We start from the raw sequence: 462,498 nt of genomic DNA, 5'->3' as shown, positions 1-462,498 counted from the left end.
TAAAAAATACATAACAGGCTGGGTGAAGTGGCTCATGCCTGTAATCCCAGCACTTCAGGAGGCCAAGGCCGGCGGATCACTTGAGGTCAGAAATTTGAAAACAGCCTGGCCAACATGATGAAACTCCATCTCTACTAACAATACAAAAATTAGCTGGGCATGGTAGCTGAGGCAGGAGAATTGCTTAAACCTGGGAGGCAGAGGTTGCAGTGAGCTGAAATCATACCAATGGACTCCAGTATGGGTTACAGAGTGAGACTCCATCTCAAAAATAAAATAACAAATAAATGGTACCTGGGAGCCAAAGCCACAGCCTGGGCAACAGGAAGAACATTCTGGTATCTTCTCTGCCTCCAAGATCACTATGTGACACTAGTAAAGTCACTTCCCCTCTGATTTCAGTCTCCCAATTATAAATAGGGCAGCTACCAGATTACTGACCCAGTGCAGCTTTAATATTCTACAAAATTTTAAAATCCTGAAACCTAATAGATCTTCCTGGATCAGAAACTGTGACCCTGATCTCTAAAGCCCCTATGCTTCATCGTTCTGAAAGTGTGGCCCTTGCAAGAACCCAGGTATATTCTGGGGCTCACACCTAAAATCCTAGCACTTTGGGAGGCTGACACGGGGGGATCACTAGAAACCAGGAGTTTGAGACCAGCCTACGTAACATAGTGAGACTATCTCTACAAAAAGATACAAACATTAACTTGGCATGGTGGTATGTCTCTGTAGTCCCAGCTACTCAGGAGCCTGAGGCAGGAGGATAGCTTGAGCCCAGGAGGTCAAGGCTACAGTGTGCTATGATTTGCCACTGCACTCCAGACCCAGTGACAGAGCAAGAATATGTTTAGAAAAAAAAAAGGACCCCTCACCATATTGTAAGCCTCAGGAGGAAACAGAGCTTTTTCCCCATCTCTCTTTTTATACATATACAGTCTATCTCCCTTGCATTAATCTTAGGGCCTTGCTTAGATGTTCTGAAGATGTTGGTTAAATCAAATTGAATTAACTAATTAGTATGCCTCCCTATTCCACTATTTGTAAGAGTTTTTGCATCTGTTATCTCATCCCTTCCTCACAGAAGCTCTGCTAGATAAAACAGGGGCTATATGGTGGTTCCCCCTTACCTGAGGTTTCATTTTTCATGGTTTCCACTACCTGAGGTCAACTGCTGTCCAAAAATAGGTGCGTATGGGATTGGGTGCAGTGGCTCATGCCTGTAATCCCAGCACTTTGGGAGGCTGAGGCAGGTGGATCACCTGAGGTTAGGAGATCAAGACCAGCCTAGCCAACATGGTGAAACGCCATCTCTACTAAAAATACAAAAATTAGCAGTGTGTGGTGTCCTGCCCCTGTAATACCAGCTACTTGGGAGGCTGAGGCAAGAGAATCGCTTGAACCTGGGAGGCGGAGGTTGCAGTGAGCCAAGATTGCACCACTGCACTCCAGCCTGGGTGACAGAGGGAGAATCCATCTCATACATAAATAAAAGGTGAGTATGGTACAATAAGATATTTTGACATAGAGAGGAAATCTATTTTATTGATCTATTTTATTATTATTTTTGTTCATCTCTTACTGTGTGCAATTTATAAATTAAGCTTTATCATAAGCATGTATGTATAGGAAAACAGTAAATATAGACTTTGATACTATCTGCAGTTTTGTGCATCCACTGAGGGTCTTGGATTATATTCTCCATGGATAAGAAGGGACTACTTTACTCATTTTATAGGTGAAGAAACAGAACCTGAGGAGATAAAGTGGCAGGTGAGAGCCAAGCTTGCTCTCTTCTTTGGGACTTCCTCCCCATCCTTCAAGTCTCAGCTCAAGTGAAATAAAAGCATCCATGCCCTGACCAATAATTATACCATATATAAATCAAGGATTATGACTTTTTTAAAAGACTAAAAATTCCACCCTGATTTAGCACCTTGCCTGACTTGCCTTGTCTCTTCAGTCTTCTATACCTTAGAGTACTTACATAATTGGATTATGATTTTTTTTTTTTTTTGAGGCCGAGTCTTGCTCTGTTGCCCGGGCTGGAGTGTAGTGGCAAGATCTCAGCTCACTGCAACCTCCTCCTCCCAGGTTCAAGCAATTCTCCTGCCTCAGCCTCCCGAGTAGCTGGGACTACAGGTGCGTGCCACCATGCCTAGCTAATTTTTCTATGTTTAGTAGAGACGGGGTTTCATTATGTTGGCCAGGCTGGTCTGGAACTCCTGACCTTGTGACCCACCTGCCTTGGCCTCCCAAAGTGTGCTGGGATTACAGGTGTGAGACACTGTGTCTGACCTTTTTTTTTTTTTTACCCAGGCTGGAGTGCAATGGTATGATCATGGCTCATTGCAGCCTCAACCTCCTGGGCTCAAGTGATTTTTTTTTTTAATGGGAATATTATTTGTATTTATTTATTTTTAGAGACAGGTTATCACTCTGTTGCCCAGGCTAAAGGGCAGTGGTGAAATCACAGTTCACTGCAGCTTTGAACTCCTGGGCTCAAGCAAACCTCCCACCTCAGTTTCCCGAGTAGCTGCAACTACAGGCACGGTCCACCATGCACAACTGAATTATGATTATTTAATAAGTATATATCTTTCATGATAGCCTCTGAGCTCATCAAGGGTTGCACTTTATTCATCTTTATATTTTCATAGGCTAGGTTGCCCATTATGTAGCTGGTACTCAATAAACGTATTGCTAAGTGAATAAATTAATGATGTGTGTTCTGTACAGCAGCCTAACTGTCCTTTCTCCACACCACAGGGTTTCTGGTTACCAATAGCTTTCATTTAGAAAATGAGCAAGGCTTTGCTAGAAATAATAATTGAGGGTCCAAAATCTGCTCAGAAAAGTTTAGGAATCCCCTAGTATGGGTTGCATTATTAGTAGCGCTCCCTGGTGTCCAAATATGAAAAATATAGCTATCACTGAGAAACTGCCCAAAGTCTGGCTGGGTAGAGAATGAGGAGAGATCTTAGCTTCTAGCAACAACTTTTTGTAGGCTGGTTTCACACACAGAATCATCTCCTCATCCAGAGTCAGTTCTAGAATCTTGCTTGCAATGTTTATTCATTCATGTAACACCTACTGAGCACCTATTTGTAACAACTTAGTTCCTACTCTCAAAGAGCTCCATTTTAACAGGAAAAAAAATGGAGAGAGAGAGACAGGGAGAGGGTGTGTGTGTGTGTGTGTGTGTCGAGATAATTAGTACATGTTAATATGTCTCAAGAGGGATTGGTACAGGAATAGCTGAGGGAGCACAGAGGAAGGACAAGTAACAGCCTAAAGCAGTCAGGAAGGCTTTGCAGAGTCACAGATTCAGGGTGTGTGGGTGGATAAGTGGGGTTCTGGAATCAGACTGCCTAGATTCACATCCAAGCAATGCTGTGTGACTCTGGGCCAGTTACTCAATCTCTCTGCCCTCCGATTCCTCCATCTGAAAAAAGGAGGATTCTGTAAGGCTTAGATGAGTTAATATGTGTAAACAATTAGAACAGTGCTTCACATAGAATAACGTGGTCAACAAATGTTGGCTCTTATTATTCTGGAAGGAAATTCAGAGCCATTAAAGAATTACACCAAGATCAGGTATCTGTGATTTGCAGAAATTATTCTGGGAATAGTGTTGAGAACGGATTGGAGAAGGTAGAAGCTGGAGGTAAGTGACATGGTCTGACAGACATGTGCTGAAAACCCAGCTCACTTTCATATTAGCTGTGTGACCCTGGGCAAGACCTGAAGTCTAATTTGGGCAATAATGAAGGGAATAGAAAATGATTTAGAATTGAGAAATATTTGGTGATTAAATAGATAACGAGGTGAGGAGGCAAGACAGATAAAGGTTAAATAATAGCTATGGCTTTAGAAAGCACTATTGTGTGCCAGGTATTATGCTAAACATGCTACATTAAGTCATTCATTCAACCAGTATTTACTGAGCAAAGTATTATATACCAGGCACTGTTCTAGGCACTAGGAATATAGCACTAAATCAAATAAGCAACTTCTTGCCCTCATGGAGTTTACATGTTATCTCATATAATGAATATCCACAGCAACCCTGAGGTGTAACACAATTTAGATTCATCTTACAAAGGAAATTAAAACTGACATGTTCAATTTTCCTATCTGTGAATATTCTTTTTTTTTTTTTAAGACAGAATCTCATTCTGTTGCCCAAACTGGAGTGAAGTGGCACGATCTTGGTTCACTACAACCTCCTCCTCCCTGGTTCTAGCAATTCTCCTGCCTCAGCCTCCCAAGTAGCTGGTATTACAGGCACACACCACCATGCCCGGCTAACTTTTTTTTTGGTAGAGATGGGGTTTCACCATATTGGTCAGGCTGGTCTTAACTTCTGACCTCAGATGATCCACCCTCCTTGACATCCCAAAGTGCTGGGATTATACATGCCACCCTACCTGGGCTACCCTATATTCTTATCTGTAAAATGGAAATAATATTACCTGCCTTATACAGTTGTTAATATTTATTGAGTTAATACATGTAAAGCATATGTAAAACATATCTAAGTTGTTTTCCTAAGTTATTATTCAGCAACGTGTCCAGGATCACACAGCAAGTAGACGGCAAAGATGAGAACTGAGGAAGAAGGAAGGCAACAGGGAATCCCAAATCAATTGGGCATCTATAGCTGGGTTGCTCTTAGAATACCAGGACTGAGGAAGGAGAACTTTCCCAGGGGGGATTATGCCAGATGATGTGGGTATTACCACCCGGCTTGGAAAATCTCAAAGATGCAAAGGTGTCCTGGAGTCCAACAGGACAACTACTGTTCTGCCTGCCTAAGAGAAGGGGCCCTCTTGGAAGACAGGGCATGGCCATTGTCCCCTCTCCCTTCATCCATTTAGTTCCTCGAGGGAGTCAAGAATAAAAGATTGGCCAGGAACAGTGGCTCACACCTGTAATCCCAGCACTTTGGGAGGCCAAGGCAGGCAGCTTACTTGAGGTCAGGAGTTCAAGACCAGCCTGGCCAATATGGTGACCCCCATCTGTACTAAAAATACAAAAATTAGCAATTGCCTGTAATCCTAGCTACTCAGCAGGCTGAGGCAGGAAAATGGCTTGAACCTGGGAGATGGAGGTTGCAGTGAGCCGAGATCACACCACTGCATTCCAGCCTGGGCAACAGAGTGAGACTCCATCTCAAAAACAAACAAACAAACAAACAGAAAAGATCAGAGGATGTGATTCTAGAACTTTGTTTAATTTGTTACCTCTTTCTAGTTCTTTCTGCTGTCTCCTGTCTGGCCCATCAAAGCCCATGAAATGGAATACTGGGCTTGTCTTTGGGGATAGCAATAAAGAGGAGTAATGAAGAGGAAGCCAGCCGCTTCCTCTTTACATTACAGGCTCATGCCTATGATACCAGCACTTTGGAAGGCCGAGGCAGGTGGATCACTTGAGGTCAGGAGTTCAAAACCAGCCTTGCCAATATGGTGAAATCCTATCTCTACTAAAAACACAAAATATTAGCCAGGTGTGATGGCAGGTGACTATAATCCCAGCTACTCACGAGGTTGAGGTGAGGGGATCCTTGGAACCCAACAGATGGAGGCTGCAGTGAGCTAAGAGCGTGCCATTGCACTCCAACCAGGGCAAAAGTCCAACTCAAAAGAAAAAAAACAGGGATTGCTGGGCATGGTGGCTCATGCCTGCAATCCCAGCGCTTTGGGAAGCCAAGGCAGGTGTATCACCTGAGTTTGGGAGTTCAAGACCAGCCTGACTAACATGGAGAAACCCCATCTCTACTAAAAATACAAAATTAGCCGGGTGTGGTGGCAGGTGCCTGTCATCCCAGCTACTCAGGAGGCTGAAGCAGAAGAATCACTTGAACCCGCGATGCGGAGTTTGCAGGGAGCTGAGATCGTGCCATTGTACTCCAGCCTGGGCAACAAGAGCAAAACTCCGTCTCAAAAAAAAAAAAAAAAAAAAGGCCAAATGTGGTGGCTCATGCCTGTAATCCCAGCACTTTGGGAGGCCCAGGTGGGCAGATTACCTGAGGTCATGAGTTTGAGACCAGCCTGGGCCAACATAGTGAAATCCTGTCTCTACTAAAAGTACAAAAAATGAGCTGGGCATGGTGGTGCATGCCTGTAATTCCAGCTACTCAAGAGGCTGAGGCAGGAGAATTGCTTGAACCAGGAGGTGAAGGTTGTGGTGAGCCAAGATCGTGCCACTGGACTCCAGCCTGGGCGACTCTGTCTCAAAAAAAACAAGAGTAATGAAGAGGCAACTGTGTTCTACTCTTGAGGCAGGCAGAGAGAGGGAAGACCAATGGATCAAGAGGCACTCCAAGAAGGCTGAGTCCCTGGGGCCACAGCAGAGGCAAAGGAGAATTCAGATTTAAGAGGCTGGAACTGGGGCTGAGCCAAGACCCCTGTGGATCACTGGTGGGCTCCAGGAACTGGAGTTCAGTGAGGAATAGGCTGGGAAGGCCCTTTTGGAATTCTCGGGCACTGGTGAGATCAGTTCAGGGTCTTTTTTTTTTTTTTTGAGGCGGAGTTTCACTCGTTACCCAGGCTGGAGTGCAATGGCTCGATCTCGGCTCAACGCAACCTCCGCCTCCTGGGTTCAGGCAGTTCTCCTGCCTCAGCCTCCTGAGTAGCTGGGATTACAGGCACGCGCCACCGTGCTCAGCTAATTTTTTTTTTTTTTTTGTATTTTTAGTAGAGACGGGGTTTCACCATGTTGACCAGGATGGTCTCGATCTCTTGACCTCGTGATCCACCCGCCTCAGCCTCCCAAAGTGCTGGGATTACCGGCTTGAGCCACCGTGCCCAGCCTCAGGGTCCTTCTTCTCTCACTCTGACTCCTCCCTTTTCTTTCAGGGAAACTAGTCAGCTTTAGCATTTTGACATTGAGAAAGAGGGAAGAATTAACCAAGGGGGGAAACGTGCAAACATCAAGTGAGTGTAGAGAAATTAACTAACGTTTATTTGCTGTACCCTAGGGCAATTTACTAAGGCTCTACATGCATTACGTCATTTAATCCTCACAATCTCACACAGCACTTGCCAGTTCCATTTTATTGTATTTATTTGTTTTTAGAGAAAGGGTCTCAGTCTGTCCCCCAGACTGGAGTGCAGTGACACAATCATAGCTCTCTGCAACCTGAAACACCTAGGCTCAAGTGATCCTCCCACCTCAGCCTAGCAGGTAGCTGAGACTACAGGCATGTGCCGCCATGCCCAGCTAATTTGTGTTTGTGTGTGTGGAGATGGGGTGTTGCTATAATTGCCTGGGCTCAAGTGATTGTCCCACCTTGGCCTCCCAAAGTGCTAGGAATACAGCCATGAGCCACCATGCCCAGCCATTCCCATTTTAAAATGAAACTAGGACTGAAAAGTTGGCTCTGTTACATGCTCTTATAGCACTCCGTACCTTATTTTCTGGAGAAAGTATCTTGTTATGTTGCCCAAGGTGGTCTGAAATTCTTGGGCTCAAGCAGTCTTCCTGCCTTATCCCCCTGAGTGACTAGAACTGGAGACAAATACCACCATGCCCAGCAGTACTCTATACTTTTGTATGATTACCTGTTTAAGGTCTATCTCCCTTGCTAGTTACATCAGGGCAGCTTTCTATACTTCATCACTGGCATGTAATACTATGTCTGGCACCAAGAAGATTTTTCAATAAATATACATTGAGTATTTATGCATATGGGAGATCTCTTGTGACTAATCAAAGGCCATACTATGTTACAACTATCCTGGTCTGTCTGTCTCCAAAACCTGTCTGTGATCTCTATTCTGCCCCACGAAGTGCTTTCATGTTATCTCACTACTAAATGTCCAGGTTCAATGTCCTTGTAAGCATACATGCACACCACCTACCAAGAACTCACCTATTCAGGGAAAGCATTCCTCCTCCTTCAAGAAGCCTTTACAGACAGCTCCACCTGTCCACCTGCTTCCCTTTCCTCTGGCCCTTCCTATGTCTGTGCCACAAAAATGTTTCCAAGTTATCTGGAGTCTGATTGTCCTACAGATATTAGTACTTTATTAAAGCGATTTAACTCTATGGATGTTTAGTGGAGGCAAATGTGTGCTCAGGCCTGCCTCTGCCAGGCCCAGAGGGTGGACACAGTAATGAATCAGACACAACCTCAAAGGACTTATAGTCAGTAGGGGAGACAGACATTAGGCACAGATGCAATTTACTAGAGCACAAAGCACGATGACCTAAATGGTATTAAAGAACTATGAGCAACATGCTGTATGCATAAACCTTAATTATTATTCTGAAGAGTGTATCACAGAAGATCAGAACTCAAAGATATCATCTAGTTCAACCTCTGTTTTCCAGTGGAAGAGTTTGAGATGCAGAGAAGGGTGGGGCCTAGCTTAAAATCTCAGTCTGTCTGGCTGAACCAAGACAGACTTCAAGGTCTTTATTTATTTATTTATTTTTTAGACAAAGTCTTGCTCTGTCAACAGGCTGGAGTGCAGTGGCATGGTCTTGGCTCATTGTAACCTGTGCCTCCCAGGTTCATGTGATTCTCCTGCCTCAGCCTCCCAAGTAGCTGGGATTACAGGCACGCACCACCACACCTAGCTAATTCTTGTATTTTTAGTAGAGACAGGGTTTCACCATGTTGGCCAGGATGGTCTTAGTCTTCTGACCTCATGATCCACCCTCAGCTTCCCAAAGTGCTGGGATTATAGACATGAGCCACCATCCCTGGCCAGACTTCAAGGTCTTCTACAGCCCAGCCTTGAGCTCTTTCCTTCTCCTCTGATAGCTTCATATGCAAAGCCCTATACTCCATCAGACCATGAGATCCTTGAGGCTGGGTCAATTTCTCCCTAAACCAGGGCTAAGCAAGCCCAAGACACTTAGAGACTCAGGAAATGCAGTCTGATCCCAGGCTGCCAATCCAGTCTTTTGATCTGCTGTGCCTAATGTGTTCCCTACTCTTACCACTATGCCCTTAAATTGATTTTCAAATATTTTTTGTAGAAAACTTAAAAAAAATTAAACTCTTTATCCAGAATACCAGTAAATAAATCAGATAAAAGTAAACTTTCGAGGCCAGGCGCGGTGGCTCAAGCCTGTAATCCCAGCACTTTGGGAGGCTGAGGTGGGTGGATCACGAGGTCAAGAGATGGAGACCATCCTGGTCAACATGGTGAAACCCCAACTCTACTAAAGATACAAAAAATTAGCTGGGCACGGTGGCGCGTGCCTGTAATCCCAGCTACTCAGGAGGCTGAGGCAGGAGAATTGCCTGAACCCAGGAGGCGGAGGTTGCGGTGAGCCGAGATTGCACCATTGCCCTCCAGCCTGGGTAACAAGAGCGAGACTCCGTCTCAAAAAAAAAAAAAGTAAACTTTCTGTGGTTGAAGGGGATGGAGTCCACAGCTCTACTATTTTTCCTGCCCTGAAATCCTGGGAAGGGAATTCTAGGAACACATATTGAAAACATTTGTTCTGGAGCTGGATGTGGTGGTGTGTGCTTGTAGTCCTAGCTACCTGAAAGGCTGAGGTGAGAGGATGGCTTGAGCCTAGGAGTTCCAGGACAGCCTAGACAACATAGTGAGATTCCCATCTAAAAAACAACAACAAACAAAAAAAACCTTTTGTTCTGGGAGATAATTTTTAATGGCTTCATAGAAGCTGCTTCAGTGTATCGTCTTCCTCTGAATCCTGTCATTTATGAAGCTCACAATCCTTTCTTTATTCATGAAATGCCAAGCACCCCAATGTCAAGTGGTTCCAGTGGAATATGGATGGAAATGAGATTTTCCCCTTGTCCCTCCTGCTCTCATGTTCTCCACAGAAAGGAGGTTGTCTCAAGGGCTACAGGGACCAAACCAAGAGGAGGAAGGGACCCAAACACTGCCTGGGAGGTCAGGGGAGGCTTCTAGAGAAGGATCTTGGAGAAGGAATTCATCCACACAATCATTCACCAGCCTGAATCTATTAAAGCCTCTGTTTTCGAGGGTGATACAAGTAGCCACCAGCTATGCATGCTATTGACCACTTGAAATGTGTCCAGCCAAATTGAGACATACTGTAAGTATAAAATATACACCACATTTCAAAGACTTGGTACCAGAAAAGAATGTAAAATATCCAGTTAATTTTTATTTTATGGTTTTTTTTTTGAGACAGAGTCTCACTCTGTCACCCAGGCTGGAGTGCAGTGGTGCAGTCTCAGCTCACTGCAACCACCGCATCCTGGGCTCAAGTGATTCTCCTGCCTCAGCCTCCCGACTAGCTGGGATTACAGGCACGTGCCACCATGCCAGGCTACTTTTTGTATTTTTAGTAGAGATGAGGTTTCACCATGTTGGTCAGTCTGGTCTTAAACTCCTGACCTTGTGATCCTGCCTATCTTGGCCTCCCAAAGTGCTGGAATTACAGGTGTGAGCCATCACACTCAGCCTCCAGTTAATTTTTATAACCAATAATTTTTATATTGATTATATGGTAAAAGATAGTATTTTGGCTATGTTGAACTAAGCCAAATATAGTTAAAATTAATTTCACTTCTTTTTACTTTTTTTGAAATGTCATTGCTAGACAGTTTTAAATTACTTATGTGGTTCATATTAAATTCCTTTTTTAAAACATATAAGTAGGCCGGGCACAGTGGTTCATGCTTGTAATCCCAGCACTTTAGAAGGCCGAGGCGGGTGGATCACCTGAGATCCTGGAAAGCTGAGGTTGCAGTGAGCCAAGATGGCGCCACTGCACTCCAGCCTGGGCACCAGAGCAAGACTCCTTCTCAAAAAAAAAAAAAAAAAAAAAGGCCGGGTGCAGTGCTTCATGCCTGTAATCCCAGCATCTTGGGTCTTCTACACCTGTTCTCATGTTATCTTTACAACTATGGGGTGAAATATAATGATTCTATTTTACCAAAGAGGCTTAGAAAAGTTAAATTATTTATTCCCGAAATCAATCCTTTTTATTTGAAAAGCCTCTGGAAGACAGGGATCCGTTTTTTTTTTTTTTTTTCAGATGGAGTTTTGCTTTTGTTGCCTAGGCTGGAGTGCAACAGCAGGATCTCGGCTCACAGCAACCTCCGCCTCCCGGGCTCAAGCGATTTTCCTGCCTCAGCCTCCTGAGTAGCTGGGATTACAGGCATTCGCCACCATGCCCAGCTAATTTTGTATTTTTAGTAGAGATGGGGTTTCTCCATGTTGATCAGGCTGGTCTTGAACTCCCGACCTCGGGTGACCCGCTCACCTCAGCTTCTCAAAGTGCTGGGATTAGGCGTGAGCCACCGCGCCCGGCCTGGGATCCTGTCTTAAACGCTGTTTTTCTTAACAGCACCTAGCACGGAGCTCTCCATGTAGTAGGCGCTTAGAAACTTTGTGCTGAAGTAAAGATGCGTATTCCCAAGTCAAAGCTCCAAGCGCAAGGCCTGGGAACTGAAGCACCAGAGGGCGCCCACGAGCCCACCCACCCGCGGGTCCCCAGGGCCCAAGCCGGACCTCAGGCCTGGGTGCAGCCCTTTAGCCCCAAGCAGCTGGGCACCCCAGCACAACAGGGACGAGGGGGGCCCCCACGTCCTCCGTCCGCCCCGCCCCCCCTCAGAGTCAGGCCACGCGGAGCTGCTGGGTGCCGAACGACGACTAGACATCCTGTTTTGGGGGCCCGCGGCTCTGACGGCGCCTCTACTGATCTTTTCTTTCCCCTGGGTGCTGACGCCAGCTCCTCTCCCCCCACCCCCGAGTCTCCCCACTCTCCCCAGGGGTCTGGGGCCTTCCCACTGCTGAATCACCACCACCCCGCACTCCCCCGGGGCTCGGGCAGGGGTGGGGACTGCCCCAGCCTCGGCCACCACTCGATCCTTGGGGTTGGCTGAAGGCGCCGGGCCCAGGGCGCCTTTCTCAGCATCTTCCCGCGGAGGCTGGTGGGGGCAGAACGGGGGGAAGAGGACCAACGCCTAGCGCCTAGGGTAGGGCCTCCGCTGGGGTGGGGTGGCCAGGAGGAGGCGGAGAGACCTGACCTTGGAAGACCTGACTTGCGGGCCATAGGGGCAGTGGGCTGTGTGAGGGAAAGCGGCGAGCCCGGGAATGGGCCGGGGGCGAGGCTGGGGGCGGGACGGGGCTGGAGAGGGGGAGACCGGCCCTCGGACTTCCTGGTCGGGCCCCGCCCCGCCCCGCCCCCGCCCCGCCGGCCCGCCCCCCCTCCCCCCCCGCCACACTTCCTCCGGCCTCCCGCTCTCACTTCCTTCTCGAGCCCGGAGCCGCTGCCGCCGCCCCCAGCTCCCCCGCCTCGGGGAGGGCACCAGGTGAGGCCGGGCCGGGGTTGGCGGTCAGGGGTCCGGGGGAGGGGAGCCTGGCCGGCCCAGGACTCGGCGCGGGCGCCGGCCCATGAGTTAGTTGGCGGAGGCCGCGGGCGGGAGCTTCTCGGCTCAGTCCAAGTAGGGCGGGGCGGGGACGGGGCCACTGCGAGCCGGCGGAGGCTCGGCGAGGGTGGGTTCCCGGCGGTAGTGCCGCCTCTCGGGAGCCGAGAGGAACCCCTGAGGTCGGAGGGTCCCGGGTTCCGAGAGAAGTGTCTCTGAAGTGGAAAAGCTCAGAGCTGGGAAATGGAACTCAGGTGGGGTGTCCTCAGAAGTTGGAGGGGTGTTGAGCAGTGCGTGAGGGGAGAGGGCTTCTGGGCTGGAGAAGGCGCGCCCTCTGCTCCGGCATTTGTGACATTTGTGGGGGTAAGAAGGGGCGGTGTCTCTTCGGAGAGCCTCCGAAGCTCTCTCCGTTAAGATCGATGCTAATCTAGACCCACACTCGGGCTGCAGCCCGAAGGCCTTCTGCACTCCGGAGGACCGGGGTTGGGGTGGGGGGAGCCACGCCGACCCCAGTCGTTCTCTGTATGTCTGTTTTCCTGAGTCCCAGCCTCACCTGGAGCCAAACAGTAGGTATTTAGTGAGTAAACATCTGCTCTTCCTAGCTGACCAGAGCCTGGCCTTGCTCTTTTGGGAGAAACCTCGTTTTCCCCTGTGACTGGAGGTGGAAGGACTCTCATTCAGAGGTACTGACAGTCCCTGACAAGTTTTTGTTGTGGCTTTTGGGGACAATTGAGAACCATTTTTCCTCTTCATTCTTAGGCCCAAAATTATACACATGCTCCTATTGTCTTCCTCCACACCTTCTTTAGTTTCTACCCACAAATCCGCCATCACTCTTTTCTCATTCCTTTCAGTCTCTTCCACCAAACATAGTCATACCTAGGCCTTGACCTCTCTTCACCTACCCTGCCCCGTGTTCATCTTGGTCCTCTGCGGCTGGCCCCATCCCATCTCTTCCCTTCCCAGCTCTGGCGCCCACACACATACACCCCCTTGCTTCTTCCATCACCCCTCATTGCTCTTGAATCCTCAGCCTGTCACCCTCTGTCCATCTCCTTCCTTCCCACCCACTTAGCTGCAGCTTCGAGATCAGGATCTGCTGTAGAAGACTTAGTGAGTTTGAGAGTCTTTTTGAACCTCCCTATCTTTGAGAGGCAGTCTGCAGCCTTCGAGTGATAGAGATGAAAACGTGTGTGTGTGTGTGTGTATCTACATCTTTATCTCTTAGAGACAAAATAACTGCCCTCAGCCTTGAGAGGACCCAGAGCAAGGGAAGCCAGCATAATGAAGGGAACCTGCAGTGAGTGAGGTTGTGGTTAGGCAGGAGGAAGCAGTCTGTAGCAGTCAGAGTAGGGTGACAGAGGAGTAAGACTGGTAAGAGAGGCCATGGGAAATCAAAATCACCCTGACACCTGGTGTTTGACTACAGGGACAGGCCTGGAACCTGGGAGATAGCCTGAAGTTCCCTGATTCCAGTACCTACTAGTTCCAGCCTCACCTGGTGGAAAGAATGGGACCAGCTGGGTGTGATGGAAATAAAGAGAGAAGGCAAAGGCAGGATTCTGGAGGGAAGACTATAGCTGGTCTAACTTCAGTGTTAACTGTTTTAGTTTTGAATTAAGAAGCAGGTGAGGCAAAGGTGCCTGCCCCTTCTTTCCTGCTGCCTTCTGGGGCCTGCCCAGGCTGTGTACCCACATGCCCTGCTCTGCATCAGGGCCTTAGTGACCAGGAAGTCCTCTAGAGTTCTACTGATTCCTCTGCTTTTAGGCATCCTTAATATTCCCATCTCACCTAGGACCCTATTCCTTCTCAGGAATTCCTCCCAGATTTATTTTCAGTCCATCCAGACTATGGAAACTCTTGTTTCCACTCTAAAGCTCCTTCCTCAAGCTTTTGGGGTGCATGCTGAGGATCTTGCTTCTCTCTACCTCCTCCAGTCATCTGTATTCATTTCTCTCTACTAGAAAAAAAGAGAAGTAGGTTGGCACGGGGGCTCACGCCTGTAATCCCAGCACTTTGGAAGGCCGTGGCATGTGGATCACCTGAGGTTGGGAGTTTGAGACCAGCCTGACCAACACGAAGAAATCCTGTCTGTACTAAAAATACAAAATTAGCCGGGTGTGGTGGCACATGCCTGTAATTCCAGCTACTCAGGAGGCTGAGGCAGGAGAATCTCATGAACCTGGGAGGAGGAGGTTGCAGTGAGCTGAGATCGCACCATTTCACTCTAGCCTGGGCAACAAGAGTGAAACTCTGTCTCAAAAATAAGGAAAAAAGAGAAGTAGAGGGGAGCAAGTGATACAGCTAAATTTAAGGGCTCTCCTCGTTCCCCATTCTGTCATCTTCCCATGTCATAGTCGTCCCTCTCCCCTGAATTGTTCCTTTTTTCAGTCCTGCCCTTCCACCCACCTGTCTTTCCTCCCATTTCTTGAAGGTACAGAAGTTTGGCTCCAGGAAAAAAAATCCCAGGGACCTACATAAAAAGCCCAGTTCAGGGAAGGAGGTATATACAAGGCACTTTCCCAGCATCACAGCTGGCAAACCCATATTCTGCATAACTGAGCAAACCCACAGGGCTCTGATGGTAAAGACAAGATGGGTGAGACAGGGATTCTCCCAAGTGAGATCTGGCCCCATTGGAAGTTTGAGCTAATTGCAAGAAAGGCATCATTGGAAAAAATGTGATCAGGGCAGGAGAGATCTTACTGGGAAAATATTGGGGAGTGAAGGGAGGTGGCAGCCTAAAACCTAGGAAGCTGCTGCTGAGGTGTTGGCTAAACAAGTATGATCAAGATTGTGACGTGAAGAAGGAGGCTCAGGCCCTCACTGAAGACTCCCCCCAGCCTCCCCGAGACAGAGTCTAGCTCTGTTTCCCAGGCTAGAGTGCAATGGCACCATCTCGGCTCACTGCAACCTCCGCCTCCAGGGTTTCATTCTCCTGCCTCAGCTTCCAAGTAGATGGGATTACAGGCACACACTCACCATACCCAGCTAATTTTTGTATTTTTAGTAGAGACGGGGTTTCACCATGTTGGCCAGGATGGTCTCGACCTCCTGACCTCGTGATCCACCTGCCTCGGCCTCCCAAAGTGCTGGGATTACAGGCGTGAGCTACCCGGCCAAGACTCCTCCTATATAGTGTAGACCCAGTAGCTGTGAGGTCAGTAGGGGTCGGTGAGAAGAGCTAAGGAGGGAAACCAAAGACAAAGCCTGGGCCACCTCCCCAGATCAGACTGGTTTTCCTGTCCAGGGTCCAGCTTCCTCTTTTGTCCTCATCTCATATGGGGGAAGGGCATCTCTTCAGGAGCTAGAGGCCAGGGGAGGAGCTTCTCAGCTAAGGTACTGCCAGAGTGGCTGGTTGTTGAGTAATGTCAGTGCTAAATCATGAATACACCAGGATAAGCTAGGCATGAGGGCTTGGGAACTTGGAAGCAAAAAAGGCCCAGATGTAAGTCAACTCAACCCCTTTGGCCCATTTCCTGAAGGAATAAACTGTGGTAGGGTTTTCCTGAATGAGGTCAAAGGTTGGTCCATTCTCAGGCCAGAGTTAGAATCCTTACTTTCTCGAACTTGCGTAAAGATGGAGGTTAGAAGACCAGGATCCTTGTCCTAGATTTGCTACCAACTCTGTATAATCCTGGTCAGCTTGGTTTCTCTTGGCTGTATTTCAGCATTAAGGAGTTGCATATCAGTACCTCCAAAAGAGACAGTGAACATACCGGCTCTGACTCTTCCTCCCCTAAGAGATTCCTCATAGCAGTGCCCCTCACCCTGGCCCTCGTGTCTTACTGGCCTCAATTTGACAGGCCTCAGTAGTCTCTATGTATCCGTCCAGGGATAGGACTGTGGCTCTTTCTCCAAGCAGAAGGATTGTTAGAGGTTGAGAGATAAGAAGTCAGACAGTGTTGGGGATTTTGCTGGGGGTAGTAAGATGGGGGAGTACCCTGTCTCCTGCTCCAGCTCTGCCTCACTGACAGTGGAAAATAGATGCCGGAGTTTCCTCCCTGATGTTATTTTCCCTTGTGGAAACCCCCTTAGGCCTTGGGCGGGGCCAAAGAGACTGGGCAGCTCTGTATCCCTCTGGGTATTTTCAGGTGGGGGGTGGCAGGATTGGGAGGATGGCACTTCTGTACAACTTCATGTGAAATTTGCAAAGGCAGAGGAAGTGCCACTTCACAGGCCTTTGGTGGGGCCCAGGGACTGCCGAGCTGCTGCTAGGCGTGGAGGAGGAAGCCAGTGTGCAGCCTTCCTCTGCTGCGTGGTGGGGTAGGGGGCAGCTTCCTTGGCTCCCCCAGCCAGAGCTGTCCTGGTCCTGAGGCTCACCTTTTATGGAACACTTGGGGTGCTGGGACAGTGAGGGAAGAAGGTTGGGAACTAGAATTTAGTGAAAGGGTCCTAGACCATCCCAGCCTTCCCAGCTACCACTTTCTCATTTCCTTGTGGGTGGCATCACCTTTCCTCTTTCCCTACTTGCTGCAGTGTAGGATCCTCTCCAGGGGCAGAAGGATGGAGAATATTAAAAGGTGGAGAGTCCTTCAGCATGGAGATATATATATATATATATCCATATCCATATTTTTTAAAGACAGAGTCTCACTCTGTTGCCCAGGCTGGAATGCAATGGTGTGATCTCTGCTCACTGCAACTTTTGCCTCCCTGGCTCAAGCGATTCTTTTGCCTTAGGCTCCTGAGTAGCTGGGATTACAGGTGCCCTCCACCACACTCTGTTAATTTTTGTATTTTTAGTAGAGATGGGGTTTCACTATGTTGAACAGGCTGGTTTTGAACTCCTGATCTCAAGTGATTCTCCCGCCTTGGCCTCCCAAAGTGCTAGGATTACAGGCATTAGCCACTGTGCCTGGTGGGTTTTTTTTTTTTTAAGGCTGGTAACTGGACTCTCTTGGGTTCTTCCCTGCTGATGGGGAGAAAGGGAAGAAAGAGACTCAGCCCTTGGCCTGGTCCCAGCCCCACACTGACCTCATGTCTCCCCCAGCTTCCTCCTCCCAGCACAGCTGCAGCCAGCTGCAGCCCCTTTGAGCCTCTTTATATCACCTCTCCCCTATTCCTCCCTTCAAAAGAAACAAACTTGTAGAGCTTTGGAAGTCTTTCCAACAGTGCCCCTGCCCTTTGCCTTGTCTTTGACCAAGGGTCCTCGGATATTCCCAGTCTGTAGCCTGTCAGGACCACTTTTCCTTCCCCTCTTCTTCATCATCTCTGAGCTAGTTCTGTCAGCTTCACTTCTCACCCTTCCAGTTGAAGACAAGACAGTAACAGTATAGTTTATGTGTTTATTACCCCAACTTTGAGGTCTTCAGGGTGAATGAGGAAGAAGTTGGTTACTTTTGTCTTGTGTCTTCTAGTCATAGAGGTTCTTCCTTGTTTCCAGCATCAGAGTCTGTGGATTGATAGGGGAGGAGGGGTATATCATTCTACAGCTTTTGCTCAGCCCTTCACTGGGCTTCTGGAAATAAACAGAAGGTCAGACCACCCACCCACTGAAGCATCCAATTAGTTCAGCACAATGAACAGTATGGTCAGTGCTGGAAAAGGTAAGGCGGGAGAGGGGGTTGCTGTGATGTCCTGGAGAAGCGGGGTAATAGTACTGGGCCTGAAGGACCGGAAGGATCTGAAATGGGTGAGTCACATTCCAGGAAGAGGAACTCCCAGATGCAAAGACATGATTGCATTGAGTTCATTCAGGTATTTATTGACAGCTGCTACATGCTGTGTTCAGCTTAGGGTGCTCAGCAAGGTCCAGTCAACCAGGACCTTGCCCTCTAGACACTCCCAGTCTAATAATGAGATAAGATTCAGATGAGCCTCTCCGTGCCTATGAGAGAGAGAGGGACCAGACTTTGGATAAGTCACTTCTGACTTGGATAATTTATACTTTCCCGGAGGAGGCGGCATGGTGCATGGCTCCATATTACTAGTTGGTATATTTTAGGGAAGAGAATGTGGAGGCCCCTCTGTAGAGGATCAGGATTGGAATGGCCAGAGATGGATTATAATGAGGTTCGGGGAGGGCTACAGAAAGGAAATCCCATGTTACGGAGGCAGGTAATAGAAGGCTGCTTCCATGTTAGGGAGGCAGGTTATATAAGTTCCCATCACCTCCACACTTGCCTTGTTTGTTTGAGGTGGAGTCTTGCTCTGTTATCAAGGCTGGAGTCCAATGGCGAAATCTCAGTTCACTGCAGCCTCCACCTCCCAGGTTCAAGTGATTCTCCTGCCTAGCCTCCTGAGTAGCCGGGATTACAGGTGTGCATGCCATCACGCCCAGCTAATTTTTGTATTTTTAGTAGAGATAGGGTTTCACCATGTTGGTCAGGCTAGTCTTGAACTCCTGACTTTGTGATCTGTCTGCCTTGTCCTCCCAAAGTGCTGCGATTACAGGTGTAAGCCACTGTGCTAGGCCTTGCCTATCTCTTAAGAGCCCATTTCTCACCTCCCCCATTCACAGTTGGGACACTTCCCCTGCTGTAACTGCCACAGAGATCTGGCAATCAGGCTGCTTCCTTTCCCTCCCCTGTTCTGGGCCTGCGTGGGCCACACCCCAAGACCAGACCCCACTGGGTGCAAGTTGGGCTCCAGGGACCCCCCTCATGAGCTGTACTATAGGCTATACTCCCTGGCAGAACCAAGTCAAGCTGGTACTGGGAAGAGAGATTTTTGCCTATTCAGACTTAGTTTTAGCCTGTCATTGCTATCCAATAAGATATCAGCAATGCAGTATTGTCTGTGAGGGGGTGGGCAGGGAGTGTCTGATACTGGGCTTCAGAGAGGTTTATCCAGATCTCAGTAATGAGGGCTGGTGCAAGCAGACCAAAAGGCCATGGTTGTACAGTCCTTTGTGCCTAGCCCTATACTTAAGAGTTTTTTTGTTATTTAGTCCAGAGAAGCCAAGTCTTCAGTACTGAAGGGGCATCCACAGCTGGGAAACTTACGTATGGCTGTTGGAAAAGGAGAATCCTTTCCATTCCACAGGCTCATGCCTGTAATCCCAGCACTTTGGGAGGCCAAGGCAGGTGGATCACTTGAGGCCAGGTGTTTGAGACCAGCCTGGCCAACATGGTGAAACCCTGTCTCTACTAAAAACACAAAAATTAGTTGGGTATGGTGACACCTGTAATCCCAGCTACTTGGGAGGCTGAGGCAGGAGAATCACTTGAACCTGGGAGAAGGGAGAGGGAATGGCAGCAGAGGGAAAAACAAGAGTAGAAGTTCAGAGGCAAGAATGATCCTGACTTGTTTGCAGAGGACATTGAAAAAAATCCCTTTGTAACAGGGAACTGGGAACTCACACTTGCAAAATACCTACATTGTGCACATATTATACATTAATGTACTTAGTCTTTGTAGTAACAGTGCTATGTGGTAGGCATCATATGTTGCCGCCGCATTTGAAAGACAAGGAAATTAAAACTTAGAAAGGCAAATCATCATAAACTCAGGGTCACACAGCTGCCAATAGGTAGAACTAGGATTCAAACCCAAATCTATATGACTCTGATACCCCTGGCCAGGCACAGTGGCTCATTCCTGTAATCCCAGCACTTTGGGATGCTGAGGCGGCCAGATCATGAGGTCAAGAGATGGAGACCATCCTGGCCAACCTGGTGAAACTGCCACCCCATTTCTACTAACAATACAAAAATTAGCTGGGCATGGTGATGTAGTCCCAGCTACGTGGGAGGCTGAGGCAGGAGAATCACTTGAACCCGGGAGGCAGAGATTGCAATGAGCCAAGATCAGGCCACTGCACTCCAGCCTGGCGACAGATCAAGATTCCATCTCAAAAAAAAAAAAAAAAAACACGAACTCTAAAACCCCTTATCAAATTGTGAAGAACTCTGAATGCCGAGATGAGGGATCAAGCATGATTTGAATTGGGACTAAAAATCCAGAGTAAGTCATTGTAATTTGTCTAATAACATATAGATGTGGCCAGGCATGATGGCCCCTGCCCGTAATCCCAGCACTTTGGGAAGCCTAGTTGGGAGGATCACTTGAGACCAGGAGTTCAAGACCAGCCTGGGCCACATGACAAGAGTCTCTACAAACCAAAAAATAAATTAAAAATACGAAAATTAGCCAGGTGTGGTGGTGCATGCCTGTAGTCCCAGCTACTCAGGAGACTAAGGTAGGGGGATGCCTTGCACCTGGGAGGTTGAGACTCCAGTGAGCTGTGATAGCATCACTGCATTCCAGCCTGGGCAACAGAACAAGACCTTGTCTCCAAGAGAAAAAAACAAAACAGATCTGCAGCCATTAATTTACTAAATAACTTTTTTTTTTGAGACATGGGGTCTTGCTGTGTTGCTCAGGGGCTATTCACAGAGACTACAACCTTGACTAGTGTAGCACACTACAATCCCACATTCCTGGGCTTGGCCTCCCTAGTAGCTGGGGTTGCAGGCGTACCACTGAGCTGGGCTTAATGATTCTTGAACCCCGCTCCAGGTAGGTCACACTCCTGGTTTGGCCTCCTGCAGCACTGGCATCCCTTCTTCCTGTTTGACACAGTTTAGACTCTACCTATACCCTCCTTAAATAGGCTATGGGAACTTATTCAACCCATTTCAGGCCAAAGGATTTCAGAGAGTTGTTTTGGGGGAGAGGATAAAGGTCTGAACTAGACCTGAGTAGGGAGAACTGGGCTGATGCCATCACAGCACAGGCAAACTCAGTGCTTCCTGCCTTCTGGGATGAAAGGCTTTGCTCCCGTCACCACCTGTGTGCACAACACTTCAGTTTACAAAGTGTCTTCATTCCCATGGTCAGGATCCTTGATGCTACCTATGAGGCTGGGAGGGCTGCTATTAATAATTCTACTGTATGGATGAAGAAATGGAGGCTCCAGAAAGAGCAGTAACTTACCTGATAAAGGTCACACAGTTAGCTGGTGGGGGGGTACCTTGAAGACATTGTGATATACCGAGGAAAACACAGGACTTTGGGTCACAAAACTGGGTTTGTGTTCTGGCTCCCATACTAACTAGCTGTGTGAATGCTGAGTTACTTTAGCTGCTCTGAGTTTGTTTCCTCATCTGTAAAATAGGAATAGTACTAACAAGATTGTTTGTTATAAAGGTCAAATGACATAACATGTGATCTGTAAAGGCTTATACCTTATGAGGGCTTTTCTATTAAGGGTCAAGGTCAGCAGATAAACTCAAGACATCAGAGTCAGGTATCCAGTACTCTTGGCCCTATAACACTGTTTCTGTATACTACCATACTCATAATCCTTTTCCAGTGTCAGTCCCTGTTCCCCTGCCAGCCCAGAAGCCACCCCAAAGGAAGAGGGTAGCTTCCCTCCCCTCTCCTTTGAGAGCTGATGTACTGATTGCTAGTTGATAACCACCTCCTTAGGAAGCTGTACTTCGTCTCTTGGGCTTTATGACAGCCAGCCAGAGTTCCCTCCTTGCCTTCCTGCCTGGGCCAGCCCTGTGCTGGGCTTTTTGGTCATACTGTCAACACCCACTCCCCTGCTCTGTGTGGAACTGAAGATTACAGGCCCAGGAGTTCTGCTCTGAATGTCAGGGCTTCCCACGTGACCTTTATCATTGGGAACAAATAATGGCACCTGGCTCCAAGAAGCTTTAAGTCTTAGTTCATCTACCTAGTGCCCTCATAACAAGCATTTTAATCTCTCATTCCTGCATAGGAGAACTCAGGCCCATCTTGCGTAAATGCGTCACACTTGGTTGTATTGAATCAGCAGAGCTGGGGTTAGAATTTAGGTCTCTCACAACTCTGAGATCTCCATTCGACTCTCCACTGGCCTAGAGGGTCCTTATGCCCTTCCCTGACCCACTCTCTGAGGGTCTCTATCCGAGTGTCCTGAGGTTGCATGCACATGTGTACGTGTGTACACATACACACACACTCTTATTCATGCAAATAAGATAGTAATATTTTTTAATGTGAACCAGAGATGCAGCTTCATAGAGTGAAACCATTTCTCTCCCAGCTGATTCCAAGGGAAGGGAGCTGGACCAAGTCCTGGGTTCTTTGCAGCCCCTACACCCGAGTTTCTTTTTTTTTTTTCTTTTTTTGAGACGGAGTGTCACCCCAGGCTGGAGTGCAATGGCGTGATCTTGGCTCACTGCAACCTCCGCCTCCCAGGTTCAAACAGTTTTCCTGCCTCAGCCTCTTAAGTAGCTAGGATTACAGGCGCGCGCCACCACACCCAGCTAATTTTTTTGTATTTTTAGTAGAGCCGGGGTTTTACTATGTTGGCCAGGCTGGTCTCAGACTTCTGACCTTGTGATCCGCCTGGCTCTGCCTCCCAAAGTGCTGGGATTACAGGTGTGAGCCATGGCCCACACCACAGAAGTTTCTTTTCCACTTCCCAGTGGGGATTTTCTCCCCCACTTATCATTGATTTTTGAGGCTTCTGAACCAATGGTCAGAGCTCAGACTCAGGTAAGGGATTCCCAGACCAGGGTGCAGCCTTGCAGTATAGCAAGTGAAATGGAGAAAATGGGCTAGTGATAATGGTGCTTGGGTGGAGCCAGGGATAAGAGATACTCAGAGATTTGGTTTAAAACAGAACTGCCCCCTCTAGGGGGGCAGGCTCTGGTTGTGAGAGATAGTCAGGGAATGGAACTCACATCCTGGTAAGAAAGAGTCCCCTGTGGCCAAGAGGAAGTAGCTGATGAGAGGAGGACCCTTGCCATAGCAGTGTAAATAATCACAGGGTTTCTGGAAGCTCTGTTCTGTTTCAGAACTCAGAAAAGCAGTTCCTCACCCCAAGGCCCTATGACCTACAGTGATGACTAGGATGTTGGCTGGAGCTGGGACTCCTTATACTTACCCCACTAATAAATACAGCAGTCCATTTATTGGGCACTTCCTGTGTGTAATACCTCATGCTGGACACCTTTTTTTTCCCCCCACATCAAATGCAAAGTGAACTGGACACCTTCTATACATTATTAACTCTTATTTGTTTTTTGAGACAGTGTCTTGCTCTGTTGCACAGGCTGGAGTGCAATGGTACAATTATAGCCCACTGCATCCTTCACCTCCCTGGGATCAGATGATGCTCCCATCTCAGCCTCCAGAGTAGCTGGGACTACAGGCATGTACCACCACGACCTGGTAATTTTTTCATTTTTTGTAGAGTCAGGGTTTTGCCATGTTGCCCAGGCTAGTCTCAAACTCCTGGACTCAAGTGATCCACCTGCCTCACTCTCTGAAAGTGCTACGATTACAGGTATGAGCCACTGTGCCTGGCCTTATTTTGTATTCTGAGCAATTTTAATGCAATAGGCAAGATTATCCCCATATTACAGATGAGAAAATTGAGGCTCAGGGAACTTAAATATATTGCCAAGATCACATATAACTAGTTGGTGGAGCTGTGATTCGAATCCCTGCCAGTCTTACTCTAGCATCTGTTTTTTTTTTTTTTTTGAGACAGAGCCTCACTCTGTCACCCAGGCTGGAGTGCAGTGGTGCGATCTCGGCTCACTGCAACCTCCACCTCCCAGGTTCAAGCAATTCTCCCAAGTAGCTGGGATTACAGGTGGCCATCACATCCATCTAATTTTTTGTGTTGTTAGTAGAGATGGGGTTTCACCATGTTGGCTAAGCTGGTCTCGAACTCCTGACCTCCTAATCCACCCACCTTGGCCTCCCAAAGTGCTGGGTTTACAGGCGTGAGCCACCACACCTGGCCGCATCTATGTTCTTAATGATGATATTTTCTATCCAAGAGTCTAGAAGCTTCTAAAATCTTTCAGAGGCACATGCCAGGTTTCAGGAAATGGACAGAAGATTGAGGAAAAAGTCAAGTTTTTGTCTTATTCTTCACTTCATCCCTCCTAGCTGGGCTTGAAAGATTTGCTCTAGCCCACCAAGGACCTTGAGAGAAGATACTAATGTCTGGGAGCCTCCGCCTCTACCTCATTCATTATAACATACCCAGATCCTAGTCTAAATCCCAGGTCGAACTGAATCTCCAGTATTCCCCTGCACTGAATTGGCAACCTGAGTGTGTGTGGCCAGATAGGGTTTTTAGTACTTATATGAATGATGGCGTGACCAGCCTGACCAACACGGAGAAACCCCGTCTCTACTAAAAATAATCATGTCTTTACGGGGTGTGGTGGTGCATTCATGTAATCCCAGCTACTCAGGAGGCTGAGGCAGGAGAATCACTTAAACCCGGGAGGTGGAGGTTGCAGTGAGCCGAGATTGCACCATTGCACTCCAGCCTGCGAAACAAGCAAAACTCCATCTCAAAAAAGAATAAAAAAGAATGATGGGATGTCCGGGTATGGTGGCTTACTCCTGTAATCCCAGCACTTTGGGAGGTGGAGGCAGGTGGATAACCTGAGGTCAGTAGTTTGAGATCAGCCTGGTAACATGGCAAAACTCTATCTCTACTAACAATGTAAAGATTAGTTGAACGCAGTGGCACATTTGTAGTCCCAGCCACTCGGGAGGCTGAGGCAGAAGAATCGCTTGATCCTGGGAGGCAGAGGTTGCAGTGAGCTGAGACTGTACCACTGCACTCCAGCCTAGGAGACAGAATGAGACTCTTGTCTCAAAATAAAATAAAAAAATTTTTCTGGTGATTTTCCCACTGCCAGAATACCCTAGATTGGGATAGGGCAGCTCTCTAAAGAATTAAGCCCTTACTCAGCAGGTTTCTTACTGTGCCTTTTGGTTTGTACTCAGTAGCCAAGATACCAGGTTTGGAGAGGGCAGGGTGGGCCCTGAGTTGAGAGGTTCTACCCATGGCTGCATTACAGAGTGACCTGGGACAGCTGTCCTGTGTCAGAATCCCTTTTCAGTTTCCTGGTGGGAAGGGTCCATATTTAGTAGAGGATCTAGAAGATCCCTAAATTTGTGTGCACTCCTTTTGTGTCTGTATAGCCTGGAAAAAGAATAGCTAATACTTATGGACGAGGCACTGTTTTAAATGCTTTACATGTATTATATAATCCTCACAGTGACCCAATGGGGTAGATACTATTTTATCCCCATTTTACTGGTGAGAAAATTTAGGCATAGAGAATCAAGCAGTTTGTTGAGGGTTACACAGCTAGGAAATCACAAAACCAGGATTTGACCTTAGTTTGTCTGGCGCCAGAGTTTATGTGCTTTCTGCCACATTATTCTGCATCTTGCTTGGTCTCAGGGCCTTTCGTTGTGGGTTTTCTTAGTTGGTTTTTTTGTGAGACAAAGTTTTGCTCGTTACCCAGGCTGGAGTATAATGGAGCCATCTCTGCTCACCACAACCTCTGCTTTCTGGATTTAAGCAGTTCTCCTACCTCAGCCTCCCGAGTAGCTGATTACAGGCATGTACTACCACACCTGGCTAATTTTGTGTTTGTAGTAGAGACAGGGTTTCTCCATATTAGTCAGGCTGGTCTCAAACTCCTGACCTCAGGTGATTTCCCCCCATCCCCATGCCCTGTCTCAGCGTCCCAAAGTGCTGGGATTACAGGTGTGAGCCGCCATGCCCGGCTCATTGTGTATCTTTCTGATGACTGTCTTGATGGGACTTTGGGATAGTGTCAGGTTAAGGGAACAGGAGCTGGTTTCCCTTTGTGTGCCCCATCCTTTCTTCCCGATAAGTAGAGGCCCCCCCCCAACCAAGACTGTCTCCTTTCATCTGTCTACAGGTCACTGCAGCCAGAGGGGTCCAGAAGAGAGAGGAGGCACTGCCTCCACTACAGCAACTGCACCCACGATGCAGAGTATCAAGTGTGTGGTGGTGGGTGATGGGGCTGTGGGCAAGACATGCCTGCTCATCTGCTACACAACTAATGCTTTCCCCAAAGAGTACATCCCCACCGTGTTCGACAATTATAGTGCTCAGAGCGCAGTTGACGGGCGCACAGTGAACCTGAACCTGTGGGACACTGCGGGCCAGGAAGAGTATGACCGCCTCCGTACACTCTCCTACCCTCAGACCAATGTCTTCGTCATCTGTTTCTCGATTGCCAGTCCGCCCTCCTATGAGAACGTGCGGCACAAGTGGCATCCAGAGGTGTGCCACCACTGCCCTGATGTGCCTATCCTGCTGGTGGGCACCAAGAAGGACCTGAGAGCCCAGCCTGACACCCTACGGCGCCTCAAGGAGCAGGGCCAGGCGCCCATCACACCGCAGCAGGGCCAGGCACTGGCCAAGCAGATCCACGCCGTGCGCTACCTCGAATGCTCGGCCCTGCAGCAGGATGGTGTCAAGGAAGTATTTGCTGAGGCTGTCCGGGCTGTGCTCAACCCCACGCCAATCAAGCGTGGGCGGTCCTGTGTCCTCTTGTGACCCTGGCACTCGGCTTGGAGGCTGCCCCTGCCCTCCCCCAACCAGTTGTGCCTTGGCGCCTTGTCTGCCCCAGCTGTGCCTTAAGGACTAATTCTGGCACCCCTTTCCAGGGGGCTCACTGAATGCCTTTTTCTCTGAGTGCCCTTTCTCTCCTTAAAGAGGCCTGCAGAGAAAGGGGCTTTGGGCTCTGCACCCCTCTGCTTGGGAACACCGGGTATTCTCATGAGCTCACCAAGCCAGGGTTGGAGCCCTCCCCAAGAGGCCAACCCAGTGCCCCCTCTCCCGTTTTCCGCTACTGACCAGTTCATCCAGCTTCCACACAGTTGTTGCTGCCTATTGTGGTGCCTCCTCAGGTTAGGGGCTCTCAGCCATCTCTAACCTCTGCCCTCGCTGCTCTTGGAATTGTACCCCCAAGATGCTCTCTGCCTTCTCCAAGGAGGGAGCCACAGAATCCTGAGGTGAATGTGCCCTAACCTGTTCCTCTCTGCCCAGGCCTTATGCATTCGCTGACTGATTCAGCCCCCGTGCTTCTGGGGCCTTTCCTACCCCCATCAGCATCAATAAAACCTCCTGTCTCCAGTGGCCTGGCTCCTCCCTGTGTGCTGGGCATTAGGGGGTGGGCATGGGCTAGGGCTCCCCAGAGACTGGGAGCCTTTTGTTTCTTCTAGTAGATAATAGGCTTCATTGTGCTCCCCTCACCCCCCAATTTCCCTAACAAAGCTCTAGGCTCCCCTCACCCCCCAATTTCCCTAACAAAGCTCTAGACTCCCAGAGGGGCAGTCTTGCTCTGGTGCCTAGTCACAGATGCTATAGTGGCCTTGGACATAAAACTTGAGGAAAGACTTCTTAATCTTAGGGCTCAGAAAATGAGAGGTTGAGAGCCATTAGCCTAAAGGCAGATGCTCTTACAGTCATGCATGAGACCTGTATCTCACATCCCCAAGAAGACAGAGCTTTAACAAGAGTTGGGGTTTGAACTCAGGTCTCTGCCTCACTGAAGACTTCCAGGTATCCTAGCTTCCAGTCCTGGAATCATTACAGATAGCTCAGTCACTCCTGGACATCAAAACAGACACTTAGACCAGCCTTAGGAGACTCCAGACCTAAGGGGTGCTGCTAGGAATCATACCCTGCTGTGGACTTTCCATCGTTGAGCCTGTTCCTCTCTGTTACTATCAAAACAAGATGAGCCCCGAGACTAGCAAGCCTAGGCAACTGTTGGCCAAAAAAATAAAATTAAATAAAAAATTTATTTTCCTTTAAAATGCACAACCAAAACTTAGGGTCTGGAGCAGTAGGGAAAACAGGAGATACCAGGGAGCCCATTTTAGGGTAGGGATCTGCATCTGACTCCTCTATGCCATACGTTTCAAAGGAGGGAAGGGGTCTGTAAGCCAGAACTTTCAGAAGAGAGAAGAAAATACATGCTGTGCTGGTGCTTTTTCTGTAGCAGGTCATCCTTTAAGTACACACCACCACCTCCACCCGATGACATCAGAACCACAGACTGGTATTGGAAATCATACAGCCCACCCATCTCCCATCAGACACATGGACATGCTGATGCTTAGATAGGGAAGGGTACATACCCTAGGGCACATACCAAATCAAAAAGGTGAAGGACTGGAACACCTGAGCAGTTTTAGCAGGGGACTGTGGCCACAGGCCTGGATGTGCACAGAAGATCATGAAATACATTAGTCATGTGAATGACCCCAGGGAGAAAAATGGCTGTGGTTGTCACGGAGCAGCCACTGCTCAGCGGCTCCTGACCTTAGTGAAAGGTAGCTAGTAAAGGCCAGAAACTGGATGGTGGTCATGAACCACAGGACATTTTTTTAGCACCAAATGTTGGAGCTCTCTGCCAGCTCAGCTCAGCTTCTTGGGGCCTCTCAAGTAAAGGTGATGTTGTTTGAGGACCCCTATGCCCATATGAAGGGTGGAGAGATGCCAGCAGCACTGGGGTGAGCCTTGGCCTATGCCCTTCTTACCCTTCCCCCATCTTCAGTAAGGCCAAGAGAGGATGTAGGGTAGGGAAGGCCAGAATGGTATCTTGTTTCTTGTTTCTGGGCAGTGGGCTGCCTCCCAAGCAGGACTGAAGGGTTCAGAATCGCTTTTCCTCAGGCTGAGAGGTTATGAGCAGCTCCTTATTCCCGAAGTCCCACCAGGCCGTCATGTGGAACGCCATGTTGGTTAGGACAACAGTGTACTCCAGGATGGCAAAGATGGTGTACACTGTTGTGAGGACACAAGGAACAGGGCATGGTGAACCTCCTGCTACCCCCTCAGGGGCCTCTTGATAAATCACACCACCATTAGTCTGCCACTGGCAACACAATGGCAGCCAGTCCCTAAGACCATTGCCCATTATCAAAAACATCACTGCTGCCCCATAGCCACTTATGGATTCTGTCTTGGCCTCACCTCCAGCCTCACAATACATGTTGTGCCGAAGGTAGACAGCCAGCGCCGAGAAGAAAGAGACGAAGTTGATGATGAAGAGCCGCTGTTTCCAGCTGTAGGACTTGCGATCCTAGGGAATGGGCTGTTAGATCACTCTGCACTCTGCAGTTTGCTGGGTATGAGGGTGTAGGCTCCCCTCCCAGCCCTGGCTCCTAAGGGCTGTGCCTTATCTCCCTTGGCTCCCACTAGCGGTCATGGAAGGGAGTACAGGCAGGGGCAGCCAGAATGACGAACAAGTTCACGATCCTGCCTCTGGGGGAGTGAAGGGCTAGGAAGCAGTGGTACTCTTGCCCCTCCCACTTCAGGGGGATGAAGTATGAAAGTTACATGGAGTCACCCACCAACCCAACCTCCAAATACTGTGGGGGAAAAGAAACACATGGACATGGGCGGGGCGCTGGAATTATGACAGACCACAGTCCCCAGACACTGTTCCTAACTCACTGCCGCCTTGATGCAACTCCTCATACCCCCATTTGCAACCTTCATATCTTCTATTCTCCAGTCTCCCACACTACCCAAACACAGCGCTACAGTCCTAGATTCTGACCAACCACCATCGGTTTGTCCCCAAGCCCCAGCCCAAACCCCAACACCCCTTTGCCAAGGTTCCCATTAGAACTCAGTTCCCACCTCACCATTACCCAGATTCTGAGGACAGATGTCCTTGATTTTCTTCCGGGCTGCCTGGATCCCCCGCTAGGGATAGACCGTACCTCCTGACTTACTGTGTGCTTCTTGGTCAGCCGCCAGAGAATGCAGGTGAGGAGCATGTGCCCGAGGGATGAGGCGATGAACACAATGAAAGCATTTTCGTGGATGGCTGGAGGGAAAAAGGATTGGGAGCCGCATTGCAGGGAGTGCCCACCCCTCTAAGTAGGAAGGTCCCTATTGCAGGGAGTGCCCACACCACTAAGTAGGAAGGTCCAAATGTGGTAGGGGCAGGCCCGTCCCCTCAGGGAACCCTTCCCCACTCCTCCCTCATCCTGGCACCCACTGAAGTCCTCAGAGGAGGAGACGTAAGTGAGCACTAGCAACGCGAGGTTCTCTACGACATTGAGGCCGAAGTTGATGCGGCAGAGAGGGCGGTAGCAGGAACACGGGGAGGCACAGCTGAGGTAGTGGTTCCAGTAGGCGAAGGCCACCAAGAAGCGAGGCGCCGAGTGCAGGCCGATGCAGAAACGCCACACGTAGCGCTGGGGCACCTCCCCGCCGATGGCCGAGCTCACCGAGGGCAGGTAATTGGGCACCTAGAGAGTTATGACCTGTCTGGGCATCTGCCTCTGCCAGCCCCTGCCACGTGGAGAACCTTCTCTCCATCTACAAGATCACTCTGGCCTCAGAAGGCTCTGCTCCAGCCCCTCCCCTTCCAGGAAGTCCTTCAGGTGTCCCCACACCTCTCCCAAGAGACCTCTCTGTCCAGGTCCTGGGCCCAATGTGCTTGATTCTCATTCCCCAGCTAGCCTGGGATTTGTGCAGGGGCATGGTGGGAACTTCTCCTTCTCTCCCACAGACTGGACCCTGCCTGTGTTTGGTCAGTGTGTAGATGGTTTCAGATGCTCCCTATACCCTTAGCTCAGAGCTGTGCCGCCGATAAGGCCCTGGGTGAGTTCCAAGACCTCAGATTTAGTCCAGAGGACAGAAATGAGTCACAGAACATCTGAGCTTCCTTAGAACAGTGCTGGATTCATTGCTCAGCTGAGATGTTCCTCAGTCTGCTCCCAGCGCCACTCATTCCTCTATGCAGGTGTACCAAGGTGGTAGAAAGGCAACCCTACTCTGATCATGATTTAAGAAAGTGGGTGTGCCAGGCACGATGGCTCACACTTGTAATCCCAAGACTTTGGGAGGCCAAGGTGGGTGGATCACCTGAGGTCAGGAGTTCAAGACCAGCCTGGCCAACATGGTGAAACCCGGTCTCTACTACAAAAAAAAATAGCCAGGCGTGGTGGTCAGCACCTGTCATCCCAGCTATTCAGGAGGCTAAGGCAAGAGAATCGCTTGAACCCGGGAGGTGGAGGTTCCAGTAAGCCGAGATCACACTACTGTACTCTAGCCTTGGCAACAGAGCTAACAGAGTGAGACTCCATCTCAAAAAAGAAAAAAAAGAATGAAAAAAGAAAGTGGGTGCTCCTAACCTGGTGTAGTCTAAGGAGATGATCATATTCTTGTGCATCTCCACCATCCATCTTTCTCAATGCCTGGAAGTCCTACTGAAGCCTCGTTCCTTAAAGCTGAAGAAAAAAGAGGGTGGGTGCAGTGGCTCATGCCTGTAATCCCAGCACTTTGGGAGGCCTAGGTGGGTGGATCACGAGGTCAAGAGATCGAGACCATCCTTGCCAAAATGGTGAAAACCCGTCTTTACTAAAAATACAAAAATTAGTTGGGTATAGTGGCATGTGCCTGTAGTCCCAGCTACTCGGGAGGCTGAGGCAGCAGAATTGCTTGAACAGGGACCTGGGAGGCGGAGGTTGCAGTGAGCCAAGATTTTTTTTTTTTTTTTTTTTTTGAGACGGAGTTTCGCTCTTGTTACCCAGGCTGGAGTGCAATGGCATGATCTCAGCTCACCGCAACCTCTGCCTCCTGGGTTCAGGCAATTCTCCTGCTTCAGCCTCCGAGTAGCTGGGATTACAGGCATGTGCCACCATGCCCAGTTAATTTTTTTGTATTTTTAGTAGAGACGGTTTCACCATGTTGACCAGGATGGTCTCGATCTCTTGACCTCAGGATCCACCCGCCTCGGACTCCCAAAGTGCTGGGATTACAGGCTTGAGCCACTGCGCCCGGCATTTTTTTTTTTTTTTTTGAGACGAAGTTTCACTCTTGTTACCCAGGCTGGAGTGCAATGGCGCGATCTCGGCTCACCGCAACCTCTGCCTCCTGGGTTCAAGCAATTCTCCTGCCTCAGCCTCCTAAGTAGCTAGGATTACAGGCACGCGGCAGTGAGTCAAGATTATGCCACTGCACTCCAGTCTGGGCAACAGAGCGATTCCATCTCAAAAAAAAAAAAAAAAAATGCCGAGGAAAAAGGAGGAGATAATACACAACTGCAAGGACTGGTGTTTTGCTTGCATGAGAGGTGAAAGGATGGGGGATGACTCAATGGTTTAGATAGGGACAGGAAAACTAGAGATGAGAAAAGGCTCTTAAGACTCCAGGGCCTAGAGCAGTGCTTTATAAACTTTAATTACACATACAACTCACTAGGGGGTTGTTTGAAAATACAGAAGGCAGGCCGGGCATGGTGGCTCACGCCTGTAATCCAAGCACTTTGGAGGCCAAGGCAGGCAGATCACCTGAGGTCAGGAGTTCAAGACCAGCCTGACCAACGTGGTGAAACCCCAGTTTTTTTAAAAAAAAAAAAGAAAAAGAAAATACAGAAGGCTTAGGACCTAAGGATGTGCATTTTTAGGTTTTTTTTTTTTCAGGTTCTTTTCCGCCTTTTTGAGACAGGGTCTCACTCTGCCATCCAGGCCGGGGTGCAATAGTGTGATCATGACTCACTGCAGCCTTGACCTCCTGGGCTCAGGTGATCCTCCCACCTCAGCCTCCTGAGTACCAGGCTAATTTATATATTTTTTGTAGAGACAGGGTTTTGTCATATGTCCCAGGTTGGACTTGAACTCCTGGGTTTAAACTATCCATCTGCCTTGGCCTCCCAAATGCTGGACTACAGGTGTGAGCCATCTCACCTGGCTAGAATCTGCATTTTTTTTTTTTGAGACAGGGTCTCACTTCGGTTGCTTGAACAGGGACCTGGGAGGTGGAGGTTGAAGTACGGTAGCACGATCTCAGCTCACTTGCAGCCTCTACTACCTGGGCTCAAGTGATTCTTCCACCTCAGCACCCTGAGTAACCATCACCATGCCTGGCTAATTTTTTGTATTTTTTTTTTTTTTTTTTTAAGTAGTGATAGGGTTTCACTATGTTGCCCGGGCTGATCTAGAACTCCTGGACTCAAACAATTTCCCAACCTTGACCTCTCAAAGTGCTAGGATTACAGGCATGCACCAGACCACAGTATGCATTTTTAAAATTCCAAAACTGTGGAAATGGCCAGTCCATTGCCCACACTTTTTGTGCACGTTTGCAGACCTCCAACGAGGGCCAGTGCAGTGCCAGAGCCTAGCAACCTGGCAAGGGAATGACCTTGCTCTAACTACGGAGGGACAGTCTTTGGAAGTGGAGTTCTGAAGGACCATCATTCCTTTCTTTGAGTAGAGATGCTAGACTCCTAAGAAGGTGAGCAATGCTGCAGGCAGCTCACAGGGCAGCCCACAGGTAGGCCTGGGGCAAGACTAGCCAGGGGGCTTCATAGCCTCCACAAAAAAGAAGATGGATTCCCCCTGTGCTATCAGGGGAAGCTAAATGCAGAGCTCTGGGAGAGAAGATGCTGCTCTCAAAGCCATAGCTTGAGATGTCATAGCTTGAGACCAGGCCCAGGTATTTCACTCTGAGTAATGTGAAGGGGCAGCATGGAAGCTCATGAACTACTGGGTCTGCATCCCAGTTCTGTCTTTATTAGCTGGGTGACCTCGAGCATGTCACTTCACCACTCTGAGCTCCAATTTCCTCATTGGTAAAATGGGTATAACACCACCTACCTTGCAGGGTGTTTGTTTGTTTGTTTATTGATTTATTTATTTATTTGAGACAGGATCTTGCTTTGTCACCCAGGCTGGAGTGCAGTGGCGTAATCTCGGCTCACTGCAACCTCTGCTTCTCAGGTTCAAGCAATTTTCGTGCCTCAGTCTTCCAAGTAGTTGGGACTAGAGGTGCAACCCACTACACCCAGCTAATTTTTGTATTTTTAGTAAAGACAGGGTTCCACCATGTTGGCCAGGCTGGTCTTGAACTCCTGACCTCAAGTGATCCACCTGTCTCGGCCTCCCAAAGTGCTGAGATTACAGGCGTGAGCCAACATGCCCAGCCACATGAATTACAAATATAAAGTGTGTAAAACATCTGCTCTGGCATGCAGTAGGTACAATAAGTAGGCACAATGTGCCTGGCTACCAGGCTTTCAGAAAACAAAATTCTCTGTAAAGAATGCAAAAAGGCTGTGAGCATGGGAAGATCTGCTTATGGGTGAAAGGCAGGAACCATATCTTCATCAGACACTTTTGAGACCTCCAATTCTCCTTACTTGATTTTTCTGTCTTGCTGTTACTCTGAGTTGGATTAGTGTGAGTGTTGCCTCTGCTTCCTGGAATATTCATGCTGAAAACTCCCCAATCTCCACTACTCTAAGGAAAACAGGACCAGCAACTAAAGCTTGACTGGGAAAGCCGAAAGGATTCAAGGGCCCTGGATCCCGACCACTGTTGGGAATGGGTGCTGGGGAAAAATGATACGGAGTTTGTGGAAGGCCTCAGGAGGAAGAGTTAGGGCATTGTGGCTGCTGGTCCTGTCTTCATGAGCTTCTCTCAGATTAGGGATGAGGATGGGATTCTAAGAGCAAGGACTGTCTCTTCCATCACATACACACACAAGCACACAGACACATACACATAATCAGGTACATGTACTCCTCCTCCCAGCCCCAGCACACAAGTTCCCTACTTACCTACTAAACCAGCGATAAGCAACATCAGGAGGTATGAGAAACCAGGTACACAGTTTACCTCAAACCTCCCTATGAGCCCAGAGTTAAGAGTACTGAGAGATGGGGAGACAAGCACTTTCTGAGGGAACAGCAGATAAGAAGCTCATGTGGTATAAAGATAGGGTTCCCCAACATCACCTTTCACAGAGCCTCACAGGATATTCATTCCTTTGGCCTCAGGTAAAGTCCCCCCACATTATAGATGCCTTCTCTAGCTACCCTACTGTCTCCCACCTTTTACCAACTGCATAAAAACTCCAATTGCTGTCAATCCCACTTTCTACACCTTTCTAGACTCCATCCCTCCTCTCTATCCTCACAGTCAGTCTACATCTTAGCTCTGGTTCCCCTAGTAGCATGAGGTACTGCACTAGCCTCCTTATACCCTACTCTTGCCCCTGCCCTTAAAGCTGTTCTCTACTCTGAAGTCAGAATGGTCTTCTAAAGCACAAATCTCCAGCTGACGCAACATAGCAAAACCCCATCTCTACAAAAATCACAAAAATTAGCCAGGTGTGGTGGCATGCACCTGTAGTCCCAGCTAACGGAGGCTGAGGCTGAGGTGAGGAATCACCTGAGCTTAAGAGGTCAAGGCTGCAGTGAGCCAAGATCACACCACTGTACTCCAGCCTGGGCAACAGGGTGAAATCCTGTCTAAATAAATACATACATACATAAAGCACAAATGTGATCATGTCCCTTTCCTGCCTAAAATCTTTCCAAAGCTCTTGATAAAAATTGCCCTCTGGGCCGGGCACAGTGGCTCAAGCCTGTAATCCCAGCACTTTGTGAGGCCGAGGCGGGCGGATCACGAGGTCAAGAGATCGAGACCATCATGGTCAACAAGGTGAAACCCGTCTCTACTAAAAATACAAAAATTAGCTGGGCATGGTGGTGCGTGTCTGTAGTATCAACTACTCGGGAGGCTGAGGAAGGAGAATTGCTTGAACCCAGAAGGCGGAGGTTGTGGTGAGCCAAGATCGTGCCATTGCACTCCGGTCTGGGTAACAACAGCGAAATTCCATCTCAAAAAAAAAATTGCCCTCTGGATAAAATCAAAAGTTGTCAGCCTGGCATTCACAAAGAGACTTCTTTACCCCAGGAAAACAATGTCCCCTCCTCCAGGAAGAAAGTGATCCCCAATGTCCAAGCTGGGGTTAAGTGCCTCCTCTGAGCCCCACAGTCACTGTACTCTTTTTTTCACAATAGGAATCCCAGATCACTATGTTGTGATAGTCTGTGTCTAAGGACTGATTCTTGTAGCAATGAGATATTAAGGGCAAGTCCATATCTAATTCCATGCCCCTAGCACAGAATCTTTACCCCTGGGCCCTCAGGAAAGGTCTAGTGGACTGATCCAGGTTTCTGGCTGGCAGATCCCTGAGTGGACACAGGTTGTGGGGCCTGGGGCTGCCAGTAGGAAAAACAAAGCTTGAAGATCCAGTTCAGAGCTGAGAAAGGATCCTCAAAGGTCAGTCCCTGAGTCTGGGCCAAAGACACCTGTTACATCTCCTATATTCAGGCTTTATTTTACCTCCTCAGTCCTGGCTTCCTTTTCAATCTGCCTCCTTCCTCTTATGATCTCTCCTGCCCATTCCAATCCCTTCCTTTCCATCATCACCTCCTTCTAGCCCCCTACTCCCTTGCACTGTTGTTGGTTTGTTTCTGTTTTTTTTTTTTTTTTTTTTTTTTTTGATGTGATCTCAGCTCACTCCAACCTCCCTCTCCCAGGTTCAAGCAATTCTCTTGTCTCTGCGTCCTGAGTAGCTGGGATTACAGACACATACTACCATGCCTGGCTAATTTTTTTGTATTTTTTAGTAGAGACGGGGTTTCACCATGTTGGCCAGGCTGGTCTCAAACTCCTGACCTCAGGTGATCCAGCTGCCTCGGCCTCCCAAAGTGCTGGGATTACAGGCATGAGCCATTGTACCCAGCTGTAAAACAGGGTTTTACTCCTGTCACCAAGGCTGGAGTACAATGGCGTGATCTCAGCTCACTGAAATGTCCACATCCCAGGCTCAAGCAATTCTCCTGCCTTAGCATCCCAAGTAGCTGGGAATACAGGGGCGTGCCACTGCACCCAGCTAATTTGTTTGCATTTTGTGTAGAGACAGGTTTCACCATGTTGCCCAGGCTGGTGTCGAACTGAGCGCAGGTGATCCGCTGGCTTTGCCCTCCCAAGGTGCTGGGATTACAGGCGTGAGCCACCCTGCCCAGCCTATCCCTTGCATTTCTATCATCATCTTCTAACTAGGGGAGGACTATGATTCTACTCTCTCTGAGTCTCCCCAGCTCTGACTTACCGACCCTTCCCCCCATCCCTTTGTCCCTTTACCCCTCTCTGACCCTCCACTTCCTCTCCACTCTCTAATTCTACCCTAACTGCCACCTCCTGACCTGGCCCTGACCCAGGGGCTGGGGAGCTGGCACTCACCCCACAGTCAGTGGCCACCGTGTACTCAAAGTGGAACATCAGGGACCAGATGATGCAGAAGAAGAAGCCGAACACAGGAAAAGTGATGACCCACCAGACCATGGTTGTGAAGCGAAGCCGGAACACAGTCCCATCAGGGTCCAAGGGCTGGGAGGCCGCAGAGAACATCCTGTAGGGAGTGACCTAAGCAGCACGAGGGATACAACTTGGGGCCTGGTGGGATACCTGGGCCTGGGAAAGTGGGGCCTTTTCCAGAGATGGCTCCTCAGAGTATAAGGAAGAGCCAGAGCAGAAAGGGTAGAAAAGGTGTAAGGGAAAAAGGAAGACAGTGCAGAGGAGAAGAATCAGAGGGAGATGGGGCAGGAGCAGCAGAGACAGGTAGGGTCAGCACTTAGGAATCCTCATGGCACACTGTTACTCCAGGTCCATCTCTTGAAAAGTCTACAGAAGAGAGGCTTCCGGTGGCTTGCACAGGGAGCTCTTTTTGTTAGAGCCCACAACTCTCACAGCCACTCAGAAGAAGGGTCAGAGGTAGAAAGGTTATTATTTCCATTCCACAGAAGGGGAGACTGAAGCCCAGAACTATGCCAGGATCAAACACCAGGACTAAGGCCTCTTGCCACCTGACAGCTTCAGGTTCTAAGTTAAGGCTTCTTTCAGGCCAACTAACAAAGGACTGTTGGCTCAGTATGACCAAAGCCCTCCCACTGACCCTGTCTGACCACATTCCTGCTCCTTACCCAAGTTCAACTAGGAACAGAGGGAGTGCCCAGAACCTATTTTAATGGGCCACAGGCTGCCAGCCATCCTGCCCCCAGGCTCTGAATGATCCAAGCCTCAGGTCAACAGTACCCTGATCCTCAACAGGGACCCACAGTACCAGGGTCCCTGTAGAGGCTCAGACCTCCATCTGTTCTCTCTCTGAGGAGACCAATATCACCCAATCCAAGGTTTGGGGGAATCTGAGGGTCACGGAAACCTTCTCCACTGAGCTTGAGCCTGCTGTCCTGGGCCAGACCCAGGAGGCCTCTGTCCAGGTCAGACCCAGACATGGGAAACTGAGCTTCTTCCACTCCCTTCTCCTCCTGGCAGACAACTCCCCGCAACAACCCCCACTGCCTGACCACCATGACCCTTCAAGCTGGGCTTCCCTCTGGATCAAGCTGGGGCAGACAGATATGGCTTAATATTAAAAGACCTAAGACCCAATCTCCCCTCGGGACTCATGCTTCCCTCCACTAAGGAGACTCAGGAATGGGGTTGGGGGTGAGGGCCTCACTAAGCAACACTCACACTTGGTGCTGAAGAATCCGGGGTTTGGGTCGAAGGCTGCAGCCAGACTGGGACTGTTCTAAGACTGGAGGGTCCCACCCCCTGCTCCTCAGGGCCTGCCTTCCCGCCCACAGTACCCAGTTCTCCATGCCTGCCCAGGCACACATCCTTCCCAGGATCAATAAGCATATGTCATAAATCCTAGAACACTCTGCAAAGGTAAGAAGTGATAACGGTTGAGGTCAGCTGGCAATAGCTTCTTTGGTAGTGATGGGGGCAGGGACCTTTTTAAGAGTTGTGTCCAGGGATATAGGCAGGTTTCTAGAAAGGGAAAGAGAGAAAGCAGAAAAGGATCTGGCCCTTTTTTGTTAGAGCAGGACTGAAAAGACTTGTTGGGCCTCACTGGAGAAATGGCTAAATCCTATGAAATCCTATGATGACAGAATCAGGATCCAAAAGTGACCTAGACAAGCCTGAATATGAGATATCAGTGTTCAGCCTGTACCTGTACAGAAACAACTAATGGCAGCTCCAGCTGCATCAACAGAGGTCTAACAGCCAGGATAGGAATGAATAGTCCTGCTTTTGCCTGCAGTGCCCAGACCACCTGGAGTCCTATACCCAAATCAAGGCCCAGCAGAGAATAGTGAACAATGCGGCCAAGTTCAAGGGCACATTCAGGGTAGGGAAAAGCCAGGAGACCATGCACTGGGAAGGTTGCCTGAAAAAACTGGAGCTATACTACCTAAGAAGATAGACCAAAAGGCCCTCGTTACTGTCTCCTTATTTCTATAGGGCTGACCTGAAGCCACAAGAAGAGAAGAGTTCTATGGTTATCAAGGCAGAGATTCACTGGAAAGTAAGTACACACTCACTATAAGAAAAAGCTTCGGTCAGGCGCGGTGGCTCACGCCTGTAATCCCAGCACTTTGGGAGGCTGAGGTGGGTGGATCACAAGGTCAAGAGATCGAGACCATCCTGGCCGACATAGTGAAACTCTGTCTTTACTAAAATACAAAAATTAACTGGGCGTAATGGCGCGCACCTGTAGTCCCAGCTACTTGGGAGGCCGACGCAGAACTGTTTGAAGCTGGGAGGCAGAGGTTGCAGTGAGCCGAGATTGTGCCACTGCACTCCAGCCTAGCACCTGGTGAAAGAGTGAGACTCTGTCTCAAAAAGAATAAAAAGAGGCCAGCCGCAGTGGCTCGTGCCAATAATCCCAGCACTTTGGGAGGCCAAGGGGTGTGGATCATGAGGTCAAGAGATCGAGACCATCCTGTCCTGGTCAACATGGTGAAACCCAGTCTCTACTAAAAATACAAAAATTAGCTGGGCACGGTGGTGCCCGCCTGTAGTCCCAACTACTCAGGAGGCTGAGGCAGGAGAATTGCTTGAACCCAGGAGGCGGAGGTTGCAGTGAACCGAGATCATGCCATTGCACCCCAGTCTGGGTAACAAGAGTGAAACTCCATCTCAAAAAAAAAAAGAAGAAAAAAGAAAAAGCTTCAGGCCCAGTGCAGTGGCTCACACCTATAATTCAACACTTTGGGAGGACGAGGTGGGTGGATCACAAGATCAGCCTGGCCAAGAGCCCGTCTCTACTAAAAATACAAAAATTAGCCGAGTGCAGTGGCAGGAACCTGTAACCCCAGTTCCTTGGGAGGCCAAGGCAGGAGAATCACTTGAACCCAGGAGACGGAAGTTGCAGTGAGCCGAGATTGCACAACTGCACTCTAGCTTGGGCAACAGAGCAAGATTCCATCTCAAAAAAAAAAAGAAAAAGAAAAAGCTTCAGCCTGGCCAACATAGTGAAACTCCATCTCTACTAAAAAATGAGCTGGGCATGGTGACGCATGCCTATAATCTCAGCTACTCAGGAAACCGAGGTATGAGAATGGCTTGAACCCAGGAGGCAGAGGTTGCAGTGAGCCAAGATCGTGCCACTGCACTCCAGCCTGGGTGACAGAGCAAGACCCTGTCTCACAAAAAAAGAAAGAAAGAAAAAGCTTGGGCTAGGCACAGTGGCTCAAGCCTGTAATCCTAGCATTCTGACAGGCTGAACAGGAGGATCACTTTAGCTCAGGAGTTCAAGACCAGCCTGGGAAACATAGGGAGACCCCATCTCTATTTGGAAGAAGAAAAATAAAAGAGGCTGGGTACAGTGCCTCATGCCTTTAATCCCAGCACTTTGGGAGGCCGAGGTGGGTAAATCACCTGAGGTCAGGAATTGGAGACCAGCCTGGCCAAGGTGGTGAAACCCCATCTCTACTAAAAATACAAAAATTAGCCAGGTATGGTGTCTGGTGTCTGTAATCCCAGCTACTCCGGAGGCTGAGGCAGGAGAATTGCTTGAACCCAGGAGGCAGAGGTTACAGTGAGCCGAGATCATGCCACTGCACTCAAGCCTGGGCAACACAGCGAGACTCTGTCTCAAAAACAGAAAGAAAGGAAAAAGCTTGCTAATTATTAGTTATTAAGCTTCCTTAGAAGAGGCTACCTGGCCGGGCATGGTGGCTCACGCCTATAATCCAAGCACTTTGGAGGCCAAGGCGGGCGGATCACCTGAGGTTGGGAGTTCAAGACCAGCCTGACCAACATGGTGAAACCCCATTTTTAATTAAAAAAAAAAAAAAAAAAAAAAAAAAGAGCCTACCTGGGGAGGAAGGAAGCTCCCCATCACTGGGAATATGTGAGCAGAGGCAAAGTAATCAATTATAGAGATGTTGGATTAGCTTGCTTCTTTTATTCCTAGGGCTGGCCATTTCTGGGATACTCTGAGTGGGAAATTCAGAGCAAATATAAAAATTCCCAAGTGGAGCCAGGCGAAGTGGCTCAAGCCTGTAATCCCAACACTTTGGGAGGTCAAGGAGAGCAGATCACCTGAGGTCAGGAGTTCGAGTTCAGTCTGACCAACATGGAGAAACCCCGTCTCTAATAAAAATACAAAATTAGCAGGGCATGGTGGCGCATGCCTATAATCCCAGCTAGTTGGGAGGCTGAGGCAGGAGAATCGCTTGAACCCGGGAGGCAGAGGTTGCGGTAAGCCAAGATCATGCCAGGTGGAACCAACACTGTAGTCCCAGGGAGTGGGGACAACCTATCTCATGGTCACAGACCTAGTACTGCTCCAGAGGGACCAAGTACTCCAGCAACTATCTGTATCTTAATTCCCTAACTGGTATGCCAAGAACAGATAATAGGTATGCAAGGTATGCAACAACCTAGCTAATAGGTTATTGACCCTATTAGCCCTCGGTGTCGGCCACAAGGGGCAGAACAAATAGCCTAGTCTGTTTAACTTAACTCCATATACCATACAAATATTATAATATTGCTTGGACTATGATTGACTTATACCATGCCTTCCTTTCCCCAGGGTACTGGGCTAGGGAGTCCTAATCATTTATTCAACAAACACTTTCTGGCCAGGCACAGTGGCTCACGCCTATAATCCCAGTGCTTTGAGAGGCCGAGGTGGGAGGATCACTTGAGGTCAGGAGTTCAAGACCAGCCTGGGCAACAGTGTGAGACCCTGTCTCCACAAATATACACAAAAATTAGCTGGGCATTGTGGTGCATACCTATAATACTAGCTACTTAGGAGGCTGGGGAAGGAGGATCCCTTGTGCCCTGGTGGTTGAAGCTGCAGTGAGCTATGATCATGCCACTGTACTCCAGCCTAGGCAACATGATGAGACCCCGTTTCCACACACACAAAAATTTTTTAATTAAGCTGGGTGTGTTGGCCAGGCACGGTGGCTCATGCCTGTAATCCCAGCACTTTGGGAGGCCGAGGCGGGTGGATCACAAGGTTAGGAGTACAAGCTGGGTGTGGTGGCACACACCTGCAGTCCTAGTTACTCAGGAGGCTGCGGTTAGGAAGACTGATTGATCCCAGGAGTTTGAGACTACAGTGAGCTACTATTACACCACTGTACTGTGGCCTGGGCAATAGAATGAGACCATGCCTCTAATACAAACAAAAAAACCCATATACTTTCTCATTCAAATACAGTGTCTCCTCAAGGAGATCCTCATCTGGTGGGAAAGACAGACACAAATATGATGTGACAGAGAGATAACACAGGGAATCGTGAGCACCCAGAGGAGGGAGTGATTAAGTTAGCCCCAGAGAGTAGAGCAAGATGTTTTGGAACTAGATGGGCAGGGTTTTGCATGGTGATCAGGAGTGGCTAGGGTAACAGGTACATCTGATGCATTATCTGAGATAAACATTAGGTCAGGAAAGGGTAATCCCCCCCTCAGATCACCCAGTCACCCCTTTCTTCCGGTTTTGTTATTTCTGAGAGCTCCCAGTCCTGGGTCTCATCAGATTGGTTGTCCATACCTCAACGCCCTTGTCTACCCACTGACAAATGAGGGGGAGGAGAAACTTCAAGTCACATGAAGAAAAGAAGTGGGGTTCCACCCTTGGGCCAGGCTCTGTGGCTCACGCCTGTAATCCCAACACTTTGGGAGGCTGAGGCAGGCAGATCACGAGTTCAGGAGTTTCAGACCCACCTAATATGGTGAAACCCCGTCTCTACTAAAAGTACAAAAATTAGGCAAGTGTGGTGGTGCACGCCTATAATCTCAGGTACTCAGGAGGCTGAGGCAGGAGAATTGCTTGAACCCAGGAGGCAGAGGTTGCAGTAAGCCGAGATCATGCCACCACCGCACTCCAACCTGGGCGACAGAGTGTGACTCCTTCTCAAAAAAAAAGTGGGGCTCCACCCCATATCACAGCTAGACCCCACTGCTAGTCCTAGCCATTTCTCTGAAGCAGATGCTCTTTACAGGAAAGGGGGATTCAGCTGGCTAGGGGCCTTCAGAACTCTGAGGGAGCCCAAGGGTCCATGTGCAGAATCTGCCTGTTCTTCACCAAGAGCACCCAGGCTAAGATCATTTCCTGCCTTCCAACCTGATAGTCTCTTCCTCCTCCTCCTTCTGCTCCTCACACTTCATATTCCCTAAACTACCTTCCCATCCTTCCTCTACCTAGAGCTCTACACTAACCCTGGGAAGGAGCAGGACAGGAATTATCAACTCTATTTTGTTTTATTTTTTAGAGATGCGGGTCTCACTCTGTCATGAGGCTGGAGTGCAGTGGGACGACTATAGCTCACTGCAGCCTCAGACTTCTAGGCTCAAGTGATCCTCCCACCTCAGGCTCCTGAGGAGCTAGGACTACAGATGCACACCACCATGCCCAGCTAATTAATTCTATGTCAGACATGAGGAAACTGAGGCTGAGTCTCTGTGTCTCGGGTAATATAGAGTCAGTAAATGAATTAGGAGCACTACAGAGTTTGACACATGTCCCACCCCATTTACTCTGATATCCTAGAGAAAGTAGTCTTACATCTTTCTTCCTGGCCCAACACCCCGTATCCCTGTCCAGAGGGTACACAGATATATATGGAACCTCAGAGGGCATGGGACTCACCCCAGGACATGTACACATGTACACAATCAGACCTCCATACAGACAGGCACAGATATAGTCTCTCTCACACACATACCCCACTCAAAGCCATTATATACTGCCATGCCCCTCACAATCACCCACAAGTATACTGAATCACATTCCCACAGAGACAGGCACAAGTGTACAGTGCTACGTTAAGACGCCCAAAATCCTCTGCAGCCCAATCCTTTTCTCTCTCCACTTCCCAGAAAACCCTGGGGTTTCAGAATCTACTCTTCTATAAAGTAACGATTTGGCTCTAGTTCTGCCCACTTCGGTGACTCCAGCCTCCAGAAGGTGGAAGGAGACTAACCCTTAAGATATCAATTTGCAGGTATCCCCCCAGCAGCCCTGTATGTTTGATGGGCCCCAATGGAGAGCTGGCTAATCTTGTTAAAAGAGATTCAAGATCTAAAGAAGATCCAGATCGGCCTGAATATGAGGTATCAGTGTCCCCATGCCCTACCCCACAGTGTGTGGCCGTTGTCTCCTTGAAGTGGAAGAGCAGGGACCAGAGGATGCAGAAGAGGAAGGCGACAAGTGGACAGCAGACCGTGACCAGGGCCACCAGGGTGAAGCGGAGCCGTACCAGGGTCCCATCCCGGTCCAGTGGCAGTGGGACCTGGTACATCTTGTCAGACCTGGGGATGGAGTGGCATGCTGTCAGGGCCCCAGGCAGCAAGGCTGGGACTCAGCGATGAAGTCAGCCCTTGTGCTCAGTCCTAAACTCAGCTGTATGCTATGGGGTGGGGAGTCTAAGGAGGAAGTCACCTAAACTTGGATAGCTCCTGCCCCCGGATGAGGAAAACTGACTCAGAATCCCAAGACAATATTCCACCTCAATTTCAGAGGGAAGACAATGAACCAAATCTGTGGTAGGATGAAGCTTGAATGGATTGGGAGAGCTTCTCCTCAATCCTCTCAACCTAGCTTGACAGGCCTAGGACTACAGGAGCTGCTTTAACTAGTCTCTCCTTATTTCAAGAACCAACCCTAAGCCGACATGGTAGCTCACTCCTGTAATCCCAGCACACTGGAGGCTGAGGTGGGTGGATCACCTGAGGTCAGGAATTGGTGACCAGCCTGGCCAACATGGTGAAATCCCATCTCTACTAAAAATACAAAAATTAGCTAGGTGTGATGGCAGGTGCCTGTAATCTCAGCTACTTGGGAGGCCGAGGCAGGAGAATCGCTTGAACCCAGGAGGGAGAGGTTGCAGTGAGCTGAGATCATGCCATTGCACTCCAACTGGGCAACAAGAGTGAAACTCTGTCTCAAAAACAACCCTAAAACCTACCAGTGGATGAAATGGCCCATCTCCTCCCCTAGGCCTTTGAGTCTCAGGCCCAGCCTCCAGGCTGCAGGGCCTCTCTACAGCTTTTATTGCTTCCCCACTGGCCCAGGGCCCTCTTGCACCTTCAGTCCTTTCCCAGGCTCTGTGTGCTCTGGATGCCTACACCACAGTCCACAGCAGCAGGGATTCCATGGAAGCTGACAGAACCCTGAGCTCCCTGCTTGTCCCAGCCTGCTCCCTCACGTGCCCTGAGGGTGAAAGGCTTTGCAGAATCAGGTCTGGTGCTAGCCTGGGCTTGCTGTTTGCTGGAAAGAGCTGCTTGGTCAGCTTCTGGAGGCTTCCCAGTGCCCAGAGGGCTGTCTGCCACCCTACTGTGAACAGATGAGGGTTCCTGAGGACTGTGATTTCTCCCTTAGATAAGGGTAGCTATGGTCAGGAACTATAATAACTAAGTGTATACCAGCAATCCTAGCCCAGATCCCCACAGTGTACAAAAGAGAAAGATGGGGCAGGAATCTGCTCAGGATCACAGAGCAAAGAGATACATATGTGACCCAGAAGAGTTACACACTGCAACTCTGGCCTTCCTTGACCCCTTCCTCTCTGGATCAGAGTTCGAGACAGAAAGGTCAGGTTAGGACCGGAGTGAGAGAAGCAGAACAGGCACCTGTTCACAGGAGGTAAAAAAAATGGAAAAACAAAATTCTACATAGATAAGCCAATTAGCCTTATTCCCATTGTAAAGACAGAGAAATCAAGACACTCAGTGAGAGAAAGGCTCTTCCTCAAAGCCCTATGCTGAGCCAGAGGGAAAGCCATCCCTGGAATGTTGGCTTATTGTCGCTAAGCTAGGGCTGGCTCCAGATACATAAAGAACATGCCCTTCTGGGCTCAAAGGCCTTGTCAAATCAAGTCCCAACTCTTCCTGGCCCCTCCCACAGGACTCTCCCCTTTATTTCCACCCTCAAAAAGAGCCCTTTTCTCAGTTAGGTTGGCATCCTGGCATTCCAGAACATGCCAGGTGGCTACACCTCTATATTCTCACCCATTTCCTTCCAGCTGCCAGGCCTGATCAGGCAGCCTGCTCCAATTGCTCAAGTTCCTCTCTCCCTTTTTGGGGTATCAAGGATCTCCCCAGGGAGCTGGTGACCCTCCCAGGAAAAAAAAAAAAACCTTACCTGGATCATCCCTAAATGGACTCTTAAGTCTCTTAAGGGTCTAGAAGGGGACCATCTTCCTCACTCAGCCCAAACCCAGACTCTGCAGTTGCAGTAGCACTAGTGTTCCCCCGCGACATCCTGCCCTGAAGGCTACAGCTCTAGATCCCTCAGGAACCATTAGGATTCCCGAATTGAAGACTAGATCTTCAGGGAATGAAGAGGCACTGCCCAAATCAGGGGTTGTTGAGGAGGTTCAAAGGACAGTCTGTTCCAATGCTTGGAAGTATGCCTGGCCTCCCATTTAGCTGTGTGACCTTGGGCAAGCCATTTAACCACTCAGGATTTGTTTCCACAGTTCTGCAACATGAGAATCACATGTTCAGATTACTTCTAAGGTCCTTTCAACTTGGTCATTCTACGCCACACCTCAGGGTGGAGCTGAAGGGCAGTTGTTCAGCCTGCAGACAGCTCTACTTTCCTCACAGGTACTACTTAGCTGAAAATTGCTTTCTTTGGAGCTACCTAAGCTCCAAAGTCCCTAGAGATCTTCTCAGCCTCGAGTCTGAACCCACATTTACTGAGTGCCTACGGAATACTAGGCCCCCTGCTATGTACTTGATATATATATACATTGTCCCTTTTAATCCTCACCGTAATTCTATGAAGTAGGTGCTACAGCCTGTATATTTCCATTTTACAGATGAGGAAACTGAGGCTCGGGGAGGTTCAAAACACTTACTCAAGGCCAAGGCTAATAAATGGCAGAGCTGCCATTCAAAACTAGTCGATGGGGTTCCCACTCCTGGGGTCCCATCTTCCCCACCTAGGACTCCTGACCAGGAGGCTCCACGGAATAAAGAGAAAGATAAACCCCTGCACACCTGGCCCCAGGCTGGCGAGCGAGAAGGGGGCCAGCTCCGCCAAGTCTAAACAGCAGCAGTACCCGGGAAACAGTATGTAAGACAGGAGGGCAGGCACCAGGACTCCCAGAGCATGGGGCCCAGTCCTGCAGAGGCCGGACCGTGCGGCCAAGCTCCCCCGAGTGGGGCTACCCGGCGGCCCAGCACACCCACGCCCATACTCACCGAGGCGCTGGTGGCGAGATTGCCAGCGGAACCCGGGGTCCCGGGTGGGCCGGGGTCGAGGGCTGCCTCCGCGGGCTGGTCGGAGCGCGAACGGCGGGGTCGGGGGCGGGGTCGGGGGCGGGACCGGCGCTCTCGGGGCGGAACTTAGAGAGGAAACTGCGCCCAGATCCTCCGTTGGCTCCTCCCCGCTTCTGGAGAACCCGGACCCCTGGCTCTCCCCCTAAATCTGGCGTGTCCTCCAGCCATGCTCTACAGCTCGAGTCTGCCCCCAATAATTTCGGCTGCCTGAGGGCAGCAGGAAGGGCTCCGGACACCTGGGTTTAGCACGTTGGATAGACCACCTTGTCGCCTTACCTCTCAGCTGCGTTCCATCACCTGTTGAAAGAACACAAAATTAATAGGGGCCCGATTTATCTTTCTCATCCGCCCGTCTCTCCTGCCTCGCACTTCCATTCTAACCGAATTATCCAGCCTCGCCCTTCTAAAACATTATGCCAGTTTCCTCCCAGCCTTGGCGCCCTTCCCCTAGACTGCTTGCCAGGACGGTTGGGGACATTTCAGCAATGGGAAGAGCAGCACCTTTGCAGGCAGTGAGACCCGATGGGGCCCATCCCAGAAACTCTGACCTAGTGCTGTTCCCACCTTTGATCAAGAGAGGGCGCCCTGTCTGTTCCACATAAGGCAGAAAGAGGATCTCCAGCCACCAGCCTTGGGTCTCCCCACTATGAGAGGATCGATCTCCAAAAACCAGCTGCCAGAGTTCCCTCTGTACCCTGACCCTGACTGACTCATAAAACAACTAGAGGGGGACCCCTGGTTCCCTTTGCAAAGACAATCCTACCCCAACAGGGAAGGAAGGCGAAGGGACCAAGAATCCCTTCTGCAGGCACACTGTGGGGTTGTCGGAGCACCTGCAACAGGTGGAGAGCCTCTAAGCTAGCCATAGCTACCATAGCACTTTCCCACTTTAATCCTCACAGCAATAACATATTCTCAGCACCCAGTATGTCCCAGGCACTGTTACTTTTCATGTTATCTCATTTATTTCATCCTCATAAAAACCCTGTGAGGTACTTTTATGTTAGTTTATTTCATTGATGGATTGAGACATAGTCTTGCTCTGTCACCCACGCTGGAGTGCAATGCTGTGATCTCGGCTCACTGCAACCTCGGCCTCCCAGGTTCAAGCAATTCTCCTGTCTCAGTCTCCTGAGTAGCTGGGACTACAGGTGCATGCCACCATGCCCAGATAATTTTTGTATTTGTAGTACAAACAGGGTTTAACCATATTGGTCAGGCTGGTCTTGAATTCAGTGATCCACCCACCCCAGCCTCCCAAAGTGCTAGAATTACAGGCATGAGCCACTGCACCCACCAGTAGATACTACTAATATCCTCATTTTACCAATGGAAAACAGGGAAACCAAGTTACCTACTTACACAGATAATAAACGTCAGAACCAGGACTCAAGTCTCATTCCTGAAATAATTCCCATAATCCACTATATGCTGTTAATGCCACTTAGTATTTGTTGGTTTTTTTTTGAGACGGAGTTTCGCTCTTGTTACCCAGGCTGGAGTGCAATGGCGCAATCTCAGCTCACTGCAACCTCCACCTCCTGAGTTCAGGCAATTCTCCTGCCTCAGCCTCCTGAGTAGCTGGGATTACAGGCACGCGCCACCATGCCCAGCTAATTTTTTGTATTTTTAGTAGAGACGGGGTTTCACCATGTTGACCAGGATGGTCTCAATCTTTTGACCTCGGGATCCACCCGCCTCGGCCTCCCAAAGTGCTGGGATTACAGGCTTGAGCCACTGTGCCTGGCCTAGTATTTGTTGATTAATTTGCCAGAGCTCTTTTTCATGCATTCACTTTTGTTCATTCACCCAGCCTAGGCCCTCTCTGTGACAGGCCTCAGGTGAAGCAATGATGGAGGACCCAGAGATACCTCAGTTGCACTCTGAGGGGCTCTGAAGTCTGGAGAGAGTGTGTACTCAGTGTGTGTCTTATTCTAAAAATGATTTTTCTTGATTTTGAATTCTCCCCTATCCTGCTCTTTAAGGTCCAGGGCAAATGGATCAGTAAAACTTTGCAAAAAGAACCACTTTCCTCTAATTTGGGCAACTAGATTCAGGTTTTCTGCTTTGCGGCTTCATGTCATCCTCTTCATCTAGCCCCAAACCAGGGGTGTCTGCTCCTGGCCATTGTTCCCTATCTTAACACCTTGTCTGTTCTCTTGGCCTTAAGTACCATTCCCTAAGGCTGGATCCCCCTCCCTGCCTCTAGACCATCCCCAATGCCCAAACCTTGAGGTGCTCTAATTATTTAGACTAATTCTTTAATTCTGTAGTCCCAGCTATTCGGGAGGCTGAGAGAAGGTAATTGCTTGAACCTAGGCAGTAGAGTTACAGTGAGCCGAGATTGCACCACTACACGCCAGCTGGGTGACAGAGCAAGACTCCATCTCAAAAATAATAATAATAAAATAAAAATATGAAATACAAAAATAAAAAGAAAATATATGTTGGATTGATTTAATGGAACTAGGTTTTGAAGAATGGGCAGTATTTAGACAGGTAAGCGAGATTGACGAATTCCTAGAAAGGGGACAGAGTGAGCATGGCTAGGGTAGGTATAGAGGCAGGGACACAGACTGCTAAAGACATCCAGCTTCAGACCAAACTCTGCCACTGCCTCCTGGGAAGCTTCAGGAAAATCACTGCTTTTCCTGGGTTGAGGAGGAGTTATTCTTTTTCTTTTCAAAGATCTTTTTCATGACCAAGACATCCTTCCTGGATGGTTTTAAACCACCCACCCCCAGCTCACTCATCTTGCTCTAGCACCACTCTAACTCAAATAGCACTTAAATCTTCCCCTGTTCATCTGCTTGTTTCTCCGTTCATCTAGCCTGGAATGTTCTCTCTTCCTGTCTCCATCTCAGGAAACTATCCTTCCTGTAAAGGTATTTATTAGCATGACACTTTGGTAAGTTAAGAATGCATGTGTCTGGCTGGGCACGGTGGCTTATCCTGTAATCCCAGCACTTTGGGAGGCCAAAGTGGGCAGATCACAAGGTCAGGAGTTCGAGATCAGCCTGGCCAACATGGTGAAACCTCGTCTATACTAAAAAATACAAAAATTAGCTGGGCGTGGTGGTGGGCGCCTGTAGTCTGAGCTGCTAGGGAGGCTGAGGCAGGCGAATCGCTTGAACCCAGGAGGTGGTGGAGGTTACAGTGAGCCGAGATGGCACCACTACACTCCAGCCTGGGCAACAGAGCAAGACTCTGGTCTCAAAAAAAAGAAAAAAAGATGCACATGATAATTGCTAGGGAGATCACTAAAATAATACTAATAGAAAAAGAGAATTTAACTTTCAAAGTGGTATAGTAGGAAAAATGGGCTGGGTGAAGTGGCTCACGGCTGTAATCCCAGAACTTCGAGAGGCTGAGGTGGGTGGATCACCTGAGGTCTGGAGTTTGAGACCAGCCTGGCCAACATGATAAAACCTTGTCTCTACTAAAAATACAAAAGTTAGCCAGGTGTGGTGGCACGTCTGTAGTCCCAGCTACTAGGAAGGCCAAGGCATGAGAATTGCTTGAACACAGGAGGCAGAAGCTGCAGTGAGTAGAGATCACGCCACTGCACTCTAGCCAGGGCAACAGAGTGAGACTCCATCTCAAAAAAAAAAAAAAAATCTGAATATACCAGTAAATTCATTAAATGCATTAGACTAAATGCTCTTGTTAAAAGCCAAAGATATTCCTACAGGAATTCTAAAAATCCAATTAAATGGATTTACAAACCTCACCCTTTCTTACCAAGTCACAGGAAAAGAAGGGAATCAACATTTACTAAGTGTTACTATGGGCCAATCCTGTGCCTAGTCCTTTGCAAATTCCATTACCTTTTTGATCTTCGCAACCACTTTACAAAATACTAAGTATTGGCTGGAAGTGGTGGCTCACATCTGTAATCCCAGCACTTTAGGAGGCTGAGGCAGACAGATCACTTAATTAATGTCAGGAGTTCAAGACCAGCCCGGCCAACATGGTGAAAACCCATCTCTACTAAAAACACAAAAATTAGTCAGGCATGGTGGCAGAAACCTGTAATCCCAGCTACTTGGGAGGCTGAGGAAGGAGAATTGCTTGAACCTGGGAGGCAGAGATTGCAGTGAGCCAAGACTGCACCACTGCACGCCAGCCTGGGTGACAGAGTGAGACATCTCGAAAAAACAAAACAAAACAAAATATAAAGTATTGTGCCCATGTCATAGACAAGGAATTGGGGCAAGACAAGGAGTTAAATAACTTAAGCAAGTTATAAAAAGTAGCAGATCTACAACTTGAACTTAGCTCTGACTCCAACTGCTGCTCCTCTGGAAGGAAGTCTCATCCTTCCATGATTCTGTAGTCCTTACAGGTCTGTCTCCCCCTTAAGCAGTCCTTCACAGCTGCATACAGTGAGTTCTCAGGTCATGTGTCCTGGGGCTCCTAGGACAAAGCTGGACTTTCGTTAGCTCTGTCTTTCTTGGCCAGGATAGTGTTGAGCTGTGGACATCTCTGGGCTCATGATGTCCAGGACAAGGCTTGGCTCCAAAAGGGTTTGTAAGCATGCACTGAACTCCTTGACTTTAGAATGGAAGAAGAAAGATGATGATAACCCAAAGGGATGTCATCACAATTTAGACAAAGTAGGAGTGGGTGGGAAGGAACCCGGAGCTTCACAAAGATGTCCTTCCCCAGCCAAGAATCCTGGGAATGATGAGCCATGGGCCACTTGCCTACCAAAGTACCCAGCAACATATCTTTAGAAATCACCAAAGTCTCCAGGCGCGGTGGCTCACACCTGTAATCCCAACACTTTGGGAGGCCAAGGCAGGTAGATCACCTGAGCTCAGGAGTTTGAGACCAGCCTGGCCAACACAATGAAACCCCATCTCTACTAAAACTACAAAAAATTAGCTGAGTGTGGTAGCATGCACCTGTAGTCTCAGCTACTCAGGAGGCTGAGGCAGGAGAATTGCCTGAACCTGGGAGGCAGAGGTGGCAATGAGCTGAGAGATCATGCCACTGCACTCCAGCCTGGGCAACGGAATGAGACTCCATCTCAAAAAAAAAAAAAAAAAAGAAATCACCAGAGTCACAGGAAATTCTTCCCTGAAGCATTCCTCATCCAGTACTTATTCCTCCAGTCTTTCCACAAGTATGCACTATTTTCCCGCACACCTACTTGTACTTTGGACTGAATGTACTCACTTGCTCACTCATTCAAAACATTTCTTTCAGAACCATTTTATAGCAAAAAAAAAAAAGAAGAAAAGAAATAAAAGAAAAAAAGACATTTCTGAGTCCTCTTTCAGTGTCAGAATCCATGTCTTAGAATATTCATAATGGGAAAATAGGAACTCAACATTTGTTATTTTTTTAAGAGACAGGGTCTCGCTATGCTGCCCAGGTTGGAGTGCAGTGGCTATTCACAGGCCACTAACACTAGTAGGCAATCCCACTACTACTGATCAGCATGGGATTTTTGACCTGCTCCATTTCTGACCTGGGTGGGTTCACCCCTCCTTAGGCAACCTGGTGGTCCCCCACTCCTGGGAGGTCTCCATATTGTTGCCGAACTTAGTGCAGACACCAGATCAGCATATCGCAGTACAGCCCAGAACTCCTGGGCTCAAGCAATCCTCCCACCTCAGCCTTCTGAGTAGCTGGGACTACAGGTACACGCCACCGCATCCGGCAACTTTTATTTTTATTTATTTATTTTGAGACAGAGTCTCCCTCTGTCACCCAGGGTGAGGCTGGAGTGCCGTGGCGCTATCGCGGCTTACTGCAACCTCCACCTCCTGGGTTCAAGTAAATCTCCTGCCTCAGCCTCCCTAGTAGCTGGGATTACAAGTGCGTGCCACTACACCTGGCTAATTTTTGTATTTTTCGTAAAGATGGGTTTTGCCATGTTGGCCAGGCTGCTCTTGAACTCCTGATCTCTGGTGATCTGCCCATCTCAGCCTCCCAAAGTGCTGGGATTACAGGGCTCAGCCACCGTACCTGGCAACATTTTTTTTTTTTTTGAGACAGATTCCTGCTCTGTTGCCCAGGCTGGAGTGCAGTAGTATGATCTCGGCTCATTGCAACCTCGGCCTCCCAGGTTCAAGGGATCCTTCTGCCTCAGCCTCCCAAGTAGCTAGGACTACAGGCACCTGCCACCGCACCCAGCTAATTTTTGTAGTTTTAGTACAGATGGGGTTTCACCATATTGGCCAGGCTGGCCTCAAACTCCTGACCTTGTCATCCACCTGCCTCGGCTTCCCAAAGTGCTGGGATTACAGGTGTAAGCCACCGCGCCTGGCCCCTGGCAACATTTTAAAATAATGCAGACAATATCATTTATTGAGGCCTTATGTGTTCCTGGTATTATGCTAAGTGGTTTACATGTATTCTCTCATTTAATTCTCACTACAACCCTGTGAGGCAAATACGGTTGTTATCCCCATTCTATATAAAAGAAAATTGAGGTTCAGAGGGGTTAGGAAATTTGCCTTTTCTTTTTTTCTTTTTTTGAGACAGAGTTTCACTCTTGTTGCCCAGGCTGGAGTGCAACGGTGCAATCTCAGCTCACTGCAACCTCTGCCTCCCAGGTTCAAGAGATTCTCCTGCTTCAGCCTCCCAAATAGCTGGGATTACAGGCTTGCACCACCACACCCGGCTAATTTTTTGTATTTTTAGTAGAGACAGCGTTTCACCACGTTGTTCAGGCTGGTTTAGAACTCCTGACCTCAGGTGAGCCAACCGCCTCAATCTCCCAAAGTGCTGGGATAGGTGTGGGCCACTGCACCTGGCCAGAAATGTGCCCAAATTTCTTAATTAAATTAAAACAATTGAATTAGATTAAATCTGCATCCAGATTTAAACCAGGTGGCTGATTCAAAGTCCAACAACACATCTACTATTCCCCAACTGAAGAAAATAATTCACTCATTCATGCATCAAATTTCTAATGTGCACCTACTGTGTACCTTGCCTTAGGTACCAAAATAAGTAAGTCAGTAGAGGTGAGTCTTAAAAATAATTGGGTTTGGGCCGGGCGCAGTGGCTCATGCCTATAATCCCAGCACTTTGGGAGGCCGAGGAGGGTGGATCATGAGGTCAAGAGACTGAGACCATCCTGGTCAACAAGGTGAAACCCCGTCTCTACTAAAAATACAAAAATTAGCTGGGCATGGTGGCACGTGCCTGTAATCCCAGCTACTCGGGAGGCTGAGGCAGAAGAATTGCTTGAACCCAGGAGGCGGAGGTTGCGGTGAGCCAAGATCGTGCCATTGCACTCCAGCCTGGGTAACAAGAGCGAAACTCCATCTCAAAAAATAATAATAATAACTGGGTTTGAAGATTAAAGGACAAGAAATCAAAGGTTCTGGAGGGCAGTGATGAAGCTACTGTAACTATCCAGGGTGAGTTAACGATTTTCTAAAGTCCAGCAAAGGCAAGGGAGAGTGGTTGTAAAGGAGGGGTGTTTTGAATGGAGGAGTTGGGGGAAGGTGGCTGCAGTCAGATGTTCAAAGTAACTTTTCTATTTGGCCAACCATATATTGATTTTTTTTCTTCCTTCAAGTATCTCCTGAGCACCTACAATGTACCATGTTTCTTACACCCACTATCTTATTCCATCTTAACAATGCCCCCCTTTGTTTCCCCAGACTGGGTGTCCCCCTATTGCCCAGGGGGGAGTGGAATGGCTATAGTCACAGCTCACTGCAGGTTTAACCTCTTGGGCTCAAACGAAACTCCTACCTCAGCCTTCCAAGTAGCTGGGAGGTGTGTGCCACTGCATCTGGCCTTAGCTAATTTTTTGTATTGGTGGGGACTCACTATGTTGCCCAAGCTGCTCTTAAACTCCTGGGTTCATGCGATCCTCCTACCTTGGACTCCCAAGTGCTGGGATTACAGGTGTGAGCTACCACTCCCAAACTCCCACTTTTTAAACAAACAAATAAATGTTATCTTGAATCCCTTGCCATCACCTTAAACCCAGAGGGATTTAAACTCGTTTACATGTTGGGTAAAGCCCATTTCAATTTTGCATTGATGTTCCACAAACAGATGGTGATGGAGGTTGTTGCTGTTGTTTGAGATTGCTCTGGAGTCCAGTGGCAGGATCTCTGCTCACTGCAACCTCCACCTCCTGGGTTCGAGTGATTCTTGTGCCTCAGTACCCGAGTAGCTGGGATTATAAGTGCCCACCATCATGCCTGGCTAATTTTTTATTTTTAGTAGAGATGAAGTTTCACCCTGTTGGCCAGGCTGGTCTCGAACTCCTGGCCTCAAGTGATTTGCCCTCCTCGACCTCTCAAAGTGCTGGGATTACAGGTGTGAGCCACCAGCCCAGCCAGTATACACTTTGTTTTCTAAGCACAGCTCCTGCTATGAGGCTCTGTCACTAAAGAGGTCTAGTTTCTAGGAAATGCCCACCTACCTTTCACTCTTGTAATATTAGGCTTCTGCTCTGGGCTAGGCCCCAGGAAGACTCCAAGAACGTGACAAGGCTGTAACAGAGGCCTGCCCAAGCATTAGTTCAACTCGCTGGGAAAGCTCGGCAGATGTACCGAGCAGACCCATTCTTTAGGAACACTCGCTGGGAAAGCTCGGCAGATGTACCGAGAAGACTCATTCTTTAGGAATACCTAAGAGTTCGGCTGGGTTCGGTAGCTCATGCCTGAAATCCCAGCACTGTGGGAGGCCGAGAGGTGGGGGGAGTGGGAAGAGGATCACCCGAAATCAGGAGTTTGAGACCAGCCTGACCAATATGGTGAAACCCCCTATCTACCAAAAATACAAAAATTAGCTGGGTCCCATTTCAAAAAAAGAATAGTTCACCGGACAACGTGGCTCATGCCTATAATCCCAGCACATTGGGAGACCGAGGCAGGTGGATCACTTGAGGTCAGGACTTCGAGACCAGCCTGACCAACATGGTGAAATCCAGTCTCTACTAAAAATACAAAAATTAACTGGGCCTGGCGGGTGCCTGTAATCCCAACTATTCGTGAGGCTGAGGCTGGAGAATTGCTGGAACCTGGGAGACACAGGTTGCAGTGAGCCGAGATGGCACCACTGCACTCCAGCCTGGGAGACAAAGCGAGACTTCATCGCGAAAGGAAAAAAAAAAAAAAAAAAGAAGTAGGAGGTTCTCCCGTGCAGCTGGGAAAGACGTTCCAACAATCCTCATTTGTACTAGGCCCTTTGGTGGGCCATTCCCTTAGGGCATCTCTACTGCTCCTAATGTCTGTCCTAGAAATTCGGAGAGGGAAAGAATGTGCTGGGGCAAGCATAGGTCAGAAAAGAATAGGGTAAGGATCTAGGCCCCTGAAGCAGCCTCAGGCAAACTCCTTGGACAGACAGACCTCCCGGAAGGGTCCTCAAACTCCGCACGTGGTCTGTCCAGGAAGTGCGGGCAGAGAGACGAGAAAGCCTTCCCAGCAGCGCCCGCGGACCGGGGCAAGTAAAGGGTCGAATAGTTACCATGCCATTCTGGGGCCGTCCCTCTCATTGGCCCGAGCTCCCGCAGCCTGAGTCTCAGCGCTCCAAGGCAGGGGGCGGAGTCTCTATTTTGCGTCACCACTCTTCCCCACATCCCGCCGGTGCTTCCCAATCTAGCCATTCACAAGCCCACTTAGAGAGGCCCTGTGTGACGTCACAACTCACTCCCATCAACCGCAGCGGCGAGGGGGCGGGACCCCACGGCCCTCTTACCGCTCCTCCCCTGTACCGCCCCTAACTCCTTGTGTCCCTCCCCTTCCCTCTCGCCCCTTCCACCCCGAAGACCGCCCTCATGTTCGGTTTCAAAAGACGCGTTGCCCAATGAATAACAGGGCCGACCCAGAGTGGCGGCCACGTTCACCAATTCGTGGACGGCGAGGGCGGAGCGCCTGCAGCGAGCCCCTGACGCCGGGCGGCGTGTGACGCACTCGGGCCCTCTGCGCGCTGCGCCCGAAGCGGTGGTCGGTAGCTGTGGTGGTAGCGGCGGTGACGGTGACGGTGACGGTTTCGTGGGGGCCGCGCGCTGCTCCGTTAGCGGCGGGTGGCGGACGGGACCGGGCCCGGATTCCTGACATTTCCCCTCTCCTAAAGAACCGCGGTAAGTCGGGAGCCGGAGATGCCGCGGCCGAGAGCGGCAGGCTCCTCCTCCCTGGAGGACGGACGCGCGGGGCGTCCCAGGGCCTCTCAGCGCCGAAGTCTCTCGCCGCGGCGCACACCTTCAGGCCTGAGAGAGGGGCGGGGCCCAGGACCCTGAGTCTCGGTGGTCCGGTTCTGGAGGCCCTGGGAGGGAATGGACATCGGTGGGATCTAGGCCTGGGGGTCTCCACTTGAGCCCACGCGAGTGGGCGTCTGTCTGGTTGTAGTCATTCATTCGTTCGGCGGTGTTAGGACCCCACGGTGGGCTGGACTTTACGGAATCGTCCTTTACGCCTTGAGACTCCGAATATGGGCTGCCCCGCACTTCCTTGACCGTCATGTGGGGATGGGCTTTATTTGCTTTGGCTTCTCCTTAAGGGAAATGGGCACCTCGAGGATTAGGGTGAGTCTGAAGTTTGTTAGATTTTTAAACTAATATCTGAGAATGGAAGTCGGTTCGGTGGAGCAAAAGGTTTTCTGTTTTTCCACGTGTTCCGTGTAAAGCCAGATGAGGAGAAAAATGGAGTTTCTGGATTACTGCAGCCATAAAGAACTTAGAAATTGTTTAAGTCAATCTTCCTACCTTACATCGCATTTCTGTCGATGGGGAAACTGAGGTCCGTAGTAACAGGCAGGATTAGCCAATGCCAGATCTCTGACAGTCTAAAAATTTTTTTACTTAGATGTTTCAGCCTCCCATTATTAAGAATTACCTTTAGGAAGTCGGTGCGGATGCATATTAGGTAGCTGGACGTAGATGGAATCTTCATAGCGTTTTCCATTTAGTTGCTACCAGCTCTGTTTACGGAAGGTGGAAGCTTCGTTAACCTAGACCTCAACAACTAAACTTAGAAGATGGTTAAAGAATGTCAGTGATGTTATTTATTGGAAACAAATCGATAAAACTACAAGCCATTGTTGGCCTTTCTAAATGTGAATTTTTTGATTTGTGCCAGCTGCTGAGGACTCGCAGTCAGTGATTTTTAACAGTACTGGAATAGAAAGCAGAAAATACTGACAGGACTTAGAAAGCTAAGCAGGAGTCCGTTTATAGTACCTCATGGCTCCATTCAGGTACAGAATTCATAGTGGAGTATTATAGTAGAATGAGGTGAGAAAACAAAACTCCATTTTGGAGGAAGAAGCTATCAGAAAGAGAGAGGAAGGGAGGGAGGGAGGGAGGGAGGAAGGGAGAAAGGGAAAGAGCAGTGATTATTCCCTGTGACAGTCTTATAAATTCAGGAAGAAGCTCTAGTTAGTTAACTGGGTTACAGAATGTTTACCTGGTGGAGGAAGTTAGAGTATTTAAAAACCAAAACTAGAGATTGAACAGGATAAAGGTACTGGGAAGGCTGGGTGCAGTGGCTCATGCCTGTAAACCCAGCACGTTGGGTGGCTGAGGTGGTCTGATCACGAGGCCAGGAGTTCCAGACCTGCCTGACTAACATGGTGAAACCCCATCTCTACTAAAAATACAAAAATTAGCCCAGTGTGGTGGCGCATGCCTGTAATCCTAGCTACTCGGGAGGCTGAGGCAGGAGAATCACTTGAACCTAGGAGGTGGAGGTTGCAGGGACCCAAGATCATGCCACTGCACTCCAGCCCGGGCGACAGACCAGACTCCGTCTCAAAAAAGAAAACAAAAAAGGTACTGGGAAATACTTGGGTAAAATTACTGGTTTTGACTTCTCAGATTTGATGAAATTGAATTAGTTGACACTTTGGTCTGTTCACATCAGTAAGGTTGTCACTTTGCTCTTATTTAGATGACAAAGCATAAACTCAAAACCAGTAGTGCAGGGAGAACAGTAAAGCATGAACAGGGTATGTTTTCTGTGACATTTTCTCAGTTCAAGCGTCTTCTGGGAAGCTTTTCTTGGCATTCTCTCCTCTGCAAGCTTCCATAACACCTATTTGATACTTCTATTTATAGCACCTATCATTTCTATTTTAGCTGTGTTTTTATTAGTCTGGTAAAATATTTTTGTCTTTGTAGTCCAATTGCCTGCCACATAGTAGGCCCTCAATAAGTGTGTTTAGACTTATTGAATGAATAGACAAATATGGAGGAGTTATACCTAACAGTAGTCAATAAAGAAATCTGTTTATATGTTATGTGTTAGTCTGCTGTTTCTAGGTTATGTGATACTTTGGTACCTGACTTTATTTAATGAGATAGGGTCTCACTCTGTCACCCAGGCTGGAGTGCAGTGGTACAGTCTTTCGGTTCACAGCAGCCTTGACCTCCTGGGCTCAAGCAGTCCTCCCACCTCAGCCTCCAAAGTAGCTGGGACCACAGGTGTGCACTGCCATACACAGCTAATTTTTTTATTTTTTATTTTTTATTTTTTGGGGGGTAGAGACGGGGTTTTGCTATGTTGCCCAGGCTAGTCTTGAACTCCTGGGCTCAAGCCATCCACCCACCTCAGCCTCCCAAAGTGTTGGGATTACAGGCAGGAGCCACTGTGATCAGCCAGTACCTGACTTTATGTCTGCTACATCTTAGATAAATAAGAGCAAGTAGAATTTTTAGGGAACCAAATTTACAGCTTTGAAAAAATTAGCCAGTTTTTTTGTAATATGATTTATGTGGTGATAGTTAACCTAGAAAGTAAAGGATGATGGTCCTAATGTTTAATTTCCAACAAAGAGACTATATGAAGTTGTGCAATTTATTGAACAGTTAGGGGACTGAGAAATTCAGAGATGTAATGATAAGTATTGGCCAAGCATGGTGACTCACTCCTGTAATACCACCACTTTGGAAGCTTAAAGCAGGTGGATTGCTTGAGCCCAGAAATTCAAGACTAGCCTGGGCAACAAAGGGAAACCCTGTCTCTACAAAAAATACAAACATTAGCCAGGCATGGTGGTGTGCACCTGTACTCCCAGCTACTCAGGAGGCTGAGATCAGAGAATCACCAGAGCCTGGGAAATTGAGACTGCAGTGCCATGATTGTACCAGTGCATTCCAGCCCGGACAACTGAGTGAGACCGTGTCTCAAAGAAAAAAATGAAACAGGCTGGGCGCGGTGGCTCAAGCCTGTAATCCCAGCACTTTGGGAGGCCGAGGTGGGTGGATCACGAGGTCAAGAGATCGAGACCATCCTGGTCAACATGGTGAAACCCCGTCTCTACTAAAAAAAAAATACAAAATAGCTGAGTATGGTGGCGTGTGCCTGTAATCCCAGCCACTCAGGAGGTTGAGGCAGGAGAATTGCCTGAACCCAGGAGGCGGAGGTTGCGGTGAGCCGAGATCACTCCATTGCACTCCAGCCTGGGTAACAAGAGCGAAACTCCATCTCAAAAAAAAAAAAAAAACAAACAATAAGTTTTAGAGGCAAAGTAGGTAAAACATTTCCTGAGAACTTGGTGCATTCTTTGTGTTTGAAATTGACCCTAAGTATTTGGCACAGTATGGCTCTAGAGAAAGGTTTCTCAGCTTTGGTACTTTTGACACTTTGGGCCAGATAATTATTGTGGGGGCTCTGTTGTATATTGTAGGATGTTTAGCAACATCCCCAGCCTTTATCCATTAGATACCCATAACACTATCTCTGCAGGTTGTAACAATCAGGAATGCCTCAAGAAATTGTCATTATTGCCCTTGATTTAGACTACTACTTTAGTGAAACCATTTCAAATATATTATTAAAATCATACTTTGGCTTCACGTTTGCTTGCATCGCATTTTTTTGTTTTTGAGATAGAGTCTTGCTCTGTCGCCAGGCGCCAGGCTGGAGTGCAGTGGTGCAATCTTGGCTCAGTGCAGTCTCCACCTCCTGGGTTCAAGCAGTTCTCCTGCCTCAGCTTCCTGAGTAGCTGGGACTACAGGTGCGCACCACCATGCCCAGCTAATTTTTGATTTTTGTTTTTTTTTTTTTGAGATGGAGTTTCACTGTTGTTACCCAGACTGGAGTGCAATGGCACGACCTCAGCTAACCGCAACCTCCACCTTCTGGGTTCAAGCAATTCTCCTGCCTCAGCCTCCCGAGTAGCTGGGACTACAGGCACGCACCACTATGCCCAGCTAATTTTTGTATTTTTAGTAGAGACGGGGTTTCACCTTGTTGACCAGGATGGTCTCGATCTCTTGACCTCATGATCCACCCTCTTCGGCCTCCCAAAGTGCTGGGATTGTAGGTGTGAGCCACCGCACCTGGCCTAATTTTTGTATTTTTTAGAAGAGACAGGGTTTAACCATGTTGGCCAGGCTGTTCTTGAACTCCTGACTTCATAATCCACCCGCCGCGGCCTCCCAAAGTGCTGGGATTACAGGCGTGAGCCACTGCATCTGGCCGCATTTTTTTTTATTTAATTGAGACAAAATCTTGCTCTGTTACCCAGGATGGAGTGCAGTTTCTTGATCTTGGCTTATTGCAACCTCTGCCTCCTGGGCTCAAGCAATTCTCCTGCCTCAGCCTCCCAAGTAGCTAAAGCTACAGGCTTACGCCACCATACCCGGCTAATTTTTTTGTGTGTGTATTTTTAGTAGAGATGGGGTTTCACCATATTGGTCAGGCTGGTCTTGAACTCCTTACCTTGTGAGCCCCTGTGCCTGGCCTGCATTTTGTTAAATAATTGGTGGAAAACCTTTAAATTTTTTTTGCGGGGGATGGGGAATGGAGTTTCACTCTGGTTGCCCATGCTGGAGTGCAGTGATGTGATCTCGGCTCACTGCAACCTCCGCCTCCTGGGTTCAAGCAATTCTCCTGCCTTAGCCTCCCAAGTTGATGGTATTACAGGCGCGTGCCACCACACCCAACTACTTTTGTTAGTTGACCAGGCTGTTCTCGAACTCCTAACCTCAAACAATCCACCTGCTTTGGCCTCTCAAAGTGCTGGGATTACAAGCGTGAGCCACCATGTCCAACCATAATTGCCGTATTGAAGAGTTTGTATTTAATTCAGTGTAACAGGAAACACTTGCAGTTTTTTATTTAGTAAGGAAAGAAAAAATTTTTTTTGAGATGGAGTGTCACTCTGTTGCCACGTTGGAGTGCAGTGGCACAGTCTGACTGCAGCCTCTGCCTCCCAGCTTTGAGTGATTCCCCTGCCTCAGCCTCCTGAGTAGCTGGGACTACGAAAAATTATTAATATGGAGGTAGCTCGCGCCTGGCTGAGTGAGAGAGTTTTAAATACAGATGTCTCACACCAAAGCTGATATATTCTTTTCACTCTAAAATGATTACGGTGGCTGGACACGGTGGCTCATGTTTGTAATTCCAGCACTTTGGGAGGCCAAGGTGGACAGATCACGAGGTCAGGAGTTTGAAACTAGTCTGACCAACATGGTGAAACCCTGTCTCTACTAAAACAAAAATTAGCCGGGTGTGGTGGCAGGCACCTGTAATCCCAGCTACTTGGGAAGCTGAGGCAGGAGAATTGCTTGAACCCCGGAGGCAGAGGTTGCAGTGAGCCAAGATTGCACCACCGCACTCCAGCTTGTGCAACAGGCGCAAAACTCTGTCTCAAAAAAACAAAAAAATTAATAAAATGATTGGGGTTATGTTAAGGTGATGAAAAAATGCTGCTCAGTGCTGTTGAAAAAAGCTGTATAAGATACTACGGGGTGTTTAAAATTAATTTACACCCAGTGAGCAATGTCAAGACATTTTTACCCACAGCAGCAAACAGCACAGGTGGCAGGTAAAACAACAAATAGATTACATAACTAGAAGCAGCTGGGAGATACTAGTTTACGTAATCAGGGTTGGAAAGAAGGAGGGGAAGTAAAGTGTTTTGTTTTTGTTTTCCTTTTTTGTTTTTTTTTGAGATGGAGTCTCTGTTGCCCAGGCTAGACCTCTGCCTCCTGGGTTCAAGTGATTCTCCTGCCTCACCCTCCCTTGTAGCTGGGATTATAGGCGCCCACCACCATGCCCAGCTAATTTTTGTATTTTTAGTAGAGGTGGGGTTTCACCATGCTGGCCAGGCTAGTCTGGAGCTCCCGACCTCAGGTGATAACCCACCTTGGCCTCCCAAAGTGCTGGGATTACAGGCGTGAGCCACCGTGCCCTGCCAGTAAAGTGTTTTTATATTGGTAAGACTCTAAGGGTCTGAGGCAGTCTTGTGAAGCAGATTAGACTTGAACAGCAATTTTTAGAAAGAAAAGGAGATACAATTTTTAGAGAGGATACGATGCTCTAACCAAAGGAATGGCTTGATCAAAGATCTTTCCTAGGGTGGATACTGTAAAACAGAAGGTTGCAGATAGTTTTGTTGGGATGTGTTATTAGGGAACACTGGGCTGATTAATCTTTTCTTCCTGGAATTCCATCCAGCCTCCTTTCCCAGCTCTCTTTTCTCATTTAGGGCAAAAATTTTCATTCAGTTTAACTGTGGGTGATAATCCCTGCCTTGCCTAGTATTTTTGTGAAGATTAGATGAGAGAATGTATGAAAAGCCTTGTAAAGTGGGAAGTACTATACTAGTCCATTCATCTAACAAATATTTATTGTTTTTGCTCTTTGCTGACTTCGATACAAAGGAGCTTAATGAAGTGGAAAGGAAAAACTACCATTTGTGCAACTTTCCGGAGTTAGCACAAAATTGGAAATGTCTTGGGAAGCTTGCATAGTCTTTCAGATGGTCTTAAAGTTGACAGTTGCTTGGGGTTGTTTTCTTTTGACCACGTTTCAGGTTGTCCACCACTTTTCTGAGTAGAAGACTAAATTTTGTCATTATACCTAGAGTTCACAAAGATCACAAAAAGTTAGATATCTAAAACAGGACATCAGTTTATAGAGCTTCAGTTTGGACAGTTTGGGAATATATGTCTGCCCATTGATTGGACTATGGTGTATATTATAGGCTACTTCTTTTTTTTTCTTGAGACGGAGTTTCACTCTTGTTACCCAGGCTGGAGTGCAATGGCGTGACCTTGGCTTACCGCAACCTCCGCTTCCTGGGTTCAGGCAATTCTCCTGCCTCAGCCTCTTGAGTAGCTGGGATTACAGGCATGCGCCACCGTGCCCAGCTAATTTCTTGTATTTTTAGTAGAGATGGGGTTTCACCACGTTGACCAGGATGGTCTCGATCTCTTGACCTCGTGATCCACCCGCCTCGGCCTCCCAGAGTGCTGGGATTACAGGTGTGAGCCACCGCGCCCAGTCCTAGGCTACTTCTTATATCTGAGAATCTGAATTATTAGGAGATTTTTGAGCATAGAGTATAGAGTAAAATTAAGGGTAAAATTAAAGGTCTGTTTTTATAGAACATTATTTCATTTTTATTTTTGCTTTTTAAATATACCAAAAAAACCCAGCAATGGGTGTAAGTCCATTCATAAAAAAAGGGGAAAGGTTAATCTTTGTTGTAAATGTTATCTTTGCTGTGGGTATGCCTTATAAATTATCCTTACTTCATAAAAGAGATTATTTCTCATCACTAGAACTCCCATATTTGCCAGAGAAATGTCTTTCCCTGATAGTGCTGAATCACTAGTGCCAAATATTGGTTTTGTAGGTTCCCCATGTATAGTAAATGCAAGGCCATTTCCCTTTATTGGTGGTGTTCTTTCTCTAGAAGCTCTAGGCTCTAGACTCCAGAAGCATTGGCTGCTAGAGTCAACAACAGCTTTGTCTTGGACAAATTGATTCTTGTGCCTCAATTTCACCCCTTGTAAAATAGAGATAAAAATACCTACCTCATTGGATTCTTGGGAGGTTTTCATGTGTTAAGTCATAAACAGCATTTAGAACAGTATGTGGGACATAGTAAGAACTCAAATGTTATCTTGTATTTTTTGGAGTGGTGGGTGGGGGTTGGTTGCAGCTTGGACCAGTTTAACATATTTGAAAGGATAAAGGCTTAAATGTGTGATATGCCTTTAAACTTGAACGGGTTTATTTCTGTCTCTTGGAATCTTTTTTTAAATGGATTTTACTACATTTTTGGAGTAAAATCCAAATGGATTGGAAAATACAGTTAATGCAAATAATCTGTATTATCTAATTCTTTTGTTATTGTTTGTTGAGACAGAGTCTTACTCTGTTGCCCAGACTGGAGTGCAGTAGCATGATCTCGGCTAACTGAAACCTCCACCTCCTGAGATCAAGCGATTCTCATGCCTCAGACACTGAGTAGCTGGGATCACAGGTGTGCAACACCACTATCAGCTGATTTTTGTATTTTTGGTAGAGATGGGGTTTTGCCATGTTGGCCAGGCTGGGCTCAAACTCCTGGCCTCAAGTGATCTGCCCACCTTGGCTTCCCAAAGTGCTGGGATTACAGGCATGAGCCCCCTAGTGCAGCCTTGTTGTTAGTGTTACTAGAGGAAGTAAAATGTTACATGTTCTTTCTCTGATTATGTCAGTAGTCACAAACTGAAAACCTACAGGGACCAGGCAGTTGATATAAATGAATAATACTGGGTGGGTATTCTGGCACTTTGGAGAGGGCATGTCCTCACAGAAGAGAGGTAGAGAGAGGGCATTGCTACTAAACACCAGCCTGTTACTGCCATGAAGTAATTATAGTCATAGTTTGCTTAATTATCAGGTTTTTCATGAGAAGCCAAAAATCTTCCCCCTGCCTTCATAACCCTGTTTTAAATGTTACCAACTAGGCCAGGCGTAACCTATAATCCCAGCATTTTGGGAGGCCGAGGCGGGCAGATCACTTGAGGTCAGGAGTTTGAGATCTGACCTCATGGTGAAACCGTATCTCTACTGAAAATACAAAAATTAGCCAGGCATGGTGGTGCGTGCCGGTAATCCCAGCTACTGAGGAGGCCCAGGCAGGAGAATCACTTGAACTCAGGAGGCAGAGATTTCAGTGAGCCAAGATTGCACTAATGCACTCCAGCCTGGGAGACAGAACAAGACTCCATCCAAAAAAATAAAATAAGAGAAAATAAATGTTGTCAAGTAGTTTAAATGCATATGTGTGTATGTATACAATATATCATTTAGTAGACCAAACAAGAAAATGCCTGCTGGTTGCACCCAGCCATTCTGTGATCTCTTCCTTTTTGCAATCTCAGAATTAGATGATAAATTCCATCAGGAATCTTCTTTCTCTTGGCTTCCTTTGCTGTGAAAATTAATCTAGGATAATTTAGAATTTAACTTGTAAAGCAATTTGATTACTCTGTATAGGAAATCCATGAGCCCCACACATTGGTGTGCCAGAATGTAGGAATCCATGAGCCCTACATTAGGCACCAGAATATAGGGAGCCAGCCCTACATCACCGTGGGTACCCCGAGTTCGATGGCGACAAAGGAATGAGGAAAAGACAGATTAAAAGTGGGACGAGGGGGCTATCACTTTATTACTCTGGAGGCGACAGTGAAGGCCCCGAGCTCATCCACACTGTTTATTGATTACAATTACTTTGATCTGCAGGATAGAGGTGGAGTAATGGTGGGGAGAGGGTGATGGTGGAGTCAATCAGTGAGCCGGAAGTGAATTGGTGAATCAGAACTGGTGTGTCATCCTAAAGTTTGATAACCGTGGTGGTATGGGAATTTCACAAAACAAGAACATGTGGTTATCTTTAGCTTATTATCTATGTATAGCTGATGAACCGAGGGCCTAAGTCTGGCTACATAGTGCTATGAAGGGGTTTTACGTACTTGAGCACAATGTTTATGGTAACAGAGCCAAGGTCACCCTGCACCAGAACGTGAGGCATGAAGAGGCCTTCCTCCTCAGAGGCTTCCACAGTTTGTTGTTCCTTGTTTATATGTTACTTATAACCAATTTAGGCACTCTGTAAGTCCTTTCTCCTTTGCTGTTTTCCCCAACAATTCTGTGTTTTAAAAACACATTCGTGGTGATTGTCATTAATTTAGAAAATGAATACATCCATGTTTCAGACCCTGTGATAGGTCCTGGGATAGTAAACAAATAATATTGCCCCTATCATGGTGAAGTTCATTGTGAATTGAGTGAGGAAGAGTGTTAGAGTTCAGAGGTTGAGTTCCTTGGGACTGAGTCTGAATTGGAGATCATCTTGCACAACTTTTTTTTTTTTTTTTTTTTTTTTTTGAGACAGAGTTTTGCTCTTGTTACCCAGGCGCGATCTCGGCTCACTGCAACCTCCGCCTGCTGGGTTCAAGCAATTCTCCTGCCTCAGTCTCCCAAGTAGCTGGAACTACAGGCGTGCGCCACCATGCCCAGCTAATTTTTGTATTTTTAGTAAAGACAGGGTTTCACCTTGTTGACCAAGATGGTCTCCATCTTTTGACCTGTGATCCACCTGCCTCAGCCTCCCAAAGTCCTGGGATTATAGGCGTGAGCCACCACGCCCGACCCACAACTTTTTATTTTTATCTTTTTGTAGAGATGGGGTCTTGCAGTGTTGCCCAGGCCAGTCTCAAATTCCTGGGCTCAAATGATCCTCCCGCCTTGGCCTCCTAAAGTGCTGGAAGTACACGTGTGCTTGAGCCACTGTGCCTGGTCCTGTGTAAGTTTTATTAGGAAATGTTCTTGGGTTCACCACTTGTAGGAGAGAAGGGAAGGAGGAGGACAGGGCTGAATTGTGATGTTGTCTTGAAGGTGTAGGCCAATCTTATGGAGAGTATGAAGCTAGGGTCATCTTTTAGACTTACCCTGTATTGGAGCAAAGGTATCTGGCCTTTGGCCACGGATATGGGCTGTCCTAGGAAGGGAGTATGATCTTGGGTGAGGCTACCCTCTTAAATGGAGGGAGTTTTGAAGAGAACTGACAGCTGACAGCTGTCTTCTGCAAGCACTTTTCAGCAGCTGGTACAACAAATCCTTCAGTCATAAAGGAAGGTCTGTGTACTACTCGTAGGTGTTTCACAGTGTTCAGTATTGGGACTCGGGTCAACATAGATATGTACAAAGAAAGCATAACGTGCAGTACAAGCCCAGAGGAATAACTAATTGCTGGAGAGAATTAGAGAAGGTTTATAGAAAAGATGGCGTTTGAACTGGGATGTGAAGAATGAATTAGGAGGTTGTTTGGCTAGAGCAAGAGTAGAGAGGGTAGAGTCATTTTTCATTGAGTCAATGACACTTAGAAAGCAGAGTAAGGAAGGTGAATGGTTAATATTTGAAGAGCAAAGGGTTAAATGTGTGAGATATTTTAATTTTTTTTTTTTTTTTTTTTTTTTGACAAGAGTTTTGCTATTGTTGCCCAGTCTGGAGTGCAATGGTGCGATCTCAGCTTACCTCAACCTCCATCTCCTGGGTTCAAGCAATTCTCCTGCCTCAGCCTCCTGAGTAGCTGGGATTACAGGCATATGCTACCATGCCCAGCTAATTTTGTATATTTAATAGCAATGGGGTTTCTCCATGTTCATCAGGCTGGTCTCAAACTCCCAACCTCAGGTGATCTGCCCACCTCAGCCGCCCAAAGTGCTGGGATTACATTCGTGAGCCACTGTGCCTGGTGACCTATTTTAATTTCTAGCAACCATGGTAAAAATCATGAGGTTGCTTCTATAATCTTGATTTGATTCATGGTGATAATTTTTGAGAAAACATCCTATTGTGATATGGCTTAGAGACTAAGCTGAACACTTGCCAAAACTAAAAAGACAGGCTGGGTTTTAGTGAGAAGCTTTCTTCTATAAGTCTAAATTGGATTTGCTTCCTGCATTGTCCTTTGTTCTGAGGCCTGGAACAGATGAATTTCCTTGATACTTAAAGTACACATTCTTGCTTGTTGCTTACTATAGTCCAAGGTTGAAGGTGTCCATGGGAAGTTACAAGGCAGGTTAAGCTAGGACCCCACCACTTATCACTTCTTTGACCTTGGGGACACTTGCCAGATATCTGATCCATTTTCTCATCTGTTAAATACAGATGTCTTACAGGATATTGATTACTACCTAAAAAATCCCTCTGTGAAATATGTGTGTGAGGCTAGGTTACTGTGTTAGGATAAGATTATTAAAAGTCAAAATTTGGGTGCCGTGGATCATGCCTGTAATCCCAGCACTTCGGGAGGCCAGGGTGGGCGGATCACCAGATCAGGAGATGGAGACCTTCCTGACCAACATGGTGAAACCCCGTCTCTTAAAAATATAAAAATTAGCTGGGCGTGGTGGCACTCACCTGTAGTCTCAGCTACTTGGGAGACTAAGGCAGGAGAATCACTTGAACATGGGAGGTGAAGGTTTCAGTAAGCCAAGATTGTGCCACTGTACCCCAGCCTGGTAACAGAGCGAGTCTCCCGTCTCAAAAAATAATAATAATCAAAATTTGGCTGTGCGCGGTGGCTCATGCTTATAATGCCAGCACTTTGGGAGGCCAAGGTGGATGGGACACTTGAGGTCACAAGTTTGAGACCAGCATGACCAATATGGTGAAACCCTGTCTCTACTAAAAAATAGAAAAATTAGCTGGGCATGGTGGTGCACACATGTACACTCAGCTACTCAGGAGGCTGAGGCAAGGTAATTTTTTGTTTTTTTCAGATGGAGTTTCGCTTGTTACCCAGGCTGGAGTGCAATGGCGCGATCTCGGCTCACCACAATCTCCGCCTCCTGGGTTCAAGCAATTCTCCTGCCTCAGCCTCCTAAGTGGCTGGAATTGCACGTGTGCACCACCATACCCGGCTAGTTTTTATATTCTTGATAGATACTGGGTTTCACCATGTTGGCCAGACTGGTCTCAAACTCCTGAGCTCAGGTGGTCCACCTGCCCTTGCCTCCCAAATTGCTGGGATTACAGGTGTGAGCCACTGTGCCTGGCCAAGGTGAGGTTTTTTTGTTTGTTTTTGAGACAGGGTCTCACTCTATCACCTTGGCTGGAATGAAGTGGCATGATCATGGCTCAATGCAACCTCCACCTCCTGGGTTCAAGTAATCCTCCCATGCCAGCTGACCGAGTAGCTAGGACTACAGTCACGTGCCACAACACCAGGCCAATTTTTTTTGATTTTTTTTTTGTAGAGACAGGGTTTCACCATGTTGCCCAGGCTAGTTTCAAACTTCTGGACTCAAGCAGTCTACCTGCCTCAGCCTCCCAAGCTGCTGGGAATACAGGTGTGAGCCACTGCAGCTGGCCAGAGGTGAAGGATTTTCATCAAAGGTTTTCTGTAATCTTAGAAGATAGGTAACTGGGGGACCATTGGGGGACCATAGAGAATAATCATAGGACATAATCTTGAAGAGAATGTCAGGACACCAGAATCTCTAGGATTTAGAGATAGAAGGCGGGGCATGCATAATTTGAAAAACATTTACTATTACCATGTTTTATATCCCTTGAAGGTGGGGGAAAAGAAACTTTATAAAGCAAACTATGGAAAATAAAGCTTTGGCAGGGTGTGGCAGGTGGGATCACGCCTGTAATCCCAGCACTTTTGGAGGCCCAAGTGGGTGGATCACTTGAGATTGGGAGTTTAAGACCAGCCTGGCCAACATGATGAAACCCTGTCTCTACTAAACATACAAAAATTAGCTGGGCGTGGTGTTGCATGCCTGTGATCCCAGCAACTCCGGAGGCTGAGGCAGGAGAATCACTTGAACCTGGGAGGTGGAGGTTGCAGTGAGCCAAGATGGCACTACTGTACTCCAGCCTGTACAACAGAGTGAGACACTGTCTCAAAAGAAAAAGAAAAGAAAACCTGACAAAAATTTTAGTTTTTTAGGTGGTTGGGATAGCAGACTGTGGTTATAATTTTTGATGGATATAATTCATAACCTCCTAGGTGGATCATATAAACATCTGACCTTGTAGACTTGAAATACTTGCTTACTAAAGAGGAAAGGATGGGCGAGGTGGCTCATGCCTGTAATCCCAGCACTTTGGGAGGCTGAGGCAGGCGTATCACAAGGTCAGGAGAGGTCAAGATACCGAGACCAGCCTGGCCAATATGGTGAGACCCTGTCTCTACTAAAAATACAAAAATGAGCTGGGCGTGGTGGCGCGCACCTGTAGTTCCTACTACTCAGGAGGCGGAGGCAGGAAAATCACTTCAATCAGGGAGGCGGAGGTTGCAGTGAGCCAGGATCTTGCCACTGCACTCCAGCCTGGTGACAGAGCAAGACTCTGTCTCAAAAAAAGAGGAAGACTTAAATTTTAAAAAAATTGAAAACATTTATTTATTATTTTGAGGCGGAGTCTTGCTCTGTCGTCCAGGCTGGAGTGCAGTGGCACAATCTCTGCTCACCACAACCCTTGCCTCCTGGGTTCAAGTGATTCTCCTGCCTCAGCCTCCTGAGTAGCTGGGATTACAGGTGTGAACCACCACGCCCAGCTAATTTTTTGTATTTTTAGTAGAGATGGGGTTAGAGACAGGGTTTCACCATCTTGGCCAGTCTGGTCTTGAACTCCTGACCTCGTGATTCACCCATCTTGGCCTCCCAAAGTGCTGGTATTATAGGTGTGAGTCACCACACCCAGCTGAAAACATTGTTTTAAAGGGATGGTTATTGTTGGGAATCTGAATTTTAACCTCATATTACAAAGTTTAATCTTACTGTTCACTCAGGAACAGTGTAGATTAAAGATCATTTTACAAGTTTTATACAGAGTTTGAGGATATTGAATGAAAGTATATACTATAGTTTGAATAGGCCTAAGTTTGTGGAATTGATATATTTTCTAAAACAACTACATTCTATTTTGTGGTCATTAAGAGAGTGATAATGTTTTCTTCTTCCCAGCTTTCTGAAACAAAGACTCGTTTTGAAGATGTTTAATAAATCATTTGGAACACCCTTTGGGGGTGGCACAGGTGGCTTTGGAACAACTTCAACATTTGGACAGAGTAAGTTTTTAAAAATAACAAAAGAGGGGGAAACCTTAATTAATCTCTTCTAAGAACAAATCCACTCTGATAGCTTTAGGTAGGAACTGTATTTGTACTGTCCTATGTGTAACAAAGTCATCTTGAAAAAATAACTAGGATAAGATCTCTTTAATAGTTTTTAAGAAAACAGAAATAAATTCTAAGCTTTCCTGACTCTCTGATCATCAGCAGAAGATACTTAAAATATTTGTATTATTTTGGTTAACAAAGTTTTTTCAGACCAGAAAATAATTCTTTTAATGTTGAAGTCTAAAATGCAGTTCTTAAATAACTGCCCTGAAATTTACTCTGTGAATATGATGTGACATTCAGATGTCACAGAAATGTTAAAATGTGGAAGTCCCTAATCCCCACCAACTCTCCTGAGATCTACCTCCCTTCCTACCCAGTATTGTAGATGACATTAGTTGCCTCTAGCAATCCTTATTCACATTTAAACTTAAGAATTTTTTTTGAGGTTTTTTTTTTTTACCGGAACCCCCCCCACCCCCCAAAAAAATTTCTTTCTGGGAAAAACCGGAAAGCCTGCTAGACAAATTCTAAAAGAGCTGTCACACTTTGTTAAAATTTTTATACTCATCTAAGACTAGAAAGAATGGTATCGTGTACTCTCATGTACTTATGTCTCAACTTTAACAACCAGCATTTTCCCAGTCTTGTTTTTATCTCTTTCTTTCTGGGGGAGGAAAGCATCTTAGCAGATAATTTAATGTAAATTCCAGAATCTTTCTCTAATTGATGAAAAAAACTTTTTTCGAGATAAGATCTTGCTCTGTTGCCCAGGCTGAAGTATATTGGCAGTATCATGGTTCACTACAGTCTGAACCTCCCAGACCCAAGCATCTCTCAGAGCTCAGCCTCCTCAGTAGCTGGGACTGCAGTTGCACATCACTATGCCTGGCTTATTTTTCTCAACTCACTGTAACCTCTGCCTCCTGGGTTCAAGCAGTTATCCTGCCTCAGCCTCCTGAGTAGCTGGGATTACAGGTGCATGCCGCCATACCTGGCTAATTTTTATATTTTTGGTAGAGATGGGGTTTCATCATGTTGGCCAGGCTGGTCTTGAACTCCTGACCTCAGGCAACCTGCCCGCCTTGGCCTCCCAAATTGCTGGACTTACAGAGGTGAGCCACTGCTCCTGATCTCCAGGCTCATTAAAAAAATTTTTTTTGTAGAGGTGGGATCTCTCCATGTTGTTCAGGCTGGTCTCCCATCTTCTGAGCTCAAGTGGTCCTCCTGCCTAAGCCTCCCAAAGCACTGGGATTACAAGCATAAGACACTGCACTGGGCTAAGGATTTTTTAAGAAGCATAACTAACAAGCCTCTGTCATACCTAATAAAATTAGAGGAAGTTTTCTTAAGTGGCTTCTGACCTCCTTTTTAGAGAATTCTGCATCTGTGTCTGTGGTTTTTAAACAAAAGTGCCCATTGCAGTCACATTTGGAAGTTTTATTCAAAATACATATTTTCCATAAAAAATTATAGACTTGGAATCTGGAGTTGAAAATCTGAACATGTATGTTTTGAAAAAACTTCCCATATCATTCTGATGTGTTCCCCTAATGAAAGACCATTTATCTCAGTGAGCATGAAGTGCAGTAGTAGTAGAGATAATCTTAACACTTTAATTTTATTTTTATCTGTAGCTCATAGTCACTAGTTAACTTGACACCTTTTTTTGGGACCAAGTCCTGCTGTGGAGTGCAGTGTCATGATCTTGGCTCACTGCAACCTTTGTCTCCCAGGTTCAAGCAATTCTCCTGCCTTAGCCTCCTGAGTAGCTGGGACTACAGGCATGTGCCACCACGCCCAGCTAATTCTTTTGTTTTTTTAGTAGACATGGGGTTTCACCATGTTGGTCAGGCTGGTCTCTAACTCCTGACCTCAAATGATTCATCCTCCTTGGCCTCCCAAAGTGCTGGGGTTACAGGTGTGAGCCACCGCGCCTGGCTGGCACTTTTTTCTTTAACTTGTCAACATCTGTAAATTTTATCAAAAAGTCACTTTTTTTGACTGCAAGTTTTCATACTTCCCCTGGGAACAATGAATAAAATGTCTGTGGCTTGGTTTTTATGCTTTAATTAATACTCTGATGGGATTTTGAAAAAATGTTTTCAATTAGACTAGTGGTTCAAATGCAGAATTTAAAAAAATATTAAAATGCCTTTTCATTTGGTCATCTTATGTAGATTTTATTTTAAATTCTAATTTACTCTGGATCTTGCTTTTTCAGATACTGGCTTTGGCACTACTAGTGGAGGGGCATTTGGAACATCTGCATTTGGTTCTAGCAACAATACTGGAGGCCTGTTTGGAAATTCACAGACTAAACCAGGTAGGTGCTTTATCTGTAATACAGCTGGTTTGTTTATAGCTGGCTTAGGAATTGACTTAGCGGCTATGATCTACTTAACTTTTTCCCTCCTTCTCCATCTCCTCAGGAGGATTATTTGGAACCAATTCATTTAGCCAGCCAGCTACCTCCACAAGCACTGGCTTTGGGTTTGGTACATCAACAGGAACATCAAATAGCTTGTTTGGAACTGCAAGCACAGGGACCAGTCTTTTCTCATCCCAAAACAATGCCTTTGCACAAAATAAACCAACTGGCTTTGGGAGTAAGTAGGACAACACTGGAGTTATGCATCTAACAATTTGGTTTGTTTATTGAATGTGTTTTCTTTTCTCCTTTTTTCTGTGTTAATCTACCTCCTTTTCCCATCAAATGGCAAAAATATGGGAAGAGGACAACTTCAATTGGTATTGACAAGGTTAATAGGCTGTAAAGGAAGAGAGTATGTACATCTCTATAAGGATAGAAATTTGAAGCACTGTTATTTAAGGACTGTGAAGAGGAAGAGCTTCCTGGTGTAGAATGGCTATAACAAAATATAATGCAGTCTAAAGTACTAATTCAAAAGAAATGTGCCTCTTTCCTTTAAACTATGTATTAAGACATGTTTTAGAAAGAAATAATAGTTTGCCAGTGAGAAATCACCATACTCTTAACTTGGTAATTAGGATGTTACTAATTCTAAATATTGGCAGTTAAATTTCTATTGCTTAGTGACATTTCTGGCACCATATGTGTTACTTCTTCAGAAGTAATGTCTCTCGGCTGGGCATGGTGGCTCACCTCTGTCTCTACTAAAAATACAAAAGTTAGCCTGGTGTGGTGACGCGCGCCTGTAGTCTCAGCTACTCAGAGGCTAAGGCAGGAGACTCGCTTGAACCCAGGAGGTGGAGGGTTTCAGTTATCCGAGATCATGCCACTGCACTTCAGATTGGTGACAGCAAGACTGCATCTCAAAAAAAAAAAAAGTAGTGTCTCATACTTTCAGCAGTATATTCCTTAGCAACAGTTAAATTCATTTATATGTAATTTTTTTTCAAACTCAGCTTTTTGAAAAAGTGAAGTAATCCGAGGATTTGCTATTTCTTTATTGATGTCTATAAAGTAATTGACAGTGGCCACTAATTTTTCTGAAATTTTTGGCAGTGAAATTTTACATTAACCTATATTTAATTTTTTTAAGAGGACCACTTATATGTTCTAAAGTTTTTATTTATGTGTGGGTACATGTCATAATGTATGTAAATAAAATGTACTGTGACTGCTGTTGAAGTCTGTTGTGACAAGATGTTTTCAGAAAGACAACTTGATTCGGCATCTGGTTATAGGAGAAAAGGAGAAATTAGATAAAATATATGATGAAACAAAGTATTTCTCTTTTTTTTTTGGCCGGGGAGGTGGTGGGGGAGATGGAGTCTTGCTCTTTGGCCAGGCTGGAATGCAGTGGCACGATCTTGGCTCACTGCAACCTTCGTCTCCCAGATTCAAGCAATTTTCCTGCCTCAGCCTCCTGAATAGCTGGGACTACAGGCGTGCACCATTATACTGGGCTAACTTTTTGTATTTTAATAGAGACAGGGTTTCACCATGGCCAGAATGGTCTCGATCTCCTGACCTCGTGATCCACCCTCCTCGGCTTCCCAGAGTGCTTGGGATTACAGGCGTGAGCCACTGTGCCCAGCCACAAAGTATTTCTTTTAAGTTGTCCTCCCAGTGTGCCCTTAGGGCTTTATGGACACTTTGCTGACTAAAGGATTCAGACTTTGTTTCCCATGAAAGTTGTAAACCTGGAAGTAAGTATTTTTATATATGAAATTTCTATTTGAATATTTTTGCTTGGGATACCTGAAAGGTAAAAAATTTGAGGATGTGAGACGGGATGCAGTACCTTATACCTGTAATCATAGCACTTTAGCAGGCTAAGGTGGGAGGATTGCTTGAGCCCAGGAGTTTGAAGCCAGCCTAAGCAACATGGCAAGACTCAGTCTCTACAAAAACTAAAAAAAAAAAAAAAAATTAGCTTGGTGTGGTGGAGCATGCCTGTGGTCCTAGCTACTCAGGAGACTGAGGCAGGAATATTGCTTGAGACTATAAGGTCAGGACTGCAGTGAGCTGTAATTGTGCCACTGCACTCCAGCCTAGGAGACAGAGCAAGACCCTGTCTCAAAACAAAACAGAAAGTTGAGGATACGAAAGTACTGTTGCGCTAATGCCATAGCTCAGTTCCAAGGCATCTTGTAGATTCTTAAATTTGTTATTGTTATCTCATTTTTCTTTCTTATTTATAGATTTTGGAACCAGTACTAGCAGTGGAGGACTCTTTGGAACTACAAATACCACCTCTAATCCTTTTGGCAGCACATCTGGCTCCCTCTTTGGGCCAAGTAGTTTTACAGCTGCTCCTACTGGGACTACTATTAAATTTAACGTATGTATTTTCTTCCAATCTTTGTAAAATGTTTTTCCCACATGTATTTTTTTTGCAGGATGAATTGTAAAATTGCTTCTCTTTCTAGCTTAGTTTGACACTTCCTGAACAGTGTGTTAAAAACAAATCTATAAATAGTTGTATAGTAGATAGGAAATCTTGAGATTATGATGTATATTTGAATTATGCTCATCCCAATCAAATTTGTATTCATAAGGCTTTATTATAATAAGCTGGTGTAAGGTAGAATTTGAATTTACGATGTTAAATTTACTATGCTTCTGAATAGTCAGCTATTCTTTTTCTTTTTTGAGGGGGATGGAATTTCGCTCTTGCTGCCTAGGTTGGAGTACAATGTCATGATCTCAGCTCAGTGCAACCTCCACCTCCTGGGTTCAAGCAGTTCTCCTGCCTCAGCCTTCCTAGTAGCTGGGATTGCAGGCATGCACCACCACGCCTGACTAATTTTGTATTTTTAGTAGAGACGGGGTTTCTCCATGTTGGTCAGGCTGGTCTCAAACTCCTGACCTCGGGTGATCTCCTCGGCCTCCCAGAGTGTTGGGATTGTGGGTGTGAGCCACCACACCTGGTTGATCAGCTATTCTTTATAGGAATGAAGAATAGGGGGCAGATTGTAGAAAAATAATTGAAAAGAGTAACTCATCAACATTCTGTACCAGTTGAAACATACAGGTTTTGTTGATGAAATGACTAAATGGGGCCATAAAGTTTGTTTTTTTGTGTGAGTGTGTGTGTGTGTGTGTGTGTGCGCTTTCTTTTTTTGAGAGCGGTTGGGTGGAGAGCTAGAATGGAAGATTTTGTTTACAGAAACATATGGAATACCACTCAATGTAAATGATTGGGGATTCTTAGGATACGCTGGAGGTGCAATTAGCCTAACGGAAATCTCTGGCAGAAATAAAACTTCTTGTTAAAATAAACTGCAGAAAATGAAGAATTTCTCAGGTAAATTGGTGACCCTGAATTTAAAGTTAAAATATAAATGATGGTGAAAAATACTGTGTGATGTCCCTTGGAAAGTACAGTAGTTGAGAAAACTGGCAGTACAAGCAAGAATCTTTGGTTTTACTTATCGTGCCTTTTTTCTCATGAAGTTATGGGGAAAAAACAGGTTTCTTTTTTTTTTTTTTGACACAGAGTCAGCTAGGCTGGAGTGCGGCAGTGCGATCTTGGCTCACTGCAACCTCCGCTTCCCAGATTCAAGCGATTTTCCTGCCTCAGCCTCCCGAGTAGCTGGGATTACAGGCGTTTGCCACCATGCCCAGCTAATTTTTGTATTTTTAGTAGAGATGGGGTTTCACCACGTTGGCTAGGCTGGTCTTGTATTCCCGGCCTCAAGTGATTTGGCCTCCCAAAGTGCTAGGATTACAGGAATGAGCCACTGCACCCAGCTGGTTTTCCATTTTTTTTTTTTTTGAGACAGAGTTTCTCTCTTGTTACCCAGGCTGGAGTGCAACGGCTCGATCTCGGCTCACCACAATCTCTGCCTCCTAGGTTCAACCCATTCTCCTGCCTCAGCCTCCTGACTAGCTGGGACTAAAGGTGTGTGCCACCATGCCCAGCTAATTTTTGTATTTTTAGTAGAGACAGGGTTTCACCATGTTGACCAGGATGGACTCGATCTCTTGACCGCATGATCCACCCCCCTTGGCCTCCCAAAGTGCTAGGATTATAGGTGTGAGCCACCGTGCCTGACTGGTTTTCATATTTTTTTAATGCAACATGACAGGGCAGAACAGAAAGGAGAATTTAAATATAGAGGTTTAAATGTATATATTGAGTAAAGCTTTTCGTATGTATAATATTACATGTATTTTAGCATGTAGTTGGTTGGCTTGAGTTACGGGATTAATTCCTGGGTTTGAAATTACTTTGTTACTAAGATTGATTTCTTCAGATAACCTTGATGTAGGGAGACATCAGAAATGCAGTATATTTATTTAATCAAGCACCCTTGAAACTCTCAGTATAAAAGACTTGGCGGGGGGTGACTCGTTTTACAGTTCAGTGGTTGAGAAATTGTATATGTGATAAAACTTGGACTTACATATTTACCTTTATTTAACTTTGCAGCCTCCAACTGGTACAGATACTATGGTCAAAGCTGGAGTTAGCACTAACATAAGTACCAAGCACCAGTGTATTACTGCTATGAAAGAATATGAAAGCAAGTCACTAGAGGTCAGTAAAATAAAATACAGAATGTCAGTCTAACCTTTTGATTCTGTTGGAATCAAAAGAATCCAATAGAATCTTGGATTCTTTTCATCCAAAAGATTTTTAAATGGTTTTGATTATCTTTAGGATAGAGTGGTTCAGTTTGGGTTTATGTAAAAAATTAACATCAACCAAATTGTTTTTAAAAATCAAGTATTATATTTGTAGCTATCTACTTTTTTAGCCAGAGATAATATTCAGGTGTATGTTAAGGTCTTGCACCCCTAATGGTTTTTTTTTTTTGAGATGATCTCTTTTACCCAAGCTGGAATTCAGTGACACAATCACAGCTCACTGCAGTGTCGGCTTTCCGGGCTCCGCATCCTCAGCCTCACAAGTACCTGGGACTACTGGCACGTGCCAGCACACCCAGCTAACTTTAAAAATTTTTTTGTAGAGGTGAGGCCTCACTATGTTGCCCAGGCCAGTCTCAAACTCTTAGAGCTCGGGTGATCCTCTTCCTCGGCCTGCCAGTGTGCTGGGATAAAAGGCATGAGCCACTGAGCCCAGTCTAGTCATCTGTTCTCATCTAAATGTTGGTTCTGTTAACACTGGGTAATGTGTGTGTGTGCATATGAAGGTGTTCTTAATTAAATCATGCAAAGTCATGCAGCTTAATAAAAGTTTTTTGTTTTTTGGTTTTTTTTGAGACTGTCTCACTCCGTCACCTAGGCTGGCATACAGTGGCACATCTTGGCTCACTACAAACTCTGCCTCCCAGGTTCCAGCAATTCTTACACATCAGCCTCCCTAGTAGCTTGGATTATATAGGTGTGCGCTACCATGCCCAGCTAATTTTTTTTTTTTTTTTTTTGAGACAGAGTCTTGATCTGTTGCCTAGGCTGGTGTGCAGTGGTGCGATCTCAGCTAACTACAACCTCTGCCTCCCGGGTAGCAACTCTCCTGCCTTAGCCTCCGGAGTAGTTGGGATTATAGCTGCATGCCAACATGCTTGGATAAGTTTTGTATTTTTAGTAGAGACGGGATTTCGCTGTGTTGGCTAGGCTGTTCTCGAACACCTGGCCTCATGATCCACCCACCTAGGCCTCCCAAAGTTCTGGAATTACAGGCATGAGCTGCAGCGCCTAGCCACGTTATGTACTTTTTAATGGCTGTCTTTCAAAATTGAGGTATTCATCCATGTTGTTGCATGAAGTTAGTTTGTTCATTCTTATTGCTTATGTAGTAGGTTGTACATTTGGATAATCATTCCTGATTGTAGTGATAGCTTCTTTTGACATAACAAACTATGCTTACTTTATTGGGCTGTGCCAGGAACATCCTGACTTTAGGCAAAATTGATAAACTACTCTTTTTGTAAATTTTTTGCCCCACAGAATCAGCATCTTTTCATTATAATTTTTACTTTTTTTTTTTTTTTATATTGTAGGGCTAGGGAAATTTAGGGTTATTTTATGGCATTTTACCAAAAGAAGAGTGTATTGTTTGTAAAAGAAAATTGAGAATTATGGTTGACCCTTTGGCTTGTAGTTTTACAATAATTACGGTATGGATTTTAGTGTTTATTGGAAATGTTTTTCTGTAACGATATAAGGTGATTCCTTAGTTTTCTCTTTTTTAGTCATGGTTCCTATGTAAGCATAGAACTTGCGTACTAAATTCAAGTCTTTAGTCTCCTAAGTAATTATTTTAAGCTGCATATTAATATTAGAAATATGTTTTCCCTCCCTTCAGGAACTTCGCTTAGAGGATTATCAGGCTAACAGGAAAGGCCCACAGAACCAGGTGGGAGCAGGTACCACAACTGGCTTGTTTGGGTCTTCTCCAGCCACTTCCAGTGCAACAGGACTCTTCAGCTCCTCTACCACTAATTCAGGCTTTGCATATGGTCAGAACAAAACTGCCTTTGGAACTAGTAAGCACTTGATAACATATTAGATTATATTGAGGAGAGACAGATAACTAAAACATAATTGCATTTTGGGATAAGGGCTGTGGAGAAAAATAGTAATTTAGGGATACCATAGGAGTAGGGAGGAGTACCTGGATGTATGTGGGGTAAGGGAGAAATACAGTTTAAGATGAAGATGACTGAGGAGTGCTTCACATGAGAAGATGATGTTTGAGCAGTGATGTATCTGAAGAAGATGAAGGAGCAAGTTGTACATATTTCCGGGGGAAGAACATTCCAGCTAGTGGAAACTGAGTCTAAAAACTCTTGAGTTTTTGCCATTTTAAGAGGGGGCAAGGGAAAGTACTGGGGGATATAAGGGACATATTTTATACAACTTTGTAGACTGGTATCAAGAATTGAATTTTTATTTGCTTTGGGAAGTCCTGAGAGTTGTTTTGAAAGACAAGTCATGTGATTATGAGTGAAAGATGATTCTGAAGTCTATATTGAGAGTAGATTGTACGAGTAGAAACAGATTACTTAGAAAGCTATTGGTCCATCAACATGAGAAATGTTAGTGGCTTGGACAAGGATGAAAAAGAGGCCAAGCGTGGTGACTCTCGCCTCTAATCCCAGCACTTTGGGAGGCTGAGGCGGGGGAGGGTGTCACTTGAGGTCAGGAGTTCGAGACCAGCTTGGCCAACGTGGTGAAACCCAGTGTCTACTAAAAATAAAAAAATTAGCCAAGTGTGATGGCAAGCACCTGTAATCCCAGCTACTTGGGAAGCTGAGGCGGGAGAATCACTTGAACCTGGGAGGTGGAGGTTGCAGTGGTCTGAGATTACACCATTGCATTCCAGCCTGGGTGACAGAGCAAGACTCCATCTCAAAAAAAGAAAAAGAGAGAAAAGAAAAAAGATGAGTTTCTGAACCCAGTTTGATTATAGAAGTGATGGGATTTGCTGATGGATTGATTTAATGTGGGATGTGAGAGAGGAATTCAAGATGATGACTGATTTACTTTACAAAAATATTACTTTTGCAAAAGTAATACACATATATGGTACAAAGTTCATAATATACAAAAAACTAAAATGCCGGGTGTGGTGGCTCACGCCTGTAATCCCAGCACTTTGGGAGGCCAAGGTGGGTGGATCACGAGGTCAAGAGATTGAGACCATCCTGGTCAACATGGTGAAACCCCGTCTCTACTAAAAATAAAAAAAATTAGCTGGGCATAGTGGCGCGTGCCTGTAATCCCAGCTACTCAGGAGACTGAGGCAGGAGAATTGCCTGAACCCAGGAGGTGGAGGTTGCGGTGAGCTGAGATCACGCCATTGCACTCCAGCCTGGTTAAACAAGAGTGAAACTCTGTCTCAAAAAAAAAAAAAAAAAACTAACCAGAGGTTATATGGTTATAAACTTTCCTTAAACCCTTTCCCCTGCTACCAGTTTGCCTCTGTAGAAAAAAGCAAAAATTACAGCTTTTCATAGCTTTCTAAAGAGATGTACATACACACACAAAAATACATATTTAAGTAATGTTTGACCTTTGTTTTGTTTGTTTGTTTTGAGGCAGGGTCTTAGAGTCTTACTCCTGTTCCCCAGACTGGAGTGCGGTGGTGTGATCATGGCTCACTGCATCCCTGACTTCCTGGGCTCAGGTGATTCTTCTGTCTCAACCACTCTACAGGCATCTGCCACCATACCTGGCTAAATTTTTTTTTTTTTTTTTTTTTAGACAGAGTCTTGCTCTGTTGCCCAGGCTGGAGTGCAGTTCAACCTCTACCTCCCGGCTTCAAGCGATTCTCCTGCCCCAGCCTCCCAAGGAGCTGGGATTATAGGTGCCCACCACCATCCCTGGCTGATTTTTTGTATTTTTAGTATAGTAGGGATTTCACCATGTTGGCCACGCTGGTCTCAAACTCATGACCTCTTGTGATCTGCCCACCTTGGCCTCCCAGAGTGCTAGGATTATAGGTGTGAGCCACTGCAACCAGCATCAGCTGATTTTTGTATTTTTAGTAGAGAAAGGGTTTTGGCATGTTTGCCAGGCTGATCTCGAACTCCTGGCCTCAAGCAATCTGTCTGCATCAGCCTCCCAAAGTACTGAGATTGCAGGTTTGAACCACCATGTCCAGCCTAATGTGCTTTTCAATCTTTTTTGTTGTTGTTAATCAATGAGAGCTTGTTATGTTGCTCAGGTTGGCTTTGAACTCATAGCCTTGCCACCTCAAGCGCCAGGACAACTGGCCGGAGGCACCGCGCCACCCCCCACACCCCCTCAATCTTGATAGTCCATGATTTGATTTAGCATGCATTCTTTTTTTTTTTGAGATGGAGTTTCGCCCTTGTTACCCAGGCTGGAGTGCAATGGCGCGATCTTGGCTCACCGCAACCTCCGCCTCCTGGGTTCAGGCAATTCTCCTGCCTCAGCCTCCTGAGTAGCTGGGATTACAGGCACGCGCCACCATGCCCAGCTAATTTTTTGTATTTTTAGTAGGGACGGGGTTTCACCATGTTGACCAGGATGGTCTCGATCTCTTGACCTCGTGATTCACCCATCTCGGCCTCCCAGAGTGCTGGGATTACAGGCTTGAGCCACCGCGCCTGGCCTTTTTTTTTTTTAATATTTATTTTTGAGACAGAGCCCCACTCTGTTGAATAGGCTGGAGTGCAGTGGAGCCATTGCAGCTCACTGCAGCCTTAAATACTTGGGCCCACGTGATATTCCCGCCATTCTGCCTGGCTTATGTTTCATAGTTTTGTTTTGTTTGTTTGGCAGGGATTGGAGGACACTGTCTAGCTGTCACCCACACTTTCGTGCCGTGGTTCGATCACAGCTCCCCACAGCCTCAAACTCCCATGCTCAAGCCATACTCCCACCTCAGCCTCCCAAGTTGCTAAGACTGTAGGCACAGGCCATTATGCCTGGCTAATTTTTAAAATTTTTTTGTTGAGTTATGGTCCCACTGTGTTGCCCAGGCTGTTCAGGAATTCCTGGCCTCAAGTGATCCTCCTGCCTTGGCCTCTCAAAATGTTATTACAGATGTGAGCCACTGTGCCTGGCCCATATTCATTATTGAATATTACATATTAGACTCTGGGTTGAATATATTCATATAAAGAAGAAACCTTTGTTCTCAATAACTTAGACTAGCAAGGTTAAAATATACATGCTGACTTTTAATATAGTCTCTATATAATCTTTATTCCCAGTAAAATAGAAGGAAGCTGTGGGCTTATAAGGGAAGATCATTTAGCCTCGTTAGGCTTCTTGGAGTTATTACAGAAACTAAAGTTTAAATTTAGTTAGATGAAGGATGGAAAATGAAAAGGTTATCAATAGTGAATGAAGTAGTAGATAACATAACTATTGCAATAACTAAATGATATGAGCTTTTGTATTTTAGAGTGTTTAGATTTTTAAAATTATTATTTATTTGTTTCCTAAAAGGTACAACTGGATTTGGAACAAATCCAGGTGGTCTCTTTGGCCAGCAGAATCAGCAGACTACCAGTCTCTTCAGCAAACCATTTGGCCAGGCCACTACCACGCAGAACACTGGCTTTTCCTTTGGTAATACCAGCACCCTAGGACAGCCAAGCACCAACACCATGGTAAGGACACAGACCCTTATTTACCTCCAGGTCTTATTTGTAAAGTTAAGTAACAAGGCTTCTAATCATGTCAAACTACTAAATTCTACCTCTACTGCAGATCTTAAGAGTTGAGGGTATTTAATGAAGGGAAAGAACAAAGTCTTAGTATAATTAAGACCTAAATTCTAGCCTGGGCTCTGCTCTACTCGTTGAGATGCTGTTGAGGCCTAGGAACCACCTAGTGGGCTGAACTTGGCCTTCTTGAAGCTCTACCTTGGAAAATTGACTGCAGCCATTCTATAGTGTATAGAAGAAAATACTCATTACTGGCTGTATTTTAGAATATAGCCGACAATGGGAAATAAGGGAACTTTTAGCTAATTCCATTACATAGAGTCATACAAAAAAATCTTGTTTTTGTTTTTTTCAAAGGTAGACCTAAAACTTAGAGCCATACTGTGTCCAAAGAGAAGGTCCTCATGGTTGTCACTAGGTTATTTCTAGGGATCTTTTTTAGGGAAGTATAAAAATTAAAGGATGAAGCGATATGTGAATAGTTGATCAGAACTTGGAATTTACCTAGTCTTAAAATTAGAGATACCTTTACTGATTAAAAAACAAGTATGGGCTCGGCACGGTAGCCCAAGCCTGTAATCCCAGCACTTTGGAAGACCAAGGTGGGCAGGTCCCTTGAGGGTCAGGAGTTTAAGACCAGCCTGGTCAACATGGTGAAACAGCATCTTTGCTAAAAATACAAAACTTAGCCAGGCACAGTAGTGAGTTCCTGTAATCCCAGCTACTTGGGAGGCTGAGGCATAGAATAACTTGAACCCCCGGGGAGGTGGAGGTTGCAGTAAGCCGAGATTGCTCCACTACACGCCAACCTGGGCAACAGAGCAAAACTTCATCTCAAAAAATAAAAAATATAGTTGGACCCAAAAATCTTCAAAATACTAGAAGACTGATTTCAGCAGCATATAAAATGTATTGGCCAAGTGCAGTGGCTCTTGCCTGTAATCCCAGCACTTTGGGAGGCTGAGACGGGCAGATCACTTGAGGTCAGGAGTTGACCAGCCTGGCCAACGTGATGAAACCCCCATCTCTACTAAAAATTGCTGTTGGGTCTGAGATTTCTTTTGGCGGTGTTAAAAATTTAGATAGTGGGTATGGTTGCACAACTCTGAACATGTAAAACATCATTGAATAGTGCACTGTAAATGAGTGAATATGGGTGTGTGAATTATGTCTCAATAAAACTTTAAAAAATAGCACAGTGAATTCCCTATTCAACAAGTCTATTAGCACAATATTTTTTCTTTATAGGATAGGTAAAATATATTGTTAAACATTGGATGATACAGACTGCTCGTTGGAAATGAGTATAGTTTCTCATTTAGAATTAAGGCTTTTGGCCGGGTGCCGTGGCTTATGCCTGTAATCCCAGCATTTTAGGAGGCTGAGGTGGGTGGATCACCTGAGGTCAGGAGTTTGAGAACAACCTGGGCACATGGTGAAATCTCATTTCTACTAAAAACGCAAAATTCAGCTGGGCGTGATGGTGTGCCCCTATAATCCCAGCTACTTGGGAAGCTGAGGCAGGAGAGTCACTTGAACTTGGGAGGCAAATGCTATTGTAAGCCGAAATTGTGCTCTGTACTTCAGCCTGGATGACAGAACTAAATTCCGTCTCAAAAAAAAATTAAAAAAGGAATTAAGGCTTTTTAACATAACACTTCCACCTCTGTCCCTGTTGATTTATTTTCAGCTGATTATTTTTGGTTACTTGATTCTAAGTTTACTCTACAGCTTGTTATTGATTAGTTTTTTTTTTACCTAAATCTTTGAAAATGAAGCACCCAGTCGGACCATTGTGCATTCAGTGTTGCAACCCTGACATCTCTTAGAGCACAGTAGTTAAAGGCTTATTATTTAATAAATACCTAAGACCTTGGAGTTCATCATCCTGGGAAGAACAGGAACTTAAATATAGGTTTGAATTTCTGATCCTACTACTCAGGAGCTATGGCATCTTGGGTAAGTATTAAAATGCTCTGAGCTTTACATTCTTTCAGAAAATACACTCCCTGCTTTTCAGGGTTATTTTGAAGGAAATCATCTATATAAATTATTAGTATCTGTCATATAAGCTTGAAAAAAAGGTAACTTTTTTTTATTAATCTGAGACTCTTTAAGGAAACTGTCATAGGATATCTTTTAATTTGTATAAACTTTTTTGCAGGGTTTATTTGGAGTAACTCAAGCCTCACAGCCTGGTGGTCTTTTTGGGACAGCTACAAACACCAGCACTGGGACAGCATTTGGAACAGGAACAGGTCTCTTTGGGCAGACAAATACTGGATTTGGTGCTGTTGGTTCGGTAGGTTTTTACAGTTGACTGTAATTTGAGGATGAATATAAATTTGTTAAAGGATTTTCTTTTAAGGATTTGCCTGTCTTGCAAGTATTTTTATTGGGTATATATGATTTGATTTTGAGAACAACTAAAAGCTATTTGATATAAAATTGAATTTCAGGTTAACTTCAGGTTTGTTTTCAATTAGTAAATTCTTTACTTTTTTTGAGAGAGTCTTGCTTTTGTCACCCAGGCTGGAGTGCAGTGGCTTGATCTCAGCTCACCGAAAACTTCGCCTCCTGGGTTCAAGCGATTCTCCTGCCTCAGCCTCTTGCGTAGCTGGGATTACAGGTGTGCGCCACCATGTCCAGCCAATTTTTGTATTTTTAGTAGATGTGGGGGTTTCACCATATTGGTCAGGCTGGTCTCCAACTCCTGACCTCGTGATCCAACCACCTCGGCCTCCAAAAGTGCTGGGATTACAGGCATGAGCCACCACGCCCGGCCAGTTCTTTCCTTTTTAAAATTTCTTTGCCTCAGTACTTATGTACATCATACTTTTGATAGCAGTTGGTTAAATTCTTGGGTCTAAATTGAAATTTTTTTTCTTTGTTTGAATCCATTTTTAACTCCTAGTTCTTCCCTCTGTTGTAGGTGATAAATTGGCATGCTATTTGGGAATTAAATGTTTTTGGGTTTGATCAAGTTGTTAAAGTTGTTGAGGTACCCATGGTATTATAAGAGCTTTGAACGTGCTATTGTGAATAGGTTAAAAAGAAAAAAGGGCCGGGCATAGTGGATCACGCCTTTAATCTGAGCAGTTTGGGAGACCAAGGTGGGTGGATCACCTAAGGTCAGGTGTTTGAGACCAGCCTGGCCAACATGGTGAACCCCTGTCTCTACTAAAAATATAAAAAAAAAAATCAGCCAGGCATGGTAGTGGGCACCTGTAATACAAGCTACTTGAGATACTGGGGCAAGAGAATTGCTTGAACCCAGGAGGTGGAGGTTGCAGTGAGCCAAGATCGCACCATTGCACTCTATCCTAAGCAACAAGAGCAAAACTTTGTCTCCAAAAAAAAAAGGAACACAACGTCCCTAAAACATACAGTCCTTTTTCATGGAGATTGAAATTTCTCTTTTCTTTTTTTAAACTGTGGACAGATATTTGAGGTGAGAAGTTGAGAAAATTGTATAATGCTTCAAGACAGTCTAGTACTTTTTTGTTATTTTTGAGACCAAGTTTCGTTCTGTTGCTCAGGCTGTGCTGCAGTGACACAGTCTTGGCTCACTGCAACCCCTGCCTCCCAGGCTCAAGCGATTCCCATGCCTCAGCCTCCCAAGTAGCTGGGATTTCAGGCGTGTGCCACCATATCTGGCTAAGTTTTGTATTTTTAGTAGAGGTGGGATTTTTGCTATGTTGACCAGCTTGTTAACTCCTGGCCTCAAATGATTCTCCCTCCTCAGCCTCCCAAAGTGCTGGGATTACAGGAGTGAGCTTCTGTGCCCAGCTTCTAGTACTTTTTAGTGACAGATTTATTAATATGTAGTCCACATGCCATACAATTTATCTCTTTAACGTGTATAGTAGTTTTTAATATATTGACAAAATGTGCAGCCATCACCATATTTAATTTTAGAACATACTCATTAAGCCAAAAAGAAATGCCATACTCATTGGCAGTCACTCCTGATTTTCCTGTAATCATCTTAAGCCTACTTTTTCTCTACAGATTTAGCTATTTTGAACACTTGATGTAAATGGAATCATAATACGTGGTCTTCTGTGACTGGTGTCTTTTACTTAGCCTAGTGTTTTCGTAGTTCATTCATGTTGTAGCTTTTTCTTGTAATGATTTCTTCTGGCAAAGTAAATAATTGCTACATTTCTCTTAACAGGTAAAAAGATATTTGATGGCCTTGTTATTTTTTTCTTTTCCTCACTGAAATCCAGTTTCATTGGATTCATTGTGTTTCAGTGGTAATCCTGAGGGGTTACCATTAACTTTTCAGGCTAGGAGCAGTCTGTGTTTATAAAGTTAATCTTGCTGAGAGTATTTTTTTGATAGCCTTTATTCACCTTTCTTCTACCTTTTTAATAAGAGTTAAGGCATCTTTCTCCTACCCCTTACCCAATCTAGTATACCTGAGGTAACCTGTATTAAGTTTGATGTGTATCTTAATATTATTTAAAATTTTCCTGTATTTTATTCTTTTTAGACCCTGTTTGGCAATAACAAGCTTACTACATTTGGAAGCAGCACAACCAGTACACCTTCATTTGGTACAACCAGTGGCGGGCTCTTTGGTAACAAACCAACCCTGACTTTAGGAACCAATACAAACACTTCTAATTTTGGTACATATAAAAAAGCAGGTTTGGCTCTCTTAAAGTTACACTGACCATACCACACATTATTCTTCTGATTCATATGATTGGAAATATTTAAAAATTCTCAGGTAAGCTGTGGCTTGATGTGAGGTACAAGAGGGAAAGATTTAAAGTCGTGAATATGGCTTAATGTAATTAGTAGGCATGTAAATTGCCTTTCATTTACTTTGAATTACCTCAGCAATAGCTGAGAAACCATAAAGGAAACACATTTGGTTAAGTAATCCATTGCATGAGGCCAGTTTCAAACACATGGGTGGTATACAGGAGAGATTTAGGTATTAATTTTTTTTTTAGTTGGTTTGTTGTGTTCTGTGTTTTTTTGGTAGAGACAGGGTCTTTATATCGTCTCAACCTCCCAAAGTGCCGAGATTACAGGTGTGAGCCCTTGCGCCTGGTGTGGTTATTCTTATTGAAAGTTGATATGTGCTACACATCGTGGTGAGCACCTGTAGTCCCAGCTATTATGGAGGTTAAGTCAGGAGGATCACTTAGGAGTTCAAGGCTCTCCAATGTGCTTTGATCACAGTTGTGAATTGCCACTGCATTCCAGCCTAGCACCATAGTGAAAGCAGGTCTCTAAAAAAATAATAAAACAAGAAAAATAATAGAAGAAAGTTGAAACCTTTCTGATTCAGGGAATTATTCAAAGTAGTTTCTTTTTGTCTGTTTCAAAAATTTTGAGTGCATGTTCATTGTATGCGTATTTGTTGTTAAAAATCTGGAAAATAAAAGATTGAACAATAATTTTAAAAATAACCTGTCTTAGAGATATGCTAGAAAAATTTAAACCAGTTTTATGGAACATGAAATTATTAATATTTTCCCTTCCCCTTCCCTCTTTTCATTTTTTGAGATGGAGTCTCGCTCTGTCACCTAGGCTGGAGTGCAGTGGCACAATCTCAGCTCACTGCAACCTCCGCCTCCTGGGTTCAAGCGATTCTCCTGCCTCAGTCTCTCGAGTAGCTGGGATTACAGGCATGCACCACTGGGCCCAGCTGATTTTTGTATTTGTAGTAGAGATGGGGTTTCACCGTCTTGGCCAGGCTGGTCTTGAATTCCTGAGCTCAAGTGATTTGCTTAGAGGTTTTTTTGGTTTGTGAATATAGTCACGTTCAGTGATACAAAAATAAAAGATGTAATCTTTATCTGAGTTTCTTCACCAACTTGTGTGCTGAATTTGAATTGTCTTTTTAATTTTAATTTGTAAAATTGAATTTTACAAGTTGATAAACTTGTCAGTTAGAATCTGAGGAAATGTGTGGTATAAACAGTGTACATTGGGATTTATTTCCCTCCTGTGGGTTTGAGGTAGTTCACAAGTATCTTGTTTTCTGCTGCTTGTTGGGCTGTAAGATCTCTTTTCATTAAATTTTTATTCAGAAAGAAAATATCTCAAAGTATATTTTCGGTTTTTTCATCAAGGAAAGTTGATAGTGCTTAACTAGGCAGCACTCCATTTTTGTGGCATAGCTATTAAAACAATTCAAGAAGAGGTTAAATGTCTAAGTCAAATATATTGCAGTTAAGTCAGGTTACTTGATTGGATTTTAAAATGACATGAAATTTGATTGTTTTTAAACTTTTATGTTCTTCAGCTTTTTCTTGACCTTTTTTATTGAGATAATAATCCAAATACTGGCATGACAATGTATGACATTCTTAGTGATACTATCATCTGTTCCAAAATACTCTTATCTTTTGGACTGGATTCCCTCTATGATTTCTTTGAGATGAATTCTTGCAACATTGCCCAGGTTGGAGTACCGTGGTGTGGTCTTGGCTCACTGCAACCTACACCTCCTGGGTTCAAGTGATCTTCCTGCCTCAGCCTCCCAAGTAATTGGGATTACAAGCGTGTTACGACCATGGCTGGCTAATTTTTTTCTTTTTTTCTTTTTTTTTTTTTTTTAGTAGAGAAGAGGTTTCACATGTTGGCAAGGCTAGTCTTAAACTCCTGACCTCAAGTGATCCAACCAACTCTGCCTCCCAGTATTGGGATTCCAGGCATGAGCCACTGTGCCTGGTGCTCCACAATTTTTAAATGACTTCCTATGTTTTACAAACAGGGTTTTCTGGCTAACAGTTGATTATTTTTTTCTCTTATAAGAGATTAATGACATTCATGAATTGTTTTGTTGATATTTATCTCCAGAAGGAATAATGAAACTTTGTGAACATATGTGAACAAAAGAACAGTAATGACAGCAGTACAGAATAGGATCTTTGTTTGAAACTTAGGGAATTTTTTTTTGTTTTGACATGGAGTCTCGCTGTGTTGCCTAGGCTGGAGTGCAGTGGTGTGATCTTGGCTCACTGCAGCCTCTTCCTCCTGGGTTCAAGCAATTATTCTGCTTTAGCCTCCTGAGTAGTTGGGATTCTGTGTGTGCACCACCACACCCGGCTAATTTTTGTATTTTTAGTACAGATGGGCTTTCTCCATGTTGGCCATGCGCATCTTGAACTCGTGACCTTTAGTGATATGCCCACCTTGGCCTCCCAAAGGGCTGGGATTACAGTTGTGAGCCACTGCACCCGGCTGATACCTGTGGATTTTAAAGGGAAATCATAGGACCTTGCCTAAATGGTGGATCATAGTGAAGGAGACTTCTCATGTACAGTCAGCCACATGTTGCTATCCATGCCAGGTCCATCTATTCAAAATAAAAGCTACTATAGAGAGTTTTGTAGGAAATTTTTTTCTTAGCAGGGACCTTTAGGTTCAGTTAAAGTATCTTCATTGATTATTTTATTTTTATTTTTTAAACATTCTCTGTTGCTGAGGCTGGAGTGCAATGGCACGATCTTGGCTCACTGCACCCTCAGTCTTTCAGGTTCAAGTGATTCTCCTGCCTCAACCGCCCACGTAGCTGGGATTGCAGGCATACTTCACCACACCTGGCTAATTTTGTATTTTTAGTACAGATGGGGTTTCACCATGTTGGTCAGGCTGGTCTTGAACTCCTGACCTTGGGTAATCTGCCTGCCTCGGCCTGCCAAAGTGCTGGGATTAAAGCCATGAGCCACCACACCTAGCCAGTTGTTTTATTTTTAGTGCAAGTTGGGGGGAATGAATTTTTCTTCTAAATAAACATGAAACATCCATGGAACACTTTGGGTCTTACAAAGGAAATGTTCCCAAAGCTTAAGCACATTCACTTTGCTTGGCTATTGTTATTATCCTGTATTGAATTGATACTTTTTAATTTTGTTTATTTATTTTTGTTTTTGAGACAGTCTTGCTCTGTTGCCCAGGCTGGAGTGCAATGGCTTGATCTAGGCTTACTGCAACCTCTGCCTCCCAGGTTCAAGCCATTCTCCCACCTCAGTCTCCTGAGTAGCTGGGATTACAGGCTGATTTTTTTTGGTATTTTTGTAGAGATGGGGTTTCACCATGTTGGCTAGGCTGATCTTGTACTCCTGACCTCAGGTGATGCTGCCTTGGCCTCCCAAAGTGTTGGGATTCCAGGCATGAGCCACCACGTCCAGCCTTTGAATTGATATATCAAGGCTGAAATATAATTAAGTAAATATGAAGACTTGTTTGCAGGTATGAAATTGTTATTTAAAAAGTTAAATTAACCTACAAGTTAGGAGTCCTAAATATTAACTGAAAGGTTCACAACTTAGAGTCAGACTGCTTTGTGTTAAAATCCCTTATAGAGGAAATTGAGAGTCATATTAAAAGTACAATCCACTCATTCTTTTGTCTTCCTAGGTTTTGGCACAAATACCAGTGGGAATAGTATTTTTGGAAGTAAACCAGCACCTGGTACTCTTGGAACTGGGCTTGGTGCAGGATTTGGAACAGGTAAGAAGCTGCTACCATGAGATGTAGACAGTGACACAACTTAACTTTCTAGTTGCTGGAACTTGAGAGATCTGTTTGATCATATTGCTGGAATTAAGAATTCTAGCTTTTCATTTTTACAATTGGATTTGTAAAACATTCCCAGCAGTTATGGCTTTAACAGCCTTAAAACGTTGGCACGTTTGTCTTAGAAGCTGTACGTTCCCTTTTCTACAAAATGTCCTCTAATGGTCCTGGTCTGTTTGGGATTTTTAGTATTTAATGTGAGAATTGTGATGAGGACATTAACTTTCAGTTTCCCCATGTTACTTTTGTAGCAGGGATTTAAGATCTTAAACTGTTTATCAAGTAAGCCCTAACAGAAGAGCAGAGCAATAAGAGCACATGCTGCTGAAATTAATAAATTATCCTTTGCAAGCTCTTTGCATACCTTTCATTTAGTTCCATTGTCATATAGACCAATGTCACCCCTTTTCCCTGATTCCTAGTGTTAACAACTATTTTTCAGGGTCTTTGAAGATACAGAGCTTTCTACCTGCCCAGCTGTTTTTAAACAGTTGGAGGGTGATGATGGTCTTAAAATATATAAGTGTTTTATCATGTACAGTTAAAACAAGGTTGTTTAATTGAACATACAGTTTTGCCTACTTTTTGTAATTCATTTGATTGCAGGCATGGTCATTTAGTTGCAGACCATTTCTGTAGTCTCTGCTTCCACTGTCCAGTTATCTATTTTGTTTTGTTTTGATTTTGTTTCTACCATCTGAGCATTCATCTGTCATATCCTTCTTTCTTTTTTTTTGAGATGGAGTCTCACTCTGTTGCCCAGGCTGGAATGCAATGGTGCAATCTTGTCGGCTCACTGCAATGTCCGCCTCTCGGGTTGAAGTGCTTCTCCTGCCTCAGCCTCTCAAGTAGCTGGGATTACAGGCATGCACCACCATGCCCACCTGGTTTTTGTATCTTTAGTAGAGACCAGGTTTCATCATATTGGTCAGGCTAGTTTCAGGTAGCTGGAATTACAGGCATGAGCCACTGCACCTAGCTATCATTTCCTTCTTAATGGAACCTAATTTTGTACTGCGAGGGGCGGGTGTGTGTGTGTGTGTGTGTGTGTGTGTGTGTGTGTGTGTGTAGACAGTCTTGCTGTGTGTATGTGAGTCTTGCCGTGTGTGTGTGCGTGCGTGCATGTGTATGTGTGTGTGTGTTGAGACGGTCTTGCTTTGTCCCCCAGGCTGGGGTGCAGTGATGTGATCTTGGCTCACAGCAGCCTCTACCTCCTGAGTTCAAGTGATTCCCCTGCCTCAGCCTCCCGATCTCGGCTCACAGCAGCCTCCACCTCTGGGTTCAAGCAAACCTCCTGCCTCAGCCTCCCAAGTAGCTGGGACTACAGGTGTGTGCCACCACACCCAGCTAATTTTTGCATTTTTAGTAGAGACAGGGTTTCACTATGTTGGCCAGCTGGTCTTGAATTTATGCCTTGTGATTCCCCCAACCTCGGCCTCCCAGAGTGCTGGGATTCCAGGAGTGATTCACCACGCCTGGCCTTTAATTATCTTTTTAAGATACAAAAAATGTTTTGTTTTTTTTTTGTTTCGAGTCAGGATCTTGTTCTTTTGCCCAGGCTGGAGTGCAATGCTGCAATCTTGGCTCATCATAGTCTCTGCCTCCCAGGTTCAAGCGATTCTCCTTTCTCAATCTCCCGAGTAGCTGGGATTACAGGCGCACATTACCACGCCCAGCTAATTTTGTGTGTTTAGTAGAGATGGGGTTTCTCCATATTGGTTACACTGGTCTTGAACTCCCGATCTCAAATGATCTGCCAAGATTGGCCTCTTAAAGTGTTGGGACTACAGGCGTGAGCCACTGCTCCTGGCCTAGGATTATATTTTTAAATGGAAACTATACCCTGTATGAGGTGCATTGTTAATGATAATATTAATGTAGTTGCCTGCAATCAGCATTTTAAGAAAATGAAGTAGAATTAAAAATCAGTAGGCTGGACCTAGTGGCTTATGCTAGTAATTGCAGCACTTTGGGAGGCCTAAGCAGGAGGATTGCTTGAGGTCAGGAGTTTAACATCCCATGCAACATAGTAAGACGCTATCAAAAAAAAAAAAGAAAAGAAAAAATAGGTGTGGATGGTGGCATGTGCCTATAGTCCTAGCTACTCAAGCAGCTCAGCGAGATGTGCTGTGCGAAGGTCGCTTGAGCCTGGGAGATAGATGCTGCCATGGATTATGATCGTACCACTGCACTCCAGCCTGGGCAACAGAGTGAGACTCTGTCTTTTAAAAAATCATTTTTAATATTAAGGTATAATATCATTTTATGAAACTTTGTTTTAGTTGTTTTTATGTGTTTTGAGTCTCAGTGCTTTTATAGCATGTGTTGTAGCAAAAATGTTTGAAAGTGCTGTCTTACATAGTGTTCTGTGACTTGTATTTTCATTTCACATATTACCATTTTTTTTTTGTTTTGATCAGTATCTACAGATCAATGTAATTTTTAAAAACAAGAGCTGGGTGAGGTGGCTTAACGCCTGTAATCCTAGCTCTTTGGGAAGCTGAGGTGGGCAAGTTGCCTGAGCCTGGGAGTTTAAGACCAGCCTGGGCAATATAGGGAGACCCTGTCTCTACTGAAAATGCAGAAAGTTAGCTGGGCGTGGTGGTGTGTGCCTGTAGTCCTAGCTATTCAGGAGGCTGAGGTTGGAGAATCACCTGAGCGTAGGAAGTCAAGCCACTGCACTCCAGACTGGGCAATGGGAATGAAACTCTTTTCCCCTAAAAAAACTAGTATTCCTTCATATATACATAATTTACACACATCATACATGTACCATTATTTATTTAACATTTCACCTATTGATGGACATTTGAGTTATTTGATGATGTTGGCAAAGCCTTCAGTGAAGATTTTTGTATAATTTTCCATGTGTTAGTGTTATTGTAGGATTGATACATCAGTGGTACAGCAAATTTGAATTGCAGTATTGGAAGATATGCATATTTCAGATTTTGGTTGCTTTTGCTAATTTGCCTTCCAAAAACAATGCCAGTTTGTGTTATTGCTCACATTGTATAAAATGCCCATTTTTCTACACCCTTTACATACTGTGTTGGGTTTTTTTGCCTTTACATACATGATAGTAGAAATTCGTAAATCCGATTTGCACTTCACTGATTACTGTCAAAGGTGAATACCTTTGTGTGTTTTTATTTGCCATTTGAGTCTTTCAGTTCTCTGTTCATAATATTGTATTATTGTTTCTTTTTTGTCCAGCATCTGCCACTAACTTGAGATCTTTATTTTTAAGGAAGCTTTGTGTATTGTGGATATGAACTTTCTTTTTTAATATTAACTCTTTTTGGTTATATAATAGATTTTTTTTAATGAAAAGTCCCCATTATGCCCCAGAAAGAATTTTATTTGAGCTTTTCAACTTATCAAACTTCTACCACATAAATTTCGCTAGAAATAAAAGCTCTAATTTTTTTTGTACAGTGTGATTCCTAAACATACGCAGATGATATGATCTGCAATCAAATAATGTTTTCTTCCAACCCTGTAGGAAAAAAATAGCTTTGGTACGGGTAAATTAAGGAAGGCTTTTCTTCTTTTTTACTTTTTTGAGATGAATTCTAGCTCATGTTGTCCAGGCTACAGTGCAATGGCACGATCTTAGCTCACTACAGCCTCTGCCCCCTGGTTTCAACTGATTGTCTGCCTCAGCTTCCCAGGTAGCTGGATTACAGGCATGTGTCACCACAGCCAGCTAATTTTGTATTTTCAGTAGAGACGGGGTTTCACTATGTTGATCAGGCTGGTCTCAAACTTCTGACCTCAGATGATCCCCCTGCATCAGCTTCCCAGAGTGCTGGGATTAGAGGTGTGAGCCACCGCACCTGGCCACAGTTTTGTTTTTTATTTTATTTTATTCCAAAATGGAGTCTTGCTCTGTCACTCACGCTGGAGTGCGGTGGTGTGATCTCGGCTCACTGCAATTTCTGCTTCCTGGGTTGAGGCAATTCTTCTGCCTCAGCCTCCTGAGTAGCTTCGATTGCAAGTGCACACCACGCCCAGCTAATTTTTGTATTTTCAGTAGAAATCGGATTTCACCGTGTTGGCCCAGCTAGTCTCAAACTCCTGACCTTGTGATCCTCCTGCTTCGCGTCCCAAAGTCCTGGGATTACAGGCGTGAGCCAACACCCCTGGCCAGAAGTTTTATTTTTATGTGATCAGCATTACTTTCTCTTTGGTTCCTGAGTCTTTTAGATTATTATTAGCAGTGTCTTCCCCCATATTCCAAGATTCTGTAACTCTTTTTCTGATGCTTTTCTTATTCCACAATAATGTAATATCCCATTTTATTTTAATATATTCTGTTTCCTTCTACAGTTCTCTCACAATGAACAAATTGCATTTGTGGTTGCTCTTGTATATTCCTTATACATGCCTGTCCTGTAAACTAAAAGATGAATACAATCAATTAAGAATTTTACACCCCTAACCTTAGCAGCAGCATATCATGTAGGAAAAGGAGAATTGTGAGTCACTAAGCATACATACTGTTGCAATTCTGATTATCACATCTGCTGAAGCAGGCTGTTGGCTTTGAAAGGAACATTTCATGAGATTTGCATATAAACACCCACATTCCTGAACTCTATTTCATGGTTTAATGAGTAGACTAGCACTGTAGCTTTGGGCTATATTTTTGGGAGGCATTAGCTAAGTGGGTGTTTCTCTGTAGCTTCTTATTTTCAGTGATGGAGATTCAAACTCAGGCCTCCTGTAACATGGGCCTTTGGGTATGTCCTGTAACTGGGCTTTTGGGTGCTTAATGATGAGTAGTTGATGTATAATACGTAAGATTTTTTTATATGCTTAGAATTAAGAAACCAATTTAGTATAAAAGGTTTTATATTGTCCCTTGTCATGTGATTTTTCTCTTGCCCCATGTGTTGAGGCTAAGAAACATTCATTAACTCATGGACATAACAATGTCTTGTTTTATAGTGATATTAACTATAATTAGCACTATCAAGTGCACACCATTGTCTTGGTTACTTAGTAATAATAGTAAATCTTGGTTCTACAGGTTTTCCTTGAAGTAGTGGGTACATGTAGTAAAGTTGATTGTAATATTAAGAGACGCATAGAAAAAATCAATCTGGTGCTAAAAGATGCCTCAGATAAATTTAAATTCTAGCATTTATTGGAATATCTCAAAAGGAAAACAATCATTTTCAATTTTTTCTTGATCTTCTTTGGAGTTTCTAAGGCCACTCTTACCATTTTGTCCCGCATATAGCTTCTTTATAACTGCTACAGCTAATCATAAATATAGCACATTTTTTCTATCTTGACAAATTACCAAAACTTTATTATGTCACACAACATCACACAGGATGTCTCTCAAATTGTGGAGTATTACTTCTTTCATTAAATATAAAAAACCATTTGTGCATAAAACAAGGCAGATCAGGATAAAATACCTATTTTTTTATTGATACATTGCAACAATCTGTAAAGTCATTTTATGATAATCCCTTTACAGACAATGTGAACCTCACAGTGCCTTTTTTTATTATTCTGTGGATTATTGAAAAACAGTACAGTGATTTTAGACTGATTCATGGGTCATCATCCAGGGATGCTGTAAGGGTGAGGGCAATACATATTCAGAGCAGAATTTTTCACCTGTTGTATATATTTGAGTTTCACCTAAGTTTTTGTTTGGAGGCAAGGAGGTATTAGCCTACCAGAAAATAAAAAATTCTGTAATTTGTGCTGTAAACTATTTCCTTTGAGGAAGTAATACAATTTTAGTATTTCTTAGAGCTTGCATCATAGTTTTGAACTTTAAAAGTATTATTCTGTGTCCCAAAGCTGTACTTTTTGAGTTAAAAATACTTTTATTGTTACATTGTTGTTTTATTTTTAATGAGATTGGACAGTCAGAGTAATTTCTGGTCAATAGTCATCCTTACTGACTTATTGTCTTGGTATATAAACTTTCTGTTCTTTTTTGATTGTGATTTCCAAGCAGTTCCCATACAGTACTTTTAACCTGCAAGTATTATATCTCTGAAGTGATTTTACTGGTAAACGATATTTGTTTCAAGATGCAGTTGATATGTTAAAAAGAATTTCAGAAGCCCTGCATGGTGATGCATGCCTGTAGTCCCAGCTAAGGTGGGAGGATTACTTGCATCCAGGACTTAGCCTGGGCAACATAATGAGACCCTGTCTCTCTCTCTTTTTTTTCTTTTTTTTTTTTTGGAGACAGAGTCTTGCTTTGTCGCCAGGTGCCAGGCTGGAGTGCAGTGGCGCAATCTTGGCTCACTGCAAACTCCTCCTCCTGGGTTCAGGCAGTTCTCCTGCCTCAGCCTCCTGAGTAGCTGGGACTACAGGCACTCACCACCATGCCCAGCTAATTTTTGTATTTTTAGTAGAGACGGGGTTTCACCATGTTGGCCAGGATGATCTCGATCTTTTGACCTTGTGATCCACCCACCTTGGCCTCCCAAAGTGCTGGGATTACAGGCTTGAGCCACCGTGCCCAGCCTTCTCTCTTTTTTTTTTAAAAGGAAATTGCCAGTAATTTGGGGGAAATATGGTGGGAAATGGAATAGAATTTTAACTTGTATTTACCATATTCTCCCACATTTTACATTTCTAAAATCACTGCTAACAACAAGGTCCCTAAGCCAAATTCAGCTATAGAAGTTTCTGCAATGGATTTCTTCCTGGTGAAACAAGTTCTTAGTCCAACCACTCTGACTCATACTGAAATTTGAGTCTGTTTAGTAACCTCACCAGAAGACGTGGAGCTTTTTGTAAAACAAGTTTGTCTAGATAAAGTAGTTTTCATGAGATGGTATAATTGAAACTATTGTGTTAGTGAAAGAAGATATGTTGGATTTAGTTTTCTATAGTTTAGCCTGTATGTCAGTCAGAAAGATGACATGATTGTGTTAGTTGAGTATTTTGATTTGCGAATATTGAATTTTAAAAATAATTAATTTAAAAAAATTGTTTGGAAATTGTTTTACTACAGAGTAGCAGCTAAGAGCTCTGGTTGTCAAATACACCTACGTTTGAATCCCATTTCTATCATTTGTAACATTGTGATATCATGTCATGCTAATTACTAAAGTCTAAATTTTCTCCTCTGTTAAATGGGAATAATAGTTTCTACATCAGGTATAATAGCTACTTTTGATGAGCTTATAATATGCTCCTGTCTCTTCTAAATGCTTTATATTTTATTTTAATCATAGGATAAATATCTAAGCAGTATATTACATCAGTTATAGCTGAGGAAACTGAAGGACATAGAGATTTAAGTGTTTTACCTATGATGTGTATAATGTACTGAGCCCAGTGCTTGACCTGTAGTGGTACTTACCATATTCACCCTTTGTTGAAATGAGTGGTCATTATGAAGTTTCCAAATGTATTACATTTTTAAGTAACTGACCTCTGGCACAACATTGAAAGGATCCTCTTTGGTGCTTTTTCTTTCCTCTTGTCTCCATAGCTCTTGGTGCTGGACAGGCATCTTTGTTTGGGAACAGCCAACCTAAAATTGGAGGGCCTCTTGGTACGGGAGCCTTTGGGGCCCCTGGATTTAATACTACGACAGCCACTTTGGGCTTTGGAGCCCCCCAGGTCCCAGTAGGTAAGTGTCAGTCACTTTAGAAGGCTTTACTTAATTATTTGCTAATACTTGCTGACCTGATTTTTCATCCCACCCATTCCATTCCTGCCAAGGCATTGCATACATGTATGTCATTAAACAGTTTTGTAGTAAAGAGGGCTTATTAAGAGATCCTGACCTACTCTAGTTTCCCTGCTCCTAGGCCTTCTCTCTCAAACCACTTTTGTTACTGTTTTTAATTCATCTGATATATAATGTCGTTCATATTGTTAAATAATGTGCTTATATTACTGTGTTTTGGTTTATTAAATCTAAGTAAATTTAACCTGTTATGGTAGATAAGAATTGAGCTCAGACTTCTTCCAATATAATTATGTTTACTAAATATACTGTATTTACTAAATTCAGTTTATCTATTGAAGTGTTTTTCATACTTCATTCATTTGAATATTCCTTCCCAATTTTGGCAATGTCCACCTACCACTTTTTTTATTATTTATTTTGAACCTAAGGAAATTAACTTTTTAATTTATATGGCTTTTTAAAGAAAATTATGTTTCACGGGAAGTGAAAAACTGATTATCACCTGGCATAAATAGTGTAACTGAGATAAATAGAATAGATAGATAGATAATATTTCTGTATCACTAAATTCATCTCCCGTACTATGGTGATACATGTGTCACGTTTTGAGAAACCTTTGCAAATTTAAGCTACATGATTACATATTTTTCTTATTCTGTCAAACTAGGTGATAGTGTTTCTTGAGTCTTCTTTGTCAAATGAGGATATTATTACCCTTTCCTATGCTTCTAACACCCTTATTTCTTTTCCCATCTTTTTTCTCTTTTTGGAGAGTTTTGATCTGTTCCCCAGGCTAGAGTGCTGCTTACTGCAGCCTCCCCTGCCACTCGGGTTTAAGCAATTCTAATGCCTCAGCCTCCCAAGTAGGTGGAATTAAAGGCACCTGCCACTACACCCATTGAATTTTTGTAATTTTAGTAGATATGGGGTTTTGCCATGTTGGCCTGTCTGTCCTTGAACTCCTGACTTCAGGTGATCCATCCACCTCAGCCTCCCAAATGTTGGGATTACAGGTATGAGCCACTGTGCCCAGTCAGTTCTCATCTTTCTTCCTTTCCTTTTCTGTTTCCTTTTTCCTTTTACTTTTGTCCCCTACCCCCTCTCCCCTCCCCCTCCCTTCTCTCCCCTCCCCCCTCCATACTCCCTCCTCCCTTCCCCTTCTCTCCCTTCCTTCAGACTGGAGTGTAATGGTGTGATCTCAATGTCAGCTCACTGCAGCCTTCACCTCCCAGGTTCAAGTAATTCTCATTTCTTAGCTTCCTGAGTAGCTGGGATTACAGGCCCATGTCACTGTGCCTGGCTAATTTTTGTACTTTTAGTATAGATAAGGTTTCACCATATTGGCCAGGCTGGTCTCGAACTCCTGACCTCAAGCAAATCCTCCGCCTTGACCTCCCAAAGTGCTGGGATTACAGGCATGAACCACTGCACTTGGGATTTCCATTAATTCTTTCTTCTTTCTGTTTTCAATTCTACTTCAAACCTGGTATTCCCAAGTCCCTAGACTTCTGGAATTCTCCAAGGTAGATATGCTTCATTTGATCATACTAGTTGACCCTTGAACAACATGGGTGTTACGGGTGCTGACCCCCACACAGTAGAAAATTTGCAAATACTCTTTGATTCCTGAGCTTTATTGATGACACAGTTAATACACATTATGTATATTATATGTAGAACCTATATTCTTGCTATAAATTAAGCTGAAAAAAAGAAAATGTTATTAAGAAAATCATGAGGCTGTCTGGGTACCGGGGCTCACACTGGTAATCCCAGCGCTTTGGGAGGCCTAGGTGTGCAGATCACCTGAGGTCGGGAGTTCGAGACCAGCCTGACCAACAAGGAGAAACCCTCTCTACTAAAAATACAAAATTCGTTGGGTGTGGTGGTGCATGCCTGTAATCTCAACTACTCGGGAGGCTGAGGCAGGAGAATCGCTTGAACCCAGGAGATGGGACTTGCGGTAAGCCGAGATTGAGTTGTTGCACTCAACCTAGGCAACAAGAACAAAACTCCGTCTTAAAAAGAAAAAGGAAAGAACATCATGAGGAGGTTGAAGGGGTTGGTCTTGCTCTCTCGGGTGGCAGAGGAAGAAATTCACACATCAGTGGATCCACACAGTTTAAACTTGTGTTCAAGGGTCAGCTATAATTGCTGTTGAGTGTACTCTAAGCTGTTGTTTCCTCTATCCTGCTTCATCACTCCTCTGTTCACATCTTTCCCCTAGAAATTTGTCATATTTTCTTGTCTATTTACCACCTTCCCATTCTTTGTCATCGTGGGTTATATAGATAAATTTTAATGGTTTTTTAGCCATAGATTTTAATAAGGTCTTTGGAGGGGGGAGTGAATTAGAATTTTTATTGATCTCTGTGTGAACTTTATACTCAGCTTTATAGGCCAGGCAGGTGGCTAACACTTGTAATCCCAGCACTTTGGTAGGCCTAGGTGGGCAAATCACCTGAGGACAGGAGTTTGACCAGCCTTGCCAACAAAAAATACAAAAAATAGCTGGACATAGTGGCAGGTACCTGTAATCCCAGGTGAGGCAGTAGAATTGCTTGACCCAGGGAGGTGGAGGTTACAGTGAGTTGAGATCGAGCCACTGTACTTTAGCCTGAGCCACAGAGTGTGACTCTGTCTCAAAAAAAAAAAAAAAAAAGGTGTTTTTCCATTTTTATTAACTTGGTTTTAGTAGAAGGAGGTAGCATAAATTACCATAATGTGCCATTTTTACTTATATAGACTGCTTTTTAATAATCCATCTCTTTCTCCAAAGCAAATTAACAGTTCCTGACACAAGAATTTAGTTAATATTAAAGTTGCTTGCCTTAACGTTACTGCTCATTTAAAGGTAATTGTATTTACTAGAATGTACATCTTTGTATTATAGAATCTTAGTTGAAGGTACTTTAGAACTATGTGAGTCGACCTTGTCTTTAAAAACCTCAGTTACGGTGGCTTCCTTACAGGCAGCACTGTAAGGAAGTGCTGTCCTGATTGTTTACAAACCAAATCTGCCTCCATAGAATTTCCACCCAGTGTTCCTACTTTTATCTCATAAAGCTAAGCAAAACCAATTTTTTTTTTTTTTAAGAGGAGTCTCATTTTGTCACTCAAGCTGGAGTTCAGTGGCACAATCTTGGCTCACTGCAGCCTCCACCCCAGGTGATTCTCCTGCCTCAGTCTCCCAAGTAACTGGGACTACAGATGTGTGCCACCATGTCTGGCTAATTATCATATTTCTAGTAGAGATGGGGGTTTACCATGTTGGCCAGGCTGGTCTTGAACTCCTGACCTGAAGTAAAGTGATATGCCTGATTTAGCCTTTCAAAGTGCTGAGATTACAGGTGTGTGTCACCATGCCTCACACTAGTATAATTTATTTGTGGTAGCCCACTGGCTTTCTTCTGGATAAAGTATCATTAGATTCTTCTGTTTCATCAGCAGACTTAGTGTTTATACTTTTCCCTATCTCTTTAATCATTTGGTCATGATTCAGTTCTTGGAATTTTTTCTTGTGAAATTTTCTTGGGAATTTAGTTCTTTGGAAAGTTTTCAAATTATTTTGACCAAGATTAAATGTAATACCAGTAGTTGCTTAACTAGTACTTGCTTGTTTTCTTGTTTTTACTAACCTATCAAGATACTCTTTTATCTTTGTCTTTAAATACTACATTTAACACAAAATTTATATTTATTCATACAAAAATAAAATTATGCTCATACACTTTCTTAATTGTGTTTGGATTTGTTACAGTAAGTTTTTGGTTTTTTTGAGCATGCCCAGGTAGAGTGATGGGATCAACTAATACAGGTCAGTTTTTTAAATGAGTAATTGCCTGTCCAGTAACAAAATGACCAGTAAAGTTTGGAATTCTAAAATTTTTCTTGAATCTTCTTTCTTGCATAGTCCTCAAAATAATAGTATGCTGTTAATCTGTAGTACTGTGTACCAAAAAAAAAAAATCTGTAGTACTGGGTGATTTTGTATATTTTTTGCTCTTATATTGGATTTAGGACCTTTCTGAATGTAGATGATATACTATATGGTCTTTAAATTGATAATCTCTTGGTTTGAAATCCTGAGCAAATATCAACATCAGTATATGATGTTTTAGGGTTTATTGAATACATCAGTTTTAAGAAACCTTTGACTAAGGTAGCTCTACTTCTTTTTCAATTATTTAGCTATAGCAGCCTGTTCTGTTTTTTTTGTTATTACTGTTTTTGTTCTCCATACCACCTGTCCCCCTCTCCCCACACACACAACATTGTAAGAATTTTCAGAATGTTTTATGTCACTCCTTTATTGTGGATTATTGTATTATATTTTGGCAGTAACTTTATTTGCAAATGTTTATAAGGGGAAAAGGTAGTATTTTTGTAAAATGACTTTAGTGTGATTTGAGTTTTGATCAGTATTTTTGGAAAGAGATTTTATCTTGCAAAGATTTTCTTCATCAGTCAGGGTATACTGTAGTGGTTTTGCTTTTTTCTTATTTCTTACTTGGTATAATGAAAGATGGCGAAAAGTTTTCATTGTTGCTTATGTCTGTTCCCTAAATTCTCTGCAATTGATAACAAATATTTTTACACTTTGAGAGAAAATTAGACTGACTTGAGTTTGTTTTTTTCTTTATATTATTTGAATGTTAAATGTAAATAATAAATTTATAAGGATAACTTAACCATTTTCTTCAGGAAGACACCTGTGTTTGGGGAAAAAAGAAAAACCACCACATTTTTGTTTGTATGCTGCCTTCCTCTGTAGCCTTAGTGTACACATATTTTTATTCTGGAAATTTCATTTAATGAATCAAAAGTAATTTCATACTTCCACAATGAAACAAATTATTATTATTATTTTGTTTTGTTTTGAGATAGAGTCTTGCTCTGTTGCCCAGGCTGGGGTGCAGTGGCATGATATTGGCTCACTGCAACCTCTGCCTCCCGGGTTCAAGCGATTCTTCTGCCTCAGCCTCCCGAGTACCTGGGACTGCAGGTGTGCACCTCCACGCCCAGCTATTTTTTTTGTATTTTTAATAGAGACAGCATTTTGCTATGTTACCCAAGCTAGTCTCTAACACCTGAGCATAAGCAATTTGCCTGCCTCAACCTTCTAAAGTGCTAGGATCGCAGGCATGAGCCATTGTGGCCAGCCTATAATTTTTAATAACTACATAATCAACTATGTTGATATGTCATATTTTTACAGGTTTTTTCTTTTCTTTTTTTTTTTTTTTTTTTTTTTTTTTTTTTTTTTTTTGAGACAGAATCTCGCTCTTTTACTCAGGCTGGAGTATAGTGACGTGATCTTGGCTCACTATGACCTCCACCTCCTGGGTTCCAGCCATTCTTCCACCTTAGCCTTCCAAGTAGCTGGGATTATAGGTATGTTCTTACACGCCCAGCTAATTTTTTTGTAGTTTTAGTAAAGGTGGGATTTTACCATGTTGGCCAGGCTGGTTTTGAACTCCTGACCTCAAGTGATCCACTTGCCATGGCCTCCCAAAGTGCGGGGATTACAGGCATGAGCCACCACACCTGGCCTACAACTGTTAACTTAATATTGGACACGTAGGTTGTTTCCGTATCTTGACTATTGTATATAATGTGTAGTGAACACTTAGGAATATTTTTTCATTTTCTTTTTAGTTTAATTAAGTCTTTCAGTTAAATTTTCATGATTAAAATTATTAGGTTAAAAAATATAGGTCAATCGTGGTGGCTTACTCCTATAATCTCAGCAGTTTGGGAGGCCAAGGTGGGCAGATAGCTCAGGCTGAGGAGTTCACGACCCTGGGCAACATGGCTAAACCTCATCTCTACAAAAAAAAACACACAAGTTAGCATTTGCAAGTGTAGTAGCTCGCCCTTGTAATCCCAGCTACTTAGGAGGCTGAGGTTGGAGGATCACTTGAACCTGGAGGCAGAGGTTGCAGCAAGCCAAGATTGTGCAGCTATACTCCAGCCTTGGTGTGTGTGTGTGTGTGTGTGTGTGTGTGTGTGTGTGTGTGTAAATGTGTATATATACATGCATATATGTATGTGTATATGTATATTTACACACACACACACACACAGAGTACTTGCCCTGTATTCTGTCATCTTATTTCCTTTAGACAAATTAAATCAGTCTATAATATTTTCAGAAGTCAAAGACTGGCTTTTATGCAGCTATTGCAGTGATAGGTATGCATAAAGTATTTGATCAGTGTTGTTTAAATTTGCCTTTGATTAGTAGTAACAGTGAACACTGTGTAAATGAATTTATATGGGTATTGTCTCTTACAAAATGCCACTTCCTAAGTTTGACCTATTAGCTTATTTGATTCTTGATTTTCTTCACAGTTTGCTGTACACACACCCTGCCTCAATGATACTATTGATAGGAACATTTTGAAGAACACTTCTTAAAAAGGAATACTGAGCTCTGTGCTATAAATACATCGTATCCTTGCATTTATATATATTTTTTTCTTCTCTTTTTTTAAAAAAAGCTTTGACAGATCCAAATGCTTCTGCTGCCCAGCAGGCTGTTCTCCAGCAGCACATCAACAGTCTAACATACTCACCTTTTGGAGACTCTCCTCTCTTCCGAAATCCCATGTCAGACCCTAAGAAGAAGGAAGAGGTAAATTTAAGGATACTTCTCTAAAATATCATATTAGAGAAAGAGAAATTGAATGTGCAGAATATATTTTTGTTTTGTCTGTATATGTTAAGGGATTAAGTAAATCTAGGTGTAATTCATTTTTGAAGACATTATTTCACTAAGCCAAGGGGTAAATTATTTTTGCTGTATCTGGAAGGTGTTGTGACAGTGAAATGAGCACTAGACTGAAGATGAAGGCTGAGGGCTTTCAACAGCCCTGAAAATAAGGCAGATATTAATATTCTTGTTTTTAATCTAAAAAATTTCTTTTTAAGTTTTTTTTATTTCTTTTTTTGAGACGAGGTCATGCTAGTATCGAACTCCTGGAAGCGATCCTCCCGCCTTGGCCTCCCAAAGAGCTGGGATTACAGGTGGAAGCCACTAAAAGAAAAAAAATACAAAATTAGCTGGGCATGGTGACTCATGCCTGTAATCCCAGCTACTCGGGAGGCTGAAGCAGGAGAATAGCTTGAACATGGTTGCTGGAGATTGCAGTGAGCTGAGATTTCACCACTGTATTCTAGACGGGGCAACAAGAGCGAAACTGTCTCAACAACAAAAAGAAAACAGAAGTGAAAGGAGCCAGACACAGAGAGTCACATGATTTCATTTATATGACATATCCAGGCAAATTCGTAGAGGAAAAAAAGCAAATTCATAGTTGCAGAGGGAAGAAATTGAGAGGAACTGAGTTTCTTTTTGAAATAATCGAACTTTTTAGGAATTAGATAGTGGTGGTGGTTGCACAACCTTGTAAATATACTAAAAACTATTGAAGTAAATGAATTAAAATGGTGAATTCTATGTCATGTGAGTTTTATCTTAATATAAAATTTATAATATAGTGAAAAGATCATAGATGATTGGATGAATTTGATAAGGCTTAGTTTTCAGAAGAGGAACATTATAATTTTTTGTATCGTTATGTAGGTATTGGCAAGTCTAGGTCAAGTATTCCAACCAAAAACTGAATCCTGAAAGATCACAACAAACTGGGAATAACAGAGATTCATTGTTACTAAAGTGTAAACTGGGAAGAGAAGAATTGTGACAGGCTTGATATGCTAGACATTTTTATTTGAAGTGGTTATATAATTTCATTTATGTTTTTAGGAAAAAGCAAATGTAGAACATCCTCAGGATGCTGTAGAATGTTATAGAGGTGCCCTCTGAAGCACCCTGAAATTTAGTTGCGTGTCGTCCACTAACTTGTAGTTCCTTAGTAATCAGGGGAAGTAACTTTATTCCTAGTTCCCAGAGTTTGACTTATGGTAAGTATTAATATTTACTAAAAGGCAGATAAATGTAAGCTAATATCTGTCCTTTTTTTTCCCAGAGCAATTTGGATTGCATAGAAGTTGAATATTAATTCATGGCAGAGTCTCAGTGTTTCTTGAAATATAAGATTTTTGGTTTAATTTAAAATGTCTGTGGCTTAGGATTTTTTTGGTAACATGTTTTCATCAAATGAACATAAACACTTTTTCAAAGCAGAATGATTGCAAGCTAAACTCTCTTTCATAGGATGAAGAAAATGAACAAGATATATTAATATGTTGTGTTAGTTCATTTTAATTTATAAAACTTTTTTTCAGATCTATTATCTTTGTTTTTTTTGGAGACAGAGTCTCACTCTCTCACCCAGGCTGGAGTGTGGTGGTGAGATCTCTGCTCACTGCAACCTCCATCTCCTGGGTTCAAGCCATTCCCATGCCTCAGCCTCCCTAGTAACTGGGATTACAGGTGCACACCACCATTGTCCGGCTAACAGATTCATTATCTTAATTACATTTTAAAAGATGTCAGTCTAAATGGGGGCTGGAAAAATGAGTAAAAATCAGGTTTAGAACGATCAAGACAGTTCTGTTAGTATTCACACATACTTACATATAGAGCACCCCAAATCCAAAAATTGAAATCCAAAATGCTCCAAAATCCAAAACTTTGAGCACTGATGTGCCATTCAAAGGAAATGCTCTTTGGGACATATTGAATTTTGGATTTTCACATTTGAGGTACTCAACTGGCAAGTATAATGCAAATATTTCAAAATAGAAAAAAATACTTCTGGTCCCAAGCATTTTGGATCAGAAATGCTCAACATGTACAAAGTTAGGTATTAACATCCTTGTTTTATAGGAGCAGAGACTTGAACATATATCTAGCAGGGAGGATTGAAATCTGAACTTGTGATTTTTAAGGCCAGTGCCATACATTTAAAGTGATCTGAAATATTCCTTGATGCTTTTATTTTTCAGAGATTGAAACCAACAAATCCAGCAGCCCAGAAGGCTCTTACTACACCTACTCATTATAAACTGACACCCCGCCCTGCCACTAGAGTCCGGCCAAAGGCTTTACAAACGACAGGCACAGCCAAGTCACATCTCTTTGATGGGCTAGATGACGATGAACCATCCCTAGCTAATGGAGCATTCATGCCCAAGTGAGTTTATTTTTGTTAACAGGAATTAAGTATGAAATACTAACATAAATTCAATATGAAATAACATACAATTATTTATTTAAATATATTACAGATGTAATAATAGTCCGCTTTTTTGTTTGTTTCTAAGGCAGTCTTACTCTGTCTCCCAGGCCCAGGCTGAGGTACAATGGCTTGATCTTGGCTCACTCCAGCCTCTGCCTCCCAGGTTCAAGTGATTCTCCTGCTTCAGCCTACTGAGTAGCTGGGATTACAGGTGTGTGCTACCACGCCTGGCTTATTTTGTACTTTTAGTAGAAGTGGGGTTTCACCATGTTGGCCAGGCTGGTCTTGAATCCCTGACCTCAAGTGATCTGCCAGCTGGCCTTCCAAAGTGCTGGGATTACAGGTGTGAGCCACTACACCTGGCCAGTCCACTTTTTTTTTTTTTTTTTTTTTGGAGACAGAGTCTTGCTCTGTTGGCGTGCAGTGGCATAATCTCTGTTCACTGCAAACTCCACCTCCTGGGTTCAAACAATTCTCCTGCCTCAGCCTCCCAAGTAGCTGGGACTAAAGGTGCGTACCACCACGGCCAGCTAATCTTTTGTATTTTTAATAGAGATGGGGTTTTACCATGTTAGCCAGGATGATCTAGATCTCCTGATATCTGTGATCCACCACCTTGGCCTCCCAGAGTGCTGAGGTTATAGGCGTGAGCCACCGTGCCTGGCCCACTTACTTTGTTGTTATTGTTGTTGAGACGGAGTCTAACTCTGTCACCCAGGCTGCAGTGTGCAATGGCAAGATCTCGGGCTCACTCCAACCTCCGCCTCCAGGGTTCAAGTGATTCTCATGCCTCAGCCTCCCGAGAAGCTGGAATTATAGGTGCCCGCCACCACATTCAGCTAATTTTTATATTTTTAATAGAGATGGGATTTCACCATGTCGACCAGGCTGATCTTGAATTCCTAACCTTGTGATCTGCCTGCTTGGGCCTCCCAGAGTGCTGGAATTACAGGCATGCGCTACTGTGTCCGGCCACACTTTTTTATAATTTAAAAAATGCATAATATCACAGAGAAGAAGAAAAGTGACCTGATCACTCCCAGGGATAACTCATAGTTAGCATAAAAATATTTTGAAAAATATGCCTCTTATTGTACATATGCGTAATTTTGTTTTGGTTTTGAATAGTTGTTGTTTTTAAAAGTTCGCGTCTCACTGTCACTCAAGCTGGAATGCAGTGGCGCAATCACTGCTCACTGTAGCCTTGACCTCTGCAGCTCAAGTGATCCTTCCACCTCAGCCTCCTGAGTAGCTAGAACTATAGGCTTGTGCCACCATGCCCAGCTAATTTTTGTATTTTTTGTAGAGATGGGATTTCCCTTTGTTGCTCAGTCTGGTGTTGAACTCCTGGGCTCAAGTAATTCAACTGTCTCAGCCTACCAAAAGTGTTGGAAATTAGAGGCATGAGCTACCACATTTGACTGTGTTGTTTACTTAAGAGACAGGGTCTCTCTCTCATGCCCAGGCTGAAGTGAAGTGGCGTGATCAGGGTTTGCTGTGATCTTGAGCTCCTGGGCTCCAGCAGCCCTCCCACAAGAGCCTCCCAAGTAGCTAGGACTATAGGTATGTGCCACCATGCCTGGCTACTTAAAAAAATTTTTTTTGTAGAGTTGGTGTCTTGTTATGTTGCCCAGGCTGCTCTCAAACTGGCATCAAGTGATCCTCCCACCTTGGCCTCCCAGAGTGCTGGGATTACAGGTGTGAGCCACTGTGCTTAGCCTACTTTTTTTTTTTTTTCTTACAACTCAAAATAGTCAAATAGATTAAGAAGATTCTGTTTATTTTGTTTTGTTTTGTTTTTTTGAGACGGAGTTTCATTCTTGTAGCTCAGGCTGGAGTGCAGTGACGTGATCTGCAACTTCCGACTTCCAGGTTCAAGTGATTCACCTGCCTCAGCCTCCCAGGTAGCTGGGATTACAGGCATGCATCACCATACCTGGCTAATTTTTTTTTGTATTTTTAGTAGAAATGAAGTTTTTCCATATTGGTCAGGTTGGTCTCAAACTCCTGACCTCAGGTGATCTGCCTACCTCAGCCTCCCAAATTACAGGTGTGAGCTACCACGCCCAGCCTATTTTTTAAAAATACATTATAATTTTATACAAAATAGAACCAATAATAAAATAATTACACAGAAAAGAAAATACAGGAAAGTATGTGGAAAAGTTATTAATAAGCATAGAACACTACACTTAAATGATGTTTTAGAGCAAATAAAATCCAGAGCGTTGATATATGCATGAAACAAAAACCTGAGAAAAATTAAACACAAAACTGTTAACATTGTTTAACATCAGGAGAGGGAATGTTACCGCGTTTCATTTCTTGGTTGTTTATTTTTCTAGATATGTGTCTTGATAGCTAGACACACAAACACACAGGCTTTTTAACAAGTACTTTTCTAGTTGGAAGAGAAGAGGTGGTGGTTTTGGGGGGAATCTTTTTTAAGTGTTGGAGAATAAACAAATTTTATCACTCCTAATTCTCTATGAATGTTAATAAGTTAAAAACATCACATGTAACTTTCTTTCCTTAAAAATATGGTAATCTGCATCACAAAAGATGGAAAGTCTAATTTTGCATGTTTCTTAGAATATCAGTAAATTATTTTGAAGCCAGGGACTGTGTATTATTTGTATCTGTCCTGGCATTTTATTTTATTTATTTTTTTATTTATTTTGAGACAGAATCTTGCTCTGTTGCCAAGCTGGAGTGCAGTGGAGTGATCTTGGCTCACTGCAATCTCTGCCTCCTGGGTTTAAGTGATTCCCCTGCCTCAGTCTCCAGAGTAGCTGGGATTACAGGTGGGGCGGGTGTCACCACACCTGGCTAATTTCTGTATTTTAGTAGTGACAGGTTTTCACCATGTTGGCCAGGATGATCTCGATCTCCTGACTGCATGATCCGCCTGCCTGGGCCTCCCAAACAAGGATGAGCCACTGTGCCTGGCCCTAGCATTTTGTTTGTTTGTTTGTTTATTTAAGGCAGAGTCTTGCTCTCTCACCTAGGCTGGAGTGCAGTGATGCGATCCTGGCTCACTGCAACCTCCGCCTCCTGGGTTCAAGTGATTCTCCTGCCTCAGCCTCCTTCATAGCTGTGACTACAGGTGCGTGCCACCACGCCCAGCTAATTTTTATCTAAATACAAGGTTTTGCCATGTTGGCCAGGCTGATCTCAAACTCCTGACCTCAGGTAATCCACCCTCCTCCGCATCCCAAACTGCTATGATTACAGGCATGAGCCACCGTGCCCGTCCTTGTCCTGGCATTTTATACACTGCTTTTGCATAGAGAAGGTAAAAAGGTTTACACTGGTCCAATCATCAGGTCAATAGCTCAGAGGTCAGATTCACCAGGGCTTAGGATTTTCAAATATACAAATAGAAAGGATTAAGGTGAGAAGGCATGTATTTTGCTGTTAATACCATCTGACCTCCTTGGCTTCACTTCTGTGATGTTGCTGTCAAATGTCTTTTTTTTTTTTTTGGATACAACAGTCTCATGCCATTGCCCAGGCTGGAGTGCAGTGGTGTAATCATACCTTATTGCAGCTTTGACCTCTGGGCTCAAGCAATCCTCCCACCTCAGCCTTCTAAGTAGCTGAGACCACAGGCCCACACCAACATACCCCGTTAATTTTTTTTTCTTTTTTAGTTTTTGTAGCTATGGGGTCTCTCTGTGTTGCTCAGGCTGGTCTCGAACTCCTAGGCTTAACCCTCAGCCTCCCAAAGTGTTAGGATTACAGGCATGAGCTACTGCACCCAGTCACCTATCAACAGTCTTAATGTACCAGAAGCATTTTACATAGTTGATCTTGTCCCTCCTTCTTGATTCACTTTAATAATTGTCTTCTAGGACCCCACAATTTCCTAGTTTCCTTCCTGCCTCACTGGTTGCTGCTTTTCAGTCCCCCTTACTTGTTCCTCTTCATTTAGTCTTCTGTTAATTGGAGTGCCCTTGGCTCAGTTGTTGATCACATTTTACATACGCTTAATTTCCAGAGTGCTTCAATTCTTATGGCTTTAAATGTCATCTATAGTCTGATGATTCCCAAATTTTAATCTCCAACCCAGACCTCTCTCCCATACTCAAGATTCTTATATATATTCTTATATCTCTATGTCTTCACTTCAGTGTCTGAAAGACATTTATTTCAAAATCAACATGTCCTTTACTGTAGTCTTGATCTTTTTTCTGAAAGCTGTTCTACCTAAAACCTATCTCAGATGATTGCATTTCTGTCATTCTGGTTGCTCAGGTCAGAATTTCTGGAATTTTCCTTTACTTTGTCTCACATTTCTCATCTAAGATATCAGCAAATGATCTTGATTCTACCATGTATATTACTTAGAATCTATATAGATATCACCACATTCATTGCTATTAGCCTGATACAAGCCTCCGCTATCTCTTGCCTGAATTGCCACAATACACTCTTTGTTAACATGTTCCATGTGTACTTGAAAAGAATGTGTACTTTATAGGTAGCGAATGAGTACAGCGCTCTTACATTAGGCTAAGTTAGAACCTGGGCAACCTGGTGAAAAGCCTTGTTTCTTTTGCTTTGGACAAATCAAAGAAAGAAAGAAAACACTTTTTTATTTTTTGAGATGGAGTCTCGCTCTGTCGCCCAGGCAGGAGTGCAGTGGTGGCAATCTCAGCGATTCTCCTGCCTCATCCTCCTGAGGAGCTGGGATGACAGGCACACACCGCCACGCCTGGCTCCTGACCTCATGATCCGCCCGCCTCGGCCTCCCAAAGTGCTGGGATTACAGGATTGAACCACTGCACCTGGCTAAAAAAGAACTTTTTGGTCAGCAAATGTCTACCTTTTTCGTATAAGACAGCAGAATGAACTCTGTGATGAAACAGCCATATATTCGTACTGCCAAAAGAGAGAGAAAGCATTTAGAGAAATGATATGTATACTGATGATTGAAATACAAGCATAGTGTGATGAGTGAACAAAGTGTCTGGATGAAGTGCTCAGGGGGTTGGGAGGAAGATAGTTTCAAGGGGATTTTCCCCTTTGACTTGAAGGTGTTTAGCTTTATTCTTCTAAACACTGGAGTGCAATGTATTTGATGCCTTGTGTTTCGGCTATACGGTCCTAGGAAGCGTTTATAAAGGAAACTTGTTAGGTTATTATTAAGTGTACAAGAGTTGAGCAAACATGCATCATTGGACTCCAGTTTTTAAGATAATGTCTGGGACATAAGTGTATGCCTGAGTAATTCTTTCATTTTTCTTTTTTGGTTTCTTATTTATAGGAAGAGCATTAAGAAGTTGGTTTTGAAGAACCTTAATAATAGCAGTCTCTTTTCTCCTGTTAATCGAGATTCAGAAACTCTAGCTTCACCGTCTGAATATCCAGAAAATGGAGAGAGGTACACTGAATTCTGTTTTGAGTTGTTCTGAATAGAGTCATATTCTCATTTTGAAGACATTCTTAGGAATTTATGAAAATTTAGGAAGTTTGGTGAATGTTGCATAGAAGTAATACAGCTTATGAGCACTAATGAGAAATTAAATTCATTAAACCTTAAAATTATTGGAGTTCTGATTCGGTGTTTCAGAACTATTTTGGTATTTGTGTATCTTGTTTTGGACAGGGTTAGCATGCATTTGACACCCCTCAGCCCTTTAAAATAAGGGATTTTTGTCTGTGATGATTTTCTTTTTTTTTAATTTGAGACGGAATCTGGCTCTGTTGCCTAGGCTGGACAGCAGTGACATCAGCCAAGATCGCCTCTTGTGCTCAGGCAATTCTCCTGCCTCAGCCTCCTGCCAGCCACCAGGGCTGGTTGATTTTTTTTTTCTTTCATTGGGGATTACATTTCAAATTTTTATATTTTTAGTAGAGACGGAGTTTCACCATTTTAGCCAAGGATGGTCTCCTGACCTCAAGTGATCCGCCTGTCTCAGCCTCCCAAAGTGCTTATGTTCTTTCATTTTAGAAATTTCTTTTTCTTTCTTTCTTTTTTTTGAGACAGAATTTTGCTCTTGTTGCCCAGGCTGGAGTGTGATGGCAAAATCTCAGCTCACTTCAACCTCCTCCTCCTGGGTTCAAGCGGTTCTCCTGCCTCGGCCTCCTGAGTAGCTGGGATTACAGGCATGCACCACTACACCTGGCTAAATTTTGTATTTTAGTACAAAACCCCAAAAATGGGGTTTTGCCATGTTAGGCCAATCTCGAACTCCTGACCTCAGGTGATCGGCCCACCTTGGCCTCCCAAAGTACTGAGATTTCAAGTGTGAGCCACCACGCCCAGCCGAAATTTATTTATGAATATGTTTTATAATATAAAGATTATGTATGAATGATATATTCTGTAACCTGCTTATTTCCATTTATTTTGTTAGAAATGCCTTTCCATTATCTGTATGAATGTATTTGTCTCTTCTTTTTTTAATGATTACCTAAGTCATTATTGTGAATGTAAGATAACTTGACCAGTTCTTTGTTAGTGGAGATTTAGATTATCTGGTATTCCTCTACTCTAAACAATCTTTCAATAAAAATCCTTATGTAGTTGTACATGTTCTCAGGGCCTCCTGAGGGCTGTATCAGGAAAAAGAAGAAAAGAAAAGAAACCCCTTGTATAGACACCTTTTCACTCCTGTTTTTTTCTTTTGGATAAAATTCTAGTGTGATTTTTCTGTTTTTTATTTAACAAAGTGTTTTTCTAACATTTTTGTTAATTGTAATCTTAAAATCTAACTTTTTTCAGTTTTTTTTAATCTTAAAATTAACCACCAATTATTTGATCCCACATAGGAGCATATACAAGAGAGACAGTAATTATCTATTTTACAGTACTGCTGTAAGTATTAAGTGGATTTTTAATACGTGTAACTATCCAGAACATTGCCAGGCACCCCTTAGTAAAAGCTCAGTATGAGTTACTTATTATCATTGTTATTACTACTACAGGAGGCTAAGGTATTACTTCTTTTTTTCCTTTTCAGATTTAGTTTCCTGAGCAAACCTGTTGATGAGAATCACCAGCAGGATGGAGATGAAGATTCCCTTGTGTCACGTTTTTATACTAACCCTATTGCCAAACCTATTCCTCAAACCCCAGAAAGTGCTGGAAATAAACACAACAGCAGCAGTGTGGATGATACCATTGTTGCATTAAACATGCGTGCTGCTTTGCGAAATGGGCTGGAAGGAAGCAGTGAAGAAACGTCTTTTCATGATGAGTCACTTCAGGATGACCGAGAAGAAATAGAAAATAATTCTTACCATATGCATCCAGCAGGTCAGGTTCAGATTGGTACATGTTTAATCTCTTACCAGTCATTTGAGGTTACTTGCTTGTTGCAAATATTCAACATGTAGAAGTCAGCTGTTTGACATATTAAGTATTATTTTATATGATCTCACATAGGAGAGTTTAATATTTAAACAATTTTGACTCATGCTTTAGTTGATTCCAAGTTTGCGTATTCTTTGGACCTTTAGAGTATTAAAATTATGCATCTTTAATTGTCCTGATACAGTCTAAAGAACCCAAATTTTATAGCCAGAGTCTATCCTGATATTTTCCCTAGCTTTGTAAACTAGGGCAGATTGCTTATTGTTGTTGGTTTTTTGTTTTTGCAGTAGTGTCTCACTCTGTTGCCCAGGCTGGAGTGCAGTGGTGCAATCTTGGTTCACTGCAACCTCAACCTCCAGGGATTAGGTAATCCTCTCACCTCAGCCACCGGAGTACCTGGGACTATAGGCATGTGATATCACACCCAGTTAATTTTTGCATCTTTTTTTTTTTTTTTGCCATGTTGCCCAGGCTGATCTCAAATTCCTGGGCTCAAGCAATCCTCCTACCTTGGCCCCCCAAAGTGCCAGGATTACAGGTATGAGCCACCATGCCAAGCCCATTTTGGGTGTTTTACAGTATTCTTGAAGTGTTGGCAAAATTTATATTTAGTTTTCTTATTGCCTTCATATATATATTTGGTCACTTGGTATCCTAAAGAAAGAACTTTGTACTTTGACATTAAGAATCCCAGGTGGCCTGGGTGTGGTGGTTCAGCGCTCTGGAAGGCTGAGGTGGGAGGATTGTTTGAATCCAGAAGTTTGAAACCAGTGTGGGCAACATAGCAAGACCTGATCTCTACAAAAAACTTAAAAACAAAAGTAATTAGCCAGGTGTGGTGGCACGTACCTGTTGTCAAGCTACTGTAGAAGCTGAGGTGGGAGGATCACTTGAGCACAGGAATGCAAGGTTGCAGTGAGCTATCATCATGCCACTGCGCTCTAGCCTGGGTGACAGAGCAAGATCCTGTCTCCTAAAAAAGTAAAAAGAATTCTAGGTGCTTAATCTGTATTTTTGTATATAGAGCTACATGAATTTATTATGCTACTATATATCTTTTTAATAGGAATTTTTATATTATTTCTAATTTACCTTGTTTGCTGCCACCCAATTTCGAGTTCCCTTCCCAAGAAACAAGTATACAACTGGGTGTTTGCTTGAGGCTGGAGTTTGATTTGATGTGGGCCTGAAATACTTTTCTCTTAGAGAGCAAGTTAGCCTTATATGTAACTACAAATGGGACAAGGAGTGAATAGAATAAGCAAGCATACCAGTGTTCTACTTCCCTTGAGTTTTTCAACTCTCTTCTTTTTTTATTTTGGTCTCTTTTTTTCTATTGTAATAATTCTTTTTTTGTTTGGTTGGTTGGTTGGTTTTGTTTGAGATGGAGTTTTACTCTATTGCCCAGGCTGGAGTGCAGTGGTGCAATCTCGGCTCACTTCAACCTCCGTCTCCCTGGTTCAAGCAATTCTTGTCTCAGCCTCCCGAGTAGCTGGAATTACAGGCACCCACCACCACGCCTGGCTAATTTTTGTATTTTTAGTACAGGTGGGGTTTCACCATATTGGCCAGGCTGGTCTCAGACTTTCCTCAGGTGATCTGCCCGTCTCGGCCTCCCAAAGTGCTGGGATTACAGGCATGAGCCACCGTGCCTGGCCTAATATTTCTTGTCCTTTGGCCATCAAATATCAGTTACTTTTTTGAGACAGAGTCTTGCTGTGTTGCTCAGTCTATAGTGCAGTGGCGCAATCTCAGTTCACTGCAATCTCTGCCTCCTCTGTTTAGCAATTTTTGTGCCTCAGTCTCCTGAGCAGCTGAGGGACTACAGCCATGTGCCACCACATCCAGCTAATTTTTGTATATTTGATAGATAATGAAGTTTTGCCATGTTGGCCAGGCTGGTCTTGAACTCCTGGACTCAAGTGATCATTCACCCTGGCCTCCCAAAGTGCTCAGATTACAAGCTTGAACCACCTTGCCTGGCCTGATTTTTTATCTTCCTTTTAGCTCTATTTGGGGGTGTAAATTTGAAAGATAGAGGAGGTGTATGGGAAACAAGCTATAAAACAAGAAGTATTGGGTTTGGAGTTTTATATCTACTTTGGGTTTTAGTATCCATGTATGTAAAATAAAAGGAAAAGCTGATTAAGCCTTTCTCAGAATATTTTATGAGATGCCTTTTACAGTCCAGGATGTTAATGGGTGTTTTTTGAAAAGAATGTTCTGTGCTTAAGTCTGGAAAAACACGAGGTTAAGCAGAGTTTAATAGATAGACTGCTTATTGCATGTTTTTAGCGTCTCTGATATAACATATGTATGTTCTTCAAACCTATTTGACCATGAAGCTTTTTTTTTTTTTTTTTTTTTTTTTTTTGAGACTGAGTCTTGCTCTGTTGCCAGGCTAGAGTATAGTGGCATGATCATGGCTTACTGCAACCTCTGTCTGGGTTTAAGCAATTCTCCTGCTTCAGCCTCCAGAGTAGCTGGGACTACAGGCACATGCCACCACACCCAGCTGATTTTTGTATTTTTAGCAGAGATGGGATTTCACCATGTTGGCCAGGATGGTCTCCATCTCTTGACCTAGTGATCCACTGGCCTTGGCCTCCAAAGTGCTGGGATTACAGGCATGAGCCACTGCACCCGGCCCCATGAAGCTTTTTGTACCACAAACATGGCCCCATGAAGCTTTTTATAAGACACACACATGCACACACACACGGCTTCTCCTAGGAATCATGTTTGGTAGAAAAGCAGTTTGGAAAAATTCTTCATTCCTATATATTTTCTCTTTATATGATGATTTAGTTGCTGATTATTTCAGGTTTTTTTTTTCCTGTGTTTTTTTCTTTGCTTCTTTGTTTTTGGTCACAGGTATCGTTCTCACTAAGGTTGGTTACTATACTATTCCATCTATGGATGACCTTGCTAAAATTACCAATGAAAAAGGAGAGTGCATTGTCTCTGACTTCACTATTGGTCGGAAAGGTAAGTGTGAGTTTAGCACTTAGTGATTAAACCAGGGAGTTGCACCTTGTTTTTGAAATTTGGGGAAGCTCTTGATAGCTGAATCTGTGTTTTTTCTACATTTTGTCCCACTTTGGCCTGAATCTTAGATGCTTTGATAAGTAATAAAACAAGAAAGACTGCAACCGTGTAGATTTTTTTTTTTTCTGTTGAGACAGAGTCTTACTAGTCTCAACTCCTGGGCTCAAACATTCCGCCTCTTGAGAAGCACAGAACCATATAATATTATCTGGGCTTAGGTATACCTGTTTGGTGCTAGTAACTATTTGGGTCATTTTAATTTTTTGTAATTAAATAGAATACTGGAAATACAAAGAACTACTAAGAAAATTGAATAATAGCCAAGAGATGTATAACACTTAGCATCAACTTCATGTTACTAAGTTATTGCTGATAATTTTCTTTTGGGGAATAGTTATCACGTTATATTGTATTAAAAAGAGCTCAGGCATTTTAACCCAAACGACAGGCCAAGTGCTAAAGTTTGTTTATATAGCAGCGTTGTAGATAAATGGGAAGAGATTTAAGAAGGTTGTTTTGAAGCTAATGGAAGTTGTAAAAATGCAGATAGTAGGCCTGTCACAATGGCTTACGCCTGTAATCCTAGTGCTTTCGGAGGCCAAAGTGAGAGGATCAGTTGAGCTCAGGAGCTTGAGACCAGCCTGGGCAACCTCGTAAGACCTCATCTCTACCAAAAAGTAGAGAAAATTAGCCAGGTATGGTGATGTGTACTTGGGAGGCTGAGGTGGAAAGATTCCTTCAGCCAAGGAGGTTGAGGCTGCAGTGAGCCAGGACCACTGCACTCCAGTCTGGTCCAGCAGAGCAAGACATTACCAAAAAAAAAAAAAAAAAAAGCAAAAGAAAAAGACAGATGTTAAATCAGATAACAGTATAATTGATGTTACTCCCTAAGTCCCCATTCTTAGCAGTCTAGGAATTCCTGAATGGTTTAAATTATTAATATTTAAAACTGCTTTCTCCTTGTGATTGTTGAATCACTATAGTTGTAAAGCAGGTATTTGCCTTCATACAGAATGAATTTTTAACTATTTGCTCTGATTTATAGGTTATGGTTCAATCTATTTTGAAGGAGATGTGAATTTGACAAATCTAAATTTGGATGATATTGTGCATATCCGAAGGAAGGAAGTAGTTGTTTACGTAGATGATAACAAAAAACCACCTGTGGGTGAAGGACTAAATAGGTAAGAGTTTATATACATACAGAAAATAATCAGCTAAATCACAGTTGTTTTTCTGCAAACATGAATGTGTTCAGATATATGCCTCTGTAGTTTGTTTTCCTGTCTTACTGTAGAGTACATTTTTTGTTTCTCTACTTTGATTTAAAAGTGTAAATGGCAAAGAAATGCTGCACTATGATTTTGAACTCCTTTTCCCTGATTTTATTATTTATTTAATTTTAAAAAATATTCCTTGGATTCTATTTTATTTTATTTTATTATTTTATTTTTTGAGATGGAGTTTTGCTTTTGTTGCCCAGGCTGGAGTATGGTGACGCAATCTCAGTTTACCACAACCTCTGCCTCCTAGGTTCAAGTGATTCTCCTGCCTTAGCCTCCCAACTAACTGGGATTGCAGGTGTCTGCCACCATGCCCAGCTAATTTTTGTATTTTTAATAGCGACAGGGTTTCACAATTTTGACCCGGCTGGTGTCGAACTCCTGACATCAAGCAATCCACCCGCCTCAGCCTCCCAAAGTGCTAGGATTACAGGCGTGAGCCACCATGCCCAGCCAATAATTAGTAAGGAAATTGACTCAGTAATCACAAACTTGTCAAAAAAGAAAAACCTAGAATCGTATGGTCTCATTGGTGAATTCTAAACATTTAAAGAAGAATTAATACCAGTTATTCTCAAACTCTTCCAAAAAATTAAAGAGAAGGGAATAGTTTCGGACTCACTCTGTGAGGCAAGCTTTACCCTATTCAAAAGCCAAAGAAAAAACTGCAAGGAAAGAAAACTACAGATTACTTGATGAATATATTGATGAAAAAGTCATCAACAGAGCCCTAGGAAGCAGAATTTAATAGCATATTGAAAGAATTACACATCACAGCCAAATGTGATTTATTCTGGAATGCAAGGATGGCTCAACCTTTGAAAATCAGTGAAACATACCACTTTAACAAGATAAAGGAGTACCACCACATCATCATCTTCATAATACAGAAAAAGTATTTAACAAAATTCAACACCCTTTCATAATAAAGGCACTCAACAACAACTACAAAAAAGCACTCAACAAAATAGGGACAGAAAGAAACTACCTCAACATTAATAAAGGCTATATATGAAAAACCACAGCTGATATTACAACGTTGAAATACAGAAAACTTTTCCTCTGAGACAAGGCAACACAAGGATGCCTGCTTTTGCCACTTTTCTCAAACATACTACTGCAAGTCCTAGTCAGAGCAGTTAGGCAGGAATAAGAAATAAAAGTTAATAGTTTTGAAAAGAAGCAAAATTATCTCTGTTCTTTGATGACATAATGTTGCGTAGAAATTCCTAATAATGCCACACAAGAAAACTTACTAGTTATAAACAAATTCAGTAAAGTTACAGGATACAGAATCAAAATGCAAAAATCAGTTAGACTGCTCTATGTTAACAATGAACAAAAAGAAATGTAGAAAACATTTCACGTATGTAGTAGCAGCAAAATGAATAAAATACATACAAACAAACTTAGCCAAGGAGGTAAGTGACTTGTTTATAGAAAGCTACAAAACATTGTTCAAAGAAAGTAAACCAGACATAGATAAATGGAAGACAGACCATACTCATGAGTTAGAAAACTTCATATATTTCTGCTGGGTGCGGTGGCTCACACCTGTAATCCCAGCACTTTGGGAGGCCAAGATGGTCTGATCACTTGAGGTCAGGAGTTTGAGATGAGCCTGGCCAACATGGTGAAACCCCATATCTACTAAAAATAGAAAAATTCGCCAGATGTGGTGGCACATATCTGTAATCCCAGCTACTCGGGAGGCTGAGGCTGGAGAATGGCTTGAACCTGGGAGGTGGAGGTTGCAGATTGCGCCACTGCATTCCAGCCTGGGCGACAGAGTTAAACTCCAAAGAAAAAACTTAATATTGTTATAATGTCAGTACTACCCACAATGATGCACAGATTTAATGCAGTCCCTGTCAAAATCCCGGTGGCATGATTTGTAAAAATAGAAAAATTCATGCAGAATTTCAAGAAACCTCGAATACCCAGACACTCTCAAAAAAGAACAGTTTGGATGTCTCATGTGTCCCAATTTCAAAACTTATTATACATCTACAATAATCAAAACAGCATGGTAGTGGCATAAAGATAGACATAAATACCAGTGGAATATAATAGAGCCCAGAAATAAAACTTCACCTATATAGTCAAATGATTTTTGAGACAGGGTCTTGCTCTGTCACCCAGGCTGGAGTGCAGTGGTGTGATCATGACTCTGTGTAACCTTCGACTCCCAGGTTCAAGTGATTCTCCTGACTCAGCCTTCTGTGTAGCTCGGACCACAGGCAGGCACCACCACACCCAGCTAATTTTTTGTATTTTTTGTAGAGATGAGGTTTTGCCTTGTTGCCTGCCCAGGCCAATCTCAAATTCCTGAGCTAAAGCTTTTGGGCAGCCTTGACTTCCCAAAGTGTTGAGATTACAGGTGTAAGCCAACACATCCAGCTTCAAATGGTATTCAGTAAGGTATAAAAATTATTTAGGTGTAGGGTGGAAGGGCACAAGCGTTTAAAAAGTAAAAAAAATTGTTTGATGGGGAGAAGACAGTCTCTTCAACAAAGGATGTTGGCAAACCTGGATATCCACACGCAAAACCGTGAAGTTACACCATATACAAAGATTAACTCAAAATGGATAAAATACCTAAGTGTAAGATTAAAAAATGTACAACTCTTAGGAAAAAACACAGAGGAAAACCTTCATAGCACTGGTTTTGGCAATGATTTCTCAGATATAACATCAAAAAGTATAAGCAACCAAAGCAAAAATAGACAAATGACACTATATCAGACTGAAAACCTGCACAGCAAAAGACAAAAAGTAGAAAGGCAACCTAAATAGGAGAAAATATATGCCAATTATATTTGATAAGGAGTTAATAACCAGCATATAAAGAATGCTGCAATTCAACAGCAATAACAAAAATGGTAACCCATTTCAGAAGTGAGCAAAGAGGATGGGTGTACAGTGGCTTATTCCTATAATTCCAGCACTTTGGGAGGCAGAGAAGTGAGGATTACCTGAGGCCAGGAGTTCAAGAAAATAGCAACGCTCTGTATCTGCAAAAAAGGTTTTTTAAGTAATTGAGCATGGTTGCACAAACCTATAGGCCTAGCTGCTCAGGAGGCTGAGGTAGGAGGTTCAGCTGAACTCAGGAGTCAGGATTACAGTGAGCTGTGATCATGCCACTTCATTCCTGCCTGGGCAAGAGAGGGAGACCCTGTCTCTAAAAACAAAAAAGAAAATATTGGCAAAGGACTTGACATTTCTCCAAAGATCATATACAAATGACCAAGAAGTACATGAAAAGATGCCCAACATTACTAATTATTAGAGAAATGCAAAGCAAAACCACAATGAGATGTCATATTCATTAGGATGGTTACCAGAAGAAAAAAATTGGCTGGGTACAGTGGCTAACGCCTATAACCCCAGCATTTTGGGAGACCGATGTGGGTGGATCGCTTGAGCCTAGGAGTTCGAGACCAGCCTGGCCAATATGGCAAAACTCCATCTCTACTAAAAGTACAAAAATTAGCTGGGTGTGGTGGCACACACTCAGCTACTTGGGAGGCTGAAGTACAAGACTCACTTGAACCTGGGAGGAGAAGGTTGCAGTGAGCTAAGATTGTACCACTGTACTCCAGCGTGGATGACAGAGCAAGACTTAGTCTAATAAGAAACAAATTAGCATGTGTCTGCCAATGTGGAGAAATTGGAACCTTTGTGCATCGTTGGTGGGAATGTATAGCAGTGCAGCTACTATGGAAGACACTATGGTGGTTCTCGGAAAAGTTAAAAATAGAATTAATTGTCTGATCCAGCAGCTCCACTTCTGGGTATATATACAAAAAAATTGAAATCAGGATCTTTGTATACCTATGTTCATAGTAACACTTTTCACAACAGCTAGTAGGTAAAAGTCACCCAAATGTTTATTGATAAGTGAATGGGTAAACAAAATGTGGTATATACATGTAGTAAAATATTATTTAGCCTGCAGAGGAGATTAGCATGGCCTCTGCAGAAGGATGACACACAAATTCATGAAGCATTTCATATTTTTTATTTTTATAATTTTTTTTTGAGACGCAATTTTGCTTTGTCACCCAGGCTGGAATGCAGTGGCGTGATCTCGGCCCACTGCAACCTCTGCTCCCGGTTCAAGTGATTCTGCTGCCTCGGCCTCCCCAGTAACTGGGACTACAGGCATGAATGTGCCACCACGCCGGGCTAATTTTTGTATTTTTAGTAGAGACGGGATTTCACTGTATTGGCCAGGCTGGTCTCAAACACCAGACCTCGTAATCCGCCCATCTCAGCCTCCCAAAGTACTGGGATTAGGCGTGAGCCACTGCGCCCGGCCATATTTTTTATTTTAAAAATTAAAAAATACATATTCAGCCTCAGGAACGAATTTCTGACATACAGTACAACATGGACAAACCTTGAGGACATGCTCAATGAAGTAAGCCAGTCACAAAAAGATGAATACTGTATGATTCCACTTGTGAGGTATCTAGGAGAAGTCAAATTTAGAAAAACAAAGTAGAGTGGTATTTGCCAGGGGCTGAGGGGAAGCAGGAAATGGAGAGCAGCATCTGCCTATTACATCCTAGTAGTTACTGTGTTCAGGTGTAAGGCATACAAAATGAATAGGATATAGCACTTGAATCTAGTATTAATACTAGAATTGGTATGCTACCAGTCTTGTAGTGATCTTCACACTGATATTCTTGATACTTCATTTTCCAAGCATTTGTTTTTAGTAAATGGGTCATACCCTGTTTTTTATTATTATTTAGTACAGTAGCCCTTTAAGACTTACAGAAGACTTGGGTCATACCACTCGACTGTGACTTAAATAACTTAGTGATCCCTAGCTTAAATGTTATGGAAATTAGATTGGAAATAATTGATGTACTGTGGTAATTTGAAATAAATGCACTGTGATTCTAGAATCAGATACTACTGTGTTCATGTAGGAGTGACTCCTTGCTCATAAGCTTATGGGGCAAAACTCAAGTTTATGTCACATGCAGAATAATTCCAAGGCAACATAGTTATCATTATTCACTATTTATGTGTTAGGTGCCTTTTTGGTCTTACATGAAGCATTTTTACTTCAGTTGGTTATGTTTTATAGGAAGGCTGAAGTTACATTGGATGGAGTTTGGCCAACAGATAAAACATCTCGTTGTTTAATAAAGAGCCCAGATCGCCTTGCTGATATCAACTATGAAGGAAGATTGGAAGCAGTTTCAAGGAAACAGGGAGCTCAGTTTAAAGAATATCGACCTGAAACTGGTTCTTGGGTGTTTAAGGTATAGTCATTTAACCCAGTTCACACCTTTATAAACTAACTATATTTACAGTCACAGAATGATGATATTGGAAGGGATCCTTTCCTAAATTCATTCTGTCTGTCTGTCTGTCTGTGTATTTATTTATTTAGAGATGGGAGTCTTGCTCTGTTGCTCAGGCTGGAGTGCATTGGTGGGATCATAGCTCCCTGTAGCCTTAAACTCCTGGGCTTAAGCAGTCTTTCTGTCTCAGCCTCCCAAGTACCTGGGCCTACAGTCGTACACTACCATGCCTGGCTACTTTTTTAAATTTTTGTAAAGATGGGATTTCTTAATGTTCACCAGGCTGGTCTCCCAACTCCCTGGATCAAGCAGTCTTCCTTCTTGGCCTTCCAAAGTACTGATTATAGATGTAAGCCACTGCCCCCGGCCAAATTCTCTTTATTTTTATAAATTTGGAAAGAGATGTCTAGATACATTATGATTTGCTCCAAACTACACACCTAGTCAAAATGCAGCAGTAATGAGCTATTATAAACTCTTTGGGTACATGATTCAAGTCCTCTACTCACCTCCTATGAGCATTTAGAAATACATTTCTAAGGTGTAGTAGTAGTATTTATTTTATTTTATTTATTTATTTTTTTTAAAATAGGGTTTCACCATGTTGGTCAGGCTGGTCTTGAACTCCCGACCTCAGGTGATCTGCCCACCTTGGCCTCCAACGTGCTTGGATTGCAGGTGTGAGCCACCATGCCTGGCCAAGTGTAGTAGTATTTCTAATGTTTGTAATCGTTAGGGACTTCAGTAATTCAACAGGCTCTTCCTATGTAATTGTCATTTTTACTTTTAAAGATTTTTAGAGAAGAAAAGATTGATTGTCCTTAATAGTTTAACCCAGTGGTTTCCTCTCATTCTAGGCTGTTTGGATTATTTAACATGTTAAGGGCCCTGTGTAGATAGAGGGTAACAGGCAATATATGTCTGTGAAAATAATAAGTCTTTGGATTAAATTTCATACATTAATGATAGCATTTTAAATGACATTTTAATGTATTATGTAATCTCTATACTAGTATGAGCAACGAGTACATATATCACACATCTTCTGAATCTTAGAAAAAGAAAAGTGTGATAGTTGACATTTTGCTTTAAATACTTTGATATTTCTCCCTTTTTTTTTTTTTTCTCCAAGTAATACTACAAGATTGCAAAGGCAAGTATCGTGAAAGCATAATGTTTAAATTGATTTTGTGGGATTCTTCTCTTCCTTAGGTCTCCCATTTTTCTAAGTATGGCCTTCAGGATTCTGATGAGGAGGAGGAGGAGCATCCATCTAAAACTAGTACAAAGAAGTTGAAGACTGCTCCTTTGCCTCCTGCAGGGCAGACTGCCCCTTTCCAGATGGCTCTTAATGGCAAACCTGCACCTCCACCTCAGGTAGAGAAAGGACAGTGAATTTGAATGGAATCGGTGATACAGAAGTTGAAAGCAAGTCACTCAGCTGATACAAAGCTGTTTTATGACCCTTGGAACTTTGAAGAGTACAAACATTGGCAATCGCGTTGAAACAAGTACAAGGGAGGGCGTGAGGTCATACGGGCATCTGTCTTTTTATTTGAGAGATTTAAAGAATTCTCTTGCTGTTTGGATCATTCCTTTACAGATTGTCATTCTTAAACCCTTTCTTCTCTCTCATTTGGACTTGCTGAATTCTCTGCTCATTGATTAAGATTTGCTCATGCGGGTTCATGCACAGTAAATTCTATGTGCAGTTTAATCTTTTTCTTTACCTCCATGGTTTTTTAAAAGTTAAATTAGCTTTCTGGAAGGTTTTTTAATCTCCATTTTTTCAAGTTGTTTGCTTATACTTCAGGTAACCTTGATATTTGTATTTTAATACATAATCTTTATGAAAATAGACAGTTTTGAAATGTAAATGAATTATTTGGCTTGGGGAGATCAGGGCCTATATTGTTTATTGCAATTATTTGTATCGTTGATACGGGATTTCTTTGTAAAGCATCCTCTACCTCTCTGCTGCTGAAAGCTAGACCTTTGGAATTTTCCATGCTATAATTCTTATGGCTGCTGAAATGTGTGGTTTTTATGATTTATTAAATAATCTCCTAGGAGGCATTTCTGGAGAATGTGTGTATGTACATGTTTGCGCGTACAGGGTGAGGGGGAGGGCATGATAAATGAGGGAAACTGGAAATATATTGACTTTTATGTTTCTAATCTTTGTAGCAGTTAGAATACCCCTAAGAAATCTCCACTGACAAAATGAACTACTATAAATAGATGTGGTTTTCCAGTTATCCATATTCATTTTATCTGTCATATGCTTTGTAGCATCTCCTTCTTTGCTAATTTTTTATAATCTTACATACTATACATATATTTCTCATAAACATATATATATTTTCTTAGGACAAGAGTCAGATGGCCTTATTTTCTATAACAAAGTAATATGCAGGATCTTAAAGTTACCTCTTTCTAGTTGGCCCAGCTGAAAAAGAAAAGCTTCATTTATGAACACACAGGAAAGTGTAGTATTGACAATCAGTAGTTTCCATGTTCTTTAATTGCAGAATACAAATACTAGAAAAATAACTATAAGCTCCTATATTGACACTTGTGTTAGTGAGATGCTTTGAAATATTGAGCACCCAAAAATTTCAGAAGAAGGTTCTAGCAAAGAGATAGCAAGTAGCTTTTTTTTTTTCTTGAGAAAGAGTCTCACTCTGTTGCCCAGGCTGGAATGCACTGGTGCAGTCTTGGCTCACTGCAGTCTCCACCTCCCAGATTCAAGTAGTCTTGTTCCTCAGCCTCCCAAGCAGCTGGGACTACAAGTGCGCACCACCCCACTCATCTGATTTTTTGTATTTTTAGTAGAGATGGGGTTTTGCCATGGTGGCCATACTGGTCTCGAACTCCTGGCCTCAGGTGATCCTCTTACCTTGGCCTACCAAAGTGTTGGTGACTCAGGGTGTGAGTCACAGTGCCTGGCCTAAAATGGGCAAGTAGCTTTGACTGAGGAAGTGGAAATGATCTTTGACCTTTTGGTTGGGAAGAGTAGAAATGAGAGAAATGGATAGAGGCATTTAGATGTCTAGACTTAGGTTTTGTTTACTTGCATTATTTTTGAAGGCCTTGAGCTTGGTATATTGGAACAGAAATGTGAGACTCTAGAGAATTCTTTAATATTTATTGCCCAGTGACTCAAGTGAGGTGGATGGGAAATGCCAGTGGTTTGTTAGTAGCACCAAAGACCCTACATTTTACTTGGCAAAGGGAAACTACTTGAGCCATTTGAGTAAACTGGAAACAGACAGCAGTCTTACCTCTGTGTCAAGATGACTGCATACTGTCACCTGGCCCCTTAAAGAGGTTGATTGTACAACTTCAACTTTTTTCCTTGGGGGAGAGAGGCCTGTTTCTTTAGGTATTTAGGAAGATGTGAGTTTTTTGTTAAATGGTCACATTTGTTCCATTACCTTTTGTATGATATCCTCAGTCCCCTTCTTTTCAGTTGGTTCTTAAGCCTTGCTTTTGCTCTTAAAGCAAGTAAGGCCAGGCGCAGTAGCTCACACCCGTAATCCCAGCACTTTGGGAGGCTGAGGCAGGAGGATCACGAGGTTAGAAGTTGGAGATCAGCCTGACCAACATGGTGAAACCCCATCTCTACTAAAAATACAAAAATTAGCTGGGCATGGTGGTGCATGCCTCTAATCCCAGCTACTCAGGAGGCTGAGGCAGGAGAATTGCCTGAGCCTGGGAGGTGGAGGTTGCAATGAGCAGAGATCATGCCACTGTACACCAGCCTGGGTGACAGAGTAAGAACTTCGTCACAAAAAAAAAAAAAAGGCAAGTCTAAGCAACCAGGAAACATAAAGGTAACTAAATTTTCATGTGATCTTTTCTCCTAAACCTTTTAGGTTAGAGAAAATGCTGGCAGATAAACCTTAGTCACACAGATGTATTAAGGTAGTTGCAGAAATATTTTGTTCTGTGGTTAGAACATTAGTTTCAAAATCCTGGTCTGGAATTCAATTTCCATCTGGTTGCATCAATGCCCCGGTAAGCTTGACTTAGATTCCACAGATTTGGCATGGGGCTCAGGCATATTTATATTCTAATGCTTCTCTCCAGGTGTGGTTGAAATGTGCAATCAGGTTTCAAAACTGTTTAAAGATCTCAGGCTTTTGACAGTCAGGTAGAGATACATGTAGGTTTTTGCCTTAGCCTTAAAACTGAAGAGTAACTTGTGTTCAGTAACATCAAGGCAGGCTAATTGGCCTGCTCAGAAACTTAGCATTGTTCACTCAGTGAATCCATTCAAATAAGTCATATTTTTTTTTTTTAATTACTTTTTTTCTGAGACAAAGTTTTCCTATGTTCCTCAGGCTGATTGAACTCTTGGGATCAAGCAATCCTCACCTCAGCCTTCCAAGTAGCTGAAACTGCAGGTGCATGCCATCATGCCAGCTAATTCTATTTATTTATTATTTATTTATTTAGAGAGAGAGAGACAGGATCTTGCTCTGTTGCCCAGGCTGGTCTCAGATTCTTGGCCAAGTGAGTATCCTGCCTTGGCCTCCCAAAGTGCTGGGCTTACAGGCCAAGGAGCCACAGCACCCTGCCTAAATAAGTTAAAAACTTTTTTGAAGGATAGAAGGGATCAGCGTTCAGAAGAAAAATTTATTTCATTTTACTTTAATTTGAAATAAAATGGCAGCTCTCTAAATTGATCCAATGAATCCATATATTTTTAATATATTTTATTTTTATTTTTTGTGGAGAGGAGGGTCTCAGTATGTTGCCCAGGCTGGTCTTGAACTCCTAGGCTAATTTGCCTCTGCCTCCCAAAGTGCTGGGATTATAAGCATAAGCCACCACGCCCAGCCTAAAACATTCTTTACAGTTAGAAAACTAGTTCTTTTTCAGGCAGGCAACAATAGTAGTTACGTTGAATCAAATTATTTTTCTGAGAAGACCGTGTGAATTATTTAAATATCTGTTTGACCTTGGACTTGCTATTCACTCTGTTGAATAAGGGTGTCTTGATATATCTCACTTTTCCTACTGAATTAAGCGATGCTGTATCTTTAGGTATTGATAGTCCTATTATGAGGAATAGTCTTTTGAGATATCTCAGGTTATTGAAGGTTTCAGTTGTGAAACCTCACCTTCCATATATTTAGACAATCATTTTACAGATATAATCTGTGTAATTAGTATTCATAAGAGGTTGTGCTGTCATTTAGAAACAAATATGATCCTGTTTTCAAGGGATTATATTGTAGGAAAGGGAGAGTTAAAATGGTGTCTTAGTTGCCTGCTGCTGCTTATACAAGCCTTTCTTTTCCATAGACAGGTTTTCTCTTCCCTTTGCTCAATTACTTCTGAGCCATCTTTTTTTTAAAATTATACTTTTCTTTCCAAGACTGGCTTTAAAAGGATACCTGATCTGCCAAGGTATCCAGGAAAATAAGTACACAGACAGCTTTGGGGAGTTTATTGCGATTACTTATACTTTAACAAAATTTATATATATGGTGTTCTAGCCACTTAACCATAGTTTCATAGTAATTCCCTTTCCCTTTGACCACTTAGTTGCTATCTTGTAGCTTTGAAGTCTGTTTATATGAGTAGAGTAAATAAAAACTTACATTTAGCATTCTTCATAAACATATGATGAGTCCCTTAGATCTCTAATCTAGTTATTTGATGAAATCCTCTCATTTTGTCTGAAAGTGTTCAAGGTAAGCATCTCTTGGTATTAGCAGTATTACTTTGTTGAGTAGTATAGTAAATTGGAACCACTCTTGCCCTCCCCATTTTTTCTTTCCTCCCACTCACTCTCACTCCTTTTTATCTTTTTATAGTTTACTGCTTTCTCTACCATGTGCCAAGCACTGCATTAGGTAATAGAAATAACTAAGTGAATGTTCAGTAAATGTTGAACTTAATGATGTACTATATACAGAAAACAGTAAGCCATAAATCATTTTGCCAAGCCTTTACAGTCTGTTGAGCCAAATATACATATATATATATATATTTTTTTTTTTTCAAGAAATTATAGTAACTTAGGATACACAGTATAAAGTAGATATAAATGGGATATTTTGGGAACCTAACAGGATGTCATACTGACCAGATTGACAGGCAATGGGAAATAACAGGCCTTTTCTTTAAGATGAATTATTTGATGAAAAGTTAACATAGTAGGGAACTTATGAAGTAGGAGTGTTTTCCACAGTTCTTAAAATTTATTTATTGGCTGTGCGTGGTGGCTCAAGCCTGTAATCCCAGCACTTTGGGAGGCCAAGGCGTGTGGATCACGAGGTCAAGAGATCAAGAGCATCCTGGTCAAAATGGTGAAACCCCATCTCTACTAAAAATACAAAAAATTAGCTGGGCATGGTGGCACGTGCCTGTAATCCCAGCTAGTCAGGAGGCTGAGGCAGGAGAATTGCCTGAACCCAGGAGGCAGAGGTTGCGGTGAGCCGAGATCACGCCATTGTACTCCAGCCTGGGTAACGAGTGAAATTTCGTCTCAGAAAAGAAAAGAAATTATTTATTTATTTTATGAGATGGAGTCTCTCTTCTGCTCAGGCTGTAGTGCAGTGGCGTGATCTCTGCTGACTGCAGCCTCCACCTCCTGGGTTCAAGCGATTCTTCTGCCTCTGCCTCCCAATTAGCTGGGAGTACAGGCGCGTGCCATGACACCCGGCTAATTTTTGTATTTTTAGTAGAGATGGATTTTCACCATATTGGCCAAGCTGGTCCCATATGGACCTCCCAAAGTGCTAGGGTTACAGGCATGAACCACCACGTCCAGCCTAGAGGTTTTTTTGGTTTGAAAATATTTTAGAAATTGGCTTAGTTGTTTGCTAACATTTTAGTACATAGGTAATTGAATTTATACATTAATGATTGACTTACAATATGTTTCAGCTTTGTGAGTGTTTACCCTTTTAAATCATACAGTGTTAGTCATAGTTGTCTTTAAAACTGCTTAATAGGCTGGGCGCTGTGGCTCATGCCTGTAATCCCAACACTTGGAGGCCGAGGTGGGTGGATCACCTGAGGTCAGGAGTTTGAGACCAGCCTGGACAACATGGTGAAACTTCATCTCCACTAAATACACAAAAATTAGCCAGGCGTGGTGTGGAGAAGGAGGTTGCAGTGAGCCGAGATTGTGCCATTGCACTCCCTGGGCGACCAGAGCAAAACTCTGTCTGAAAAAAAAAACCAAAAAACTGCTTAATAAATGTAAATATAACTCGACATTTTTAAACGTAAAGGGATTCTTCTCAGATTAAAACTGTTCCTAATATTATTACTTTGGTTTTTGGAAGAGTGGGTAGTCCTTATATCTTACATGGTACTGCACAAGTAGAGCCCACCTAACCTTAGGATTCAATAACCTGAAAGTTAAATTCTAGACCCAAGATTGTGTTGACTAGAAATTTATTTCTAAATGTTTTTAAGAAAAAGCAAAGTTACTGAAAATTTTTATATCTGTACCTTTTTTCTCTTTTTCCAGTGTCTTCTGGCTATAAGACAGTATCAGGAGAAACAGTGACACTGTGTAAACCAGGAAATGTAGTTGCTAGCTAGATCAAGTAAAGCATAATCTTTGACTCTGAAGACCTTTTGTTCACTATGGGTGCTGGCTTAGGTCCCAGACACCAGGTTATCATATTAGAATGGGATGATTCCATGAGTCCATATTTAGATCCAAGTACTTTTATAAGGATTATCTTGGGGTAAATGATTTTTAAATCACTCTAGGAAATCTGCTACCTTACTTCATCATATAATGGGCTAAATCCAGTAATTGCTATATCATATTCTGAATAAAGTAAATCTGATTTAGAATCTTTGTGTCTGTTTGGTGTAATTTAATGCTGCTTTCCTGATCTTTCTGCTGTCTACAGAGCCAGAGTCCAGAGGTGGAGCAGTTAGGGAGGGTTGTGGAACTGGACAGTGACATGGTAGATATCACCCAGGAGCCAGTTTTGGATACCATGTTAGAAGAGAGCATGCCTGAGGATCAGGAACCTGTATCTGCCTCAACACATATTGCATCTTCACTGGGAATTAATCCACATGTCTTACAGGTGAAGTCCTAAACCATCTTTTTTACGACAGAAAACCAAACTAATGTTTTATCTCTATTGCCTGGGATCAAGTCTCTTTCTTGGTTGTTAAGACCATTGAGTACTCACTGTAATGGAGTAAAAAATACAAGAATTTGGCCAATGTCTGGGCCTCATTTTCTTATTCAAGGAGAGAAGGCTATATTGAGAACTAATAGAGCTTCTGGTTTTAACTGCATTAGAATCCAGAGACCTAATTCCAATCCCAGTTTTGTTTTTGTTTTTGAGATGGAGTTTTGCTCTGTCGCCTAGGCTGGACTGCAATGGTGCGATCTCAGCTCACTGCAACCTCCACCTCCCTGGTTCAGGCAGTTCTCCTGCCCCAACCTCCAGAGTAGCTGATATTACAGGCATGTGCCACCACACCTGGCTAATTTTTTTTTTTTTCTTTTTTGTATTTTGAGTAGAGATGGGGGTTTCACCATGTTGGCCAGTGTGGTCTTCAACTCCTGACCTCAGGGGATCTGCCTGCCTCAGCCTCCCAACGTGCTGGGATTACAGGCATGAGCCACTGCTTCCAGCCCCAATCCCAATTTTGTAACTTTATTACTTTGTAACTTCAGGCAAGTCATTTAACATCTATACTAAGTGGGTACTGATTTTTCTCTATAAAATATTACTTTGTCTATATCACAGGGTACTTTTAAGTGTGCCACAAAATTAAAAAATTTTAAAACCTGGTAGCACAGGTTTTTTTAAGCTATGTCTTTACTTCCGTTTATCCCAGTGCCTTTTGGCATGTTATGTGTTTAACCTCATTTTTGTTTGACTTTAAAATTATTTTATCAGCAAACATAGCAACTCCTGTGTGCCAGGTTCTGGCAAGACTATACAAAGAAGAGGAGTATTATATGACTTCTGCCTTTCAAGCACATACAGCGTAATGAGGTCCATCCGTCACACAGATATACTAGCTCTGTATACAGCCTTAAGGAGGAGATATATTTTTGGTTGTTGTAAACTGCATTTTTTTTTTTTTTTGGTGTGGCCTTTTCATTCTGGGAAGCACATTTATTCTGTAGATATTGCCTTTTTAGATCATGAAAGCATCATTGCTTACTGAGGAAGAAGATATAGATATGGCACTGGATCAACGCTTCAGTCGCCTTCCTTCCAAAGCAGATACTTCTCAAGAAATTTGTTCTCCCAGACTCCCCATTTCAGCATCCCACTCATCGAAAACTCGTTCACTAGGTACAGTATAAAATATGCTATTTTATAAGAAAGCTATATGGAGTCATCAAGTCCTGCCAAGTTCTGCTTTTCACCTTCGTCTTCTAACCCAAGTGGACTTTTCTAGCAAATATCTGCCAAGCAACTAGACCTGTGACATAAGGATGCTAAGAGAAATTTTACTCATAAGTATTCATTAAGAGTAGCCAGTTTTTTTGTTTTTGTTTTTAGACAGAGTTTTGTTCTGTTGCATAGACTAGAGCGCAGTTATGCAATCGAGCCCACCACAGCCTTGAACTCTTGGGCTCCAGCAGTTCTCCTGTCTCAGCCTCCTAAGTAGCTAGGAGTGCAGGCATATACCACCACTGTCAACTAACTATTTTTTTAAATGTTTGTAGAGATGGATCTTGCTATCTTGCCCAGGCTGGTCTTGAACTTCTGGCCTCAAGTGATCATCCTGCCTCAGCCTCCCAAAGTGCTGAGATTACAGGTATGCGTCACTGCACCTGGCAGGAGGGGCCAGTTTTTAAGAACTATAATTACCACTCTTTGTGCAGATGCAAAAGTGTATGGAGAAAAAAAGCATTTGTGCTTTGTTTAGGTTGATATTTTTATTTGCTTATGAATGTAGATTAGATAGTAAGCTCTGACTTCCTAATTTTTATGTGTTACTTAGAGAGTTCAGCAAGTTGTCCTGCATTGTACTTTTTTGGTGCAGTCCTATTGCTATAACACTGCCTTGTCTTCTAGGGAGAAGTATTGTTTCTCATAATGCACAGAGCACATCACATTTCTGCTTTTCTCTAAACCTTTTAAAATTCCTAGGGAAATGATTACATATTTGATTTTAAAGTTTTCTCTTTTCTAGTGGGCTTGTTAACTCACATGAAATTGGAAGTTTTATTATCAGCAAAGAACTTAAGCAGATGTAGTTTCAAATATTTTGAAAGCCAGAGAAGGTGGCAGAGAGACATTTGTTCATACTGCCTTAAAAACTAAATATTTATTTTTCAATTCTTTTGAATTCCCTTATTATCAACTTTGCTCTTTAAAAATATTTTAAATTTCCCTTTGGTGTAGAGGAAAAAAAGAAAAAATATATTTTAACCAATAAAGTATCAATTAAACATTCTTAATAACCTTTTCCATAATGGATACTGCATGAAAATCTCATACTTTAATAACTCTTAACTCCATGCTTTAGATAAAAGCCTTATAAAATTGGGCAACAGGCACTAGTAATAAGAACTGACCTTAAGCTGGGCACAGTGGCTCATGCCTATAATCCTAGCACTTTAGGAGGCTGAGAAAGGAGGATGGCTTGAGGCTAGGAGTTGGAGAGCAGCCTGGGCAACATAGCTAGACTCCATCCCTATAATAGCTAGCTAGCTAGATTAAAAATTTTAATGTTAAAAAAAATTTTCTTAAATAACTTTTTTAGAAAGTCACATGTGCAATTTTAAGATACCTAGTGTATTTTGATTTCATTGACTGTAGCATTGTTTAGAGTAGAACAGGAATTTGAGTTTTGATCTTACTTTTATGTGTCCTGAGAAATGGTTACCTTTAGGGTTCTGACAAGGGTATCAGCAGTGGTGCCAGACTTACCTGGGCTTATCTCCTAGTCCTGTCACTTAGTAGCTTTGTGGATTTGGACAAATCACTCAGTTTTCTCACATAAACATTGGAGAATGATAATAATGCTAATCATTTAAAAGTTTTTGTAGAATGAAATGAAATAACATACACAAATGACTCATACTGAGTCAGCTGCATATACATGCTAGATCATTTTTTAAATCATGGTAATAATGTTGTTGCTTTTATCATTGTTGTTATCATCATTAGAATTCTTGACCTGATTTTCTAGTTCAGAGAGTAATTTCTGCAAAATCTGACTTAGCCTGCTTCTGGTCATCATCCACGTCTGATATAAGTAGTTTGATAAAACATTGAATGATTTCAGCCTTACTGATTTTTGTAATTGTTCAAGAAACAATAGCTTGTGTTTTATAATAGTCTTTTCCCCTCTTATTCTCTCTTCATTTCAGTTGGTGGGTTACTACAATCAAAATTTACAAGTGGAGCTTTTCTTTCACCAAGTGCCTCTGTGCAAGAATGTCGTACTCCCAGAACAGCATCTTTAATTAATATCCCATCTACATCCTCTTGGTCTGTCCTTCCACCCCTGGCTTCTGTGTTCACAATGCCCAGCCCAGCCCCTGAGGTTCCATTGAAAACAGTGGGTACACGTAGGCAACTAGGCCTAGTCCCTCTTGAAAAGTCTGTCACCTATGGCAAGGGAAAACTCTTGATGGACATGGCCCTATTCATGGGACGCTCATTTCGTGTTGGTTGGGGCCCCAACTGGACTCTTGCTAACAGTGGAGAGCAGCTGAATGGCTCTCATGAACTAGAAAATCATCAGATTGCTGATTCTATGGAGTATGGATTCCTGCCCAATCCAGTAGCTGTTAAATCGTGAGTCACATTTCTTGATGTTTTTGGAGAAAGGCAACATGATAGGTGAAAGAAACTATTCATTATCAGGAGGTTAGGGCCCTGCTTTGTGATCTTTCTAGATATATTCTGCGTGTGTGCGTGCATGTGTTTTGAGACAGAGTCTCGCTCTGTCGCCCAGGCTGAGATGCAGTGGGCATGATCTCAGCTCACTGCCACCTCTGCCTCCCAGGTTCAAGCTCTTCCCCTGCCTTAGCCTCCTGATTAGCTGGGATTATAGACGTGTGCAACCACACCCAGCTCATTTTTGTATTTTTAGTAGAGATGGAGTTTTGCCATATTGGCCAAGCTAGCCTTGAACTCCTGACCTCAGGTGATCTACCCACCTCTGCCTCCCAAAATGCTGGGATTACAGGTGGGAGCCACTGCACCTGGCCCAATTTTAAATAGAAGATATTTGTGTAATGATAAACAAATGATTAATAAGATGACTGTTTGTATCATGGAATTATGAAGAGTATATAATATATACCTAATGGCTTAACTTTGGTTGGAAAAGTAAGGGACCCAAGGCTAATGTTGCAACATTCCTTTGCTTTTCAGCCTTTTTATTGAATTAGCTTTTTTTTTTGAGACAGAGTTTTGCTCTTGTTATCCAGGCTGGAGTGCAATGGCGCGATCTCGGCTCACCGCAGCCTCCGCCTCCTGGGTTCAGGCAATTCTCCTGCCTCAGCCTCCTGAGTAGCTGGGACTACAGGCATGTGCCACCATGCCCAGCTAATTTTTTGTATTTTTTAGTAGAGAGAGGGTTTCACCATATTGACCAGGATGGTCTCAATCTCTTGACCTCGTGATCCACCTGCCTCGGCCTCCCATAGTGCTGGGATTACAGGCTTGAGCCACCGCGCCCAGAAAATTTATTGCTTCACTATTTGTGATTTCTTCACATATAAATGATATTCTCAACATTTCCTCTGTCTTTTCATAAAGTAGTTGAACTGTGGAGAATCCATATGTAAGTATTTGGATGTTCTTTAAATATGTTTATATGTTATAGTCTATTCATATATAGTTACAACTATTCATACATAGTTACATTCTATACCATCTCCACTATTAACAAGTACATATATGTGGATATAGTACTGCCTACACTTTATATGTATAATAAATATATATGCTTTACAATACTGTATAAATTTTTTTGGTAGCTATCAGGCAGTATGTATTCAGTGTCCTTTGTAAAATATGTAACATTTTATATTTTTTATAATTATAACAAATTGTGTCATCTTCACTACACATTAAATGAAGATGATTACCTATTATCCTTCATATTAATTTATTTATTTTTTATTTTATTTTTTTGAGACAGTTTCATGCTTGTTGCCCAAGCTGGAGTGCGATGTCACGATCTCGGCTCACTGCAACCTCAGCCCCCCAGGTTAAAGTGACTCTCCTGCCTCAGCCTCCCGAGCAACTGGGGTTACAGGCATGCACCACCACACCCGGCTAATTTTGTGTTTTTAGTAGAGACACAGTTTCTTCTTGCTGGTCAGGCTGGTCTCAAACTCCCGACCTCAGGTGATTCCCCTGCCTCAGCCTCCCAAAGTGCTGGGATTACAGGCGTGAGCCACCTCGTCTGACCTTAATTACGTATTTTTTTTTTTTGAGACGGAGTTTCACTCTTGTTCCCCCAGCTGGAGTGCAATGGCACGATCTCAGCTCACCGCAACCTCCGCGTCCTGGGTTCAAGCAATTCTCCCTCAGCCTCTCGAGTAGCTGGGATTACAGGTGCGCACCACCATGCCCAGCTAATTTTTGTATTTTTAGTAGAGATGGTGTTTCGCCTTGTTGACCAGGATGGTCTCGAGCTCTTGACCTCATGATCCACCTGCCTCGGCCTCCCAAAGTGCTGGGATTATAGGCGTGAGCCACCACGCCTGGCCAATTACATATTTTTAAGCCCTGTCTCACTTTGTCATCCAGACTGGTATACAGTGGCACAGGCCTCCACCTCCTGGGCTTGAGTGGTCTTCCTATCTCAGCCCCCTAAGTAGCTGGGACTACAGGTACACACCATGCTTGGCCAATTTTTTGTAGGGATGGGCTTTTCACCATGTTGTCTTGAGCTCAAGTGATTCTCCAGCCTTGGCCTCCTAACTTGCTGGGATTATAGGAGTGAGCCACCCTGCCCAGCCTATCCTTCCTTTTTAAAATGACTTTGAAAAAATGAAAAACAATGTCTCTTGAACCTCACAACTAAGAATAGTGATACTAAATTTAGCTATTAATTCTAGGTTAAGTATTACCTTGTGAATTTTGAAGGTTATTAATATCAATCTTAAAAATTGGATCAAGGGGCCAGGTGCGGTGACTCATGCCTGTAATCCCAGCACTTTGGAAGCCCAAGGCAGGCGGATCACTTGAGGTCAGGAGTTTGAGACCAGCCTCGCCAACATGGTGAAACCCCATTTCTGCTAAAATTACAAAAATTAGCCGGGCATGGTGGTGCATGCCTGTAATCCCAGCTACTTGGGAGGCTGAGGCAGGAGAATCACTTGAACCCAGGAGGCAGAGGTAGCAGTGAGCTGAGACCATGCCACTGCATTCCAGCCTGGGCGACAGAGTAGACTCCATCTCAAAAAAAAAAATTTTTGGATCAAGGCCAGCTTAGCTGCTCATTGTAATTTAGAGTCAGTTCCTTAGTATCTGTAAGCTTAGCCTCGTGAGTTTTGATATCCAAGTATAATTTGCGAAACAGACATCCCACAATAACTTGTGGCACTTGAGTTTTAGCCAGTTCTCATTCTGTTATAACCTGATTCTCTTGCTTGTTATAACCTGGCCTAAGAAACTTTTGTGTTCTGAATGCATTGGTCAGATAATTTTTATTTCCAGTATATAGCAGATAAATTTGGTATAGTTTAAGAAGCAAAATTTCTTTCAAAGCACAGTGGAATGTTTTGCATTCTGTTTGTAATCATAAAAGGAGACTGGTTTGGTTGAAGTGAAATCCTAGCTTCTGTTTTATGTTCCTTTTCTATTCTGTTCCTCATTTGCTCTTGTAGCCTAACTGAGTCCCCATTCAAAGTTCACTTAGAAAAACTCAGTTTGCGACAAAGGAAGCCAGATGAAGACATGAAATTATACCAGACACCTCTGGAGCTCAAATTAAAACACAGCACTGTCCATGTGGATGAACTGTGTCCTCTCATTGTCCCCAATCCGGGAGTTGCTGTCATTCATGACTATGCAGATTGGGTTAAAGAAGCATCAGGAGACTTACCCGAAGCACAAAGTGAGTATGAACTATGTTTCTAATCTTTGATGTCTCAGTCATGGGGTGTTACTGGATGTTCACCGGGGGGGTGAATTTCCTGACACCAATCTAGTAGGTGAATGCCTGTGCTTGTCATTTTCTGAGGTTGAGTTTAAGCAGATTCCCAAGCAAGAAAAAATTGTCACTATGTTCTTGTCACTTTGTTCTTGTACCCGTTAATGTACAAATTCTTCAACAAAAAATTGTAGCCAGTCAAATCTTTGGATTTATAAAATTGCATTTCTTACCCAACCCAGAAAACATAGGGAGAGAGATGCATTCCTTCTTGCTTTTCTAAATCCTATCCATTCTTCCATGTCCAGCTCAAGTACTATTGATCTTCTCAACAACTTTGTTGTAATTCTTCTTCCTTGCTTCTCTGTTACCTTTCTCTATTGTGACCATGTTTTTCTGAATTAATACTTTGATAAAGGGATTTTCTAATTTGTTAGTATTTCAAACAGTGTTTAGCAAATCACCTTTATTGAAAAATGGGTTGTTTTAGAATGTCTTATGCCACACATTTTGGGATTTATGTTCATTCAGTTCTTTGTATTTACTTAACCATCTCATCATCTTTTCAAATGTGTAAGTTATTTTACCAATACATACTTGTAAGTGGCTTAAATGATAAAGTACTTTTTTAGATTGAATTTTGTAGACAGAATTTTATCAAATTAGATATCATCTGAGATGACATTAGTCATAATTAGGCTTGGGGAACCTGTTTAACAGTTACATTTGTTGGCCAGGCACGGTGGCTCACACCTGTAATCCTAGCACTTTGGAAGGCTGAGGTGGGTGGATCACCTGAGGTCAGGAGTTCAAGACCAGCCTGGCCATCATGGTGAAACCCCATCTTTAAATTAAAAAGAAAAACAGTTACATTTGTTATATAAGTACCACATACATGTGTGAGCAGGCATTTATGAATACCATGTACTTCAGGAAATTGTAAGACAAAGCTGAGTGAGGTAGAGACAGATTGAGGGTAATTGACTTGAGTGGTTGTTTGAGATGTCTGTTAATTTATGTATTTTTAACATCACAATTAGAAAGATGCCTTCTGTGAAGCTGTTGTAAGACTTTGTCTCATAACAGTTTTTCTGTTCCTGCCTTAGTTGTGAAGCACTGGAGCCTGACATGGACATTATGTGAAGCATTATGGGGCCACCTGAAGGAGCTTGACAGCCAGCTAGATGAACCCAATAAATACATTCAAATTCTAGAGCGGCGAAGAGCTTTCTCCCGCTGGCTATCCCATACTGCCACACCGCAAATTGAAGAGGAAGTCTCCTTAACCCAAAAAAACAGCCCTGTGGAGGCTGTATTCAGCTACCTCACAGGCAAAAGGATCAGTGAAGCCTGCTCTCTGGCCCAGCAGTCAGGTAGGGAAAGAATATGGTCTTTCTCTGCACCCCTTTCCCCTTCCTACTGAATGAATGCCTTCTATCCCTCCTCCCTAATTGTGGATTTCTCTTCGGCTTCTAGCCTGTGAGTGTTAATTGTGGACTTCCCAGGAAGATTGCTGGTTCCTGTAGAGTAGGAACCATTACTTTTTTTTTTTTTTTTGGAGACAGAGTTTTGCTCTTGTTGCCCAGGCCGGAATGCAGTGCTATGATCTTGGCCCACTGCAGCCTCGTTCTCCCGGGTTCAAGCAATTCTCCTGCCTCAGCCCCCTGAGTAGCTGAGATTACAGGCGCCCGCTACCATGCCTGGCTAATTTTTGTATTTTAGTAGAGACGGGATTTCACCATGTTGGTCAGGCTGGTCTCAAACTCCTGACCTCAGGTGGTTCATCTGCCTCTGCCTCCCAAAGTGCAGGAATTACAGGCACGAACCAACGCACCCAGCCAAACTACGTCTTCTGATTCTCTTTTTAAGACCTTAAACATTGTTTATTAAAATTTAAATTTTATGTTATATTACATTTGTAATAAAACTAGAAAACATAAATAAGGTATAAGTCAAAATCACCCAAATCCTGTGACTACTACCCACTGCAAGCATTTTAATGTGCAATTTGTACTTAGCTCTTTACTCTGTATTATATACAAATTTGTGCACAGTGTGACATATACATGTAAACTTTTCAAAGATGATATCCTGCTATGTATTCTGTTCTTTTCATGTGGCACATAACAAATGCCCTATAATACAGATAATTATCAAATGCTTCTTAGCATTCTTTTGTGTATAAATGGCCCATATTAACAAATTTATTCCTTCACATTCAGACTTTTTTTAAACTATAAGCAATACTCTGAATTGCTACAAAATCTATATCAATTCACTTCATCCAAGTAAATATTTAGAAATTGAATTTCTGAGTTGAGATATTCACTGGCTTTTTAAAAGGAGTTTGTATGCATATATTTACTTTTTAAAGTTTCTTTTCACTAATGGGGCAATTCAGCAAGTGCTTAATGACTGCCTAGATATAAATTTTTCTTTTTTTGGACAGAGTCTGTCACCCAGGGTGTTGAAGTACAGTGCAACAATTTCAGCTGAGTGCAGCCTCCACCTCCTTGGTTCAAGTGATTCTCTTGCCTCAGCCTCCCGAGTAGCTGGGATTACAGGCACCTACCGCCATGCCCAGCTAATTTTTTTTGTATTTTTAGTAGAGACAGTGTTTCACCATGTTGACCAGGTTGGTCTCAAACTCCTGACTTCCAGTGGTCCACCCACCTTGGCCTCCCAAATGCTGGGATTACAGGCGTGAGCCACTGTGCTTGGCCATAAATCTTGATTAAACTACAGGATATCATAGTTCAGCTTAATTTAATATGATTAGATCCTTGGTCAATCCTTGATTGTTGGAACCTAATTTATCCAAAGCCAACTAATTGGAGCCATCAACCGGATTTATTTTGAATGAAGGGTTTGGCTACTTTTGAGATTATAAGGAACAAATCACAGGAAAAGGTAGAATCAGTAAGATATATATAAAGGGCCTGTTGCATTCCACTATCATTACACATTTAGCCTGGTACTATCTTTTTTTATTTTTTAAATGGAGATAGGGTGTCTATGTTGGCCAGGCCGGTCTCAAACGCTTGGCCTCAAGCAGCCCTCCTTTTTCAGCCTCCCAAAAATACTGAGATTAGTGGCATGAACCACCAGCCTCAGCCTGGTACCCTTTATGGTCTTTTTATATTTGTACAGTGAGAGTTTATGTTTGGGATTGAACTTGTATGAACTCATAATGATTATGAATCATTAAAAAAAGGTTATGCTCAGCAAGACACCAACATGTAGTGGGAGAGTCTCTTAAGGTGTGCCAGAAGTCAGATTCGTAGGTCTATTCATTCATAAACTCCACTTCTGTCCTTTTTCTTCTGACTCCAAGGCTAACGCTTTGGTAGGGTACTGCCTTTTAGGTTACTAAAAGCTTTTGCTTTACTACTCCCACTTTTTCTTTCTTTTTTTTTTTTTTTCTTTTTCGAGACGGAGTCTTGCTCTGTCCCCCAGGCTGGAGTGCAGTGGCATAATCTCGGCTCACTACAACCTTCGCCTCCCAGGTTCAAGCGATTCTCCTGCCTCAGCCTCCCAAGTAGCTGGGATTACAGGTATGCGCTGCCACACCCGGCTAATTTTTGTATTTTTAGTAGAGGTGTTGTTTTGTCATGTTGGCCAGGCTGGTCTTGAACTCCTGACCTCAGGTGATCTGCCTGCCTCAGCCTCCCAAAGTCCTGGATTACAGACGTGAGCCACCACCTCTGTCCTTTTTTTTTTTTTTTTTTTTTTTTGAGATGGAGTCTTGTTCTGTCATCGAGACTGGAGTGCAATGGCGCAGTCTCTGCTCACTACAGCTTCTGCCTTCTGGGTTCAAGTGATTCTCATGTCTCAGCCTCCCAAGTAGCCAGGACTCCAGGCATGTACCACCACTCCGGGCTAATTTTTGTTTGTTTTTTTATTTATTTGTTTTTTTGAGACTGTGCAGTGGTACAATCTGAGCTCACTGAAACCTTCACCTCCCGGGTTCAAGCAATTCTCTTGCCTCAGCCTCCTGAGGAGCTGGGATTACAAGTGCCTGGCTAATTTTTGTATTTTTAGTAGAGACGGGGGTTTCACCATCTTGGCCAGGCTGGTCTGGAACTCCTGACCTTGTGATCCACCTGCCTTAGCCTCCTGAAGTGCTGGGATTACAGGCATAATCCTCCGTGCCCAGCCAATTTTTGTATTTTTCGTAGAGACAGCATTTCACCACGTTGGCCAGGCTAGTCTCAAACTCCTGACCCCAAGTGTTCTGCCCGCCTTGGCCTCTCAATGTGCTGGGATTACTGGTGCGACCTACTGTGTCCAACATTTTCCTCCATTTGTCCTTTTTTTTTGAGACAGTCTCGCTCTTGCCCAGGCTGGAGTGCAATGGTGTGGTCTCAGCTCACAGCAACCTCCGCTTCATGGATTCAAGCACTTCTCCTGCCTCAGCCTTCCCAGTAGCTGGGATTACAGGCATGCGCCACCATGTCTGGCTAATTTTGTATTTTTAGTAGAGATGAGGTTTTACCATATTGGTCAGGCTGATCCTGAACTCCTGGCCTCAAGTGAGACACCACACCGTGCTCTTTTCTTCCACAGAGAAGTAGTGGTAGTCTGTTATTGATCTCTATATGCTATTCAGTCTATATTTAATTTAGCTTAAACTACTTTGCAAAGTTTTTTTTGAAATACAGTCTTGCTCTGTCACCCAAGCTGGAGTGCAGTGGCATGATCTTGGCTCACTGCAACCTCTGCCTCCTGGGTTCAAGTGATTCTTCTGCCTCTGCCTCCAGAACAGCTGAGACTACAAGGCTTGTGCCGATACGCCCAGCTAATTTTTGTACTTTTAGTAGAGACGGTTTCATCATATTGGCCAGGATAATCTCGAACTTCTGACCTTGTACTCTGCCCACCTAGGTCTCCCAAGGTGCTAGGATTACAGGCGTGCGCCACAGCGCCTGACTGCAAATTTCTATCCAAGCAGAAAATACGTTTTGATCGATATTTTAGTACTACTGCAGAAAGCAGTCACCAGTGTTAAGTCCTCCCTCCTGAAGGCTAGAAGAAATAAAAATAATGCCCCTAAGTATTTGACCAAGTTCGTAAACCCTTAGTAATAACCAAAAAAACTTGTATTTCTCTTATAGGTGATCATCGTCTTGCTCTTCTTTTATCTCAGTTTGTGGGTAGCCAGTCCATCCGGGAGCTGCTCACCATGCAGTTGGTGGATTGGCATCAGCTCCAAGCAGACTGCTTCATCCAGGATGAGAGACTGCGCATCTTTGCTCTGTTGGCTGGAAAACCGGTATCTTCCATTTTTACCATACTCTTATATCAGTGTTTTCATAAATTGAAGCTGGTTTGAGGTTTAGGTAGGGAGTGATCTTTGTAAATTGTGCACAATTACACAAAATGCGTTACACATTTGCCAATTTGTTTTTAATTTTTGGTGGAAATATTTTCAAATTATAAAGACAGACATGCACACTGTTTTAAAAAGCTAGTTATATAGAAATTAAAATGTTTAAAATGTATCATATCCCATATCATATAGCAGTAAACAATGTAAATAACTTACCTTTCCAGAAAGAGTCTATTTTATTTAATTAATTTTTTTGAGATGGTATGGCTAGGTTGACTAGGCAGGAGTGCAGTAGGCAATTTTGGCCCCATGATTTTTTCCATTTTAAAAAGAATTTAGCCAGGTGCGGTGGCGCATGCCTATAGTCCCAGCTACTCAGGAGGCTGAGGTGGGAGGATCACTTGAACCCAGGAGTTCTAGGCCATAGTGCGCTATGTCGATCTGGTGTCCGCACTAAGTTCGACATCAATATGGTGACCTCCTGGGAGCGGGGAACCACCAGGTTGCCTAAGGAGGGGTGAACTGGCCCAGGTCAAAATCGAGCAGGTCAAAACTCCCGTGCTGATCAGTAGTGGGATCGCGCCTGTGAATAGCCACTGCACTCCAACCTGGGCAACATAGCAAGACCCTGTCTCTTGAAAAAAAATATATATATATAGGCCATGCATGGTGGCTCACGCCTATAATTCAGCACTTTGAGAGGCCGAGGTGGGTGGATCATGAGGTCAGGAGATCAAGACCATCCTGGCTAACATGGTGAAACCTCATCTCTACTAAAAACAAAATAAGATAAAATAAAAAATTAGCCAGGCATGGTGGTGTGAACCTGTAGTCCTAGCTACTTAGGAGGCTGAGGCAGGAGAATTGCTTGAACCCAGGAGGTGGAAGATACAGTGAGCCGAGATCACTCCACTGCACTCCTGCCTGGGTGACAGAATGAGACTCCCATCTCAAAAAAAAGTTTTTGTTTTTTTTTGGCCGGGCGCAGTGGCTCAAGCCTATAATCCCAGCACTTTGGGAGGCCAAGGCGGGTGGATCACAAGGTCAAGAGATCGAGACCACCCTGGTCAACATGGTGAAACCCCGTCTCTACTAAAAATACAAAAAATTAGCTGGGCATAGTAGCGCGTGCCTGTAATCCCAGCTACTCAGGAGGCTGAGGCAGGAGAATTGCCTGAACCCAGGAGGCGGAGGTTGCGGTGAGCCGAGATAGTGCCATTGCACTCCAGCTGGGTGACAACAGTGAAACTCTGTCTCAAAAAAAAAAAAAAAATAGTTGTTTTTTTTTTTTTTTAAATAAATAATTTATAGTGATAGGGTTTCACTATGCTGTCTTGGCTGGTCTGGAGCTCCTAGCCTCAAGGGATCCTCCTACCTGGTTCTCTCAAAGTTTTGAGATTACAGGCATGAACCACCACACCAGCCCTGTATCTTTTTTTAAAAACCTATTGTATATGAATATTTTCCATGTCATGAAGCATTATTATTATTATTGAGATGGAGTTTCCCCTCTTGTTGCCCAGGCAGGAGTGCAGTGGTGCAGTCTTGGCTCACTGCAACCTCCCTCTCCCAGGTTCAAGTGATTTTTCTGCCTCAGCCAAGCAAGTAGCTAGGATTATAGGTGCCTGCCCCACCACATCCAGCCAATTTTTAAAAATTTTTTTTTAATTTTTATTTTTTTTAAAGTTTTACTCTTGTTGCCCAGGCTGGAGTGCAATGGTGTGATCTCAGCTCACCGCAACCTCCGCCTTTCAGATTCAAGCAATTCTCCTACCTTAGCCTCCTTAGTTGCTGGGATTACAGGCATGTGCCACCATACCTGGCTAATTTTTTGTATTTTTAATAGAGGCAGCCTTTCTCCATGCTGGTCAGGCTGATCTCAAAGTCACGAACTCAGGTGATCCACCTGCTTTGGCCTCCTAAAGTGCTGGGATTATAGGCGTGATCCACTGAACCCGGCCTTTTTTTGTATTTTTAGTAGAAATGGTGTTTCACCATGTTGACCAGGCTGGTCTGGAACTCCTGACCTCAGGTGATCCGCCCACCTCAGCCTCCTAAAGGGCTGGGATTGCAGGTGTGAGCCACAGTGCCCGGCCAGCATTATTCTTTTTTATAGCCACTTCTGTTCCATTTTATGGCTGTTGGGTTTTAATTATTTTAAGCCATTTCTCTTAACACTACCTACCTCTTCTTGATTATCATTTTAAAGTATTATAAATTAAAGTTTCAGAAATAAAAATGTAGCTGGTCAGAATTTATGCTCACTTTAAAGTTTTATACATTGGCAATCATAAACAGTGAGAAGACCTCCTCTCTGCTCTCAGTGGCTCTCATCTCATTTGAGTACTGATTGTTTATTTGTTTAAATCCTGGAACCACGCTCAGTGGCTGATTCCTGTAATCCCAATGTTTTGGGAGGCTGAGGAGGGAGGATTGCTTGAAACCAGGAGTTCAAGACCAGCCTGGGTCACATAGTGCAACTCTGTCTCAATCGATCAGTTGTTCCATAAAAATAAGTAAATAATCAATATACCCTCTCACTTGCTGTGAGATGTTATTATATTTGTATATTTTATATCTGATTCATTAACGCCGGCATCCCAGTCATTTAAAATATTACTTGAATAACAAGGTAGAATATAGCCACAGTGATAATTTTGTCTCCTACAGGTGTGGCAGCTCTCAGAACAGAAGCAAATCAACGTGTGCTCTCAGTTGGATTGGAAACGCTCCCTGGCTATCCATCTTTGGTATTTGCTTCCACCAACAGCCTCCATTTCTAGGGCTCTCAACATGTATGAAGAAGCATTTCAGGTATATGTGGCCAGTAGAGTCAAGCAAGAATCTTGTTGGATGTTACGTTTTTGTCAGGGAAATTCTGCAGCAGAAAAAAAACCTTATCAAATTCTATTTAATAAATATCTGCCCTTTTTTTTTTTGAACAGTATTGTAAAATTGAAATGGAGCCAGGAAATCTCATGGGAAACTGTCCTTTACTCCTTCCTCTGGACAAGGCTACTCTCCAAGTGTCTGTTTTTATTTTATTTAATATCATGAGTTTCCACAGTTGACTGTAAATCAGAGGGTTCTTCTTCATTTCTAATGCTGTCTTATTTCTTTGGGAATTCCCTTTTATACAGCCTGACCTTAGCTTTGGTTTATTTTCCAACTTAGTTCTGAAATTTGCCTCTAAATAGAATATTTTATACTCCTTGTCAGTTTTGAAGTTCAAGTATTGTTACTTTTAATGCCATCAATTCTTGAATTATCTTACTTTTCATATTTTATACTTGTCTTTCATTTTGTTCTCTCGGAATTATTTGTCAGGAGTAAGAGAACACTAAAAAAACTTGAGTATGTTAAGAATTGTGGCAAGATAAGTATGGGGGTTTAGTGATGGCTACTTTAAATCTTTACCAGTCCATTGAAGATAGATGAAATACATAATTGAACAAAAACATTTTAAAATCCCTGATAGATCCTTTGGGTTGTGTAATCACTTTTTTTTTTCTTTAATTGAGACTGGGTCTCGCTCTGTCACCCAAACTTGAGTTCAGTGAGGCGATTCCAGCTCACTGCAGCCCCGTCCTCTTGGGCTCAGGTGACCCTCCTGCCTCAGTCTCCTGAGTAGCTGGGCCCACAGGTGCATAACACCATGCCTAGCTTTTTTTTTTCCTTATTTATTTATCTTTTTATGTCAGACTGGTAATGTGCCAATGTCTTCACAAGGTTCGAGGGTATCACATCTCACACAAGCATGCATGAACACGCAATCATTGTGCTTATGAACTAAAAAGAAATCTAATTTTATTTTTTTATTTGTAGAGATGAGGTCTTGCTATGTTGCCCTGGCAGGTCTTGAACTACTTGGCTCAAGTAGTCTTCCCACTTCCAAAGTGCTAGGATTATAGGCTCAAGCCACTGCACATGGCTGTCTATTTATTCTTAATACAAGTGTAAGTATTTGAAACATGATGGCATCTAGGCTGGGTACAGTCATTCACACCTATAATCACAGCACTTTGGGAGGCCAAGGCAGGTGGATCACCTGAGGTCAGGAGTTTCAGACTAGCCTGGGCAACATGGCAAAACACTGCCTCTACTAAAAATACAAAAAAATTAGCTGGGTGTGGTGGTGCACAGCTATAATTCCTGCTACTGGGGAGGCTGAGGCAGGAGAATTGCCTGAACCTGGAAGGCATAGGTTGCAGTGAGCCCAGATTGCACCACTGCACTCCAGCCTGGGTGACAGAGCAAGACTCCATCTCAAAAACAAAAGAAACATGATGGCATTTAGTAAAATTGATTAGGAGCTAATGTATTGTTTTAACAAATTCTTCCTTCAGAACACCTCTGACAGTGACAGATATGCCTGCTCCCCACTTCCTTCGTATCTGGAGGGTTCTGGCTCTGTGATAGAGGAGGAGCAAAACTCGCAGACACCACTTCGAGATGTCTGCTTTCACCTTCTAAAACTCTACAGTGACAGGTAAACCAGAGCTAGGCATTATAGTCACTTGAGTGGTCCATGAACCCCAAGGGAGTCTTTCCTGCATCTTTTCCCTTTTATATGCCCCCAAATTGCTAAGTCCATATAAACTACCATATATAACTTATAGTAGTTGAATGGAAAAAGGATTAGAACTAGAAGTCTAAACATTTTCATCAACTTTCATGAGTATAATTTACATATAATAAAGTATGCAGTGTGATAAGTTTTACGGTACTTAACGCATTGTACCTACCATGACAACTAAGCTGATATTTTCACTACCCTTGAAAAATTCCCGTGTGCCCCTTTGCAGTCAGTCTTCACCTCAGATACCTATTGATTAGGTTTTTGTTGTTGTTGTTGTTTTACACTATAAATTAATTTTGCTGTTCTAGAATTTTATGGGAGATCATACTGTATGTTCCCTGTGCCTGGCTTTTTTGATTCTGCATAATGATTTTAAGGTTTTTTTTTATGTAATATATCAAAAGTTAGTTTGGGGTGTTTTTTTGTGGGAGTGTCTGATTTATGTATCCATTCATTTGTTGATGGACAGTTAGGTTTTCTTATTTTTGGCTTTTGATAAATCTGCTATGAACATTCATACCCAAAAGTGATTATATCATTTTATATTCGTACCGATAATGTGTAATATCTCTAGTTGCTTAAAGAGATAGCAGTTTTTTAAATTTTACCATTTTATTGAGCATGTAGTATCTTGCTTTGTGTGTGTGTATATCTGTGTGTACATGTTATTTAAAAAATGCAGGCAGCCGGGCACGGTGGCTCACACCTATAATCCCAGCACTTTGAGAGGCTGAGGCAGGTGGATCAGGGTGTTTGAGACCAACCTGGCCAACATGGTGAAACCCAATCTCTACTAAAAATATAAAAATTAGCTGGGCATTATGACGGGTGACTGTAATCCCAGCCATCTGGGAGGCTGAGGCAGGAGAATCGCTTGAATCTAGGAGTTGGAAATTGCAGTGAGCCAAGATTGCACCACTGCAATCCAGCATGGTGATGGAATGAGACTCCATCTCCAAAAAAAAAAAAAAAAAAAAAATGCAGGCCAGGAGTGGTGGCTCACGCCTGTAATCCCAACACTGGAAGGCCAAGGCAAGCAGATCATTTGCACCTAGGAGTTCGAGGCCAGCCTGGGCAATATGGCAAAACCCTGTTTCTACTAAAAATAAAAAAAGAATTAGTGCTATGTAGTCCCGGCTACTCGGGAGGCTGAGGTGGGAAGATCACCTGAGCCTGGGAAGTCGAGGCTGCAGTGAGACATGATTGCATCACTGTACTCCAGCCTAGGCAACAGAGTGAGACCTGTCTCCAAAAAAGAAAGAAATTCACAGTGGTTTATGTGTTCAACAATAATATATTAGCACATGCTATTATTATTTCTAATCATGTAATTAGAACTAGCTCAGAGTTGGTGTTTTCTTTTGCTTTTTAAGACGGGGTTTTGCAGCTGGGGACAATGGCTCACACCTGTTATCCTAGCACTTTGGGAGGCCAAGGTGGGCAGATCACAAGATCAGGAGATCGAGACTATCCTGGAAAACACAGTGAAACTGCTAAAAATATGAAAACTTAGCCGGGTGTGGTGGTGGCATGTGCCTGTAGTCCCAGCTACTCAGGAGGCTGAGGCAGGAGAATCGCTTGAACCTGGGAGGCAGAGGTTGCGGTGAGCCAATACCGCATCACTGCACTCCAGCCTGGACAACAGAGTGAAAATCCATCTCAAAAAAAAAAAGGACAGGGTTTTGCTCTGTCACCCAGGCTGGTGTGCAGGGATCATGGCTCATTGTGAGCCTCAACCACCCAGGCTCACACAATCCTCTCACCTCGGTCTTCCGAGCAGCTGGGACTACAGGAGTGCATCTCAGCTAATTCTCATATTTTTGTAGAGAGAGGATTTTGCCACATTGCCCAGGCTGGTCTCAAACTCCTGGGCTCAAGTGATCCACCTGCCCTGGCCTCCTGAAGTATTGAGATTACAGTTGTCAGCCACTGCACGCAGCTCTTCTAACATTATATTAGAAATACTTAAGGTTTTCTTTTTTTTCCTCCAGTCACACTGATAGTTCACATCTCATTTCAAATCTTCAAGGTGATTTCTTTTAAATATAGGGTATTTAAATATATACGTCATTTTATTTTTTCTGAGACCGAGTCTCACTCTGTCTCCCAGTCTGGAGTGCAGTGGCGCGATCTTGGCTCACTGCAGGCTCTGCCTCCCTGGTTCTAGCAATTTCTTGCCTCAGCCTCCGGAGTAGCTGGGGTTACAGGCATGTACCACAACACCTGGCTAATTTTTGTATTTTTAGTAGAGATACAGTTTTGCTATGTAGACCAGCTGGTCTCAAACTCCTGACCTCAAGTGATCCTCCCACCTCAGCCTCCCAAACTGCTAGGATCACAGGTGTGAGTCACGCCCAGCCAGTATTTAACTATGTTAATTATATAGAATTAATATAGCTCTTTATTGTAGTAAAATGCAACTAAAACTTACTATTTTAATCATTTTTAAGCACAATGTTCAGTGGCATTAAGTACATTCACATTGTTATACAATCATCACCACCCTCTCCAGAACATTTTCATCTTCTCATACTGGAAATTCTCATTGTGGTTTCATTTCCATTTCCTTAATGCTTAATGATGTTGAGCACTGTCATGTGCTTATTTACCATCTGTACATCTTTGCTAAATGTCTATTCAAGTCTTTTGTTTGTTTCTTCAAAGGGTTGACTTACTATATTTTGATAATTATGTATTCTAGATATACTTACTACATATTATAAATTTTATATTTTATGATAGAAATTTTTATATTCTCCACCATGTGGACATGTTTTTTCATTTCCTTAAAGCTTACACTGTACAATTTGTTTAAAAGATTTAGCCTGATAAGATTTTTTTATTTATTCAAAGTTAAATTTTGATAATTTATTGCCCTTTTTTATTTACCTTTTTTTTTTTTTTTTTTTTTTTTTTTTTTTTTTTTTGAGACAGAGTCTTGCCCTGTCACCCAGGCTGAAGTGCAGTGATGCGATCTTGGCTCACTGCAACCTCCTCCTCCTCCCGGGTTCAAGCAATTCTCCTGCCTCAGCCTCCTGAGAAGCTGGGATTACAGGCACACACCACAACGCTTGGCTAATTTTTGTATTTTTAGTAGAGTCAGGGTTTCACCATGTTGGCCAGACTGATCACAAACTCCTGACCTCAAGTGATCCACCTGCCCTGGCCTCCCAAAGTGCTGGGATTATAGGCGTGAGCCACCTCACACAGCCAATTTATTGCTTTTAAGGAATGTATTTCACCAAAGTCACAAAATTTATTAGCATAAATTATTTCACCAAAGTCACAAAATTTATTAGCATAAATTTATTAACATTTCCTTGTTAACCAATTTAAATATCTGCAGGGTCTTTAACAGCATCTCTTTCCTTTTGATATTGGTAATTTGTGTTCAATAATTGTGTCCTCTTTTTTTATCGGTTGGTCTGCCTAGAGTTTAGCAATTATATTGACCTTTTCAAAGAACCAGCTTCTGGTTTCATTGGTTATCTTTATTATTTATCCAACTTATAATGGATTATCAACCTAAATTTCAACTTAAATATAAACCTTCTAGAAGAAAACAAAGCAGAAAATTTTTGCAACTGTACATTAGGCAAAAAATTTCTTAGGTAGACACTAAATGCGCATCGTAAGGGGAAAAAAATGGTAAATTGGAGTTCAACAAAATTTCAAAACTACTTCTCATTAAAAGACAATTAAAAGAATGAAAAGATAAACCATAGACTGGGAGAAAATATTTGCAATTCATAGATCTGATAGAGAACGTGTATCTAAGAACATATCAAAACTCTGAAAATTCAGTAATTAGAAAACAGACCAGGTATGGTGCCTTACGCCTATAATCCCAGCAGTTTGGGGGGCTGAAGTGGGACGATCACTTGATCCCAGGAGTTCAAGATCGGCCTGGACAACATAGTGAGAGCCCATCTCTATGAAAAAAAATTCTTAAATTGGGTGGGCATGGTAGCATGCACCTGTAGTCCCAGCTACTTAAGAGGCTGAAGTGAGAGGATCACTTGAGCTTAGGAGGTTGAGGCTACAATTAAGTCTTTTTTTTTTTTTTTTTTGGCAACATAGTCTTGCTCTGTGAGTCCAGTGGTGTGATCTTCTCAGCTCACTGCAACCTCCACTTCCCAGGTTCAAGAAATTCTTGCACCTCAGCCTTCTAACTAGCTGGGGATACATGCCTGTACTACCACACCTGGCTAATTTTTGTATTTTTAGTAGAGACAGTGTTTTTTATTGGCCAGGCTGGTCTTGAACTCCTGACCTCAGGTGAGCTGCCCTCCCCAGCTCTCCAATGTGCTGGGACTACAGGTGTGAGCCACTACACCCAGCTCTGTTTGTTTTCTTGATCATGATGGTGATTTCACAGATGTCTAGATATGTGCAGTTTTAAATATGTCAAAGAAAGAAAGAAAAGGATACCTCAAAGTACCGAAATGAAGAGAGAAACCAAAGCCAGAATGGGATAGTAAATGTAGCCTTGTTCTTTTGAAATATCTAATTAGTATGACTAAAACCTTTAGCTAAGCAGACCAGGTACGGTAGCTCATGCCTGTAATCCCAGCACTTTGGGAGGCCGAGGCGGGTGGATCACAAGGTCAAGAGATCGAGACCATCCTGGTCAACATGGTGAAACCCCATCTCTACTAAAAATACAAAAAATTAGCTGGGCATGGTGGCGCGTGCCTGTAATCCCAGCTGCTCAGGAGGCTGAGGCAGGAGAATTTCCTGAACCCAGGAGGCAGAGGTTGCGGTGAGCCGAGATAGCGCCATTGCACTCCAGCCTGGGTAACAAGAGTGAAACTCTGTCTCAAAAAAAAAAAACCCCTTTAGCTAAAATCCACACCTTCTTGCTTAAAAATGGTCCAGAATTTCTGGATTTGGTCAAAAAGGTCATGCTGTTGGTGATATTCCTGAAGTCTGCTTTAAGGTTGTCAAAGTAGCCAGTGCCTCTCTTCTGGCCCTGTACAAAGGCAGGAAGGAAAGACCAAGATCATAAAATTTAATGATGAAAACACTGTAGTGATAAATTTTCGTATGCCAAAAAAAAGGTCCAGAATTGCATTATCCACGTTATCCAGGAGAATAGCCACTATTCATATATGACTATTTAAATTAATTTAATTTCCTTTTTTTTTTTTTTTTTTTTTTTGAGACAGTTTTGCTCTTGTTGCCCAGGCTGGAGGGTAGTGGTGCAATCTTGGCTCACTGCAACCTCTGCCTCCCAGGTTCAAATGATTCTCCTACCTCAGCCTCCCAAGTAGCTGAGATTACAGGCACACACCACCATGCCTGGCTACTTTTTGTTTTTGTTTTGCTTTGAGATGGAGCCTCGCTCTGTTGCCCAGGCTGGAGTGCAATTTCACCTCACTACAACCTCTGCCTCCGGGTTCAAGCAATTGTCCTACCTCAGCCTCCTGAGTAGCTGGGACTACAGGCGTGCATAATCACCTCCCCTTAATTTTTGTATTTTTAGTAGAGACAGGGTTTTGCCTCGTTGGCCAGGATGGTCTCAATCTGTTGACCTCGTGATCCTCCTGCCTCAGCCTCCCAAAGTGCTGGGATTACAGGCATGAGCCACTGCACCTGGCCTAATTTTTGTAATTTTAGTGGAGACAGGGTTTTACCATGTTGACCAGGCTGGTCTTGAACTCCTGACCTCAGGTGATCCACTGCCTTGGCCTCCCAAAGAGCTGGGATTACAGGCATGAGCCACCACACTCAGCCAATTAATTTTTTTTTTAACTTTTTTTTGAGACGGAGTCTTGCCTTGTCACCCAGGCTAGAGTGCAGTGGCATGACTCAGGGCTCACCACAACCTCTGCCTCCCAGGTTCAAGCTATTCTCCTGCCTCAGCCTTCTGAGTAGCTAGGATTGCAGGTACCCACCACTACGCCCAGCTAATTTTTGTATTTTCAGTAGAGACAGGGTTTCCCCATGTTGGCCAGACTGGTCTTGAACTCCTGACCTTGGTGATCCGCCAGCCTCAGCCTCCCAAAGTGGTGGGATTACAGGCCTGAGCTACTGCACCCAGCTTTTTTTCTTTTTGAGACAGAACATTGCTCTTGTCCAGGTTGGCATACAATGGCGTGATCTCGGCTCACTGCAACCTCCGCCTCCTGGATTCAAGCGATTCTCCTGCCTCAGCCTCCATAGTAGCTGGGATTACAGGCACCTGCCATCACGCCTGGCTAATTTTTGTATTATTAGTAGAGATGAGGTTTCAACATGTAGGCCAGGCTGCTCTCAAACTCCTGACCTTAGGCAATCTGCCCACCTTGGCCTCCCAAAGTGCTGGGTTTACAGGCATGAGCCACTGCACCCGGTCCTATAGCTACATTTTAAATATTTGCTAGCCTCAGGTAGCTAGTGGCTTTCAAATTGGTTGATACACAATGTTTTGTTCAATAGCACTGGTGTGGAAAACCTTTACTCATTACATAGGGAGGTGTAAGGAAGTTGTAAGATGTCTGAGATCTTAGTTGAAAAGGAAAAAATATTGTTTGGTAATCCAATCCTCGCATCTGTAAAACTTGCAGGTGTGGGATCTTAGTTTATACTACTATTACATATGTGAATTGCAAACTAAGAACTTGTTATATAAACTGGTTTGGGACCATTAAAATCCCTGGGCTCCCAGCAAAAGAAAAATAAAAAATTATCTGCAGGGGCTGGGCACGGTGGCTCACGCCTGTAATCCCAGCACTTTGGGAGCGGAGGCAGGTGGATCACGAGGTCGGGATTTCAAGACCAGCCTGACCAACATGGTAAAACCCCGTTTCAACTAAAAATACAAAAATTAGCTGGGTGTGATGGCGCGGACCTGTAATCCCAGCTACTGAGGAGGCTGAGGCATGAGAATCGCTTGAACCCGGGAGGCAGAAGTTGTAGTCAGTCGAGATCGTGCCACTGCACTCCAGCCTGGGTGACAGAGTGAGATTCTGTCTCAAATAAATAAATAAACAGCAGGGACACTTCAAAACCCAGGGCACCTGGATTTCTATGTAAAGAATGATACCTACTGAAGACAAAAAAAAAAGAGGTAAAAATTACTAGCCCTAGAAGGAAGTAATCATTATGAAGACTAAAGAATTAGCACCCAATAACTTCAGATTATAGAGCAATCTGAAAGATAGTAAGGTAACTAAATTTTTTACATGGTTAAGTAAAGTAATAGACATTGTAATGAAGGAATGGAAGGGTGAGAATTGATCAGGATGGTAAAATACATACACCAAACCATTACCAGCAAACCTGTTAGATCATACAGCCTCAGAATAGAAGGTGTCTTGTTTCTTTATAGGATCTAAAATCTGGCTGAACCCAGAGATAAAATAGTCTGATGAAACGTAGTCTCAGAGGGAGAGAAGGCCTATGATGCTTTTACCCTCAGGTTCTTTGATTGTCTTAGACATAACCAGAACAGTTGACCTATCACTATAGGCAGTCTCCTGGCTGCATATGGTGACTCTCAACACATTCTTTGCAGATACTATGATCTCAACCAGCTGCTGGAGCCTCGAAGCATAACAGCAGATCCTTTGGACTACCGCCTAAGCTGGCACTTGTGGGAAGTGCTGAGGGCTCTTAACTACACCCATCTCTCAGAGCAGTGTGAAGGTGTGCTACAGGCCAGTTATGCTGGCCAGCTGGAAAGTGAGGGTCTCTGGGAGTGGGCCATCTTTGTCCTCCTGCACATTGACAACTCATGGTGAGTGAGAAGCCATTGAACCCACTGGGTGTATCTGGCACTACAGGGTAATTCCACACAGTCTTTAGGGTTCAGTTCAGCAAGTAATTGTGTAGAATGTGTGTTAGAGTCAATGTTTTGATAAACCTCAAGATAGTTAAACCCTTAGCCCAGACTGTTTGTGTATTCATGTAACCCAGTTAAAAATGAAACTGCCTTTGATTAAGTGCCAAATTGTAATATTTATCACAAAGTGTCTCTTTATGTATATTTATCACAAAGCAGTCTGAGGAAAAAAAGAGATCTCTGTGAACTGCATTGATTAGAGAAATTCTTTCCAGTGGTAAGAGTCAAAGAACCTGTAACACTGGAATAGGAAATAATGAAGTAGAAATGAGAGGATATGCCCAGATGGGACAACAGCATTATGCTTGGGCCAAAGAACTAGTCACTTAATTTCAGATCAAAACTATCCTCCTCATTGTGGACTCTTCTGAATCCCAGATTCAGATGAATGTAGCATTTTTAGGAATTACACAGAAAATAGTGCTGGCTGAGCTGCCTCAATCACTCCATGGCAGTAGGTTAGCAAAAAGCCCTCTGCTTTTTCTCTGTCCACTGACTTGCTTTTTCTTCAGTCATCCTTTCACTGACCCAACCATCAAGTTTGATAGTATTGTATTTATTAACACAACCTTGTACTTAGGTATATATGTTTTGGTTCTCTGTCCTGAAAGAGAACTGGAGAAATGCCTTTTCACTACAGCTTGAACAAGGTAAAGGCTGGAGATTTTTGTTAATGGTAGCAGTATGATGTTACAATAATTACAAAAAAATGAACATGTATGTAGTAGTTAAGTGCTTTTACGCATGTTTATACTCTACACCATATATATTAACTGTTTTATGTTCATTATGACCTACAAGATAGACACTTTTATTGTCTCTGTTTTACAGATGAGTAACGCAAGATACAGAGCTTAACTTTTGTCTAAGGTCACACAGCTAGTAAATGGCAGAGTGAGGTTTCCAACTTTCATCCAGAGTCTGTGCTCTTATCACTGTGCTGCACTGTTGTGTTGTATGGTGTGGAAGGAAATTAGGTCTAAATTTGACCTAGGATAAAGCTTACTTTTGACTTTGGGTAAAGATACTCTCCAAGCCTCTTTTTTTTTGGCCTGTAAAGAGCATAGCATTAGTTCCTGTTCAAAGTTGATTGTGAAATTAAAAAGTAAAAGTATAAACTACCTAGCACAGTCTTCTCATTAAGCAATTTCTCTTTCTTCTTCCCCTTAACAGTGAATGAAATGACTCCAGGCTATTTTTTTAAGTATATTTAAAAACAGACATAAGGGATTTCACATGGTAAAAGACTGGCTGATAGGATGACTGTTGTGTCAGAGTTGACTATGGAGAAGCAGATCCTGTTTCCTGAAAAGAGGCATTGTGATGACAGTGGGGGGTTATTAAAAAGCCTAGGATTCAGAGAAGGCTCCACAATAAGAATAGTTTTGATCTAAAATTAGATTACTAGTTCTTTGGCCCAGACATAAAAGTACCCTCCTTAAAGAGGCTTTGATCTAGAGGTGGAAAGAGAATGAATTAGGAAGGTTGAAGGCTTGAGAGAAGAAACAAAGACCTGGAAGAGACATTACCTTTTAAAGCTACTTTGTTTACTTGTACTGACCATGTGGGAGAAAGGGAAAAGAGAAGATTGGGAACTAACTTAAGAGGATTGCTCTGTGGAGCAGAATTCTCCCATCCTAGTCCTTGATCTTCTAGGTGGTGGCAAGGAAATGTTACTAGATAGGAAATAAGGAAGAAATCCTAGCTGGGGTAAGCATTTTCTGGGGAGTGGGAAGCCACTCCTAGATTCTGATTTTTTTTTGGTCACCAAGGCTGGAGTGTAGTGGCACAATCATGGCTCACTGCATCCTCGAACTCCTCGGCTCAAGCAATCCTCCCACTTCAGCCTCCGAGTAGCTGAGACCTCAGGCACATGCCACCAGGCCTGGTGACTTTTTAAAACTTTTAGTAGAAACAGGGTCTTGCCGTGTTCTCTAGGCTGGTCTCAAACTCCTGGGCTCACATGATCCTCCCTCTCTGGCCTCCCAAAGTACTGTGGGATTGCAGACATGAGCCACCATGCCCAGCCCCAACTTTTTGAACATGAAAATACTTTATTTTATTTTTGAAAATTAATGCTGTTATTTTAAAAAGTTAATACTGTTGTGATTGCCTTTGATTTTTTAGTGAAGCTTAGAGTGATCAAGACCCATATTTAGGTTGGGTGCGGTGGCTCACACCTGTAATCCTAGCACTTTGGGAGGCTGAGGCGGGTGGATCACCTGAGGTCAAGAGTTCGCCACCAGCCTGGCCAACATGGTGAAACCTTGTCTCTACTAAAATTACAAAAATTAGCCAGGCATGGTGGCAGGTGCCTGTAATCCTAGCTACTTGGGAGGCTAAGGCAGGAGAATCCCTTGAACCCAGGAGACAGAGAATGCAGTGAGCTGTGATTGTACCACTGCACTCCAGCCTGGATGACAGAGACTCTGTCTCAAAAAAAAAAAGAATTGATGTCTGGCTCTCACTCCTAGACATTTAATTAGCAGGGAATGCAACCTAAGCTAAGATCGTGCCATTGCACTCCATCCTGGGCAACAGAGCAAAAACTCCATCTTAAAAAAAAAAAAAAAAGACCTGTAGTTTAAGAGAATGCCCCAAGAGCCACTCTAAGCTGCCTGGGGCAGCCTTCTCCATGAATAAGGATAGGATTTATTCTAGCTTATCTCTCCCTGCAGCATACGTGAGAAGGCTGTTCGAGAGCTGCTTACCCGACACTGCCAGCTTTTGGAGACCCCGGAATATTGGGCTAAGGAGACTTTCCTTACCCAGAAGCTCTGTGTGCCTGCTGAATGGATTCACGAGGCCAAAGCTGTGCGAGCACACATGGAATCTGACAAGCACTTAGAGGCCCTGTATTTATTTAAGGCTGGGCACTGGAACCGCTGCCACAAGCTCATCATCCGGCACTTAGCTTCTGGTGAGTGTTGGGGCCCACATCTCCTGGAATCACCCAAATTTTTCCAACCTCTGAACTTCCATGATGGAGTCAGACCAGAGATAAGACAATGTAGGACATGGCCAACTTGAATCAAATTGCACTGTGCAAAAAGTCTCTGCAGAAGAAGCTTAGCCAGAATAAGGAGGTAGAGTAGCAGGGGTACGTAGCTATATTGTTATCATTTCCCAGAAATATCCTTGATGTACGCTTATTATTAACTTCTGTGTTTACTTATGGGAATTTTGTCCAACACTAGAAATAATCTCCTTAGGGACCTGAAACTAGAAATTCTTCACATTTTTCATTGGAGAATTTCAGAATACAGGCATATCTCATTTTGCTGTACTTTGCAGATACTACATTTTTTACAAATTAATGGTTTGGAAAACTCTGCACGGAGCAAGTATGTTAGCAGCATTTTTCCAACATGTGCTTACTTCATGTCTGTCTCTGTTTCACATTTTGTTGGTTCTCACAATATTTTAGACTTTCTCATTATTTTATCTGTTGTTTTTTTTTTTTTTTTAAAGACAGGGTTTCACCATGTTGGTCAGACTGGTCTTGAACTCCCAACCTCAGGTGATCCGCCTGCCTTGGCCTCCAAAGTGCTTGGATTATAGGCGTGAGCCACTAGGCCTGGCCTTAATAATTTTTTTGTTGTTGTTGTTAATGAATGAGAGCTTCTTGTGTTGCTCAGGTTGGCTTTGAACTCATAGCCTCGCCTCCTCAAGCGCCAGTACAACTGGCCAGAGCACCGCGGCTCCCTATTTTATCTGTTATGGTGATCTGTGATTAGTAATCTTTGATGTTGCTATTTTAATTGTTTCAGGGTGCCACCAACTGCACCTATATAAGATGGTGAATTGATAAATGCTTCTTCAACTTGCCATTCCCATCTCTTTCCCTCTCTTCCGGCCTTCCTATTTCTTAAGACCCAACAGTAATGAAATTAGGCCAGTTAATAACCCTACAATGGCCTCTAAATGTTCAAGTGAATGGAAGAGTAGCACAACTCTAACTTTAAACAAAAGCTTGAAGTGATTACGTGTAGCAAGATAAGCATGTTGAAAGCCAAGATAGGCCAAAAGATGAGCCTCTGCCAAACAGCCAAGTTGTGTTAAAGGAAAGTTCTTAAAGGAAATTAGAAGTGCTACTCCAGTGAACACACAAATGATAGGAAAGTGAGAAACAGCCTTCTGGCTGATGTGGAGAAAGTTTTTGTGGTCTGCATAGATGAAACCAGCCACAACATTTCCTTAAGCAAAAGCCTAATCCAAAGCAAGGCCTTAACCTCCCTTCAGTTCTGTGAAGGCTAAGAGAGGTGAGGAAACTGCAGAAGAGAAGTCTGAAGCTAGCAGCAGTTGGTTCAGGAAACTATCTTTCCATAACATTAAAGTGCAAGGTGAAGCAGCAAGTGCTGTTGGAGAAGCTACACAGCAAATGATCCAGAAGATCGCTAAGATCACTGATGAAGGTGTCTACGCTAAACAACAGATTTTCAGTGTAGGTGAAACTGCCTTCTATTGAAAGAAGATGCCACCTAGGACTTTCATAGCTAGAGAAGAAAAGTCAATGCCTGGCTTCAAAGCTTCAGAGGACAAGCTGACTCTGATTTGGGCTAATGCAGCTGGTGACTTTTAAGTTGAAGCCAGTGCTCACTTACCATTCTAAAAATCATAGGGCCCTTAAGAATTATGCTGAATCTACTCTGCCTGTGTTCTGTAAATGGAACAAGGCCTGGATGACAGCACTTCTGCTTATAGCTCAGTTTACTGCATACTTTAAGCCTGCTGTTGAAACCTGCTCAGAAAAAAATCTTTCAAAATATTACTGTTCGTCAATGATACACCCAGTCAGTCAAGAGCTCTGATGGAGATGTACAAGGAGATTAATGCTGTTTTCATGCCTGCTAACACATCCACCCTGCAACCCATGGGTTAAGGAGTAATTCAGCTTTTAGACTTTATTATTTAAGAAATACATTTCATAAGACTATAGCTGCCATAGGTAGCGATTTCTCTGATGGATCTGGGAAAGTAAATGAAAACCTTTTGGAAAGGATTCACCATTGTAGATGTATTTGTGGGCAGGGTACAGTGGCTTATACCTATAATCCCAGCACTTTGGGAGGCCAAGGCAGGCAGATTGCTAGAGCCCCAGGAGTTCGCGACCAGCCTGGGCAACATGGTGAAGGCGAGTTTCTGCAGAAAATACAAATATTAGCTGAGTGTGGTGGCACATGCCTGTATTATACTCAGCTATTTATGAGGCTGAGATTAGAGGATCACCTGAGCCTGGGGAGGTTGAGGCTGCAGTGAACCATGATCATGCCAGTGCATTCCTGCCTGGGCAACACAGTGAGATGCTGTCTGGGTGGGTTGGGGGAGATGAACATTAGCAATTGGCCGGGCATGGTGGTATGTGCCTGTAATTTCAGCTACTCAGTAGGCTGAGGCAGGAGTATTGCTTGAGCCCAGGAGGTTGAGGCTGCAGTGAGCCATGATCATACCACTGCACTCCAGCCTGGGTAATAGAGGGAGATTCTGTCTTAAAAGCAAAAATATTTGACTGCATATCAAGAGGTCCTCGGTTCAAATCCGGGTGCCCCCTAAAAATAAATAAATAAAATGAAATGAAAAAAAAAAAGAATATTTGGGGCCAGGCATGGTGGCTCACGCCTATAATCCCAGCACTTTGGGAGGCCAAGATGAGCAGATCACTTGAGCTCAGTAGTTTGAGACCAGGTTGGGCAACGTGGTGAAATCCCATCTCCACCAAAAATACAAAAAATTATCCGGGCATAGTGGCACACACCTGTGGTTTCAGCTATTTGGGAGGCTGAGGTGGGAAGGAGGATCACTTGAGCCTGAGAGGCAGAGGTTGCATTGAGCTGAGATGGCACCACTGCACTCCAGCCTGAATGAGAGTGAGATTCCAACTAAAAAACACAAAAAGCATTTGTGATTCATGGAAGGATGTCAAAATATCAACATTAAATGACAGGCGTATGGAAGACGTTGAATCCGGCCCTCATGGATGACTTTGAAAGGTTCAAGACTTTAGTGGGAGAAATATCACAGATGTGATGGAAACAGCAAGATAACTAGAAGTGGGCCCTGAAGATGTGACTGAACTGGTGTCACTCATGAGGAATTGCTTTATATAGACAAGCAAAGAAAGTGGTTTCTTGAGATTGAATTTGTTCCTGGTGAAGATGCTGTGAACATTGTTGAAATGCCAGCAAAGGATTTGGAATATTATTTAAGCCTAGTTGATAAAGCAGCAGCTGGGTTTGAGAGAACTGACTTCCGTTTCTAAAGAAGTTCCACTGTAGGTAAAATGCAATCAAACAGCATGCCGTGCTACAAGGGAAATCATTCATAAAAGGAAGAGTCAATTGATATGGCAAACTTCACTGTTACCTTGTTTTAAGAAATTAGCATAGCCATCCCATCCTTCAGCAACCAACACCCTGATCAGTCAGCAGCCATCAGCATCAAGGCAAGACCCTCCACCAGCAAAAAGATGGCATGCTGAAGGCTCAAGTGATTGTTAACATTTTTAGCAATAAAATATTTTTTAATTAAGGTATGTATGTTGGTTTTTAGACATAATGCTATCATTGCACACTTAATAGACAACAGAAGTATACTATAAACATAACCAAACAATCAAAAAATTTATGTGACTTTATTACGATACTTGCTTTATCGTGGTGTTCTGAAATGGAACCCACAGTATCTCTGAGGTATGCCTGTATGCGCTTTTAATTCTGAAGTCCAACATTATTTCTCCTTGCTTTCTGTCTTCCTGCCATGTCTTCTGTACTTTTAGAAACCGTGCACTTGTGCAGACATTGTTCTCAATATTTTGTTTCTTCAGATGCCATCATTAATGAGAAATATGACTACCTGAAGGGGTTCTTGGAAGACTTGGCACCTCCAGAGCGCAGCAGCCTAATTCAGGATTGGGAAACATCTGGACTTGTTTACCTGGACTACATTAGAGTCATTGACATGCTCCACCGTATACAGCAGGTACCTGAGATCCTGAAATTGCTGCCTGATTTTCCTTTTCTCAGGCCCTTCCATCTTTAGAGCCCTCACAAGGCCTTAGTATATACTTGAGAACGCATTGGCAGACATATTACTGTAAAAGCAGGCAGGACATCTTGCTGAGGCTCATTTGATATAACCATTTTGACAGCTGTATTGAAACTTAAAAATGCTTTTTTTTTTTTTTTTTTTTAAATATATAAGATGGGGTTTCACTATATTGGTCAGGCTGGTCTCTAACTCCCAACCTCAGATGATCTGCCCACCTTGGCCTCCCAGAGTTCTGGGATTACAGGTGTGAGCCACCGTGCCCAGCCCTAAAAACGCTTTTTTATGTTTATTAACAACTAGTATGTGCAATAGACATTCCTGAGGCTTGTCCATAGACAGTCCCTTTCCCTTGTTCAGCCCTAGTTTGAGTGAAAAACCCAAAGATGAGAGATTAAGAATGAAGATTCGATGAGGATCATTGTTTCACACATTATTTGGCATGTTTTAAAATAGCAAAATAGTTAATTTGGCAGGTTTTAAAGTTGCAAAATGGTTAAGTCTTTATTAAAATGTCTTGGGTCAGTTTTTTTTTGTTGTTTTTTTTTTTATTGAAACAGAGTCTTGCTCTGTCACCCAGGCTTAAGTGATTCTTACGCCTCAGCCTCCCAAGTAGCTGGGACTATAGTGGTGTGCCACCACACCCAGCTAATTTTTGTATTTTTAGTAGAAACAGTGTTTTACCACATTGGCCAAGCTGGTCTTGAACTCCTGGCCTCAAATCATCAGCCCGCCTTGGCCTCCCAAAGTGCTGGGTGTATGCATGAGCTACTGCACCCAGCCTTAAGGTCAGTCTTTGTAGTCATAAAATGGGTCTCCACCGCTTGCTTATGGTACAAAAACCAAACTCATTTTAATAAATATAGGATTTAAGTCCTTTTTGAGGCCTTTACCTTTCCAGCCTTACTCCTACCACTCATTTCACATTCCAGCCTTGCTGCCCTGCTGTACTCACACTAAATTACTTCTGGTGTTTCTAACAAACCATATTATGTTCCACACTTTACCTAGCACACTTAAACCCATCCTTTAACATCTAGGTTGCTGTTAGCCCTACTTCTCCCTCCTTTTCCCCCAGAGATAATTAATTGCACTTTCTTACTACCAAGATACTTAGTGCATTTTTCTACCGTCAGACCATGTTGTAGTTACTTGTTCACATTTCCAGGTTGCCATAAGCCCCTTATGGAGAAATCTTTTAAGGTTAGAGGCAGTAAAGTATAGGAATTAACAGCTCAAGTTCTAGAATTAGACTCATAATTTCAATTCATGGCTTCCAAATTCACTGGCTGTGCAATCTTGTGCAAGTTAACCACCCCCTTTGTCTCGTCTGAAAGAAAAAAGTGGGTGGGGTAGACAGTGGTACAGATTATAGCTCATATCTGATAGATTTTCACAAAGGTTAAACAAAATATACTCAAAGTGTTTAGCATAGTGCCTTTCATGTACTAAATACCTTTTTTTTTTTTTTAAGGCAGAGTTTTGCTCTGTCACCCAGGTTGGAGTGCAGTGGCATAATCTCAGCTGACTGCATCTTCCATTTTCCATCTCCCAGCTTCAAACAATTCTCCTGCCTCAGCCTCCCCAGTAGCTGGGATTACAGGTGTGTGCCACCACACCCAACTAATTTTTATTTTTAGTAGAGACGGGGTTTCACCATGTTGGCCAGAGTGGTCTCAAACTCCTGACCTCAAATGATCCACCCACCTTGGCCTCTACTAAATGCTTGATAATTGTTATTTATTATTATCCTCATCAAAGTTTCAACTCCTAGTATAGTGCCTGGCACATAATGGGCATAATTCAATGTTTGCTGTACTTTTAGTATGAATTAAGAGCATCATTTCTGAATAATCACTTGAAGAAACCACTTTCTCATTGAATATTGAATGATTCATTCACACAACCTATTACTGAGAACCCACTGTGCCAGGCACTCTAGTGGGTTTGGGGAATGTAAAAGTAAACAGTATGTGTTCTGCCCTTACCAACGTGAAGATTTGGTGGGGGAGATACAAGTAAAGCAACAATTACTGTAGCATGATAAGTGTAGCATTAAACAAAGAGTACTGTCAGTATGCCAGCGCATAGCTGGATGTGGTGGTGCATGCCTGTAATACTAGCACTTTGGGAGGCTGAGGTAGGATTGCTTGAGACCAGCCCGTACAGCATAGTGAGACCTCCCTTCTCCAAAAAATAAAAAAAAGATATCTTGTTACATAAAACCTCTCTAGTATTATCTTATTCTACTTCTCTTCCTTACCCCACATGTTACCATGTAAATCTCCTTTGAATTCCCACCTTTTGGGGTTTTAGCTGTTCTCTTTTAGCAGGTCTCAACTTAAATATGACCTCCTTAAAGAAGCGTCTCTTATCCTTCAGTCTCAAGTAGCCATCCAGTTTCTCTCTGCCACATCCACCTGTTTAAATTATCTGCATGGCTTGTGATTTTTCAGGATTTATTACTGTTTCATGTTTTATTGTTTATTTTCTTTTATTTTTGAGACGGAGTTTCGCTCTTGTTACCCAGGCTGGAGTGCAATGGCGTGATCTCAGCTCACCGCAACCTCTGCCTCCTGGGTTCAGGGAGTTCTCCTGCCTCAGCCTCCTGAGTAGCTGGGATTACAGGCACGCGCCACCATGACCAGCTAATTTTTTGTATTTTTAGTAGAGACGGCGTTTCACCATGTTGACCAGGATGGTCTCAATCTCTTGACCTCGTGATCCACCCGCCTCGGCCTCCCAAAGTGCTGGGATTACAGGCTTGAGCCACCGCGCCCGGCCTTCTTTTTTTTTTTTTTGAGACAGAGTTTCACTCTTCTTGCCCAGGCTGGAGTGCAATGGTGCGATCTTAGCTCACTGCAACCTCCACCTCCGAGGTTCAACTGATTCTCCTGCATCAGCCTGCCAAGTGGCTGAGATTACAGGCATACGCCACCACACCCAGCTAATTTTGTATTTTTAGTAGAGACCAGGTTTCTCCATGTTGGTCAGGCTGGTCTAGAACTCCCGACCTCAGGTGATCCACCTGCCCCAGCCTCCCAGACTGCTTTGGGATTACAGGCATGAACCACTGCGCCCGGCCTTATTGTTTATTTTCTATTAGTTTCCTGAGAGCAAATAACTTTGCTCTTGATCCTCACCCCCACACCCAGCCTTTTTGGTGTTTGAGAAAGGGCTATAAACTTGGAGTCAGAGAACATAAATACTGGTTTGGGCTGCATTTTTTACTTCCTCTGTGCTCTTAAGAAGTCATACCGGCCGGGCGCGGTGGCTCAAGCCTGTAATCCCAGCACTTTGGGAGGCCGAGGCGGGTGGATCACGAGGTCGAGAGATCGAGACCATCCTGGTCAACATGGTGAAACCCCGTCTCTACTAAAAATACAAAAAATTAGCTGGGCACGGTGGCGCGTGCCTGTAATCCCAGCTACTCGGGAGGCTGAGGCAGGGGAATTGCCTGAACCCAGGAGGCGGAGGTTGTGGTGAGCCGAGATCGCGCCATTGCACTCCAGCCTGGGTAACAAGAGCGAAACTCCGTCTCGAAAAAAAGAACAAAAAAAAAAAGAAGTCATACCATCTCTCTGAACCCAATTTATCTTGATTTTTGGTGCTGTGTTAAAGCTTGCTGCGTGGTTCAGGACCTCAAGACATTCCTAGTCCAAAGCTATGTATACTGTGTTACCTTCCTCTTGTGTATTGCTGCATAATTAATGCCTTGTCCCCTGCTAGATGGTGGTGGCTCGGCCCTGTGTCATCTTGGGTCTTCCCCTCCCTCATCTCACTGTTGGTTTCAGGGTTTTGTATAGAGTCTATAGGTGGGATTGGAGTGATAGGAACTCCTCTTGTATTAATTGGCTTCTTTGCTTCTTTGTAGGTGGATTGCTCAGGTTATGACCTGGAGCAGTTACACATCAAAGTGATTTCACTGTGCAGTCGGATAGAGCAGATTCAGTGTTACAATGCTAAGGATCGCCTTGCTCAGTCGGGTAAGCCTCTAGCCTCCCCACTCTTTCTGCCTTCTTGCTTCCTGTTTTTATGATTAGTACACCCCACCCTCAGTGCCTGCCACCCGTTTCCAGACCCATTCTCAGTGCTTACTCTACTTTTTCTCTTTAGACATGGCGAAACGTGTGGCCAACCTGCTACGGGTGGTGCTGAGTCTGCATCATGCTCCTGATACAACCTCTGACTCGACACCAGACCCTCAGCGAGTTCCTTTGCGCCTCTTGGCTCCCCACATTGGCCGGCTCCCCATGCCTGAGGACTATGCCATGGATGAACTGCGCAGCCTTACCCAGTCCTATCTGCGAGAACTGGCTGTTGGGAGCCTGTGAGCCCCAGGCTCTTTCCATCACACTCACATGCCTGTTCACACTCACCACACAGAGGTTCCCTGCCTTGTTTAGATTGGCACTGTTGTTTACCATTCTTTGGGTTGGCTAGAGAATCTCCCCTCCCTCCCTGTTGCCACAAGCAGCATCTTCCACTCATTCATGGCTTTTCTTAATGCTGAACATAGCATAAGGGCTTCTGGAACCCAGAAGAGGAGACAAGTCTCCTTTTACCATGCTCAAGACCGTTCAGTGTTTTTCCTTTTAAAAAATGGTCAATAAAGCTCTTTTGGCAGAATCCCCCAAAGAACCAGGGAATCCTTTTTCACCCCTAGCCATTCTGGATCTTGTGACCCTCCATGCCAGCTACCCTATTCCTACCCTGGCCCTTTTATACTAGGACTCCTTGGGGTGGGTGAGACAGATGATAATGGACTCTTAACAGATGAACTATCCACAGAAGGAAGAGGGATTCCCTCTCTTAAGTAATTGGTTAGTTAACACAGAATTTTGGAGTCAAAGGAGGATTGGCCTGAGTTAGGAAATAGAACAGGATCTTTCTGACACACTTAGGGCAGAAGTGAATGCCTGCTATGGAGGGGTTGATCTTCAAGGCTGGTTTTGTTTCTGCCTTTAATGTTCCATGAACACCATACGTTTGCTACTACCATGTGCAGGAGCCCTTGGTCACGGGTGACATGTCTTTGGGAAGCTCCCAGAATTTGGTTTGGTCCCTGGTTTTCAGTCATCTCACTGAGACTGTCTGGATTTGTTTGAAGAGTTTGGATAAAAAGATGGCAAGTTGGGTAACCCTCCCTGTTCATCCCATGTTAGCTCCAGAGCATTTTCCATTCTCCGTCTACCCTCCCAGAAGCAACAACAAACCATGACTGAGGCAGGCATGGAGTTGGGTGTTAGGGGCAGGCAGAAGGCCTTTGCTACACTGCTAACAGCTATAGGGAGCCCCAGGTAATGTCATGAGATAGCCAGTGTTAGGGCTCTTAGGCAATGTGGCCATACCTGGGTCTTTATGCATGAAGATTATATAAAGGTTTTTATTAAAAAAAAAAAAAAAAATATATATATATATATATAAATGATCTAGATTATTTTCCTCTTTTTCTGAAGCTACTTTCTTAAAAAAATAAATAAATAAAATGTTTATAGCATTCCTGGTATTGGCTTTCCCTTTGTATTTTTGGGCCTTCTTGCCCTGAGGATCTTTATGGTGGCTTTGTTTGATTTAGCCTGTTTTTGAATTTGTCTTTAAATGGAAATAGGCCATGGGTTGAAGAGAGAACAATTTGGTGCTAAACTGAGATACAGATTCCAATGGCTAGATTTACAAGGGCAGATTTAGGGGTAAGGGAGTTGATTATTGATTAATACTGATTCCTGTACATATATTGATGCATGTAGATTCCCAGGTCTCAAATTACCCAATAGAATATACTATTCAAAGCCTCCTGGCTCTTCTACTCTAGTGGTTTTTGTTTTTAAACCTTGAGTGACATTTCACCTTTCTAAATCTAGATTCCCTTTTGTAAAGGGGATAGTGATCCCTGATGTTACTTCACAGGGCTGTTTTCAAGAGGAATCAATTGAGTAGCATAAGTACTAATCCAGATCTTATTTTCATTTGTCAAGCTAGAGATGTGAGCAAATTCCAGTTAAGATGAGACCAAAGACATCTAAGACTTTGAGGAATTCAGGGATGAGAAAGTAGAGTAGGTCAGCTCTGTGGCTGGAATTTCCATTTAACTTAGATGCATCAGGACAAGAGTTACTCAGCTGGAATCCCCTTCACAACTGACTCATAATGTAAACCTAAGTGAGTCACAGAGCATTATAGGACTCTTCCAACAAAGAACTCCTGACCTGGTTTCCTTACCAGAGGAATGTTTCAAAAAGTGAGTATGCTATAGAAATGGTTAGCTCTTAGCGATGTTAAGAACTGTGGGCCAGCAGCAGTGGCTTACACCTCTTTTCCCAGCACTTTGGGAGACCAAGGTGGGAGGATGTTTGAAGCCAGGACTTCAAGACCAGCCCAGGCAACATGACGAGACTCTGTCTCTAAAAAGAATAGTTGGGCATGATGGTGTGTGCCCATAGTCCCAGCTACTCAAGAGGCTAAGGCACAAGGATCACTTGAGCCCAGGAGTTGAAGGCTGCAGTGAGCCATGATCGTGCCACCGCACTCCAGCCTGGGCAACAGAGCAAGGAAAAAAAGGTTCTAAATCAGAGATTTATCATAGAAGCCATGTAGCATAATAGAGAATATCAACTTCCAGTTCAAGTTAAGGGTGATGAACAATCTCTTCTACATTTCAAAATTCCTTTGAAATAGTAAAAAATGTTTTCATTTCTAAAAAATGCTCAAAAACATAAAACAGGAACTAGTTACCTCAAGATTTGATAGATCTGTGGAATCTATAACATCCAGATAATTTATTTTCTCAGCAGAACCCTGAAATAATTCCAAAATGGATGTTAACAGGTCTGGAGAATTAAATGTTAGAATAGCTGAGCAAAGGCCCGCAGAGTAGCTGCTCTTTTGAGATGTTTCATCTTTAGCTCAGTTTTGTCAATTTTTGTGAAAATGTAAAATCTATGTATAGTTTCAATTTCCTTTTTGTTTTTGGGGGGGTTTTTTGTTTTGTTTCATTGTTTTTTTGCTTATGGATATCTAGTTGTTCCACCACCATTTGTTGAAAAGACCATCCTTTCTCTATTGAATTGCATTTGGTCCTTCATCAAAGATCAGTTGACTATATTTGTGTTGATCTGTTTCCAAACTCTCTGTTCTGTTCCATTAATCCATGTCTTAATTCTTTTGCCAATATCATGCTGTCTTGATTACTGTACCTTTATGGTAATTTTTAAAGTTGGGTAGTGTAGTGTCAGTTCTCCAATTTTTCTTCAAAGTTAGTATTCTGGGTCTTTTCCTTTTCCTTCTAAACTTTAGAGTTAGTTTGTTGATAACCACAAAATAGCTTTCTGTGATTTTGATTAAGATTGCATAGAATGTATATATCAAGGTGGAAAGAACTGGCATCTTACAATATTGAGTTTTCCTACCCATGAATGTTACATCTCTCTCTACTCACATAGCTGTTTTTAAACATTATCTTTCATCAGAATTGTGTAGTTCTCTTTATATAGATCTTCTCCACATTTTGTTGTATGTATTCTTTTTTTTTCCCACCTGCAGCTGTCTTGATCAAGTTATATGTATTCATTCTTAAGTATTTTTTTGGTGCAAATTAAAACGGCAGTGTGTTTTTTATTTTTGTTTTTTTGAGACAGGGTCTCACTCTGTTGCCCAAGCTGGAGTGCAGTGGTGTTGAAGCAGTTGAACAAACCTCTGGAACAACAAACTGAGGAAGTGGCTTTTTATTCGGCCTGGAGCTGCAGGGGGCTGCAGCCTCATTCACGGAGCTCCCCGAGCTGCAAGCTTCTCTCCTCTTTTATAGGCTTATGCTAAAGGAGAAACTGGGACGGAAATATGTCATTGTCCATTTGCTGGACTTCCGACCTTACAATCTTTTGACTTCATTGATTTGCTAATTCATACGCAGCTCGAGGGGGAAGGGAAGGGAAGAGGGATTACAGAGACCAGACAAAAGCAGCAAGCTGTTTGTCGGCAGAGGTGTTTCCAGGAGGGAGCCTGGTCCGTGGAGATGTGGGGGCGTGACCCAGTGCCTGGCTCCAGCCGGCAGAGATAACTTTCATTTGCAGCTCTTTCAAGGTTAACAGATAGCAGAGATGCTGGGAACTGAAGAGGGAGTCATTTTCCCAGCTCGTTGGTATTTTATTTCTTTTCCTTCTTCACTCTCCTTCCCTTCTGGAAAGGGGGAGGGAGGAGGTGAAATTGAAGAAGTTGAGAGGGTCTCCCCTCTCAGCGTGGTCTCGGCTAACTGCAACCACCACCTCCCGAGTTCAAGCAATTCTCCTGCCTCAGCCTCCCATGTAGCTGGGACTACAGATGCACGCCACCACGCCCGGCTGATTTTTGTATTTTTAGTAGAGGTGAACAGGGTTCACCATGTTTGCCAGGGTGGTCTCGCTCCTGACCTCAGGTGATCCATCTACCTCAGCCTCTCAAAATGCTGGGATTATAGGCATGAGCCACTGCCCCTGGCCAGCAATGTGTTTTTAGTGTGGAATTCTAATTGTTCATTGCTAGTATATAAAAAAAAACAGTTGAGCTGGGCGCAGTGGCTCACACTTGTAATCCCAGCACTTTGGTAGGCCGAGGCGAGTGGATCACCTGAGGTCAGGAGTTCGAGACAGGCCTGGCCAACATGGAGAAACCCCATCTCTACTAAAAATACAAAATTTAGGGGGGCGTGGTTGCAGTGAGCTGAGATCGCGCCACAGCACTCCAGCCTGGGTGAAGAGCAAAATTCTATCGAAAGGAAGGAAGGAAAGAAGAAGAAAGCAAAGAGGAATGAAGGAAGGGAAAGAAAAGAGAGGAAGGAAGGAAGGGGGAAGGGAGGGAAGGAAGGAAAAAGAAAACAGTTGGCTGGTGTTGAGACCCCATCTCCTAAAAATACAAAAATAATCCCAGCTACTTGGGAGACTGAAGCAGGAGAATGGCTTAAACCTGGGAGGTGGAGGTTGCAGTGAGCCGAGATCATGACACTACACTCCAGCCTGGTGACAGAGCAACACTCCATCTCAAAAAAAAAAAAAAGTTAACAAAGATAGTTTTATTTCCTCCTCCCCAACCTTTTATTTTCTTTTCTTGTCTTATTGAACTAATTAGGGTTTCAATATGATGTTGAATAGGAGTGGCAAAAGGGGGACATCTTTATTCTAATTTTAGGGAGAAAACTTCTAGTTTCTCACCATTAAGTATACCCTAGCGATAGGGTTTTTTGATAGTTGTTCTTCAGTAAGTTAAGGACAGTTCCCCTCTACTAGTTTGAATGAGTGAATGTTGGATTTCTGAGGCTTCAGTTTGAAATGATGTGAATGCTTGTGTGACATCCAGAGGGGAATGTTAGGAAGGTTGTTGGAGATAAGCATAGTGTCTAGGAGAGGGAACTGAATCAAGAAAGAGCAGGGAATCACTGGCATATCCACAATGCCCGAAGTCATGGCTATTGACATGATGGTCAGGGAAGTATGTGCTGCTGCTGTTGATCAGGCAGCTGGGCAACTTGACCAAAAATAATCAGAACTCTGTGTACAATAAATACCTGTGGCTGTAAGTGTGTGTTCCTGAGGATAGCCTGACTACCTCACTGGGACCACAGTGTAAAGACTGTTGATGACTTGCTGTACCTTAGGCACTCTGCTAGACTGCCTCGCACTATCAGGTTATCTCACTTGATCCTTGCAATGTTCACGTTGAGCACTGTTAATCCCATTACCCAGACTGAGAAAACTGAAACCCAGAGTTTCAATATCTTACGCAGGTGAGAGTGCTCCTAAGACAAGGCTGAAAGTGACTCTAAAGCCTGTGCTTGCCCTGCCACACTGCCCACAGTGTTTGGGCAAGGTGAAAAAACAGGCTTAGATGGGAATGACTGCAGGGAGTCTGAGGAAAGGATGTGGGTTCCATCTTCTGCTCCGTTGAGTCACCTGGAGTGGCCTGAGGCTCAACACCACTCCCACCCGGAGGGAAGGGCTTGCTTGGCCAAAAGCGCCTAGCCTGGAGTGTCTAGTCCTGCACTTCAAGAAGAGCTGCAGGTCTAAGGAGAACCTGCATCTCCAGAATTCAGGCAATGGTGGCTAAGATGGGAGGACAGTTACCCATCCACTGACCCTGGCCCCTCACACTCTGAAGCTCTGGTCTTCCACATGCCCTTCACACATACCTGTACTCTCCAACCCCCGAGGGTGGGCCTGAGCTGAGTTTGAGTCTGAGTGCTGCTTTACAGTGTTTGAATAATTCAAGCGCCAGAAGCCTAAGGTGTCGGTTTTCATTGCACTGTTGTCATGGGCACAGGTGTCTCAACACCTATGTAATGCACGTGTGTAATTAAGCTAATGAAAGGACAGAGAGGGAGGAGCTGCTGTCCTGTGCCTTGGACTCCTCTAGGCTGATCAAGGGAAGTCCCTGGTCCCTGTTGTGCTGAGAGAGCAGCAGGCTCATACAGAGTCCAGGTGTGGGGAATGGAAGAAGGAAGGAAGGGTGAAACAGAAATAGGAGAAAGGGAGAGAGAGTGGAAAGAGGTGGACAGGGGACAATCAGAGTCAGGGAGGCAGAGAGACCAAGAAAATTACAGAGGAAAAGACAAGGAAGCAGAGACAGAAAAAAGGCAAAGCGGGTGGGGAGCATAGGAAAGGGCAGAGGCAGAGGCCAGAAGAAGCAAACAAAGCCCAGCAGAGAAGAAGGACCAAGCTCTCAAGTCCAGGGCAAGCACCAGTTGGATGATCAGAAGACTGGAGGGGCTGCAGGGCACCTTAGAGGGTGGCTGGACCTGCCAGAGATCTTAGTCTTACTTCTGACTTCTAGGTACTGTCTACATCATCCTTGCCAGCTGGGCCTAATTTTGCCCTAGGTCTGGCCAGGAGGCCTCATACACAGAGACCTGCCCCAATTCCTACTGTGGCAAGGCCATGGGGCTCCGGAGCCACCACCTCAGCCTGGGCCTTCTGTTGCTGTTTCTACTCCCTCCAGGTATGAAGCTCAGTACCCCACCCCTGGCCTCTCCTGGCAGTGCTGCTATGCCTGTCCTCCCCAGATCCCTTTCCATGTGGTCTCTCTTGTCTTTCTCCTCAGTACCTGTTCTGAGAGCAAGCTCTCTATTCGGGGAGTGTAGAGGAGAAGGGTGCTGAAGAGGGTAAGAGGAGACTTGCCTGGCTGGGGTGGGAGCAGTGAGCAGGGAGACTCCAGAGAAGGGGGCTGGGAAAATCAGAGGGGCCAGATGCTGAAGGGCCTGCCTGCCAGGCCAGGACTTTCTCTTGCAGACAATGGGAAGCACTGAAAGGTTTCAGCAGCATACTGGCCTGGACAGATGTGCATGCTTGAAAGCATGGTCTATGGGCATGTAATGGGTAGGGAAAGGTGAGCCTCAGGGAGGGGATGGCAGTAAGGGGAGGGTCCTGGCCTGGAGGGGAGAGGATGGACTCAAGACAATGTTTAGCGAAATGTGGAGAATTAGAAGGATCTGACAGGATCTGGAGATTGACTGGATTCGCTAGGGAGGAGGTGGGATTGGGAGAAGGGAGGGATAATTCCCACATTTCCAGCTGAGAGCATGCTATTTGCTAAGATAGGGAACATGGGATAAGAAGCACTTTTCTGCCAGGTGCAGCGGCTCACGCCTGTAATACCAGCACTTTGTGAGGCCGAGGCGGGCGGATCATGAGGTCAAGAGACAGGCCATTCTGGCCAACATGGTGAAACCCTGTCTCTACTAAAATACAAAAATTAGCTAGATATGGTGGCACATGCCTGTAGTCCCAGATACTTGGGAGGCTGAGGCAGGAGAATTGCTTGAAGCCGGTGGGCGGAGGTTGCAGTGAGCAGTGAGCTGAGATCGGCCACTGCACTCCAGCCTGGGGCCTGGCGAAAGAGCAAGACTCTGTCTCAAAAAAGAAGCAAGTTTCAGAGCATAGAGGGAAGAACTGAGTTCGTATTTTGTTCCCTCAGAGTTTAGGGTGTCTGTGGAGTAGACTGTACTCTATTTGGGTCGAGCTCAAGAGAAAAATCTGGGATGAAGAAAAAGAAAGGAGCCAAGGACAGGATTCTCAGGAACAATCTTTAGTTCTGGGATTGAGGACAATGTGTGTCAGGAAAGCCTAGTAAAGTGTGTTTGCAGAAAGAGGGAATGGTCCATCGTATCAGAAGTTTTGAAGAAACCAGCTTGAGATGGAGAAGTGGAAACTGTAAGATTATTCGAAAGAAAGGAGAGACAGACCCAGGGTCAGGTTTAGCAAGTTTATTTAACCTGCCAGGCTGTCTCATCACAGGAAGTGAAGACAGCTGCCTAGCTTACAGACTGTGGGGGTTATATAGGGGTTTGCAGGTGGTCAGGTGCTATTCTAAGAAAAACTGTATTCTGGTTCTTAGGGCTGACATCCTGTTCACTGGGGTCAACATCGTGGGTTTGAGAGCCACGTGTGACCACATCCCAAAATCTAGGTGCCCTGTTTATAAGGCCTGAGGCTGTTTCTGTTATAAGCTTGGCTTAACAGGGGAGAATGGAGGGGGTGGGCTATGGGCCCTTCTTGTTATAACCCTAACAGAAACAAGTTTGAGAGAGACTTGAGGGGGCAGAGCAGTGGGGTTCATAATCCCTGGGTGAAAGTCTATACTCTTGGGGCTTATTTGGGTTGCTCTGGCATTTGTGGAGAGGCAGGCAGACTCCAGGTCCTTGGAAAGGAAAGGGTGGAGGAGAAATTTGTCAGCCTAGTGCCAGAAAATAGACCAGTTCACTCCACGACCTTTACCTCATGTGTCACTGCAGACAGGCCAGGGAGAAACTAGAGCCACAGCTAGAGCAAGAGAGGGCATACATCAGGAGGGCATTCATAAGGACAGGGCCCCAGCCCTGGCAGTGGAGGGTGGGAGCAGAGGCTTTGGGACTAGGGCCTGGGATGGACAACCCTCCTTACTATCCCCACAGAGTGCCTGGGAGCTGAGGGCCGGCTGGCTCTCAAGCTGTTCCGTGACCTCTTCACCAATTACACAAGTGCCTTGAGACCTGTGGCAGACACAGACCAGACTCTGAATGTGACCCTGGAGGTGACACTGTCCCAGATCATCGACATGGTGCGTTGTGGTGATGATACAGCTGTGGAATCTTAGCTGTCTTAGTGTCAAGAAATGAAGGGGTGAGAGACTGGGATTCTTCTCCATGGAATCCCTTTTCTATAAATATTAATATTAACAACAACGGTAACGGTTACTAACTGTAGGGTACTGACTGTTGGGTGCCTACCTTGTACCCAACATTTTGCACACTTGAACTTACTGAATCCTTGCTAAGCAAGGATTCTTACCCCATATAACTGCTGAGGAAACTGAGGCCCAGAAAAAAGAAGAGCCCACTAAGGTCACATGGCAAGGTCAGGCCTGGGTGGGAACTGGACAGAATGGACAAGTTGGGTTTGTGGGTGCTGACCAGAGCCCTACAGGTGAGTGTGCACAGACAGGGCAAGATATACATATACATGTCCACATCTCTACCACTCCCTGCCCCCACTAGGATGAACGGAACCAGGTACTGACTCTGTACCTGTGGATACGGCAGGAGTGGACAGATGCCTACCTTCGATGGGACCCCAATGCCTATGGTGGCCTGGATGCCATCCGCATCCCCAGCAGTCTTGTGTGGAGGCCAGACATCGTACTCTATAACAAGTACTGCCTATCTGAGCCCCTCCCCTCTCCTACCCCTCTCTAGACTTGCCCTTAGCCCTGGGTATACACTGATGCCCTCTCCCTACCACCTAACCCAGTTGCCATGCTGCCCTGGAAGCTTTCCCCCAGGACCCTTCTAAGGTACCCGGCACTCACAGCCCCTCCATGGCACCCCCACTTTAGGCCATCCCAGACCAGCCCAGGCTAAACGTCTCCTGGGAACCTACTGTGTGGTCCAGGGCAGATGTCTGAATCACAAGGGCCTCTCTAGGGCACACTTTTAGCTCTAGGTCTTTCAGGGCTCTCTCAAGAGCCTGTCTAAGGGTCTCTTTCCTCCAGGACATAGCCCTCTGGAACACTGCTTTATTGTCTCCTAGACCAGTTTTGTGTCTCTCAGCCAAAATATAGCTCTGCATATTTTCTCTGGGAACCCCTCTACAAGTTTTGCAGATGGTCCCCAAGGGAAGTCACTGTATGGCCCAGAGGTACCTCTCTGGGTTCTGTAGAGGCCTTTTTTTTTTTTCAGAGTCTTGCTCTATCGCCAGGCTGGAGTGCAGTGGGGCAATCCCAGCTCACTGCAACTTCCGCTTTCTAGTTTCAAGCAATTCTCTTGCCTCAGCCTCCCGAGTAGATTAGTACTACTAGTGCCCGGCCTGCAAAGGCCTTTTTATACATCCTCTAGCTAGTCTGTGTCCCTTCTGGGCCCTTCAGGCACCACCCCTTCTAGGCCTTGAAAGGCAGTGGATCTCTCTAGGTGTGCTTCACCCTCTATGTGGCTTTGTTCTGAAAACAAAAATAAGCCGGGCACGGTGGCTTACGCCTGTAATCCCAGGCCAAGGTGGGTGGATCACGAGGTCGAGATCGAGACTATCCTGATCAACATGGTGAAACCCCGTCTCTACTAAAAATACAAAAAAAAAAATTAGCTGGGTATTGTGGCACGTGCCTGTAATCCCAGCTACTCAGGAGGCTGAGGCAGGAGAATTGCCTGAACCCAGGAGGCGGAGGTTGCGGTGAGCCGAGATCGCGCCATTGCACTCCATCCTGAGTAACAAGAGCAAAACTCCATCTCATAAAAAAAAAAAAAGAAAACAAAAATAAAATTAACGAAAGAAAAGCAGAAGTTTATTAACCTGCTCTACCCCTCACAGGAGAGGCCTTAGTTCAAAAGTATTTTTCTCTGAAGGTAGAGGCTTAGGGGCCTTGTTTAAATAGAGATTCAAGAAAGAGCCAATAAGTTGTAAATGGTGGCAAGACAAAGGCGAGGGCAGTTCCAGTCTTTAAAAGGCAGGCAAACGTGGGAAGAGGGCGAAATCTGTTCCCAGATTCCTCTGGTGCCTGCTGGTGCCCTTTGGATAAGCAAGTGCTGTCTCCAGCAAGGAAGGACTGATGTCCTGCCAACAGGCCAGTAGAGGCTGGGGCCGGGTGCTCCCCTGCGTCGTGAGTGTCTCGAACTTAAGCAGCCTCAATATTCTGGGGAGAAGTTTTGGTTTCCGTCTCCCGGCCGGCTGCTCCTCCGGCAGAACAGCCTGGGTGAGCCCCGCCCCGCCTGTCCACAGGGCGGATGCGCAGCCGCCAGGCTCCGCCAGCACCAACGTGGTTCTGCGCCACGACGGCGCCGTGCGCTGGGACGCGCCGGCCATCACGCGCAGCTCGTGCCGCGTGGACGTGGCGGCCTTCCCGTTCGACGCCCAGCGCTGCGGCCTGACGTTCGGCTCCTGGACCCACGGCGGGCACCAGTTGGATGTGCGGCCGCGCGGCGCCGCCGCCAGCCTGGCGGACTTCGTGGAGAACGTGGAGTGGCGCGTGCTAGGCATGCCGGCGCGACGGCGCGTGCTCACCTACGGCTGCTGCTCCGAGCCCTACCCTGACGTCACCTTCACGCTGCTGCTGCGCCGCCGCGCCGCCGCCTATGTGTGCAACCTGCTGCTGCCCTGCGTGCTCATCTCGCTGCTCGCGCCGCTCGCCTTCCACCTGCCCGCCGACTCTGGCGAGAAGGTGTCTCTGGGCGTCACCGTGCTGCTGGCGCTGACCGTCTTCCAGCTGCTGCTGGCCGAGAGCATGCCGCCGGCCGAGAGTGTGCCGCTCATTGGTGAGCAGCTGGGGCGCAGGGCGGGTTGGGGGGTGACGATGCACGGGGGTCCCCCCAGGGTGGGGCCTCGACTGGGCCTGGGTCTGCAGAATGGCCTTACTTCAGAGCGTGAGAGAGGGTTGTCCTGGGAACGTGTCCTGATTTTCAGACTGAGAGGAAAGGACTAATTAGCCCCTTCTGGGGAGAACGCCTGTCATAACTGGGCCTTGATGGTGGAACAAGGCCTACTTGGTGGTGGAACATTAGAGCCTACTAATAGGCAAAATCCACTGAGTGCTCGCTGTGTGCCAGGCACTCCCCTAAGCACTTGACCTTTATTAACTCAGGTAAGCATCACCACAAACCTAGCAAGTAGGTCCTCTGGTTATCTCCATTTGTACAGAAAGGATGTGTATCTTGCCCCAGCTCATGCCCATCGTTATTTGAGAGCAGGACTCTTCTGGATTGTGTATGAGTACAGCCTGCAGCAGTGAGGGGAGCAATTAGGGAGCAGTAGCTTCTGATGTCCCACATGTAGGAATGAAGGATGGGAAGAACTAGGCCCCTACCTCCTTCCTGCTTCCATCCATGGGGCTTGGAGGGTCAGGAGAGGCTCATGGCTGGGCTTATTTCCATTTGTGCAGAGGAGGCTCAGGATCCACAGGCTTTTGTTTTGAGTCTTAATTGGCTCTCTCTCTTGCAGGGAAGTACTACATGGCTACTATGACCATGGTCACATTCTCGACAGCACTCACCATCCTTATCATGAACCTGCATTATTGTGGTCCCAGTGCCCGCCCAGTGCCAGCCTGGGCTAGGGCCCTCCTGCTGGGACACCTGGCACGGGGCCTGTGTGTGCGGGAAAGAGGACAGCCCTGTGGGCAGTCCAGGCCACCTGAGTCATCCCCTATCCCTGAGCCTCCTGAGGGAGGGGCTGGCCACCCAGAGGGCCCTTGCCATGAGCCACGGTGTCTGTGCCACCAGGAAGCCCTGCTGCGCCATGTAGCCACCATTGCCAATACCTTCCACAGCCACCGAGCTGCCCAGCGCTGCCATGAGGACTGGAAGCGCCTTGCCCGTGTGATGGACCGCTTCTTCCTGGGCATCTTCTTCTCCATGGCCCTGGTCATGAGCCTCCTGGTGCTGGTGCAGGCCCTGTGAGGACTAGGACTAAGTCACAGGGATCTGCTGCAGCCACAGCTCCTCCAGAAAGGGACAGCCAAGGCAAGTGGCTGCTGGTCTTTAGGCCAGCCAGTCTCTCCCCACTACTCCTAAGACCCTGGTACACTTGACTTCACAATCCACGAGGGAGCACTCATTGTCTACACACTCTAAAGGAAGTCCAGAGACCTAATTCCAAAAAAAGGAACTCTACAAAGGCAATGTCACGGAGTACAGTCTTGGAGGCACAGAATTGTTGGTGCTGGGTATTAGAGCTGTCCGTGGTGAGCATGCTGGTTATTTTGAGAAACAGACTGCCACATTTCCTGTCTTCCTTCCTAGATGGCTGCTTTGCAGGGCCTTGGCTCTTACCTTTCCCTGCCTAGGGGCGCAGGGAAAAGGATTGGGGATTCTCAGTCTAGTTTCCAGACAGGAGGCCCTATGGACATTTGGCTCCAAATTCCCAGTTCAATAAAGTAAGCGTGTACCTAGCACCTCCTTGATATTCTGCATTACCCTTGAGATCTGTGGTGGTGGAAGCTGGAGGTCCAGGTCTATCTGTACTTCAGGTCTGTCTCATGGCTGCTGGTGCAAGTCCTGGAATTCAAAGCCTGAGAACCTGAAGTTCTGATGTCCAATGGTAAGAGAAGGATGTCCCAGCTCTAGGAAAGAGCATGAATTTGCCTTTCTCCTGCCTTTTTGTCCTCTCCATGCCCTCCCACATTGAGACTGGAACTTGCTCACTCAGTCAACCAACTCACATGCCAATCTCCTGTTGAAAAACCTCACTGACACATCCAGAAATAATGCTTCCCCAGCTGTCTGGTATTAGTGGTGTCCATGGTGGTGGGTTATCATAACTTATTAATGCCACTGTCACTAAAGTTGGTATATAACCCCCCACTGATAAATTGGACTAGCTTAAAAAGAAAAAAAATTTAGGCAACCTGGGCAAGATAGGGAGACCATCTCTACAAAAAATACAAAAATTATGCCTGGGCGCGGTGGCTCTGGGGGTCCAAGGCAGGCAGATCACAAGGTCAGGAGTTCAAGACCAGCCTGGCCAATATAGTGAAACCCTGTTTCCACTAAAAATACAAAAAATAAGCCAGGTGTGGTGGTAGGCACCTGTAATTCCAGCTACTCAGGAGGCTGAGGCAGGAGAAGACCTTGAACCTGAGAGGCGGAGGTTGCAGTGAATCAAGATCACAACACTGTACTCCAGCCTGGGCAACAAGAGTGAAAATCCATCTCAAAAAAAAAAAAAGCCAGTACTTTGGGAGGTCAAGGCAGTGGATTACCTATTATCTGAGTTTGGGACCAGCCTGACCAACATGGAAAAATACATGTCTGTACTAAAAATACAAAATTAGCTAGGTGTGGTGGCAGGTGCCTGTAATTCCAGCTACTCGGAAGGCTGAGACAGGAGAATTGCTTGAACCCAGGAGGTGGAGGTTGCAGTGAGCCGAGATTGCACCATTGCACTCTAGCTTGGGCAACAAGAGTGAAAAAACTGTCTAAAAAAAAAAAAAATAGGCATGGTGGCACGCATCTGTAGTTCCAGCTACTTGGGAGGCTGAGGTGGTAGGATCACTTGAGCCCAGGAGTTCAAGGCTACCATGAGCCATGATGCGAGGAGCCTCAGAAATCATGATTAGAGCAGAAATTACACATGTGTTGAGAAAAATAATGACTGGGATTTGACTGCGGTGCTGGTAGAGGACGAGAGCTCTCTTTTCCGACTTTCCTCCTCTCAGTGTGCTGTAGTTAGACACTGTTCACCCCATTCCCACACATAGACATTGAGAGCTTTACAGTGTCCAAGGCAGGGGCAGTGCAGGGACCAGCCACTCATAGGCATTTTTTCCTTTCTGAGATTCACACATTTCCTGATACCACCTCTGTGCCTCAGACCCAGTCCCTTCCCTCAGGAAGCTTACAGTCTGACATGGCAGACAGACATGACACGTGGTATAGAGAAGCATCCAGGGCTCTGTATGGGAGCGTAGAGGCAGGGTCCCTAGCCCAGCCCAGTGGGAGAGGTCAGAGAAGGCTTTCTGGAGGAGTGAACGGGAGCTTTGCACATGGACATATGAGGCATCTGAATAACACCAGCAGGTATCATGGCCAAGTGCTTTCCTCTCCAGTCACCCCCAAATCAGCAAAAATCCTTTCTACCTCCAAGTGAGTTGCTGCCTGTCTTGAAGTGCCCCCCAATCTCCCCTACTGGCCCCAACCCATTATTCAGAGTCTCATTCCTAGAGCCCTGGGTAAGTTCAGTCCCCAGATTGTCTCCTATTTCTCCCCCAGCAGGTCTGACAGCTACCAGAGAAGGTCCTGGATTTCCTTGCAGATGGGGTTACCAGGAATCTTGGTTACAATGAAAGCACACATGGCCAACATCCTCAGACTGGGCAGAGGTGGTGGGCAAGGCTGTCCTGTGTCTCACGCATCAAAGGAAGCCTGGACCGTCTGGAAAGGGCCTCACCGTGAGGAACCAGAGCAGTAGCAGCAGAGCCCAGACTGCAGAGAAGGGGCTCTGTCCCATGGCTGCAGAGAAAACGGGCAGAGGGGTTGATGGAGAGAGGGAGAGAGGTATTTAGCAGCACAGGAGCAAAGTCGGGACACGCAGATACAAGGTGGAGAGATTGGCAGAGTGAGCTGGACAGACTGACTTAAAATTGCCGTGGGCAAAGGAGAAGATCAAGTTTAGGGAGGGGTGGTCCAATGGTAGTGGGTTATCAGAACTTACTAACACTAGAGTCACTGAAGTTGATGTACAGTCCCCCCACTGCTAAATTAGACCGGCTTAGAAAAATTTTAGGCAACCTGGGCAACATAGGGAGATCCCTTCTCTACAAAAAATACAAAAATTAGCCTGGCGTGGTGACATGTATCTGTAGTCCAAGCTACTCGGGAGGCTGAAGGTGGGAGGATCACTTGAGCCCAAGAGTTTGAGGCTACAGTGAGTTGTGGTAGCACCACTGCACTCCAACCTGGGTGACAGAGTGAGACTATGTCTCAAAAAAAACTTTTTTAAATAATTTAGGAAGGTAGACAGATGAGGAGACCAATTTAAGTCCCACTTTCTCTTCCGGAGGTCATTGGGTCTAACTTTCTGCCTTCTCTTGGCATAAATAAGGTGCTGCAGAGTGGGATGAAACATGGATTCAAGATCGCAGTGGGATCTGCTGTGGCTGAACTTGGGTCCTCTGCCCAAAACCTGGTAGGAGAGGTGTGGGGTGGACTTGGAGGAGAAATCTTAAACGTTCAGTGCCTAGAATTAGGTAATGAGAACTCAGAGATGCCTGGGTTGGAGGCTGGAAACCTGGCTTCTGGTCCTGGCTTGGCCACTAACTCAATGTCATCTTGAGCAAATAACTTCTCTCTCTGGGTCTCACTTGACCATATAAGGAGCGTAATGCTTTCTGTTCTGCCGCCTCCCCATAGATTATTGTGCAGTAAAGATGAGATGAAGGCCAGGTGCTGTGGCTCATGCCTGTAATTCTAGCACTTTGGGAGGCAGAGGCGAGAGGATCACCTGAGGTCAGGATTCAAGACCAGACTGGCCAACATGTCGAAACCCTATCTCTATGACAAAAATTAGCCGGGCATGGTGGCCCACTCCTGTAATCCCAGGTACTCGAGAGTCTCAGGAAGGAATCACTTGAACCTGGGAAGTGGAGGTTGCAGTAAGCTGAGATTGCACCACTGCACTCCAGCCTGCACCACAAGAGCAAGACTCAAAAAAAAAAAGAGATGATGTCTGGGGAGGTGCAGGGACCATCCTAGTGTGGTAGTTCAGAGTTTGGCTCTAGAGCTAGGCTCCCTAGCCTCCAGTTCTTAGTAGCTGGGTGGTACAAGTTGGTTGCTGTCTCCTCTTTGCACCTTGTGCCTTGGTTCTGTCATGTGCAGAACAGAGGTGATGACAGTACCATTGGGGTGTGGTGAGGATGAATGGCATGATGTTCCTGAAGTGGATCAGAGGAAGCTGGGGGTGGGGGGGTCCTTTCTGCCCACTCACAGAGTTCTGAAGGACAGAGGGAACACCCAAGACTTGGGGAGGAGCTACTGTTTCTTCACTGGAAACGGCCCATTCCCATGTAGAGACACCAAGTGTCCAAGGGAAGAGAAGAGTCCAATTTGCTATTTATACACATGGAGAAACAGAGGCACAGAGAAAGAATGGGCTGGTAATAGACAAAGAGCAGAGCCTGGACCACAGCCCAGGCTTCCAGCACCCAAAGCTTGGCCTTGTGACCTTCCAAGGTGGGTTTGAGGGAACCCTGAGGGCAGTTACAGAGACATTGGGTTCTGAACTGGGAGGCAGAGAAGGACCCAAGGAGGACTTTGTGAGAAGCAGCCCTTTCGTCCCTCAGCTCAGTGCAGCCTGAATCTCTCAGGGGCCTAATGACTGGCTTTTTCCTGTAAGGGATAGGCAGACTCAGGCTGGAGAGCAGGTGTCTCTGCTCCCCCAACCATCTGCTCTCCCACACACACATCCCCTGGCTGAGGCTGGCAACCCCCAAGGTGCCACTTCAGAGAGTGCACTTTTTTTTTTTTTTTTCCGATTTATGAGGTGGTTTTCTGATAAAAAGATCCAGGTGGGCCAGGCACAATGACTCATGCCTGTAATCCCAGCACTTTGGGAGGCTGAGACGGGTGGATCACCTGAGGTCAGGAGTTCAAGACCAGCCTGATCAACATGGTGAAACTCTGTCTCTACTAAAAATACAAAAAATTAGCCGGATGTAGTGGCATGTGCCTGTAGTCCCAGCTGCTTGGGAGGCTGAGGCAGGAGAATCACTTGAACCCAGGAGGTGGAGGTTGCAGTGAGCCAAGATTGCACCATTGTGAAATAAAAAGATCCAGGTGATGGGACCAACCCCAGGGCAGTCCACTCATCCCTGAACTGAGTCCCATAGGTGCCTACAGGACTTACCTGAATTATCTAGACGGCAAGGCGCAGACTTGCACTTCTTGTCTATAGAAAAGAAACAGTAAAGAATGAAAGGCTCAGGAGCTCTCAGGAGGGAAAGGGACTCCCAAACCCTGGTGGTCCATCCTTGACTTGTTCTAGGAGAAGTTGGTGCATTTCCCCCTAATTCTGCTCTTTCATGGTGGAATCTCCCTTGACTAGGTTTGCCTCAACCCCTGAGCAGCAGGGCCAGAAGGGAGTGGGCCATTAAAGCCAGGGTCCACTCTGGGGCACTCCTGCTCCCTGGGCCTGTAACTCTGCCTCTCTGCCGCACTCATCGCTCCTTCTTCCATGCCTCACAGCAGCCTGGTTTGTTTTCTTCACATGCCTTCATCACCTTCTGTCAACTGATGCACACTCCTGATGCTGTCCAAAATAGGAAGTGAAGCCCACAGCCCTTCAGAAATTAAGAACCTGGGCCCATCCTCATGGTTCCTCTTCTGGCCTGTGCTGGGGGCATGGACAGGAGGAGTATCCACCACTTCCCGATCACAACCTGAACTGGACCTTAGGAGCACAGCACCCGACTGCTGTCTTCCTGCCCCCGCCACCCCACCCAGCACACCCTGCAGCACAGAATCCCTCTTCCATCTCATAAATGTACTTTTCTTAGAAACTGAGGTTGGGGATCCTACTCAATTCTGGCAACAGCAGTCTAGGTGTCAGTAATCTGGAAAATAATTCCCTTCCAGCCTCCAACCAGGAGAAAAGCCCGACCAGGTCGGCTCGCCCACTCAAATGGCCAGAGACCCCTGCCTTGGCCAGGATACCCTCTTCAGCCTCCCAGCAGGCAAGTGGTCAGCTATGGCTTAGATTGCTCCAGGGGCAGGAAGTGCACCCCTTAGAAGCTTATGTCTCCCCTTAGATGGAAGGGGTTGTGAGCTAGTGGATATGACTGGCTGTATTTATGTATCTCTGGGACACAGGATACACAGGACACAGGATAGGGGCTTGGGTTTGCCAAAGTCCCTGGTGGATGCGGAAGGCCCACCTTCCGCACAGGTGCTGACCAGCGCTTATCCTCCTACCTTTGATGTACTCGCAGTTGTAGGTGCTGCGCCTGCCCAGGGCCCGGAGGTAGATGCGGGCAGGCCCCTGGGCCGGTCTGCTGGCATTGATCACTTGGAAGGTCTCAAAGGGGGGGATCAGCACCTCTTCCTCTCCAGGGAAGAAGGAGTAGCCCTTGATAGGGGCCCCAAGGCAGGTCCAGATGCCAAAGAAGGTGTCCTCACCAAACTGCTGGGCTGCAACATTCTTCAGGGAGGCGGAGGCAAAGCCCCCCAGCCTAACAGTGGCCCCAGGCCCTGCTGGTCGGAAGCGCAGGCCATTCACGCCTCGGAACACCTGGTGGCACCGGGGTGGATGCTGCCTCCTTCCCAGCAGCTGCAGGGCCTCTGTCAGCAGGAAATGGAGTGTCTTGAAGGAGAAGTGTTGGAGGTAGTGGGCCCGGGAGCGGCCCGCCTCACGCACTGCTGCATTGAACTCCTTGTGCAGGGGGCTGTTGGCTGTGTAGGCCAGGAGGGCTACCCCATGCTCATCGCGGAAGCCTGGAGGTGGCGGGGGTGAACGGGTAGGGCTGAGGCTCCACTCTGGACCCCAGGCCTGGCGCTCCTGCCATTGGCTGCTTGCCAGTGCCCAGCCTTCTGCATATACCTTGTTGGCCTGGAACTCCGTGTGGTTGAGATCCAGGAGAGCAGCTGTCATGGCGGTGGCACAGCCAGCGTACTGGTCATCAAAGGAGGTCAGGGCCATGTCCAGTGGCATCTCTTGAGAGAAGAGGTCTCGACGTGTGATGGAGTGACTCTGGGCCTGAGGGGGCAGGAGCAGCAGGGATCGAGAGGATAGGCCCCTGGGAGAATGAGTCCCCTGCCATCCAGCTCTGCCCTCCACTGAGAAAGGCACCAAGGGCCCCAAACACACGTGGAGGGGAAGGGGATTGGGAACCTCTGGCTATAATTTCCCTAAGACTAGCATCTGGGGCTGTCCCCTCAGGATGAGTGATCCCCAAGGGAAGTATCAGGCATTCTTTCCTCTCTCTCTCTCTTTCTCCATCCAGGGTTCAGAAGAAGCCGATAGCTCAGTTCCCTGCTGGGATGGGGACCATGAGGGATGCCCATACCTGAAGTGCTTCCATGAGGCCCACAGACACAAGAAGCAGAGACATCATGGCAGGCATCTGCATGCTGGTGACACTGGGCCAGTTGCTGTCTCTCTTTGGGTCTCAGTTTCCTCATCTGGAGAATTGCACTGTTAATTTGTATAGTTTAATAAACATGAATTGACACTTGGTCTATGCCATTCCTAGTGCTTGGCACTGAGAGTCATAAGATAGATGTTGAGGTTCAGAAGAGAGATGACTGTCCTTGCTGGAAGGAACATGGGTGACTTCCTGGGGGAGGTGACGTGAACAGGGTCTTGCAGGATGAATAGGAGACTAAGATGTCAGCAAGTGGAGACTGGGAGAGAAAAGATTGGCATTTCAGCTGGGAAAGGACTTCTGTGCAGTGGGAATGGGAAAAGCAAAGGTATTGGAGGTGGGAACTCTGAGTATGTGAAGAGGGAAAGACATGTCATCTAGGCTGGCAGAGCTTGCAGGGTGGGAACATTGGGAAGACTGGGGCCACTCATGAAGGGACTCGACTGCCATGTGAGAGGCCTGGGTATCACCTCACAGGGGTTGTGAGGTTGGGACAGGGGCAGATCAAGGAGTGTTCAGCTGATATGGCCTTAGCAGGACTCCAGGTCCAGGGGTTGCTCCCTTTCCCTGCAGTTCTCTTGTGGAATGAGTCTTTGGTGCTTCCAGGGAGGGACAGATATAAACCCTGGGTGCTAGGGGAATAGGGACTCATAAGAGCAGGAGAGGACAGAGGGTACTGGCTTCCCCAAGGGAAGTGGTGGGAACCATAAGCCTTCTGCACCCTCCCTGTTGGGGGACAGGTAGAGTGTACCAAGTGGCTCCAGGCATCGGGTCTCGAATGGAACAGGCAGGTTTTTTTCTTTTCTTTCATTCTTTCTTTTTTTCTGAGACTGAGTCTCACTTTGTTGTCTGGGCGTGATCTCAGCTCACTGCAACCTCTGCCTCCTGAGTTCAAGCGATTCTCCTGCCTCAGACTCCTGAGTAGCTGGGACTATAGGCACCTGCCACCATGCCCAGCTAATTTTTGTATTCTTAGTACAGACAGGGTTTCACCATGCTGACCAGGCTAGTCTTGAACTCCTGACCTCAAGGGATCTGCCACCCTTGGTCTCCCAAAGTGTTGGGATTACAGGAGTGAGCCACCGTGTCCTGCCTTATTGTCATTTTTTTTAAGAACTAAAAGGAAACATGCTTACACATACACATTTTATTACCTTTTTTTCTCAGAAAAAATACATCATGAACTTTCTTCCATATCAGTACATAAATATCTCCTTTGCTCATATTATGGCAGCTTAGTATATCTCATGGTGTAAACCATAAACCATTTCATAACTTATGAACACTTAGGTTTTCTTCCTAATTTTAAAATATTATACACAATACTACAGTGAATATTCAGGTATATAAATTCTTGTCTACTTGTGTGCGTGTTTTCATAGAAAAGATTTTGAGAAGTAAAAATGAGATTTAAAGAATATGAATATTTTTTATTTTGATAGAAACTGCCACCCCACCAACAATGGATGAGAGTGCCCTTTATTCCACATCTTTGCCAGTGCTGAATATGATTGATCTCTTTTTAATTTCCATTTAACTGGCAGGAACAATGGTATCTAGTTTTTGTTTGTTTGAGACAGCGTCTTGCTCTATTGCCCAGGCTGGAGTGCAGTGGCACAGTCATAGCTCACTGCAGCCTTAACCTCTTGAGCTCAATCCATCGTCCAGCCTCAGCCTCCCGAGTAGCGGAGACTATAGGCACACACCATGATGTCTGGCTTATTTTTATATTTTTTTGTAGAGATGGAGCTTAGCCATGTTGCCCAGGCTGATCTTGAGTTGCTGGGCTCAAGGGATCCACCCTCCTTGGCCTCCCAAAGTGTTGGGATTACAGGCATGAACCATAGCTCCCAGACTCTGTTTTCTTTCTGAACACAAATGTTAATATAGTGAGTGATTCTTTATCTTTTCGAATCTGATAAAAGCTGAAACCAGGCGCGGTGGCTTACGCCTGTAATCCCAGCACTGTGGGAGGCCGAGGCAGGTGGATCACAAGGTCAAGAGATCAAGACCATCCTGGTCAACATGGTGAAACCCTGTCTCTACTAAAAATACAAAAATTAGCCGGGCATGGTGGCGCATGCCTGGAATTCCAGCTACTCGGGAGGCTGAGGCAGGAGAATCACTTGAACCCAGGAGGCAGAGGTTGCAGTGAGCCGAGATCGTGCCACTGCACTCCAGCTTGGGCAACAAGAGCGAAACTCCGTATCAAAAAAATAAAAATAAATAAAAAGCTGAAACCCCCACTTCAGAAAATGATTATATGCACCTTCACACAAACGTTACATAAATATCAGGGTGGTTATGCCTCTGCCCCCAGTCTCATTTAGGTTAAATGTCAGTGCTTTATCCTCCACTCTGGCTCTGGGAAACCTGAGTTTGGTTAACTCAGTGACTCTGAGACCCTGAGATCCTATATGTCTATAATTTATGAATCTTCAAACTTACGATTCTGTAATTGCTAATATACAATTTAAATTTGAGGTATGAGCGTCTCTGGGCAATGGGGTTAGCCATAGTTTTTACTAAATTCCACATGTCCAAAATGGAGCTCATTATCTTCTCCCCCTCAAAAGCTTCTTACTCATTTACTCAACAATTATCATTATTTTAGCATCTGTAGCATGTCAGGCGCTAAGGATATAATTATGAACAACTACAGCCAGGCATGGTGGCTCCAGCCTATAATCCCAGCACTTTCGGAGACTGAGGCTGGAGGATTAATTGAGCCCAGGAGTTTGAAACCAGCCTGGGCAATATGTGTGTGGTGGTACATACCTGTAGTCCCAACAACTCTGCAGGCTGAAGTTAGGAGGATTGCTTGAGACCAGGAGGTTGAGGCTGCAGTGAGCTATGAAAACCCACTTCCCTGAGCAGGGTGCGGTGGCTCATGCCTATAATCCCAGTACTTTGGGAGGCTGAGGCTGGTGGATCATGAGGTCAGGAGTTCAAGACCAGCCTGGCCAACAAGGTGAAACTGTCTCTACTAAAATGAGGGCTGGACATCAGACTTCCTGTTCCTTAGAGGGTCCCCAGTGGGACTAGTTGATCACAGTGGTAACAGGCTTTTTATTGGCTGCTTTTCTCTTCTCTGACTTTGCCACTCTTTTTCCCTTCTCTGTCTGACTTTTGCCACTACTGAAAATAGAAAAATTAGCTGGGTGTGGTGACAGGCACCTGTAATCCCAGCTATTTGGGAGGCTGAAGCAGAGAATTGCTTGAACATGGGAGGCGGAGGTTGCAGTGAGCTGAAATTGTGCCACTGCACTCCAGCCTTGGTGACACAGTGAGACTCCATTTCAAAAAAAAAAGAGAAGTGTATAATTTCAAGTAGTAAAAGGAACCAAACTAAAACAAATTGGTAGCAGGAGTGCTATTTAAATGAGGAGCTAACCAGAGGAAGCACACAGTATATACAGAACAGCATCAGCTGGGCATGGTGGCGTATGCCTATAATCTCAGCTACTTGGGAGGCTGAGGCAGGATGATCACTTGAGCCCAGGAGTTTGAGATCAGCTTGTCTCATTAAAAAAATAAAAACTGTCTGAGCATGGGGGCTCATGTCTGTAATCCAGCACTTTTGGAAGCCGAGGCAGTAGATCATCTGAGGTCAGGAATTTGAGACCAGCCTGGCTAAAATGTTGAAACGCTGGCTCTACTAAAAATACAAAAAATGAGCTGGGCGCAGTGGCACTCACCTGTAATCCCAGCTACTTGGGAGGCAAAGACAGGAAAATCAGTTGAACCTGGGAGGCAGAGGTTACAGTGAGCTGAGATTGGGCTACACCACTCTAGCCTGGGTGATGGAGCAAGACTCCATCTCAAAGAAGTAGAAGCAGGGCCGGGTGCAGTGGCTCAAGCCTATAATCCCAGCACTTTGGGAGGCCGAGGCAGGCGGATCACGAGGTCAAGAGATTGAGACCATCCTGACCAACATGGTGAAACCTTGTCTATACTAAAAATACAAAAATTAGCTGGGCATGGTGGCATGTGCCTGTAGTCCCAGCTACTCGGGAGGCTGAGGAAGGGGAATTGCTTGAACCCTGGAGGCGGAGGTTGCAGTGAGCCAAGATTGTGCCACTGCACTCCAGCCTGGCACCTGGCAACAAACTGAGACTCTGTCTCAAAAAAAAGAAGCAGGAGCAGGAACAGAATAAGGAAGAGGAAGAAAATGGCATCACAGTGGGATGTAAAGCATGAGAGATCTAACCCATTCCAGGATGGAAGGCTATTGGGCAGGGTATGTGGCAGCCAAAAAAAATGACTGGAGGCTGGGCGTAGTGGCTCACACCTGTAATCCCAGCACTTTGGGAGGCTGAAGCAGGTGGATCACTTGAGGTCAGAAGTTCAAGACCAACCTGGCCAACATGGTGAAACCCTGTCTCTACTACAAATACAAAAAAATTAGCCAGGTGTGGTAGTGCTCACCTGTAATCCCAGCTACTCCAGAGGCTGAGGTGGGAGAATCACTTGAACCCGGGAGGCAGAGGTTGCAGTGAGCTGATATTGCGCCATTGCACTCTAGCCTAGGCGACAGAGCGAGACTCAGTCTCAGAAAAAAAAAAAAAAAAAAAAAAACTTGAGCTTTTGTCTGTGGTCTCTTGAAGTCCACCAAGGAGGCTTGAGCTACTGTACTAGTTCCTCACTTTCCTGTGTAGACTCCAGTCATGGGCTCAGGTGGGGCTTTTCTCACTCTATGCACTCCAAGAGGGGAACACATGCCCCAGAACTGATGCCCTAAGGTCTTGGCCATGGTGATTGGTTCATGGATGGACACAGGACCCAAGAAGGCCAATCAGAGTCTTCCTGAGAGTTGATCTATGGATGCAAAGAGAGTGTACCTGACACTGTGGATTCCTCAGTCCATATACCCGGAGCCCATCTTCAAGCCCACATGCAGGTGCAGTGGGTAGTTCTCATGCAGGCTGTCAGCCTCCCACTTTTAGGGCTCACATTTTTCTGTGTCTGAGGCATTCTCCATCACCCTGGGAGCCTGTTTTCTGCAAGCACAGGGAAGGCCGAAAGTGTAGGGAATTTAATGTTCCCAAGGACAGCCTTCAACCAATGAGATCTGGAAGTCAGACTTCCTGTCCCTTAGAGGGCTGCCAGTGGGACTAGTTGATCACAATGGTAACAGGCTTTTTATTGGCTGTTTTTCTCTTCTTTGTCTGACTTTGCCACCCCCTCACTTGTATTTCTTGGGATCGCTTTACAATGAAGCTCACTGCACCCATGGACTTGTCTCCGGGTCTGCTTTTGGGGGAAGGAAACCGAGAGCGTTTTCTTTGGTCTTCTTTAGTCTGGACCACCAGAATGAACAGGTGAGGAACAGACCCAGGCCCAGCCCAGAGCAAGGAAGAGCCCTGCTGAGCCAGACGGGCAGCCTGAGCAGAGCTGCCCGAGCAAGTCCAGTTTAGATGAGCCAATCAGCATCAACCTGAAGACTTCGAGCATGGAAGTAAATGTGTGTTTGCCACTAAGATTTTGTGGCACATGGCAAAATGATTATGCAGCAAAAGCTCACCAGGTGAGCTGTCTCTCTCATTGTGTCTCTACAGCTCTCTTTCTGTCTGTATCTGCTCTACAGGAATCAAGACAGACCAGAGGCCTGGGATTGGGGAGAAGCATGAAGGCAGATGGAGGACATGGAATCAGAGGACCTGACTAAGAGAATGGCAGTGAGGATAGACACAGAGTTAGGAGGTAGAATTTACAAGACTTGATGTCTGATGGGTTATAGAGACGGATGTGAGAGAGGGAAAAATCAAGGATGACACCGAGGTTTCATACTTTAAACTGGAAATGCAGAGGAAAAGCAGAGTAGACTTAAAAAAAATGAAGCTGCTCTTTTATTGCACATCTTCTTTCACCATTCTTACGTGACTGCAGAGTGTCCTGCTCCAACACAGCCTTGCGCAACTTTTTTTGTTTCAGCCTCATTGAAGTATAATTAGTATACAAAAAAACTGCACAAAATTAATACATACAATTTGGTGAGTTTGGAAATAAGCTACATTCATGTTACCATTACCACAATCAAGGTTATAAACAGCTTTGACACCTCCAAGTTTCTGTGTATCCCTTTGTTTTCATTATTTATTTATTTATTTATTATTTTGAGACAAGGTCTCACTCTGTCGCCCAGGCTGGAGAGCAGTGAATCTCTGCTTCCCAGCTTCAAAGGATTCTCCTACCTCAGCCTCCTGAGTAGCTGGTACTACAGGTGCCCACCACTATGCCCAACTGTATCTCTCATTGCATCTCCACAGCTCTGTTTCTGTCTGCATCTGCTCTACAGTAAATGAGATAAATCAGAGGCTTGGGGTGGAGGAGCAGCATGAAGACAGACTGAGGACATGGGATCAGAGGACCTGATTTTGCATTCGTATTTAGTTGTGAAGGGTTTTCACCATGTTGACCAGGCTGGTCTCAAACTCCTGACCTCAGGTGATCCACCTGCCTAGGCCTTTCAAAGTGCTGGGATTACAGGTGTGAGCCACTGCACCTAGCCTTGGGTTTTTTTTTTTGTTTTTTGAGATGGAGTTTCACTCTTGTTGCCCAGGCTGGAGTGCAATGTGTGATCTCAGCTCACTACAATCTCCATCTCCCGGGTTCAAGAGATTCTCCTGCTTCAGCCTCCCAAATAGCTGGGATTACAGGCATGTGCCACTACGCCTGGCTAATTTTGTATTTTTAGTAGAGACAGGGTTTCTCCATGTTGGCCATGCTGGTCTCAAACTCCTGACCTCAGGTGATTGGCCTGCCTCAGCCTCCCAAACTACTGAGATTACAGGTGTAAGCCACCATACCCGGCCTCTTGTTTTTATTTTTATTTATTATTTGTGTTTGAGACGGAGTTTCGCTCTTGTTACCCAGGCTGGAGTGCAATGTCGTGATCTCGGCTCACTGCAACCTCCACCTCCTGGGTTCAGGCAATTCTCCTGCCTCAGCCTCCTGAGTAGCTGGGACTACAGGCACGCGCCACCATGCCCAGCTAATTTTTTGTATTTTTAGTAGAGACGGGGTTTCACCATGTTGATCAGGATGGTCTCGATCTCTTGACCTCGTGATCCACCCACCTTGGCCTCCCAAAGTGCTCGGATTACAGGCTTGAGCCACCGCGCCCGGCCTTGTTTTTATTTTTATTTTGTTTTGTTTTGTTTTTGATTTTCATGTAGCAAGAACACTTAATGTGAGATCTATCCTCTTCACTCATGTTTAAGTGCACAATAACTTTTTGTTACTATAGGCACGATGTTATATCCGAATAGACTTGAAAAGCCCATCTTGCTCATTATTGTAGTCCCAGTTAAAAATGTATTGAATGAATTATTGGGTTTGGAGGGGAAATGATGAGAAATGTGAACTCCCTGGAGCAAATGTCGAAGAGGTAGTAGAATGGATAATCAAGGAGCCATCTGAGTCACAGGTGATTGAAATCAGGGAAGAGGTGAGGTCCCCAGAGCAAGAAGGCTGAAAGGCAGAGGGCGAGCTGCTTGATGGATGAAGCCAGAGGTCAGGTGGAACCACACTCCTCCTTGGCTTTCTAAAGGCTCTTTGCATTTGGCCCTTGGGTTTCATGAGACACTCTGGTATCCTTGTGATAAAATCCTCTTTAGGGGCCGGGTGAGGTGGCTCACGCCTATAATCCCAGCACTTTGGGAGGCCGAGGTGGGTGGATCACGAGGTCAAGAGATCGAGACCATCCTTGTCAACATGGTGAAACCCTGTCTCTTCTAAAAATACTAAAAAATTAGCTGGGTGTGGTGATGCATGCCTGTAATCCCAGCTACTTGGGAGGCTGAGGCAGGAGAATTGCCTGAACCCAGGAGGTGGAGGTTGCAGTGAGCCGAGATCGTGCCATTGCACTCCAGCCTGGGTAACAAGAGCGAAACTCCATCTCATAAAAAAAAAAAATCCTCTTTAGGCTTAGTTTATCTCAGGGTGGCTCCTGTTAATTTGCCATGGCAAGTCTCACATAATAAACCATCCCTATTATTCACCCACTCACCCGTGGTGGTCACCTGGTGTCCATTCAGTCAGTCAGTCATCAAACATTCACATAGTTGCCATCTAATGCTGGGTGAGATGGAGTCTATCCTAGATTCTCCTTCCCCTCAATAGCCGCACCCTCTGTCCTGGCTCAGGTTTGTCTGGCTCCTTGCTGACCTCCCACCTCCAAAATTAGCCCCACTAACCTGCGCCAGGAAGAGCGATGTTTTTAAAGGGCAACTCTGGTCATGTTCATTACCTGCTTAAAAGCCCTCTGTGCCAAAACTGACTAGAATAAATATCTCAAAATACAGAGTAAAAATGCAGAGATGAAAATTATGAGGGAAGAGATAAGAATACATCTAAGGGCCAGGAGAGGTAGCTCACGCCTGTAATCCCAGCACTTTGGGAGGCCGAGTTAGGCGGATCACAAAGTCAAGAGATCGAGACCATCCTGGCCAACATGGTGAAACCCTGTCTCTACTAAATACAAAAAATTAGCTGGGCATGGTGGCACATGCCTGTAATCCCAGCTACTTGGGAGGCTGACACAGGAGAATCGTTTGAACCCAGGAGGCGGAGGTTGCGGTGAGCTGAGAATGCACCATTGCACTCCAGCCTGGGCAACAAGAGCAAAACTCCGTCTCCAGAAAAAAAAGAATACATCTGGGGAAAAAAAGCAAATAAACAAAACATCCCTCCATACCCTCAGGACAGAGGCCAGCATCCTTATCCTGGCCCTCTATGCCCTCTGCAGCCCCGCACCCACCACTCCTGCTTGGCTTCTGTAGTACAGAACAAAGTCCCAGGTGGGGCTCCGTGGTTCCCCTCCCTGTCGCTCTGCACACATCGCCCCTCTCCTTGGGACATTTCTCCTGGCTACCTACTCTTGAAGACCTAGCCTGGGGGTCACCTCCTCTAGGAAGCCCCCTGACTCCTCTGAGCTTCCATATCACCCTGTGCTGTCCTCTGTCACTGTCCTTATCACACTGTGCTGCCCTTATGTGTGCCTGGCTCCTCTCCTGGCCTGTGAGTTCCTTGAGGGCAGGGACCATATATGCCAAGGCCAGGCACAGGGGATGCCCCCAAAATGTTTGTTGAGAGTCTGAGGAGCTTTCTCAGCACAGCTAGCAGTGTAGACCACTGCAGAGCAGGTGGGTGGCTGGCCTTGGTGACCAGTGTTAGGGGAGATGTGGCAGGAGCCAGAGGGATGGGGTGGGCACGGGCCCAAGGAGCCGGGGACTCTAAGCAATTGCTTTTCTAGCCCAAGGGAGCTGGCTTTCTGTCCTCCTTCTCATCCCACTCGGGGCAATTCTTTTGTCAGTTTCTCATCAAGGCCCTTGCTGAACATCCTCTTCTGGGAATGTGACCTCAAATCTCTCCCCAGGAATCCCAAACTTCCCATGGCTCCCAATCTTCCTAGGTATCCCAAACTTCTGCATCAAAGTTTCCTGGAAACTTTCTCACGACTCCTAAAATTCCACCATTCATCTCCCAAACTTCACCTCAAAATCATCTTTCCTGCCCAGCACCCAGGAGGAGAATGGTGTGCTCCTTACCTAAGCCTTGTCCTGTGTGGGGAAGCTGCTGCTGGTCTCCTCCATGGCCACCAGGAAAGGAGAGGACAAGTTTTTTTTTATGTTGTCAATCCCCACCCCTTGCACCTCCCCCACACAGCTGCTCAGAAAGGCTACACTCCCCATCTATTTCTGGATGTCTCCTCAGGTCTCATGAACACCAGCCTCTTCCCAGTCTGACCTGCCCAGTGTTCTTTCCACAGAAAAAAGAAAAAAAAGGGAATCCCAGAGAGGAGATGGACTGAAGCACTGGGGATCCAGGCTGGGACAACTGCCTCCTCACTGGCTGTGATCCTGCACTCTGGTCAGCCAGGGAGGAGGAAGAGAGGAGGAAGCTTCAGAGCCCTGGACTCAGAGAGCATCTCCTTGGATTTTGTTCCTTTCATGTGAACACTGAGACTTAACTAAGGTGCCAGGAGAGATTGGGACTAAGGAGGCTGGGTTCTGGGTCCCAGCCCAGTCCTGACTTGCCAGGTGATCTTGAAGGACTTTCTGCCAACACTTAGGATCCCTACCCAATGACTAGACTTGAGTCCATCTCTTGGGACCTTATTTTGAGTTCTGGCATGGGAGAAACAATTCCTCAAAGCCAGAGGGTGTGGGGACAAAGCAGCTATCCCCGTAGATCTGGTCTCAGGGGCTGTCCCAGGAGGCCAAGCTGACTCCAGGTGGTATCTTCTCTTCAAGCAACTGCAAACATTCAGCTTCCTCCAGAGAGAGGAAGGATACGCAGGCAGCATACGCAAGCAAATGCTGTTTTTCACCATGTCGGTAAACAGTAGGGTGATTGCTGATTTTAAAATCTGGGAGGGCTTTGGGATGACTAGACTCTAAGAAGGGGGCAAAAGAACTTGTCCTGGAGCCGTTTTTCTAACAAGCACTTAGGAGCACCTCCCTTCCCACCCTCTTTCAAGCCTGGACCAACAGTTTGTCTTTCTGTTTGGTCTACAGAAAGGATTTTGGGAGACAGCAGGATTCTAGGTGGAAGAAACTTTTTATTTGGCTGACAATCTGAGGGGGCAAGGGGACAGGGATGGGGGAAACTAATGAGCCAGACCAGGATGGAGTCCTTTGGGTAGCTCTAGCATCTCTCAAGTCCTCCGGCCGCTGGCGGGAGGAGGGGTGACATCCCAGCTCTTCCTGGCTCAGGCTACTAGGTAGCTCTTCCCTGAGCAACCAGTTCCTCTGCTGGCCCCTTCTCCCATGACCTCTGAGGCGGCATCCAACTCTCAGAGCCAGGTTATTTATAGATAAGCCCAGAGGAGATGGGGGAAAGGCCAGTGTTTACAAACACGGGTCACCTGAGTCTCAGAGGTCTGGGGGAGGGGCGAACCTGGACCTGGTGTATCGGCGACCAAGGGTTCTGAATGCTCCTGAAGGCGAAGGGGGAGAGGGCGCAGAGCAAGGAGGGAGCGGGCGCTGCTCAGATGCTGGAGCACGTGGCCCAGGGTGTGGGCCATATGCAAACTGTATGCAAATACGAGTGCTCGAAGGGTGACCTCTTAGCTGGCGGGATCCCCGCGGGGCCTCCTGGCCTGGTGGTCTGGGGGCCTGGGGACAGCCCGGTAGGGCCCACCTGAGGGAGAGGCCCAGTCTCACAAGTTCCCTCCCGCTCGCTCACAGCCAGAGGGTCCCGCAGAAAGACCCCGCAGTCCTTGGGAAGGGGAGTTGGCCTCAGGCCCCCAGCCCAGCCGCGCCCGCTCTCGCCCCCGCGTGCGGCGCTGGGAACGGGGTGTCGGGTTACTGCGCGGGGTCTATAGTTAGCCCCGGGAACCTCGCTTTCAGCCGGACTCCGGGACTGCGCAGCGCCCGCCCGAACCCTTGAGGCTCCCTCCGGCTCGCGGCCTCCGCAACCCGCAGGTGGGTCCTCGGCCCCCGGCCCTCCCCTCTCGGGCGGAGACAAACTGCGGCCCCGCCTTTACCGTCTCATAAAGGTCCCGGGACCGGAGGCTCTGAGGAAGTGGCTTCGCGAGTTGAGAGCGAAGACTCGGGGCGGGGGATCCATAAACTCCGAGACCCCACCCACGCCCCGCCGGGGCCTCAGTCCTGGACCCGGGACCCCGCGCGCCTGGAGCCCCTCGAAGCCAGGACTCCAGCGCCGGTGGTCCCGCCCTCACTCGGACCTGGGACCTGGCCCTCACGTCTCCACCAGGGATGGCGCTGGCTGGTCTGTTGATCGCCCTGGGCTGCCTCGGCCTCCAAGCCTTCTGGCAGGTAACTCCAGGAACCATTTCCTGCCCCCATGGAGGACATTGCGGGGCAGACTCCTCACAACCCTCTCTCAGGGACTCTTCCCTAGGATTCCACTCTTAACTCTCCGCCTCTCAGAAATCTCTGTCTCTGCAGGGAGCTCCAGTCCCATTCTGTCTCCTAGAACCCCCGCCTCCATCCCTCCCTGGATGCCTCCAACATTCTCCTTTCCACCTCTCATCTCCCAGCGCAGGCACAGCCCGGGCAAGCCTCCTTGGGCTACCTGTGTGCTTCAGTCCTGGCAGCTTCTCCTAACCAAGGCTTGGCCTCCCCGCCTTCCCTACCCCAAATGTGGGTATAGAGCAGGGGAGGACTCAGGTGTCTCAGAGCTGACAGCGATTTGGTGTGGTGGCTGAGCACCTGCAAGGGCCTCCTTCAGGGTGAGCAGGAAAGAGAGCCTGAGGAGAATGCGGCTGAAGGTCAGGACACTGGCTGTGTGTAATATTTGCAGATGCCTGCGTGCCAGATCTTACAGCCAGAAAAGTGCTTGGCAGTCATCTAGTCCCACCTCCCACCTCCCACCAGCTGCAGGAACCTTTCTAATGACAGGATGACCCCTTTTAGGTTGTACAGAAGTGAAGCTCTTTATGCTTTCTTCATAATAACTGTGAGGCTGGAAGCATCCTCAAGTTCAGAAAAGTTATAACACTTGCCCGAGACCTCACAGCAAATAGGTGGTAAAGTCAAGATTTCAGGCCAGGAGCAATGGTTCACACCTGTAATCCCAGCACGTTGGGAGACTAAGGTGGGAGGATCACTTGAGGTCAGGAGTTTGAGACCAGCCTGGCCAAAATGGCAAAACACCATTTCTACTAAAAATACAAAAATTAGGCCGACACAGTGGCTCATGTCTGTAATCCCAGCTCTTTAGGAGGCTGAGGTTGGTAGATCACTTGAGGTCAGAAGTTCAAGACCAGTCTGGCCAACATGGTGAAACCCTGTCTCTACTAAATATACAGAAAAGTAGCTGGTATGGTAGCACGCGCCATTAATCCCACCTACTTGGGAGGCTGAGACAGGAGAATCACTTGAACCCAGGAAGTGGAAGTTGCAGTGAGCTGAGATTGTGCCATTGCACTCCAGCCTGGGCAACAGACTGAGACTTCATCTCAAAAAAAGAAAAAAATTAGCCAGGCATGGTGGTATGCACAGTTAATTCCAGTTACTCAGAAGGCTGAGGTGGGAGAATAAGTCTAGTCTGGGAGGCTGAGGCTGGAGTGAGCAGAGATCTCACCACTGCATTCCAGCCTCAGCGACAGAGCAAGATTCTCTCTCTCTCAAAAAAAAAAAAAGATTTTAGTTAATGTCTGTCTGACTTCAGCACCTGTTATTTAAGCCTTTTTTGGGCCCTTGCCAAATTGCATACATCGATATTTGGGGATAGAAATGAGATTCTGTGTTTCTGGATGGGTCTGTCACCAGTACCCCTGTCCAGTGCTCTGAACTCATGCTTTTTTCTATATGGCACCTCTCTTCCTTCCTACACAGGCCCAGGCTGTTCCCATCCTGCCCCTGGGCCTGGCTCCAGACACCTTTGATGATGCCTATGTGGGTTGTGCAGAGGAGATGGAGAAGAAGGCAGTCCCCTTGCTGAAGGAGGAAATGGCCCACCATGCCCTGCTGCGGGAATCCTGGGAGGCAGCCCAGGCGGCCTGGGAGCACAGGCAACGAGGGCTCACCTTGCCTCCCGGCTTCAAAGCCCATCATGGAATAGCCATTATGGTCTACACCAACTCATCTAACACCTTGTACTGGGAGTTAAATCAGGCCGTGCGGTTGGGCGGAGGCTCCCGGGAGCTCTACATGAGGCACTTTCCCTTCAAGGCCTTGCATTTCTACCTGATCCGGGCCCTGCAGCTGCTTCGAGGCGATGGGGGCTGCAGCAGGGGGTCTGGGGAGGTGGTGTTCCGAGGTGTGGGCAGCCTTCGCTTTGAACCCAAGAGGCTCGGGGACTCTGTCCGCTTAGGCCAGTTTGCCTCCAGCTCCCTGGATAAGTCAGTGGCCCGCAGATTTGGTAATGCCACCCTCTTCTCTCTAACAACTTGCTTTGGGGCCCCTATCCAGGCCTTGTCTGTCTTTCCCAAGGAGCGTGAGGTGTTGATTCCCCCCCATGAAGTCTTCTTGGTTACCAGATTCTCCCAGGATGGAGCCCAGAGCCTGGTGACTCTCTGGAGCTATAATCAGACCTGTAGCCACTTTAACTGCGCCTTTCTGGGTGGTGAGCTATGCATGGGGGAAGCAGGACTGGCAGGGTGGGTGAAATAAGCCAGGACGTCCCTTCAAAATAATCCTTGGGGCCTTTGGGAGACCCAATTGGTGAAAGGGGACTTGAGGGGTGGAAGTCAGCTGGCGTTACTGTCTTCTGTGACGCAAGTTTTTTGGGTCCTATGTTTTCCAGATTTCTGAATAGTCTCAGATGGGTCCATCTGCTACAGTCTAATAGACCAAAAGAACCTGGTTAAGGAGATTAGCAAGCAGCAGAAAGACTGCTTCAGATCTCAGGAGGCCCTGGGCTTGATGGAGGTGACAGGGGACTTACGTGCCATTCCCAAGTGCTCAGGCAGGGACAGATGGAGGAGTGGCTGGGTCTTGGGTGGGAAGAGGGATGGAAAGTCAATCTGTAAAGACTTCCTGGAGGAAGGAGGAGGAAGGGAAGTCACAAGTTTACCTTTAGGTGAAGGGAAAGATAGATTGAGAGGGGAAATGGCCCTGCAAGGGCCTGGTGGGCCAGGTAGTTTGGGTGTGAGTCTGTCAGCACAGAGGCCTCACCCTGCTGTCTGTTGCAGGGGAGAAGAGGCAGGGCTGTGTGTCTGCACCAGGTGAGTTGCTCTTCCATCCTCCCTCAGCTGCTTTGACTCCCCCTCGCCCTGCTGACCCCTTCCTCTTCTCCCTCCAGCAGGGGTGCAGCCAGAGTCACAATCTGAGGGTGCCTTCTTTCTGCCTCCCTGGAAGACCCTGCCCTTGGCCCCTGGGGAGTTCCAGCTCTCAGGGATTGGGCCCTGAAAGTCCAAAACCTGCCACTTAGGAGCCCTGGGAACGGGTGACCTTCATATGAAGAAGAGGCGCCTCCAGAAGCCTCGAGAAGCAAGAACATGGTTCCAGACCCAGTCCTAGCAGCCTTCTCCCCAACCAGGATGTGGGGCTGGGGAGGCCACGGCAGGGATGAGGAAACTCTACTATGTGGTGGGGACTTCCTGGGATAAGCAAGGGAAGTACTGAGGCAGCCACTTGATTAAGCGGTGTTGTAGTGTGGAGACATGGAGTTTTATGAGTCAGCCATTTGATTAAACAGTATTGCAGTGTGGAGCAATGGAATTTTATGATTGGCTTCTTCTATGAGACTGCTTCACTCTGGCCTTGCAAGGCTGAGGGACTGACTGAGGGACTAAAAAAACTCACTTCTTGGTCACTTGTAGACATGGTCTCCTGTGCAGACCCATGTCACACACTCTAACTTGCAAATCCAGAAGCTTAAACAGCTAGAGGGTCCTCATGACAACCACGAAAGCAGGAAAGCAGGCAGGTGATTCCTCAGCCCCACTTGTCAGGTGAGGAATGCACAGCCAAGGAAGGAAGCAATTGGTCAGAGGGTTCCCATTGAACCCCGGCCTCCTGCCTCCCTGGCCTCCCGCCTCCCCGGCCTCCCGCCTCATGGTCCAGAACTCTCTCCATGAAAGATCTGAGGAAGCTCAAAGTAGGATCCTAAGCTCAAGAGCACATTTTTCTGCCCTGTTTCCACAAGGGTCCATTTCAGGGGAAAGAAGCAGGAGCACCTCAAAACATCAAGAGACAGAGATTCTCACACAGCCCAGAGACCTTGCACATCCAGAAGAGAAACTTTATTGAAGCAAGGAAAGCAGCACAGGTTCCTCCCACGGGGCCCCCACCCTCACCCTCCTAGGCTACTGCGCTCAGCAACAGAAGGGACACTTCTGCTGTATCAGATCCTCTCCTCCGTCCCTGAATCCTCCCTGTGGGGCAGGTCCTCAGCCCCCTCTGTTTCCTGCTGCCTGTGCACTAGCACATGAGCTGGGGATCTGGGGCCAGACTCTCCAGAAGCCAGAGTCCTCACCTCTCCAGTGTCCTGACGCCTGGTTCCTGATGATTCCTGGGTCCCCACAATCCTGGGTCCTGTCAGCTCTGGGGTCTCAGGAATGGGGGGCCCCAGGTTTTGGAAACTGTTGCGCATTTGGGTGATACAGCGACTGAGGACACTGGCACCATCGGGAGGCCGGGGTGTTCCTCCCTCTGCCAGAGTCCGCCGCACGCCGGCTACCTCGCTTTGTAGTCGAGATACGGTCTTCGTCAGCTCTGTGAGTCTGTTGCCCAGGTCTGGAGGAGGTGGAGTACCAAGGGGCCTTTCAGAGCATGAGCCTGCCCTGTACCCCTTTTACCCTTTATAGAATCCCAGGGGTTGCCCTATCTGGGGTTTCTGAGGGAGAACTGGAAGAAGTGAAGATCAGGCTTGTGGGCTAAGACTCAGGTGGGTGGGTGAAGCCGGGGCAGGTGAATCCTAGCAGGGGTGGGAGGGAGGAGCTGGAAAGAAGGAAAGTCTGGGGGCCAGAGAAGGGTAATGAGCCATGGGGAAAGCTGTTACTGGGTAGAGACTCGTGCGTCCACCCACCTGCCCTCTCCCCAGTCACGGCCAGCCAGCTCACATCCAGCCTTCAGGGTCCCATTCAGATCCCCGCCCCTTTATCCATTCTGCTGCTCTCTCCTTCTGCCTCTCAAAATGACAAGCTCCTTCTTCCTTCGGCGCCCATAGCAATTCGCATCTCTCTTAGCTGCACTTCATGCCCAGTGTGACGGTTTCTCTTCCTCACTAGACTGAAAGCTTCCCATGTGCCCCTGCTCTACAGTGCCCCGTCTGTCCCAAGACAGGGCCTGGAGCGAAGGAGGCCATAGCAATGAATGTTGGTGGGATGAGTCAGTAAATGAGTGAGTGAATGAAGGAGGTGAATGAGTGACTGGGTAAGGGACTGGATGGGAGAATAACTGAATACACACGAAGGCAAGAAGGAGCACTTAAATGAAATGAGTGGAATCAATGCCGAATGGGTCAGAGGGTAATGGAGTGCAAGGGGCTGCGTTGTGCAGGCTGCCCTTCCAAGGGCAGGAGGGGGCCACATATTATGCAGGCTGAATGCGGACCTGACCCTGATATGGGGCCTTTATCCCAGCTGAGGAAGGAACAGGAATGGGGAGAGCTTAGAGGAGGGTGACGCACCTTTCCGCCGGGTCTCCTCAAACTCACGCCGGGCAGTCTCTATGTAGCGTTGTACCAGGGCCTTGATGACGCGAAGGTGGTAGGATCCACGCTCTCCCTCCCCAGGCATGGCCCCTGCCCCGGGATTGGCCTGGAATGGGAAGACAGGAGGGCGAGAGAGATTCTCTTCAACCTTCTTCTGATCACTGTTCATGCCTCTCCAGCCCTGGGCAAAAAAGACCCAGGGCAAAGTCTGTGTAGACTTTTCTGTCCCTGACCCGCCTAGGCCCTGGCCTCCATCTCACAGTGTGGATCTGGAAGGTAGAAGGACAGGGGCCAGAAGCTGGGGAAGGGCTGATGGACAGAGAACCAGGAACGGATGGGTGAGGGCTGGGAGGCCGATGGTAAGGAGGGGAGAACCCCCTACAGACCTGCAGTGCCTGAATTAGGAAGGCACCCTCATGCCAGGCCAGACTGGGCTGGAGAGTAGACCTCGAGGGCAAGTGAGCTCCTTGGATGCCCGGCCTCCTGGCCTCCTCTTTCAGGCCACTTAGCCGTCTAACTGCTCAGTTTGTGGGACATTTACCTTTGGCTTCTTAACATGTGTTTTTGAAAAATGTTCAACTAAGTCTTGGAGCAGTTTAGGACAAAAAAGGTCTGTCTGGAGCTTAGGGGTATTTCTAGCTTGGAAGGAGGGTGGCAAGGACTTCTGTTTAGGTTTCATGACACAGAGTTGGAAATTTAGGAAATGGCCAGAGCCAGGAAGAGGGAAAGGGAAGCCATGTCCGAGAGTAGGAATTGGGACAGTCTTTCTGGAGAACATACCTGGAGAGATAGATAAGCCCGGGGTATGCAGACAAATTGATGGTATAGACATAGAGTTGAAGGCCTGATGCCAGGGAGACCAGCAACAGGCTGAGGAGGTACTCACAAAGGTAGGGACGGGGGGATTTTCTGGCTTCTTGGTGTTGCAGCAGGAACAGCAACAGCAGATGAACTGGCAAGTTCTCCTGAGAGATTTCAGTGGTGGGAAGAGGTCGGTTAGAGGACAGGACCTAGGGAAATGGGGGCAGGGCCTGGGGACTTGGGGGTGTGAGTGGGAGCTCTGAGGTCAGCACCTGAGAAGGTAAAAGACAGCCTTCGGGGAGGGCAGGATGTTGAAAGGCACAGGCAGCGTCAGGCCCTCCCGGAAGTAGGACAGATAGAGCTTGGAGCGTGCGAACTTCCACTCCACGTCGGCATCATCCTGGGGGCCGGGCAGCAGGGGGTGGTGCAAGGACCCCTTTGGCACATGACCCTCCTGCCCACTCAAACTGCCTCTCTTTTCTCCAGTCCTCACAATTTTGATTCTCCAGTGTGGTGTGCCAGGCTCTTTATTCTCCCCAGTCTTATCTCCAGCCTTCCCTATCACCCACATTTCTCCTGCCTGTCCCCCGCTTCCTCTCTCCCCACCACTCTTTCATCTTTCTGACATCCAGTTCCTGCCCAGCCTGTTCTCCAGCCTGCAGACCCTAACCCATCATCTCCCTCTCATGTTCCCATTTACTTTTCTACAACACCACTCCTCTGCCCAACCCTAAAGGGGAATGAGCACTAGACTTGGTGTCTGGAAATACTAACAGCATCACTAAGACCCTCATTTTACAGAGGAACACTTGTCTAAAGCCACGAACAAGACAACAGTGGAGGCAGAGCATGACACCAATGTCTTGCACCCTATTCTTCTCCATTCCTTTCTCCCTTCTTCTCCCTGGCCTAAATTGGCCTCCGGTTACTCACCTCGATCTTCTGGAAGGAGTTGGTGATCATAGCAATGAGCATGTTGAGCAGCACAATGACCATGACAATGGTGAAGATGCCATATAGGGCCCGTCCCACAAATTCGGGCACCAGAAACTGAGGCATGTCCACCACGCTGTGCTCCTCCATGCCAAACATGGTCCAGAACAGAAACTGGAACGTCTCATTGAATCTTGCATATTGGGCCAAGTAAGGAACAGGAAATGAGGGGTGGGAGAAGAGCCTGAGCTCACCCAGACACACTCCCTGCTACCCCCAGGACCTGGCCAAGAGTGCCCACTTCTATGCAGCCCTTTGGACCACCTCAGCTGGTGTAGATACTTGCTGTTTCTGAGCTCCAAATGTTATTCTTTGCACCAGTATTTACTGAGTGCACAGTAGTGTCACAGGTGCTAAGGATACATCAGTGGACAAGACAAGCATGTTCCTGTCTTCATGGCCTTATGTTCTGGGGTGGGGCCAGGATGGAATGGACCCTACTTATACCAACAATTTTAAATTGTGGCAGGGTGCGGTGGCTCACACCTGTAATCCTAGCATTTTGGGAGGCTGAAGTGGGCAGATTGCTTGAGCCCAAGAGTTGGAGACCAATCTAGGCATTTTGGGTGTTACATTTTTTGAGTGTGATAATACTTTTGTGGTTATGTTCTTAGGAGACATCCTGAGCTGTTTAGGGATTAAGGGTCATGATAGTTACAACTTCCTTTTAAGTGTTTCAGGAAAAAAAAAAGGGGGAGCAATAGATCAAGCAAGTGTGGCAAAAGGTTAACAATTGGTGAAGCCAGGTGAAGGGTATAGGGGCATCTACTTTTCATAGAATTGACATTTTTCAAAATAAGAAGTTTGGGGAGAAAATGAGAAAATTAATGAATGTATAAATGAACAAATGAATGAGTGACAGTGAATCAAAGAGGGAATGAGCAAACAAGAGAATTCATTGAGTGAATAAATGAGGGAGGGAGGGACAAAGGAGAGATCACTAGGGCTCCAAGCTGCAAGATCCCAGGCTCTCCACCTCCCATCCTGCCTCTGCCCCTGCATACTTGCCCAGCCGCTCTGTCTCCTGGTAGGGCACATAGATATTGTTGAGGCCACAGAGGAAGGCAGTCAGGATGATCATGAGAATGAACATAAACCTGGCAGGGAGTGGGATGTGAAAGGATCAGAGAAGGTCCCCACCTTGAGAGAAGTCAGGCTCCAGGAAGAGGGATGTAGGCGTCCTGGCTCTCTGCTCAACAAGTATTCAATTTGGTTATTTATTTTTATTTTGTGAGACGGAGTCTCACTCTGTCGCCCAGGCTGGAGTGCAGTGGCATGATCTCAGCTCACACAACCTCTGTCTTCCAGGTTCAAGTGATTCACCTGTTTCAGCCTCCCGAGTAGCTGGGATTACAGGTGCACACTGCCACACCCACTAATTTTTTGTATTTTAGTAGAGATGGGGTTTCACCATGTTGCCCATGCTGGTCTTGAACATCTGAACTCAGGCAATCTACCTGCCTTGGCCTCCCAAAGTGCTAGAATTACAGGTGTGAGCCACTGTGCCCGGCCTGGTTATTTATTTATTTTTGAGATGGAGTCTCATTTTGTCACCCAGGCTAGAGTGCTGTGGCACCGTCTTGGCTCACTGCAACCTCCTCATCTCAGTTTCAAGCGATTCTCCTGCCTCAGCCTCTCAAGTACCTGGGACTACAGGCATGTGCCACCACAACTGGCTAATTTTTGTACTTTTAGTAGAGATGGGGGGTTTCACCATGTTGGCCAGGCTGGTCTACAACTCCTGACCTCAAGTGATCCCCCAACCTTGGCCTCTCGAAGTGCTAGAGTTACAGGCATAAGCCACCTCACCCAGCCCAATTTAGTTATTATTAAGAATAGATAAATTAGGGGGTGGAAAATGAGAGGGATTTTTTCTTGTTTGTTTGAGATGGAGACTTGCTCTGTCACCCAGGCTGGAGTGCAGTGATGTGATCTCAGCTCACTGCAACCTCGACCTCCCAGGTTCAAGCAATTCTACTGCCTCAGCCTCTCAAGCAGCTGAGATTATAGGCATATGCCACCACGTCCAGCTAATTTTTGTATTTTTAGTAGAGACAGGATTTCACCATGTTGGTCAGGCTGGTCTTGAACTCCTGACTTCATGATCCACCTGCCTCAGCCTCCCAAAGTGCTGGGATTACAAGCGTGAGTTACTGTGCCCAGCCAAGAGGGATTTAAAGTGAGTGCTGGGCTGGGTGCAGTGGCTCACGACTGTAATCCCAGCACTTTGGGAGGCCAAATTGAATAGCTGTTGAGCAAGTATTCAACATGGTGAAACTCTGTCTCTACCAAAAAAATGCAAAAATTTGTATTTTTGTGTGGTGCATGCCTGCGGTCCCAGCCACTCAAAAGGCTGAGGTGCTACAATCCCAGCACTTTGGGAGACCAAACCCTGTCTCTACAAAAACTACAAAAAATTAACCAGGTATGGTGGCGCATACATGTAGTCCCAGCTACCCAGGAGGCTGAGGTGAGAGGATTGCTTGAGCCCAGGAGGTCGAGGCTGCAGTGAGCTGAGATGGCACCACTGCACTTCAGCCTGGGTGACAGTATGAGACCTTGTCTCAAATATATATATATATATATATATATATATATATTTTTTTTTTTTTTTAATAAAGTGAGTGCCAAGTGGAGGCTCTCCTTTTAAGAATAATGGGTACTGAGTCCAAGCAGTCAAAGTTGAGGATGGAGTAGTCTCCCAGGGAGGGAATGAGATGCTGAGATTATACAGGAATGGCACAGGGACAGCTGGGAGTCAGAATCCCACTGAACAGGAGTTATGGCCAGAAGAATCAGAGCCACATGTGAGAATGAGTTAGCCTGCTGCAGGGAAGCCAGAAGAATCCTGGGGTGGGGCTGGAAGTTCTCCCCCAAGCTAAACTGAGCTGAAGCTGTTAATATTAAATGTAGCGAAGGTTTTTCCCACTGATGACACTCACTGTAGTCCTACCTCAGGCTGGGGATTCCCAGGGAGGTGGGCATTAACTATGGCCCCTGATTAGGTGAGAGGCCAGGTTTGGCTGCCCATGATTAGGTGATGAGCACCAAGAAGACCAGATAAGATCAGGGATTCAAAGAGCAGCTGCAGAGTGGAAAGGATCCAAAGGGACCCCTGAGTCCAGTGCCTTTGCTTTTTCCTTAATGATGGGAAAACCGAGGCCTGCAGAGGGGTCATGGAGACGGACAGAACTGGGATTGGAACGCCCAGCTGAGGGCTCTTTCTGCTATTCATGGTTTGTAATCTTTTCTGGTATCATGGGCCTCTTTGAGAATTAGATGAGAGTTGTAGACCCTCTCTGCAGAGAAATACACATTTATCCTCAAGTTTTGCCTGTGGTTTCAGGGGGTCAGAGGTCTCTGGAGCCCATACCTCTGGAGGAATGCAGGTCAAGGACTCCTGTGTTACCCAAGAGCTGGGGAATTTTGGAAGGAGGTCAAGGGGAGTCTGCAGAGAGGAGCGAGCTTGGAGCAGGGCCGGTACGCACCGGATCATGTCATCGATCATCTTGCCAATGGAAATCTGCAGAGTGCCCAGTGACTCGTGTGCTGGCAGAATGTAGGCCAGGCGGGTGAAGCTGAGCATGCTGGTAACAGCGAACAGCACCTCAGCCAAGAACTGGGGATCCTCGGTGCGCCACTCGCTGCGTTCTGTGCGGGGTGGAATGGGGGCTGTGGCTGGGAGCCAAGAGCCAAGAAAGAAGAGGAACTGGGGGATTCAGGGCTGAGTTAGGGGATACTCACCAGCCATGGTGAAATAGTGGCAGGCAGCCCCCTGGGAGTCCTCCTGGCAGTGCATGTGGGCAAGTCCAGCCAGGAGGAGGCGCAGTGCGAAGGCTGCCAGGTACAGGGACAGGATGACCATATCCAGTAAGTTCCACCAGTCCAGGAGGTAACTGCGCAGGCCCTCAATCCATACTTCCTTACACTCAAACCACAGGAAGCCTGAAGGGGGTAGCAGGGAGCCAGGACAGGATAGAACAGAACGCTTCCTCCTACGTCAGAGCTAGATTACGAGGCAGGGGGATCCTATGAATGGCAGTGGGGACCTAAAACATTTTGGGGTGAAGTCAATGACCTGTAAACATGTAATCTACTCAGGAACAATTGATCTTCTGTAAACACAAAAAAGACTGATGTAGACATTGCTGGTGTGACCTGCACCAATGAGCTCAGTCAGCAGACACTCAGAAAGTGAGTATTGCTGGGGGCAGGCTGTTTATTAGGAGGGAATGACTGAAATTTGTTTCTCCATGCCCTCTACCAAGCAAATACTGGACAAACAAAGAATATTGATTTGAGGCTGGGTGCAGTGGCTCACACCTGTAATCCCAGCACTTTGGGAGGCCGAGGCAGGAAGACAGCTTGAGCCCAGGAGTTTGATACCTGCCTGGGCAACATGGTGAAACCCCATCTTTATTAACTTTTTTTTTTTTTAATTTAAAAATACAGAATATTGACTTGAAGGGGCTCCAAATTTTCAGGCTGCTCAGGGTGCCTGTGTTTCAGTGAGGCCCAGAACCAGACCTGGGGCTGGGGGTCTTGGGAGCTGGCTCCCATTAGCCAGGTGGCCCTGCCACATTACACCCTTCTCATTCCCTGGATACAATCATGTGCTTTTCCACTCACTGTTCCCTCTGCCTAGAATGCCCTTCCATACCCTCTGGAAGCCCAGCTCACCTTTGTGGCCTAGGTCACGTGTTATCTCCTCCAAGTAGCCTTCCCTAAGCAGGTGGAGTGAATTTCTCGGGGTTCTGTGTTCTCACAGCTCATATCTCTGTGATGCCATTGCTACAGGCACTGCAGGATATCTCTCCACAGGCCTGTCTCTACCCTGCCTCCCCCTGAACTTGGAGCCCCTCAAGGGCAGGGACCATGTCCACTCATCTCTGTCCTTGGTGCCCAGAACCAGGCTGGAGTGCAGTGGCACAATCTCAGCTCACTGCAGCCTCCGCCTCACAGGTTCAAGCAATTCTCCTGCCTCAGCCTCCTGAGTAGCTGGGACTACAGGCACGCACTGCCACTCCCGGCTAATTTTTGTATTTTTAGTAGAGGCAGGGTTTCACTGTGTTAGCCAGGATGGTCTCCATCTCCTGACCTTGTGATCCGCCTGCCTCGGCCTCCCAAAGTGCTGGAATTATAGGTGTGAACCACTGCACCCGTCTGTTTCATATGTTTCTAAGACTTTTCTTCTCCCATGGGTAGGAATTGTACTGGTTTCCTCTCCACTCAGCTCAGGTCAATAAATGTTTAGTAAATAATAGGATGAGAAACTTTCCCTCTCAGGCTGCTCTTATTTTCTTTCCCTAAAGTTTCTGAGCCAGATTTCCTGATTTCCTTTCTGACTTCACTGACTGACCTGGTACAGGGTGGAGCAGTAGACTCGGTAAACTGTGGCTCTGGAGTTTACTAACCAAGGCAGAGCTAAATGAGAGGAGGACAGCCGAGGACGGTGCCACCAATTCTGCCCCTGCTAAGCTGATGGCCCGAGGCTGGCCAAAGCTCTGGGGATTCTTGTAAACTGCATTTGCTAAATTGTTTGAGAATACTCAATTCTGGTGTAGAAGAAAAGAAAACCAATGGAATGGATGAAACTTATGTGTTAAGTATAGGTTAGTTACTTTGGTGACATGTTGAACAAATAGTAGAGCATGTGTATGTGAAACATACATAGAAAGAGAAGGACAGACTCTAAATATTCGTGATACACTGAATATGCATGAAGCATGTGAGGCCCTCAGTATTCAGGAGATCTTAAATCAGCTACACACTGGCACCAGCCATTCTGTTTCCACATTTCCTCTGCCCAAATAATGCATATAAAATTTACAGCTGCTCATCAGGATAACTGGCAAGCTATAGCTGTGGCGAAACATACTTGTCACTGTGCTTTTCCCATAGATCAAGTCTTGGGCCAAGGTATATTCTTTTATTATTATTATTTGTTATTTTATTTTTTGGAGATGGAGTCTCACTCTGTCACCCAGGCTGGAGTGCAGTGGCGTGATCTTGGCTCACTGCGATCTCCACCTCCCAGATTCAAGCAGTTCTCCTGCCTCAACCTCCTGAGTAGCTGGAATTACAGACGCACGCCACGATGCCCAGCTAATTTTTTGTATTTTATTAGAGACGGGGTTTCATCATGTTGCCCAGACTGGTCTTGAACTCCTGAGCTCAGGTAATCCACCTGACTTGGCCTCCCAAAGTGCTAGGATTACAGGCGTGAGCCACCACACCTGGCCAATCTGATGTTATTTTTAAGGGATAGAGTCTCTCTGTGTTGTCCAGGCTGGTCTTGAACTTCTGGCCTCAAGCAATCCTCCCATTTTAGCCTCTTGAGTTGCTGAGATTACAGGCATGAGCCACCATGCCTGGCTCCAAGACCCTTCTGTCCATTGTACCACACCCCAACCCCAGACACTCAAACCCCACCTCTGGCCCTCATAACAACACCATCATAACTATAGCACTTATAGATTTAACTCGCTATATGATTTGAGTCCTTTCATTTGGTCTGTAAGCCTTTCTGCTCCAATGACCTCCAGGAGAGCCTCTCGCAGTACTTGCAGGCTGCCATGACATCAAGGTAGTTTCCCACCTCACACTATGAACCACGGTCTTATTTGTGTGAGGACAGGAATGTCCAGGGTGGGTAGTGGTTGATGCCAGGGAAGGGAAAGAAGGAGTCCTTGATCAGGGAGTCTGCCACAGGGTTAGGTCCCCGACTAGGGCTGAAGGGAAAGGGCCCTGTGCTGTGCTGCAGCCCAGAAGGGTCTGGCCATATGTTCAGAGGTCATCTACAAAGCAGGATCCCCCTGGTGGGGTGCTTATTGCGAAGGACAGTAAGTGGGGCGGGGGGGCCCTAAGGGAGACGGCCACAAATAAAGGTTCCTGCACATATACCTGTGACCCAAATCATGTGTAGTGAGGTTTCCCAGACACTCTGGCTGCGGCCACGGAAGGTGCTCAGCTGTGTCTCCATGACCAGGGACTCTCCCAGCAGGAAGATGAGGAACCACAGATAGGAGGCGGAGTGCAGAAGGAACTTCAGTACTGGGATCTTTAGAAGGCGGCCCAGCTTCCAGGGGAAGGAGGGAGAGTAGGGCTCTCAGTCCTGGGTATCTCTCCCTCCTGTGAGCCCTTCTAGACTGCTCAGCCCACATGTGACTCCCCTTGCTCAGATTCAGTCACGCATTATTGAGACATATCTTGAGAATGTGCTACGTATCAGGCCCTAGACTCATATCTATTGTCTCCTATCCAACCTTATGAGGTAGCCATTATTATTCCCATTTTTTTTCTTTTTTTTTTTGAGACAGAGTCTTGCACTGTCACCTGGGCTAGAGAGAGTGACGTGATCTCGGCTCACTGCAACATTCACCTCCTGGGTTCAAACAATTCTCCCGCCACAGCCTCCCAAGTAGCTGGGATTACAGGTACATGCCACCATGCCTAGCTAATTTTTTACATTTTTAGTAGAGAACTGGGTTTTACCATATTGACCAGGCTGGTCTCCAACTCCTGATCTGGTGATTAGCCTACCTTGGCCTCCCAAAGTGCTGGGATTACAGGCATGAGCCACCATGCCTGGCCTTTTTTTTTTCAAGAACTGAGGATCACAGAAGTAACTTTCCCTTGGAGGCCCCACAGGCTCTTCAAACTCAACCACATTAAAAACAAAGGCTTCTATCCCATCTTGTTCCTCCTTCTCCTGTGTCCCCACCTCATGAAATGACCAGTCACCCAGGCCAGGAATATGAGGCAGCTCTACGTGCTTGTCCTCTTACACACTCAGTCTCCCTAACTCCTGTCCCCATGCTCCCAGCCCACCTTTCACACCCCTAGCAGAGGGCACTTTCTGAAACACAAGACTGATGGGGGGCACACCTCAGTAATCCTACAATGGCTTCCATCCTCCGTGGCTTATAAGGCTCTGTGTGATCTGGCCCCTGTGCACATCTATACCATTCTTATCTAATTCCTTTCAGGTTCTCTAACACTTAGGGTTCCCCTCCTGCCCCAGGCCTCCACATGTACTGCTCCTGCTTCCTGGAACACCCCTCTCCCCATTCCTCACCTGCTCAGCAGGAACAGGGCTTTTCTTCATGATAGCCCCAGTGCCAGGCATCATGCTTGGCTCATAGTTGAGTCTCAAGGATCTATTGGTTGGATAAAGGGCTCCCAAATAATTTGTAGTTGGAGTGGAACTCTCTTTGGGAGAGGATAGGGCTGTTAATAGGATTAAGATTTTGGAGGTAGAGAGACTTTGCTTTAAATCCTGACTCCGCTATTTCCTCTGTACTTTTGACAAAAAGAACATTGCCTTTCCTGTGCCTCATGTTGCTCCCCTGCACCACTGAAGCAGAATGTCTGCCTTCCTCAGGGCTACACTTCCAGCTACTTAATGAAAACATTCACAAAGTTATATTCACCAAGTGTCCAGCCCAGGGCCTCATGAAACAAGTGCTCAATAAGTAACAGTTATCATTAATCTTAAACTTAGTACCCGGGACTTTGGTGCCAGCCAGTAGCCAAGGCAGAGAAAGGGCATGGTGAGGAAGATGAGGAAGGCAATGAAGAGCTTCCAGATGGTGGTACTTTCACGCCAGCCAGCCAGGTTCCCACACCAGATGGAGGACAGGACTTGTTGGCAGATGGGGTGTGCTACAAACTAAGCAGAGATGGGGCATTAGCAGAGGGGAAGACCACCAGGAAGGCAGGAGGATGGGGGAGCCAGTTAGGAACACAGCCCTTCCTTCCCTGCAGAGATTGAACGATCCTTTTCTCCCCACACCAGCCAACTCACTTGTCATGTGATCATGGACAGACCCATCCCTCTCTAGGCCTTGGTCTGTGGAGGGGAAACTGAAATCAAAGATATTCCTGAACTCTCTGGACCCACATTCTTGAGTCCAAGTTAGAGAGTGGTGGGTAGAAATGGGGACCCAAGATATAGAACCCCCAGGGTCCCCTGCCTTCTTAGAGATGTGGGACATCAGCCTGGATGGTCTTGAGGAGGGCAGAAGAGGGAAACTGGGGTTTGCTGTATTGGGGGCCAGGGCCAGGGGAGCCATTATTAACTTTTGGTTAAGTTCCTGGTGGGCTAGGATGTCTGAAGGTGGATGAGAGTGAGGAGCAAGGGACTTGGGGAGGCTAGAAAAGGAGCCTGTCTTTAGCTTAGAGGGGAAGATGTCTGAGGAGGCAGGGAATAATAGAGACTTCTGGGGCTATTCAAGGTCTGAGAAATCTAGCCCTATCTTGCTTTATAGAGTGATGTACTGAAGTGGAACAACAGAAAAAGACTGGATTGAGGTCATTCAGCAGGTCAGAGCAAAGCTGGCTAAGACCAGATGTCCTGGTCTGAAGGTGAGGTCTTGGTGGGGTAGTGGGTCTTCCAAGGCCTGGGGAGAGATTAGGGGCTTAGACTGAAGGTAAGAAGGGAGGGGACCCACAGGGTCAAGGGCCTAGCGAGAAGGGTGCTCAGGACCAAGGACTGAGAGGGTCTTGAGGGCAGGTAAAGGAGTTGCTTAGGGCTGGGTCAGGGAGACCTAGAGGTAGCAGGGCAAGAGAAAAGGACAGGGAGGGGATATAGGTAGGGCCCAGCTGACCTGCTTCTGGTTGTAGTTGATGGCCAGTCGCAGCCTTGCCAGGTTGGGGATGCCTTCCTCAAAGGCCAGGCTTGGGCCCTCAGTCTCAGGCTCAGTCTTGCTGTCCTCACCCAGGTCATTGAGCACTGCAGTGACCTCGATCTGGTTCCGGCACATGCCCAGCAGCTCAAAGCCATAGTCCTGGCTCAGTGACTCCAGGGCAATGTACTCAGGCTGTAGGGAAGCAGGTCTGTATGTACCTACTACCCTGTGGACTCAACCCCATTAAATCAGCCCACTCCTCCCTGCTCCACACAGCCACAAATAGTGGGCCTGGGCCACCTGTGTCCTGCCTCTGCACCATCACTTCCTACATCTGGTGTCACTGGGGCATTGATTTTTCTTCTTTGCCACCTCACTCATCCTTCTTGCTCTGATGAGGTATCTCCTGGGTCACTGCTTATCTAGTGCTATCTCTACCTCATCACTAAGTCACTTCAAACCAAACCCCTCTGTCATTTTCTGTCTCTTGTTCTTCCTTTTCTAATCTCTGTTTCTTGTCCCACTTTTACTCCTATTCCTTACACCCTTGATGTACTCATTTAATTAATTTATTGGAATACTTACCTTATATGAGAACCTGTGTGGGCAATTTTAGGAGATGCAGTAATAAATAAGATAAATAAGGCAGGGTTTTTTTTTTTCTTTTTTTTTTTTTGAGACAGAATTTGGCTTTTGTTGCCCTGGCTGGAGTGCAATGGTGCAATCTTGGCTCACTGCAACCTCCGCCTCCTGGGTTCAAGTGATTCTCCTGCTTTAGCCTCCTGAGCAGCTGGGATTACAGGCATGTGCCACCATGCCTGGCTAATTGTTGTATATTTAGTAGAGGTGGGATTTCACCATGTTGGCCAGGCTGGTTTTGAACTCCTGACCTCATGATCCGCCTGCCTTGGCCTCCCAAAGTGCTGGGACCATTGGCATGACCCACCATGTCTGGCCCCAAGGCAGTTATTATTTATTTATTATTTTTAAAAAATAGCTGGGTTTGGTGGCTCACGCCTGTAATCCCAGCACTTTGGGAGGCCGAGGCAGGCAGATCACCTGAGGTCAGGAGTTCAAGACCAGCCTGGCCAACATGATGAAACCTTGTCTCTACTAATAATACAAAAATTAGCCGGGCATGGTGGCGTGGACCTGTAATCCCAGCTACTTGGGAGGCTGAGGCAGGAGAATTGTTTGAACCCGGGAGGCGGAGATTGCGGTGAGCCAAGATGGCACCACTGTACTCCAGTCTGGGTGACAAGAGTAAAACTGTCTCCAAAACATTTAAAAAAAAAAAAAAAAAGGCCAGACGTGGAGGCTCACGCCTATAATCTCAGCACTTTGGGAGGTTGAGGTGGGCGGATCATGAAGTCAGGAGTTTGAGACCAGTATGACCAATCTGGTGAAACCCTGTCTCTACTAAAAATACAAAAATTAGCAAGTGCAGTGGTGTGTGTCTGTATTCCCAGCTACTTAGGAAGCTGAGGCAGAAGAATCGCTTGAACCAGGGAGGCGGAGGTTGCAGTAAGCCAAGATTGTGCCACTGCACTCGAGCCTGAGTTACAGAGTGAGACTCCGTTTCAAAAAAATAAATAGAGGTGAGATCTTACTATGTTGCCCAGGCTGGTTTTGAACTCCTGGCCTCCTCATCCTCCTGTTTCAGCCTCTTAAACTGCTGGGGTCAGAGGCGTTAGCCACTGTGCCTGGCCTAAGACAGCCCTTGGCTCCCCTTTATCTGTCCTCTCCTGGATTTTACTTGGGTCCCTTACCCTAGAGAGCATCCAGAGATGGCTTTCAGGAGGCGAGGTCTTAGTCCCAACACTGTCCTCAGGTGGTATCTTGAACTATCGAGATTGGGCAAGGTACTTCCCCTTCCCAGGCTTCAGCTTCCCTACTGTAAGTGGGGACGATACTTCCTGCTATGCCTCTCTCTTAGGCTGCTGTGAGAATGGAGGGAAAGTCCTTTGGAAAGGACTGCCCTTTCCTTCTAGCTGTGCAGTGGGGGCTTTTCATTCTATCCTTCCACCACCCCGGTCACAACCTCCTTAACCCACTATTTTAACATCTGTGTTAGTTTCCCTACCTAGTGGTCATCCTGGGGTTGGGGATGAGTCTAGCTTGACACTCAGGGACCCTTAGGGCGTGAGGGATAGACAAACTGGACTGGCGGCATTCCAGGACCCTCACTAGTCCCTGCCTCCAGGCTCTGCTTCGTGCATTCTTAGACCTTCCTGTGCATATACTTCATTACCTGAGAGCCTTTGCGTGGACTGCAGCCCTACCTGAAATACCCTCCCTGTTCCTCTTCACGTGTTTGAAGCCACCCACTTTGGCAGCACAGCTTAATGCTACTTCTTTCAAGGAGTCCTCTCTGAACACAACAGCTGTAGCTTTCCTGACCTCTGTTTTCTGGGCTTTGGAAGCCCTGTTAGCACCATTCGCTGCAGCACTGAATGAAGACGAGTGTACTGGGAGTGCCTTGTCCCCCTCTCTCTGCCTTCTCCCTGCTGTAATCATAAGCTTGAGAGCCGCAACAGTGCTCTGGGCGGGAGCACCTAGTAGATATTCAGACGTAATGTATTCTACTGAATGTCATCTCCAAGTCCGTCCAACTTCTTTTCTAGTTGTCTCTGTTCTCTCTCTTCCCTCAGACAGACCCAGGGCTCCCCTGGGTTGGGGGTTATACCTCTCCCATAAGACTAGGCCCCTCTGAAGTGGCTGTTCTCTGCCATTAGAATGAAATCCCCTCAGGGGGGATTCTGTGACTCCCTATCAAACTAGATGTTCCACAGTCCCCATCCCTCTCTCTGTGGCTTCCAGCTTCCCAGAACACCCACGATAGGCCCACCCATGCTCTGGTGGAAGAACAGACATGGGGCACCAAGGGAAGAGGGAAGTATGAGAAACCAACCTTAAATTCAGGCTCCTTGTGTGCAAGGCGCCTGAGCTCGTGGCTCAGCTGGAAGGCAGCCAGCATGGCGTCCTCACTGGCCAGTGAGAGGTGGGCTTTGCTGGCGATGCCACGGTAGGTGTTGATGCGGGACAGCGAGAACTTTAGCAGGTCGTAGCGGCGGGCGTTGCTGCACTCGAGGCAGGCACAGGAGACTGGGTGGGGCCAGGCAATGGTGTGACCCTGGTCCATGAGCAGCTGCGCTATCTCATACAAGTCCTTCTGGCAGGCCAGGGTGAGGGGAGTGACACCAGGTGCAAAGCGGGAGCCATCGATTGATGAGTCAAAGAAAGCCAGTGAGAAAGATCTGGTGTCTACTTTACGACCCTTCTCCCGTTCCAGCCGGGCCAGCAGGTGACGCACCACTTCCAGCTGGTTTGTGTCCACTGCCACTAGCAGGGCCTCATGGATCTGGCGGAAGTCAAACTTGACACTGGCCAACAGCATATCAGTGATGGCCTTGTGGCGCAGGCGGATGGCCAGGTTGAGTGCTTCCCTCCAGGAGCGGTCCTCGGCCTCTTCCACATTCCACAGGGGCCCGCCTGGCCCACTGCGTGTGGCCTCAACCCCTGACTCCAGAAGCTGCTGCACAAGGCCCAGTCGGCCCTCCTGGATGGCACCCAGGAGTAGAGGTGGGAACCTGAGCTTCCTGTTCACGATCTCAGTCCAGTTAGGCTGTTGGCAGATGAAGGAGTGGAGATGCTGGGACCCTGAGTTCCAACTCCCTTTGTTTTGGGGCCTTTTTCACCCTCCCATGTTCTAGCTCTTAACCCTCTATATGTAGCCACCACTATATTCTTCCTTGTCCCAAACACATACTGGCAAATATTGTCTTATTCATCATTTTATTGTGTAGCTTCTCAGGTTAGGAAAATCTACATTGTGTGCAGCAGGGGCTTTTAATTCTCCCCCCACTGGGGACAGACTACAGGCCACTTTCTCAGCTCAACTTCCACCCTCACAGGAACCCCCCACAGCAGGGCTACCTGTGGGTACCTTGAGCAAGGGTAGGTTAAAGCAGGGGTGGGCGGCCCTGGGAGTCTAACCACACATACAGGCGCATGGGATCTGTTTGGACTCAGCTCCCCTCTTGTTGACTTCATCTCCCAGCTGCTCTTTCCTCTCAAAGTCCCAGAGCCTCTCCCAAGGGCAGGCCCAGACATGTCCACACAGGAGGGTCTTTGTACTGGGCTTTCGCCAAGCCCCTCAGCTCTGACCAGGGCCCCAGCAGGATTCCAATATGCTTTCTTCACCAATCCTCCTGCTTTGCCCTCCCCTGCTTTGGGGGGGCATTTCTCCCCCTTGGTACTGCCTTGTCCCTCTCTTCTACCAGCCCCAGCCCCAGCCCCATCCTCATCGCTCTTCTATTCTGGGTCCAGGCTCAAGGTTCCAGGGGCTCTTCTCCCACCCACATAGTGATGTCCGCCACCTGCCTGGCAGCTAGGATGCCCCTGCAGCGCGTCTGGGCCAATCTTTTGTTTCATTCATGGGTAGAAATGAGACAAGGATGTGAGAAGGTAGGAGAGCAGGCTTCTTACCGTGATGGGGTCCATGGCTGTGCCCACCTATGCTGGAACCTGTGCTGGCAGGGACCAAAGGACTGAACTCCTGCTCAGTCTTCTCCCTGACTGTGCCTAGCACCCTCTTTCCTGTCCATTCAGAACCCCGCCCTGGGCCCTCCCTTTACAGGACCAGCTGCTCCCCCTCTGCTCTGTACCCTGGGGAACCGGTGTTAGTGCCACACAGTGAAATCTTCTGGGAAAGGGGAGAGAAGACATATTTGCTCAAAGAAGGTAGGAGCAGAATTTGGAATATCACAGCTTGAGGGAAACTTCAACACCCTCTGGTCCAATCACCTCCTTGTGTAGATGAGGAATGGGATCTGCCCAAGGTTCCACAGCCAGGCCTAGAACTACTCTTTAGTCATTAACCCACCTGGTCCCTATCATAGCTCTGTGAGTGGGAGGATTGGAACACTTTTTCTCTCAGGTAATTCTGGATGAAGATAAATAACTTGCCTGGTGTCAACAGCATCACCATTACCTGATTATACCCAGGATAGGAGCCCACAAAGGAGACTGAGAACTCGGTTCACGGGATGCTGGATGTCAGCCTTATGCTCAAAACTAACGTGCACATTCCCAGCATACCACAGGATTTTATTTGTCAGGCAGCATTTGCTCTTCACTGGGCCTACAGTTTTCCTTTCAGGAAAATGGGCATGAGAATGTGCACCACTCACAGAAGGAAAGACATTCTACATGGTGTCCCAAGGCCCAAAAGTTCCAAGGAGACTTCCAAGGGGGAAAAGAACAGAGCTGGCCTTAGGAGAATCAGGTGCCATGGTCACAGAAGCCTTGACAACTGGGAATGGGGATCAGGTTAGGCACAGAGGTGTCCTCAGGCAGAGTCCTGAGGGAAGGAGAGGTGGGGAGAGAGAGGGAGCTTCGGCCTCATCAGCGCTTCTCAGCTGTCAAGCGATTTAGTCCCAATCTCAGTCATAGTCATAGGAAGTCCCCACACACGCTGGCATGCTCTTCTACTTCTCTTGCTGAGAAATGCAACTGGCAGATAGGGCACTGAACCCAGGAGGTGGGGGGTGAGTTCTCTGGGGAGGACACCCACAGTACAGGCTGGGACGATGATGATGAGGATGAGGGAGAAGCTGAGTGAGGTGGGGAGGTCTCTCCACAAGTGGCAGCGTGTTGCGGAAGAATCTCAATCCTGAAGGAGCCTATGGGGGAGAGAAGGAGATGAACAAAACTGGGGCCTGCTCCCAGGCAGGCTGCCACCCTACAAAGTCTGGATAAGCTATGAAGACAAATAACATTGATTCACAGCAGATGGTGAGAAGTGCTAAGTCCAAGGGAATCAGAGAATCCTGCAGAAGCTCGGTTGGGAAAGATCATCTGGGCAGATAAGGAGAACACGTGGCAAAGAAGGGTCATTTGAACAAAGACTGAAAGAGTAAGCAGCATTTGGAAATGCAGGAAAAAGTTACGGAGGAAATTCTAGGCCCTGTCCAATAGCGTTTTACGTTGTTTAGTTTCATGCTTCTCCTGAGGGCAGGGCCCACGTCCCTTCCTCAGATGAGCTGGCATAGTGTGAACAGGTGCTCAGTACAGACTTGTCTTGAATTACACTTGACTAAAATTACAGTTCCATACCTGGGAGCTGCAGAGATGATGGAAGCCAGCACTCCAAATTCAAATGTTTTTTGGCAGTATCCCCAGATCTCCTATTCCCCCCTCAAGGAATGCCTAGTTGTCATACAACAACTCCCAAGCATCTTACCTGCACAAATTGGGCACTGTCTGCTATCCTGGCTGCTACTGCTTTGGGCCTGTGGTCGGTGTTGTTTTCTTTGCCCTGCTTTTGCTGTCTCCCTCCTGTTTGGCCGAGAATTAGAGTGGGATAAAGGCCTGTGAGAAAGAACAATTAAAAAGAGGTATTAGTAAGAGGCCATAAGGGCTGAAGGAGCCTGGAATCAGAGCAAAAATAATGTAGAAAAGTTAATGTAGACCTAGAAACTCTGGGTTGGGGTCCTGGTTTTCCCACCTGATATACCAGACTTGAGGGAACACATTTAATCTTTGAATACCTGAGAACATAGATTCTGTTACAGCCCTTGGCTTATTATTATTTAATTGAAATATAATACACATACCATAAAACTCACCCTTTAAAAATATAAATTCAAGGCCAGGCGTGATGGCTCACCCCTATAATCCCAGCACTTTGGGAGGCCGAGGCAGGTGGATCACCTGAGGTCAGGAGTTCGAGACCAGCCTGGCCAACATGGCGAAACCCTGTCTCTACTAAAAATACAAAAATTAGCTGGGTGTGGTGGTATGCACCTGTAGTCCCAGCTTGGGAGGCCGAGGCAGGAGAATTCTTTGAATCCGGGAGGCAGAGGTTGCAGTGAGCCAAGATCATGCCACTGCACTCCAGACTGGGTGAGAAAGTGAGACTGTGTCTCAAAAAAAAAAAAAAAAAAAAAGTATATATATATATATACACATACATCAATTGTTTTAGTGTATTGACAGGGTTGTATAACCACAACCATGTAATTCCAGAACATTTTTCATTACCCCCAAAAGAAAGCCCGAACCCAGGCTAGGCACACTGGCTCACACCTGTAATCACAGAATTTTGAGAGTCCAAGGTGGACGGATCACCAGAGATCAGGAGTTCACCACCACCCTGGCCAACATGGCAAAACCCCATCTCTACTAAAAACACAAAAATTAGCTGAGTGTGGTGGTGCACACCTGTAATCCCAGCTACTTGGGTGGCTGAGGCAGGAGAATGGCTTGAACCTTCCTGGTTTTCCTGCCTCAGCCACCCAAGTAGCTGGGATTATGTATTTCTTTATATTTTAGATATAAGGGCCTTACTGAATATATGATATGCAAGTGAAGGCTGCAGTGAGCTGAGACTGCGCCACTGCACTCCCGCCTGGGTGACAGAGCAAGATTCTGTCTCAAAAAAAAAAAGGAAAGGAAACCCAAAACTATAGACTGGCAACCACTAATCTACTTTATTAGTTTGGATTTGTCTGTTCTGGACATTCCATGTAAATGAAATTATGCCATATGTGGTCTTTTGTGACTGACTTCTGACACTTAGTATGGTTTCAAGGTTCATCCACGTTGAAGCAGCTATTGGTACTATCCTCCTTTTTTTATGGCTGAGTAACATTCCACAGTTATACCTTATCTTATTTATCAGCTGAAAGATACTTGGGTTGTTTCCATTTTCTGGTTATTGTGAATAATGCTGCTCTGAACATTTGCCCGGAAATCTTTGTGTGACCACCTGTTATCGATTCTTTGGAGATGTACACCTAGGAGCTGAACTGCTAGGTCATACAGCAACTCTATATAAACATTTTGAGAAACTGCCAAACTTTTTCTAATCAGCTGCACTATTTTACATTCCCACTGGTGATAAGTATGAGAGTGCTAATTTCTCCGTATCTTTGTCAACACTTGTTATTGTCCATCTTTCTTATTTTTTTTTTTTTTATTCCCAGATCCCTGTTCTTTATAATGTCCATCTTTCTTATTACGGCCATCCTAGTAGGTATGAAATAATCATTTGGGGTTTTGATTGGCATTTCTCTCATGGCTAATGATGTTGAGCATCTTCGACATGCTTAATAGACATTTATCTATCTTCTTTGGAGAAAATTCAGATTCTTTGTCTATTCTAAAAATGAGGATATCTTTCTATTGTTGACTTGTAAAGGTTCTTTATATATTTTAGATACAAGAGCCTTACTGAATATATGACATGCAAATACTTTCTTCCATATTCTATGGGTTGTCTTTTACTTTCTTGATAGTATCCTTTGAAGCAGAAAAGATTTAGATTTTGATGAAGCCCACGAAATAGAGCATATTCATCTTCAGATTCCGGTTCACTACAGAACTATCTCTTTGTCTAGTTCCAAACCTGATACCATGTGGACAAGGATGTCTTTTGTTCATTGCCCTTAGGTTTGGACCCAGAGGTCAAACCCAGACACAAGGATACTCTCTGACCTTACTGACACAAGAGCTGAGGGAAGGACAGCTGCAAAACGGCAATCAACTTTGGGGAGGTGATTTGGGCCTTTCATGTTGACCTACTTACCTTTGGTGCTGCACTTTCCGTCTTTTCATCCTGCCCACATCACTCTCAGAGTTTTGCTCCTCTGCTCTGGGCTCTGTATTAGAAATGCTCATTAAATTTAGCTCTTTAACAAAAGTCTTCACATATGATGTTCCTTCTTCTAAGAATATTCTTTCTACCCTCTTTGCCTGGATAATTATTTCTCACTCTTCAAGTCTTAGATGAAATGCTAATTCCTATGAGGTACTTTCCCTGGATTCTCTAGTCTAAATCTAGCCATCTAATTATGCTTTTCCTTGAAACTACTCATCACAGTTTGAGGATTTAAACTTATTTGTATGACACGGACATGTGTTTCTCCACCAGGGAAGAAGCATTGCTATTTTATTTACTGTGGTATCCCTGCTGCTAGCACAAAGCCTGGCACAAACAGATGTTTAATAAATATCTGTGAAATAAGCGATAATAAAAACCATCAACCACCATTCATCTAGTTATTCCGAATTTGTGAAACACTTTGTACAGCATTTAATATATTTTATTTATTTGAGACGGAGTCTCGCTCTGTTGCCTAGGCTGGAGTGCAATGGCATGGTCTCACCTCACTGCAACCTCCGCCTCCTGGGTTCAAGCGATCTCCTGCCTTAGCCTCCCGAGTAGCTGGGATTACCGGTGCCTGCCACCACACCCAGATAATTTTGTATTTTTTGTAGAAACAGGGTTTCACCATGTTGGCCAGGCTGGTCTCGAACTCCTGACTTCATGACCTGCCTGCCTTGACCTCCCAAAGTGCTAGGATTGCAGGTGTGAGCCACTGCACCTGGTCTTATTTACTTATTTAATATATTTTAAAGTGCTTTCATAGCTCCAGGGCCCAGCCTATAGCAGATGCCCAAAAATGATGAGTTCCCTTCTAGTTGCTTTCTCTTAAAATAATAAACTACATCTTTCCCTATGTGATAGACAGCTTCTGAAATGACTCCCATCGATTGTAGCCTTCCTGGTATTCATGCCTCCACGAGTGTGGGCTGGGCTTGGTAACTTGCTTCTTTTTTTTTTTTTTTTTTTTAAGATGGAGTTTCGCTCTTGTTACCCAGGCTGGAGTGCAATGGTGCGATCTCGGCTCACCGCAACCTCTGCCTCCTGGATTCAGGCAATTCTCCTGCCTCAGCCTCCTCAGTAGCTGGGATTATAGACACACACCACCATGCCCAGCTAATTTTCTGTACTTTTAGTAGAGACGGGGTTTCACCATGTTGACCAGGATGGTCTTGATCTCTTGACCTCGTGATCCACCCGCCTTGGCCTCCCAAAGTGCTGGGATTACAGGCTTGAGCCACCGCGCCCGGCTGGTAACTTGCTTCTAATGAATAGAATTTCGCAAATGTGATGGGATGCACTACTGTGACTGGGTTGTAAAAGGCTGTGACTTCTGTCTTACTAATACTCTCTCTTGCTCTCCTGTTTGCTCACTCTGATGAGGCAAGTCGACATACTGTGGGATGCTCTAAGAAGAGGTGCTTGTGGCAAAGGAACTAAAGGAAGCGTCAGTCCAATAGCCCATGAGGTACTGAATCTCATCAACAACCATGTGAGTGACGGAGGGAGCAAATCCTTCCTAGTTGAGGTTTGAGATGTCTGTAGCCTTGTGACAGATCTAGGGCCAGAGGTCCCAGCTAAGCCATGCCTGGATTTCTAACCAGCACAATGGTGAGATAATAAATGTTGTCTTAAGACACTACATTTCCAGGCAAATTTGTTATACAATAAGAGATAACAAATATCCCCTATTTTTGCAATGAAATAATATACTCTTTATTTCAATAATTTTGTTTAGTCCTTTGAAGTAACAAATAAACCTTTTCCTTTTCTAATGTCTTCCCAAAGAAACAATGAACCATCCTGTTTTCTTTTTCTTTTTGTTGAGACAGAGTCTCGCTGTGTCGCCCAGGCTGGAGGGCAGTGGCATAATCTCGGCTCACTGCAACCTTTGCCCCACCCCCGCTGCCCCCACCTGGTTCAAGTGATTCTCCTACCTCAACCTCCTGAGTAGTTGGGACTATAGGCATGTGCCGCCTTGCCTGGCTAGTTTTTTTTTTTTTTTTTTTGTATTTTTAGTAGAGATGGGGTTTCACCATGTTGTCCAGGCTGGTCTTGGTCTTGAACTCCTGACCTCGTGATCCCCCTGCCTTGGGTTCCCAAAGTGCTGGGACTACAGGCATGAGCCACTGCACCTGCCCCATTCTGTTTTCTTAACTTTTCAGCTAGAACTCTACTGGCTTTTCTCTTTCTTGTTGTCTAGAATAGTAAAGAACAAGAGCTTTGGGGTTCAAATCCTGTCTCTGCCACTTACTAGCTGTGTGATTCAGAAAATTTAACATTTCTGAATGTCAGATTCTTTTGTAAAATGAGGATAACCGTGTCTACTTCATAAGTTGGTTGTGAACATTAACTAAGTTAGTGAAAGCTCCCAGTAATATATCTGATGTGAAGAAGTAGATTGTTTTTCAATCCTTTCTTTCACAGTGATAAAACTATTCCCCTGCCTTATTTCTCCAATAAACTCCATACATCACCACCATGACTTACTTGTCTTTCTGAGATGATCACAGAACATTAATACTGTAAGAGGCCTAAATACTAGTTGGTTTGATTCCTTCACTTTGAAGATGAGGGAAACTGAAGCCAAAAGAGAGAAGGATTTCTGATTCCTAGGCCAGTGCTCTTTCAAATACTATTCAATATTTCAATATTTGATTTCTTCTGGTAACAAGACACCAACAATTATCTTTCCTACCACATGAAGTCCCACTTGTGAGCCATCCCTGTAGAGCAATGGTAGATTCAAGGAGGAAGGATACTGCTAGGGACAGGAAGGAACAGGTCATGTGCACTCACCTGCCCTGCCTGGATGACTGGGACCTGGTTCTGCATGGCTGTTCTTTGGGCTTGCCACACTGGCTGGAGGTACCCTGCGGGCAGCAGAAAGCACCATGTGGGCTGAACGCCCTAGAGTCCCTGGCTGCAGCTGTGTTAGGATATTCCTGAGGTCTGAAATTTCCTTGGTGTCCCTGCAGGGAAACAGAGAGTACTTGGTTCCACTTGGAACATAGATCCCATTCTGCTCACTCAAGTCAATGGTATGTATTTAAGCAAGATAGGGTTAGGCCCAGAGTATGTGATAAATTTGCTGAATCCAGGCTGGGCTTGGTGCTTGTTAGTGACTTGATAGCGTTTTTCTTTTTTGGAGAAAGATCTGAGAGGTGGCTTGGAGACTTCCACTCTGTCAGGTACATACGCGTGGGGATGTGGGAAGAATGTCCTCTGGATGGAAGGATTAGCTAGCCAGGGGCTAGGACCAGACTCCTGAGCATAAGAACCCTGAGGAAAAAAAAAATGGAGATGTGAAATACCAAGATTCACCACCAGGGGACGCTGCTACCTAGTGCTGGGGCCTAGTCAAACTATCGAACTTAAATGATTGAACTTTTGGGGACATTTATTTCATTATTTCCTTCTAAATATTATTTAATAATATTGTTTAGTTTTCAGTATGATTCATTTTGTGAACAATTTTGCTAAACTGCAACTAAAAACCTACCAATTTTGGCCACAATTTCTAGCTATCGATGAAGAGATTTGTGTGTATGCATGGAGGCATAGCGTGTCTCTAGCGTTAACTACTGTATCTAACTATCACAGGGATTTTATAACCTTCTTGCTCCAGAAATGTCTATGTGCAGTTACTTACCAAGATAATTTCTGCATATCTTATTTATGTTGTAGCATGCTGGTTTCTTAATTCTTTGTCAAAATTCAATTTATCTGTGATTACACCCCTACTTTTTAAAAAAAGAGATGGGGTCTCAGCCCAGGTACAGTGGCTCATGCCTGTAATCCCAGAACTCTGGGAGGCCAAAGTGGAAGGATTGCTTGAGCCCAGGAGTTTGAGACCAGCCTGAGCAACATAGTAAGACACTGTCTATACAAAAATAAAAAAATTAGCCAGGCATGGTAGTGCATGCCTGTGATCCTAGCTACTTGGGAGGCTGAGGTGCTGAGGTGGGAGGACTGCTTGGAATTCAGAAGCCAAGGCTGTAGCGAGCTGTGACTGCGCCACTGTATTCCAGCCTAGGTGACAGAGCAAGACCCTGTCTCAAAAAAAAAAAAAAAAAGAAGAAAAAAAAGACGGGATCTTGCTCTACCCAGGCTGGGGTGCAGTGGCAGGATCATAGTTCATGTAGCCTTGAACTCTGGGGCTCAAGCAATCCTCTCACCTCAGCCTGTGGGGCAGCAGGCTCATACCACCATGCCCAGCTAATTAAAAAAAATTTTTTATAGAGACAAGGTCTCACTGTGTTGCCCAGGCTGGTCTCAAACTCCTGGGCTCAAGCAATTCTCCCTCTTTGGACTCTCAAAGCAGTGAGATTACAGGCATGTGCCATTGCACCTAGCCCCTAACTATTATTATTTTATATATATATATATTTTGAGACAGAGTCACACCCTGCCATTTAGGATGGAGTACAGTGGATCACTGCAACCTCCGCTTCCCAGGTTCAAGCAATTCTCATGCCTCAGCCTCCTGAGTAGCTAGGATTATAGGCGTGTGCCACCGCACCCAGTTAATTTTTGTATTTTAGTAGAGACAGGGTTTTGCCATGTTGGCCAGGCTGGTCTTGAATTCCCGGTCTCAAGTGATCTGCCTGCCTCGGCTTCCCAAAGTGCTGGGAATATAGGTGTGAGCCACCACACCTGACCCCGATTCCTTTTTTATTTATTGAAATTTCCTTTTTCCCCTATCTTAAAATTTTTTTTCTTTAATTTTCAACTCTGATTCTTCTATCACAGGTTATTTTAAAGGGAAATGTCTTTCTTGTTATGCATGACTTTGGCTTCATTCTATAAGCTTGAGTAGTATTTTCATTCTCATTAACTCTTTAATATTTTCTAATTGCCATTACAATCTTTACTTGGACCTAGCAATAATCTTGAAATATTTTGTTTAATTGTCCAGGTTTTTCACTTTTTCTTTACCTTGTCTCATGAATGTTACAGTGAATGCTACTAGAAAGGGTAACTAGAAGGGTGTGTAGAGATAGTTTATTTAACTTTAACTCTAAATGAGATTATCGGGAAATTGTTAGGAAATGATTATTAGCTTCTGAGCAAAGGTTAGTTGGAATCAAGTGGCCTGGGTTCAAATCCACTCCAACAGTTATTTGGCAGTGTGACCAGGGGTCACCCCACTAAATTTCTCAGTGCTGTTTTTCTTACTGGAAAACTGGTGATCATAATAACCCTATTTCACAGAGTTAAAAGCCCTATGATTTGCTTTCACTATAACTTTTCAGTTAGAATGACTCATTAGAAAAAAAGTCTATGACGTTTTAGGCATCCTAAATTATAAAACTGAGTGTCATTAATTTGGAATCCCAGCTTACATGTAGCATCTGTCTCTTATTGAAATATTTCAGGACCTTCCTTCCCTACAGTTTCATGAGGTACCTGCATGTATGTTTCACCCTGCTGTTGGTGTTCAGTGCCCTTCTGACACGGCTCTGCAGTTGCTGACTCCCTTCTACTTCCATTCCACCATGGTCCTAGAAGTGCAGAGCAATGTAATGTAGATGGCCAAAATGGAAAAGAACTCTGGGAAACGTTTATTTACCCTAAAACTGGGGTGAACATATATACTAGTTTGCCTGGAACAGTCCTACTTTACATCTGTTGTCTTGGTACAGTAATAATTATTATAATTTTTTGAGACAGAGCCTAACTCTGTCACGCAGGTTGGAGTGTAGTGGCATGATCACAGCTCACTGCAACCTTGATATCCTGGGCTCAAGTGATCCACCTACCTCAGCCTCCTAAGTATCTGGGATGATAGGCGTGGGACACCATGCCTGGCTAATTTTTAATTTTTGTGTTTTTCAGACAGGGTCTCACTCTGTTGCCTAGGCTGAAGAGCAGTGGCACAATCACAGCTTACTGCAGCCTTGAATTCCCAGGCTCAAATGATCCTACCACATCAGACTCCTGACTATAGCTGGGACTATAGGCACATACCACCATTCCTAATTTTTTTTTTTTTGTAGAGATGGGGTTTTGCCATATTACCCAAGCTGGGCTCAAACTCCTGGGCTCAAGTGATCCATTCACCTTGGCCTCCCAAAGTGTTGGGATTACAGGCATGAGTCACTGTACCTAATTTTAATTTTTTTTTGTAGAGGCTGGGGGTGGTGGTACACACCTGTAACACGAGCACATTGAGAGGCTGAGAAAAGAGGACTGCTTGAGCCTAGGAGTTTGAGGCCAGCCTGGATAACATAGTGAGACCTTGGTCTCTATAAAAAAATAGAGGCAGAGGTTGCAGTGAGCCGAAATCATGACACTGCACTCCGGTCTGGGCAGCAGAGTGAGACTTCATCTAAAATAATAATTATTATTATTATTTGGGCGTGGTAGTTTACACTTGTAGCTTCAGCTACTGGGAGGCTGAGGCAGGAGGATTGCCTGAACCCAGGAGGTAGAGGCTGTGTTGAGTCTTGATCATGCCACTGCACTCCAGCCTGGATGACAGAGCAAGACCCTGTCTCATAAATAAATAATAAATGAGAATTTTTTTGTGGAGACAGCATCTCACTATGTTGCCCAAGCTGGTCTCAAATTTCTGGACTGAAATGATCCTCCCATTTTGGTGTCCACAAGTGCTAGAATTAAAGGCATGAGCCACTGTGCCTGTGCCTGGCCCTAGTATAATTATTAATAGCACTCTCCTTTGCCCTTAAAGTGTCCTGGTTTGGATGATAAATTTTATGGTGACTCTATCTACAACGCCCCTTTAAAAGGTCACTTATATAATGAACATTTACACTAAAAGGCTACTTTGCTCTGGGCAATGTTCTAGGTGCCAGGTATGTATTACAGAATGAGACAGACAGGTTTCTAATCTCACGGAGCTTCCATTTTATTGACTAGGCAGGATCACAGAGATCTAGCTCCACTCATGTCAGCTCCTAACACTGCAATAGTGGAACCTGGTAAAGCATACTGAATTGCCGCCATCAGTACTTTTACATTTTTCACCCCTTTACACAATGGAAGAGTAGTTTCAGACCAAACCTGACTTTGTTTTACCTCTCTGGATCTCTTCTCAAACTGCATGACACAAGCATCTACTCCTGTTCTTTCTGCTCTGACTTCATTTTTCTCTTCCTAATGCTGCCTCTGCTTTTTCTCAGGAACCTCAAAAGGAGGGACTCATGTGAAGTTTACTCATGTGAACTGGGATTCTTGTGGTTGTGATAGGTTTAAAACTTCTAAGAAATGTATTAAATAAATAAATAAAATAAAAGCAAAAAAAAAAAATAACAAAATAAAAAGAGAACTAAGTAGTTCAAAAAAAAAAAAGAAATGTATTGTGTGTGCAAGAGGCAGAGTGTATAGTAGAGGCAGAGAATGTAGTGACAGGAGACCTAGTCCTTATGCTGCTCTGACTCACTGTATGACTTTGAACATATAGAAGTTTTCCTATCTGAGATGGAAAATGAGATGGTGGGGGCTAGATGATCTCTAAAATTGCATGACTCTAGCTTTGTATGATGAAGCACTCATTTTTTAGGAATGAAATATGATGGAGGGTACTGGTTTAGACAGATGAACCAGTGTAACAAGAAAGCAAGAGGAAAGCAGTCAGAACAGACTCAAGAAGAAAACAACAGAAGCCTGGTTGAGCACATCAAAGTAAACTGATATAACCTCAGGGCTAGAAATCCATGTATCTTATCTTAGGAATACAGGTGTACCTCATTTTATTGTGCTTCATAGATACTGTGTGGTTAAAAAAAAAAAAAAGACAGTTTGTGGCAATGCTGTAAGTCTGTGAGCACCATTTTGCCAATAGTATGTGCTCACTTCGTGTTGCTGTGTCACATTTTGGTAATTCTCACATTTCAAACCTTCTCATTATTATTACATCTGTTAAGGTGATCTGTGATCAGCAATCTTTAATGTTACTATTGTAACTGTTTTAGGGGTGCCATGAATTGTCTTCACATAAGATGCTAAACTTTTTTTTTTTTGAGAGGCAGTCTTGTTCTGTTGCCAGGCTGGAGTGCAATGGCGCAATCTTGGCTCACTGCAACCTCCGCCTCCCAGGTTCAAGTGATTCTCCTGCCTCAGCCTCCTGAGTAGCTGGGACTACAGGTGTGTGCTACCATGCCCAGATAATTTTTGTATTTTTAGTAGAGATGGAATTTCACCATGTTGGCCAGGATGATCTTGAACTCCTGACCTCATGATCTGTCCGCCTCGGCTTCCCAAAGTGCTGGGATTAAAGGTGTAAGCCACCGTGCCGGCAAACTTTTTTTTTTTTTTTTGAGACAGTGTATCGCTCTGTTACCCAGGCATGAATGCAGTGGCACTAATCATATCTCACTGCAGCCTCAAACTCCTGGGCTCAGGTGATCCTCCTGCCTCAGTCCCAAGTAGCTGGGACTACAGATGTGTGCTACTATGCCTGGTTAATTTTTTTTTTTTTTTTTTTGAGATGGAGTTTCACTCTTGTTATCCAGGCTGGAGTGCAATGGCGCGATCTCGGCTCACCGCAACCTCTGCCTCCTGGGTTCAGGCAATTCTCCTGCCTCAGCCTCCCGAGTAGCTGGGATTACAGGCACGCGCCACCATGCCCAGCTGATTTTCTGTATTTTTAGTAGAGACAGGGTTTCACCATGTTGACCAGGATGGTCTCGATCTCTTGACCTTGTGATCCACCCGCCTTGGCCTCCCAAAGTGCTGGGATTACAGGCTTGAGCCACCGCGCCCAGCCCTTTTTTTTTTTTTTTTTTTAAAGAGATGGGGTCTATGTTGCCCAGGCTGGTCTTAAACACCTCATCTCAAGTGATTCTCCCATCTTAGCCTTACAGGTATGAGACACTGTGCCTAGCCTAAGACGGCAAACTTAATTGATAAATATTGTATATGTTCTGAGTGTTCCACTGACTGGTCATTCTCCTGTCTCTCTCCCTTTCTTCAGGCCTCCTTACTCCCTGAGATACAACAACATTGAAATTAGACCATTTAATAACCCTACAATGGCCTCTAAGTATTCAAATGAAGTGGAGAGTGACATGCCTCTCACTTTGTGGTTGCAGGGAGCAGATGAAAGTTCTGTCCAGGGGCCAGGAAGAATGGCCCACATCAATCTGTAGGAAAGCACAGCCACAGAGAGAAGGATAAGAGGGATGAGATGACTGCCTTAGTAAGAAAGGCATGGCAAAGGCCAAGGTAGGCTAAAGCTGGCCTCCTGTGGGAAACAGCCAAGTGGTAAATGCAAACAGAAAGTTTTGTTTTGTTTTGTTTTAAGACAGGGTCTCACTGTCACCCAGGCAAGAGTGCAGTGGCGCAATCTCAACTCACTGCAACCTCCACCTCCCAGGCTCATGTGATCCTCCCATCTCAGCCTCCCAAGTAGCTGGGACTACAGGCACATGCTACCACACTTGGATAATTTTTATATTATTACTATCATTTTTGGAGATGGAGTCTTGCTCTATCACCCAAGCTGGAGTGCAGTGGCACAATCCTGGCTTACTGTAACCTCCGCCTCCCAGGTTCAAGCACTTCGCCTGCCTCAGCCTCCCGAGTAGCTGGGACTACAGGTGCACACCACCACACCTGGCTAATTTTTTGTATTTTAGTAGAGACGAGGTTTCACAGTATTGCTGAGGCTGGTTTCGAACTCCTGACCTCAGGCAATCCACCTGCCTTGGCCTCCCAAAGTGCTAGGATTACAGGCATGAACCACCACGCCTGGCCAATTTTTGTATTTTTTTGTAGAGATGGGGTTTTATCATGTTGCCCAGGCTGGTCTTAAACTCTTGGGCTCAAGGAATCCACCTGCCTTGACCTCCCACAGAGCTAGGATAACATGAGGGAGCCAACATGCCCAGCTGAAAAAAATTCTTGAAAGAAATTAAAAGTGCTACTGTAATGAACACGTGAATGATAAGAAAGCAAAACAGCCTTATTGCTGACATGGAGAAAGTTTTAGCAGTATAGGTAGATCAAATCAGCCACGATATACACTTAACCAAAGCCTAATCTACAGCAAGGCCCTAAGTCTCTTCAGTTCTATGAAGGCTGAGAGAGGTGAGGAAGCTGAAGAGAAGTCTAAAGCTAGCAGAGATTGGTTCATGAAGTTTAAGGAAAAAAACCCGTCTCCTTAACATTAAAGTGCAAGGCGAAGCAGCAAGTGCTTCACCCTGAAGTCACCACCCTGATCTGTCAGCAGCTATCAACACTGAGGCAAGATCCAGAAGATCTTGCTAAGATCACTGATGAGCAACAGAGTTTCAGTGTAGATGAAACTGCCTTCTATTGAAAGAAGATGCCACCTAGGACTTTCATAGCTAGAGGTCAATGCCTGGCTTCAAAGCTTCAAAGGACAAGCTGACTCTCTCCTTAGGGTTAATGCAGCTGGTGGCTTTAAGTTGAAGCCAATGCTCTTTTACCATTCTGAAAGTCCCAGGGCCCTTAAGAATTATGTTGAATCTATTCTGCTTGAGCTCTATAAATGGAACAATAAAGTCTGGATGACAGCACATCTGTTGACAGCATGGTTTCCTGAGTATTTTAAACCCAGGGTTGAAAGCTAATACTCATAAAGATTCATTTTCAAAACATTTCTGCTCACTGGTAATGTACCTAGTCAGCCAAGAGCTCTGATGGAGATGTACAAGGAGCTTAATGTTGTTTTCATGCCTACTAACATAACATCCATTTTGCAGCCCATGTATCAAGGAGTAATTCAACTTTCAAGCATTACTGTTTAAGAAACATATTCTGTAAGGGTATAGCAGCCATAGACAGTGACTCCTCTTATGGATCTAGGAAAGTAAACAAAAACCTTCTGGAAATAATTTACCATCTTGGATGCCATTAAGAATACTGGTGATTAACAGGAGGAGGTCAAAATATCAATATTAACGTAAGTTGGGATGAAGTTGATTCCAAATTTCCTGGTGGGCTTTCAAGACTTCAGTGGAGGAAGTAAGAGAACTAGGCCGGGCACATGCCCACAATCCCCAGCACTTTGGGGGACTGAGGTGGGTGGATCACTTGAGCAGGAGTTCAAGACCAGCCTGGCCAACATGGTGAAACCCGATCTCTACTAAAATACAAAAAATGAGCTGGGTATGGTGGTACACACCTGTAATTCTAGCTGCTCGGGAGGCTGAGGTGGGAGAATTGCTTGAACCCAGGAGGCAGAGGTTGCAGTGAGCCGAGATTGTGCCATTGCACTCCAGCCCTGAGCAACAGAGTGAGACTTTGTCTTGGAAGAAAAAAAAGAAATAGTAAGAGAACTAAAATAGAAATGGAACATGAGGATATGACAGAATTACTGCAATCTCAAGATAAAACCTGAACAGATAAGAAATTGCTTCTTACAGATGAGCAAAGTGGCTTCTTAAGATGAAATCTACTCCTGGTGAAGATGCTGTGAACATCATTGAAATGATTAAAAAAGATTTAGAATATTACATAAATTTAGTTGATAAAGCAGTGGCTGTGTTTGGGAGAATTGACTCAAATTTTTAAAGAAGTTCTACTGTGGTTAAAATGCTATCAAATGGCATCAATGCTACACAGAACTCTTTCATGAAAGGAAGAGTAGACTGAGGTGGCAAACTTCATTGTCTTATTTTACAAAATTGCTACAGCCAGCCCAACCCTCAGCAGTCACCACCCTGATCTGTCAGCAGCTATCAACACTGAGGCAAGATTCTCCACCAGCAAAAAGATATGACTCGCTGAAGGTTCAGATAATTGTTGGCTTATATACACTGAAAAACCAAAGACAGTGTGTGACTTGTTTTATTGCCATGATCTGGAACCAGATCTGGAACATCTCCAAGGTGTGTCTGTACACGTGTGTTGTACAGGGAGAAAAGCAGGGGAACAAATGGAACTGCAAAGCACACATATAAAGACATATCTTTGTAAGGAATAATGACAGAGAAACTACATGGGAGCTTTGGGACTTTCAGTGTTCAAAGGAAAAGTCTGATAAAAGCTACAGTCACCCAATAACTTAGAAAGAAAGTATGAAGTTAAGTTTGGATCCAAGAATAATTTATTTAGGCTAAAGAGCAAATGGTCCAGAAGCTTTGTGTATGCTGTATCCAAGTCTCCCTCACTTGCATATTCCACCTGTGAGGGAAGGAGAGGAGTTCACTCCTACCTGTAAGAAAGGGTATCAAGCCCACTGATGCTTGTGTGTGTGTGTGTGTGTGTGTGTGTTTCTCTATGCCTCAAACAAGCACCATCTTCTTAACCAGAAACCTGAAAAGGAAGGGAGAACATTAAATCCTCACTCCACCATCATACATACCTGGTTCAGCACAGAGCTCACACGGGCTGAGGGACCCCACACAGGGTCATCTAAGGAGTCCAGAGAAGAACGCACCCGTAGAAAGGCCAGGCCAAAGGACTGATGGCGTGTGAAGGGTTGGGAACAGGTCAGGCGAAGTCGATCCCATGACTCTCTAGAGGCTGGAGCCAGGAAGTCAACTCAATGAAAAAAGAGAAAGAAAATTAGAGGAATGGAAATGCATAAATGGGAGAGAAAGAGGAAGAAAAGGTCAATACTAAGGAAAGGCACTATAGAGAGTAAACTCCAACAAAAGGAAGAAGGCGGTCATCAGTAAATGTCCCCTTAGGCTTGGGTGCTCAGGGTATGGTCATGCCAAGCAGACCAGTCAGGGCCTTCTCATATCCAGTCCCTTGCCTTCCCCATCACTCCTCTGTCACAGTTCCACACTATTCCCAGCATGAATTCTATACCTCTCCAGGGACCTCATCAATATCTCATTTTAAGAAGAAGTTATCTGTAGAGTAGGGGCCTAGTGGATTGGCTGAGATATATATTGACCTTCCTTGGATCATAAGACCTCAACCTCCCTCACACCACCAGGTGCTCCACATGCTCACAGTATCACACTCCGATATCACAAACCCTGAACATCTTTAGTTCCTAACACTGTTCAGTCAGTACCTCGATTCCTCCAAATAATATGGCCCTCTAATGTCACTCTTCCTTTACAACATTACAAATACTTCCAACTTAAAAATGGACAAATCCTTATGAAACTGTACATCCCTAGAGGCTGGGAATCAGATCTTATGTTTCTTCTGTAGTGCCTAGTGAACACAGATTTGTATAAACAGAATTCAGTAAACATTATATGCTACATAACTATAACCACTATGTAGCCTTCCATTACTTACATCAACATCTATCCTACATCCACGCTTACACACACAAACATATTATTATTATTATTATTATTATTATTATTATTTTGAGACAGTTTTCCTCTTGTCACCCAGGCTGGAATGCAATGAATGGCATGATCTTGGCTCACTGTAACCTCTGCCTCCCAGATTGAAGCAATTCTCCTGCCTCAGCCTTCTGAATAGCTGGGATTACAGGTGCCCACCACCAAGTCTGGCTAATTTTTGTATTTTTAGTAGAGATGGGGTTTCACCATGTTGGCCAGACTGGTCTTGAACTCCTGGCCTCAGATGATCCACCTGCCCTGGTCTCCTAAAGTGCTAGGATTACAGGTGTGAGCCACCATGCCTGACCACAAAAACATATTAATCAATAAGTGTGTGTGTTCTATATATTGGGCCCTACCGAATCACATGTATAAATATAAATAGTTCATAAATCTCCCTCTCCCCAGCTGGCACACATCCTTACCACACAGATCTCACACACAAGCACACCATTCCTTAACCAATCTCACACACAAGCACACCATTCCTTAACCAATCTCACACACAAGCACACCATTCCTTAACCACCCTTTGCCTCCAACAGATGTAATTAAGCCCCTGCACAGACTGCCTCCCATAGTCTACAACCTAATAGCACCCACAGCTCTTTAGTACTGCATCTCTGTTTCTCATAAAGACCATCCCACTCTTCTCTGCTTTTGCCCTCTTTACCATCTTTAAACATGCGGACCCCGGAGCGGTTCTTCCCCTGCTTTGAATCAGTTAGAGACATTAGCATGGCTGCAGGGAGCAGGGTGACAAAAGGTCTGTCCAGGGGCCAGGAAGAACGGCCCACATCAATTTGCAGGAATGCACAGCCATAGTTACCTGGGGACAAAAGGTTGAGAGAAGGATAAGAGGGATGAGACGACTAAAGACAAAGGAATAGGGTGGAAGAAGGACATTCCTCTACTTTATAGCTAGTTGAAAGCCAGAAAGGTTCACCGATGTGTGGAGTCCCACAGGGAATCATTGACTGTAGTGGAATGAGACTGTAGTCCACTAAATACCAATGTCACACATTTACCATGTTGCTCCCAGCCAAAAACCTTCCCCTGATTAAAGAGACTTGTGGCTTTTCTGTCCTCTGGCCCTGGTGGTCAGCACTAAATTCTGTCTCTTAATTCCTTTCTAGGGAGCTTGACATCTCTCTGTCCTGACAAAACTGAGACCAGTGGACTTGACAGTTCTAGATTCCAGAGAATTCTAAGGTCAATCTTCTCAATTCATAAACTCCTTTTTAGCCTTCTCAGATTATCCTTGCACAGGTCATCTCTCTAGCATCCTCCTGATACTGATATTTACAGGTGTATGCTGGTTTTATTTGTTGGGATTTTTATTTATTTATTTATGAGACAGAGTCTCACTCTGTTGCCAGGCGCCAGGCTGGTGCAATCTTGGCTCACTGCAACCTCTGCCTCCCCGGTTCAAGCAATTCTCCTGCTTCAGCCTCCCGAGTAGCTGGGACTACAGGCATGTGCCACCATGCCAAGCTAATTTTTGTATTTTAGTAGAGATGGGGTTTCACTATGTTGGCCAGGATGGTTTTGATCTCTTGACCTTGTGATCTGCCCACCTTGGCCTCCCAAAGTGCTGGGATTATAGATGTGAGCCACCGCACCTGGTCCTATTTTTATTTTTTGAGACAGGGTCTCACTGTTGCCCAGGCTGGAGTGTGGTGGCGTCATCACAGCTCATTGCAGCCTTGACCTCCTGGGATCAGGTGATCCTCCTACCTCAGGCTCTCATGTAGCTAGGACTATAGGCATGTACCACCAAAGCTGGCTAATTTTTGCATTTTTGGTAGAGACAGGATTTTGCCATGTTGCCCAAGCTGATCTCAAACTCCTGGGCTCAAGGGATCCTCCCACCTTGGCCTCCCAAAGTGTTGGGATTATAGGTGTGAGCCACTGTGCCTGGTTGGGATTTATCATTATGTCAGTGTCCTAAGGTTTTACCCAGACCACTCAGATCAAAACATGATAGTTATGTTGCATAATTTGAGGAGCACCATTCACATTGTATTCCACGTGAATAGAGCCCTTGGAGTTCATCACACAGATTTGCTCCAAGGGCAAGGGCCACATTTCCTTTTGACACCCAGGCAAAACTTATTCCGTAAATGCTGCTCAGCTGGAATGAACTGAGACATGTTAGTGGAGTGGTTAGAGGGGAATATCACTTCTGTGTTCTTCCTCTGAGGTTCCTAGGCCACAGAGAACTCACCCACATCAATGTAGCCAATGGGCACTGCCCTCTCCAGCTGCAGTTCCACTTTCAGTTGCCCACTCTTGTCCTGAGGGCAGCTGAGCCAAGGTCTCATTGGACTGTCTGGGTTTAGCAAGTTCTCTACAGGATACTTGGGATCCTAAGTAAGAGAGGAGGAGAAAATCAGCAGTCTCACTGAGCTCAAGGGAAAAAGGATGCCCACAAATGAGGGATCCCTACAATCTCAAACCTTCCCAGTCATCCTAACATGATAGAAAAGGCACTAGATGGGAGGCCATAGGAATACCATTATCATGTGCCAAGTAGTTTACAGATACCATTTGCCTCTATCCCATTTACCAGATGACCTCATTTAATCTCTGTAACAATTCTTAGTTGGTTATATTACTACTTCCAAGTTAACAGATCAATATGGAAGCTTAGAAAGGTTCAGAAACTTACTGAAGGCCACAGGCTAAATAACCAAGCAAAACAGAATTCCCAGGTTTCTAAAAGCAGAGGTCTTAATCACCATGTTATACTATTTCATTTATAAGACATTTTCAAGGACATTTATTTATCTTTATAGTTATCCTGTGAGATAAGTCAAAGATTTTTATTCTAAGTTTATAAATGATACTTAGATATAAAGTGATTAATAAAGTCTAATTAGTGATCTTGAGATATAAATTCTGAGTTCTAACCTAAAGTCAGATATTTTTTGGTTGAGAGATCTTGAGTAAACAACTTTCCCTCTCTGGGTCTAAATTTCTTTCTGTAATCCCAATTATTTGAGAGGCTAAGGCAGGAAAATCGCTTGAACCTGGGAGGTAGAGGTTGCAATCAGCTGACATTGTGCCACTGCACTGCAGCCTGGATGACAGAGTGAGACCCTGTCTCAAAATAAAATTGAAAAAAAAATTTCTTTCTTTCTTTTTTTTTTTTTTTTAGAGACATGGTCTTACCCACGCTGGAGTGCAGTGATAAAATCATGGCTCACTCCAGCCTCGAATCCCTGGGAGGATCGATCACTTGATTGATCCTCCTACCTCAGCCTCCCGAGTAACTGGGACGACAGGTGTGTGCCACCATACCTAGCTAATTTTTATTTTTAATTGAGATAGGGTCTTGCTCATTGCCCACGGTATAGTACACTGGTACAATCACAGCTCAACGCAGCCTTAACTTCCCAGGGTCAGGATACTCCCACCTCAGTCTCCTGAAAAGCTGGGACTACAGGTGCATGCCAGCACACCCGGCTAACTTTTGTATATTTTGTAGAGATGGGGCTCCACGTTTCCCAGGCTGGTCTTGAACTCCTGGGCTCAAGCAATCTGTCCACCTCAGCCTCCCAAAGTACTGAGATTATAGGTGTGAGCCACCAGACCTAGCTAATTTTTAAATTTCTTGTAGAGATGAGGTCTTGCTATATTGCTCAGGCTGGTTTCCCACCCCTGGCCTCAAGCTGTCCTCCCACCTCAGCCTCCCAAAGTGTTGGGATTACAGGTATGAGCCCTGTAATCTAAATGTCTTCATCCATAAGTAAAAGAGGGAGACCAGACTCATGGTTTTCAACCTGTTGCCCAGGCTGGAGTACCGTGACACAGTCATGGCTCACGGTTAGCCCTGACCTCCTAGGCTCAAAGCAATTCTCCCACCTTGGCTTCCTAAGTAGCTGAGACCATAGGCACATGCTATCACACAGGGCTAATTCTTTATTTTTTATAGAAATGGGGTCTCCCTGTGTTGCTCAGGCTGACCTTGAACTCCTAGACTCAAGAGATCCTCCTGCCTTGGGCTCCCAAAGTATGGAATTACAAGCATGAATCACCTGTGCCCGGTCTAAGGATCTCCCTGAAATGTGTGGGGGATATTTTTGACAGTCACAATGACTAGGAAACCTGGGGGCAAGGGATGCTAAATATCCCATCATGCAAATGAAATTGCTACAAAATACAGACTTATGCCCCTAAATGCCAATGGCACCCCTTGAGAAAGACCAGGGTAACAGAAGGGGAAGAGGGGGAGTAGGAGTAAATAGAGCAGTGACAAAAGAGGAAAAAGTAGGAAGTCCCTAAGAATCACATCAGATCAGGCCTGGACTCAGGGCCTAGGATCTAGCTCTAATTGGGATATTGTAGAACTTTTAGGAAGGAGGTTGAGATCACACTTGATGGTGGTGATAACCTCACAGGTCTGGGATTACCTCAAGTGTCCTGTCCTGTTCTCAATGACAGAATGATCAAACTCCCCTTCTGAGGATCCTGCTGCAGTTTCTGGGCCTACAGCTTTGCCAGCACCCTTCAAACTGGGTGGAATTCTGAGGGTGCTTCTTTCTGTACTTTCCACTTCTGAGAACACTTCTTTTCACTTCCTGTACTTCTATGGGAACAACCTGAGGACAAGAGTTGTTTCTTCTCTTAGACTCTGAACTCACAATGTCTCTTCTATTAGATTGGGAGTTTTCTGAAAGTGGAGCCAAGACTCCTATTTTTTTCACTCCTTTCAGTTATCAAGAAAACAAATCATGCCTGCTAATTAAGATACCTGAGAAGAAAATGATACCACGTGGCTGATCTTCACAGGAGCCATGGTGGGCCCAGCACGGTGTCAAGTACAAGCAAAAATGCTTTCTCCCAAGATTTCTTCTGTCACCACTTTGGCACTCACTATATGTTAGCTTCCAGAAAAGCAAGAATCCTCACATTACTCCTGAAATAGAGAACAGAAGAAAAATGAAATAGCCATGGCTATGATAACAGGAGTTATTTGCAGCAGTCAGTCCATTTCTGATGACCAACATGGGCCTGGTGGGAGGGAGTAGGTTTGGATCAGCTGATGAGGCTCCAACAAACATGAAATAACTCAAGTGCAACCAGAAGGCAACACAGCAGCAAGTACAAAATAATATATCAAGATGTTAATGTTGGGTTTATATATAGGTGAGCTCTCAAGGGCATGAATTGTGCCTTAAATTGTACACCTTCATATCACTAGAGCCTAGTGCATAGTAAAGATAGGCAACAAATGTTCAACTAAATATATGATACAACTCTTTTTTTCTTCTTCTCCTAAAATGAATCTTCCTAAATTTAGCTTTTCATGAAGTTATTCCTCTACTAGACATCTTGAATGACTTGCTGCTTTATGCAAACCCCTTGCTAAGCTGGGTGTTTAGCACAGGACTACTAAGCCTGTGCCTGTAGTCCTAGCAACTCAGGAGAGCGAGGCAGGAAGATCACTTGAGCCCAGGAGTTAGAGGGTGCAGTGAGCCATGATGGTGCCACTGCATTCCAGCCTGGGTGAGAGTGAGACCCTAACTCTAAAAGAAAAAAAAGTTCTTGTGAGTATTTGTACTTCATGTTTTGCTAAACATTTTATCTAAGTTTAAATATGCAAAAACACACATATTAGTATAATATACTCATGTATCCATCACCTTGCTTCAACAATTCCTTGGTGAGAGGAGTTTTAAAGTTGTCTGAATGTCTTTAGAAAATCTCTCTTCAGATATTTATGCTTGTCCATTTTATTCATGTTTATAACCCATCTGGCTCCTGAAAATATGAGTCCGTGACTCTTGATATACTCCTGGCCATAATGGTCTTTTTGCTTACCCTTCCCACCAAAATTTTTTCCCTTTTCTCCAAGATTTTGCTCATGCCATTGCCTCTGCTTGGAATGTTCTTTCTTCTTCCCACTTAGCAAATCTAATGGTGCTCAAATGTTATCTCTCCGCTGCTTAAACAGCTCAGGGTGACAGCTCCATCCTGTCAATTCTCACTTAGCCTTTAACAGAGTGCCTCATATGGGTATATGTCTTCTTTTGTCTCTTGACAAACTGTAAGCTCTTGGAGGACAGGTTTTATGTCTGATTCATTTCTGTGTGCCCAATAAAAAAGGGAGAATATAGTTCCTGATTTGCAAATGTCTGCTGAATGAATGACCATAAAAATTGTGCTCCAAAGGGCTCATAGTCATAAAGCATTCAAAATGGGGTAGATTGCAGCAACAGCAGTAACAAACTCTTAGTGAATGCCATCCGAACGTCAATCACTCCTCACAGGCCATAGCCCGTACAGTACTAAGGCTTCAAAGACAGAAGAATGAAGGATGAATCCTGAGTCTCTTCCCTAGGGCTCAGATTAATTAGGCCTCACTGTTCCTGCTACAGGAACTTACTGGGAATATAAAAATCTTTCCTTATCTCTGTTAGATTTTGGAGACATAAAAATAAATAAGGCATAGTCTCTGTTTCGAAGAAACTCACAGTATATTTTTGAGATTTCACGTGAAAAACTCCACCATCTCTCATCATCAATGAACACTTGGACCAGGCACGGTAGCTCACGCCTGTAATCCCAGCACATTGGGAGGCCAAGGAGGGTGGATATTTTAAGCCTAGGAGTTCAAGATTAGCTTGGGCAACATGGTCAAATCCTGTCTCTACAAAAAAAAAAAAAAAAAAACCCCAAATTAGCCAGATGTGTGGCATGTGCCTGGAGTCTGAGCTACTCAAGAGGCTGAGGCAGGAGGATTGCTTGAGCTTGGGAAGCAGAGGTTGCAGTGAGCTGAGATCACACCATTGCACTCCAGCCTGGGAGGCAGTGAAACCCTGTCTCAAAAATAAATAAATACATAAATAAACAAACACTTTTGGCTTGGCAATTCTGAAGCTGTCAATCTTGGATATCTCATTCAGATAGTATTTTGTTGAGCATCTAGTAGGTACCAGGCACTGTACCAGGTGCTAGATACACAGTGGTGAATAAGACACATACAATATTTTTCATGAAGATTATCACCTGTCAAACTGCTTGTAGTTCTCACAAGATTAAGTTCTTTTTTTTGAGACGGAGTTTCGCTCTTGTTACCCAGGCTGGAGTGCAATGGCACAACCTCTGACTCCTGGGTTCAGGCAATTCTCCTGCCTCAGCCTCCTGAGTAGCTGGGATTACAGGCACACGCCACCATGCCCAGCTAATTTTTTTGTATTTTTAGTAGAGACGGGGTTTCACCATGTTGACCAGGATGGTCTTGATCTCTTGACCTTGTGATCCACCTGCCTCAGCCTCCCAAAGTGCTGGGATTACAGGCGTGAGCCACCGCGCCCAGCCAAGATTAAGTTCTTTCAGAATGCTTTCCCGGCTGGGCGCAGTGGCTCATGCCTGTAATTCCAGCACTTTGGGAGGCCGAGGCGGGTGGATCACGAGGTCAAGAGATCAAGGCCATCCTGGTCAACATGGTGAAACCCCATCTCTACCAAAAAAAATACAAAATATTAGCTGTAATCCCAGCTACTGAGGCAGGAGAATTGTCTGAACCCAGGAGGCGGAGGTTGCGGTGAGCCGAGATCGTGCCATTGCACTCCAGCCTGGGTAACAAGATTGAAACTCCGTCTCAAAAAAAGAGAAAAAAACAGAATGCCTTCCCTTATAAAAATTGTTGTTGCCATTATTTTACCCTATGTGCCTCCTCACTAAGTAGTGAGCTTTTTAAGGATGTGGATTTTTGTCACGTTCATGATCTCCCACACTTCAGAGCAGCATCATGATTCTGTCAGAAACAATAAAGTAATAAGTTATGTTCAGGAAATTCGTTGACAATGTAAAGCAAAATAAAAGTAGATCCCTACCTCACAGCATATTTAAAAAATTATACCTAGACTGGGTGAGGTGGCTCACACCTGTAATCCTAGCACTCTGGGATGCTGAGGTGGGTGGATCACTTGAGGTCAGGAGTTCAAGACTAGCCTGGCCAAAATGGTCAATAGAAACCCTGTCTCTACTCAAAAAATAAAAATTAGCTGGGCGTGGTGGCACATCCCAGTAATCCCAGCTACTGGGGAGGCTGAGGCAGGATAATTGCTTGAACCTGGGAGGCAAAGATTGCAGTGAGCCAAGATCACCCCTCTGCACTCTAGCCTGGGTGACAGATTGAGACTCTGTCTCAAAAAATAAAATGAAATAAAAATAAATAATTATACCTAAAAGGCTTGGCACAGTGGCTTATGCCTGAATCTCAGTACTCTGGGAGGCAGAGGCTCAGGAGGATTGCTTGAACCCAGGAGTTCAAGACCAGCAACATAGTGAGACCCCATCTCTAAAAAATATTTTTAAAAAATTTGGCAGGTATGGTGTCACATGCCTATAGTCCCTGCTACTCAGAAGGCTGAGGTGGAAGATTTGCTTGAGCCTGGGAGATGGAGGCTGCAGTGAGCAGTGATCACACCATTGCACTCCAGCCTGGGTGACAGAGTGAGCCCCTGTCTCAAAAAAATCTGTATTCCAAAATGGATCAAAGACAGAAATATGAAAAACAGTAAGAAGGCACAAACCAGGTTAAAATACAAATGCTTAACAAAAAGATCTTTGCAACACACGTAAACTTGGACAGTATGTAGAAAATATGTATTTTTTAAAATGACAAATCAGTAAGGGAAAGCAATCTGACAGAAACTGGGGAGAAAATATAAACAGACAACTCACATCAGATGAAATCCGAATGGCCAAAAACCTGTGTAAAAAAATCTTCAACCTGCCATGCTATAAGGAAATTACAAATACAGTTTCTCACCTCGAGGACTGGCAAAAACTTCAAAGTCTGATAATATAAATGACTGGCTACAATGTGGGGAAATGGGTCCCCCTCATAAATACATTCAGCACATCTCAATTCTGACTAGCCACATTTCAGGAACATAATAGGCATATCTGGCTAGTAGCTAATTTATTTGTATGTGTACAAAAAGACATACAGTGTTTCTAAATGCAAAAATTATAAAACTCTAATGTCCCTCAATTGAGGAACGAATAAATGAAATTTTATAAAACCACACAATACAGCACTACACAACAGTTAAAAGGATGAATTAGACATAAACATATGTAAACATGAACAGGATTCAAAAATATTATTATGGCCAGGCACTGTGGCTCATGCCTGTAATCCCTGCATTTTGGGAAGGCAAGGCAGGTGAATTGCTGGAGTCCAGGAGTTCAAGACCAGCCTGGGCAACATAGTGAAACCCCATCTCCATTTATAAAATTTAAAATATATATAGTGTGAAATAATTAAGTTACATAATGATACATAGAAAATAGCACTTAATAACAAGGGCATGGTTGTTCAAGCCTGTAATTCCAGCACTTTGGGAGGTGGAGGGCAGATTGCTGGACCTCAGGAGTTTGAGACCAGCCTGGCCAACCTGGTGAAACCCCCTCTCTACAAAAACACACAAAAATTAGCTGGGCATGGTGGCACACAGCTGTGGTCCCAGCTACTCCGGAGGTTGAGGCTGCAGTGAGCCAAAATCTTGCCACTGCACTCCAGCCTGGGGAACAGAGCCTGATCCTGTATCACTCAGGCCAGGCACAGTGGCTTGGCCTGTAATCCCAGCACTTTGGGAGGCGGAGGCTCACTTGAGGTCAGGCTAACATGGTGAAAACCCCATCTGTACTAAAAATACAAAAATTATCCGAGGATGGTGGTTCGTGCCCATAGTCCCAGCTACTCGGGAGGCTGAGACATGAGAATCGATTGAACCTGGGAGGAGGAGGCTGCAGCGAGCCCAGTTTACATCACTGCACTCCAGCCTTGATGACAAAGCAAGACACCGTCTCAAAGAAAACAAAAAGCACTCAAATTAAAAAGCAAAATGAAACACAGTACAATACTATATAGTCATGGATATGTACAATTTTTAAAAAGGGATTAGAGAACACACAGCTAATTCTAATGCATAATAGTTGCTTCTGGAGAGGATGAGAGGGTAATGCGCTTGAGAGTAGAAAATGCAAGTGTAACCTTTTTTTTTTCTGAGGCAGTCTTGCTGTGTCGCCCAGGCTGGAGTGCAGTGGCCCAAACTAGGCTCAATGCAGCCTCCGCCTCCCGGGTTCAAGCCATTCTTCTGCCTCAGCTTCCCAAGTAGCTGGGATTACAGGTGCCCGCCACCATTCCCAGCTAAATTTTTTTTTGTATTTTTAGTAGAGACGGGATTTCGCTATGTTGGCCAGGCTGCTCTTGAACTCCTGATTTTGTGATCTGTCTGCCTTGGCCTCCCAAAGTGCTGGGATTACAGGCATGAGCCACCGTGCCCGGCCAAACTTAACTTTCATTGTATTGTCTAGCTTTTAAAAAATGAGTATGCAAACACATCATAATGTCAATAGTCAATTTAGGGTGATGGGTGTACAGTATTTATAATATTCTCCGTATTAAGTTTTGTAAAATAAAAATAATTATTTTTAAGTAAATGAGATGCCAGTAGATGATGTAAACAATACCCTGTAATTTCCTGTTGGTCCCAATATAAAGCTGACTTTTCCAGGGGTTCTGTGGGCTCACAGGCCATCCTAGTTCCTTTCACCAGACAGATCCAGGCGGACGCCCAGAGGCGTGTGAGCTGGGGCTATAGCCTTGCAAGGTAGCGAGTTCACAGGGTGTTGAAAAGTCAGTTACAAAGGTATACGTGGGGATGCGGCAGTGAATGGTATATAAAAAGGAGGGTAAGGTAGGAACTGGGGACGCAGGATGTGGCGTAGAAAAGTGTCCCGCGATGTGTGAAGTCGCCTGACAGCCTAAGAAAGAAGCTGCATATGGGGGCCATGGAGGTCCCACCAACAAGGCTCTTGAGCTCTGTTTCAGAAGCTGAAGCCGCATCGCTGCTTCCACGGTTCATCGGAACAGGCTGCTCCATACATTTCCTTGATGGCCACCCACTCCTCCCTCTCGGCCACTCCCCTCCCCATCAACAAATTCCAACGCCCCTCACCCAGGACCGTGGACCTCAAGGAGCCACCATTGCTTCCGATCGTAGACCACCAATCTATTCTCCCGCCAATTCGGTCCTCTGACCTTCGCCTTCTGACCCCTAGAGCCACTCTTCCGCCTTCCGTAGCATAGGAATGCGTTCTGGGGCTTCAAGAAGCTGCTGTTTTTGAAAATGATTCCTACCGAGGCAAGAAAGCAGGTGCTGCAGCCAGGAAAATACTGTTGCATGTGTTTTAATGTTTATTTTCACTCACTACAATTCTTTCGTAGAGGGAGCGGAATTTAAACTTCTGGGTCAGCCTCAGTGCAGCTTGGGAAACGTAGTTCCTGGTCCCCACGTCTCGCTCCCTGGAGCCGAGACTGAGGGAGCGTCGCGAAAGTTGCCCGTTTAGGAACTCTCCCATTTGGCTCTCCAAAGAGAAGAATTGGTTAAATAGTCGCACTGAGAACAATGCGATTCATATTTCTCATTTTCGAAGAACGCTCCCTTGCTGAAGCTTGGAAGGGCACGCGACTCGTCGCTCCTTGATCCTGAAACGTGCCGCAGGTAGATAACCTCCTGATCCCTGATAGTCTCCGCCTGTTTTGATGCCCCGCCTACTCTGCTGAAGCCCGAGCCGCCGATTGGTTAGGAGCACTTGAGCGGCGGAAGCAGCTGGCTCGCGCGGGGACAGCGGTGAGGGGGCGAGCCGTGAAGATGGCGGCGGTGGTGGAGGTGGAGGTTGGAGGTGGTGCTGCTGGAGAACGGGAGCTGGATGAGGTAAGCGGAGTTGAGAGGCAAGGAGAGACTCAGCCTGAAACAGAGGGGAGGGGCAGTGAGGTGCCGGGAGGAGGGGGTCTTAGGAGAGACGGGAAAGATCTTGAGAGGGAAGGAGCTGATTAGGGGGCGGGTGCGTGGAGAGGGAAGTCAGAGGCACTCCTGACTTGGGGACTCCGAGGCGGCCTTGGGAGTGGAAAACTTGCTTTAGCCTCAAGGGTGGAGATAGAGGACAGAGAGAGAGGTCGGAGGAGTGGGGGTGTTAAGATTTTGCGATTACTAGCTGGGGGTCTTAGGGTAGGACTGAAGGGCTGAGAGGTCGTTTGAGTTGGAGGGGCGTGAATTTTTGCAGGGGAAGCCCGGGCTTCCACTGTGAGAGAGGACTCTGTCTAAGCCTGGGATGGGGGCTGGGGACACAGACCGGAAAAGAATACTAATCCACTAGTAGTATAGCTTTGAGTTATCTTAAAGTAGGAACTGTTTTATTTATCCTTACATTCTAAGACTTGTATCTAATGTGGGCTCAGTAAAGTTTTGGTCAACGAATGAAGGAACAGGTGGATAAATGAATGTCTGCCCGAATTCATGCATTTATTCACTTAATGAACATTAAGTATGACCTTTGCTCCGGGTCCTGGGCCAGGTGCTAGGGAGACAAGGGGTGCCTCCGTTGAAGAGCCCACAGTCTAGTGGTGGGAGACAGACAAGAAGACTAGGTATTACATTAGAGGCGTAATGGTGACATTGAGAAGAGTTCAACAGTTCACCTTGGGATAGGGAAAGTTTCCCGTAGTTGCTGAGTCTTAAACGATAAATAAGTGTCTCTCTCTTCTAGACTTAAGAGTTCCTTCAAGGTGAGCTCCTTGAGATTGTATGTCCCCTTTACCTGTCTAGTAGGGTGAGAAAGGAAAATGAAAAGATTGTGAAGCTATAGAATTGATAGCTAGAGGCGTTTGTGATCTTGTACATGCCAGCATATGGACAGAGACGGCAAAAGGAATAGGAGGAAGGGAATTGGTTGTCGGAGATAGAACCAGTGAGATCTCTGATGGGTCAGAGTCTGAGAGGTCCCTTGCTGTGTGTTGGGTGGAGGAAGAGTGGGGAGGATTGGGGATGACTGAAGATGAGGCTCAGAGAAAGGGAGAAGTGGACTTAGGAAGCAAGAAGACTGTTGCTTGGTAGTGGGATGAGCTGGAGGAGTTGGATTACCTGATTGGGATCATTAAGGTAGGAGGAAGAGACTGAGAAATCGACAGGTGATCACAGCTGGGGGATTTTTAAAGAAACTTTGTAGTCCTCTGCCTCCCAATCACTAGAGACTACAGGTGTTAGTTGGTTAGGTGGGGTGGTTCTGGAAATGACCTCCAAAATCCCTCCTAGCTTTTATGTTTCTGTGATTACAGTTGGCTGTGGTTCATTGAGATATATTTGAAGGCACTTTGGAAAGGGTAAATACTGTATTGAAGTTCTTATTTATGGTTTGTTAGTCATGGGCTCTCCCTTGAGACATTTATGTATATCTCAAAGAAAGCTTTAGTTACATATGTCAAGGTTCATCAAGATAACAGAAGTTTTGGCAGAGGAGAAAATAACATTTTCTTTTCTTTTGAGATGGAGTTTTGCTCTTGTTGCCCAGGCTGTGGTGCAATGGTATGATCTCGGTTCACCGTAACCGCTGCCTCCCAGGTTCAAGCAATTCTCCTGCCTCAGCCTCCCAAGTAGCTGGGATTACAAGCATGCGCCACCACACCTGGCTAATTTTTTGTATTTTTAGTGGAGACGGGGGTGTGGGGGTGGGGTTTCTCCATGTTGGTCAGGCTGGCCTCGAACTCCCGACCTCAGGTGATCTTCCTGCCTTGGCCTCTAAAAGTGCTGGGATTACAGGCATGAGCCATCACACCTGGCCAAGAAAATAACATTTTAATTGAGACATTTTAAAATTTTGTTTCTAAGCTTTTCTTTATTGTTTTAAAGACTTAAGAGCTTCTAGTAGTATAATAGATTTTACAGAGTATCATGCCTAGAAGTTAACTTTTTATGAAACCACTAGCATTCATCCAAGAAACCTTGTTACTTGTTTCATTTTCTGAGAAAAAGTATGATTTGTTTTCTGGAAATGCTGCATGGACTGGGTCTGTCTTTTTTGTTGTTGTATGTTTGAGAAAGTAAGCTATGAGAAGCAGGAACAGTTATCCCTTCAAGCTGTAAAAATAACAGAGGTCTGATCGGGCCTTAGTTTATATTCAAGTTTCTACTAATGTCTCTCCAGCTGTTTCTTTGCAGCCTTAGCTTGTGAAAGAGAAGGTGAAATTCATCATTTAGCATGTAATTATAGGGTCTACCCTCTGTCATGCACTGAGAATTCAAAGATAAATAAAACAGGATCTTCACCAATTTACAGTTGAGTGAAGAGACATGCAAATAGCATATTATAATACTAGATAATTGCTGTAATGGAGGCATGTAACAAATGCAGTGGGGCACAGGAGATCAAGCGCTTGAGTCTGCTAGGGGGAGTAGGTAAAGTCTTTATGATAGAGATGGGTTTGAGCTGAAAAAGGTTGGGTTTACAAAAGAGCAGTGGTTTACATGTGGCATCAGTGTTACCCTCTCTGTAGCACTTTGTGTTTGGTTGATAGACTCTATCGTAGAGCGCAGATTATAATAGGGTAATAGGTAGCCTAAGATGGAGTTTCTACTTCTTGGGATTATAGGATATTATACCTATGTTTTCCAATATTAGATGCTATTAGCATGATACGTAGTTTGGAATAGCATTCATTCATATTCCTTTTCTCTTTTTTTGTCTGGTTTCATTAATGCTTTCTCTAGAAGTTGACAGGTAATTTAGGCTTTGTTAATGGCCTCTTCCTTTAGTGGGATAAATAGAAAAGAGGACTTGGGAAAAGAGCTACCAGTAGAAAAGGCTACTGTATTCAGCCCTTACCATACAGCAACCTTTGTTTAAAACCCTTTACCTGCATCATCTTATTTATTACTAACAGTAGGCTTGTGAATTAGATGGAGTTAACCCCATTTGATAAATGAGACTGAGGCTCAGAGAGGCTAAGGAACTTTCCTAGGATTCCACAGTTTGTGAGTGGGGAAGTACAGCTTCTGATCCAGGCCTGCCTAAGCTATACTGAGCTTGGCCCATGCTATCTGAGCTCCTGGGTTCCATTTCTTACTCCACTATTTGTGCTCTAGAGGTAGGTAATTTAAAATTGTATAGTCTTAATTGTATGTAAACATTGATACTATGTATTTGATAAATGGCTGTGATTCAAAAGAGCATTTTGAACCTCACCTTTGTGAGGAAGGTTTTATTAGTATTCCCTATTTGCGATTGAGGAAGCTGAGGTTCAGAGAATTTGAGATATGCCAAGGGTTTTGAGACTACCAAGTGGTGTCACAAAGATTTAAACCCACGTTTCCAGATTCCAGAGTATTTGTTTTTCTTCTATTCTAAAGACCCAAACCCTTTTCTTTGTGTACAAAAGTTCCATTTTCTTTTTTCTTTTCTTTTTTTTTTTTTTTTTGTTTTTGAGACGGAGTTTCGCCCTTCTTGCCCAGGCTGGAGTGCAATGGCACGGTCTTGGCTCACTACAACTTCTGCCTCCTGGTTCAAGCAATTCTCCCGTCTCAGCCTCCCAAGTAGCTGGGATTACAGGTGCCCATCACCATGCCCAGCTAATTTTTGTGTTTTTGGTAGAGACAGGGTTTTACTATGTTGGCCAGGCTGGTCTTAAACTCCTGACCTCAGGTGATCCTCCTGTCTCAGCCTCACAAAGTGCTGGGATTATAGGCATGAGCCACCGCGCTCAGCCAAAAGTTCCATTTTCAAAACATAAAGCAGCATTTCATCCCTGAGAGGATCAAAATGAGGGTTAATCAAAAGAATATTAGTTTTTCCATATAGGTTCTTTAACTTGCTGATAACTGGATTCTGTTGAACCCCTGTTCAGGAGGAATGATTAGCCCATTGGTAGTTAAGGAGAAGAGAGACAGAGATGGGCCTAGCCAACTCAGGTCAGGTATTAAACTGGCTATAATGACTGCCTAAGCTCAGTTCTGTCTCTCACCCTGCCAAAGTACAGCATGCTGGAGATGTTGTAGGATAAGATGTGGGTACCAGTTAGGTGCCCCAGAAGCCAATCTATTCCTGGAGCCAGTGATTTCCCCCCTCAAAGGGGAGGCCAGCCAACCTCTGAGAGGAATTAGATACATCTTTTTGGCACAGAAAGCTAGTGTGGGAATTAAGGTAGAAAAGCACTTCAGTACCCAATAGGGCCAGCCAGGGCATTGCCTAGCTAGTGCCTGTGAATCTGCCAAAATGATGTGAGATCATGCAGATCAGTGAAGAATTTCCAGCTCAAGCTGAAGTTCAAAGCAGGTGTTCTAGCCTGCAGCTAACTCGAAGGATTAATATGATTGTCTCAAGTAAATAATTTACCTCTCTTTGGCCCTGTTTTATTCCTGTTGAAAGAGGAGAATTTCACTAGATTGGTGGTTTTTAAACCTTTATTTAGTCATGAAATCTTTTATTCAAACAAAATGTCACTCTGAAGCCTTGTGGTTCTTGAATGGATTCAACAGAACCCCTAAGGTGCTTGAAGCCACCCTTTGAAAAGCAAGGATTTTTCTGGTACAGTCCACTGATTGGGTGACCCCATTTTATGTCCCCTCAGTCCACCTGTGCTTTGCCTAGGCCAGCCCCACCAAGCATTATTATAAAATTGCCTTTCCCACTAGACTGTAAGCTTCATGAGAGAGTAGAGACCAAGTGTATCTTGCTCACCATTGTATTCTCTTCACTCAGCATGTTCCTGGCATACTGTAGGCACCCAATAAGTATTTGATAATTTTTTTTTTTTTTTAAAGATGGGGTTTCACCATGTTGGTCAGGCTGGTCTTGAACTCCCGACCTCAGGTGATCTGCCCGCCTTGGCCTGCAAAGTGCTTGGATTACAGGTGTGAGCCACCATGCCTGGTCCATTATTTTTGATTAATAGAATAATAGCTACCATTTAGTGGATGTTTGTGATTTGCCAGCTCCTCTGCCTAATGGTATATGCTTTTTAATTAAACATTTACAATATTCCCATGAGAATTGAATTATTGGATGAAATCGTCTCTAACTCTTCCTGGCTCCAGCCCTCTCTGTACTGTTTCTCATTACTGCCAGGTGTTGTTGGTGCTGTCCTGTCTGCCTAGAATACCTTTCTTTTCCCTTACTGCCTTTTGAAATTCTACCTGCCCTTTAAAGGCAGACAGATTCTGATCTGCACTGATAACTTTCTCCCCTGCCTTTTATGGTTTTCTCTGTTTAAGTTTGTTTCCTCATTCCCAACTGAGTCCTCAAACTTCTGAAACACCTTCTGTGTGCCAGGCACTTTGGTGTGCCTCATAATACCAAGATAGATAAAGTGTGATAATTGCCCTCAAAAAGTTCACAGACTGGTATGAGTAGAGTGATAAATACATGCAAAATGTGTCACAGGTGCTGTGATAGTGGAATGGGTACAGTGGGTACATCAAGGAGGTAGTGGCAGTCAGTATTACATCTCCTCTTCCCAGCTAGGTTGGTAAACCCACAGTGGGCAGACTGTGGAAGTTCCCATCCCTTGCTTCTTCAAGCAGTAATCACTATTTTTTTGTGTGTTTGTTCTTTCTCCCATGGTTCTCTCCCTATAGACATTTAGTAAATGTTCCTTGTTGCCAGGAATTTTTTTCTCTAGAGATTTTTGGTCCAAGCCAAGATCTTACTGAGGGATCAAGGCATATGTGACTGAAGTTTAATCTTGGATATCTGACTACCTCTGGATTTTTTTAGGCATGTAAAATGAGTGGTGGCATAGTGTAGTGGGGAAAAAACCCATAGAGTAGTGAACAGTGGGCTCATATTCTAGACTAGGAATAGCAGATTTGTTTTATCTCAGAGACAGCCACCTGATCATAGATGCTTAGAAGCCTGTGTTGAGTAGGATCCTGAGGCCAGGGCTTAGGAGAAAAGAGTGCTGAGGGTGAAATAATATAGATTACTTATTCTGCACTGAGTCCTGTGCCATGTATTTTAGATGCATTCCTTTTTTTTTTTTTTTTTTTTGAGACAGTCTTGCTCTGTCACTGGACTACAGTGGAGCGATCTTTGCTTAGTGCAACCTCAGTCTCCTAGGCTCAAACGATTCTCCCACCTCAGCCTGCCAAGTAGCTGGGACCACAGGTGTGCACCACCATGTGTGGCTAATTTTTTGTAGAGACAGTTTCACCATGTTGCTCAGGCTGGTCTTGAACTCCTGGACTCAAGCGATCCGCCTGCCTTGGCCTCCCAAAGTGTTTGGATTACAGGCATGAGCCACCGCGCTGGGACCTTAGATTCATTGTTGAATTTAATGCCATGGCCTTATAAGATATGTACTATTATTATCCCGTTCTATAGATGTGGAAACTGAGGCATGGAGAATTTAAGTAACTTGCCCAATGTTATACAGCCAGGTAAGTGACAGAACTGGGGTTCAAATCCAAGACTACTTCAATGCTTGTGCTGTTAACCACAAGGGGCAGTATGAGTACTCTCTACTGCCCATCCTGTTCTACATTAGACATTTCCATTGTGTACATTTGGGTCTTCCTTTCTGGAGGTGATTTAACTGGAGTCATGATATTTGTCTTTCTCACCACATTGTGTTCTCCTTGAAAAGAAGGCCTATTCATTCTTATATTCCCTTTGCCTGGCATAGAATACGACTCAATAAATGTATAAATATGTGAACTCAGGAACGATTCCAGTTTTTCTGTACCTCAGTTTTTCATCTGTGAATTGATAGTTTTGGACTAGGTGACCTTTGAGATCTCTTGCAGCTTTGAAAGACTTGGATCTCAGAGTTTTATTTTGGCCATGTTTCTTATAACTCTCATCAGGTACTCAGTAAATACTAGTGAAAGACTGATTGAATGAAGGTATAATTATTCTTTTTTTTTTTTCTGAGAAGGAGTCTTGCTTTGTCGCCCAGTCTGGAGTACAGTGGTGTGATCTCGGCTCACTGCAACTTCCGTCTCCTGAGTTCAAGCGATTCTCCTGCCTCAACCTCCCAAGTAGCTGGGACTACAGGTGCATGCCACCATGCCCGGCTAATTTTTTGTATTTTTAGTTTCACGATGGTCTCAATCTCCTGACCTCATGATCTACCCTCCTCGGCCTTCCAAAGTGCTGGGATCACAGGTGTGAGCTACCGTGCCGGGTCTATAATTATTCTTTTTTTTTTTGAGACAGAGTTTCTCTTTTGTTACCCAGGCTGGAGTGCAATGGCGCGATCTCGGCTCACTGCAACCTCCGCCTCCTGGGTTCAGGCAATTCTCCTGCCTCAGCCTCCTCACTAGCTGGGATTATAGGCACGTGCCACCGTGCCCAGCTAATTTTTTGTATTTTTAGTAGAGACGGGGTTTTACCATGTTGACCAGGATGGTCTCGATCTCTTGACCTCGTGATCCACCTGCCTCGGCCTCCCAAAGTTCTGGGATTACAGGCGTGAGCCACCGTGCCCGGCTAATTATTCTTAATAATCTATGCTAATAATTAATATTGGGATGACAGAAGAAAAAATGGTGATGGGGAAGGAGTAGACAAAAAGGCTTACATATAACCCCCAATTTCACCACTTTTGACTTTGGAATGCAGTCAGCACCTCATGCTCTGACAGATACCCTGGCAGATTCCCATTTGAATTCCAATTCCAATACCTGTCACCCCCAGCTCACCCTTGCTTTTTTTTGCAGGTCACTTCTTTGTTATGATTTAATAACTCATCTACTTCCAGAAGGAATTTAAGATATCAATTAGTCAATAAAGGGGTTAGGAGAGAGGGGCAGGAAAGGTGAAGATGAAGAGGAATGTTTTCATTCTTTGAGTGCAAGGACTATCTTTCCATCTTTGTACATTCCTCAGTGCCTTGATCAGTGCTTGGCACATAGCCCATATCAATATATTTATTGAATGAATGAGAATGCTTGTAGGTGTTGATTCTGTTAAGGATAAAGGTAATGTTGACTAAATTGCAAAGGTTGACTAGCATGTGTACTATCTGTTCTGGAAATAACATAATATCCCCTACCAGTATTTGTTTATAAGCTGCTTATGAAATATTTTTATTGGATTCATTTAAATTAATGCCACATTGCTCCTTACCAGTGAGTCATCGGCACTGCTTTCTGCTCCCATAGCGCCCTGTGCAGATTTCCGTTAGCACTTACCATGTCGTATTGTCTCTTCCATTAGTCGGGGAACTCCTTGAGGGGAGTGCACATTATCATTTTTTTCATCTCTGTATTTTCAGCACCTAATCTTGCACAGTGACTAGCATGGAGTAGTTATTCAGATATTTACTGAACTTGAATTTTGTTTTTCTTGTTTTGAGACGGAGTCTCTCTGTGTTCACTCAGGCTGGAGTAAAGTGGTGTGATCTTGGCTCACTGCAACCTCCGCCTCCTGTGTTCAAGCGATTTTCCTTCCTCAGCCTCTGGAGTAGCTGGGATTACAGACGCCGCCACCACCCCCAGCTAATTTTTGTATTTGAACTTGTATCTTAAATCTGGTCCATACACCCGTGTTGAACATCCCCCCAAAATGGTCAGCAGTGTGTATGTGAACCCCTCCAATGATAGCCAGCTAATTGTTCATTGGTCAGCCTATTCTTTTGAATGCCTCTGTTGCGGTGTCCTTCAGATTGGATTAGATTCTTATTTCTGTATTGCTTCAACTTTTTAGTCCTCGTTGTACCGTTTCCCAGATTCTGCTTTTTTTGCACCTCTGACTTGCCATGGCACTAACACTGCCAGAGAATGCCTCTGGGGGATGTAGGCCCAGTATACCTGGCTTTGTTTGGTCTGAAAGCTTACTCCATGGAAGCCAACCCAGCATAATCCATTTAGTGCCATTTCTCATCTCCATGTTATTTCTTTTTGTTTTCCCTTCTTGAAGTCATTTGTTACCTCTACTCCTCAGAGAAAAATCTGTAGGTAAACACAAGCTCATTAGTTCCCTCTAAAGTGCGGCTCTCCCAAGAGGCTGCTGGATCATGGCCATGGGGCTTTTGGCCTCGGCAGCTAGAGAGAAACTGGGAAAAGGGGAAACAGAGAACACAAGCCCTGCCAAAGTTTTTGGTTCATTTTGTCCTCCTTTCACAGGGTGTTATCAATAACTCAATGCATTCTGTTGCTTAGAAACCTCATGTAATGTTTTACTCCCTGTTGCCCATAGGATTGAGCCTAATTGTCTCTGAGCTTGTCATTTAGTGCCCTGCAGAAAGCCTTTTCTCCTGTTTTAACTACAACAATAATAGCTTTTTTAGTGCATACCATGTGCCAGGCAGTAAACTAAGCATTTTACATGTATAACCTCTTAATTCTTTTAAGAAACCTTGTATTTGAGTTGATTTTATCCTGATTTTATTCTCCTACCATAAATTTTTGTTTCATCAGTTTCTTCTGTGCAACCACCTCTTCTGGTTAAGGAACATTTTTTCCTTTTTTGGTAAGGATCATCTCTGTGTGTCAGGGGCACTCATGTCTAGGTTAATTTGGTCCTGAGCTCTGTAAGTATGGCAGTGTGCATCTTGGGTGCTTCATGCACCTGGATGTGTTCGATGACTAGATAATCTATTAATACACCTAAACTCTTTTTTGTTTTGTTTTGTTTTTCTTTGAGACGGAGTCTTGCTCTGTTGCCCAGGCTGGAGTGCAATGGTGCGATCTCGGTTCACTGCAACCTCTGCCTCCTGAGTTCAAGTGATTTTCCCACCTCAGCCTCCCCAGTAGCTGGGATTATAGGCACCCGACATCATGCCTGGCTAATTTTTGTATTTTTAGAGACAGAGGTTCACCATGTTGGCCAGGCTGGTCTCAAACTCCTGACCTCAGGTGATCTGCCCACCTTGGTCTCCCAAAGTGCTGGGATTACAGGTGTGAGTCACCATGCCTGGCTCATCTAAACTCTGAAGTTCAGCATTATTCTGCATTTTAAAGCTTGTACAGCAAAAATTCACTCTTTTTGGGCCACCAATCCTGTGCCCAGCCTCACTGTTTGGCTTAGGCACATTTACTGACTCCACAGTTGTAACAATGAATTGGCTTACATTGCTTCTATAAAGTGACATCCTTCAGATACTTTGTGGCTTTCTGGATTTGCATACCCCCCAACCTCCCTCCACCCCCATTGGCCTGGGCAGTTTCTTGAGTCTTCTTAAAGTGAATATGAAGATTTTAATATCTTGATTTGCATGATTTTGTGGGGTGTGCTGGGTTAAGTTAATAGCCATTTTCACAGATCGTCTTAGGTTGCTTACTGGAAGAGGAAGAGCTAATTCTATTTTAATGCTGTTATGATCTTCATTTTCCAGATGAGAAAAACTGAGACACAGAGAAGTAATTTATTCAGGGTCACACAGCTTGTAAGTGGAGGTGGGATTTGAACATGGTAATGCAACTCTATGTCTTCATGTTACAGTGTACACTATTGCTGGTTTACAATATAACATGGATTCACTATTTTCTTATTTTTTTTTCTTTTTCTGTTCCTAACCATCCTGAAAGATTCACTGTTTTCATAAGTCACTATGTATTTATTGTGCACTTAATTATGCCAGGTACTCTTTTTAGTCTTGGGAATTAATAAATGGATAAAGAGACTATCTCTGCTCTAAGGAGGTTTTGGTCTAGTTGGGAGAGGAACCCATCAGGTGATAATGAAAATATAATATAATGAGTGGAGTTATAAATTATGTGCAAGATGCCATAGGTCTACAGAAGAATGAGTGCTTAAGCCTATTCAGGTGCATTAGAGAAGAATTCAGAGAGGATATGGCATTTAGGCTGATTCTTAAAAGTTTACCATATTGATAGGAGACCAGTTTAGGCCAAGGTAAAAGCATATGTATGAAGGAATAAAGACATGAAATCTCTAATCCTTACGCATATGATTCTAATGACATAGTTACTGATAACTGCATGCTTTGTGCAAGTCACTATGTTAGGGATTTGGGTCAAGAGAAAACCATGTTTCTTGCATTCAGGGAATTTACAGTATAGTTAGGAAAATAAGATGTAGTCCAGTTGGAGAGATAGTGGCTATAATTCTAAAATAAGACGTACTAAATGTTTTTTACCAGTAGAAAAAGCAAAGTACTGTAGGGGAAGAAAGTCCCCCTCATTAGTATGGCTAGGGAAGATTTCATGGGAAGGGAGCCATTTGAGTTGGGCCTTCATGGATGATTTGAATTTCATTAGAGCATCAGGAATGAACGCCCCAAGTAAATGTTGAGAAATGAGTATGTATTTGTGATTAGCAAGTAAGAGAAGAGTAAGAACTAAATTAAAAAGGGTAGGTTGGGGCCAACCTCAGGTTGGTTTTTGAAGGCCAGCCTGAGGAGTTTGGATGCATTTATTCTTTCCTTCAGTCACCAATTATTGAGTGCTGATACATGCCAGATACTGTGCTGGGGACACAAAGATGAAGATGTGGCTCCTGCTCTCAGGAGATTAATAGTCTCGTGAGATAAACCAGAAATGGGAACAGGTGGTTGTAGTATAGTGTCAGCATGTGTTAAGTACTGTGATGACACAAAGAGGGAGTGATTAACTGCTTTGGGAATCCTTAAAGACTTAACAGAGAAGATGCTTGAGTTTGTTCTTGAGGATTAAGGTTGAGTTCAGTAGATAGTCAGAGTCAGTAAGGTAAAGAAGAGTGAGTGGTCCAGCAAAATGAAAAGATACGCAAGGCTTGGAGGCATTGAACAACGTGGAATCTTATGGGAACTGTATGAAGTTCTGTATGACTGGAGTTTTGGTAAAATGTAAAGGGATAGCAGTGAGTGACAAGGCTGAAGAAGCCCCTTTAACACTGTGCTAAAAAGCTTAGCACAGTGTTAGGGAGCCACTGAAGAGTCTTGAGCAGAGGAGTAGCATGTTTAGATCTATGTCTCAGAATGATCAAGTCTAGTTGAAGTTTGGAAGTTACTTTTGGAGGGATCAGGTTGGGAAAAGGAGAACAGTTAGGAGGTATTAAAGTAGTTTAGGAGTGAGATGATGAGGACCTGAGCTTGAGCAAGGACAATAAGGTTGGAGAAAAGTGAGCAGTTATAAAAATGTTAAGTAGCAGTGCTTTCCCTTATTGTGTTTTGCCCTTTCTATTTCTCTCCCTAATTAATTCATTCACATATTCAGTAAAATTTATTAAGTTTGTAGTCTGTATTATTTATTCGTTATTTTCTTTTTCAAATACTTGTGACTTCAATGTTAAACATTTTTCTAGGTTCCAGTAATTCAGCAGTGAACAAGACAACCGAGGTCCTTGCTTATACTAAGTTTAGTTTCTAATGTGGTAAAGCAAATAATGAATACATAACAAATAAACAGGATAACTCCAGATGGTGACAAGTGCTTTGAGAAAAGTAATGTAATGTGATAAAGATGACTAGAAGAGAAGGACTACTTTAAATAGGGTGGTTATGGAAAGCCTCTGAAGAGTTGCTATTTGAACCAAGACCTGAATGGTAACGACCTAGCACTTTTGAGATTTGGAAGCAGGTATGTTTCAAGTGGAGGCAGAAGCAAGTACAAATGAATGGGAATGTGCAAGGCATGTCCTGGGACCAGAAAGAAAGCCAGTGCGACAGATCATAGTTAGCAAATAAAAATAGTGCCGAATGAGGTCAAGGAGTCTGGCAAGGTCAGATTTATAAGGACCTGTAGCTGCTGGTACATGTTGAATTTTATTGAGAGTATAATGAGAATGGGAGTGATATGAGCTGATGTACATTTTTAAAAAGATTTTTCTGGCTGCTTTGAGAAGAATAGATTGTAGGAGGTGACTCAATGAGAGGGTTAGGATGCTATTTTAATAGTCCAGATGGGAGATGATAGTGTTTTGGAATGGGGGGGGGAGTGGTTTAGTCCTTTTGGGCTGCCATAGTAAAATACCTTAGACTGGGTAATTTATAAACAACAGAAATTTGGCCGGGTACAGTGGTTCATGCCTGTAATCCCAGCACTTTGGGAGGCCGAGGTGGGTGGATTACTTGAAACCAGGAGTTTGAGACCAGCCTGGCCAACACGGTGAAACCCTGTTTCTACTAAAAATACAAAAAATTGGCTGGTCATGGTGGCAGGCGCCAGTGTTACATGGTGCCATTAGGTACCATGTTAATTAGGCAGTTGGAAATGCAGTTTATAGCTCAGGGGAGAGGTTTGACATTGTTCTGGGACTTTGAAGATCGGTCTTTTTATCCTAGCTCTGCCATGCAGCTGTTACATGTGACAAATCAGTAAGGCAATGCTGTCAGCTTTAAAATAATAATAAAGTCATTTGTTATGCTAGCCTCATGTGTATGTTGGGAGAATCCTTTTCATTTGTTTATTGATTGATCACACACTGAATTTACCAAGTTACTACATTAGATATGAAGGATAACAAAGACATAGGCCTTGCTCTCAGGCCGCTCATAGTGCAGTAGAAAAGTTAGGAAAGTGAACAGATGTAATAATTGCTGTAATATGAAGAAGGAGAGATTTCAGGGAGCCCAAAAAATGGCAGGCAGGGATCAGAAAAGGTTTCCTAGAAGTGATACCATAGCTGAGTGAGAAAGTGACTAGAAATTAACCAGCTCAAGAAAGAATAGAAGAACCCTCTAGGCAGGAGGAGCAGCATGTGCAAGATGGGAGGTGAGAAAGGAAATGGCACCTTCAGGGAACTGTATGCAGTTTAGTATTACTGGAGCATCAGAGTAGAAGATGGGGAGTAATGATGAAGTAGGGAGGCTGGAAAGCAAGGCAGGTGTGATGTCACATAACTTTATATGCTGTGCTGAGGAGTTTGGATTTTTATCTGTAGCTGATGATTAGCTACAGAAGAGCTCTAAGAACTTAGATTGGTTGGATGAGGTAGCTCACGCCTGTAATCCCAGCACTTTGGGAGGCCGAGGTAAGTGGATCATTTGAGGTCAGGAGTTTGAGACCAGCCTGGCCAGCATGATGAAACCACATCTCTACTAAAAATACAAAAAATTAGCTGGGCGTGGTGGCATGAACCTGTAATCCCAGCTAGACTGAGGCAGGAGAATTGCTTGAACCGGGGAGGTGGAGGTTGCAGTGAGCCAAAATTGTGCCACTGCACTCCAGCCTGGGAGACAGAGCGAGACTCCATCTCAAAAAAAAAAAAAAAAAATGAACTTAGGTGAATGACATGGATCAGATTTGCATTTTAGAAAGATCATTCTTGGGGCAGAAGTGGAGGAGGGATTAAGGGGCAGGGAAAATTTGCCTTAATTCAGGCAAGTAGGGTTACCAAATTTATCTAATTCTAAAGTGCACATAATTTCTGGTGTATTATATATATACTGCAGGGGAGTATATGTTATGTACCAAAGGAGCTGGGAGCAGAGGAAGGTAAAACTGCAAAGACAGTTAGGGGTCAGGTCATGGCTTTGTGTGGTCCCAAGAGCTCACTCAATGCTCCTGTGGAGGGCATTGTGTAGTCTACTAAGGAATTATTACTTTCACAGGCAGCATGAAGACACCAGAAGATTTGGACTTGGGTGACACAGTGACTCGAGAAGTACATGAGGTTGAAGGACCTAGATTAAGTTTGTAGCTTTTGAGTAATAGGAAGGAAGGAAAAGTTAGTACACATATTTCTTACCCCACTGACCTAGGCCTTCTGATACCAGCAGCTGTGAACTTTGGGTTTCCCTTCTCCCTTAAGCTTCCTTCAGTCCTAGCTGTATGCTGTGTTAAATTTGGAAAGTATTTACTGCTGGCTATTAAAGATAAGTCGAATTATGTTAGTATTTCTCTTACAAAGAAGAGTCACTTTTTTTGTTTTTTTTTTTTGAGACAGGGTCTCGTTCTGTCACCCGGGCTAGAGGGCAGTGGCGAGATCATGGCTCACTGCAGTCTGAAACCTCCTGGGCTCAAGTGATCCTCCTGCCTCAGCCTCTTGAGTAGCTGGGACTACAGGTGTGTGCCATCACACCTGGCTAATTTTTAAGTTTTTTGTAGAGATGGAGTCTTGCTGTGTTACCCATGTGGGTCTCCCAACTCCTGGCCTCAAGTGACCCTTCTGCCTTGGCCTCCCAAAGTGTTGAGATTACAGGCATGAGCCACCATGCCTGGCCAAGAGTCACTTTCATTTATTTTTAAGATTTTTAGGGCTGGGCGCGGTGGCTCACGCCTGTAATCCCAGCACTTTGGGAGGCCGAGGCGGGTGGATCATGGGGTCAAGAGATCGAGACCATCCTGGTCAACATGGTGAAACCCCATCTCTACTAAAAATACAAAAAATTAGCTGGGCATGGTGGCGCGTGCCTGCAATCCCAGCTACTCAGGAGGGTGAGGCAGGAGAATTGCCTGAACCCAGGAGGCGGAGGTTGCGGTGAGCCGAGATCGCGCCATTGCACTCCAGCCTAGGTAACAAGAGCGAAACAACGTCTCAAAAAAAAAAAAAAAAGATTTTTAATTTTTCCACATGGCCACTGTGTCAAAAGGAGTCACTTTTACACTTATCCACTATTGGCTAAGTTTGTTTCAGATAGCTTTCCCAGTTCCTCTGGATTCTTCTGCAGCATCATCCCCACTGTTTGTTCAAGAGACAATTAAGAATTACTCAGTGTCTGAGTATTTCCCAAGCATTTGCTTTGTGTCTAGTACTAGGTGTGAAGTGTGAGGGGGATGCTGAACAAGTAAGCCATTTAGCCTTGTTTCCAAAGCAGTTAATATTACTTGACGTCTGTCCGTCATTTATTGAACACCTACAGTATACCAGATTACGAGCTAGTTCTCTGAAATACAAAGATGAATGTATAAGACTCAAATGATCCGTGAGCAATTTCAGATCCACTAGGATGGCTAAATGGGAGAAATTATTTGCAAATCATATGTTAATAAGGGATTTGTTTACAGAACATATAAAGAGCTTTTACAGCTGATCAATAAGAAATAAATAACCTAGTAAAAAATGGGGCAAAATTTCGGGCCCAGTGGCTTGTGCCTGTAATCCTACTTTGGGAGGCCGAGGAGGGTGGATTGCTTGAACCCAGGAGTTCAAGACCAGCTTGGGCAACATAGGGAGACCCCATTTTCCCAGAAAATAAAAAAATAGCCAGACGTGGTAGCTCGTTTCTGTAGTCCCTGCTACTTGGGAGGCTGAGATGGGAGTATTGCTTGAGCCCAGGAGGTCGAGGCTGGAGTGAGCTATGTTTTTGCCACTGCACTCCAGCGTGGGTAATAGAGTGACAGAGTAAGACTCTGTCTTTAAAAAAAAAAAAAAAAAGAGGTTTTCACTCTGGATTCTCCATGTTGGACCCAAACTGAGGAGCCCGGAGCTGCCGCCGGGGAATCGGGGCCAGGGGCACTTGGGGGAGCCACTGCCCAGGCCGCCCGCCCTCTGTACAGGCCGCCTCCCTTCCTGGCCCGGGAAGGAAATGAGAGGGGGGATGTGAACAGCTGTGGAAGTTGGAGTATCGGGCCCCCACCCAGGCCCCCCACCTCAGCCCAGCCCAGCCTGCGCGCCCACCCGTCCTCCTGCCCAGCCTGCCCGGGCCTGCAGGATTGTTAGATGGAACACGGCTCCATCATCACCCAGGTGCAGAGGGAAGACGCCCTGGTGCTAAGTCCTCTCCTAAGAAGTCTCGTGGACGTGACATCTTCAAGTCCCTTTTCTGCTATTTTTGCTCCCAGCATGTTGGCCAGTCAAGTTGCTCCACTGAGCTTGCTGCATATATTGAGGAAGCGAACACCATTGCTAAGTCGGATCTGCTCCAGTGTCTCCACTACCACTTCTGCCAGATCCCGGGGACCTGCCTGCTCCCAGAGGTGACAGAGGAAGATCAAGGAAGGATCTGTGTGGTCACTGACCTGGACGAAACCCTCGTGCACAGCCTCCTTTAAGTCAATCAACAATGCTGACTTCATAATGCCTATAGAGATTGAGGGGACCACTCACCAGCTGTATGTGCTCAAGAGGCCTTATATGGATGAGTTCCTGAGACGCATGGGGGAACTCTTTGAATGTGTTCTCTTCACTGCCAGTCTGGCCAAGTATGCCGACCCTGTGACAGACCTGCTGGACCGATGTGGGGTGTTCCAGGCCCGCCTATTCCGTGAGTCCTGCGTGTTTCATCAGGGCTGCTACGTCAAGGACCTCAGCCGCCTGGGGAGGAACCTAAGAAAGACTGTCATCCTGGGCAACTTGCCTGCTTCTTAAATCTTCCACCCTGAGAATGCAGTGCCTGTGTAGTCCTGGTTTGATGACATGGCAGACACCGAGTTGCTGAACCTAATCCCAATTTTTGAGGAGCTGAGCGGAGCAGAGGACGTCTACACCAGCCTTGGGCAGCTACGGGCCCCTTTGCCTTCCCTGCTTCCAGGCCATCCCAGTAGGGGACTTTCCCACACTGTGCCTTTATGATTAGTGTGACAGAGTGGAAGCTGGAGCACCTCACCACACGGCCCAGAAACAGAGAGAAGTGATTGGAAAGAGCTTCAGGACAACCTAGATGCCGAGTGGGCAAATGCCAGACAACAATACCCAGAGCTACCTGCCGCCAAGCTGTCAACGTGTGTGTGTGTGTGTGTGTGTGTGTGTGTGTGTGAGAGAGAGAAAGAAAGAATGAGAATGTGTGTGTGTGTTGCCATGAACTGTGGCCCCAGCATATAGTGTTTCACTGGGGGAGAAGCTGAAAGACCAAGACTTCCCAAGTGAGCTTGCCTCCTCTCCTGTCACCCTAGGAGCCACTGAGCTCTATAAGGATGAAGACTATTGAAGGCTCCATTGTCAAATCATGGCCTTTCCTCAGTGTTGTAAGGCCTATGCCAAGGATAAAGGAAGGTATGCCTTTGGGTGCTCCAGGCACACACCTTTCTGAAATCCTCCAGCCAGCTGCTGCAGACAAAAGATGACATTTCTGGGAAGATGAGGACTTGATTCCAGACCAGCACCTCAGTGGCCATCAGGGCTTGTGGCCCAGAGGCTATGCTCGCATCCAGCTGAGTGCCTGGGGTGGGCTCTTTCTGTGTTTCCCCAAGGCTGGGTGGCTGAGCCTGCCTTCCTCACCACCTAGCCATAGTCTCAAACCTGTGGGGAAGGAGGTTTTCTCCCTGCCTGGGAAGAGGACAGATAACTGATTTCCGTTCTTTTGACTCTGTTTTAAAATTCTCTTCTAAACACAGAAAAAAAAAAAAAAAAAAAGGAAAAATCCACACAGAAACTTATACACAAGTACACAAGTATTGATACGAACATTATTCATAATAGCCCCTAAGTAGAAACAACCAAAATGTCCATCAACAGATGAATGGATAAATAAAATGTGTCTGGCTGTGCAATGGAATATTATTTACTAAGAAAAGGAGTGAACTGATAAGTGCTGTAACATGGTGATGGGTGATCCTTGAAAACATTTTGATAAGTGAAAAAAAGACAGTCACAAAAGATCACATACTCAATGAATTTATTTATTTATTTATTTTTGAGATAGGATCTTGCTGTGTTGTTCAGGCTGGTCTGTAACTCCTGACTCATGTGATTTTCCCCTCTCACCCTCCACAGAGTAGCTGGGATTACAGGCATATTCTATCACATTCAGCTGCTGAATGAATTCATTTGCATGAAAGATCCAGAAAAGGCAAATATGTAGCAGTATAAAAGAGATTAATGTTTACAGGGTTTGAGGGTGGGAATGAGGACTTAGTAAATGAGCATGAGGGTTTTTTTTAAAGAGGGATGGAAATGATTTAAAATAAGATGGTTGCATCTTATTTTATCTTATTTATTATTGTTATTATTATTTTGAAGACAGAGTCTGCCTCTCACCCAGCCTGGAGTGCAAAGGTGTGGTCTTAGCTCACTGCAGCCTCTGCCTCCCGGGTTCAAGTGGTTCTTCTGCCTCAGCCTCCTGAGTAACTGGGATAGCAGGTGCTTACCATCACACCTGACTCTTTTTTTTTTTTTTTTTTGACAGTCTCCTTTTGTCACCCAGGCTGGAGTGCAGTTGTGCAATCTTGGCTCACTGCAAACTCCACTTCTTGGGTTCAAGCGATTCTCCTGCCTCAGCCTCCCTAGTAGCTGGGGTTACAGGTGTGCACTACTGCACCTAGCTAATTTTTGTATTTTTAGTAGAGACAGGGTTTCACCATGTTGCCCAGGGTGGTCTTGATCTCCTGACCTCAGGTGATCTGCCCATCTTGGCCTCCCAGAGTACTAGGATTACAGGCATGTGCCCTGCCAGTTGCATCTTATTTTAAATATACTAACAGTCATTAAATTTCTCACTTAAAATGGTTGATATGGCCAGGCATGGTGGCCCACACCTGTAATCCAAGCACTTTGGGGGGCCAGTGTGGGAGGATCACTTGAGCCCAGAGTTTAAGACCATCCTGGGCAACATTTTGAGACCCCATTTCTACAAAAATTACCCGGGCATGTTGGCATGTGCGTATAATCCTAGCTGCTTAAGAGGCTGAGGCAGGAGGATCCCTTGAGCCCAGGAGGTTGAGGCTGCAGTGAGTTATGATCAAGCCACTGCATTACAACGTGAGTGACAAAGTAAGACCTGTCTTAAAAAAAATAGTGAACTGGGCAGTGAAGGAGTGAAGGTGAGGAGAGATTCTAGAGAGAGAAGCTGGCAGTAGCCAGATTACTGAGGATGAAAGTGATGGGCATGTTAGAATGACAGGTGGTTCAGTGTGGCTGGAGTGTAAGTCATTTGGTGGAGAGTGGTGAAATAAGGTAGCTGGTTGGACCATATTAAGGTAATTTGTGTGTCCTACTAAGGAGTTTGAACTTTAACCCCAAGGCAATAGAAAGTCGTCAAAGTTTGTCAAAGTAGGAGGATGATGCAGTCAGGTATGTGTCTAATAAAGATCGCTGTGGCTACTCCTGTGTCATGAATCTGTGCTGGCAAGGTTAGAGTCGGGAAGATCATTTTGGAGGCCACTGCAATTGTTCAAGAAGGAGCAAGGGATAAAGTCTGAACTAAGGCACTGTGGCAATGAAAAACTCAGGGAGGTTTTATAGATGTTTAGATATTTCACTATGTTGCTGATTGATTAGCATGTGAACCATCCAGGCTGTAAAGGCCTCAGAAGTTCATAGAGGATAGTTCTGTTCTGAAAGATTCTGGTGCAAGTGACACCTGGATTGGATCTTTAAAGATGTGTAAGAAGTTTAGGGTGTATGGAAAGCTACAGTGCATATAGGAAAGAGTGAGAGAGGAAGGCCAGGTAGGGAGGAAGCCAGGCTGAAAAATATGAATTTGATGGGATAGGAATTGAAGAACCAAAGATGCAAACTTAGGTGCTCCCAAATTTGAAAACTTTTATTTAAAAAGCTTTTTGGCTAGGCACTGTGTCTCACGCCTGGAATCCCAGCACTTTGAGAGGCTGAGGCGGCCAGATCACTCGAGGTCAGAAGTTCGAAACGAGCCTGGTCAACGTGGTGAAACCCCATCTCTACTAAAAATGCAAAAATTAGCCAGCCATTGTGGTGTGTGCTTGTATTCCCAGCTACTTGGGAGGCTGAGGCCCGAGAATCCCTTGAACCTGGAAGGTGGAGGTTGCAGTGAGCTGAGATTACGCCACTGCACTCTAACCTGGGTGACAGAGTGAAACTGTCTCAAAAAAAAAAAAACCCTTATCAATTCAACTGGCCTGGAGGATGTGCTTTCTGATGATGGTAGGAGGCAGGGGTGGGGGTGAAGGGCAGGCAGCAGCTGCAATGGCTATTACAGCCAATATCTACTTTCACTTCACTGCCCAAAGTGTGCTACCCTTGTCAGGCTAAGCATATCCAGTGCCTGCATGATCTCCAGCTGATTTATGACTTTGGTGACCTGAAAGGTGAGGTTTCCACTTAAACTTATTAGCTTTGAATTCTTGGCAAAGCTAAGGAGTTGGGGAAAAATGTGAATGAGAGGAGAATGGGGAACTACAAATGTGGTAGCCTGTGAACCTTTGGACTTCACTTGTTATTGTTGTTGTTTTGAGACGAAGTCTTGCTGTGTCACCCAGGTTGGAGTGCAGTGGCATGATCTCAGCTCCCTGCAGCCTCCACCTCCGGGTTCAAGCGATTCTTCTGCCCCACCCTCCCAAGTAGCTGGGACTACAGGCAAGCACCACTAATTTTTGTATTTTTAGTAAAGATGAGGTTTCACCGTATTGGCCTGGCTGGTCTTGAACTCCTGACCTAGTGATCCACCCGTCTCAGGTTCCCAAAGTGTTGGGATTACAGGCATGAGCCACTAAACCCGGCCTGAACTTCACTTGTCATCTTAATCATTCAGCAGACCCCGATATGTGTACCCCACTAGATAGAGACAGCCGGCCTGGTTGTGTCGTATTTCTACCAGGTTCATGAGCTAACTAATCTGGGGCTTACACAGCATTTTGTGTATATGTCAAAGGTTATCCTTATATTATATTATGTTTAATAGTCTGTCTCTCCCTACTTCCTGGACTGTGAATACATCAAGGGCAAAGGTTAGGCTTATTCCTTCCTAATGTTTTTTTTAGAGTGGAGTCTTGGCTGGGCATGGTGGTTCATGCCTGTAATGCCAGCACTTTGGGAGGCTGGGGTGAGCAGATCGCTTGAGCCTAGGAGTTCAAGACCAGGATAGACAACATGGTAGACCCTTTATCTACACAAAATTTAAGAATTAGCTGGGTGTGGTGGTACCTTCCTTTAGTCCCAGCTACTTAGGAAGCTGAGGTGGGAGGATTGCTTGAGCCTGCAAAGTCGAGAACTGCAGTGAGCTATGATTGCACCACCACATTCCAGCTTGGGTGACAGTGAGACTCTGTCTCAAGAAAACAAAAAACAGGCCAGGCATGGTGGCTAACTCCTGTAATCCTAACATTTTGGGAGGCCCAGGCAGGCAGATTACTTGAGGTCAGGAATTCAAGACCAGTCTGGCCAGGTGAAAACCCCATCTCTACTAAAACTACAAAATTAGCCAGGTGTGGTAATGCATGTCAGTAATCCTAGCTACTCAGGAGGCTAAAGCAGGAGAATTACTTGAACTCAGGAGGCCAAGATTATGCGACTGCACTCCAGCCTGGGCAACAGAGTAAGACTCCATCTCAAAACAAACACACACAAAACCCTGAAAACAAAAAAAGAGTAAGTTTCGAGCTGTATGGTTGATCAGTCTTTAATGTGGAAGTATCAACTGAGATGTTTCAAATGCTGGGTTGCTCAGCCAAAGAGGTAGAGGATTGAGTTTCAGAGTTTAGGGCCCTTTGCAGTTAGCAGATACTTGGAGCCAGGGTGGGAGGCCATCCTCTGAGTGTTGGATATTTTTGATGTATGCATATGGTAGTCACTTGGAAGATTTTTATTGATATAGCAGGGCACGCCTGTAATCAGCACTTTGGGAGGCCGAGGTGGGCAGATGACGATGTCCGGAGTTTGAAACTGGCCTGGCCAACATGGTGAAACCCCATCTCTACTAAAAGTACAAAAATTAGCCAAGCGTGATGGCATGCGCCTGTAATCCCAGCTACTGGGGAGGCTGAGGCAGGAGAATTGCTTGAACCCAGGAGGCGGAGGTTGCAGTGAGCCAAAATCATGCCTGCATTCCAGCCTGGGCAACAACAGAGCGAGACTCTGTCTCAAAATAAAAAAAGTATTGGGCCAGGCGCGGTGGCTCAAGCCTGTAATCCCAGCACTTTGGGAGGCCGAGGCGGGTGGATCACGAGGTCAAGAGATTGAGACCATCCTGGTCAACATGGTGAAGCCCCATCTCTACTAAAAATACAAAAAATTAGCTGGGCATAGTGGCGCGTGCCTGTAATCCCAGCTACTCAGGAGGCTGAGGCACGAGAATTACCTGAACCCAGGAGGCGGAGGTTGCGGTGAGCTGAGATCACGCCATTGCACTCCCGGCTGGGTAACAAGAGCAAAACTCTGTCTCCAAAAAAAAAAAGTACTGATAAAATTTGTTAGCATCCAGTTACACCTCATTGCAATAAAGGCATTTTACTTTTAATTCTGCGGTGACTAGGAAAACTATGGAAGTTTTGAAGGCCAAAGCAGTATAGCTCACTCTACAACTTTGGAGTTAGACAGATTGAATTATTATTGCATTCTAGCTTAAGAATGCAATAATGAACGTCATTTAAGCCAACTCTCTCATTTTATAAATGAGGAAACTGAGGCGTATAGAGAGGTACCCTATTCATTGACATATAACAAGTAAAGAGCTGTACCAGATTAGGATGTATTTTATTTTTTTTCTTCATTGAGAAGGGTAGTTTGTTGCCCTGAACCAATTTTTTGGGGTGAAAGTGGGAGCGAGATAAAACCCAAGCCCCTGCAGAGGGTAGTCCTCTGTAGTCCCAGGTACTTGGGAGGCTGGGGTAGTCCCAGCTACTCAGGAGTCCCAGAGGCTGAGGTGGGAGGATTGCTTGAGCTCAGGGACTTGAGGCTCAATGTATAATTATCTTTTTTGTTTTTTGAGACAGAGTTTCGCTCTTGTTACCTAGGCTGGAGTGCAATGGCGCGATCTCAGCTCGCCTCAACCTCTGCCTCCTGGGTTCAGGCAATTCCTCTGCCTCACTCTCCTGAGTAGCTGGGATTACAGGTGCGTGCCACCATGCCCAGCTAATTTTTTGTATTTTTAGTAGAGACGGGGTTTCACCATGTTGACCAGGATGGTCTTGATCTCTTGACCTAGTGATCCACCCGCCTCGGCCTTCCAAAGTGCTGGGATTACAGGCTTGAGCCACCGTGCCCGGCCCTAATGTACAATTTTCATGCCTACAAATAGCCACTGCACTCCAGCCTGGGCACCATAGCAAGACCCTGTTTCTTAAAAAATGGACAAAAGATATGAATAGACTTTCCTCTGAAGAAGATACACAAATGGCCAAAGAGCACATGAAAATATGTCCAACATTAGCCATCAGGAAAATGAAAAATCAAAACCACATTGAGATACCATTTCATACTCACTGGATGTTTAATCAGAGATTGTAGGTACTGGAAAGGATATGGAGAAATTGGAACCCTCACATTTTGCTGGTGGGACTGTAAAATGGTACAGTTGCTGTGGAAAACAGTTTGCTACTTCCTCTAAAGGTTAAGCATAGACTTACCATATGATCCAGCAATTCTACTTCTAGGTATATATACACTCAAGAGAAAACATATATTTACACAAAAATTTAAAAATGGTTGTTCATAGCAGTATTATTTATAATAGCCAAAAATAGAAACAGTGCCACTGTTCATCAGCTGATGAAAGGATAAATAAAATGTGATATATTTATACAATGGAATATTGTTTGGCAATACAAAGGAATGATCTATAGTACATGCTGCAAAATGGATGAACCTTGAAAGAATTATGCAAAGAGAAAAGCCAGTCACAAAAGACCACATATTTATGATCCTATTTATATGAACTGTCTAGAACAGGAAATTCTATAGACAGAAACAGAAAGTAAATTAGTGGTGGCCTTGGGCTGCAGGGAGAATGGGGAGTGCCTGCTAACTGGCACATCGTTTTATTTTGAGGTGACAAAAATGTTCTCAACTTAAATATTGGTGATAGTGGTACAACTTTGTGAATGTACTAAAAATCTCTGAATAGTACACTTTATTTTTTAAAAATGCAAATTGACAATTTATATATTTGTGTAAGTTTGTGGGATACAGAATGATGTTATAGTTTATAAATACAATGTGGAGTAATTAAATCAAGCTAGTAACATATCGATCACCTCAACAACTTAACTTTTTTTGTGGTGACTACATTTGAGAATTCACTCTCTTAGCAATTTTGAAATGTGTAATATTCTGTTATGACCAGTAATAGAACTAAAAAAAACACCTATTCCTCTTGTCTGAATTTTTGTACATAGTACATTTTATTTTATTTTTTTAGAGACAGAGTCTTGCTCTGTCACCCAGACTGGAGTGCATTGGTGTGATCAGGGCTCACTGCAGCCTCAAACTCTTAGGCTTAAGCAATCCTCCCACCTTAGCCTCCCAAGTAGCTAGGACTACAGGCACATGCCACCACACCTGGCTAATTTATTTATTTTTTGTAGAGATGGGTTCTTGCTATGTTGTCCAGGCTGGTCTCGAATTCCTGGCCTCAAGAGATCCTCTGCCTCAGCCTCCCAAAGTGCTGGGATTATAGGCATGAGCCACCGTGTGGAACCCCAGAATAGCACACTTCAAATGGGGTGAATTTTATGGTATGTGAGTTAGATCTCAGTAAAGTTCTTAAATAAAGAGTTAAGTGTACAGATGCATATGGCTATACATGCAATTTGTGAATGTGAGTGCTGGAATGTCGTTAACAGTGCTTCTCAAACTTTAATCTACATATGACTTCAGTATCTTATTAAAGTTCAAATGGTGAGACTCAGGAGGTCTGGGATGGAGTCCGCGATTCTCTGTTTCTTAACAAGCTCTCCGGGTACTCTTGGTGCTAGGCTGTAGACCTCGCTTAGCCAGGCAGTAGAGGATGTTTGTTTTTAATAAATGGGATCTGTCTAAAGAGCCTTCTAGAGACCAGAAGGATTTGGCCAGAGTTTTGAAGTAAGGCAGAACGTGGTTTGGTGAAAGAAAGGGCCTTAAAGGACAAAATGGAACAGTCTGCCTAAAGATGCAAAGATCATATGATATTTTGGGAGGACAGGAGAACTGTTTGTGGGGATACATTAGTGAATCCCTGAGTATTTTGCACCTAAAAAAAAATAGCAGTCAACTTCTGATCCCTTTGCATCTTTGCAAAATTTTCTCTTGCCCTCTGCCTAGCATTTATTTTTGGCTTAATGTCTTTCAGATCTCGGCATGACTAGGGGCCTTGCAAGATCCTAGCGGGGTTGTGATTGGCTAGCATTAAGACACTGTAGGTCTTAGAAGTTGGATAAGGGTTCATGAATCACTAAGTACCCTTACCTTGGGAACCTTACCTAATTAGCTGCCTGAGCTTTGGACAAGGTGCCTTCAGACTGGATTAGTGCTTGGCCCCAAATGAATAAACTCTTTAATGAGGGAGCAAATAAAATTGTCTTTCCAGATGGTGCAGGTTAATTACAGCCATAGTTTACACCTTTGCTTATTTTTTTTACTTAAGCCAGAATACTGGTTTGGATGTAACTTAAATAACCTTTTTGGTCAGGAGGCAAATATTAAAGCCAGATCATATCTTACTCTTAACATTTGTACTAGTCCATGAAGTGCTAATGATTCTCAAAGCCTCAAGTCTAGTCTCAGCCTTAGTGTTTGCTGTTCTGAGCTGCTTTCCCTGAGGCTCTGAAAGCATTACTATCTTCTGCTTCACCAACATTCAATATCTCTGGCCTCTTCTAGTTTTAAAATATGTCTACTTTCCCAGGAGGAAAGTCAGTGAAATCATGTGATCACCTTGAATATGCTTTCTTCACAACTCTATAATGAAGTCAGAAGTCTTAGTTCTCTGTTTACTAGATGGAGAAACTAAGTTATGTGTAGCATGCCTGCTCCATTATGTCAAAGAGAGGTACCTTCATGCCTGGCCCAGTCTTCCAGATTTTCCTGATTTGTTCCTTAATGGACTTGCTTCCTTGAACGTGTAGTTGCTTTGTTTTGTTACGTAGTTTTTAACATGATTTTCCTAGTGTCAAATGAATACTCCTTTCTCAGATACTTATAAGTTATTTTTCAAGTGTATGTTTATACAATTTAAGCATCTCCAGTGAGATGCCAGTTTGTCAGCATACTTGCTTCCCTTAATGAAGAGAATTTTCTTCAATTCCACAAGTACTCATTGAGTGCTTAATATATGCTCAGCTCTGTGCTTTTCTCCTTGGAAGACATAAATCCATATAAAGTATGTCTTGGCTCTGAGGGAGCTAATAGGTTCATGGGATGGAAGCAAAATAAACATAAACAGGGCCAGGACTAGGGTGAGGAAAACAAGGTGCTAGTGTATAAACTTTAGAGAGCCACTCACTCTTAAGGTCATGCAGGTGCAGGGTGGGTACCTGAGAGTAAGTGATTCCTTAAATTTCGAGCCCCAGGTCTCTTGCTTGCCCTATCCTGGTGCTAGAGACAAGCAGTTAGATCACTTGGAAAGCATGTCTAAGATAACATGAGACTGAATGACTGATATAGAACAGTGCTTCTCAAATTTGATGTACATATTGATCACCTGGAGAGCTTACTAAAAGGCAGATTGTGATTCAGTGGGTTTGGAATGGTACCTGAGGTGTGACAGTTCTATCAGGCACCCAGGTGATGCTGACACTGCTATTCCATGGGCCACACTTTGAGTAAAAAAGGGAAACATTCATGCTGGAGAAAGGCAGAGAAAGTTGCAGTTGGAGCTGGGTTCTTAAAGAATAACTAGGATGTGGATAAGAGACAAACAGCAGCAACAACAAAAAACAGGGAAGGGCATTGTAAGTAGAAGGAAAGGTATGCAAGGGCCCAGAGATAGAAATGAGTTCCATGTGTCTTGGGACAATGAATAGACAGGCTTGGTAAGATGCAGGTCCAAGTTGGAAAAGAAGAAAAGAGTTTTGACGAGTAGCAGGAAACCTGTGTATGGATTGTTACTTAGAAATGTGATTCATAATTGCCTGCTCAGGTACCTCCCAGCAGTGTCTTTATCTTTTTTGTATCCATGTCCCGCCCCCCCCCCCCCCCCCAGAGTATCTGACCTCTGTCTTTCTGGGGCGATGAAGGCCTGAATCAGGGCACCTGAATAAATTCTGTGAGGCAGTATGGGTAGGAAAAGGAAGGAGGGATGTAGACTTCATTACCCAGATTGGTTAGGCAAAATTCTGGTAAATTTATTTATTTTTTAGAGACAGGGTTTCACCTTGTTGGCCAAGCTGGTCTTGAACTCCTGACCTCAGGTGATCCGCCCGCCTCGGCCTCCCAGAGTGTTGGGATTATAGGCGTGAGCCACTGCGCCCGGCCTGTAAATTTATTTTTTAACTTAGCTGGGAGATGTAGAAACTGGAAAGCCCTCCTTCAATAGTGATGGGCATTTCTAGTACACAAACATAAAAGATGCTTGGTAAATATGTGCTCATTTGATTCAGTAGTAGAATGGAGTTCTACATGTGTTATTATTTCAAATGTTCAACTTATGGTTCTTTCCTGAAGTTAATCCGAACAGTGGGTAACAGGACCTTGAACATCTTAAGTACTAAAGGAATGGTTGTTGGTTGATTCAAGTGTTTCTAAGGCCTTGTCTCTTTTCTGTAGATCCAAGAACATTTTCCAGCTCAATTCAGTATAAGAATGTATTGAAGTGACTTATGTACTGAGACTTGGATATACTTCTGTATGACTACAAGGAGGTAGAATACTTGAGCCCTAAACTTGAGGATTATATATTATTATTTTAGAGCAGTGGTTTTCAACTGAGGGGATGCTACTGGCAATGTACAGGACCACTTCCTCAACAGAGAATGAACCACCCCAAAATATCAGTAGTGCCAAAGTTGAGAAACAAGCTCTAAAAAGATAAGACTACCAAATAGAACCAGAACTTTAAGGTTGGAAGGCTACTGATATCACTAGTTAATAGCAGCAGGGCAAGAACTAAGTTCAGTTTGCCCAGGTCCAATGCAGCCCAGTGGCTACTATAGGTCCATTTAGAGTCATATGCTGTTATATGACAGACTGTTTTATCTAACTCTGTCTCCCACTAATCCTGATTCATACTTTTTGCTCTAGCCATACTTAATTGCTTGTGTACTATGCCATTTTATTCCTTCATGTCCATGTTAGTCCCTTTGCCTGGAACATAGTCTTATTTCTTCATCTGGATAATTTATATCTCCTCTGTAAAGTCTTTTCTAGTCTAAAACACCCCAGATTGGGTACAAGGTTAAAAGCCAAGACACTTCTTTATTCTTCTATAGCTAGTCTTTATTATATAGTAGAGAAATTATCTGTTTATATCTGTCTTCCTAACTAGGCTGTGAGCCTTTTCGGAGTTAAGGATTCTTGTCCTCCTCTGCCCTTATTGCCTAGCACAGACATGCAACATGTTCAGTCACAGATATCAGCCAAAGTAAGTGATTAAAGAAGGGAGAGATCAGTGTAAAATAGAATGTTGGTAAGGCTTCATGGAGATTCTAAGACTTGAAAGTTCTCTGATTCCTTGAAGATACTGATAAATGTGTGAGCACCTTATATTGGCAGGGACGGTTTTAAGACAGTAACAAATTTTTCTGGTGGTGTCTTTCTACAGGTTGATATGTCAGACCTCTCTCCAGAGGAGCAATGGAGGTAAGTGTGGCAGTTCAGGCCCTGCAGGCTGGGAACTGCAGGGTAACCCAGCTAATTGAATGATATGTCTGTCCTTTTTGCTTTCTTGTTAGTGGGAGACAGTGGCTCATGACCAGTAGGACTAGTCTTTTGGGATCTCTCTAAGTACCTGGGTTGCTCTCTTAGTCCTGAATGTGTAAGTAGCTGATTACACCAAATCATCTCTCTGGGTTTCAATACCATTTCTACCATTTACTAGTTATGTAATTTTGAGCAAGTTTCTTAACTTCTCACAACCTTACTTTGCCCCATTTGTAAAATGAGTATCATAATAGTACCTATACCTCATAGAGTTGTAGGATTAATATATATGAAATTCTTAGAAGAGTGCCTGGCAGGTGGTAAGCTTCCAGTAAGTATTAACTGCTTTGAAGATGATTATCATTAACATCATCATCATTATCCATGATACAGGATGGGGAGCTTTGGTTAAGAAAATGGGAGATGTATCTTTTGATCTCAACTATGCAACTAAGTTGTTTTATAAAAAGAATGAGCTAACATATATCTTATAATGATTTATCATCAGTAAAAGTTTCAGAGTGCCTGCCCTACAAACTTCACAAGGTGACTGACCAATGGGGTCATACCAACCATAGAATTTAATAGTGAGAAAAACTATTGATTTCATTTAGGTCAAAACTATTGACTATAAAAATATAGAATGGGCTGGGGAGAGTGGCTCATGCCTGTAATCTCAGCACTTTGGGAGGCAGAGGTGGGCAGATCACCAGGTCAGGAGATCGAGACCATCCTGGCTAACATGGTGAAACTGCATCTCTCCTAAAAATACAAAAAATTAGTTGGACGTGATGGTGGGTGCCTGTAGTCCCAGCTACTCGGGAGGCTGAGGCAGGAGAATCTCTTGAACCAGGGAGGTGGAGATTGCAGTGAGCCGAGATCACGCCACTGTACTCCAGCGTGGGCAACAGAATGAGACTCTGTCTAAAAAAAAAAAAAAAAAATAGAATGACAAAAATACCTGTTCACATGACATACCCAGTGTGATTATAGGTGATTTTAAGCTCAATATGCACCAGTTGTTTACCTCAGCTACCAAAATATTCTGAATAATTTAGAAGATGTTTGTAGAAGTATGCCGTCTGCTGTAAGAAAGGTGACAGTGCCACTGTGGTCTGCTTTGCTGAGGTCACAAATATTTTGTTCTAAGCATGGCATATTAAGAAGATCTTTAATTGGATCATGTGTAGAAGAAGGCAATCTGGATTAATAGTCTTTGATTCATGTTATATGAACAGTGGTTAAAACATCTAGAATTGTTAGCCTAAAAGGGCACAGGAAAATAGTGGTAGGAACAGGATAGTTTTATTTTGTTTGAATAAAATCATGATAAATCTTTGAAGGGATGGCATTGGGAAAGAAGATACGTCCTTTGTTGTTATGGAGTATAGGATTAGGTCTAACTGACCAAAGCTATAAAAAGATTTTTTTTGTCTCATTGTCAGAAATGTCTGTAATAGTCAAGGTTTATTGAGAGGTAATGAGCTTTCTGTCCCTAAAGCATTGGGATTTTATTCTTTTATAAGCAAATACTAGTACCTGGCCAGGCATAGTAGCTTGCACCTGTAATCCCAGCACTTTGGGAGGCCAAGGTAGGAGAATCCCTTGAGCCCAGTAGTTTGAGGCCGCAGTTTGTCCAGCCTGAATGACAAAGTGAGACTCTCTCTCTAAAAAAATAATACACACACACACACACACACACACACACACACACACACACACGAGTACCTGCAATGTGCCAGACATTGCTGGTTCTAAAATAGATTACCTTAAAAGGCATATGTTCTCAGCCAGTGGAAGTATTCAAGCAAAGATTGCAAAAATGATTTTTGCATTGGGTGGGAACTTGAGCTGGATGACTTCTCTGGTGTTTTCTAGATCGATTCTTTGACTTCATTTTGTGCACATCTTTTCAGTTATCTATTGTCTGAGAACAAGAAACTTATCTGTTGCTATCTTTTTAACTCCTCGTAGCCCGTAGGTGTTTTTAAGTTTGCTCTACCCTCTTAGCCTATCCTCACAACAACTCTTGAGGCAGGCAGAAAAAGTACGGACTCCTTTTGACAGATAAAGAAATTGTGAGGTATAGATGTGAGGTTTCTTGTCCATGGCCATCTAGATGGGTATGAATCTAAATTTCAGACTCCTGATCCTATTCTCTTTCTGTCAGATTCTCCCACCCAGGGTAAAGTTTTACATCAGATGAACTCTAAGGTGCTGAGGCTCACTGACTGGCATTTGGGTTCCCACTCGGCTCACCAAGTTTTCCCCCTCTTTATATTTTATTATGGAAAACTTTAAACCTATAGAAAAGTTGAAAGAATTGTACAGTGAAGACCTTTATACCTACCACCTGGGTTCTACACTTTTTGTTATATTTGCTTTATGATTTTTCCGTAATTAATCCTCCTGGGTTATTTTTGCTGTTAATGTTTCATTGCCCATGGAAATTCCATGAAGACATTATTTATGTTGTCCTTTTCCTCCCTCCCAAATACCCTGGTGTAATGGGAATTTGTATAAAAGCTTATGACTCAAGTTACATTTGTACTTGATTTTCTTTACTATTTATTTAAATTTGCTCTTTCCCATACATTCTGATGTATTTGATTTTCTCTCTAATTCCTTTCTCTCTCTCTCTCCGTCCCCCCCCTCTTTTTTTTTTTTTGAGATGGAGTCTCACTCTGTCGCCTAGGCTAGAGTGCAGTGGTGCAAACTCAGCTGAATGTAACCTCTGCCTCCCAGGTTCAAGCAATTCTCCTGCTGGGATCACAGGCATGCGCCACCATACCTGGCTAATTTTGTATTTTTAGTAGAGATCGGGTTAGCCAGGCTGGTTATGAATTCCTGACATGAGATGATCCTCCCACCTCAGCCTTCCAAAGTGTTGGGATTACAGGCGTGAGCCATCACACCTGGCCTCTAATTCCTTTCTTATTCCTTGCGTTTAGGTGACTGTGACCTAGAGTGGTAGGAGTGACTGTTCTTAGAGCCAGTTTTAGCCAGTATTGGCCAGGGAATCACTTGCTGCCAGTCTTTAAGACCAGAGAATGCCAGACTTAGATTAATAAAAACTTTCCACTTGTACTCTCTAATTACTAAACTTCCTTGAGCCATTGAGGAGGCTGTTAACCTGTGGATACTGAGGGTAAAAGGACTGTTGGACTTTATAAAGTTCAAGCAGTCCAGATTTTTCAGGCTTTAACTAATCTTAAGGATTTCTGACCCTGGCAGAAAGGGTAGGATGAATAAAGCAAGACTTTAATCCTGGAATCAGCACACATTTGCAGTGTTACTCCTTTGCTGTTGTCATAAATATCGGTGACTAAGAGTATGAGACTTTATGGCCATAACCTCTTTGGGTTGCTTTCTCCATCCAGCGTCAGGTTGAAATAGGCTTGAAATGGGCAGTGACACAGGTTTCTCCTGGGACCTCCTTCATGCTACAGGAAAGATGTCAGCTGTTTCTGCCATGGGGGCAGGTAGCAGACCACTTAGCTGTATGCTGGGGCCCTCTGTTCTATCTCCACATGCCTTTCTTAGGGTGTCCTAGCCCCTAATTTGTGTGGCACCCTGCAGCTATGAAGCAAGGAATGTGTTCTGAGCTTTCCAAGGATATCCCTGGAAAGTACTGTCCCTTTATCACTACAGTGTCCCTGACTTAACTCACCCATGTGTTTGGCTTTCAGGGTTGAGCATGCACGCATGCATGCCAAGCACCGTGGCCATGAAGCTATGCATGCTGAAATGGTCCTCATCCTCATCGCTACCTTGGTGGTGGCCCAGCTCCTCCTGGTGCAGTGGAAGCAGAGGCACCCACGCTCCTACAATGTAAGCCACGTTGCCTCTTCTTTGTCAGTCATCAAGAGACCCTTCCTAAGTATTCTAGGGCCCACCCTAACCCAGGCCACATGTAGGTGGAGAAGGCCAACAACAATGAACTTTATGTGTGAATGATGAATAGTGTATGGGGGAGTGAGTGTGTGTGTCTAAGGGTTAGGTTATTCAGAGGGTGAAAACAAGTATAGAACAGTCTTCCCTTCTAAACATTGTGGGACAGGTTCCAGATTCACGAGGGAGAATCTGGAATCTGGATTCAGTTGGAAAGAGCAAAGATCATTTGACTTGGAAAACTAAGCCCCTAATTAATCTTTCAGGATCTAGATTACACTAATCTAAATTTAAAGAAAAGGGGTCAGGGCTGGGCATGGTGGCTCACACTTGTAATTCTAGTACTATGGGAGACCAAGGTGGGCAGATGGCTTCAGCTCCGGAGTTCAAGACTAGCCTGGGCAATATGGCAAAACCCTGTCTCTACAAAAAATACAGAAATCAGCCAGGCATGGTGGCGTGTGCCTGTAGTCTCAGCTACTGGGGAGACTGAGAGGTGGGAAGATTCATTGAGCCTGGGAAGTCAAAGCTGCAGTGAGTCGTGATCATGCCATGGCACTCCAGCCTGGGAGACAGAGCAAGACCTTGTCTCAAAAAAATAAAAAGAAAAAGCAATAATGGGTGAAATTAGGGGGAAAAAATGACATACAGAAAAATAGCAAAATGGCAGAAGTTAATTCTTCCTTATCAGTAATCACTTTAAATATAAATGGGTTAAATTATTTGATTAGAAGGCAAAGATTGGCAGATTGGTTTTAAAAATCCCCTCATTTATTGATGTGTCTATAGGAAATTCTCTTTAGGTGGAAAGACAAAAGTCAGGAGTGGTGGCGCACACTTGTAATCCCACTTATTGGGGAGGCTGAGGTGGGAGAATTGCTTGAGCCAGGGGGTTTAGTAAACTCATAAATGAGTGAAAGCCCCCTTGGCATTTCTGTGCTTACATGTAGAAATATTCTTAATTATATAATGTTGGCTAATCTGCAAAGATTTTTACAATGTATTCTGAAGAAAGTGAGTATGCATATATGCACTGTAGTAATTTTCAATAAGTAATTTTTCCTTGAGTGTGGAATCCTTTCTTTAAACATTACCTTAAGGAAAAAAATCTAGGAAACAGTTAAGAGGCTTCATATGAGGGTTGGGTAACCCTAACTTCCCTGCTTCCCTCTCTGAAATCTCTAGGACCCATAATAGCACTGTTAGAAAACCACTGATCTGTTATTCACTAGTTAATTCTTAACAGGAAATGTGTCTGTGACTTAATGAGGCCAGTTGTACTAGGAATGTGCACAGCCTTCTCATTACTGTCACACCCTGTAACCATAATGCTGAATTTTATTGGTGAGACAATATGCTAACATGATAGCACATCTTACACTGAGAAACGTAAACTCGTATCTTTAGAAAATAAGAAATCTACCTAGGAGTGGAATTGCTGAGTCATGTGGTAACTCTGTTTAATGTTTTGAGGAACTGCCAAACCGTTTTCCACAGAAGCTGCACAATTTTCCATTCTAACCTACAATGGATTGGGTTTTCATTCCTCCACATTCTCATCAAGACTTCTTACTTCTTTCACTCTTTTTTTTTAAATTTTATTTATAGCCACTTTAGTGGATGTGGATGTCATTGTGGTTTTGATTTGTGTTTACCTAATGACTGATGATTTGGGCATCATTTCATGTGCTTATTGGTCATTTGTATATTTTCCTCAGAGAAATGTTTAACTCTTTTGCCCAATTTTCAGTTGAATTTTTTTGTCTTTTTGTTGAGTTGTAGGAGTACTTTATATAATCTGGATAATAGACCATTATCAGATATATAATTTAAAAACATTTCCTCACATTTTAAGGGTTGTCTTGTCACTTTATTGATGGTGTCCTTTGATGCATAAACAGTTTTTAATTTTGATGAAGTTCAGTATATCTGTTTTTTTCTTTTATTGCTTTTGTCATATCTGAGAATCTGTTGCCAAATCCAAGGTCATAGAGATTTACCCCCATGTTTTCTTTGAAGAGTTTTATAGTCTTAGCTCTTACATTTGGATCTTTGGTCCATTTTGAGTTTTTGTAAATGGTGCAAGATAAGGGTCTAAGTTCATTCTTTTGCATGTGGATAGCCAGTTGTCTCAGTGTCATTTATTGAAGAGACTTCTTTCTCCGTTGGATGGTCATGCACTCTTGTCAAAAATCAACTGACCAAAGATACTTTGGTTTATTTTTGTACTCTCAGTTCTGTTCTATTGATCTATATGTCTGTTCTTTTGTAGGTACCACATTATTATGATTACTGTAGTATTGTAGTATGTTCTGAAATTGGGAAGTATGTTCCTCAACTTTATTCTTCTTAAGATTGTTTCAGCTATTCTGAGTCCCTTGCAATTCCTTATTGATTTTAGCATCAGCGTTTCCATTTTGCAAACAAAAGCAGTTGGGATTTTGATAAGGATTGCATTGATTCTGTAGGTTGTTTGGGGGGAGCGTTTCCATCTTAACAATATTAATCTTCCAAGATATCTTTTCATTTATTTAGGTCTTTAATCTCTTCCATCAGTGTTTTTTAGTTTTCAATGTACAAGTCTTGCACCTCCTTTGTTAAACTTATTCCTAAGTATTTTACTCTTTGATGCCATTGTTAATGGAATTTTTTTCTTGATTCCTTTTTGAATTATTCATTGCTAATATATAGAACTTCAGCTGATTGTTTTGTGTTAATTTAGTCTTCCAACTTTGCTAAATTTATGAGCTCTGATAGTTTTTAATGTATTCTATATGTAAGATTGGTCATCCTAAAAAAAAAAAAAGACTGGTCATCTGAGAGTAGAGATAGTTTTATTTCTTCCTTTTCTTTTTTTTTTTTTTTTTGTTAATGAATGAGAGGTTCTTATGTTGCTCAGGTTGGCCTTGAACTCCTACCCTTGCCTCCTGAAGCGCCAGGACAACTGGCCTGAGCCACCGTGGCTCCCTATTCTTCCTTTTCAATTGGATACCTGTTTTTTTTTTTTTTCTCCCGAGACAAGGTCTCATTCCAATTGCCCACACTGGAATGCAGTGGTGCAATTTTGCGATTTCAGCTCACTGCAGCCTCCACTTCCATAGGCTCAGGTGATTATCCCACCTCAGCCTGCCAAGAAGCTGAGACTACGGGTGCGTGCCACAACACCAGGCTAATTTTTTGTATTTTTGGTGGAGAGAGCGTTTCACCAGGTTTCCCAGGCAAGCCTTGAACTCCTGAGCTCAAGCAATCCACCTGCCTTGGACTCCCAAAGCGCTGGGATTACAGGCATGAACCGCTGTGCCCGGCCTTCCATATTACAAGCTATGTTTTAGTATGAGTTAGCAACCTCCTGCTGGGAATGATGTGGAGGGGAATTTTGTGATTTTTGTGGGATGGTTGACTGGACTTCTTGAGGTCCTCCCAGTTAGCTCTGAAATCTGTATCAGATCAAATTACCCTAATGAGGTTAAGGCCTGTCTTGTTCTTAGAGGATGAAGCAAACCTTTCTAGAGACAGGATGAGGTTTTCATTCTGCAAAAGTTATATATATTTGTTGTCAAAAATTTGAACAGTATAGCAGTATGTGGCATAGAAATGAAAAATGTCCAGAGGGAACTACTGTTAATTAATTTGTTATAGATAGGAAAAATCTGCAAGTGTATGTTTATAAATTTTTAGATGTTTATGACACCCATTAGGTTCTGCAGTATTTTCCACCTAATACTGTCTCTTAAATATATATCCATATTAGTGTGTGTATCGTCCTCTTAAACTAAGGACTACATAGTCTGTTTTTTTTGGAGACAGGGTCTTTGGTTGCTTGGGCTGGAGTGCAGTGGTGTGATCTTGGCTCACTGCAACCTCTGCCTCCTGAGTAGTTGGAAGTACAGGTGTGTGCCACCACACCTGGCTCATTTTTGTGGAGACTGGGTTTTACCATGTTGCCCAGGCTGGTCAGGAGCCGCTGGGCTCAAGTGATCTACCCACTTCGGTCTCCCAAAGTGCTGCGATTACAGGAGTGAGCCACCATGCCCAGCCTGCATAGTATTTTAAAAACAGATTTAAAATAAAATTTAACTTACCGTTATCAACTGACATGTTAATTAACAGTTTATCACAGTTACAAACAATGATTTAGTAAGATTCTCATACATAAATTACCTACATACCTGTGCAAGCAATTTTATAGAATGCACTCCTAGAAATGAAATTGCCTGGTCAAAAAATATGTGTGTTTTATTAATATAACTTGCCAAATTGCATTCCAAAAAAGTTAGTTATAGTTTACAATTCATCAATACAGGTTTAACAGAGCTCTTACCCAATGTCAAAGAAGGTATAGGGAAGTCAGTATTTTTAATCTTTGTCAGTGTAATAAGGTGAAAATATCTGATTTATTGAGTATTTCCCTAATTATTAGTGAGGTTGAGCATGTTTTCAGGCTTAGTGGTCATTTAGTTTATTTCAATTATTTGTTCATATCATTGACTAAATTTATATTTGATATTTCCATTTTTATCAAAGTAATATCATAGTTTTAAAAGTCAAATCGTTCTACAAGACTTAAGAAGCAAAACACATCAGTCCCCTGCCCAACTCTGTCAGTCTCTGATTCTTCTGTGGCAACTGTTTTTATTAATAACTTTTTTAGTTCATTTCTGATACTTTTTTTTTTCTTTTTTTTTAAATACAGGATCTCAGCCAGGCTGAGGCCAGTGCAGCCTCAAACTCCTGGGCTCAGACAATCCTCCTGCCTCAGCCTCCCAAGTAGCTAGGACTACAGTTGCACACCACCATGCTCTAAATTTTTTTGTTGAGTTGAGCCCCACTATATTGCCCAGGCTGGTCTTGAATTCCTGGCCTCAAGTGATCCTTTTGCCTTAGCTTCCCAAAGTGTTGGGATTATAGCATGAATCACCACAATTGGCTTTGTGTTTTTTAAATAACATGTTTATACTGATATATAAATTTCTACTTTTAAATATTACATATTGACTTCCTACTTTGGAAGGTGATAGTTATACTGCTATACCTATACCCCTCACATACTACACACATTTCCTTTTACCAATTTTTAAATATTTGTTGTTTACATTATGATGACATGTAAGTATTAGTCACAGCTTTAGTCATATGGTATATTTGGTACATTTCCTTTTCTTTGCTCAGGTTTCTTTTGGAATGTTTCTTACTGATTTATAAGAGCTCTTTGTAGGTCAGGAATAAGCCTTTGACATATTTGCTGCAGATGTCTTTCCCCAGTTTGTCATTTGATTTTATTTGTAGAATTGGTAGAAATTTAAAGATGAGATTTATGAACGATTTCTTTTTTTTTTTTTTGAGACGGAGTTCTGTTCTGTCGCCCAGGCTGGAGCACAGTGGCACATTCTCAGCTCACTGCAACCTCTGCCTCTCAGGTTCAAGCAATTGTCCTGCCTCAGCCTCCCAAGTAGCTGGGGTTACAGGCTTCTGCCACCATTCCCACCTAACTTCTTGTATTTTAGTAGAAGAAACCCCAACAGGGTTTCACCATGTTGGCCAGGCTGATCTCGAACTTTTGACCTCAGGTGATCCACCTGCCTTGGCCTCCCAAAGTGCTGGAATTACAGGTGTGAACCAACGTGCCTGGCCCAATTTGTGGTCAATCTTGTTGATTAAGCACTCTATTGTTTGCTATTCTATTTGGATGCTATTCCTTCTTGCTATTCCTGATTTTCCATCCTGGTTCATCTAAAGTTCTTCTGCCTGCCTATGTATATTCTAGATAATAGCCATAGCTACTAATTTTATAATTCTTGTGGAACTCTCACTCTCAAATCTGCTGTAGATTAAAGATCAATTCTAGAGAAGAGAAGCAGAGCATACACATAGTTGGGGCATTACCATCTATGTAATTGCATACACATAATTAACACCAGCTAACATTTATTGAATACTATTTATTTGTTTAGTCAGTAGATACTAGTTGATCCTTTCTGGTCCCACACTGGGGCTGTGCTCAGTTATATTGTTTCTTTTGTGGAGAAACCACTTTAAAATCAGTTTCAAACTGTTTTTAAATTAAACTCCCTATGATCTGGGAGTTTAATTCCTAGATACATGCCAAGAGAAGATTTTGGTATATCCTCCTAGGATTTTTCTTTTTTTTTTTTCTTTGAGACAAGTGTTGCTCTGTTGCTTAGGCTGGAGTACAGTGGTGGTAGTGCTATCTTGGCTCACTGCAACCTACATGTTTTGGATTCAAGTGATTCTCTTGCCTCAGCCTCCCAAGTAGCTGACATTGCAGGTGCCTGCCACCATGCCCAACTAATTTTTTTTTCTTTTTTGGGACAGAGTTTTGCTCTTGTTGCCCAGGCTGGAGTGCAATGGTGCAATCTTGGCTCACTGCATCCTCTGCCTCCCAGGTCCAAATGATTCTCCTGCCTTAGCCTCCCTAATAGCTGGGATTACAGGCATGTGCCACCACGCCCAGCTAATTTTTTAATGTTTTTTTTGTAGTAGAGATGGAGCTTCACCATGTTGGTCAGGCTGGTCTTGAACTCCTGACATCAGGTGATCTACCTGCCTTGGCCTCCTAAAGTTCTGGGATTACAGGTGTGAACCACCATGCCCAGCCCCTCTTAGGATTTTTCATAGTAACACTATTTGTAATAGCAAAAACTTGGAAATGACAGTACCCACGTTAAGGTAAATGGTTAAGTTAGTTGTGATATGTTCACATAATGGAATATAACATAAAATAATATGTATGACATACTTATAAAAATAATATGAATATAAATAACTCTAGCTACAAATATTGGTAAAGATGAAGCTGAGCAGTATAATATTGAGTGAAAAAGATAAGCCCTAGAAGACCATTTATAAATTGACAATTTTTATAGAAAGGTAAAAACAATGAAAACTAAGTGGTATGTTTTCTTTCTTTCTTTTTGGCTAATTAAAAAATATAAATGGTATGTTTTAAAATTATGTATATATTGATAAAAACCTATTTTACTTTATTTTGAGACAGAGCCTTTCTCTGTCACCCTGTCTGGAGTGTGGCAGCCTCAACATCCTAGGCTCTGTTGATCCTCCCACCTCAACCTCCCAAGTAATTGGGACCACAGGTGTGCACCACCCGTGCCTGGCTAATTAAATACATTTTTTTTTTCTAGAGATGGGGGTCTTCCTATGTTGACCAGACTGGTCTCAAACTCCTGGGCTCAAGCAATCCTCCCGCCTTGGCCTTCCAGAGTATTGGGATTACAGGCATGAGCCACCATGCCAAGCCAAAACCATATTTTAAAAAGCAAGGGAGTAGAATCAAGATTCTAGATAATGCTAACCTTGTATGGAAGAAAGACTACAGGATAGGATAGAGAAGAGCACATAGCTAGATATAAGTAATTTTAGATGTTTCACATCTTAGGTTCATTTGTGGGTTCAGTATTTATCATGTTATTAAATAATTAATGTAAAAAGTAAAGAAATTATGTCATGTGGTGCAGGATCGATGAACCTTGAAGAAATGCTAAGTGGAATAAGCTGGTCACGAAGAGCTCAATATGATTCCACTTATATGAATTCATGGAAACAGAAAGTAGAATGATGGCTAGGTGGTAGGGAGAATTAGGGGCTGTGGCTTGATAGGTATAGAGTTTCCATTTTACAAGACAAAAAAGTTCTGGAGATCTGTTGTTACAAAATAGTAACAGACAATAATACATAACACTATTGAACTGTACTCAAAAATGGATAAAATGGAAAAGTTTTTGGGTTCTGAAACCACAAAAGTAGTTTTGGTTGACACAGTGGCTAACACCGCTAATCCCAGCACTTTGGGAGGCTAAGGTGGGAGGATCACTTGATCCCAGGAGTTCCAGACCAGCTTGGGCTGTGCAGGGAGACCCCATTTCTATTAAAAACTTAAAGAATTAGCTGAGCATGGTGGTGTGCACCTGTAATGCCAGCTACTTGGGAGGCTGAGGTGGGAAGATTGCTTGAGTCCAGGAGTTTAAGGCTTCAGTAAACTACAGTCATGTCACTGTACTCCAGCCTGGGTGAAGAGTGAGACTTTATTGTTTAAAAAAAGACAAAATAATAATAATTTAAAAAAATTAAGAGTGGTCCATGCATGGACTAATGATGAGAATGTTCATTAACCAAAGATTTTTGTATTATGTATTTTTTAAAATCTACCTAAAGTTAAAAAATCAAGAAAGAAAGCAACTACCAGACCGGGCGTGGTGGCTCACACCTGTAATCCCAGCATTTTGGGAGGCCGAGATGGGTGGATCACAAGGTCAAGAGATCGAGACCATCCTGGTCAACATGGTGAAACCCCAACTCTACTAAAAATACAAAAATTAGCTGGGCATGGTGGTGCATGCCTGTAGTCCCAGCTACTTGGAAGGCTGAGGCAGGAGAATTGCTTGACCCAGCAGACGGAGGTTGCAGTGAGCTGAGATCGCGCCATTGCACTCTAGCAACTGGGTAAAAAGAGCGAAACTCCATCTCAAAAAAAAAAAAAAGAAGCAACCACCAAGACAGGGACTTACCTTAAGACATACTATAAGAATACACAAACAGGCCAGTGGGACAAAATGCAGCTCTCAGAGACAGATGGAAATTTAATATATAATAAAGGTGTAACCACCAGGCAGTAAGAAGGTTAAGTAGTTTATTGTTAAGTAGATTAGTTAAGAAAACTGGCTCACCATATGGAGAAACATTAAAACTAGATTTGTACATAATACTGAATACAAAAGGGACTCAAAAAAGACCTGATTGTGAAAGGTAAAGTTATGAAACTAATTTTTAAAATATAAGCAGGCTGGGCGTGGTGGCTCATGCCTGTAATCCCAGCACTTTGGGAGGCTGAGGCAGGTGAATCACTTGAGCTCATGAGTTCAAGACTAGCTTGGGCAACATGGCCAAACCCCATCTCTACAAAAAATACAAAAATTAGCCAGATGTGGTGGTACATGCCTGTAGTTCCAGCTACTCAGGAGGCTCAGGTGGGAGGATCACTTGAGCCCAAAAGTTTGAGGTTGCAGTGAGCTGAGATCATGCCACTGCACTACAGTCTGGGTGACAGATGAGACCCTGTCTCAAAATAAATAAATAAATGAATGAAAAATTTAAAAACTAAAAATATAAGCAAGAAAGAAAGATTTTATAAATTCAATTACATTTACAAATTAAAGATTTCTGTTCTGTAAAAGATGCCATAGGCAGTTAACTGATAACTGAATGGAGAAGAGATGAGTAATGATTAAAAGTGACAGTAGATTAATATCTATCCAGAGAAACTCCTACAAATCAATAAAAGACAGCAACTCCAATGGAAAAATAGGCCAGGGATATGAACAGATTTACAGGAGGGGAAGCCCAAAAGGCCATTAAGCATGAAAAGAGATGCTCAGAGTAATTAGTAATTAGAGAAATGCACATAAAAATATGAGATATTTTACATGGTGGCTTGTGCCTGTAATTGCAGCACTTTGGCAAAAACTAGAAAGCCGAATAGTGTTAAGTGTTAGCAAGGATCAGAGGCTGTAGGAGCTTTTCTGTACGTTCTTTTGGACATGAAAACTGGTGCAGGCATTGTGGACAGCAGCATGGCATTGCTGAGTCAGAGCAAATATACACGTACCTTGTGACACATCCTAAGAGGACATGTAAAAGGGTGTTCACTGAAGTGTTAATTATGGCTAAACATTGAGGAGTTGGAGGCAATCTGGATATCTGTCTCTGATTAAGCAAATAGGTAAAATGTGATGGATGCATATCGTGAAATTGTTTTACAGTTAAAAGCAATACAGTAAGTACCTGTAGGAACTTGGGAGGACCTTAAAAGCATAGTGCTAAGTGGAAAAAGTAAGTAACAAAGATATATAACACAGTGCCAATTAATGAAAATACAAGCAGGGAAAGCAAAAAACAGTTTGTATGAACAGGTACAAACAAAAATTATATGTGAAACACATTAGAATGTCTGTGGGGTGAGGAATAGTAATAAAAGAGAATCAGGAAGACTCCCCCGAGAATGTTGTGGAAAGGGGAGGCACTGGGATTGTTGTTGAGTAGTAGAAACATGAACTGTTTGAGATTAGCCATCAGAGCTTTCAAAAAAATGTCTCTTATGGCATGCCAAGAAATGATGGAATTAATTGATAAGGCTCAGCTCTGTATCTCTGTAACTGAATGAAACTTTTTGTTCTTCACTAATATAGGTTGGTGGTGCAGGCTTTCAGTGGGTACGCATGACCACTGAGTGGAAAAACACTAGCTCTGTTCTCCTAGACCAAGGTTTCTCAACAGAGAAACTATTGGCATTTTGGGCCAGATGAAATTCTTTGTTTTTGGGAGGGTGTCCTGTATATTATAGGATGTTTAATAGCATCCCTACCCTCTATTCATTAGATGCTACTGGCACCCTTCTCCACTTGTAACAACCAGATGTCTCCAGACATTGCCAAATGTCCCCTGGGAAACAGTCACCTCTGATGAGAAACACTGTCCTAGGCTCTAGGACCTAGAGCAACATGGATGTTGCCAGCTATGAGACTGATGATGAGCAGGTATGCCAGTTCACTGAAAGGTACCAAATTTCTGTCCATAACTTAGAAGCTCAAGTCCAACCTTCAGATTAAGATAAATGTAAGCTAGGCATAGTGGCTCATGCCTGTAATTGCAGCACTTTGGGAGATTAGAGTAAAAGGATAGCTTGAGCCCAGGAGTTTGAGACCAGCCTGGGCAACATAGTGAGACCCATCTCTTAAAAAAATTTAAAAATTACCTGGGTGTGGTAGTGTGTGCCTAAGTAGTCCCAGCTACTTAGGAGGCTGAGATGGGAGGATCACTTGCGCCTGGGAGGTTGAGGCTGCAGTGGGCTGTGATTGTGCCATTGCATTCCAGCCTGGGCAACAGAGTGAGACCCTGTCTCAAAAACAAAAAACAGGGTGGGGCATGGTGGCTCACACCTGTAATCCCAGCAGTTTGGGAGGCTGAGGCAGGTGGATCCACGAGGTCAGAAGATTGAGATCATCCTGGCTAATGCCATGAAACCCTGTCTCTACTAAAAATACAAAACAATTAGTTGGGCATCGTGGTGGGTGTCTGTAGTCCCAGCTACTGTGGAGACTGAGGCAGGAGAATTGCTTGAACCAGGGAGGCGGATGTTGCAGAGCAAGACTCCGTCTGAGAAAAAAAAAAGAAACCCCAGGCCGGGCGCGGTGGCTCACTGTAATCCCAGCACTTTGGGAGGCCCAGGCAGGCGGATCACTTGAGGTCAGGAGTTCAAGACCAGCCTGGCCAACATGGTAAAATGCCATCCGTATTAGCCAGGTGTGCTGGTGCGTGCCAGCAATCCCAGCTAGTAGGGAGGCTGAGGCAGGAGAATTGCTTGAACCCAGGAGCCGGGGGTTGCAGCAAGCCCAAGATCACACCATTGCACTCCTGCCTGGGTAACAAGAGTGAAACTCCATCTCAAAAAAACAAACAAAAAAACCTCCCAAAGCAAAAGCCCTACTTACAAGGAAGAGGCCAAAGAAATAAAAGAAAGTTAAAGAGGAAGAAATATAAAATTTAAAACAAAAAGTTTTAAAAATACAAAAAAACAGGCCGGGTGTGGTGGGGCATGCCTGTAATCCTAGCACTTTTGGAGACCGAGGCGGGCAGATCACCTGAGGTCGGGAGTTCGAGACCAGCCTGACCAACATGGAGAACCCCCACCACCACCAAAAATATAAAATTAGCCAGATGTGGTGGCACACGCCTGTAATCCCAGCTACTCATGAGATTGAGGCAAGAGAATCACTTGAACCCTGGAGGCGGAGGTTGTGGTGAGCTGAGATCACACCATGGCACTCCAACCTGGGCAACAAGAGTGAAACGCCATCTCAAAAAAACAAAACAAAACCAAAACCATGTTGTTTGGAATAAGAGACCGTATTTAAAATTTTAGATGCCGTTCTTTTCAATTCTAGCAATAATAGGTCAAGAGATCAAGACCATCCTGGTCAACGTGGTGAAATCCCGTCTCTACTAAAAATACAAAAAATTAGCTGGGCACGGTGGCCCATGCCTATAATCCCAGCTACTCAGGAGGCTGAGGCAGAAGAATTGCCTGAACCCAGGAGGTGGAGGTTGTGGTGAGCTGAGATCACACCATTGCACTCCAGCCTGGGTAACAAGAGCGAAACACCGTCTCAAAAAAAAAAAAAATAATAATAATAGTACTTCAGATTGCTTGTAGTTTAAATTTGTTGATGATTTAAAAAATACTCCACCTACTCTGTTATACCACTTACACTGAATTGTGGTTGTTTGTTTTTCCTCAGTAGACTCGAGTTTTTGTTATTTACTCTCATTGGAACCTTATAACAGCTTTGTAAGGTACTCAGGGTAGGTATTTATCTCCATTTTTCAGTTTAGTAAACCAGCGTACAGAATCCTGAAGTGATTTGCTGGGAACACATGACCATTAAATTGGAGAGTTGAACCTAAAACCAAAATCCGATTCTTGGTTAAGTACTCTTACTGTAGGTTCCTCTCAAAGGCTTTAGGAAATTTTTGTCAGTTTCTGCTATAGTCATTTCTGGTTTTAACCCTCCTCAGTTTCCTTATTTAACAACTTTTGCCCAAGTCCTTTCCTGGGATCTTAGGTACTTTCTCAGCCTGCTAAGTCTCTTCATCATCTTGGCTCCCAGCCTCTCCAGATCCCCACAAACTCAGTGAATGATAATTGGGAGGCGGCTTAAACCAGAAGATCTGGATTGGGAACCTAGCCCAAACCAGACATGCCTTTTGGCTTCTGCATAGCTCAGTTTTCATCGTCTATTCAGAGTCTAACATTACTCTTTAGCTCCCTCAGGGATGTTAGGGGAAGGGATAAGTTTATGCCTAGAAAAGTATCTATCCTATTTTTTAAGTTCTCGAGGGAGAAGCTTTCATCATCTCTGTCTACTACCAAATATAGTATCTCTTCAAACCTCTTCAAACCTGAACTGGTTTCCCTCCTGGAACCAGTGAGTGGCAAAATCTCCTACCTAGAAATCTTTAAAGTACTGTAGATTTTTCTTCAACCAAGATATTAAGAGGATTACTAGAATGTGGAATTAGAGAATTCTGACTAAGATGGTAAGGGATATTCACTTTCTATGAGAAAGAAAAACTTCTATTCTCAGAATATGATTAAAAACTTGTAGCTGTGATATCTATATTGGCCTCCTTTGAGTCTCATCTACCTCTTTAGGCTCATTTCTCATCCTTCCCTCAAATACTAGTTGTCTTTTCTCAAGTGTATTGTGTCCCCTCATCCTGGAATTTATCATGATGCCTTTTTCTTTTTCTTTTTTTTGAGATGGAGTTTCGCTCTTGTTACCCAGGCTGGAGTGCAATGGCACAGTCTCGGCTCACTGCAACCTCCGCCTCCTGGGTTCAGGCCATTCTCCTGCCTCAGCCTCCTGAGTAGCTGGGATTACAGGCATGCGCCACCATGCCCAGCTAATTTTTGTATTTTTAGTAGAGACGGGGTTTCACCATATTGACCAGGGTGGTCTCAATCTCTTGACCTCGTGATCCACCCGCCTCGGCCTCCCAAACAGCTGGGATTACAGGCGTGAGCCACCGTGCCCGGCTCATGATTCCTTTTTCTATCTGGACCTATTAGGCCATCAAGACAGAGATCAAAAGATGCTTCCTTCAGGCAGCCTTCCTTGGTTTCTCTATTTTGAGTGCAGTGCCTCTCCTCTATACTTTCTTGGTCACCAGCCCTCCATTATAGCACCTAATTGTGGTTATTTGTTACTCCTCAGTAGACTTGAGTTCTTCAGGAGATTTCTCAATCATTAGCATGGCGACCAGTAAGTACTCAGTAAATATTAAATAACTGCTTGACTGACTCTTGCTTGGAGTAGAAAAGATGGGAAAGAAGACATAGTTCTAGGTATTAGAAGAGTAGTCATAAGAAACAGTAGTAAATTTACTTTATGCTCCTCTAAAAGATAAGAGTTGGACCCAGAGACAGAGTGGACACAAAGGCAGAGTTTTCACGCCAGCATCAGGAAAGAGCTGCTAGCAAATATATTCACATTGGAATGTCCTGCCTTATGTGGTAAGGATGACTGTTTGTAGGTGTGATAGGAGGGAAACTCCTCCAACCGTGTTTCTGCCTTCTAGAATATCTAGTAATGTGTAGTGTCTTACCAGGTCATAGAAACGACACTGAAAATATCTGTTTATTGGGCCTCTGGATGAGTCTTCAGATACCAGTTATCTGAAGCCTTCCTATAGTCTTCTCCAGGCTTAATATCCTGGTATCTTCAGCTGTTATGTGATTTGGTTTCCAGACTCTTTATAATCCTAACTGCTTTCTTATGGGCTGCCTGTCTTCTGGCCATGCTTATTTGTTAGTGTTCTTTGTATAGTGTGGCCCCAGGCCCTGATCCCAGGGTTGGAGGATTGCTTTAACAGAGCAGAGAACAGTAGACCTGGTGCCTCTTCCATTCTGGGTATATTCTTAGTTAAGCAGGGTTGTCTTGGCTATGTTGGCAGCAGGCCTGTTGACATATGTTCCCTGGCAATTTGTGGTCAACTGAAACCCCTAAATCTGTTTGATGTGAGTTACTATTAAGCCATTCCTTCCCCATCCTTTACTTGGGTAGTTAGGTTTCATCTTGTGATTTTGATTCTTCATTTCAGCTTATTAGCTGAATGTTAGGGCTAAAAGAACCCTAGAAATAAACTTTATTAATTTGATCTTACTTCTATTTTCTGTATTCACTGCCTCCCTTTTTCTTGTGGACAAGCTTTGTGCTGTCCACAGTTTCCAGGTTCTTTATTTTTTCTTCCAAATCCTCTATGAAAATATTGAGCAGAGCCATGGAACATGTCCCAGAAACCTACCTCCAGTTTACTGCAATCTATTTGTCAGCATATTTTCAAGTTGATTGTTCTGTTAGCTGTAGGTCTCTGCCTTTATTCTACTACTTGGGCTTATAGTTTCATTTCATCCACCATGTTGCTTTTCAGCCAGGTGTGGTGGGGTGGGTGAGCCCTAGCTTACAACATGAGGAGATGCAGAGGTGGTAAGGTGAGAATCCTGAAAGTCAAAAGTGCCAGGCGTCTGTGGATTGGCAAGGCACCTGATGCATAGGGAAAGATATGATCTGTTTTCATGAATTCTAGTTTCTCTGAGATGAAAGGGATCTGGAGGTTGTCTTATTAGAAATAATTTTCAGGTAGGGTTGATTCCATCTCTACCAACACCCTTTCCACTGATAGTTCCAGCTCTTAGTTAAGAGGCAATTTATTTAAATATGGGCTAGCTCTTACTATTAGTATCTAACACTGTCATCTCAACTGTTGTAGACTTGTGGAGAGATAAGTGGGGTATCACTATTCTTATCTCCCACATCAGAGAAGCTGGCATTGTCCCTCAGTATATGTTTGCTGAATGAATCAATGAATTAATTTTAGGCTAGTCTTCATCTTTGTATTTGCAACATTCAGGGAAAGAAAGATGGATAATGGCTTTGTGTTTCTCCTTCCACCTGGCCAAACCCAAACCTCCTTTGGAATCATCCAGAGTTCTGCCTCGTCCAGGAAGTTTCCTGACAGCTTCTGCCTCATCTTTCCTCTGAATTCCCATGTCAGTACGTGATGCTTTGTACTGGCCACCTAATTCATGTGTTCATATCGCATTAGCCAAGTTCTAGAAGAGATGTTAGGGCCAAGGCTTTCATGCTTTCCACAGCATCAGGCACAAGTGTTTGAACAAATTAATGGACCAAATGTGTCTCCATAAGTGTTGCCACCAGATGGCACCATAGGCCCTGCAATTGTTCTGCATAACTTTTAGCCCTTTATTGCCGTTTATATGTCTTCCTTAATGAAGTTTAAATTTATTTACCAAGCAAAATGCCAATAAATACTAGAGTAGAAACTGAAAAAAATTTTTTTGTATTTTTTTTTAAAGGCGGGGTTTCGCCATGTTGCCCAGGCTGGTCTTGAGCTCCTGGGCTCAAGCGATCCGTCTGCCTCAGCCTCCCAAAGTGCTGGAATTACAGGAGTGAGCCACCGTGCCCAGCCTATAGTAGAAACTTTAAACCAAATAAAGAAACCAGGTAACTTACCCTTTTATCACGTGGTAGACTGTTCTGTTCACTCAGCTCCTCTGCCTTGACCCTCCTCAGGACCTGGGCCCTCCCACCAGCAGCTGCTTTCTAGGCCCCAAGGAGAAGTTGACTTTCACTCCCTAATGGAGAGGGCCTGGGGACCTGAAAATGGCCTGAAATCCTTGGTTTGTGTTTTCTGATAATTTATTTTTCCTAGAAAAAACAATTAAACATTAATAAGAAATTGCTTATAACCTCATAACTTTTCACATGTCAGTTATTTTGGTTGCCTCATTCTGGTCTTTGCTCCTTTGTATGTGGGACTTTATGCAAATTTTAATCATGCAAAGCCGTAATAAGAGCTCTCATGTACTGAGCACTTATGAATTATGTACCACACTTGTTTTATATATATATATTACTTCCATTTAAATAGAACTATTATTTAAAATGCTTATGTTTACTACACTACTCATAATAAGTGCTGACATTATTAAGTACTAGGTGGTTTCTATGCCTACACTCATTTAACCCATACAACCTTATGAGAGTACATACTGTTAACCCCATTTTACTGTAGTTTAGAGAACTGAAGCTTATCAGAGTTAAGCGATCTGCCTAAGGTAACACAGTAAATAGCTGTGTTGGGATTCATATTTAGACAGCTTTAATTTTAAAATTTCTGATCATTTCAGTGTATCATTTCATTTTATTCATTACTTAATGATTTCTCTTTAGACTTCTAGAAATGGTCTAAAGGCTAACAGAATCATTAAAATTAGAGTTTGATTTAGATCTTTTTCCTGCAGCTAGCCTGGTAGCTCCTAGAGGACTAGAGGTCATGTATTTTTGTTTGTTTGTTTGTTTTTTGAGATGGGGTCTCGCTCTGTAGCCCAGGCTGGAGTGCAGTGGCGTGATCTCAGCTCACTGCAACCTCCACCTCAAGCAATTCTCCTACCTCAGCCTTCCAACTAGCTGGGATTATAGGCACAAGTCACCATGCCCAGCTAATTTATATTTTTAGTAGAGACGGGGTTTCACCATGTTAGCCAGTCTGGTCTTGAACTCCTGACCTTGTGATCCGCCCACCTCAGCCTCCCAAAGTGCTGGGATTACAGGCATGAGCCACCATGCCTGGCCAAGGTCATGCTTATTTCTGCACTCCTTTCTCATTAAATGCAATTTGATGGTTAAATGAGTGAGTGAATGAACACTGTCTCTGCTGTCCTAGGAAGTCTGGGATGCAGGGCTAGTTGATAGAAGCTTAGTCTGTTAGAACTTGAAGGGGTTTGAGAAATCAAGCCAGTCCCTTCCTCCAAGGAAGGAGGGAGGACCTCCTTACGGTGACCCAGTGAGTTGGTGGAAGAATAGAACTAGAACCCAGGTCTGCTGAGCTTCCACTTTGCCATCTGGTTTCAAAAAGGCTAATCCTGTCTTAAATTCCTTTCTTTCTCTCCCCTCTTCTCCCTTTCTCTCTCTCCTCTTATTCTCTGTCTCTTCTCTCTTACACATAGTCTCTCTCTCTCTTTCTCTCTCTCTCTCTCTCTCTCTCGATGTGACGATGTAGCTTTACAATGTACTTGATGTGTATTTCTAGATGTAGTTTTTTCATCCTAAAATTTCAAGCCTTAGAGCTAGAAAACAAAGCAAGATTTTTCATTCCTGATGCCCAGACTCACTCCTAATTGTATCTTTGTCCAGCTCAGAATAGAATCCAGGATCTCTGTTTCTCTCCTCACCCAAAATGTACAGAGCTGTAGCTCATGTAGAGAAAATTACCTTGATTTCAGATTCTTCCTCAGAACATGCTATTGCTGATTGGTGGGGAGTGGAAAACAGGCTTTTAGAGCAGGCTGATTGTCTTAATGCAACAGCCAAGTTTTTGAAAAGCTGGCAGGAGACCAGGAATTTCTGTTTGTTTGTTTTTTTCTCAGAGAGAACAAATGTGACCAGATGATGTGATTTAATTTTTCTCTGGGCCTGTTTTGTAAACAGCCCCATGAGCCTATTAAAGCATAGAGCGGGAGAACCAAAAATCTTCCAGCCCTTCTTTCCATACACCACCCTTTTAGTTTCATCAGTTAGGTTGCCTTTTTCCCTAGTTTAAATAATCTGCAGTTGGTTTGTTGTGATATCTTTTCCTGGAGCTCCTAGTGTCTCCCAGAAAATGGCATCTGGGGCATTATTTGGGTAGCCATTTGTTAGTACATCCTCGTGCTTCCACACTTTTTATGTAAGGTCAGACTATTTTAGAATACTTCATTCAAATGGTCAGTTGTGGGTTCCTATGCAATGAATTGTTACTGAGACTTCATGGTTCGTGGAATAGCCGCCAGTATGCCCTTAGGTACACAGAATGGGAATGTGTAAAGCAGAGTGGTTCTGCTTACCATTTTCTCTGTTCTGTTCTCACTGTTTCTTTTTCTTTTTCTTTTCTTTCCTTTTTTTTTTTTTTTTTTGAGACAGAGTTTTGCTCTTGTTACCCAGGCTGGAGTGCAATGGCGCGATCTCGGCTCACTGCAACCTCTGCCTCCCAGATTCAGGCAATTCTCCTGCCTCAGCCTCCTGAGTAGCTGGGATTACAGGCACGCACTACCGTGCGCAGCTAATTTTTTGTATTTTTAGTAGAGACGGGGTTTCACAATGTTGACCAGGATGGTCTTGATCTCTTGACCTCGTGATCCACCCGCCTCGGCCTCCCAAACTGCTGGGATTACAGGCGTGAGCCACTGCACTAAAAAAACTAAGGCTTTTTTTTTTTTTTTAAGGCACTAAGTGCTTTCCATGCCTGAACTCATTTAACCCCTACAACCTTATGAGAGTAGATACTGTTAACCCCATTTTACCATAGTTTAGAGAACTGAAGCTTATCAGAGTTAAGCAGTCTGCCTAAGGTAACACAGTAAATAGCTGTATTGGGATTTGTATTTAGACAGCTTTAATTCTAAAATTTCTGATCAGAGTGAGATGGAGTCTCACTGACATGAAAAGTCGTAACTGACATGAAAAGTGATAAGGTTATAAGCAATTTTTTTTTTTTTTTTGTATAACACACAGCACAGCCTGGAAGCAATTTCTTATTAATGTTTAGTTGACCCTTCTAGGAAAAATAAATTACCAGAAAACACAAACCAAGGATTTGAGGCCATTTTCAGGTCCCCAGGCCCTCTGTTAGGGAGACTAACAAAGTCTCACTCTGTCTCCCAGGCTGGAGTGCAGTGGCACGGTCTCTGCTTGCTGCAACCTCTGCCTCCCAGATTCAAGCAATTCTCCTGCCTCAGCCTCCCAAGTAGCTGGGATTACGGGCACCTGCCACCATGCCCAGCTATTTTTATATTTTTAGTAGAGACAGAATTTTTCCATGTTGGCCAGGCTGGTCTTGAACTCCTGACCTTAGGTGATTCACCTGCCTTGGCCTTCCAAAGTGCTAGGATTACAGGCGCGAACCACCACACCTGGCCATCTAAGGCTTTTTCTTGTCATAGAAAAATCTATAAGAGAATGGTAGCTACAGATGACTAAACACTAAAATGAAGCTCTAAGCTGCGCTACCTATTATGGTAGCCACCAGTCCCATGTAGCTACTGGCCACTTGAAATGCAGCTAGTCTGTTGTAAATCTGAAATACATATTTGATTTCAAAGCTTTAGTACAAAAACAAGTAAACCATTTCATAAATAATTTAAATTTTGAATACATATTGAGATATTTTATGTATATTGGGATAGAATATATTATTGAAAAGAAAATCTGTTTCTTTTTACCTTTTTAAAAATGTAACTAGAAGATTTTAAACTATATATATGACTTGCATATTTCAGTTGTATAGCACTGGTCTAGAAATTAAGAGTAAATATTTTCTTAGTTTACTATAGTACACCAGGAAACTGGCCACTCTTTTCCTCCTATCTCCCTTTTTTAAAAAAAAATTATTTCATTTTGTTTGATGCCATCAGGAAGAAAACCGCCATTATGTATTATGTGCTATCTTTTTTTATATCTGCTACTCACTGGAGAATGATGACATCTAGTGACAGAAGGGTGGTTGGGGAGGGAGTGAGGAGGCATTGGAGAGAAGGCTGGTGTTGACTCCAAACTTCTGTCTTAGAGTTAGAATTGTTTTATGCCTTTGAAAAACTTCAGCCAACAAGCCTGAGGGAAGGCTCTGAAGGAGGGAAAGTAAAATAGGCTCTTTTTAAACTAGAAAAATGCCTCTCTCTGAGGGAGTCCTACTCTAGTTTTACTTTCCTCTTATTTATCCAAATTTATTGAGGACATATCATGTGCCAACAGTTTTCTAGTGCAGAGGAAATGGGAATATGGCCTAGTCGCTGCCCACAAGGAGCTTACATACAGTTAGAGAATGAATTCAAGCCCAACCTCTAGATAAGGCACTGTAATGGTGGTAGAAAAGAAAATGCGTTGGGAACACTAGAAAGCACTTTCTGCCTGGAAAGGAGACTGAAGGTTTCATGTGTCTTAGATGTGATATTGTCAGGCAGAGGCAGGTGGGAAGAATGTTTTAGTCTGATGGGGACAACCTGACTTAAAGACCTGGGGAGTGGTAGGTGGCCCTTGAAATAGTAAGTTGGGGCCACATTATGGGGTATTTGACAGCCTGGCTAAGAGTGTTGGATTCTGTCTACTAAAAATATAATAATTAGCCGGGCATGGTGGCTGAGGCAGGAGAATTGCTTGAACCTGGGAGGCGGAGGTTCAGTGAGCTGAGATTATGCTACTGCACCCCAGCCTGGGTGACAGAGCGAGACTCTCTGTCTCCAAAAAAAAAAAAGAAGAATATTGGATCCTATCATGTATGCAGGGGACTGTTCAAGGGTTTTAAGTAGCAGAGAAATGACATTGTCAAAATTTCATGTTCAGGATATCACTCTGGCACTCCTCAAAAGGATAGACACTAAATACAGGGAGACTAACAAAGCTCATTGCAGTCAGTCAGCCAAGTGGTAGCAAGAGCAAGAAATACTTGAGTGAGGGATAAAAGAGAGGAGTCAAATATGGTCCTAGGATTCTAACTTGGATCACTAGTGGAGTTGCCTTTATCCAAAATTGGAAATACAGGAGAGGATCAAGCTAAAATAGAAAACAAGCTGCATTCAGGACTGTGGACAGAGCTGCAGAGGGAGTGGCTAGAGCTGAAGTGCTTGTGTTTGTGTTTCAGATGGTGACCCTCTTTCAGATGTGGGTTGTTCCCGTCTATTTCACAGTGAAGCTGCACTGGTGGAGGTTCCTAGTGATCTGGATCTTGTTCTCTGCTGTCACAGCCTTTGTTACCTTCCGAGCCACACGGAAACCTCTAGTACAGACAACCCCAAGGTGAGAGTTTAGGTAGTGGGAAGAACCTAGGTTTTCTGAAGCTAATGTGTTGGAATGCATGGGAGGAGCATAGGATTAGACTGAAAAATTCCTGGTTTTGTCTGCCAAAATTATTTGGCATGGGGCCCCTCTAGAACGAGCTGATTAGGAGACCCCCCTCCCCATTCATCGATTAAAAACCCCAAATATTTCTGCATAGCTTTATGATTTCAAGGTCTCTTTATATTAAAGGCAAACAAAAATAGCAAATCATGGTAATTATTGTGGTCTCATTTTAAATGTTTTCCTCTGTGAACTCTACTCTGTTCTCCAAATGAGATTTTCCATTATATTCTCTCATATTGCACAATAGTTTTCCTTCATAGAACTTACCGCAATTTAAATATTGTTTTGAGTATCTATCTCCCTCACTAAATTCTAACTCTGAGATCAGGAATCACATCCATTTTGTTTGTCACTGTATATCCACGCCCTGTCATGGGACCTGGCACATAGTAGCCTGCTCTATGAATTTTTATTGAATGAATGAATCTCAGCAAATTTATAATTTTCCATTAAACAATACTGACTTCCTAAGTCACAAAGCAGCCACTACCTGTATAATTATTTTATCCAAATTCATTTCTCATTTGATCCTTCCAACCAGCTTATGAGGTAATTTAATATCTGTACTCAACAGAAAAAGAGATTTTCTCATTCATTCAAATAAACACCTATGTGCCAGGCCCTGTGCTGAGTACTGGGGATACAGAACTGGATAAGGAATTGTCCCTGCCCTCAAGGAGTACTCTGTTTAATGGAGGAGATGGATGAGAAAGCTCCTGTGCAGTGCAGTTGGTAAGTGCTGTGACAGAAGTGTGCATAGAGAGAGAGCCTGACTGGCCAGCCTCAAATTTGAGACCACCTGATCCAAAGTCTTTCAAATTGCAAATTGCTCTTCTTCCTATTCTTCTTATGTTCTACTTTCCTGCAAGCCTTTCTCTGGCCTTCTGAGTTGCATTGTATAAGGTGAGTGAAGTTCCTCTTTGGCTTTGGTAGTTTACTTTAAGGGGCATTGTGGAAGATACAGGATGTGGAGCCGGATAAATGTGGATTGGAACCCCTATCCCTGCCATTTGTTTGCTGTACAACCTTACCTTTCTGAGCCTTGAATTCTTCATTCCTAAAAAAGGGGACAGTAATTGCTACCTCACATAGGGTGATCTGAAGAAAAAGTGCAGTAGAACATGTTAAGAATCACCAACACCACCACCAACAGTGCAAACTTCTAGCTAAAATGACTGAAAATATGTCTGTAATATGGAGGATTTTTATAATAGTAACTATTAACTTTTTTTCTGAGACAGGGTCTCACTCTGTCGCCTAGGCTGGAGTATAGTTCACTGCAACCTCTGGCTCTCAGGCTCAAGTGATTCTCCTGCCTCAGCCTCCCGAGTAGCTGGGATTACAGGTGTGTGCCACCATACCTGGCTATTTTTATTTTTTTTATTTTTAGTAGAGACGGGGTTTCACCATGTTGGCCAGGCTGGTCTTAAACTCCTGACATCAAGTGATCCGCCTGCCTCTGCCTCCCAAAGTGCTGGAATTACAGGTGTGAACCACCACACCTGGCCCTGTAACTAACATTTGATAGTGCTTTACAATTTCAAAGCACTTTTAAAAAATAACAGATGGGGTTGTACTCTCTTGCCCAGGCTAGAGTGCAGTGGCATGATCACAACTCACTGCAGCCTCATCCTCCTCAGCTCAACCAATTCTTCCATCTCAGTCTCTGGAGTAGCTGGAACTACAGGCATGTTCAAGGTAAAAAATTACCTTGCCTAGCTAATTTTTTAGTTTTTGTAGAGTCAGGGTCTCACCAAATCTCCTAGGCTGGTCTTGAATTTCTGAGCTCAAGCAGTCCTCCCACCTCAGCCTCTCCAAGTGTTGAGATTCCAGGCTGAGCCACTGTGCCTGCAGTCAAAGTAGTTTTATAAACATCCTTATTTATACATGTAGCATTTAATGAACATGTGTTATATACCAGGAAATGGGCTCTGTACAATCCAGTAAAAAAGGTATCGGGGATTTTCCCATTTTACAAAGAAAATAACCTCTCGTCTCAAAGAGGTAATTTGACTTACCTGAGGTTACCCAGCTACTAAAACCTCACTTAATCCGGCCCTGCGTGGTGGCTCACACCTGTAATACCAGCACTTTGGGAGGCCGAGGTGGGCAGATCATGAGGTCAAGAGATCGAGACCATCCTGGCCAACATGGTGAAACCCCATCTCTACTAAAAATCCAAAAATTAGCTGGGCGTGGTGGCGCACGCCTGTAGTTCCAGCTACTCAGGAGGCTGAGACAGGAGAATTTCTTGAACCTGGGAGGCAGAGGTTGCAGTGAGCCGAGATCGTGCCACTGCCCTCCAGTCTGGCGCCTGGCGACAGAGTGAGACTCTGTCTCAAAAAAAAAAAAAAACCCAAAACCCTCACTTAATCCATATTAAGAGTTGTTTGACCTAAAATTGTATGTCTTTTTCACTGTGTCTCTCTCCTTTATGATCAGTGCAAACCCTGGAGAATGGAGCTGTGCGTGTTCTTCAAGACAACACTAGAAAGATGTTTGGGAAACCACCACCACTTGCCTGGCCATAGCAAGGAGGCACAGGCAGGGAAGGACCTTGACCTTCTTCCCTAGGGTTCAGCAGGATTGGTAGTAACCTAGTTAGCTCTCAGGAACCACAAAGGCTTGTGCGGGTTATTCAAGCAAATTGCTAAATTGTTCATCAGCTCTCATCAAAGATAGAATAGTGGCTCCTGATATCGGGGACCTACCCTTGAAGCATTTAAAAGGCTCTGGTTTGGCCAAACACCAGTGGCTAATGCCTGTAATCCCAGCACTTTGGGAGGCTGAGGTGGGAGGATTCCTTGAGCCTAGGAGTTCGAGACCAGCCTGGGCAACATTGCAAGACCCTGTATCTAGCAAAAAAAAAAAGTGGCAGGGGGACCCTTGTTCATTCAAGAAACCATCTTTTTTTCTGAGTCTAGCTGGGGTCCACCAATTAGACTGTACACTGTTCTTCATTGGCTCCTAGGGCTCAGTATTCCTCCTTCAAGGTCATAAACAGCCCGATCCCACTTTACCAACACCACACACTTACATCCAACTCAAAGGTATTGCCTAAGTGCCTTTCTCCTTTCCCTTCTCCTCCAGAAGAAAATTCATTTCAGAAGAAAATTTATTAGACATCATTCTTTCATTTTTGGCCTGTGGATAGGAACAAAGCTATATTCAGACTAACCAGGCCCAGGTACAAAAAGCTTGTAGCTCATTCTGCTTCTGATTCATCTCTTGAATTCTATTTCAGAACAAGTAGCCTTCCCTGCCTGTTATGTTCTGAGCATAGCTGTGTTTAATAGTGTTTAGTTTAATATGTCTGTAATATGGAGGATTTTTGTAATAGTAACTATTAACTTTTTTTCTAAGACAGGGTCTCACTCTAATATGTCTGTAATATGGAGGATTTTTATAATAGTAACTACTAACTTTTTTTTCTGAGACATTTGAGGTAACAAAATTGTCTAAGGTCAGCTGTGCTCCTTATTTGAGGCGAAAACTTCCTTTTTAGGGATCTTTTCCTTGGTCTGAGACCATGAAAATACAAAGCACTAGTTCTTGAGTATTTGGAGGCATTTCTGCAGATTAAGGGAGTGAGCAGCTTTGGATTGTAACCAGAGTTGCTCAGTAAGTTCTGAGCAAACCGCCTGGTGTCCCCATTGATGTGAGAATAAAGGATTCTGGTGATCCAGTGACCACTGAGGCAAGACTGTCTGTGTCAGCTGCACTAACTTTCTCTTCTTTCTTCAGGTTGGTTTATAAGTGGTTCCTGCTAATCTATAAAATCAGCTATGCCACTGGCATCATTGGCTACATGGCTGTCATGTTTACCCTCTTTGGTCTTAACTTATTATTCAAGTGAGTACCCTTTGCTTTTGTTGTTGCTGGAGTTTGGGGAGGAGTGACTATTGAGATGTACCTCTTGCTGCAAGTTGTGGTATTAACAGGAGGGACATAACATCCAGGATGGGAGACTTGGGTGCTGTGGGGGATGGGAGAGTACAGGCTCTCCATGATTTGTGCTGGCAAAACACAAAGAATGTTTTAATATATACAAAGTCAGAGTCCTGAATCATGTTATATTTTCCAAGGTTTTATATTTTAGTGGAAAAGTCTAGTAACCAAAGTAAGCATAGTAATTGTTATAACCAGCTATCCATAATTCTGAAACACAGAGCTGTTTTTTTTGTCTGTGTGTACTCTTTATTTGCAACATCCACTCTGCATGAATGGCCTTACGTTCAGCTAGGCCAGGGGTTGGCAAACTGTGCCCTCGGTGCCAAATCAGCCTATAACCTGTTATTATAAAATGAAGTTTTACTGGAACATAGTCATGCTCATTCATTTATATATTGCCTATGGCTGTTTTTCCACTAAAACAGCAGAGTTGAATAGTTGTGATAAAGATTATATGGGCTACAAAACCTAAAATAGTTACCATCTGGCCCTTTATGGGAAAAGATTGCTGACTCTTGGTCTAGGCCATCAGCCTACATGACCATGTAGGTTGTCCTACATACAGCTAGGAACAGATTGACTTAGAAGGATACAAAACAAAAAAATTCAGCAGGGCAGTGTCTGCAAGTCTTCACAGTAGACTCAGAGCTTAGGTGTGAGGGAATGAGACCACACAGGTAGGTATGGAAGCCACCCTGGCCTAGGACCCCCGTTCCCCCAGGAACACATCCAGTTTCAAGAATGTCCTAGTCCAGAGGCATTGTACTAATCACAGGTCATAAGCAGTGTTGCCTGTAAGATAGCTGACATTCGACGAGATTTCTAAACAGTTCTAGAAAGTTAACCCGTCGATGTTAAGTCCTGTTTCGTTGCTGGGCACTTAGGTGGTTTTCAATTTAGTAATATCACAGTTAACACTGCTCTGTTGCTTCCTAAGGGTGCATTCCTAGGAGTGGAATTCTGGCTGCTGCTTCAGTTGTCATAAGCCTTCCAAAAGATCTCTATTAGTTTAAAAGTCCTCCCACCCTGAATTGAGTAGGATGCTAAGAAGTCCTGAGCTCAGAGACTGGAGTGTACAGTGAGTCAATGAGGCAGACGAAGGTGGAAATATGATTTCCTGGATGACGTACCGGTGACTGTGGGCTGTGGGTCACAAGGAGTCCTAAGCCTAGGACAGTACACTGAAGCTAGAGATGTAGGATTCAGATTTAACATGATGAGTGGGATGATCACTGGCCTCTTCCCTGAGCCTAGTTATATTGTAGTCAGGAGTCTCTTAAAGGAGTTTATTTTAGGACAAGTAAAAATAAATTCTGGGCTGGGCTTGGTGGCTAATGCCTGTAATCCCAGCACTTTGGGAGGCTCAGGCAGGCGGATCACAAGGTCAGGAGATTGAGACCAGCCTGGCCAACATGGTGAAACCCCATCTCTACTAAAATACAAAAAATTAACTGTAGTCCCAGCTACTTGGGAGGCTGAGGCAGGGGAATCACTCGAATCCGGGCGGCAGAGGTTGCAGTGAGCTGAGATTGTGCCACTGCGCTCCACCTGGGCAATACAGCAACTCTGATTCAGAGAAAAGAAAAAATCCTGGCCAGGTGCAGTGGCTCTTGCCTGTAATCCTAGCTGTTTGGAAGGCTGAGGCAGGAGGATCGCTTGAGGCCTGGCATTCAAGACCAGCTGGGCAACATAGTGAGACCCTCAACTCTTAAAAAAAAGGAAAAAAGAAAATTAGCTGGTTGTGGTGGTGTGCACCTATATCCCCAGCTACTCAGGAGGCTGAGGTGGGGGGTTTGCTCGAGCCCAGAAGTCCAAGGCTGCAGTGAGCTATAATTATGCCACTGCACTCTAGCCCAGGTGACAAAGGGAGACCCGCATCTTGAAAAAAAATAAAAATAAATAAATCCTATTTTATATAGTGAGAGCACGTGCACCTATGAAATTGTTTCTTCCAGGGTTAGTATAGGGTGAAAGAATAAACAGCCTCCTGAAGGGTTTGGCAGAATTCATCACTGTAGAGGCTTACACATCTTGTCAAAGAAAATAGGTATTTCCTGGTAACTTTCTAACCTGTATGGTTAAAAAATAAAAATTAAGATTCTGCATTATGGTTTTTTTTGTTTTGAGATGGAGTCTTTCTTTGTTGCCCAGGCTAGAGTGCAGTGGCGAGATCTTGGCTCATTGCAACTTCTGCCTTCCAAGAGCAAGTTCAAACGATTCTCCTGCCTCAGCCTCCTAAATAGCTGGGACTACAGGCGTGTGCCACCACACTGGCTAATTTTTCTATTTTTAGTAGAGATGGGGTTTCACCATGTTGACCAGGCTGGTTTTGAACTCCTGACCTCAGGAGATCCACCTGCCTTGGCCTCCCACAAGGGCTGGGATTACAGGCATGAGCCATCACACCTGGCCTCTGCATTATGTTTTAGACATAATTCTGTAATTACAGTTTCTTTTTTTTTTTTTGAGACAGAGTGTTGCTGTGTGGCCAGGCACCAGGCTGGAGTGCAGTGGCGCAGTCTCGGCTCACTGTAACCTCCGCCTCCCGGGTTCGAGTAATTCTCCTGCCTCAGCCTCCCAAGTAGCTGGGACTACAGGCACGTGCCACCACACCCAGCTAATTTTTGTATTTTTAGTAGAGATGGAGTTTCACTGTGTTGGCCAGGATGGTCTTGATCGCTTGACCTCGTGATCCACCTGCCTCGGCCTCCCAAAGTGCTGGGATTACAGGTGTGAGCCACCATGCCTGGCTACAGTTTCTTTTTACTTGCCTAAACTGCACAAAGAGGAAAACAAAATTGTGCTACTGATCAAATTAATTGGTGCAAAATCAGTGATTTTTAATGAATTAAATATTCAAGGTTCATAAGCAAATCAACTTTGTATATAAACATAACGTCAAGCAAATAAGTATAGTTCTTTGTACAAATATTTTAACAAAGATAATTTTCTATAACAAAGATTTATAGACCCAAGGTTGCAAATTATTGGTCCTTGGAATTATTAAAACAAACCTTCTAATGTTACAGGCAAGATCTTTATCCTTCTTGTTAAATAGATTTGGACCAAAATTTAACTTTGATGATATGATATAGAATATTTATGTTATGTAGCTTATAATTTCATAGTAACTGCTATGTATTAATAAATATTTACTAATTTTATCTTTTTCTTTTCCTAAGCCTGTGTTTGACAAGCTGTTTCTGTAAAGGTTCAAATAGTAAACATTTTAGGCCTCATGGGACAATAGGCAAAATCTAGGGTATTATGTGGGTACTTACATAACAAGAGACAAAACCACCCTGTCCCATCCTGCTTGCCTGGGGAAGGGGCCAGGTTTCAGGTAGTGGGCATGATTTGTCTCAAAAGGAGTGGGTATGTTGGCCGCTGGGATAATTTTCACTCTCTGCTTTAGTGATACCCAGATTCTGATGTGCCCTTTCCTTCTTATGGATGGCTCAGCTGTTTCAGCTTGGGTGGCTAGCTGGAGGTGACACAGCTCAGTGAGGCAGCTCACTTAGTGTCTAGCAGTTACCAGCAGTGGAGTCCCCAACATGTAGGTCCCAGTGAGCACAGGTCCTGGGCAGTTGCAAGTCACTGCCACCAGTTAGGGGAGGCAAGGACTAAGAGCAGAGTGAGGAAAAGGAGTAGGAGGGGATACTGTAGCTTTGCCTTTGCAGCCCACAGTGCTAGCCTCCTCAAGAGGTGTTCATGGGCCATATAAAAATAGGCAGCAGACTGGATTTGGTCGTAGTTTGCCCACACTTGATCTAGCCTTTAGCCTTCTTGCTTTGGGCCCTGCCTTGTGTGTCCCAGAGTAGTAATCCAAAGAAGATACGTCTCAGGGTGGGTATTCCTAGCTCTACTGCTTCCCTTGCAGGATCAAACCAGAAGATGCCATGGACTTTGGCATCTCTCTTCTCTTCTATGGCCTCTACTATGGAGTTCTTGAACGTGACTTTGCAGAAATGTGTGCGGACTACATGGCATCTACCATAGGGGTGAGTTCATCCGAGTTCTTAAATAGTGCTTCTTGACACTGCCACATTATTCAAGTTGACATCACTTGTTTAATGGAAGAGAAAGGCAGTAAAGGGTGAGATAAGCCACGTAAAATCCTTCAAGGTGTGGGTATGCATGGACATTCCTTCCTTAAAATTTGGAAAGCCACACAGCCATACAAAAGAATAAAACCATGTCCTTTGCAGCAGCATGGCAGCTGGAGGCCTTTATGCTAAGCCGGTTAACATAGGAACAGAAAACCAAATACCTCATGTCCTCGCTTATAAATGGGAGCTAAACATTGGGTATTCATGGACCTAAAGATGGCAACGGTAGACACTGGGGACTACTAGAGGCGGAGCGAGAGGGGACAAGTGGTTGAAAAACTGTCTGTTGGTTACTGTGCTCACCACCTGGGTAATGGAATCATTTGTGCCCCAGACCTCAGCATCACACAGTTATACCCATGTAACAAACCTGCACGTGTATCCCCTGAATCTAAAATAAAAGTTAAAATTATTTTTTAAAACAAATTTAGAAAGCCAGATCTCAGATGTGCCCTAGAATTTTTCTCTTTAGGACCATTATAGAAAAGAGCCACTTTATCCACCAGGAAGTTAATATTCAGTAAATACTTTTTTTCTTTTTTGAGATAGAGTCTTGCTCTGTCAGGCTGGAGTGCAGTGGAAGAATCTTGGCTCATAGCAACCTCCACCTCCCAGGTTCAAGTGATTCTCCTGCCCCAGCCTCCCGAGTAGTTGGGACTACAGGCCTGGCTAATTTTTGTATTTTTAGTAGAGACGGGGTTTCACCATATTGGCCAGGCTGGTTTCGAACTTGTGGCCTTGTGATCCACCTACCTCAACCTCCCAAAGTGCTGGGATTACAGGTGTTAGCCACTGTGCTCGTTCCATTCAGTAAATGCTTTGTAATGCCAGCTTTGTGCATAGACACATAGCCATATGCAAGAATTACAAAAGTGTACAAAAATAAACATGGGCTGGGTGTGGTGGCTGAAGCCTATAATCCCAGCACTTTGGGAGGCCGAGGCGGGTGGATCACGAGGTCAACAGATCGAGACCATCCTGGTCAACGTGGTGAAACCCCATCTCTACTAAAAATACAAAAAATTAGCTGGGCATGGTGGCGCATGCCTGTAATCCCAGATACTCAGGAGGCTGAGGCAGGAGAATTGCCTGAACCCAAGAGGCAAAGGTTGCGGTGAGCTGAGATCGCGCCATTGCACTCCAGCCTGGGTAACAAGAGCGAAACTCTGTCTCAAAAATAAATAAATAAATAAACATGGTTTTTGCCCAGATACAGTTTACTCTTTTGGTGGTGGAGAGATGGATGTTAAAATAACAAACACAGATAAAAATAAAATTACAGCTTGAATAAGCGTTATGTGACCGACCTACCCTCTGCGGGAAGACTGAGCTCGTTGGGAAAGAAACCAGACCGTAGGCTAGAAGAAAATCCTTAAGTTCAGGCTTTATTGAGAGAAAAGAGCCTCCGGGCGGGCCAGCCAGGACGAAAAGGAAAAATGGCAGCGCCGCTCAGAGGGGCAGGGTTGTTTTATAGGGGGTTGAAGGGCTGAGGGAGTGGGGAAGCTGAGAAAGCCGAGGTGGTGGGCAATGTTTGGTCAGTTTGAACCGCTGAGCGGGAAGCCGGGCGGCAGGAAGCCGGGGCGGCAGGAAGCTGGGGAGTGCTGATGAGGCAGAAGCTGGGCGGCGGGGAGCTGGGGAGTGCTGATGAGGCAGAAGCTGGGCGGCGGGGAGCTGGGGAGTGCTGATGAGGCAGAAGCTGGGCGGCGGGGAGCTGGGGAGTGCTGATGAGGCAGAAGTGGCGGGAGGTGGCTGCGGCCGGGCGGGAGGGCTAGGGCGGTATGTAGAGTGAGAGATAAGGGAGCCTCTTTGTGGGGGAGGGAAAGAGAGAGCTTTCACGGTAGGGGCAGAGTTTTCCAAACATTCCCGACTCCTTAAAGAAAAGAAAAAGAGGGGGTCAGGGGCATCGGTTGTCTCTCTGGCTACTTCCTGCTGACAAGGGTCGACGGGGGGTTCTGAAGAGGTCTCTTTTCTTAAGGAGCCTGGATGTTCCAGGAGAGGTCTGCTTCTAGCACTCGTTCAGGGTAAGGTTGGAGCAGCATCTGGTGGATGGTGACTTGAGTCAGTTCTTGAAAGTGCCGCTGTAGGAACTGTAGAAAGCAAGGAGCAATAAGTAAGATTAGGCAAACGGCTACTAGGGGCCCAAGCAATGGGGACAAGAGGGTATACATAGAGGAAGACCACCACGCTGTGGCTTCAGCCGAGAACTTCTGATTCTGCAGGTTAGTTTTGAGTTTCTGGAGGCTCTCGATTCGGGTTTCTACTAGGCCGGATTCATTGATGTAGTAACAGCACTCTTCTTGTAGGAAGATACAGGTCCCTCCTCGTTCAGCAGTGAGCAGGTCTAGGGCTCTTTGGTTCTGCAAGGCAACTTGGGCAACTGAGGTGATCTGTCGTTGGAGTGATGCTAAAGACTCAGTAGAGTCCTCAGTAGCCACTTGGAATTGTGAGGTCAGTCGGGCTATGGCCAGGTGAGAGTGGACTAGTGCCCCTCCTCCTAATCCTGCTGCAAGTGCTGAACCAGCAAGGGAGACTCTAACGGCAATGGGTAGGAAGGCAGCTCGTTGGGTGCGGCGATGGGGAGTTTGCAGCATCTGGAATTCGGCTGGGGAATATATAGTGAGTCGAGGGACTAGGGTTACTGGGAGGCATAAAAGAGATGAGGAAAGACCAATGTAGAGAGTTTTTGTTAAGGTCCTGTTACACCAAAAAAACGTTCCTCGTGGGGCTGTTATATTAGTGGTTACCAGTATAGTTCGGTTACAGCTAGGGAAGTTTCGGCCTAGGGAATAGCACACAGGTAGCTGTTCAAAATCAGGTGGAGTGTAGAGATTGACTTCCTTGATGGGGGAGAAGGAAGAAGTTGAGGCTGAAAGGTTGAGAGGGTTGGGGTAGGGGACTGCAACGAAGGGAGTCTGTCCTAAGGAGGCACACATGAGGCATGAGGTTAGGTCAGTTAATCCTGAGAGGTTAGCTAACTTGATTCCTTCTTGGAGAAAGGTTAACCAGGAAAACGGAGGCGAATGTGGTTGCAAATGGTCATTCAGAGATTTTTCTTGTAGGCTAATATCAGAGTGGACTTGGTGGACTGTACGTACGTATGCCCGCCAGATGTACAGGTGGGAAGAGGGATATTTGGTATCTATGTGGTTGTACACGGCAGCCTTCTGGGGGCTTTTCCACCGGTTGTCCCAGGGGTCAGGTATGAGAAGGGAATACTGTGTAGAACCGATAATGGTGTTTCCTTCTCCATCTACGTCTGGGATGATTTTGAGCTGAGATCGGGCAGGTACTGTGGACTCGATAGCTATATGTATTCGACAGCTTATCCAAGTACATCCCATGCAGGAGCGCCAAGGAGTATTATTGCATGCTCCTGATGGTTGGTCATGGTTGAAGCACATGACAGGTATAGTAGTATGGACGTTGCGGAATTTGGTGAAGTTCAGATATATGGCACTTTGGCATCTGGCTGCGGGGCAGTCGGAAGTTGCAAGAAGATGGTTGTGGCTGTATTACAGATGAAGGTGGTTTTGGTATAGTTTTCAGTTAGGAAGAATCTCTATCTGTAGGGGGTGTGGCTGCTAGGCCCTGGTAAGTTTGACAGATAAAGGGCCAGTAGGAACAGCCTTCCAGCATAGGGAGGGTCCATGAGGGGCCTTTTTTACCCGAGACAGGTGAACCCAAGATGGGACTTCAGCAATTCTTATAGCTGATGGAGTGGTAAGGAGGACTGTGTATGGTCCTTCCCACTTGGGGGTGAGGGACTTTGGGGAGAGGGACCTGATAAGAACTGAGTCCCCGGGGGAGACTTTCTGTGTATTTTCAGGTGGCTGGGTGAGTTGGGGAAGAGAAGCGTTGGCGTGTTTTCGGAGAAGGCTGCGAAGGAGAGTAAAGTAGGGGAGGTAGCTGTCTAGAGGAGTGGTCTCTGGCGGTGGGGGAGTTGAAAGTAGGAAGGGGCGACCGTACAGCAGCTCAAACGGGCTAAGCTGTGATGGGCCCCGGGGGCTTGCTCTCAACCTGGTGAGGGCGATAGGAAGCAAGGTTACCCAGGATTGGCGGAGCTCAAGCATGAGCTTGGTCAGATGTTCCTTTATTAGGCCATTGGCCCGTTCCACCTTACCAGAGGACTGAGGATAGTAGGCGGCGTGTAGCTTCCACTGAATTCCTAGAGAGGTAGAAACGGCATTAGTGACTTTGGAGATAAAGGCTGGGCCGTTGTCTGACTGTATGGTGGCCGGGAGTCCAAAGCGTGGGATGATGTCTTGGATGAGATGAGTGGCCACTGTCCCGGCAGACTCAGAGGCTGTGGGGTAAGCTTCAATCCAGCCTGAAAAAGTGTCAACAATGGTTAGCAGATACCGGTACTGTTTGTGCTTTGGCATATGGGTAAAATCAATTTGCCAGTCTTGGCCAGGTAGGAACCCGCGTACCTGATGAAACTGGCGCCGGGGATGACAGGAACCCTGGGAATTAGTTTTCGCGCAGACAGTACATGAGGACTGGACTTCCTGTATGGTACTGAGGAGGTGGTGGGGGTGAAAAAGTGGGTTGAGGAACCGGTATAAGGCTTTAGGCCCAATGTGGAGTGAATTGTGGATGTCTTGGATTATCTGGTACTTTTGCTTTTCGGGGAGGATGAGGAGGTTATGCTTGAAGGCCCAGTCATCCTTGAACCGTACCCCGGGGGTAGACTGGAGGGTTTGGAGTTCTGAGGCAGAGTATTGAGGGCTATATGACTTGGACAAGAAACAGAGAGTGGAGGTGAGTGGCGGATGGTTTCTTGCCGTGTCTTTAGCTACTCTGTCTGCAAAGGCATTCCCCGCGGCTACGGGTGAGTTCAGGGACTGATGCCCTTTACGGTGGACAATGGCTACCTTGCTAGGGAGTTGAACGGCTTGGATAAGGGCAGCAATGAGTTTTCCATTGAGAACGGGAGTGCCCTTAGTGGTGAGGAAGCCACGTTCCTTCCAGATCATGCAGTGTGAGTGAGCTATGAGGAAGGCGTACTTGGAGTCAGTATATATATTTACTTCTTTGTTCTGGGACCAGGATAGGGCCCGAGTGAGGGCAAGTAGTTCAGCCTGTTGTGAAGTGGTCCCAAGAGGAAGGGGGCGGGTTTCTATAATTTCAGAGTGAGTTACTACAGCATAGGCTGCCCTCCGTGGGCTGGTGGGATGGGGTATAGAGCTGCCATCAACGAATAGGGTAATGGAGGCAGATGGTAGGGGTTGAGGTAGCAAGTCGGGACGAGGAGACTGGGCTAATTTGAGGATTTCAGTACAGGAATGTAGGGGGCTGGCGTGCGGAGGGCAAGGGAGGAGGGTAGCCGGGTTTAATGAGGAGCAGTGAGAAAGAGTGATGTTGGGGTTCTCAATAAATAGTAGGTGAAGCAGTTGGATACGGGAGGGCCCGAGGTGGGGCAGAGAGTGTTGACTGAGCAGTTCAGTCAACCTGTGTGGAGAAAAGACTAGGAGTGGGAGTTGTAGATTGATCTTAAGAGCTTCTGTGGTTAGGGTGACGGCGGCAACTAGGGCTCTAAGACACGGCTGCCATCTTTGCACAGTTGGGTCAAGTTGTCTAGACAGGTAGGCTATAGGCAGAAGGGTCTTTCCTACTGGTTGGACTAGCACTCCTACAGCTGTATGTTGTTTCCCGTCTGTATATAATTAGAAAGGTAAGTTGGGATTAGGCAGGACTAGGCTGGTGGAGGTACATAGGGCATTAAGCAGTGACTTGAACGCCCGGTTGACAGAACCTGGTGAGGAGAGTGGTCCCTCAGGGGCTTCTGCAGCAGCATGGTATAGAGGTTTTGCTAGCAAAGCATAATTAGGTACCCAGTGGCGAAAAAAACCTACTAGTCCTAGGAAGGAGAGGATTTCTTTTGCTGACTCAGGGGCCTGGAGCGCCTTTAAGGCTTGTAGTCGGTTGATTGTGATGGACCGTTGCCCAGGCGTGAGCTGTATGCCTAGGTAGGTGACGGTGGGTGAGGCTATTTGTGCTTTGGTTGGTGACACCTGGTATCCCTTATCTCCTAGGAAATTGAGTAGGGCGGTGGTGGCCTGGATGCACTCCTGGCGGGTGGGGGAGCAGATAAGAAGGTCATCTACGTACTGGAGGAGGTGAGAGGGCTTGAGGTTGCAGTGGAGTAGGTCAGTGGCGAGTGCCTGGCCGAATAGGTGCGGGCTATCTCAGAAGCCCTGTGGAAGGACTGTCCAAGCCAGTTGTTGGGACATGTTCGTAAGGGGATCATCCCAAGTGAAGGCAAAGATAAAGTAGGAATTAGGGTGTAGAGGTATAGTGAAGAAGGCATCCTTTAGGTCTAAGACTGAGAAACAGGTGGTCCCTGGGGGAATGTTAGAGAGAATGGTGTATGGGTTGGGGACAACTGGATATACGGGAATTACAGCTTCATTGACTAAGCGCAAGTCCTGGACCAGCCTATATTGTCCTGAGGGTTTTCGTACTGGGAGGATGGGGGTATTACATGGGGAGTTAATGGGAATTAGGAGGCCTTGACCTTTTAGTTTCTCTATGATGGGTCGGATACCCATATGGTGGGCTTTAGAGAATTGAGGGCGGGAGAGAAAACGAGGCGAGGAGTCTTTAAGGCGGACCTGAACTGGCTGGTGGTGGGTAGCTACAGACAGGTTGTTAATGTCCCAGACCTGAGGATGGATTCCGGGGAGTAGTTCTGACAGGGCTTTTTGAGGTTCGATGTCTGAGGTGAGGGCTAGGAGAAAGAGACTGTGTGGGTTGGCGGAGGGGAAGGTTATGACAGCCTTCAGCTTTGAAAGGATGTCTCGTCCTAGGAGGGGTACTGGGCAGGTGGGGATTACTAAAAAAGAGTGGGCAAATGGAGTATAGTTATATGAGCACATGAGTGGTGGGGTTTGGTAGGGGATACTCGGGGTCCCGTCAATTCCCATGACCGAGACCTGGGAAGGGGTGAGACGGCCAGAATAGGAAGGAAGTGCGGAGTAGGTAGCCCTCGTGTCGAGCAAGAACGAGACACTTTTACCTGCTACCTGAAGTTCGACCCTTGGCTCGGCGAGGGTAATCGGAGTCGGAAAGCCAGGGCCCCGCTAGTCGTCTAGCAGCCCTAATAGACTGGGGAATGGAGCTCCCTCGGAGGTCAGTTCCTGGCAAGCAGGCTCCTCCCTACCAAGGGTGACCACCGGCTGCGTAACGCCAGTGTGTCTGTTTTGAGGAACCGGCACCTGGGGAAGCTGGGGCAGTCTGACTTCCAGTGTCCCGGGAGGTGGCAGATAGGGCAAGGCTTAGTTGGTGGCCGTGGTTGTGGACAGGCTCGGGACCAGTGTCCTTCCTTTCCACATTTGAAACATGCCCCCGGAGGGGCATGGGTTTCGGCCTTGGGCTTCTGGTTCCCTGCCGGCCTTAGAGCCGCCACTAGGGCTTGGGTCTGGAGGGCAGCCTTCTGCTTCATGCGAGTTTGGCGGGCAGCCTCAGCCGCATCTTCCCTGGCATTGAATACCTTAAAGGCCATTTTTACCAGGTCTTGGATGGGAGTCTCTGGCCCCTCTTCTGCTTTCTTTAGTTTCTTTCTTATGTCGGGTGCTGATTGGGAGATAAAATGGGAGGCTAATACAGTGGCCCCGTTTTGGGAGGCTGGATCTAGCCGAGTATACCGGACTAGGGCTTCTTGCAAGCGGGCGAGAAAGAGGGCGGGGTTCTCATCGGGTAGTTGGGTGATTTCTCTCAGTTTATCATAGTTTACAACTTTCTTAGATACAGCATCCATTCCCCTGAGGAGGTATCTAATCATGCGGTCCCTCTTGGGTATATCAGACCCTCGATTAGCCTGATAGTCCCATTGGGGGTCTTCACCTGGGATTGCTTCGGGGCCTAGGGGAATCTGGTTATCTATAGTATGGTCTTTATCTGCTTGATTTCTGGCTGCCGCTAGGATGCGCTCATGCTCTTCTACTGTGAGGGTGGAGGAACAGATAACGCGAATATCATGCCAAGTGAGGCTGTAGGCTTGAGTGAGGTATTGGAATTCCTTAATATAGGTGGACGGGTCGGCTGAGAAGGATCCTAAACCTTTCTCAATTTGCGACAGGTCTTGGAGTGAGAAAGGAACATGGACCCTGACTAAACCTTCAGCGCCTGCCACTTCTCGGAGTGGGGCCAGGATAGTTGGTTGGTGAGAGCAGGTGTGGGCCACCACCGGAGAGGCAAGAGGAAGTGCGGCCTCTGAGGGAGGGGGCTCGGAGGGAGTAGAGGAAGAGCGAGGCATGGCTTCTGAGGTAGGAGGTGCAGAGGGAGCAGAGGAAGAGCGTGCCATTGATGGCGACTGGTTGCTGAGATTGGCAGGAGAGGACAGATGTTCAGGCAGATCCTCTGGTGAGGAGTAGGGAGGAAGAGAGATAGTGGAGGAAGATTTACGAGGGGTACGAGCTAAGAGGATTTGGTAGGTGGAGCAGGAAGAACATAGGTCGGGGTGGGTACGGAGGTCCCAAAAAGCCTGAACATAAGGAATTTCATTGTCCTTGCCTGTGCGGCGACAAAAATCGTCGAGATCTCGGAGGGTGTTGAAATCGAAAGTGCCAGTCAGGGGCCAGTGTGACTGGTTACTGAGTTTGTATTGGGGCCAAGCCACCTGGGACAGGAAGACAAGCTTTTTCTTTCTGAGGGTTTGGGAATATCCCAATTTGGTAAAATTTCGCAGCAAGCACCCAAGGGGGGTGCTGAGAGGTATTTTGGACTCCGAATTTCCCATGGCAGGCGCAGCTACAGACCCTCCGGCGCGGATGGGCAGATGCAACGAAAAGGCGTCCCCGTTCATTGCAAATTCCCCGGAGTACAATTAAGTACGGATAGGGAAGCGGTCAGAGGGGCGTCCCCCGTCTGGCGGCTGTCCCTCGGAAGGCTCCTGGAGCCAGAACGGAGGACTTCCTCGGCTCAGCCGAGACTAGGTGAGGAGTCCGTGCGGAACGCCGGAGGGGAGCAACTGCACCGTGCCGTAGGAAGAGGAGAGGGGGGCGGGGGGAAGGCAAAGCAAGAAAAACTTGGCTTACCTTAATCGGAGCGTGGAGGTGGCAGGGCCAGTGTTGGGTAGGTCGGGGAGAGGGGGGCCGTGGCCAGGCCAATGGCCCCTCCCGTCCCGGGTTTCGGCACCACTGATCGACCTACCCTCTGCGGGAAGACTGAGCTCGTTGGGAAAGAAACTGGAACGCAGGCTAGAAGAAAATCCTTAAGTTCAGGCTTTATTGAGAGAAAAGAGCCTCCGGGCGGGCCAGCCGGGACGAAAAGGAAAAATGGCCGCGCCGCTCAGAGGGGCAGGGTTGTTTTATAGGGAGCTGAAGGGCTGAGGGAGTGGGGAAGCTGAGAAAGCCGAGGTGGTGCGCAATGTTTGGTCAGTTTGAACCGCTGGGCGGGAAGCCGGGCGGCGGGAAGCCAGGGCGGTGGGAAGCTGGGGAGTGCTGATGAGGCAGAAGCTGGGTGGCGGGGAGCTGGGGAGTGCTGATGAGGCAGAAGCGGCGGGAGGTGGCTGCGGCCGGGCGGGAGGGCTAGGGCGGTATGTAGAGTGAGAGATAAGGGAGCCTCTTTGTGGGGGAGGGAAAGAGAGAGCTTTTACGGTAGGGGCAGAGTTTTCCAAACATTATGTAGGGAAGGTGTTCATAATGCTGTGAACACATGTAGTAGTGTCATTTGACCTAGTCTTGGGGCTCAAAGATGGCCTCCTTGAAGAAGTGACTGTGGAGCTGACTTGAACAATGAGTAGGAGTTAAGTGGATGAAGTCTTGTCATGGGAGAAAGTGTGGGGGTTTTTGAGGAACTGAGACAAGTGTGGTTTTATGACCAAGAAGTGTCTAGAGAAGTAGTGACTAGACCAGAAAAAAGCTTGTGGGCCAAATAAGATTTTGATTTTTACGCTAAAAATACTGGGCACAGTGGCTCACTTTGGGAGGCCAAGGCAGGCAGATCGCTTGAGCACAGGAGTTCAAGACCAGCCTGAGCAACATAGATGAGACCCCATCTCTACAAAAAAAAAGAGAGAAAAAAATTAGCTGGGTGTGGTGGCACATGCCTGTGGTCCCAGCTACTTGGGATGCCAAGGTGGGAGGTCACTTGAGCCCAGGAGTTTCGAGGCTGCAGTAGCTTGATCATGCCACCAAACTCCAGCCTGGGCAACAGAGCAAGATGTTGTCTCTAAAAAGTAAATAAATAAAATTCACAAAGTATGCAATAGTCACGCAAAGGCACAACAATAAATGATGCAGCACAAAAGTGCTCAGTCCGTATTGGTTATTGTTTTTGCACTGCACGCGGTAGGAGTTGCTCCTTACAATTTTTGCTTTGTGAACATTTATTCCTTGATTTAACCCACAACCACTACAACAACAGCCACTGTCACTCTCTGCTTTACCAAAAATTGGGGGAAGTTGTCATACTTGTTTTATTATTCTTTAACTGTTATGGGTAAAGCTACATATTTCAACTTTTAATATTAAAAATGTTTTGAGTCTTTTTCTAAGAGACAATTTGGTGTTTCTTAAATAGAGGTTTAGTGATGTCTTTGTAACAGAAAGATGACACAGGAACTGAACTCTTGTTTCTATCAATTAGCCTGTGTTCAAATTAGTTTTGTTATATGTTGTTTAACTTAAAATCAGTTTCCAACAAACTATCGATGAAGTTAAATGAGGACATACTTACTGTATTTGAGAAGTATTTTGGAGGTAAGTTGACAGGACTTAGATATAGTTTGGTTTTGAAGACTGAAGGGAAAAAGATGAAGGAGATGAAGGTCTCAAAGCTGACATTTTTGATTCGGCAACTGCTTGGATGGCAGTACCTTTCACTGAGATAGGAAGTGCAAGAGGAGCAGGTGGCCATCATGGAGAGATGCTTAAATATGGGAAATTAACACTAATCTGAGAAATGCAAGAAAGTATTTCTAAGTTTTTTTTTCAGAATAGAAATATATCTTTGTTGTTTTGCTGTTTATAAAAGTAATATGTTCTCTTTGTAATTATTTAAACAACATAGAAGTACTCCCTGTCTCAGTATCATCCCCCAAGACCCCACCCCAAGAAGGAATTTTCCATCACCTTGGGTAACTTTAATCAAGTACTGTTTAAGGCCAGGGACTTGTTTCTCAGTATCATGGGACTATTCTAATTTTTTCTGTACTGGATCAAATTGGAAACAGTACATTGGATCACTTTACAGACAGTTTATTAGGTTCCTTTTTGAACAACTGTCTTGTGTTTTACCTTCATTTCCCTCTTACCTATTTGTGTACACATTGGATCATCCTTTAACCAGTGTACTCTCCAGAAGAGATTTCTAGACCACTTCACCATTTTGACCATTTTGAAGTATACAATTCAGTGCATTAATTTTCAGTGTTACGCAACCATTGTCACTGTCTAATTCCAAAGTTTTTCATCATCCCAAACAGAAACTCTGCCCATTAAGGAGTAACTCCTCATTACCCCTGCCCGCAGCCCCTGGTTTACCTGTAATATACATTCCATCTCCTTGAACATGCCTATTGTAGATATTTCATGTAAATGGAATCATACAATATTTGTCCCTTTGTCTCTGGTTTCTTTCACTTAGCATAGTGTTTTCAGAGTTCATTTGTGTATAGAATGTATCATTCCTTTTTATGGCTGAATAGTATTCCATTGTGTGTGTGCACTGCATTCGGTTTATTCATTCATCTGTCAACAGCCACTTGGGTTGTTTCCACTTTTTGGCTACTGTGAGTAATACTGTGAGCATTGTGTTTGAGTGTCTGTTTAGCCCTAGTCTCATATCTTTTGGGTTTATACTGAGGAATGGAATTGCTCTGTCATTTGGCAATTCTATGTTTTAACTTTTTGAGGACATGCCAGACTCTTTGCTTTCTTAATTATGATAATGCTTAAATGAATATCTGTTTGCATGAAGCATTTTTGACACTTCCTCTTATTTCTTTAAATTCCTTGAAGTGAAATTAATGGGTCAGCAACAGTTTGAGACACCATGCTAAGTGGTATCTGAAAGGCTTCAACCTCCTTTGCTGCTGCCACAAATGTCTGAGAATGCCCTTGTCACCAAACCAATATGGCACTTAATATTTCACTCTTTTAAATGTTGGAGAATATGGTTGTCCATTTCTGATGGAACCATAGTCTGGTGACAGAATGGCTTATTTGACACAGCTCCTGATCACCAGCCCTGAGTTCTCCCTCCAATTCCCCTTATCCCTGGAGCTGATCCAGCCCAGTCTACAGTTCCTGTTGACCTAACTTCCCAACCATCTCTAGTCTAGTCACTTCTCCCCAACTGCCCAGGAAGGATGAGGTCGGTTTGACCTGTAAAAGGTGACCTTTTCTAAAGAGTTTTTTAAAAAAGTCCTCTAACTCTGGGCTTCCCTCTGCCACTGTGCCTTCTCTTTAGAAGGCCTGAGGCCTCTGTGGAGTTTCCTACTTTGGCTGCTTCTCACAGCTTTTCCTGTCTTTCATTCCCGCTCTTCTTCAGTTCTACAGCGAGTCGGGCATGCCTACCAAACATCTTTCAGACAGCGTGTGTGCTGTGTGTGGCCAGCAGATCTTTGTGGACGTCAGTGAAGAGGGCATCATTGAGAACACATACAGGCTGTCTTGCAATCATGTGTATCCTGCCTCGAGCTCCTGAGCCACATCTCTCCTGCTACCTGCACACTCCAGTCAGGGAGAGAAAGGGGGTGGTCGTGACCCTAGGTGGGCTGTCCAGACCCTTGCATGTAGGAGGGCCACAAGAGGGCCGCCTTCCCTGCCCTTTCCCACGGATCAGAGCCACTCTTATGTAAACAGTGGTTACACTCTGGTTGGGTCTGAGAGGAACCTGAGGCTGTAGCTAGTGAAGGAGTGCTAGCAGACCTGAGGTCAGACCAGTCACAGGGGAAGAGAACCTCTAATGGGATCCCTTAGTTTAGCATCAAATCCCCTATTCTGAATAACACTTGTAATATGTATCATGTATTTACTCAGCTCCCATTCAATGCCTCTGTTGGGAGAGCCATGTATCATCTCCATTTTGTCCCATGACAGTCTTGTGAGATGGGGATCATTACCCTTACTTCACATGCGAGGAAACAGGTTCAGACAGAGGGACTTGCCCAAGATTATAGAGCTGATAAAGAGCGAAGCCAGGATTTGAACCTTTCAAAGACTGGCGTGGGGCTGGAGTGCCTCCCTGGCTCCCACCATTTCCCTTGACCAGTAGTGCTCAGCTTCCACGAGTTCTGCATCCGCGGCTGGTGCATCGTGGGAAAGAAGCAGACGTGTCCCTACTGCAAAGAGAAGGTAGACCTCAAGAGAATGTTCAGCAATCCGTATCCTTTATTGGGGTCCTTGTTGGGAGTGGGCTGTGGGAAGAAAGTACTGGTCAGTGTGACATGCATTTGGGCCTTCTTGGGGCCCTCCCCTCTGCCCCCAACCAGAACATCTTGAACCATGATGGGAAGCTGAGCTGCTAGTCCTGCCCCATGATACACACCCAGTCTCCCTATTCTAGGAGTATTGCCTGTTCTCAGCCTCCTTGCAGCCATTGTCACGGATAGATAGATTTATGGCTGCCTCACACTGACAGTTTCTTCTTAGAGAAGGTGTTACAGGAGGCCCTCCCTGTATGTTGGTCATGGGGAACTAGGATTTTTCTCTCCATTCCTTCAGGTCTGTCCTGTCTCCTGTACCAGTCCCCTCTGTCCTACATTCTGCATTCTCTGTGTTCAGCTTTTTACTCCAACGGACAGGCTGTGAGGAGGAAGAGGAGGGGGAGGGCGAAGTCGGGAGTGCTGGCTGAGTAGGAGTAAGGCTGGGTGGGCCTTTCCAGAAAGCAGTCTCCATTCCTCTAGGCTGTGGAGGAGCTGGAAAGTGGGGCAGACCCAGGGAGCCCCCGCACCCATGCTAGCTCACCCCTGGCAGCTCTTGCACAGAGCCTCTTTAACACACTGACAGCTGGGAGAGGCCTCACGTCATGTATGGGCAGCTGCTAGACTGGCTTCGATACTTGGTAGCCTGGCAGCCTGTCATCATTGGCTTAGTCCAAGGCATCAACTACATCCTGGGCCTGGAATAGTGACGAAGAGCATCATTGGAGAACCCACCCCACACGCCGCGGACCTCAGGGCACTCTCCTCCCTGCCCACAAAGAACTCCTGGGTGGGAAAGACTCAAAGGGGTGCTTGGTCCACTCAGGACCCCTCCAGCTGTGTCGGACTAGGGAGGGATATGATGGAGAGCCAGCCAGTGGGTCTGTCAGCAGTGGGGCTTTTTAAAAGAAAACTATTTTGATGAATATATTTAAAAACCCCTTTTTTATTGTGGAGCATAGGAATTGCCCCCCTCCAGGCTTCACCCTCCCTGTCTAAGCAGGGTGGGGGCAGAGCCATATTTTTGGTTTTAAGGAGCCTTTTCATCTCTGGCTGAGAACACTGCTGGGCTCCCAGGTAGCTGAAGGTCTCAGCCCACCCACTCCCTTCTTCTCTGTGTGGGCTCAAGCCTGGTGCACTTAGTAAAGAGCTGACATACTCAGGCTACTGCCATGGGTGAGCACTGAGGCCCCAAGTGTCTTCCCTCCCCCGCCTGCTGTCTGGGACACAGGACAGGTGTTGTGTCTGACTCTGTCTCCCTCTGTCCAGGAGCTATAGGCTAGTTGAGGCAAGTGGAACCTTATCAGTGACTTGTCCAACAAGGGAAGTCTTGGGGCCTCAATTCATTGAAGACTTGTTTTGGGACAACTGGAAGAATCAGCACTGTGGATACCTGCCTATGTGCAGGGCTGTGGTCAGCCAAGAATAGAGGTCATATAGTTGGGTCACGGGGCAGTTGTTGGCAGCCGTGACTGACAGCCCCTTATGCAAGCGCATTCTTTAGTGGATCCTTCAGTGGAGTGCTGACACGTGCCAAAAGTCACCCTGCCACACTTCCTTCCTGAAAGCCTAAGAGTGCGTATGCATGTGTGTGTGTGTGCTCACAAGTCAGAAGAAAAGACGTCAGCTTCTCCCTTTGTCAGATGATATGCCCTGGAAGCTGGCAGAGGATTCCCAGGCCAGGGAATATCCCTACATGATTTTTGTTATTCATGGGTCCTCCCTGGGCCTGACAACAGGAGTGGTGGGTGGGTGGGTAGAGGAATAAGGCCTAGGTGAGTACAGGTTTTGAGAAGGGGCTTCTAGGAAGGCTCCAGTCCTGGTCCTTGGTGACTTGAATAAAGTGGGAGGTCAAACATGGGCCTTTGGTATTGGGTTTCTAGGGAATAGACCCAGTAGCACCTGCTTCTTCAAGGGCAGCAAGAACCAAGCAGGATGTTGTCACTCCCATCTGAATAAAGCTCCATGAGCTGGGTTGGAAAGCTGAACATTTATCTTGCTTTCTTCTTCCCACCTCTCTCTGGGGTCTCCAGGCGTGTCCTGCCTTTGCTAACCCCCATCTGAGACCTGAGGGTCTGGGGGTGGTTGGCCTTGCCTTTCTGCTGTTCCCTGCTGTTCCCCTGCCGACATCTGTAGGAGTGGTAGAATGCTGGGCTCCCATGCTGTGGCCTAAGAGGGCCTGGGGCATCACTGGGCCTGCTTTCAGACTGAGGTTGCTCCATGTTCTCACTGCCTGAGGCCAGTGTCCTGCCACCACCTGCCTTCCTCAGGGCTACGTACTCAGCCTCGGCTTCTCTTCCCCAGCCGTGGCTTCCCATGAGGCCCTGCTGCTTATGCCTCCTCTGGGGCTGTTCCTCTCCTCAGAGAGGGGAATGTGGCTGGTCAAAAGACTCAGGGATCACTTCCTTTCATTTTTTCTCCCACCCCGATGTCAGGCGCAGGTGTGAAGCCGAGACCAGGCTGTGCAAAGCTCTTTTTTCACTCATAACAGTCCTGAGTCCCATAACTTTCCCTTTGCCCAACTCTGGTCTTGGTTACACTAAGGCAGACTCCTGTCATCTGCCCCTACCATCCCCCACTGGACTGTATCTTTCAGAAACCCCAGGCAGCCTTGCCTCCTGACCTAACTCCTGGAGATGCTGGTGTTCCTGGGAGGAATTTCCCTTACATCATAGTATTAGAAGCCCCTGGGGCAGGAGGTAGAGGGAGGAATTGAGAGGAGGAAAAGCTTGAACTTCACACCTACAAGATGCGACTTGTAGTCTCCTGTTGTTTTCTTGTGGAAAAGCCATATTCCTAATTTAGACATAGGAGATCACAACTGACTGTGTTCCTGATGCAGTCCCAGCTGGGGGCCTCCCTGGCTCTGTCACCAGCCCTCACACCCTCTTGATTACAGGAGTCACAAGCCTCAGACACACAGCTCCTATCTACCTCCTGTTGGGGGTCAGCTCTCGAGCCTGTGTGTCAGTTCCTGGGTTGGCTGTGTGAGTTCTACAGACAAGGGGAAAGTGCTTCCGGTGTGTTTCCTGTGGTGGGTTCACACGCAGCTAGACACAGCCAGCTTGAGTCTTGGAGCTCACAGAGGGGAGCTTCTGGAAAGGCAGGCTCTTCAGGACCTCTTGGGAACCAGGTAGGAGGAATCTGGGAATACTAGTGAACCTAGACCTGTAGCCCTGGCCAGAGGGGCTAGGATGAGAGATCCATGGGTGGGGTACTGGGAGATGCAGCCAACCTTGGGGCTGGTGGCTGGGAGAGTGGGGAGACTGGGAAAGGCCAGGATGTGGAGGGGCTGGTATGGCTTTGAGCCTGAAATGGTGAAAATGATCCAACTTGGGGTCCCCAGTGCCCAGGAAAGTTGTCCCATTGAATATCAGTGTGAAGGCGGAGGAGGAAGCCTGTTCAGATGGAAACAGACCTGGGTCTGAAGAGGGGAGGTAGATACCAGTGTCCTGACCCTTGGCTGGGACAGAATTGATCTGTGAGAGACTCTATCTAGTTCACACCTTAGGTGACCCTGGGGTGGCATGGAGGTAGATTAGAGGTCCCAGTCTGGTATCATCTGGAGAGGTAGGGGTCCCGGGAGCTGAAGGTTTCTGAGAACACTCACTTTTAAGGTATTCTGTTTAAAAAGTGAAAGTGAAATAGAGGATGGGGGCAGTACTTTCCCAGAAGGATTGCTCGGGATCCTGCCCTTCCCAGAAGCAGCTTTGTTGCTGGAGAGGGTGACTGGGTGAGTCCCTGTTCTCTCTTTGGGTCTCAGTTTTGCCCTCCCTAATGAAGGGGTAAGATTGGACTAGGTAAGCATCTTACCATTTTTGGTCATGAGAGCTGGGGTTGGGGGGGATTGTCACTGAAAGAGCCCCAGGCTATGCTACGGGAGGAAAAGCCAGCTACTGAGAAAACGTGGCAGTGGTTTACGATTCTCCTCCCCCACCTTTCACCAGAGAAGAGGACGTTGTCACAGATAGAGAGCCAAGCTTACCAGCATCATGACCATGCGACAGAAGTGGATACCAGGTAGGCCTTGGGGCTGCCCATGGGCAGGCAGGGTAGGGTGAGGTCTATGAACAGAATGGAGCGGTAGGCTAACCCGGAGCCTTCACCCCAAGGCAGATGCTGTGGCTCTGGCTCCATTCCAAAGCTTCTCTGTACTCAATAAAGGGGTGGGTGCTGAGAGGCCCCTCTTTTGCTCTGATTCCCTGGCTAGAGCCCAGACATCTTTGGGCTGAAGGTACATCCTTACCTGGGCAGCCCACTCTGTCTCCAGATAGAAGCCATGATGCTGAGCGTTCCCAGGCAGCCCAGCCACTGACTTGTGACTGTCCTTTCCTCAGTCCCCAGTCCTTTGTGGGTCCTGCTCCTGTGTGCCCACATCATCACTCTCCTGGACAGAGCCACACCTGTCTCACAGAACACCACAGCTGCCACTGCCTCAGCTAGAAGCACAAAGGACCCCTGCTCCTCCCAGCCCCCAGTGTTCCCAGCAGCAAAGCAGTGTCCAGCATTGGAGGTGACCTGGCCAGAGGTGGAACTGCCACTGAGTAAGGAGCACAGTGGTTGGGGGTAGGCTGTGGGCACAGAGGTTCCCAGGGTTGGGTTGACTCCTGAGCACTAGCCCTCTTCTGCCATGCACCACCAACTGGGCCAGCTGGGCTGAACCCCCACATTCTCCCTCCATAACCCAGGGTCATGGGTACGGGCTTGGTGCAGCTCCCAAGATGCTCCCTATCAAATAGGACAGAGAACTCAGACGTAAGTAATGGTCACAGGACCTCTCAGAGCCTTGATTGCAGTGGACTCCAAGGCCAGCCCCTTCACCCAGAGCCCACTGGCCTCTAGCCATCTCATAGGAGCAGTAGCCACCCAGCACTGCCTCGGTCACCTGGGCTCCAGAGTCACAGAGACTGGGTACTAGAAAAGGTCATCCCGAGGAGACAGACTCAGAAGAGGAGTCATCACATGAACCAAGGACCCTTCCCCATATTCCCTATTTAGGGCTAGGGCCTCTTGGAGACAACTGCACTTCCCCTTTAACACACCTTCCCACCTAGGGGGAGCTGGCAGGGAGGGCACAGCAGAGCAGGCCAGGGAAAGGGCTTGCTCTTCAGGAGGGCTAACTGCTGCTTGTGTCCCTAGATGGAACGCTGACCTTGTCCTGTACTGCCTGCAGCCACTTCCCCCACTTCAGCATCCTCTACTGGCTGGGCAATGGTTCCTTCATTGAGCACCTTCCAGGCCTGTGGGAGGGCAGCACCAGGTGAGGGTTGCAGCAGCCAGATGGGTGGGAAGGAGGCCTCCTTCTGTGGTCCTCATGACATTTCTTTCCTTTTTGCTCCAGGTGGGAGCGTCGGAGCACAGGTACACAGCTGAGCAGGACCTTGGTGCTGGAGCAGCTGACCCCTGCCCTGCACAGCACCAACTTCTCCTGTGTACTCGTGGACCCCGAACAGGTTGTCCAGCGTTACGTCGTTCTGGCCCAGCTCTGGGTGAGGAGCTTAAGGAGAGGCCTCCAGGAAGAGGAGGAGCTCTGTTTCCATATGTGGGGAGGAAAGAGTGGGCTCTGCCAGAGCAGCCTCTAAACTAATGTCCAGAATTCCTCAAGGACAGCCTGAGGAGACAAAAAGGAACTTAAAACAGGGGAGGTGTAGCCTGGGGCAAAGTGATGAGATGTGTCCCTCCTTTCCTTGGCCTGATCCTCATCTGCCTTCATTTCCTTAGGCTGGCCTGAGGACAACCTTGCCCCCTACCCAAGAAGCCCTGCCCTCCAGCCACAGCCCAGGGCCAGCAGCAGCACAACCTTGACCGGAGCCTGGGTCCTATCTACCTACCTGGAGTGAACAGTCCTTGACTGCCTGCAGGCTGTATGGGCAAGCAGCACACCCCCTTCTCCTCTGCTTTGGTTTCTTTCTCTCACCAAATTCAAACTCCATTCCCGTCTACTTAGGAAATCACAGCCTCCCTATAATGCTCCTCCTCCTGCCATTCTCTCCACCCTTCCTAATGTCCTGCTCCTCACACTGCTCTGCTGCTCAGAAACCACTGAAACCGACTGTTGATGCCTTAGCCTTGCACTCCAGGGCCCTGCCTACATTTCCCATGTGACTTTCCGGAGGCCTCCAACTATTGCTTTTCCCAGACAGCTCCCACTCCCATGCCTCTGCTCATTTGGTCCCGCCTTCCTCACCACCCCAACAGGGGAACTTTCAAGCCTGGTTGAAACACTGCCTCTTCAGTGAAGTCACCCGCTTTCAGCTCTGGCTATTCTGCAGACTTCAGTCTTCATGCTGTATTCCCCCCACTTTACTCTAATGGACTGTTCCAGGGAAGGGATGGGGGCAGCAGCTGCTTCAGATCCACACTGTATCTCTGTTATCCCCACGTGGGTCCTCATAAAGGATTATTCAATGGAGGTATCCTGACATCTGTTCATTTAGGCTTCAGTTTCACTCCCAGGAACTTTGCCTGTCCCAGGAGGGAGTATGGGAAGAGAGGGACTGCCACACAGAAGCGAAAGACAAAACTAGCTTCAGGGGAACACAGGCCCTTGAAAAAGAAGAGAGAGAACAGCCCATGTTCCCCAGGAGCAGAGGCCAGTAATGGAGAGTGGGAATCCTGGAAAGAAAGATGTGGTCCCAGGAAAAGGGATGAGAGGAAGGAGGTGGTCTGGAAGACTCAGCAGGGACAAGGTAGGCTCCAAAGAACCCAGGTTTCCCCCCTACCCTTTCCCACTTAGATCAAGGCAACTCAGTAATCAAGGGAGAAAAATAGACTTTATTTACAAGTAATAACATTTAGAAAAGATCCATCCCTGGCCCTTAAAAACCTTCCCATCACTCCAAATCCCACCCCAGTGCAAGTCTGGGGAAGGCAGGGTGTGAGCTGCCACTGAAGGCTATCCCTCCACCCCACACCTGAGCCACAGGGCCCATCCGTGCTGGAAAAGGGCATCCTCAGGCAGGTGTTCCCACCATATCCAGTCCTGGACATCAAGACTGAGGGCCCCTGCTAGGCCCAGCCACCGGGAGAGCAGGAACCAGGGCCTACTCCTCCTCTGGTCCCTTCTAGATCCAGAGGCTGAGAGGAAGACTGGCTAGGCCCAAGGACCCAGCCATCAGCCTCAAATCTGGTCGTGATGGAGAAGTGACTTTGCTCTAAGAAAAAAGGAGGCAAGGTAGGGAGAGCACCCACACTGTCCATGCTCCAGGCTTCCTGGTCCAGCTCTGAGAAGGCGTCCAGGGACCAGGCCAGGGTGCAGGCAGACATTACTGTCTCTAGGGTTTTGGCTACTGTTGGCCTGGGAGCTGAGAGAAGGCACTGAGAGGGACAGTAGAAGGAAGACCAGGTGAGGTCAGCATCGGGGACACAGGTGGGGCCACTCTCTGGTACTAGCCGTTTAGTGCTTTGCCTGAAAGAGACACAGACACATGGCCAGATGAGAACTTGGGATGCCAGCCTGCAGCCACTGGCCTGGAAGACCTCTTCCTGCTCCCATCCTTTGTGAGCCCCCGGATTATCAGTTGTTGGCTATGCCTGAGCAGCTCTGGGTGCTCTCCATGCGAATGGGGCCATTTGTCTTCTCTCCTTGATAACGAGTAGCTACTAGGACAGGGACACCTTTTACCCCACCACCCTCCAGCAGCCTAGAGTAGCCCTGTCTTGGATGCTGCTCCTTGGGGCGGTCTGGGGGGTGTCTATGCTCTCATTGGGCTTCCCTCCCCAGTGCCTTTACCTTGCCCTTGGCTCGAGGGGTGGCAGCAATGGCAGCAGCAGTGGCAGCACTAGCTGTGGTGGTAGCAATGCGCGGAGAGCGGCGGGTTCCACTGCGAGTGTTGGGGGAAGCTTTGGACAGGGCCTTCTTTGAGGTTCCCCGCCGCAGAAGGCTGTTCCCTAGCTTCTTGGGCGTGTTGAGGATGCTGAAGGCCATTGACTGGCGCCGGTCAGCCTGCAAGGAAAGGCTGTCAGACTGGCCTTCCCAGGCCAGCCCGCTGTGCGATGCTCTGCCGGCAAGGTCCCACCAGGCCATCGCTTCATTCCCCCCCGCCCCAGCCTCACCTGTTTAGTAGAAGCTGGAGCCACTTTCTTCTGGGCCTCAGTAGTGCTCTGTTTGCGCCCTTCATGTCTGTCCCGGGGAGTCATGGGGCGTGGAAAACAGCTGGTGGCCTTCTTAGACTATGGGGAAGAGGACAGTTAGGCAGACAGTAGCAAGAGTCACATCTGAAGCCAGGCATCTTGTTCTCACAGAGCTGAGTGGACCTTTTAAGTCAACTTGTGCAACCTGCTGCCCAATTCTGAGCCAGAGGGCTTCCCTTCCCAGCAGTTCCCATCCATGCACTAGGCCCTTGGAGAGAGGGGGAGATAGGAAAGGCTCCCTTTAGTCCTTGGTGAGCTGGACCTGACCTGGGCACAGTGCTGGAGCAACACCCAGGAGCTACTGTGCCTACCTCAGGAGTGCCAGGGCCCTGGTGGGGCTCTAGGGAGACCCGTTTGCGCTGCTGTCGGGTGGTGATGCCAGTGCTCTCTGCTATCTGGATTGGCTGCATGCTGGCTCGGCGCAGGGTCTCCTGGGGGTCGCCAGTTTTCATCTCCTCATCTGAGATGGTGGCCAGGCTCAGGGAAGGCTGCATTAGTTGAAGAGGTGGTCAGTGGACTGTAGCTGTTTGGATATGGAGCAGGACCTGGGGGTGTCCCAGGACTCTGCACTCACCTGGCACTTAGGGTAGGTGGACCCTTCCTACCTCACGAGGCCTCCCTTGTTCCACTTTAAACCTACGCCCTGGGTGAATGGCTACAAGCGGTGCAGTCCTAATCAGATTCCTCTCCGAGCTCTTGCCCACCCCCAGGGACTTCACTCCTGAATGCCCTCCCTGCTGGCTGTTCTGCCTGGAAGCATGAGGTCACCCTCCCCCTCCTCAGCCAGTCAGGGATCCAGGGCCTTAGTGCTCAGGCTAGATCAGCAGGTGAGATTTCAAGGGAGGGCAGGGATCGGAGGCCCTGCACAGTGACCCCAGGGCTCACCCTGGCCTCCAGGGGATAGGAGGTCTTCAAGTGTGGTGGGCACACTCGGTTGCGCTGCTGCAGCTCTGCAATCCGGTTCCAGTCGTCCAGCTGCTCAGGCTCATCCTGGCAAGTGCCCATGTAGAAGCTGTTTCTTCCTGTGGAGGGCAGGGAAGTTGGCAGGTCACCTGCTCACCCTGGCATCTTGCCAGCCTTTGCTGTCACCTATCCCGTAAATTTTAAGCCAGTCTGATTCAGTGCTGCAGGTGCAGGAGTAAGGCACACAGACTATTTCTATCCTAGGGGTTTGTTCACCACCTTCTCCCTGGAGAGGGCAGAAGAGGCCACACACAGAGGCTGCTACTACATCTTACCCACTAAGGCTTAGTGCCCAACACCCAGAGGAACAAAATAAGGAATTGATTCCCAAGGGCTCCCTGGTACCCAAAGGGCAAGAGCCTCCAGGAAGAGTCTGGCCAGCCTGACCTTTCTAGCAGCCCATCACCACCTGAGAAGGGTACAGAGGACTCCCCAAGATTGTGCTGGGACTCCCAGGCCCTTAGTGAGCATCCCTGGTTCACTCTGGCTAAGAGTGCCCAAAACAGCCAGCCCTGAAATGGACAGGTAAGGAAGGCCCTTGGGGCTGCAGGAAGGAGGGGGCTACTGGGCAGTAGCGAGGAGGCTAGCCTTGGATTTTTTAAAAATTTGCCTCTTTTCCCTGTGCCACGATCCACCTTCCAGTCTAATTTTTGGGTATAGTAAGTCCCTGTAGTCCCCTCACCTGGAGGGGCCCCACTGGATACCCCAGCTTGGGATCGACGAGCAGAACTGCGAGTGGTGGGGCGGTAGCCAGGCAGGCTAAGCAGGGCTGAGTTGCCATAATCGGGAGAACCCAAGCGGGCTAGAGACTGAGTAGAGGAGGTGGCTCGCAGGCCGGCCTGGGATGCAGGACCAGACCGCGTGCTATAGAAGGATGAGTTAGCGCTGTCTGGCTCTTCCACATCTAGCTTCTGGAAAAGAGAATGAATCTGTTGCAGTGGGGTGGACTCTGGCACTGTAAAGAAGCTTCCTGTTCCCTCCCAAAGCACCCAGACTCCATGGCACATCCTCCCAACTGCTTTGCAAAGGTCCTTAACGTGTCTGTTTGCAAGATATAGGCCTTACTGACAGAAGCCCTCACAGGGTGGTGCTGATGTTGTCAAGGCTCTTTTCTGTGCATTTTTTTCATCGAGTCTATTCACAGTGCTTTAAGGGAGGGAATGCAGAGTGTTTATCAGCCCATTTTAGAGGTGAAGTGCAAAGAGAAATGAAGTGACTAGCCACAATCACACGGCTAGGAAATACCAGAGCTGGGGCTGGACCCCATGTCTCCTGACTAGTCAGGTTTATCCCACAGCCTCTGCTGTCCCTCAGTCCAAGCTTCCTTCTAGAACTTCCCCAACTTCTTGGTAGCAGGGGACACCCTACACACACAGGTCCTCCCTGTTGTACCAGAGGCCTCTCGCCCCTCCTCCCAAACCACCTCTTCAAGATGTGAAACAAAGGCAAGAGCCTGCAGCCTGGCAGGCAGTCCACTGTGCAATGACAATGCCTCTCAGCTGCATGGGGCATGCTGGGAGGCACAGGACGGGCTGCAGCTTTACCATGTTCTCTCCCTTCACCCTGTGCAGTGCTGTGCATGAAGAGAATGCATGTAGAGTCGAGGTAGGAATCTAATCCCAGCCCTGACCTTTTCTTGAGAAGAGGCCCTAACCAAGTCACTGCCCTTTTTAAGACCCCAGCTTTCCCAACTGTAACATGGACTGACTGCTTATCACTGCCTGCTCCTGACTGAGCGTCTCATGCAGACACCCTTGAGAGGAAGTGGGAATTGCGACCCTGCAGCCCCTATCCCCCATTCTGGCAGCCTGACCTTGGTCATGGTGATGTTGATGATCTGTGTGGTGCGCCGACGAGCGGAGCGGGTCTTACGACCCGAGTCCAGGAAGACGTCTCCTAGGGAGTCCAGGCTGCTCTCCAGGGGGGCCTGATTCCGAGCAGGGATGGGTGTGAAGTAGAGACTCTCCAGGGATTCTACCTTGTGTGGCAGGCGCTGGGAGACGGGTGAGGCTGGTTCTCCAGGGACACTGGTGCCGTCTGGCTGGGTACGAGGCAGCTTGCTGTGGAAAGGAAACCTGATGAGGAACAGTCCTTTGGACTAAAGTCATTTTGTCCAGCCCTTTGCTCTAAAGGAACCATTTCCCATACTTACTACAAGCAGATGAGGTCAAGCAGCCCATCTCTCTGATTTTTCAGAGGTACCAAGGAAAACCATTGACCTAGACCCTTCTTTCAGTCCACTCCCCTGGCTTTTCCTAATACCTCCTCATAGTGGCAACACCCAGACCCGATGTTCCATCCCTACCAGATGCCCATGGCTGCTCCACAGCAAACATGTCCCAATCTAAGCCCACATGTCTTCTTCTTCCTGAATCTCCCATTTCAGTGAGTAGGAGCACTGTCCACCCAGGCCCCCAAGCCATGAAAATGGGTATAATCCATGTTGTCCCACTTGGCAAACCCAATTACCAAGCTTCCTGAACAGATCTCCTAACCATACCCCCTGCATGCTCATGTCCTTTCCCTGGTCTGCCTCATCTTCTCTCACCTAGACGCACCATGGCACTGAGAGGCAGGAGAGTGGTGACAAGCAAGGGCTCAGGCCAGGCTTCCTAGGGTCAAACCCCAGCTCTACCACTGGGGGATCCTGGGCAAGTGACTGGCCCTCTATGCCCCATATTCATCTGTTAAAGGAGATAATAAACCTACCACAGAGGGTTATTGGGGGATAAATTAGGTGTAATTGTTATCAGTGCTTTATGTCTAGCACCAAAGTAAGTACAATATAAGTGTTTAATTAAAAACAGTATGTTCTGGCTGGGCGCAGTGGCTCACGCCTATAATCCCAGCACTTTGGGAGGCTGAGGTGGGTAGATCACAAAGTCAAGAGATCGAGACCATCCTGGTCAACAAGGTGAAACCCCATCTCTACTAAAAATACAAAAAATTAGCTGGGCATGGTGGTGCGTGCCTGTAGTCCCAGCTACTCGGGAGGCTGAGGCAGGAGAATTGCTTGAACCCAGAAGGCAGAGGTTGCGGTGAGCCGAGATCGTGCCATTGCACGGGTAACAAGAGCAAAACTCTGTCTCAAAAAAAAAACCAGTATGTTTTTCCAGTCTTCTATACTAGCTATTAGAATAATCTTTTTAAAATGCAAATTAACTATGAACTCTTCAGTTTCAAATTCTTCCAAGGTTCCTTTTTTCCTCCCTTTAAACCTTTTAATTACAGCCACTAAGGTTTTCTCAATGCCTATGGGATCAAGTCTAGTAGCCAGTCTCCAACGGGGAGTGCAGATAGCTCCTAGGATCCTGGGCCTTCCTGGCCTCGCATCTCAGCCTGGTCAGGTTCTTTCACAGCCTCTGCTCACACTGCTCTCCTCTGTTAACCTGGCGCACCCACCTGTGATGCTTTCAAGACTCAGCAGTAGTGTGCTTCCATGAAGCCTTTCTTGACCACCACCTTTTTATTCCAGCTGTGCCCTAAATAGACATCTGGCATAATTCCTGTTTTTCTTCTTCTCTAAGAATAAATTTAGATCTTATCTTATTTATCTCACTAGGATACAGCCTGGTCAACAGTAGGCACTCACTCTATAAAACAACAGACATAGGGAGGAAGGGTGCCTCCTGACCTGGTGATACTGAGTGGGGTCCCCTCCTCGCAGCTCAGATCCAGGCTGTCAATACTCAAGTCCAGCTGGGGCTTGGCCTGGGGTTCACGGCTCTTTAAAGCATCAGTTGCCACCTGGAATTTGCCCAGGTCTCGAAGCTGCTGGTCTGCGTGGGCAACCTGAGAAGGATTGGGCCAGGGAGACAGTGAAGAAAAGCCTAAGGCAGCAGTGGCCTAGGAGAAGAGGGCACAGAGGTGAGGTGAGTCTGCCAGTGAGATTCTTACCTGTGCCTCCAGGCTGCGCACCTGGGCAGTAAGGTGGCGGCAAGTCTGTTCAGCCTCTTTGGTCTTCAGCCCAGCCTGCTGTAGCTCATGGCCCAGCCGTTCGGCTTCAGCCCGCAGCTCTTTGTTTTCCTTCTGCAGCTGCTCCAGGCTCCGCAGCTGCTCCTGCAGCTCTTGGTTCTGTTGCTTCTTGGCATCATAATGGGTCTTGGCTTTCTCCATCTGTGGGCAGATAGTGTGGGTGGGTGGGGCAGAGGCTGGAGGACAGGAAGAAGGTGGCATGGGCCTGGGCTGGGCTCCTCACCTGCAGCTTATAGTGCTCAGCTGCCTGCTCCTTCTGGCTCAAATGGGCTTGTAGTTCATTCAGCTGGGCCTGGAGGCGCTGGGCCTCCTGCTGGCTCTCTCCTCCCTGAGCCTGGACAGCCTGAGAAGAAAGGCCACTCAGGAAAGCTGGTCTGGTCACCCAAGTCTACTCATCTGCACCAGCCACTGGGGCTCCACAGGTGCTTTAGACTCCTGCACTTTCTTAGGAAATGGACAAAACTCCCCCACCCCAACTACAGCCTACTGAACCTGAAGCCCACATACCCTTCAATCCACATCCATAGCAGCCTTTCCCTGACCAGCTCCTGCCCTATCTTTGCCTTGAGACCAGACACAGTGTCTCATGCTCTTTGCATGCATGCACATACAATCTCCCCTAAGAGGGCAAGAACTGATCCCTGGGTGAACACCCAGGTGCAGACCCTGGAGTGAGGCACTTGGCATGTGAGCTCTCTGAGGACAGGAACTTGTTTCTCCTCAAAGCCACTCTGAGAAGTCACTTTATCCCCTTTTCAAAGGAGGAAACTGACCAGGGTAACAATGACTTAACGGCAGAGTAAGTTTAAAAAAAAAAAAAAGCCCATGGAGGCTTATTTATGATCCCTACACTGCCTTCTGTCCAGACCATAACTCCTTAAGAGCAGGGCTTGATTCTCTGTCAATCTGCAAGGCAAGCAAGTGCTCTGCTGTCAATACTGTATAGAAGCATCCCACCTTTGCCTCTCCCAGCACAGGATAGGCCCCATAAGGAGCAGAATAAACGTGTTTATTGCAATCAGACATGGTGTGGCACCATGGTATGGAAGGTGAGCAGAAATGAACCTCTGAGCTCCCACCAACTCCTAGGACCCACCAGGGCTTTAGTGAGTCCCAATGCCACTGGTGCCCAGTTCCTTTGCCCCTGATTAAAGGCTGTGAAGCCTAGAATTGCAAAAAGCAAGTATTAAACCAAAGAAGGTGACATAGTTGAAAGCATTAGGAATGTTATTAAACTGCATCGTAACATTCAACACTGGTGACACTTGTTCCTTCAGCGCAGACTATCTACACTTACATTGTCCAACAGAACTTTATGCAGTAGTGGAATGTTATGTATCTGCTGTCCAGTACAGCGGCCACTAACCACATGTAGCTGCTGAGCAGGGGCAATGTAGCTAGTGTGTCTGAAGAACTGGATTTAATAAATTTAACCACACATGACTAGTAGCTGCTGTAGTGGACAGGGACAGTCGAGAGATGGGAACCACCCTGGTTGTCTCTTGAGAGCTTCCAGAAGACACACACATGAGCTCCTAAGTCATAGGCCTCCCGGGAGGGCTGCCTGGAATGCAGGGTGCCCCTCCTCTGCCCTGACACCCACCACAGCCCAAGGGCTTAGAGATGAGCTTCCCTCCCCCGTCCAGAGGCCAGACCCATTCCCCTAGCTGTCCCACCTTCAGCTTCTGCTGCTGCACCTTGCTGGCTTGGTCAGAGTCAGCCAGTTTCTTACTCAGTTCTTCCACCTGGGGAGGGAAGAGGAGGACAGGAGACTCAGGGGTTTCCCAGACCAGGATCCTTAGTGTTCCTAGAAGAAACTCAGGCCCTTTTTCTGGCCTCTATTAGGGAACAGCCTGCTGCCCAGGCTGGTTGGCAGGGCCTGAATGAGGCGACCTAACATAGATGTTGCTAGGGCCACCTGTCCATATTCGTCTCTACCCTTAGCCTGCAGAGACAGAGGCCTGCCCGACCCGTGTCACCCCCACCACCACCCTGCTGCTGCCACCACTCCACAGTGGCAACCTTCCCAGATTCTAGTCTGTAATTCTAGCAGACATAATCAATTCCCATACTTCCCTCCCAGAAACTGCCAAAGCCCAAGCCCACAGATGCTCAGACCTCTTTCCAACATCCACAGGCCGTTAGGGCTGGTGCTAGCAGCGTGGCTGCTGTGGTTAGCATTGGGGGAACAGATTGCTGGAAGACAAGAGCAGGGGCAGCACACGTACTCCAAAGCCCACCCCACTCCCACAGAGGAAGAGCACAGGGAGGTAGGGGAAGAGGGAGAATATAGCCCCACGCATCCCTGGCTGCTCTAAGCATTCTGGGAGTTCAAGCATGACTGGGCAGCACAGGGGAGAGGCAAGGGCTCCATTGCCAACTGTTTGCTGTTCACTTTGATTGTCCCCCATTATCTCAGGCTCCTTAGAGGAAGAGGAGTGCCCAATTTTTCAGCAGTCCTGGGGTGGCTGGGTAGGAGAATGATGGAGAAAGGGTGCTCTCACTAACGCCAGCTCAACAGCCTCGATGTCTCAGGCAACACAGAGATCCCCATGAGAAAGAGGCAGCCAGACCATGTGACTCCCACTTCCCCGTCCCCATCTGGTGTAGGCCCTTCCTGCTCCAGACATCTCTATGCTGTGCTCAGAGTTAGAGCCCCAGAAAGTGATGGGCAAGTGTCTTGAGCCTATAATCCTAACCCGTGGGGGCTGCCTTGCTTATCACCTTCAAGGCTTCCATAAAGCCATACTCTGGGCAAAAGGGTACCAGGTTAAACAAGGCCCACAGGTAATTCTGCTGTTCCTCTTAGTGGAGTATTCTTAACTGGTCACAGGACTTGGGAAGTTTGGGAATCCCAAGGACTGTGTCCGTCATTGGTTCAGGTGTGGGAAAGATGAAGCCAGTGCCACCCCTTGTCCCTGACAGGCAGATGAGAGAAGGTGCAGAAGGGTGGAGAGGCCGACCTGGGACGGGTGGGATGAGGCCCGAGAGAGAGCCCAGAACACCGCACTCCTGGGCAGCCTGGGCCTGGATTCCATGGCTTGACCCTGCCCCCTTCACAAACAGTTCACAACAGGAGCTGGTGGAGGCAAGCTGCAGCCGGGCTCATGCACTGAGACTGGTCACCGTTTAAGCAGCCAGCATTTAGCGAGGACCCCAGGCATTACCTGCTTAGTTTGCTCTCTCTGAAATATCTCTAGCTGCTCCACCTGTACATGGGGGAGGAGCAACGGAGACAGAGTGAGATGGGGCCAAACAGGCACCAGCCCTGCTGCCAGGCTCACCTCACTGAGGCCCTGATACTCTCCCCCAAGGAGCTAGATTGACAGTACGTTTAAAAATGCCAGTTAGGCTTATTCTAGTCCCTGGCAGCTCCTGAGGCATCCAGTGCAAGTGTGCCTCTGGAACGGGCTGGTGGTAATCTCAACTTGACTCTCTAGTGACAGAGCCTTCAGGGGAGGGGAGGCCACTGATATTTTCTTGAGGATGACAGGGGCAACAGACTTGAACTCCACCAGCCACCTCTCCTTTTCTGCCACCCAGTCAATGAGGAAAAGCAAGACACTCCAGTGTAGGAGCCAGAGGCCCTGGAACACAGAGGATGGATGTCCCCGCACTCTCAGCTCCTGATCTTTGGGGCAGTGGTTGGGCTGAGTACCTTACCTGGGCAGTGAGTTTCTGCCTCTCTTCCTGGAACCGCTGCCTCTCCTCCAGGACCTTGACCTTGGCACCCTCATACTTGGCAGTCATCACCTCCAGCTCCCGCGCAGTGCTCTGTGCTTCCCGCTGCACCTCAGCCAGACGGGTCTCAGCATCAGCACGCACGGCTGCCAACTCTTGGACATACTTCTCCCGGGCCTGGTCCAGCTCCACTTCCAAAAATTGCCGGCCAAGGTTGGCCCGCTCACCCAGCCCTCGGTTCTCCTCTGCCAGCAGGCCATGTGCTTTCTTCAGCATGCTCAGCTGTTCTGCATAGCTGGCCTTCTCTGCCCGCAGCTGCTGAGCTGTTCGCTCCTGCTCTGCCACCTTCTGTCGAAGAGGAATCAGCTCCCCAAGCTCCCGCTGGGCCCGCAGCAGTTCTGCCCGCAGCCCCCCAGCTGCCTGCTTGCTCTGCTCCAGCTCCTCGCGGTGGCGCTTCTCAGCAGCAGCCTGCTCGGCCTGGAGCTGCTGGCAGAGGTGCTTAGCAGGCAGCAGCTCACTCACCAGGGCCTGTGTGCTGGTGTGCTCGAGCTGCAGGGCGGAGAGGGCCTGTTCTTTCTGGAAGAACTTCTCCTGCCACGCCTTCAATTCTTGGCCCAGCTCCTCTGCACGCTCAGCTTGTGAGGTCAGCTCCTGCCGCAGGTTCTCTGAAGCCACCCGCTGTTTCTCGGCCTCCTCCCGGAGGCTCCGCACCTCCTCCCGCAGGGCAGAGCTGCGTTCTGCAGCTCTGGCACTGTTGCTAGCTGTCTCTGCCTGGAGCAGGTGCAGCCTCTCCTCCAGCTTCTTGCTCTTCTCTGACTCGGCCATCACCAGCCGCTTCAACTCCTTGCTCTCCCCTTCTTTCTCCAGGACCTGGCGATTCAGGATGGACACCTCCTCCTCCAAGCTGCTGATGAGGCTATTTTTCCTCTCAGCCTCCTGCCGGCCCCGGGCCACCTGGACCTTCCACTCATCCTCAGCCTTGCTGTGGTCTTGTGCCTTGGTGTGGAGGGCAGCCAGTTCTCTCTGGGCCGAGGCTAAGGCGCTCTGACTGTGTCCCAGCTCCTTGGCCTTCTCCTCTAACTGGCCCTGCAGAGTCTCCAGAGCATTGTCACACTCAGCCCGGGAGGCCCGCTCAACCTTGAGGCTGCATTCCAGGCTGTCGACCTGTTTCTGCTGCTGCTGGCACTGCTCCTCCAGCTTAATCACCTCTGCTCGCAGCGCCTCCAGCTTGGGGCCTGTTGGCTCTGTCCTGCCAGCAGCCTCAGACTGGACTCCCGAACCAGATGTGTGCTCCTTTTCTTTCTTAGCCAGCTGTTCCTTCAGTTGCTTCATGGTTTGCCGAAGCTCCTCCAGCTCTTTCATCTGGGCTGCCTCCAGGCCACGAAGCTTGGCCAACTCCTGGTCCTTGCCTTCCTTTTCCGTCAGGGCATGGGCCAGTGCCTCTTGCAGGGTAGCAAACTCCACACGCTGCTCATTGAGGGCGTTCTGCAGCCGCATCTCCAGCTCTGCTTTGGCCGCCTTCTCCAGGGCAAGATCAGCTTGGGCCCGGCCCCGCTCCTGGGTCAGCCGCGCCACCTCCCTCTCCTGCTGCCCACGCTCCTCCTGCTGCCGCCCCTGGCTCTCCATCAGTGCGGCCCGCAGCCGCTCCAGCTCATTGCCCATCTGCTCTGCCTCCCGCTCCATAGCCTGTAGCGCAGCCTGTGTGCTGCAGAACTGATGCCCCTGTTGCTCTTCTAGCCACTCGGGCTCTCTGTCTCCTGCCCTCGCAGGCTCCTTGACTATCTCCCGGGAGGCTGTTTCCTGCTGCTCACCTGCTTTGCGCACCAAGGCCTCCAAGCGGGCCACCTCTTTGCTGGTGGCAGCCATCTTTTCCTGCACAGTGGAGAGATCATCTGCAAGCTTCTGGGCCCTGACTTCCTTCTCCTGGACCTGCTGGAGTGCTCTGGCCAGGTTGGCATGGAGCTCAGCTAGCTCATTCTGCTGCCGGCTTATCTGGAGCTCCCTGTGGGATTCTATGCCTGCCACCTTCTCCTTTGCCTCCTGCAGCTCCTGGCGGGCCTTCTCACATTCCTCCTTCAAAGTCATCAGCTGTTCCTGGAACATGGCGCCATACTGTGCCTCCTCTTGCTGGCTATCTTCATACCGTTCACGCCAGGCAGCTACCTCTTTGACGAGCTGCTCACACTCACTCTCAGCCGTGCGCTGGGCAGCTATGGCCTCTGCCAGGTCCCCCCGCAGGGCTTCAGTCTCAGCCTGATGGGCCTCCCCAAGCTGCTGTAATCGAGCCTCCAGCCCCTTGCGCCTAGCCTTCTCTTCTTCCAGCTCTTTTTGTTCCTGCTGACGCTGCTCCACCAGGCTTCGGGTCTCTGCCTTCAGCTCAGAGATACGATGCTGCTGCTCTTCCAGGGCATCTGCAGCCCTGCGCTTCTCCTCTTCAAGGCTGCCCTTGGTGACTTTCAAGGACTCTTTGAGGGCCTGGAGCTGTTCCTGGAGCTGGTCTTTCTCCTGGGCCACCCTTTCTTTCTCATTTGCTTTTTGCTGCTCAGACTGCAGCTGGACCTCTAGCTCTGCTACCTGGGCCTGGGCCTCATGCTGTTCCTGGCAGGCTATTTCAACACGGGCCTGGAGTTCTTCCACCTTCTGGCTCAGCTCTGCCTTCTCCCTCTGGGCCTCTGTCACTGAGCTCTGGGCACTGTCCCGGGCTTCATTAGCAGCCTGAAGTTGCTGCTGCAGAATCTCTAGCTTGGTAGCCTTCTCCTTTTCCAGTGCCTCCAGCTGCTGTAGAGCTGCATCCCGCTCCCTTAAGAAGGCCTCTCGCTCCTCTGCAGCAGTGGCCAGTGTCTGGGCGTGGTCCCGCCTAGTGGCCTCCTGCTTCTCCTCTACCTCCTTCAACTGCTGCTCCTTCTGCTTCAGGCTGCTGCTCAGCTGCTCCACCTGGTGGCGGAGGCTCTGGGAGGCCTGTTCTTGCTGTTGGAGGGTCTGTGCTAGCTGGGCCTGCTCCTCTTTGGCCTGCTGCTTCAGGCTGGCCAGTTCTCGATCCTGTTGCTGGATGGTGGCATTGAGTGTGGTGAGCTCAGAGGTCAGAGAGGCCACCTGGCCAGTCAGTTGGGCCCCATGAGCCTGGGAGGCCTGCTCCAGCTCTTTCTTGGCCTGGCTGAGGTTGGAGATAGAGTTCTGCAGGTCAGCGATCAGGTTAGCCAGCTGCTGCTTTTCTTCTTCAAAGTGGTCCCGCTCAGCAAGCAGCTTGGCTTCCTGCTGGACCCGCTCAGTCTCCAGCATCTCGACCCTGGCCTGGAGCTGTGTGTTGTTTGCAGCAAGAGTGGCTGCCTCTTGCTTCAAGGTTTCCAACTGGTGGTATAAAGAGACAAATTGGGATCAGCATGACTCCTCAGTCACCAAGCCCCTCTGGGAATGGAGGAACACCAGGAACCCAAATGTACCAAATGTGAGTCTACACCAACCCCTAGTACACAGGTCTTCCTGTGCATTCCTACCTGCAAGACATCACCCAGCACCTCACCCTTCTCCCGGGGTGGGTTCTCCCGCAGCTGGGCTAAGTGTTCTTCCAGCTGTGAAAGTTTTCCCTGAAGGATTTCATTCTTCTCTTCAAGGCATTTCTGGGAGTAAATGAGACCCATGTCAACAGACAGGTGGAACAAGCACCAGATTACCACACCAGCCCTCATGAACATCAAACATGGGGCCCATCATCTTGTTACCAATATCTCCTTTTCCCCATGCCTAGAAAAAAGCAGAAACCATGGAACTGGGACCGTGGGGGATCTTACTCTCTAGACCTAGTTCTAAGGCAGAATTCAAGTCATAATGTGACCTACTTACTACTTCCCCAAGGCTGCTGAGTTTACTTCAAATTTCCTTACTGTCTACCTTTCCTCAGATAAGTCTTCAGTCCTGGATGGTCCAAACCACCACCAGCTGCCCACCATCCTCTGGGCAGCAATACCAGGAGCAGCAGTGCAGCACCCCCCAGCCCCAAACCCACTTCCTCACCACTGTTCGCTAAGCACCTACAATAGGCTGTACTGGGTGCATCCCTGAATTCTTTTTAAGACAGAGTCTCGCTCTGTCGCCCAGGCTGGAGTGCAGTGGTGAGATCTCGGCTTACTGCAACCTCCGCCTCCCAGGTTCAAGTGATTCTTTTGCCTCAGCCTCCTGAGTAGCTGGGACTACAGGCGTGCACCACCACACCCAGCTTTCTTTTTTTTTGTATTTTTAGTAGAGATGGGGTTTCACCATGTTGGCCAGGGTGGTCTCGAATTCCTGACCTCAGATGATTCACCCACCTTGGCCTCCCACAGTGCTGGGATTACTGGTGTGAGCCACTGCGCCTGGCCTGGGTGTATCCCTGAATTTCTAATTCACCTACAAATGTGGGAGGCAGGTATTACTATGCCCTTTACACAGCAAGAACCTGAAGCCCAGATGCTAAGTGCCTTGATTGAGGGCTACACAGTTACTAGTAAGTGACAGAGTTGAGTTCTTACCAGTAGCAACAATAATAATATCAACTGGTTCACTGAGAGCTTACTTGACACTACACGATGTGTAAAGTGCTTTACATATATTATCTCATAATAGGTGATGAGGCAGCTACTCGTTATTACTCCCATTTTAGGGAAAGGATGCTTAGAGAAACAGATTGATTAATTTATCCAAGATCCACATCTTGTAAACAAGAGAGACAGTACTGAAAGGTGTACTGTAAAGTGAGGGCACTGATTGGGGAAAAAACTAAAAAATTAAAAAAAAAAAAAGTCTAGTGTGTACTAGACTTAAGCTCACACAACAGCACACTATTGAACCCTGAAGAGAAAGCAGCTTAATACCCAAAGGCCCAGAAGGGCAGAGTGGCAAACTGGACTCAACTTTGCACGTGTGGTCATGACTGGTTGTGACCTCAGCAGAGGGTTACCTTGTCCTGCAGGGCTGTGCCGAGCTCCTTCTCCAGCTGGGCCTGCTTCTCCGGCCACTCCTGAGTGGCCTTGCTGTGCTCCTCTGTTAGCTTGCTGAAGGCATCCTGTAGCTGCTGCAGGTGGCTGGCAAACTCCCGCAGCTGAGAAGGGCAAGTGGGAATCCCAGGGTCAACACTGACCCCACCACTGCTGTCAGCTCCCTGAACCCCAGGGGCAGAATGCCTCCAATTATCTTGCCAACCCTCCACAAACCAATCACAGCAATCACACTTCTAATTCAGGACTACAAGTCAAAATTGAGGGTCACAACCCAGTACCCTGGAGGTAGCCAATTATGGGACAAGGAAAGGGGCAAAATATGCAGGTCTCTGGAGAGACTGAAGCATAAGACAGGTGGGACATTCTTCTCAACCCTCTCTTGGGGAGCCTTCCGGACCACCTCAGCCCTGAGAGGCCTCCATGCACAGACCACCTTAATACCCACCTTAAAAGAAAGGTCTCCATTCTCTTCCAAAAGCTGGTTGATTTTGCGATCCATCTGGCTCTTCTCTGTTTTCAGGTCCTGGCACTGCCTCAGGGTTTCATGCAGCCGCATGGTAAGGCTGTGAAGGAGGGAAGCAGTGAGAAGAGTGTATGGGCTCCTGGCTGGGTACACGGAGGGGCTGGGGCCTCGTAAGGAATGCAGAGACAGCTGTACCTCTCGTTCTTGTCACGCAGCTCCTCGAGCTCCCTGGGCTCCAGTGGGCTGGCCGCCTGCTTCTCATTCAGCAGGGCCAGGCGGTCAATGCGCTGCTGCATCATGGCTATCTGTGCATCTGCCCAAAGTGGAGGGAGGAAGAAAAGAGAATCAGACAGAACTGTGTGAAGGGGAAAGGAGGAGGCAACATAGGGAGGAGGAGGAATATGGTATCCAATCTAAGGGAAAGAGAAGATGGAGACAAAGACAGAACAGAACTTTCAGGCCCAGGGCTGAGCTCTACGGTCCAGGGTCAGCAGAGGGGACAACACGGGAGGCCAAGGGGATATCCCTCTAGTAAGTCCATTCACACACATCTGCCAGCGTGCCAGGCACCTACCCTTTTCGGTGAGGCGCTTGCGGTTCTCGGCCAGCTCCAGCTCCAACTCATCCCTATCATTTCTCTCATCAGCAAGCTGCTTCTTCAGCCGTCTCATCTGGAACTGTGGGGTCTGCAGGATATCGCCCATGGGAGACGCTGGGGAACCTGAGAGGAAGCTAAGGAGAGAGAAGACCCTGGTGCAATGGTAAGAGCCTAAGATCTGAAGCAAAGCAACAGGCAGCAAGGGGAAAGTGGGGTATGGACGTGCGCAGTAGCAGCTGGGAGGCCTGTGCACCTCGGTTCTGTCTGCAGTGCTACCTCAAATCTCATGACATCATCTTGAGAAAACTTTTCTTCTCACTGACTTAATTTGCTTGTCAGGAAAAAAAAAAGTGATATATTTTCCTTACCTCTGCAGAAATATGCTAAGAGAAGGGACTTCACTGTAGTATCCAAGGAAGAAGGATATTCCATAAATAGGGATCAGCTTTTGAGGGAGGCCTCCTGCCCATGACAAATCCCAACCAATTTCCCCAATTAGTACTGGGTGAGGTGGGGAAATCCCAAATCTAAAGGATACTCCAAGCACTCCCAGAGGATGCTCAATAGCTTAACTCTAGAAGGTAGGGAGGTGAGGAATGGATGGAGGCTGAGGCCCTATCCCAGGAGGAGAGGCCCAGAACATACTTGTTCCCACTGGAAGAGGAGGCAACCTTCTGTAGCTCTAGGAAGCGAATCTCCCTCTTGGTCTGATGGCTAGGTGGGGAGAGCTGTTCAGGGAATGTGCTAGAACATGTAGAAGGGACAGGAGCTGGGGGTAAGAAACAGACAAATCAACAAAGGTTAGTAAGAAGGTGAAAAGATTTGACCTTTATGCAATTTGAGAACTCGCCTTAGTGGGAGTGAATCTGTGGACACTTATATGTAAACTACCAAGGAAGCCACTGGGCAGAACCTGAAACCTGGTGTCTGTTATCCAGAGTTCTGTGTCTCTAACCAAAATCAAGTGTAGGGCTTCCGTTTCTACAGAGCATTACTACTCACAGTATAGTGGAGTGAGGGTGTCCTCTGGCTCAGAAACTGGACCAAGTGCTCAAGCTTTTTCCTGAAGTCAACACTGCAGAGAAGGCTTGGGGAACCCTGAGCAGGATCTTCTCACAGCCCCCAACAACCTTTCTTCCACCCTCAAGTCTTGCACCTCCAAAATGCCCTGCTTCTCAAAACTCTTCTCTTTCCTAGGTTCCCACAGAAGTAACCACTTCTGTAGGACTCTCCTACGTCTAATCACCTATTCTTAGTCTCTTCATCTGCTCCTCCCTCCTCTACCCACCCTCTAAGCTCCCAGAGGTCTGATGGGGCCTCCTGGCTTTGCACACAGTGCCTACAGCTTCAATGGCCATCCACCTGCTGACTTGCAAACCTATCTTTTGGTCCAGGGCCCGCTCCTGAATTCTGGACTGACATTTCCAACATCTCCACCTGAAGGTCTCATGAGGAGCCTGAATACAAGGAACATCAAATTCAATGGCTAGAACTTATCTAGACCTTCTTACCTTCCTATCATCACCAGCTGACCTCTTCATCAGAAGACTAGCAGAATGATCACTCTACTGTAGCACCAGCTGAGACAGTTGATATATTCTGTACTTAGATTCCTTATCATATTTACTGATGTATGTATCTGCCTTTCCACCTAGAACATGCACTACATGACAGGAAAAACATTTTTTAAAAAGACTATGAGCCAGGCGTGGTGACTCATGCCTGTTATCCCAACACTTTGAGAGGACAAGGTGGGCGGATCACCTGAGGTCAGGACTTTGAGACCAGCCTGACCAACAAGGTCAAACCCCATCTCTACTAAAAATATAAAATTAGCCAGGTGTGGTGGCATGCACCTGTAATCCAGCTAACTCGGGAGGCAGGAGAATCAGTTGAACCCGGGAGGCGGAGGTTGCAGTGAGCCAAGATCGTGCCACTGTACTCCAGCCTGGGTGACACAGCCAAACTCTGTCTCCAAAAAAAAAAAAAAGACTGTGTATTCTCAGCTTCTAAGCCTAGAGTAATAATTGTTTAAAAAATAAAAACAAGGCTGGGCACAAGGTCTCATGCCTGTAATCCCAGCACTGTGGGAGGCCGAGGCAGGCGGATCACAAGGTCAGGAGATAGAGACCATCCTGACTAACATGGTGAAACCCCGCCTCTACTAAAATACAAAAAATCAGCCAGGCGTGGTGGTGCATGCCTGTAGTCCTAGCTACTCGGGAGGCTGAGGCAGAGGAATTGCTTGAACCCGGGAGGCAGAGATTGCAGTGAGCCGAGATCGTGCCACTGCACTCCAGCCCGGTGACAGAACAAGACACCATCTCAAAAAAATTAAAAAAATAAAAAACAAAAGTAGGTATGATCACCTGTAAATATCCTACTTAGCTGCCAGTCAGCAAGGAGCTCGATAGGAACTGAGATGATACAACATGGCCCAGAAATCGACCTACTCCACTACACACACTTTTCCTGAGCACCAACTCTGCCTTGTGTTGGGACAAAAACAAATCCCCACTGCACTTCTTGACAACTCAGGATCCTAGGAGTCCCCAGTTCAGAGATGAGGGGATCCTCAGGAATGTGTACATACTCACCTTTCTGTAAGAAGTTCTCTAGGTCCTCATTAAGGTTTAGCCCATCCTCATGGTCCAGCACAAATTTAAGAATGACAGCCAACTCAGCCTGGGCCACAGAGAGAAAAAGAGCATCACTTAGGTGTTAGGCCCCCGAAGGGATGGCTGCCAGGAGCTCTACCCTGGCAGTGCCAGTCCCCAGCTCTCTCGCACCCTAGGAGCCTGCTGGATCCCACTCTCCTTCTCAGAGCTGAGGTCCTATGGCCGAGCCAACAACATTCAACTAGAGATATGTTCACCCTTCTTGCCCCCTTCCCTCCTACCTCCCCTAAAGATGTACCCAAGTCAGAGTTCCTGACTGACTTCACTCCTGACCACAAGTGAAGTGACTGGTAAGAAAAGTAATAAAATCAGAAGTTGGTTTTGTTATTGTTTTTGCTGTTTTTAAGAAACAAGGTCTTGCTCTGTCACCTAGGCTGGAGTACAGTGGCACAATCATAGCTCACTGTAACCTCCAACTCCTAGAGTCAAGTGATCCTCCTCAGCCCCCCAAGTAGCTAGAACTACAGACACACACTGCCACACCAAGCTAATTTATTTTAAAAATCTTTTTTGTTGAGATAGGGTCTCACTATGTTATCCAGGCTGATCTTAAACTCCTGGCCCCAATCCTCCTGCCTCGGCCTCCCAAAGTGCTGGGATTATAGGCATGAGCCACCACGCCCGGCCAGGAAGCTTTTATATATAACTATATTGGCCTCTTCCAGATGACCCTACCAGAGGAAAGGATGAGATAAATAAAGTGAAAGTTCTGCGGAAAGCACACATGCACAGAAACACATATAGGAACAGAAAATAATTTCTATGTATTACCCTAAAACATGTTACAGTTAAACATATGCACATAAAAAAGGACTTGAAAGTATATCCTTTAAAACTCAACCTCTGGGTATGAGTTTATTGGCAACTGCTATTTCCTTCTTCATGCTTTTTAACATTTCCCAGATTTTCTATGATGAATGGAAATAATTACTACGAATGTGTTTTTAAAAAGACCAGTATCTGCTATTTAAAGGAAAATGAGGTGGGTGAGGTAAAGCATGGGCTAGGCCCACTAGTTGGGGTGGCTTACATAAGGGCTTACCTGAATCTTATATTCAAACTGTTCCCAGTCCTTGGGGCTTTTGGAGCTCACGGTAGAGTGGTATAAGAGCAGCATAGTCATCTAGAAGCCAAACAGGAGGCAGTCACTGAGTGGGGCTGTCTCTCTTCTCAGTGCTCCTATTCTGGGGACTCTTCCAAAACTCCTAGAATTCAGCAGCCCCAGGCCACCATCCTTAACAGCTCCAGGAAATATATATATTTTTTTAATTGAGGACACAATGCACACTGTACAAAAAGCTGGGTGCCAAGATTCCTGTATGGCTCAATTCCTGGACTCATAGAACCCTGGGTGTGAAGATTTAGGTACCCTCTCCAGGCTAGTACCCAGAAAGTGCAGAGGGAATGATGTAGACTGAGCTATAATAAAAATATGGTGATAGCCGAGTGAGACCTAATTTCCGCCAGGTCTCCACCAAGGCCCACAGTAATGGTCTAGTAAACCACTGTTTGTCTCATAATCTCTGTCATAAGACCATGGGCTCCTAGAATCCTTGGGCTAAATTAGCCTCTGTCTCAGACAGGTGACTGCCTGGTTCTACCTCCAACATACCAGAGCCCCAGAAATAAGGCACCTACCATCTCCCCTTGGGTTAAGAGAAGGCCCTGCAGGGTCCCTCAGGTACCATCACCCCAACTCTGCTCTGCCTCCCCAGTCTGGTATTCCATAGGTACCTTGGCCAGTTCCAACTCTGATCCCTCTAGCACCTTCTGTGCAGACACCAGGCATTCTGGAGAAGAGGGATGTTTTCGATTTTCTGCAATGACAATGTAGAAAACAGGGTGAACTTCCTGGGAACCACAGCTGAGATCCCAGAACACTTAAATCTGAGGAGTAGAATGGCTATCTCTGGCGGGACTATGAGATGTAGGGCTCCTTAATCCTATACCCTCTTTTCCCTGCGTTACAATTTTCCATCTGAAGTCTGTTCTATCTTGGGTCAGTCCAAGGGCTACAGGGATAGTGGAGGAAGAAAGCAGCCTGGGAATTCACAGCAACTCTGGGTCATGACATTGCACTCTCCACCCGCTCACCAGCCCTCTCTCAGCACCACAGAGGAAGAACCCAGAGATGCCAGGTGACTTTAGAGTCCAATTGAGGTCACAGAGGAAGCCTGCAGCTGAGTCAGAAGAGGACAACTGAGGATACCTGACTCTTATGCTGCCAGAGGGTCTGGGCTCAATTACTAACACCTTGCTTTATTGAACTATAACCTCACCTTTCCTCTAATTCTCTGGGAGTGGAGATGGCAGCTAGCTCCCCATGTCAAAGATGAGGACTCTGTGGTCTAAGGCTGAACAAGGGGAGGGGAAGAGAAAAACACTGTACTGGAAGCTTTGCGTGTTCTTATGTAATCTACCCAGCCCCTTAACAGTAGTTATCATCTCCATATACATAGGGAACCTATGTCCAGAAAGGTCATACAAGCAGTGAGTGGGGGTCAAGATTAACCTTAATCTGCCTCTGCCCCTATAACTATCACCTAAGCAATTAATTCAAAGTTATTTGGGAAAGAACAGTTTTTCTTGCAAGGGAAAGAGAGTCATTCTCTTCTGTCTCCTTGAAGTTGGGGGAACAGAAGCTCAAGGTGCTCAAACCGTCAAGGTGATAAGTCCCAAAAAGTGACCTTCTGGGTCCACCTGCATCTCTGAGATGGGCTCTAGGACTGAAGGGACACTTCTTACACCAACTGATGGAGGCATCACAAGACGCAGGGGATGTGAGCCAGCTGTTTTCATCTTTGCATTAAAGAGTGGGGAGCCTTGAAATTTTTCTACTCCAGACGCCTATGAACTAGTTCCTCTGGACTCTCCAATCTCACGAGCTGAGGAAGCAGCTTCTTCACTGCTGGATAAGAAAGGTGCTTACTCTGCAGAAAACTGCACACAAAGTCCAGTCTCTCTGGCACCGGCTGTTGCAAGATTTGCTGTCCCTCTTCAGTGCCATGGCTAGAAAAAGAACAAGTATTAGTACCAGAGTATTCAGCAATCTTTGCCTCCTTGCTGCTGCATTTCATACTACCTCCACATTCCTTCCAGTCTTGATCTCTGCTGGATCTGGAAGAGAACCAGACCAGACCCTAGAGGCAGGTGAGAGATACCAGGACACCATTTATCCAGATGGAACTGTGTGGTGGATGAGAAGTGGGGTCCTGAGGCATGGAGTTCTTCTGGAAAAGATGGCACTCTGCCTTCCTATTTGCAAATATAAAAAAGCTCTGTAGCAAGGGACCAAGAGGAGACAGAGGCAGCACAGAAGGTGAATGGGAAGCTAGATGACACCTTCTGAAATGGCTCAACTCTAAACTGGGGGCCCAGAGAACACACCTAGGGTAAGAGTGAGAGAAGACCACAGGGAGGGAAAAACACATCCAAGAACTGAAAGAGCAGGAGGAAACAAGGCTCTGAAGTGACAGGGTGAAGTTCCCACACTAGGATGAAGGCTGAGATGGTAAAAGCCTTCCAGAAGAGGATCCCAGGGACTAGTATTCTTTTCTTTTCGAGACAGAATCTCAATCTGTTGCTCAGGCTGGAGTGCAGTGGCACGATTTTGGCTCACTGTAACCTCTGTCTCCCAGGTTCAAGCAATTCTGCTTCAGTCTCCTGAGTAGCTGGGATTATAGGCATGCACCACCATGCCCAGCTAATTTTTCTATTTTTAGTAGAGATGGGGTTTCACCATGTTGGCCAAGCTGGTCTAAAACTCCTGATCTCAGGTGATCTGCCCACCTCGACCTCCCAAAGTGCTGGGATTACAGGCGTGAGCCATCAAGCCCAGCTGGAACTAGTATTTTTGATTAGTGGTTGTCTGTACTTGCTTTACTGGAAGAGCAGGCAGTGTGAAGAGAGCCATGAAGGGAGGGAGACAGCAGGGGGAGCTCTCACACAGCCCAGGGACGAGGCCCCTGGATGTCTCAGCTAACTGCAGTTCCATTTTCAGAGGCAGCAGGTAACTTCTGAAATACCACTTCAAGTTAGAAAGCTGACTTCTGTAGGCTACAGTGGGAGATCCTGATTAGTGGGCCCCCTGCTTCTCAGAACCTAAACCCTTAGATCTCAGCCAACCTTCTGGAGGGCAAGGTAGGCTCAGAACCTTCCAATGCCAGAGACATCCTGCAAGCACACGCATTATCCAAGCCAAGATTGAGTGTACCTCCCCTGCAACACCCCAGGTGATTACAAAGGCTTCTTCCAAGCCATCCCAGAGGCACTCTGTCTGGATAACTGGTCTGATAAGAGACTCCTACAAAGTCTTGAGGAGATGTTAGTCTCTTGACAGACTCCCAAATGAGCCATTTTCCTTACCCACCCACAATGTGGAATGTTGTGACTCCTTGGCTCAGTGTAGAGCAGTTTTTACCTCGGAGTATTCTATCAACTAAAAATAAAAAGAGGTTATCAGGTGAAATGTTTGAGAAATTCTGGGTTAAACTAAACTGAACATTTTCTAAAGAAGATACAACATGCATTATTTCTGAAAACGATTTGACCACAAAACGCTTTCCCCTCCCCCTACATGTAAGTAAAGCTGCATGGAGCATGCTTTAGACAACAGTAGGCCTAGAGAAATCTAGCCCATCCTTTAAGACTGTGTTGAAGTCTCATCTCTGTCAGGAAGCCATCCACAACTCCTGCCAGTCATGCCTCCCATATCCTCCAGGTCTTCCTGCTGCACTCATGAATGCAACTGTATCATTCATTTATAACTGCCCACTCCAAGTGTACTAGCTGAAAGCCAGGAATAAAGTAGGTGCTCAGTAAATACGAGCTGAGTGGCAACTGAGGGATGCTTTTTACTAAGAGCAGAAATAAATGTCAGCAAGACAAATGTCACTGCCGTAAGTTTTCTGGCAAAATCCCTCCACTATACTTTGCTATTTATGCCTCACAGCTATCAGAGATCAGACTGCCTTGTTTGCTTTAGGCTATTCACGCACAGAAGAATAGAAAGAGAAACTTGTCAGAGGGGTTGATCCCAATTAATTTTCCCATAGAGAAGGCCAAGTGGCCAAGCAATTAAACATTCCTCAACTCCCACAGCTTTTTAAAAAAAAATTTTTTTAACAATTATTTTTCTCAGTGTGCCCCTTGTACAGTGGCAGACAGGAGTCACCCAGTTCCCACAGCTTTTATCTCCCTTCCAACCTTGCCATCCTCTGCTGCCTTCTGCTGAGAACCAGGCTGCTGATTTAGGTTGGCACCAGTAGCGATTTCAGAAATGCAAGAGCCAGAACATGTTAGCCAAGAACCTCCATTTCCCAAAAGGAAACTAGTCTGCATTGTCCTGGATCTGAGATGGAGGTTCCCGTTAACCTGGGATTTCAACACTGCCTACCTCCAACTCCCCCCTTCTGCTGCAGTTAGGTTCAGACAACACGCTAGAAGACAACTTGAAAATGAGCATCTTGAATTTTTTGACCCTTCCTATGAAAATTTCCTACCAGGTTATTAACCTACAGTGGTTAACCCAAGGACAACACACATTCTTACTCCTGAGTACATCTACTGCTCTTGTCACCAGGCCAAGAAATTTTCTCTCTTCAAAAGCAGAAGTTCCTTGAGCTATTCTGAAGTCAAAAAAGCATGCTGCCCCATACTGTGTGTTATAATACAAGGCATATTATACCTTGCTGCTTCACTTTTAGTGAGGTTAAAATTAAACAGAGTTAGGTATTGCCAGCTTAATGGTTTTACCAGCCATTGATGTCAGGTGCCTGGATCTATCACTTGCTTAGGGTTTGCAAAATAATGATTTTCAATTGAAGTTGCAAAATGCTGACTTACATGTGGTACGCAACCCCAACTATGAAGTGTCCTTGAAAAACAAAAAGTGAATCAAGCTTAGCTCTATTTATCAGTATATAGGCATCAAGGGGAACAGTTAAGCAGCACCATGATAATGCAAAAAGCAAATTCCAGGATTTAGGGATTTCTATAAGATTTAAAAAAAAAAAATGAGATGGTGTGGAATGGGGAGAGAAAAAAAGGAAACAAAACTGATGAGAGGAAATGACCCCCTGATAAAAGATCTTAAACACCAGGCTGAAGATTTTAGATTTCTATTGGCCGGATGCGGTGGCTCACACCTGTAATCCCAACACTCTGGAAGGCCAAGGTGGGTGAATCATGAGGTCAGGAGTTTGAGACCAGCCTGACCAACATGGTGAAACCCCATCTCTACTAAAAATACAAAAATTAGCCGGGCATGGTGGCAGGCACCTGTAATCCCAGCTACTTGGGAAGCCGAGGCAGGAGAATCGCTTGAACCCAGGAGGCGGGGGTTGCAGTAAGCCAAGATCGCACCACTGCATTCCAGCCTGGGCAACAGAGTAGACTCTGCCTCAAAAATAAAAATGAATAGTCACTGAGGTTTGATGAAGAGTCACTGAAGTGTGAGAAAGAAAACAAGATTTGAGAAAGATTCTTGAGAACTCAAGTATAGGAATGGACTGCTATAAGGGGAGATTAGAGAAGAACTAGGTCATGATGGCCTAGGATCCAGAAAGAGGCAGAGGAAGGGACATGAGATGTGAGCAGAGAGGATGACGACCAATTAGAGATCAGTGCCAAGGAGAGAGAGAAGGCAAGATGATGTTGAAATGTCCGGCCTGTGTAAGCGGGAGAGAAAATGGTAGTGCCTAAACCAAAATAAGAATAGTGACTTCTTTTAGCAGTACTAAGACAGGTGCTGGTTAGAGCCATACGGTGTTTTAAAAAATCCTGTAAGACAACCCATGACCAACACACATTTCAAATAAAAAAAAAACTTTAGCAGACTCATCTATCCTGGGCTACTCGGCCCCACTAGACTTCACTGATGGAGAATACCGACTCATCTCTTCACTCAACAAACATTAACTAAAAACTAATCAAGGTAATGTCCTAAGCTAGGTAGGGAGAACCCCAAGATGAACTAGACACAGTCCTGGCCTTTGATAAGCTTAATTCTACCTTCTTTCCCTATCAATTAGCTGTTACCTATGAAAAGGTAGCTAAAGTGCTTGCTTCACAGAGGTCTGAGTCCCTGATACCAGTTCCTAACTGCCACATATGGCACATAAACACCTTCAATTAACACTTCAGCCTCTCCTTGGCCTGGGGCAAACAATCTAATGTGCTTTCTTTAAAATAAAATAAAAAAAGAAAAGGAGACTGATCCATACTTGGTCCCAGAAAGGTAGGATACTGGGAGGACGCCCCACTCTATTGATTTCCCAGATAACTGTGATGTTCAAAAGAAATATGCTAAAGATACAGACTGAAAGGCCAAACTACAATCCTTGCTACATGATAACAACAAGATTATTAAATGCTCATGGACCTCAGAAAGCAAGTTAACTGAGGCAGTAAAAATCTCAGAAGTGTATTTCTAATTGCTTAGAAAGAGGCATAGCTATACTGTGCTGTATGTTAGAGATGACATTTGTATGTTTCTTCTTTCCTTCAGGTTTGAGAGCTTCCCCTTTCTTCCCTTAGAGGTTGTAAAGATGGCTTGTGGGATAAGGTAGGGACGAGCCAAGAAAAGAGGGTTGTAGAAGACTTCTGGTAAGACAAGAGAATAAGGGTGCGGTGGCTCACGTCTGTAATCCAAGCACTTTGGTGGCCAAGGTGGGCAGATCACCTGAGGTCGGGAGTTCAAGACCAGCTTGACCAACATGGTGAAACCCTGTCTTTTAAAAGAAAAAAACTTATTTTTTTATTTTATTAAAAAAAATAAAATAAAATAAGGAGCCCTAGTGGCCACTTGGAAGAATGTGAGGGCATGGAGCCTTGGAGGCTCTCCTGTGCAAGAGTGTAGAAGCCTCAGGATAGGACAAGCATGAAACCTCTCCTATGGAGTGGCATGGCGACTGGAAGATGAGGTCAATGTATTCTTGCCTCTAGGTCCCACCCTGGCTTATGATGTCCCAATCTTGCCCCTGATTTCTGGTCATAGCCATCACCAAGGAAAGAGAACAAGTAGAGCCCCCATCCCAGCAATCAGCTTTGCCTTAGAGGCTGGAGAGGGGTATGGTGCATACTCACATTCTGTCAATGATCTTGATGAAGATGCTGCAGTCCTGGAGCTGCAATATAGCCTCCACAGGATCAGCCACGCGCAGACTGTTCACCTGTGAGCCAAAGGGAACAGCCTGGTGAGACAGTTAAAAACACCAGAAGCAAGGTGGTTTGTTCTTTTTCCCAGAGGCTCAATATAAGTGCTTACAGTTGCAGGCTATAGGGATAAAAGAACTGATGATTCTCAGATGTTTAATTTCAGGAAGGAGTGCTGTTGCACTCACTCATCCAGTTACAGCCACCTGAAATGCAACCATCAGAGAGCCCTTCTTCTGACTTCAACTAAATGAAAGCTTAAACTCTCCTAAGATGTTCCAGCACTGGGAGTATGCTTTTAGGCATAAAATGGTTTTGGAAGGATACACCAATAAACTGCTACTACTATGCTTCTAAAGAGAGGAACTTGACAGCAGGGAGTCTGAGGTGGCTTTTGTAAAAGAAAGGCTTTTACATTATAACCCTCTGTAGCTCTTCAATGTATTATAGCCCTTTGTATTTCTTGAATGTTTACATTATCAGTTTCTGTATCTCTTGGATTTTTATATTATTGCCCTTTTGTAGCTCTTGAGTTTTGAAATATCTATTCAAAACTTAAATATTACATATATGCTATACACTCCCAAAAAGATATAAAATCTTGTTGTTAATGCATTCTTATTCTTTCCACACATAAAACTTTGGCTAAGGGGAGAAGGGAAGGACAACAGGGGAACAAGATGATTTTTTAAAAAGGGGGTGGGGAGCCAGGCACGGTGGTTCACACCTGTAATCCTAACACTTTGGGAGGCCAAGGCGGGCAGATAACTTGAGCTCAAGACCAGCCTGGGCAACATGGTGAAACCCTGTCCTACAAAAAAGTAGCCAAATGTTGCATACCTGTAGTCCCAGCTACTTAGAAGGCTGTGGTGGGAGAATCACCTTAGCCTAGGGAGGCCGAGGCTGCAGTGAGCTGAGATTGCATCACTGCACTCTAACCTGGGTGACAGAGCAAGACCCTGTCTCCAGAAAAGAAAAAAAAGACAAAAAAGAAATGAAAGAAAAGAAGAACAGTTGGGAATCTCAAAGAGAAACTTCTTAATTCTGATTTAATTGCCTGTTCCCATTCTTTGGCTTCAGACAGGCATCCATCTAAATCAGCCTTCAACACTAGAAAAGTCACCAGAGGTCACATGCATCAGGTACACAGGTTATTAAATAAGCATACATGGTTGACTTCTACAGGAAAACCTCATGAATTCCATAGGCACTAAAGTTCAGAAGTAGCCTGGGCTGAAGTTTACTTTTTTATTACTATAGGAAGAAAGGGTTTGCTAAGTTTATTCACATATTCAACACTACGAGGGGAGAGAGACTGAGCCTGCTTTAAGAAACAAGGTATTTTATGGGAGGCCGAGGCGGGTGGATCACAAGGTCAAGAGATCGAGACAATCCTGGTCAACACGGTGAAACCCTGTCTCTACTAAAAATACAAAAAATTAGCTGGGCGTGGTGGCGCGTGCCTGTAATCCCAGCTACTCGGGAGGCTGAGGGAGGAGAATTGCCTGAACCCAGGAGGCGGAGGTTGCCGTTAGCTGAGATAGCACCATTGCACTCCAGCCTGGGTAACAAGAGCGAAACTCTGTCTCAAAAAAAAAAAGAAACAAGATATTTTAAATAACTTCAGCTTAGTGGTTACATAAAGACAACTAGATTCTAGTGCTTATAAATGTGTTCTCTCCATTTGGGCTGGGAGCCAGTACATACACATTTTGGGCCCAGCTCTTCCACAAACCTGCCAGGAACCTTTGTTACGAACTGTATTTCTCTCTGCATTAGTTTTCTCCCTTGTCAAATGGATGGAATCCCTACCTTATCTATTTTAAAGGACCAGCGTGGGCTCAAATGGGATTATGAATGCAAGAACATATTAAAAAAGGTAAAGCAGGCCAGGCATAGTGGCTCACACCTGTAATCCCAGCACTTTGGGAGGCTGAGGTAGGAGGACTGCTTGAGGCTGGGAGTTTAGGACCACTCTAGGCAACATAACAATACCTTGTCTCTACTAAATAAATAAATAAGCAATCAAGCAAGCAAGCTGGACATGATGGCATGCACCTCTAAGTCCTAGCTACTTCAGAGGCTGGCGTGAGAAGATCACTTGAGCCCAGGAAGTCAAGGCTACAGTGAGCTATGATCACACCATTGCACTCTAGCATGGGTAACAGATTGAGACCCTGTCTCAAAAAAAATTAAATGAATACAATGAAAACAACTTTTCGGCTGGGTCTGGTGGCTCATGCCTGTAATCCCAGTGCTTTGGGAGGATGAGGAGGGAGGATCACTTGAGGCCAGGAGTTTGAGATCAGCCTAGGCAACATAGCAAGACTCTGTCTCCGAAAAAATAAAAACAGCCCGGCATGGTGGTGCATGCCTGTGGTCCTAGCTGCTCAGGAAGCGAAGGTGGGAGGCAGAGGATTGCTTGAGTGCAGGAGTTCCAGGCTGCAGTGAATTATGAAGACACCACTGCATTTCAGCCTGGGTCACAGAGCAAGACCCTATCTCAAAAAGAGGAATCTTTTAGGTGAATCCAAATTAAAACAGATTAAAAGGTTTTTTTTTAATGTGAAATAAAATATGACTATTAGCTGGGCAAGGTGGCACACGCCTGTAATCTCAGCTGCGGAGGAGGCTGAGACAGCAGAATCACTTGAACCCGGGAGGTGGAGGTTATAGTGAGCCAAGATCATGCTATTGCATTCCAGCCAGGGTGACAACAGGTGAAACGCCATCTCAGAAAAAAGAAAAAAGAAAAGAAAAGAAAATATGACTTACTGAAGTCTTAAGGAGTTTGCTAATATGTTTATAATATATTTATACTGTCTTTTGAAAAAAGCTCAATCTAATTGGTCAGGACAGGTCATTTAAGTTTTCTAGGAAGATTCTGAAAACTTTGGGCCAAGATTCGATTTTACCTGTAGAAAATGAAGAGACTGGCAAGGCTAAACCATTACTTATCAATACCTGCAACCTAGGTAAAACAGTCAAGGGCTATAGATACTTCATCACTAACGAGACTAAAAAATCATATCAATTAGCTGATGTAAAGTCTTCTAAGGAATCTGGATTCATCATATGTACCAAATAAGTAATAATCCGGCAACAGTTCCTTTCGTGGATATGAAAATATTTTTCTTCCTGTGAATTATTTTGCTCTCAAATGAGAAATCATTTAAAAGTTGAGGAAGTAGAGAAGTTCCTTCATCTCTAGTCAGGGCATAAAACATGAGAGTGAGGACCAAGCTCACTGCATAACCCAAGAGTTGCCCTTAAGGATTGCAGGGTTGCTTAAGGTTGTCAAATTTTAAAATATCCTATAACAGTTTATTCATTATTAACTGATGTTTACAGAACAGTCTCAAGCTATAATTTAAATATTAATAAAATAAATTACTGAAAATTCAGAAGACAAAAAACAGAACTCCCGGCCAAGCGCAGTGGCTCACGCCTATAATCCCAGTACTTTGGGAGGCCGAGGCGGGTGGATTACGAGGTCAGGAGATCGAGACCATCCTGGTTAACAAGGTGAAACTGCATCTCTAATAAAAAGTATCTACTAAAAATACAAAAATTAGCGGGGCATGGTGGCACATGCCTGTAGTCCCAGCTACTCGGGAGGCTGAGGCAGGAGAATTGCTTGAACCCAGGAGGCGGAGGTTGTTGCAGTGAGTCGAGATTGCACCACTGCACTCCAGCCTGGGTGACAAGAGTGAAACTCCATCTCAAAAAATAAAAATAAAAAAAACAAAAAACAGAACTCCCATTAATTCTAGTATTTTCATACAGATACTTCTGGCATTTTCATGTATTTCTTTCTAGTTGTTTTTCCTTGGCAATTTTTTTAAACCACAGTTGGAGTTATCGTGTGTGTATGTGTATTTTCTATGCCACTCTTCTCACTAACCAGAAGCATTATTTCACGCTACTACAGTTTCATAAAATTCACTTTAGCTCCACAACTTTTGCTTAAATTTAAATAATTCTCTATAACTATATTTATTTATATCTATTTTTAAGAGACAGGCTCTTGCTGTGTTATAAGTTGGAGTGCAGTGGCTATTTACAGATGCAATCATAACTCACTGCAACCTCAAACTCCTGGGCTCAAGCAATTCTCCCGTCTCAGCTTCCCAAGTAGCGGGGCCTACAGGTGTGCACTACTGAACCTGGCATATATAACTACACTTTAACATTTTCATGCATATTCTTTGTTGTTTTTTGTTTTTGTTTTTGTTTTTGAGACAGGCTCTCACTCTGTTGCACAGGCTGGAGTGTACTGGCACGATCACAGCTCACTGCAGCCTCAACCTCCATGGCCTCAGGGGATCCTCCCATCTCAGCCTCCTGAGTAGCTGGAACCACAGGGGAACACCAGCATGCCCAGCTAATTTTGTATTTTTTTGAAGAGACAGGGTTTTGCCATGTTGCCCAGGGTGGTTGCAAAGTTCTGAGCTCAAGTGATCCTCCACCTCAGCCTCCCAAAGTGCTGAGATTACAGGTGTGAGCCACTGCACCTGGCCTCATACATGTTTATTGTGATTTTTGAGAAAAGGATATAAGTAGCTGCCGTAAATAAAACTAGTCTTAGGCCGCGTGCAGTGGCTCATGCCTGTAATCCTAACACTTTGGGAGGTCAAGGAGGGTGGATTGTTTGAGCTCAGGAATTCAAGACCAGCCTGGGAAACATGGCAAAACCTGGTCTCTACCAAAAATACAAAAAATTAGCTGGGTGTGGTAGTGCATGCCTGTGGTCCCAGCTACTAGAGAGGCCGAGGTGGGAGGATTACTTGAGACCAGGAGGTTGAGGCTGCAGGGAGCCACGCACTCCACTGTACCACTACACTCAAGCCTAAGTGACAGAGTGAGACCATCTCCAAATAAATAAATAAAACTAGACTTGTGTTTATTCACTGTAACAGTAATAGTCACTGTAAAAATAAGCCTAGAACCTAAATAAATAGAAACCAGTCAACATAAAATAATGTGGCTAAAGGAGCCCCCAACATTCAGTTACCTGCATTGAACTAGAGACATTGCTCAGGTTCCTGTAAAACCCAACCAGCCTTTTGGGGTGGAAAGGTGAGGAGAATAGGTGAAGGAAGAGACAATGTTTCTAATACAGAAAAAAAAAAACCAAACCACGAATATGCAATACAAATATAAAATATATAAATACAAAATACACATTTTAAGCTATACAAATGAAAATTACATCCATTTCAGAAACTGAAGACTAAGAATACAGATTTTGCTGATTAAACATATATTTTCTCACTTGAGATTTGATCATGACTAAAGACAACCTGTCTTATTAACTCAACCCTAACTAGAAATTAAAAATTCATTTCCTTTAAAATATTCTCTAATTTTAAAATGTTGGCAGCCAGGTACAGTGCTACGCCTGTCATCCCAGCAGTTTGGGAGACCAAGGTGGGAAGTTTGCTTGCGGTCAGAAGTTTGAGACTGGCCTGGGCAACTTAGCAAGACCCCCTCTCTACAAAAAGTTTTTAAAACTTAGCCAGGCATGTGCTCCTGTGGCCCTAGCTACTTGGGAGGCTGAGGCAGAAGTATTGAGGCTGGGTGCAGTGGCTCATGCCTGTAATCCCAGCACTTTGGGAGGCCGAGGCGGGTGAATCACAAGGTCAGGAGTTCTAGACCAGCCTGAACAACATGGTGAAACCCCATCTCTACAAAAAAAAATATAAAAATTAGCCAGGTGTGGTGGCGCGCACCTGTAATCCCAGCTACTCAGGAAGCTGAGGCAAAAGGATAGCTTCAACCTGGAGGTTGCAGTAAGCTGAGATCGTGCCATTGCAATCTAGCCTGAGTGACAAGGCGAGACTCTGTCTCAAAAAAAGGAATAAAGAGCGGGGAGAGTGGGAAAAAAAGAAAAAAAAGAAGGATTGCTTGAGCACTGAAGTTTGAGGTTATAATGAACTATGATTACATCACTGTACTTCAGTCTGGGCAGCAGAATAAGACTCTATGCCTATATTTTTTGAAAAGAAAAATGGTTGGCTCTTCAATTGGACCTGATTAATCAGTACTCGGGGTGAATACTAAAATATCCTGTGCCAACTAGCATGCCCAGGAAATATTTTAAGTACCAAGAACTATGACTTATTAAGATACTATGCTAAATAACAGCATGTGTGTGGGCACTTGTACATACTAAATTTATCTCATTTTCCTTGTAATAACCCCATGAGGTATTTTATTTTGTTTGTTTCACGGTGCCAAGAGAAATCAGAACTCCATGAAGTATTTTAATTTTTAAATATCCCTATTTAAAAAAAAAAAAAAAAAAAGATGCTGAGAGGCTAACACGCCCTGCGTCAGAGTGGCCAGCACTGTGATTCTATGCTGGATATCTGACTCTGAGGCCCATACTTATCACCACACTTCATGGTCTCCTCTGTTTCTTTAGCTTTATTTATTTTTTATTTTTATATATATTTCTGAAACAGGGTCTCACTGTGTTGTCAAGGCTGGAGTGCAGTGGTGCAATCATGGCTCACTGCAGCCTCAACCTTCTGGGCTCAACGGATCCTCATACCTAAACCTCCCAAGTAGCTGAAACTACAGGTGCACAACACCGTGCCTAGCTAATTTTTAAATTTTTTGTAGAGACAGGGTTTTGCCAGGTTGCCCAAGCTAGTCTTCAACTCTTGGGCTCAAGTAATCCTCCTGCCTCAGCCTCCCATAGTGCTGGGATTACAGGTGTAAGCCACCACATCCGCCCTCCCTAGCTTTAAATATCCAACACACTCTATTGATTTTTTCATCTGCCATTGTCTCTGGCAGAAAATATGTGAATGATCTAGCAAAATAATTCTGATGAAGTAATCAGCAAGGCAACACTTGCTGATGGACAATAGCAATAGACAGAAAGGTGGTAAGAGAGTGATGAGAACCATGTCCTAAGATTAAAGGCCTCTGAAGACCAAAGTCCCTGCATATGTGGGTCACTAAAGTCGTCAGCATTTACCCTTTTATTCAGAAAAATACACAGGGGGCAGATTAAAATGCATTTCCATGCTGTCTACAGGGAAACTATTTAGTCTAGGGATGAAAAGACTTTACATAGCCCTGACTCCTAGAAAACTCCTCTCCTAACCCTCTCAAGCTTCCTGGAGAAGTACAGCTGACAAAAGAGAGGAAGGCTACTTACCCAAGAGAGGAGTGCGGCCCCCCGGGTGGCGTGGATTGTCATCTTGGTGATACCAGACAGTCACTCCAATGCACCTGGAACCCAAGAGAGGAAGAAAAGCAGGTAATCATATCAGATATCCATGCTCAAGAAATAGAGGCGAAATGTTCCCTTCACCAACTCCGAACGCCTAAATCATTCTTCACTTACTCCAAGACACCATGGGAACTTTTTTTTTTTAATGGTACAAAATTTTTCTATCACCTAAAAACCATGGGAATTTTTAGACAGCTCAGAGTACCCATGAAAATTACTATAGAGCTTATCATATCAGAGACAACAGCAAAGAATCGTGCATTTAACTCAGTGTCTAATCACGTAATTTTTCCATTCCACAGAAAATACAACATTCAAAGCTGGCCTTCAACCCTACTCTGTGGGACATAATACCCTTATGCCCTTAAATATAGAACAAACATGGTTTTCAGGCAGACCTGGGTCTGGATGCTGATTTCATGCGACCAGGGTTAGAGGACCTTAGACAAGCAACATTACCTCTTTTAGTCTTTTTCTTTCTCAGCAAAATGGGATCCACATACACCTCTCTGGATTATTTTGATGCTTAAAGATAAAAGCAAATAGTACAGTGCCTGGCAGATGGTAGGTCGTCAATAGTTACTGTTCTTAAGCAGAAATGTTGATTTCCAGCTCTTTCTACAGGTACCCAAATTCTACCTAACAATACCTAAGTCCTTGGGGAAACTGTTCTAGTTTCTGGATTTTTATATACTTCACAGATATGTCTTACAAACATGGTTCAGATGGGGGATTGAGTATATCCAAACCTAGGTCTCTGGATGAGGTCAAACCCAATTCTGGAGGAGACCTCATGGGACATTTAATGAAAATTAGGTATTTGTCCTGGTATTCTCATCCCCAATTTCCTTTCCCATTGAGATTCTGCCACCTGCCTGCCAACCTACCCAAGAGACCACAGGCCAGATGACTAAATATTCACCAACACCTCCTAGCAGCCCTTACAATTTTCACAAATCTCCAGGGGCACAATCAGCCCTGCCCCCCCCGACCCCCGTCTCCTGCCACAGGTGCTTAGTCTGTACCTACTCCAGAAGGAGGCAGATTACCTGTAAGTCTCCCCATATATTAGCATCTCCAGAGTGTGGGCTCTGTGGAACCAGTGTTTGCTAAGCACCTACTGTATGCAAGCTGGGGATAAAGAAAGACACAAGGTGCTCACTGCCTAGTAAGGGAAAGAGATACACAAATCTGGAAATTCATTCACCATTATCTCTTGGTCCTTCCTATCCAGGCATATTCTGTTTATCAGCCAACCAAAAGGTATTTTCTTAGTCCCTAAATACGATTATCCTGTGGTAGAAGCTACATGGAAAATGGGAGACAATGATATGGTCCCTGCCTTTGAGGGGCTTATAGCAGGGTGGGGAGTCAAATTAAACATATATGAAGCATTAATAGAAGAAAATAATTAAATGCTAAATATAACTAAATGCTAATAACAATTAAGTGCTTCCTAACCCTGCAAAGTCCAACATGATTCCACCTGTCACACCAACATCAGTCTTGGAAATGAGCCAATTCACGCGGGCTTTGGCAAGGGCAAATGAAATGGTTAAAAGCTCTCAGGAGGCCAGAGAAGCTAAGAGGCCCACATTCCTCAGTCTTGGATGATTATCATCAAGCATGCCCTATCTATGGGCAAGACTGCCTGGCCCTTGAGGCCAGGCATGAATGGATGCAGATAGCCTCAACTACTGCAATGCAATAAGGCTTTTCTGTGGCTGACCAGACTAAAGCTCAAGGGACCACACTTGGCTCTGTGGTGGGGCGGCAACAGCCAGATGCTCAACTAGGGCTTCTTTAAAAAAACGGCCTCTGAGCTATTCAATCACAAGGAATGAGGCGAAGATCCTCTCCCCCATCTTCACTACTGCCTTTAGACTTGCAGTCCTTTTGTTGAGGCCCAACACTTCAGTCAAAAATTTTATTTGCAACTATAGGCAGATCTTGCCCCCTGTGAAAGATTCACAGCTGTGCTACTAAAAATGTCCTGAGGTTTAACCAACCTCTTCATCTCAGAGGAAAAACACACAACCCTGAGGTCCTCCCAGGAGAGCCTGTCTAAAACTAGTTCCACTGCTCAAGAAAATGAGTGTTAAGGCTAAATATTCTTTTCCATGTTCCCCAGGAACAGAAATACGAGGAACACAACATTCACCACTAGGAACTCCTGAAGGACCTTGTCTGCTCTTCAGCTCTAAGCCGGTAAAGAGGTACTTTCTTAGAGATAAAACATTAGGGTAAGAGGCTTCAGGACAAGCACAGCTGTGCCCTCTTCTCCAGGAGCACATCTAAGTCTTCGATATTGGGACTATAGCTTTAAGCAGGCTTTGGCTGGGAACACAAGGGCTCCCAGCCAGAGTACCATCCTCCCCACCCTCCCCCTGAAATCTGAGGCAAGCCCCACCCAGTACACTGAGTGATGGTGACGGAAAAACAGATCCTTGCGATTGTAGCCTGGAACCATTTCACAGAAGGATCTGCTGAGATCCACCCCAGCTGGATCAGGCAGGCACCCCCAAAACCCTCGTTCAATAAACAAAGAAACAAAACCCCAGAATGCAGGCCAGGCCCTCTGAGGGCACCTTCAGAGCTCCCATCTATGTGGTTCTCTGAGAAATATCCCCAGAATCCAAACAGAGCCTCACAGAGCTGGTAAGGCACCCTCTCTTTTCCCTGGTCTCAAGAAATAACCAAGGACATGAAGCAGTTGCCTTATAAACGTAAGGCCCTGCATCCTTTTGACATTTCCCAAACTGACATAATGCAGTTCCCCCACATCAGGACCAACTCCCACATTTACAGTAACCCCTCTATGTTTCCAAAAAAGAAGTATCAAGATAAGGAAAGTGATACTAAAGAGACACACAACCATTTCGCCTGTACCCTCTCTGGATCTTAAAGAGTTAAAGCCTAGCTAGGGTTTCTTACCAGGGCTGAAGCTAATGTAAACCACCTGCTCAGATGCAAGAAGCAGGACCAGAGGGTCAAGTTGCTGAGTTCTGGGGTCTGTTCTGCAAAAGCTTCAGTTTTAAGTACAAAACAAGTGATAGGCCAAAGGAGCAGAGGATCTGAGCTAGAGCAGCAACGCTCTCCTCACCCGGCCCCTGGCCTGGGTGTCAGCTCCTTTGAGATTGCCTCTTAGCCACTTATTGCCCATCCCGGGAACACCAGCCCTACCTCGAGATAACACCAAAGTAACCTTTGGTCCCAGAGAGTTGCTAAACTATACTGATCTCTCAGCTCATGAGCCCTTGCTTCTGCTGAAGCCTCATTCTCTTAGTGCTAACTCCCACTCCCAGAATTTCAGACACCAAAGCCCACAGAAGCTCCCACCTCAAAGGGTCCTTCCCAGAACCCCACCCCCTTCACCTGATAGTTCCAAAGGCCTAGAGCCTCACAGCTCACAAAGGAAATGGCTGCCCCATCTGTGCGCCAGTGCTCACTTGCAAAATTTACCATCACTTACCCTGAGACCCCGCCTGCCTGTAGCCGTAAGAATTCCATGTTCTATACCCCTTTCTTAGAAAGATACTCTCCATCTGAGAAACACCCACATCCAAAGAGTAAAAACCCTGATCTTGGGGCTCCTTCTCCTCCAACTCTGGAATGGATAGGTCAAGGAGGCACATGTAAGCAAACACCCAGACCTCACCTGGCAGGTTACCCAAGAGGGGCCAAGCCACCTTGCCCTAGGCTAATAAGCTATAAAAACAGCATAGGAAATACTTTGCTGGTACATCTCCTGCCTCTGAGAAGGTAAAAGGCCAAAGGACCAGCGGGTCCAAAAGAAGCCATACAGAGAAAAACAATCTTTTTCAATTCCTGGGAAGTCCTAGGTAGACTGTCTGGTCCAAATCCAAAGAATTTCTTGAGGTCAGGGGCAAACCAGTTTGGTCCTTCTAAAGGGACTAACTTGAGCTCAGGCCTCCTCCTCTTCACACAGACCACTCCATCTTTGTAGCCCAGAGTTTGGCCCAGAACGCGAAGGCCATGGAGGGGAACAAGGGAGGGATTGCAGGGGAATCCAAGATTCTCTGGTTTCTTCAAAAGTGGCTTACTGATATCTGCCCCTTCTCCCCATGCTCTGGAAGGTCCAGATCAAGAAGACGGCAAAAGCACTGCAATCAGGAACCAGGCCTGCAGCCAGGTATTGTACTGGGGCGCGTACATACACACATAAACCCACACACACTCTCACCCAGGCCCCCACCGCTATATTCACACATCCTGGTCCCTACCAGCTGACAAAATGAACCTGTTTTCACCGCCCACCACCGCGCACACACCCAGGGCCTCATGCAGAAATGGAGACGCTCTCTCCTGAGCTGTCTCTACAGCTCAATGTGCAGGCGCACACGCTTTCCTTCTCTGAACAAAAACACGCTGACATCTACGCAAGGGGGAAAGAAAGCAACCCTTTGCTCTGAAAGGCGCCAACTCCCGGATGTTGGCAAGCTCTGCTCCACAGCGCCTGTTTCTGAGTATGTTTACTTGCTCTCCCTCTTCTCTCCCTCCCCTTTAAGGATGGTGCAGGAAAGGGAGGTGAGGGGGGAGAATCCACCCCACCCCCTCGTCCATGTTTGAACAAAAACCCAGAGAAAGAGTGAGGGAGAAAAAGTCGGGGGGGGGGGTCCTTACCAGATTCCTAAAGCCAAACGAATCTACAGGTTTTAATCCGCCATTAGCATTTAAATCTTGAAAGGAGAGGAGGAAGGGGGGGCCAGTGGAAAGTAACCCCACACACAAAAGAAAAGTTGTTGGTTTTCTTCTCAGTCTGCCTGGCAGGAGCAATCTTCCTGGCTGACAGCCAGAAGTGCGTCACAGCCAGGAGTCTGCTTTCTTTAAAGGCACAGCAAGCTTCCCTGATCTGGGAGCGACAGCAAGCAGGGGACTCTCAGTGGGGGTGGGGCCCAGAGGGAGGGGACACACTGGAGAGGAGGGGCTGCAAAGGGGAAGGCTGGAGGCTTGGTCCACGAACAAGAAAAACAGGGCGAATGGGGGTGGTGGGTTGGGGGTGAAGGCACAAGCAGGCAGGCAAAATTACTGAACTGCTACAGCAGCAAGAGCCAAGGCAAACTGGGGCATAAACACATAAAAAACATTTCACAGTGGCCTGCCTGACAAACCTGGAATCAACTGGACACTCCCCCTCCACCCAGAGTTTACGGCAGCAGTAATAATCTGTCCATGTCTCTGGACAGCAATGGAAGGGTAGGCCAAGGGCTGTCCTGATGATTAGATCAGCCCCTGTCTGTCGGACAGCAGGGCAGGGAGGAAGACCTGGGAACAGAGGCTTTGAAGAACAAGCAACATGCAGGCCCTTTGATCAGAAGCAGCTTCCTGCCGGCCCCAGGGCAGGCTGTGTCTTTAAGCACACCCATGCCGCTCACACACAAAGCACCTTGCCTCCTTCCATGGGTACCGCCTGCCCTGCTCTGGGACACGGCCACCCCCTAAGTCCATTCCCCGAGGGAGTCTCTCCAGCCCATACCTTCTGTGTGGCAAGGCCAGGATGCCGCGCTGTGCCCGCTCCTCCCCCTCTGCCACCCAAACAAGAAGCCCAGGCAGATTCTGGCCCTGGAGTACAGGCCTGCGCTGTCCTGTGCTGCGTGCTATTGTCAGCTGTGGAATGGCCGCCAAAATCCCAGCTGTGCTGCCAGAACCTAATCCCCTGTTCCGCTGAGCATTTGTGGGGAGGGGCTGAGGAGCTAAGGCACGAGACCGAGTACACCAGGCACTGGCTGCAGCCATTAACAGAAGCAGGCACTGGGACTTGTAGACTCTGCCTCTCCTACACGGCTACAAACAAAAGATGTCTGACTCTTAAAACCACAGCATTTCCCCCCACTGAATAGTGACTTTCACCAAGGGTGAAAGGGAAGCCCACCAGATAGTCAACAATCACCCCCTTATCTTATGCCACAAACATTTACTGAGCACCTACTATGTGCAAGGCACTCCTATAGGAAACTGTAGGAAGTATACAAAGATGAATTAAACTGAGCATCTGCACTGAGGTAGGTTGTAATTCCATGGGAGATGAGAAATGTGACTTGAATGTTACATTTCAAACTGGTGTACTAAGTTCCACAAAACCTGTAAAGAAAAATTCTAACCAGTTTCGGGTAGGGAAGGATTAAGATAACGAAGTGGCATTTTAATTTAGACCTTGAAACACACAGGTAGCATTTCCCCAGATGGAAAGAGAGGTGTGGGAGAAAGAGACAGCAGAGAGGAGGTATAGAAGCAGTGGGAAAAAAGGCTTGGAGGGTGAGGTAGGGTCAGAGAGCTGGAAGAATCTTGAACCTCAAACCAAGGAATCAAAGATTTGGAAGTTTACTTGTTGTCTGTTATTAACATAGAGCTGTGGTATGACAAAAACTGTGCCCCAAGTTTATTCTGTATATACCTGAATGAGACTAGCAGCAATGAGGTGAGTCAGGAGGCTGCACAGACAGGAGACAGGTAATGAGGGCCCACAAGACAGTAAGGTAAGAAAGAATGGAAAGGGGGCTTCCCACAATGGCTTACACCTGTAATCCCAGCACTTTGGATCACTAGAGCCCAAGAGTTTGAGACCAGCCTGGGTAACATAGGGAGATCCCATCTCTACAAAAAATTTCATGAATAAAAAGTCGGCCATGTGTACTGGCCCGCACCTATTAGTTGCAGCTACTCAGGAGGCTGAGGTGGGAATATCGCCTGAACCCAGGTAGAAGAGGCAGTGAGAGACAGTGTGGAGACAGGATAAAGAACTGATAGGAAGCCGAGAGGAACTGTCCAGGGGAGGAAAGTGTAACGGATGATATGCAGAATTAAACTGAGGAGATGATGAGGATGTCAGAACAAGAGAGAAAAGAGTATAATAATAGTAGCTGTCAGGGCACAGTGGCTCACACCTGTAATCCCAGCAATTGGGAGGCTGAGGCAGGCAGAGGGTTTGAGCCCCGGAGTTTGATACCAGCCTGGGCAACATGACAAAACACTGCCTCTACTGAAAAATACACACACACACACACACACAAATTAGCCAGGCACTTTTGTTGTTGTTGTTGTTTAGACACAGGGTCTCACTTTGTCACCCATGCTGGAATGCAGTGGTGAGATCATAGCTCACTCTAACCTCAAACTTCTGGGATCAAGTGATTCACCTGCCTCAGCCTTCCAAGTAGTGGGAGTACAGGTGTGTGCTACCACGCCTGGCTAATTTGTTTTTTGTAGAGACAGGGTCTCAATATGTTGCCTAGGCATACCACTATTTTAAATTCTTCTCTAAAAATTCTATGCTTCTCCCAAAGCCCTGAGATTACAGGTGTGAACCACCACACCTGGCTCAGAGTTGTCCTTGTCTGTTTCCACTAGAGGGTATACTATAGAGGTCACAATCATTGGTGCGTGCCACCATGCCCAGTTAAGTTTTTTATTTTTTTGTACAGGCAGAGTTTCACCATATATATATATATAAAACATATAGGCTAAAGTGTTTTACATAAAAGATAATCAGTAAAACTTCATGATTTAGAAACGAATTAGTATCTTTTCTAGTGTCAAAGTTCCAGCTACTCAGGGGACTAAGATGGGAGAATTGCTTGAACTGAGGATGAGCAAAGATCAGGCCACTGTGCTCTAGCCTGGGTGCTGGTGTCAAGACTGTTTCAGTAAATAGACAGATAGATAGACAGACAGTAGCGAATGCTTACCGAGTGCATACTATGTACCTGATACTATGCTACTGAGCTAATATGGACTAACTCATTAATCTTAAAAACTCCCTTAATAAACTAGGTACTATTATCACCCAATTTTAGAGAGGAGGAAATTGAGCCACGAGATTAAATAATTTGCCAAGATCACATAGCAAGTAAATGGCAGAAGTTTCTACCACATACTGCTAACTATTTGACATTGGCAAGAAACTTCCGAGCTTTAGTATCCCTATTTGTAAAATAAGAATAAAGATGTGTTATAAAGTGATGAGGATTAATTCAATAACACCTATAAGGTACCCAACACACCGGGTAGCATGTAAGGCACAGGTGGGTGATTCCTGCAGACTAATTCCTATTTGGCATTTTGCTCCCTTGTCACCAAGGTGTCCAAGCAGAATTTGGCTCACCAATTGTTTGGGAAGCTCCACCTGGAGCAGGAGACTGGATCCTCTGTCTGTCTACCTTCTTCCCATCAGCCTGCCTCTCTAGATTTGACTTTAGGGTCTAGCTCAAATATTTAATGTATTTGATTTAATATTCCCAACTCCTCAAATATTTAATAGTTAACAAGGGTTATCTTGTGGGGAGAGTTAGAGTGTGGGGAACATTCACTTGTGGACTTTCTATGCTGTATGTTTGCATTTAGTTTTAATAATCCTGTGTTGCGCTGGTGATCAGAAAAATGTATCTACATCCTACTCTTAGCACTTATGTGTATTTGTATGAAAGTCTTGTCTTCATTTCTAGAATGGAAATTCCTCAAGGGCATAACCAGTTCCACCTCTCTCTCTCTTATCCCCCATAGCAACTAGCACACTAGGGCTCCTTAAATCTGCTTCTTCAAACTACTCTGGATGTGAGGTTTACAAATTCAACTTTCTGGCCACCAGAGAATGACTGTGGTGGGGTGGGTGGTTGGGATGAGGTGAGGGTGGGGGTCAGACCAAGGCCCTTGGCTGTAGACTCTCCATCACCCCGCTGCTTCTTTCAGGCCCTGTAGCCTACTCCCACAGTATCATATGTAGTTTACAGTTAGCAATCACTATTAGAAAGAAAAGTTCTTATCCAAACGAGCACCATGAAAGCAAAAGCAAAGCAAATATCAAACCTTTTACAGAAAAGCAAAGTGGCATACATAATTATTTGTTTGTTTCTTGAGACACAGTCTCACTCTGTCACCCAGGCTTGAGTGCAAGTGACATGATCACGGCTCACTGCAGCCTTGGCCTCCTGGGCTCAAACAATCCTCCTGCCTCAGCCTTCCAAGTAGCTGGGACTACAGGTGTGTGCCACCATGCCTAAGTTTTGTTAAGTTTTGTATTTTTTTGGATAGACAGAGTTTCACCATGTTACCCAGGCTGGTCTCAAACTCCTGGGCTCAAGCAATCTGCCTGCTTCAGCCTCCCAAAGTGCTAAAATTACAAGTATGAGCCACCACAGGCCTGGTCTAACATAATTTAAAGATTGGCATTATCAATGCTCCAGAGTTCTATGAGGTGAAAATAGGAGGCAGGCCTGCTAAAAATGCCCTGGCCACATGTGGCAGTTGGTCAGCCCTGAAGTTTCCTAGCCCAGATAGAACTGATACCGTCTCAAAAGCATACAAGCTGTCTCCCCAGCCTGGCCCCTTGCTCTAAACTCAAGGCAACAGCTTCCAGTTGTGCAGCCTCGGAGGGGCTGAATCTTCCCCTGGAACCTCTCTGCAAAACTGCCAAGTTTCTGGGCCAGCTCTTCAGGACAGCCCAAGGAACCTGGCCAGTTTCTCCAGCCTTTCCCTCCTCTTCCTCCCTCCTGTGGCAGCAGCAGAATTTCCACAGCTCCTCTCACAGCCTAGACCGGTAGCAGGTGGCCACATGGATCCTGCCTGATTCTGCAAGCCCCCACTTACTGTCCCCAGAAGCGTGGGAAAGGAGTGGCAAAACCATTTTAGAAAGAGAGAGGAAAATAAAGGGAGGAGGAGGGAGGGAGAGAGAGGGAGGGATGGAGGTGGGGAGGAAGGGAAAGGGAGGGGAGGGGAGGAGGGGGGAAGGGGGGGAAGCAGGAGGGAAGGGGGAGGGAGGGGAGGGGAACAGAAGAGGAGGGGAGGCGAAGGAGAGGGGAAGACGGAGGGGAAGGAGGAGAGGGGAGGGGAAGGGGGAAGGGGAAAGGGGAGAGGGAAGGGAGGGGGAGGAAGAGGGGAGGGGGAGGGGGGAGACGGAGAGAAGGGGGGAAGGGAGATGGGAAGGGGGGGAGGGAAAGGGGAGGGGAAGGAGGAGGGGGAGGGGAGGGAGGAGGAGGGGGAAGGCGGAGAGGGGGAGGGGAAGGAGGAGGGGGAGGGGAGACAGGGAGGGAAGGGGAGAGGGAAGGGAGGAAGAAGGAAGGAAATTACCTTAAATTCAGTAGAGAGGGCTAGGTGCAGTGGCTCATGCCTTAATCCCAGGACTTTGGGAGGTAGAAGCGGGCAGATTGCTTGACCTCAAGAGTTCAAGACCAGCCTGTTCAACATGGCAAAATCCCATCTCTACTAAAAATACAAAACTTAGCGTGGGGTGACATGTGCCTGTAATCTCAGCTACTTGGGAGGCTGAGGCAAGAGAATCACTTGAACCTGGAGGCGGTGGTTGCAGTAAGCTGAGATTGCCCCACTGCACTCTAGTCTGGGTGACAGAGCCGGACTCTGTCTCAGAAAAGGAAAAAATTGTTTTAATTAAAATAAATAAATAAATTTCAGTAGAGTTCAGATAGAGGTTGGAAGGGGGTGGTGACTGATTAGGAGCACAAAGGTTGTTTCAAACGGTCAAGTGATCCTCCTGCCTCAGCCTCTCTAGTAGCTGGGACTACATGCACGCGCCATTGCTGCAGGATTTATATTATCATTTTTGAAAGTTTAAACAGAAAAAGACTGGAGCTAGGTGTGGTGCTTCATGCCTGCAATCTCAACACTTTGGGAGGATCATTTGAGCTCAGAAATGCAAACTCCTCAGCAGATCAAGGCCAGCCCAGGTAACATAGCAAGACTCCCATCTCTACAAAAAAATAAAAGAATTAGCCAGGCATGGTGGCATGCGCTTGTAGTCCTAGCTACTCAGGAAGCTGAGGTGGGAAGACTGCTTGAGTCCAGGAGTTTGAAGTTACAGTGAGCTATGATCATACCACTGCACTCCAGCCTGGGAAACAGAGCAAGACATACCTCAAAAAACAAAAACAAACACTAGGAGAGTTCAAGTCCCCAGTCATTGCCATGGGATGATGCTAACACAAATAATTAGCCTGGCACTCAAGGCCCTGCATGACCAGGCCCAGTTCTAGCATCTAGAGTCGTTATGCCCTTACCCAAACCCTCCAACCTGCCAGGCAGGTCTATAAGGTTACAGATTGTCCTGAGGATTAGACAAGATGATCTCAGGGGAGAGGCTCTGGATTATCTCCAAATTACAACAGGGACAGCAACAATAATGACAGTCTTTAGATATTTATTATGCCAGGACATAAGTGACAGAGAAAAGACTAGAAGGCGCATTGTACTGGGCAGTTTAATCTTATTTTTTTTAAATATGGAACTCTTGATGAATTTGCATGTCATCCTTGCAAAGGGGCCATGCTAATCTCTATATTGTTACAATTAAGCAAGGACTGGGCAGTTTTAAAGAGGAGGAAATCTGAGTCTCAGGATCTAGGAGACTTACAAGATTTAGTCATATAGTGAGTAGTAAGTTGTCTACCTTGTCCCTGTATTATTCACTCTCTCTCTCTTTTTTTTTGAGATTGAGTTTCTCTCTGTCGCCCAGGTTGGAGTGCAGTGGTGCAATCTTGGCTCCCTGCAACCTCCAGCTCCCGGGTTCATGTGATTCTTGTGCCTCAGCCTCCTGAGTAGCTGCGATTACAGGCATGAGCCACTGGACCCAGCCAACCTATATTATTCTCTATAGCTTTTAAATAGACAATCATTGAGTGAATGAATAAAAGCTAGCTCATTCTCAGTGAATCAAAAAAGCCATGCGCTTTTCCTCATGAAAATCAACTTTTTTTTTTTTTTGAGACAGAGTTTTGCTTTTGTTGCCCAGGCTGGAGTGTAATGGCACAACCTCGGCTCACTGTAACCGCCACCTCCCGGGTTCAAGAGATTCTCCTGCATCAGCCTCCCAAATAGATGGGATTCCAGGCACCCAACACAACATCCAGCTAATATTTTGTATTCTTAGTAGAGATGAGGGTTCACCATGTTGGCCAGGCCGGTCTTGAACTCCTGACCTCAGGTGATCCACCCACCTGGGCCTCCAAAGTGCTGGGATTACAGGAGTGAGCCACCATGAGGTCAAAAAGCAACTTCTTAACATAATCAAACAGCTCCAATTTCAAAACTAATCACTAAAGAATTTTTTTCTGAGGATGTGAGAGCTCTACAAACATTAAAGGACCAAAACTCCTCTGTAAACAATAAGCACCAAGAAAAATCTTCTACTAGGAGGGATGTTATCTCAAGGGTGAGAGGGAGAGGCTGAAAGAAAACGCTGGTGCTAGAGGGAAGGACTGCTGTTTCAGGAGCCTGACCTTGAGCTTATTTATTATGGCCTCATTCTCCCTCTCCAGAGGATAGTGGCTGATTAATGAGGCAGTGTTGGTAAGCCTGAGGCTTCCTGGGGAGAAAAGCAGAGGGCAAATCAAAACCCAGAGAGGATTCATTATAACATCCAAGAGGCCCACTCAGTTCTTTCTCAAGAAGGTCTTTCTACAAAACAGCTAAGAACCTTTCCACCCTGTTTCACTGTCACAGAGGAGTAAAATGGCTCTGTCCCTACAGGCAACATATCAACATATCTAACACAACATTTGCTCACAAACACAGAACTCATTAAGAAATGTGAAAGAACCTGAAACAGAGAGGTATATTCTGACTGGAGACACCCTCCATAGTAGTAGAAAACATACTAGACCTGGTGTTGAAAGCCCCTGGAGGGGGGATGGGTCACTTACTAGCTATGTGGCTTAATGCAAGTCACAGAGGCAAATTACTGGGACGGAAGCTAGGGTCAGATCAGATCTAAAGTACCTTTTCAGGCATGGTTGCTTGTGCTTGTAATCCCAGCACTTTTGGAGGCCAAGATGGGAGGATCACTTGAATCAAGGAATTTGAGACCAGCGTGGGCAACATAGTGAAACCCTGTCTCTACAAAAAAATTACATATATATGTATGTATATATATGTATATATATATATATGTGTGTGTGTGTATATATATATGTATATATATATGTGTGTATGTATATATATGTGTGTGTATGTGTGTATATATATATATATATATATATATATATATATATATACGGGCATGGTGGTGTGTGCCTTGCAGTCCTGGAAACTTGGGAGGCTGAGGTGGGAAGATCACTTGAGCCCAAGAGTTTGATGTTACAGTGAGCTATGATCATGCCACTGCACTCCAGCCTGGGCAATAGAGTGAGACCCTGCCTCTAAAAAAAATAAACAAAGTACCTTTCCACCTCCAAAAATTCCCACGATTCCTTCCACAGGATACCATTCTCAACAACAAATCTTGCAATAGAACTTGTATCCTCAGAATCTGGTCAAAACATCACTAGTTAGGTGTTCTTTCCAAAAAATAGTAAATCTCCTAGAAAGAGGCACATTGTATGTTACCCTATTAGGACCCATCCCCAAAGTGAGACAAGTGGGTGCTTCATTAATACTCTGTTGAAAGGTCTTTGGAAACTGGAAGCACCAACTTAGCATGGCATACAATGCAAGGTGATTGGAGCTACACTCAAGGAACTACAGGGCAGCTTTTCGAAAACAAAAGCCACAAAATGCAATTTATAACTACATCTGTCTAAACAGCCTAAAGCAAAGTAGCTTTCTATACCTAGGTCCTCACCCCTTCTCCTCTCCACCTCTCTACTTTATCTTCCCTGTCCTACCCAGCACTGAGACCCTTGTCTTTCTGGTTCCAGGTCCACTCTTCCTTTTTCCACACCAGAATGCCTTTAGTCACTGATGGAAATGAACAAACACGAATATGAGTTCTAAACAGGAAGCTAGATTGCCTCAAGAATCAAACTTGTCAAAATGTAACTAATAAGTGAAATAAGTGGGAATGGTGTCTAACATGGGCATGATAAAATAAAACCCTAAAATACATATTGTGCTATGGATCTGAACAGACTTCAGGATTTTTTAAAGAAGGCTGTGTCTCACATCTCAATTATTCTTCCCAAAAGAACCCTAAGAGGCATTATTCCAATTTTATAGATTAGGAACCTAAGGCTCAGCAAGAAGAAAATACCTGCCTCAAGGTCGATTGGTAAGGTTACAGAGTCAGACTTCAAAGAGACATTTTCTTTCTTTCTTTTTTTTTTTTGAGACGGAGTTTCGCTGTTGTTACCCAGATTGCAGTGCAATGGCACGATCTCGGCTCACCGCAACCTCTGCCTTCTGGGTTCAAGCAATTCTCCTGCCTCAGCCTCCTGAGTAGCTGGGACTACAGGTGCGCACCACCATGCCCAGTTAATTTTTGTATTTTTAGTAGAGACGGGGTTTCATCTTGTTGACCAGGATGGTCTCGATCTCTTGACCTCGTGATCCAACCGCCTCAGCCTCCCAAAGTGCTGGGATTACAGGTGTGAGCTACCACGCCCGGCCTCAAATAGACATTTTCTAAATCCAGTGCTCTCTCCAGCACATCTCAACTACATCCTCTATCTTTCTCATCAGTACAGGCCTTTATGTATACAAAGCATTTCTGCATTCATTATTCATACTGTTCCTGCCACAGCTCATGAAAAGGGCAATGCAAGTGTCTAAGTGTTACCAGATCTATCCTACCCTTTTTTTTTTTTTGAGACAGGGTCTCGCTCTGTTACCCAGGCTGGAATGCAGTAGCACAATCATAGCTCACTGCAACCTCAAACTCCTGGGCTAAGGTGATCCTCCCACCTCAGCCTTACAAGTAGCTTGTACAACTGGCATGCGCCACTATGCCTGGCTATTTTTAATTTTTAGTAGAATTGAAGTCTTGCTATGTTGCCTAGGCTGGTCTCGAGCTCCTGGGCTCAAGTGATCCACCTATATTGAACTCCCAAAGTGTTGGGATTAACAGGTGTGAGCCACTGTGCCAGCTTATCCCAACTTTTTTAAACATGCTAATAAATAACCTGATCACCATTAGATAAAATAAATCCTATGTATCTGGCATCACTGAGAAGAGCAAAATTTCACACAAGCAATTTTCCTACTAACTGAAGTTTATCCCTTTTAAGGAAAAGCTCTTTCTTTATATCAAAACACATTCTCCAAAATACAGATGATATTACTCTTTACTTATAATTAATACAATTTAATCAGGGATATTCGACCATAAACATGATATAAACATCCTACAAACTGTGCTAGGAATTCAAAGATGAATCTTTCTTGTTTTGTTTTTATTTTTTGAGACAGGGTCTCACTCTGTTGCCCAGGCTGGAGTGCAGTGGTGCAATCTCAGCTCACTGCAACCTCCGCCTCCCAGGCTCAAGTGATCCTCTCCACCTCAGCCTCCCAAGTAGCATGGCTACAAGGCATGCACCACCATGCCTGGCTAGTTTTGCATTTTTTGTAGAGATGAAGTTTTGACATGTTGCCCAAGCTGGTCTTGAGCTCAAGCAATTGGCCCACCTTGGCCTCCCAAAGTGATGGGATTACAGCCCCAGCACTTGATCTGGCCCAAAGATAAATCTTTAAACTTGAGTTTATAATCTTGTAGAGGAGAAGAGAGATCCAAGATGGCTGATCACTAGCAGCTCAGGCTTGTAGCTCCCAGTGAAAGCACAGAGAACGAGAAGACGCCACACTTTCAGATGAATTTTTGTTGCTCGAGGACCAGGAGATTCCCAACGGAGGAGCCCCACGGGTGGCCAGCGTGACACCTGTGGCCAGCGCAGCAGTTTTGCCAGTGCCCCAGTGCGGCAGTTCTCGGTGCATAGTAAATAGGACTGGGTCCCCTTTTGGTAGATGTTTGGAGCTCCGTGAAGGCAGAGTCGCCCATTCAGCTGATTGAAGAAGGGATTCAGGAGGGAAGCCAGACCAGAGACTCCCGGGCAGAAAAGTACCAAGAATCTTGACACCGCTGTTTTAGCCAGTGTAGTGGGTTGCTCAGATTTTGGTGCTGGGAATTAACAAGTTGGACGTCCACTCAGAGACCTAATTTGAAAGTTGGTAATTACAAAGACGACAGGTGGATAAATTTACAATGATGGAAAGAAACCAGCGTAAAAAGGCTGAGAATACCCAAAATCAGAATGCCTCTCCCTCTACAGGGGATCACAGTTCCTCATCAACAAGGGAACAAGGTCTGATGGAGAATGAATGCATTCATTAACAGAATTAGGCTTCAGAAGGTGGATAATAAGAAACTTCTGTGAGTTAAAAGAGTATGTTCTAGCCCAATGTAAAGAAACTAAGAACTTTGAAAAAAGATTTGACGAAATCCTAACAAGAATAGACAATTTAGAGAGGAATATAGTGAATTAATGGAACTGAAGAATACAAGAATTCCACGAAGTATGCACAGATTTTAACAGTTGAATTGATCAAGCAGAAGAAAAAGGATATCAGAGGTCAAAGACCAACTTAATGAAATCGAGAAGATTAGAGAAGAAAAAGTAAAAAGGAATGAGCAAAGTCTCCAAGAAATATGGGACTGCGTGAAAAGACCTAACTTATGTTTGATAGGTGTACCTCAATGTCATGAAGAGAATGAATCCAAGCTGGAAAATATTCTTCAGGATATTATTCAAGAAAACTTTCCTAACCTAGTAAGGCGGGACAATCTCAACTCCAGGTAATACAGAGAACACCACAAAGATATTCCTCAAGTAGAGCAACCCCAAGACACATAATTGTTAGATTCACCAGGGTTGAAATAAAGGAGAAAATTCTAAGGGCAGCTAAAGAGAAAGGTCAGGTTACCCATAAAGGGAAGCCTATCAGACTCACAGCAGATCTCTCAGCAGAAACCCTACAAACTAGAAGAGAGTGGGGGTCAATATTCAATATCCTCAAAGAAAAGAATTTTCAACCCAGAATCTTATATCCAGCCAAACTAAGCTTTATAAATGAAGGAAAAATAAAATTTTTCACGAACAAGCAAGCACTCAGAGATTTCATCACCACCAGACCTGCTTTACAAGAGCTTCTGAAAGAAGCACTACACACAAAGGAACAACCAGTATCAGTCATCCCAAAATCTTACCAGAAGGTAAAGAGTATCTCCATAATAAAGAATCTATATTAATTCATGGGCAAAATAGCCAGCTAGCATTAAATGACAATATTAAACTCACAAATATCAATATCAATCCTGAATTTAAATGGATTAAATGCCCCAATCAAAGACACAGACACGCAAACTGAATAAAAAGTCAAAACACATCGGCACTCTGTATCCAGATCCATCTCATAAGCAAGGACACACAAAGACTCAAAACAAAAGGTTGGAGGAAGACTCACCGATGAAATGGAGAGAAAAAAAAAAAAACCAGGAGTTGTAACTTTCGTCTCTGACAAAATAGACTTTAATAGTAACAAAGACTAAAAGAAACAAAGAAGGACATTACATAATGGTAAAAGGATCAATGCAACAACAGGAGTCAATGATCATAAATATATATGTACCCAATATAGGAGCACCCAGATACATAAGACAAGTTTTCAATGACTTATAAAGAGACTTGGACTCCCGCACAATAATAGCGGGAGACTTTGACACCACACTGTTAATATTCGACGGATCAATGAGAAAGAAAATTAACAGGGACATTTATGATTTGAACTCAGACCTGGAACAAGTAAACTCAGTGAATATTTATAGAATTCTTCACACCAGGTCCACAGAGCATACATTTTTCTCAGTATCACATTATACCTATTTTGAAAATGACCACATAAATGGAAGCAGATCATTCTTCAGAATTTGCACAGCATTTCAGACTTAAATGAAATATTGGTTGGCTTTTTGTTACTTTCTTTCCTTATTCCTTCCTGTCTCCGCTGTTAAGCACAATTATCGGCATAAAAGAGGTTTTTAATACCTACTTTTAGATTGCATTCCAGCCTGGGCAATAGAGCAAGACTCCTGTTCTCTCTCCCCCTTTTCTCTTTCTCTTTCTTTCTTTAAAAAAAAAAAACAAACAATAAGGGCTGGGTGCAGTGGCTCACGCCTGTAATCCCAGCACTTTGGGAGGCCGAGGCAGGTGGATCACGAGGTCAAGAGATCGAGACCATCCTGGTCAACATGGTGAAACCCCATCTCTACTAAAAATACAAAAACTTAGCTTGACATGGTGGCACGTGCCTATAGTCCCAGCTACTCAGGAGGCTGAGGGAGGAGAATTGCCTGAACCCAGGAGGCGGAGGTTGCGGTGAGCCGAGATCGCGCCATTGCACTCCAGCCTGGGCAACAAAAGCGAGACTCTGTCTCAAAAAAAAAAAAGAAAGAAAATGGACTTAAGCAGCAGCTGTACAGTGAGTTGAGATTGTGCCACTGCACTCCAGCTTGGTGCCTGGCAACACAGCAAGACTCTGTCTCCAAAAAAACAAACAAAAAAAAAGATTCAAACTCAAGTCTGTCTCACTCCAAGTCCAAAATCTAAACCATCCTGCTATATTGGCAAGTATTTTGAGAGTTAGCTCTCAGACATGAGGTTTCTACTGGATATACAGTTAGAAATAATAAGTTATTAATAAAAAATATGATTTGGGGTTAGAGATATAGATTTGGGCTCCAATTGGAACAGTGAATCAATTCAGAAGAGTGTCTATGAGAGGATCATGCTTGCTTATAAGGCCTGTAAATGGATGGTGTATTCGTTTGTAATTGAAGTTTGTTGATGTACCAAGATCTCTGCTTTGCACGGATCTAGTGGTCATCAACATTAAGAGAGGAAGTAAGAAACTTTAGGAGAAATTCCAGATCTCTGGGGATTCCTGTTAGGACTTTAGGACTTCTATATTATTTTTATTTTGGGAGAATTTAACAGAAAGTCAGTGACACCACCAATGTCAACAAAAAGTGAGACAGTAGAGGTGATAAAGAAAATGGATTTGGGGATCATCCTTCATTTTCTCTCCTGCTTGAGATTCCACCCCTCTCAACAAAAATGACTAGTATTTGTGTATGGCTCTTTATCACTAACAAAGTGTTTCCCATTTACAAAGTATTTCCTGTTTACAATAATTTCACATGAACCTCACAACAGCTCTGTAAGGTGAGGGCACTATTATTTTCACTTTACCAAAGAGGAATGAAATCTAGAAAAGCTAAGTTTACCTTGCCTAAGGTCACACAGCTAAAAAGCAACCGGACCACAATGCAACCCTGGTCTTCTGGCTCCTAATCTGGGGCTGTTTCCAGAAGACTCACCTGAGACAACCATGAGCCACTCATTTAGGAACCAAGAGTCACCATCTCTATGTATACTTTTACTGCACTTGAAAATAAAACAGTAGGGGGACAGTGACTGGGAAGAGAGTAATGGTATGTTGGTGATGTTCTGCTTCTTGATGTAGGTGCTAGTAACACAGGTATGTTCACCTTGTGGAAAAGTCCTCGGGCTGTGAACTTTGTGTACTTTTCTGTATATATGCTATACTTTATTAAATACCAGGCAAGTCAGGCACGATGACTTGCACTTGTAATCCCAGTGACTCAGGAGACTGAGATGGGAAGATCACTTGAGCTCAGGAGTTCAAGATTAGCCTGGGTAACAAAGTGAGACCCCATCTCTCAAAAATTAAAATAAAATATTGCTAAGAAGACTGGACTAAAAATTTAAAAAGAAAAAAAAAATTAAAAAAATAAAAATAAATTTGGCTGGGCACAATGGCTCATGCCATTAATCCCAGCATTTCGGGGGGCTGAGGCAGGCAGATTGCCTTAGGTCAGGAGTTTGAGACCAGCCTGGCCAACATGGTAAAATCCCATCTCTACTACACACACACACACACACACACACACACACACACACAGAATTAGCCGGGTGTGGTCGTGCATGCCTGTAATCCCAACTACTCGGGAGGCTGAAGCACAAGAATTGCTGGAACCCAAAAGGTGGAGGGTTGCAGTGAGCTGAGATCACACCACTTCACTCCAGCCTAGGTGACAGAATGAGACTCTGTCTCAACAAAAAACAACCACAAATAAAAAAAAAAATAGCCAGGTATGGTGGCATGCCTTAAGTCTCAGCTACTCAGTTGGCTGAGGCAGGAGGATCCCTTAAGCCCAGGAGTTTGAGGCTTCAGTGAGCTATGATTGTGTCACTGTACCCCACCCTGGGTGACACAGCAAGATCCCATCTCTAAAAAAAAAAAAAAAAAAAAAAAAAAAGCAAGCGAAACTGAGAATCAAAACTCAGGAACACTAAGATGGATGCGTCACATATATCTACTCAATTTCTCAAACAGTAGCTACATATAGGACATCTACCAGTTATATAAGAATGTACAAAATCCTTGCACACTCAAATAATGTATCTACCCAATTGTCCCAATCCAGAACATCTTAGTGATATGAATGAATCTAACAGGATTGGAAGTAAGGGAAGCCCAGGAAAGGGCCAAGGTTTTTGTTAATGAAAACAAAAATGGCATTGAAAATGGAACTACCCTACATAATCAATGATGAGAGATCTCAATTTCAGAGACAACATAAATGTGAAAAAAAATGGTGACAACTGAAAGATATTATCAATTGTAAAATACAGCCCAATTTCAGTATTAAAATGTAAAAAAAAAAAGCAAAAAACAAAGCATTTTAAAACAAATGAAATAAAATATTCTAATCTAAAAGGTGGCCCATTTGTGGGATAAGAGATTCGTGAAGCACATCTCCTTGTACCACCTCTTTGTTTTAGAGATGAGGACACTAAAGCCTTCATTTATTAAATAACCTTATTAAATTAAAGCTCACACATCAGAAAGTTGATAACTACAACTACAAAGCTGGTTCCTTGACTGCTTGTTCTCTTGCCACTACCCAGATGCCTCCTTTAAATCCAAAAGAAGATTTACATATTAATTCCAAATTACAACTCTATTTTGACTTTCATATTTCTTTAATTAACTCTCTAAAAAATAATAAAAGTTAACCTTTAAAAATCAATTACACCCAGGCACGGTGGCTCACACCTATAATCCCAACACTTTGAGGAGCTGAGGCGGGCAGATCACTTGAGGTCAGGAGTTCCAGACCAGCTTGGCCAACATGGTGAAACCCCATTTCTACTAAAAATACAAAAATCAGTTGGGCGTGGTGGTGGGCACCTATATTCCCAGCTACTTGGGAGGCTGAGGCATGAGAATCGCTGAACCCGGGAGGTGGAGATTGTAGTGAGCCGAGATCACACCACTGCACTCCAGCCTGGGCAACAGAGCAAGATTCCATCTCAAAAAAAAAAAAAATCAATTAAGATGAAACAATGCTTTGGAAACTTCATTTTTTGCTTATACAAGTTGGTTTTTCTAGTTCTTCAAAACCAATGAAGCAATACAAAGTATTGGTAATCTCCCAGCCCCTTTCCATTTGTCTCCAAGGCCTTCTACAAGATGAGAAATGGTAACAAATTTTTGTGCCCCAAAAAAACATAAATACAAATATATTAGAAAGGGTTTTGTTGGTCTCTGTTTTTAGAAAACTAGGTTTACACTTTACACATTACTCTGCAACTTATCTAATAATTTATCAACATCTTCCCAAGCATCAGTAACTAAAATTCTAACTCATACTTTTAAAAAGCTACATAAAAGTGCATGTAAGGAATATACCATAATGTGTTCACATATTTTTCTATTGAGGAACATGGCTATTTTCAATGTGACCATTTCAAACAATACTGCAATGAGTATCCTTAACATTATTTCAAGTGAAAGAAAAAAAACTATTTCTACACACATACTTTCCTTGTTGTCCCATGTTTTGATTACTACCTGTCTTATCATCATCCCTACTCCTTTGCTCAGAGAATTATCCTCAGGGTCCAGTGTGATGACAGAGAGCAAAGTAATTTGGAGAATGTCAAGACAAGACATGTGATAGTTACTGTTGGTAAATCGGAAATGGCCTGTCTTGGCTGCCTCTCCCAGACACTTGCACATGCTATCCCCACTCCTCCCCTTGCATGTGCTCCCTGTTCTGGTCTCAGCAGCTGCTTCCAACTCAACTGATGTGAGCAGAGCTGGCAACTTTGTCACACTCCTGACCCTGGCAAGTGCAGACAGGCCTAAGAGCTCTCCAAACAATTGGGAAGGAGAAAAGAATACATTATTACTGTGAAATAATATAATACAGAAGTATCTAGAGTAAAATATAAAACTCCCTCTTCATTAAGCCTCAACCCACATTTGCCAATGACACTCCCCACCTCAGAACTGACCACTGTTAGTATCTTTCAGATTTTTCCTAACCATGTACACACACAGGTATATATATTCACATACAGGTATGTGTGTTTGGTCTATATACCTGTAATCCTACCATACAATATGTTCTGAAACTTGCCCATCTCACTTAAAAATTTCTCTGACATATTTCCATATCAGCATATAATAGATTCCTCATATTTTTAATTGATTAATTTTTTTTTTTTGAGACATGGTCTCACGCTGTCACCAAGGCTGGAGTATAGTAGTGCCGCCATGGCTCACTGCAACTTTGACCACTTGGGCTCAGGTGATCCTCCCACCTCAGCCTCCCGGTAGCTGGGACTACAGGTGTGCACCACCATACCTGGCTAAATTTTTATATTTTTTGTAGAGATAGGGTTTCACCATGTTGCCCAAGCTGTTCTCAAACTTGTAGGCTCAAACAATCTGGCTACCTAGGCCTCCAAAGTGTTGGAATTACAGGTGTGAGCCACCATGCCTGTCAATTCCTTACACTTTTAAAAGCTTAAAAAAAATCCTACGGTAAGGATGTGCCACGTTGTTTTCCCATTTTGCTACATCTGGATATTTAGGTCGTTCACAGTGTTTTGTTATGTCAAAGAATGCTGCATTGGTAATACTGGCAGCACATCTCTAATTTTACACACAAGCAGTATTTCTCTAGGATATATATAAATAATTAGAACTCATAGGTTGAAAAGCTTGTGTATTTTAAATGTCAACAGATATTCCCAAAGTACCATCTAAAACTGTGTAGTAGTTTATAGTCTCACCAACAGAGGATAAAAATTCCCATCAACACCCTTCTACCAATATATTTTATCAATATATAAGATAGAATATATTATTGTTTTAATTTATATCTTATTTCCAGAAAAGTTAAACATCTCCTCATATGTGCAACTGTTCATTCTTATTTCTTATGAAAGGTATTTCCATTTTGATTTTAAACATGAGGGTTCAGAGATGCTCGAGTGACACAACCAGTAAGTAACAGACATCAGTGCTGTTTCTAAAATATTTCTCATTAAAACTAGGCCTCTTTCTGTCAAGTGTGCTTCCCCCTACCAGCAGCCAGCAAACTATGGCCTGTAAGTTAGCCCCCCATATTTTGTAAATCAAGTTTTACTAGAACATAGCCACGCCCATTCTGTAAGTACTGTCTATGGCTGCTTTTGTTCTCCAATGACAGAGGTGAGTAGTTACAACCACACGGTCTGCAAAGCCTAACATATTTACTACCCGGGTCTAAACAGAAACAATAACCTAGCTAGGCGGAGTAACACACACCTGTAATCCCAGTACTTTGGGAGGCCAAGGTGGGTGGATTGCTTGAGCCCAGGAGTTCAAGACCAGCCTGTGCAACATGGCAAGACTCCTTCTCTACAAAATTACAAAAACAGCCGGTCGTGGTGGCACGCACCTATAGTCCCAGATACTCAGGAGGCTGAGGTGGGAGGACTGCCTGAGCTTGGGAGGTTAAGGCTGCGGTGAGCCATCATTGAGTCACTGCATTCCAGCCTGGGAGACAGATGGCAACTCCGTGTCAAAAAAGCAAAAAATAAAAAAATAAAATAAAGAGTCAACACCTAAAGAAAAGCTCAAATCTGGGCATGGTGGCTCGTGCCTGCAATACCAGTACTTTGGAAGGCCAAGAGAGACCCCGTCTCTACAAAAAATAAAAATAAATAAAAATTAGCCAGGCACAGTGGTGTGTCCCTGTAGTTTCAGCTACTTGGGAAGCTGAGGCAGGAGGACCCCTTGAACCAAGGAGTTCAAGGTTGCAGTGAGCTATGATCGCACCACTGCACTCCAAAACCTGGGTGACAGAGCAAGACCCTGTTTTAAAACAAAAAAATAAAAGCTCCTCAGAGAGAATTAGTTATGGTCTAACTGGCTACAGCCACAGCATGGCTATGTTACAGTGTGTGGCTCATTTTCAAATAAACTTATATGCATTATAGGTCTGGAATATAATCCAAAAGGAAAGAGCCAAAAACACTCAGATGAAGTCAAAAGACCTATCTTTACTTATGATTTGCAACATCAAAAGATTTCCTATGCATTATTCTTCTTCCTCCTTGTTTCTTTTTTTGGAGACACAGCCTCATTCTGTTGCCCAGGCTGGAATGCAGTGGTACAATCACAGCTTACCACAGCCTCAATCTCCCGGGCTCAAGAGATCTTCCTTCCTCAGACTCTGTAGCTGGGACTACAGACATGTGCCAGCACACCTGGCTAATTTTTGTACATTTTGTAGAGACAGGGCCTCTCCATGTTTCCCAGGCTCATCTCAAACTCCTGGGCTCAAGCTATCCTTCTGCCTCTGCCTCCCAAAGTGCTGGGATTACAGGCATGAGCCACCATGCCTGGTCCCTTATTTCATTTCATCTAATGGGAAACAAATAAATCTGGTTCCTACTGTCCTTCCATGACTTTGACAATGTAGTTCCCACCCACACACCATGATGATAATATAAAACCAAAGCAAGCCTCACTATGTCTGCTGCTAAACACCCCCAACACACACACATACACACCATACCACACCACACGTGTCTCCTTCCCTTTTACTAGCAGAAGATTTGCTAGGAAGCAGCTGAACATTTCTAGCCAACTGCTAAGAGCTAGGGCCCCTGACCATTGCGGGAAAGGAAGGCCAATTCTCCCCTCTAGATTATACCCTTCTGAAGATCCTGGCCATGAAAGAAGTCATTTCTCCAGAGAATTTTAAGCCATTAGGATCCTGTAGGGCACACAGGGAAGGTGCCATCCTCCCCATTTCATAAGTGGAGGAATTCAGCGTAACTTTTTTCATTTCCTCTTACTTCAAAAGATCATTTTAGGTAATAGGTTCATTTAGGTAATATCAGTGATCTTTTCAATTTCTCCCATCCACCCACAAATTTTCATTTATAAAACAATAGTAAGAAAAAAATAGCTATCATACTCTCCAGGAAATTTAACTTAATCTAGAATTTTGAATGAGAAATTAATAAAGAACAGTGCATTTTATTACGCAAATAAACAGGCATCAAGTGGTTCTCTGGATAGGAATTTGGCAATCTTAATGCCTGTAATCCCAGTACTTTGGGAAGCCGAGGTGGGCAGATCACCTGAGGTCAGGAGTTCGAGACCATCCTGACCAACACGGAGAAACCCCATCTCTACTAAAAATACAAAATTAGCCGGGCATGGTGGCACATGCCTATTAATCCCAGCTACTCAGGAGGCTGAGGCAGGACCTGGGAGGCAGAGGTTGCAGTGAGCTGAGATCGTGTCTCTCCACTTCAGCCTGGGCAACAAGAGTGAAACTCCACCTCAAAAAATCAAACAAACAAACGAAAAAAAACCAACCTTGATATTCAGGCCAGGTGTGTTGGTAGCACATGCACAAAATCCCAGCACTTTGGGAAGCTGAGGTGGAAGGATTGCTTGAGGCCAGGAGTTTGAGACCAGCCTGGGCAGCACAGTGAAACCTCATCTCTACAAAAAATAAAAAATTAGTCAGGCATGGTGGTACACACCTGTGGTCCCAGCTACATGGGAAGATCATTTGAACCCCAGAAGGTTGAGGCCGCAGTGAGCCGCGATCTCGCCACTGCATTCCAGCCTGGGTGACCGAGTGAGACTCTATCTCAAAACAAACCAACAAAAATGTTCATATTTGGCTGGGCATTATGGCTCATGCTGTAATCAGAGCACTTTGAGAGGCCGAGGCAGGAGGAGCTCTTAAGGCCAGGAGTTCAAGACCAGCAATCTTCTCGTCTTAGCCTCCCAAAGTGCTGGTGCTGGGATGACAGGCATGATGACAGGCCCAGCCTAAAATAGTGAATTTTGTTACATACATTTTACCAAAACTCAAAAAAAAAAAAAAAAGCTGTCTGGGTGCAGTGGTTGAAGCCTGTCATCCCAGTCATCCCAGCACTTTGGGAAGTCAAGGATTGCTTGAGCCCAGAAGTTCAAGACCAGCCTAGGCAATACAGTGAGACCCTGTATCTACAAAAACATTTAAAAATTAGCCAGGTGTGCACCACACCTGGGACTCCTGAGTAGTCCCAGCTACTCAGGAGTTGCTTGAACCTCAGAGGCAGAGGTTGCAGTGAGCCAAGACAGCGCCACTGCATTCCAGCCTGGGCAACAGAGCAAGACTCCCTCGCAAAAAAAAAAAAAAAAAAAAGAAAAGAATTAAAAAGAAAAACAAAATTCACGGTCTTTCATCAAATAATGCCAATCACAGAAATAAAAGTTTAGGAAATAATCTGAACTACAAAGATATATGGACATTAATAGAATTATTTATCATTCGGAAAAACTGAAGAAAAACAATAACAATAAGTTAAATTGTGACATGAACATACATATGACAAAATCTTATGCAGTCACTTAAAATGTTTTAATTAAGTGTGGCTGGGTACAGTGGCTCATGCCTATAATCCCAGCACTTGGAAGGCTGAGGTGAGAGGATTGCTTAAGCCTAAGAGTTCAAGACCAGCCTAGGCAACATAGGGAGACTCCATGTCTACAACAAATAAAAAAATTACCTGGGCATGATGGCATGTGCCTATAGTCCCAGTTACTTGGAAAGCTAAAGCTGGAAGATCAGTTGAGCCCAGGACGTCAAGGCTGAAGTGTGCTAGGATTGCAAACTATACCATTGCACTCCAGCCTGAGTGACAGAGCAAGACCCTGTCTCTGAAAAAAAAAAGTTTTAAATAATTTTAATGACATGGGGAAATACTCAAGACAGGTTAAATTTAAAAAGCAGGATATAGGCTGGGTGAAGTGACACATGCCTGTAATCTCAGCACTTTGGGAGGCAAGGGCAGGTGGATCACTTGAGCTCAGGAGTTCAAGACCAGCCTGTGCAACATGGTGAAACCTTGTCTCTACAAAAAATACAAAAATTAGGGACTCCATGTTTGGATCCCCTTCCACGAACATTCCCTTCATGGTAGCTGTCTTTCTCTCTCCTGGATTTCCCCTCTGAGGTCCCCTTCCACACTCTCTTGTGGAAGCCTGTCTTGCCCTCCTAAGCTCCATCTCTCTTTATTCCCTTCCACTCAGTGTGGAAGCTGCTTTCCTCTCCTGGATTCCATCTTTCTGGATTCTCTCACTCAGTGTGAGAACTGGCTGTTTCTTTTTCTCTCCTTCTCATTTTTCTCTAAATAAAATAAAATAAAATAAAAAATACAAAAATTAGCCAGGCATGGTGGCATGCACCTGTAGTCCTGGCTACTTGGGAGGCTAAGGTAGGAGGTTCACTTGACCCCAGAAGGTCGAGGCTGCAGTGAGTTGTGATCACACCACTGGACTCAAGCCTGGGTGGCAGAGTGAGACCCTGTCTCAAAAAAAAAAAAAAAAAAGAAAAGAAAAGAAAAGAAAAAAAAAGGGCAGGATAAAACTATTATGGTATGGCCCCATTTTAAAAACTATATATACAAATATTAATAGGCAGATAGATATATCATACACACATCTATCCCTCTCCCACATTCTTGTGAGTTTGTATATGTGTATGTATATTTGTAAGAAAGTATACCAAATAATGTTCATTTCTGAGTTGTGGAATTATGGGTGCCTCTTACTTTCTTCCTTAACACATTATTTTTCATGTTTTCTAAGCAGTACCATCATATACAATTAGGAAAAAAGTTAGTTTCATACTGTTTAATCTAGTAATCTACTTGTAGGTATGTATCATAAGTAACCAAAAAGGTAGACAAAAACTTATGCATAATCATGTTCATGTAAAGATACACAAAAAACTATTAATAAATAATGGTTACTTCTGCAGAGAAGGATTAGGGTAAAGACTTATTTGGGGACTTGTTATATATATTACAAAATGATTTGAAAAAAATTCCATTATTATTTTTTTTAAAACCTGAAAGCATATAACAATTCTATATGATAGACTATTACGCAGCCATTACAAATATTTATGAAGAGTATATATAAGTCTATATAGTGAAAAGGGGGGTAAATGGGGGGAAAAGCAGAATATAAAATTTTAGGTAATATATGATCTGGGAACTGCAAAACCAGAAATATGCAAGCACAAAATACTGAAAGAAAATACACTAATATGATAACAGTAGTTTTCTCCAGATAATGGGATTATGGGTGATTTTTCGTTTTCTTCCTTATACTTCTTTGTGTTTTTCACATGTCCTTGAATTAGTATATACTATTTTTCAATCAGGCTCAAAAAAATGTTTTTGGTTTCTGCCCTATAATAAAAAGCCTGCTCCTTTTGAGAAATTTTATCCAAAAAGGATTATCAGTAGTAAGCAATCCCCTGGCAAAAAGACTGTTCATAATGTATGTGCTTAGAAAATCATCTTTGGTGGGTAGTGAGCTCAGTTTAAAGGGATACAGCTCTGACCACTTCCTGCCTTCTTACTTTTGGAGTTGTTCCGGTAAATGCAACTGAGGAATCAAGTCCCTAAATGTGAGATGCCTGACAAACTTTATACTGTACTGTAAGAACCAGGACCACCACCTTCTCTCAACCTAAATTATAAGACTTTACACTTTAGAATAGATCAAGACCTAAATAACAGACTGGGTCATGTTAGTCGGTAAATCAAAACCACTTAATAGCTAATTCCATGAAGAATAAAATCCAAATCTCTTAGCATGATACTTTCGGTTCTCTAAGATCAGACCCTTAAATTTCCTTCCCAGCCTCGTCTCAAGTTCATTCCCTAAAATATCCTTTCATTTTCCCCATACATGCCAGGCATTTTCCAGGCTCTGTGCCTTTGCCCATGGTGTGACCTCCATGAAATGCCCTGTCTCCTGAACCTACTGAATTCCTATTCCTTGAACTCCTATTCCTCCTTTGCAACCTGGCTCAAATACCTTCTCCCTTCAGAAGCTCTCCTTATAGCCCCCACAATCAGGAACAATTGTTCTTCCCTTTATGCGCTCCCACATTGCTTGTTCCTCTACAAACTTAATTTTAATCCTCCCTGGGTGGATGCTAACTGTAATACTTCGTTTCATTTTACTAAACTCCTAGAGGGCAGAAACCATTTTAAAATCATTTCCTCTCCAGCGCACTGCTTGCACACAGTAGGTACTAAATATGCTGCCTGACTAAATGACAGCCAATTGGCCCTAATCTGAATTATTTCAGTGGCACAGCCAGGGATGGCAAATTGTCAAAGAGGCTAGTCCCTCTAATTTCAAGTCATACACGTAGCATGAGTGACCAGCAGAAAATGTCAAGGTCCTGCCACTTTAAGAGGACTGGCAAGCTGACTATATTTACACAATCCTAATTAAAACTAAAGGGCACCCAGGGAAAGAAGAGAAATATGGAGATGAAGAGGTGTGGATTCTACAGGTCACCTCCTCTTCTTAGTGAGCTTGCTAGGCACTAGGCTGGAAGATCTGGGCTACAAAGTAGCCTATTTTCTCTTTGGGATCACCTCTAGGATCTAAGTATTGAAAAGCAACTGATTAGGCCACTTGATCCTCCAGCAACTGGCGCTGCTCTTCTAATTCTGGTTACACAGGGCTTTTTCTCTAAATGAATCCCATTGGACCAATCATTAGGAGAATCCCTTTAAAGAAAGGCTTGAAATTAATAACAGCAGGAAACAAAGTCTCTCAATCCTCCTCTCAATCACAATATCCACACTGTCCATTTTGATGAAATTCACCCCCAATTCCTTCAAACAATAGGTCCTACCAAGGAATGACTTCTCTCAGGACCAACATGTCCTGTGATTGTTTTTCAGGAGCAAGTTTCCAGTGCCTGCTTCTCATTAAACAGCTACTAAATGTTTGATCACCCAGCTGTGACTTTAAGTAGAGAGTAAAGTCACTATAATTTAGGAGGTAAAAAGGAAATTCTACTCCTACCCTGAGTCCAGTAGTCAAGCAGCTTAGAATAGGTATTTCCCCACCTCAAACCTCCTTAAGCTTATCTGATTTTCGGATCTAGAATTTTTAGCATCTCTTAATTCTTTCAATATAAAAATGAGGAAAACAATGTTTAGAGTAAGAAAGAATTGCAAATGATTACACAGTAACTTAGTGACAGAATCTTTGGACCAGGCTGTCTAACACTGCATTTTACTGATGAGTTTTCAAGACCATCATTTCCAGGAACAGATTACAGGGTACCATAATACAATTTAATTTGTATATATTCAAGATAACAGCCTCTATGCTTGACCTCCTCACCATCTTCCTGCCTACCTTTTTTCAAACACAACTACTAACAACAACAACAAAAATCAACATAGTGATTTAATACATCATTTCTCCCTAGAAAAGACTGGAAGACTGGAGCTGTCAAACCATCTGCTTCAGCCTCACCACCTGGGATTCATCTTGATTATTTTGGTGTGTTGGTAGGCAGTGGCTGACGTGGCCTGAAGAACTCTTCCAACTGTCTGTGGGTCTTCTGGAGATGGGACTGCAATGGCTCCTCAGCTGCAGTTTCCTATAGAGCAACATGTTTCAACTCTTTTCAGTCCTCAACATACTTATGATTTTGGAGGCATACCAGAAGAAAGACCAATTTTTGGTTGGGCACAGTGGCTTACACCTCTAATTGGGAAGCCACGGTGGGTAGATCACTTGAGGTCAGGAGTTCAAGACCAGGCTGACGAACATGGTGAAATCCCATCTCTACTACAAAAAATTAGCTGGGCATGGAGGCATACGCCTGTAATCACAGCTACTAGGGAGGCTGAGGCAGGAGAATCTCTTGAACCGACAAGGTAGAGGCTGCAATGAGCCAAGATCCCGCCACTGCCCTCCAGTGTGGGTGACAGAGCGAGACTCTGTCTAAAAAAAGAAAGGCCAGTTTTCTCCACTATCTAGTCACCCTGCCCTCAAACAAGCATATGCAGTCACTGTAAAGGCAGTGACTTTGCCGGGCGCGGTGGCTCACACCTGTAATCCCAGCACTTTGGGAGGCTGAGGCAGGTGGATCACGAGGTCAAGAGATCGAGACCATCCTGTCAACATGGTGAAACCCCGTCTCTACTAAAAATACAAAAAAAAATAGCTGGGCATGGTGGCGCGTGCCTATAATCCCAGCTACTCAGGAGGCTGAGGCAGGAGAATTGCTTGAACCCAGGAGGTGGAGGTTGCGGTGAGCCGAGATCGCGCCATTGCACTCCAGCCTGGGTAACAACAGCAAAACTCCGTCTCAAAAAAAAAAGGTAGTGACTTGTTTTCCAACAAACATTTCTAATTTTCAAATCTTATATTCAAATGAAAACTGCAATCAAAATACTCTCCTTAGGAAGCCATTTACTGGCCGGGTGTGGTGGCTCACGCCTGTAATCCAAGCACTTTGGAGGCCAAGGCGGGTGGATAACCTGAGGTCGGGAGTTCAAGACTAGATTGACCAACATGGTGAAACCCTGTCTTTAAAAAAAAAAAAAAAAAAAAAGCAAGCCATTTACTTATTCTAACAAAATACTTCTTTGGGAGCTGCCTTTAAAGTCTACTCCATGTGACACACGCAGAAAAATCTGGTGTTACTGTTTTACAGTCACACCTCATTCTTCACCAAAAAAGGTATTGCCTTGTATGATTCTTTGGCTCACAGCATCTTCTGGCTGTTTCCAAAAATTGAATCTACCAAATCATGTATGAGGATTTGCTACCTCTGAGGATACTCAAAAGATTGGCTCAGAGGTCAAAAATGTTCTGAGCACTGACACCATCACCAAAGGAAATGTAAAGGCTGAGAACACAATTACTTTGAAGAGGTCAAACCCATAAATATTGTAATTGTCTCATAATTATAATCAAGGGGGCAAGACATGTATAATATCTGTCACGTGTTCAACTATTACATTACTTTCTAATTACATGTTACGTAATGGCAAATTTTGACCCTGGAAGAAATCTTCAAGATCATATAATCCAAACTGTCCCTTTTTACATATGAGAAAAGTTCAGTCCACTGAGGTTAGGCAATTTGTCTCTGGTCACACAGTTGATTAGCAACAGTCAGGACGAGAAACCCAGATACCCTAACTCCCAGCATAATGGACCCTCACATACTTATGCATATAGCTCCTCCTCCCCTGCTTCTCACTTCCTTCATCCCCTTGGTCAAAAGGGACAGAAGTAACTTGGGACACTAAAGCACACTAAGAATGGTTCTGAAACCCAGTAGCTGAGTAATGATGGTTTAAAGACCAGGACCTCTCTGCAGTGGCCTCAATGGCCAATGTTTAGTGTCTGACTCTCAAGAGTTCTGGACAATCTACTCAGAGCAAGGGCCAATGAAAACCTCTGGACAGCCGGGCGTAGTGGCTCATGCCTGTAATCCCAGCACTTTGGGAGGCCGAGGCGGGTGGATGACGAGGTCAAGAGATCGAGACCATCCTGGTCAACATGGTGAAACCCCGTCTCTACTAAACATACTAAAAATTAGCTGGGCATGGTGGTGCGTGCCTGTAATTCAAGCTACTCAGGAGGCTGAGGCAGGAGAATTGCCCAAACCCAGGAGGTGGAGGTTGCGGTGAGCCGAGATCGCGCCATTGCACTCCAGCCTGGGTAACAAGAGTGAAACTCCGTCTCAAAAAAAAAAAAAAACCTCTGGACATTACCCTCTCACAGTTGGAAAAATATCTTCATTAAACCTCTCTGCTCTCCTCTTACAGTAACCTGTTTGCTTCAAATAATTGAAAGAAGGTCACTTTGAGGAAACTTGGTCAGGGAAAAAGTAAATAGTAGAGATCCTGCTCAGGACAAAGCTGACCTATGAAAAAGCAGAAGGCAGGAAGCATTTTGACTTACCTCCTGGTGGAAGTTTCCACACACTAGAATAGGGTGATCTCTGGCAGTCTGATCTAGAATTAGTTTCTACCTAGGGAAGGGGCAAAGGAACAGGAATGGCTTATTCATTCCCCTAACCCACCCACTCTTGGTCAGTTCAGCCTCACATTATCCTGGGCAAGACAGCAAGCAGAAGGGAAGCCATGCAGGCCAGGTCAATGGGGTGAGTCAGTGGCAGAGCAGGAAGAGTCACTGGGGCAGAAATTCTGGCCTTCCAGAATTTCTTGGCAAGACTGCCAAGCCACACCCACACTTGGTCAGCACTGTGAAAGCCCTGCCCTGTTAGGATTTCAGTCTCTAAGCCAGAAAGCTCCTTCCTCAGGAGGCTCCACGCCACTCTCATTTTCCAATGTCTCCCCTCCTGCTCAAAAAACCTTCCACAGTTCTCTCCCTAAAGCATCACATCTAAATTCTTCAGCTTAACTTTCCAGATCCTCCACTATATGACCTCAAGTCATTTATTCAACTTTATTTCCCACTATTCTACAGAATGTACTTTGAATTGATCAAGTCAGTCTTCCCCCTTCTCTCTGAATAAGCCAAGCCTTTTCTCATTTCCATGCCTTCAGTTATCCAGGAGTGGTAAATTCAAACATCTTCAGGGGTCAGGCAGGTAACAGAAACAAATGATTCAGGCCGGGCACAGTGGCTCACACCAGTAATCCCAGCACTTTGGGAGGCCAAGGTGGGTGGATCACTTGAGCTCAGGAGTTCAAGACCAGCCTGGGCAACAGGGTAAAACCCCGTCTCCACAAAAATACAAAAAATTAGCCAGGTATGGTGGTGTGTGCCTGAGTCCAAGCTACTTGGGAGGTTGCAGTGAGCTGAGACCATGCCAGTGCACTCCAGCCTGGGTGACCGAGCAAATCCCTGTATCCAAAAAAAAAAAAGAAACAAATGATCTAGTGGGGCACATGGCAGAACTAGAGAATGCGGTACCCTCCTAAAGGCATTCAAATATTTTAATTCAAATACTTATGTAGTATTTCACTGTGAGCATCACGGTAACCTTTTAAATAGTTATTAATACTCTATCTTGCAAAGGAAACTTCCCCAAGGTTAGACAGCTGGCAAAATGCTGGGCACAGTCCCTAGACCTGTCTGATGCCAAAACAAGAGCTCTATACTATTAGGCTTCTAGCAGTACAAACACATGGAAGATACAGAACCCTCAAAGTCACTTTTAATGATACACAACTTAATAGTAGGATGGGAAGCCCAAATCACAGCTTATCTAACCATATCCCAACTGCCTCCAATTCTGTCTATCTTCCAAACCCCATCTTTCTGCCAAAGTAATTCCAAGTTATTCCAACCAGTTATTCCAAGTCTTACTGAATTCCTTCTTCTGTAAATTCTATAGGGCTTATGGATTAGACAACACAAGTGACTGCTAAATTATATACTGTCTTGCAAAATCAGATACTGCTTCTATGTATTTTAGTGTTAGTCTCATCAATCAAACTATTGTATCAATCTATAAAGTTCTTCTACCAAAAATGCCTAACTTGAATCTAATCAAGAAGAAATAATCAGACAAATCCAATTAAGAGACATTCTACTAACTAAACTCTTCAAAAATGTTCACTGCTATGAACTTTGAACAGTTCAAATTAAAAAAGAACTATTCAGAGTTAAAGCAGACTAAAGACAGGATAGTCATGACAACTAAGTGCATAAATGCACACATGATCCTTCAATGAATCCTGAATTTGTAAAAAGTCAGTAAAAGACATCACTGGGAAAATATGAGAAATCTGAACAAGTATTACATATTGGATGTATTGAATCAATGTTAAGTTTCCTGTTAATAGTATTTTTTAGGAAATACTTGCTGAAATAGAGATTAAATAACATGATATTACATCTGACAGTCAAAAAGATTCAGAAAATGAAGGATAAATAGAGAGCAATTGTGGCAAATGTTAATAGGAAAAAGAGGTTTCTCCAAAACTCACACTGTCACACCACAGAAAATCTAGAAAAGCAGGAAATCAAGGCAATTGAAAACCTCACTCCTCATGGAGACCATCGCAGAAGAACAGGCACTGAACAAATGCCCACTCACAGCGCAGAATGCAGCTGCTGCTAACACACTGGTACCCAGTGGTAAGGTGGATGCAATGTGACCTCAGAGGACCAAGTGCTGAGGTCACATCGCATCCACCTTGCCACTGGGTACCAAAAACTCGACAACTTGCAGAACAAGTGTCTCTGAAATATATGCAGTCTTTCCTTTTCACCAGATAAACCAGTCCTCAGCTGCAATAAGGCAGAAGAAATCTGCAAGGCTGAATCACTGGCATTTTCAGTGCAAACTTCAAAGAAACTGGCCCTTCAATAGGACAAAAAGGGAAGGCAACACAGCCGCCAACAGAAGCCTCAACCCAGGAGCATGCTATGCAATAACGCCTTCTCTCCCTTCTACAGTCATCAGATAGATCATTTTACTTCTGCCAAATGGCCCTTTATTATGACGACTGACTACCTAATGGCCAACCCTTTACCTTGGTTCTCTCCTCCCCTCAAAGAGACTCAAGATACTGGCCTTTCCAGACAGCTCCTCCCCCAATTTGCCAGAGGAACAGTCAAAACTATTCCCTCAAAACTTCCATTAACTGGAGTAAAACGTATACTGCTGTGACATGGAATTTGCTTCTCAAACCTACCAGGTTTAGCCCTTTTACCAAAGACTTAGAATGAAAACCTAAAAAGCCTGCTTGTCAAGCTCTGGAATTAAACTGTGAATGATAGAAAATACAATGTTTTGATGGCCAGGTACGGTGGCTCACGTCTATAATCCCAGCACTTTGGGAGGCCAAGGTGGGTGGATCATCTGAGGTCAGGAGTTTAAGACCTGACCAACATGGAGAAACCCCGTCTCTACTAAAATTATCCGGGTGTGATGGCACACACCTGTGATATCAGCTACTTGGGAGGCTGAGGAGGCAGGAGAATCACTTGAATCCGGGAGGTAGAGGTTGTGGTGAGCCGAGATAGCACCACTGCACTCCAGCCTGGGCAACAAGAGCAAAACTCCGTCTCAAAAACAAAACAAAACAAAATGTTTTTAGATTTAATCAGGCAAAAAGATCTTAATAGGTCTGATGTTACCAAAAATAAGAAACAAGTTAACAGGATTAAGTATAAAGTCCTGTATTTAGAATAAGAGAACCTAACCAACAATCACAGAACAGTAGAGACTGGTACATACGTCAAACTACTATAAAAAGGCTGCTTTAAGCCAGGCACAATGGCTCACACCTATAACCCCAGCACTTCGGGAGGTCAAGGTAGGACCTTGAGCTCAGGTGGTCAAGACTACCCTGAGCAACATAACAAGACCTTGTCTCTACTAAAAAAAAAAAAAAAAATTAGCCGGGTGTGGTGGCACACATCTGTAGTCCCAACTACTTAGGAGGCTGAGGTGGGAGGAATGCTTAAGTCTGGGAGATCAAGGCTGCAGTGAGCTCAATCATGCCACTGCACTCCAGTCTGGGTGACAGAGTGAGACACTGTCTCCAAAAAAAAAAAGTTGCCTACAGTAGGAGGTAGAGGAGAGGCCATTAAGTGCACCCTCAATAAACCATAAATCTGACAGAGCTACACAAAACATCAATGCAGTCTCAAGTTGCATTAGTAGAAGATGGCTCTATGCCCCATCTTTGAAGAGCAAAGTTAAAGAATCTGCAGAGGAAGGATGCCAATGACCATGGTGACAAGTCTAAAAGTATATAATTTCAAATGTGGAGGAAGAACTACACACGTTTAGCCAGGGAAGAACAAGAAAACTTTTTTCAAATATACACACAGCTGTCACAGATGAGGAGAAAGACTTATGAGTCCACCATAAGAATACAAAACCAGAACTAAGGAGTGAAAGTTACAAGATCGATTTTGGTTTGCCATAGGGAAAGAAATCTCAGCATGTTGAAGTTCGGAATGTGGGACGTAGAACCCAGAATGCTTGGATTAGGATATCAACTCCACCATTTATAAACTTTGTGGCTTTCAGGAGATTATTTAATTTATCTGTGCCTCAGCTGCCTTCTCTGTAAAAGAAAATAGTAATAATAGAACTTAACTCATAGAGCTTTAAGAAGTAGTTTCTGGGGCCGGCTGTGCTGGCTCATGCCTGTAATCTCAGAACTTTGGGAGGCTGAGGTGGGCAGATCACATGAGGTCAGGAGTTTGAGACCAGACTGGCCAATATGGTGAAACCCTCGTCTCTACTAAAAATACAAAAATTATGTGGGCGGTGGTGGTGCGCGCCTGTAATCCCAGTTACTTGGGAGGCTGAGACAGAAGAATCACTTGAACCTGGGAGGCGGAGGTTGCAGTGAGCCAAGATTGTGCCACTGTACTCCAGTCTGGGCAACAGAGCAAGACTCCATCTCAAAACAAACAAACAAAAGGTAGTTTCTGTAAAGTGCTTAGAAAAGTGCCCAGTTCACAGTATATGCTGGGAAAAAAAAAGTTACCTATTGCTATTACTAACTGTTGATACAATAGACCAGGGTGGGTGAGGTGGCTCATGCTTTTAATACCAGCATTTTGAGAGGCCAAGGCAAGAGAATTGCTTGAGCTCCAGAGTTTGAGACCAGCCTGGGCAACATAGCAAGACTTCATCTCTACTAAAAATACAAAGAGTTGCCAGTCACAGTGGTGTGTACCTGTAGTTCAAGCTACTCTGGAAGCTGAAGTGGGAGGATAGCTTGAGTCTAGGAGATCGAGGCTGCAGTGAGCTATGATGATGCCACTGAATTCCAGCCTGAGTGACAGAGCGAGACCCTGTCTCAAAATGTAAACAATACGAAAAACAGACCAGATAACCTGAAGACCTTCCTACTAAATATGCCTGGAAGTGCTTAGAAAAAAATATAACAGAGCCAGGTGTGGTGGCTCACGCCTGTAATCCCAGCACTTTGGGAGGCTGAGGTGGGTGGATCACTTGAGGTCAGGAGTTCGAGACCAGCCTGGCCAACATGGTGAAACCCCATCTTTAAAAAAAAAGAAAAGAAAAAAGAAAAAAAAAATTATATATATATATAAAATAAAAATCCTTTTAGACTGTGCCAGTTATTAAGGTATTGTCTCTCAGCTCCACATCTACCCTGTTATGCTCCACTTTGTGATGCTGGGGGCTGGACTCCACTAAACTCCATTTCACTGGCTTCCTGTCAACAGGGGGTGCTAAAGGGAAAACAGAAGACAAGAGGAGGCTACAAGGGACTTCCTCCTTCCTGTAGCCTGGTGTTTCTTGACAACAGAAGTTGGTTCTTCCCAGTTCCTTTCTAAACTCCCAAAACCAGCCTTTTGCCCCTCAGAGGCATCAGCATCAGCTAAGTAAGGCTCAACTGAAGCTAGCTCCTCCAGGTTCCTCCTGTGAGGGCTTGAGAAACCAGAAGCACCAGGCAGCACCTTCTCCCCAGAGAATCTGGGCCCAGCTCCTCCAGATCCTTCCAGATTTCTAGGTTCTGGTAACTCCAACCTTCTTCCCTTTGGTTTTCAGTCCCAGATGAGAAAACTTCTTTATGCAGTTATTATATCAAAGTTACTTTCATATTCCTTTTTGCTTTTTTAGCCTTCCATCAAGGGTTTAAACCAGTTTCCTTTATGGCGTTTATTGTGTGGTTTCTGTTTTGCTGACTGGATCTGAACTGACATATAGATAAACTGAGCTCACAAGAAAGTAAGGGAAATCCCCAGGAACCAGAAACAAAGAATTAGTGAGCAAGATTAGTGAGCTGGTGACGTGCTGTCCTGGCAGCATAAAGAATCTGTAACACCCTCATAGGTTCAGAAGACAGATCTTGAGCCCTCAAAAGGCATTGAGATCCCTGTCCAGAGGCTGAGACTCTTAAGTTTATACTCAGTAAGATAACAGACTAGGAAAAAAATCTGTCCAGAGAGAAATAAAAAAGCTTGCCTTGCTCACCCAGTGAGGTAGAAGGAAAAAAATCTTCTAGTAATCCAAAACAGGCGGGTGAGGTAGTTGCAGTAATCCCAGCACATTGGGAGGCTGAGGTGGGTGGATTGCTTGAGCCCAGGAGTTCAAGACCAGCCTGGGCAACATGGGAAAACCCTGTCTCTACAAAAAATATAAAAGTGTGCCGGATATGGTGGTGTGCACTTGTGGTCCCAGCTATTTGGGAGGCTGAGGTGGGCGGATTGCGTGAGCCTAGGAGGCAGAAGTTGCAGTGAGCCGGGATCCTGCAATTGTATTCCAGCCTGGGCAGCAGAGCTAGACAGATCCTACCTTAAAATAAAATAAAATTCTAGAAAGCTGAAATTAATCTGTAGTGAAAAAAAACCAATCAGTGGTTCCTGGGACCAGTGAGCCGAGATCCTGCAATTGCACTCCAGCCTGGGCAGCAGAGCCAGACAGACCCTACCTTAAAATAAAATCAAATTCTAGAAAGCTGAAATTAATCTGTAGTGAAAAAAAAAAAACAATCAGTGGTTCCTGGGACCAGGGTGAAAGGAAAAATGGACTGTAAAGAAGCATGAGAAATCTTCTGGGGGATGAGAGAAATGCTCTGTATTTCGACTATGGCTGCTTTTTGCAGGTGCAGACATCTGCCAAAACTCAACTTTTTCTGTTTTGTTTTTTTTTTTTTTTTTTTTTTTTTTTTTTTGAGACGGAGTTTCGCTCTTGGTACCCAGGCTGGAGTGCAATGGCGCAATCTCGGCTCACTGCAAACTCCACCTCCTGGGTTCAGGCAATTCTCCTGCCTCAGCCTCCTGAGTAGCTGGGATTACAGGCACGCGCCACCATGCCCAGCTAATTTTTTGTATTTTTAGTAGAGACGGGGTTTCACCACGTTGACCAGGATGGCCTCGATCTATTGACCTCGTGATCCACCCGCCTCGGCCTCCCAAAGTGCTGGGATTACAGGCGTGAGCCACCGTTTGTTTTATTTTTTACAAGACATTGGAAACCACAAAACTCAACTTTCTTTAAAATTATTATAGACACAAAATTGAAAACATGAGACAAAAACAAGATCATGAAAAACAAGCAGATCTGAAAATGAACAAAAGAGCACTCCTAATAAGTGACAAAGTTAGCTAATGAAAATAAGAATTCAGAAAGCAAATTAGACCTAATGAAGAGTTAACTAGGATACTAGAAGGCAGATATAAGGAAATTACCCAGAAGTTAACAGAAAGATAGAAATGGAAATTATGGAAGAATAAGATGTGAAAGACAGAATGCGGAAGTCCAACATAAGTTAAAGATGAGATCTGAAAGAGGTAAAGAGGTAATGATTGGGAATTTTTACAAAATTAGTGAAAAGATGAAATTTCAGATTAAGGAATTACTATATGCCCCCAGTACATAGTGATTTAATAAAATTAAATTCACAACCTATAATGGAAATACAGAACACAAATTACAACAAAGAGAATCTTAAAAACAACCAGAAAGAAAGACAGCTTACCTACAATAAAATAAGTTAATTTGTAAGCATAGTTCTCAAGAGTAACAACAAAAATTCAGAATTTCGATGAAATAACACTTTCAAAGTGTTAAGAGACAATAATTGGAAGCCTAATACACAGCTAAACTATCAATCAAGACTGAAGGTGAAATAAAGATTTTTTAAATGAAGACAGTGTTTACCACTAACAGATTCCCACCTAAGCAAACATGTGAAGGATGTATGTATCTATAATAAGAAAGGAAGGAATAAAATGCAAGGAAAACTGGACAAACAGTAGACATATATGGGTGAAACAAAATAATCACTAACAATGTAAAACAACACACATTTTAATTGAGATGGAGTCTCACTATATTGCCCAAGCTAGCCAGGAACTCCTGGCCTCAAGCAATCCTTCCGCCTGCTCCTCCTGCCTCAGCCTCCAGAGTAGATGGGATGACATAGCCAGCCACCATGCCCAGATACAAAGTAATAATAATAATTATTTTTTTAATAAAAAAATATGGAATGCTTCACGAATTTGCGTGTTATCCTTTCGCAGGCGCCATGCTAACTTCTCCGTATCATTCCAATTTTAGTATATGTGCTGCCGAGGCGAGCACAAGTAGTAATTATAGAATTGCTCAACATCGAGATGGATTGACTTTGGGAATGGTCTCATTCTAGAAAGTCCTCATTTTGAGTCTGGGCAACACCTTTTCATACGTTTAGTGGGTTAGAGGCTGAATTAAATGACCACACCCTTTCAATGGCAATAACAGCAATTACTTTTGCACCAACCTATATCTTCTGATCATAATTTTATCAATTAGACACAGCTGTCCAAACAGCCCCTGATCAGCTCTGTTTAGCCACCTAAGGAGGGCTTTGCCCTCATCCTAACAGTTCGAGAATTCAAGTCTTATTTCAAGGCATTCTTCCCGCTTCCATATTCCACATGTAAAAAAGAATTCTATGTTCCCTAATGAGCTTTCAGGTAAGATCTTTAAGCTTTTGGGGTGCACAGTTTTTTGCTTTGAACTAAGATTAGGCATTACAATTAGTCATCACTGCTTGAACTTAGGCCAAGAAAAGAGTACTTCGGAAGCTTTCACAACGTGTGTGCTTCTTCTAAAAGAGAAAATACCACACAGAAGCAGAGGGAGAGAGGAAACATACACCCATCCGTGCTGACTGAAAGCTCCTTTACATGATTTTCATGCTCACCCCCGGTTCCCATATATTCACAGCAGTAAAGATCTCCACAAAGTAGACAGGCCCAACTCCCTTACTATTAAAGCTTTAACGACCAGACAACCCAGAAGTTTGGAAACATAGAACCAGCGAACAGATACTAGAGAGAGGGAGGTATGTATTAAGGCAAGAAAATATCATCACGTTTTCAAGAGGGAGTGACATTCCAGGAAAGAGGACAGCTTAATACTTAGGTTCAAATGCCACTAAATGAAAATGGGGGCCGGGCGCCGTGGCTCACGCCTGTAATCCCAGCACTTTGGGAGGCCGAGGCGGGTGGATCACGAGGTCAAGAGATCGAGACCATCCTGGTCAACATGGTGAAACATTGTCTCTACTAAAAATACAAAAATTAGCTGGGCGTGGTGGCGCGTGCCTGTAATCCCAGCTACTCCGGAGGCTGAGGCAGGAGAATTGCCTGAACCCAGGAGGCGGAGGTTGCAGTGAGCCGAGATTGCGCCATTGCACTCCAGCCTAGCGAAACTCCGTCTCAAAAAAAAAAAAAGAAAATGGGAAAGCAAAGTTCCTGTGCCCTTTCAGTCCAGGAAAACACATTATTCCAAAGCAAACATTAATGCCCATTACATGTCGCAAATCCTGCCTTAGCCATTAGGATACAGTGACGAAAAAGTCTCTCATTATCTAGAAGGGCAGACAAACACGCAGAGACTCTTAAAATACCAGATGACAAGTGCTAACTCAGAGGTAAGCAAAAGAGAGTACCCAGAGGCGGGAGCATCAACCCACAATCTTCACACAGTCACATCACTTATAATCATAAATTTGTACCCTCCGAGGTGAGTGTATGAAACATGTTATCTGTGAATAAAACAAAATACCAAAACAAAACAAGCCCATAAAATAAAAAATAAAAAGACCTACCTCTTTTGACCAGGATAACTACCCCAGGAAGTAGGTAAGTTTACATATATGAAAAGTGAGGCTCAAAATACACCGACCAGCCCAAGACAATGCGCACCCCCACAAAGCACCTTCCCCGTCTTCATTTATGCCCAACTGGCAAAACCCCAAGTAGAGCCAACCTCGCATTGGCTACGTAACCCTGGCCAAGCTAAACATTAAAAACCTCGGCCTCCCCATCTTTAAAGTATAACAGGTGCTTAGAGGATTGAAAAACCATTGGGAGGTCATTGTGGACAGTGTAGCTCAGAAAAATGCTGACTACTGCACTACCATAACTACTGCTATTGATAACGATAAACGCTGAAGACTTTCCAGGACCCGACCCCTCGCTTACAAGCCTTTCAGGCACTACCCTACCCCCAAACCCCGACCCCCGTCGCCCTCAGACTTAATTTCACAGACACGCCCCCAAACAGACCCTCCCCTTTATGGCACCCCCCCCGGCTCCTCCCCCTCAGACAGGCGGCTCTCCTAACAAACCTTACCCCCAAATTGTGCCCTTTCGGACTCGGTTACGGAGGAGGCCTTCCGCTCACACCGGCCTCTCCAGCACCCCGGTGCGCAGGCCGCATGCCAGACGCGGGCCCGCGCCGGTTACCTGGCTGCACGCTCCCGCTCCGCCTTGCGATTCCCACTAATCGTACCTTATCCCGGGCTCTGGCCAGCGCTGTGAGCGCACAATTAGTTTAAACTATGGCTCCGCCCCCTCGTGCTGCCCTCTGATTGGCCTCTGTCGGCAGTTGTCTTACGCGGGGCACGCTTGAAGACCCGGGGAAAGGAAGTTTGAGGGCCACTGGGAAAGAGAAGGGGTATCACCGCTTCCGGACCCCGGCCTGGATTTGAAAGCAAAGAAAACTACAAATCCCAGCGCCACCCGCGGCCTTGAAGCTCCGCCTCTGACAAACTACAGGTCCCGGTAAGCATAGCGTCAGTTCTTACGGCGCCTGCGGGATAGTGGCGACAAAAGTAGTTGCTATGGAGTTGCCCTGAGTAACCCTGAGGGACTCCGAGACTGGAGAGGAAGCAACTGCGGGTGAGTCAGGCGGGAATACAGGAAACTCATTCTAGGGGACAAGAGATCTATGGAGAAGGGAGGGGCACCCACAGAACGACTAAGAACTTCCCTGCTGGGGGATCTGAGATTTCCCCCACCTCCCCTCATTCCCTTTCACAGTGGGCAAGACACAACACCCACATGGGACAAACTGTGGGGGCAGAGGGAGGGAAAAGCATTGAGATACAAACCCATACAGATTTGGGAGTGTTTAAGAACTTCCCCCAGGGCCGGGCGCGGTGGCTCACGCCTGTAATCCCAACAGTTTGGGAGACCAAAACTGGCGGATCGCTTAAGGCCAGAAGTTCGAGACCAGCCTTAAAAACATGGCGAAACCCCGTCTCTACCAAAAATACAAAATATTAGCTGGGCTTGGTGGCGTGCTCCTGTGGCCCCAGCTACTAGAGAGGCTGAGGTAGGAGGATCGCTTGAGCACAGAAATTGAGGCTGCCAGTGAGCCGTGATTGCACCACTACACTCCAGCCTGGGCTACAGAGCAATACCCCCATCTCAAACAAAACAAAACAAAACAACGAACCTCCGCCCCCAACACAAACATAAGGCTCCCCAAATCAGATGCTTCAAGTCCCAGGCCCAACCTGGGAGATCGGAAACGCCCTCAGAAATGGGATTTGTTTTCCTCTGAAGAATTTGAACCCTCTTCCAAAACATGTTTTCCTCTGAAGAATTTGAACCCTCTTCCAAAACATGCGATTAGCATTAGATAGAGTAAATCCGCAGTCCCTACCCTAACTCTGGAGATGTAGGAAACTTCCTGGGGCGTGAAGTGCCTCTTTCCTTCCTCCCCCAAACAGTAAAACCTCTTCTCAATTGGCAGGATCCTCCCACACTGTTCCCAGATTCCCTTTTATCCCCACACCTTCTCCATGGTCCGCTTCTCAAAGCTCTAGTTAGTTATATTCTTTTTAGTCCTCACAGATCTATTACAATAAGTAACTTATCCAGCGCTTTCACAGTCTCTCTATTGATACTCTTACCAGCTCTGTTAGTCAAGGGTATTTGTCTTCATTTCACAGATTGGAAAAATGAAACCCAGAGAAAAGGGACTTGCCCAAGGCCACACACCAAATTAGTGACAAAGCTAGAACTAGACTCCAGTTCTCCGACTTTCAGCTGTCTCTTTAGCTTGAGCCTACGGCCTCAATAGCTGAAAGACCTGTTCCAAGGAACAAGTTAAACTGCCCCAGGGAAAAGTAACTTGTAGGGCCTACTTTGGACTATTTACACTTCAGCCTGAATAAGTTTCAGATCCTTCCATGAAAGCTGTAATGGGGAAAAGGAACTAGAGAGACTAAAGACAATGAGACTTGACATTTTTAACTAAACAGGAAACAGGAGGGCTAACACACCACCCATGTCTGAAGTGACCATGATTAGCTGGGTTTTAGCTGGTGGCTAACTGGCCCTGATTGGTCCACTTACTACCTTAAAGTTCTCCCAGGCTTGGTCCTATGCCCGCTTGCCACTGCATTCTATATTCTCTTCTTGGGTACTCCTCCGCACCCACAACTTCATTTTCCACCTGTATGCAGATGTACGCACTGTATGTCTCCGGCCCAGCTCTCATCTCTGAGCTCCAAATCTATACAGCCAATTGCCTCCTCAACATCTCCTTTAGGATATCTCAAAGGCAACCCAAACTCTGCATTTCTGAAATTGAAACCAATCTCTATGTACCCCAACCCCTTCCTCCAAGCCTGGATCTCTTTCAGTGCTCCTACTTTTATCCACAGTATACACAAAACCCAAGAGTTAATACCTCTTCCATTTATTTAATACCTCTTCCATTTCCCATCTATTATGAAGTCTTAACAGCTTTACTTCTTGAATATAGTTTATGTAGGTCCTAGCTACCATCACATCCTTCTTGCCTTCCCTTCCAGCCATATTTTCATACTGCAACCAGAGTAATCCTTCGAAATGCAAAGCTGATATTGTTCACTTGCTTCACCCCACCCCACCTTTTTTTTGAGACAGAGTTTCGCTCTTGTTGCCCAGGCTGGAGTGTAATGGCATGATCTCAGCTCACCACAACCTCCGCCTCCCTGGTTCAAGCAATTCTCCTGCCTCAGCCTCCCGAGCAGCTGGGATTACAGGCATATGCTACCACACCCGGCTAATAGTAGAGACGGAGTTTCTCCATGTTGGTCAGGCTGGTCCCAAACTCCTGACCTCCGTGATCCGCCTGCCTTGGCCTCCCAAAATGCTGGGATTACAGGCGTGGGCCACAGTGCCAGGCCAGCCCCCATTTAATATTAATAGTTTATGGTTTCCTATTGCTCCCGTCTCTCCAGCCTCCAGTCTAACCATACATATTCCTCCTTCTCTCCCCTTCAGTTATATAACCTTTAAGGTCTTCAAAATTTCCAAGTACCCTTCCACCACATAACCTTTGCATGTAGCAAGTCACATCTGCCTGGAATTCTCATTCCACACCCCCCCACACCCCATAAGTTAATTTGTACTTATCCTTTAGATTTCTTTCAGTCACTTCTTCAGGAAATGTCTTCCTAAAGACTGCTCAGACCAGGTCAGATCCCTCAATTACAGCAAGCTCATGTCCCTCTCCTTTGTAGTGTTATTTCATTGCAATTTTTAATGTATTTGCTAAGCACCTACTACTTGCCAGCACTATAAGATACAACTGTAAGAAAAACATGGTTCTTGCCCTGGTTGTGTTTATGGACATACAGATAGTAAGCAGATAATTATAGTGCTTTGAGTGCTACCATGGCAATCATAACACTATAATTACAGATTTGAGGATAAGGGTATACTTCTTAGAAAAGTTGAAACCTGATCTGAGCCCTGAAGTAAGAATTAGCAAAACAAAAGGAAGGAAAAAACTATATTCCAAGCAGAGAGAGCTGGAAGGAGACACTGTTCCACTTAGGCCCAGCGGCAGGTGGAGAGAACTTATGGTGAGTAGTTGCATTTGGCTGAACTGCAGAATTGGAGGTGAGGATGCGATGGGAGTAGAGGGGAGTGGACAGGAGCCAGGATGAATCTTGGGCCTCCCTTCGACACCTGGGAATATAACCTTCCAGAATATATTAGATTATGTGGCAGATTTTTCTTTTCTTTTGACAAGGTCTTGCTCTGTTGCCTAGACTAGAATGCAGTGGCACAGTCATAGCTCACTGCAGCCTCAAACTCCTGGGCTTGAGCTATCTCCTGCCTCAGCTTCCCAAGTAACTGGGACTACAGGCATGAGCTGTCACACCTGGCTAAATATGTGGCAGATTTATCATAGCATTATTTTTCTTCCCCCTTCAGTCCATCATCAGAAACTCTCAGGCCAGGCTGTTGAATCTCCTATCAGATTTATGTAATTATTCCTCAAAGCTTCCTGTCTTATCATGTTGCAGCTTGCCTGAGAGAGGGCAGGAGTAGGCTAGCAACAAATCAAATTCCAATTGTTAGTAATTTCCCAAAACTGAAAACAGTTTTCTGTCAATTTTGGGATTGGTTAAATAAAGTTAAATTAAGTAAATAACATTAAAGTATGATACATAGTATACTTTGCAATTATTAAAAAGGGTAAGAGTCTACAACTATTTGAAAATTAAAAAATAGGTTTATAAAGGCATAGAGATTGTTTATTTTAAAATATACATAATCTAGGCTGCGCACAGTGGCTTACACCTATAATCCCAGCACTTTGGGAAGCCAAGGTGAGTGAATGGCTTGAGCCCAGGAGTTCAAGACCAGCCTAAGCGACAGGGCAAAACCCTGTCTCTATAAAAAATACAAAAACTAGCAGGGCATGGTGACATGTTCCTGTAGTCCCAGCTACCTGGGAGGCTGATAGCAGGACTGCCTCAGCCCAGGGAGGCAGAGGTTGCAGTGAGCCAAGATGGCATCATTGCACTTTGGCCGGGGCAACAGAGTGAGACCTTGTCTCAAATCAAAAAAAAAAGAAAAAGAAAAGAAAAAACCGTGTGTGGTGTGTATGTGTGTGTAACCTTATTAGATATACATTCTAGGAGGTTATATTCCCAAACCGTTCATCGAGATTCAGACTTTTAAGTTTCTATCTGATGTACTTTTCTATGTTGCTTCACTTTATTCACCTATCATATTAGCTTTTACAATTAAAAAATGAAACAGTTAAAGATACCGTTAATTTGGAAATGAGAAATTCCAGTTCTGAAACAAGGCAGGTATGCCCCTAACCCTGTCATTCTTCAAGTCAGTCCGTCTGGACAGATGAAGGTGCTGGCATCTGATTATCTCCTGGTCATAAGCCAGAATAGCAGCTGGGAAAGACTGACTCCAAAAACACAGCCACAGGAGTAAGCCTGGCTGCATCAAGGCTTTGTCAGTTCTCCCCAGCAGTCAAGCTCTCTACATGACACCTGGAAGACTGCATTAATTCCTTATTTCTTTTTTCATTTTTCCATTCATCCATCCATTTTCAATTGTCCATCAAACCTTTAGTGAATATGGATTTTTTTTTTTTTTTTTTGCCAGGCTCAATGCAGGGTAATGATGAGAAGGGAGAAAGAAATCTGAGTCTTGTCCCTGTTCTCAAGCTTATAGGGAGGGCAAAGAAAGGAGGTTGTAAAGAAATTAACAGAGAATACAACTGCTTCCATTTATTGAGCACCTGATGCCAGATGTACAGTAGTTCTCAAGGTAGGGTTTCTCTCCATTTCATAGATGAGTAAACAGGCTGTAATAAAATTTTGTTCAAAATACCGTGGGGGCATGTAGAAGTTAGCTTTGCTGTGTAACAAACCATTCCAAAACACAGTGGCTTAAGATAATAAACATTTATTATTGCTTCTAAGTCTCAGAGTCAGCTGGATGGTTCTTCTGGTCTTGGCTGGGCTTAGTCATGTGTCTGCTGTCATCCATGGTTGGGTGACTCCTGATCTTGACTAGGGGTAAGCTGACCGTAAGCTAGTCTAGAGTGGCTTCAGTTGGAATCACAGCTCTTTCACGTGTCTCTCACCTACACATCTCTTATAACCCTCCAGCAGATCAGCCATGTTCTCATGGCACAGGCAAAGAGCAAGAGGGCAGGCCCCCCCTTTAAAGCTTCTGTTGGCTTCATGTTTATCAATATCCCACTGGCTAAAACAAGTCACATGTCTGGGCCCAGCATCAGAGTGAGATGGGACTACAATGTTATAGGCAAAAAGGAATGGATACAGGGGAGACCATGAATAGAGATCATCAAAATAATCAGTCTAACACAGGACACATTAACCAATTTTATCTGGGAAAGAAAGGCTTTATAGAAGAGGGTACACTAGAGCTGAGTGTTGAAACATGAAAGAGTATTCACTAAGTGGGCAGCTGTTACTTGGAACTGGATGCAGTCTGGTTTGCCACAATCAATAGAAACTCCACAGGTCTTTCTGTGCTTAGGGTTCTATTATTTGTATCTTGGCTTCATTTCTTCTGGTCAGGCACAGGGTAGCAAGCACTCAACAAATGTTTGCTGAATTGAATTGATTATCTTACTGTGAACAAGGTGTGGACTCAAACAGCTGAACCTGGGAGCCAATTGTTAGAAAGAACAACTTAGCATCAACTCTTCTGAAACAGAAATCCTCAATTTGGCAGTTTCTCATTCATTCATCCCCCAAACATTTTCTGAGTGCCTGTTGTAAACCTGGTTCTGTGTTGTATAATGAGTAAGACACAATACTAGCTCACAGCCTGGGCTACAGCTTAAATGCAGAAGGCTAAAAATTTAAGCAGCTTCTTGGGGTTCCATTTTTAATATTAATTCATTCAGAAAATGCAACAGGAGCTGGTGCTACAGAAAATCAGTAGTCCTTAGAAACTGCACTGGGGTTCTCCGATAGTCAAGAAAACTAACAGTAAAAATCTGCCCATAAGTATTTTAAGTTAAAATCCATGTTCAGTGGTGCATAACTCTGGGGTACCGACCAGTATTTACTTTGAGAAAAGTGTCCAATCTTGCTCAAAGGTATCAAACGTGTTATAGGTTTTGAAGTGGGATGGGCTTCTGTCTAAGCTAGGTTCCTCTAGCTCCATAGTACACAGCCAGATTCCTCTATTTTTACAAAAGAATAATGCGTTCGTTATTGTCTGCCTATAGATTTAATATCTAAAAGTCTCCCTAATATCTCAAGTCTCCCTAATTGACAATCCATGCCCATGGAGCCAGTTCATAACAGAATTAAGCCATGAAGTGATTCAAGCTGGCACTTCCCAAAGCTCAGTTGGGACTGCTGTTTTTTCAGAGCAAGACATTCATTTTCTTCTGAACCTACTAAACTCTATCCATGTATATGTTAAATTGCCAAAAAAGGAATTTACTTGAAATGTATTAATTAAGCTTAAACTGAATTATAAGATATGTCCTTGATTTTTAACAGAAATTCTTTTTTCTTTTCTTTTTTTTTTTTTTTTGAGACAGGGTCTTGCTCTGTCACCCAGGCTGGAGTGCAGTGGCATAATTATAGCTCACTGCAACCTCCACCTCCTAGGCTCAAGCGATCCAACTGCTTCAGCCTCCCAAGTAAGAAATCCCATTTTAAGGTTATTTGCCAATTTCGTTGTCTTGGCAAACTAATTTATCATTTGAATCCAATGATGAGAACTGCAATCCCAAGGTTTCTCTTTTTGCTTTGGTTGCCAGGAATTTCAGAGCTAAATATAGGCTTAAAGTGCCTAGTACATCTCTCTCTCTCCCTGTAATCTAGTTTCTCTCTTCCATTTGTAACTTTGTAATCTGTACTGTCCAGTATGGTAGCCACTAGTCATGTGTAACAACTGAGTATCTGACAGGTAGGCTAGTCCAAACTGGGATGTGCTGTAAGTGTAAAAAGTATTTCACCACTTCATTTTACTTTTCTTTTTTTTTTTTTTGAGATGGAGTTTCGCTCGTTACCCAGGCTGGAGTGCAATGGTGCAATCTTGGCTCACCGCAACCTCCACCTCCTGGGTTCAGGCAATTCTTCTGCCTCAGCCTCCCGAGCAGCTGGGACTACAGGCACATGCCACCATGCCCAGCTAATTTTTTGTATTTTTAGTAGAGACAGGGTTTCACCATGTTGACCAGGATGGTCTCGATCTCTTGACCTCGTGATCCACCTGCCTCAGCCTCCCAAAGTGCTGGGATTACAGACCTGAGCCACCGTGCCCAGCCCATTTTACTTTTCTTATTTGGCTACTAGAAAATTTTAAATTATATATGTGGCTTGCATTTGTGACATAATTCTGGTGGCCAGCACTACTCTGCAAATCATCTGTTTTATGACTGTGTTATTGTAAACCTGAAATCCTTTTTGGAAAGCAGGTGAAATAATACAAATAATAATACAAAGGTGGCAGCAGTGGATGGAATGAGAAAGGGGAGGTCGATTGGGACAAGTACTTGTCATTCTGTTTTTGGCTTGTGTGATTCACATACAAACCCCTTGGTAAAATGTGTTGTCAGCTCTCTTTATCCCAGGTGAGTAGTATTCTCATGGCTCTCTCCTTTGTCTCCAGAAAAACCTCAGCTTAACTTTAACAAATTGGAAAGGATCTGATAAGATCATTCACACCACATTGCAAGTGACTGAAAACAACATTGTGTTCACCCCTCTCAGGGAATATTTCCATTTTAACAGGGAACAATCCCTGGACCCACAGGAATGAATCCCCAGTGGTGGAGTTTCAGGCATCAGTGACAGGTGAGTGAGAGGTGGACTCTGGTTTTATGTGCATATGTGTTTATCTGTGTGGCTACATTCAGGATAGGGCTGAAAGTAGGGTCTTTGGATGGAAAGGTAATGGGGCTGACAGATAAGCCAAGCAGAGAAGGTAGCAAATTCCCAGCTGGGTCAGACTGAGAGGAGCTGTCAAGACATCAACCAGATGCAGTGCAGGCCCTTAGGGATTTGTTAAGCAGTAGAATAGCCCAGTTGATGTCACCAGAGGGTGGGTATCAAGACAGTCTCCACGGTAACTACTGTAGAGTAAGAGTAAGGGTCTAGAGTAGGATTCAGGAGACTATGACTGCAGTCTACAACTGACTCATTGGCTTAACTCTGGGCAAATCCTTTTACCCCTTGGGTTTCTTCACCTGGCATTTTCCAGACAAAGAAATGGGTGTTACAACTCTCAAATGAGTTCTAAGAGATGCAAAAGTGCTCTGAGAAGTAGAAAGTGCTCTATACATGCAAGGAATAGTGATTAATATCTTAAAATGGAAATGCAGCTAAGCAAGCCTAGACTAGTAGAGGACAGAAAGCAGGGATCGAGGGCTATAGGGAAACTGAAGGCCAATGTACTTGAAACACCGGTCTTTCTCTGTCCTCCCAGGCTGAACCCAGACTCCCAGGGCACATGGTTGCACGAGATGAATGATGGCCTGAACTATGAACAAACAGGACTATATGAACACTTGGGTACAGGAGCCCCCTCTTGACTACTCCTTCAGAAGCATCCACATCATTCAAGGTTAGCCCCAGAGCACAGCACTCCACTAAGGCAGCAGGCCCAGGGTGGTCCCTAGGGAGAAACCATAATCTTCTACAAGAGATTCTTCCCATATGCTTACAGATGTGTTGTTACTGTCTTTTGGAGGTGGTGGAGAGTGAGAGTTTATTTTTGTCCTTTGTTCATTTTGTTTTTGCCCCAGACACAACCCCAGGAGATCCTGAGAACATGTGCCCCTGTTTATTTCTTTGAGATCAAATCTGAAAGGAAACAGGGGGCTATCACAGTATTTGATCTTTTTTTTTTTTAATTGAAAATCTTAATCTCTTTTTATTTTTAGAGACAGGGTTTCACCATGTTGGCCAGGCTAGTCTCAAACTCCTGACCTCAGGTGATCCGCCTGCCTCGGCCTCCCAAAGTGCTGGGATTACAGGCATGAGCCACCACTCCCAGACTTGATCATCTTTAAAAGAAGCCAGGCTACAGCAAGAAAGTCAAATGGAAGAAAACTGGGAAGCCAGTCTATCAGCCAATAGTTTTATTTTCCTCTTTTTACCTGAAGAGAGGTGGAAAACACAGGATGCTGTGAAGTCCCCAGCAAGTAGGCAGATCCCTTCTCTTCTGTCTGGTGACACAAGTCTATTCTGACTGGCCAAACACGAGGGGTCATATCAACAAATTGGCATATTTCCAGTTTAAATACTTTACTGACAAATTTCTTACACTCATTCCAGCCATGTTCAAGTTTATTTCATCATCACCCACACTTGTTGCAGGTTCCAACACTGCCCACACTCACTCCCATTTTGCCATTCAATGTCTTTGTAAATGGGCAGCTAGTCCCTTTGGAAGGGAACATAAGGAGGCTCTCAGCAATGTCATATTCCCAATGAGTCACCCATTCTTCCTTGGGAAGTTCTGTCATCCCTGGCTTTTGTTATCTGGTCTTTCATTAAAGCATCAGTATAACTGTCCTCACAGAATACATGTTAACATCCACTATCTTAGACCTATTATTTGGCTTTAGTCTTCTCTCAGGCAATTGGTAACCACCACCTTTAAGCTCAGAAGCTGGCATATAGCACCAGTCTTCGATTGGGCTTAAGGTCTACTTGGGTTATCATCAGCCACAATGGTGACTCATGTTTATTCTCTCATGAGCACACAACCACCTACTGTGATCTTTACTATGCACTGCATCACTTCTGCTTGATGTAGTCCATGTTTCACAAGGGGTTTTAGCTGCAATAATAGCTATCTCCAAGACAGGTGAAGTGACAGAGGTGGGAGGGAAGTATACCTCCTACCTATCATGGGAATTTGTAACTCTGAGGGAGGAGGTATAGCTCTGCCCTCTATGGAGTCCTCAGAATTGGGAGACAAGTAGTACCAAGGGTAACTCTACACTACAAAACATAATCAGTGCAGATGCCCCATCCATCATTCAACTGTTCAGTATTTACTGAGCACTTACAATTAAGCATGCACACACGCACACACACACTTATATATGTATGTGTATATATGTTTGTGTGTCATATGTATATGCCAGGTACTGTGCTCCTTGCTAGGTGTGTGAGAGGCACATGAAAGCCCCAAAAGGTCACAGTCCCTTGAGATTCCCCAGAGCTTCTGAAACACTTATTTATAGCTGGAGCTAAAGGATACAATTGAGTTTGGGGGTACTTGGCACACTATTTGCTGAATGAGTAATTATTACAGAATCTGAAATGGCAGTGCCTTTGGAAGGCATCTAATCTATGCTACCATCAACCCAAGTCCTCTAACTTTTCACAAACCTGGAGTGTTAAGAAGTCCCCCACTACACACACCTACCAACCCCTTCCAGTTTGTGGTTGAGGGACACAAGGAAGTCTATCAAACTGACTTGCATTCTGACACATGGAAACACCTACATGGCAGACTTTCAGATAAAGGAAAATATGAACATGGTTTCCCCAGATCTTCCTGGAGCTAAATGCTCCCCAGTTCTCAAAGATTGATATTTGTGGTCCAGCTTCTAGACTTGCCTTGGCCTACTCTGAACAAGAAACCTGAACAGATTCTTAGGCAGTGTAGTGCGTTGGTGGAATCTGAGAAGAGCTGCAACCTGTGGCAGCCCGGATACACCACTCCATCCGTAAGAGCAGCTCTAGCCAGCATCAAGTTTTAGGCAACTCCGTCCCACCAGTTCCTTCTGCTCAGCCTCCAGCCTATGCTTGGCATTCCCCAAGCTGCTACCTTATCACATGGGGCGCTAGTTCATGTGGGGTTATTTTGACCTTAATTTTTACTCATCTGTGTTATTTTGTTTCAAGGTTCTCAGAGGTGTGGAGAGGGAGGCAGGATTAGGAATTCATGAGCTGGAGTACTCTGTTCCAGTACCCTCCTGCAACATCAGGCCCCAACTGTGGGTACTGCTCACTTTAGGACTAAGGCAGAGAGCCATCTGGTGGATGCTGCCTGACCTGCAGCTGAGGAGGAGAAGGGGTGGAAGGGCGAAGGGAGAGTGAAGAAAGCCGGCTAGCTTTAGCAAATCCTAAATAAACGTTTGCTTCCCCAGAGGTGGATCAGGGGGCAGTGAGAAAAATACAGTCACCTCAGCCAGACCTGGCATTTGGTTGTGACTCTATGACTTTGAACTTGGGCAACAAAGCCCATCGTCTTTCTGGACCTCATTTTGAAAAAGAAGTGGGAAGGCCAGGCGCGGTGGCTCAAGCCTGTAATCCCAGCACTTTGGGAGGCCGAGGCGGGTGGATCACGAGGTCAAGAGATCGAGACCATCATGGTCAACATGGTGAAACCCCGTCTCTACCAAAAATACAAAAAAATTAGCTGGGCACGGTGGCACGTGCCTGTAATCCCAGCCACTCAGGAGGCTGAGGCAGAATTGCCTGAACCCAGGAGGCGGAGGTTGCGGTGAGCCGAGATTGCACCATTGCACTCCAGCCTGGGTAACAAGAACAAAACTCCGTCTCAAAAAAAAGAAAAAGAAAAAGAAGTGGGAGTAAGGGTTTGGGGTGTTCCATACACCTGGGTTCTAACATCATCCTATTCCTTATTCTCTCTCCTCTTCAGCCAAGCTTTCTGAGGATGTTGTTTATGCTAATTGCTTATATCCATTCACTCTGTTTTTGGTAGAGACAGAGATTTCACAATGTTGCCCAGGCTGGTTTCAAACACCTGGGCTCGAGCAGTCCTTCTGCCTTGGCCTCCCAAAGTGCTGGGATTACAGGCATGAACACAGCCTCCATTCACTCTTGACTCACTCACTCCAATCTGGCTTCTGCCCCAGGCCCCTGCCATTCCACTGAAGCAGCCCTTACCAAGGTTATTAGGGACTTCTAAGTTTCCAGAATTACTTTTCAGTCCTTATCTCCCTGGAACTTACTACTATAAACTACTGACTCCCAGAACATCTTATAGACTGTTCTCTCCTGACTTTTCCTGTCCTTCCCTGATTATTTAACTTTTCTAATGGACTCTTCTTCCTCCCTGACCTTCTTTTCCACCTTCACTCTCCCTGAGGAATCTCATCTCTTTCCCTACCTTGTATGCCTTCTATATTAACAGTTCTCAAGTCTGTGTCTCCTCAACTTCCGACCTTCATCTCCAACTGCCTACTTGGCTTCCTCAACTTTTTATATGGCAACCTCAAACGCACCAGCTAAGCCTGAAGTCATCACCTGTTTCTCCTTCTGTAATTTCTTGCCAGTTAATACAACTGGCCACCACTCTTTAATACTCTTCTACCTTTACATCCAGTCAACCAAATTATGTTGATTGTAGGTCCCTCTCATATCTTGCTTGGATGACTCAAACGGCCAAATTGGTCATTCGGTCCAACTCACTCCCTAAAATCCATATTCCACACTGAAGCTTCAGAGTGATCTTTCTGAAATAAAAGATTTGAATCATTTGCTTTAAACACTCCAGTACCTTCCCATCACCTACAGGGTAAAGCCCAAAATCCTTAGTCTGGCATTCAAGACTTTTGACTGGACTCCTGCCTCTTTTCTTCCTCTTCGTCCCCCTTGTGCAGTATGTGTAAGCACTTGTGCGGGCACACACACACATACACACACCCCAACACCCCACTGTTCTGTACCTCTATACCTTTCTTCATGCTGTTCTCCGCCTTTTTACCCTTCTTTGCCTGATAAACATCTCTAATCCACTGAGATTCAGCTCAGGCTTCACCTTCTCTGGGAAACTTCCCTGAGTGCCCACACTGGGTCAATAGCCTCTCTTCTGTGCTGCTACAACTATTATATAGCACTTATCACACCATATTGCCAGCTTGCTCCCATCTTGCCCATATAAGCTCCTCCAAGGCACAGATGTCTACTCTCTGCCGTATTGTTCATACAAAGCCAGGAACAGACTCTGATTTTGTTCATCACTGTATATCCACTACCTGGCATACTGTACGTAATCAACATTAATGGAAAGGGGAGATATCAGAGTGTATTCCACTGAAGTGAGTTCTATAGGCTTTACCAGTAGTTAATTCAGGATTTTGTGCTATCGTCTTCTCAGTTCAAGCCCAACAATTCTGATTCTTAGTCTTCCTCAAGCACACACAGGTTTGGTATACAAAAGACCCAGTGATATAGTAGATATGAGAAGTCCATATGACCTGGAAAGCCAAGAGTTTGGAACAGAAGTCTCTGGACCTTAGTCTAAACTTACTGATTGCTGGAAGCTGTGGGACAAGGTTGCACTAGACTCAGGCACAGGGCTGTGGCCCTTCCAGACCCTCCAGCTACAGTTTGGATGTAATCTTTCCAGCTCTATTCCTTCTCACTCCCTAAGGCTAGAAAAGCAAAGACGATATACACAAGTCTCACTTTGTCCCCACAGATCTGGTAAATGAGGAGCCAAGGACAGGGCTACGAACACTGAAGCGTTCAAAGTCGGGGAAATCACTGACCCAGTCCCTGTGGTTGAACAACAATGTCCTCAATGATCTGAGAGACTTGAACCAGGTGGCTTCAAAGCTGTTGGAGCACCCAGAGAACCTGGCCTGGATCGACCTGTCCTTTAATGACCTGACTTCCATTGACCCTGTGAGTTCCTACCCCTAGGAATCCAGTAGGGGAGACGGGATAACATGTAGGAGTGGAGAGGACGGGGGCTGAACAAAGTGGCTTTGACTGGAACAGAGAGACAGTCTGTTCCAGGCTTCAGCCACTTTGTTCAGCCCCCAACCTCTACACTCCTACATGTTATCAAGGAAGTAGTGAGGCAGCATGGTGCAGTGCAAAGCACAGGCTGGGGGGGTCAGACAGATGAAGGTTCAAATCCTGGGTTTGCCTCTTACTGTGACTTTGAGCAAGCTACATAACCTCTCAAAACTGAAGCCTCTTGTCTGAACAATGGGAAAGGACTGAATGAAAATACATAAAAAACCAACAACTAGTACATCAGAGGCTGAAATAAAATTGTACTGTCACTGGGCACCCACTGTGTCCTGTGCTGGGTTTTCCTGTGGAAGAGGTAGGCAGTAAAAGTACAATACTTACTTTCTGTGAACTCAGATTCAAGTTTTAAGAAATAAAGTTTGGCCTTTTCTAGTCCAGAATCCCTAAGAGGAGAAAGGAACTGGAGCATGACTTGGAAACTATTCCTCTGGTGTGGTGTTCTCAATTTAACCAATATTTTAAAAGATTCTTATGTGCCTAGCATTGATACTCAGTCTTCCTGTCACTTGCTGTGATAGAATCGTAGGTCACCAAAGCTGGAAAGGGGAAACTAAGGCTGAGGGAGAGGCAGGAAAGGCAAGTCAGTGGCAGTGCTGGTACCCAAGCCCAAACTCCTGACCTCAGATCACAGCTCCTTTTCAGTGTGAGACCCTTATCTCTTAAAAGGTAAATAAGGCTGGATGTGGTGGCTCACGCCTATAATCCAAGCACTTTGGGAGGCCAAGGCGGGTGGATCACGAGGTCAGGAGATCGAGACCATCCTGGTTAGCACGGTGAAATTCCGTCTCTACTAAAAATACAAAAAATTAGCCAGGCGTGGTAGCATGTGCCTATAGTCCCAACTACTTGGGAGGCTGAGGCAGGAGAATCAGTTGAACCCAGGAAGCAGAGGATGCAGTGATCCGAGATCATGCCATTGCACTCCAGCCTGGGTGACAGAGCAAGACTCTGACTCAAAAAAAAAAAAAAAAGGTAAATAAACATAGGTTAGAGTCATACAGTATGGCTGTGGAGGGCATGTTGTTCCCCACATTCTTCCTTTTCTGCCCACCAGTCAGGCCTGAGCATAGAATCAGGGTCCTGTCTAGCCCGGCTTTTGGTTCCCTTCCCCAACAGGTCCTAACAACTTTCTTCAATCTGAGTATCCTTTATCTTCATGGCAACAGCATCCAGCACCTGGGGGAAGTGAATAAGCTGGCCGTCCTTCCTCGGCTCCGGAGCCTGACACTCCATGGGAACCCCATGGAGGAAGAGAAGGGGTATAGGTAAGTGCCCTGCCCCTGGAGGTAGGGTCTAGCTGGGCTCCCCTAAGGGAAAGGAGGAGGAGAACCAAGAAATATAAGACCATTCTTCTGCCATGCTTGGACTTGGGAAGGGAGTAGCAGACCTTTAAGTGTTCCTTGCTATCGGTCAGGATAAACCTAATCTTCCCCAAACTATGCTCAAGTCCCTCCATTCCTTGCAGTCAGGGAAGACAACAGCAAATGGTAGAGGGGGAAGGGGATGCTGGTAGGGGGGCTGCCCCCCCAGCCTGAGTCTTCCCCACAGGCAGTATGTGCTGTGCACCCTGCCCCATATCACCACGTTCGACTTCAGTGGGGTCACCAAAGCAGACCGCACCACAGCTGAAGTCTGGAAACGCATGAACATCAAGCCCAAGAAGGCCCAGATCAAGCAGAACATACTCTGAGGCTCCAAGGACCCTAGTAGTCCTAAAGGCCTGAGGACAGACAGCATGGTTTGACAATAAATGATTTGAGCTGTTGAGCAGGCAACTGCAGGTAGCGCTAGTTTTTTTTTTTTTTTTTTTGAGACAGAGTCTCATTCTGTCATCCAGGCTGGAGTGCAGTGGCATTATCTCGGCTCACTGCAACCTCCGCCTCCCAGGTTCAAGAGATTCTTCTGCCTCAGCCTCCCCAGTAGCTGTGATTACAGGTGCACACCACCACACCTGGCTAATTTTTTTTGTATTTTTAGTAGAGAAACCAAGATCAACATGGTTTTGCCATGTTGGCCAGGCTGGTCTCTAACTCCTGACCTCAGGTGATCTGCCTACCTCAGCCTCCCAAAGTGCTGGGATTACAGGCATAAGCCACAGCTGGCCAGCTCTAGTCTTATTTTGCTGAAAAAGGGAGGCAATGGAGGGAAAGGCGTGCTGGCCTGGGACACAGGAGACCTGGGTTTACCACACAGCCTTGGAAAATTTCTCTAACTCTCTGGGCCCCTTTGTAACACTCTTCAGCTTACAAATTTGGGAGTTAAACTAGATCAGTAATTTCCAAACTCTTCACAGAGTACCAGGGTCTGTGGAGACCCCTCATAGGCCTCCATGACAGGCCAAGACGATGGGCTATGATCTCTGAAAGCAGCCCCTACTTCAATCAGATCAAAGTAATTCCATTCTATGTTTTATATGTTGGGATTCTGCTTAAGATTTTATTTGATAAAAAGAATCTTCTGCTTAAAAAACATGTTTACTGACTCCATATTAGATATTCCCAGAAAAGCCTGGTCTGCTTTCACTCCCCACCCCTATACCACCAGTGTCTCCCTTCACCCCCCAGGGGCTGTTGGTAATTCCACTGAGTCTAAGGCAGGGCCCCAAGAGTCAAAGCTGCCTTACATTCAGTTCTGTTCAGCTTTGACAGTATTCCCATCATCACTGGACAAAAGACAAGAACAGTCTCATCCAATCTGAGGTTAGCCCAAGCCAGGTCTCAGCTAAGAGCTGATACCCTAAACCCTTATCTCCTGGATTCATCTTCAGTGCCCCTGGAAGATGCTTCCTTCCCCCCATCTCACTCTCATAGACCTGAGTATTCAGAAGTAGAATGGGTAGGATAGAGGGGCCAGAAACAGCACTTGGATGAATATACTTCCTTTATCGAGGGTGACAAAACAAAAAAAGACCAAACATGTAAAAACCCAGGGTTCTAGAAATACAAACTCAATTCATTCCAATTCAAGCTCATCCAGACCCTGGTCACAAACCCTAGCGAGGTGCATGTGAGCACCAAGTCAGGGAGAGGGGGCAGGAGTGACTCTGAGGCCAAGAGAGAGGGTGGGAAGGGGATCTCCCTAGGTCCTCTGGTGATCACCCCCCCACCCAAATTGGTATCTTCACATTCTCAATGACTATGAAGACATACCAGGCTCTGTCCTTTTGGCCCCCACCCCATCCCTGGCCAGGGCTTCAAAGGCCAGTCCCAAAAGGTTCTACCCTCACTTGCTCAGGCTTCTAGCCTTGCTCTTCTCCTCCTTCTTCACATTTTTCTCTGTGATTAGTAGCAGGTTAGGGTACCATATAAGCCGCAGTGAGGCTGGGGGCCAGGGGGTTGGGGTAGAGATGGGATGAAGAGAGGAGAAGAGCTGTCCAAGGACCCCTCTCTTCATGGGATCCCAAACTGTACAACCAGCTCCTCTTTTGCGTCCACACGGATCTGAGAAAGTGCACTGTAGGCATAAGCAGCTATCCTGGAGACCTAAGGCAGAGAGGGGCCAGGGAGGAGAGGAACAGAGACAGGTGAGGAGGGCAATCAGGAAAGAAGGGGAGGGGAGATTAGATGGTGATGAATGAGAAGGAGGGAATGATGGAGGACAGGAAGGCAAAGGGAAAGAGGGATGGGAGAGACAGAAGGAAAAGAACAAAGGGGAGTGAAAGAATAAAGATTGGGGGGAGAAGATAGGAAAGACATTAAAAGTTAAGAGAATGAGATGGGAGGGAGCTGAGGCCCACAAGGCTACCGGGCTCCCTAACTCCACTTTCCCTACCTCCTGTGAGGCAGGGTGGGTGAGCCCTCTGCCATACCCTGGGCAGTGTGGGAAGGGTGGGCAGGGACAGGCAAGGGGTGTCTCACCTGCTGCAAATCGGAGAATGGGATAGGCTCGCTGGCCAGCACTTGGTGGGGCTGGCTGGTAAGAGATGGCAAAGGTGGCAGCTTCTTCCAATGGGTCAGGCTGCTGCTCAGCACTGCCAAGCGGGTGCTGACCAAGAGAGAGGGGATAGGGGTATGCAGTTAAGCCACAGTCTGCCCTGCCCAGCCCAGGTAAGCCTCATTCCCTCAAGCCAGAGAAGCAGGGTGCCGAGGGGGCGGGTATCGCAGAGGGTAGGTCTCAGCTCATCACAGACTCACTCTAGGCCCACCTCCCTTGGTCTCAGCACCCTCAAGAATGTCACAGGGTAAACGGGGCTGACATGAATATCTACTGAAGCACCCAAGTGATCAAGTGATCTGTGGTCAGTCTTCAGGGCTGCACCCAAATAAGAAGCTTGGACTAGGGGCCAGACTCCAACGCCGGAACAGTGATGGAAGGTAGGAGCCCAAGTAGCCTAAGGGACCAACGCTGGCCAGGTGCTCACCTGTACTGCCTGGCACGGTCCATGTACTCGTGCTGCTCCATGCCCTGTGAGTCTGCAGCAGACACATCAATGATGTTGCTGTGGGGAGAGGAGACCGAGATGACATGACAGGTGCTTCCAAGAAGGACAAACAGGACTCAGTGCTGGTACCAACTCCAGGGCTATCTGACACCAGTTTCCTTCCTGCCTACTGGAGCAGGGCTGGACATGGAGACACCTCTACCCAGTGACCTTTTCCTATCCCCCATGTCCTAAGCCTGGATCCCTCTATCCCAGCCTTTAATACGGATAGAGAAGCTCTTACTGAAGCCTGGTCCTCTGACACTTACCTGGCTGTCTTGGCAAGGATGGAAGAGAGCAGGGCCTGCTCATCTGTGCGAGCGGAAGGCAGGCTGTGGTAGTTGGGCTCAGCTCCATTGAGAGCTTTGGTAGGGGGACTGCTAGGGTCCAGCAGCAGCTTCCGCTCCTCTCGGTCCTAGAAGAGGCCATGGGAGAGAAGTCAATCCCAGGACCCTTAGATCCTGCCTTTCATGGTTACTACCCTCCGCCCAGCTCTGACCTTAAAACACCAAAAATATATCTATAAGGAATATCCAGAGTTCCCAGCTTTATGGAATGCCAGGTAACACTCAGTTCCTGCCTATCATTGGGAGCTCAGTTGAGTTTTTGTTAAAAACGAGTGGAATCAGGCAGTCCTAGAGGCCCTGAAAAAAATGGACAGAGACAAAGCAGGTAGTCAGCAACAGCCCTGGAGCTTTAAACAGTCTAGGACCTGGCAGAGAAAGGATACTAGAGGCTGGAAGACAGACGACCTGAGACAGCAAAGCAGAGGGATCTAGAGAGGGAATCAGTGCAAGTCAAGAGCCCAGGAACAGCCCTCCTCATCCCCCAGCACCAGGCCCTCCCCAGCTAAGCTGTTTGCTTCCAAGATGGAAGTCTGGACGAGTCCAGACAAGACCCTAGGCCCCAAGGGAAAGCAAGCCCAACCTCTCCATGGCCATTTCTCAGATTATGTCAGGGCAAGAATCTCAGCCCAGCTCTGGGTCACACAGTACAAGTGTGCTCCCTTCTTGAAGGCAGGTCCCTTCGAAAGTGTCCACCCTCCTGTGCTCTGGTGCTCTTTTTTCGTATGTGACTCCAAGAACCAAACTGAATGTACATGGTGTATCCTGATCTGAGCAACAGAGCTGTAGCCGTGTATATCATACCTATAATTCCAACACTTTGGAAGCCCAAGGCAGGAGGACTGCTTGAGTCCAAGAGTTTGAGACCAGCCAGGGCAACAAAGCGAGACCTCATCTCTTAAAAAAAAAAAAATTAGCTGGACTTGGTGGTGTGAGCTCTGTAGTCCAAGCTACTTGGGAGGCTGAAGTGGGAGGACTACATGAACCAGGGTTAGAGGTTGCAGTGAGCTAGAATTGTGCCACTGTACTCCAGCCTGGACAAGAGAGCAAGACCCCATCTCAAAAACAAACAAACAAACAGTGAAGCTGTTCCCTCCCTTGTTAAACCACCTAGTAACCCCTGTACATTTTCAGCAGCCCTGTTACTGCTGATCTATGCTGATAATCACAACCCCCCAGAAGTAACGTAAGACCAAACCAAGCTTCCTCACTGGTTTGGTCTTCCTCCTTGTCCTGTTTTAGTTCCCTGTTTTATCTACTGTAGTATTTCTGGATTTGACCCTGCCTTGAGCCCATAAGCTACAAATCCTTGCTGGCTGTATCAGCTGTAAATTGGGGTGGGGGTGGGGAAAGACCTGCTGCATATCTATCCAACCCATAAAGAGCAAGAGTGCCCTGGAGAAAGCCAAGGATGGGCCCAGGGGGGACATCCTGGCTAATGCTGACTCACCAACCTTCAGTGCCAGATTCCTCAACACTCCTCTCCAGGCCTCAGTTCCTCAGTCTTTCCTGCTGCAGGCTCCAGCTCCCTTGTCCCAAATTCCACAACCCTCCTTATAGAGGGCCACTTCCTCCTGCCCTGCTTAGGCAGGCCCACCTTTTTCACCTTACTCTTCTTTCTCAAGCCCAGGTTGCCCAAGTGTCCTCAGGCAATTTGATCCAGTTCCCAGCAGCAAGAGACAGAAGCTGTGGGCTTTGCCCCATCACCTCTAAACTCCCAGATACCCCTTACTCCCTAAAATACATGTTCAGTATTAAAGAGCTACAAATACAAAATGTTTGACAAATATAAAACTATGTATTTCTAAGGAAAGCTGGCTCCTTAATGAGACCCAAGTTAGCTTCCTATGTCTGTCCTCCCAGCTCCACTTCAGAGAGATCTTCCTGCAGGACAGGGTAGTCTCTTCCCTATCAGAGGTTATTCAAGAAGGTTAGTTGATCACTTCTCAGCCTTTTAGCTAAGATCAAGTGAAGAACGAGGTTGTTTTCTTGAAATCTAGACTTAAAGAAGAGGTCATGCTACCCCCTTCAGAGTAGACAAATATCACCCAACTCCCAAAGTATGAGTGGAGCATGGGGTAGGCTTGTCACACCTAGGTTCATCTCTGCGTCAGTGTAACCCAAGAGGCAGGGTTTAACTGTCTAACCTAGCACAGATACATAGCAGCCTGCCCATGACTGGCCACCTGGTCTAGGGGCATGGCTGAGACAGCCTGGCCCTGTGGATAACGTACATGGCTTGGCATCACAACACCTGGGCTATAGCATTTCAGCTTGACTAAATCACTTAGTTTCTCTGAACTTCTTCCTCACCTTTAAATAGACATAACCCACACTAATATGACATATCTGGCAAGAGTCAAATAAGATAACTGTGAAGGCCCTTTGTAAAATGTAACGTGTTGTGCAATTCTTTTTATTATGATAGAAGACAGATGAGAGTGGGTGAGGGGCCTGGCAAGAACTGAAAGAGGGACTCTGGGATGGTGGATGGTTATGGCCCCTGCTATATGAAGCCTCAGAACACCTAGCAGTGATTAAGCACCTTCTCTGGCAGTTAGAAACAGAAATGAGAGCCCACCAAGGAGAAGGTAGAGATTCAGGAGAGCAGCAGGCCCAGCTCTCCCTTCCAACTAGAAGCTGGTATCCTGTCTCATAAGGCATTAATCCTTCTTGACTCATTCTCTGCAAGAGTCCATATTATGCTTTAAGGGACAATTTCCCACTAGGCCACACCTCTTCAGGTAGGCAGGATTGTTGTTGTCTCTTTCTCAAAAAGGTGGAGGTGAAGTGAGAGGTATTGGGCATGACACATGCCTAACACAGGGCAAAGGAAATATGTGTTCATTGGGTGTATGGAGAATTGAGAACCAGGAGCCACCCTTGCTTCCCATACAAATGACATTTTCCTAGGCCTAAGCACTTAATCCAAAATACCTTCACTGCAGAAAAACTACTTCCCCGGTACCAATGACATAGTTATTTCGGTGACCATCTCCCCCATTATGCTGTGAGCTACTCGAAACCTTTCTACTTTCTCAGTTCTACTATGTGTTCAAATGTCCAGGCTTAGATACAATCAAAAAAGGAGAGTGGACAGCAATTTGAGACTTCATCCTTGAATGTCAGGCCAGGCAGGGCAGGGATTCGAGTGTGGAGAGAAGTGAGAATGCAGTAAGGGGAAGACGGAGAATTTAAAACTGTTCCAGTCTCCCCAGCCTAATCCTTTCTTCAAAGGGATCAGATCTACAGCCAAATTCTCATAACAGGCATGTCTCCACCTAAAGGAACCCTCAGGCTCCAGGAAGAGACTGCACTGAGGCAAGCCAAACTCAGAACCAAATGAACTTCCTGTTCCATTTCTCTTTCCCACAATCTAGCCAAAGCTAAACCCTCTTTGTTGCTTCCCAGACAACTTCCCACAGGTCCCGATGTCCTCATTGTATCGATTAAATCCTTCATTGGCCAACTCAAAGACCACCAACTTCCAGAGTCGTCCTCTGGCCCTAGACTAGCAGCGACCTTCCTTCTGCAACCCCAGGGACGAAAAGGATACACAAATTCCTGATTCATCTCAGGACAGACTAACTCAGGGCCTCAGCTTACCTACCCCTACAAGGGATTCGCAAATCCCACTAATACAAAAGACACAGGAAACTGGGAAGAGCGTGCTTCCCGGGGAACTAGACTGAGTATCCCTTAATCTGTAAAGTTTTGAAGGCAGGAGCAAACGAACTGGTGGGAGCGAGCCGGACAGGCGGCTGCCTGCACACCCCGAGGCGGGGACTGTTAGAAAGCTGGGACTTTAACAGGGGTAGGAGCCCGGCTTGGCGTCTCCTCCGTAATCTGTTCCCTCCAGGCCTCCGTACTCAGGGAGCCTTACAATCCGGCTGCCCGTCCTCCGCAGGTTTCTTTCTGGGCCCCATGCCCCAGGGTCTTAGCCCTCATTCCCGAGCCCCGCCTGCCGCGGCCGCACCTGGTCCGAGTCCTCGTTCTCGCTGCTGTAGCAGCACCCCATGGCCGGGGTCGGGCCGGGCGCTCAGGCCGCGCCGAGGAGGGACGGCGTCCGTCAGGAGCCCTTCCGGTCACATGACCTGCGGCTGCCTCCCGTAGGCTACAACCCACTCCCTCCCCCCGTTTCCCCGGTCCCGGAGCCGCTAGTCCTCCTCAGTCAATACCCCGGCTTCCGGTCCCGCCCGCTAGCGCGTGATCGTTGTCAACCAATGGGAAGGCGAGACCTGCGTAACCAGACACGCAGGCACGTGATACGAGGAAAGACAGGGGCGGATCACCTGACTTTTATCTTTCCAGTCTCTAAACTGGCAGTAGTAGCCGTTGTGAATTGTTATGCGTTCGCGTGGGCACTAGGCGACTTTTCTGGGCCATTGAGCAAACTCGTGCCAAATGCCCTCGTATGCCCTCATAATACCCTTCTAAATGCCATGCGAGGGGCGAGTGAGATCCAGGACTGACACTTCTAGAGCGGTCAGCCTGGGTGCACACACACAGGACCCAGGTGAACGGTACCAAATCGGGGAACACAGTACTGTGTTTCGCTCAGTTGAGTTGTCCACCTAGGCTAAGGATCTGCAACTTACAGGAAGAAGGGACCTTATACTACCTTCACATGCTGACACGGAGCGGAGAAAATCCTGGTGGAGGAGATAGAAGCCACATCACTGACCTCTCTGCTTTTAGGCTTATATATATGTATATATATTAAATATATACATATATATATTTTTTTTTTTTTTTGAGACGGAGTTTCGCTGTTGTTACCCAGACTGGAGTGCAATGGCGCGATCTCAGCTCACTGCAACCTCCGCTTTCTGGGTTCAAGGAATTCTGCCTCAGCCTCCCGAGTTGCTGGGACTACAGGCACGCACCACCATGCCCAGCTAATTTTTGTATTTTTAGTAGAGACAGGTTTTCACCTTGTTGACCAGGATGGTCTGGATCTCTTGACATGATCCACCCGCCTCGGCCTCCCAAAGTGCTGGGATTATAGGCGTGAGCCACAGCGCCTATAATAAAAGCCTGGGCTTTTATCTTTAATCGTACTTTTTTGCAGCACCCGTAGTAATCTAACGCACAAAGCTGACCATCAGTTCTCTTTTCCTAAAACCCTCCCATGTCTTCCCTTGGGCCCTGAACACAGGTCCAAGTCTGTCCTTCAAGATTGTACAGTGATCTTTTTGTTGTTCATGAGCATGTGATTGGGTGTTCACCCGCAGGTGTGAAATGTGCTACCCTCAAATCTTATTTTGGGACATTACCCGTCCGACATATCGAAGTCGTGCAGAGCCTAACACCTCTCTCCCACTCCATGTCCTGGGAGGGGTAAGGGGTGAAGGGGTAAGCAATGTGTTTCACTGGACACAGAGAAATAATGCAGTTTCCTGATTGATCTACTGGACTCTGCACATGCAGCCTGACACACTGTCTCCCCACCAGGACTGCCTGCTGTCTTCAAGACTCAGAACAATGTCCTCCTGATTATATTCTCTGACCCCATTCTCTGGACATGTCCCTATGCTTAATCCTCATCCAGTGGTGATTCATGCATTTATTGAATCAACAAATATTTGATGAGCATCTACTATGTGCCACAAACGGTTATATCTGGATATGCCGCAGTTCACAAAACAGCCAACGTCCCCCTAGTCATGGAATATCCGATAGTGATCACACTATATTGTATTCTCTGTTCCTGGGTCAATCTCACCTACCAAACTTGGAGTTCCTGGAGCACAGTAACAGATTCTGACTCTTACCTGTGGCCCAAGGCATTGCTTACAGAAAACTTGCGTATCAATGAGTATATTACAGTCACCCCATCATCTTGGCTCACATCATGCCCCATCTTCTGATCCAAGGGGTCGGAGAAGTCACCAGATCTAGTACTTCTTATAACCCCTCAAATCAAGACCCTGAAGTTCTGTAAATCTTTTGAGGTTCCTGAAGTGTAGGAGGCAGCTCAAGCTCATCCCTGGGGCTGGTAACTTGAACTGCAGGTCTCAGGTGACAGCAGCAGCCTCAACATGAATAATAGAAAGCCAGTCCAGCCTCCTGCCTTAGGGTTATCCCCTGCAGCAGGCCCAGGACTCTCTCACCTGTCCTGTGCTCTGGTCTTCCCTAAGCAGGAGCCTCTAGCCCAGGTAAGCAGGGCCCTGGATTGCGGGTTCCCAAGCACACCAATTCAAGCCCACTGCATCACTCACCTATTCACACCCATCCATACATTGTTACTTTCATTTTACTCCCCACCACCACCAGGGGCCTTGCAAGAAGGCCTGCAAGGAGGTCAGATCTGGATGAGGGAGAGAATGATCCAGAACATGGGAGGCCCTGGAGAGGAGAGCTGAGTAGAGGGAAAATGTGTGCTGTGTTATGTGTATGTACACATTTGTAAAGGGAATTCTGAGACAGCACAGCAGAAGAGGGGAATACAAGGGAGAGGACATAGGGCTGGAAAATTATTACAGAATCAAAGACTCCTCCCATCAGCAGGGAAGAGCAGGCAGGAAAGTCCTGGAGTGGGAAAGAGGACATTTCACCCTAACACCCTATGGAGTATTTTGATTGCCTTTTACTGAGGCAGAGCATAGTAATAGTGAAGGTGTTTTTGACTGCAAATCTATGCTCCTGCTACACAGCAATGGTCAGAGGAGACCAGGCAGGCAGCGGGCAGGGTTGGGGGAAGATATCCCAGAGGGCAACTGATGAAAAGGGTCCTAAAGAAGGGGTGACATCAGGGATAAAGCGAAACAAGTCAGGGGAACAATGTGAAGATAGGAACAGGGGTTGGGACTAGGAAGAGGAGGTTTGGGTCTGGGTGCTGAAAATAGACAGTATGGAGTCCATGAAAGTACACAGGCTTGGAATTATACTAACCTGGATTTAAATCCCAGTTCTTTTGTGTGACTCTGGACAAAAAACTTAGCCTTACTGAGCCGTGGTTTGTAAAATATAAGGATAATAACTGCTACTGGCAAAAGCTACACAAATAACAGGCAAATTGTGAGTGTGGGTTTCCCTCCCTACTTCCCTCCAGCCCAGGGCCCAGGTAGGGACCATGTCCGCTGCCATTGCATTGGCCTTCCTGCCACTGGTGGTAACATTGCTGGTGCGGTACCGGCACTACTTCCGATTGCTGGTGCGCACAGTCTTGATGCGAAGCCTCCGAGACTGCCTGTCAGGGCTGCGGATTGAGGAGCGGGCCTTCAGCTACGTACTCACCCATGCCCTGCCTGGTGACCCTGGCCACATCCTCACCACTCTGGACCACTGGAGCAGCCACTGCGAGTACTTGAGCCATATGGGGCCTGTCAAAGGTCAGTGTTCCCTAGCCTTCTGCTCCAGGAAGTACCCCTAAGTTCGTGAAGGAAGATTTGGGATCTGCTGCTGCTTTACTGGGTGAATCGGGCAAGTTCTTGGTCCTTTTTTAGGGTCTCTTTTTTTCTCATCTGGAAATGAGGAGCTTGGACGAAGTCATTTATTCAGCAAACATTTATTGCCACCTCTTTTGTATTAGGAATGTGCTAGGTGCCAGGGAGGTGGATACAGGCCACACAGATGAACGAGCCACAAATGCTGGCCTCAAAGGAAGCATAATACACAGTGGAATAACCATCTCAGCATATAACCCATAGCTTTGTAATGATCTATGTCCACATCTTTCTTCTCCACCATGGAGGCTTCCACATCCCATTTAGGGTAACTGTGTGCCTGGATTTATCTCAAACCCAGCACAAGTGCTTTTAGGGTCTTATTTAAGAAATTTGGATGTGCAGTGGCTCATGCCTGTAATCCTAGCACTTTGGGGAGGCTGAGGCAGGGGAATCACTTGAGCCCAGGAGTTTGAGACTAGGCTGGGCAACAAAGTGAGACCCCCATTTCTACAAAAAATTAAAAAATTAGCTGCATGTGGTGGTGAGCAACTGTGATCCCAGCTACTTGGCAGGCTGAGGTGGGAGGATTGCCTGAGCCTGGGTGGTTGAGGCAGCAGTGAGCCGTGATCACACTACCACACTCCAGCCTGGGCAACAGAGCAAGACCCAGTCTAAAAACAAAAGCAAAATGCAGAAATTCATCCAATTCTAAGATCACAAATATATTCAATAAGCAATAAAAGGAGAATGAAACTATCAATTCTAACAGAAACTTTTCATAAATCTGAAAGATAGGGTGGTTGTTTCTGCCTGGGACCTCATAGAGAAAGCAACATTTGAACTGAGTCTGGAAGGATTAGTTTTGAGTTGGCCAGGCAGATGGAGATGGGGGTGGGAAGGGCAAAGCCAGCCACATACACAAATGTGGCATGAAGCAATGAGACAGTATAATGGATTTTGGGCACAGTTGTTTGGAATGGCTGTGATACAGGCCATAGGTGGGAAGTACTGAGAAATGAACCTGGAAAGGTAGGATAGGATAAGGTCCAAGGTCCTGAATGCCAGGCTGAGGATCTCAAGTTCAATCCCAAAGGCCTTCAGCTCACAGGAGTCAAGAAGTAATAAGGTCAGATTTGATGGAAAGATTTCAGGGCTGGTATGAAGACTACACTGAGGAGATGGGGTGACCAGGAGGGCAGCTGGGGCTATGGTACAAGGGACAGATGAGACCCCAGCTGGTTGAGAACTGCAGTGAGGTAGGCGGGCATTTGAGATCTCTTTCTATCAGGGGCCCTGCATCCATCTCCCATGTCTTCTGCAACAGCCATCTCCCCCCATAGGTCAGATCCTGATGCGGCTGGTGGAGGAGAAGGCCCCTGCTTGTGTGCTGGAATTGGGAACCTACTGTGGATACTCTACCCTGCTTATTGCCCGAGCTCTGCCCCCTGGGGGTCGCCTTCTCACTGTGGAGCGGGACCCACGCACGGCAGCAGTGGCTGAAAAACTCATCCGCCTGGCCGGCTTTGATGAGCAAATGGTCAGCCTCCCATCTCCCCACCAGATCTCTGTCACCCCAGGCCTTGCCCTAGCCAGACATCCCTTGTGAGGGACTCCCATCTAAGGAGAAGGAAGCAGCTCCACTCTGAGGACTGTGATGCTGGATGGTGTGTGAGCTCCTGCTCTCCTGTCCCAAGTCATCTGCACATTATTTTCTGCTGGATGACAAAAGAAACAGCTAAGAGGAAGGTCTCTGGAACCCAGCAAATTTGAGTCCAACTCTTACTCTGCCTCTTCTTAGCTATGTGACCTTGAGCAAAGCATGTATACTCTGAACCTCAGCTTCTTCACAGGCAAAATGGAAATCACAATACTGATCCTGACTTCTTGGGGTCCGAGGTCAGAGGAAATGTGAGAACACTCGTGGGGAGCTAAACCAGGACCTGGCATGAAGTAAGCCAGATCTTGGTGGGGTCTCCAGTGAGAGAACAATTCCCCCAACCCTCACGTCCAGCTCCTCCTACCCCTACAGGTGGAGCTCATCGTGGGCAGCTCAGAGGAGGTGATCCCGTGCTTACGTACCCAGAATCAGCTGAATCGGGCAGACCTGGTGCTCCTGGCACACCGGCCACGATGTTACCTGAGGGACCTGCAACTGCTGGAAGCCCATGCCCTACTGCCAGCAGGTGCCACTGTGCTGGCTGACCATGTACTCTTCCCTGGTGCACCCCGCTTCTTGCAGTATGCTAAAAGCTGTGGCCATTACCGCTGCCGCCTCCACCACACTGGCCTTCCAGACTTCCCTGCCATTAAGGATGGCATAGCTCAGCTCACCTATGCTGGACCAGGCTGATGTCCAGGCCTAGGGGTACTTACTGATGTCCACTCCCACTCCCATTCCCACCCCCAACCAAGCAAGGACCTCAGACTATCCCCTCCCTTTCCTGTTTGGGCCCTGACACATGCTGAGTTTAGGGCTGGGGAGGCTCTCTTCCCACCTCTGACCCCTTTCAGCCTCTACACTGACCTGAAGTGTCAACTTCTATCAGATTGCTTGGTCTCACTAGGCCCCCTCTTTCTAGAAAGAACCATGATTGACAGCAAGAAGCCTGAGCTCCCAACCCAGCTCTGTCACTGATTTGCTGAGTGGCTCCAAGGGAATCCTTGCCTTGCTCTGAGATTTAATCTTCTCTCTTAGATTTAACACTAGGGAAGCTGGCTGGGAGAGCTCCAGGGGCCTCCTAGCACTTGGCCTCAGAAAGCCTCTCATCCTCAACCCATGCCATTCTGGGTGGGATCAGAGGAAGCGGCAGACTGAGTCAGAAGCCCTGCAGGAATAGCTGGATACACACTGGGACAGACGAAATGATACAGAACCCTGGGCCCAGGGCCAGGAATGCCCTGGCCTTCCCCAAGCCAGGCCCACATAGCCATTTAGTTTGCCTGATACTCCTTGAGTGCCCTTTCCCAAAGCCCAAGAGAAGATGCTGGACTCCTCTGGGCCCCACCAACAAATAGGGAATAGACATAGGGGGAAAATCACTCCTTTGTCTTTATTAAAGAAACTTAGAAAGAAACCAGACCTGGCAACCAAGGGGTGAGGTACTGGCCAAGAAGGTGAAGTGGGGCTCAGGCCCTGGGGATTTCAAGTGCAGACTGATGGCCTGGGAGGGGCCAAGGACACCAGATCCTGGCAGCAACTGAGGAGGTACCCAAGGGCACTTTCAGGCACTGGGACCATCAGCTGGTTCTGTGGGCAGGGGTTGGGGGTTGGGATGCAGGGTAGGTTGGGCTGGCCTGGAATCTCCCTGAGGCCACCCTGCCTTGTCTACCTAGATCATCCACTGGTCCTGATCCTGTTCGTTGCCTTCCATGTCCACCTGGAGAGGAGGCTGGGTGTGGGTGGGGAGGGGCCTCAGCCAGCCTCAGCCCCAGATCCTGCCCCTGGCTGGATCCAGGGTTTCTGTACCCCTTTGGCCATCAATCGGGTCAGGAGCAGGGGCCCAGGAACAGAGGCCCTCCCCTATACCCCTTGTCTACCTCATTGACCTCTCCATCATCAGGTGACTCATTGTAGTCATTCATCTCGTCCATGTCCTGCATGTCCTCATCATCCTCTGAGTCCTCTTCACTATCCTCATCGTCTTCATCATCTTCTTCTTCCTCGTCATCATAGTGCTGGTGGACAGGAGAAAGCCTGTAAACCCTACAGGCCTGTGTGAACCAGTTCAAGAACTAACCCACTTGGAGCTTCTCTTTAGGGCCAATGAATGACACCCCTCTGACCCCTCAACCCTGCCCTCCTTGAGTCTATCAGGCTGGTGCATGTTCTGCAGGACCTTAGTGCTAGGCCCTGTGCCCACCCCTTCTATCTCCCCTTTTTGGCCTTCACCAAGATCTGAGAACCACAACTGCTCTAGGTCAGAAACAGGACATTCAGAATTAGAGCAGACCCTCGGTCCACCCTGGGACTCACAAAGTCCCCACCTGCTAGAGCCACTCACCTCTGATGCTGGCTTGCCAATAGGAACCAGGTTATTGTCTTTCTCTGCGATGCTTTGGAGCTGTGGGCAAAGGCATGGAGGAACAAGGCCACAGCCCAAGTAGAGCAGGTCAGGGGCATGGGACTGGCCCATTCTACCCAAAAGAAGACCCACACATGTCGGGGAGACGCTTCCTCCCAGTTCTCAGGAAGATTCAATCTCTTTCTTGCCATCTGCCATTTATGAACTTGATCCAAATACCTAAACTCTTGGAGCCTTGGTTTTCTCATATAATTATGTTGAGGATAAAGTGAGAGACTTACCAGCCTAGAAAGTGTCATCTGCTAGATCCTCAATTAATAGTCAAAATTATTTCCTATGGTTTAGGGAAAAGAGCTTGGGCTGAGTGTCAGTAGCCTGAACTCTAATCTGGCCCAGAAGTCCCATGGTCCCCCTGTAAATTAGGGTACTACAAGATGAAAACCCTGGCTCCCTGGCTCCCAGACTGATTATTCCCAGCTCATGGCGAAAGCTCTTCCTGGGCAGATCTCCATAGTAAGGCTCGGTCATGGCCCACTGAAGGGGGTCTCTGTCTGTGCTGTGCTAGGTGCTCACTCACCCAGGCCTGATGCTGCTGTTCCTGCTGCTGCAGCTCTGTCTCTTCCACACAGGGTCGATCCAGATTAAACCACAGTGTCTCAGTCACACGAGGGAAGAGTGAGGGGAACAAAGTGGACATGGCTCCTAGACTAGGAGAAAGGGTCAAGTGAATGTGTTTTGTTTTCATTTTTATTTGGTTGTAATTTGATTTAGGGATAGGGTGGAAGATACCAGGGAAGCAGGCCTCCCCACTAGGAATCAGACAGACCTGGGTTTGAGTCCTGGCTCCACCACTCACTAGCTCTTTGACCTTGGCTGAGTCACTTAACCTCTCTGGGCCTCAGTGTCTTCATCTGTAAAATGGGGATAATAACAATTATACCACCCTCAAAGTTATTCTGATAATTAAGTAAATAATGGATAAAGCCGTTTGCAGGCTGTTGAAGGAGGGAGGGGAATGGGAGTCAAGTGTAGGAATAGAAATCCAGAATGCAGACTGGCATTATGAAATCATACAAAATTAGAGGTAGCAGGGTTCTACTGAAATTATCACTACCTCTTCTGTACACTAAAACCTGCTTTTTTTGCCCCTTTATGATGGTCCATACCGCACCTACCCAGTGTCAGAAATTTAGGACACTAACCACCTCTCTAATGAATCACGGCCAAATGTCGGGGTGGGGGAATTGTAGTATATGCAAGCAGGGTTCAGTAAGACATTCTAGGAGGCATGAATAAGTGGATAAGTAGATGGAAGACTGAATGGATGAACTAACATATAAGATTACAATCAGCTTTGAGGGGCTAAAGGAGCCGACCAAGAGTGCCAGATAATCTGAATTAAACTGAGGACAAGCAAATTGAGGCCCAGCGACAGGCAGAGACTGGCTTTAGGTCACACAGTGAGTCGGGGCTTAGAATTCTCCGGTGAAAGGAATCCAGGCCGGCGCTAGAAATAAGCAGGAGAAAAGAATCGATGCCTGATCCTGCTTTTGTCCTAATTTATCTGACCAACCCAGGGCCAGCTGCTGCCCTTCCCTGTATCTCAGCTTTCCAACCCTTGTAATAGGCACAAGAGCAAACACCTTCTTGTCCAAGAAGTACTGACAGGCCAGAGTTCTTGGCTCCGAAAGCCCAACCCACCGCCGCAAAGCCACCGCCCATTCTTTGCTTATTACGATAATGACCATGCAGTTGACCAACAGAAAGAAAGTAGGGGCGGGACTCAGACAGAAATTTGGCCTTATAGGGTTGCTAAACGCTAAAAAAGCGGGGCCTGAGTAGAACCAATTAACTGAAAGAAATCCTGGGTGACAGGAAGTGACACCAATGAATGACGGATCTTGTGTGACGGGGTGGGGCCTAGTCTCGAGGAAGCGGTCAATGAGCTGGAGATCTTTGCGGGTTAAGGACTCTGAATATGGAGCTCCAGAAGAGTCGGGTCAAAGGAAATGGGTTTCTCTGGGGTAAGAAGGAATGAAGGGGCAAGGAGACGGCCGCAGCCTTCCTTCTGTACTTACCGCGCGGGGAGGCGACCGCCGGCGGCGACCCGGAAGCGCTTCACCCAGCCTGAGCGGAAGAACCCACCAGAATCCGGGACTCACCAAACGCATGCGTCCTTCGTCTCCTTTTGTTGCCCCCCCCCCCCCCGCTCCCGCCCACTAACCCGGATGTGACGTTGACATACCTTAGTCTTATTGTTAGGGAAGGAAGTGTGCCGCGCCTATCTATCTGCCCCGCCTTGAGTCTCAGCCAATCGGCCTCTGCATTCTGGCCCCGCCCCGACAGCTCCGTTTAACCCCTACCCCTTTGTTCCCAGACACCTTTTACTTGTTAACCCTTTCTGAAGAAGAGCTGACCGCAACTTCTTAGTACGAGGGCCATTTGTCCTACTGCATTCCAGGAAAACTAATCTGTTTCTACCCCGGAATCGCTGGTTGAGGTTACGCCCCTCCTGTCTGTGCTCTCTCAGCTTCAGTTTTCCATTTGAGCACATTCATTCTTAATTTTTGCTCTGAACAAAAATATTTGAGTTCAACTATTACTATATTCCAGGCTCTCCTAGAAACTGGGGATAAATCTATGAATATGCTCGCTGCCCTAGAAGACCTCACAGTCCCAGGAAGCCAAACCCTGCAGACTTGCAGTGGACTCCCTGGTCTTTTAAGGTTGCCTATTGAGTTCTCTCTGATATTGGAGATTATGTACAGACTTGAATGACAGCCTCGGTACAGCATTCTGCTGCTGGGGGAATCAGCTTCCCTCAGGCCTGGGCCAGGGCCCCTTACAGGTCAGCCTCTTCACCTCTCCCATTCCTTTGCTGACGCCTCTGTTCTAGTAACCTCTGACTCAGCTTCCCCTTTAGAGATACTCATGTTTTCTGGCAACAGAGGTCCTTCAAACCCAATTCCTATAAAGCTTCATCACTTACCAGCCTCTTCCAGGGCCAGCAGGCATCCACAGTTCCAGTACTGTCCTGGCCAGATGTGTGGGTTTGGGGAAGTCCTTTTCCTCTTTCTGGACTCAGTTTCTTCATCAACCAGCATCATAATCTCTCCCCAGCCTTCCTTTTATCCTGGGCTGATGTGAAGACTAGATAAGAATTGTTCAAGAGGTCGTGTACTGTGCATACTGAATGTGATTATATTGCCAAATAGCACTGCTTCTTATAAAATTTTTCATTAAAGAGTAAACTTTGCCTCTTGGAAATGACTACCTTTTTCATTCATTCAACAAATACCTATTGAGTGCCTTAGTATATGTCTATCACTATTCTTAGTAATGGGTATACAGTAGTAAACAAAACAGAACAAAAAAGTTCCTCTTTTCATGCAGCCTTCATTCTGAGAGTTGTAAACAATAAAGAACATAGATAAATAAAATATGTAGTTTTAAGATTTCAGTAAATACTGAGGAGAAAAAATAAATCTGAGAAGTGGAAATAAAATGTTTGCAGGGGAGGTGTTTTATTTTAGATTGGGGGGCCACAGAAGTCACTGGGAAGGTGACTTCTGAGTAAAGGTCTGAAGGAGGAGAGAGCCTTCTGATTTCAGGGAGAGAGAATAAAAGTGCAGAGGGCCTATAATGGCCTTGAGCAGTGTCCTCTGGCATCTTTTTCTTACAGGATTCCTACCTCAGGTACCGTTTGCCCCTGTCCTTGATAACTCTGCCTGCTGGAAATTCCCTAGTAAGAGAGTTTCTTTTCAAGGTCATCAGCCAGGTTCAGTAAGTCATGACGACTGGTTAGTTGGTGACATTTATTGAGTGCTAGCTGAGTGCCAGACACCTTTCTAGGCCCTGGGGACAAAGGGGAAGTAGAAATAATTCCTGCCCAGGAGAAAAATAGAGTAGAGTGAGAACTAAGACAGTTATAGACAATTATAGAGGAGGGTAATAAATGTTAAAATCAATGTAGAGAACATAGAGGAGGGAGAGATGACTGGGTTCTGGACAAACTAAGTTTAGACTTTTGTTCCAGAAAAGAAAATATTTGAATGGGCCTTGAGGGATGAGTAGACGTTAAGCCCACTGGTATAAGTGGGAAAAGAGGGTGCACAAAGAGGCATATTTCATTCAAGGGCATGTTCGGAGAACATTGAGAATCTAGGTAGAACTAGATGTGTGGAGTGGAAAGAGATGAGAAAGAATGATAGGGGACCCAGATGGGGAAGGTCTTTGGTGGCCCTATATGGAGTGCATGGCATGGGAGCCGGGCATCTTGGGTCTCACCTTTGTCTTATTACTGACTTGCTGGGGACCCCAGGTAGATGTCTCCTCATTCACGAGCTTCCATGTTCTCTAACATAATAACCGAACCATGTCACCAGCTCTGATGTAAATCCCTGGAAGGGATTCCTTTAGCTTGGCCCATTTTGTTCTTAGATTTTTACCTATGCCTTATTTGTGTTTTATACAAACCAGGGCCTAGGAACAGAAAGCAAGGTCAGGATGGGGATTTCTCAATAGAAATCAAGAAATCCAGAGCTTAGAGGCTGCAGATGGAAACCATGACTCTATGCGGAGAATTCTCTAGGATCCAGGAAGGGCCAGAGTTGAATGGTGTGAATTCAGTGCTAGTGAGAGCTGCTTACTCATTCCTTCCAGAAGCCTTGAGGAGCATGGCTGGCCCTGGTAGGGGACAGAGGAGAATGTCACAGTCACAGTCACTATCTTTCATACATACGGAGGGATGGTTGGTCTCCATAGGGTTTTCCCACTCCTGGTCTCTACTTATCCTTAGCCCAGCCCTGGGAATTCTGCCCTCATTTAGCAGATGAGGAACCTGAGGTTTAGAAAAGTAAAGCAGCTTGTCTGAGCTGAAGCTACAACTCAAGAATGTCAATATTGCATTGTTCCACAAAGCTTCATCATGGGCTGGTATGTGCTTACCAATGAGGAATCCGATCTGAGTCCTAGTCCTCTGCAACTACCCAGTCTGGTGTGGATAGCAGCCTAAGGCAAGTCATTAGACCCTAGAAGCCAGACCTCTGTGTGATTCATTTCTATTTCCCTGACACCTTGCACAGTGTCTAGCACAGAGTAGCCACTCAACAAATGTTTATGTAAGATGGATTTGTTTCCTTGAGTCTAATGGAATTGTAGTTCACGTGGTGAACAGTATAACAGAGAAAACCAGGAATATTAAAAAGAGAAAAGCAGCGTGGGAGGGGAGGTGGAGAAGTGTCCTCAGAGGAGATGAGACCTTGCAAGAGGAGTCAGGAAAGAACATTCTAGTCAAGAGCAGATAGCATGTGCAGAAGTGCAGAGGCCTGAAAGAGTGTGGTGTGCCCAGGACATGGTGTTGACTGAGGGCCTGTTGTGTGGCCATCTTGGTGATGGGCACAGTGAACCAAACAGGACCAGGAGACAGTACCCTGTGCTCAAAGGACAATGCACACCCTTGGAGGAGGACAGGGACATGTTGAGACAGGCTTCCTTGAGCAGGGTAGACTTCAGCTGGGTCTTGAAGGATGCCTCAGAGTTAGAGTCAGAGAGCAAGAAAGAGGTGGGAGGGGCCTCCCTAGGCAGGGCTGTGGTATGGAGGAAAGAGGAGAACGCACAGGTGGGAGAGCACAGTGTGTGGAGGGCAGGCTGGTCGGGTGGGAGGGGATGGCGAGCTCCACTGGGTGGGCTGGCGGAGGGAATGCACCTTAGCATCGGGTATAAGGCTTGTTCTGCCTCATGGTCACTCAGCACCTCATTTATTTCCTGTCATTGTGGCCTCTCTAGACCTGACTCTGACTTTGGGATGGATAGATGAGTTGGAAGGGATCTCTGTGGGTTATATTTCAGTTCCCTGGAAAGCCAGCCCCAGGAGAGGTGCTCCAGCCAGGTCCCTATTCCCATGGTGATTTTGCATATATTTGCTTACCACAAATGTATGGTAAGGTTTCTTCACTAAGGTTTAATGGGCTAAGGTTTCTCCTTACTCTGACTAAAGCAAAATAGACACAAAGTTTGAAGAGAGGCCCTCTACATCGGAGGCAAAGGCTGAGGAGACACAGACCTACACACACACACACACACACACACACACACACCCTCACTATCATGTAGAGGTGGTAGGCAGAATGGAGGTTCCCCAGAGATACCCATGTCCTAATCCTATGGTGTCTATCTTACATGGCAAAAGGGACTTTGCAGATGTGATTAAAGTTAAGGACTTTGACATGGGGGATTTTCCAACTGTGCCCAATCTATTTACGTGAATCCTTAAAATCAGATAAGCTTTCCTAGCTGTGGCCAGAAAACAAGACATGACAAAGGAAGAAACATCAGAGATGCTACATTGCTGACTTTGAAAATGGAGGAGGGAGCCATGAGCCAGAGAACACAGGTGGCCTCTAGAAGCTGGAAAAGGAAAGGAAACCCATTCTCCCCTAGAGCCTCCAGAAAGGAACAAAGACCTGCTGACACCCTGATTTTAGCCCGGTGAGACCCATGTTACACTTGTAACCTACAGAACTGTAAGTTAATAAGCTTGTGTTGTTTGATGGGTGCAGTGGCACATTCCTGTAGTCCCAGCTACTTAGGAGGCTGAGGGTGGAAACCAGATGGTGCCCTGCAGCTCCAGGCTTTCGGTGTCCCAGACAACGAATTGGATGAGACACGCACCGGTAGCAAAGCAAAGCGGCAAAAGCTTAATAAGCACAGTATTACGCTCTCAGAGCAGGAGAGCGGACTGACCTCTGGGAGACGAGATCAACATTAGTTTGGTGCACTCTGGGGGTGGGGGGTGTGTGTGTGTTTCTTCTCTTCCCAAGGCTGCCTAATCTCTAGCCTTTTTGACTGATAGATGTGTTGCTTAGTACTTTGGCTGTCATGTGTCACCTCCATTTCATAATTACAAGTACATGCATGATATGCAGTCCATATGCATGAGCTTTAATGAGCTGATTATCATACGGGTTATGTTAAGGATACTTTTTCTCTTTAATGTGCATGTCCATCTCTGAGGAGCTGTCCCTGATAGGTTTTGTCTGGATTCAGCCTTCATGGGGTTTATTTTTCTCACTTTTGTTTTGGCTGTTCTTCAGCTTATCTCACTTCTTGCTCACCTGCACCTTCACCTTACTTCTGCTCCCTGCTTTTACTCAATCTCTTTTTTTTTTGAGACGGAGTTTCACTCTTCTTGCCCAGGCTGGAGTGCAATGGAGTGATCTTGGCTCACCGCAACCTCCGCCTCCTAGGTTCAAGCGATTCTCCTGCCTCAACCTCCTGAGGAGCTGGGATTACAGTCATGTGCCACCATGCCCAGCTAATTTTGTATTTTTAGTAGAGACGGGGTTTTTCCATGTTGATCAGGCTGGTCTTGAACTCCCAAACTCAGGTGATCCGCCCACCTCAGCCTCCCAAAGTGCTAGGATTACAGGCGTGAGCCTCCGTGCCTGGCCTTGCTTTTACTCATTCTGCCTTTGATCCAACTTTTAATTCCCTTTGCTATTCTCCTGCCATATTTTCCCTCTTCTGCCTCAGGAGGATCTCTTGAGCCCAGGAGTTTGGGAGGAGCCTGGGCAACAGAGTGAGACCTTGTCTCAAAAATAAATCAATTAATTAAGAAATTAATTTGTATTATTTTAAGTCACTTAGCTTGTGGTAGTTTGTTATGGCACCCACAGAAAACAAATGCACAGGCATACACATATATTCTCCCACCCCGACAGACAATGAACCACAGTCATACAGGCTCAGGCAGACACAGGCAGGGAGACCCAGGGACGTCAGCCGGCCCTACATGGGGATTGGGGAGGAGTGAAGCTTCAGGTGCGTGCTGTGGGGTGGGGTGGTAAGGCCTGCTCCTTGGCTGTTGTGGAGAAACTTTGACCACATTTCTCACTCTTATCTTTGCTTCCTCTCAGTCTTTACATCATACTTTAGCAACCCTTACACCAACATTTTGTGCTACACACTGTTGCAAATACATGCCTTGCACCTTGCAGACTATACTAATGAAATAGCCAGTCATGAAAGGACAAATACTGTAGGATTCCACTTTTCTGAGGTTCCTGGAGTAGTCATATTTAGAGATGGAAAGCAGAATAGTGGTTGCCAGGGGCTTGGGGAGTAGGGACTTAATACTGTTTTGTTTTTTTGTTTGTTTTTACAGATATCCTGTTTCTGCGTAAAGAGTTGTTACCGTTGACTCATGAAGAGCACAGGTTTGAACTGCGTGGGTCCACTAATATGTGGATTGTTTTCAGTCAATCACAGATAACAAATACAGTGTTCAGAGGATGCAAAACTCACATATACGAAGGGCAGGACATCAGTTTGCATGGATTTGGCTATGGGCGGCTTTTGGAACCAATCCCCTACATCTATTGAGGGAGGGTTGCATTTAATGGATACAGTTTCAGCTGGGGAAGATGAAAAGCATTCTGGATGAGGCTGGTCATGGTGGCTAACGCCTGTAATCCCAGCATTTTGGGAGGCCGAGGTGGGAGGCTTTCTTGAGTGCAGGAGTTTGAGATAAGCCTGGGCAACATGGTGAAACCCCATCTCTAATACAAAAATTAGCCAGGTATAGTGGTGTGTGCCTGTGGTCCCAGCTACTTGGGAGGCTGAGGTGGGGGGATTGTTTGAGCCCTGGAGGGAGAGGTTGCAGTGAGGCAAGATGGTGCCATTGCACTCCAGCCAGCATGATAGAGCAAGACCCTGTCTAAAAAAAAAAAAAAAAAAAAAATTCTAGATGGATTCACAATAACGTGAATGTACTTAATGTAAGTGTACTGAACTGGATATGTAAAAATTGTTAAAATGATCATTTTTATTATATGTATGTTACCACACACACACAAAAAAAGCCAAAACAACTTGTCGAGTAGGCACCATTTTGGGGAATGGATTCAGGGGAGCCTCCTGTCAACCGTCCCACACTGCAGTGCAGCTGGAAACTCCGTAACGGCTCTCTGATACCTCCTGCCACTCCCACCCAGTGCCACATATCTCCATCTCCATGCCCTACTCCAGTCCAGAGCCATCTCCTATCACCTGGGCTACTGCAATAACTGGCTAGCTTCCCACCATACCACTTCCTGCCATGGCTGGAAGATCATACATGAACTTCATACATGGCTGCCTAAAACCTTTCCCTGGCTTCTCATTGCTTTTAGCCTGTGAGTTGAAGTCCTTGCCAGGCAAGTTCTGGCCCTGCCTTCCTGTCCACCCTCATCTAGAGCCAACCTCCTCCTTGCTTTCTGCACTCCAACTATACTCCAACAGTCTCACAGGTCTTCAGACACACTAAAAGATATTCTGCCTCAGGGCCTTTGCACGATGCTTCCATTGCCTGGGACGCTGTCCCCCTTCTTTACCGGGCCAGATCCCTTCCTTTTGGATTCAGAGAGGTCTCCGCTGTAGCCCCCAAATCAGATTAGCTCTGGTGCAAAGAGCACTCTTCCACAGTATCTTCTCTTTTTCTCACAGCACCTCACCTAATATATACACTCACACACACGTTTATGTTTGGTGACATAAATAATCCAAAAGACATGGATTGTTTCCCCTTTTTGGCTATTGCAAATCATACTGTTATAAAATGGCAACCCACCCCTCCCCAAGCCCCTGGAATCCACCATTCTACTTAGTCTCTATGAATTTTGGCTACTCTAGTTACCTTATGTAAATGGAATCATACAGTACTTTTCTTTTTGTAATTGGCTTATTTCACTTAGCATAATGTCTTCAAGGTTCACCTATGAAGCTTTTGTTGCATGTGTCAGAATTTTCTTCCTTTTTAAGGCTGAATCTTAGTCATTTGTACATATCACATGTTGCATATCCAATCAGTTTGTGATAGACATTTGAATTGTTTCCACTTTTTGGCTATTGGGAATAGTACTGCTATAAATATGGTTAAACAAATACCACCTATTTTAACTATACACCTAATTGTGTGTTTATTCATTTAAATTGTGCCTTTCTTCCTCATCTCTGGGCATCACAAGTGTTCACCAGCATATTCTTAGCACGAAGCATAGTAACTGGGAACTAGTAGATGTTTAGTAAATAGCTGTTGAATGAATAAATGAGACACCAAAATGTATCTACTGGACACATTCAGTGTCTGTAGTATGTGAGAAAGAGCAGAGGACTTGAATCTGGGGCCCATCTCATTGATTCCTCATTGCATGTTCTGACCTTGACCAAGGTCCTTCACCTTTGTAAACCAGCGTCTGAGACAAGTCTCTCTCTCTCTCTCTTTTTTTTTTTTTTTTTTTGAGACGGAGTTTCGCTCTTGTTACCCAGGCTGGAGTGCAATGGCACAATCTCGGCTCACTGCAACCTCCGCCTCCTGGGTTCAAGCAATTCTCCTGCCTCAGCCTCCTGAGTAGCTGGGATTACAGGCATGCATTACCATGCCCAGCTAATTTTTTGTATTTTTAGTAGAGATGGGGTTTCACCATGTTGACCAGGATGGTCTCGATCTCTTGACCTCGTGATCCACCCGCCTCGGCCTCCCAAAGTGCTGGGATTATAGGTATGAGCCACTGCTCTCAGCCAAAACAAGTCTCAATCAATTTAGGAAGTATGTTTTGCCAAGGTTAAGGATGCACCCATAACATAGCCTCAGGGGGTCCTGACAACATGTGCCCAAAGTGGTTGGGACATAGCTTGGTTTTATAGATTTTAGGGAATCATGAGACATCAATTAATATATGTAAGATGTACATTGGTTCAGTCTGGAAAAGCAGAAAAACTCAAAGTGGAGTGGGGGGCTTCCAGGTCATAGGTAGATAAGAGACAACCGATTGCATTCTTTTGAGTTTCTGATTAACCTTTCCAAAGGAAGCAACAACATATGATATGCATTTATCTCAGTGAGCAGAGGCATGACTCTGAGTTCTGTCCTTTGTCCACAAATTATGAGGAAGGCATGCATTTTTTTTTCTTTCTAATGTTAGTAGCTGTCTTTTCTTGGAATAGAATGAGGCAGGTTTGCCCTAAGCAGTTCCCCACTTGACTTTTCCCTTAGTAATTGACTTGCTCTTAGTAATTTTGGGGTCCTGAGATTTATTTTCCTCTCACACCTTCAAACCTAGTTTCCCCATGTGTAATATAGGGGCACCATATGCTCCACAGGGTTCTTATCGGGGTCAAATGCAATAATACATGTTATGGGGTTCAGCTTCTGATCCAAGGAACTGTGCAGTGACCTAAGCTAGAGGCCTCGGTCTAAGTACCGAGGGAGAGAGGAGGCTCTAACTGGGGGAGCTAACTGACTGGATTCTAATCCGGCTCCAAAGTCTATTACCCATCCTCTGGGGACCCTGGCTCTGTATTCATTTCCTATAGCTGCTGTAACAAATTACTATAAACTTCTTGGCTTAAGCAACACAGCTTTGTTCTCTTTCAATTCTGGAGGTCAGAAGCCATAAATCAAGTGTCAGCAGGACCACATTCCTTCTGGAAGCATCCAAGAACAATCAATTTTCTTTGTCTTTTCCAGTTTCCAGAGGCCGCCTACATGCCTGGGCTGGTGGCCCTGCTTCCTTGCATCACTCTAACCTCTTGCTTCTACCTTTATGTGTCCTACTACTCTCTCTGAGCTCCTGCCTCCCTCCCATAAGGATTGCATGGAGCCCATCCAGAAAATCCAGGATCATCTCCCATCTCAAGATCCATTTCTTAAGTCTGGGCACGGTGGTTCATGCCTATAATCCCAGCACTTTGGGAGGCCGAGGTGGGTGGATCACGAGATCAAAGAGATCGAGACCATCCTGGTCAACATGGTGAAACCCCATCTCTACTAAAAAAAAATACAAAAATTAGCTGGGCATGGTGGCGTGTGCCTGTAATCCCAGCTACTCAGGAGACTGAGGCAGGAGAATTGCCTGAAGCCAGGAAGCGGAGGTTGCGGTGAGCCGAGATTGCGCCATTGCACTCCAGCCTGGGTAACAAGAGCGAAACTCCGTCTCAAAAAAAAAAAAAAAAAAGATCCATTTCTTATTTACATCTGCAAAGTCCCTTTTGCCATATAAAGTAACATTCAGATGTTCCAGAGATTAGGACATGGACCCAGGTGCCATCTTTCTCCCATGTGGGCCTCAGTTTACACTTTAGGAAAATAAGAGCATTGGTCCTGCCCTGTCCTCCCTGTCACCCCTGCTCTGTGGAGCTCTCCCCAAGGCAGGAGTATTGGGTGGAGACCACAGGGTTGGGTCCTGCCTGCTCAACCTCCCTAGCCTCCAAATTCTGACAATCTTGTCATTGGCAGTTATAGCCCCAGGGCCTGGCTATTCCTCAACCCATGTCCCAATGCTCCACCATTCCCTTCCATTTCCTGAGTGGTTCTGATGTAGGACTTTTTCTTGGCCCCTTCACTGGACTCACAAGAGGGGTGCTCTGTTTATTCAGTCTGCCACACTCAACCCCTTGCAGGAGGGAGCACATGAGTGAGTGAGTGCAGGATCCAGTTGGCTGTTCCAGGTGCTGGCAGCAGCAAGCTCCATGAAGGACCTGCAGCCAGTCCAGGTGCGAGCGAGCAAGTGCAGGATGCAGCCAGCTGCTCTGGGCGCTGGCAGGAGCAATCTCCATGTGGGGCCTGTGGCAGTGCCCAGGTGGGGGTGCCCGCAACCCCAAAGCCCTAGAGGGGGTCTTACAGTGCTCTCCTAGTTCTGCTGTCTACAGATCGTGGTATGTTAGCAGCTTAGTTGGCCCCTTACCTCATCACATGGGGTGGTTGCCCTCTGCCAGCAAGGGCAAAGGGCCGGTGTGACAGCCTTTCTGGGTACCCACACTCAGTGGGTCCTGAGCCCTTGCCTCATGTCCAAGAAGAATGAGGTTGTGCAGACAATTGAAGGATGGTGAAGGTAGAGAATTTTATTAAGCAATGAAAACAGCTCTCAGTGGAAAGGGGAGCTGTAGAGGGGATGGGAAGGGCCAGTCATCTTCCCCGGAAGTCAGGCCATCTTTTCTGTAGTCCAGGGTCAAATGAAACAATATATGTAATGGGGTTCATCTTCTGACCCAAGGAACTGCATAGAAGGCTGTAACACTGGCCCTTTGCCCTTGCTGGCAGAGGGCAACCACCCCATGCAATAAGGCAAGGGGCCAACTGAGCTGCCAACACACTAGTGCATCTCTTCCCGGAAGTCCAGTTGTCTCCTCAAAGTTCGGCCATCTTTCCCTCTACTGACTGAGACTGGGGTCTTTATATGCACAGGATGGGGAGTACATGCTGATTGGTGAGTATGCAAAATCGGTTAAAATGAAGACACCACTCAAAGTTGGGCACGACAGTGTAGAAAACCAATTAGGAAAGGGTAATTATATGTAAAATAGGTGAAGAGGGGATCAATCAGAGGAAAGCATGACAAACAGGGAGACAAATTCTCAATCTGGTCTGAGGATTTAACTTGTAGCTTGGCTTTCAGGATTTAAACTGGCTTTGGCTTGGATGTGGGGTTTTACCGGGGACCTATCCCTATTTGCCTAGGCATTTGGCTGCCCCCTGTCCCTCTCACTCCCCCCTCTGAAGAGGTACAACTACCTGTTGTTAGAATAGGGACAAAGACAATCTTAACTGCTTCCTGCTGACAGCGGGTGCTGTTTTGGGCAAACAGCAATCAGAGCTCCCTCAGAGGCCTATTTAAAGGTCCTGGTTAAAGAGAACCATCATTCAAGGCTCTGGTTACATCACTGTTTGGAGTCTAATGGCCTCTAAGTGAAAAGAAACAATTTGGGTTATTAGATGACATATATCAAAATGGAACAAGGGGTTAAGGACAACTTAAAAATCCCAAGGCTGCCAACACGCCCAGGTAACTAGTGGCTATAGTTATGCCTGCTAAGCTTTGGGTAATGGGGCTTGGCTTTGGTTAGCTCCCTTAGTCTCATTTTTTCAAAGAAACCTCCGGATTATAAGCACCCTATGTACTCCTATTACCTGGCAGAATTTGCAGGATAATTGCCCAGAACTAGAATATTGATTCATATTTTTACATTACCCATCCCTTCTGTTTCTTCTGAGCTACAACCAGAGATCACTAGTTGGTTAACAGGAATAAGCAGGGTTAGTCTAAAATGTAAGCAAAAACTTAAGAACAACTGAGACTAGAATTTAATGACAAGTGTATGATACATTTTGGAAACAATCATTTTTCTCTCTCCAGTCCTCATTTCTGTTAAAAAATAAATCATAATAGGATTGAGTTGTTTCTGAAATAAACTTTAGTCTTATACTTGGCCTGGTCATTTGCATAAAGTGCAGAAAAACAATTATTTTCACATAGGCTTTAAAAATTGGCTTTGATAGAACTCAGGTCCACAAGGAATCTCAGATAGGACCTTTTAAAGCTGAGCCCAGCCATGGGTTTGTACCCTTAAATACCTATGAGTTGGGCAAATTCTTATCTTCTTGAGGTCCCCAAATAGCATAGGGCTCCTGGGCCTGTTAGAAAATGACATTCTTTACTCACCACAGATTAGGAACCCTGTACAGGGACTGCGTAGACAAAGTATGAGGACAGTTTTCCCAAGAAGCTTTTATTGGCTCTGCAAGTCAAGCTTGATTCCTGAAAGGATAGCACACCATTCCAGTCAAAGCCTTGATAAAACAACCAGTTTCTCCAGTTACATCCTGCTGCAAAAGAAAATGGATTCTGATTGCACTGATGCAAATAACTATATTGCTGTAAGTTTTTTTTTTTTTTTTGAGATGGAGTTTCGCTCTTGTTACCCAGGCTGGAGTGCAATGGCACAATCTCGGCTCACTGCAACCTCCACCTCCTGGGTTCAGGCAATTCTCATGCCTCAGCCTCCTGAGTAGCTGGGATTACAGGCATGTGCCACCATGCCCAGCTAATTTTTTGTATTTTTAGTAGAGACGGGGTTTCACCATGTTGACCAGGATGGTCTCGATCTCTTGACCTCGTGATCCACCCACCTCAGCCTCCCAAAGTGCTGGGATTACAGGCGTGAGCCACAGCACTCGGCCCTGCCATTAAGTTAAGAATATTCACAAATAGTTTCCAAATTCTAGAGAAATCAGGCAGAGAGAAATATGCTCCAAATTTTGTTCACAGAGTATGTCTTACTCAATTGTTAAAAGCTATAGATAGCTCAAAAGAAAAGTTTCCTTGACTCTGGAAAAAACAAAACAAGGATAAGCAAAAAGTCAAAAAGGATTACTTCAGTTTTCTATTAGTTCCGTTTATTCCATTATCTCTTGTTCTGCTTGACATTCATGAGCATTTCAGCTCTTTATGACTCCTGTATGTTTTCCCTCTACTCCAATGTCACAATCTCCAAAGTCATTAGAAACATGCATTTGAGGGCACCTTTCAAAGTCCAATAGCTGATCACAAATCATCTTTTGCAAAGGGTCAAAACAGGACAATAACTGTCTGTGAATGACAAAATGTCCTTGAGCAGTCACATTTAAAAACACAACTGACAAAGAAATTTGGTTTTCTCTGTGGTTTACAATAACTTAACACAATAACTTTAATTATGATTCATAGCATATAATCAGACATTTGAGTTTTAGAAATTCCATACAATTAGGCCAGGTGTAGTGGCTCACACCTGTAATCCCAGCACTTTGGGAGGCTGAGGCAGGTGGATCATGAGGTCAAGAGATTGAGACCATCCTGGCCAACATGGTGAAATCCAGTCTCTACTAAAAATATAAAAATTAACTGCATGTGGCAGCATGTGTCTGTAGTCCCAGCTACTCGGGAGGCTGAGGCAGGAGAATGGTTTGAACCCAGGAGGCGGAGGCTGCAGTGAGCGGAGATCAAGCCACTAGCTGGGTGACAGAGAAAGACTCTGTCTCAAAAAAAGAAAGAAAGAAATCTCATACAATAATTTTGGAACATGTATTAATACTATTCACTAAAATATACCCTGAAGAAGGTTAAACATTTTTTTATTTTGGCAATCTCATGTCACTAAATGTGTTAACTTATCCTGTTTACCTCTCTTTTGGATGTTCCAGGGACATTCTGTAGCAATCAAAAGTTAGGGATTAGAAGAGATAACCTTGAACCTGAAGTTTGATTTTGGGAAGTCTATCAAACATGTTAAAGGTTTAAAACACTTAATATTATGAAATAGAACTCCAGATTACCATAAGTTATTTATTTTAGCCAAAATGATGACTCAAAAAATTTAAAACAAGGCAAAAACATTTCATTATCCTTTACTATTACATGAAAATTTTCAAAAGAGAAAGTCAAGTTTCCTCCTTGCATGTAAATCTATTTTCAGTAGTCTCAATTACATGCTGTAATGGTAACTCTTAGCAATGTTTAATTTTAATGTAAAACCTGGTAAGTTATTTTAATTATGTACTAAGCACAGATAAAGTCTGAATCTTTCCAGCAAAGTTAAGGGTGTGGTTAATTCCATATGTCACTAGGCCTTACCAAATTGTAAAGCCAGCAAGTCAAACAGTTCTCAAAAGCCAAAGAAGCAGTTTATAACCTTACAACATTTAGTTGTATCTGACCCACATACACTAGACCACATATTTACACTTTGAAGACATTTGTATTTTACCAATTATCTTCAAAATTGTTTTTCTTTCTCAAAGATTAAAGTCACATGAACTAAAAGACAATACAGCTTTTATTGTTCCTTCAAAAAATATTTGATCTAAGCAGTTATTTTCTTTAAGCCAATTAGAGCTCTTTTTTTATATAAACATCATACACAAATAACACATAGATGATTACACAGACAGACAGATGGTTCAGTAGTTATAAGATTTTTCATCTGCCAATCACCTATCGGATTATTGGCCTCTGGGTAGAGCACTTCAAGAAGCAGGGCTAGGAAAGCATGCAGTTTCCAGGGCCTACTAAACAGGCATAGCTGGAAGACAAAACAGATTTTGAAAGGGATCTATCTGCTTTTAATGCCTAAGGTTCCTTGAGGAAAGCAGAGTTGTATTTTTTCCCCCAAAATGGGGAAACTAATAATTATACGGTAAGGAAATCTCCTTAACCAAATGATCACTAGCAATAACATGTAGCAATCCTCATCATGTACCCCTTGATATGATGCACTGACAAAAGCACCTATCTTCTGTAATTTTTTGGCCAAAAATGCATAATCTCAAGCAAATTATAAGAAAATACAGACAAATCCAAATTGAGGGACATTCTGCAAAATAACTGACCAGTAATTCTCCAAAAGTGTCAAGGTCATAAAAGTCAAAGACAGACTGGGTATGTGCCTAATCACAGTACTTTGGAGGCCAAGGGGGGCAGATCACAAGGTCAGGAGATTCAGACCATCCTGGCCAACATGGTGAAACCCCATCTCTACTAAAAATACAAAAAAAAAAAAAAAAAAAAGACAAAGAGAGACCCTGAGGAACTATTCCAGATTGGAGGAGAATAAGGGGACATGACAACTAAATGCAACCTGGAATCATAGACTGAATCCTGGGCCAGAGAAAGGACATTGGTGGGGAAACTAGTATAAAGGGCATAAATCTTGTAGATTAGTTACCTGTACTGCCTCAATATTAATTTCCTGATTTTTTTTAATAACTGGGCTTTATTATGTAATATGCCAACACTTGGGGAAGTTGAATAAAAACATACGGGAAATCTTTTGACTATTTTTTGCAGATTTTCTACAAGTCTAAAATTATTTCAAAACACAAAGTTTAAAAAAATCAAATAAACATAGTTGCTTGAAATAGTAATTATTTTATTATATTCCAAGATGTTGTGAGTCAGGAATTTGGGCAAAACTCAGCCAAGCAATTCTTCTGCAAAGACACCTACAACACATTCAAAGTCACAGGCAGAGGTTGGGGGGAAGGAAGGGCATTGAAAAGAAGAGAAAAGTCACAGGCAGGTACAATGGAAGGAGGGCAGAGGGCTGCTGATTATGGCACAGGACTCATCCATGATGGAGCCCTGGGGAAGCAAGGGCTTCATAGATAGACACTGGTCTTGTCACCTCAGACTCACCTGTGGCAGGACCAGGTACTGAGGCCAGACTGAAAGCACAGGCTCTGCCTCTTTTTTTGAACAAAAAAAAACAAAAACAAAGTTTCTTTCTCTTGAAAACATGAAGTTCTCTTTCCTAACTGTATTCTTTTCTTTTTTTTCTCTCTCTCCCTCCCTTCCCCACTCCCCGCCCCCACCCCCTTCCACCACACTCTGTCTTTCTCTCTTTCTTTCTTTGACAGGGTCTTGCTCTGACGCCCAGGCTGGGGTGCAGTGATACCATCATGGCTCATGCCCACCTCAACCTCCAGATTTTAAACAATCCTCCCAGCTCAGCCTCCCAAATGGCTAAAACTACAGGCTTGCACCACCATGCCTGGCTAATTTTTGTATTTTTGTGTGCAGATGAGGTCTCCCTGTATTGTCCAGGTGGTCTCAAACTCCTGGGCTCAAGCGATCCGTCCACCTTGGCCTCCCAAAACACTGAGATTACACGCGTAAGCCACCACACCCAGCTTGCTAACTTTGTTTATATCGGCTAATGAAAGAGTTTTAAGTGTAGACCCTACAAGGTATAAAGAAATAACTTTAGTTGTGCTATCAGATGTTCAGTGATACTCAAGTGTGCAACTGTGGATAACTTGGGTTCATGAGGTTTTTGGGTTGTCAAAAGAATAAATGTATGATGAAACTAACCAGAAAAAGCAAAGTACAGAACAGTATGCTACCATTTGTGCACAGGAATGGGATATATGTGCTATAAATGCATT

The 462,498-nt window shown here is 45.2% G+C and overlaps 16 protein-coding genes, 3 non-coding genes and 4 pseudogenes across 124 annotated transcripts; 11 read left to right on the top strand and 12 right to left on the bottom strand.

Annotated features, from left to right (window-relative positions):
• The first annotated feature begins 12,211 nt into the window (after window positions 1–12,211).
• On the top strand, window positions 12,212–27,197 carry RHOG (ras homolog family member G). 3 transcript variants are annotated; one of them, XM_009007510.5, is made up of 3 exons: window positions 12,212–12,277; window positions 12,934–13,014; window positions 25,975–27,197. In XM_009007510.5, the coding sequence occupies exon 3, from the start codon at window positions 26,043–26,045 to the stop codon at window positions 26,616–26,618; it is 576 nt and encodes a 191-aa protein (XP_009005758.1). In that variant the 5' UTR covers window positions 12,212–12,277; window positions 12,934–13,014; window positions 25,975–26,042; the 3' UTR covers window positions 26,619–27,197. The 3 variants fall into 3 exon arrangements, with proteins under 3 accessions (XP_009005758.1, XP_002754894.1, XP_009005759.1); XM_002754848.6 differs by lacking the exon at window positions 12,934–13,014; XM_009007511.5 differs by lacking the exons at window positions 12,212–12,277; window positions 12,934–13,014 and adding an exon at window positions 12,434–12,585.
• On the bottom strand, window positions 17,602–57,090 carry PGAP2 (post-GPI attachment to proteins 2). Of its 27 annotated transcripts, XR_004731262.3 has the most exons (11): window positions 56,809–57,090; window positions 55,881–55,963; window positions 47,756–47,776; window positions 44,329–44,503; window positions 37,124–37,292; window positions 30,079–30,331; window positions 29,798–29,904; window positions 29,043–29,151; window positions 28,610–28,853; window positions 20,973–21,065; window positions 17,602–17,726 (listed from the first exon to the last, which is right to left on the bottom strand). XR_004731262.3 is itself a non-coding variant. In XM_035265576.3 (9 exons), the coding sequence occupies exons 1-9, from the start codon at window positions 57,063–57,065 to the stop codon at window positions 17,692–17,694; spliced, it is 1,209 nt and encodes a 402-aa protein (XP_035121467.1). In that variant the 5' UTR covers window positions 57,066–57,090; the 3' UTR covers window positions 17,602–17,691. The 27 variants fall into 27 exon arrangements, 23 of the variants coding, with proteins under 23 accessions (XP_035121467.1, XP_035121468.1, XP_035121465.1 ...); XR_004731261.3 differs by lacking the exon at window positions 20,973–21,065; XR_013523265.1 differs by lacking the exon at window positions 20,973–21,065 and having other exon boundaries at window positions 29,810–29,904.
• A 278-nt stretch (window positions 57,091–57,368) lies between these two features.
• Window positions 57,369–171,714, top strand: NUP98 (nucleoporin 98 and 96 precursor). 7 transcript variants are annotated; one of them, XM_009007507.5, is made up of 33 exons: window positions 57,369–57,542; window positions 72,168–72,271; window positions 74,547–74,648; window positions 74,755–74,931; window positions 76,955–77,094; window positions 79,189–79,296; window positions 81,028–81,208; window positions 84,645–84,808; window positions 87,030–87,167; window positions 89,364–89,427; window positions 93,254–93,346; window positions 100,893–101,033; window positions 107,600–107,733; window positions 110,013–110,200; window positions 115,515–115,631; window positions 117,214–117,509; window positions 120,441–120,554; window positions 121,660–121,798; window positions 126,999–127,176; window positions 128,431–128,595; window positions 135,108–135,290; window positions 136,367–136,523; window positions 138,554–138,983; window positions 142,034–142,263; window positions 143,406–143,672; window positions 147,414–147,571; window positions 150,299–150,442; window positions 151,975–152,117; window positions 159,706–159,927; window positions 162,711–162,952; window positions 166,856–167,010; window positions 170,951–171,062; window positions 171,193–171,714. In XM_009007507.5, exons 2-33 carry the CDS (start codon window positions 72,196–72,198, stop codon window positions 171,408–171,410), a joined length of 5,376 nt encoding a protein of 1,791 aa, XP_009005755.1. In that variant the 5' UTR covers window positions 57,369–57,542; window positions 72,168–72,195; the 3' UTR covers window positions 171,411–171,714. The 7 variants fall into 7 exon arrangements, with proteins under 7 accessions (XP_009005755.1, XP_009005754.1, XP_009005753.1 ...); XM_009007506.5 differs by having other exon boundaries at window positions 89,364–89,451; XM_009007505.5 differs by having other exon boundaries at window positions 89,364–89,502.
• LOC118145971 (U7 small nuclear RNA) lies at window positions 72,813–72,872 on the bottom strand. Its single transcript, XR_004731444.1, has one exon. It is a non-coding gene; the product is annotated as a U7 small nuclear RNA (small nuclear RNA).
• On the top strand, window positions 125,806–125,918 carry LOC118145940 (U6 spliceosomal RNA; annotated as a pseudogene).
• Window positions 151,324–151,429, bottom strand: LOC118146036 (small nucleolar RNA U13). The gene has a single exon (XR_004731505.1). It is a non-coding gene; the product is annotated as a small nucleolar RNA U13 (small nucleolar RNA).
• A 5,730-nt stretch (window positions 171,715–177,444) lies between the features above and the next one.
• CHRNA10 (cholinergic receptor nicotinic alpha 10 subunit) lies at window positions 177,445–183,958 on the top strand. Its single transcript, XM_078340352.1, has 6 exons — window positions 177,445–177,521; window positions 177,874–178,038; window positions 179,990–180,135; window positions 180,572–180,726; window positions 182,286–182,818; window positions 183,501–183,958. Exons 2-6 carry the CDS (start codon window positions 177,978–177,980, stop codon window positions 183,956–183,958), a joined length of 1,353 nt encoding a protein of 450 aa, XP_078196478.1. The 5' UTR covers window positions 177,445–177,521; window positions 177,874–177,977.
• ART1 (ADP-ribosyltransferase 1) lies at window positions 181,830–200,736 on the bottom strand. Of its 3 annotated transcripts, none has more exons than XM_002754878.6 (5): window positions 200,685–200,736; window positions 191,056–191,392; window positions 189,965–190,745; window positions 188,901–188,942; window positions 181,830–186,508 (listed from the first exon to the last, which is right to left on the bottom strand). In XM_002754878.6, exons 2-5 carry the CDS (start codon window positions 191,116–191,118, stop codon window positions 186,411–186,413), a joined length of 984 nt encoding a protein of 327 aa, XP_002754924.3. In that variant the 5' UTR covers window positions 191,119–191,392; window positions 200,685–200,736; the 3' UTR covers window positions 181,830–186,410. The 3 variants fall into 3 exon arrangements, with proteins under 3 accessions (XP_002754924.3, XP_009005751.3, XP_035121457.3); XM_009007503.5 differs by having other exon boundaries at window positions 191,056–191,183; XM_035265566.3 differs by having other exon boundaries at window positions 191,056–191,170.
• Window positions 200,737–202,485: 1,749 nt separating this feature from the next.
• ART5 (ADP-ribosyltransferase 5) lies at window positions 202,486–206,262 on the top strand. Of its 5 annotated transcripts, none has more exons than XR_623890.5 (5): window positions 202,486–202,916; window positions 204,441–205,170; window positions 205,351–205,475; window positions 205,739–205,771; window positions 205,852–206,262. XR_623890.5 is itself a non-coding variant. In XM_035265555.3 (5 exons), exons 2-5 carry the CDS (start codon window positions 202,857–202,859, stop codon window positions 206,064–206,066), a joined length of 912 nt encoding a protein of 303 aa, XP_035121446.2. In that variant the 5' UTR covers window positions 202,486–202,562; window positions 202,855–202,856; the 3' UTR covers window positions 206,067–206,262. The 5 variants fall into 5 exon arrangements, 3 of the variants coding, with proteins under 3 accessions (XP_035121446.2, XP_009005747.1, XP_009005749.1); XR_623891.5 differs by having other exon boundaries at window positions 205,849–206,262; XM_035265555.3 differs by lacking the exon at window positions 205,351–205,475 and having other exon boundaries at window positions 202,486–202,562; window positions 202,855–202,916; window positions 205,978–206,262.
• Window positions 206,263–206,778: 516 nt separating this feature from the next.
• LOC100398275 (short transient receptor potential channel 2) lies at window positions 206,779–231,190 on the bottom strand. The gene is made up of 15 exons (XM_078339137.1): window positions 231,094–231,190; window positions 225,871–225,965; window positions 224,512–224,619; window positions 222,538–223,278; window positions 219,606–219,818; window positions 218,504–218,668; window positions 216,901–217,075; window positions 213,742–213,942; window positions 213,486–213,648; window positions 211,002–211,094; window positions 209,938–210,130; window positions 209,277–209,404; window positions 209,090–209,168; window positions 208,180–208,309; window positions 206,779–207,284 (listed from the first exon to the last, which is right to left on the bottom strand). The coding sequence occupies exons 1-15, from the start codon at window positions 231,188–231,190 to the stop codon at window positions 206,893–206,895; spliced, it is 2,973 nt and encodes a 990-aa protein (XP_078195263.1). The 3' UTR covers window positions 206,779–206,892.
• On the bottom strand, window positions 231,127–252,614 carry XNDC1N (XRCC1 N-terminal domain containing 1, N-terminal like). Its single transcript, XM_035265554.2, has 8 exons — window positions 252,521–252,614; window positions 246,295–246,459; window positions 243,766–243,907; window positions 242,212–242,367; window positions 240,590–240,768; window positions 233,704–233,798; window positions 231,494–231,576; window positions 231,127–231,266 (listed from the first exon to the last, which is right to left on the bottom strand). The coding sequence occupies exons 2-7, from the start codon at window positions 246,337–246,339 to the stop codon at window positions 231,537–231,539; spliced, it is 657 nt and encodes a 218-aa protein (XP_035121445.1). The 5' UTR covers window positions 246,340–246,459; window positions 252,521–252,614; the 3' UTR covers window positions 231,127–231,266; window positions 231,494–231,536.
• A 583-nt stretch (window positions 252,615–253,197) lies between these two features.
• On the top strand, window positions 253,198–277,482 carry LOC100413713 (carboxy-terminal domain RNA polymerase II polypeptide A small phosphatase 2 pseudogene; annotated as a pseudogene). Its single transcript, XR_623889.5, has one exon. The product of XR_623889.5 is annotated as a carboxy-terminal domain RNA polymerase II polypeptide A small phosphatase 2 pseudogene (transcript).
• On the top strand, window positions 253,198–331,473 carry RNF121 (ring finger protein 121). 2 transcript variants are annotated; one of them, XM_002754841.6, is made up of 9 exons: window positions 253,198–253,279; window positions 282,523–282,560; window positions 286,310–286,451; window positions 307,797–307,951; window positions 311,801–311,908; window positions 315,888–316,008; window positions 328,612–328,745; window positions 329,345–329,446; window positions 330,072–331,473. In XM_002754841.6, exons 1-9 carry the CDS (start codon window positions 253,217–253,219, stop codon window positions 330,190–330,192), a joined length of 984 nt encoding a protein of 327 aa, XP_002754887.3. In that variant the 5' UTR covers window positions 253,198–253,216; the 3' UTR covers window positions 330,193–331,473. The 2 variants fall into 2 exon arrangements, with proteins under 2 accessions (XP_002754887.3, XP_078196453.1); XM_078340327.1 differs by lacking the exon at window positions 282,523–282,560.
• On the bottom strand, window positions 317,481–325,402 carry LOC128929148 (uncharacterized). Of its 4 annotated transcripts, none has more exons than XM_054241957.2 (3): window positions 320,547–325,402; window positions 318,298–320,443; window positions 317,481–318,203 (listed from the first exon to the last, which is right to left on the bottom strand). In XM_054241957.2, the coding sequence occupies exon 1, from the start codon at window positions 324,920–324,922 to the stop codon at window positions 323,249–323,251; it is 1,674 nt and encodes a 557-aa protein (XP_054097932.1). In that variant the 5' UTR covers window positions 324,923–325,402; the 3' UTR covers window positions 317,481–318,203; window positions 318,298–320,443; window positions 320,547–323,248. The 4 variants fall into 4 exon arrangements, with proteins under 4 accessions (XP_054097932.1, XP_054097933.1, XP_054097931.1 ...); XM_054241958.2 differs by having other exon boundaries at window positions 320,237–320,443; XM_054241956.2 differs by having other exon boundaries at window positions 317,481–320,443; window positions 320,547–320,634; window positions 322,228–325,402.
• A 1,036-nt stretch (window positions 331,474–332,509) lies between the features above and the next one.
• Window positions 332,510–335,897, top strand: IL18BP (interleukin 18 binding protein). 6 transcript variants are annotated; one of them, XM_017977832.3, is made up of 7 exons: window positions 332,510–332,618; window positions 333,433–333,505; window positions 333,823–334,029; window positions 334,174–334,240; window positions 334,659–334,745; window positions 334,827–334,974; window positions 335,207–335,897. In XM_017977832.3, the coding sequence occupies exons 2-7, from the start codon at window positions 333,478–333,480 to the stop codon at window positions 335,288–335,290; spliced, it is 621 nt and encodes a 206-aa protein (XP_017833321.1). In that variant the 5' UTR covers window positions 332,510–332,618; window positions 333,433–333,477; the 3' UTR covers window positions 335,291–335,897. The 6 variants fall into 6 exon arrangements, with proteins under 6 accessions (XP_017833321.1, XP_054097935.1, XP_078196454.1 ...); XM_054241960.2 differs by lacking the exon at window positions 334,174–334,240 and having other exon boundaries at window positions 334,625–334,745; XM_078340328.1 differs by having other exon boundaries at window positions 332,510–333,505.
• Window positions 335,898–336,239: 342 nt separating this feature from the next.
• On the bottom strand, window positions 336,240–413,747 carry NUMA1 (nuclear mitotic apparatus protein 1). 33 transcript variants are annotated; one of them, XM_078340312.1, is made up of 29 exons: window positions 374,642–374,749; window positions 371,399–371,480; window positions 370,809–370,874; window positions 370,275–370,348; window positions 363,035–363,120; window positions 357,879–357,958; window positions 356,684–356,766; window positions 355,992–356,072; window positions 354,869–354,956; window positions 352,917–353,040; window positions 352,248–352,405; window positions 351,869–351,986; window positions 351,656–351,773; window positions 351,171–351,311; window positions 349,732–349,854; window positions 346,220–349,585; window positions 345,724–345,765; window positions 344,675–344,752; window positions 344,233–344,301; window positions 342,780–342,899; window positions 342,479–342,697; window positions 342,216–342,373; window positions 340,395–340,641; window positions 339,264–339,492; window positions 338,504–338,640; window positions 337,930–338,106; window positions 337,541–337,657; window positions 337,218–337,430; window positions 336,240–336,893 (listed from the first exon to the last, which is right to left on the bottom strand). In XM_078340312.1, the coding sequence occupies exons 4-29, from the start codon at window positions 370,314–370,316 to the stop codon at window positions 336,882–336,884; spliced, it is 6,426 nt and encodes a 2,141-aa protein (XP_078196438.1). In that variant the 5' UTR covers window positions 370,317–370,348; window positions 370,809–370,874; window positions 371,399–371,480; window positions 374,642–374,749; the 3' UTR covers window positions 336,240–336,881. The 33 variants fall into 33 exon arrangements, with proteins under 33 accessions (XP_078196438.1, XP_078196442.1, XP_078196441.1 ...); XM_078340316.1 differs by lacking the exons at window positions 370,809–370,874; window positions 371,399–371,480; window positions 374,642–374,749 and adding exons at window positions 395,832–395,960; window positions 413,545–413,747; XM_078340315.1 differs by lacking the exons at window positions 371,399–371,480; window positions 374,642–374,749 and adding an exon at window positions 413,545–413,747.
• Window positions 381,592–381,685, bottom strand: LOC118145949 (U6 spliceosomal RNA; annotated as a pseudogene).
• LOC118145910 (U6 spliceosomal RNA) lies at window positions 411,240–411,345 on the bottom strand. The gene has a single exon (XR_004731395.1). It is a non-coding gene; the product is annotated as a U6 spliceosomal RNA (small nuclear RNA).
• LRRC51 (leucine rich repeat containing 51) lies at window positions 413,357–439,528 on the top strand. 11 transcript variants are annotated; one of them, XM_078340335.1, is made up of 7 exons: window positions 413,357–413,816; window positions 418,449–418,613; window positions 421,449–421,633; window positions 422,265–422,402; window positions 427,245–427,450; window positions 428,702–428,850; window positions 429,134–429,360. In XM_078340335.1, the coding sequence occupies exons 4-7, from the start codon at window positions 422,321–422,323 to the stop codon at window positions 429,273–429,275; spliced, it is 579 nt and encodes a 192-aa protein (XP_078196461.1). In that variant the 5' UTR covers window positions 413,357–413,816; window positions 418,449–418,613; window positions 421,449–421,633; window positions 422,265–422,320; the 3' UTR covers window positions 429,276–429,360. The 11 variants fall into 11 exon arrangements, with proteins under 11 accessions (XP_078196461.1, XP_035121453.3, XP_078196463.1 ...); XM_078340334.1 differs by lacking the exon at window positions 413,357–413,816 and adding an exon at window positions 413,828–413,933; XM_035265562.3 differs by lacking the exon at window positions 418,449–418,613 and having other exon boundaries at window positions 421,571–421,633.
• LRTOMT (leucine rich transmembrane and O-methyltransferase domain containing) lies at window positions 422,321–442,090 on the top strand. Its single transcript, NM_001282060.1, is given in 6 exon segments — window positions 422,321–422,402; window positions 436,209–436,761; window positions 438,428–438,507; window positions 439,409–439,683; window positions 441,081–441,277; window positions 441,770–442,090. Coding segments are annotated over 3 exon segments (777 nt in total). The 5' UTR covers window positions 422,321–422,402; window positions 436,209–436,761; window positions 438,428–438,507; window positions 439,409–439,424.
• On the bottom strand, window positions 430,448–436,440 carry LAMTOR1 (late endosomal/lysosomal adaptor, MAPK and MTOR activator 1). The gene is made up of 5 exons (XM_035265565.2): window positions 436,326–436,440; window positions 432,275–432,420; window positions 431,946–432,023; window positions 431,443–431,569; window positions 430,448–431,067 (listed from the first exon to the last, which is right to left on the bottom strand). Exons 1-5 carry the CDS (start codon window positions 436,365–436,367, stop codon window positions 430,975–430,977), a joined length of 486 nt encoding a protein of 161 aa, XP_035121456.1. The 5' UTR covers window positions 436,368–436,440; the 3' UTR covers window positions 430,448–430,974.
• LOC118146041 (small nucleolar RNA U13) lies at window positions 437,539–437,635 on the top strand (annotated as a pseudogene).
• A 677-nt stretch (window positions 442,091–442,767) lies between the features above and the next one.
• On the bottom strand, window positions 442,768–445,918 carry ANAPC15 (anaphase promoting complex subunit 15). Of its 14 annotated transcripts, none has more exons than NM_001199361.2 (6): window positions 445,841–445,918; window positions 444,589–444,673; window positions 444,340–444,464; window positions 443,742–443,801; window positions 443,278–443,415; window positions 442,768–443,117 (listed from the first exon to the last, which is right to left on the bottom strand). In NM_001199361.2, exons 3-6 carry the CDS (start codon window positions 444,457–444,459, stop codon window positions 443,070–443,072), a joined length of 366 nt encoding a protein of 121 aa, NP_001186290.1. In that variant the 5' UTR covers window positions 444,460–444,464; window positions 444,589–444,673; window positions 445,841–445,918; the 3' UTR covers window positions 442,768–443,069. The 14 variants fall into 14 exon arrangements, with proteins under 14 accessions (NP_001186290.1, NP_001268986.1, NP_001268987.1 ...); NM_001282057.1 differs by having other exon boundaries at window positions 444,340–444,469; window positions 445,841–445,917; NM_001282058.1 differs by lacking the exon at window positions 445,841–445,918 and adding an exon at window positions 445,406–445,460.
• Between the last annotated feature and the right edge of the window lie 16,580 nt (window positions 445,919–462,498).

This window comes from Callithrix jacchus, chromosome 10 (assembly GCF_049354715.1).
Source record: "Callithrix jacchus isolate 240 chromosome 10, calJac240_pri, whole genome shotgun sequence".
Lineage (NCBI taxonomy): Eukaryota > Metazoa > Chordata > Mammalia > Primates > Cebidae > Callithrix > Callithrix jacchus.
The sequence above is the reverse complement of the archived record's forward strand: the minus strand, read 5'-3'. Positions and strand labels throughout refer to the sequence as shown.

What these genes read in the sequence shown, in the direction of transcription:
- RHOG (XM_002754848.6), top strand. Translation starts at nt 26,043, where the DNA reads ATGCAGAGTATCAAGTGTGTGGTGGTGGGTGATGGGGCTGTGGGCAAG.
- PGAP2 (XM_035265574.3), bottom strand. Translation starts at nt 57,065, where the DNA reads ATGGCTAGATTGGGAAGCACCGGCGGGATGTGGGGAAGAGTGGTGACG. An exon ending in TGATGGAACGCAGCTGAGAG is followed by an intron (nt 44,504 to 47,755) that starts GTAAGGCGACAA and finishes CTCCATCCCCAG; the next exon opens with GTCTGACAAGATGTACCAGG. An exon ending in CAACGGCCACACACTGTGGG is followed by an intron (nt 37,293 to 44,328) that starts GTAGGGCATGGG and finishes CACTCCCTACAG; the next exon opens with GATGTTCTCTGCGGCCTCCC.
- NUP98 (XM_009007505.5), top strand. Translation starts at nt 72,196, where the DNA reads ATGTTTAATAAATCATTTGGAACACCCTTTGGGGGTGGCACAGGTGGC. An exon ending in AACTTCAACATTTGGACAGA is followed by an intron (nt 72,272 to 74,546) that starts GTAAGTTTTTAA and finishes TTGCTTTTTCAG; the next exon opens with ATACTGGCTTTGGCACTACT. An exon ending in AATGGAGCATTCATGCCCAA is followed by an intron (nt 110,201 to 115,514) that starts GTGAGTTTATTT and finishes TCTTATTTATAG; the next exon opens with GAAGAGCATTAAGAAGTTGG.
- CHRNA10 (XM_078340352.1), top strand. Translation starts at nt 177,978, where the DNA reads ATGGGGCTCCGGAGCCACCACCTCAGCCTGGGCCTTCTGTTGCTGTTT. An exon ending in GCTGTTTCTACTCCCTCCAG is followed by an intron (nt 178,039 to 179,989) that starts GTATGAAGCTCA and finishes CTATCCCCACAG; the next exon opens with AGTGCCTGGGAGCTGAGGGC. An exon ending in GACATCGTACTCTATAACAA is followed by an intron (nt 180,727 to 182,285) that starts GTACTGCCTATC and finishes GCCTGTCCACAG; the next exon opens with GGCGGATGCGCAGCCGCCAG.
- ART1 (XM_002754878.6), bottom strand. Translation starts at nt 191,118, where the DNA reads ATGCAGATGCCTGCCATGATGTCTCTGCTTCTTGTGTCTGTGGGCCTC. An exon ending in GCCTCATGGAAGCACTTCAG is followed by an intron (nt 190,746 to 191,055) that starts GTATGGGCATCC and finishes CTGCCCCCTCAG; the next exon opens with GCCCAGAGTCACTCCATCAC. An exon ending in TTGCCGTCTAGATAATTCAG is followed by an intron (nt 186,509 to 188,900) that starts GTAAGTCCTGTA and finishes TTTTCTCTGCAG; the next exon opens with CCATGGGACAGAGCCCCTTC.
- ART5 (XM_009007499.5), top strand. Translation starts at nt 202,857, where the DNA reads ATGGCGCTGGCTGGTCTGTTGATCGCCCTGGGCTGCCTCGGCCTCCAA. An exon ending in GCCTCCAAGCCTTCTGGCAG is followed by an intron (nt 202,917 to 204,440) that starts GTAACTCCAGGA and finishes CTTCCTACACAG; the next exon opens with GCCCAGGCTGTTCCCATCCT. An exon ending in GGGCTGTGTGTCTGCACCAG is followed by an intron (nt 205,772 to 205,848) that starts GTGAGTTGCTCT and finishes TTCTCCCTCCAG; the next exon opens with CAGGGGTGCAGCCAGAGTCA.
- LOC100398275 (XM_078339137.1), bottom strand. Translation starts at nt 231,190, where the DNA reads ATGGTGCTTTCTGCTGCCCGCAGGGTACCTCCAGCCAGTGTGGCAAGC. An exon ending in ACACATGATTTGGGTCACAG is followed by an intron (nt 213,943 to 216,900) that starts GTATATGTGCAG and finishes TACCCCCTTCAG; the next exon opens with GCTTCCTGTGGTTTGAGTGT. An exon ending in ACTCCTTCCAGAAGATCGAG is followed by an intron (nt 209,405 to 209,937) that starts GTGAGTAACCGG and finishes CCCGGCCCCCAG; the next exon opens with GATGATGCCGACGTGGAGTG.
- XNDC1N (XM_035265554.2), bottom strand. Translation starts at nt 246,339, where the DNA reads ATGGCTCCTGTGAAGATCAGCCACGTGGTATCATTTTCTTCTCAG. An exon ending in TGGTATCATTTTCTTCTCAG is followed by an intron (nt 243,908 to 246,294) that starts GTATCTTAATTA and finishes TCTCTTACTTAG; the next exon opens with GATCCCAAGTATCCTGTAGA. An exon ending in GGTCCGCATGTTTAAAGATG is followed by an intron (nt 240,769 to 242,211) that starts GTAAAGAGGGCA and finishes TTTTTCATTGAG; the next exon opens with TTGACTTCCTGGCTCCAGCC.
- RNF121 (XM_002754841.6), top strand. Translation starts at nt 253,217, where the DNA reads ATGGCGGCGGTGGTGGAGGTGGAGGTTGGAGGTGGTGCTGCTGGAGAA. An exon ending in GAGAACGGGAGCTGGATGAG is followed by an intron (nt 253,280 to 282,522) that starts GTAAGCGGAGTT and finishes GTCTTTCTACAG; the next exon opens with GTTGATATGTCAGACCTCTC. An exon ending in GGTCTTAACTTATTATTCAA is followed by an intron (nt 311,909 to 315,887) that starts GTGAGTACCCTT and finishes CTTCCCTTGCAG; the next exon opens with GATCAAACCAGAAGATGCCA.
- LOC128929148 (XM_054241955.2), bottom strand. Translation starts at nt 324,922, where the DNA reads ATGAACGGGGACGCCTTTTCGTTGCATCTGCCCATCCGCGCCGGAGGG.
- IL18BP (XM_017977832.3), top strand. Translation starts at nt 333,478, where the DNA reads ATGACCATGCGACAGAAGTGGATACCAG. An exon ending in ATAGGACAGAGAACTCAGAC is followed by an intron (nt 334,241 to 334,658) that starts GTAAGTAATGGT and finishes TACTGCCTGCAG; the next exon opens with CCACTTCCCCCACTTCAGCA. An exon ending in CTGTGGGAGGGCAGCACCAG is followed by an intron (nt 334,746 to 334,826) that starts GTGAGGGTTGCA and finishes TTTTTGCTCCAG; the next exon opens with GTGGGAGCGTCGGAGCACAG.
- NUMA1 (XM_035265529.3), bottom strand. Translation starts at nt 370,316, where the DNA reads ATGACAATCCACGCCACCCGGGGGGCCGCACTCCTCTCTTGG. An exon ending in AGTTTGAATATAAGATTCAG is followed by an intron (nt 354,957 to 355,991) that starts GTAAGCCCTTAT and finishes TCTGTGGCCCAG; the next exon opens with GCTGAGTTGGCTGTCATTCT. An exon ending in CCTATCCCCTGGAGGCCAGG is followed by an intron (nt 338,107 to 338,503) that starts GTGAGCCCTGGG and finishes CAACTAATGCAG; the next exon opens with CCTTCCCTGAGCCTGGCCAC.
- LRRC51 (XM_035265562.3), top strand. Translation starts at nt 422,321, where the DNA reads ATGAACAAACAGGACTATATGAACACTTGGGTACAGGAGCCCCCTCTT. An exon ending in AAGCATCCACATCATTCAAG is followed by an intron (nt 422,403 to 427,244) that starts GTTAGCCCCAGA and finishes TTGTCCCCACAG; the next exon opens with ATCTGGTAAATGAGGAGCCA. An exon ending in ACCTGACTTCCATTGACCCT is followed by an intron (nt 427,451 to 428,701) that starts GTGAGTTCCTAC and finishes CTTCCCCAACAG; the next exon opens with GTCCTAACAACTTTCTTCAA.
- LAMTOR1 (XM_035265565.2), bottom strand. Translation starts at nt 436,367, where the DNA reads ATGGGGTGCTGCTACAGCAGCGAGAACGAGGACTCGGACCAG. An exon ending in AGAACGAGGACTCGGACCAG is followed by an intron (nt 432,421 to 436,325) that starts GTGCGGCCGCGG and finishes GGCCTCTTCTAG; the next exon opens with GACCGAGAGGAGCGGAAGCT. An exon ending in ATCCTTGCCAAGACAGCCAG is followed by an intron (nt 432,024 to 432,274) that starts GTAAGTGTCAGA and finishes CTCTCCCCACAG; the next exon opens with CAACATCATTGATGTGTCTG.
- ANAPC15 (XM_035262269.3), bottom strand. Translation starts at nt 444,459, where the DNA reads ATGTCCACTTTGTTCCCCTCACTCTTCCCTCGTGTGACTGAGACACTG. An exon ending in AACAGCAGCATCAGGCCTGG is followed by an intron (nt 443,802 to 444,339) that starts GTGAGTGAGCAC and finishes CTTTGCCCACAG; the next exon opens with CTCCAAAGCATCGCAGAGAA. An exon ending in TTGGCAAGCCAGCATCAGAG is followed by an intron (nt 443,416 to 443,741) that starts GTGAGTGGCTCT and finishes CCTGTCCACCAG; the next exon opens with CACTATGATGACGAGGAAGA.